General features: G+C 43.1%; 1 protein-coding gene across 2 annotated transcripts; it reads left to right on the top strand.

Annotated features, from left to right (window-relative positions):
- The first annotated feature begins 109,112 nt into the window (after nucleotides 1-109,112).
- LOC140735836 (protein kinase C beta type) lies at nucleotides 109,113-481,497 on the top strand. Of its 2 annotated transcripts, none has more exons than XM_073061348.1 (17): nucleotides 109,113-109,385; nucleotides 109,483-109,514; nucleotides 269,179-269,261; nucleotides 341,225-341,336; nucleotides 343,261-343,389; nucleotides 379,279-379,435; nucleotides 381,928-382,062; nucleotides 383,656-383,755; nucleotides 393,026-393,172; nucleotides 401,965-402,138; nucleotides 405,323-405,414; nucleotides 421,677-421,739; nucleotides 425,235-425,373; nucleotides 429,028-429,108; nucleotides 429,479-429,586; nucleotides 449,093-449,233; nucleotides 479,484-481,497. In XM_073061348.1, exons 1-17 carry the CDS (start codon nucleotides 109,219-109,221, stop codon nucleotides 479,634-479,636), a joined length of 2,013 nt encoding a protein of 670 aa, XP_072917449.1. In that variant the 5' UTR covers nucleotides 109,113-109,218; the 3' UTR covers nucleotides 479,637-481,497. The 2 variants fall into 2 exon arrangements, with proteins under 2 accessions (XP_072917449.1, XP_072917448.1); XM_073061347.1 differs by lacking the exon at nucleotides 479,484-481,497 and adding an exon at nucleotides 461,457-462,540 and having other exon boundaries at nucleotides 109,115-109,385.
- Nucleotides 481,498-532,986: the final 51,489 nt, after the last annotated feature.

A 532,986-nucleotide genomic window follows, 5' to 3' on the forward strand; every position in this document is an offset into this window, starting at 1 on the left:
TGTGGACAGTCCATGAACTCCTTGCTGTTTCCTCTGTGATCGATGTACAGACCATGAATTCCCTGCCATTTCCTCTGTGATCTGTGTACAGTCCATGAATTCCGTGTGTTCTTAATAATCCATGTGCAGTCCATGAACTCAGAACGGTGTACTCTGTAATCAGCGTAGTCTACGAATTCCCTGTTCTTTTCTCTGTAATCAGGTGGCAGTCCATGAACTTCCTGTTTCCTCTGAAAACTGTGTACAGTCCACGAACTCCCAATTTTCTCAGTAATCTGTGTACAGTCCATGAACTCCCTGTTTCCTCTGTAATCTGTGTACAGTCCATTAACTCGCTGCTCTTTCCTCTGTAATCACTGTACTCTCACTGAACTCCCTGCTGTTCCCTCTGTAATCTGTGTACAGTCCATTAACTCGCTGCTCTTTCCTCTGTAATCAGTGTCCTCTCACTGAACTCCCTGCTGTTTCCTGTGTAATCTGTGTACAGTCCATGAACTCACTGATGTTTCCTCTGTAATCAGTGTACTCTCACTGAACTCCCTGCTATTTCCTCTGTAATCAGTGTACAGTCCATGAATTCACTATCGTGTCCTCTGTAATCTATGTACAGTTCATGAACTACCTGTTATCTCTGTAATCTGTGTACAGTTCATTAACTCGCTGCTCTTTCCTCTGTAATCAGTGTACTGTCACTGAACTCCCTGCGGTCTCCTCTGTAATCTGTGTACAGTCCATGAATTCACTGGTTTACTCTGTAATATGTTTACAGACCATGAACTGACTACCGTGTCCTCTGTAATCTATGTGCACTTCATGAACTACATGTTATCTCTGTAATCTGTGTACAGTCCATTAACTCGCTGCTCTTTCCTCTGTAATCTGTGTACATTCCATGAACTCACTGCTGTTTCCTCTGTAAAATGTTTACAGACCAATGAACTCACTACCATGTACTCTGTAATCTGCGTACTGCCCATGAAGTCACTGCTGTTTCCTCTGGCATCTGTGGACAGTCCATGAATTCACTACCGTGTCCTCTGTAATCTATGTACAGTTCATGAACTACCTGTTATCTCTGTAATCTGTGTACAGTTCTTTAACTCGATGCTCTTTCCTCTGTAATCTGTATACATTCCATGAACTGACTGCTGTTTCCTCTGTGATCTGTGTACAACGCATGAACTCCCTGTTTCGTCAGTAATCTGGGTACAGTCCATGAACTCAGAACTGTGTCCTCTGTAATCAGCGTAGTCTATGAATTCCCAGCTCTTTACTCTGTCATCAGGGGACAGTCCATGAACTCCCTGTTCCCTCTGTAAACTGTGTACAGTTCATTAACTCGCTGCTCTTTCCTCTGTAATCAGTGTACTGTCACTGAACTCCCTGCTGTTTCCTCAATCATCTATGGACAGTCCAAAAACTCCCTTTCGTTTCCTCTGTGATCTGGGTACAGTCCATGAATTCCCTGTGTTCTTTATAATCCGTGACACTCCATGAACTGAGAACGGTGTACTCTGTAATCAGCGTAGTCTACGAATTCCCTGTTCTTTTCTCTGTCATCAGATGGCAGTCCATGAACTTCCTGTTTCCTCTGAAAACTGTGTACAGTCCATGAACTCCCAATTTTCTTAGTAATCTGTGTACAGTCCATGAACTCCCTGTTTCCTCTGTAATCTGTGTACAGTCCATTAACTCGCTGCTCTTTCCTCTGTAATCAGTGTACAGTCCATGAATTCACTATCGTGTCCTCTGTAATCTATGTACAGTTCATGAACTACCTGTTATCTCTGTAATCTGTGTACAGTTCATTAACTCGCTGCTCTTTCCTCTGTAATCAGTGTACTGTCACTGAACTCCCTGCGGTCTCCTCTGTAATCTGTGTACAGTCCATGAATTCACTGGTTTACTCTGTAATATGTTTACAGACCATGAACTGACTACTGTGTCCTCTGTAATCTATGTGCACTTCATGAACTACATGTTATCTCTGTAATCTGTGTACAGTCCATTAACTCGCTGCTCTTTCCTCTGTAATCTGTGTACATTCCATGAACTCACTGCTGTTTCCTCTGTAAAATGTTTACAGACCAATGAACTCACTACCATGTCCTCTGTAATCTGCGTACTGCCCATGAAGTCACTGCTGTTTCCTCTGGCATCTGTGGACAGTCCATGAACTCCTTGCTGTTTCCTCTGTGATCGATGTACAGACCATGAATTCCCTGCCATTTCCTCTGTGATCTGTGCACAGACCATGAATTCCCTGTGTCCTCCGTAATCAGTGTAGAGAGCATGTACTCCCAGTTTCCTCGGTAATCTATGTACAGTCCAAGATCTCCCAGTTTCCTCGCTAATCTGTGTACAGCCCTTGAACTCACTGATGTGTCCTCTGAAATCTGTGTACAGTCCATGAACACCATGTTTCCTCTGTAATCTGTGTACAGTTCGTTAACTCGCTGCTCCTTCCACTGTAATCACTATACTGTCACTGAACTCCCTGCTGATTCCTCTGAAATCTGTCTACAATCCATGAACTCAATGTTTCCTCTGTAATCTGTGTACTTTAACTTAACTCCCTGCTGTTTCATCTGTAATCTGTGTACAGTCCATGAATTCCCTGTGTTCTTCATAATCCGTGTACAGTCCATGAAGTCAGAACGGTGTCCTCTGTAATCTATGTACGGTTCATGAACTACATGTTATCTCTGTAATCTGTGTACAGTCCATTAACTCGCTGCTCTTTCCTCTGTAAGCTGTGTACATTCCATGAACTCACTGCTGTTTCCTCTGTAAAATGTTTACAGTCCAATGAACTCACTACCATGTCCTCTGTAATCTGCGTACTGCCCATGAAGTCACTGCTGTTTCCTCTGTAATCTGTGTACAGTCCATGAACTCCCTGCTATTTCCTCTGGCATCTGTGGACAGTCCATGAACTCCTTGCTGTTTCCTCTGTGATCGATGTACAGACCATGAATTCCCTGCCATTTCCTCTGTGATCTGTGTACAGTCCATGAATTCCGTGTGTTCTTAATAATCCATGTGCAGTCCATGAACTCAGAACGGTGTACTCTGTAATCAGCGTAGTCTACGAATTCCCTGTTCTTTTCTCTGTAATCAGGTGGCAGTCCATGAACTTCCTGTTTCCTCTGAAAACTGTGTACAGTCCACGAACTCCCAATTTTCTCAGTAATCTGTGTACAGTCCATGAACTCCCTGTTTCCTCTGTAATCTGTGTACAGTCCATTAACTCGCTGCTCTTTCCTCTGTAATCACTGTACTCTCACTGAACTCCCTGCTGTTCCCTCTGTAATCTGTGTACAGTCCATTAACTCGCTGCTCTTTCCTCTGTAATCAGTGTCCTCTCACTGAACTCCCTGCTGTTTCCTGTGTAATCTGTGTACAGTCCATGAACTCACTGATGTTTCCTCTGTAATCAGTGTACTCTCACTGAACTCCCTGCTATTTCCTCTGAAATCTGTGTACAGTCCATGAATTCACTACCGTGTCCTCTGTAATCTATGTACAGTTTATGAACTACCTGTTATCTCTGTAATCTGTGTACAGTTCTTTAACTCGATGCTCTTTCCTCTGTAATCTGTATACATTCCATGAACTGACTGCTGTTTCCTCTGTGATCTGTGTACAACGCATGAACTCCCTGTTTCGTCAGTAATCTGGGTACAGTCCATGAACTCAGAACTGTGTCCTCTGTAATCAGCGTAGTCTATGAATTCCCAGCTCTTTACTCTGTCATCAGGGGACAGTCCATGAACTCCCTGTTCCCTCTGTAAACTGTGTACAGTTCATTAACTCGCTGCTCTTTCCTCTGTAATCAGTGTACTGTCACTGAACTCCCTGCTGTTTCCTCAATCATCTATGGACAGTCCAAAAACTCCCTTTCGTTTCCTCTGTGATCTGGGTACAGTCCATGAATTCCCTGTGTTCTTTATAATCCATGACACTCCATGAACTGAGAACGGTGTACTCTGTAATCAGCGTAGTCTACGAATTCCCTGTTCTTTTCTCTGTCATCAGATGGCAGTCCATGAACTTCCTGTTTCCTCTGAAAACTGTGTACAGTCCATGAACTCCCAATTTTCTTAGTAATCTGTGTACAGTCCATGAACTCCCTGTTTCCTCTGTAATCTGTGTACAGTCCATTAACTCGCTGCTCTTTCCTCTGTAATCAGTGTACAGTCCATGAATTCACTATCGTGTCCTCTGTAATCTATGTACAGTTCATGAACTACCTGTTATCTCTGTAATCTGTGTACAGTTCATTAACTCGCTGCTCTTTCCTCTGTAATCAGTGTACTGTCACTGAACTCCCTGCGGTCTCCTCTGTAATCTGTGTACAGTCCATGAATTCACTGGTTTACTCTGTAATATGTTTACAGACCATGAACTGACTACCGTGTCCTCTGTAATCTATGTGCACGTCATGAACTACATGTTATCTCTGTAATCTGTGTACAGTCCATTAACTCGCTGCTCTTTCCTCTGTAATCTGTGTACATTCCATGAACTCACTGCTGTTTCCTCTGTAAAATGTTTACAGACCAATGAACTCACTACCATGTCCTCTGTAATCTGCGTACTGCCCATGAAGTCACTGCTGTTTCCTCTGGCATCTGTGGACAGTCCATGAACTCCTTGCTGTTTCCTCTGTGATCGATGTACAGACCATGAATTCCCTGCCATTTCCTCTGTGATCTGTGCACAGACCATGAATTCCCTGTGTCCTCCGTAATCAGTGTAGAGAGCATGTACTCCCAGTTTCCTCGGTAATCTATGTACAGTCCATGATCTCCCAGTTTCCTCGCTAATCTGTGTACAGCCCTTGAACTCACTGATGTGTCCTCTGAAATCTGTGTACAGTCCATGAACACCATGTTTCCTCTGTAATCTGTGTACAGTTCGTTAACTCGCTGCTCCTTCCACTGTAATCACTATACTGTCACTGAACTCCCTGCTGATTCCTCTGAAATCTGTCTACAATCCATGAACTCAATGTTTCCTCTGTAATCTGTGTACTGTAACTTAACTCCCTGCTGTTTCATCTGTAATCTGTGTACAGTCCATGAATTCCCTGTGTTCTTCATAATCCGTGTACAGTCCATGAAGTCAGAACGGTGTCCTCTGTAATCTATGTACGGTTCATGAACTACATGTTATCTCTGTAATCTGTGTACAGTCCATTAACTCGCTGCTCTTTCCTCTGTAAGCTGTGTACATTCCATGAACTCACTGCTGTTTCTTCTGTAAAATGTTTACAGTCCAATGAACTCACTACCATGTCCTCTGTAATCTGCGTACTGCCCATGAAGTCACTGCTGTTTCCTCTGTAATCTGTGTACAGTCCATGAACTCCCTGCTATTTCCTCTGGCATCTGTGGACAGTCCATGAACTCCTTGCTGTTTCCTCTGTGATCGATGTACAGACCATGAATTCCCCGCCATTTCCTCTGTGATCTGTGTACAGTCCATGAATTCCGTGTGTTCTTAATAATCCATGTGCAGTCCATGAACTCAGAACGGTGTACTCTGTAATCAGCGTAGTCTACGAATTCCCTGTTCTTTTCTCTGTAATCAGGTGGCAGTCCATGAACTTCCTGTTTCCTCTGAAAACTGTGTACAGTCCACGAACTCCCAATTTTCTCAGTAATCTGTGTACAGTCCATGAACTCCCTGTTTCCTCTGTAATCTGTGTACAGTCCATTAACTCGCTGCTCTTTCCTCTGTAATCACTGTACTCTCACTGAACTCCCTGCTGTTCCCTCTGTAATCTGTGTACAGTCCATTAACTCGCTGCTCTTTCCTCTGTAATCAGTGTCCTCTCACTGAACTCCCTGCTGTTTCCTGTGTAATCTGTGTACAGTCCATGAACTCACTGATGTTTCCTCTGTAATCAGTGTACTCTCACTGAACTCCCTGCTATTTCCTCTGAAATCTGTGTACAGTCCATGAATTCACTACCGTGTCCTCTGTAATCTATGTACAGTTCATGAACTACCTGTTATCTCTGTAATCTGTGTACAGTTCTTTAACTCGATGCTCTTTCCTCTGTAATCTGTATACATTCCATGAACTGACTGCTGTTTCCTCTGTGATCTGTGTACAACGCATGAACTCCCTGTTTCGTCAGTAATCTGTGTACAGTCCATGAACTCAGAACTGTGTCCTCTGTAATCAGCGTAGTCTATGAATTCCCAGCTCTTTACTCTGTCATCAGGGGACAGTCCATGAACTCCCTGTTCCCTCTGTAAACTGTGTACAGTTCATTAACTCGCTGCTCTTTCCTCTGTAATCAGTGTACTGTCACTGAACTCCCTGCTATTTCCTCAATCATCTATGGATAGTCCAAAAACTCCCTTTCGTTTCCTCTGTGATCTGGGTACAGTCCATGAATTCCCTGTGTTCTTTATAATCCGTGACACTCCATGAACTGAGAACGGTGTACTCTGTAATCAGCGTAGTCTACGAATTCCCTGTTCTTTTCTCTGTCATCAGATGGCAGTCCATGAACTTCCTGTTTCCTCTGAAAACTGTGTACAGTCCATGAACTCCCAATTTTCTTAGTAATCTGTGTACAGTCCATGAACTCCCTGTTTCCTCTGTAATCTGTGTACAGTCCATTAACTCGCTGCTCTTTCCTCTGTAATCAGTGTACAGTCCATGAATTCACTATCGTGTCCTCTGTAATCTATGTACAGTTCATGAACTACCTGTTATCTCTGTAATCTGTGTACAGTTCATTAACTCGCTGCTCTTTCCTCTGTAATCAGTGTACTGTCACTGAACTCCCTGCGGTCTCCTCTGTAATCTGTGTACAGTCCATGAATTCACTGGTTTACTCTGTAATATGTTTACAGACCATGAACTGACTACCGTGTCCTCTGTAATCTATGTGCACTTCATGAACTACATGTTATCTCTGTAATCTGTGTACAGTCCATTAACTCGCTGCTCTTTCCTCTGTAATCTGTGTACATTCCATGAACTCACTGCTGTTTCCTCTGTAAAATGTTTACAGACCAATGAACTCACTACCATGTCCTCTGTAATCTGCGTACTGCCCATGAAGTCACTGCTGTTTCCTCTGGCATCTGTGGACAGTCCATGAACTCCTTGCTGTTTCCTCTGTGATCGATGTACAGACCATGAATTCCCTGCCATTTCCTCTGTGATCTGTGCACAGACCATGAATTCCCTGTGTCCTCCGTAATCAGTGTAGAGAGCATGTACTCCCAGTTTCCTCGGTAATCTATGTACAGTCCATGATCTCCCAGTTTCCTCGCTAATCTGTGTACAGCCCTTGAACTCACTGCTGTGTCCTCTGAAATCTGTGTACAGTCCATGAACACCATGTTTCCTCTGTAATCTGTGTACAGTTCGTTAACTCGCTGCTCCTTCCACTGTAATCACTATACTGTCACTGAACTCCCTGCTGATTCCTCTGAAATCTGTCTACAATCCATGAACTCAATGTTTCCTCTGTAATCTGTGTACTGTAACTTAACTCCCTGCTGTTTCATCTGTAATCTGTGTACAGTCCATGAATTCCCTGTGTTCTTCATAATCCGTGTACAGTCCATGAAGTCAGAACGGTGTCCTCTGTAATCTATGTACGGTTCATGAACTACATGTTATCTCTGTAATCTGTGTACAGTCCATTAACTCGCTGCTCTTTCCTCTGTAAGCTGTGTACATTCCATGAACTCACTGCTGTTTCCTCTGTAAAATGTTTACAGTCCAATGAACTCACTACCATGTCCTCTGTAATCTGCGTACTGCCCATGAAGTCACTGCTGTTTCCTCTGTAATCTGTGTACAGTCCATGAACTCCCTGCTATTTCCTCTGGCATCTGTGGACAGTCCATGAACTCCTTGCTGTTTCCTCTGTGATCGATGTACAGACCATGAATTCCCTGCCATTTCCTCTGTGATCTGTGCACAGACCATGAATTTCCTGTGTCCTCCGTAATCAGTGTAAAGAGCATGTACTCCCAGTTTCCTCGGTAATCTATGTACAGTCCATGATCTCCCAGTTTCCTCGCTAATCTGCGTACTGCCCATGAAGTCACTGCTGTTTCCTCTGTAATCTGTGTACAGTCCATGAACTCCCTGCTATTTCCTCTGGCATCTGTGGACAGTCCATGAACTCCTTGCTGGTTCCTCTGAAATCTATGGACAGTCAATGAACTCCCTGCCGTATCCTCAGTGATCTGTGTACAGTCGATGAATTCCCTGTGTTCTTAATAATCCGTTTACAGTCCATGAACTCAGAAAGGTGTACTCTGTAATCAGCGTAGTCTACGAATTCCCTGCTCTTTTCTCTGTCATCAGGTGGCAGTCCATGAACTTCCTGTTTCCTCTGAAAACTGTGTACAGTCCACGAACTCCCAATTTTCTCAGTAATCTGTGTACAGTCCATGAACTCCCTGTTTCCTCTGTAATCTGTGTACAGTCCATTAACTCGCTGCTCTTTCCTCTGTAATCACTGTACTCTCACTGAACTCCCTGCTGTTCCCTCTGTAATCTGTGTAGAGTCCATTAACTCGCTGCTCTTTCCTCTGTAATCAGTGTCCTCTCACTGAACTCCCAGCTGTTTCCTGTGTAATCTGTGTACAGTCCATGAACTCACTGATGTTTCCTCTGTAATCAGTGTACTCTCACTGAACTCCCTGCTATTTCCTCTGAAATCTGTGTACAGTCCATGAATTCACTACCGTGTCCTCTGTAATCTATTTACAGTTCATGAACTACCTGTTATCTGTGTAATCTGTGTACAGTTCTTTAACTCGATGCTCTTTCCTCTGTAATCTGTATACATTCCATGAACTGACTGCTGTTTCCTCTGTGATCTGTGTACAACGCATGAACTCCCTGTTTCGTCAGTAATCTGTGTACAGTCCATGAACTCAGAACTGTGTCCTCTGTAATCAGCGTAGTCTATGAATTCCCAGCTCTTTACTCTGTCATCAGGGGACAGTCCATGAACTCCCTGTTCCCTCTGTAAACTGTGTACAGTTCATTAACTCGCTGCTCTTTCCTCTGTAATCAGTGTACTGTCACTGAACTCCCTGCTGTTTCCTCAATCATCTATGGACAGTCCAAAAACTCCCTTTCGTTTCCTCTGTGATCTGGGTACAGTCCATGAATTCCCTGTGTTCTTTATAATCCATGACACTCCATGAACTGAGAACGGTGTACTCTGTAATCAGCGTAGTCTTCGAATTCCCTGTTCTTTTCTCTGTCATCAGATGGCAGTCCATGAACTTCCTGTTTCCTCTGAAAACTGTGTACAGTCCATGAACTCCCAATTTTCTTAGTAATCTGTGTACAGTCCATGAACTCCCTGTTTCCTCTGTAATCTGTGTACAGTCCATTAACTCGCTGCTCTTTCCTCTGTAATCAGTGTACAGTCCATGAATTCACTATCGTGTCCTCTGTAATCTATGTACAGTTCATGAACTACCTGTTATCTCTGTAATCTGTGTACAGTTCATTAACTCGCTGCTCTTTCCTCTGTAATCAGTGTACTGTCACTGAACTCCATGCTGTCTCCTCTGTAATCTGTGTACAGTCCATGAATTCACTGGTTTACTCTGTAATATGTTTACAGACCATGAACTGACTACCGTGTCCTCTGTAATCTATGTGCACTTCATGAACTAATTGTTATCTCTGTAATCTGTGTACAGTCCATTAACTCGCTGCTCTTTCCTCTCTAATCTGTGTACATTCCATGAACTCACTGCTGTTTCCTCTGTAAAATGTTTACAGACCAATGAACTCACTACCATGTCCTCTGTAATCTGCGTACTGCCCATGAAGTCACTGCTGTTTCCTCTGTAATCTGTGTACAGTCCATGAACTGCCTGCTATTTCCTCTGGCATCTGTGGACAGTCCATGAACTCCTTGCTGTTTCCTCTGTGATCGATGTACAGACCATGAATTCCCTGCCATTTCCTCTGTGATCTGTGCACAGACCATGAATTCCCTGTGTCCTCCGTAATCAGTGTAGAGAGCATGTACTCCCAGTTTCCTCGGTAATCTATGTACAGTCCATGATCTCCCAGTTTCCTCGCTAATCTGTGTACAGCCCTTGAACTCACTGCTGTGTCCTCTGAAATCTGTGTACAGTCCATGAACACCATGTTTCCTCTGTAATCTGTGTACAGTTCGTTAACTCGCTGCTCCTTCCACTGTAATCACTATACTGTCACTGAACTCCCTGCTGATTCCTCTGAAATCTGTCTACAATCCATGAACTCAATGTTTCCTCTGTAATCTGTGTACTGTAACTTAACTCCCTGCTGTTTCATCTGTAATCTGTGTACAGACCATGAACTCACTTTTGTTTCCTCTGTAATCTATGTACAGTGCATGAACTCACTGCTATTTCCTCTGTCATCTGTGGACAGTCCATGAACTCCTTGCTGTTTCCTCTGTAATCTATGGACAGTCAATGAACTCCCTGCCATTTCCTCTGTGATCTGTGTACAGTCCATGAATTCCGTGTGTTCTTAATAATCCATGTGCAGTCCATGAACTCAGAACGGTGTACTCTGTAATCAGCGTAGTCTACGAATTCCCTGTTATTTTCTCTGTAATCAGATGGCAGTCCATGAACTTCCTGTTTCCTCTGAAAACTGTGTACAGTCCACGAACTCCCAATTTTCTCAGTTATCTGTGTACAGTCCATGAACTCGCTGTTTCCTCTGTAATCTGAGTACAGTCCATTAACTAGCTGCACTTTCCACTGTAATCACTGTACTCTCACTGAACTCCCTGCTGTTCCCTCTGTAATCTGTGTACAGTCCATTAAATCGCTGCTCTTTCCTCTATAATCAGTGTACTCTCACTGAACTCCCTGCTGTTCCTTCTGTAATCTGTGTACAGTCCATTTACTCGCTGCTCTTTCCTCTGTAATCAGTGTACTCTCACTGAACTCACTGCTATTTCCTCTGAAATCTGTGTACAGTCCATGAATTCACTACCGTGTCCTCTGTAATCTATGTACAGTTCATGAACTACCTGTTATCTCTGTAATCTGTGTACAGTTCATTAACTCGCTGCTCTTTCCTCAGTAATCAGTGTACTGTCACTGAACTCCCTGCTGTTTCCTCTGTAATCTGTGTACAGTCCATGAATTCACTGGTTTACTCTGTAATATGTTTACAGACCATGAACTGACTACCGTATCCTCTGTAATCTATGTGCACTTCATGAACTACATGTTATCTCTGTAATCTGTGTACAGTCCATTAACTCCCTGCTATTTCCTCTGGCATCTGTGGACAGTCCATGAACTCCTTGCTGTTTCCTCTGTGATCGATGTACAGACCATGAATTCCCTGCCATTTCATCTGTGATCTGTGCACAGACCATGAATTTCCTGTGTCCTCCGTAATCAGTGTAAAGAGCATGTACTCCCAGTTTCCTCGGTAATCTATGTACAGTCCATGATCTCCCAGTTTCCTCGCTAATCTGTGTACAGCCCTTGAACTCACTGCTGTGTCCTCTGAAATCTGTGTACAGTCCATGAACACCATGTTTCCTCTGTAATCTGTGTAAAGTCCATTAACTCGCTGCTCCTTCCACTGTAATCACTATACTGTCACTGAACTCCCTGCTGGTTCCTCTGAAATCTGTGTACAGTCCATGAACTCAATGATTCCTCTGTAATCAGTGTACTGTAACTTAACTCCCTGCTGTTTCATCTGTAATCTGTGTGCAGTCCATGAACTCACTGTGGTTTCCTCTGTAATCTGTGTACAGTCCATTAACTCCTTGCTGGTTCCTCTGTAATCTATGGACAGTCAATGAACTCCCTGCCGTATCCTCTGTGATCTGTGTACAGTCGATGAATTCCCTGTGTTCTTAATAATCCGTTTACAGTCAATGAACTCAGAACGGTGTACTCTGTAATCAGCGTAGTCTATGAATTCCCAGCTCTTTACTCTGTCATCAGGGGACAGTCCATGAACTCCCTGTTCCCTCTGTAAACTGTGTACAGTTCATTAACTCGCTGCTCTTTCCTCTGTAATCAGGGTACTGTCACTGAACTCCCTGCTGTTTCCTCAAACATCTATGGACAGTCCAAAAACTCCCTTTCGTTTCCTCTGTGATCTGGGTACAGTCCATGAATTCCCTGTGTTCTTTATAATCCGTGTACACTCCATGAACAAGGAACGGTGTACTCTGTAATCAGCGTAGTCTACGAATTCCCTGTTCTCTTCTCTGTCATCAGATGGCAGTCCATGAACTTCCTGTTTCCACTGAAAACTGTGTACAGTCCATGAACTCCCAATTTTCTTAGTAATCTGTGTACAGTCCATGAACTCCCTGTTTCCTCTGTAATCTGTGTACAGTCCATTAACTCACTGCTCTTTCCTCTGTAATCAGTGTACAGTCCATGAATTCACTATCGTGTCCTCTGTAATCTATGTACAGTTCATGAACTACCTGTTATCTCTGTAATCTGTGTACAGTTCATTAACTCGCTGCTCTTTCCTCTGTAATCAGTGTACTGTCACTGAACTCCCTGCTGTTTCCTCTGTAATCTGTGTACAGTCCATGAATTCACTGGTTTACTCTGTAATATGTTTACAGACCATGAACTGACTACCGTGTCCTCTGTAATCTATGTGCACTTCATGAACTACTTGTTATCTCTGTAATCTGTGTACAGTCCATTAACTCGCTGCTCTTTCCTCTGTAATCTGTGTACATTCCATGAACTCACTGCTCTTTCCTCTGTAAAATGTTTACAGTCCAATGAACTCACTACCATGTCCTCTGTAATCTGCGTACTGCCCATGAAGTCACTGCTGTTTCCTCTGTAATCTGTGTACAGTCCAGGAACTCCCTGCTATTTCCTCTGGCATCTGTGGACAGTCCATGAACTCCTTGCTGTTTCCTCTGTGATCGATGTACAGACCATGAATTCCCTGCCATTTCCTCTGTGATCTGTGCACAGACCATGAATTCCCTGTGTCCTCCGTAATCAGTGTAAAGAGCATGTACTCCCAGTTTCCTCGGTAATCTATGTACAGTCCATGATCTCCCAGTTTCCTCGCTAATCTGTGTACAGCCCTTGAACTCACTGCTGTGTCCTCTGAAATCTGTGTACAGTCCATGAACACCATGTTTCCTCTGTAATCTGTGTACAGTCCATTAACTCGCTGCTCCTTCCACTGTAATCAATATACTGTCACTGAACTCCCTGCTGGTTCCTCTGAAATCTGTGTACAGTCCATGAACTCAATGATTCCTCTGTAATCTGTGTACTGTAATTTAACTCCCTGCTGTTTCATCTGTAATCTGTGTACAGTCCATGAACTCACTGTTGTTTCCTCTGTAATCTGTGTACAGTCAATGAACTCCCTGCCGTATCCTCTGTGATCTGTGTACAGTCGATGAATTCCTTGTGTTCTTAATAATCCGTTTACAGTCCATGAACTCAGAACGGTGTCCTCTGTAATCAGCGTAGTCTACGAATTCCCTGCTCTATTCTCTGTCATCAGGTGGCAGTCCATGAACTTCCTGTTTCCTCTGAAAACTGTGTACAGTCCACGAACTCCCAATTTTCTCAGTAATCTGTGTACAGTCCATGAACTCCCTGTTTCCTCTGTAATCTGTGTACAGTCCATTAACTCGCTGCTCTTTCCTCTGTAATCAGTGTCCTCTCACTGAACTCCCTGCTGTTTCCTGTGTAATCTGTGTACAGTCCATGAACTCACTGATGTTTCCTCTGTAATCAGTGTACTCTCACTGAACTCCCTGCTATTTCCTCTGAAATCTGTGTACAGTCCATGAATTCATTACCGTGTCCTCTGTAATCTATGTACAGTTCATGAACTACCTGTTATCTGTGTAATCTGTGTACAGTTCATTAACTCGATGCTCTTTCCTCTGTAATCTGTATACATTCCATGAACTGACTGCTGTTTCCTCTGTGATCTGTGTACAACACATGAACTCCCTGTTTCGTCAGTAATCTGTGTACAGTCCATGAACTCAGAACTGTGTCCTCTGTAATCAGCGTAGTCTATGAATTCCCAGCTCTTTACTCTGTCATCAGGGGACAGTCCATGAACTCCCTGTTCCCTCTGTAAACTGTGTACAGTTCATTAACTCGCTGCTCTTTCCTCTGTAATCAGTGTACTGTCACTGAACTCCCTGCTGTTTCCTCAATCATCTATGGACAGTCCAAAAACTCCCTTTCGTTTCCTCTGTGATCTGGGTACAGTCCATGAATTTCCTGTGTTCTTTATAATCCGTGACACTCCATGAACTGAGAACGGTGTACTCTGTAATCAGCGTAGTCTACGAATTCCCTGTTCTTTTCTCTGTCATCAGATGGCAGTCCATGAACTTCCTGTTTCCTCTGAAAACCGTGTACAGTCCATGAACTCCCAATTTTCTTAGTAATCTGTGTACAGTCCATGAACTCCCTGTTTCCTCTGTAATCTGTGTACAGTCCATTAACTCGCTGCTCTTTCCTCTGTAATCAGTGTCCTCTCACTGAACTCCCTGCTGTTTCCTGTGTAATCTGTGTACAGTCCATGAACTCACTGATGTTTCATCTGTAATCAGTGTACTCTCACTGAACTCCCTGCTATTTCCTCTGAAATCTGTGTACAGTCCATGAATTCATTACCGTGTCCTCTGTAATCTATGTACAGTTCATGAACTACCTGTTATCTGTGTAATCTGTGTACAGTTCATTAACTCGATGCTCTTTCCTCTGTAATCTGTATACATTCCATGAACTGACTGCTGTTTCCTCTGTGATCTGTGTACAACGCATGAACTCCCTGTTTCGTCAGTAATCTGTGTACAGTCCATGAACTCAGAACTGTGTCCTCTGTAATCAGCGTAGTCTATGAATTCCCAGCTCTTTACTCTGTCATCAGGGGACAGTCCATGAACTCCCTGTTCCCTCTGTAAACTGTGTACAGTTCATTAACTCGCTGCTCTTTCCTCTGTAATCAGTGTACTGTCACTGAACTCCCTGCTGTTTCCTCAATCATCTATGGACAGTCCAAAAACTCCCTTTCGTTTCCTCTGTGATCTGGGTACAGTCCATGAATTCCCTGTGTTCTTTATAATCCGTGACACTCCATGAACTGAGAACGGTGTACTCTGTAATCAGCGTAGTCTACGAATTCCCTGTTCTTTTCTCTGTCATCAGATGGCAGTCCATGAACTTCCTGTTTCCTCTGAAAACTGTGTACAGTCCATGAACTCCCAATTTTCTTAGTAATCTGTGTACAGTCCATGAACTCCCTGTTTCCTCTGTAATCTGTGTACAGTCCATTAACTCGCTGCTCTTTCCTCTGTAATCAGTCCTCTCACTGAACTCCCTGCTGTTTCCTGTGTAATCTGTGTACAGTCCATGAACTCCCTGCTATTTCCTCTGAAATCTGTGTACAGTCCATGAATTCACTACCGTGTCCTCTGTAATCTATGTACAGTTCATGAACTACCTGTTATCTGTGTAATCTGTGTACAGTTCATTAACTCGATGCTCTTTCCTCTGTAATCTGTATACATTCCATGAACTGACTGCTGTTTCCTCTGTGATCTGTGTACAACGCATGAACTCCCTGTTTCGTCAGTAATCTGTGTACAGTCCATGAACTCAGAACTGTGTCCTCTGTAATCAGCGTAGTCTATGAATTCCCAGCTCTTTACTCTGTCATCAGGGGACAGTCCATGAACTCCCTGTTCCCTCTGTAAACTGTGTACAGTTCATTAACTCGCTGCTCTTTCCTCTGTAATCAGTGTACTGTCACTGAACTCCCTGCTGTTTCCTCAATCATCTATGGACAGTCCAAAAACTCCCTTTCGTTTCCTCTGTGATCTGGGTACAGTCCATGAATTCCCTGTGTTCTTTATAATCCGTGACACTCCATGAACTGAGAACGGTGTACTCTGTAATCAGCGTAGTCTACGAATTCCCTGTTCTTTTCTCTGTCATCAGATGGCAGTCCATGAACTTCCTGTTTCCTCTGAAAACTGTGTACAGTCCATGAACTCACAATTTTCTTAGTAATCTGTGTACAGTCCATTAACTCGCTGCTCCTTCCACTGTAATCAATATACTGTCACTGAACTCCCTGCTGGTTCCTCTGAAATCTGTGTACAGTCCATGAACTCAATGATTCCTCTGTAATCTGTGTACTGTAACTTAAATCCCTGCTGTTTCATCTGTAATCTGTGTACAGTCCATGAACTCACTGTTGTTTCCTCTGTAATCTGTGTACAGTCAATGAACTCCCTGCCGTATCCTCTGTGATCTGTGTACAGTCGATGAATTCCTTGTGTTCTTAATAATCCGTTTACAATCCATGAACTCAGAACGGTGTCCTCTGTAATCAGCGTAGTCTACGAATTCCCTGCTCTATTCTCTGTCATCAGGTGGCAGTCCATGAACTTCCTGTTTCCTCTGAAAACTGTGTACAGTCCACGAACTCCCAATTTTCTCAGTAATCTGTGTACAGTCCATGAACTCCCTGTTTCCTCTGTAATCTGTGTACAGTCCATTAACTCGCTGCTCTTTCCTCTGTAATCAGTGTCCTCTCACTGAACTCCCTGCTGTTTCCTGTGTAATCTGTGTACAGTCCATGAACTCACTGATGTTTCATCTGTAATCAGTGTACTCTCACTGAACTCCCTGCTATTTCCTCTGAAATCTGTGTACAGTCCATGAATTCATTACCGTGTCCTCTGTAATCTATGTACAGTTCATGAACTACCTGTTATCTGTGTAATCTGTGTACAGTTCATTAACTCGATGCTCTTTCCTCTGTAATCTGTATACATTCCATGAACTGACTGCTGTTTCCTCTGTGATCTGTGTACAACGTATGAACTCCCTGTTTCGTCAGTAATCTGTGTACAGTCCATGAACTCAGAACTGTGTCCTCTGTAATCAGCGTAGTCTATGAATTCCCAGCTCTTTACTCTGTCATCAGGGGACAGTCCATGAACTCCCTGTTCCCTCTGTAAACTGTGTACAGTTCATTAACTCGCTGCTCTTTCCTCTGTAATCAGTGTACTGTCACTGAACTCCCTGCTGTTTCCTCAATCATCTATGGACAGTCCAAAAACTCCCTTTCGTTTCCTCTGTGATCTGGGTACAGTCCATGAATTTCCTGTGTTCTTTATAATCCGTGACACTCCATGAACTGAGAACGGTGTACTCTGTAATCAGCGTAGTCTACGAATTCCCTGTTCTTTTCTCTGTCATCAGATGGCAGTCCATGAACTTCCTGTTTCCTCTGAAAACCGTGTACAGTCCATGAACTCCCAATTTTCTTAGTAATCTGTGTACAGTCCATGAACTCCCTGTTTCCTCTGTAATCTGTGTACAGTCCATTAACTCGCTGCTCTTTCCTCTGTAATCAGTGTACAGTCCATGAATTCACTATCGTGTCCTCTGTAATCTATGTACAGTTCATGAACTACCTGTTATCTCTGTAATCTGTGTACAGTTCATTAACTCGCTGCTCTTTCCTCTGTAATCAGTGTACTGTCACTGAACTCCCTGCTGTTTCCTCTGTAATCTGTATACAGTCCATTAACTCGCTGCTCTTTCCTCTGTAATCTGTGTACATTCCATGAACTCACTGCTCTTTCCTCTGTAAAATGTTTACAGTCCAATGAACTCACTACCATGTCCTCTGTAATCTGCGTACTGCCCATGAAGTCACTGCTGTTTCCTCTGTAATCTGTGTACAGTCCATGAACTCCCTGCTATTTCCTCTGGCATCTGTGGACAGTCCATGAACTCCTTGCTGTTTCCTCTGTGATCGATGTAAAGACCATGAATTCCCTGCCATTTCCTCTGTGATCTGTGCACAGACCATGAATTCCCTGTGTCCTCCGTAATCAGTGTAAAGAGCATGTACTCCCAGTTTCCTCGGTAATCTATGTACAGTCCATGATCTCCCAGTTTCCTCGCTAATCTGTGTACAGCCCTTGAACTCACTGCTGTGTCCTCTGAAATCTGTGTACAGTCCATGAACACCATGTTTCCTCTGTAATCTGTGTACTGTAATTTAACTCCCTGCTGTTTCATCTGTAATCTGTGTACAGTCCATGAACTCACTGTGGTTTCCTCTGTAATCTGTGTACAGTCCATTAACTCCTTGCTGGTTCCTCTGTAATCTATGGACAGTCAATGAACTCCCTGCCGTATCCTCTGTGATCTGTGTACAGTCGATGAATTCCCTGTGTTCTTAATAATCCGTTTACAGTCCATGAACTCAGAACGGTGTCCTCTGTAATCAGCGTAGTCTACGAATTCCCTGCTCTTTTCTCTGTCATCAGGTGGCAGTCCATGAACTTCCTGTTTCCTCTGAAAACTGTGTACAGTCCACGAACTCCCAATTTTCTCAGTAATCTGTGTACAGTCCATGAACTCCCTGTTTCCTCTGTAATCTGTGTACAGTCCATTAACTCGCTGCTCTTTCCTCTGTAATCAGTCCTCTCACTGAACTCCCTGCTGTTTCCTGTGTAATCTGTGTACAGTCCATGAACTCCCTGTTCCCTCTGTAAACTGTGTACAGTTCATTAACTCGCTGCTCTTTCCTCTGTAATCAGTGTACTGTCACTGAACTCCCTGCTGTTTCCTCTGTAATCTGTGTACAGTCCATGAATTCACTGGTTTACTCTGTAATATGTTTACAGACCATGAACTGACTACTGTGTCCTCTGTAATATATGTGCACTTCATGAACTACATGTTATCTCTGTAATCTGTGTACAGTCCATTAACTCGCTGCTCTTTCCTCTGTAATCTGTGTGCATTCCATGAACTCACTGCTGTTTCCTCTGTAAAATGTTTACAGTCCAATGAACTCACTACCATGTCCTCTGTAATCTGCGTACTGCCCATGAAGTCACTGCTGTTTCCTCTGTAATCTGTGTGCAGTCCATGAACTCCCTGCTATTTCCTCTGGCATCTGTGGACAGTCCATGAACTCCTTGCTGTTTCCTCTGTGATCAATGTACAGACCATGAATTCCCTGCCATTTCCTCTGTGATCTGTGCACAGACCATGAATTCCCTGTGTCCTCCGTAATCAGTGTAAAGAGCATGTACTCCCAGTTTCCTCGGTAATCTATGTACAGTCCATGATCTCCCAGTTTCCTCGCTAATCTGTGTACAGCCCTTGAACTCACTGCTGTGTCCTCTGAAATCTGTGTACAGTCCATGAACACCATGTTTCCTCTGTAATCTGTGTACAGTCCATTAACTCGCTGCTCCTTCCACTGTAATCACTATACTGTCACTGAACTCCCTGCTGGTTCCTCTGAAATCTGTGTACAGTCCATGAACTCAATGATTCCTCTGTAATCTGTGTAGTGTAACTTAACTCCCTGCTGTTTCATCTGTAAACTGTGTACAGTCCATGAATTCCCTGTGTTCTTCATAATCCGTGTACAGTCCTTGAAGTCAGAACAGTGTCCTCTGTAATCTATGTACGGTTCATGAACTACCTGTTATCTGTGTAATCTGTGTACAGTCCATTAACTTGCTGCTCTTTCCTCTGTAAAATGTTTACAGCCCCTGAACTCACTGCTGTGTCCTCTGAAATCTGTGTACAGTCTATGAACACAATGTTTCATCTGTCATCTGTGGACAGTCCATGAACTCCCTGCCATTTCCTCTGTGATCTGTGTACAGTCCATGAATTCCCAATTTTCTCAGTAATCTGTGCACAGTCCATGAACTCACTGTTTCCTCTGTAATCTGTGTACAGTCCATGAACTCACTGATGTTTCCTCTGTAAAATGTTTACAGTCCAATAAACTCACTACCGTGTCCTCTGTACTCTGTGTACTGTCACTGAACTCACTGCTATTTTCTCTGTCATCTGTTGACAGTCCATGAACTCCCTGCCGTTTCCTCTCTGATCTGTGTACAGTCCATGAATTCCCTGTGTTCTTCATAATCCGTGTACAGTCCATGAAGTCAGAACGGTGTCCTCTGTAATCAGCGTAGTCTACGAATTCCCTGCTCCTTTCTCTGTCATCAGGTGACAGTCCATGAACTCCCTGTTTCCACTGAAAACTGTGTACAGTCCATGAACTCCCAATTTTCTCAGTAATCTGGGTACAGTGCATGAACTCCCTGTTTCCTCTGTAATCTGTGTACTCTCCATTAACTCGCTGCTCTTTCCTCGGTAATCAGTGTACTGTCACTGAACTCCCTGATGTTTCCTCTGTAATCCGTGTACAGTCCATGAATTCACTGCTGTTTCCTCTGCAATATGTTTACAGTCCATGAACTCACTACCGTGTCCTCTGTAATCTATGTACAGTTCATGAACTACCTGTTATCTCTGTAATCTGTGTACAGTTCATTAACTCGCTGCTCTTTCCTCTGTAATCTGTGTACATTCCATGAACTCCCTGCTGTTTCCTCTGTAAAATGTTTACAGTCCAATGAAGTCACAACCATGTCCTCTGCAATCTGCGTACTGTCCATGAACACCATGTTTCATCTGTAATATGTTTACAGTCCATGAACTCCCTGTTTCCTTTGTAATCAGTGTACTGTCACTGAACTCCCTGCTGTTTCCTCTGTAATCTGTGTACAGTCCATGAATTCACTGCTGTTTCCTCTGTAATATGTTTAAATTCCATGAACTCGCTGCTGTGTCCTCTGAAATCTGTGTACAGTCCATGAACACCATGTTTCATCTGTAATCTGTATACAGTCCATGAACTCCCTGTTTCCTTTGTAATCTGTGTACAGTCCATGAACGCACTGCTATTTCCTCTGTCATCTGTGTACACTCCATGAACTCCCAGTTTCCTCGCTAATCTGTGGACAGTCCATGAACTCCTTGCTGTTTCCTCTGTGATCTTTGTAAAGTCCATGAATTCCCTGTTTCCTCTGTAATCTGCGTACAGGCCATGAACATCCTGTTTCCTCTGTGATCTATGTACAGTCCATGAACTCCCCGCCATTTCCTCTGTGATCTGTGTACAGTCCATGAATTCCCTGAGTGCTTTATAATCTGTGTACAGTCCATGATCTCCCATTTTCCTCGGTAATCCCTGTACAGTCCATGAACTCCCCGCTGTTTCCTCTGTGATCTGTGTACAGTCCATGAATTCCCTGTGTGCTTTATAATCTGTGTACAGTCCATGAACTCCCCGTTTCCTCGGTAATCCCTGTACAGTCCATGAACTCCCAGTTTCCTCTGTAATTAGTGTACAGTCCATGATCTCCCTGTTTCCTCGGTATTCCCAGTACAGTCCATGAACTCCCAGTTTCCTCTGTAATTAGTGTACAGTCCATGATCTCCTTGCTGTTTCCTCTGTAATCACTGTATTGTCACTGAACTCCCTACTGTTTCCTCTGTAATCTGTGTACAGTCCATGAACTCACTGCTATTTCCTCTGTCATCTGTGGACAGTCCATAAACTCCCTGCCATTTCCACTGTGATCTGTGTACAGTCCATGAATTCCGTGTGTCCTTTATTATCCGTGTACAGTCCATGAACTCAGAACTGTGTCCTCTGTAATCAGTGTAGTCTAAGAATTCCCTGCTCTTTTCTCTGTCATCAGGTGACATTCCATGAACTCCCTGTTTCCTCTGAAAACTGTGTACAATCCATGAACTCCCAATTTTCTCAGTAATCTGGGTACAGTCCATGAACTCCCTGTTTCCTCTGTAATCTGTGTAAAGTCCATGAACTCACTGCTATTTCCTCTGTCATCTGTGGACAGTCCATGAACTCACTGCTGTTTCCTCTGTAAAATGTTTACAGTCCAATGAACTCACTACCATGTCCTCTGTAATCTGCGTACTGCCCATGAAGTCACTGCTGTTTCCTCTGTAATCTGTGTACAGTCCATGAACTCCCTGCTATTTCCTCTGGCATCTGTGGACAGTCCATGAACTCCTTGCTGTTTCCTCTGTGATCGATGTACAGACCATGAATTCCCTGCCATTTCCTCTGTGATCTGTGCACAGACCATGAATTCCCTGTGTCCTCCGTAATCAGTGTAAAGAGCATGTACTCCCAGTTTCCTCGGTAATCTATGTACAGTCCATGATCTCCCAGTTTCCTCGCTAATCTGTGTACAGCCCTTGAACTCACTGCTGTGTCCTCTGAAATCTGTGTACAGTCCATGAACACCATGTTTCCTCTGTAATCTGTGTACTGTAATTTAACTCCCTGCTGTTTCATCTGTAATCTGTGTACAGTCCATGAACTCACTGTGGTTTCCTCTGTAATCTGTGTACAGTCCATTAACTCCTTGCTGGTTCCTCTGTAATCTATGGACAGTCAATGAACTCCCTGCCGTATCCTCTGTGATCTGTGTACAGTCGATGAATTCCCTGTGTTCTTAATAATCCGTTTACAGTCCATGAACTCAGAACGGTGTCCTCTGTAATCAGCGTAGTCTACGAATTCCCTGCTCTTTTCTCTGTCATCAGGTGGCAGTCCATGAACTTCCTGTTTCCTCTGAAAACTGTGTACAGTCCACGAACTCCCAATTTTCTCAGTAATCTGTGTACAGTCCATGAACTCCCTGTTTCCTCTGTAATCTGTGTACAGTCCATTAACTCGCTGCTCTTTCCTCTGTAATCAGTCCTCTCACTGAACTCCCTGCTGTTTCCTGTGTAATCTGTGTACAGTCCATGAACTCCCTGCTATTTCCTCTGAAATCTGTGTACAGTCCATGAATTCACTACCGTGTCTTCTGTAATCTATGTACAGTTCATGAACTACCTGTTATCTGTGTAATCTGTGTACAGTTCATTAACTCGATGCTCTTTCCTCTGTAATCTGTATACATTCCATGAACTGACTGCTGTTTCCTCTGTGATCTGTGTACAACGCATGAACTCCCTGTTTCGTCAGTAATCTGTGTACAGTCCATGAACTCAGAACTGTGTCCTCTGTAATCAGCGTAGTCTATGAATTCCCAGCTCTTTACTCTGTCATCAGGGGACAGTCCATGAACTCCCTGTTCCCTCTGTAAACTGTGTACAGTTCATTAACTCGCTGCTCTTTCCTCTGTAATCAGTGTACTGTCACGGAACTCCCTGCTGTTTCCTCAATCATCTATGGAAAGCCCAAAAACTCCCTTTCGTTTCCTCTGTGATCTGGGTACAGTCCATGAATTCCCTGTGTTCTTTATAATCCGTGACACTCCATGAACTGAGAACGGTGTACTCTGTAATCAGCGTAGTCTACGAATTCCCTGTTCTTTTCTCTGTCATCAGATGGCAGTCCATGAACTTCCTGTTTCCTCTGAAAACTGTGTACAGTCCATGAACTCCCAATTTTCTTAGTAATCTGTGTACAGTCCATGAACTCCCTGTTTCCTCTGTAATCTGTGTACAGTCCATTAACTCGCTGCTCTTTCCTCTGTAATCAGTTTACAGTCCATGAATTCACTATCGTGTCCTCTGTAATCTATGTACAGCTCATGAACTCCCTGTTCCCTCTGTAAACTGTGTACAGTTCATTAACTCGCTGCTCTTTCCTCTGTAATCAGTGTACTGTCACTGAACTCCCTGCTGTTTCCTCTGTAATCTGTGTACAGTCCATGAATTCACTGGTTTACTCTGTAATATGTTTACAGACCATGAACTGACTACTGTGCCCTCTGTAATATATGTGCACTTCATGAACTACATGTTATCTCTGTAATCTGTGTACAGTCCATTAACTCGCTGCTCTTTCCTCTGTAATCTGTGTGCATTCCATGAACTCACTGCTGTTTCCTCTGTAAAATGTTTACAGTCCAATGAACTCACTACCATGTCCTCTGTAATCTGCGTACTGCCCATGAAGTCACTGCTGTTTCCTCTGTAATCTGTGTGCAGTCCATGAACTCCCTGCTATTTCCTCTGGCATCTGTGGACAGTCCATGAACTCCTTGCTGTTTCCTCTGTGATCAATGTACAGACCATGAATTCCCTGCCATTTCCTCTGTGATCTGTGCACAGACCATGAATTCCCTGTGTCCTCCGTAATCAGTGTAAAGAGCATGTACTCCCAGTTTCCTCGGTAATCTATGTACAGTCCATGATCTCCCAGTTTCCTCGCTAATCTGTGTACAGCCCTTGAACTCACTGCTGTGTCCTCTGAAATCTGTGTACAGTCCATGAACACCATGTTTCCTCTGTAATCTGTGTACAGTCCATTAACTCGCTGCTCCTTCCACTGTAATCACTATACTGTCACTGAACTCCCTGCTGGTTCCTCTGAAATCTGTGTACAGTCCATGAACTCAATGATTCCTCTGTAATCTGTGTAGTGTAACTTAACTCCCTGCTGTTTCATCTGTAAACTGTGTACAGTCCATGAATTCCCTGTGTTCTTCATAATCCGTGTACAGTCCATGAAGTCAGAACAGTGTCCTCTGTAATCTATGTACGGTTCATGAACTACCTGTTATCTCTGTAATCTGTGTACAGTCCATTAACTTGCTGCTCTTTCCTCTGTAAAATGTTTACAGCCCCTGAACTCACTGCTGTGTCCTCTGAAATCTGTGTACAGTCTATGAACACAATGTTTCATCTGTCATCTGTGGACAGTCCATGAACTCCCTGCCATTTCCTCTGTGATCTGTGTACAGTCCATGAATTCCCAATTTTCTCAGTAATCTGTGCACAGTCCATGAACTCACTGTTTCCTCTGTAATCTGTGTACAGTCCATGAACTCACTGATGTTTCCTCTGTAAAATGTTTACAGTCCAATAAACTCACTACCGTGTCCTCTGTACTCTGTGTACTGTCACTGAACTCACTGCTATTTTCTCTGTCATCTGTTGACAGTCCATGAACTCCCTGCCGTTTCCTCTCTGATCTGTGTACAGTCCATGAATTCCCTGTGTTCTTCATAATCCGTGTACAGTCCATGAAGTCAGAACGGTGTCCTCTGTAATCAGCGTAGTCTACGAATTCCCTGCTCCTTTCTCTGTCATCAGGTGACAGTCCATGAACTCCCTGTTTCCACTGAAAACTGTGTACAGTCCATGAACTCCCAATTTTCTCAGTAATCTGGGTACAGTGCATGAACTCCCTGTTTCCTCTGTAATCTGTGTACTCTCCATTAACTCGCTGCTCTTTCCTCGGTAATCAGTGTACTGTCACTGAACTCCCTGATGTTTCCTCTGTAATCCGTGTACAGTCCATGAATTCACTGCTGTTTCCTCTGTAATATGTTTACAGTCCATGAACTCACTACCGTGTCCTCTGTAATCTATGTACAGTTCATGAACTACCTGTTATCTCTGTAATCTGTGTACAGTTCATTAACTCGCTGCTCTTTCCTCTGTAATCTGTGTACATTCCATGAACTCCCTGCTGTTTCCTCTGTAAAATGTTTACAGTCCAATGAAGTCACAACCATGTCCTCTGCAATCTGCGTACTGTCCATGAACACCATGTTTCATCTGTAATATGTTTACAGTCCATGAACTCCCTGTTTCCTTTGTAATCAGTGTACTGTCACTGAACTCCCTGCTGTTTCCTCTGTAATCTGTGTACAGTCCATGAATTCACTGCTGTTTCCTCTGTAATATGTTTAAATTCCATGAACTCGCTGCTGTGTCCTCTGAAATCTGTGTACAGTCCATGAACACCATGTTTCATCTGTAATCTGTATACAGTCCATGAACTCCCTGTTTCCTTTGTAATCTGTGTACAGTCCATGAACGCACTGCTATTTCCTCTGTCATCTGTGTACACTCCATGAACTCCCAGTTTCCTCGCTAATCTGTGGACAGTCCATGAACTCCTTGCTGTTTCCTCTGTGATCTTTGTAAAGTCCATGAATTCCCTGTTTCCTCTGTAATCTGCGTACAGGCCATGAACATCCTGTTTCCTCTGTGATCTATGTACAGTCCATGAACTCCCCGCCATTTCCTCTGTGATCTGTGTACAGTCCATGAATTCCCTGAGTGCTTTATAATCTGTGTACAGTCCATGATCTCCCATTTTCCTCGGTAATCCCTGTACAGTCCATGAACTCCCCGCTGTTTCCTCTGTGATCTGTGTACAGTCCATGAATTCCCTGTGCGCTTTATAATCTGTGTACAGTCCATGAACTCCCCGTTTCCTCGGTAATCCCTGTACAGTCCATGAACTCCCAGTTTCCTCTGTAATTAGTGTACAGTCCATGATCTCCCTGTTTCCTCGGTATTCCCAGTACAGTCCATGAACTCCCAGTTTCCTCTGTAATTAGTGTACAGTCCATGATCTCCTTGCTGTTTCCTCTGTAATCACTGTATTGTCACTGAACTCCCTACTGTTTCCTCTGTAATCTGTGTACAGTCCATGAACTCACTGCTGTTTCCTCTGTCATCTATGGACAGTCCATAAACTCCCTGCCATTTCCACTGTGATCTGTGTACAGTCCATGAATTCCGTGTGTCCTTTATTATCCGTGTACAGTCCATGAACTCAGAACTGCGTCCTCTGTAATCAGTGTAGTCTAAGAATTCCCTGCTCTTTTCTCTGTCATCAGGTGACATTCCATGAACTCCCTGTTTCCTCTGAAAACTGTGTACAATCCATGAACTCCCAATTTTCTCAGTAATCTGGGTACAGTCCATGAACTCCCTGTTTCCTCTGTAATCTGTGTAAAGTCCATGAACTCACTGCTATTTCCTCTGTCATCTGTGGACAGTCCATGAACTCACTGCTGTTTCTTCTGTAAAATGTTTACAGTCCAATGAACTCACTTCCATGTCCTCTGTAATCTGCGTACTGCCCATGAAGTCACTGCTGTTTCCTCTGTAATCTGTGTACAGTCCATGAACTCCCTGCTATTTCCTCTGGCATCTGTGGACAGTCCATGAACTCCTTGCTGTTTCCTCTGTGATCGATGTACAGACCATGAATTCCCTGCCATTTCCTCTGTGATCTGTGCACAGACCATGAATTCCCTGTGTCCTCCGTAATCAGTGTAAAGAGCATGTACTCCCAGTTTCCTCGGTAATCTATGTACAGTCCATGATCTCCCAGTTTCCTCGCTAATCTGTGTACAGCCCTTGAACTCACTGCTGTGTCCTCTGAAATCTGTGTACAGTCCATGAACACCATGTTTCCTCTGTAATCTGTGTACAGTCCATTAACTCGCTGCTCCTTCCACTGTAATCACTATACTGTCACTGAACTCCCTGCTGGTTCCTCTGAAATCTGTGTACAGTCCATGAACTCAATGATTCCTCTGTAATCTGTGTACTGTAACTTAACTCCCTGCTGTTTCATCTGTAAACTGTGTACAGTCCATGAATTCCCTGTGTTCTTCATAATCCGTGTACAGTCCATGAAGTCAGAACAGTGTCCTTTGTAATCTATGTTCGGTTCATGAACTACCTGTTATCTCTGTAATCTGTGTACAGTCCATTAACTTGCTGCTCTTTCCTCTGTAAAATGTTTACAGCCCCTGAACTCACTGCTGTGTCCTCTGAAATCTGTGTACAGTCTATGAACACAATGTTTCATCTGTCATCTGTGGACAGTCCATGAACTCCCTGCCATTTCCTCTGTGATCTGTGTACAGTCCATGAATTCCCAATTTTCTCAGTAATCTGTGCACAGTCCATGAACTCACTGTTTCCTCTGTAATCTGTGTACTGTCACTTAACTCCCTGCTGTTTCCTCTGCAATCTGTGTACAGTCCATGAACTCACTGATGTTTCCTCTGTAAAATGTTTACAGTCCAATAAACTCACTACCGTGTCCTCTGTACTCTGTGTACTGTCACTGAACTCACTGCTATTTTCTCTGTCATCTGTTGACAGTCCATGAACTCCCTGCCGTTTCCTCTCTGATCTGTGTACAGTCCATGAATTCCCTGTGTTCTTCATAATCCGTGTACAGTCCATGAAGTCAGAACGGTGTCCTCTGTAATCAGCGTAGTCTACGAATTCCCTGCTCCTTTCTCTGTCATCAGGTGACAGTCCATGAACTCCCTGTTTCCACTGAAAACTGTGTACAGTCCATGAACTCCCAATTTTCTCAGTAATCTGGGTACAGTCCATGAACTCCCTGTTTCCTCTGTAATCTGTGTACTCTCCATTAACTCGCTGCTCTTTCCTCGGTAATCAGTGTACTGTCACTGAACTCCCTGATGTTTCCTCTGTAATCCGTGTACAGTCCATGAATTCACTGCTGTTTCCTCTGTAATATGTTTACAGTCCATGAACTCACTACCGTGTCCTCTGTAATCTATGTACAGTTCATGAACTACCTGTTATCTCTGTAATCTGTGTACAGTTCATTAACTCGCTGCTCTTTCCTCTGTAATCTGTGTACATTCCATGAACTCCCTGCTGTTTCCTCTGTAAAATGTTTACAGTCCAATGAAGTCACAACCATGTCCTCTGCAATCTGCGTACTGTCCATGAACACCATGTTTCATCTGTAATCTGTATACAGTCCATGAACTCCCTGTTTCCTTTGTAATCAGTGTACTGTCACTGAACTCCCTGCTGTTTCCTCTGTAATCTGTGTACAGTCCATTAACTCCTTGCTGGTTCCTCTGTAATCTATGGACAGTCAATGAACTCCCTGCCGTATCCTCTGTGATCTGTGTACAGTCGATGAATTCCCTGTGTTCTTAATAATCCGTTTACAGTCCATGAACTCAGAACGGTGTCCTCTGTAATCAGCGTAGTCTACGAATTCCCTGCTCTTTTCTCTGTCATCAGGTGGCAGTCCATGAACTTCCTGTTTCCTCTGAAAAGTGTGTACAGTCCACGAACTCCCAATTTTCTCAGTAATCTGTGTACAGTCCATGAACTCCCTGTTTCCTCTGTAATCTGTGTACAGTCCATTAACTCGCTGCTCTTTCCTCTGTAATCAGTGTCCTCTCACTGAACTCCCTGCTGTTTCCTGTGTAATCTGTGTACAGTCCATGAACTCCCTGTTTCCTCTGTAATCTGTGTACAGTCCATTAACTCGCTGCTCTTTCCTCTGTAATCAGTGTCCTCTCACTGAACTCCCTGCTGTTTCCTGTGTAATCTGTGTACAGTCCATGAACTCACTGATGTTTCCTCTGTCATCAGTGTACTCTCACTGAACTCCCTGCTATTTCCTCTGAAATCTGTGTACAGTCCATGAATTCACTACCGTGTCCTCTGTAATCTATGTACAGTTCATGAACTACCTGTTATCTGTGTAATCTGTGTACAGTTCATTAACTCGATGCTCTTTCCTCTGTAATCTGTATACATTCCATGAACTGACTGCTGTTTCCTCTGTGATCTGTGTACAACGCATGAACTCCCTGTTTCGTCAGTAATCTGTGTACAGTCCATGAACTCAGAACTGTGTCCTCTGTAATCAGCGTAGTCTATGAATTCCCAGCTCTTTACTCTGTCATCAGGGGACAGTCCATGAACTCCCTGTTCCCTCTGTAAACTGTGTACAGTTCATTAACTCGCTGCTCTTTCCTCTGTAATCAGTGTACTGTCACTGAACTCCCTGCTGTTTCCTCAATCATCTATGGACAGTCCAAAAACTCCCTTTCGTTTCCTCTGTGATCTGGGTACAGTCCATGAATTCCCTGTGTTCTTTATAATCCGTGACACTCCATGAACTGAGAACGGTGTACTCTGTAATCAGCGTAGTCTACGAATTCCCTGCTCTTTTCTCTGTCATCAGGTGGCAGTCCATGAACTTCCTGTTTCCTCTGAAAACTGTGTACAGTCCACGAACTCCCAATTTTCTCAGTAATCTGTGTACAGTCCATGAACTCCCTGTTTCCTCTGTAATCTGTGTACAGTCCATTAACTCGCTGCTCTTTCCTCTGTAATCAGTGTCCTCTCACTGAACTCCCTGCTGTTTCCTGTGTAATCTGTGTACAGTCCATGAACTCACTGATATTTCCTCTGTAATCAGTGTACTCTCACTGAACTCCCTGCTATTTCCTCTGAAATCTGTGTACAGTCCATGAATTCACTACCGTGTCCTCTGTAATCTATGTACAGTTCATGAACTACCTGTTATCTGTGTAATCTGTGTACTGTTCATTAACTCGATGCTCTTTCCTCTGTAATCTGTATAAATTCCATGAACTGACTGCTGTTTCCTCTGTGATCTGTGTACAACGCATGAACTCCCTGTTTCGTCAGTAATCTGTGTACAGTCCATGAACTCAGAACTGTGTCCTCTGTAATCAGCGTAGTCTATGAATTCCCAGCTCTTTACTCTGTCATCAGGGGACAGTCCATGAACTCCCTGTTCCCTCTGTAAACTGTGTACAGTTCATTAACTCGCTGCTCTTTCCTCTGTAATCAGTTTACAGTCCATGAATTCACTATCGTGTCCTCTGTAATCTATGTACAGTTCATGAACTACCTGTTATCTCTGTAATCTGTGTACAGTTCATTAACTCGCTGCTCTTTCCTCTGTAATCAGTGTACTGTCACTGAACTCCCTGCTGTTTCCTCTGTAATCTGTGTACAGTCCATGAATTCACTGGTTTACTCTGTAATATGTTTACAGACCATGAACTGACTACCGTGTCCTCTGTAATATATGTGCACTTCATGAACTACATGTTACCTCTGTAATCTGTGTACAGTCCATTAACTCGCTGCTCTTTCCTCTGTAATCTGTGTACATTCCATGAACTCACTGCTGTTTCCTCTGTAAAATGTTTACAGTCCAATGAACACACTTCCATGTCCTCTGTAATCTGCGTACTGCCCATGAAGTCACTGCTGTTTCCTCTGTAATCTGTGTACAGTCCATGAACTCCCTGCTATTTCCTCTGGCATCTGTGGACAGTCCATGAACTCCTTGCTGTTTCCTCTGTGATCGATGTACAGACCATGAATTCCCTGCCATTTCCTCTGTGATCTGTGCACAGACCATGAATTCCCTGTGTCCTCCGTAATCAGTGTAAAGAGCATGTACTCCCAGTTTCCTCGGTAATCTATGTACAGTCCATGATCTCCCAGTTTCCTCGCTAATCTGTGTACAGCCCTTGAACTCACTGCTGTGTCCTCTGAAATCTGTGTACAGTCCATGAACACCATGTTTCCTCTGTAACCTGTGTACAGTCCATTAACTCGCTGCTCCTTCCACTGTAATCACTATACTGTCACTGAACTCCCTGCTGGTTCCTCTGAAATCTGTGTACAGTCTATGAACACAATGTTTCATCTGTCATCTGTGGACAGTCCATGAACTCCCTGCCATTTCCTCTGTGATCTGTGTACAGTCCATGAATTCCCAATTTTCTCAGTAATCTGTGCACAGTCCATGAACTCACTGTTTCCTCTGTAATCTGTGTACTGTCACTTAACTCCCTGCTGTTTCCTCTGCAATCTGTGTACAGTCCATGAACTCACTGATGTTTCCTCTGTAAAATGTTTACAGTCCAATAAACTCACTACCGTGTCCTCTGTACTCTGTGTACTGTCACTGAACTCACTGCTATTTTCTCTGTCATCTGTTGACAGTCCATGAACTCCCTGCCGTTTCCTCTCTGATCTGTGTACAGTCCATGAATTCCCTGTGTTCTTCATAATCCGTGTACAGTCCATGAAGTCAGAACGGTGTCCTCTGTAATCAGCGTAGTCTACGAATTCCCTGCTCCTTTCTCTGTCATCAGGTGACAGTCCATGAACTCCCTGTTTCCACTGAAAACTGTGTACAGTCCATGAACTCCCAATTTTCTCAGTAATCTGGGTACAGTCCATGAACTCCCTGTTTCCTCTGTAATCTGTGTACTCTCCATTAACTCGCTGCTCTTTCCTCGGTAATCAGTGTACTGTCACTGAACTCCCTGATGTTTCCTCTGTAATCCGTGTACAGTCCATGAATTCACTGCTGTTTCCTTTGTAATATGTTTACAGTCCATGAACTCACTACCGTGTCCTCTGTAATCTATGTACAGTTCATGAACTACCTGTTATCTCTGTAATCTGTGTACAGTTCATTAACTCGCTGCTCTTTCCTCTGTAATCTGTGTACATTCCATGAACTCCCTGCTGTTTCCTCTGTAAAATGTTTACAGTCCAATGAAGTCACAACCATGTCCTCTGAAATCTGTGTACAGTCCATGAACACCATGTTTCATCTGTAATCTGTATACAGTCCATGAACTCCCTGTTTCCTTTGTAATCTGTGTACAGTCCATGAACGCACTGCTATTTCCTCTGTCATCTGTGTACACTCCATGAACTCCCAGTTTCCTCGCTAATCTGTGGACAGTCCATGAACTCCTTGCTGTTTCCTCTGTGATCTTTGTAAAGTCCATGAATTCCCTGTTTCCTCTGTAATCTGTGTACAGGCCATGAACATCCTGTTTCCTCTGTGATCTATGTACAGTCCATGAACTCCCCGCCATTTCCTCTGTGATCTGTGTACAGTCCATGAATTCCCTGAGTGCTTTATAATCTGTGTACAGTCCATGATCTCCCATTTTCCTCGGTAATCCCTGTACAGTCCATGAACTCCCCGCTGTTTCCTCTGTGATCTGTGTACAGTCCATGAATTCCCTGTGTGCTTTATAATCTGTGTACAGTCCATGAACTCCCCGCTGTTTCCTCTGTGATCTGTGTACAGTCCATGAATTCCCTGTGTGCTTTATAATCTGTGTACAGTCCATGAATTCCCTGTTTGCTTTATAATCTGTGTACAGTCCATGAACTCCCCGTTTCCTCGGTAATCCCTGTACAGTCCATGAACTCCCAGTTTCCTCTGTAATTAGTGTACAGTCCATGATCTCCTTGCTGTTTCCTCTGTAATCACTGTATTGTCACTGAACTCCCTACTGTTTCCTCTGTAATCTGTGTAAAGTCCATGAACTCACTGCTATTTCCTCTGTCATCTGTGGACAGTCCATAAACTCCCTGCCATTTCCACTGTGATCTGTGTACAGTCCATGAATTCCGTGGGTCCTTTATTATCCGTGTACAGTCCATGAACTCAGAACGGTGTCCTCTGTAATCAGTGTAGTCTACGAATTCCCTGCTCTTTTCTCTGTCATCAGGTGACATTCCATGAACTCCCTGTTTCCACTGAAAACTGTGTACAGTCCATGAACTCCCAATTTTCTCAGTAATCTGGGTACAGTCCATGAACTCCCTGTTTCCTCTGTAATCTGTGTACTCTCCATTAACTCGCTGCTCTTTCCTCGGTAATCAGTGTACTGTCACTGAACTCCCTGATGTTTCCTCTGTAATCCGTGTACAGTCCATGAATTCACTGCTGTTTCCTCTGTAATATGTTTACAGTCCATGAACTCACTACCGTGTCCTCTGTAATCTATGTACAGTTCATGAACTACCTGTTATCTCTGTAATCTGTGTACAGTTCATTAACTCGCTGCTCTTTCCTCTGTAATCTGTGTACATTCCATGAACTCCCTGCTGTTTCCTCTGTAAAATGTTTACAGTCCAATGAAGTCACAACCATGTCCTCTGAAATCTGTGTACAGTCCATGAACACCATGTTTCATCTGTAATCTGTATACAGTCCATGAACTCCCTGTTTCCTTTGTAATCTGTGTACAGTCCATGAACGCACTGCTATTTCCTCTGTCATCTGTGTACACTCCATGAACTCCCAGTTTCCTCGCTAATCTGTGGACAGTCCATGAACTCCTTGCTGTTTCCTCTGTGAACTTTGTAAAGTCCATGAATTCCCTGTTTCCTCTGTAATCTGTGTACAGGCCATGAACATCCTGTTTCCTCTGTGATCTATGTACAGTCCATGAACTCCCCGCCATTTCCTCTGTGATCTGTGTACAGTCCATGAATTCCCTGAGTGCTTTATAATCTGTGTACAGTCCATGATCTCCCATTTTCCTCGGTAATCCCTGTACAGTCCATGAACTCCCCGCTGTTTCCTCTGTGATCTGTGTACAGTCCATGAATTCCCTGTGTGCTTTATAATCTGTGTACAGTCCATGAACTCCCCGTTTCCTCGGTAATCCCTGTACAGTCCATGAACTCCCAGTTTCCTCTGTAATTAGTGTACAGTCCATGAACTCCCCGCTGTTTCCTCTGTGATCTGTGTACAGTCCATGAATTCCCTGTGTGCTTTATAATCTGTGTACAGTCCATGAACTCCCCGTTTCCTCGGTAATCCCTGTACAGTCCATGAACTCCCAGTTTCCTCTGTAATTAGTGTACAGTCCATGATCTCCTTGCTGTTTCCTCTGTAATCACTGTATTGTCACTGAACTCCCTACTGTTTCCTCTGTAATCTGTGTAAAGTCCATGAACTCACTGCTATTTCCTCTGTCATCTGTGGACAGTCCATAAACTCCCTGCCATTTCCACTGTGATCTGTGTACAGTCCATGAATTCCCTGATCCTTTATTATCCGTGTACAGTCCATGAACTCAGAACTGTGTCCTCTGTAATCAGCGTAGTCTAAGAATTCCCTGCTCTTTTCTCTGTCATCAGGTGACATTCCATGAACTCCCTGTTTCCTCTGAAAACTGTGTACAATCCATGAACTCCCAATTTTCTCAGTAATCTGGGTACAGTCCATGAACTCCCTGTTTCCTCTTTAATCTGTGTAAAGTCCATGAACTCACTGCTATTTCCTCTGTCATCTGTGGACAGTCCATGAACTCACTGCTGTTTCCTCTGTAAAATGTTTACCATCCAATGAACTCACTACCATGTCCTCTGTAATCTGCGTACTGCCCATGAAGTCACTGCTGTTTCCTCTGTAATCTGTGTACAGTCCATGAACTCCCTGCTATTTCCTCTGGCATCTGTGGACAGTCCATGAACTCCTTGCTGTTTCCTCTGTCATCTGTGGACAGTCCATGAACTCACTGCTGTTTCCTCTGTAAAATGTTTACAGTCCAATGAACTCACTACCATGTCCTCTGTAATCTGCGTACTGCCCATGAAGTCACTGCTGTTTCCTCTGTAATCTGTGTACAGTCCATGAACTCCCTGCTATTTCCTCTGGCATCTGTGGACAGTCCATGAACTCCTTGCTGTTTCCTCTGTGATCGATGTACAGACCATGAATTCCCTGCCATTTCCTCTGTGATCTGTGCACAGACCATGAATTCCCTGTGTCCTCCGTAATCAGTGTAAAGAGCATGTACTCCCAGTTTCCTCGGTAATCTATGTACAGTCCATGATCTCCCAGTTTCCTCGCAAATCTGTGTACAGCCCTTGAACTCACTGCTGTGTCCTCTGAAATCTGTGTACAGTCCATGAACACCATGTTTCCTCTGTAATCTGTGTAAAGTCCATTAACTCGCTGCTCCTTCCACTGTAATCACTATACTGTCACTGAACTCCCTGCTGGTTCCTCTGAAATCTGTGTACAGTCCATGAACTCAATGATTCCTCTGTAATCTGTGTACTGTAACTTAACTCCCTGCTGTTTCATCTGTAATCTGTGTACAGTCCATGAACTCACTGTGGTTTCCTCTGTAATCTGTGTACAGTCCATTAACTCCTTGCTGGTTCCTCTGTAATCTATGGACAGTCAATGAACTCCCTGCCGTATCCTCTGTGATCTGTGTACAGTCGATGAATTCCCTGTGTTCTTAATAATCCGTTTACAGTCCATGAACTCAGAACGGTGTCCTCTGTAATCAGTGTAGTCTACGAATTCCCTGCTCTTTTCTCTGTCATCAGGTGGCAGTCCATGAACTTCCTGTTTCCTCTGAAAACTGTGTACAGTCCACGAACTCCCAATTTTCTCAGTAATCTGTGTACAGTCCATGAACTCTCTGTTTCCTCTGTAATCTGTGTACAGTCCATTAACTCGCTGCTCTTTCCTCTGTAATCAGTGTCCTCTCACTGAACTCCCTGCTGTTTCCTGTGTAATCTGTGTACAGTCCATGAACTCACTGATGTTTCCTCTGTAATCAGTGTACTCTCACTGAACTCCCTGATATTTCCTCTGAAATCTGTGTACAGTCCATGAATTCACTACCGTGTCCTCTGTAATCTATGTACAGTTCATGAACTACCTGTTATCTGTGTAATCTGTGTACAGTTCATTAACTCGATGCTCTTTCCTCTGTAATCTGTATACATTCCATGAACTGACTGCTGTTTCCTCTGTGATCTGTGTACAACGCATGAACTCCCTGTTTCGTCAGTAATCTGTGTACAGTCCATGAACTCAGAACTGTGTCCTCTGTAATCAGCGTAGTCTATGAATTCCCAGCTCTTTACTCTGTCATCAGGGGACAGTCCATGAACTCCCTGTTCCCTCTGTAAACTGTGTACAGTTCATTAACTCGCTGCTCTTTCCTCTGTAATCAGTGTACTGTCACTGAACTCCCTGCTGTTTCCTCAATCATCTATGGACAGTCCAAAAACTCCCTTTCGTTTCCTCTGTGATCTGGGTACAGTCCATGAATTCCCTGTGTTCTTTATAATCCGTGACACTCCATGAACTGAGAACGGTGTACTCTGTAATCAGCGTAGTCTACAAATTCCCTGTTCTTTTCTCTGTCATCAGATGGCAGTCCATGAACTTCCTGTTTCCTCTGAAAACTGTGTACAGTCCATTAACTCGCTGCTCTTTCCTCTGTAATCAGTTTACAGTCCATGAATTCACTATCGTGTCCTCTGTAATCTATGTACAGTTCATGAACTACCTGTTATCTCTGTAATCTGTGTACAGTTCATTAACTCGCTGCTCTTTCCTCTGTAATCAGTGTACTGTCACTGAACTCCCTGCTGTTTCCTCTGTAATCTGTGTACAGTCCATGAATTCACTGGTTTACTCTGTAATATGTTTACAGACCATGAACTGACTACCGTGTCCTCTGTAATATATGTGCACTTCATGAACTACATGTTACCTCTGTAATCTGTGTACAGTCCATTAACTCGCTGCTCTTTCCTCTGTAATCTGTGTACATTCCATGAACTCACTGCTGTTTCCTCTGTAAAATGTTTACAGTCCAATGAACACACTTCCATGTCCTCTGTAATCTGCGTACTGCCCATGAAGTCACTGCTGTTTCCTCTGTAATCTGTGTACAGTCCATGAACTCCCTGCTATTTCCTCTGGCATCTGTGGACAGTCCATGAACTCCTTGCTGTTTCCTCTGTGATCGATGTACAGACCATGAATTCCCTGCCATTTCCTCTGTGATCTGTGCACAGACCATGAATTCCCTGTGTCCTCCGTAATCAGTGTAAAGAGCATGTACTCCCAGTTTCCTCGGTAATCTATGTACAGTCCATGATCTCCCAGTTTCCTCGCTAATCTGTGTACAGCCCTTGAACTCACTGCTGTGTCCTCTGAAATCTGTGTACAGTCCATGAACACCATGTTTCCTCTGTAACCTGTGTACAGTCCATTAACTCGCTGCTCCTTCCACTGTAATCACTATACTGTCACTGAACTCCCTGCTGGTTCCTCTGAAATCTGTGTACAGTCCATGAACTCAATGATTCCTCTGTAATCTGTGTACTGTAACTTAACTCCCTGCTGTTTCATCTGTAAACTGTGTACAGTCCATGAATTCCCTGTGTTCTTCATAATCCGTGTACAGTCCATGAAGTCAGAACAGTGTCCTTTGTAATCTATGTTCGGTTCATGAACTACCTGTTATCTCTGTAATCTGTGTACAGTCCATTAACTTGCTGCTCTTTCCTCTGTAAAATGTTTACAGCCCCTGAACTCACTGCTGTGTCCTCTGAAATCTGTGTACAGTCTATGAACACAATGTTTCATCTGTCATCTGTGGACAGTCCATGAACTCCCTGCCATTTCCTCTGTGATCTGTGTACAGTCCATGAATTCCCTGTGTTCTTAATAATCCGTTTACAGTCCATGAACTCAGAACGGTGTCCTCTGTAATCAGTGTAGTCTACGAATTCCCTGCTCTTTTCTCTGTCATCAGGTGGCAGTCCATGAACTTCCTGTTTCCTCTGAAAACTGTGTACAGTCCACGAACTCCCAATTTTCTCAGTAATCTGTGTACAGTCCATGAACTCTCTGTTTCCTCTGTAATCTGTGTACAGTCCATTAACTCGCTGCTCTTTCCTCTGTAATCAGTGTCCTCTCACTGAACTCCCTGCTGTTTCCTGTGTAATCTGTGTACAGTCCATGAACTCACTGATGTTTCCTCTGTAATCAGTGTACTCTCACTGAACTCCCTGATATTTCCTCTGAAATCTGTGTACAGTCCATGAATTCACTACCGTGTCCTCTGTAATCTATGTACAGTTCATGAACTACCTGTTATCTGTGTAATCTGTGTACAGTTCATTAACTCGATGCTCTTTCCTCTGTAATCTGTATACATTCCATGAACTGACTGCTGTTTCCTCTGTGATCTGTGTACAACGCATGAACTCCCTGTTTCGTCAGTAATCTGTGTACAGTCCATGAACTCAGAACTGTGTCCTCTGTAATCAGCGTAGTCTATGAATTCCCAGCTCTTTACTCTGTCATCAGGGGACAGTCCATGAACTCCCTGTTCCCTCTGTAAACTGTGTACAGTTCATTAACTCGCTGCTCTTTCCTCTGTAATCAGTGTACTGTCACTGAACTCCCTGCTGTTTCCTCAATCATCTATGGACAGTCCAAAAACTCCCTTTCGTTTCCTCTGTGATCTGGGTACAGTCCATGAATTCCCTGTGTTCTTTATAATCCGTGACACTCCATGAACTGAGAACGGTGTACTCTGTAATCAGCGTAGTCTACAAATTCCCTGTTCTTTTCTCTGTCATCAGATGGCAGTCCATGAACTTCCTGTTTCCTCTGAAAACTGTGTACAGTCCATTAACTCGCTGCTCTTTCCTCTGTAATCAGTTTACAGTCCATGAATTCACTATCGTGTCCTCTGTAATCTATGTACAGTTCATGAACTACCTGTTATCTCTGTAATCTGTGTACAGTTCATTAACTCGCTGCTCTTTCCTCTGTAATCAGTGTACTGTCACTGAACTCCCTGCTGTTTCCTCTGTAATCTGTGTACAGTCCATGAATTCACTGGTTTACTCTGTAATATGTTTACAGACCATGAACTGACTACCGTGTCCTCTGTAATATATGTGCACTTCATGAACTACATGTTACCTCTGTAATCTGTGTACAGTCCATTAACTCGCTGCTCTTTCCTCTGTAATCTGTGTACATTCCATGAACTCACTGCTGTTTCCTCTGTAAAATGTTTACAGTCCAATGAACACACTTCCATGTCCTCTGTAATCTGCGTACTGCCCATGAAGTCACTGCTGTTTCCTCTGTAATCTGTGTACAGTCCATGAACTCCCTGCTATTTCCTCTGGCATCTGTGGACAGTCCATGAACTCCTTGCTGTTTCCTCTGTGATCGATGTACAGACCATGAATTCCCTGCCATTTCCTCTGTGATCTGTGCACAGACCATGAATTCCCTGTGTCCTCCGTAATCAGTGTAAAGAGCATGTACTCCCAGTTTCCTCGGTAATCTATGTACAGTCCATGATCTCCCAGTTTCCTCGCTAATCTGTGTACAGCCCTTGAACTCACTGCTGTGTCCTCTGAAATCTGTGTACAGTCCATGAACACCATGTTTCCTCTGTAACCTGTGTACAGTCCATTAACTCGCTGCTCCTTCCACTGTAATCACTATACTGTCACTGAACTCCCTGCTGGTTCCTCTGAAATCTGTGTACAGTCCATGAACTCAATGATTCCTCTGTAATCTGTGTACTGTAACTTAACTCCCTGCTGTTTCATCTGTAAACTGTGTACAGTCCATGAATTCCCTGTGTTCTTCATAATCCGTGTACAGTCCATGAAGTCAGAACAGTGTCCTTTGTAATCTATGTTCGGTTCATGAACTACCTGTTATCTCTGTAATCTGTGTACAGTCCATTAACTTGCTGCTCTTTCCTCTGTAAAATGTTTACAGCCCCTGAACTCACTGCTGTGTCCTCTGAAATCTGTGTACAGTCTATGAACACAATGTTTCATCTGTCATCTGTGGACAGTCCATGAACTCCCTGCCATTTCCTCTGTGATCTGTGTACAGTCCATGAATTCCCAATTTTCTCAGTAATCTGTGCACAGTCCATGAACTCACTGTTTCCTCTGTAATCTGTGTACTGTCACTTAACTCCCTGCTGTTTCCTCTGCAATCTGTGTACAGTCCATGAACTCACTGATGTTTCCTCTGTAAAATGTTTACAGTCCAATAAACTCACTACCGTGTCCTCTGTACTCTGTGTACTGTCACTGAACTCACTGCTATTTTCTCTGTCATCTGTTGACAGTCCATGAACTCCCTGCCGTTTCCTCTCTGATCTGTGTACAGTCCATGAATTCCCTGTGTTCTTCATAATCCGTGTACAGTCCATGAAGTCAGAACGGTGTCCTCTGTAATCAGCGTAGTCTACGAATTCCCTGCTCCTTTCTCTGTCATCAGGTGACAGTCCATGAACTCCCTGTTTCCACTGAAAACTGTGTACAGTCCATGAACTCCCAATTTTCTCAGTAATCTGGGTACAGTCCATGAACTCCCTGTTTCCTCTGTAATCTGTGTACTCTCCATTAACTCGCTGCTCTTTCCTCGGTAATCAGTGTACTGTCACTGAACTCCCTGATGTTTCCTCTGTAATCCGTGTACAGTCCATGAATTCACTGCTGTTTCCTCTGTAATATGTTTACAGTCCATGAACTCACTACCGTGTCCTCTGTAATCTATGTACAGTTCATGAACTACCTGTTATCTCTGTAATCTGTGTACAGTTCATTAACTCGCTGCTCTTTCCTCTGTAATCTGTGTACATTCCATGAACTCCCTGCTGTTTCCTCTGTAAAATGTTTACAGTCCAATGAAGTCACAACCATGTCCTCTGCAATCTGCGTACTGTCCATGAACACCATGTTTCATCTGTAATCTGTATACAGTCCATGAACTCCCTGTTTCCTTTGTAATCTGTATACAGTCCATGAACTCCCTGTTTCCTTTGTAATCTGTGTACAGTCCATGAACGCACTGCTATTTCCTCTGTCATCTGTGTACACTCCATGAACTCCCAGTTTCCTCGCTAATCTGTGGACAGTCCATGAACTCCTTGCTGTTTCCTCTGTGATCTTTGTAAAGTCCATGAATTCCCTGTTTCCTCTGTAATCTGTGTACAGGCCATGAACATCCTGTTTCCTCTGTGATCTATGTACAGTCCATGAACTCCCCGCCATTTCCTCTGTGATCTGTGTACAGTCCATGAATTCCCTGAGTGCTTTATAATCTGTGTACAGTCCATGATCTCCCATTTTCCTCGGTAATCCCTGTACAGTCCATGAACTCCCCGCTGTTTCCTCTGTGATCTGTGTACAGTCCATGAATTCCCTGTGTGCTTTATAATCTGTGTACAGTCCATGAACTCCCCGTTTCCTCGGTAATCCCTGTACAGTCCATGAACTCCCAGTTTCCTCTGTAATTAGTGTACAGTCCATGATCTCCTTGCTGTTTCCTCTGTAATCACTGTATTGTCACTGAACTCCCTACTGTTTCCTCTGTAATCTGTGTAAAGTCCATGAACTCACTGCTATTTCCTCTGTCATCTGTGGACAGTCCATAAACTCCCTGCCATTTCCACTGTGATCTGTGTACAGTCCATGAATTCCCTGTGTGCTTTATAATCTATGTACAGTCCATGAACTCCCAGTTTCCTCGGTAATCCCTGTACAGTCCATGAACTCCCAGTTTCCTCTGTAATTAGTGTACAGTCCATGATCTCCCCGTTTCCTCGGTAATCCCTGTACAGTCCATGAACTCCCAGTTTCCTCTGTAATTAGTGTACAGTCCATGATCTCCTTGCTGTTTCCTCTGTAATCACTGTATTGTCACTGAACTCCCTACTGTTTCCTCTGTAATCTGTGTAAAGTCCATGAACTCACTGCTATTTCCTCTGTCATCTGTGGACAGTCCATAAACTCCCTGCCATTTCCACTGTGATCTGTGTATAGTCCATGAATTCCGTGTGTCCTTTATTATCCGTGTACAGTCCATGAACTCAGAACGGTGTCCTCTGTAATCAGTGTAGTCTACGAATTCCCTGCTCTTTTCTCTGTCATCAGGTGACATTCCATGAACTCCCTGTTTCCACTGAAAACTGTGTACAGTCCATGAACTCCCAATTTTCTCAGTAATCTGGGTACAGTCCATGAACTCCCTGTTTCCTCTGTAATCTGTGTACTCTCCATTAACTCGCTGCTCTTTCCTCGGTAATCAGTGTACTGTCACTGAACTCCCTGATGTTTCCTCTGTAATCCGTGTACAGTCCATGAATTCACTGCTGTTTCCTCTGTAATATGTTTACAGTCCATGAACACACTACCGTGTCCTCTGTAATCTATGTACAGTTCATGAACTACCTGTTATCTCTGTAATCTGTGTACAGTTCATTAACTCGCTGCTCTTTCCTCTGTAATCTGTGTACATTCCATGAACTCCCTGCTGTTTCCTCTGTAAAATGTTTACAGTCCAATGAAGTCACAACCATGTCCTCTGAAATCTGTGTACAGTCCATGAACACCATGTTTCATCTGTAATCTGTATACAGTCCATGAACTCCCTGTTTCCTTTGTAATCTGTGTACAGTCCATGAACGCACTGCTATTTCCTCTGTCATCTGTGTACACTCCATGAACTCCCAGTTTCCTCGCTAATCTGCGGACAGTCCATGAACTCCTTGCTGTTTCCTCTGTGAACTTTGTAAAGTCCATGAATTCCCTGTTTCCTCTGTAATCTGTGTACAGGCCATGAACATCCTGTTTCCTCTGTGATCTATGTACAGTCCATGAACTCCCCGCCATTTCCTCTGTGATCTGTGTACAGTCCATGAATTCCCTGAGTGCTTTATAATCTGTGCACAGTCCATGATCTCCCATTTTCCTCGGTAATCCCTGCACAGTCCATGAACTCCCCGCTGTTTCCTCTGTGATCTGTGTACAGTCCATGAATTCCCTGTGTGCTTTATAATCTGTGTACAGTCCATGAACTCCCCGTTTCCTCGGTAATCCCTGTACAGTCCATGAACTCCCAGTTTCCTCTGTAATTAGTGTACAGTCCATGATCTCCTTGCTGTTTCCTCTGTAATCACTCTATTGTCACTGAACTCCCTACTGTTTCCTCTGTAATCTGTGTACAGTCCATGAATTCCCTGTGTGCTTTATAATCTATGTACAGTCCATGAACTCCCAGTTTCCTCGGTAATCCCTGTACAGTCCATGAACTCCCAGTTTCCTCTGTAATTAGTGTACAGTCCATGATCTCCCCGTTTCCTCGGTAATCCCTGTACAGTCCATGAACTCCCAGTTTCCTCTGTAATTAGTGTACAGTCCATGATCTCCTTGCTGTTTCCTCTGTAATCACTGTATTGTCACTGAACTCCCTACTGTTTCCTCTGTAATCTGTGTAAAGTCCATGAACTCACTGCTATTTCCTCTGTCATCTGTGGACAGTCCATAAACTCCCTGCCATTTCCACTGTGATCTGTGTACAGTCCATGAATTCCCTGATCCTTTATTATCCGTGTACAGTCCATGAACTCAGAACTGTGTCCTCTGTAATCAGCGTAGTCTAAGAATTCCCTGCTCTTTTCTCTGTCATCAGGTGACATTCCATGAACTCCCTGTTTCCTCTGAAAACTGTGTACAATCCATGAACTCCCAATTTTCTCAGTAATCTGGGTACAGTCCATGAACTCCCTGTTTCCTCTTTAATCTGTGTAAAGTCCATGAACTCACTGCTATTTCCTCTGTCATCTGTGGACAGTCGATGAACTCACTGCTGTTTCCTCTGTAAAATGTTTACAGTCCAATGAACTCACTACCATGTCCTCTGTAATCTGCGTACTGCCCATGAAGTCACTGCTGTTTCCTCTGTAATCTGTGTACAGTCCATGAACTCCCTGCTATTTCCTCTGGCATCTGTGGACAGTCCATGAACTCCTTGCTGTTTCCTCTGTCATCTGTGGACAGTCCATGAACTCACTGCTGTTTCCTCTGTAAAATGTTTACAGTCCAATGAACTCACTACCATGTCCTCTGTAATCTGCGTACTGCCCATGAAGTCACTGCTGTTTCCTCTGTAATCTGTGTAAAGTCCATGAACTCACTGCAATTTCCTCTGTCATCAGGTGACATTCCATGAACTCCCTGTTTCCTCTGAAAACTGTGTACAATCCATGAACTCCCAATTTTCTCAGTAATCTGGGTACAGTCCATGAACTCCCTGTTTCCTCTGTAATCTGTGTAAAGTCCATGAACTCACTGCTATTTCCTCTGTCATCTGTGGACAGTCCATGAACTCCTTGCTGTTTCCTCTGTGATCGATGTACAGACCATGAATTCCCTGCCATTTCCTCTGTGATCTGTGCACAGACCATGAATTCCCTGTGTCCTCCGTAATCAGTGTAAAGAGCATGTACTCCCAGTTTCCTCGGTAATCTATGTACAGTCCATGATCTCCCAGTTTCCTCGCTAATCTGTGTACAGCCCTTGAACTCACTGCTGTGTCCTCTGAAATCTGTGTACAGTCCATGAACACCATGTTTCCTCTGTAACCTGTGTACAGTCCATTAACTCGCTGCTCCTTCCACTGTAATCACTATACTGTCACTGAACTCCCTGCTGGTTCCTCTGAAATCTGTGTACAGTCCATGAACTCAATGATTCCTCTGTAATCTGTGTACTGTAACTTAACTCCCTGCTGTTTCATCTGTAAACTGTGTACAGTCCATGAATTCCCTGTGTTCTTCATAATCCGTGTACAGTCCATGAAGTCAGAACAGTGTCCTTTGTAATCTATGTTCGGTTCATGAACTACCTGTTATCTCTGTAATCTGTGTACAGTCCATTAACTTGCTGCTCTTTCCTCTGTAAAATGTTTACAGCCCCTGAACTCACTGCTGTGTCCTCTGAAATCTGTGTACAGTCTATGAACACAATGTTTCATCTGTCATCTGTGGACAGTCCATGAACTCCCTGCCATTTCCTCTGTGATCTGTGTACAGTCCATGAATTCCCAATTTTCTCAGTAATCTGTGCACAGTCCATGAACTCACTGTTTCCTCTGTAATCTGTGTACTGTCACTTAACTCCCTGCTGTTTCCTCTGCAATCTGTGTACAGTCCATGAACTCACTGATGTTTCCTCTGTAAAATGTTTACAGTCCAATAAACTCACTACCGTGTCCTCTGTACTCTGTGTACTGTCACTGAACTCACTGCTATTTTCTCTGTCATCTGTTGACAGTCCATGAACTCCCTGCCGTTTCCTCTCTGATCTGTGTACAGTCCATGAATTCCCTGTGTTCTTCATAATCCGTGTACAGTCCATGAAGTCAGAACGGTGTCCTCTGTAATCAGCGTAGTCTACGAATTCCCTGCTCCTTTCTCTGTCATCAGGTGACAGTCCATGAACTCCCTGTTTCCACTGAAAACTGTGTACAGTCCATGAACTCCCAATTTTCTCAGTAATCTGGGTACAGTCCATGAACTCCCTGTTTCCTCTGTAATCTGTGTACTCTCCATTAACTCGCTGCTCTTTCCTCGGTAATCAGTGTACTGTCACTGAACTCCCTGATGTTTCCTCTGTAATCCGTGTACAGTCCATGAATTCACTGCTGTTTCCTCTGTAATATGTTTACAGTCCATGAACTCACTACCGTGTCCTCTGTAATCTATGTACAGTTCATGAACTACCTGTTATCTCTGTAATCTGTGTACAGTTCATTAACTCGCTGCTCTTTCCTCTGTAATCTGTGTACATTCCATGAACTCCCTGCTGTTTCCTCTGTAAAATGTTTACAGTCCAATGAAGTCACAACCATGTCCTCTGCAATCTGCGTACTGTCCATGAACACCATGTTTCATCTGTAATCTGTATACAGTCCATGAACTCCCTGTTTCCTTTGTAATCTGTATACAGTCCATGAACTCCCTGTTTCCTTTGTAATCTGTGTACAGTCCATGAACGCACTGCTATTTCCTCTGTCATCTGTGTACACTCCATGAACTCCCAGTTTCCTCGCTAATCTGTGGACAGTCCATGAACTCCTTGCTGTTTCCTCTGTGATCTTTGTAAAGTCCATGAATTCCCTGTTTCCTCTGTAATCTGTGTACAGGCCATGAACATCCTGTTTCCTCTGTGATCTATGTACAGTCCATGAACTCCCCGCCATTTCCTCTGTGATCTGTGTACAGTCCATGAATTCCCTGAGTGCTTTATAATCTGTGTACAGTCCATGATCTCCCATTTTCCTCGGTAATCCCTGTACAGTCCATGAACTCCCCGCTGTTTCCTCTGTGATCTGTGTACAGTCCATGAATTCCCTGTGTGCTTTATAATCTGTGTACAGTCCATGAACTCCCCGTTTCCTCGGTAATCCCTGTACAGTCCATGAACTCCCAGTTTCCTCTGTAATTAGTGTACAGTCCATGATCTCCTTGCTGTTTCCTCTGTAATCACTGTATTGTCACTGAACTCAATACTGTTTCCTCTGTAATCTGTGTAAAGTCCATGAACTCACTGCTATTTCCTCTGTCATCTGTGGACAGTCCATAAACTCCCTGCCATTTCCACTGTGATCTGTGTACAGTCCATGAATTCCCTGTGTGCTTTATAATCTATGTACAGTCCATGAACTCCCAGTTTCCTCGGTAATCCCTGTACAGTCCATGAACTCCCAGTTTCCTCTGTAATTAGTGTACAGTCCATGATCTCCCCGTTTCCTCGGTAATCCCTGTACAGTCCATGAACTCCCAGTTTCCTCTGTAATTAGTGTACAGTCCATGATCTCCTTGCTGTTTCCTCTGTAATCACTGTATTGTCACTGAACTCCCTACTGTTTCCTCTGTAATCTGTGTAAAGTCCATGAACTCACTGCTATTTCCTCTGTCATCTGTGGACAGTCCATAAACTCCCTGCCATTTCCACTGTGATCTGTGTATAGTCCATGAATTCCGTGTGTCCTTTATTATCCGTGTACAGTCCATGAACTCAGAACGGTGTCCTCTGTAATCAGTGTAGTCTACGAATTCCCTGCTCTTTTCTCTGTCATCAGGTGACATTCCATGAACTCCCTGTTTCCACTGAAAACTGTGTACAGTCCATGAACTCCCAATTTTCTCAGTAATCTGGGTACAGTCCATGAACTCCCTGTTTCCTCTGTAATCTGTGTACTCTCCATTAACTCGCTGCTCTTTCCTCGGTAATCAGTGTACTGTCACTGAACTCCCTGATGTTTCCTCTGTAATCCGTGTACAGTCCATGAATTCACTGCTGTTTCCTCTGTAATATGTTTACAGTCCATGAACACACTACCGTGTCCTCTGTAATCTATGTACAGTTCATGAACTACCTGTTATCTCTGTAATCTGTGTACAGTTCATTAACTCGCTGCTCTTTCCTCTGTAATCTGTGTACATTCCATGAACTCCCTGCTGTTTCCTCTGTAAAATGTTTACAGTCCAATGAAGTCACAACCATGTCCTCTGAAATCTGTGTACAGTCCATGAACACCATGTTTCATCTGTAATCTGTATACAGTCCATGAACTCCCTGTTTCCTTTGTAATCTGTGTACAGTCCATGAACGCACTGCTATTTCCTCTGTCATCTGTGTACACTCCATGAACTCCCAGTTTCCTCGCTAATCTGCGGACAGTCCATGAACTCCTTGCTGTTTCCTCTGTGAACTTTGTAAAGTCCATGAATTCCCTGTTTCCTCTGTAATCTGTGTACAGGCCATGAACATCCTGTTTCCTCTGTGATCTATGTACAGTCCATGAACTCCCCGCCATTTCCTCTGTGATCTGTGTACAGTCCATGAATTCCCTGAGTGCTTTATAATCTGTGCACAGTCCATGATCTCCCATTTTCCTCGGTAATCCCTGCACAGTCCATGAACTCCCCGCTGTTTCCTCTGTGATCTGTGTACAGTCCATGAATTCCCTGTGTGCTTTATAATCTGTGTACAGTCCATGAACTCCCCGTTTCCTCGGTAATCCCTGTACAGTCCATGAACTCCCAGTTTCCTCTGTAATTAGTGTACAGTCCATGATCTCCTTGCTGTTTCCTCTGTAATCACTCTATTGTCACTGAACTCCCTACTGTTTCCTCTGTAATCTGTGTACAGTCCATGAATTCCCTGTGTGCTTTATAATCTATGTACAGTCCATGAACTCCCAGTTTCCTCGGTAATCCCTGTACAGTCCATGAACTCCCAGTTTCCTCTGTAATTAGTGTACAGTCCATGATCTCCCCGTTTCCTCGGTAATCCCTGTACAGTCCATGAACTCCCAGTTTCCTCTGTAATTAGTGTACAGTCCATGATCTCCTTGCTGTTTCCTCTGTAATCTGTGTAAAGTCCATGAACTCACTGCTATTTCCTCTGTCATCTGTGGACAGTCCATAAACTCCCTGCCATTTCCACTGTGATCTGTGTACAGTCCATGAATTCCCTGATCCTTTATTATCCGTGTACAGTCCATGAACTCAGAACTGTGTCCTCTGTAATCAGCGTAGTCTAAGAATTCCCTGCTCTTTTCTCTGTCATCAGGTGACATTCCATGAACTCCCTGTTTCCTCTGAAAACTGTGTACAATCCATGAACTCCCAATTTTCTCAGTAATCTGGGTACAGTCCATGAACTCCCTGTTTCCTCTTTAATCTGTGTAAAGTCCATGAACTCACTGCTATTTCCTCTGTCATCTGTGGACAGTCGATGAACTCACTGCTGTTTCCTCTGTAAAATGTTTACAGTCCAATGAACTCACTACCATGTCCTCTGTAATCTGCGTACTGCCCATGAAGTCACTGCTGTTTCCTCTGTAATCTGTGTACAGTCCATGAACTCCCTGCTATTTCCTCTGGCATCTGTGGACAGTCCATGAACTCCTTGCTGTTTCCTCTGTCATCTGTGGACAGTCCATGAACTCACTGCTGTTTCCTCTGTAAAATGTTTACAGTCCAATGAACTCACTACCATGTCCTCTGTAATCTGCGTACTGCCCATGAAGTCACTGCTGTTTCCTCTGTAATCTGTGTACAGTCCATGAACTCCCTGCTATTTCCTCTGGCATCTGTGGACAGTCCATGAACTCCTTGCTGTTTCCTCTGTGATCGATGTACAGACCATGAATTCCCTGCCATTTCCTCTGTGATCTGTGCACAGACCATGAATTCCCTGTGTCCTCCGTAATCAGTGTAAAGAGCATGTACTCCCAGTTTCCTCGGTAATCTATGTACAGTCCATGATCTCCCAGTTTCCTCGCTAATCTGTGTACAGCCCTTGAACTCACTGCTGTGTCCTCTGAAATCTGTGTACAGTCCATGAACACCATGTTTCCTCTGTAACCTGTGTACAGTCCATTAACTCGCTGCTCCTTCCACTGTAATCACTATACTGTCACTGAACTCCCTGCTGGTTCCTCTGAAATCTGTGTACAGTCCATGAACTCAATGATTCCTCTGTCATCTGTGTACTGTAACTTAACTCCCTGCTGTTTCATCTGTAATCTGTGTACAGTTCATGAATTCCCTGTGTTCTTCATAATCCGTGTACAGTCCATGAAGTCAGAACAGTGTCCTCTGTAATCTATGTACGGTTCATGAACTACCTGTTATCTGTGTAATCTGTGTACAGTCCATTAACTTGCTGCTCTTTCCTCTGTAAAATGTTTACAGCCCCTGAACTCACTGCTGTGTCCTCTGAAATCTGTGTACAGTCTATGAACACAATGTTTCATCTGTCATCTGTGGACAGTCCATGAACTCCCTGCCATTTCCTCTGTGATCTGTGTACAGTCCATGAATTCCCAATTTTCTCAGTAATCTGTGCACAGTCCATGAACTCACTGTTTCCTCTGTAATCTGTGTACTCTCACTTAACTCCCTGCTGTTTCCTCTGCAATCTGTGTACAGTCCATGAACTCACTGATGTTTCCTCTGTAAAATGTTTACAGTCCAATAAACTCACTACCGTGTCCTCTGTACTCTGTGTACTGTCACTGAACTCACTGCTATTTTCTCTGTCATCTGTTGACAGTCCATGAACTCCCTGCCGTTTCCTCTCTGATCTGTGTACAGTCCATGAATTCCCTGTGTTCTTCATAATCCGTGTACAGTCCATGAAGTCAGAACGGTGTCCTCTGTAATCAGCGTAGTCTACGAATTCCCTGCTCCTTTCTCTGTCATCAGGTGACAGTCCATGAACTCCCTGTTTCCACTGAAAACTGTGTACAGTCCATGAACTCCCAATTTTCTCAGTAATCTGGGTACAGTCCATGAATTCACTGCTGTTTCCTCTGTAATATGTTTACAGTCCATGAACTCACTACCGTGTCCTCTGTAATCTATGTACAGTTCATGAACTACCTGTTATCTCTGTAATCTGTGTACAGTTCATTAACTCGCTGCTCTTTCCTCTGTAATCTGTGTACATTCCATGAACTCCCTGCTGTTTCCTCTGTAAAATGTTTACAGTCCAATGAAGTCACAACCATGTCCTCTGCAATCTGCGTACTGTCCATGAACACCATGTTTCATCTGTAATCTGTATACAGTCCATGAACTCCCTGTTTCCTTTGTAATCTGTGTACAGTCCATGAACGCACTGCTATTTCCTCTGTCATCTGTGTACACTCCATGAACTCCCAGTTTCCTCGCTAATCTGTGGACAGTCCATGAACTCCTTGCTGTTTCCTCTGTGATCTTTGTAAAGTCCATGAATTCCCTGTTTCCTCTGTAATCTGTGTACAGGCCATGAACATCCTGTTTCCTCTGTGATCTATGTACAGTCCATGAACTCCCCGCCATTTCCTCTGTGATCTGTGTACAGTCCATGAATTCCCTGAGTGCTTTATAATCTGTGTACAGTCCATGATCTCCCATTTTCCTCGGTAATCCCTGTACAGTCCATGAACTCCCCGCTGTTTCCTCTGTGATCTGTGTACAGTCCATGAATTCCCTGTGTGCTTTATAATCTGTGTACAGTCCATGAACTCCCCGTTTCCTCGGTAATCCCTGTACAGTCCATGAACTCCCAGTTTCCTCTGTAATTAGTGTACAGTCCATGATCTCCTTGCTGTTTCCTCTGTAATCACTGTATTGTCACTGAACTCCCTACTGTTTCCTCTGTAATCTGTGTAAAGTCCATGAACTCACTGCTATTTCCTCTGTCATCTGTGGACAGTCCATAAACTCCCTGCCATTTCCACTGTGATCTGTGTACAGTCCATGAACTCCCCGTTTCCTCGGTAATCCCTGTACAGTCCATGAACTCCCAGTTTCCTCTGTAATTAGTGTACAGTCCATGATCTCCTTGCTGTTTCCTCTGTAATCACTGTATTGTCACTGAACTCCCTACTGTTTCCTCTGTAATCTGTGTAAAGTCCATGAACTCACTGCTATTTCCTCTGTCATCTGTGGACAGTCCATAAACTCCCTGCCATTTCCACTGTGATCTGTGTACAGTCCATGAATTCCGTGTGTCCTTTATTATCCGTGTACAGTCCATGAACTCAGAACGGTGTCCTCTGTAATCAGTGTAGTCTACGAATTCCCTGCTCTTTTCTCTGTCATCAGGTGACATTCCATGAACTCCCTGTTTCCACTGAAAACTGTGTACAGTCCATGAACTCCCAATTTTCTCAGTAATCTGGGTACAGTCCATGAACTCCCTGTTTCCTCTGTAATCTGTGTACTCTCCATTAACTCGCTGCTCTTTCCTCGGTAATCAGTGTACTGTCACTGAACTCCCTGATGTTTCCTCTGTAATCCGTGTACAGTCCATGAATTCACTGCTGTTTCCTCTGTAATATGTTTACAGTCCATGAACTCACTACCGTGTCCTCTGTAATCTATGTACAGTTCATGAACTACCTGTTATCTCTGTAATCTGTGTACAGTTCATTAACTCGCTGCTCTTTCCTCTGTAATCTGTGTACATTCCATGAACTCCCTGCTGTTTCCTCTGTAAAATGTTTACAGTCCAATGAAGTCACAACCATGTCCTCTGAAATCTGTGTACAGTCCATGAACACCATGTTTCATCTGTAATCTGTATACAGTCCATGAACTCCCTGTTTCCTTTGTAATCTGTGTACAGTCCATGAACGCACTGCTATTTCCTCTGTCATCTGTGTACACTCCATGAACTCCCAGTTTCCTCGCTAATCTGTGGACAGTCCATGAACTCCTTGCTGTTTCCTCTGTGAACTTTGTAAAGTCCATGAATTCCCTGTTTCCTCTGTAATCTGTGTACAGGCCATGAACATCCTGTTTCCTCTGTGATCTATGTACAGTCCATGAACTCCCCGCCATTGCCTCTGTGATCTGTGTACAGTCCATGAATTCCCTGAGTGCTTTATTATCTGTGTACAGTCCATGATCTCCCATTTTCCTCGGTAATCCCTGTACAGTCCATGAACTCCCCGCTGTTTCCTCTGTGATCTGTGTACAGTCCATGAATTCCCTGTGTGCTTTATAATCTGTGTACAGTCCATGAACTCCCCGTTTCCTCGGTAATCCCTGTACAGTCCATGAACTCCCAGTTTCCTCTGTAATTAGTGTACAGTCCATGATCTCCTTGCTGTTTCCTCTGTAATCACTGTATTGTCACTGAACTCCCTACTGTTTCCTCTGTAATCTGTGTAAAGTCCATGAACTCCTTGCTGTTTCCTCTGTCATCTATGGACAGTCCATAAACTCCCTGCCATTTCCACTGTGATCTGTGTACAGTCCATGAATTCCCTGATCCTTTATTATCCGTGTACAGTCCATGAACTCAGAACTGTGTCCTCTGTAATCAGCGTAGTCTAAGAATTCCCTGCTCTTTTCTCTGTCATCAGGTGACATTCCATGAACTCCCTGTTTCCTCTGAAAACTGTGTACAATCCATGAACTCCCAATTTTCTCAGTAATCTGGGTACAGTCCATGAACTCCCTGTTTCCTCTTTAATCTGTGTAAAGTCCATGAACTCACTGCTATTTCCTCTGTCATCTGTGGACAGTCGATGAACTCACTGCTGTTTCCTCTGTAAAATGTTTACAGTCCAATGAACTCACTACCATGTCCTCTGTAATCTGCGTACTGCCCATGAAGTCACTGCTGTTTCCTCTGTAATCTGTGTACAGTCCATGAACTCCCTGCTATTTCCTCTGGCATCTGTGGACAGTCCATGAACTCCTTGCTGTTTCCTCTGTCATCTGTGGACAGTCCATGAACTCACTGCTGTTTCCTCTGTAAAATGTTTACAGTCCAATGAACTCACTACCATGTCCTCTGTAATCTGCGTACTGCCCATGAAGTCACTGCTGTTTCCTCTGTAATCTGTGTACAGTCCATGAACTCCCTGCTATTTCCTCTGGCATCTGTGGACAGTCCATGAACTCCTTGCTGTTTCCTCTGTGATCGATGTACAGACCATGAATTCCCTGCCATTTCCTCTGTGATCTGTGCACAGACCATGAATTCCCTGTGTCCTCCGTAATCAGTGTAAAGAGCATGTACTCCCAGTTTCCTCGGTAATCTATGTACAGTCCATGATCTCCCAGTTTCATCGCAAATCTGTGTACAGCCCTTGAACTCACTGCTGTGTCCTCTGAAATCTGTGTACAGTCCATGAACACCATGTTTCCTCTGTAATCTGTGTAAAGTCCATTAACTCGCTGCTCCTTCCACTGTAATCACTATACTGTCACTGAACTCCCTGCTGGTTCCTCTGAAATCTGTGTACAGTCCATGAACTCAATGATTCCTCTGTAATCTGTGTACTGTAACTTAACTCCCTGCTGTTTCATCTGTAATCTGTGTACAGTCCATGAACTCACTGTGGTTTCCTCTGTAATCTGTGTACAGTCCATTAACTCCTTGCTGGTTCCTCTGTAATCTATGGACAGTCAATGAACTCCCTGCCGTACCCTCTGTGATCTGTGTACAGTCGATGAATTCCCTGTGTTCTTAATAATCCGTTTACAGTCCATGAACTCAGAACGGTGTCCTCTGTAATCAGTGTAGTCTACGAATTCCCTGCTCTTTTCTCTGTCATCAGGTGGCAGTCCATGAACTTCCTGTTTCCTCTGAAAACTGTGTACAGTCCACGAACTCCCAATTTTCTCAGTAATCTGTGTACAGTCCATGAACTCTCTGTTTCCTCTGTAATCTGTGTACAGTCCATTAACTCGCTGCTCTTTCCTCTGTAATCAGTGTCCTCTCACTGAACTCCCTGCTGTTTCCTGTGTAATCTGTGTACAGTCCATGAACTCACTGATGTTTCCTCTGTAATCAGTGTACTCTCACTGAACTCCCTGCTATTTCCTCTGAAATCTGTGTACAGTCCATGAATTCACTACCGTGTCCTCTGTAATCTATGTACAGTTCATGAACTACCTGTTATCTGTGTAATCTGTGTACAGTTCATTAACTCGATGCTCTTTCCTCTGTAATCTGTATACATTCCATGAACTGACTGCTGTTTCCTCTGTGATCTGTGTACAACGCATGAACTCTCTGTTTCGTCAGTAATCTGTGTACAGTCCATGAACTCAGAACTGTGTCCTCTGTAATCAGCGTAGTCTATGAATTCCCAGCTCTTTACTCTGTCATCAGGGGACAGTCCATGAACTCCCTGTTCCCTCTGTAAACTGTGTACAGTTCATTAACTCGCTGCTCTTTCCTCTGTAATCAGTGTACTGTCACTGAACTCCCTGCTGTTTCCTCAATCATCTATGGACAGTCCAAAAACTCCCTTTCGTTTCCTCTGTGATCTGGGTACAGTCCATGAATTCCCTGTGTTCTTTATAATCCGTGACACTCCATGAACTGAGAACGGTGTACTCTGTAATCAGCGTAGTCTACGAATTCCCTGCTCTTTTCTCTGTCATCAGGTGGCAGTCCATGAACTTCCTGTTTGCTCTGAAAACTGTGTACAGTCCACGAACTCCCAATTTTCTCAGTAATCTGTGTACAGTCCATGAACTCCCTGTTTCCTCTGTAATCTGTGTACAGTCCATTAACTCGCTGCTCTTTCCTCTGTAATCAGTGTCCTCTCACTGAACTCCCTGCTGTTTCCTGTGTAATCTGTGTACAGTCCATGAACTCACTGATATTTCCTCTGTAATCAGTGTACTCTCACTGAACTCCCTGCTATTTCCTCTGAAATCTGTGTACAGTCCATGAATTCACTACCGTGTCCTCTGTAATCTATGTACAGTTCATGAACTACCTGTTATCTGTGTAATCTGTGTACAGTTCATCAACTCGATGCTCTTTCCTCTGTAATCTGTATACATTCCAAGAACTGACTGCTGTTTCCTCTGTGATCTGTGTACAACGCATGAACTCCCTGTTTCGTCAGTAATCTGTGTACAGTCCATGAACTCCCAATTTTCTTAGTAATCTGTGTACAGTCCATGAACTCCCAGTTTCCTCGCAAATCTGTGTACAGCCCTTGAACTCACTGCTGTGTCCTCTGAAATCTGTGTACAGTCCATGAACACCATGTTTCCTCTGTAATCTGTGTAAAGTCCATTAACTCGCTGCTCCTTCCACTGTAATCACTATACTGTCACTGATCTCCCTGCTGGTTCCTCTGAAATCTGTGTACAGTCCATGAACTCAATGATTCCTCTGTAATCTGTGTACTGTAACTTAACTCCCTGCTGTTTCATCTGTAATCTGTGTACAGTCCATGAACTCACTGTGGTTTCCTCTGTAATCTGTGTACAGTCCATTAACTCCTTGCTGGTTCCTCTGTAATCTATGGACAGTCAATGAACTCCCTGCCGTATCCTCTGTGATCTGTGTACAGTCGATGAATTCCCTGTGTTCTTAATAATCCGTTTACAGTCCATGAACTCAGAACGGTGTCCTCTGTAATCAGTGTAGTCTACGAATTCCCTGCTCTTTTCTCTGTCATCAGGTGGCAGTCCATGAACTTCCTGTTTCCTCTGAAAACTGTGTACAGTCCACGAACTCCCAATTTTCTCAGTAATCTGTGTACAGTCCATGAACTCTCTGTTTCCTCTGTAATCTGTGTACAGTCCATTAACTCGCTGCTCTTTCCTCTGTAATCAGTGTCCTCTCACTGAACTCCCTGCTGTTTCCTGTGTAATCTGTGTACAGTCCATGAACTCACTGATGTTTCCTCTGTAATCAGTGTACTCTCACTGAACTCCCTGCTATTTCCTCTGAAATCTGTGTACAGTCCATGAATTCACTACCGTGTCCTCTGTAATCTATGTACAGTTCATGAACTACCTGTTATCTGTGTAATCTGTGTACAGTTCATTAACTCGATGCTCTTTCCTCTGTAATCTGTATACATTCCATGAACTGACTGCTGTTTCCTCTGTGATCTGTGTACAACGCATGAACTCTCTGTTTCGTCAGTAATCTGTGTACAGTCCATGAACTCAGAACTGTGTCCTCTGTAATCAGCGTAGTCTATGAATTCCCAGCTCTTTACTCTGTCATCAGGGGACAGTCCATGAACTCCCTGTTCCCTCTGTAAACTGTGTACAGTTCATTAACTCGCTGCTCTTTCCTCTGTAATCAGTGTACTGTCACTGAACTCCCTGCTGTTTCCTCAATCATCTATGGACAGTCCAAAAACTCCCTTTCGTTTCCTCTGTGATCTGGGTACAGTCCATGAATTCCCTGTGTTCTTTATAATCCGTGACACTCCATGAACTGAGAACGGTGTACTCTGTAATCAGCGTAGTCTACGAATTCCCTGCTCTTTTCTCTGTCATCAGGTGGCAGTCCATGAACTTCCTGTTTGCTCTGAAAACTGTGTACAGTCCACGAACTCCCAATTTTCTCAGTAATCTGTGTACAGTCCATGAACTCCCTGTTTCCTCTGTAATCTGTGTACAGTCCATTAACGCGCTGCTCTTTCCTCTGTAATCAGTTTACAGTCCATGAATTCACTATCGTGTCCTCTGTAATCTATGTACAGTTCATGAACTCCCTGTTCCCTCTGTAAACTGTGTACAGCTCATTAACTCGCTGCTCTTTCCTCTGTAATCAGTGTACTGTCACTGAACTCCCTGCTGTTTCCTCTGTAATCTGTGTACAGTCCATGAATTCACTGGTTTACTCTGTAATATGTTTACAGACCATGAACTGACTACCGTGTCCTCTGTAATATATGTGCACTTCATGAACTACATGTTATCTCTGTAATCTGTGTACAGTCCATTAACTCGCTACTCTTTCCTCTGTAATCTGTGTACATTCCATGAACTCACTGCTGTTTCCTCTGTAAAATGTTTACAGTCCAATGAACTCACTACCATGTCCTCTGTAATCTGCGTACTGCCCATGAAGTCACTGCTGTTTCCTCTGTAATCTGTGTACAGTCCATGAACTCCCTGCTATTTCCTCTGGCATCTGTGGACAGTCCATGAACTCCTTGCTGTTTCCTCTGTGATCGATGTACAGACCATGAATTCCCTGCCATTTCCTCTGTGATCTGTGCACAGACCATGAATTCCCTGTGTCCTCCGTAATCAGTGTAAAGAGCATGTACTCCCAGTTTCCTCGGTAATCTATGTACAGTCCATGATCTCCCAGTTTCCTCGCTAATCTGTGTACAGCCCTTGAACTCACTGCTGTGTCCTCTGAAATCTGTGTACAGTCCATGAACACCATGTTTCCTCTGTAACCTGTGTACAGTCCATTAACTCGCTGCTCCTTCCACTGTAATCACTATACTGTCACTGAACTCCCTGCTGGTTCCTCTGAAATCTGTGTACAGTCCATGAACTCAATGATTCCTCTGTAATCTGTGTACTGTAACTTAACTCCCTGTTGTTTCATCTGTAATCTGTGTACAGTCCATGAATTCCCTGTGTTCTTCATAATCCGTGTACAGTCCATGAAGTCAGAACAGTGTCCTCTGTAATCTATGTACGGTTCATGAACTACCTGTTATCTGTGTAATCTGTGTACAGTCCATTAACTTGCTGCTCTTTCCTCTGTAAAATGTTTACAGCCCCTGAACTCACTGCTGTGTCCTCTGAAATCTGTGTACAGTCTATGAACACAATGTTTCATCTGTCATCTGTGGACAGTCCATGAACTCCCTGCCATTTCCTCTGTGATCTGTGTACAGTCCATGAATTCCCAATTTTCTCAGTAATCTGTGCACAGTCCATGAACTCACTGTTTCCTCTGTAATCTGTGTACTGTCACTTAACTCCCTGCTGTTTCCTCTGCAATCTGTGTACAGTCCATGAACTCACTGATGTTTCCTCTGTAAAATGTTTACAGTCCAATAAACTCACTACCGTGTCCTCTGTACTCTGTGTACTGTCACTGAACTCACTGCTATTTTCTCTGTCATCTGTTGACAGTCCATGAACTCCCTGCCGTTTCCTCTCTGATCTGTGTACAGTCCATGAACTCCCTGTTTCCTCTGTAATCTGTGTACAGTCCATTAACTCGCTGCTCTTTCCTCTGTAATCAGTGTACTGTCACTGAACTCCCTGCTGTTTACTGTGTAATCTGTGTACAGTCCATGAACTCACTGATATTTCCTCTGTAATCAGTGTACTCTCACTGAACTCCCTGCTATTTCCTCTGAAATCTGTGTACAGTCCATGAATTCACTACCGTGTCCTCTGTAATCTATGTACAGTTCATGAACTACCTGTTATCTGTGTAATCTGTGTACAGTTCATTAACTCGATGCTCTTTCCTCTGTAATCTGTATAAATTCCATGAACTGACTGCTGTTTCCTCTGTGATCTGTGTACAACGCATGAACTCCCTGTTTCGTCAGTAATCTGTGTACAGTCCATGAACTCAGAACTGTGTCCTCTGTAATCAGCGTAGTCTATGAATTCCCAGCTCTTTACTCTGTCATCAGGGGACAGTCCATGAACTCCCTGTTCCCTCTGTAAACTGTGTACAGTTCATTAACTCGCTGCTCTTTCCTCTGTAATCAGTGTACTGTCACTGAACTCCCTGCTGTTTCCTCAATCATCTATGGACAGTCCAAAAACTCCCTTTCGTTTCCTCTGTGATCTGGGTACAGTCCATGAATTCCCTGTGTTCTTTATAATCCGTGACACTCCATGAACTGAGAACGGTGTACTCTGTAATCAGCGTAGTCTACAAATTCCCTGTTCTTTTCTCTGTCATCAGATGGCAGTCCATGAACTTCCTGTTTCCTCTGAAAACTGTGTACAGTCCATTAACTCGCTGCTCTTTCCTCTGTAATCAGTTTACAGTCCATGAATTCACTATCGTGTCCTCTGTAATCTATGTACAGTTCATGAACTACCTGTTATCTCTGTAATCTGTGTACAGTTCATTAACTCGCTGCTCTTTCCTCTGTAATCAGTGTACTGTCACTGAACTCCCTGCTGTTTCCTCTGTAATCTGTGTACAGTCCATGAATTCACTGGTTTACTCTGTAATATGTTTACAGACCATGAACTGACTACCGTGTCCTCTGTAATATATGTGCACTTCATGAACTACATGTTACCTCTGTAATCTGTGTACAGTCCATTAACTCGCTGCTCTTTCCTCTGTAATCTGTGTACATTCCATGAACTCACTGCTGTTTCCTCTGTAAAATGTTTACAGTCCAATGAACACACTTCCATGTCCTCTGTAATCTGCGTACTGCCCATGAAGTCACTGCTGTTTCCTCTGTAATCTGTGTACAGTCCATGAACTCCCTGCTATTTCCTCTGGCATCTGTGGACAGTCCATGAACTCCTTGCTGTTTCCTCTGTGATCGATGTACAGACCATGAATTCCCTGCCATTTCCTCTGTGATCTGTGTACATTCCATGAACTCACTGCTGTTTCCTCTGTAAAATGTTTACAGTCCAATGAACACACTTCCATGTCCTCTGTAATCTGCGTACTGCCCATGAAGTCACTGCTGTTTCCTCTGTAATCTGTGTACAGTCCATGAACTCCCTGCTATTTCCTCTGACATCTGTGGACAGTCCATGAACTCCTTGCTGTTTCCTCTGTGATCTGTGCACAGACCATGAATTCCCTGTGTCCTCCGTAATCAGTGTAAAGAGCATGTACTCCCAGTTTCCTCGGTAATCTATGTACAGTCCATGATCTCCCAGTTTCCTCGCTAATCTGTGTACAGCCCTTGAACTCACTGCTGTGTCCTCTGAAATCTGTGTACAGTCCATGAACACCATGTTTCCTCTGTAATCTGTGTACAGTCCATTAACTCGCTGCTCCTTCCACTGTAATCACTATACTGTCACTGAACTCCCTGCTGGTTCCTCTGAAATCTGTGTACAGTCCATGAACTCAATGATTCCTCTGTCATCTGTGTACTGTAACTTAACTCCCTGCTGTTTCATCTGTAATCTGTGTACAGTCCATGAATTCCCTGTGTTCTTCATAATCCGTGTACAGTCCATGAAGTCAGAACAGTGTCCTCTGTAATCTATGTACGGTTCATGAACTACCTGTTATCTGTGTAATCTGTGTACAGTCCATTAACTTGCTGCTCTTTCCTCTGTAAAATGTTTACAGCCCCTGAACTCACTGCTGTGTCCTCTGAAATCTGTGTACAGTCTATGAACACAATGTTTCATCTGTCATCTGTGGACAGTCCATGAACTCCCTGCCATTTCCTCTGTGATCTGTGTACAGTCCATGAATTCCCAATTTTCTCAGTAATCTGTGCACAGTCCATGAACTCACTTTCCTCTGTAATCTGTGTACTGTCACTTAACTCCCTGCTGTTTCCTCTGCAATCTGTGTACAGTCCATGAACTCACTGATGTTTCCTCTGTAAAATGTTTACAGTCCAATAAACTCACTACCGTGTCCTCTGTACTCTGTGTACTGTCACTGAACTCACTGCTATTTTCTCTGTCATCTGTTGACAGTCCATGAACTCCCTGCCGTTTCCTCTCTGATCTGTGTACAGTCCATGAATTCCCTGTGTTCTTCATAATCCGTGTACAGTCCATGAAGTCAGAACGGTGTCCTCTGTAATCAGCGTAGTCTACGAATTCCCTGCTCCTTTCTCTGTCATCAGGTGACAGTCCATGAACTCCCTGTTTCCACTGAAAACTGTGTACAGTCCATGAACTCCCAATTTTCTCAGTAATCTGTATACAGTCCATGAACTCCCTGTTTCCTTTGTAATCTGTGTACAGTCCATGAACGCACTGCTATTTCCTCTGTCATCTGTGCACAGTCCATGAACTCCTTGCTGTTTCCTCTGTCATCTGTGGACAGTCCATGAACTCACTGCTGTTTCCTCTGTAAAATGTTTACAGTCCAATGAACTCACTACCATGTCCTCTGTAATCTGCGTACTGCCCATGAAGTCACTGCTGTTTCCTCTGTAATCTGTGTACAGTCCATGAACTCCCTGCTATTTCCTCTGGCATCTGTGGACAGTCCATGAACTCCTTGCTGTTTCCTCTGTGATCGATGTACAGACCATGAATTCCCTGCCATTTCCTCTGTGATCTGTGCACAGACCATGAATTCCCTGTGTCCTCCGTAATCAGTGTAAAGAGCATGTACTCCCAGTTTCCTCGGTAATCTATGTACAGTCCATGATCTCCCAGTTTCCTCGCAAATCTGTGTACAGCCCTTGAACTCACTGCTGTGTCCTCTGAAATCTGTGTACAGTCCATGAACACCATGTTTCCTCTGTAATCTGTGTAAAGTCCATTAACTCGCTGCTCCTTCCACTGTAATCACTATACTGTCACTGAACTCCCTGCTGGTTCCTCTGAAATCTGTGTACAGTCCATGAACTCAATGATTCCTCTGTAATCTGTGTACTGTAACTTAACTCCCTGCTGTTTCATCTGTAATCTGTGTACAGTCCATGAACTCACTGTGGTTTCCTCTGTAATCTGTGTACAGTCCATTAACTCCTTGCTGGTTCCTCTGTAATCTATGGACAGTCAATGAACTCCCTGCCGTATCCTCTGTGATCTGTGTACAGTCGATGAATTCCCTGTGTTCTTAATAATCCGTTTACAGTCCATGAACTCAGAACGGTGTCCTCTGTAATCAGCGTAGTCTACGAATTCCCTGCTCTTTTCTCTGTCTTCAGGTGGCAGTCCATGAACTTCCTGTTTCCTCTGAAAACTGTGTACAGTCCACGAACTCCCAATTTTCTCAGTAATCTGTGTACAGTCCATGAACTCCCTGTTTCCTCTGTAATCTGTGTACAGTCCATTAACTCGCTGCTCTTTCCTCTGTAATCAGTGTCCTCTCACTGAACTCCCTGCTGTTTCCTGTTTAATCTGTGTACAGTCCATGAACTCACTGATGTTTCCTCTGTAATCAGTGTACTCTCACTGAACTCCCTGCTATTTCCTCTGAAATCTGTGTACAGTCCATGAATTCACTACCGTGTCCTCTGTAATCTATGTACAGTTCATGAACTACCTGTTATCTGTGTAATCTGTGTACAGTTCATTAACTCGATGCTCTTTCCTCTGTAATCTGTATACATTCCATGAACTGACTGCTGTTTCCTCTGTGATCTGTGTACAACGCATGAACTCCCTGTTTCGTCAGTAATCTGTGTACAGTACATGAACTCAGAACTGTGTCCTCTGTAATCAGCGTAGTCTATGAATTCCCAGCTCTTTACTCTGTCATCAGGGGACAGTCCATGAACTCCCTGTTCCCTCTGTAAACTGTGTACAGTTCATTAACTCGCTGCTCTTTCCTCTGTAATCAGTGTACTGTCACTGAACTCCCTGCTGTTTCCTCAATCATCTATGGACAGTCCAAAAACTCCCTTTCGTTTCCTCTGTGATCTGGGTACAGTCCATGAATTCCCTGTGTTCTTTATAATCCGTGACACTCCATGAACTGAGAACGGTGTACTCTGTAATCAGCGTAGTCTACGAATTCCCTGCTCTTTTCTCTGTCATCAGGTGGCAGTCCATGAACTTCCTGTTTGCTCTGAAAACTGTGTACAGTCCACAAACTCCCAATTTTCTCAGTAATCTGTGTACAGTCCATGAACTCCCTGTTTCCTCTGTAATCTGTGTACAGTCCATTAACTCGCTGCTCTTTCCTCTGTAATCAGTGTCCTCTCACTGAACTCCCTGCTGTTTCCTGTGTAATCTGTGTACAGTCCATGAACTCACTGATATTTCCTCTGTAATCAGTGTACTCTCACTGAACTCCCTGCTATTTCCTCTGAAATCTGTGTACAGTCCATGAACACCATGTTTCCTCTGTAATCTGTGTACACTCCATTAACTCGCTGCTCCTTCCACTGTAATCACTATACTGTCACTGAACTCCCTGCTGGTTCCTCTGAAATCTGTGTACAGTCCATGAACTCAATGATTCCTCTGTCATCTGTGTACTGTAACTTAACTCCCTGCTGTTTCATCTGTAATCTGTGCACAGTCCATGAATTCCCTGTGTTCTTCATAATCCGTGTACAGTCCATGAAGTCAGAACAGTGTCCTCTGTAATCTATGTACGGTTCATGAACTACCTGTTATCTGTGTAATCTGTGTACAGTCCATTAACTTGCTGCTCTTTCCTCTGTAAAATGTTTACAGCCCCTGAACTCACTGCTGTGTCCTCTGAAATCTGTGTACAGTCTATGAACACAATGTTTCATCTGTCATCTGTGGACAGTCCATGAACTCCCTGCCATTTCCTCTGTGATCTGTGTACAGTCCATGAATTCCCAATTTTCTCAGTAATCTGTGCACAGTCCATGAACTCACTGTTTCCTCTGTAATCTGTGTACTGTCACTTAACTCCCTGCTGTTTCCTCTGCAATCTGTGTACAGTCCATGAACTCACTGATGTTTCCTCTGTAAAATGTTTACAGTCCAATAAACTCACTACCGTGTCCTCTGTACTCTGTGTACTGTCACTGAACTCACTGCTATTTTCTCTGTCATCTGTTGACAGTCCATGAACTCCCTGCCGTTTCCTCTCTGATCTGTGTACAGTCCATGAATTCCCTGTGTTCTTCATAATCCGTGTACAGTCCATGAAGTCAGAACGGTGTCCTCTGTAATCAGCGTAGTCTACGAATTCCCTGCTCCTTTCTCTGTCATCAGGTGACAGTCCATGAACTCCCTGTTTCCACTGAAAACTGTGTACAGTCCATGAACTCCCAATTTTCTCAGTAATCTGGGTACAGTCCATGAACTCCCTGTTTCCTCTGTAATCTGTCTACTCTCCATTAACTCGCTGCTCTTTCCTCGGTAATCAGTGTACTGTCACTGAACTCCCTGATGTTTCCTCTGTAATCCGTGTACAGTCCATGAATTCACTGCTGTTTCCTCTGTAATATGTTTACAGTCCATGAACTCACTACCGTGTCCTCTGTAATCTATGTACAGTTCATGAACTACCTGTTATCTCTGTAATCTGTGTACAGTTCATTAACTCGCTGCTCTTTCCTCTGTAATCTGTGTACATTCCATGAACTCCCTGCTGTTTCCTCTGTAAAATGTTTACAGTCCAATGAAGTCACAACCATGTCCTCTGCAATCTGCGTACTGTCCATGAACACCATGTTTCATCTGTAATCTGTATACAGTCCATGAACTCCCTGTTTCCTTTGTAATCTGTGTACAGTCCATGAACGCACTGCTATTTCCTCTGTCATCTGTGTACACTCCATGAACTCCCAGTTTCCTCGCTAATCTGTGGACAGTCCATGAACTCCTTGCTGTTTCCTCTGTGATCTTTGTAAAGTCCATGAATTCCCTGTTTCCTCTGTAATCTGTGTACAGGCCATGAACATCCTGTTTCCTCTGTGATCTATGTACAGTCCATGAACTCCCCGCCATTTCCTCTGTGATCTGTGTACAGTCCATGAATTCCCTGAGTGCTTTATAATCTGTGTACAGTCCATGATCTCCCATTTTCCTCGGTAATCCCTGTACAGTCCATGAACTCCCCGCTGTTTCCTCTGTGATCTGTGTACAGTCCATGAATTCCCTGTGTGCTTTATAATCTGTGTACAGTCCATGAACTCCCCGTTTCCTCGGTAATCCCTGTACAGTCCATGAACTCCCAGTTTCCTCTGTAATTAGTGTACAGTCCATGATCTCCTTCCTGTTTCCTCTGTAATCACTGTATTGTCACTGAACTCCCTACTGTTTCCTCTGTAATCTGTGTAAAATCCATGAACTCACTGCTATTTCCTCTGTCATCTGTGGACAGTGCATGAACTCCCTGCCATTTCCACTGTGATCTGTGTACAGTCCATGAATTCCCTGTGTGCTTTATAATCTATGTACAGTCCATGAACTCCCAGTTTCCTCGGTAATCCCTGTACAGTCCATGAACTCCCAGTTTCCTCTGTAATTAGTGTACAGTCCATGATCTCCCCGTTTCCTCGGTAATCCCTGTACAGTCCATGAACTCCCAGTTTCCTCTGTAATTAGTGTGCAGTCCATGATCTCCTTGCTGTTTCCTCTGTAATCACTGTATTGTCACTGAACTCCCTACTGTTTCCTCTGTAATCTGTGTAAAGTCCATGAACTCACTGCTATTTCCTCTGTCATCTGTGGACAGTCCATAAACTCCCTGCCATTTCCACTGTGATCTGTGTACAGTCCATGAATTCCGTGTGTCCTTTATTATCCGTGTACAGTCCATGAACTCAGAACGGTGTCCTCTGTAATCAGTGTAGTCTACGAATTCCCTGCTCTTTTCTCTGTCATCAGGTGACATTCCATGAACTCCCTGTTTCCACTGAAAACTGTGTACAGTCCATGAACTCCCAATTTTCTCAGTAATCTGGGTACAGTCCATGAACTCCCTGTTTCCTCTGTAATCTGTGTACTCTCCATTAACTCGCTGCTCTTTCCTCGGTAATCAGTGTACTGTCACTGAACTCCCTGATGTTTCCTCTGTAATCCGTGTACAGTCCATGAATTCACTGCTGTTTCCTCTGTAATATGTTTACAGTCCATGAACTCACTACCGTGTCCTCTGTAATCTATGTACAGTTCATGAACTACCTGTTATCTCTGTAATCTGTGTACAGTTCATTAACTCGCTGCTCTTTCCTCTGTAATCTGTGTACATTCCATGAACTCCCTGCTGTTTCCTCTGTAAAATGTTTACAGTCCAATGAAGTCACAACCATGTCCTCTGAAATCTGTGTACAGTCCATGAACACCATGTTTCATCTGTAATCTGTATACAGTCCATGAACTCCCTGTTTCCTTTGTAATCTGTGTACAGTCCATGAACGCACTGCTATTTCCTCTGTCATCTGTGTACACTCCATGAACTCCCAGTTTCCTCGCTAATCTGTGGACAGTCCATGAACTCCTTGCTGTTTCCTCTGTGAACTTTGTAAAGTCCATGAAATCCCTGTTTCCTCTGTAATCTGTGTACAGGCCATGAACATCCTGTTTCCTCTGTGATCTATGTACAGTCCATGAACTCCCCGCCATTTCCTCTGTGATCTGTGTACAGTCCATGAATTCCCTGAGTGCTTTATAATCTGTGTACAGTCCATGATCTCCCATTTTCCTCGGTAATCCCTGTACAGTCCATGAACTCCCCGCTGTTTCCTCTGTGATCTGTGTACAGTCCATGAATTCCCTGTGTGCTTTATAATCTGTGTACAGTCCATGAACTCCCCGTTTCCTCGGTAATCCCTGTACAGTCCATGAACTCCCAGTTTCCTCTGTAATTAGTGTACAGTCCATGATCTCCTTGCTGTTTCCTCTGTAATCACTGTATTGTCACTGAACTCCCTACTGTTTCCTCTGTAATCTGTGTAAAGTCCATGAACTCACTGCTATTTCCTCTGTCATCTGTGGACAGTCCATAAACTCCCTGCCATTTCCACTGTGATCTGTGTACAGTCCATGAATTCCCTGATCCTTTATTATCCGTGTACAGTCCATGAACTCAGAACTGTGTCCTCTGTAATCAGCGTAGTCTAAGAATTCCCTGCTCTTTTCTCTGTCATCAGGTGACATTCCATGAACTCCCTGTTTCCTCTGAAAACTGTGTACAATCCATGAACTCCCAATTTTCTCAGTAATCTGGGTACAGTCCATGAACTCCCTGTTTCCTCTTTAATCTGTGTAAAGTCCATGAACTCACTGCTATTTCCTCTGTCATCTGTGGACAGTCGATGAACTCACTGCTGTTTCCTCTGTAAAATGTTTACAGTCCAATGAACTCACTACCATGTCCTCTGTAATCTGCGTACTGCCCATGAAGTCACTGCTGTTTCCTCTGTAATCTGTGTACAGTCCATGAACTCCCTGCTATTTCCTCTGGCATCTGTGGACAGTCCATGAACTCCTTGCTGTTTCCTCTGTGATCGATGTACAGACCATGAATTCCCTGCCATTTCCTCTGTGATCTGTGCACAGACCATGAATTCCCTGTGTCCTCCGTAATCAGTGTAAAGAGCATGTACTCCCAGTTTCCTCGGTAATCTATGTACAGTCCATGATCTCCCAGTTTCCTCGCAAATCTGTGTACAGCCCTTGAACTCACTGCTGTGTCCTCTGAAATCTGTGTACAGTCCATGAACACCATGTTTCCTCTGTAATCTGTGTAAAGTCCATTAACTCGCTGCTCCTTCCACTGTAATCACTATACTGTCACTGAACTCCCTGCTGGTTCCTCTGAAATCTGTGTACAGTCCATGAACTCAATGATTCCTCTGTAATCTGTGTACTGTAACTTAACTCCCTGCTGTTTCATCTGTAATCTGTGTACAGTCCATGAACTCACTGTGGTTTCCTCTGTAATCTGTGTACAGTCCATTAACTCCTTGCTGGTTCCTCTGTAATCTATGGACAGTCAATGAACTCCCTGCCGTATCCTCTGTGATCTGTGTACAGTCGATGAATTCCCTGTGTTCTTAATAATCCGTTTACAGTCCATGAACTCAGAACGGTGTCCTCTGTAATCAGCGTAGTCTACGAATTCCCTGCTCTTTTCTCTGTCATCAGGTGGCAGTCCATGAACTTCCTGTTTCCTCTGAAAACTGTGTACAGTCCACGAACTCCCAATTTTCTCAGTAATCTGTGTACAGTCCATGAACTCCCTGTTTCCTCTGTAATCTGTGTACAGTCCATTAACTCGCTGCTCTTTCCTCTGTAATCAGTGTCCTCTCACTGAACTCCCTGCTGTTTCCTGTTTAATCTGTGTACAGTCCATGAACTCACTGATGTTTCCTCTGTAATCAGTGTACTCTCACTGAACTCCCTGCTATTTCCTCTGAAATCTGTGTACAGTCCATGAATTCACTACCGTGTCCTCTGTAATCTATGTACAGTTCATGAACTACCTGTTATCTGTGTAATCTGTGTACAGTTCATTAACTCGATGCTCTTTCCTCTGTAATCTGTATACATTCCATGAACTGACTGCTGTTTCCTCTGTGATCTGTGTACAACGCATGAACTCCCTGTTTCGTCAGTAATCTGTGTACAGTCCATGAACTCAGAACTGTGTCCTCTGTAATCAGCGTAGTCTATGAATTCCCAGCTCTTTACTCTGTCATCAGGGGACAGTCCATGAACTCCCTGTTCCCTCTGTAAACTGTGTACAGTTCATTAACTCGCTGCTCTTTCCTCTGTAATCAGTGTACTGTCACTGAACTCCCTGCTGTTTCCTCAATCATCTATGGACAGTCCAAAAACTCCCTTTCGTTTCCTCTGTGATCTGGGTACAGTCCATGAATTCCCTGTGTTCTTTATAATCCGTGACACTCCATGAACTGAGAACGGTGTACTCTGTAATCAGCGTAGTCTACGAATTCCCTGCTCTTTTCTCTGTCATCAGGTGGCAGTCCATGAACTTCCTGTTTCCTCTGAAAACTGTGTACAGTCCACGAACTCCCAATTTTCTCAGTAATCTGTGTACAGTCCATGAACTCCCTGTTTCCTCTGTAATCTGTGTACAGTCCATTAACTCGCTGCTCTTTCCTCTGTAATCAGTGTCCTCTCACTGAACTCCCTGCTGTTTCCTGTTTAATCTGTGTACAGTCCATGAACTCACTGATGTTTCCTCTGTAATCAGTGTACTCTCACTGAACTCCCTGCTATTTCCTCTGAAATCTGTGTACAGTCCATGAATTCACTACCGTGTCCTCTGTAATCTATGTACAGTTCATGAACTACCTGTTATCTGTGTAATCTGTGTACAGTTCATTAACTCGATGCTCTTTCCTCTGTAATCTGTATACATTCCATGAACTGACTGCTGTTTCCTCTGTGATCTGTGTACAACGCATGAACTCCCTGTTTCGTCAGTAATCTGTGTACAGTCCATGAACTCAGAACTGTGTCCTCTGTAATCAGCGTAGTCTATGAATTCCCAGCTCTTTACTCTGTCATCAGGGGACAGTCCATGAACTCCCTGTTCCCTCTGTAATCTGTGTACAGTCCATTAACTCGCTGCTCTTTCCTCTGTAATCAGTGTCCTCTCACTGAACTCCCTGCTGTTTCCTCAATCATCTATGGACAGTCCAAAAACTCCCTTTCGTTTCCTCTGTGATCTGGGTACAGTCCATGAATTCCCTGTGTTCTTTATAATCCGTGACACTCCATGAACTGAGAACGGTGTACTCTGTAATCAGCGTAGTCTACGAATTCCCTGCTCTTTTCTCTGTCATCAGGTGGCAGTCCATGAACTTCCTGTTTCCTCTGAAAACTGTGTACAGTCCACGAACTCCCAATTTTCTCAGTAATCTGTGTACAGTCCATGAACTCCCTGTTTCCTCTGTAATCTGTGTACAGTCCATTAACTCGCTGCTCTTTCCTCTGTAATCAGTGTCCTCTCACTGAACTCCCTGCTGTTTCCTGTGTAATCTGTGTACAGTCCATGAACTCACTGATATTTCCTCTGTAATCAGTGTACTCTCACTGAACTCCCTGCTATTTCCTCTGAAATCTGTGTACAGTCCATGAATTCACTATCGTGTCCTCTGTAATCTATGTACAGTTCATGAACTACCTGTTATCTCTGTAATCTGTGTACAGTTCATTAACTCGCTGCTCTTTCCTCTGTAATCAGTGTACTGTCACTGAACTCCCTGCTGTTTCCTCTGTAATCTGTGTACAGTCCATGAATTCACTGGTTTACTCTGTAATATGTTTACAGACCATGAACTGACTACCGTGTCCTCTGTAATATATGTGCACTTCATGAACTACATGTTATCTCTGTAATCTGTGTACAGTCCATTAACTCGCTGCTCTTTCCTCTGTAAAATGTTTACAGTCCAATGAACTCACTACCATGTCCTCTGTAATCTGCGTACTGCCCATGAAGTCACTGCTGTTTCCTCTGTAATCTGTGTGCAGTCCATGAACTCCCTGCTATTTCCTCTGGCATCTGTGGACAGTCCATGAACTCCTTGCTGTTTCCTCTGTGATCGATGTACAGACCATGAATTCCCTGCCATTTCCTCTGTGATCTGTGCACAGACCATGAATTCCCTGTGTCCTCCGTAATCAGTGTAAAGAGCATGTACTCCCAGTTTCCTCGGTAATCTATGTACAGTCCATGATCTCCCAGTTTCCTCGCTAATCTGTGTACAGCCCTTGAACTCACTGCTGTGTCCTCTGAAATCTGTGTACAGTCCATGAACACCATGTTTCCTCTGTAATCTGTGTACAGTCCATTAACTCGCTGCTCCTTCCACTGTAATCACTATACTGTCACTGAACTCCCTGCTGGTTCCTCTGAAATCTGTGTACAGTCCATGAACTCAATGATTCCTCTGTAATCTGTGTACTGTAATTTAACTCCCTGCTGTTTCATCTGTAATCTCTGTACAGTCCATGAATTCCGTGTGTCCTTTATTATCCGTGTACAGTCCATGAACTCAGAACGGTGTCCTCTGTAATCAGTGTAGTCTACGAATTCCCTGCTCTTTTCTCTGTCATCAGGTGACATTCCATGAACTCCCTGTTTCCACTGAAAACTGTGTACAGTCCATGAACTCCCAATTTTCTCAGTAATCTGGGTACAGTCCATGAACTCCCTGTTTCCTCTGTAATCTGTGTACTCTCCATTAACTCGCTGCTCTTTCCTCGGTAATCAGTGTACTGTCACTGAACTCCCTGATGTTTCCTCTGTAATCCGTGTACAGTCCATGAATTCACTGCTGTTTCCTCTGTAATATGTTTACAGTCCATGAACTCACTACCGTGTCCTCTGTAATCTATGTACAGTTCATGAACTACCTGTTATCTCTGTAATCTGTGTACAGTTCATTAACTCGCTGCTCTTTCCTCTGTAATCTGTGTACATTCCATGAACTCCCTGCTGTTTCCTCTGTAAAATGTTTACAGTCCAATGAAGTCACAACCATGTCCTCTGAAATCTGTGTACAGTCCATGAACACCATGTTTCATCTGTAATCTGTATACAGTCCATGAACTCCCTGTTTCCTTTGTAATCTGTGTACAGTCCATGAACGCACTGCTATTTCCTCTGTCATCTGTGTACACTCCATGAACTCCCAGTTTCCTCGCTAATCTGTGGACAGTCCATGAACTCCTTGCTGTTTCCTCTGTGAACTTTGTAAAGTCCATGAATTCCCTGTTTCCTCTGTAATCTGTGTACAGGCCATGAACATCCTGTTTCCTCTGTGATCTATGTACAGTCCATGAACTCCCCGCCATTTCCTCTGTGATCTGTGTACAGTCCATGAATTCCCTGAGTGCTTTATAATCTGTGTACAGTCCATGATCTCCCATTTTCCTCGGTAATCCCTGTACAGTCCATGAACTCCCCGCTGTTTCCTCTGTGATCTGTGTACAGTCCATGAATTCCCTGATCCTTTATTATCCGTGTACAGTCCATGAACTCAGAACTGTGTCCTCTGTAATCAGCGTAGTCTAAGAATTCCCTGCTCTTTTCTCTGTCATCAGGTGACATTCCATGAACTCCCTGTTTCCTCTGAAAACTGTGTACAATCCATGAACTCCCAATTTTCTCAGTAATCTGGGTACAGTCCATGAACTCCCTGTTTCCTCTTTAATCTGTGTAAAGTCCATGAACTCACTGCTATTTCCTCTGTCATCTGTGGACAGTCGATGAACTCACTGCTGTTTCCTCTGTAAAATGTTTACAGTCCAATGAACTCACTACCATGTCCTCTGTAATCTGCGTACTGCCCATGAAGTCACTGCTGTTTCCTCTGTAATCTGTGTACAGTCCATGAACTCCCTGCTGTTTCCTCTGTCATCTGTGGACAGTCCATGAACTCACTGCTGTTTCCTCTGTAAAATGTTTACAGTCCAATGAACTCACTACCATGTCCTCTGTAATCTGCGTACTGCCCATGAAGTCACTGCTGTTTCCTCTGTAATCTGTGTACAGTCCATGAACTCCCTGCTATTTCCTCTGGCATCTGTGGACAGTCCATGAACTCCTTGCTGTTTCCTCTGTGATCGATGTACAGACCATGAATTCCCTGCCATTTCCTCTGTGATCTGTGCACAGACCATGAATTCCCTGTGTCCTCCGTAATCAGTGTAAAGAGCATGTACTCCCAGTTTCCTCGGTAATCTATGTACAGTCCATGATCTCCCAGTTTCCTCGCAAATCTGTGTACAGCCCTTGAACTCACTGCTGTGTCCTCTGAAATCTGTGTACAGTCCATGAACACCATGTTTCCTCTGTAATCTGTGTAAAGTCCATTAACTCGCTGCTCCTTCCACTGTAATCACTATACTGTCACTGAACTCCCTGCTGGTTCCTCTGAAATCTGTGTACAGTCCATGAACTCAATGATTCCTCTGTAATCTGTGTACTGTAACTTAACTCCCTGCTGTTTCATCTGTAATCTGTGTACAGTCCATGAACTCACTGTGGTTTCCTCTGTAATCTGTGTACAGTCCATTAACTCCTTGCTGGTTCCTCTGTAATCTATGGACAGTCAATGAACTCCCTGCCGTATCCTCTGTGATCTGTGTACAGTCGATGAATTCCCTGTGTTCTTAATAATCCGTTTACAGTCCATGAACTCAGAACGGTGTCCTCTGTAATCAGCGTAGTCTACGAATTCCCTGCTCTTTTCTCTGTCATCAGGTGGCAGTCCATGAACTTCCTGTTTCCTCTGAAAACTGTGTACAGTCCACGAACTCCCAATTTTCTCAGTAATCTGTGTACAGTCCATGAACTCCCTGTTTCCTCTGTAATCTGTGTACAGTCCATTAACTCGCTGCTCTTTCCTCTGTAATCAGTGTCCTCTCACTGAACTCCCTGCTGTTTCCTGTTTAATCTGTGTACAGTCCATGAACTCACTGATGTTTCCTCTGTAATCAGTGTACTCTCACTGAACTCCCTGCTATTTCCTCTGAAATCTGTGTACAGTCCATGAATTCACTACCGTGTCCTCTGTAATCTATGTACAGTTCATGAACTACCTGTTATCTGTGTAATCTGTGTACAGTTCATTAACTCGATGCTCTTTCCTCTGTAATCTGTATACATTCCATGAACTGACTGCTGTTTCCTCTGTGATCTGTGTACAACGCATGAACTCCCTGTTTCGTCAGTAATCTGTGTACAGTCCATGAACTCAGAACTGTGTCCTCTGTAATCAGCGTAGTCTATGAATTCCCAGCTCTTTACTCTGTCATCAGGGGACAGTCCATGAACTCCCTGTTCCCTCTGTAAACTGTGTACAGTTCATTAACTCGCTGCTCTTTCCTCTGTAATCAGTGTGCTGTCACTGAACTCCCTGCTGTTTCCTCAATCATCTATGGACAGTCCAAAAACTCCCTTTCGTTTCCTCTGTGATCTGGGTACAGTCCATGAATTCCCTGTGTTCTTTATAATCCGTGACACTCCATGAACTGAGAACGGTGTACTCTGTAATCTGCGTAGTCTACGAATTCCCTGCTCTTTTCTCTGTCATCAGGTGGCAGTCCATGAACTTCCTGTTTCCTCTGAAAACTGTGTACAGTCCACGAACTCCCAATTTTCTCAGTAATCTGTGTACAGTCCATGAACTCCCTGTTTCCTCTGTAATCTGTGTACAGTCCATTAACTCGCTGCTCTTTCCTCTGTAATCAGTGTCCTCTCACTGAACTCCCTGCTGTTTCCTGTGTAATCTGTGTACAGTCCATGAACTCACTGATATTTCCTCTGTAATCAGTGTACTCTCACTGAACTCCCTGCTATTTCCTCTGAAATCTGTGTACAGTCCATGAATTCACTATCGTGTCCTCTGTAATCTATGTACAGTTCATGAACTACCTGTTATCTCTGTAATCTGTGTACAGTTCATTAACTCGCTGCTCTTTCCTCTGTAATCAGTGTACTGTCACTGAACTCCCTGCTGTTTCCTCTGTAATCTGTGTACAGTCCATGAATTCACTGGTTTACTCTGTAATATGTTTACAGACCATGAACTGACTACCGTGTCCTCTGTAATATATGTGCACTTCATGAACTACATGTTATCTCTGTAATCTGTGTACAGTCCATTAACTCGCTGCTCTTTCCTCTGTAAAATGTTTACAGTCCAATGAACTCACTACCATGTCCTCTGTAATCTGCGTACTGCCCATGAAGTCACTGCTGTTTCCTCTGTAATCTGTGTGCAGTCCATGAACTCCCTGCTATTTCCTCTGGCATCTGTGGACAGTCCATGAACTCCTTGCTGTTTCCTCTGTGATCGATGTACAGACCATGAATTCCCTGCCATTTCCTCTGTGATCTGTGCACAGACCATGAATTCCCTGTGTCCTCCGTAATCAGTGTAAAGAGCATGTACTCCCAGTTTCCTCGGTAATCTATGTACAGTCCATGATCTCCCAGTTTCCTCGCTAATCTGTGTACAGCCCTTGAACTCACTGCTGTGTCCTCTGAAATCTGTGTACAGTCCATGAACACCATGTTTCCTCTGTAACCTGTGTACAGTCCATTAACTCGCTGCTCCTTCCACTGTAATCACTATACTGTCACTGAACTCCCTGCTGGTTCCTCTGAAATCTGTGTACAGTCCATGAACTCAATGATTCCTCTGTAATCTGTGTACTGTAACTTAACTCCCTGCTGTTTCATCTGTAATCTGTGTACAGTCCATGAATTCCCTGTGTTCTTCATAATCCGTGTACAGTCCATGAAGTCAGAACAGTGTCCTCTGTAATCTATGTACGGTTCATGAACTACCTGTTATCTCTGTAATCTGTGTACAGTCCATTAACTTGCTGCTCTTTCCTCTGTAAAATGTTTACAGCCCCTGAACTCACTGCTGTGTCCTCTGAAATCTGTGTACAGTCTATGAACACAATGTTTCATCTGTCATCTGTGGACAGTCCATGAACTCCCTGCCATTTCCTCTGTGATCTGTGTACAGTCCATGAATTCCCAATTTTCTCAGTAATCTGTGCACAGTCCATGAACTCACTGTTTCCTCTGTAATCTGTGTACTGTCACTTAACTCCCTGCTGTTTCCTCTGCAATCTGTGTACAGTCCATGAACTCACTGATGTTTCCTCTGTAAAATGTTTACAGTCCAATAAACTCACTACCGTGTCCTCTGTACTCTGTGTACTGTCACTGAACTCACTGCTATTTTCTCTGTCATCTGTTGACAGTCCATGAACTCCCTGCCGTTTCCTCTCTGATCTGTGTACAGTCCATGAACTCCCTGTTTCCTCTGTAATCTGTGTACAGTCCATTAACTCGCTGCTCTTTCCTCTGTAATCAGTGTCCTCTCACTGAACTCCCTGCTGTTTCCTGTGTAATCTGTGTACAGTCCATGAACTCACTGTTTCCTCTGTAATCAGTGTACTCTCACTGAACTCCCTGCTATTTCCTCTGAAATCTGTGTACAGTCCATGAATTCACTACCGTGTCCTCTGTAATCTATGTACAGTTCATGAACTAACTGTTATCTGTGTAATCTGTGTACAGTTCATTAACTCGATGCTCTTTCCTCTGTAATCTGTATACATTCCATGAACTGACTGCTGTTTCCTCTGTGATCTGTGTACAACGCATGAACTCCCTGTTTCATCAGTAATCTGTGTACAGTCCATGAACTCAGAATTGTGTCGTCTGTAATCAGCGTAGTCTATGAATTCCCAGCTCTTTACTCTGATATCAGGGGACAGTCCATGAACTCCCTGTTCCCTCTGTAAACTGTGTACAGTTCATTAACTCGCTGCTCTTTCCTCTGTAATCAGTGTACTGTCACTGAACTCCCTGCCGTTTCCTCAATCATCTATGGACAGTCCAAAAACTCCCTTTCGTTTCCTCTGTGATCTGGGTACAGTCCATGAATTCCCTGTGTTCTTTATAATCCGTGACACTCCATGAACTGAGAACGGTGTACTCTGTAATCAGCGTAGTCTACGAATTCCCTGTTCTTTTCTCTGTCATCAGATGGCAGTCCATGAACTTCCTGTTTCCTCTGTAATCTGTGTACAGTCCATTAACTCGCTGCTCTTTCCTCTGTAATCAGTTTACAGTCCATGAATTCACTATCGTGTCCTCTGTAATCTATGTACAGTTCATGAACTACCTGTTATCTCTGTAATCTGTGTACAGTTCATTAACTCGCTGCGCTTTCCTCTGTAATCAGTGTACTGTCACTGAACTCCCTGCTGTTTCCTCTGTAATCTGTGTACAGTCCATGAATTCACTGGTTTACTCTGTAATATGTTTACAGACCATGAACTGACTACCGTGTCCTCTGTAATATATGTGCACTTCATGAACTACATGTTATCTCTGTAATCTGTGTACAATCCATTAACTCGCTGCTCTTTCCTCTGTAATCTGTGTACATTCCATGAATTCACTGCTGTTTCCTCTGTAAAATGTTTACAGTCCAATGAACTCACTACCATGTCCTCTGTAATCTGCGTACTGCCCATGAAGTCACTGCTGTTTCCTCTGTAATCTGTGTGCAGTCCATGAACTCCCTGCTATTTCCTCTGGCATCTGTGGACAGTCCATGAACTCCTTGCTGTTTCCTCTGTGATCGATGTACAGACCATGAATTCCCTGCCATTTCCTCTGTGATCTGTGCACAGACCATGAATTCCCTGTGTCCTCCGTAATCAGTGTAAAGAGCATGTACTCCCAGTTTCCTCGGTAATCTATGTACAGTCCATGATCTCCCAGTTTCCTTGCTAATCTGTGTACAGCCCTTGAACTCACTGCTGTGTCCTCTGAAATCTGTGTACAGTCCATGAACACCATGTTTCCTCTGTAACCTGTGTACAGTCCATTAACTCGCTGCTCCTTCCACTGTAATCACTATACTGTCACTGAACTCCCTGCTGGTTCCTCTGAAATCTGTGTACAGTCCATGAACTCAATGATTCCTCTGTAATCTGTGTACTGTAACTTAACTCCCTGCTGTTTCATCTGTAATCTGTGTACAGTCCATGAATTCCCTGTGTTCTTCATAATCCGTGTACAGTCCATGAAGTCAGAACAGTGTCCTCTGTAATCTATGTACGGTTCATGAACTACCTGTTATCTGTGTAATCTGTGTACAGTCCATTAACTTGCTGCTCTTTCCTCTGTAGAATGTTTACAGCCCCTGAACTCACTGCTGTGTCCTCTGAAATCTGTGTACAGTCTATGAACACAATGTTTCATCTGTCATCTGTGGACAGTCCATGAACTCCCTGCCATTTCCTCTGTGATCTGTATACAGTCCATGAATTCCCAATTTTCTCAGTAATCTGTGCACAGTCCATGAACTCACTGTTTCCTCTGTAATCTGTGTACTGTCACTTAACACCCTGCTGTTTCCTCTGCAATCTGTGTACAGTCCATGAACTCACTGATGTTTCCTCTGTAAAATGTTTACAGTCCAATAAACTCACTACCGTGTCCTCTGTACTCTGTGTACTGTCACTGAACTCACTGCTATTTCCTCTGTCATCTGTTGACAGTCCATGAACTCCCTGCCGTTTCTTCTCTGATCTGTGTACAGTCCATGAATTCCCTGTGTTCTTCATAATCCGTGTACAGTCCATGAAGTCAGAACGGTGTCCTCTGTAATCAGCGTAGTCTACGAATTCCCTGCTCCTTTCTCTGTCATCAGGTGACAGTCCATGAACTCCCTGTTTCCACTGAAAACTGTGTACAGTCCATGAACTCCCAATTTTCTCAGTAATCTGGGTACAGTCCATGAACTCCCTGTTTCCTCTGTAATCTGTGTACTCTCCATTAACTCGCTGCTCTTTCCTCGGTAATCAGTGTACTGTCACTGAACTCCCTGATGTTTCCTCTGTAATCCATGTACAGTCCATGAATTCACTGCTGTTTCCTCTGTAATATGTTTACAGTCCATGAACTCACTACCGTGTCCTCTGTAATCTATGTACAGTTCATGAACTACCTGTTATCTCTGTAATCTGTGTACAGTTCATTAACTCGCTGCTCTTTCCTCTGTAATCTGTGTACATTCCATGAACTCCCTGCTGTTTCCTCTGTAAAATGTTTACAGTCCAATGAAGTCACAACCATGTCCTCTGCAATCTGCGTACTGTCCATGAACACCATGTTTCATCTGTAATCTGTATACAGTCCATGAACTCCCTGTTTCCTTTGTAATCAGTGTACTGTCACTGAACTCCCTGCTGTTTCCTCTGTAATCTGTGTACAGTCCATGAATTCACTGCTGTTTCCTCTGTAATATGTTTACAGTCCATGAACTCGCTGCTGTGTCCTCTGAAATCTGTGTACAGTCCATGAACACCATGTTTCATCTGTAATCTGTATCCAGTCCATGAACTCCCTGTTTCCTTTGTAATCTGTGTACAGTCCATGAACGCACTGCTATTTCCTCTGTCATCTGTGTACACTCCATGAACTCCCAGTTTCCTCACTAATCTGTGGACAGTCCATGAACTCCTTGCTGTTTCCTCTGTGATCTTTGTAAAGTCCATGAATTCCCTGTTTCCTCTGTAATCTGTGTACAGGCCATGAACACCCTGTTTCCTCTGTGATCTATGTACAGTCCATGAACTCCCCGCCATTTCCTCTGTGATCTGTGTACAGTCCATGAATTCCCTGTGTGCTTTATAATCTGTGTACAGTCCATGATCTCCCATTTTCCTCGGTAATCCCTGTACAGTCCATGAACTCCCCGCTGTTTCCTCTGTGATCTGTGTACAGTCCATGAATTCCCTGTGTGCTTTATAATCTGTGTACAGTCCATGAACTCCCCGTTTCCTCGGTAATCCCTGTACAGTCCATGAACTCCCAGTTACCTCTGTAATTAGTGTACAGTCCATGATCTCCCCGTTTCCTCGGTAATCCCAGTACAGTCCATGAACTCCCAGTTTCCCCTGTAATTAGTGTACAGTCCATGATCTCCTTGCTGTTTGCTCTGTAATCACTGTATTGTCACTGAACTCCCTACTGTTTCCTCTGTAATCTGTGTAAAGTCCATGAACTCACTGCAATTTCCTCTGTCATCAGGTGACATTCCATGAACTCCCTGTTTCCTCTGAAAACTGTGTACAATCCATGAACTCCCAATTTTCTCAGTAATCTGGGTACAGTCCATGAACTCCCTGTTTCCTCTGTAATCTGTGTAAAGTCCATGAACTCACTGCTATTTCCTCTGTCATCTGTGGACAGTCCATGAACTCCTTGCTGTTTCCTCTGTGATCGATGTACAGACCATGAATTCCCTGCCATTTCCTCTGTGATCTGTGCACAGACCATGAATTCCCTGTGTCCTCCGTAATCAGTGTAAAGAGCATGTACTCCCAGTTTCCTCGGTAATCTATGTACAGTCCATGATCTCCCAGTTTCCTCGCTAATCTGTGTACAGCCCTTGAACTCACTGCTGTGTCCTCTGAAATCTGTGTACAGTCCATTAACTCAATGATTCCTCTGTAATCTGTGTACTGTAACTTAACTCACTGCTGTTTCATCTGTAATCTGTGTACAGTCCATGAACTCACTGTTGTTTCCTCTGTAATCTGTGTACAGTCCATTAACTCCTTGCTGGTTCCTCTGTAATCTATGGACAGTCAATGAACTCCCTGCCGTATCCTCTGTGATCTGTGTACAGTCGATGAATTCCCTGTGTTCTTAATAATCCGTTTACAGTCCATGAACTCAGAACGGTGTCCTCTGTAATCAGCGTAGTCTACGAATTCCCTGCTCTTTTCTCTGTCATCAGGTGGCAGTCCATGAACTTCCTGTTTCCTCTGTAATCTGTGTAAAGTCCATGAACTCACTGCTATTTCCTCTGTCATCTGTGGACAGTCCATGAACTCCTTGCTGTTTCCTCTGTCATCTATGGACAGTCCATAAACTCCCTGCCATTTCCTCTGTGATGAGTGTACAGTCCATGAATTCCCTGTGTGCTTTATAATCTATGTACAGTCCATGAACTCCCAGTTTCCTCGGTAATCTGTGTACAATCCCTGAACTTCCAGTTTCCTTGGTAATCTGTGAACAATCCCTGAACTCACTGTTTCCTCTGTAAAATGTTTACCATCCATGAACTCACCACCGTGTCCTCTGTAATCTATGCACAGTTCATGATCTACCTGTTATCTCTGTAATCTGTGTACAGTCCATTAAGTCGTTGCTCTTTCCTCTGTAATCTGAGTACACTCCATGAACTCACTGCTGTTCTGTCTGTAAAATGTTTACAGTCCAATGAACTCACTACAGTGTCCTCTGTAATCTGTGTACTGTCCATGAAGTCACTGCTGTTTCCTCTGTGATCTGTGTACAGTACATGAACTGCCTGTTATCACTGGAATCAGTGTACAGTGCATGAACTCCCAGTTTCCTCGCTAATCTGTGTACAGCCCTTGAAATCACTGCTGTGTCCTCTGAAATCTGTGTACACTCTATGAACACCTTGCTGTTTCCTCTGTCATCTGTGTACAGTCCATGAACTCCCAGTTTCCTTGGTAATCTGTGAACAGTACCTGAACTCCCTGTTTCCTCTGTAATTAGTGTACAGTCCATGATCTCCTTGCTGTTTCCTCTGTGATCTCTGTACAATCCATGAATTCACGGTTTCCTCTGTAATCTGTGTACTGTCCATTAACTCGCTGCTCTTTCCTCTGTAATCAGTGTATTGTCACTGAACCCCCTGCTGTTTCCTCTGTAATCTGTGTAAAGTCCATGAACTCACTGCTATTTCCTCTGTCATCTATGGACAGTCCATAAACTCCCTGCCATTTCCACTGTGATCTGTGTACAGTCCATGAATTCCGTGTGTCCTTTATTATCCGTGTACAGTCCATGAACTCAGAACTGTGTCCTCTGTAATCAGTGTAGTCTAAGAATTCCCTGCTCTTTTCTCTGTCATCAGGTGACATTCCATGAACTCCCTGTTTCCTCTGAAAACTGTGTACAATCCATGAACTCCCAATTTTCTCAGTAATCTGGGTACAGTCCATGAACTCCCTGTTTCCTCTGTAATCTGTGTAAAGTCCATGAACTCACTGCTATTTCCTCTGTCATCTGTGGACAGTCCATGAACTCACTGCTGTTTCCTCTGTAATCTGCGTACTGCCCATGAAGTCACTGCTGTTTCCTCTGTGATCTGTGTACAGTCCATGAACTCCCTGCTATTTCCTCTGACATCTGTGGACAGTCCATGAACTCCTTGCTGTTTCCTCTGTGATCTGTGCACAGACCATGAATTCCCTGTGTCCTCCGTAATCAGTGTAAAGAGCATGTACTCCCAGTTTCCTCGGTAATCTATGTACAGTCCATGATCTCCCAGTTTCCTCGCTAATCTGTGTACAGCCCTTGAACTCACTGCTGTGTCCTCTGAAATCTGTGTACAGTCCATTAACTCGCTGCTCTTTCCTCTGTAATCACTATACTGTCACTGAAATCCCTGCTGGTTCCTCTTAAATCTGTGTACAGTCCATGAACTCAATGATTCCTCTGTAATCTGTGTACTGTAACTTAACTCCCTGCTGTTTCATCTGTAATCTGTGTACAGTCCATGAACTCACTGTTGTTTCCTCTGTAATCTGTGTACAGTCCATTAACTCCTTGCTGGTTCCTCTGTAATCTATGGACAGTCAATGAACTCCCTGCCGTATCCTCTGTGATCTGTGTACAGTCGATGAATTCCCTGTGTTCTTAATAATCCGTTTACAGTCCATGAACTCAGAACGGTGTCCTCTGTAATCAGCGTAGTCTACGAATTCCCTGCTCTTTTCTCTGTCATCAGGTGGCAGTCCATGAACTTCCTGTTTCCTCTGAAAACTGTGTACAGTCCACGAACTCCCAATTTTCTCAGTAATCAGTGTACAGTCCATGAACTCCCTGTTTCCTCTGTAATCTGTGTACAGTCCATTAACTCGCTGCTCTTTCCTCTGTAATCAGTGTCCTCTCACTGAACTCCCTGCTGTTTCCTGTGCAATCTGTGTACAGTCCATGAACTCACTGATGTTTCCTCTGTAATCAGTGTACTCTCACTGAACTCCCTGCTATTTCCTCTGAAATCTGTGTACAGTCCATGAATTCACTACCGTGTCCTCTGTAATCTATGTACAGTTCATGAACTACCTGTTATCTGTGTAATCTGTGTACAGTTCATTAACTCGATGCTCTTTCCTCTGTAATCTGTATACATTCCATGAACTGACTGCTGTTTCCTCTGTGATCTGTGTACAACGCATGAACTCCCTGTTTCGTCAGTAATCTGTGTACAGTCCATGAACTCAGAACTGTGTCGTCTGTAATCAGCGTAGTCTATGAATTCCCAGCTCTTTACTCTGTCATCAGGGGACAGTCCATGAACTCCCTGTTCCCTCTGTAAACTGTGTACAGTTCATTAACTCGCTGCTCTTTCCTCTGTAATCAGTGTACTGTCACTGAACTCCCTGCAGTTTCCTCAATCATCTATGGACAGTCCAAAAACTCCCTTTCGTTTCCTCTGTGATCTGGGTACAGTCCATGAATTCCCTGTGTTCTTTATAATCCGTGACACTCCATGAACTGAGAACGGTGTACTCTGTAATCAGCGTAGTCTACGAATTACCTGTTCTTTTCTCTGTCATCAGGTGGCAGTCCATGAACTTCCTGTTTCCTCTGAAAACTGTGTACAGTCCATGAACTCACAATTTTCTTAGTAATCTGTGTACAGTCCATGAACTCCTTGTTTCCTCTGTAATCTGTGTACAGTCCATTAACTCGCTGCTCTTTCCTCTGTAATCAGTTTACAGTCCATGAATTCACTATCGTGTCCTCTGTAATCTGTGTACAGTCCATGATCTCCCAGTTTCCTCGCTAATCTGTGTACAGCCCTTGAACTCACTGCTGTGTCCTCTGAAATCTGTGTACAGTCCATTAACTCGCTGCTCTTTCCTCTGTAATCACTATACTGTCACTGAAATCCCTGCTGGTTCCTCTTAAATCTGTGTACAGTCCATGAACTCAATGATTCCTCTGTAATCTGTGTACTGTAACTTAACTCCCTGCTGTTTCATCTGTAATCTGTGTACAGTCCATGAACTCACTGTTGTTTCCTCTGTAATCTGTGTACAGTCCATTAACTCCTTGCTGGTTCCTCTGTAATCTATGGACAGTCAATGAACTCCCTGCCGTATCCTCTGTGATCTGTGTACAGTCGATGAATTCCCTGTGTTCTTAATAATCCGTTTACAGTCCATGAACTCAGAACGGTGTCCTCTGTAATCAGCGTAGTCTACGAATTCCCTGCTCTTTTCTCTGTCATCAGGTGGCAGTCCATGAACTTCCTGTTTCCTCTGAAAACTGTGTACAGTCCACGAACTCCCAATTTTCTCAGTAATCAGTGTACAGTCCATGAACTCCCTGTTTCCTCTGTAATCTGTGTACAGTCCATTAACTCGCTGCTCTTTCCTCTGTAATCAGTGTCCTCTCACTGAACTCCCTGCTGTTTCCTGTGCAATCTGTGTACAGTCCATGAACTCACTGATGTTTCCTCTGTAATCAGTGTACTCTCACTGAACTCCCTGCTATTTCCTCTGAAATCTGTGTACAGTCCATGAATTCACTACCGTGTCCTCTGTAATCTATGTACAGTTCATGAACTACCTGTTATCTGTGTAATCTGTGTACAGTTCATTAACTCGATGCTCTTTCCTCTGTAATCTGTATACATTCCATGAACTGACTGCTGTTTCCTCTGTGATCTGTGTACAACGCATGAACTCCCTGTTTCGTCAGTAATCTGTGTACAGTCCATGAACTCCCTGTTCCCTCTGTAAACTGTGTACAGTTCATTAACTCGCTGCTCTTTCCTCTGTAATCAGTGTACTGTCACTGAACTCCCTGCTGTTTCCTCAATCATCTATGGACAGTCCAAAAACTCCCTTTCGTTTCCTCTGTGATCTGGGTACAGTCCATGAATTCCCTGTGTTCTTTATAATCCGTGACACTCCATGAACTGAGAACGGTGTACTCTGTAATCAGCGTAGTCTACGAATTACCTGTTCTTTTCTCTGTCATCAGATGGCAGTCCATGAACTTCCTGTTTCCTCTGAAAACTGTGTACAGTCCATGAACTCCCAATTTTCTTAGTAATCTGTGTACAGTCCATGAACTCCTTGTTTCCTCTGTAATCTGTGTACAGTCCATTAACTCGCTGCTCTTTCCTCTGTAATCAGTTTACAGTCCATGAATTCACTATCGTGTCCTCTGTAATCTGTGTACAGTCCATGAACTCGCTGCTCTTTCCTCTGTAATCAGTTTACAGTCCATGAATTCACTATCGTGTCCTCTGTAATCTATGTACAGTTCATGAACTACCTGTTATCTGTGTAATCTGTGTACAGTTCATTAACTCGCTGCTCTTTCCTCTGTAATCAGTGTACTGTCACTGAACTCCCTGCTGTTTCCTCTGTAATCTGTGTACAGTCCATGAATTCACTGGTTTACTCTGTAATTTGTTTACAGACCATGAACTGACTACTGTGTCCTCTGTAATATATGTGCACTTCCTGAACTACATGTTATCTCTGTAATCTGTGTACAGTCCATTAACTCGCTGCTCTTTCCTCTGTAATCTGTGTACATTCCATGAACTCACTGCTGTTTCCTCTGTAAAATGTTTACAGTCCAATGAACTCACTACCATGTCCTCTGTAATCTGCGTACTGCCCATGAAGTCACTGCTGTTTCCTCTGTAATCTGTGTGCAGTCCATGAACTCCCTGCTATTTCCTCTGGCATCTGTGGACAGTCCATGAACTCCTTGCTGTTTCCTCTGTGATCGATGTACAGACCATGAATTCCCTGCCATTTCCTCTGTGATCTGTGCACAGACCATGAATTCCCTGTGTCCTCCGTAATCAGTGTAAAGAGCATGTACTCCCAGTTTCCTCGGTAATCTATGTACAGTCCATGATCTCCCAGTTTCCTCGCTAATCTGTGTACAGCCCTTGAACTCACTGCTGTGTCCTCTGAAATCTGTGTACAGTCCATGAACACCATGTTTCCTCTGTAATCTGTGTACAGTCCATTAACTCGCTGCTCCTTCCACTGTAATCACTATACTGTCACTGAACTCCCTGCTGGTTCCTCTGAAATCTGTGTACAGTCCATGAACTCAATGATTCCTCTGTAATCTGTGTACTGTAACTTAACTCCCTGCTGTTTCATCTGTAATCTGTGTACAGTCCATGAATTCCCTGTGTTCTTCATAATCCGTGTACAGTCCATGAAGTCAGAACAGTGTCCTCTGTAATCTATGTACGGTTCATGAACTACCTGTTATCTCTGTAATCTGTGTACAGTCCATTAACTTGCTGCTCTTTCCTCTGTAGAATGTTTACAGCCCCTGAACTCACTGCTGTGTCCTCTGAAATCTGTGTACAGTCTATGAACACAATGTTTCATCTGTCATCTGTGGACAGTCCATGAACTCCCTGCCATTTCCTCTGTGATCTGTGTACAGTCCATGAATTCCCAATTTTCTCAGTAATCTGTGCACAGTCCATGAACTCACTGTTTCCTCTGTAATCTGTGTACTGTCACTTAACTCCCTGCTGTTTCCTCTGCAATCTGTGTACAGTCCATGAACTCACTGATGTTTCCTCTGTAAAATGTTTACAGTCCAATAAACTCACTACCGTGTCCTCTGTACTCTGTGTACTGTCACTGAACTCACTGCTATTTTCTCTGTCATCTGTTGACAGTCCATGAACTCCCTGCCGTTTCCTCTCTGATCTGTGTACAGTCCATGAATTCCCTGTGTTCTTCATAATCCGTGTACAGTCCATGAAGTCAGAACGGTGTCCTCTGTAATCAGCGTAGTCTACGAATTCCCTGCTCCTTTCTCTGTCATCAGGTGACAGTCCATGAACTCCCTGTTTCCACTGAAAACTGTGTACAGTCCATGAACTCCCAATTTTCTCAGTAATCTGGGTACAGTCCATGAACTCCCTGTTTCCTCTGTAATCTGTGTACTGTCCATTAACTCGCTGCTCTTTCCTCGGTAATCAGTGTACTGTCACTGAACTCCCTGATGTTTCCTCTGTAATCCGTGTACAGTCCATGAATTCACTGCTGTTTCCTCTGTAATATGTTTACAGTCCATGAACTCCTTGCTGTTTCCTCTGTGATCTTTGTAAAGTCCATGAATTCCCTGTTTCCTCTGTAATCTGTGTACAGGCCATGAACACCCTGTTTCCTCTGTGATCTATGTACAGTCCATGAACTCCCCGCCATTTCCTCTGTGATCTGTGTACAGTCCATGAATTCCCTGTGTGCTTTATAATCTGTGTACAGTCCATGATCTCCCATTTTCCTCGGTAATCCCTGTACAGTCCATGAACTCCCCGCTGTTTCCTCTGTGATCTGTGTACAGTCCATGAATTCCCTGTGTGCTTTATAATCTGTGTACAGTCCATGAACTCCCCGTTTCCTCGGTAATCCCTGTACAGTCCATGAACTCCCAGTTTCCTCTGTAATTAGTGTACAGTCCATGATCTCCCCGTTTCCTCGGTAATCCCTGTACAGTCCATGAACTCCCAGTTTCCTCTGTAATTAGTGTACAGTCCATGATCTCCTTGCTGTTTCCTCTGTAATCACTGTATTATCACTGAACTCCCTACTGTTTCCTCTGTAATCTGTGTAAAGTCCATGAACTCACTGCTATTTCCTCTGTCATCTGTGGACAGTCCATAAACTCCCTGCCATTTCCACTGTGATCTGTGTACAGTCGATGAATTCCCTGTGTTCTTAATAATCCGTTTACAGTCCATGAACTCAGAACGGTGTCCTCTGTAATCAGCGTAGTCTACGAATTCCCTGCTCTTTTCTCTGTCATCAGGTGGCAGTCCATGAACTTCCTGTTTCCTCTGAAAACTGTGTACAGTCCACGAACTCCCAATTTTCTCAGTAATCTGTGTACAGTCCATGAACTCTCTGTTTCCTCTGTAATCTGTGTACAGTCCATTAACTCGCTGCTCTTTCCTCTGTAATCAGTGTCCTCTCACTGAACTCCCTGCTGTTTCCTGTGTAATCTGTGTACAGTCCATGAACTCACTGATGTTTCCTCTGTAATCAGTGTACTCTCACTGAACTCCCTGCTATTTCCTCTGAAATCTGTGTACAGTCCATGAATTCACTACCGTGTCCTCTGTAATCTATGTACAGTTCATGAACTAACTGTTATCTGTGTAATCTGTGTACAGTTCATTAACTCGATGCTCTTTCCTCTGTAATCTGTATACATTCCATGAACTGACTGCTGTTTCCTCTGTGATCTGTGTACAACGCATGAACTCCCTGTTTCGTCAGTAATCTGTGTACAGTCCATGAACTCAGAACTGTGTCCTCTGTAATCAGCGTAGTCTATGAATTCCCAGCTCTTTACTCTGTCATCAGGGGACAGTCCATGAACTCCCTGTTCCCTCTGTAAACTGTGTACAGTTCATTAACTCGCTGCTCTTTCCTCTGTAATCAGTGTACTGTCACTGAACTCCCTGCTGTTTCCTCAATCATCTATGGACAGTCCAAAAACTCCCTTTCGTTTCCTCTGTGATCTGGGTACAGTCCATGAATTCCCTGTGTTCTTTATAATCCGTGACACTCCATGAACTGAGAACGGTGTACTCTGTAATCAGCGTAGTCTACGAATTACCTGTTCTTTTCTCTGTCATCAGATGGCAGTCCATGAACTTCCTGTTTCCTCTGAAAACTGTGTACAGTCCATGAACTCCCATTTTCCTCGGTAATCCCTGTACAGTCCATGAACTCCCCGCTGTTTCCTCTGTGATCTGTGTACAGTCCATGAATTCCCTGTGTGCTTTATAATCTGTGTACAGTCCATGAACTCCCCGTTTCCTCGGTAATCCCTGTACAGTCCATGAACTCCCAGTTTCCTCTGTAATTAGTGTACAGTCCATGAACTCCCCGCTGTTTCCTCTGTGATCTGTGTACAGTCCATGAATTCCCTGTGTGCTTTATAATCTGTGTACAGTCCATGAACTCCCCGTTTCCTCGGTAATCCCTGTACAGTCCATGAACTCCCAGTTTCCTCTGTAATTAGTGTACAGTCCATGATCTCCTTGCTGTTTCCTCTGTAATCACTGTATTGTCACTGAACTCCCTACTGTTTCCTCTGTAATCTGTGTAAAGTCCATGAACTCACTGCTATTTCCTCTGTCATCTGTGGACAGTCCATAAACTCCCTGCCATTTCCACTGTGATCTGTGTACAGTCCATGAATTCCCTGTGTTCTTTATTATCCGTGTACAGTCCATGAACTCAGAACTGTGTCCTCTGTAATCAGTGTAGTCTAAGAATTCCCTGCTCTTTTCTCTGTCATCAGGTGACATTCCATGAACTCCCTGTTTCCTCTGAAAACTGTGTACAATCCATGAACTCCCAATTTTCTCAGTAATCTGGGTACAGTCCATGAACTCCCTGTTTCCTCTGTAATCTGTGTAAAGTCCATGAACTCACTGCTATTTCCTCTGTCATCTGTGGACAGTCCATGAACTCCCTACTGTTTCCTCTGTAATCTGTGTAAAGTCCATGAACTCACTGCTATTTCCTCTGTCATCTGTGGACAGTCCATGAACTCCTTGCTGTTTCCTCTGTCATCTATGGACAGTCCATAAACTCCCTGCCATTTCCTCTGTGATGAGTGTACAGTCCATGAATTCCCTGTGTGCTTTATAATCTATGTACAGTCCATGAACTCCCAGTTTCCTCGGTAATCTGTGTACAATCCCTGAACTTCCAGTTTCCTTGGTAATCTGTGAACAATCCCTGAACTCACTGTTTCCTCTGTAAAATGTTTACCATCCATGAACTCACCACCGTGTCCTCTGTAATCTATGCACAGTTCATGATCTACCTGTTATCTCTGTAATCTGTGTACAGTCCATTAAGTCGTTGCTCTTTCCTCTGTAATCTGAGTACACTCCATGAACTCACTGCTGTTCTGTCTGTAAAATGTTTACAGTCCAATGAACTCACTACAGTGTCCTCTGTAATCTGTGTACTGTCCATGAAGTCACTGCTGTTTCCTCTGTGATCTGTGTACAGTACATGAACTGCCTGTTATCACTGGAATCAGTGTACAGTGCATGAACTCCCAGTTTCCTCGCTAATCTGTGTACAGCCCTTGAAATCACTGCTGTGTCCTCTGAAATCTGTGTACACTCTATGAACACCTTGCTGTTTCCTCTGTCATCTGTGTACAGTCCATGAACTCCCAGTTTCTTCGGTAATCCCTGTACAGTCCATGAACTCCCAGTTTCCTTGGTAATCTGTGAACAGTACCTGAACTCCCTGTTTCCTCTGTAATTAGTGTACAGTCCATGATCTCCTTGCTGTTTCCTCTGTGATCTCTGTACAATCCATGAATTCACGGTTTCCTCTGTAATCTGTGTACTGTCCATTAACTCGCTGCTCTTTCCTCTGTAATCAGTGTATTGTCACTGAACCCCCTGCTGTTTCCTCTGTAATCTGTGTACAGTCCATGAACTCAGAACGGTGTCCTCTGTAATCAGTGTAGTCTACGAATACCCTGCTCTTTACTCTGTCATTAGGGGACAGTCCATGAAATCCCTGTTTCCTGTGTAATCTGTGTACAGCCCTTGAACTCACTGCTATGTCCTCTGAAATCTGTGTACAGTCCATGAATTCCCAATTTTCTCTGTAATCTGTGTACAGTCCATGAACCGTCAGTTATATCTGGAATCTGTGGACAGTCCATGAAATCCCCGCTGTTTCCACTGTGATCTGTGTACAGTCCATGAATTCCCTGTGTGCTTTATAATCTGTGTACAGTCCATGAACTCCCCGTTTCCTCGGTAATCCCTGTACAGTCCATGAACTCCCAGTTTCCTCTGTAATTAGTGTACAGTCCATGATCTCCTTGCTCTTTCCTCTGTAATCAGTGTATTTTCACTGAACTCCCTGCTGTTTCCTCTGTAATCTGTGTACAGTCCATGAATTCACTGCTGTTTCCTCTGTAATATGTTTACAGTCCATGAACTCACTACCGTGTCCTCTGTAATCTATGCACAGTTCATGAACTACCTGTTATCTCTGTAATCTGTGTACAGTCCATTAACTCGCTGCTCTTTCCTCATTAATCTGTGCACAGTCCATGAACTCACTGCTGTTTCCTCGGTAAATTTTTACAGTCCAATGAACTCACTACCGTGTCCTCTGTAATCTGTGGACAGTCCATGAACTCCCTGTTTCCTCTGTAATCTGTGTACAGTCCATGAACTCACTACCGTGTCCTCTGTAATCTATGTACAGTTCATGAACTACCTGTTATCTCTGTAATCTGTGTACAGTCCATTAACTCGCTGCTCTTTCCTCGGTAATCAGTGTACTGTCACTGAACTCCCTGATGTTTCCTCTGTAATCCGTGTACAGTCCATGAATTCACTACTGTTTCCTCTGTAATATGTTTACAGTCCATGAACTCACTACCGTGTCCTCTGTAATCTATGTACAGTTCATGAACTACTTGTTATCTCTGTAATCTGTGTACAGTTCATTAACTCGCTGCTCTTTCCTCTGTAATCTGTATACATTCCATGAACTCCCTGCTGTTTCCTCTGTAAAATGTTTACAGTCCAATGAAGTCACAACCATGTCCTCTGCAATCTGCGTACTGTCCATGAACACCATGTTTCATCTGTAATCTGTATACAGTCCATGAACTCCCTGTTTCCTCTGTAATCTGTGTACAGTCCATGAACTCAGTGTTTCCTCTGTAATCTGTGTACTGTCCATTAACTCGCTGCTCTTTCCTCTGTAATCAGTGTACTGTCACTGAACTCCCTGATGTTTCCTCTGTAATCCGTGTACAGTCCATGAATTCACTGCTGTTTCCTCTGTAATATGTTTACAGTCCATGAACTCACTACCGTGTCCTCTGTAATCTATGTACAGTTCATGAACTACCTGTTATCTCTGTAATCTGTGTACAGTCCATTAACTCACTGCTCTTTCCTCATTCATCTGTGTACAGTCCATGAACGCACTGCTATTTCCTCTGTCATCTGTGTACACTCCATGAACTCCCAGTTTCCTCGCTAATCTGTGGACAGTCCATGAACTCCTTGCTGTTTCCTCTGTGATCTGTGTACAGTCCATGAATTCCCAATTTTCTCAGTAAACTGTGTACAGTCCATGAACTCCCTGTTTCCTCTGTAATCTGTGTACAGGCCATGAACACCCTGTTTCCTCTGTGATCTATGTACAGTCCATGAACTCCCCGCCATTTCCTCTGTGATCTGTGTACAGTCCATGAATTCCCTGTGTGCTTTATAATCCGTGACACTCCATGAACTGAGAACGGTGTACTCTGTAATCAGCGTAGTCTACGAATTCCCTGTTCTTTTCTCTGTCATCAGATGGCAGTCCATGAACTTCCTGTTTCCTCTGAAAACAGTGTACAGTCCATGAACTCCCAATTTTCTTAGTAATCTGTGTACAGTCCATGAACTCCCTGTTTCCTCTGTAATCTGTGTACAGTCCATTAACTCGCTGCTCTTTCCTCTGTAATCAGTGTACAGTCCATGAATTCACTAACGTGTCCTCTGTAATCTATGTACAGTTCATGAACTACCTGTTATCTCTGTAATCTGTGTACAGTTCATTAACTCGCTGCTCTTTCCTCTGTAATCAGTGTACTGTCACTGAACTCCCTGCTGTCTCCTCTGTAATCTGTGTACAGTCCATGAATTCACTGGTTTACTCTGTAATATGTTTACAGACCATGAACAGACTACCGTGTCCTCTGTAATCTATGTGCACTTCATGAACTACATGTTATCTCTGTAGTCTGTGTACAGTCCATTAACTCGCTGCTCTTTCCTCTGTAATCTGTGTACATTCCATGAACTCACTGCTGTTTCCTCTGTAAAATGTTTACAGTCCAATGAACTCACTACCATGTCCTCTGTAATCTGCGTACTGCCCATGAAGTCACTGCTGTTTCCTCTGTAATCTGTGTACAGTCCATGAACTCCCTGCTATTTCCTCTGGCATCTGTGGACAGTCCATGAACTCCTTGCTGTTTCCTCTGTGATCGATGTACAGACCCTGAATTCCCTGCCATTTCCTCTGTGATCTGTGCACAGACCATGAATTCCCTGTGTCCTCCGTAATCAGTGTAAAGAGCATGTACTCCCAGTTTCCTCGGTAATCTATGTACAGTCCATGAACTCCCAGTTTCCTCGCTAATCTGTGTACAGCCCTTGAACTCACTGCTGTGTCCTCTGAAATCTGTGTACAGTCCATGAACACCATGTTTCCTCTGTAATCTGTGTACAGTCCATTAACTCGCTGCTCCTTCCACTGTAATCACTATACTGTCACTGAACTCCCTGCTGGTTCCTCTGAAATCTGTGTACAGTCCATGAACTCAATGATTCCTCTGTAATCTGTGTACTGTAACTTAACTCCCTGCTGTTTCATCTGTCATCTGTGTACAGTCCATGAATTCCCTGTGTTCTTCATAATCCATGTACAGTCCATGAAGTCAGAACAGTGTCCTCTGTAATCTATGTACGGTTCATGAACTACCTGTTATCTCTGTAATCTGTGTACAGTCCATTAACTTGCTGCTCTTTCCTCTGTAAAATGTTTACAGCCCCTGAACTCAATGCTGTGTCCTCTGAAATCTGTGTACAGTCTATGAACACAATGTTTCATCTGTCATCTGTGGACAGTCCATGAACTCCCTGCCATTTCCTCTGATATCTGTGTACATTCCATGAATTCCCAATTTTCTCAGTAATCTGTGCACAGTCCATGAACTCACTGTTTCCTCTGTAATCTGTGTACTGTCACTTAACTCCCTGCTGTTTCCTCTGCAATCTGTGTACAGTCCATGAACTCACTGATGTTTCCTCTGTAAAATGTTTACAGTCCAATAAACTCACTACCGTGTCCTCTGTACTCTGTGTACTGTCACTGAACTCACAGCTATTTTCTCTGTCATCTGTTGACAGTCCATGAACTCCCTGCCGTTTCCTCTCTGATCTGTGTACAGTCCATGAATTCCCTGTGTTCTTCATAATCTGTGTACAGTCCATGAACTCCCAGTTTCATTGATAATCTATGTACAGTCCATGATCTCCCAGTTTCCTCGGTAATCCCTGTACAGTCCATGAACTCCCAGTTTCATTGGGAATTTGTAAACAGTCCCTGAACTCCATTTCCTCTGTAATTAGTGCATAGTCCATGAACTCCCAGTTTCCTTGCTAATCTGTGTACAGACCTTGAACTCACTGCTGTGTCCTCTGAATTCTATGTATACTCCATGATCTCCCAGTTTACTCGCTAATCTGTGTACAGCCCTTGAACTCACTGCTGTGTCCTCTGTAATCTGTGTACAGTCCATGAACTTACTGCTGTTTCCTCTGTATAATGTTTACTGACCAATAAACACACTACCGTGTCCTCTGTAATCTGCGTACTGTCACTGAACTCACTGCTGTTTCCTCTGTAATATGCTTACAGTTCATGAACTGCCTGTTATCTCTGGAATCTGTGTACAGTCAATGAACTCCGTTTCCTCGCTAATCTGTGTACATCCCTTGAACTCACTGCTGTGTCCTCTGAAATCTGTGTACAGTCCATGAACTCAGAACTCTGTCCTCTGTAATTAGCGTAGTCTACGAATTCCCTGCTCTTTACTCTGTCATCAGGGGACAGTCCATGAAATCCCTGTTTCCTCTGAAATCAGTGTACAGTCCCTGAACTGACTGCTGTTTCCTCTGTAAAATGTTTACAGTCCAATAAACTCACGACCGTGTCCTCTGTAATCTGCGTACTGTCACTGAACTCACTGCTATTTCCTCTGTCATCTGTGGACAGTCCATGAACTCCCTGCCGTTTCCTCTGTGATCTGTGTACAGTCGATGAATTCCCTGTGTTCTTTATAATCCGTGTACAGTCCATGAACTCAGAACGGTGTCCTCTGTAATCAGCGTAGTTTACGAATTCCCTGCTCTTTTCTCTGTCATCAGGTGACAGTCCATGAACTTCCTGTTTCCTCTGAAAACTGTGTACTGTCCATTAACTCGCTGCTCTTTCCTCTGTAATCTGTGTACAGCCCTTGAACTCACTGCTGTGTCCTCTGAAATCTGTGTACAGTCTATGAACACAATGTTTCATCTGTAATCTGTGTACCGTCCATGAACTCACTGCTATTTCCTCTGTCATCGATGGACAGTCCATGAACTCCCAGTTTCCTCGCTAATCTGTGTACAGCGCTTGAACTCACTGCTGTGTCCTCTGAATTCTGTGCACAGTCCATGAACTCAGTACAGTTTCCTCTGTAATCGGTTTAATCTATGAAATCCCTGCTCTTTCCTCTGTAATCTGTGTACAATGTATGAACTCACTACTATTTCCTCTGTAATCAGTGCACAGTCCTTGAACTCCCTGTTTCCTCTGTAATCCGTGTACAGTCCATGAACTCAGTACTGTCTCCTCTGTAATCTGTGTACAGTCCATGAACTCCCTGTTTCCTCTGTAATATGTGTACAGCCTGTCTGTCTGTCTGAACTCCCTTCTGCTTTCCCTCAGATCTGTCTCCTGAGTAAACACAGATGCAGAGAAATGCATTTAGAATCACTCCATTTCTTTTGGCTTCATGTCTGGATGACCACACTGATCTCTGAGAGGACCAATTTTGTCCCTTGCAGTCCTTTTCTTTTGAATATATTCTTGGGATTCTCTTTCACCTTGTCTGTGAGAGCAACCTCATACATTCCTTTAATTCAGATTCAGATTAAGTTTATTGTCATTTAGAAACCACAAATGCAATGCAGTTAAAAAATGAGACAACGTTCCCCCAGAATAATATCACAAAAGCATATGACAAAACAGACTACACCAGAAAATCCACGTAATGTTTGGCAATCCCCAATTCAGAGTCCGGAGAGGCTGCTGCGTATTAATATCGCGCTATCGTCTAGCGTGTTCCCCGGAATGGAGCTCCAAATCCACCAGACAAAAACAAGACCAAAAACTAAAGCTACAAGACCTGCACAAAACCACATAATTATAACATATAGTTACAATCTTCCTGATTTCACTTTTGTGTTCTTTTGCATTTATTATTCTCCTCAAGTACCTCATTTGTTCATTTCTACATATACTGTAGTTGCCATTCACCTCCTTCTTTTTAACCAGGTCCTCAATATCTCTTGAACATCAAGGTTCTCTAAACCTGTTAATTTTGTTATTTATTCTGACAGGGACATACAAACTCTGTACTCTCAAAATTTCACTTACGAAACATCCCTTTTCCACAAAAGAACCCATCCCAATCCACACTTTTCAAATCCTTTCTGATGCCATCCAAACTAGCCTTCTTCCAATTTAGCACCTCAACCCAAGGACCATAACTGTCTTGAAACTAATGGAATTATGATCATTAGATCCAAAATGCTCTCCTACACATACAATACTTATGTCAAGGACCCATATATACTTATGAGGGAAACTTTCCTGAACACATTTGATGAGCTATCTCATCCAGCCTTTTTACAGTATGGGAGTCCCAGTCAATATCTGAAAAATTAGATTCTGTTCTGTCTGAGCACTGCTGTGACATTTTCCCTGGGTAGTAATGCCTCCACTCATCATCTATCATGTCTAAAACAACAGAGCCCAGAGCGCTGAGCAGCCAGTCCTGCACCTTGTGGAACCAAGTCTTGCTAATGGCTACAATGTCATAATTCCACATGGTGATCCATGCATTAAACTCATCCACCTCTCCAATATTCTTTGCATTGATATAGTTGTAACACTCAACATTATTCCCACCAGCAAGAAAGGAGCTTAAGAAGGGGTTGAGATGAGCAAGAAGAGGGCATGAGAAGGCCTTGGCGAGTAGGGTAAAAGGATGACAGGAGTGAAGGTAGGACCGATTAAAGATAAAAGTGGGAAGATGTGCCTGGAGGCTGTGGAAGTGAGCGAGGTCCTCAATGAATACTTCTCTTCGGTATTCACCACTGAGAAGAAACTTGATGACAGTGAGGATAATATGAGTGAGGTTGATGTTCTGGAGCATGTTGATATTAAGGGAGAGGAGGTGTTGGAGTTGTTAAAATACATTAGGATGGATAAGTCCCCGGGGCCTGATGGAATATTCCCCAGGCTGATCCACGAGGCGAGGGAAGAGATTGCTGAGCCTCTGGCTAGGATCTTTATGCCCTCGTTGTCCACGGGAATGGTACCGGAGGATTGGAGGGAGGCAAATGTTGTCCCCTTGTTCAAAAAGGTTAGTAGGGATAGTCCAGGTAATTATAGACCAGTGAGCCTTATGTCTGTGGTGGGAAAGCTGTTGGAAAAGATTCTTAGAGATAGGATCTATGGGCATTTAGAGAATCATGGTCTGATCAGGGACAGTCAGCATGGCTTTGTGAAGGGCAGATTGTGTCTAACAAGCCTGATAGAATTCTTTGAGGAGGTGACCAGGCATATGGATGAGGGTAGTGCAGTGGATGTGATCTACATGGAATTTAGAAAGGCATTTGTCAAGGTTCCACACAGTAGGCTTACTCAGAAAGTCAGAAGGCATGGGATCCAAGGATGTTTGGCCAGGTGGATTCAGAATTGGCTTGCCTGCAGAAGGCAGAGGGTCATGGTGGAGGGAGTACATTCAGATTGGAGGGTTGTGACTAGTGGTGTCCCACAAGGATATGTTCTGGGACCTCTATTTTTCGTGATTTTTATTAACGACCTGCATGTGGGGGTAGAAGGGTGGGTTGGCAAGTTTGCAGATGACACAAAGGTTGGTGGTGTTGTAGATAGTGTAGAGGATTGTCGAAGATTGCAGAGAGACATTGATAGGATGCAGAAGTGGGCTGAGAAGTGGCAGATGGAGTTCAACCCGGAGAAGTGTGAAGTGGTACACGTTGGAAGGACATACTCCAAGGCAGAGTAAAAAGTAAATGGCAGGATACTTGACACACAAAATGCTGGTGGAACACAGCAGGCCAGGCAGCATCTATAAGGAGAAGCACCGTCGACGTTTCGGGCCGAGACCCTTCGTCAGGACTAACTGAAAGGAAAGATAGTAAGAGATTTGAAAGTAATGGGGGGAGGGGGAAATGCAAAATGATAGGAGAAGACCAGAGGGGGTGGGATGAAGCTAAGAGCTGGAAAGGTGATTGGTAAAAGTGATACGGAGCTGGAGAAGGGAAAGAATCATGGGATGAGAGGCCTCAGGAGAAAGAAAGGGGGAGGGGGGAGCACCAGAGGGAGATGGAGAACAGGCAGAGTGATGGGCAGAGAGAGAGAAAAAAACAAACAACTAAATATGTCAGGGATGGGTTAAGAAGGGGAGGAGGGGCATTAACAGAAGTTAGAGAAGTCAATGTTCATGCCATCAGGTTGGTGGCTACCCAGCCGATATATAAGGTGTTCTTCCTCCATCCTGCGTTTGGATTCATTTTGACAGGAGAGGAGGCCATGGATAGACATATCAGAATGGGAATGGGACGTGGAATTAAAATGTGTGACCACTGGGAGATCCTGCTTTCTCTGGCGGACCGAGTGTAGGTGTTCAGTGAAATGGTCTCCCAGTCTGCGTCGGGTCTCACCAAAATATAAAAGGCCACACCGGGAGCACCAGATGCAGTATACCACACCAGCTGACTCACAGGTGAAGTGTCGCCTCACCTGGAAGGACTGTCTGGGGCGTGTAAGGGCAGGTGTAGCACTTGTTCCGCTTACAAGGATAAGTGCCAGGAGGGAGATCGGTGGGAAGGGATGGGGGGACGAGTGGACAAGGGAGTCGTGTAGGGAGCGATCCCTGCAGAAAGCAGAAAGGTGGGGGGAGGGAAAGATGTGCTTGGTAGTGGGATCCCATTGGAGGTGGCGGAAGAATTATATGTTGGACCTGGAGGCTGGTGGGGTGGTGGGTGAGGACAAGGGGAACCCTATCCTGAGTGGGGTGGTGGGCGCATGGGGTGAGGGCAGATGTGCGGGAAATGGGAGAGATGTGTTTGAGGGTAGAGTTGATGGTGGAAGAAAGGAAGCCCCTTTGTTTAAAAAAGGAAGACATCTCCTTCGTCCTGGAATGAAAAGCCTCATCCTGAGAGCAAATGTGGCGGAGATGGAGGAATTGTGAGAAGGGGATGGCATTTTTGCAAGAGATAGGGTGGGAAGAGGAATAGTCCAGGTAGCTGTGAGAGTCTGTAGGCTTATAGTAGATATCAGTAGATAAGCCGTCTCCAGAGATGGAGACAGAAAGATCAAGAAAGGGGAGGGAGGTGTCGGAAATGGACCAGGTAAATTTGAGGGCAGGGTGAAAGTTGGAGGCAAAGTTAATGAAGTCAACGAGCTCAGCATGCGTGTAGGAGGCTACCCCCTTCTCGCAATTCCTCCGTCTCTGCCGCATCTGCTCTCAGGATAGGGCTTTTCATTCCAGGACGAAGGAGATGTCGTTCTTTTTTAAACAAAGGGGCTTCCCTTCTTCCACCATCAACTCTGCTCTCAAACGCATCTCTCCCATTTCCAGCACATCTGCTGTCACCCCACTCAGGATAGGGTTCCCCTTGTCCTCACCCATCACCCCACCAGCCTCCAGGTCCAACGTATAATTCTCTGTAACTTCTGCCACCTCCAATGGGATCCCACTACTAAGCACATCTTTCCCTCCCCCCTCTTTCTGCTTTCCACAGGGGTCACTCTCTATGCAACTCCTTTGTCCACTTGTCCCCCCCATCCCTTCCCACCGATCTCCCTCCTGGCACTTATCCTTGTAAGTGGAACAAGTGCTACACCTGCCCTTACACTTCGTCCCTCACCACCATTCAGGGCCACTCTACTCCACTATCTGCTTTGGCACTCTGCTTCCCAACACCCTGCAGCTCCAGTTTAAAACCACTGGACTACCACTAGCAAACCTTCCTGCAAGGATATTAGTCTCTTTCCTTTTCAGGTTTAAACGGTCCCATCTATACAGGTCCGACCTTCCCTGGAACAGAACCCAATGATCCAAAAACTGGAGTCCTCCCCCTCCCCCTCCCCCCTCCCCGCACCATGTTATTAGCCATGTGTTACTCTATGTTATCTTCCTATTTCTGGCCTTATCAGTACATGTCACAGGTAGCAATCCTATTCCTTAACTGAGTGCCTGACTCCATGAAATCACTTTGCTGGACCTCATCACCAGTCCTACCGATGTCATTGGTACCAATGTGGACCACTACCTTTGGCTGCTCCCCCTTCCTCTTAAGAATGTTACAGACCAAATCGTTGATGTGAACAAAATGAGAACAAGATGGGTCATTTGCTACCAGCAAGAATAGTCTATAATTTACCATGTCTGTCCTTACACCCTTCTTAAATAAAGGCACAACTGTTGCTACACAACATTTGTTATTCTTCAGTCTTCTTGCAACTAGCCAGAGGATAGCCACTTTGCAAATATCTCAGCAAGGGATCACACAACTTCTTCTCTAGCTTCCTATAGTGTTTTTGTCCAGTCCTGGAGATTGTTTACCTTCAAACATCTTAATACATACAACACTTCTTTTACTTGGGGGTTAGTGAGGATATTCATGAGGGATCATTTTGGTAGAACTTAGAAATAAAAGAGGGGGTAGTCACCTTGGTAGGACTTTTTTATAGACAACCCCCCCCCCCCCACACACATACACACATCTTGAGCGGTAGATGTGTCATGAAATTGCAGCTGCTGTGAAAATAGCCAGATGGTGCCAGTGAGACATTTCAATTTGCCCATTATCACTGGGCTACCCAGATTGCTAAGGACCTGAATGGGGCAGAATTTGTGTAGTGCAACCAAGACAACTTTCTCAGGCTATATATAGTGGAACCTGCTCGAGAAGGGGCAGTAGTGGACTTGAAGTGGCCATTGGGAGCACTTTGGATCCAGTGACCATAATTCTACTGGTTTTAAAATAGTTATAGAAATAGGTTCACAGGTTAAAGGTTGAACTAAAGCAAGGCGATTAATGAGGGCATTAGGCAGGGACTAGGTGGAGTCAACTGTGTGACTCTATTCAATGGCAAAGGGACAGTTGGCAAGTAGGAGGCTTTTAAAAGAGTCATTTCAAGTGTCTAGGTCAGCATGAGTGAAGGGAGACATACCAAGTTCAGCGTACTCTGGCTGACAAGAGATATCGAGGCTCAGGTCAGGAAAAAGAAGGAAGCATAGGGTGCAGCTGGTAACAAAGGAATCCTTCAACAAATATAAATTGTTAAGGCCAGGCTTAAGAGGGAAATCAGAAGGGCAAAGGGAGGGTACCAGATGGATTTTCAGTCTGGTTGAAATGATAATCCCAAGAGGTTCTTCAGTTATATTAACAGAAATAGGGTGACTAGTTCCTCTTAATGACAGTGCAGCCTATGTGTGGAGCTGCAGGAGATGGTTGTAATTTTTAATGTCTATTTCTCCTCAGTGTTTAGGAATATCATCAATGCTGAAGAAATGAGGGCAAATAGTCCTGATCTCTTGGATCATACACTCAGTGCCCCTTATCTACCTCCTGTACCTTATAAAATGGCCACTGAGTGTATGCTCATAGTCTGCTGCTGTAGCCTATCCACATCAGGGTTAGAACTGTTGTGCATTCAGTTGTAACCTGTGTTTTTTTTTCAAGTTACTGTTGCTTTTCTGTCAGTTTGAACCAGTCTGGACATTCTGTTACTCCTCTTTTTTTGCCCACAGAACTGCCAATCACTGGATAATTTCTTCGTATTTTGCACCATTCTTTTTAAACTCTCTGACACTTTTTGTGAAAATCCCAGGAGCTCAGCAGCTTTTGAAATATTCAAACCAGCCCGTTGGGCACCAACAATCAATCCACAGTCAAAGTCACTCAGATCAGTTTTTCCCCATTCTGATATTTGGTCTGAGCAAGAACTGAACCTCTGCTCTGCTTCTATGCATTGTGTTGCTGCCATGTGATTGGCTGATTAGATATTTGCATTAACAAGCAGGTGTACCGGTGGAACTGATAAGGTGGCCATTGAGTCTACGTGTTAATGTTGTCCAGATGGTCCAGAGCTGAGTGTGGAGCCAAAGACTCACATCTGCTGTTGACCTATTGTGGGAGTAGGTAAACTGATGTGGATCCAGGTCATCTCTGAGGCAGTACTTAATTGGTGCCATAACTAGCCTCTTGAACCACTTCATTACAATTGATGTAAACAGGACTGGATAGTAACACATACAAGATGCTGGAGGAACTCAGCAGGCCAGGCAGTGCCTATGGAAAAAGAGTACAGTCAATGTTTCGGGCCAAGACCCTTCAGTAGACCAGTCCTGCTGAGTCCTTCAGAATTTTGTATGTGTTGCTTGGATTTCCAGCATCTACAGTCAATGTTTTGGGCTGAGACCCTTCAGCAAGCCAATCCTGTTAAGTTCCTTCAGCATTTTGTCTGTGTGTGTCTTGGATTTCCAGCATCTACAGTCAACATCTTGGGCTGAGACGCTTCAGCAAGCCTGTCCTGTTGAAGTTCTTCCAGCATTTTGTGTGTGTGTATTGGATTTCCAGCATCTGCAGATTTTCTTTTGACTGGATGGTTGTCTTTGGACCAGGTCATCTCACTTTTCTTGGACACTGGTACAATTGATGCCTTTATGGGCAGAAGTAGGCAGAATTAACATGGAGCTACATAAAGAGAATTATGATTGATATGTTTAGTAGAGATCTTTGATTGGGAGCTGATCGGTGGACAATGGCAAACCAGGGAATGTAATTCACTTCGGCATTCCAGAAGGTACTTGGTGGGTGCTCCACTAAGGTTCAATGTCAAGCTAATATAGAAGCAATCTTCTACTTTGGTAAAACAGAGTAAGGATTGTTGTATTGAATTTGCACTAATATTAGAAACACTCCATTGACAGTGGTGAAAGGTAGACTTAGATTTATTCAAATTGCAAAGACATGCTACAATCATTCAGAACTTGCATAGTTACTGCCCCAAGACATGAAATGATAAATCTTTCAATCTTGAGACTTCACTTGGTACTCTCTTTGTAAGTGTTCATGATGGGATCTCTCTGCGGTCTCAGCTTTTCATGCAGCCTCTGGGTGTAAGAAGCTAACATGTGTTCTCTCGCTCCCTTCTTCTGTTCTCCTTTCTTGAGACAGTAGTCCATCAACAGTCCAATCCATTTGAAACTATTTCAGCATATTCCCTCAATGCAGCTGGACTATAAGTAGCCTTGGTTCTTCTTGGATGCTACAATTGTGTAGCATCCTAGATCTTGCCACTGAGCCAATGAAATATGGAGGAATGTGGACCTGACTGCCCCTAGCAAAAGATCTCATGACCAGGTTTCACTACATAGTTATTTATCTGCTTTAAAGTAGACTGGCTCCTGCTTCTTACATACTAATAGGATAAATAGATCATTTTCAGCTGGCAGACCACAGGGTTCAGTATGGGGCCTCAGCTAATAGTAATCTGTTGACTTGAATCAAAAGAAACTAACTATTGCATCAGGGTTTGCCCACAATACGTGGATGGAAAATCTGTGTAGGCAAGTGAGTGGGCAAAGTAATGGAAGATGGAGTATAATGTGAGGAAATGTGAGGCTGTCCACTCTGGTAAGGAGACCAGAGAAGTGGAACATTATTTAAATAGGGTGAGACTACTGATACTGGCTTTCAGAAAGATATGACGTTTTTATGCAAAAAAACGCCAAATTCAGCAAGCAGGTGCTGAAAATCACTGTCGAAGCAAATGGAATGTTGTGTTTTATTGAGAACAACTTAATCTGCCCAAGAGCTACAGAATTGCTCAAAGCAGAATTTTCCTCTATTTTTATCACCCCACTTGACCCCACCTACACACACTTTCAGGCGACCTGAAGCTACATTGCTTCAGTTCCAGTTATGTTTTAGCTCCACTCACATACTGTATTAATTTATTCTTTAGTTTTGTTGTGTTGTTTAGGAAGGATATTTGGCTGCAAATTCTTGTTCGTCCAGCTGAAGGATCATATAGACCATCTCTTTCTTAAATAATCTCAGGGGAATGAGGGTGACTTGCTTCCATTATGGTTCTGTGGGTTTGTGGTGGGAAGCATGGATTTTTCCACAGGTGGGGCAAGTCGTAAATGCTAGTTGGGCAATTCATGAGATGCAGTATCCTTCCTCCAACTGAGACAGGGATGTCTGTGTGTTCTTACTGCAAGAAGCTTTAAGCATAACCTAGAATCTTTCCCAGACTGACCTGGTAATATTCTTCCAGAGGAGAGCCTGGAATAGAGAGTGTTTCAAATGGTTCTGTTTATTATTGGAGAATGTGTACAGTATACAATCTGAAATATATATCTTCACAGACATCCATGAAAAACAGGGTCTGATTTTGAGCAAGTGAACAATGAGATTGGAAGATTTTAGGGAGACAACATTTGTGGTATCTCATGGTGGCTGCCCAGATATCAGAAGCACATAGGAGAGCAGAGAGCACTGCAGCCTGGTTAATTATGAGGTTTTGATCTTCAAGCACCTTCCTCTCAAAATCTGTGCTGGTACACTGAGTGTGATGGTAAATTGCACCATCAGTGAATGCTTTCAATGAGATGACACTCCGAGATATGGGAAGGGTCTTGTCATCAACTTCAGCATTGTGTCACAAGGGCGTAAACCCTCAATGTTAATGCAATGAAACTGATAACTATACACAAAGAACATAGAATGGTACATTACTGGAAGAGGCCCTTCAGCCCACAATGTCTGTGTTGCCCGTGATGCCAAATTAAAATTTATCCCTTCTACCTATACTTGGCCTACACCCCTCCATTCCCTGCCTGTCTTAAACATCATTATCTGCTTCCTTCAGCGCCCCTAACAGCTCATTCCAGACATCTGCTACTCTGTGCAAAAAGGTTGCTCTGCATATTGTCTTTAATCTAATTTGGCAGGGGGGTGGGATGCAGAATGAAAGGGCTGTGGGTGGGGCAGTTGGTAAAGAGGTGTAGTGAGACTGTGAGAAAGGATAGACAGATGATAGGGTAAAATTGCAGTCAGTGGGATGGGTTGAACTGTAACCTGGTGGCAAAATTGAAAAAGGTGATGAATACAGGACAGAAGGTGTTATATTTGAATGCACACAGTATGTAGAATCAGATAGATGATCTTATAGCGTATTTAGAAATTGCAGGTATGATGTTGTGGGCATCACTGAGTCATGGCTGAATAAAAATCATAGTTGATAGCTTAACATCTAAGAGTGCGGGCAGGTAGGCAAAGAGGTTGGGAGGCTCTTGTGGTAAAAAATGAAAATTTGATTTCTAAATGTTTTGATCCTATGTCACCTCTTTCTAAGATAGAATCATTGTGGGAACAGCAAGGGTAAAAAGACCCTGATGGAAGTTACATACAAGCCTCCAAGCAGTAGCCAGAATGTGGGCTACAAATTACAATGGGAGACAGAAAATATCAGGTGTCTGACCTTTCAGTGGGTGAGCAGTGAGGGAACAGTGACCACAACTCCTTACCTTTCAGGATAGCTATAGATAAGGGTAGGTATGGTCCTTGTGGGAGAGTTTTAAATTGGAGTAGGGCAAATTACCAGGGTATTAGGCAGGAATTAAGAAGAGTTAATTGGGAACACTTATTTTTCTGTCAAGTTCACATCAGACACGTGGAGGGTATTTAAAGGTCAATTGCACAGATTACAGGAAAGGTATGTCCCTGTTAGAAGGAAGGATGGGGATGGAAAGATGTCCAAAGAGGAGATAAAATTGGTCAAGGCGAAAAAGGAAAAGTACGTAAAGCTTTGGAAGTTAGGATCAAACAGAGGACATGAGGATTATAAAGAAGCCAGAAAATAACTAAAGAAGGGAATTAGGAAAGCCAGGAGGGGCAATGAAAAGTCCCTGGCAAGTTGGATTAAGGTGAATCCCAAGGCATTAAGAGCAAGAAGATAATGAAGGAGAGGGTAGGACCACTCAAAGGTAAAGGGAGGAACATTTGCTTGGATACGGAAAACATGAGTGAGGTCCTTAATGAGTATTTTCCATCAGTATTTACCAAGGAAAACGACATGGAGAACCAGGAGATCAGTGCATAAATATGTTAGAGCAATAGGAGGAGGAAGTGCTGTGTCCCCTAATGAATGCAAGAGTGGATAAGTTCCCATGGCCTAATGGGATTTACCCCAGGTTATTGAGGGACACAAGGGATGAGATTGCTGGGGCCTTGACCAGTATTTTTGTGTCCTCTCTAGAGACAAGTGAGGTCCTGGAGGTCTGACGAGTGGTTAATGTTCTACTTCTATTTAAGAAGGGAACAATTTCCAATTTCCTTCGGGATCAATAAAGTATGTCTGTCTGTCTGTCAAAGGAAATCCTGGGAACTATAGTCTTCCATTAGTTTAGGGAAATTGCTGGAGAAAATTCTTAGGGAGAGGATATATACTGTATGAGTATTTGGAAACTCGTGACATAATTAGGGAGAACCAGCATGGCTTTGTGCGGGGCAAGTCATGTCCAACCAACTTGATAGAGTTTTTTGACAAGGTGATGAGAGAGATTGATGAGGTTAGGGCAGTGGATGTTGAGACATGAATTTTATTAAGTCATTTGACCAAGTCCCTCATGGGAGGCTAATCTCGAAGATAAGGGGCTGGATTCAGAAGTGGCTATATATATAAATAAATGACCTGGAAGAAAATGTAAATGGGTGTGTTTCTAAGTGTGCAGATGATACTAAGACTGGTGGAGTTGTGGAGAGTGATGATGACTGGCAAATAATACAGCGTAATACAGTTCAGTTGCAGATATGGGCAGAGAAATGGCAGATGGAGTTTAATCTAGATAAATGTGAGGTGTTGCACCTTAGTCAGGCAAATGCAAGGAGACAGTGCACCTTTAAGGGCAAGATCCTTAATATTGTTGTTGAGTAGAGATTTCTTGTGGTCACAAGTTCATGGCTCCTTGAAAGTGGCTACAAAGGGGGATTAAGAAGGCTTATAGCATGTTTGTCTCAGGCACTGATGAGGTCTCATTTGGAATATTGTGAGCACTTTTGGGCCCCTTATCTAAGAAAGGATGTGCTGATATTGGAGAGGGTTCACAGGAAATGATTCCAGGATTGAAAGGCCGGATGAGGAGCATTTAATGGGTCGAAGTCGATTGTCACCGGAATTTAGAGGAATAAGGGGGTGGATCTCATCGAAACCTATTGAATGTTGAAAGGCCTAGAAGGCATAACCTCAGAATAGAGTAACATCTACTTAGAATGTAGATGAGGGGGAATTTCTTTAACCAGGTAGTGGTAAATCTGTGAAATCCATTGCCACAGATGGCGAGGTGAATTTAAGGTGGAGTTTGATAGATTCTTGATAAGCCAGGGTGTAAAAGGTTGTGGGGTGAAGGCAGAAGAATCTGGTTGAGAGGGAACTGGACCAGCCACGATCAAATAGCGGAGCAGACTCAATGGGTCAAATGGCCTAATTCTGCTCCAATGTCTTATGGTCTTATTTAAAATCCTCATGGACAGAGTTAAGAAACTGCAAGGGATAAAGATCCTGAAGGAAGTAATATACAGGCCTCCGAACTATAGCCAGGATGTATGGGTAGAATTACAATGGGAGATAAAAAAGCCATATAAAGTTGCAAGGGTATTGGGGGATTTTAATATGCAGGTAGATTGGGAAAATTGGGTTGGTGCTGGATTCCAGGAGAAGGAATTTGCAGAGTGCCTATGATATGTTTTTTAGAGTAGTTTGTGGTTGAGACCACTTGGGAAAAGACAACTTGAACTGGGTGTTGTGCAATGAACCAGATTTGATTAGGGAGCTTAAGGCAAAGGAATGTTTAGAATAAGAAGGATGATATGAAGGTAGGTGGAGGGGCAGATAGTATTGAGGAAATAGTAATCTGTACAAAGAAAGACAGATTAGGAGAATTGGCAAAGAAATGCCAGATGGAATATGATGTAGGGAAGTGTATAATCACGCACTTTGATAAAAGGGACAAATGTGGAGAAAATTTAGAAACCAGAGGTGCAAAAAGACTCGGGAGCCCTTGTGCAGGATTCTCTTGCAGGCTGAGTTGGTGGTAAAGAAGGAAAATACAATGTTCGCATAATTTCAAGAGGACTAGAATATAGAAGCAAGGATATGCTGAAGGTTATAAGGCATTGTTCAGACTGCATGGAGTATTGTTAGCAGGTTTGGGACCCTTGGTTGCATTGGACAGGATCCAAAGAAAGTTCACGAGAATGATTCTGTGAGTGAAGGGGTTAATGTATGGTGAGTTTCTGATGGCTCTGTACCTCTACTTGCCAGAGTTTAGAAGAACAAGGGGGTATCTTATTGAAACCTATCTAATATTGAAAGGCCTAGATGGAATGTCAGAGCAGACTTGGTGGGCCAAATGGCCTAATTCTGCTCCAATATCTTAAGATCTTAAACTTTCCCCTTCTATGGACGTGGAAACCATAGAAAGGGTGCAGAAGAGATTTACAAGTATGTTGCCTGGATTGGGGAGCATGCCTTATGAAAACAGATTGAGTGAACTTGGCCTTTTCTTCTTAGAGCAACGGAGGATGAGAGGTGAGCTGATAGAGATGTATAAAATGATGAGAGGCATTCATCAAGTGCATAGTCAAAGGCTTTTTCCCAGGGCTGAAATGGTTGCCACAAGAGGACACAGGTTTAAGGTACAGAGGAGATGTCAGGGGTAAGTTTTTTTACGCAGAGAGTGCTAAGTGCGTGGAATGGGCCACCGACAATGGTGGTGGATGTGGATACGATAGTGCTTTTAAGAGACTTTTGGATAGGTACATGGAACTTAGAAAAATAGAGGGCTGGCTATGGGTAAGCCTAGTAACTTTGTGGGCTGAAGGGCCTGTATTGTGCTGTAGGGTTTCTATCTTAAGTGTTAAATCTTAAGTAAACATACAATGATGGGAAGGGAAGGAGTGGGGTTAAATGAAGTTGTTGGATTTGCAGAGGTAGAAGAGGCTAGGAGGCAGGTGATCTCACAGGCTGTGTGTTTGTGCAGCTGTAGGGGGGTGGCTGTTAGTATCAAGCATCAGTAATGCTGAAATGGTTTGATAAAATAATCAATGCTGAATTTCACAAGATGTGAATCTTCAGCCTAATCTTATGTTGTAAAACCGAGGGCTCTCCACCACCCAGGACATGCCTTCTTCACACTGTTACTGTCGGGAAGGAGGTACAGAAATCTGAAAACACAGACTCAGGAATTCAGAAACAGGCTCTTTCCTCTGCCAAGCGATTTCTAAATAGCCATCGACACTCCATAGGCACTACCTCACTACTTTTTAAAATTTCTGCCTTGCACTACTTATTTTAATATAACTATTTAATAGACATAGATATATACTTAATGTAACTCCGTTCTTTCTCATGACTTATTTATCATTGTACTGTTGCAGTACCTATGCTGATGATATTAAAACTGACTCTGATTAACTTGATAACAAAAGGCAGGTGTTGGAGGAAGGAAAGTTTCAGTGGTCAGGCAGCATTGGATAAGGGAGAATTTGTGAACATTTGTGTTGGGTGAGTGGAAATTGGTGACGGTCGCTCATCGATCTGGGGGTTGGGGAAGTGACTTTGGTCCCGGGGCAGGGCAGAGGCAATTGCTGGCATGCTGGTAGAGAGAGAGGGCACTACCGTGGGAGAAAGGAGGGGCCATCCCCAGAGGGGGAGTGGAAGAGCGACCAGCCCCGGGAGGAGGGAATAGGTGAGGATACGCCGGGAAGGGAGGAGCGAGGGGCGGAGCAAGTACTCTCGGGTGGAGGGAGGAGCGAGCTGACGTGCAGAGCAGCCCCGTTACCTCTTTGCCAGTCGGTGGGTTTGTGGCCACAGCAATAGCTCCTAGTGGCGGATAGATGGTGGACACGACGCAGCCGGCGATGGAGGGCGAAGAGAACATGGTTCGCTTCGCCCGTAAGGGCGCCCTGAGGCAGAAGAACGTGCACGAGGTGAAGGACCACAAGTTCATCGCCCGCTTCTTCAAGCAGCCCACGTTCTGCAGCCACTGCACAGACTTCATCTGGTGAGCGCCGCTCTACCCTACCTTCTCCTCTATCCTTTCCCTCTCTTCGTTCTCTCTCCCTAGCGTTAACCCCCCTCTCTCTCTCTTCCTTCCACAGGGGATTCGGCAAGCAGGGATTCCAGTGTCAAGGTGGGCGTTCCCACGGCTTCAGTACTGTCCGGCGCTGTTTCCTCCGCACGCACCCGGGCTAATGCGTCTGTCACCACCGAGCGCGGGGATACCCTCTGTCCGCACCCGGACTTGCCCCCTCCCCTCACCGGAGAAGGTGGCGCATGTGGTAGAGAGTGACGGTTGGGGATCATCTGGGTTTGTTTGTCTCCATACAGGTGGCGCTCCCACTTAACCGCCACCGGGAAGGAAATCCCAGCACCCTGCACCCCCCCCCCCCCCCATCGCACCTTCGATCCGATAGCACTGTCTCAGAGTTTGTAAACTCCCTCCGGCGACCCCTGTCTGGCGTCGCCTAGCTCCTTCTCACCTGCTTTTCTCTGACTAACCGCCCCTCACTTTTTTAAAAAAATGTTTATTATTGTCAGTTTTACTGAGGCTGCAAATCACGCCGCCCGCCGTTTCTCCCCTTAGCGATGTTTTGGTGAAGATTTTACCGGAATGTATTCATTAACCCCACCCTTTCCTGTTTTCAAACGGAAACTTAAAAAGAAAAGAAATCGTTTCCTATCTGGCATATCAAAGAAGGATCTTTCAGGCTGACGGCCCTGAAATCTTGTTTCAGAATGATAGCGAAGCGAGTGCGTTTAGGAGCGAGTGGCTGCTTTAAACCCATCGCTTATCAGCAGCGCTGGGTTCACTGCGGACCACACCTGCTCCCGGATACATTCAAAAATAAACGTGATTTTTCAGACAGCGTGGGTCAGTCCTAGACCTGTCTTATGGAGTAATGTTGGGAAGGACCACCGTCTTCACTCAAAGAAATAGTTCGCTGTCTACCATCACGCAGATCTTGCGTGTAAATGTGGTTCAGGAAGAGGCGGGTTTCCACCGATAAGAATGGCTCAGCTCATGGTGAAATTCGCCCTTTGTCAGTGGATACAGAGTATAAAGGGAAAGGGAGTGAAGCTGGTTGCATTAGGGATGGCGTTACCTGTAGCCAATGACTTAGAAATATATTGTGTGAGTGTTTGCAACACCAAGTGGTCTACCCCAGTTGAAGTGAAAGGAAGAGAAATGGAGGCGCCTTTGAGACACGGTCTCCATTTCCTGTGGGGTGTTTGCAGAAGGATCTTTAGGCAGATTTGTGTTGTGCTGAAGCTTGAAAACACAATTTAGACGACTTAAATTCCTACTAAGCTGAATTTCAAGGTAATGGACTCCGCTTTAGAATTTGGCATGACCGTCCCATTTAGGTTGTTATGGCTGGCAACGACCAGAGGGTCAGGAAGCAAGTTGATTGCTGATCAATTCTTTGGCACTCGGGCAGAGTCTGTCATCAGCTGATGTCTGGAAGATGAACCCAATGGCTTTTGGGCTCGCTGTGTTATTTCTGGGATACTGGGAGTGGTGTTTCTCCCTGGTAATTTATTTAACTGGAACATTCCAGGGATGATGAAAATTCCTCTCTGACAGGAGGAGTCACACCAAATAAACTCTTCTAAGTTCAGACCTGTTAAAGGTTTGAAAATTGAGATTTCTCCATCTGTTCTGACTGTGAGTGAGTGGCTTCACCGTGTTCTATGTTTGTATGTGATTCACAAACTCAGTGTGAACAGATGGGGAGTGTCTTTGTTTATAAAATATTGACATTTTAATTCCTTTTAAAACCTTAAAGTAAAATGCAATTTATATTCTCACTGTACAATTCTAGATATTTTGTGAAGAATTACAGAATGAGTTGATGTTGCACAGTAAGTGACACAGTTTTTAGGGGATTTACTTAAGAGATTCATCTTCAACAAAGAGTATGTCAAAATGTAATTATCTGCCAGTCATAATGTGTGGAAACACATCTTGTTTTTACATTGTCCTCTTTCAAAGTACATTATAAACACCTGTTTGGCAAGTAGCCAAGGGTTTGCTGCTTTTGAGCTTCACTGCTGGAAGGATATCGGGACAGGGCTTGGATTTTCATCTGTGGGGGCATGTTGTGCTGTTCGGTGATAGTGATTACTGTGTTTCCCACATCAAGGCCACCATGTCTCCTGGTTTATAGTGTTGGATGCCCATTTTGTATAACAAGTGAAAATATTTATAGCCACATTCCTGAGGCTAGCAGAAAGGGATGCACATTAATTCCTGTGAAGAAGTGAGAGAGTAAAGGGGCATGGGGAGAGTACCAAGGTGTTCTTGGATGTACGCCAAGAGCAAGAACCCACACGCATCAGAGCAACGTGGAGGATCCCGGGTATTTTGGGATAATCTCTGCAGCTCATTCACACGTTTTGCAATCCTTTGTGCACATTCTGGAATCACTCAGACTGAAGCTGGTGCTAGGACCCATACATACCATACAGGAGGAGAGCCAGTTTCCTCTCTTGGGGAAAGATGACCATTAAATAAGCTTGTGGGTTGTTAAATTCTCCATACTAATTCTTGCTGCTCTGGTCAGTGTGGGGCCTCTGAACAGTCTGTCTGGTGCTGCCCTTTGACTTGTCTGGTTTTCTACTGAATAGTGTAGCAGTGGAACTGCATGGGTTGAACTGGCTGGTTTAATAAAAGTCAGATTATGATCTTGATGATCCAGTTTATGCCTGGCACATCGAGAATGCCCTTCAAGAGGGAGAAAGGAGATATCTGGGGATAGTATAGTGAGAGTATTACAAGCATTTCTCTGTCCCAAGCATTGAGAGTCCCAGAGGCCATGTCTGGCTGGTGTTTGGGTTTGGGATGTCTCATCTGATTTGGAGTGGGGAGGGTGAAGTAAAGATCCTGCTGTCATACATATGGTTACCAATAATGTAGGAAGAACAAAGAAAGGGGTTCTGCTGAGGAAATTTGAGAAGATGGGGACTAAATTAAAATGCAGGATCTCTGCAAAGGTAGTAATCTCTGGATTGCAACTTGAACTGTGTGCAAATCAGATGAATAAGATGTTGGAGCAAAATGTGTGGCTCAAAAATGTATACAGTAGAAATGGGCTTGAATTTGTGGGACATTGGCACACGTATTGGAAAAGGAGGGTGCTGTTCAGATGGGACAGGCTCTACCAGAACCATGCTGGACTGGGGTCCTGGAGAATAGCATGACCAGGGCTGAGTAGTAGGGGGGATGCGGTGCTTGAGAAAGTAGGGATAAAGTAGAAGGGAGTGAATACAAGAGAGATAATGGAAATAACACACTCAATGCTGGAGGAACTCGGCAGGCCAGGCAGTATCAATGGGAAAAAGTAAACAATTGATGTTTCGGGCCGAGACCCTTAATCAGGACCTGTTCTTTCCATAAATGCTGCCTGGCCTGCTGAGTTCCTCCAGCATTTTGTGTGTGTTGCTTGGATTTCCAGCATCTGTAGATTTTCTCTTGTTTGAGATTATTGAAGTCGCCAGAATAGAGAAAAAGAAAGTGTACACATTTAATGTCCAGTAACAGAGACCAAATTGGAAAGGGTGTTAAATGCGGGAGTGAAGATGTTATGTTTGAATGTAAGCAGGACACAAAATAAAGTAAATGATCTTGTAGCACAGTTAGAAATTGGCAGGTATGTGTGCATCACTAAGTCATGGATAAAAGAAGCTCATGGTTGGGAGTTTAACATCCAAGGATTAACATTGTATCAAAACGACAGATATGTGGGCAGAGGGGTGGGATGCTTCTGTTAGTTAAAAAAAAATTAAATCAAATCCTTAGAAAGGGGTGACATAGGATCGGTAAATGTAGGATCCTTGTGGGTAGAGTTAAAAAAACTGCAAGTGTATAAACTCCCTGATGGGAATCGTATACAGGCTTCCGAACAGTAGCCAGGATGTGGAATAAAAGTTACAATAGAAAATAGAAAAGGCATGTTAAAAAAAAGGCATTGTTGTGATGGTCATGGGGATTTCAATATATATGTAGATTGGCTAAATCAGCTTGTTGCTGGATCTTGAGAGGAGTTTGTAGAATGTCTATGAAATGTCTTTTAGAGCAACTAATTGTCAAGCCTACTAGACAAGAAGGCATTTCTGGATTGGGTGTTGTGTAATGTTTCAGTTTTGATTAGTGAGCCTTAAGGAAAAGGGCAGTGAGCATATGATGAATTTGCCCTCTGCGGTTAAGAGAGAAGCTGAAACCAGATGTGTCTGTATTACATTCAAGTAAAGGGAGCTGTAAAGGCACAAGGTAGGCACAGGAGAGGTGGCGAATAATGTTGTTCCGTTGTTTAAGAAAGGCTCTAAGAATAAACTGAGACAGGCAAATTTGACATCAGTTTTGGGGAAGTTATTGGAAACTATTCTAAGGGACTGGATATATCAAGTATTTGGATAGACAGTGACTGATTAGGGGTAGTCAATGTGGCTTTGTGCGTGGTAGGTCTTCTCTAACTAATCTTATTGAGTTTCTTGAAAAAGCTAACAGAAAAAATGAATGAAAAACAGTAGTTGTTATCTACAGTAATTTAGCAAGGCCCTTTATAAAGTCCCCCATGGGAGCTTTGCCAAAAAAGGTTCTGTCACTTGGCATTCAGGACGAGGTGGTAAATTGAAATGGACAAGCCAGAGATTGGTGGTAGATTGTTGCTGTATGACTAGAGTTAGTGGTGTGCCACAAGGATTGGTGCTGGGTCCTTTGTTGTTTGTCATCTATGTCAATGATCTGGATTATAATGTGGAAAGCTGGATCAGCATATTTATGTATGACACAAAGATTGGGGGCAAGGAACTTTATGAAAGCTTGCACTGGGATCTGGAACATTTAGTAAAATGTATTGGAAAAATGGCAGATGGAATTTATTGCAGACAAGTGTGAAATGTTGCACTTTGGGAGGACAAACCAAGGTAGGACTTGTACAGTGAATGGTAGGACACTGAGGAGTGCAGTAGAACAGGGATCTGGGAATCCAGATCCATAATTCTTTGGAAGTGTGTTGCAGGTAGATAGGATCATTAAGAGAGCTTTTGGCACATTTAACTTCATTGTTCAAAGTATAGAATGCAGGAGTTGGGATGTTATGTTGAAGTTGTACAAGACATTGGTGGGGCCTCATTTGGAATATTGTGTGCAATTCTGGCCATCAGCATACAGGAAAGATCAATGAGATTGAAAGGGTACAGAGGAAATTTACAATGATGTTGTTGGGACTTGAGGACCTACTTGTGGGGTAATATTGAATATCTTAAGACTTTATTTCCTGGAGTGTTGGAGAATGAGGGGAGATTTGCTGACATACAAAATGATGTAAATGCAAGCAAGCTTTTTCCACTGAATTGGGTGAGACTAAAACTAGAGGTCATGGGTTAAAAGTGAAAGTTGAAATGTTTAAGGGTACATTGTGGGGTACTAAGCGGGTAGCGAGAGTGTGGAATGAGCTGCTAGCAGAATTGGTGGATGTTGGTTCAATGAGTTTCGAGTTTCATCTAAGAGTTTCGATAACTATGCTGATGGGAGGGGTAAGAAGGCAGTGGCAGATCGATGAGACTAGACAGAATAGTGTGGCATGGATTAGATGGGCCCAAGAGCTTGTTTGTCTGATGTGCTCTATGACTCCAAGGTGCTGCATATGAGGCTGCTAAACAAGATGAGAGGTGTTACAGGAAGAATATCTGCATGGACATAAGATTGATTGGCAGGGGGCAAAGGGTGGAAATAAAGGGGACCTTTCCTGGTTAGCTAGTGGTGTTCTGCAGGAATACAAGTTGGTACCGCTTATGTGTCAAATGATCTGGATCACGGAGTTAATGGCTTTGTGGTCAAATTTGCAGATTATACTAAGATGGGTGCAGTGGCATGTAGTGTTGAGGAGGCAGGGAGTCTGCAGAAGGCCGTAGATTGGGAAAGAGGTAGTAGATGAAATAGTGTAGTGGAGTGTATGGTCATGCATTTTCATAGAGTGAATAAAGGCATTGGCTATTTTCCAGATGGGGATTGAATTCAGAAATCGGAGTTGCAAAGGGACTTGGGAGCTCTGGTCCAGGATTCCCTAAAGATGAACTTGCAGGTTGAATCTGCAGTTAGGGAGGCAAGAGAACTAGAATATAAAAGCAAGGATGTAATGCTGTGACTCTTTAAGGCCTATGTCAGACAGCACTTGAAGTATTGTGAGCTGTTTTGGGCCCTTTGTATAAGAAAGGATGTGCTGGGATTGGAGAGCACCCTGAGGAGGTTTACAAAAAAGATCTTGGGAATAGAAAGATTAACACAAAAGGAGCATTTGATGGCTCTGGGTCTGTACTTGCTGGAGCTTAGAAGTATGGTGGATTGCATTAAAACCTATCCATTACTGAAAGGCTTAGATTAGCGGACACTGAGGATGTTTCCAATAGTGGGGGATTCTTGGACCAGAGGGCACAGCTTCAAAACTTTAGATCAGAGTGGAAGAATTTCTTTAGCCAAATGGTGGCGAATCTGTAGAATTTTTTTGCCACAGATGTCTGTGGAGGCCAAGTTAGTTGGTGTATTGAAAGTGGAGGTTGGTCGGTTCTTAGGTGCCAAATGTTAAGTGAGAATATTGGAGAACAGTTTGAGCGGGACAATAAATCAACTATGTTGGAATAATGGTGAATACTCGATGGACTGGATGTCATAATTGTGCTCGTCTTATGGTCTTCAACATGAGAAAAACGTGGAACTTGTTTGAGTGGAGGCTGATACAATATAGTGGTTACACTCATTTATGATAGAATGATTTACTCCAGCTTTTTGAATCACAAAGTCCTAAAGTAAGTGTTGTTACCTAGGCATTAATATTTTGCTTTAATAAAGCTGATTGTCACATCATTTGTATTAATGAGGAGATTTTCTGGTACAGTGATTAATAGATACACTTGGCAGCCATTTTCCTTCAGCAACATGTGGTAATGCAAACAGCAGGAATGTAAATAGCCTCTGTTACATGGTCAAATTGATCAAGACTGCATGTATTTATTTTTCAACAGATCTTCAGACACAAAACTCTACTTTTTACCAGTATATCCAAAGGATGGCTGTGCCGTACTCCCTCAGTGTTGCATGAGTATAAATAGTTTTGAGATGAGGCTTGTTTCCCTAAACTTTCAATCTACTTCTGAGTTCTAAGTGGCTGTGGGAGACTTAAGGTTAATTTTCAGAATCAGAATTGGGTTTAATATCAGCAGCATGTGTTGTGAAGTTTGTTAACTTGGCAGCAACAGTTCAATGCAATACATAATAGAGAAACATAGAAAACCTAGAGCACAATACTTTACCTTAGAAATTACTAGGCTTACCTATAGCCCTCTATTTTTCTAAGCTCCATGTGCCTATCCAAAAGTCTCTTAAAAAACCCTATCATATCCGCCTCCACCACCGTTGCCAGCAGCCCACTCCACGCACTCACCACTCTGTGTGTGTGCGTGTGTGTAAATAACAAAAAAAATACCCCTGACATCTCCACTGTACCTGCTCCCAAGCATCTTAAACCTGTGCCCTCTTGTGGCAGCCATTTCAGCCCTGGGAAAAAGCCTCTGACTATCCACATGATCAATGCCTCTCATCATTTTATACACCTCTATCAGATCACCTCTCATCCTCCATCGCTCCAAGGAGAAAAGGCCGAATTCACTCGACCTGTTTTCATAAGGCATGCTCCCCAATCCAGGGCAACATCCTTGTAGAACTGAGCACAGTACTCAAAGTGGGGTGTGACCAGGGTCCTATATAGCTGCAACATTACCTCTTGGCTCTTAAATTCAATTCCACGATTGATGAAGGCCAATACACCGTATGCTTTCTTAACCACAGAGTCAACCTGCGCAGCTGCTTTGAGTGTCCTATGGACTTGGACCCCAAGATCCCTCTGATCCTCCATACTGCCAAGAGTCTTACCATTAATACTATATTCTGCCATCATATTTGACCTACCAAAATGAACCACCTCACACCTATCTGGGTTGAACTCAACCTGCCACTTCTCAGCCCAGTTTTGCATCCTTTAAAATGTCCCGCTGCAATCTCTGACACCCCTCTACACTATCCACAACACCCCCAACCTTTGTGTCATCAGCAAACTTACTAACCCATCCCTCCACTTCCTCATCCAGGTCATTTATAAAAATCACAAAGAGTAAGGCTGCCAGAACAGATCGCTGAGGCACTCCACTGGTGACTGACCTTCATGCAGAATATGACCTGTCTACAACCACTCTTTGCTTTCAGTGGGCAAGCCAGTTCTGGATCCGCAGAGCAATGTCCCCTTGGATCCCATGCCTCCTTACTTTCTCAATAAGCCTTCCATGGGGTACCTTAACTAATGTCTTGCTGAAATCTATATACACTACATCTATTGGTCTTCCTTCATCAATGTGTTTAGTCGCATCCTCAAAAAATTCAATCAAGCTCGTAAGGCATGACTCGTCCTTGACAAAGCCACACTGACTAGATAGATAGATACTTTATTCATCCCCATGGGGAAATTCAACATTTTTTCCAATGTCCCATACACTTGTTGTAGCAAAACTAATTACATACAATACTTAACTCAGTAAAAATATGATATGCATCTAAATCACTCTCTCAAAAACCATTAATAATAGCTTTTAAAAAGTTCTTAAGTAGTTTACTTAAATACATTAATACAATCAACCCCGGCACTTTAACATATCTTACTCCTGGCGGTTGAATTGTAAAGCCTAATGGCATTGGGGAGTATTGACCTCTTCATCCTGTCTGAGGAGCATTGCATTGATAGCAACCTGTCGCTGAAACTGCTTCTCTGTCTCTGGATGGTGCTATGTAGAGGATGTTCAGGGTTTTCCATAATTGACCGTAGCCTACTCAGCGCCCTTCGCTCAGCTACCGATGTTATACTCTCCAGTACTTTGCCCACGACAGAGCCCGCCTTCCTTACCAGCTTATTAAGACGTGAGGCGTCCCTCTTCTTAATGCTGCCTCCCCAACACGCCACCACAAAGAAGAGGGCGCTCTCCACAACTGACCTATAGAACATCTTCAGCATCTCACTACAGACATTGAATGATGCCAACCTTCTAAGGTTCCTATTCCTAATCATGTTATACCACTCCAATTGTTCATAAAGCCTGCCTCTCAGGATCTTCTCCAACTCATGAAGAAAGAAAATAATAAATCAGTTACAGTATACACATATTGAATAGATGAAATATCATGCAAAAGCAGAAATAATGCATTTTTTTTTAAAGTGAGGTAGTGATCACAGGTTTAATGTCTTTTTAGGAATCGGATGGCGGGAAGAAGCTGTTTCTGAATCGCTGAATGCGAGCCTTCAGGCTTCTGTACCTCCTACCTGATGGTAACAGTGAGAAAAGGGCATGCCCTGGGAGCTGGGGGCCCTTAATAATGGACAGTGCCTTTCTGAGACACCACTCTTTGAAGATGTCCTGCATAATTTGTAGGCTAGTATCCAAGATGGAGCTGACTAAATTTACAACAGTCTGCAGCTTTTTTTGGTCCTGTGCAGTAGCACACACCTTTTCTCCCCCCCCCCCCCCCCCAAAACCAGACAGTGATGCAGCCTGTCAGAATGCTCTCCACGGTACACTTATAGAAGTTTTTAAGTGTTTTTGTTGACATGCCAAATCTCTTCAAACTCCTAATGAAGTATAGTCGCTGTCTTGCCTTCTTTATAACTGCATCAATATGTTGGGACCATGTTAGGTCCTCAGAGATCTTGGCACCCAGGAACTTGAAACTGCTCACTCCCTCCACTTCTGATCCCTCTATGAGGATTGGTATGTGTTTCTTTGTCTTGCTCTTCTTGAAGTCCACAATCAGCTCTTTCGTCTTACTGAAGTTGCGTCATGTTGTTGCTGCGACACCACTCCACTAGTTGGCACATCTTGTTCCTGTACACCCTCTCGTCACCATCTGAGGTTCTACCAACAATGGTTGTATCATCAGCAAATTTATAGCTGGTATTTGAGCTGTACAAAGTCATGGGTATAGAGAGTAGAGCAGTGGTCTAATTTTATTATATAACTGAACAAGTAAACCAAAGTTCTTCTCTTGGAAGTTAAACCTGATGGAAAAGGTTAGGGGTATTATTCTGCACATAATGCTCTGTATATTGTTTGTGTACTAGGTTTATAACTGGGCTTGTTACTCCAAGTGTCCTCCCTCTTCTGCATGAGGTATTCCTGTGAATTCAGGTGGTAGGCATTGGTCTAGTTGAAAACCCAGACTCTTCTATTGCTTACAGGATTTCACAATGCCGTCCAAGAGGTGACTTCTCCAAGACTAACTGTCTGGGAATACCACTTGGGATGTTGTAGTGATCCCATGAAATGATGTCAGATGGAACAGACTGCCTTTCTTATCTCTATCTGTTGTGATGTGACTGCTATTTGAGCAGTTCTAATACCATGGAAGTGATGGAAGTGGTTTAATAGCTCCACAGCAAAGCTGGAGGATCAGGCCATTATCTTTGAAACTACCATTGGCTATGATGGTAGGCTTGTGGTGAGGGGACAGCAGGAAAGCTTTTCTCTTGGAAACTGAGCATGACATAGAATGTAACAAATGATGCTGGGGGAAACTCACTGGTAAGGCATCATCTGTGGAAGGTTAACAGTTTGTGTTGAAACACTGCCTGGACCAGGAATAATAATCTTAAACTGGAGGAAGGCCAACTTCATGAAAATAAATCAGGACCTGGCAAAGTTAGACTGTGAGCATCTGCTTGCAGGCAATGTGAAGTATTTAGGACGGCGAAAGGAAACAGAGTTCATGACCAACATGTTCCTGTAAGGGTGCCAAGTGTTGTTTGATACTGAGGGAAAATGCAGAACACACCAAGACCATACACACCATGCAGGATATTGAACTCAACTTTATTGATAACTCTGCTTGTACAGTATTTGAACTCCTCCCATGTGGGAGTGGCAAAGTGAGAGGATTATTCTGCCTCTTTAGTAATTTTCCCTAAGCTATTAGACTATGGATTATATCTTTCGTGGGACAGATAAACAGTCCGATCTGGTATACTTCCTGGAAGTGTTGAGCAGGTGGAGACTCTTAAACAGGTGTGGAGCAATAAGCTGGCAGTGCTTTGTAGGGATCTTTTGCCTTCAGTAGGAGGCTCTTAACAGTTTTCACGGTTCTTTCCACTTCTCCATTAGATAGATACTTTATTGATCCCAAAGGAAATTAGTGTCACAGTAGCATTACAAGTGCACTGATATAAATATTAGAAGAGAAGTAGCAAGAATAAAAAAATAAGTTGCCACAAACAATCTAACAGGAGGGGGGGTTGTCACTTCCCTGGCTATAGGTTGACTCAGAGAGCCTAATGACCAAGGGTAAGAATGATCTCATATAGCGCTCTTTGGAGCAGCACAGTTGTCTTAGTCTGTTACTAAAAGTGCTCCTCTGTTCAGCCAAGGTGGCATGCAGAGGTTGAGAAACATTGTCCAGAATTGCCAGGACTTTCCTTAGGGTCCTTTATCCTACCACAGTCTCCAGTGTGTCCAGATTGACTCCTGTAACAGCTAGCCAGCCTTATCAGTTTATTGAGCCTGTTGGCATCACCCATGTTGATGCCATCACTCAGCACACCAACGATAGAAGATTGTACTGGTGACAGCAGACTGGTGGAACATGTGAAGGAGAGGCCTGCATACTCCAAAGCACTTCAGTCTCCTCAGGAAGTAGCCTGTGGCTACTGTGGGCTGCTTGTCTGGTGTTTGAACTCGTAGTCCCTAGCAAAGGCTTTGAATTCAGACCAGCTGAATTGTGGACCATTGTCCGACACAAGTGTGTCTAGCATTCCTTAGCAAGTGAATTCAACTTTCGGGTTCTGTATAACTGTGGCTGAGGATGTGGAGAAGCTTGGACACCCCTAGTAATTCATAGTGAGAAGATGTTTCTTTTCAGCTCAAATGTCTGTGCCTGCTTGGAAAGCCTGGGAATTCTTTGGGATGGAGTGGTTCAACAGTTTCCTGCATGCTTCACATTGCTTTACATAATCCACGCTGTGTGCTCAGACCAAGCCACCACACAGATTGTCTTGCTCTTGGGTGACACTTTTTTTTGATGCCTCGATGTTCTTGGTGGATTTGACTGATGGTTTTGGCGTGCATAGAAGCAGGAGCCCTTTGGCAGCAAATTATTAAGAATGGTTAGTGTGTCTCTTTCAAGCCAATAAGGTCTGAATTCGTGAACTCTCTTTAGATTAGCTGGCTATCCATGGTGGAAGATTACACATACCTGGGGAGATGAAATGACAATAAACTGGACTGGTCAAAGAACACTGAGGCTGTCTACAGGAAGGGTCAGAGCCGTCTCTACTTCCTGAGGAGACTGAGGTCCTTTAACATCTGCTGGACGATACTGAGGATGTTCTACGAGTCTGTGGTGGCCAGTGCTATCATGTTTGCTGTTGTGTGCTGGGGCAGCAGGCTGAGGGTAGCAGACACCAACAGAATCAACAAACTGATTCGTAAGGCCAATGATGTCATTGGGGTGGAACTGGACTCTGACGGTCGTGTCTGAAAAGAGGATGCTGTCCAAGTTGCATGCCATGGTTAGGCACAGGAGTACATTCAGCCAGAGACTCATTCCACCGAGATGTAACACTGAGCATCATAGGAAGTCATTCATACCTGTGGCCATCAAGCTTTACAACTCCTCCCTCGGAGTGTCAGACACCCTGAGCCAATAGGCTGGTCCTGGACTTATTTCCACTTGGCATGAATAACATTATTATTTAATTATTTATGGTTTTATATTGCTATATTTCTACACTATTCTTGGTTGGTGTGGCTGTAACGAAACCCAATTTCCCTCAGGATCAATAAAGTCTGTCTGTCTGTTATAGTATTGCATGACCTTGCTGCAGATTTGGTCCTTTTTCAACTCTGAATTTCATCCAGTTTACTCTGATGCAAGAATACTTTCTGAGCTATGTAGATGTTGGTGTCTTCCATGAGGATGGAGTTGGCTTCTATCCAATCACTTTTGGATGGCATTCTCGACAGAGTGTCTGGTGTTGTGAAAGATTTGCCCAGACATGTCCATTGTCAGAACAGTATCACATAAGCTTAATTCTGAATCTTTGCAGATGTGGAGGTAAGTCATCCAAGTGTTTCAAGCTGAGGAGGTTGACATGTGTCTTGTGGACTGTTGCAAGTAGGAATTCAGTGCCTATCAGGTAACAGCTGCAGCATTCACAAGACCACACGAGAGCCAGCATCTCCTTTTTGATTTGGGCATAATGCCGTTCGGTAGGAGCCAGTGCTCTTGATGCATATGCCATCAGTTTCCAACACCACTGCAGTTTTCCTATAGGCCAAAGGAAGAGGCCTCTGCTGAGATCTTGGTTGCTTTTGGATCAAAGAATGGGAATGACTTCTCCTGTGGTGCATCCCAGGTCCAAACTTTTCTCTGAGAGAGGAGGTCACATTGTGGCTTTGTTTTCTCTGCCAAATTGGGAATGAATTTTCCCAGTTGGTTTACCATGCCAAGGAAATTGTGGATCTCTGATACATTTGTAGCTTGTCCATGAACTCCTGCCAGTTTGTCTGAATCTGGCTGCACTCCCTCTGAGGATAGTTGGTGGCCTAAGAACTTTACAAGTTCTCATTTCTTTTTGTTCTGGGTGATTCTAGACTGTTTAAGCTTCTTCAAGGCAGCTTCCACTCTTTTGTCATGTTCCTCATCTAGCCTTCCAAGATGACTATATCGTCTATGTGGCAGACTACTTCTTCCATTCCCTGCAATATTTGGTTCATCCTCATCTGAAAGATTTCAGGGGCTGATGAGATGCCAAAAGTTAGAACTCTAAGGAGTTAGAACACTGTTTGGATCTAATTTGGTGAAGAACTTTGCTCTACCCAGTATACTCAATGTGTTTGCAACAGAGGGTAGAATAAACTTCTCCAACCTCACTGTATTACTCAATTTTGTTAAATCAACACAGATACTGTGCCATCTGGCCTGGGAGCAGGAACAATGGCAGCACACCAATCAGTAGGTTCATTCACTCTAGTTATGAGGTCAATCGCCTGTATTCTCTTAAGTTAATCTTTGACTTTGTTCATCAATGGGACTGGTATACACCTCACTGTGGTCGGAGAGTAGTGTGTCACTCCTGGCTTCAGTTGGATAAGGTACTCTTCTTTCAGTACCCTCAGGCCTATGAGCAACTCCGCGTACTTCTCCTGCCACTGAACAATGTTTAGTGACTCCAACCTTGCAATGAGGTTCAGCTTCTCAATGGCATGTTGTCCCAGTAGTGATAAGAGATTTTGAACAACATAGCGATCCTCTTTTAACTTTTTTCATTTTTTACAGGTAGAAGTAATGCATATCCCTTTCACACTGAGCTTGTGTTTCCCTGGTCTCATGAGCACTTTCTTTGTTGGGTTTAGTGTAATATCTGTTTTCACCAGTTTTGTGAACAGACATCCGGGGATGGCTGTGACATCTGCCCCAGTGTTAATTTTGAATGTATCTGCCTCATTTTGCAACTGAACTATAGTACACCAGCCTTGCTACTTGAATCTAAAGCATTAAGGAAAGTTTTCTTCGTCTGAATCCTGGTCGTCTTTGACCTCTTGAAGAACTGTGTTTGAGTGACACTGACTTTTATAATGGCCAACTCTATTCCATGGTGGCATTTCGCTTTTGCTGGACAGAGCTCCTTGTGGAATAGAGACTTGGTACATCTTCTGCAGTTGGATATTTACCTGCTCTTGGTTTTGCTTGTGTTTTGCTTGGTAAAGCTCTTGGAAAGCTTTAGTAATAGCTTTCTCCAGTGCGAGATTTGCCTCCACCTGTCTCTGACAATTTGATGTCTAGTAACCCGACAACAATCTTATCTCTAATGAACTCATCTCTCAGGTTTCCATAAGCACAGTTGTCTCACAGGGCAGACAATGCTGTGATGAAGTTATTTACACTTTCATCTGGCTCCCGTTCTCTGGAATTGAACTTTACCCTCTCATATCTCACATTTCACTCTCCTGTGAAATATTTGTCCTGCACTATTTTTGTAATTTCTGTGAGCATCTGTCAAACCTAATCCACCCATGACGTCATCTGCTTTGTCCTCCATGCAGTATATCAATGTGCTTCATGCTCTTCTGAAGTCTGACTGAGACTGATTGCAACCCTAAATCTCTCAAAGCATAAGAGCCTGGTTTAGAGAAATCAAATATCTTGGTGGGGAGGCGAGGTGCTTTATTAAGTAGAAAATAAATAAATGCAAATGAGAACTGTCTTACAATAATTTTTTTCTTGTTGGGGATCTCACTTGGTCTGTAGCATCAATTCATCGACGATCAACCACTTTATAATTGCCAACTCTATTCCATGATGGCATTTCACTTATGCTGGACGGACTCCTTGTGGAATAGAGACAGTGCATCTTTTACAGTTGGATATTTACACTTGTGCGTTTGATATTCAGGGTTAGTGCAGAGCACACCTAGATGCCAGCATGCAGGATATTCAACTTAACATTATTGATAACTCTGCTTATACAGTATGTGCACTTCTCCCAAGTACGAATGGCTAACTGAGTGGCAAAAGAGTAACCTATTAATTACCACAATACAAAGTACAGGGAGCCTTAGATCTCAAGGTATATTGAGTGTATGAAAAAGAGAAAAGGTAGGGAATGAAAGATGGGGGCGGTCTGTCTAGAGTATTTATAGGAAAAACACATGCAGGGAGATGCTTAAATTAGAATGGTAAAGCAGGGTCACGATAATATCATTGGCAGTGAGGGTTAAAGTATAGTTTATATTAAGACAAAATAATCAGGGGAAAAGTAGGGCCAGTTAGAGACAACAGTGCAGCCATAAGGTATAGGCATAGTCCTGAGTGAATACTTGGACATTCACAAAGGAAAAATATTTAGTGAAGGGGCAGGTGAAATTCTAGTGCAGGGCTCTAAGATGGGTGTGATATGTTTCCGTGCTGTTCTGAATGAGTTGAGGTTTGTTAATAGATTGCTTTGGAAAATGCATTGCAATAATCTAGTCTATTTGATATAAAGGTATGAATTAGTTTTCCACAATCATTATATCATAGTAATGGTCATACCTTTGCAATATTTCTTAAGAATAGAAACACTGCTCTGGCTACTTTCTTTATAGAAACGTAGAAACATAGAAAACTTACAGAACAATACAGGCCCTTTGGCCCACGAAGTTGTGCCAAATATGTCCCTACCTTAGAAATTACTAGGCTTACCCATAGCCCTCTATTTTTCTAAGCTCCATGTACCTATCCAAAAGTCTCTTAAAAGACCCTATAAAAACACAAAATGCTGGCAGAACTCAGCAGGCCAGACAGCATCTATGGGAGGAGGTAGTGATGACGTTTCGGACCAAAACCCTTCATCAGGAAACCCTTCACTCCTGATGAAGGGTTTCGGCCCGAAATGTCATCACTACCTCCTCCCATAGATGCTGTCTGGCCTGCTGAGTTCTGCCAGCATTTTGTGTTTTTATTTATTTCCAGCATCTGCAGATTCACTCGTGTTGTCTTAAAAGACCCTATTGTATCTGCCTCCACCACTGTTGCCGGCAGCCCATTCCACGCATTCACCGCTCTCTGAGTAAAAAAAAATTATCCCTGACATCTCCTCTATACCTACTCCCCAGCACCTTAAGCCTGTGTCCTCTTGTGGCAGCCATTTCAGCCCTGGGAAAAAGCCTCTGACTATTCACAAGATCAATGCCTCTCATCGTTTTATACACCTCTATCAGGTCACCTCTCATCCTCTGCCACTCCAAGGAACAAAGGCTGAGTTTACTTGGTAAAGAAGGTAAATTCCCAGAGCTGAATGAGATTTATCCCAGGCTGCTATAGGAGGCAGGGGAAGAGGCTACCACTGGCCACAAGTGAGATATTATATGAGAGGACAGAAAATGTCCTCTTTTCAAGAGAGGCTGCAAGGAAAAGCAGTTGGCTTAATATCAGTGTCAGGTAAAACATTCTTAGGGGCAGTATTGCCAGTGACATGGAAAAGCAGGGACTGATCATAGATGGGCAGTAGGCTTGTGTCAGGGGCACTTTCTGTCTGACCAATCTGAATGAATATTTTGATAAGGCAGCAGTGTATTGATGAGGTTTACATGAACATCAGTAAGATCTTCAAAATAGTCACACATTGGCCACTGGTCCAGAAGTTTGAGAGGTAATATGAACCAGGTCTATCTTAAATGGGTCTGGACCTGTCTTCCCTGGAATACAGGTGGTTATAAAAGACACGGTCAAGGTACATAAATTATCAGTAGTATAGATAGTATAAACTGAAGGAAACCTTTCCCTATATCAGACATAAATAACTGGAGCCATAAATTTAGGATAACAGTTTAGAGATTTGGAGGGATGAGCACCTGGAAAACACTGCAGGGAAGAGTGTTAGAAGCTGAGTTACTGATGGTATGCAATAAGTGTCTGGCCAAACACTTGTATCTCCAGGGCATGGAAGGCCATGGGACAAATGCCATGAACATGGGATTAATATGGATGTGTTAGGCTGAATGATGCATTTCCATGAGTCTTGGAACATGAAGCTCTTTGAAAGTGTAATCCTTTGAATCTCCGATTTTATGAACCATGGAGAGAAATCCTTTATTTCCTTGGATTTAAAAAAAAGTTAAACAATGTTGCTCCTGACATTGAGATTCCTACACCTTGGTTATCTGAAACAACTTGTTTCTTATTCAGATGAAGTCACCTGTCAGGTGTTTTGAAATTGCATGCAAGATAATTTTGACACTGCAGTTTAAAGGAATGTTTTGCTTGTGATAACCATAGACAAATCACTGGTTGGGGGAGACAGACGGACAGAGATGGGGACGTGTGCTTCAATCTTGCCCATCAAGTGGAAATTTAGGCAATGTTAGGATAGAGCTGCTTGCAACATGCAGCAGGAGCTGTCAGTCCCAGTCACTGAGGGCCACACTTCAACTCGCCCTGTACTACTCAACACTGCCATGGGCTGTCCCTTAATGGGAGAGGTTTGGCAGGGGACAGTGGTTCACATAGCATGACCCAGCAGAATAGCACACAACTGAACAGTGAATGTGTAAGGTGCCGGGGCTGAGTATGTGCTACTGGGACTGGAGGAGTGAGGGCAGTATAATTCAGCACCATGGAGTGGCTGCTAAATAATGTTTTCCTCCAGCCATTGAGACAAATATTAAAATCATGCTCTAATTATGCAACCTTAAATCCACCTGATGCTTGGAATGCAGTTTTGGTATTAGTTCAAATGTATCACAAAGTTTCACCCTCAGCCACATGGAGTGAAAGAGGGGCTTCTGTGTGTCTGTTCTCTACTTACAGTCCCTTGGCATTGAGGATAACATGACAGTTCCAGTTTGTGGGGCGAGATGGTCTATAAGACATATAGTATACCACCCCCTCCCCCCTGGAAGTTTTCATGTTTTATTGTTTTACAACATTGAATCAGTGGATTTCATTTGGGTTTTTTTGACGCTGATCAACAGAGAAAGATTCTTTCATGTCAAAGGATCAGGAACTGCAACTTGGGAGAAGATTTGTTTTCCAGCAAGGCAGTGACCCCAAGCATAAAGCCAAAGCTATACAGGAATGGCTTAAAACAACAAATTTACAATTATAAAACACAAATTTACAAATATAAAACACAAAATATTGATTGCATAAGTATTCACCCCCTTTAATATGACACACCAAATCATCACAGGTGCAGGCAATTGGTTTTAGAAATCACATGATTAGTTAAATGGAAATCACCTGTGTGCAATCAAGATGTTTCAATTGATTGCAGTAAAAATAGCCCTGTATCTGGAAGGTCCAACTGCTAGAAGTCAGTGGCAAAAACTACACCCTGAAGACAAAAGAACACTCCAAGCAACTCTGTGGAAAAGGTTATTGAAAGCACAAGTCAAGAGATGAATACAGGAAAATTTCCAAGTCACTGAATATCTCTTGGGGTACAATTAAGTAAATCATCAAGAAATGGAAAGAATATGGCACAGGCCATTCTCAAAAACTGAGTGACCATGCAAGCAGAGGAATAGTGACGGAGGCCACCAAAAGACCTATGACAACTCTGGAGGAGTTGCAAGCTTCAGTGGCTGAGATGAGAGAGATTACACATACAGTAACTGTTGCCCAAGTGCTTCACCAGTTGCAGCTTTATGGGAGAGTGGTGAACAGAATGCTGCCAGGGGGAAGAAACTCATGAAATCTCAACTAAAGTTTGGCAGAAGGCAAGTGGGAGACTCTGAAGTCAGCTGGAAGAAGGTTCTATGGTCTGATGATAACAAAATGGAGCTTTTTGGCCATCAGACTAAACACTTTGCAGCAGGCCCTAGAATGCTTATGAAGATAGAGGGTAAAATGAATGCAGCAAAATATAGGAAAATCCTGGAGGAAAATCTGATGCGAACTGCAACTTGGGAGAAGGCAATGACCCCAAGCATAAAGCGAAAGCTATACAGGAATGGCTTTAAAAACAAAGTTATTGTCTTGGAGGGGTCAAGTCAGAGTCCAGACTGCAATCCAATTGGGAATTTGTGGTGGACTTGAAAGGGGCTGTTTACTCACAATCCCCATGCAATCTTACAGAGCTTGAGCAGTTCTGTAAAGAAGAATGGGGGAAAAGTTGTAGTGTCTGGATGTGCAAAGCTGATGGAGACCTATCCACACAGACTCAAGGCTGTAATTACTGCCAAAGGTACATCTACTAAATATTGACTTGAAGGTAGTGAATACTTAATACAATCAATTTTTTTTTGCGTGTTGCATTTGTAATTAATGTGGATTACTTTGTAGAGATCTGTCTTCACCTTGTCTTATTCTTTTGATCAGTGTCGAACAAACCTAATTAATTTACTGTGGTTCAATGTTGTAAAATAAACAAAAACTTCCAAGGGAAGAGAATACTTTATAGTCACTGTATGTCGGCTCCCTTGAACTCTCCATAGATGAAGAGCGAGATGCTCAGGTGGGTGGTTTGAGAGGTGATTCCTCTTATCCTCTGCATGCACTGAGCTTCAGTGGAATCCCAAAGAATTGATGTGCATTCTCAGCAGCACCCTGAATGCTTGTGGTCCTTTTTGGGATGTTATGGGTGTGTTATTTTTTTCTCAATCCTTTGACCACATCCTTAAATCCTTTTTGTGGTCCCTTTAGGGAAGCTCTTCCTCTGACAGAACAAAAAATGCAATGTCTGTTAGCACTGGATGTTGTGTGTGTGTGTGAATGAGCTGGCTGAGTGTGCTTGGGGTCATTGGCCTATTACAGGAGAACCAGATCACTGAGCAATCATGTTCATGGGCTGGGTTGGAGGCATCAACTTGGTTTTCCTCAGTTGGCCTGATGCTCATTGGTGTAGTGGTGAATGCAGTCGATGGTGTTGGCCTTTGTGGACAGGCAATTTGTAGGATGTGAGAGGCAAACCCTTTTGTTCCAAGGGACCTCTCTGGAAGCTTACTGTGAGGGCTGCAGTTGAGCATGGTGAAGGTTGAATTTTGTGCCTGTAAAGTTCGAAGCTTGTGTTCTTCTGTCAATGAGTTGACAGTGATGTGGAAATGGATTTGAGAAAAGCGTAGGTGAGATGAGCCAGGGACTGTTTATCTGTGACATTCACATCCTCCACACTTCCCAAATTATTATTCAATCATCAAAGTAATTCAGTGCTTCAAAACACTGCACAGGATGTCTGTTTTTTGCAACCATTCAATGTAGGGTCAAGGCACAGTAACACATCTAATGAGTTTGTCACTGCTCATGGGCCACAACACTAACGATTTTAAGCAGTCAGCCTTTTTGCTAGATCTTTCAGCTTGGTCTTTTGTCTCTTTCCTCTTCTATTTCTGACTGCTGGATTTTATGTTAGTTACTTTGACAATTTCTGTCTCCACCCTGTCACAGCCATTGCCTTTGTTCTCTTCACCCCTCCCCCCACAGCATCAGAAAGCATACTTGTTTTTCTTTTCCAGTTCTGACAAAGGGTTCTTGCTGAGAAATGTCGACCTATTTCTCGCCCCACAGAACCTGCCTGACTGGCTGAGAATTTCCAGTGGCCTGTCTTACCACTGTGACAACAGTTCCTAATAAAACAAATGGACACCTGACAAGAAAACTCAGTTTTATTTCCTGTAGTTATGAAATATCACATTAAACTGGAGGTCCTAGCAGTTAAAATGGTTATGGAACTGGAAGTAATGTCCTGTCCACATGGTTGTGTGTACTGCTTGCAGATATGCTTTGGTCTTTTACTCTTTGGAGGCTTGTCCTTAACTGTACTGTTGATGTGAACTAGTCAATGGGTCTAGCAATGAACTTGGGTATGAAGTCTTCTTTGGACACAGTAAAATTCAAACCATACACTGAATGGCTGGTGGAGCTTGTGTAAACGGGTTAACTAGGAGGGAGCATCACACCATTTCGACTCTACAAGTAAAACCATAGTTGGTGGTTAAATGGAAAATGACTCCAGAGTAGAGGACTTAATTTTCTGTTTGCTGCTGGTTCTACATGAGTAGTGGTAACTGAACCATGATGCTAGTCTGAGTAACTAGAGTTGTGGCATGTTTTGCTTTAGTCTCGTGTTAGAGCACTTGTTGTTGGACACGGTTTGGAGGTTGCTGATACGATAAAGTATATTTCTTATGCTCAGCTTGAAATTATGGTTACACTATCACTTCATCGTTGTAATGAAATGAGGGAAATGCACGGTGTGAGGAGCTGGTGTGATAAGATATTATCACCCTTCTCTCTGAGTTGTAAACATTACAATTGCTATTGGGTTCTAGTTCTCTATTGTGGAGAATTGCATAGCTCATCTTCCAAGTATTGGCTCTCTACTGAAGTGACACAAGGTGTGTGGAAAGTGGCAATATTTAACCCTATGATCAAGTACCTTTAGTAAGAAGTGGCCCCAGCAGCCATAATGCCAAGAGGGAATCTTGATTTCCTATTTTCTCTCTTCTGCTTGCAGTATGGTAAGGTCATCTGGATCTTTACTAATTTATGTCAGCTGTTAATTGCACCTTCTACTTCAAGTTTGTAAGGGCCACAGTTCTCTTAAGGTGCACAGTCACACTGTTAGTACACCTTCAACCATTCAGAGGGAAGTTAGTTGATTTTGTACTGTTCCTGGTACATTCAAAACTGAGTAATTGTGAGGGCTGACTGGCTTTTGTTACTTGATAGTGTCAACAGTAAAAATACAACATTTTCTAATTAATGTTTGGCTTCCATCTCATTAAGAGTCATTGGTTATCTTCTGGCTGTATGTATCCCATCTGGAGTGGGAGCCGTTGCCCACGGTATTCCATGGCTCTTCATCGGGGAGTGGGAGCCATTGGTCTGCTATGTTCCATAGTGGGAGCTGTTGTCCAAGTACTTCAGGTGGAGTGGGAACCACTATTGGCCAGGAACTGTGTGCCTCTGAATTCTACTCCACAATCTTTACTTCTTGCCAGGAGCAATCATTGTGATAAAGAGATAGGACAGTGGCCAGAACTGAACACAGGTGGCCCCAAGTGGGGTCTGACCAGGGTCCTATATAGCTGTAACATTACCTCTCGGCGCTTGAACTCAATCCCACGGATGATGTATGCCAATACACCATACTCCTTAAAGCCATTGTCAACCTGCGCAGCAACTTTGAGTGTCCTATGGACATGGACCCCAAGATCCCTCTGATCCTACACACTGCCAAGAGTCTTACCATTAATAAGATGATGAGAGGCATTGATTGTGCAGATAGTCAGAGGCTTTTTCCCAGGGCTGAAATGGTAACACGAAGGGGCACAGTTTTAAGGTGCTTGGAAGAAGGTACAGAGGAGATGTCAGGGCTAAGTTTTTTTTTACAGAGTGGTGAGTGTGTGGAATGGGCTGCCAGCTATGGAGGTGGATACAATAGGATCTTTTAAGAGACTCCTGGATAGGTACATGGAGCTTAGAAAAATAAAGGGCTATGGGTAACCCTAGGTAATTTCTAAAATAAGTACATGTTCGGCACAGCATTGTGGGCCGAAGGGCCTGTATTGTGCTGTAGGTTTTCTATGTTTCTATGTTGTGCTGTAGAGTTTTTACTATTGTCTTCAAATTTGAATCTACTGAAATGAACCACTTCACATTAATCTGTGTTGAACTCCATCTGTCACTTCTCAGCCCAGTTTTGCATCCTATCGATGTCACGCTGTAACCTCTGACAACCCTCCAGACTATCTACAACACCCCCAACTTTTGTGTCATCAGCAAACTTACTACCCCACTCTCCTCTTTGTGAAAATGAAGTAGCAGGGGTCTAAGAACAGATTCCTGTGGAACCTCTGTCCTCCATGCAGAATATAAACCATCTACAACCACCCTTTGCCTTCTGTGGGCAAGACAATGCTGGATCCACAGAGCAAGGTCTCCTTGGATCTCATGCCTCATTATTTTCTGAATGTATGGGGATGGGGAACCTTATCCAATGCCTTACTGAAATCCGTATACACTACATCCACTACTCTACCTTCATCAATGTGTTGTTACATCCTCAAAGAATTCAGTCAGGCTTGTAAGGCATGACCTGCACTGACAAAGCCATGCTGACCATCTCTAATCAGATTATGTTTCTCCAAATGCTCATAAATCCTGCCTCTCAGAATCTTCTCCAACAATTTGCCCACACTAAAGTCAGACTCACTGGTCTATAATTCCCTGGTTTACCTCTACTCCCTTTCTTGAACAAGGGATCAACATCTGCAAACTTCCAATCCTCTGGTACTTCTCCCATCCATATTGATGATGCAAAGATCATTACCAGAGGCTCAGCAAACTTCTCCCTCGTTTTCCCAGGGACTTACCTAACTAATACCTTTCAAAAGCTCCACCACATCCTCTTTCTTAATGTCTATACACTCAAGTATTTCAGTTCACTGTAAATCATCCCCATAATTGCCAAGGTCCTTTTCACTGGTGAATACTGAAGCAAAGTATTCATTAAGTATCTCTGCTACATCCTCCGGCTCCATGCACATGTTTCCACTCTCTCTCCTGATTGATCCTATTCTCACATGGATAATCCTTTTGCTCTTCATCTGCCTTGTATATCTTTCTATGTTGAAAGATTGGAGCAACTGGGCTTGTATACACTGGAATTTAGAAGAATGAGAGGGGATCTGATTGAAACATATAAGATTATTAAGGGATTGGACACGCTAGAGGCAGGAAACATGTTCCTAATGTTGGGGGAGTCCAGAACCAGAGGCCACAGTTTAAGAATAAGGGGTAGGCCATTTAGAATGGAGTTCAGGAAAAACTTTTGCACCCAGAGAGTTGTGGATCTATGGAATGCTCTGCCTCAGAAGGCAGTGGAGGCCAATTCTGTGGATGCTTTCAAGAAAGAGATAGAGCTCAAGATGGTGGAGTCAAGGGATATGGGGAGAAAGCAGGAACGGGGTACTGATTGTGGATGATCAGCCATGATCACATTGAATGGTGGTGCTGGCTCAAAAGGCCGAATGGCCTACTCCTGCACCTGTTGTCTATTGTCTTGAATACATTTACTGAGGTAGCTTCCACTGCTTCATTGGGCAGATTATTCCACAGATTCACCACTCTCTTGTCAAAGCAGTTCTTCCTCATCTCCATCTAAATCTACTCTCCCAGATATTGAGGCTATGTCCCCTAGTTCTAGTCTTACCTATCAATTAAAACAATTTTCCTGCCTCTATTTATCCCTTTCATAATTTTGTTTCTATAAGATCTCTCATTTTTCTGAATTCCAGTGAGTACAGTCCCAGATGACTCAATCTCTCCTCATAGTCTAAACCCTCGTCTCTGAAATTAACCTGGTGAACCACCTCTGCACTGCCTCAAGCCAGTATATCCTTCCTCAAGTAAAGAGACCAGACTGCATGCAGTACTCCAGGTGCGGCCTCACCAGTAACCTGTACAGTCACAGCATAACCTCCCTGCTCTAGCAACGGAGACCAACATTCCATGTGCCTTCTTGATAGCCTGCTACACCTGAAGACCAACCTTTTGTGATTCGTGCACAAGCACTCCCAAGTCCCTTGGCACAGCAGCATGCTGCAGGTTTTTTTTTACCATTTAAATAATAATCTGCTCTTTCAATTTTCCTTCCAAAGTGGATGTCAATTTAGTGTTATCAGCAAACTTGGATACATCACACTTGGTCCCCTCTTCCAGATTGTTAATGTATATCATGAACAGTTGTGGGCTCAGCACCGACCCCTGCAGCACACCACTCACCACTGATTGTCAACCAGAGTAACACTCCTGTATCCCAACTCTCTGCTTTCTATTATTTAACTAATACTCAATCCATGCTAATACATCACCCCCAACTCTATGCATTCTTGTGATAAGTGTTTTATGCAGCACCTTGTTGAATGCCCTCTGGAAATCAAAGTAAATAATGTCCATCTGTTCCTCTCTATCAACTGTGCTTGTTATATCCTCAAAGAACTCCAGTAAGTTTGTCTTAAAGGACCTGCCTTTGCTGAATCTATACTGCGTCTGCCTGATGGATCCATTTCTTTCTAGATGACTATTTCTTTAATGATAGCTTCAAGAATTTTCCAACTACAGTTGTTTAACTATAGTTAGCAGCCTTTTGCCTATATCCTTTTTTGAATAGTGGTGTGACATTGGCTGTCTTTCAATCCACGTGGACCTGCCCAGAGAATTATCACCAAAGCCTCTATTATAACTTTTGCCATTTCCTTTAGTACCCTGGGATGCATTGCATCAGGACCAGGGGACTTGCCTATCTTCAGGCCCAGAAGTTTGTTCAGTGCAACCTCTTTAGTGATGGCTATTGTATTGAGGTCCTCACCTCCCATCGCATCCATAACATCTTTGTTTGGCATGTTAGACATATCCTCCACCATGAAGACCGACAGAAAGTCATTGAAAGCCTCTGACATTTCCTCATTACCTAATATCAATTCTCCCTTCTCGTCCTCTAATGGACCTATATTCACTTAAGCTACTTTTTTCCACTTTATATACTTTATACTGTCCGTTTTTATATTTTGTGCTAGTTTATTTTTATGATCTATCTTCCCTTTCTTTATTGCTCACTTAGTGGTACTTTGTTGCTTTTTAAAGTTTTCCCAAACTTCCAGTTTCCCACTACTCTTGGTGACTTTGTATGCATAAGCTTTTAGTTTGGTGCCTTTTATTTCCTTGGTTATCCAAGGTTGGCTCTCCTCACCCTTACTGTTCTTGCTTTTAACAGGAATATACTTTTGTTGAGCACTGTGAAAAATCCCTTTGAAAATCTTCCACTGTTCCTCAACCGTCCCACCATATAGCCTGTGTTCCCAGCCTATACTAGCCAAATCCTCCCCCATCCCATTGTAGTTTCTGTTGTTTAGGCATAATACACTGGTTTTAGATTGAACTGTTGTACCCTCCATTTGTATGAGAAACTCAATCTTAACGTGATCACTTTTTCCAAGAAGATCCTAAAATACAAGATCACTAATTTTACCTGTCTTATTGCACAGGACCAGATCTAAGATGGCACATTCTCTTGTAGGTTCAGTAACATGCCGTTCAAGAAAGCTGTCACAGATGCATCCTATGAAGTTGTTGTCAAGTTTGCTTCGACCAATCTGATTCACACAATCTATGTGCAAGTTAAAGTCCCCCATGATAACTGTTATACCATTCTTGCAAGCCTCATATTTCTCGGTTTACCTGTGCCACTGTAATGTTATTATTTGGTGGCTGATAGACAATTCCCACCAGTGATAACCCACCCCACCTTACTATTCTTAATCTCTACCCAGATGGATTCGACATTCTGCTCCTTTGGATCTTGTATCGTCTCTCACTATCGCCCTGATCTCATCCTGAGTGCTACCCCACCTCCCTTACCTTCCTGCATATCCTTCCATACTATCTGATATCCTTGGATATTTAATTACCAATCCTCTCCACCCTGCAACCACTTCTCTGTAATAGCCCTTAGTACTGATTTTGTGCTACAAGTTCACTGACCTTATTTCGAATGCTATGGGCATTCAGATAAAGTGCCTTTACACTCATTGTGCTTTTAAAATCTTGTCATCTTTTTCTCTTTTGCACTTGACTTCTCTTTACTCCACTCTTGCTTTTGTCTTTTTTAAGATTGATGTTGTGCATAGTGTAGAAGACTGGCAAAGAATATAACACAATATAGACATCGGTGGAGAAATGACAATTGGATTTTAACCCAAGTAAATGTGACGTGTTGCAGTTTGGTAGGGGACATGCAAGGAGATGAAATACTGTTAAGTCAAGATCCTTAAATGTTGATGAGCAGAGGAATCTTAGGGTCTAAGTTCATAGCTCCCTGCAAGTACCTACACAGGTTTATAGAGTAGTTAAGAAGGCGTGGCATTGAGGCAATAAGTTCAAAAGTCAGGAAGTTATGGTTCAACTTTATAAGACAATGGTTAGGCAGCATCTGTAGTATTGTATACAGTTCTGGTTACCCTGTTATATGAAGGATGTTGAGGCTTTGATGAATGTACAAAAGAGTTTTACCAGGATGCTGTCTGTATCAGAGGGCATGTGCTATTACAAGAAGTTGCACAAACTTGGTTTGTTTTCTCTGGAGTGGCTGAGGGGAGATCTGATAGGTTGATAAGAGAGTAGGACGGGGAGCATCTTTTTTTAGCAGGGTTGAAATGTCTATAACCAGAGGAGAGAGAAGGTCATTTTAAAGGAGATGTGAGGGGTAAGTTCTTTTTTACTATGGTGGTGACTGATTGGAATAGATGTGTTGATTCTGGATGCTTAGCATCTTGGCTCTAGGGATCATGTCGGGTCTCAGGCAGAATGAATAGAACCAGTGATACTTGATCGCAAGTGTGTTCTTCCTTGGACAGGGGTCTTGACCTGCACTCACTATTCCAGGACCAATGTAGTTCTGTAAGACAACTTTACTCCGTACTTAAAATCTTTTGCAATAAAAATCCAATGCACTGCTTACCTTAATAGCCCATTGTAACTGCATGTTAACTTTAAATGATTCTGGTTCAAGGACGCCCAGGTCTCTCTAAACATCAGTGTTTGTTCTTCAGACTGATAATTTAAAGATACTGTTACTATATTTTCTACCATAATGTTTGACCTCACATTTTTTCAATGTTATTCTGTCTGTCATATCCTTCACTTATCTCATCTGTATCCCTTAAAGCTGCTTTCTATTGCCCTGGCAACCCATAATTCAGCAACAGGCCTGATTATATCACATTTGATATGGATTGAGAACAGCTGGTGCTCTAAAGCTGATCCCTGTGAATTTCCATTCCTGTAATGTCCTCACTTTCATATTTCCTGGGTCTCCTGTTTCCCCTAGTACAGAAGATCTTCTTGGTAGGAGACTGGCATGAGTATCATTTACCTTTCTCAGAGGAGAAGTGTGGCCTTCTCCTCTGGCCCCTGTCTGGTCTACACAGTAGCTGGTTTGACTGCATGGAGTGTTCCTTTAAGATCTGATATACCACACTACATCATGAGGGAAGCTGTGGGTCATTCAGATATAAACACAGCACCGATATTACCAAGTCCACGTCTTGTCATTCAGGGAATCTTTTGTGGCAAAACCCACACTAGTGCTGTTACGTACTTGCGGGGAATGAATATTGGAGACAGGCCCTTCATCAGAGAACTGAATTTGACAGAGGTACTCCATTTGATATTCCCCCCCCCCCCCCCCCCCCCCAGTTCCCCAAAGGTGGAGCTGGCAGTTACATACACAGAGAACTGTATGTCGATGGTGAGATTTTGTGGACGTGATAAAGGGTATTTCTGACCACAAATATGGACATTGCAATGCTTATGGACGTAAGTGAGGGTGGGCTTCTGGAAGAGAGGACATCTGTCTCCCAGCTTCATTACAAAGTTTAGTGGAGAAAATTAGTTCAGGAACAGTTTGGCAGCTGAACATTTCCCTATCTCAACATCCTCCTTCTTCCAGCAGCTTGCCTGGTGTTTCATAACCATCCTCTAGCTTTGAAGGGAGCCTTTCCTCTTGCACAGTGTCTGGACAGGACCTTGTGGTCAGGGAGTGTCACTGATCTCCACAGAAAGTTGGATGTGGCACACTGAAGCATAAACTACTGCAGATGCTAGAAGTTTCAAGCAATCGTGAGGAATGTGATAGGCAGCTTCTGTGTGAGGGAGAAGCAGAGCTGAAGTTGAGGTATTTGGAGGTGTGCCTTTGTTCCCATTATCAAACCTGCTCTTAAATCGATCCCCCCTAAATCAAGATGGGAGTAAGGTGACCTTTCTCCTTATGCACTCTTGAGGTGCACAGCATCAAAATTGTTGGCATCTGGTTTATGTAAATAGGAAAAGGCACCTCAGTGGAAGAGTGGAAGGCCTTAAAAGCCAGGGAATTTGAGCTCTGGCCATGCGGTTTGTTACCAATGGTGGCTTTGTAGTCGGTGGGCCCTCTGAGTGGAGGTCATGGGGTAAGCGTGGGGTTTTGTGCACTCAGTGGGGGTCCACTAAATTGGGATCTTGGTGACTGCAAATATTAGAGGAAGTTGGGCTGTGCCTGTCTCTTTAAATTGTTGGTAATAGGTTTACTGTTCAGCTTGAAACTTGCAATGGTCATTTCCTATCACATGATAAGTTTGATAATTACGGATGTATGAGTGTGTTTACAGGAGCTGAAGTTCCATTTTTGTTCTGAAAAGCTTCGAGAGGTTTTGGTTGATGGGTCACATGATTTGCTTTAGTCTAACATTTGCTCATGTTTACAAGTAGCTCCAATTTGGAACTGTAATTGGCTTAGCAATGCCTTTGATGTGGTTCTCTGAGGTGCTGTAGGGTGATGCAAGTGAAATGGTAACTGAAGTCATCATGCTACAACAGTTTCACTTCTGAGTTAAATAGTTTGTGCCTATTGAAGGGATGTATTCAGCAAATTTAAATTTGTACCAACTGCACACCAACCCAGTGTGTGTTTAAGTGCATGTGGGCTGTGGACAAGTACACTTGAAAGCTGGGGAGAGTATGCATTTGTGCGGGCATGTGGTCAGGGACTGTGTGTGAGTCAGATGGTATGGGTTAGGCAATGCTTGTTTGGAGGGTCTTGTTCTCTTTTGGCATTGAGGTTGCAGGAGGCAGGTAGCTAGGTGACTGTAAGGATCAGGGAACGGGATTAGGAAGGCCATGCAGAGTACCACTGTGGTAATTCCCCTCAATAACAAGTATACTGCTTGGGAGACTATGGGGAATACCTACTATGGGAAAGCCACATTGGTCAGGTTCAGAGCTCTTGGGGGGAGAAGAGTAGTGGTGATAGGGGTTTTAATACTGAGGGGAGCAGACAATCTGTGGATGTGAAAGAGACTTCTGCAAGGATTGTCTTATAGATGTCATGATCAGGGATATCTCCAGTAGACACCATGGCATTCTTACATAGCTAGGAAAAGGGATGAGGTATTGAAGAGGAATATAGGGAGGCTAGTAAAGAAGCTAAAAAGCAGGACCTGAAGGCGACTTAGTAAATGGAGTTGTGGGTAGGTTGTCATAGGTTACAGTGGGACATTGCCATGATGCATAACTGGGCTGAGAAATGGCAGATAGAGGTAAATCCAGACAAGTATGAAGTGGCACACTTTGGAAGGTTGGAATGCAGTGTGGAGGAACAGCAGCATCTTGGGTACACATCTGTAGATCTTTTGGAGGTGCCATGCAAGTTGCTAAGATGGTTAAGAAGGCATATGGTAAGTTAGCCTTCATTAATTGGCGGATTAAGATCAAGGTCCGCGAAGTAATGTTGCAGGTCTTTGATAATCTGCTTTTACCACACTTTGAATGTTGTGCTCAGATCTGGTCAACACATTGCAGGAATATTTTGAAGTTTTAGACTGCAGAGATTTACTAGGTTGCTGCTTGAATTATAGGTTAAATCTTGAAAGGTTGAGCAAGCTAGGGCTTTTCTCTGTGCAGCAAAGGAGATGAGAGGTAACTTGATGGAGATGTACAAGATGAGAGACTGTCTATTATGAGAGGATATACTTTGAAGGTGGCTGGAGGAAAGAAAAGGGGATGTCCAACATGAGATTTTGGAGATTCTGGAAATGCTGAACAACACACACAAAATGCTAGAGAAACTCAGCAGGTCAGGCAATGTCTATGGAGAGGGGGGAGAAAAGCAATCAGTGTTTCTGGCCAAGACCCTCCATATCGGGTGCTGTCTGAACTGAGTTCCTCCAGATGTTTGTGTGTGTTGCGAGTGTATGTCAGAGGTAGGGTTTTTAGACACAATGGTAAGTGCATGGAACACCCTGCAGGTATGGTGGCTGAGGCTATATATACGAGATATTTAAGAGAGATTGGCACATGGATAATAGAAAAATGGGACGGAAAGGTTAAAAGGTTGGTACAACATTGTGGGCCAAAGGGGCCTTATTGTGTTGTTATATTCTAAACAAACTACACAGATTCACTGTTTATGAGGTGGGAAAGGAGCTTCATCTGGGATTACAAATCGGGCCCTGCACTTATACTGAAAGTTGGAGCAGTTAGAAGCAATGACCAGCTATCTGTCTGTGTAAAAGCACAGAGCGGAGGGTATGTATCCTGAATCTATGTGTGAGCATTTGCTACTCAGTAGAGAAAGATAGAAGTGAGCACATTAAGGATGGAGAGGCTATAAAGTCTAGGTAATAATGCTTCAGTCCTGGTTCAGCCAATTAGAATTCTGCACATGTCCCACTAATTGTATCTGGAATTGTGAAGGGGTGAATACATGAAGTAGTGTGGGTGGAGAGCTAACCCAATGTTAAATCTCCACTGGCGCAGCACCAGATTGCTTACTGTCACATGGCAAAGAATTAGTGGGCTGAATTATATAATGGCAAATATTGCAGTGTTTCAGTCCACATAACTACCCATTCATTTCAACTACTTATTGTTATCATTAATTATTAACTGCTGCAGCTTGTGATTGACAGGCAACCCTGAGTCTCCATCAGTGAGGAAGTGCAGAATCTGAGTTTAGCTCTCTAGTGACACTCGCCCCTCATCCCTAGAGCTGTGCTGCTTGGTTGCCCACAGCTGTGTTTGTGTTGTCTTCTGCTGCCTTCCACTGACATTGCTACAACTATTAACTGAAGGCACTGAGAACATTCAAGGTGGCATTGCTGATAAACTGCAAAATACTGGGAACTTGGGCCAGGTAGCATCAATGGAGGTAATGTCAGCACTACGAAAGAGAAAAGAGCAGGTTAGCAGTGAGAAGCTGAAGAAGTAGGGAGGATACATTGGGTGAAATTAATGTCTCTGGTTGGGCAAATCAAGATTGTGGTGGTGAAAAGTTGTTGATAATATTAATGGTTGATGGGTTAGAATTTGAGTTGAATTGACTTTATTTCGTACATCCTTCACATTAGGAGTAAAAAATCTTTGTCTCCATCTAAATGTGGAATGTGCAATCATAGTAATTTATAATAATTTATAATAAATAGAAAAGTCAATATAATAAAGAGTACACTCAAATCAGCATGAGTTCATCAGTCTGATTGCCTGGTGGAAGAAGCTGTCCCAGAGCCTGTTGGTCCTGGCTTTTATGCTGCGGAACTGCTTCCCTGATGGTAGCAGCTGGAATAGATTGTGGCTGGGATGGTTTGGGTCCCCAATTATCCTACACCTGTCTTTGTAAATGTCCTGAATCATGGGAAGTTCACAACTACAGATGTTCTGGGCTGTCCGCACCACTCTCTGCAAGAGTCCTGTGATTGAGGGAAGTGCAGTTCCCATACCAGGCAGTGATGCAGCCAGTCAGGATGCTCTCAATTGTACCCCTGTAGAAAGTTGTTAGGATTTGGGGGCCCATACCAAACTTCCTCAACCATCTGCGGTGAAAGAGGTGCTGTTGCCTTTTTCACCACACAGCTGGTGTATACAGATCACGTGAGGTCTTTGGTGATGTGGATGCCAAGGAACTTGAAGCTGTTTACCCTCTCAACCCCAGATCCATTGATGCCAGTAGGGGTTAGTCCATCTCCATTCCTTCTGTAATTCACAACCAGCTGCTTTGTTTTTGTAACATTGAGGGAGAGGTTGTTTTCTTGTGTCAAAGAAATGACTTCTTCCCTGTAGGCCACCTCGTTATTGTTTGAGATGAGGCCAGTCAATGTAGTGTCTTTGGCATTTAATTAGATTAGAACTGTGGTTGGCTATACAGTCATGGGTGTACAGGAAGTAGAGGAGGGGGCTTAGTTCACAGACCTGAGGGGCTCCTGTGTTGAGGGTCAGAGGGTTGGAGGTGAGGGAGCCCACATTTACAAACCTGCTGGTGATCTGACAGAAGTCCAGGATCCAGTTACACAAGGTAGGGTCGAGGCTGAGGTCTCTGAGCTTCTTGTCGAGCCTGGATGGAACTATGGTGTTGAATGCTGAACTGTAGTCCAAGAACAGCATTCTCACATAAGCATCTTTCTTCTCCAGACGTGTAAGGACGTTATGTAAAGCAATGGCTATTGCGTCATCTGTCGATGGATTATGTCTGTAAGCGAATTGTAGGGGGTCCAGTGTGGGTGGTAGCATGCTGCAGATGTAATCCTTGACCAGCCTCTCAAAGCATTTGCTTATTATTGAGGTGTGTGTGTGACAGGATGCCAGTCGTTTAGGCATGTTACCTTGGTCTTTTTTAGTACAGGGACAATGGTGGATAATTTGAAGCAGGAGGGCACTCTACACTGGAAAGGGAGAGATTAAAAATGTCTGTAAATCACCTGCCAGTTGTGCTGCGCACATCCTGTGTACTAGGGAGAAAGTAAAAGGTGGGTCGTGACTGTAATGAATGCTGAACGGAGCAGGCAGTGTTTGTGAAGAGTGGAAATTTAGGGTAGTATTACAGAGGTACCTACAGCAGAATTGGCCACTTCTGATGTAAATTACCTGGAGTCTGAAATTTAATGCGAGAGGCTGTAGCATGTCTGATGGATGAGTTGCTGTTCCACTGACATGTGTTGAGCTTGTTATGACATGCAGAAGGCCCAGGCATGAAAGGTAGGTGTGGAATGGAGAATTGGTTGTTAAATTTCTGCTTGCTTCTGCAGTTTTGACATCCTGTACATCAGAGGCATGACTTCATCTGCTGAAATCCAAGCTCTGGAATTCCTCCTCTAAGCCTGCTTGCCTTTCTAGCCTTTGAGAAGTGCCTTAAACCTAGCTCCATTGACCAAACATTTGATTATCTATTCAATTTCACATGACTTGATATCCAATTTTGTTTGCTAATGCCCCTGCAGGTTGCATGGAGACTTTAGCAGTGTTAAATGTATCATATCCACTGACTTGTCTAATTGCTTTCAATGTGCAACTTCATTGGAGGCTGGTAGCTTCCTGAATGCAGTGGGTTTCTCATCAGGAAGTGCTGATTTTTTTCCCCCGACAGTTTTTTCCTTTGTGTTCTTTTAACATCTGAGCAGCTGGATCATAGAAACATAGAAAACTTACAGCACAATAAAGGCCCTTTGGCTCACAAAGTTGTGTTGAACATGTCCCTACCTCAGAAATTACTAGGCTTACCTATAGCCCTCTATTTTACTAAGTTGCAACGTACCTATCCAAAAGCCTCTTAAAAGACCCTATCGTATCCGTGTCCTCCACCGTTACTGGCAGCCCATTACATGCACTCATCAGTCTCTGAGTAAACAAACTTACCCCTGACATCTCCTCTGTACCTACACCCCAGCACCTTAAACCTGTGTCCTCTCGTGGCAACCATTTCAGCCCTGGGAAAAAGTCTCTGACGATCCATACGATCAATGCCTCTCATCTTGTACACCTCTATCAGGTCACCTCTCATCCTCCTTTGCTCCAAGGAGAAAAGGCCGAGTTCACTCAACCTATTCTCATAAGGCATGCTCCCCAATCTAGGCAACATCCTTGTAAATCTCCTCTGTACCCTTTCTATGGTTTCCACATCCTTCCTGTAGTGAGGCGACCAGAACTGAGCACAGTACTCCAAGTGGGGTCTGACCAGGGTCCTATATAGCTGCAACATTACCTCTCGGCTCCTAAGTTAAATTCCATGATTGATGAAGGCCAATACACTGTATGCATTCTTAACCACTGAGTCAACCTGTGCAGCTGCTTTGAGCATCATATGGACTATGGATCCCAAGGTCCCTCTGGTCCTCTACACTGCCAAGAGTCTTACCATTTTTTTTGTAATTTATTGAAGTTCATCATCAAACAAACATTTCCTTAAGATGTATTTCAGACATTGTACATATATATCATATAATCATATATGTCACAAATCTCTACATAGTATTTATCTGAGGAATACACTTGTAGAAAAGAGTGGAAAGAAAAAACAAACAAAAGGAAAAAAACTGTACAAGTAGGGAGTGATCTATTTTTACAACATATTCATTGATTTGTGAGAATAAAATTAGGCCTATGAGGCATTATGTAGTTATACCATTTTTTCCAGCATGAATCAAATTGTTCCAGCTTATGATTAACAGATGCTGTTATCTTCTCCATTTTGTAAATGTCAATTGTAATTTCCATCCATGCATTTAAAGTTGGGCTCTCCTGTGATAACCATTTCCTAGTAAGAGTCTTTTTACCAGCCACCAACAGTATATTCATTAAATATTTATCTCTCTTCAACCATTCTTGAGGTATAGATCCAAAATATATGGTCTTACTCTCTAAGGGTATTTCACATTTAAAGATGCCTTGCAGGGCATTGTGTATCCCCCTTCAATAGTCTTTGATAACAGGGCAGTTCCAAAAAATATGATAATGATTTGCATTTTGATTTCCACAATTTCTCCAGCAAACAGGGAGGTTACTATCATAATGGGATTTCTGAGAGGGTGTAATAAAATATCTTATCAAGTTTTTCCATCCAAACTCCCTCCATTTCTGTGAACTAGTGCACTTCCATTGATACCTCCATATTATTGTCCATCCTTCCTCAGATATAATTATCCCTTCTTCCTTTTCCCATTTTGTTTTAATGTATGAAGTCGAATGTGTTTTAAGATTTGACAACCCCTTATACATGCTTGAAATGATTCTACTACAGTTATCTGAATAATATGCTTCTCTAAATAGCTCTATCAAGCATGTACTTGCCTTGGTTACATTTTTAAGCATCTTATTAACATATTATCGCATCTGTAAATACCGATTTTAAAGAAAAAAAATCTTGTTTTTCTAATGAGTGTTTCTCTTTAAGCATTTCAAAACTGAACAGTGTTCCTTCTTTCATTATGTTGCAAAAGAACTGTTATTCCTTTAGCTGTCTAGTCCTTAAAATCCAGCATCCAATTTATTTGGTGGAAAATCCGAGTCATATGCACACCATTTAAGAATTGCAATATCTCCCTCTAGATTATATTCTTTTATAGTGGTTTTCCATATTTTAAGAGTCAATTTCACCCGCGGGTTATCAATAGTATTTATGTACCTTTGCAGGTTGTTATCAGCCAAAATTGCTTGTATGGGGATGGGAAGTACCCACTCCTCAATGTTTTTCCATTGAGCGTCATATGATGGGTTGCACCAACATATCACAGCTCTCAACTGTGCTGCAAAATAATAATCTCTAAGAGAAGGTAGGCCCCATCCCTCCCTTTTCCTTTACTAATTGCGGAGTTTTGAGATGAAATCTAGGCCTTTTACCCTGCCAAATATACCTTGATAACATCTAGTTCCATTCATTGAATTGATTTTGGTTAATCTCTATTGGTAGGGTCTGAAAGAGATTTAACAGTCTGGGCAGTATATTCACTTTAATAGACTCAATCCTTGAACTGAGACTGAAAAAAGGAATCAGGTTCCATCTTGCCATATCTTCCTTAATGTTTTTATTAAAAGGCTGATAATTACATTCTGATAATTTTGCCAAATCTTTCGGCATAATGATGCCCAAATATTTGAAAGACTCTGTGTGCCATGCCCAGGGATGGATATCTACTTTTGATTTATCTTGGTGGGCTATAGTAATATGAAAGTAATTTGGTTTTATCTATGTTGATCTTGTATCCTGATAATTGACCATATTATTCAAAGGATTGCATCAATTTAGGTAAAGAGTATGTTGGTTGCCCTAGATAGATCAAAATGTCATCCGCGTAACAAGCCAATTTATGCTCTGTCCCTTTAATAGTAATTCCCCTGATATCTTCATTTTGTCTGATGTATTGAGCTAATGGTTCCAGATATAACGTGAAGAGTAGTGGTGACCATGCACAACCCTGTCTCATGCCCCTTTCTAGGATAAGACTATTTGATAAATATCCATTGATTTTAATCCTAGCAGTAGGGTTGTCATATAGTGTCTGTATAGTTTTAATAATTGTGTCTTGGAAACCTAATCTGTGTAAAACTCTGTAAAGAAAATTCCAATTAACCAAATCAAATGCCTTTTCAGCGTCCACGCTTATCACTATTGCTTTGATTTTTTTTTTTGTATTTAATCCATAATGTGAGGTGTCCGTATATTGTCTTGCGTATGGCATTGTCATATAAAACCTGTCTGATCGTTACGTATCAGTATGGGTAGAAACTCCTCTAATCGTTTAGCCATAATGGAGGTAAATAATCTGTAATCTACATTAAGAACTGATATTGGTCTAAATGACCCACATTCCATTTTATCCTTATCATTTTATAGCTGAGATTATCGCTTTCTTCTAACTGGGTGGCATTTGTGCATTTTTTAGAGTCCAGTTCAGTGTGGGGAGTAAAACAGGAATTAACTCATTTTAAAATTCTTTGTACCACTCTGCCGTATACCCATCTGATCCTGGTGACTTGCTTAATTTAAGCCTACCAATTGCAGCTTTTAATTCAACTTCAGTTATGTCAGCAGTCATCCTTCTATTTTGTTCTTCGCTTAAAGTGGGTAACTCTAGAGAATTCAAGGTGGTGTCATTTTGGGTTATGCTTCCCCCTGGAGCTTTGGAATATAGAGTTTTGTAAAACACTTCAAAAGCTTCTTGAATTTCACTTAGCTTATTTTTTATCATTTTCATTCTTGGGTCCCTAATTCTATGAATTGTATTTTCTGCTATCTTTTTTTCAGTTTCCACGCCAGTATTTTCATAAACTTTGATCCACTTTCATAATGTCTCTGTTTCAGAAACATTAAATTTTTCCTGATTTCTTGCGTAGCCAAACTATTAATTTCATCCCTTTCTTTTTCAATCTTTTTATTATTGTTATTAATATCAACAAAATAAAATGATACATATATAATGGGATTACAAACATACACTTCCAACTAAACATGAGAGAATACATAAGCAATAATTACAGTATAAATGAGTATTCCCAAATCATGAACGATACAATATACAAATAAACAAGTCAAACCTAGGTATATCATAATATATATTATAAAAAAAAACAGAAAAAAGAAAAAAATTATGCAAAAAAAACTAATCAAATAATCTAATAACTAATAGAGAAAAAACAAAAAAGATAAAAGAGAAAAAGAAAAAATAGAAAAAAAAGTCTGTTTATAATATCTCACAACAATAGAAAATCATCAGTGTCGTCAACTCCGATCCTCTCAACATATATACAATCAAAACTGGAAAAACAAATAGGCTTGGAACAGGGTCATATTACATCATGTGAAAATATTGAATAAATGGTCTCCATATCTTTTCAAATTTAATAGAAGTATCAAATACAACACTTCTAATTTTTTCTAAATTTAAACATAACATAGTTTGAGAAAACCAATGAAATACGGTAGGAGGATTAATTTCCTTCCAATTCAATAAAATAAATCTTCTAGCCATTAATGTAAGAAATGCAATCATTTGACAAGCGGAAGAGGATAAATGGAGTGAGTCCATCATCGGTAAACCAAAAATTGCAGTAATAGGATGAGGTTGTAAATCAATGTTCAATACCGCAGAAATAATATCAAAAATATCTTTCCAATATTTTTTCAAAAGCGGACACGACCAAAACATATGAGTTAAAGACGCTATCTCAGAATGACATCTGTCACAAATAGGATTTATATAGGAATAAAAACGAGCCAATTTATCCTTGGACATATGAGCCCTGTGCACAACTTTAAACTGTATTAATGAATGTTTAGCACATATAGATGATGTATTAACTAATTGAAGAATTTTATCCCAATTCTCAATAGGGATAATAAGGTTAAGTTCTCTTTCCCAATCATTTTTAGTCTTATAAAAGGGCTCTGAATGTATCTTCATAATTATATTGTAAAGTTTTGATATTAGCCCTTTCTGAAAAGGATTTAGTTCAAACAAATTCTCCAAAATACCTGAAGACACAAAATTTGGAAATTTAGGAAGTACAGTATTTAAGAAATTCCTAATCTGTAAATATCTAAAAAAAAAGAAATCTAGGCAAACTATATTTATTAGATAATTGCTCAAAAGACATAAAACAATTATCCAAAAATAAATCGGAAAATCGTAGTAATCCTTTAGTCTTCCAAGCTGAATAAGCTTGGTCTATAATAGAAGGATAAAAAAAGCAATTGGATACAATAGGAATATTTAAAACAAACTGAGTCAACCCAAAAAATTTCCGAAATTGAAACCATATACGTAAAGTATGTTTAACTATCGGGTTGTCAATTCGTTTCGGCAATTTAGAAAGAGCAAAGGGAAGAGAAGTCCCTAAAATAGAACCCAATGCAAATCCTTGTACAGATTTAATTTCCAGGTTCACCCAATGAGGGCTAAAAGATATATCCCGATCCTTTAACCAACATATCAAATATCAGATATTAACTGCCCAATAATAAAATCTAAAATTAGGCAATGCCAATCCACCTTCCTTCTTTGCCTTCTGTAAATATATTTTACCTAACGTAGGATTTTTATTCTGCCATATATATGAGGAAGTTTTTGAATCAACATTAGAAAAAAAAGATTTCGGAATAAAAATTGGTACCGCTTGAAATATATATAAAAACTTGGGTAAAATAACCATCTTAGTAGCATTAATCCGACCTAGCAGAGATAAAGATTGTGGTGACCATTTAGTAAACAAACATTTAATTTGATCAATTAAGGGTAAAAAATTAACCTTAAATAAGTCTTTATAGTTTTTTGTGATTTTAATCCCTAAGTAAATAAAAGAGTCATTAACTAATTTAAAAGGTAAATTTCCATAAATTGGAACCTGTCTATTTAAAGGAAACAATTCACTCTTATTAAGATTTAATTTATACCCGGAAAAATCACTAAATTGAACCAGCAATGATAAAACTGCAGGAATGGATTTCTCAGGATCAGAAATAAATAATAATAAATCATCTGCATATAATGATAACTTATGTATATCTGTCCCACGATTAATGCCAGAAATGTTCTGTGATTCTCTGATAGCAATTGCCAAGGGTTCTAAAGCAATATCAAATAATAATGGACTAAGAGGACAGCCTTGTCTAGTACCCCGAAATAAACGAAAAAAGGGAGATCTTAGATTGTTAGTAAGCACCGAGGCTACTGGAGTATGATATATCAGTTTAATCCAGGAAATGAATGTCGGACTAAAATTAAACTTCTCAAGCACATAAAATAAGTATGGCCATTCAACTCCATCAAATGCTTTCTCCGCATCTAATGAAATAACACATTCTGAAGTGCTATGTGAAGGAGTATAAACAATATTCAATAATCTCCTAACATTGAAAAAAGAATAGCGATTTTTAATAAAACCGGTTTGATCTTCCGAAATAATTTGGGGTAATACCTTCTCCAGCCTGGATGCCAGTAACTTGGAAAAGATCTTGGAATCTACATTCAATAAAGATATTGGTCTATAGGATGCACAGTCAGTAGGGTCTTTATCTTTCTTCAGTATTAAAGAAGTGGAAGCTCTATAAAAAGATTGTGGCAGATTGCCCAATCTAATTGCTTCTTCAAAAACCCTGCATAACCAAGGAGAAAGAGTAGCGGAAAAACATTTAAAAAATTCTACTGTATACCCATCTGGACCTGGTGCTTTCCCAGAATTCATGGAGGAAATAACTCCTTTAATTTCTGCATCCGTAGTAGGAGTTTCTAATATTGAAAGATCGTCTGATGATAATTTTGGAAAATTCAATTTCCCAAGAAAATCACACATGGTATTACGATCATTAGGGAATTCGGAATGATACAGGGAGGTATAAAAATCTTGAAGTGATTTATTTATCTCATCATGGTTAACTGTCAGATCCCCATTCTGCTGACGGATCTTAGTAATTTGACGTTTAACCAAAGCATTCTTCAATTGACTAGCTAACATTTTACCCGATTTATCACTATGTATATAAAAATCAGATCTGGTTTTATTAACTGATTTTCAATCGAAGATGTAAGTAATAAACTATGTTCCGTTTGAAGTTCAACCCTTTATTTGTAAAGCTCCTTGCTAGGAGTAATTGAATATTTCTTGTCAATCTCTTTAATTTTATCAACCAATAAAAGAGTTTCCATCTTAATGCGTTTTCTCAGACCAACAGAATAGGAGATAATCTGTCCACGTATATATGCTTTAAAAGTGTCCCAAAGTGTTCCGCAAGAAATATCATCCATGGAATTAGTTGAAAAGAAGAAATCGATCTGTTCCTTCATAAATTTAATAAAATCCGGATCTTGCAATAAGGTAGAATCAAATCACCATTGTCTAGCACTAGAAGCTGTATCCGTAAATTTAATAGAAAGTTTTAATGGAGCATGGTCAGAGATGGCTATAATATCATAATTACAACCAATTACCGATGGAATAAAACAAGAGTCAATAAAAAAATAATCAATTCTCGAGTAGGAATGATAAACATGTGAGAAAAATGAAAACTCTTTGTCCTTAGAATGCCGAAATCTCCAAATATCAAAAATTCCATTATCAGTCAAAAAAGAGTTAATACAAGTGGCCGACTTATTAGGTAAAGTCTGAATAGATATAGATTTGTCCATCAAAGGATTTAAACAACAATTAAAGTCACCACCCATTATTAACTTATATTCATTTAGATTAGGTAAAGAAGTAAATAAGGACTTAAAAAAATCGGGACAATCCACATTTGGAGCATAAACATTAACCATAGCAACCTTTTTGTTAAAAAGTAAGCCAGTAATTAACAAAAATCTACCATTTGGATCCGAAAAGATATCATGTTGGACAAATGCAATAGAGGAGTCAATAAAAATTGAAACTCCCTTTACTTTGGCATTCGAATTCGAATGATAGTGTTGACCCCGCCAAAACCTAAAAAAGCGATAATTGTCCTCTTTCCTCACATGAGTTTCTTGTACAAAAATAATATGAACATTAAGTCTTTGGAATACTTTGAAAATCTTTTTCCGTTTAATCGGATGGTTTAAGCCATTAGTGTTGCAAGAGACAAAATTAATAGTCTGAGCCATATTTCTGAAATCAACCCTTTGGTATATAAAGGGTTAACCAAATTATGAACTCATGCACCCGGAAGAGGAACAAAAATAAGGGGCGGACCCAGAAGTGACGACATTTTTGTAGTTTAAAATCAGCCCAAATGAAAAAACTAAAAAAAACTTGTATAAAAACCATAAGATTTAGAAAAGGACCTCCCACCCCCCCCACCCAAGAAGAAAAAAGACCATCCCAGCCATGGATAGGCTGGGAAAAAGGAAAGATGAAACTAACTCTACCCCCATATCAGCAGAAGACAACTCTGTATATAAAGGATAAAAAAAAAAGATCCACCCAAACTGTAAAGAAATAATAATCACTATACTAAAACCAAACTTCTTAATATAATTAATCGTAAAAAAAACAAAAAGAATATAATCACTAGTAACTTATAAATCGGGTTAAAAACCCAAACACCAAAAAAAATTTAAACTGTGATAAGAGATGCATTGTAGGAAGAAGACGAGAGATAAAAAAAATGGCAAAATCAAAAAAAAACGAAAAATATTTTAGAGAAGAAACCGCCATCTTAGTAAAAAAAAATTCACCTTCAAAGGATTAATAATAATAACCAAAGATAAAGTACAGTGGTTGAAGTAAGTAAAATAACAAGATTAGTAAGTCAAAAAAAAAACTTTAACTAGAGTATAAAATATAAAGTAAACCTACACCAATAGCCAAAAACAAAATCTGGTTTTGGAAATAAAAACCATCTTGCACGATCAAAATCACTCATTTATTAGGAATGAGAATCCGTAGCAGTAGGGAAGTTCTCATTCAAAAATCTTCTCGCTTCAGATGTAGAAAAAAAGACCTGCCGTGGAGCATTTGGAGGTGATATTCTGAGATTCGCAGGGTATAAGAGCGCAGGTTTTAGATTTTTCTCATAACATTCAGACATCAGAGGTTTAAAAAGAAGCCTTGCCTACATTCCTTCTGGACTAAAATCTTCTACTAAACAGAAGTTGTGATCTTGAAATTTGACCATCCCTACACGCCGAGCCACACGAATAAGTTGCTCTTTAACATGCACATAGTGAAATCGGACAATTAGAACCGGTGGTTTAGCTGAAGCACTTGTTGATCGACGCATAATTCTGTGAGCGCGATCGAGTAACGGAGGACTGTCTGGAAATACAGAAAGGAACGCATCCTTTAAAAGTTGAGCAAAGTACTTCGAGGGGTCCCCTTTTTCAATACCTTCCGGGAGACCAAGTATGCGTAGGTTCTGTCTTCTGGACCGATTCTCAAAGTCGACACTCTTGGCTTTAAGTGTTTCCACTTGTTTCATCGCCGAAAGTAAGTTCTGCTCCAGTTTTTCAATTATCAAATCTCGCTTCCGAGCGTCTTCTTGCAGAGTTGCGATTAGAACTTGCTGCTGGTTAACTATTGAATCCGTCTTATCCATATAATCTTGAAAAGCCTTTATATCTTGTTTAAAAATTTGTCGTTCTTCAAATTTTTCATTTAAGACCTCCAATAACATTTCATAAGTCAATTCAGTACGTTTAGGATTAATCTGCTTTTTTCCGTTTCCGTTAGGATTTTTCCCAGTTTCTCGCCCTTTAGATCTAAGAGCCACTTCTTCAAAAATTCACAATAAACTCTTAAAGATAAGTCCAAAAAAGTAGCAAGAATCTTTTGGTGTAGGTAAAAATAAGTTAAATAAGGGTGATCCTAGGTTAAAAAAAGTAAAGGTTATGGAGCGAATCTGAAACAGTGCTCACTCCATGAGCGTCTCCTGTTGACCTGTATTAATTTCATTCCTAATTTTTAAAATTTCCTCTAAGGTATCCTCTGCCAAATTCAGTTTGTGTTTTTTCTCCAGTTCCTTCAGCCTATTTTGTAATTCCTCTAATGTTTTATTTCTTAATTTTTTCTTATATGAAGATATCGCTATTATTTTCCCTCTTAAGATAGCCTTCAGAGTATCCCATAAAATGGGCGGTGAAACCTCTCCATTATCATTAAATTTTAAGTACAGACCAATTTCTTTTTTAATTTGTTCCTTAAAGTACGGATCATTGAGTAGACTTGAATTTAGTTTCCAAATAGTATTCTTTGGTTTTAGGTCAAAATCAACAGATAAATGTATAGGTGCATGGTCATTTACATCTATTGTCCCAATTCCACAGGTGTTTATTTTGTCTTTGTCTTTTCTAAATGTTATGAAATAGTCTATTCTTGTATATACAGAATGGGGAGCAGAATAATGAGTATAATGCCTTCTGTCGGGGAAAAGGTCCCTCCATATATCAAATAAACTGACATCCTCAAAAAGTGTATTAGCTTTCTAATGTAAGGATTTTGTTTAATAGCTTTTTCTATTGGAAGAGTCTAAGTTTGGTTGTAATTGTAAATTTAAGTCTGCCCCCACATATCAGGAGACCTTCTGTTAAGAGTCTTACCAGTAATACTATATTCTGTCATCATATTTGGCCGACCAAAATGAACCACTTCACACTTATCTGGGTTGAACTCCATCTGCCACTTGTCAGCCCCGTTTTGCATCCTATCAATGTCCTGCTGTGACCTCTGACAGCCCTCCACACTGTCCACAACACCTCCAAACTTTGTGTCATCAGCAAACTAACCCATCCCTCCACTTCCTCATCCAAGTCATTTATAAAAATCACGAAGAATAAGGGTCCCAGAACAGATCCCTGAGGCACACCACTGGTCACCGACCTCCATGTAGAACATGACTTGTCTACAACCACTCTTTGCGTTCTGTGGATCCACAAAGCAATGTGCCCTTGGATCCCATGTCTCCTTAATTTCTCAATAAGTTTTGCATGGGGTACCTTATCAAATGCCTTGCTGAAATCCATTTACACTACATCTACTGCTCTTCCTTCATCAATGTGATTAGTCACATCCTCAGAAAATTCAATCAGGCTCATAAGGCATGACCTGCCCTTGACAAAGCCATGCTGACTACTCCTAATCATATTATACCTCTCCAACTGTTCATAAATCCTGCCTCTCAGGATCTTCTCCGTCAACTTACCAACCACAGAGGTAAGACTCACTGGTCTATAATTTCCTGGGCTATCTCTACTCCCTTTCTTGAATGAAGGAACAACATCTGCACCCCTCCAATCCTGCAGAACTGCTCCCGTCCCCATTGATGATGCAAAGATCATCGCCAGAGGCTCAGCAATCTCCTCCCTCGCCTCCCACAGTAGCCTGGGTTACATTTCGTCTGGTCCCAGCGACTTATCCAACTTGATGCTTTCCAAAAGCTCCAGCACATCATCTTTCTTAATATCTGCATGCTCAGGCTTTTCAGTATGCTGCAAGTCATCACTACAATCACTAAGATCCTTTTCCATAGTGAATACTGAAGTAAAGTATTCATTAAGTACCTCTGTTCTTTCCTCCAGTTCCATACACTCTTTCCCACTGCTACACTTGATAGGTCCTATTCTTTCACGTCTTATCCTCTTGCTCTTCACATACTTGTAGAATGCCTTGCATGGCCCCTTCTGACTTTCCAAATTTCCTTCTTAAGCTCCTTCCTAGTAGCCTTATAGTCTTCTTGCTCTCTGAACCTTTTGTAAGCTTTTCTTCTTGACTAGATTTATTACAGCCTTTGTACACCATGATTCCTGTACCCTGCCATAACTTCCCTGTCTCATTGGAATGTACCTATAAAGAACTCTACACTAGTATCCCCTGAATATTTGCCACATTTCTTCTGTACTTTCCCTGAGAACATATGTTTCCAATTTAAGCCTCCAATTTCCTGCCTGATAGCCTCATGATTCCCCTTACTCCAATTAAATGTTTTTCTAACTTGTCTGTTCCTAACTCTCTCCAATGCTATTGTAAAGGAGATAGAATTATGTTCACTATCTCCAAAATGCGCTCTCACTAAGAGATCTAACACCTGACCAGGTTCATTTCCCAGTACCAGATCAAGTACAGCCTCTCCTCTTGTAGGCTTATCTACATACTGTATCAAGAAACCTTCCTGAATACAGCTAACAAATTCCACCCCACCTGAAACCCTTGCTCTGGGGAGATGCCAATCTATATTTGGGAAATTAAAATCTCCCATCATGACAACTCTATTATTACACCTTTCCAAGATCTGTTTCCCTATCTGCTCCTCGATTTCCCTGTTACTACTGTTATCATCTGTAACTTTATTCTGCATTCCTAAAAATGAACATGTTAATGTACATTTCTCCCTGCAATTGACCATCACTATAACTTTTATTCCACCCGTGTGTAAGTCATTGTGCACAATGGACAAGGAATGGTATGGGTCTTGGCCAGAAGTCTCGGATATTGTTCCTCCTGAATATTCTCCCTCTGTTTTTATTTTGGTAAGTTGTCAGCAAAGCCATAAGAGCGTGAATGTACTTTCATTGGTCACTATATTAGTCACACACAAAGAACTTGCTGTGGTCTTTTGCTCTTGTTGCCCTTCCACTGTAAGGCTCAACTTTTGTCTTAGGAGATGCTCTTCTGCACACCACTGTTGTAATGCATGGTTATTTGAGTTGCTGTCACCTTCCTGTCAGCTTGAACCAGTCTGGTCATTCTCCTCTGAGCCCTCTCATTAACAATTCACTTTTACCCACAACACTGCTCAATGGATGCTTTTCTTTCACTATTTTCTGCAAACTAGAGAGACTGAGCTGTGTGGAAAATCCCAGGTGACCAGTTTCTGAGACACTCGAACAACCCCATGTGGTACCAACAGTCATTCCATGGTCAAAGTCACTTAGATAACAAGTTATTCAAGTTAATATTTAACTAATCAATGCTTTTGACCACCATTGCACATATCCATGGAATGCTGCCACAGGAAAGCTGCATCGATCAGTGAGGCCACACTCTTCTCGCTACTACAGGAGCCTTGGGCTTCCATACTGCCAGGTTCAGGAACAGTTGTTACCATCAGGCTCCTGAGCCAGTGTGGATAACTTGACTCACCATACCTCTGAACTGATTCCACAACCACAGATTCACTGTTAATGACTCTGCAATTCATCCTTGGTATTTTTTTAAATTTTCACCATTCATCTTTTGCACATTGGTAATTTGTGTATAGTTTTCCCACAAATTCTAAGTGTGGTGAGACCACACTTAGAGTATTGTGTTCAGTTCTGGTCACCTCATCATTATAGGAAGGATGTGGAAGCTACGGAGAGGAGATTTACCAGGATTTTGCCTGGATTGGAAAACAAGTCTTATGAGGCAAGGTTAGCAGAGCTGGGACTTTTCTCTTTGGAGCATAGAAGGATGAGAGGGGACTTGATAGAGGTCTACAAGATTATGAGAGGCATAGATAGGGTGGATAGCCAGTACCTGTTTCCCAGGGCATGAATAGCAAACGCCAGAGGGCATATGTACAAGGTTAAGGGAGAGGAGTTTAGGGGAGACATCAGGGTAAGATTTTTTTTTTACACAGGGTTGTGGGTGCCTAGAATGACTTGCTAGGGATGGTGGTGGAGGTTAAATCATTAGGGGTATTTAAGAGCCTCTTGGACAGACACATGGATGAAAGAAAAATAGAGGGTAATGGGGTAGTGTGGGTTTAGTACTTAAAGGAATATATGGATCGGCACAGCATCGAGGGCTGAAGGGCCTGTACTGTGCTGTAGTATTCTAGTGTTCTATTTAGTTTCCTGTAAATACCTGTGAGAAACTATGTCAAGGTAGTGAGCATATGGTCATGTATGTGCTGTGATAATAAATTTAATTTTACTTTTGCTTAGATGCCCTCTAATCCAGACAGCATCTTGGTAAACCTTGTCCTCATCCTAGACCCTGGAACAATACAGCACAAGAACACAGTGTCGTGCCAAACCACCCAAACACTGGTCTCTCCTACCTACACCATGTCAATCTCCCTCAGCTTCTTTGCATTGATGTGCATATCGCAACACTTGGGCCCTGGGCCTCTCATAATCTTGTAAGCCTCTATCAGATCTCCCCTCAGCCTCTGGTGCTCCAGAGAAAACAACCCACGATTGTCCAGCCTCTTGTGATAGCACGTGCCCTGTAAACCAGGTAGCATCCTGGTAAGACTGTTCTGCACACTCTCCAAAGCCCCAAAATCCATCTTGTAGAGAGAGGGGCAACCAGATCTGCATGCAATAGTTCAAATGAGACTGAACTAGAGTTTTATAAAGCTGCAACATAATCTCCTGACTTTTAAATTCAATGCCTCTACTAATAAAAGCAAGCATTGCATAAGCCACCGCATCGACCTGTGTAGCCACTTTCAAACTTAGACCCCAATATCTCTGTTCAGCGACACAGCCTTGCAGTTAAGTGTACTGTCTTCTTGCATTTGCTCTACCATTTATCTGAGTCAAACACCATCTGCCATTTCTCAGGCCATATCTACAACTAATCTATATCGTGCTGTATTTTTTGCTAGTCTTCTACACTACCCTCAACCCCTCCAAACTTGGTGTCATGTGCAAATTTGCTAATCCCCACACCTACATTTTCATCCAGGTCATTTACATACATGATTAACGGCAGAGGTCCCAGCTCAGATCCCTGTGAACACCTGTAATTACAGACCTCCAGCTTGAATAAGTCCTTCCAAAAACTACCCCGTCTTCTACATGCAAGGCAGTTCTGAATCCAAACAGCCAATTCACCGCAGACTCCATCTATCTTAATCTTCTGGATTAGTTTCCCATGAAGGATTTTGTCAGACGCCTTACTAAAACCCATGTGGACAATATCCACTGCCCTGCCCTCATCAATCTGCCATGGACAAAGCTATGCTAGCTCCCCCTAATTAAGTCAAGGGTTTCCAAATGCTCATATATCCTATCCTTAAGAATTTTCTCCAGCAATTTTCCTATAACTGATGTGAGACTATAATTCTCAGGATTTCTCCTTGTTCCCCTCTTAAATAGAGGTACAGCATTATCCACAGACCAGTCATCCAGGATCTTGCCTGTGCCTAGAGAGGACACGAAGATGTTGGTCAAAGGCTCATCCTCTACAAAACCTCCATAACTTTCCCATAACTGGGAAGCTCATCCAAAGCTGAATGCTATACTACAGATGTGGCCTCCTCTCTTAATGCTCTCCAACTCTTCCTCCACTACATTGACGATTGTGTAGTGTTGCTCATACGCCCTGGCTGAGATTGTAAATTTCATTAACTTTGCCTCCAGCTTCCACTGTTTTCTTCAATTCGCTTGGTCCATTTCTGATACCTTCTTCCCCTTTCCTGAACTCTGTCTCCATCCCTGGAGACAAACTGTTGACAACATCTTTTTTAAACGTACTGATTTCCCATCCTATCTCCTGTAAAAATGCTATTCCCTTTTCTCAGTTCCTTTGTCTCCACTACCTACACCTGTTCCATGATGAGGTTGTGCAGGATAGCAGTGGTTTTTGTCCTCCTTCAAAGAATAGGGTTTCTCTTCCTCCACCTTTGACGCTGCAATCATCTGCATCTCCATTTCCAGGCAACTGCACTCACCCTCTCTTCCTGCTGCCTTAACAGCATCCTTGCTGACCACTGCATGACCCTCTGCATCCAACATATCAGTCTCTGCAACTTCTGCCATCTCCAAAGGGATCCTACCACCAAGCATATCTTTACCACCACCCCCCCCCCCCCACACACAAATTTCCACCTTCTACAGGGATCACTACCTCCATGATTCCCTTGTCTATTCATCCCTACCCACTAATCTTTGTCCCGGCACAATTCCTGGAAGTAGCTAAAGTGCTAAAGCTGCCTTTACCCTTCCTCCCTCACCTTTATTCAGGGCCTCAGGCAGTCCTTTCAGGTGAGGCAGCATTTCACCTATGAATCTGTTGGGTTTCTCTATTGTATCTGGCTGGCCTCTTCACTGGTGAGAACTGTCGTCAGTTGGGAGACCACTTGGTTGCACAGCTCTGCTCCATATTTCAAAAGCAAAGCTTCCTGGTGGCCAAACATTTTAATTCTGATTCCCATTGCAGTTCTGATATGTCAGTCCATTGCCTTCTCTTGTGCCAAGATGAGACTGTTCTCAGGGTGGTGGAGGAGCAACAACTTGTATTCCATCTGGGTGGCCTCCAAATTGATGCCATGAATATTGATTTTTTTCCCCCTAAAATTCCTTGCCCCTCCCTCCTATTTTCCACTCTGGCTTCTCATCTCTTCTCACCTGCCTATTACCTTTTTCCTTCCATTTCTTTTATGGTCCACTTTCCTCCCCTATCAGATCCTTTCCTCTCTTGCCCTTTATTTTTCCTACCCACCTACTCACTGCCACCTTCAAGCTATCCTTCTCCTGACCCCCATCTTTTCATTCTGGTGTCTTCACCTTTTCTTTCTAGTCCCAAAGCAAGATCTTGACCCGAACCATCAACTGTTGTTCATTTTCATGGATGTTGCCTGACCTGAACTGAGTTGTTTGGATTTCCAGCATCTGCAGAATTTCTTGTGTTTAAGGCTTAACTAGAGTTTCATAATTTCCCAACTCTTGAACTCAATTCCTTGACTCCCACCATGTCACTCTGTGTGGCCACTTTAATGGAACTATGAACATGGAGCCCAAGATCCCTCTGCTCATTGATACTGTTAAGGGTCTTGCCATTAACATACCTCTTTACATTTGACATCTCTAAGTACACCCTTCATATTTGGCCAGGTTAAACTCCATCTGCCATTTCTCAACTTGTATCTGCAACCGATCTCTCTTTGTTAGGTACACCTGTATACCTTGTTAATGCAAATATCTAATCAGCTGATCATGTAGCAGCAACTCAGTGCATAAAAGCATGCAGAAATGGTAAAGAAATTCAGTTGGTGTTCAGACCAAACACAAGAATGCGGAAGAAATATGATCTGAGTGACCTATGAATGTGGAATGATTGTTCATGTTAGATGCCAAACAAAAAAAATCTACAGATGCTGGAAATCCAAGTGACACACACAAAATGCAGGAGGAACTCAGCAAGCCAGGCAGCATCTATGGAAAAGGGTAAGGAGTCTTTGTTTCTGGCTGAGACCCTTCAGCAGGACTTGTCCCTAACCTAGTGGGGGAACAGTGGTGCGCCCAGTGTTTGGGCTGTCCAATCAGTTGGAAGTTTGTCTTACTGTCTGATTTTAAAGAACTGTGAAGCAGTCTCCAATTGCTGAAGAGTCTCCACCTGAAACATCGACTCTTTTCCAAAGATGCTGCCTGGCCTGGCGAGTTCCTCCAGCATTTTGTTCGTGTTAGATGGGGTGGCTTTAGTATCTTAGAAAATGCTGATCTCCTGGGATTTTTAGAATATGCGGTGTCTAGAGTTTACAGAGAATAGTGCAAAAAAAAACAATAAAAAATCCACTGAGTGACAGTCCTATGGGTGACAAGCTTAATGAAAGAGGTCAGAGGAAAATGGCCAGACTGGTTCAAGCTCTCAGGAAGGTGACAGTAACTCATAACAGTGCATTACAACATGTCGAACCTTGAAGTGGATGGGCTACAGCAGCCCATATTCCTGTTGGCCATAAAACCGATCCCTAAGAATCCTCTACCACTGATGTGAAACTCACCTGTCTATGGTTTCCAGGATTATTCCAGTTTCCCTAGAATATTTGTGTTTAATCTCACAGGGTAGAGTAGTGATTAGCACATTGCTTTTACAGCATCAGTGTCCTGGGTTCAATTTCCATTACTGTCCGTAAGGAGTTTGTACATTCTTCCCGTGACTGCGTGGGTTTCCTCCGGCTTCCTTCCACATTCTAAAAACGTATGCTTTAGTTAATTGGTCACATGGGTGTAATTAGACAGCGTGGGCTTGTGTTAGAAGGGTTTGTTACCGTTCTATGTCTCTAAAAGGAAAAAACAAAATAATTAAGAAAAAAAAAGAAAAGACAACTTTAGCTGCTCTCCAGTTCTTTGCTTTGAGAGAAGAATGAAGATCTCCTTTATCTCCCAAGTGCCCTTGCAAATTGGCATGCTCCACAATGAGCTCCTTATCCCGCATTTCCTTGTTGATAAATACTGATGCAAAGTACTCATTTAGGACTTGACTCTCCTCTGCTTCCAAGCACACACTCCCCCCTCCATCCTTGTGTGATCCTATCTGCTTCCCAGTTATCCTCTTACTCTTGATGTATGGCTTTGGGATTATCTTTAATCCTACTTGCTAATACTTGTCATGGCCCCTCTGACTTCGAGAATTCCCTTGTGTTCTTTTCTGGCTTCTGTATAATCCTGCAAGGGCTCCATTTGATCTTGGCTTCCTAACCCTTACCACATTTCCATTTTCTTTTCGAGCTATCTCCAAGGTTCCTTGACCTTGCCACTCTTGTAAACAAACCAAATTTTAAAAGTTTAAATTGACAAAAAATACACTTTTGCTCAAAATAGATGTTGGGTATTGTGTGTCTGTGTGTAAATTGAACACCCGAGGAGTTGGGATTGTCTGTGATACAGTACTGCTGTCTCTTCTCATTCAGCAAAGGCTCCACAGTTGCCCAACCACATTCTGGTTTTAAGTTCCTGTTTAACATTTGCAGCTGCTTGGTTTATATTTTCAACTTTTTTTCTAAAAAAAAAAGTACTCAACATGAACTGAAAGTTAGTGTCACTGGTTTTCAAATCCTCTTCCATTGCTTTCAAATTAGTCATGTGATGCCAACCTTGAAGAGCATTGAAAATGTGCTTACTGTTATAAAACATATCCTTAATCATCTACATTTTGAAGATTAATTTTGACATGTTAAGTCAGCAACAGTCAGTTTTAATCTTTACATTTGATCTTTTCATTGAGAGTAAATTGAGAAATTCATTCTCATTTGAAGTGCTGTTGGCACGATACTGTGCCAGTTTACTCACCTGCTGTATGGGGAAGATGTTCATGCCTGTTGAAGGATTTGTGTGTGATTTGTTTTTTTTCCAAGACTTTTCAAGTTAACCAGATGCCAGAGAGATAAAGTGGACTGAATGTTATTACTTTGTTCAAAAAGGGGGCAAGGATAAGCCTAGAACTAGACTTGTCAATTTTAATTAAACAGATAACGAGGATGATGTAGTCGAAGTTGGCTGCATGAACCTTTACAGAGCCTTTGTTCAGGCATTCCATGATAATAGCTTCATCAGAAAAGTGAAGCAGGTGACAGAGCAGGGATATTGATAGGTTAGTCAGTTAACAGACGCCTGGATGTTATAGTTGTTTCTTAGATGAGAGGAAAGTGAACAGTGGCATTCCCCAAATTGGTATTGAGGCCATTGATCTAAAGATCTAGACATGATGGTGTGAACCACAGTTTCTAGTGTTCTGGATGATACACATCATGGTGGGATTGTGAACTGTGAAGTGGATTGGAGCTCCCTATAGGAAATACTGTATAGCAGCTTTGGATGATGAATGCAATTGTTCACTTGTTACAGCTCTGATCTCCATCACTGCTATAGTAGGCACTGCAGAGGTCATTCACTCTGGCTCAGGTATCTGTTCCCTTTTTATGGTCTGGTGGTTGGTGTCAACTGCAGTGTCTTGGATTAGCATTGGGTCAAATGATGCAAAGCACGTCAGAGCTGAGTGCTCAGTATACTTCTATTGCCTGTTACCCACAGAAATCAATGGGGGGAGTGGAGGAAGAAACTAAGACTGTAAGATATAGGAGCACAGTTAGGCCATTCGACCAGTTAAGTCTGTTCTGCCATCTATTTCCCTCCTCAACCCCACTCTCCTGCCTTCTTGTAACCTTTGCCTTTACTAATTAAGTAGCTATCAATCGCTGCTTTAAATGTTGTAGACCCAATGGCTTGGTCTCCACAGACATCTGTGACAATGAATTCCACCGATTCCTAACTCTTTGGCTAAATAAATTACTCCTTATCTCTATTCTAAAGGCGTATCCTTCTATTCTGACTCCCCCCCCCCCCCCCCCGTTCTTCTAAACTCTAAAGAGTACAGGCGCAGGGCGTACTCATCAAACGTACCTCATACATTAGCCCTTTCATTCTTATAAATCTGCTCTAGATCTTCTCCAATGGCAGCATGTCCTTTCTTGGATTTAGGGGCCCAAAACTGCTTACAATACTCCAAGTGTGATATGACCAGTGCCTTATAAAGCCTCAACATTACATCCTTGCTTTTATATTCTAGTCCTCTCAAAATGAATGCTAACTTCCTTACCTCCGAGTCAACCTGTAAGTTAACAGTCAGGGAATCCTGCACGATGGTACCCAAGTCCTTTTCCACTTCTGTTGAATTTCCTCCCAGTTTAGAAAATAACCCATGCCTTCTACCAAAGTGCATGACCATACAATTCCTTACATTGTATTCCATCTGCCACTACTTTAATTATTTTCCTACTCTGTCCAAGTCCTGCAGGCTCCCTGCTTCTTCATCTTTGTATAACCTGCAAACTCGGTCACAAAGCTATCAATTCCATCATGCAAGTTATTAATATATAACTTGAAATTTAGCAGATCTAATGCCTCTCTTCAGTAGCCAACCAAGAAATGCCCCTTCATTGTCATTCTTGCCTTCTACCAGTCAACCAATCTTCTATCCATGCTTGTATCTTTCTTGTATTATCATGGGCTGTATGTTTAGCAGCCTCATGTGGTACCTTGTCAGAGAGAGGCCTTTTGAAAATACAAATAAAGAGCATCCTATGACTCTCCTTTCTCTATCTTGTCTGTTATTTCTTAATGGAATTCCAACAGTTTTGTAAGGCAGGATTTCCCATTAATCAAACCGTGCTGACTTTGGTCTATTTTATTGTGTCCTTCCAAGTACCCTAAAATGTCATACTCAATAAAGGCCTCTAACATCCTGCCCACCACTATGTCACACTGTCAAGGCCTCTAACATCATACCAACCACTATGTCATAGTCAATAGCATGTAACATGCCAACTACTATGTCATAGTCAATAAAGCCATGTAACATGCCAACTACTATGTCATAGTCAATAAAGCCATGTAACATGCCAACTACTATGTCATAGTCAATAAAGGCATGTAACATGCCAACTACTATGTCATAGTCAATAAAGGCATGTAACATGCCAACTACTATGTCATACTCAATAAAGGACTCTAACATCATGGACACCACTAAGGATAGGCTAACTGGGCTGATAATTTCTTGTCTTTTACCTCCCTCCCTCTTAAGGAGTGGAGTGACATTTGCAATTTTCCAGTCCTCTGGAACCATTCCAGAAAGTAGTGATTCTTAATTGAACACGACTAATGCTTCCACAATCTCTTCAGCTATCTCAAGAACCCTGTGATGTAGTCCATCAAGGCGACACCATCAGACCTCTCAGTTTCTCGAGCATCCTGGGGTGTAGTCCATCAGGGTGATGCCTTCATACTCTCAGCTTCTCAAGCAGCTTCTCCTTAATGACTGCTTTCATTTCTGCCCCCTGACATTAAGTTTCTGCCAAGTAAGTTGCTGGTGTCTTCCACAGTGAAGATGCCACAAAATACTTATTTAGTTCCTCTACCATTGCTTTATCCCCTATTACCTCTTCAGTGTCATGTTCTAGCAGTCTGATGTCCACTTTTATTTTGCTTTTTGTTCTTTATATATCTGACAAAGTTTTGATATCCTCTTTTATATTATTGACTATCTTACCTTCATATTTCATTGCTTTTGCTTTTCTTGTGTTTTGTTGGTTTGTTGCCTGCTGTGGTTACCTCATCTTCCCTTTAGAATTTTTCTGTGGGATTAACTCATCCTGTGTCTTCTGAATTACTCTAATAAGCTCCAGCTGTTGCTACATGAACCATCATCTCTGCTGGTTCAACTTTAGCTAGCTCATTTCGTATACCTCAGCTATAATACTGTGATTTTTAGCTTCTCCCTCTTAAACTACAGTGTGGTTTTTTAATATACAGTATTTCTGTTTTTGCACGTTTTTAATCTATTCAATGTACATAATTGATTATTACTATTTTTATTTTATTTGTTTTTTTCTCTCTGCTAGATTATGTATTGCATTGAACTGCTGCTGCTAGGTTAACGAATTTCACGTCACATGCCAGTGATAATAAACCTGATTCCGATTCTGATATTATGCAGGGCAAAGTGTGATGTATCAAATTAATTAAACAACCAACTTTAAACCTTTGATCTTTAGTTTATTTTTATTGATGTTTCGAGATCAAGTTTTGCTGGTCGGGTTGGCATTGATTATCCATCCTTTATTGTCTTTGGTGAATTGCTGCCTTCAACACAGATAAAATATACTTGCAATTCTGTTAGAGAGGAGAAATCCCAGACTTGGACTCAAAGATGAAGGACCGGCAATATACCTCATTCAGGGTGGTCTGTGTTGGTGTGGTGTCTGCATTCTTCCAGTCTTCTTGTCCTTGGTGGTAGTGATGGGGGGGGGGGCGGTTTGTTGGAAAAGCCTAGCAAGTGACTGCAGGTTTTTTTTTTTAGATATCATACCCACTGCAGTTGCTGTGTTGATAGTGGAGAGATTGAGTATTTAGGTTGGTGCATATTGTTTTTAGTAATGGGCTACTTTGATTTGTACTCCCAGGTAACTGGAGAGCTTCATCACCTTTCTGATGTGCTTTTGTAGGTTGTGTGAATGTGAAAGCGATGTCAGGAAGAGAGTCGTCCGCTTCTGTCCAGACCTTGAAACTATGGTAGTTATGTGGTAAACCAGCAGCTTAACAGGACTAGTGGTGACCTCCAATGGAATGCCATTGAATATCAGGGATAATGGGTTAGACTCGCTTGTTAGAGATGCTATTGTCTGGCAATATTACATACTAGTCATTAGACTGTGCCAAAGCTACAGAAACTAGAGTTGCAGGGAGATGGGAACCAGAGTGCCAAGGCAGATGTGCCAGTGGAATGGTTGTGGGGGAAGATAATGTTAACCCTATGTACAAAGAAGTCAAAACGTTGAGCATGGTCGGAAAAATGTTTGGATTTGTGTCTATGAGCATGGATCAGCCTGTGGAATTATGGCATTGCAGTCTTTAGTGTGATAGTGCAAAGGCCATGTCAGAAAGTGAGTTGTTTGTTTCTGGCCAGCTCTTGTAGCCATGATACTTGAGTGGCTCAGTGGGACTTGGTTATGGAGGGGCAGGGCTGAGAGCCCAATATTCCAGAGTTCTGTTGTTTTAGCATGATGGAAAGGTAGGCATTAAAAAGAGGTGGCATGTAGTCAGAGAAGGTATCACCAGTGCTCAGACAGGAGAGACCAGAGGGCTCATCAATTGGGGCTGTACGGGTGGAATGGAGGAATGGGAAAGCATGACCACATTAAGACCACCCAATAGTTGGTGGGATTTAGAGGAGCAAATTAATAGAGAGATAGGCAGTTGCAAGAAAAATGTTATGATAAGTGATTTTAATTTTCCACTGTTGACTGGGAATCCCATGCTGTAAAAGGACTGGATGGGAGAGAGCTTGTCAAATATGTTTATAGAAGTTTCCATCATTGGTATTCATAAGGTTCAACTAGAGAGAGTGCGATGCTGAGTCTCCCATCAGGGAATGAGATAGGGCAAGGGACAGAAGTGTGTGTAGGGGAGCATCTTGGATCTAGTGATCATAATTCCATTAGTTGCAAGGTACTTATGGAGAAGGGTAGGTCTGGTCCTCCGAATGAGATTCTAAATAGGAGGAAGGCCAATTTTGATGGCATCAGAAAGGATCTGCCAAATGTGGATTGGGGTGGGTTGTTTCTGGCAAAAGGGTGCTTGGTAAGTGGGAGGCATTCAAAAGTGAAATAGTACAGAGTTTGTATAACAGACACAATGCTGGTGGAACACAGCAGGCCAGAAGGAGAAGCACTGTCGATGTTTCGGGCCGAGATCCTTCGTCAGGACTCGGAGTTTGTATGTTCCTTTTGGAATAAAAGGCAAGACTAACTGGTTTAGGGAACTTCTGTTTTTATAGGATATTGAGGCCATGGCTAAAAGATGTAGGCAGCAAGGAACAAATGAGGTACTTGGAGTACAAGAAATGTAATGGATTCAACATTAGCTTCGAGGGCAACACCAGAGGTTGATTGTAGATGGTGGCTCTCTGACTGTGGGTGTGCTGTGGGAATACTCTTGGGTCGTCTTGTTGTTTGTCACCTATATCAATGATCTAGATCAGGGGTGTCAAACTCATTTTAGGTCACGGGCCGGATTGAGCAAAATGCAGCTTCATGCGGGCAGGATCAGTCGGACGCGTGCGAACGCAGCTTTCGTTGCCTCCGTTTTTTCAGCCTGCTCTCATGTGTCTCAGTCTCTGCTATAACTACAAAGTGTTTCACTTTACAAATTCCATTTCTTATGAAGAAGACTGCCGAGCAAGACTGCCGAATAAACACTAAAAACCCTGAAAACCTGGTACCCGAATAAACTCAGCATTAGCCATATCATACGCCATAGGCGCTTCGATTACTGGGGCCAGCTTTAATAGTAATTAGATATTATCTCGCGGGCCAAAGATAATTCCACCGCGGGCCGGATTTGGCCCGCGGGCCTTGAGTTTGACATATATGATCTAGATGATAATGTGGTAAACTGGATCAGCAAATTTGCAGATGACACCATGATTGGGGGTGTAGTGGACAGCAAGGAAGGCTGTCAAAGTTTGTAGTGGGATCTGGATGAACTGGAAAATAGGATGAAAAATGGCAGATGGAATCTAACGTAGAGAGGTGTGAGGTGTTGCACTTTGGTAGGACAAACCAGGGTAGGACTTGCATGTAGGGCACTAACGAGTGCGGTAGATCAGAGGGATTCCTTGAAAGTGATGTCGCAGGTAGATAGGGTTGTAAATAGAGCTTTTGGCACATTGGTCTTCATGAATCAAAATGTTGAGTACAGGATAATATGTTGAAGTTGTATAAAACATTGGTGAGATCAAATCTGGACCATTGTGCGCATGCAGTTCATGTCACCTACCTATAGGAAAGATATCAGTAAAATTGAAAGTGTTCAGTGAAAATTTATAAGGATGTCACCAGGACTTGAGGACCTGAATTATAGGAAAATATTGAATTGGTTAGGACTTTATTCCCTGGAGCCTAGGAGAATGCATGGAGATTTGAAAGAGATATACAAAATTGAGAGGCATATATTTAGTGGCCACTTTATCAAATAACTCCTCTACCTAATATAGTGGCCACTGAGTGTATGTTCGTGGTCTTTGACCTCAAGGTTCAACATATTGTGCATTTAGAGATGCTTTTCTGTACACCACTCTGGGGGGCAAATCTGCAGCGACTGTGCCTCCGGCTGAGAGGGAAGAGGGGAGAAAAGGATTCCATAGTTAGTGAAGCAGATGAGAGGTTTTGTGGACATGAAAGAGACACCTTCATGCAGTGTTGCCTCCCAGGTGCCAGGGTCAGGGATGTCCCAAATCAGCTCCACAGTATTCTGGGTGAGCAGGCAGAAGTCATGATACATATTGGTACCAACGACATAGGTAGGAAAAGGAATTAAGTCCTGAAGAGAGAATATAGGGAGTTGGGTAGAAAGCTGAAAAGAACGACTTCCAGGGTCGTAATCTCTGGATTGCTGCCAGTGAAATTAAGAATAGGATGACTGGGCAGGTTAATGCATGGCAGGGTTTCAGATTTCTGGATCACTGGGATTTCTTCTTCTGGTATGACTTGTACGAAGAGGAATGGTTACACCAGATCTCGGGGGGGGGGGGCAACAATATTGTTTGGGAGGGGTATGTGCTAAGAATGGTTCTGTTGGTTAAAAAACAAAATGGAATCAAATTCTTAGAAAGAGGTGATATAAGATCAGAAGATGTAGAACCCTTGTAGGGAGAGTTAAGAAACTGCAAGGGTAAAAAGAGCCTGATTTGTTGTATTCAAGCCTCTGAACAGTAGTCAGGATGTGGGATACAAATTGCAATGAGAGATAGAAAAGGCGTGTCATAAGGGGAATGTTATAATAATCATGGGGATTTCAGTAAGCAAGTAGATTGGGCAAAATCAGGTTGGTGTTTGATGCCATCAGAGGGAATTTGTAGAATTCCTACTAGATAGTTTTAGTGCACTTGCAGAACTAGGGAAAAGTCTCCCCTCTCCCCTCTCCCCTCTCCCCTCTCCCCTCTCCCCTCTCCCCTCTCCCCTCTCCCCTCTCCCCTCTCCCCTCTCCCCTCTCCCCTCTCCCCTCTCCCCTCTCCCCTCTCCCCTCTCCCCTCTCCCCTCTCCCCTCTCCCCTCTCCCCTCTCCCCTCTCCCCTCTCCCCTCTCCCCTCTCCCCTCTCCCCTCTCCCCTCTCCCCTCTCCCCTCTCCCCTCTCCCCTCTCCCCTCTCCCCTCTCCCCTCTCCCCTCTCCCCTCTCCCCTCTCCCCTCTCCCCTCTCCCCTCTCCCCTCTCCCCTCTCCCCTCTCCCATGTCTGTTACAAACCCATGGACTCTCACAGCTACCTGGACAGTACCTCTTCCCACCTTGTTAACTGCAAAAACACCATCCCCTTCTCTCAGTTCTGCTGCCTCCATCGCATCTGCTCTCAGGATGAGGTTTTTCATTTCAGAATGAAGGAGATGTCCTCCTATTTCTTTTATAAAAAAAAAAGGGGGCTTCCCTTCCTCGACCATCAATGTTGCCCTCAACAGCATCACTCATGTCTGCTCTTACCCCATCCTCCTGCCACCCTACTTAGGGTTAGGATTCCTCTTGTCCTCACCTACCACCCCACCAGTCTCCGCATCCAGCACATAATTCTCCAGAACTTCTGCCATCTCAACTGGGATCCCACCACCAAGCACATCTTTCCCTCCCCCTTACTTTGTTTTCTGCAGGGATTGCTAAGTACATGACTCCCTTGTCCATTCATTCCTCCCCACTGATCTCCCTCCTGGCACTTAACCTTGCATGCAGAACAAGTGCTACACCTGCCCTTACACCTCCTCCCTCACTGCCATTCAGGGCCCCAAACAGTCCTTCCAGGTGAGGCGACACTTCACCTGTGAGTTTATTGGGATCGTATATTGCATCCGGTCCTCCCAGTGTGGCCTCCTGTATATTGGTGAGACCCGATGTAGATTGAGAGACCACTTTGCCAAGCATCTATCATAAAAAAACGGGATCTCCCGTTTCCACCCATTTTAATTCCACTTCCCATTCCCATTCCAATATGTCAATCCATGGCCTCCTCCACTGTTGTGATGAAGCCACATTCAGGTTGGAGGATCAATACCTTGTATTTCATCTGGGGAGCCTCCAACCTGATGGCATGAACAGCAATTTCTCAAACAACTGGTAATGCCCCCCACTGCTTCACCGTTCCCCATCCCCTTATCTTCTTGCCTGCCCATTGCCTCCCTCTGGTGCCCTTTCTTTCTTCTATGGCCTTCTGTCTTTGATGAGATTCCCCTTTCTCCAGCTCTATCTCTTTCACAAATCAACTTCCCAGCTCTTTAGTTCACCCCATCCCCTCAGTTCCACTTTTCACTTGTTTCTCTGTCCACCCTTCCACCTTTTAACTCTACCCTTAATCTTTTTTTGCTCTAGTCCTGCTGGAGGGTCTCTACCTGACATGTCAGCTGTTCTCTTCTCTATAGATGCTGCCTGGCCTGCTGAGTTCCTCTAGCATTTTGTGTGTGTAGCAGGAAAAAGGCAATTCTGCATTGGGTGATGGTAATGAACTAGATTTGACTAGGGAGTTTAAGGTAAAGGATTCCTTAAGAGGCAGTGATCATAATATGATAGAATTCACTCTGCAGTGGAAGTGAGAATGAATGAGAATATGAATGTGTGTACATGTGTTTATATATACAATCAGTATTATAGTAAAGGGAATTGGAGAGACTTGAGAGGAGCTGGCCAAGGTTGATTGGAAGGGGCACTAGCGGGCATGACAGCAATGGATGGAGTTTCTGGGAGCAATTTGGAGGTGCAGGAGAGATACAGTACATCTCAAAGATGAAGTACTCTAAAGGGAGGATGACACAACTACCGCTGTCCAGGAAAGTAAAAAAAGGGGTATATAATATTGCAAAAATTAGTGGGAAGGTCAAGGATTGGGATGCTTTTAAAAACCAACATAAGGCAACTAAAAAGCCATAAGGAGAGAGAAATGAAATATGAAGGTAAGCTAGACAATAATACAAGAGGATACCAAAAGTATTTTTCAGATATGTGAAGAATATAAGAGGTGAGAGCTGATATTGGACAGTTGGGAAATGATAGTTGGGAAAGGTAGTAATGGGGGACAGACATGGCGGACGATCTTAATAATCATTTTGTGTCAGTCTTCACTGTGGAAGACACCAGCACTATGCCAGAAATTTGGGAATGTCAAGGAGCAGAAATGATTATTGCTATTACTCAGGAGCAAGATTTGGAAAGGTCTGAATGTAGATAAGTCACCTGGACCAGATGCAGTACACCCCAGGGTTCCGAAATGGGTATCTGAAGAGGCATTAGCAATGATCTTTCAAAAATCACTAGGATCTGCAATGGGAGAACAGGTAAATTGCAAATGTTACTCCACCCTTTAACTAGGGAGGGATGTAGAAGAGAGGAACTTTTTGGCCAATTAGCCTGACTTCAATGGTTGGGAAGACTTGGAGTCCATTATTATGGATGAGATATTGGGGTACTTGGAGGGAAAAGATGAAATGGGTCAAAGTCATTATGTTTTCCGGCGCTCCTAGTGCAGCCTTTTATATATTACTGAGACCCGACGCAGACTGGGAGACCGTTTCACTGAACACCTACGCTTTGTCTGTCGGAGAAAGCAGGACCTCCCAGTGACCACACATTTTAATTCCACGTCCCATTCCCATTCTGATATGTCTATCCATGGCCGCCTCTACTGTCAAGATGAAGCCACACTCGGGTTGGAGGAACACCTGATATTCCATCTGGGTAGCCTCCAACCTGATGGCATGAACATTGATTTCTCTAACTTCCATTAATGTCCTTCTTCCCCTTCTTACCCCATCCCTTAATTATTTATTATTGCTCCCCTCCCCCCTTTCTCTCTCTCTCCTTTTTTTCCCTTTCTGCCCCTCTCGCAATCACTCCTTGCCTGTTCTCCATCTCCCTCTGGTGCTCCCTCCCCCTTTCTCCCTGGGCCTCCTGTCCCATGATCCTTTCCCTTCTCCAGCTGTGCATCCTTTTTGCCAATCAATTTTCCAGCTCTCAGCTTCACCCCACCCCCTCCTGTCTTCTCCTATCATTTCAGATTTCCCCCTCCCCCTCCCACTTTCATATCACTTACTATCTTTTCATTCAGTTAGTCCTGACGAAGGGTCTCGGCCCGAAATCTTGACTGAACTTCTTCCTATAGATGCTGCCTAGCCTGCTGCGTTCCAATTAGCTGGTTGACTCGGTGGTGAGGAAGGCAAATGCAATGTTAGCATTCATTTCAAGAGGAATAGAGTTTGAACGATAGAGAAGTTCAGCACAGAAACAGGCCCTTTGGCCCATTTTATATAAACTGCCAACTTCCATCAACCTGCACTAGGACCATAGCCCTCTATACCCCTACCATCCAAGTACCTATCCAAACTTCTCTTTAATGTTGAAATTGAGCTCACATGCACCACTTGTGCTGGCAGCTCACTCCACACTCTCACATCTGTCTGAGTGTAGAAGTTTCCTCCCCTTTTGCCTTTAACCTATGACCTCTGGTTGGAGTCACACCCAACCTCAGTGGAAAAAGCTGTTTGCATTACCCTATCTATACCCCTCAGAAGGCAGTGGTGGGCACAGTACCGGTGACCTGGGTTCAATTCGAATAGAGAGATTTTAACTGGCTGCCTGGAGGTCCTCAAGGAAGTCATGTTGGACAAGCCTGGAGTGAACAAAGAAATGAATGAATTAGTATTGGTGAAAAGCACAGCAGGTTAGCTGCTCTGGCAGAGAGCTGGCACAGATAGAATGGGCCAAATGGCTTCTGCACTGTAATCATTGTCTGATATTATAGATATACAGTGTTAGGGGGGATATGGGTCTAGTGACTGAGCTGGAAAAATCTTGATGTTGCAGACATGATGCAGAAAATGGGTCAGCAATGATGCCAAGGCTTCAATAGCATTTAAGGCTGATGCCTGAGAGAGGGACAGGCTTTCCCAAGTGTAGATGGAGAATGGTCCTGCATAGTCTCCTAGGATGTCTGTGGTGTATTGGAAAAGTGCCCAAAACACAGGAACTGGAAGGATTAAACAGTGACATCCAGAAAGATGGCATCAATTTAGGAATGTGCCATACGTTCAGTCGAGCAAAAGAATTTTTTATTTTCTTATTTATTTTGTTTATTGAGATATAGCTTGGAATAGGCCCTTCTGGCCCTTTGAGCCATGATGCCAATTTAATCCTAGTCTAATCACGGGACAGTTTGCAATGCCCGATTAACCTACCAACTGGTGTGTCTTTGGACTGTGAGAGGAAATGGGGGAACCCACGTGGTCACGGGGAGAACATACAAACTCCTTACAGGCTGTGGTGGGAATTGAACCCAGGTTGCCGATACTGTAAAGTATTGTAATAACCACTAAGCTACCATGCCACCCCAAAATAGTTGCGATGAGTTTAAGACCATAAGACAAATCAGAATTTGGCTATTCGGGTCTGCTCTGTGATTTATTACTCATTCAACTCCACTCTCCATGCATGAAATTGTGCTTTGTTGAATGGATATGAAAAGGAAAACTATCAAATTGTTGGAACAAATATACCTCATCCAAAGCGAGGTGGCCGTGGTTGCTGGAGGTGTAAAACCCTTGGCTGAAAACATCACAACAGAATTTCTTCAGGGGAGTGTCCTAGTGCCAACCATATTCAGCTAATTCAATGACTTTCCTTCTGTCACACGGTCAGAAATGGAATGTACACTGATGATGGCACAATGCTGAATTCTATTTGACCTTCTCAGTAAATGAAGCAACCCCTGACCGCATGCAGCTTGGCCTAACAAAATGTAGTTATAGAGCACAACAGCACAAAAATGGGCCCTTTGGCCCATCTAGGTAATGCCAAAGTATGCTGCCTAATTCTATGAACCCACACCTAGACTCTCCCTCTTATCTGTGTATTTATCCAAAAGTCTGAGTACAGCAAATGAATACTTCTGCAGGCAGCTTGCACCACGCTGAGTGATTAAGTTACCACTCCAATTTCCCTTAAACATTTCACCTTTCACTCTTACCATATGAACTCTAGTTCAAATCTCACCCAACCTCATTGGAAAAAGCCTGCTAATTACACTCAGTGGCCACTATATATGATTCAGGAGCAAATGAGGCCACTTGGCCTGTTAGTGTGGGTCTGCACCACTATTTCATCATGGCTAATCCATTTCCCTGTTGGTCCCCATCTCCTGCCTTCTCCCCATATCCCTTCATGCCCTGAAATATGCCCAATGACTTGGCCCCCACAGCTGCCTATGGCAAAAAAATTCCACAGATTCACCACCATCTGACAAAGGAAATTTCCCCCTTATCTCCATTTTAAATGGACGTTCCTCTATTTTTAGGATGTGTCCTCTGGTCTTAGACTGTCTCACCATAGGGAGCACCCCCTTAACAACCATTCTATCAAGGTCTTTCACCATTCGATAAGTTTCCCTGTCAGCCCTCTCATTCTTCTGAATTACATTGAGTACTGGCCTAGCACCATCAAACACAAGACTTCTAATTACGGATAATTTTTGTGACCCTCCTATGAACCCTCTCCAGTGTCAACACATCTTTTCTTAGATGAGGATAAATACACTGGAATTTAGAAGGATGAGAGGGGATCTGATTGAAACATATAAGATTATTAAGGGATTGGACACGCTGGAGGCAGGAAGCATGTTCCTGCTGATGGGCGAGTCCAGAACTAGAGGCCACAGTTTAAGAATAAGGGGTAGGCCATTTAGAACAGAGATGCGGAAAAGCTTTTTCACCCAGAGAGTGGTGGATATGTGGAATGCTCTGCCCCAGAAGGCAGTGGAGGCCAAGTCTCTGGATGCATTCAAGACAGAGTTAGATAGAGCTCTTATAGATAGCGGGGTCAAGGGATATGGGGAGAGGGCAGGAACAGGGTACTGATTGTGTATGATCAGCCATGATCACAGTGAATGGCGGTGCTGGCTAGAAGGGCTGAATGGCCTACTCCTGCACCTACTGTCTATTGAGCCCAAGACTGCTCAATACTCCAAGTGAGGCCTCAACAATGCTTTATAAAACATCACTATTACATCCTTGCTTTTATATTAATTAGTACGTAGAAGTCCCAACAGAACAGTGTGCATGCTTAATTTGCTATTAGGGAATGTGACAGGTCAGGTGACAAGTTTCTGAAAAATAAGTCTGGTTCGTGGGTTGAGGTTCTAAATTGGAAAAAGGCCAATTTTGATGGTATCAGAGGATCTGGCAAGTGTGGGTTGGGACAGACTGTTTCTGGCAAAGGTGTACTTAGTAAGTGGGAGGCCTTCAAAAGTGGAATTTTGAGAGTACAAAGCTTATATGTGCCTGTCAGAATAAAAGGCAAATATAGCAGGTGTAAGAAACTTTGGTTTTCAAGAAGTATTGGGGCCCTCACTAAGGGAAAGAAAAGGAGGTGCATAGCAAGTATAGTAGGGTAAGAACAAATGAGGTACTTATGGAGTATAAGAAATGCAAAAGAACACTTAAGGAAGAAATCAGGAGGGCTAAAACAAGGAATGAAATTGCCCTAGCCGACCAGGTGACGGAGAATCCTAGGGGTTCTACAGATATGTTAAGAGCAAAAGGATTGCAAGGAGCAAAATTGGTCCTCTGGAGCCAAAACAGATGGGGGAGATTGTAAATGCTTTTTTGTTTTATATCTGTATTTATTGAGATGGACACAAAGCCAATTGAAGTGAGGCAAAGCAGCATCAACTTCATGGACATCATAGACTACAGAGGAGGAGGAGTGCAGAAATTGCTGGGGCCTTAGCAGAGATATTTAAAGCATCTTTAGTGACAGGTGAGGTAACAGAGGGTTGGAGGATAGCCAATGTTGTTCTTCTGTTTAAAAAAGGATCTAAAAATAGACCAGGAAATTATAGACCAGTGAGTCTGACATCAGTAGTGGGAAAGTTATTGGAAGGTATTCTAGAGGGCTGGATATACAAGTATTTGGGTAGACATGAACTGATTAAGGATATTCAGCATGGCTTTGTATGTGGTAGGTCATGACTAACCAACTTTATAGAGTTTTGAGGAAGCTACCAGGGAAGTGGATGAAGGCAGGTGAGCCTAATCGTGGGACAATTTACAATTTACAATGACCAATGACCTAATGTCTCTGACATTAAATTGGACCTTTGAACTTTTGAACCTTGAACCAATATGTCTTTGGACTGTGGGTGGAAAACCATGAGGTCTTGGGGAGAATGTATGGAATGCAATGCTGCCTCTTGATTCTTTAAAGTCTACCCTTAATAAGGGAATATAATGATTATCTTTACTACCAAATGAAGCAACGTATGATTGTCTTTGCAAGCGGGGACCAGTGATGTGTTTTCACAGGAAATAACTCATGCCAGTTAGATGGTTGTGAGGACACATTAATATTTGGCTAGTTACTGATGAAGCTAGTGCCACATGCATAACTCTCAACTAAATACAAGCAAGGTGTGCAATCCTGCCAAAGGGTTTTGTTTCGAAACAACTGTACTTTTTTCTATAGATGCTGCCTGACCTGCTGAGTTCCTCGAGCATTTTGTGTGTGTATACAGTATTTGTAACTGTTAGTGCAAGGTTAAAATTCCCTGAGGCTAAAGTATGTTCATTTTCCTTTCTTCGATCTGTTATGAATATACACCAAAACTTGTATTTTCACATTCTCATTTCTCATGTTATATGAGGTACAATAACAATATTGTTTAGAAATAGTTATTTTTCAATTTGTTAAAAGATTAATATTAATTTTGAAGTCTTTCTAAAATGCTTCATTTATTTCAATCTGTCTGTTCAATAGTAAAACAACAACAACTGCATAAATAAGCAACAGGACTCATACTTTTTTTTACTGAAAGTCCATAATTGATGTTATTAATTAATGATGGTCTCTGCTCAGTAACCATGGCATGTGAGAGGGTTTTTCAGAAGAGGATCTCCAATTTGGGCACATGCTCTCAAAAAGGTTCACCACGCCTGCTCTAAGATCTTCATTTGGGCAATCATAATAAAGCAGGGAAAGTACATGTGCTTAATAGATCAGTTACTTTAAAGTTTTGATTAGTATAAAGATTGAGTAATTTCTAAATGAAAAGCACTGCAGGTGCTGGAAATGTGAAACAAAAATGGAAAACATTAGAATCAGTCAACAGGTCAGGCAGAGTGTACTGCTGTACAGTCTGCTCACAAACGACTGCATGGCCAAGCACTTGAGTAATTGCACTGTTATGTTTGCTGAATGATAACAAAGGTGGGGCTCATCACCAATAATGATGAGATTAGAGATGGAAGAGCTTGAGGCCCAGTGTCAGGCAAATAACCTCTTCCTCAATGTTAATAATACAAAACAGATCGTTATCAACTTCAGGAGACTTTCCATCACTTGCACCCCTCCTTATATTGGCCTCTGCTTTCTGAGGAGGCTGAAGAGAGCTGAACTATGCAGATCAATACTTATGATCTTCTACAGATGTGCAGTGGAGAGCATCCAAACATGCTGCATCACTGCATCGTGTGGTAACTGCACTGTGGCGAACAGGGAGGCTCTACAGTGGGTGGTCATAATTGCCCAATACATTTCCAGCACCAGCCTACCTGCCATCAAATGTACAGAAAGGTGCCAGAAAATGGTTAATAATATCATGAAGGATCCTTCCCATCCTGTTTATGGACTGCTTGTCCCATACCCATCAGCATCCACAACAGGACCACCAATCTCAAAAACAGTTACTTTCCCCAAGCAGTGAGGCTGATCAACACCTACACCCACTAACCCATGCCTCTACTGCTTATCATTTCCTGTCAGTCACCTTATGAACAGACTCTTACATCTAGTGTCACTTTAAAGACGTACAATATGACTGTACAGAAGCTATCTTGTGTATTTATTTATCATGTTCATTGCCTCATTGTTTGTGTTGCTTTGGATCTCGAGTAACAATTATTTTGATCTCCTTTTGACTTGTGTACTGGAAATGATGTTAAACAGTCTTGCATCGGTGGGAAGAGGCTCAGCTAATACTTGAGGTCAAAGACCCTTCATCAGGACAGTTTCTGATATGGGTTCTGTTGACCTGAAACATTAACTCTGTTTCTCTTTCCACAGGTAAATTATAAATGTTGAAAGAGCAGAAGGTTTCATTTTGTTGCAATCTCAAATTTAATATGCGTCATTGTGGCATCATATGAACGCCAGCGGGTATTACTATCCTCCGTTCTCAACTCTTGAACTGAGACCTTTCTTCTCGGGTGTCAGCAGGTGTCCAGACAAGTGGTACAAACCACAGGAGTTGCTCACCACCTTAATAATGGTGCCTATCCAGACCTGCATTTAACAATAACCTGCTGTTGATGTGGTATTGGGATAAAGCACAGGCAGCAGTTATGGAAACGGACACCTGGGACCTGCCTGAAGGGAGAACTGCTTGGTTTTTCATGCCTCGTGCCTACAGTACATAGATTTGATTCACAAAACAAGCACTGGCTACACTAGCGGCAGGCCTGTTTATTCTACCTGGGGTCAGATCCCATGTTACGATAGGGCTGCAGCTAGTGCAGGTTATAGTGTTTGTACACTGCAGTGTCCTCAGACTATTCTCTACTTCCCTATGGAAGCTGTTCTCTGGGTGATATATGTCAACTGTATAATTGGGGAGTTGGGCTTAAATTGCTACTAGCTATCTGTTTCTGGGGAGAAAATGTGTATTTAGCTTAATTGTGACAGCTTATGGCTCGAGCCTCATCTCAAAGCCTGAACATGGACGCAAATCTCTCTCTCAAAACTTGAGCAAAAAATCCCATGTCAACATGTTGTTGAGCTTTGGTTACTCACAGTGAGAATTAAATGGAGGTGGTCTCTTCAGATTTGGGTAAATGTAAAAGATCAAATTATGCTGTTTTGTAAAATAGGTAGGATCTCCCAGTTATCCTGTCAAGTTAATTCCTCAGCTAAATTTGATCTATTCATTGGCAAATAACAATCTGCAGACTATTTCTGAGTAGGTAAGTTTTTTTTAAAATTGAAGGTGGTAGGTACTGTGAATGCACTGCCGAGCAAACTGGAAGCAGATGTGATAGCAATTTTTAAGAGGCACTTAGATGAATAGGCATGGGATGATTAGAATAATTGACATTGTTGTCAACACATTGTTCTATGTCCTAGAAATTTCACTTCTAAAGGACGTCCACTTGCCAAGTACAGCTTTGCCAGAAACTAACCTGTCCCAATCCACACTTGCCAGATCCTTTCTGATACCATCAGAATTGGCTGTTCTCCAATTTAGAATCTCAACCTGTGGACCAAACTAGTCCTTTTGTATATTTACTTGAAACTAAAAGCGTAGTAATCACTAGGTGCAAAGTGTTCCTCTACAAAAACTTCTGTCACCTGCCCTGTCTCATTCCTAAATAGAAGATGAAGTATTGCACGCTCTGTCGTTGGGACTTCTGTGTACTCTTTAAGGAACTTTGCTGAACAAATTTGGAAAAACTCTATCCTATCTAGTCCTTCTACTGTATGGGATTCCCAGTCAATATGTGGAAAGTTAAAATCACCTACCCTAACAGCCTACCAGTCTACGATCTCTGCAAATTTGTTCCTCCATCCCTAGGACTGTTGGGTGGTATATAATATAGCCCCATTAACAAGGTAATATCTTTCTTATTTCTCAGTTCCAATCGTAAAGCCTCACTAGACAAGTTCTCCAATCTGCCGTGACATTCGCCCTGACTAGTAATGCCACCCCTCCTCCTTTTAATCCCTCCCAGTCTGTCACATCTAGAACAACGGAACCCAGAATATTGAGCTGCCAGTCCTGTCTCTCCTGCAACTAAGTCTCACTAATGGTTACAATGTCATAATTCCAGGAGGTTGATCCACACCCTGAGCTCATCTGCCTTTCCTGTGATACTTTTTGCATTCAAGTATATGCAGCTCAGGACACCATGCTTAACCTTTTGATTCCTGACTTTCTGAGGTCTTATCAGCATCTGTCTCGACAACCTCTTTGCTAACTGACTGGCACTCTGGTTCTCATCCCCCTGCAACTCTCATTTAAACCCTACCGTGCAGCACTAGCAAACCCTGCACTGGGGTATTAGTCCCCTTCCAGTTCAGGTGCAAACTGTCTCTTCTAAAAATCTTGTGTCTCCCTCCTTAGCCATGTATAATGTGCCTATTGCTGGCCTCACTAGCATGTGTCTCGGGTATGATCACAACCCTAGAGGTCTTGCTTTATAAGCACCTAACTCCCTGAGCTGCCCATGTCATTGGTACCTACATGGACTATGACCTCTGGCTGTTCACCCTCTCACTTAAGAATGCTGAGGACTCGACTTGAGATGTCCCAGACCCTGGCACCTGAGAGGCAACTTCCCATTTGGGGATCTCACTCTCGTCCACAGGGCCTTCTTTCTGTTCCCTTATCATTACAACTCTCCTCTTCTCCCTCTCCCCCAGTTCTGAATCGTAGAGTCAGACTCAGTGCCCAGAGACCTGACCACTGTGACTTTCCACTGCTAGGCTATTCTTCCAATAGTATTCCTAGTGATATGCCTGTTGTTGAGCAAGATGGCCACAGGGGTACTCTGCATTGGCTAATTAACCCCTTTTCCCTTCCTGACAGTCACCAAAGTTTCCTGTGTCCTGCACATTGGGTGCAACTACCTCTCCTATATGTCTTGTATGTCACCCTCAGCCTCCCGAATGATCGAGTTCATCCAGTTCCAGCTCCCACTCCTTAATGCGAATTGTTAGAATGAACTACTTCTCACAGTTGTAGTCATCAGGAACACTGGAGGTCTCTTTGCCTTCCCATGTCCTGCACGAGGAGCATTCAGCAATCTTGTCTGGCATCCTGACATATCTACTGTTCTATCTGAGCAAATATAAAGAAGAATAAAGTGTGTGTGTGTGTGTGTGTGTAGAACTACAGCTTTTTTGCCTTCTCTCACTGAACTGTCAGAGTAAAAACTCTTCACTCTGGCTCTGACCACTCTGGTTGCTGCATTACTTTAATTTTGTTTTGCTAATCAATCCCAAATGCTAAATGGATGCTGCACAAAGCACCAAACTGCTGCGAGTCGCTGCTTTTTCTACTTAGTTGTCAAACTTGAGTGAGCTACATCTTCTCAGGCTTCCGATCTTCAATTTGCCACTGCTCAAGTATCATAGGAAAGATGAATGATCTCAGGGCATATAGATCAACGCCTGGAATTATTGCTGTCGCCATTAGTGAGGCTTGGTTGTAGACTGGCTCATATCTGGGGTTCTGTTGTTTTAGAAGTGACGGAGCAGGAGAGATTAAAGAAGGGGGGTGGTGTTACTAGTCAGGAAAAATGTCATGGCAGTGGTCTGTCAGGACACACTGGAGGACTGTATCATCAGGTGTTATGGGTGAAACTGAGAAACAAAGGTATGACCACAATAATGGGGCTACATTAGGCCACTCAATGGTCCTAGGGATTTAGGGGAACAAATTTGTAAAGAGATCACAGACTGTTGCCAGAAACATAAGGTTTTTGTAGTAGGTGATTTTAATTTGCCACATATTGACTGGGAATCCCGAACTGTAAAAGGACTAGATGGGGAAGAGTTTGTCAAATGTGTTCTGCAATGTTTTCTTTAGCAGTACGTAGAAATCCCAGTGAGTGTGCAATACTGGATCTGCTATTAGGGAGTAAGACAGGGCAAGTGACAAAGTTTGTGCAGGGGAACATTATCCATCTAGTGATCACAAAACCATTAATTTCAAAGTAACTATGCAAAAAGATAGGTTTGTCTGTGGGTCGAGATTCTACATTGGATTGGAGAAAAGCCAGTTTTGATCTCATCAGAAATGTTCTGGTAATGGTGGATTGGGACAGGCTGTTATCTGGTAAAGTGTACTTGGAAAGTTGGAAGTCTTCAAAAGTGAAATTTTGAGAGTACAAAGCTTGTATCTGCCTGTCAGAACAAAAGGTGACAATAACAAGTGCAAGGATTCTTGGTTTTCAAGAAATATTGAGACCCTACTTAAGAGAAAAAAAGGAGGTGCATAGGCAGGTAGGAACAAATGAGATGCTTATGGAATACAAGAAATGCAAGGGAACACTTAAGAAAGAAGTCAGGAAGGCTATAAGAGGGCAAGAAGTTGCTTTAGCAGACAAGGTGAAGGAGAGTCCTAAGGGATTCTGCAGGTATGTTAATAGCAAAAGGATTGCAAGTTACAGAACTAATTTTCTAGAAGACCAGAATGGCAATCCATCTGTATTTACTCAGGAGATGAGAAAATCAGGATGGCTAAATCCCCAGGGCCTAACAAGGTGTTTCCTCGAACCTTACGTCCAAAAATTGCCAGGGCCCCAGCAGAGTTATTGAAGACATCCTTAGTGGTAGGGTAAGTACCAGAGATTTGGAAGATAGCCAATGTTGTTCCGCTGATTTTTTTTTTAAAAAAAGGCTCTAAACATATAGGCTGGTGAGTTTGAGATCAGTTGTAGGAAGGTCATTGGAAGGTATTTTGAGGGACCTGATATTTAAGTATTTGGATAGACGTGGACTAATAAAGGATGGTCAGCATGGCTTTGTGTTTGGTAGGTCATGTCTAACCAATCTCATAGTTTTACAAGGAAGTTATCAGGAAAGTGGATGAAGGCAAAACAATGGATATTGTCCACATGAACATGGCATTTGACACGGTCCTGCATGGGAGGCTGGTCAATGAGGTTCACTCTCTCGGCATTCAGAATGAGGTAGTAAATCAGGTTAACATTGGCTTTGAGGGAGAAGACAGAGAGAGTGGTCGTAGAGGGTTGCCTCGCTGACTAGAAGCCTGTAACTAGTGGATTGCCGCAGGGATCGGTGCTGGGTCCTTTGTTGTTTGTTGTCTATATCAATGATCTGGATGATAATGTGGTTAACTTGATCAGCAAATTTGCAGATGTTACCAAGATTGGGGGTTGTAGTGGACAGTGTTGTCAGCTATCATGGCTTGCAGTGGGATCTGCAATAGCTGGAAAAATGGACTGAGAAATGGCAGAAGGAACTTAATACAGATGTGTGAGGTTTTGCACTTTGGTTGGACCCACCAGGGTCAGTCTTACACAGTGAATGGTAGGGTACTGAGGAATGCAGTAGAACAAAGTGATCTGGGAATACAGGTCCCTAATTCATTGGAAGTGGTGTCACAGGTAGATATAGTCATAATGACAGCTTTTGGGTCATTGGTCTTCATAAATCAGAGTTTTGAGTTGGGATGTTATGTTGAAGTTGTATAGGACATTGGTGAGGCCTAATTTAGAGTAGAGTGTGCAGTTTTGGTAATCTACTTACAGGAAAGATGTAAGGAAGGTTGAAAGTACAGTGATAAGGACTATTGTTTGGAACATAGAAGATTGAGAGGAGATTTGATAGAGGTATACAAAATTATGAGCAGAATGAATGAGGTAAATGCAGGGCTTTACCACTGAGGTTGGGTTAAGGGTGAAAGGTGAGAAGTTTAGGGGAAATTTCTACACTCACATATGTAAGAGTGTGGAATGAGCTGCCAGCACAAGTGGTGCATGCGAGATTGATTTCAACGTTTAAGAGAAGTTTGGATAGCTACGTGGATGCTACGTTATGGAGAGCTATTGTCCCTGTGCAGGTCAATCGGAGTAGAACATAGAATAGTACAGCACATTACAGGCCCTTCGGCCCACAATGTTGTGCCGACTCTCAAACCCTGTCTCCCATATAACCCTCCACCTTAAATTCCTCCTATACCTGTCTAGTAGTCTCTTAAACTTCACTAGTGTATCTGCCTCCACCACTGACTCAGGCAGTGCATTCCACGCACCAACCACTCTCTGAGTGAAAAACCTTCCTCTAATATCCCCCTTGAGTAGGCATGGACTAGATGGGTTGAAGGCTGTGCTGTACTTTTCTGTGACTCTGAATATGACACAAATCTCCAAACTGCTGCGAGTCACTGCCTTTTCTACTCCATTGGCAAATCTGAGTGTGCTATGTCTTCTCAGGCTTCCGAACTCTGTTTGCTGCTGCTCAAGGTAAAGGAACCTTTTGGATCGTAATGTGATAGAATTTATCCTGCAGTTTGAGAGAAGCTCAAATCATATGTATCAGTATTAGTGGAATAAAGGAACTTATAGAGGCATGAGAGAAGAGCTGGCCAACGTAGATTGGAAAGGAGCAGGATGCAGGCAGAACAGTTTTCGCTGGAGTTTCTGGGGGCACAAGATAGATACTTCCAAAAGAAGTAGAATCCTAAAGAGAGAATGAGGCAACAGTGGCAGACAAGGGAAGTGGAAAACAACATAAAAGGAAAAGATAGGGCATACAATAGAGCAAAAATTCATGGGAAGTTATAGGTTTGGGAAGCTTAAAAAAAAATAAAGGAACTATAAAAAGTAATGAGAGAAAAGAGTATGAAGGTAAGCTTGTCAATAATATAAAAGAATAACAAAGGATATTGAACTGCTGGAAAATGATGCTGGAGAGTTAGTAATGAGGGAACAAAGGAATGGTGGACAAACCTAGTAAGTACATTGCATCAGCCTTCACTATGGGAGATACTGGCAATATTCCAGAAATGTGAGTGTGTCAGGGGACAGAAGTGAGTGCAGTTTCTATTACGAAGGAGAAGGTGCTTGGGAAGCTGAAGGTAGATAAGTCACCTGGACCAGATAGACTACACTCCAGAGTTCTGAAAAAGGTAGCTGAAAAGATAGTGGAGGCATTAGTACTGGATCTAGAACTGGAAAATTGCAAATGTCACTCCACTTGAAAAAGGGAGGGAGGCAAAAAAAATATAGGCCAGTTAGCGTGAATTCAGTATTTGGGAAAGTGTTGGAGGCCATTATTGAAGATGATGTTTCGGGGTACTTGGAGGCACGTGGTAAAAAAGGGTGACATCACCATATTTCCTTTCAGGGAAATTTTGTCTGACAAATCTGTTGGAATTCTTTGAGGAAATAACAGGCAGAATAGACAAAGGAGATGTTACTTGGATTTTTGGAAGGCTTTTGGCAAGATGCCAGATATGACACTGCTAAACAAGGTAAGAGTCTACGAAATTGCAGGAAAGATACAAGCATGGATAAAATATTGGCTGGTTGGCAGGAAGCAGAGTGGGAATAAAGGGGGCCTTTTCTAGTTGGCTGCCAGTGACTAGTGGTGTTCCTCGGGTCAATGTTGGGACCGTTTCTTTTCACGTTGTATGTCAATGATTTGGATGACAAAATTAATGACTCTGTGGTTAACTTTGCAGACAATACGAAGTTTACAGTTACGAAGTTAAATATGTTAGGAGAATGGGCAATTAAGTGGCAGATGGAATATTGTGTAGGGAAGTGTATGGTCATGCACTTTGGTAGAAGGAATAAAGGCATAAACTATTTCCAAAAGGGGAGAAAATTCAGAAATGAGATGCAAAGAGACTAGACTTGCAGTGGGAGAAATCAGTGCCAGATAAATTTGCTCTGAGAAGATGGTACCGGGGTAATTGGTGACATTTCAACATGACCCAGGAGTAATATGCAAAATCTTCCCAAGCAAGCTCTCAATTGCCGGGCTCATGTCATGTGCTATTGATGGATAGGGAGTGAACTACAATTACTTGAGATGCTCCTTCGAAAGTAGTGATTCTGAAGAAGTAAAGGAGGTGGAACTCTGCAGGAGATCAGGAAGATGTCACAGCTTTTCCAGGCCTGTGGAAGGGACTGCTAAATTTGGTTGCAGCATGTTTGAAGATTAGCAATCATGTTAGCAAAGCACCTCAATGTATAGATGGGTACAGGTAATGAAAGCAGCATTTTTAATGTTCAGGAAGACACCTGAAGGCTGCCAGAAGGTGTGCTACTAGAGAGATCCAAAGAGGGGCCTTCACTGATGGTTGCAGACAGGCTGAGGATGAAGTCTACTCAGGCCAACAGCAGACGTTTGTCAGGTGTATTGTGGCCAAGGTGAAAATGCCAGTTCCAACAATCCTGTAATTGTAATCCTGGAATTGTGCTGTCCCCATCCCACTCTCTGGAAGACATGACTACTTCGTGATTTACACTGTGGGGTGTGATGTAATGTTTGTAGCTTGTGTATCATTGTGTGGGACCACTTCACAATATCTACTATGCAACCAATTAATGTGTGCTATATATAGCCAATTCAACAATGTGTGGGTAAAACTTCTCAGAGATGTTGTCTTCGTGGAAAAGCTGCCAGCCCATGTTGGTGGTTGGGAGGTAGTATAAGAATACTGAATCCAAGTATCTTAATGTTAGTTCAAATAACTGGAGATCTGTATTGGATCAGACTGCACTCTTGTCACAGAGCTGGGAGCACAAACATGTCATGAGCCCCAAAGTAGGGGAACAGCCACTAGTTACTAACCCTGTCAAAGCTGTGTTTTCTCAAAGCTAGAATTCTAATATGAATCTTATGCAAGGCTCTACCTATCACCAGTGCAGATGGAGTCTCCTTCCTGTACAATGAGGCAGGTGTCCCCATTTCTAAAGAGGCCTAGTAGCTAATAATGGGTGGAGATCTGACTGTAGCAGTTTCCTTTCTCCTGTGTCCTGAGATTGTGGAAACCACTTGTGAAGGGAAGATTTATGGAGCCTCCTTGCTGAATGTATTGTATGTCAATGGGTAGTGGTGTGGTGGGTAGTGATCCACTTGCTAGAGTAGGTTCCAGTGCTTCAGCTCCAGAGATGAGTGCCAATTGGTTGGAATAGTAGGTGAATGATATCGTGGTGATCTCACCACTTAGCTGTAGATTTGAATGGTTGTAGATTTCAGATGACAGTAAGTTGCACTTAGTCACTGTGTAGTCCCATCTCTGCATTGTTCCTGTAGTCTAATTGTTCTGTGGGTAGTTGACCAACTCAAATCCAGTAATTAAATCTGAAATGAGAAAGCTAATGTTGCTAATGGTGACCACGAAGCAACATTTTGTTTCAAAAACAAATTTGTTCACAAAAAAATTTCACATGAATACAAAAGAAAACTGGACATTCATTTTGTATGTACATTCAGAATGTTGTCTAAACATTGACTGTCTACAAACCATCACCGGCTTGCATAATATAACTTAAATGTTTGAGAGCCTTTTATACAGGGATAAGCCCCTCGATGTCCAATGGCAGGAGGACCTTGTACTGTTGTTTTCCCCTTATGCACTTGTCAGCATACTGGAAGATGTAACAGGTTATGGGCAGATCAAAGAGTTTTCACTGAGTTATCTGTTAGCAGCACTTGGCATCTGTCTAGGTGTGTGTCCCTGGAAACAGCCTGTGGACCATCAAGCAACTGGCATTACCTTGACACTGTCTTATCCCCCCCTTATTCAATCTCTTCCCACCTGTTCGTGACATTTCTCATGCTTTGAATTTTTTCAATGATTTTAAGTTCCCTGGCCCCCTCTGTCTTATTTTCACCATGGACGTCCAGTCCCTATATACCTCCATCCCCCACTGAGATGGTCTCGAAGCTCTTAGGTTTTTTTTGGATTCCAGACCTAACCAAATCCCCTCTACCACCACTCTCCTCCGTCTAGCGGAATTAGTTCTTACTCTCAATAATTTCTCCTTTGGCTCCTCCCACTTCCTCCAAACCAAGGGTGTAGCCATGGGCACCCGTATGGGTCCCAGTTATGCCTGCCTTTTTGTTGGCTTTGTGGAACAGTCCATGTTCCAAGGCTATACCGGAATCCATCCCCCTCTTTTCCTTCGCTACATCGACGACTGCATTGGCGCTGCCTCTTGCACGCGTGCTGAGCTCGTCGACTTCATTAACTTTGCCTCCAACTTTCACCCTGCCCTCAAATTTACCTGGTCCATTTCTGACACCTCCCTCCCCTTTCTTGATCTTTCTGTCTCCATCTCTGGAGATGGTCTATCTACTGATATCTACTATAAACCTACAGACTCTCACAGCTACCTGGACTATTCCTCTTCCCACCCTGTCTCTTGCAAAAAGGCTATCCCCTTCTCACAATTCCTCCGTCTCCGCCGCATCTGCTCTCAGGATGAGGCTTTTCTTTCCAGGACGAAGGAGATGTCTTCCTTTTTTAAGCATAGGGGCTTCCCTTTGTCCACCATCAACTCTGCTCTCAAACGCATCTCTCCCATTTCCTGCACATCTGCCCTCACCCCATCCACCCGCCACCCCACTCGGGATAGGGTTCCCCTTGTCCTTACCTACCACCCCACCAGCTTCCAGGTCCAACATATAATTCTCCGTAACTTCCGCCACCTCCAACAGGATCCCACTACCAAACACATTTTTCCCTCCCCCCCCCCCCCCCCCCACTCTTTCTGCTTTTCGCAGGGATCCCTTGTCCACTCGTCCCCCCCATCCCTTCCCACCGACCTCCCTCCTGGCACTTATCCTTGTAAATGGAATAAGTGCTACACCTGCCCTTACACTTCCTCCCTCACCACCATTCAGGGCCCCAGACAGTCCTTCCAGGTGAGGCGACACTTCACCTGTGAGTCGGCTGGTGTGGTATACTGCGTCCGGTGCTCCCGGTGTGGCCTTTTATATATTGGCGAGACCCGACGCAGACTGGGGGACCGTTTCGTGGAACACCTACGCTCGGTCCGCCAGAAAAAGCAGGATCTCCCAGTGGCCATACATTTTAATTCCACGTCCCATTCCCATTCTTATATGTCTATCCATGGCCTCCTCTATTGTCAAAATGAATCCAAACTCAGGTTGAAGGAACGACACCTTATATACCGGCTGGGTAGCCTGCAACCTGATGGCATGAACATTGACTTCTCTAACTTCCGTTAATGCCCCTCCTCCCTTTCTTACCCCATCCCTGACATATTTAGTTGTTTGCCTGTTCTCCATCTCCCTCTGGTGCTCCTCCCCCCCCCCGCCCCTTTCTTTCTCCTGAGGCCTCCTGTCCCATGATCCTTTCCCTTCTCCAGTTCTGTATCACTTTCACCAATCACCTTTCCAGCCCTTGGCTTCATCCCACCCCCTCCGGTCTACTCCTATCATTTCGCATTTCCCCCTCCCCCCTCTACTTTCAAATCTCTTACTATCTTTCCTTTCGGTTAGTCCTGACGAAGGGTCTCAGCCCAAAACGTCGACATCGCTTCTCCCTCTAGATGCTGCCTAGCCTGCTATGTTCTACCAGCATTTTGTGTGTGTTGGCATTATTATCCTTTGGGAATGAGATTCACCATTGCTGGCCTATCTGACACCGGATTACCACTGCAGGTCACTTTCTGTGATTCACTGCCTGTGAATCATTTTTATAGGCAGCATGCTTTAGAATAATTGGGATGAGCCATAAGTATCAATCTCACCAGCAGCAGATTCACCTGTATATGGCTGATCTCTTTAATTTTCATTAGTGTGTTGCTGACCAGCACCTAACATTGTGTAAGATTCAAATGCCACATGTTATTTGATACATTCATTGTATTTAAAAAGGAGAACATACAAACCAACACATTCCCTTCTCTTTATCACAGATCCGGAAGTTACTTTTTTAAAAGCATCCATTGAGTTATTTACCTGCAGAAATAACTTCAAAAAAATTTGAAGAGATTAGGTTTCAAAAATATCAATACAAAAGGGCTGATCTTGTAAACAATATTAGATTCATATTAGCTTTGCAACTGGTTGTGTTCTTGTGAACTATCAAAATAGAAAGGAGTAATGCTGCCAAGTAGCATTAAAAAGCTGTTTTTCTCTGTATTAGAGGAAGCAGGTTTATTTGGGTCCCGCGCAGAATAGACCTTTCTGACCCTTCAAGCTGCACCTCTCAACAATCCCAGATTTAATCACAAGGCAATTTACTGTGACCAATTAACCTATTAACAAGTTTGTCTTTGGGTGATGGAAGGAAACCTGAGCACCCAGAGAAAATCCAGCTCTCCCAGGGGGAGGATGTACAGACTCCTTACAGATGATGATGGAATTGAGCACCCAGCTGTAATAGCATTGCACTAACCAGTGCACTACCAGGGTGCCCACTTCTTTAGGGCACAAACAATTAGAGACAACACTTTACACAGCAAATTGGTGGCCTATAGTTTATCACCTGAAACTTCAGTGGAAGCAGATTGAATTGTAAAGTTGTAAGTGCCGGTCTCCCACCCTCTAACACCGGTGAGTAAACATTTGCTTAAATCAACAAACAGTCTGCTGGATGAACTGTGGGTCAAGCAGCATCAGTGGGAGGGAAAGGCGCCGTCAACATTTCAGCAACAGATTCCAGCATCTGTAGTCTCCATTTGCTTAACAAGGCTTAGCTTCAGCATAGAACTTAATACAGGAATAGGTCCTTTTGCCCACCATGTCTGTGTTAACCATAATTCCAAATTAAACTAATTTAAGCATTGTGGAATGAGCTTCCTGTAGAAGTAGTAGAGGCCAGTTCAGTTGTGTCATTTAAGGTAAAATTGGATAGGTATATGGACAGGAAAGGAGTGGAGGGTTATGGGCTGAGTGCGGGTAGGTGGGACTAGGTGAGATTAAGAGTTTGGCACGGACTAGGAGGGCCGGAATGGCCTGTTTCCGTGCTGTGATTGTTATATGGTTATATGAATATGGTCTATATTCCTCTGTTTCCTTCCTGTCCATGTGCCTGACTGAATGCTGCTTAAATATTGTACAGGTCCACAATTATCTGAAATTCTGAAATCCAAAAAGCTCTGAAAACCAAAGCTTTTTTTCGCCCACAGCTGATGTCACTCAGGTGTGACATGGCAGCACTAGCAGAGGCCGCCAGACACCAGTTGTGGCTCTGCGCTCATACTGGTTACATGCGCATTTGCTGTTCACTGATATTGTGTTCACTTTGTGTTTAATTTCACTGTGAAAATGTCAAAAAGAGCTGCAGATACCCCTATGGGTAACAATGAGAAAAAAAGGAAGCATCTATAAAAACACAAAATGCTGGCAGAACTCAGCAGGCCAGACAGCATCTGTGGGAGGAGGTAGTGACGACGTTTTGGGCCGAAACCCTTCATCAGGAAGCATCTATCATTATCAATAATGCAGAAAGTTGAGTTATTGCAGAAGCTTGATTGTGGTGTGGCTGTGCGGCATCTTACTGAAGAATATGCTGTCGGAACTACCACTGTATATGATTTAAAGAAACAGAAAGACAAGTTACTAAAGTTTTATAGTGACAGTGACATTCTACATTTATTCTAATAAGTCATTTACCTTGTGTTTGATTCGGTTCATTTGAAGCTTTATATTTTTATGTTTTATTGGAAGTTTTTGGAAAGATTTTTTTCTTGTCATTATTTCCTAAACAATACAGTATAACAACTATTTACATAACATTTACATTGTATTAGGTATTATAAGTAATCTAGAGATGATTTAAAGTATATGGGAGGATGTGCGTAGGTCTGGTGCTCCGCAGGGCCCTAAAGTCCGCTCGCATTATAGACAATAGGTGCAGAAGTAGACCGTTCGGCCCTTCGAGCCTGCACCGCCATTCTGAGATCATGGCTGATCATCTACTATCAATACCCGGTTCCTGCCTTGTCCCCATATCCCTTGATTCCCCTATCCATAAGATACATATTTAGCTCCTCCTTGAAAGCATCCAGAGAATTGGCCTCCACTGCCTTCCGAGGCAGTGCATTCCAGACCCCCACAACTCTCTGGGAGAAGAAGTTTTTCCTTAACTCTGTCCTAAATGACCTATCACTTATTCTCAAACCATGCCCTCTGGTACTGGACTCTCCCAGCATCTGGAACATATTTCCTGCCTCTATCTTGTCCAATCCCTTAATAATCTTATATGTTGCAATCAGATCCCCTCTCAATCTCCTTAATTCCAGCGTGTACAAGCCCAGACTCTCTAACCTCTCTGCGTAAGACAGTCCGGACATCCCAGGAATTAACCTTGTAAATAAGGGACTTGAGCATATGTGTTTTTTGGTATCCGCAGGGGGTCCCGGAACCATTAAGGAGGGATTCTGAAATCCAAAAAATTTTGAATTCCGTAATGCAACTGGCCCCAAGGATTTTGGATAAGGGATTGTGGATCTGTACCTGTTTCACCATGTCCCAAGCAGTGTCTGTAATGCTGGAGGAGAAACTCGCTGATGGAAAGGAAGTAGTGGGAGTAGGGATGATGCAGCCACTGTCACCACTATATAAACAGAAGTAAAGAGCACTTCAGTGACTGTTTTTTGTTGTATTATCATGAGAGGTGGAGGTACAATGAGGCAGAGGATGAAGTACAAAATGTAGGGATCAAGGCTCCTATGTTTTGCACCTTCAAAGTTCAAAGTAAATTTTATTACCGGAGTACATTTATGTCACCACATACAACCCTGAGATTCTTTTTCCTGTAGGCATACACAGCAAATCTATAGGATAGTAACTACAGCAGGATCAATGAAAGATCAAATGGAGCATAGAAGACAACAAACTGTGCAAATGCATATACAGGCAGTCCCTGGGTTATGAACGAGTTCCATTCCTGAGTCCGTCTTTAAGTCGGATTTGTACGTAAGTCGGAACAAGTACATCCGGTATTATTTAGCATCAGTTAGTCAAACATTTGACTTAGTGTAAAGTGTGTGTGTATGTATATATAATATATATATTATAATATAGAAATGCATGTAAGACACTTAAGAAACGTATGTATTCCAATAATTAAACCACAGCATTGCTTAGTAATAATTGTAGCTTTCATCGGGGCAGGGCCTTTCACATGCTCCATTATTCTCACTTTATCCTTTAAAATTGTTCTGGTCATTGACCGACTGTAGCCTAACGCTTTTCCGATGGCGTTTCAGCTCTTTCCAAACACTTTATTTCCACTTTATTTTCAATTGCAATTGCTTCCCGTCAATGGAACAGAAACATTGCGGGTGGCGAGTCCCAACCTCTGTCAGCTCCTGAGGTCTGCTGGGTCCTAAGGACCACTGCACTGAATTCCCTGGGTTCTAAACTCCACCACACTGAGACAGGTTAAATGGGACAAGTGGGGGCTGTGCTGGGATTGGTATTTGATCCTGCGCAATATTCCTTGTGGGAATTTAAACTGGAGGTGGCAGTATTTTTTACGAGTTTCAGTTGTGAGCTCGACATCAACCTGGCACGGATGGTACAGGAGTCACTGGATCGTCATTAACCCGGCACGGGAGCGTTCTGTCACTTGATCGAACTTGGGAACCTCTGTTCTCTAGCCCGGCGCTGATCTCACTGCGCCACCAGCAGACTGGGGTCAGGGTGAATCTTGCTAAGAAAAATTTAAGCCAAATACAAAGTTACACACTCCACCTAGTGTCAACGGCAATGACTTAAAATGGTGGATGGTGTTGCGATCTGACTTTAAAATGGCGGACGGCGTTCTCCTTCCTCGGTTCGTAAGTACGAGTTGTCCGTAAGCCGGTTGTTAATAACTCGGGGACTACCTGTATAAATAAATTGCAATAAATAACAGCATGAAATAACAAGATAAAGAATCATTAAAATGACATCATTGGTTGTCCAGGATAGGTCTTCTGAAATAGTAACACCCAGGAATTTAAAGTTACTGATCCTCTCCACCTCTGATCCTCAGATGAGGACTGGCTCATAGACCTCTGGTTTCCCTTCTTCTGAAGTCTACTGTCAGCTCATTGGTATTGGTGATATTGAATAATAGGTTGTTATGACACCACTCAGCCAAATTTTCAATCTCCCTCCTGTATGCTGATTTATCACCACTTTTGATACAGCCCAAGATAGTGGTGTCATCAGCAAACTTGAGTATGGTGTTGGATCTGTACTTAGCCACGCAGTTCCTGAGGAATGTTGTTTCGTGTAGTTGTAAGTATGTGTGCAGTTGACTGACAATAAATGAAATGTTCATCATTGGCCTTGCTTCTCCAGCATCTTTCAAGAGAAGGCAAGTCCTAAATGATGGGACCTTAATTTGTGTGGTGGGCAACAGATATCTACCAGACAGTAGTAGCCAGCTGATTTTTGTTTTGTTAGCTAATTGACTTTTTTTTTAAAAAAAGAAGCATTATAATCTAGAGAGGTTGCCAATGTCGATATAACTGTTACTCAATGAAATCCTGTGGAGCTGCAGAGAGTGATACAGGATGGGGACTGTGCACCAAAATGAGTATTTAATTTTAATGCATCAGGACTTATCTAGAAGCAGTTACCAGAAGGTACCTTTGCATTCTGACCCAAGAAGCTTGTCCTGATATTTAAAGCAACTGAGGATGTTTGAACTAGGTTTGTGAGGAAATAAAGCAGAGACTTCAAGTTTAAAATAGACCTCATCAATCACCAGAAAACACTTGGGCATTAAAATGCCTCACCAGTTTATGAGAAGCCTTTGCTTGGATGACCGCACAAAAGAATGTGTTGGACCTGCAACTGAACAAATTTTGTGGAGAAAAGTGTGGATAATGGTGGTTTATTGACTATTGATAATGTGCCAGTCAGACTCAGGATCACCACTAATGTGATGTGGCTTTCTTTGGGTAATATGCTGGCTAGGTGATAGTACAAGATATTGTGGCCTATGAACAAAAGTATTGAGATTTGAAGCTTGATTTGCACTATTTGAGATATTGTGTGGTCAGGAAAATGGAGAGAAGTTTCTTTATCACTTACTGGATAAAGGTAAACAGGATTAGATCAGTTAGGCAGCTTGGCTGGCTTGCTTCCCCAGTTGGACCTGTTGCTATGCTGTATGACTCTTGATTGTAATGGGGGATCCAGGCAAGATCAACAAAAATAACCTAACTTTTCTTGCAGGGAGGAAAGTATCTGAGGGATACTAGATAGTAGATTGAAAAGGCATTGAGGGAAAGTGTTCCAAATATTAGGGAGCTGGACTGCTCAGCCTGATGGGTGGTGAGTGACATAGCAAGTGGAGTTGCTGCCTCACTGCACCAGTTCATTCCTGACCTTGAATATTGAACATAGAGGTTCCACATTCACCCCGTGTCCATGTATCATTTCTCCATCGTGCTCCAGTTACCTCCCATGTACCAAAGATGAATATGATCAAAAGATTAGTTGTTTGCAGTAAATTACCCTTTGTGTGCATTGGTGACTTTCAAAAGAACCAAAGAGGAATCGATGAGAATGTATAAAAGAGAAATTGTCACAAGTGTTCAGCTCAATAAGGAGGCGATCAATAGGACAGGTGGGATTGCTCTCTGGGATCCAGCATGGATCTGATGGATGAATAGTTTCTTCTTTGGTAACAAATATGTAAAGCTGGATGTGTGGCTGTGTGAGCCACGTCTCCACTGCCATGCTTCTGTCACTGAGGAACAATGAGACTAAACCTAGAAACATTCTGAGACCTTGTGATGGTTATTTCACCATGGACCGGCCAAGTGTATCCTTGGACTGTGTGGGTGGCTTGAAAGCACATTCTGGAGGCCTTTGTGGAGATACTCAGTCATTAGCCACTAGTGAAGTTCCTGAAGACTGGAAGATGACTAATTCTGTTCTGTTTAAGAAGAATAACAAGGCCAAGCAATGGAATTGTATGCAAGTTATCTTGACTTCATTAGTGTGGAAGTTATTGGCAAGATTTCTGAGGGACGTGATCTACCAGATTTGAATGGACGGAGTCTGATTTGGAGGTATCAGCATGACTTTTGTGTTTGATGAACCTCTTGGAAATTTTTTTTTGAAGAGGTAACCAAAGTCAGCATGGCCTCCCCTCCCTCTTCTCTCCTGCCCCCCCCCCCCCCCCCGTCTGCTGCTAATGAGAGGCATAGATAAGGTGGATGTCAAGTTTTTCCCCAGCATGGGAATCCAAAACTAGGGAGCATAGACTTCATGTGAGAGGGGAAAGATTTAAAAGGGACCTGAGGGCAACCTTTTCATGTAGTGTGATGAGTGTGTGGATATGGTTGAGGCAGGTAGATTAGTATCATATAAGAAGAACTTTGGGCGGGGGGGGGGGGGGGCTCAGGAATATGGGCTGAAACTATTGAAACTAGTTGCCTGGTCAGCAAGCTGAAGAGTCTGTATTGCTCTATGACTTTGTGCAACCTATGTCCATTATTTAGGAGCTTGTGTCCATGTGTAGATGTTCTCTGCTGCAAGATTGATCATGAGTTTTCACAGAAATAGGTTTCATCATAAGGGGTTAAAAACCTTCATTCTAAGCATACCAGATGCTATTTGATTTTACAGACCCAGTAGACTGTGTCTCAGGTATTTCCCTTTTCCCTAAAAGTCAGGCTGTTGCAGTGTGTGTAGTATATTTAACATTTCAGTAATATTAGAGTGCCTCACTAGAGTAGAAGTGGCAGTGGGGAAATCTTAAAATGAACCTGCGATGACTACCTACCTGTTGAAGCACAGTGAGTTGAGTTTCAAAAAAAGCATACACGTTTCTCTCTATGGAAGGGGGAGAGAAACATTCAAGTTTAACAAAAAGCACAGCATGTTTTTCTTCAGAAGGGGAGAAAGGCATTAAAGTTTTTCTTAAAAACAAAATGGATGAAATTTCTATGTTCATAAACAGTGAGTGATAATAATAAAGAAATAAAACAGTAATAGCTGGCCACGACAGAAAAATAGACGTGTTCCATTGTACAACACTTAACTGACTGATGTATATGTAACAAGTTGAGCAAAATTTTGAAGCAAATGAAATAACCAATGAAAAGTGAGTTCCTGTGTTACTGAGTGCGATAGATGAAAGAGCAATACAGTTTGTCCTCCAGCCTATCACTTCCTAGCTCTCTACTTTATCCCTCCCCCCACTTCTTATCCCCCCTCGACCATCCCATGTTACTTCACTCTTGATTAAGGGTTTCGACCCGAAACGTCATCACTACCTCCTCCCATAGATGCTGTCTGGCCTGCTGAGTTCTGCCAGCATTTTGTGTTTTTGTTTTTAGTCTGCTTAGAAGTTTGACTGCTCTAACCAAACCAGCTGAAATGAGCTTTGCTGATATCTGGAATGTAATGCAGGACAATTTAGAACCAAAACCATTGTTCATTTCAAAAAAGTTTAGGTTTTGTAAGCAGAATCAAAAGGGGGGGGGGAATCTATTTCAGCTTGTGTGGCTGTTTTGAAGAGATTGTCTGAGTATTGCCATTTCTGTAATGGGCTTAATAATGTACTGAGAGATTGTGAGTTGTGATTCGGTTAGGCGTCATTTTTGAATACTTTCTTGTAAGCTTCCACAGACTAAACAATCAAAAGAGCAGTTGAAATTGCTGTATCAATGGAAACAAAAGCAATTGAGTTGCCATCAGGAATGAATGTGAGTGTGAACAAAATTGCAACATCTAACAGAAACCTGCCTAACTTAAATTGTGTTACCATTGTGGCAGGGGCTCACATGCACTAGAGCAATGCAGGTTTAGAGGCGCAATTTGCTGAAAATGCAAAGTAGGACATGTACAAAGAACATGTCAAGCAGACAAAAATAAATTGACTACACAGGGAAGAGAAAAATATTAAAAAGTCAAGTTGCAGTTTCAAACAGAACATTAATCTGCATGTTATTGATAAAATCTGATGATGAGAGTGACCCAAGACTGGATAGCCTTGGGATTTATAATGTGAAAAATGTGAAAAATTATGGCAAATTAATTAAAATGAAATTGGACCCTGTCTTGGTTGTTGCAGTCATTACAGAAAATGAGTTTGGATGGCATTTCAAAGATACTGAACTGAAGCCTGCAGATATCCAGCAAAGAAATACACTGGAGAAAAGTTAACTCTCCGGTAGATGTTCGTTACAGTGAAATAAACAACCAACAAGCTACATTGGGTGTGTATGTGATAAAAACAGGAGGGCCAGCATTGTGGGGTCATAATTGGCTGAGACAACTAGAACCTAATTGGAGATCCATCCACGATTTGCATGCCATCGCCTGCAATAGAGGCAAATTAAGAAGTTTACTGGGTGATGCTGCAAGTATTCAAGGATGGCATTGGAGAACTCAAACATGTTAAGGATAAAATACCGTTGAATGAAAATGCTGCATCCCAAGTTTTACAAAACTGCCCAGTTCCTTATACCATCCGTGGTAAAGTAGCCAGAGAGCTAGATCACATGGAGGCTGAAGGAATTCTTTCCAAGTTTGAGTGAACCCATAGGCAACACTATTTCTGGAGGGAAACTCGTCAGCAAAGTGGACTTAACTGAGGCCGACCTACAGATTGAAATGCTAGAAGAGTCCAAAGCGTTTCAATCCATAAGTGCTCACGAAGGGCTTTATTGCTATAATACTTATTTTTGGAGTAGCATGTGCAGTTGCACTCTGGTGGAACGCTATGGACCAGGTGCTACAAGGCTCTCCAGGCACTGTATTTTCTGGGTGACATCATTGTTACTGGTGAAGATGAGAAGGAACATCCTCAAATCTTCAGAGAGTTTTAATGTGATTAGAAGATTATGGGCTTGGTGCACAATGCAACCAGTGTGATTTCCTGAACCAAGCATTACTTATTGTGGTCACACCATTGATGCACAAGCATTGCATGTGTGCTGAGAAAATTATGTAGTGGTGGATGTAGCTACAAAGTGGCCAGAAGTGTTCCCAATAGTCTCCACTGCAGCCTCACATACTGGTGTGCTGAGAAGTCTCTTCTCCAGGACTGGTGTTCCAGAACACTTGTCAGTGACAAAAGACCAGTTTGTTGCTCCTGAAAATACATCTGCACCATACCACCCAGCTACAACTGGCCTGGCAGAAAGTTTTGTTCAGAGTCTGAAGAACGCACTGCAAACAATGTCAGCAGAACAGACTACACTGACACTGAATAAGAAGCTTGCTAATTTCCTCCTGCATATCTCAGTGCAGCACACTCCACAACCAGCAATTCACCAGCTCTGTTGTTCCTGGGCTATTCCTTGCACTCACAATTGGATCTCCTCAAACCTAATTTCAGGAGTATGCAGGACAAACAGCTGTGACAAACTGAGGGCTCCTCAAACAAGTTGTTTTGAAGTTTCATTTCTAGATAAGCAGTCCTTGTGAGTGACTACAGAGGTGTTCAAAAGTAGGTAACTTGGAGCGATTAAGGTCAGAACGGGACCACTTTCCTGCACAGTGGAGATTGCATCTGATGTCATCTGGGGACAACACATCAGTCAGTTGAGGAGAGCAGAGTCAATTGTTTAAGAAAAGAGCTCTCAGGACCACTTTCTGTAGTCCCGGAGTCAAGTCCTACAAGCACCGTGGAGGAGACTCCAGAGCCTGAAATCTTTCACAGCCACAAGTCTCAGCTGCAAAGCAGAGCACATCTCTATAAACAGAATATAATTAATGATTTTGAAATCTTGTTGATCCTCTTTCATTCAGTTGCAACCTGACATTCATCTGCTAAACAGCTTTATTTGAGTTCTTCTCATTGAATCTAATGGGTCCATTGAAGTTACAGCAACAAATGAATTCAAATGTTAGCCACACACAAAATGCTGGTGGAACCCAGCAGGCCAGGTAGCATCTATCGGGAGAAGCACTGTTGACGTTTCGGGCCGAGACCCTTCGTCAGGATGTTATTACAGCCATTTTCCCTCACAAATGTTAGCCGTGTGTTTATTTCAAACAGTTCAATGTGACCATGAATTCCAGTTTCAGAGTACATTAGTGCACACCTTCTAGGTCCTTTCTACCACCCACCTCTTCTCATTATGTTAATCTTCTCTTTTCACTGGAATTACTTATATAAGCACCACTTAAAATTTCAGGATATGCCAACAGGTGACTCAGGAGTGGTCACCCTTGTAGTGAGGGGGATTTCTGCAGCCAATAGTATATTAATTTTCACAACAGTAGATGATAATATCCAAATGTCTTTTTTAGTCATATTGATTCACTCTTGTGTGCCCCATTCTTTTTTATGATTCCTGACTTTAAACAGCAGGACCAATCACAGTAAAGTCTTCATTAGACACTGACTATATTCACTCTTCCCCCTCAGACAGACTCTCTGTGGCCCCTGGTTTGTTGACACAAGCATTTTGACATTTTTTTTCCCCCCAAGTCTGGCAGCAAGTTCCAGATATTTACCACTCTGTGTAAAGCAAAAAATAAATGACTCTCAGATCGCTCTTTAAAACTGTTTTCTTACTGTAAGCCTATGCCCTCTTTCTTTTTGATACCTCTACCATAGAGAAGACATTTTGACGATACTCCACCCTAGCCTGTCAAGTATCTCTATCAGGTAACTCCTCAGACTCCTTCATTACAGCAAAAACAAGTTCACCCTTTTCATTCCCTCTCCGTGTCTAAAGTCCTCCGATCCAGGCCTGGTGAATCTCCTTTGCACTCTCGTTAACGTAACCACCACCTTATCACATGTATCAGTCTTCAGAGAGCAGAACTGGAGAGATTAGAAAACACAATGTACACTGCAGATGCTGTGGTCAAATCAACACGTACAACACGCTGGAGGAACTCAGCAGGTCCTGACGAAGGGTCTCGGCCTGAAACATTGATTCCTCGTCTCCATGGATGCTGCCTGACCTGCTGAGTTCCTCCAGCGTGTTGTACGTGTTGGAGAGATTAGAGGTTGGTCATGAAGAAGCTGTGGAGTTTGCTGCCCAATGAAGCAGTGGAGGCTACCTCAGTAAATGTATTTCAGACAAGGTTATGAGGAATTAACGGTTATGGGGAAAAGGCAGGTAGGTGGGGATGAATCCATGGCCAGATCAACCATGATCTTATTGAATGGTGGAGCAGGCTCGACGTGACAGATGGCCAAATCCTGCTCCCATTTATGTTCTTATGAATGTCCACTCCTGCCTGAGGAATGATCTGGATCCACTCCAGTTTTCCTTCTGTCACAACAGGTCATCAGCAGATGCCATTTCATTGGCTCTTCATTCAACTCTAAATTGCATGGACAGTGAAGATGCATATATCAGGATCCTCTTTGACTACAGCTCAGCATTCACTTGTAACTAAGTTTTGAGACTTGAGCTTTGTTGCCTCTCTGTGGATCCTCACTTTTCTGTGTTTGACCCTAGTGAGTACAGATTGGCAACATCTCCTGCACGCTCAACAGCGGCAGCTGCACTGAGGCTGTGCTTAGCTCCTGTGTTACTCACTTATACTACAAAGGTGTAGCTAGCTACAGCTCCCGTGTGGCATTTAAGTTTGCTGGTGACACCACTGTTGTCAGATGAATCAGCATAAGGAATGGAGACTGAAAAGCTGGTTCAGTGGTGCCACAACAACAATTTTTCTCTCAACGCCAGCAAAACCAAAGAGCTAATTATCAACAAGGGAAAGAAGCTGAAGGTCCAGCAGGGCATTGGAGGTAGAGAGGATCAATAGATTTAAATTCCTTGGTGTTATCATTTCAGGGGATCTGTCCTGGGACCTGCACAAGTGCCAGTTGAAAGAAAGCATGGCAGCGCCTTTACTTTCTTATAAGTTTTTGCAGATACAGCATCTTACCAAAAACTTTGATAAACTCCTATAGATACATAGTGGAGAATATCCTAACTGGTTGCATCATAGCCTAGTACTGACATCAATGCCAAGAACAGAAATGACTATGGAAGTGGTAGATATGGCCCAGTTCATCACACGCAAATCCATCCTCACCATTGAGTACATTTACATGGAGCACTGCCACAAAAAAGCAGAACCTAACATCAAAGATCTCATTATCCACAGCGATCTCTTCCTGCTGCCACTAATAGCCAGGAGGTACCTAGGCCTTGGGCCCCACATCACCAGGTTCAGGAAAATTTTTAAACCTTCAACGAACAGGTTCCTGAACCAGCATCACTCACCACAACTCTGGACTGATTCTACAACCTACAGACTTAGTTTCAAGGGCTCAACACAACTCACATGCTCAGTATTTTTTTTAACATATATATTGCATTGTCTTTTGCAGATTAGCTGTTTGACGGTCTTTATGTATAGATTTTTTTGTAAAATTTTATTTTATTTTCCTGTAAATGCCTGCAAGAAAATGAATCTCAAGGTAGAATATGTTAATATATATGTATTTTTAACTTTGAACTGCTGGTGTTGTAAAATGACAGTGTAACATCTGAACTTGTATACATGCCCTGACCTATGAAGGCACACAAGCTGTTTTGTTCAATGACATTCTTTTGCACCATGGTCTGTGCTTTAATGTTTTGGAGAAACTCAGCAGGTCAAGCAGCATCTATGCAGGGAAATAAACCCTTCATTTGTTCTGTTGCTCAAGACTCCCAACATTTACAGAATCTTGTGTTGCTGCATTTTATTTAGAGATTGTGTGGAAAAAGCCATTCTGGCCCTTTGAGCTACTCCACAAGCAGCCCCTGATTTAACCCTAGCCTAATCACAGGACAATTTACATTATAGTTAGCCACTGGTGCAATGTAAACTGCCCAGAATTATGGAGGAGAACTCCCTAGGTAAATAGAATGGATGGCATTTGACTGTTTGAGGTTTGGGGAACATGAATTGAACAAAACCACTGCATTGGAGGTAGCACCACTGAGAATTTATCTTGAAACTCACACCTCCACCTTTTGCCTTTTCTGAATCAGCATTTGGTAAATTGAAAAGCCTTCTGGTTTGACTGTTGTATCTGACGTACCTGGAGACATCCAAGTTTTACCCAGACATAGAATACAACAGTCCTTCATTTCTCTCCAATACAGTAATCTTACCCTTGAGTCCTCAGTTTTGTCCTTTGCTGCCCTTTTGCTCTTAATATATCTCCAGAAGCCCTTAGAATTCTTCTTCACCTCATCTGCTAGAGCATCCACATTTCTTCTTTTAGCCCTTGATTTCCTTCTTATGTGTTCTCTTGCATTTTTAATACTCAAGTATAAAAAATGTACCTTTGTACCTTCCATGCACCTCCTTTTCCTTTACCAGGGTTTCAACATCTCTTGAAAACCAAGGTTGCTTAAACCTATTATCCTTTTTATTGTGACAGGAACATATAAACTCTGTACTCCCAAAATTTCACTCTTGAAGGCCTCCCACTTGCCAAGTTTACCTTTGCCAGAAAACAAACTGTCCCAATCAACTCCTGCCAAATCCTTTCTGATACCATCAAAATTGGCCTTTTTCCAATTTAGAAGCTCAACCTCTTATTCCCTATTTGCTTTGAAAATAATGACAAAGGGTTCCTTTACATAAACTTCTGTTGCCTGCATCAGCTCATTCCCTAATAGGAGATCAAGTATTGCACATTCTAATTTATTTATGTATTAATTTATCTATTTATTTATTGAGATACAGTGTGAAATAGGCCTCAAGTCGCACCACCCAGTAACCCCCGATTTAACCCCAGCCTAATCATGGGACGGTTGCTATCTCTACCAGCGTGGAGGAACACATCCTGTACCAGACACGCAGCTGTATCTGCATTGAGATTCCAGAATCAGCAATAGCTTTATTATCACTGGCAGCTGTTATGAAATGTGTTGTTCTGCAGCAGCAACACAGTGCAATGCATAATATATAAACAGAAAATATAATAAGAAATAAATACATAAAGTTAAGTAGTGCAAAAAGGAAACAAAATATAGTGAAGGTTTATTCTGTGTTCTCCCAACTTCCCCTTCCTGGAGTCCACAATCAATTCCTCAGTCTTACTGATCTTGAGTAAAAGGTTTTTGTTGGGAAACTGCTTAACCTCTCTCACTCCTGTATGTCTCCTCATCACCATTCCCAGTGCACAGTTGTTGGTGCTTCTCTCTGCGAGTGCTTATGTTTATATAGGCCCACTTGCCTCAGTACTGATTGGCTAACCCTTCAGTTGACCTTAGCCACAGTTGGTTTGTGAGCAATTGTGATGCAGTGAGGTTCAAGCAATTAACCTGTCGAACCAATTGCCAAGCTCGGCAAACACCGCAACGTGAAACGCCTCAACCTCAGCTACCAATATTTACACCCATCCTAGACAGCAGTTGAGTCTTTGGTGAATTTATAGATGGTAGTTGTGCTGTGCCTAGCCACACAGTCAGTGATGTAGAGAGAATGTAGAGAGGCTACGCAGGTAACCTTGAGGTGGAGATGTTATTTCTGATCTCACTGACTTTGGTCTCTAGATGAGGAAGTCAAGGATCTATTTGGAGAGCCAGATACAGAGGCCCATGTTTTAAAACTTACTGATGAGTACTGGGGATGGTGTTGAACACTGAGCTGTAATGAAGAAACAGCAGCCTGACATGGGTATTGCTATGCTCATTGAGTCAACTTTCCCATTTTGTGGGGCTGCTGTTCTGATTGCATTGATTCAAGTGATATCATTCAGTCTTGTAGACAAATTAGTTTCTCAATCTCCATTTTATTTTAAAATTAAAATGGTTAAATTATATTTAAACAAGAAACACAACTTTTCTGTCACCGTACAATATCGTGTGGGTTAAACCCTCGGTCTTGGATACTCCAGAATCTAGGAAAGTTAGTGACTCAGCTGGATGTTTATGGAGGATGAAGTGGTGAGGTTTCTGAAAGGTGGAATCCCGATATGTTTGACTGCAGACTTGCCCTAGATCCCTGTTCTGGATGATGGGAGCTGATGTACAACAAAAGGTTCCCTGTAAATCTGTAATTAACTGCTGCACTTGCCGAAGAAGCTGGGAAGATGGCATGGATACAGTGGATTATAAATTTTCTTACAATCAATGATTGAACTTTGAATAGTTGCTCAGTGTGACTAAAATGAGACAATGATTCAATATACTCGTTGCCCCACACTTCTATCTCAGCTGCAAATGTTTGTGTGTGTTTTCTCAATATTTATTCATCAATGTAACTGGCCCCACGTGTTTGTTCCTTCATGTACAGTGGAATTATTATATGCCATCAGTGTTTTATTGGCCTTAGAAAGTGGTGCCCATCCAGGGCACTGAAGATGATCCTGCAATGCTGCTAAGAATAGAGGTTCAGCCCCTTGTTTGAGTTGGGGGGGAACTCCCCAATGATGTGTCTGTGTAACTTCTGGACAGAATAGGCTGTTGGTTTTGTGCAGGGGGTTATGGTAGAAGAAGTTTTGTTGAGTCAGTTAGATAAATTGCACAAATTTGGACCATGCGAGAGAACAGTATTGGGAATGGGTGGTGCAGCTAAGTGACTATTGTTGTAGCATGGGTGTTGTGAAATTTCTGTAATGTCAGATCTGCAGAATGCTTTCCTGACTTATCCACTGATGGTATGAGAGCTTGTTGTCATCTCTACAACATTTGGTGATTCCAGGTACACCTTCCATATTATTGATTGTACCTTAAGCCCTCCCTTGTTGGAGCTGAGTGTTATTCTGATCTTCATTTTTTTTGGGCACAGTTTCATTTTCTGACCAGTTTTGAATGAGATTGAACGGTGCTGAATCATCAGTCCCCACTTCTAATCTAACTACATGTTTATTATGGTCCCATCCCAATGAAAGTGCTTGGCATATTTGGGCTTTGAACTTGGCCCATGAGAAGTCCTATCAGGTGGAAGACTGGCTTCTAATAACCACAACTTCTCTTCCTTTGCACTGTATGGGACATTCTTTTGATTGATTGTTGTTGGTGCAAGTTATGCTGGAGTCACGAGTCCACACTGAGTCAAACACTTTATTTGTCCCGTTTCTTGAATTCTTTTATCAGCCTTCTGTTAAAAGTGTATTAGTAAATACACTTTAGTTATAATTTTATGCAGTTTATGAAATGTTATTTGCTGACTAATATTGCATATGGGCAATATTTATACAGCATTCTCTCAAATTGCAGTTCCTTTAATTGGAACATCCATTTTTGTGCACTTTATGCAGTCCTGGGTAGGTCTGTTGTCTAGTGTAGTTTTTGTGTTGTTTTACATAGTTCAGTGTAGTTTTTGTATTACTTCATGTAGCACCATGGTCCTGAAAAGTGTTGTCTCGTTTTTACTGTGTACTGTACCAGCAGTTATGGTCGAAATGACAATAAAAGGGACTTATATGTACAATGTCTGAAATACATCTTACGGAAATGTTTGATGATGAACTTCAATAAAAAAATAAATTACAAGAAAAACAATAAAAGGGACTTGACTTTCCTGTGGGTTGACCTCCAAATCATACTGATTCTAGACATATATTGCTTATGAGAAGCCTTCTCACCACTGAGGCACATGGCTGTTAGCTGAGACAGCTATTGAGCCATGTTTGCATATGAGCCCAGTGAGGGGGTTACACAATCAAATAATTGTTGGGTGTATATAGACACTTGTGAAATCTGAGCCTGAGATGGACAGGACCTAGGAAATACAGCATAATGGTGCTTACTGCGTGCAGTCTTAGGAGAGAACATTTATCAGATGGAGTACAAGCTTACCACCACCTTGTGCGAATAGACAAAGAGGAAATGTGTGCATATTGATAACAAAAAATTCAATGTTGAAGGTGATTTTGCAAGTTCTGGGAGCAATTCAGAAGGCGACAGATACATACCAAAGCAGAAGTATTTTAAAGGCATGATGACATAACTGCGGCTGACGAGAGGTCAAAGCCAACATAAAAGCCAAAGAGAGGGCATTTATAATTGAATAAAATTAGTAGGCAACTGGAAAATGCATAAAGCAGGAAAAGAAGATAAGCTAGCAAATAATATTAAAGTAGAAGAGTGTCATAGGGCAGAAGTATGTGAAGTTGCCATGACTAGGGAGAAAGTTCTTAGGAAATTGAAAAGTCTAAAGGTAGATAAGTCACCTGGACCAGATGGTGTTCACCTCAGTGTTCTGAACAAGGTGGTTGAAGAGACTGTGGAGGTATTAGTAATGATCTTTCAAGAATCAATGGATTCTGGCATGGTTCTGGAGGAATGAAAAACTGCAATAGTCACTCCGCTATTCAAAAAGGGACAGAGGCAGAAGAAAGAAATTTTAGACCAGTTAGTCTGACGTCAGTAGTTGGGAAGGTGTTGGAGCCGATTGAAGGATGTGGTTTTGAAGTACTTGGAGGCGAATGATAAAATAGGCCAAAGTCAACATGGTTTCCTTAAGGAAAAATCTTGACTGACAATTTTGTTGGAATTTTTTAAAGAAATAACAAGCAGGTAGACTGCAGTCCGTAGTTCATCCAGGACTTCTGATTGGGGAAGATTTTGTGGAAACTCACTCATCCACAACTGTCTGAATAAAGTTCAAGACCACTGTGATATATTCTTTTAGATCCTGAGTCTTTGAATACGGCCCAGTCCACACTGACTCCCGTATCCCATATCTGCTTCTCTGCCTCCTACAACCACATCCTTAGCTGTGGAACCTTGCTCTTTAGCTTCTGTCTGTATACAAGTAGGAGAAGGACGGTCATGAGCAGATTTCTCAAAATGTGGACCCGTGACTCCGTCTTCAGAGCAGGCGACAAGGCAGCGCTAATAACAGCAAGGGCCAAACTGTCCTGGGCCATCAGAGAGGCAAAACGTGCACATGCCCAGCGAATCCACAGCCACTTCCAGGACAGCGGCGACACGCGACACGTGGAAGGGCATTCAGGACATCAACTACAGGACAACATCACCTGACTGTGCGGGTTATGCCTCCCTCCCAGATGCGCTGAACAACTTCTACGCTTGTCTTGAGGTGGAAAATGACATGGCAGTAAGGAAGTCCACCCCTCCTCCAAATGACCAGGTGCTGTGCCTCACCGTGGCCGACGTGTGGAGAACCCTGTGCAGGGTCAACCCATGGAAAGCTGCTGGACCAGATAGTATTCCATTAGAGGATGTGCAGACCAGCTAGCAAATGTTCTCACTGACATCTTCGACATCTCCCTGAGCAGCGTCATCGTTCCAATGTGCTTCAAGGCCGCCACCATCGTCCTCGTGCCGAAGAAGTCTTCAGTGTTCTGCCTCAATGACTACCATCGTGTTGCACTCACATCCATCATCATGAAGTGTTTTGAGAGGCTCATCATGAGGCACATCAAGACCCTGCTCTTTCTCCCCCTCCCCCCCCCCCCCCCCCCCGACTGGACCCCCTGCAGTTTGTGTACCATCCCAACCGCTCAACAGATGACGCCATTGTCATCACCCTCCACCTGGAAATTTCCACCCTGGAAATTTTGTGAACCTGTACCTGCTAAGAAAACAGGCCTACACGTTGTAAAGCGTAATAGGCAAATTCTTAATAAATAAATCAGGGAGAGAAATTTTGTGTTAGGTTTCCAATGGAATAGAATCCTCTGAAATGTATCCCCCGTGAAACCACTTAGCGTCCATTGTAATCTCGTTTAAACATAACACAGGGTAGCGGGATCAGTACATGTACTCAGTATTGAGTGTGGAACCACTATGTCAAAGATAAAAAAGATTAAAACAAATTCGATATGATGCTGGCTTCAAACTGAAGGTTGTTGATTTTGCTAAAGGAACGAATAATTCTGCAGCTGCTGAGAAGTTTAGTGTAAACGAGAGAGAATGAGAGAGTGGAGAAAGGCAGAGGACACGCTGAGGGAAATGCCAAAGACAAAATGTTGCAAACTGCGGGAAAACATGCCAGTGGCCAGAACTGGAAGAAAAAGTTTTAGAGTGGGTGAATCACCAGCGATTGTCTGGACACATTGTTACCAGAGAAATGATTCAAATTCAAGCGTTGAAATGGGACGAAAAACACTGTGAGGTCAGCGAAAATTTCAAAGCTACGTGAAGTTGGTGCACCCGATTTATGAATAGACGTGATCTTGTGTTGAGACAAAAAGCAAAGATTGCTCAGAAAATTCCCGCAGGGTGTTGTTTACATTCAAGAAAGTTGCTGGATGGATGAAGTGGGTTAAAGAGGTGTGGTGTCAACATCCCGAAGGTATTAGGAAGGTATTAGGAAGACGCTACTTGTCTGGGACATGTTCAAAGCGCACTTGTCAGGTGAGGCAAAAGCAGCACTGAAAGCTGAAAATACAGACATTGCAGTCATCCCCAGTAGCTTGATATCTGTGCTCCAGCCACTAGATGTGAGCTTAAAGAAACCAAAGAATTCATGTGTCGACAGTGGAAACCAATTTGACTCAAAAACAGCCAATAAATACGACCTGTCTTCGGTGTATTCGTTTTTCCAAAGTTGGCACCCTCTGTATAAGCCGACCCCCTAATTTTAGGACCAAAATTTAGGGCCAAATTCTCGGCTTATACACTGGAATTTACGGTATGTAACAGTTTCTTCCCCCAAGCTATCAGACTCCTCAATACCCAGAGACTGGACTGACAACAACCTACTGCCCTCTACTGTGCCTATTGTCTTGTTTATTATTTATTGTAATGCCTGCACTGTTTTTGTGCACCTTATGCAGTCCTGGGTAGATTTGTAGTCTAGTGTAGTTTTTTTTCTGCGTTGTTTTCACGTAGTTCAGTGTACTTTTTGTACTGTTTCGTGTAGTACCACAGTCCTGAAAAACGTCTCGTTTTTACTGTGTACTGTACCAGCAGTTATGGTCAAAATGACAATAAAAAGTGACGACTTGAGGTGTGAAATGGTAGGCATTCCTAACTGTAATATAGAAGTGGTAGAGCTCGTTTGGACACTGGTATTGCAGATTATACGCGAATGATAATTGGGTGGAGATTTCTTTAAACAAGCTTGACTGAAGTCTCGGGCTATGATTTGGGTGGGCATTTTCTTGCTTTGTGATGACAGTATTTAACTTCTCGTGTGCTTGGTTCATGTTGGCTTTTGGCGGTATGTGAACTGCAGTCAGGATCATGGAGTAGAACTCTTTTGGTAAGTAGAACAGTTGGTATTTAATCGTTAGCTCCGGCCTATGGTTCGGCTATGCTTAGACCCCCTCCAGTTTGTCTACCGGCCCCGAATAGGAGTTGAGGATGCCATCGTCTACTTGCTGAACCGTGTCTACGCCCACCTGGACAAGCCAGCGAGCACTGTGAGGGTCGTGTTTTTTGACTTCTCCACTGCGTTCAACACCATCTGCCCTGCTCTACTGGGTGAGAAGCTGACAGTGATGCAGGTGGATGCTTCCCTGGTGTCATGGATTATTGATTACCTGACTGGCAGACCACAGTAGGTGTGCTTGCAACACTGTGTGTCAGACAGAGTGGTCAGTAGCACTGGGGCTCCATAGGGGACTGTCCCATCTCCCTTTCTCTTCACCATCTACATCTCGGACTTCAACTACTGCACAGAGTCTTGCCATCTTCAGAAGTTTTCTGATGACTCTGCCATAGTTGGATGCATCAGCATGGGAGATGAGGCAGAGTACAGGGCTATGGTGGGAAACTTTGTCACATGGTGTGAGCAGAGTCATCTGCAGCTTAATGTGAAAAAGACTAATGAGCTGGTGATGGACCTGAGGAGGGCTAAGGCACCGGTGACCCCTGTTTCCATCCAAAAGGGGTCAGTGTGGACATGGTGGAGGATTACAAATACCTGGGGATATGAATGGACAATAAACTGGACTGGTCAAAAAACACTGAGGCTGTCTACAAGAAGGGTCAGAGCCGTCTCTACTTCCTGAGGAGACTGAGGTCCTTTAACATCTGCCGGATGATGATGAGGGTGTTCTATGAGTCTGTGGTGGCCAGTGCTATCATGTTTGCTGTTGTGTGCTGGGGCAGCAGGCTGAGGATAGCAGACACCAACAGAATCAACAAACTCATTCGTAAGGCCAGTGATGTCGTGGGGTTGGAACTGGACTCTCTGACGGTGGTGTCTGTAAAGAGGATGCTGTCCAAGTTGAATGCCATGTTGGACAATGACTCCCATCCACTCCATAATGTACTGGTTAGGCACAGGAGTACATTCAGTCAGAGACTCATTAACACTGAGCATCATAAGAAGTCATTCCTGCCTGTGGCCATCAAACTTTACAACTCCTCCCTCGGAGTGTCAGACCCTTGAGCCAATAGGCTGGTCCTGGACTTATTTCCACTTGGAATAATTTACTTATTATTATTTAATTATTTATGGTTTTATGTTGCTATATTTCTACACTATTCTTGGTTGGTGCGACTGTAACAAAACCCAATTTCCCTCGGGATCAATAAAGTATGTATGTCTGTCTGTCTGTTAGATGTTCCGGGTTACTGGTACTAGAGTGGGACAAGACCAAGACTGCTGCACCCAGTACCACAGTGTTTATCATGAAACAGAGACCCCTACCTTTTGCCTTCTCCAAATCAGCTGTTTGGTTCATCCTGTGTATCGTGAAACCTTGGGTCTGATCACTGAATTCGGATGTTTGAAGTGAGCCTTGTCTCCATGAAACACAGCACACAATAATTCCTTATTTCCTTCTGATACAGCAACCTTGCCCTTGGCTTTCAGTCTTGTTCTCCAGTGACTGTACATTTGCTAACAAAATGTAGCAAATGTCAAGGAACAAAATGTCAAGGAACTTGCATTTCTTGGTGTTTCAGCATGGCTTGAGCTTCTCTCCTCCTTCCTCTCTTCTGGCTATGACGATGTACCTTGGTCTGCTTAAACCTACCATAGGAGTATGCTTGCGAGTTAAGTGTGCCGAGTCCTGAAGAAGATTGTGAAATCGTTAGTTCACTAAGATGGTTCAAAAGTACGTTGCTTAAAGGGAAATTACAGCGTGCAGATTATAGTGAGAGTAATTCAGAAGAGATGCATTTTGAAGTTTTGTAAGCAGCCCTTAGCACGTTGCCGTGGTTCACTGGTGCCATCTTGGCATCAATAACAATAAATTCAGCAACCAGTTACAGGGTGGTGCTATAACAGAGTGAGGCTGATGCCTCACTGCTTGGTTGACCAGTCTTCAATTCTCGTATCTTGTGTTGTCAGTTGTCTTGTTCTTGTGACAGGTGTGGGTTTCCAGCAGGTGCTCCAGTTTCCTCCCACATCCCAAAGGCATATAGGTTAGTAGGTTAGCAAGCCACTGTACATTGCCTCTGGTTTGCAACTGACTGGAAGGGAATATCGTGAGAACAAGGGGGACATGTAGTTAAAATGGGTGCCAGATGTTCATTGCATGCTAAAGGGATGTGCCTCAGTGATTTGTGACTCTGAATTTCTGAAAGGTTGTTGGTCAATCTTATACGCAAACTCCATATTTGTGACTTTGGAGCACTTGGTTTTCTGGTGATTCCAACCAGTTGGGCACCACAGTGGCATAGTGGTTAGCATGACGCTATTAAAACTTGGAGACTCATAGTTCGGAGTTTAAACCCAGCATCCTCTGTAAGTAGTCTCTGTAAGTATGTTTTTCCCATGGAATGTGTGGGTTTTCCCTGGGTGGTCTGATTTCCTCTGGAGCTAGGTTACTTGGTCATTGTAAATTGGCCCGTAATTGGATTAGGGTTAAATTGGGGTTGTCAGGGGTTGCTGGCCAGCAAACTAGCACCATATCTGTAAAGAAAATAAAAATGGCACAGTGTCAGATCTGAGCTGTGGTGATGCTGCATGCTTTTTCATGGTGTGACAGGGCATGGGGAGATATTTGGTCAGCTCAGGGGTTAGGTGCAGTGTACTAGTCTTTGTCACTCTAAATGCCTTCTGCCTAGATCTGTAGTATGGATAGGGCTGCAATTCCATTTATTCAATCCATTATACTATTAATTCATTATTTGGGAATCTGGGTTTGCCAGAAGGTGCTGCTATTTATATGGAGTGTATCAAACAGACTGAATTCTGTTAGTTGTGATGGTGAGATCGCAGGAGGAGGTCAGGTGGGTTAGGGTTAGGATTATTGTGTTAAAAGTTTTTACATCTGCAGGTAATTTCATGGTCAATAGTGATCTTCAAGGTTGTGGAAGATGGGAAGAATGAGCAATACTATCGAGTTTCAAAGGAAAATGTAAGCCTTTTCTTGATGTTGCAAACTCTACATTGAAAGGTCTTTGTCAGTGGCTGACTAGGTGAATGGCAATGGCTCTCGAAGCCCTGGTGAAACATGGCTGCTAGCTCTTGTGGCACTGAGAGTGTGGCCTGCTTGTGGCTGTTGCCACAGAAGCAGTGTTCTGAATGATAGCTCAGGACTGCAGCAGTGATGGTGTATCAAAGAGCCCACCCCACCTCCTTCCATCTCCCCTTACATCAGTGAGATTGAGCAGTGGGCAACCGTCAGAAAGAAGAGCGAGTCCCTGCAGTGCTGGTACTCCATCTGAAGGACTCTCCACCCACTCCTGAGGCTCATGGCCAAGGGTCTAATTACATTCTGAGCAACACACACAAAATACTGGAAAAGCTCAGAGGGTCAGGCCATCTATGGAGGGAAATAAACAGTCAACATTTTAGGCCAAGACTCTTCATCGGGACTGCAGAATTTCTTGTGTCCAAATGTATTCTCCTGTAGGACCGAGATCCCTGAGGGTAGATGGCACCTGTCTATTATGTACATTTTTTTTAAAAAAAAGGCTGGGTTGGGGATGAAGGGATCCCGGATACATTGGCATATTCTGTGTCACCACAGTGGTGCCACTACTTTGCCTGTTCTCCTAATCTAAGTCCCTCTGAAGCATCTCCTACCTCAAAACTACCTGTCCCTCCACATATCTTAATATCATATGGAAACTTTACAACAAGGCCATCAATTCCATCATCCAGGTCATTGACAAACAGCATAAAAATAATCGGTCCTAACACAGAACACCACTAGTCACAAGTAGCCAGCCAGAAAAGGCTCCCTTTATTCCCACTCTTTGCCTCCTGCCAATTAGTCACTTGCTTTATTTATGCTAGGAACTTTCCTGGAATACCGTGGACTTGTAGCTGGTTAAGCAGCCTTATCTGTGGGACCTTGTCAAACACCTTTTGAAAATCCAAGTACACAACATTAACCAATTTGCCCTTTGTCTATCCTGCTTGTTACTTATTCAAAGAATTCTAACAGATTTGTTGGGTAAGATTGAGGAAACCGTGCTGACTACGGCTTATTTTTTCCTGTGCATCCAAATGCCCTGATACCACATCTTAACAATTGACTCTAACATTTTCCCAACTCCTTGGGTCAGACTAACTGGCCTATAATTTCCTTTCTTCTGCCTCTCTCCCATCTTGAAGAGTGGAGTGACATTTGCAATTTTCAGTCTTTCAGAGCCATTCCAGAATCTAGTGATTCTCGACAGATCATTACTAATGTCTCTACCATCTCTTCAGTCACCTCTTTCAGATCCCTGGGGTGTACACCTTCAAACCTTTCACTTTCCTGAAAACCTTCTCTCTAGTTATGGTATCTTCACACACTTCATGCCCCCTGACACCTGGAACTTCCACCATACTGCTCATGTCTTCCACAGTGAAGGCTGATGCAAAATACTTATTCAGTTTGTTGACCATGTCCTTGTCCCCTATAACTACCTCTCCAACATCGTTTTCAAGTAGTCCGATATCCACTCTCACCTCTTTTTTTTATATTTGTCTATCTGAAGAATTTTTTGGTATCCTCCTTAATATTATTGGCTAGCCTACCTTCATTTTCCATCCTTGCCTTTTATATGACATTCTTAATTGTCTTCAAATAAAAACACAAAATGCTGGCAGAACTCAGCAGGCCAGACAGCATCTATGTGAGGAGGTAGTGACGATGTTTTGGGCCGAAACACTTCATCAGGAGGAAACCCTGATGAAGGGTTTCAACCCAAAACGTTGTCACTACCTCCTCCCATAGATGCTGTCTGGCCTGCTGAGTTCTGCCATCATTTTGATTTTTATTTATTTCCAGCATCTGCAGATTCACTCGTGTTGCCTTCTTAGTTGCCTTCTGTTGGTTTTTAAAAGATTCCCAATCCCCTAACTTCCCAATGACTTTTGCTCTATTATATGTCTTCTGTTTGGCTTTTATGTTGGCATTGACATCTCTTGTTAGTCACTTTGTGTCATCTTTCCTTTAGAATACTTCCTCTTTGGGATATATAGATCCTCTGCCTTCTGAATTGCTTCCAGAAGCTCTAGCCATTGCTGCTCTGCCGTCATCCCTGTCAGTGTTCTTTTCCAATCAATTCTGGCCAACTCCTCTCTTAAGACTCTGTAATTCCCTTCACTCCACTATAATACTGACACATCTTTCTTCAGCTTCTCCTTCTCAAATTTCAGGGTGAATTCAATGATATTATGATCATTTGTTCCTAAGGGTTCTTTTATCCTAAGCTCTCTAATCAATTCTGGTTCATTGCTTAACACCCAATCCAGAATAGCTGATTCCTTAGAGGACTCAACCACCAGCTGCTCTAAAAAGCCATTTCGTAGGCATTCTAGAAATTCCCGCTCTTAGAATTCATTACTAAGCTGATTTTTTCCCAGTCAATCTGCATATTGAAATCCCCCATGACGAGAGTAACATTGTCCTTTTGACATGCATTTTCTATCTCCCGTAGTAATTTATAGACCACATCCTTGCTACTTTCTGGGTGTCTGTATATAACTCCCATCAATGTCTTTTTACCTTTGCAGCTCCTTAGCTCTGTCCAGAATGTTCAACACCTTCTGACCCTATGTCAACTCTATCTAATGATTTGATTTCATTTTTTAACCAGCAGAGCTCCCCCACCCCCTCTACCTACCTGCCTGTCCTTTTCCCCCTCCCCTGCACCAGCTCCTCAGCCAAATCATACTATTCTTACCCTCACCGGTGCGTGGTGCAGATAGCAATCCAGAGATTACTACCCTGTAGATCCTGTTTCTCAGCTTTTACCTAGTTTCTTAAAATCTCTCTTCAGGGGCTGCTCTGCTTGTCTACTTATGTCATTAGCGCTCACCCTCGCCCTTGAGAATGCCTTGGACCTGATCCAAGACGTGTGTGATCCTGGCATCAGCAACATGCCATCTCTATTATTGAACATTGTCTCTGCTCCTCTGACTAGCGAATCTCCTCCAGCACTCCTCTTCACCTCTCTGCTCTTCTGAGTCACCGCAGCAGACTCAGTGCCAGAGACTGAGTCACTGTGGCTCGCCCCTCCCCCCACCCCCCAAGTAGGTAATCTCCCTCAGTAGTATCTAAAGCTGTTATAATTGGGGGGGGGGGGGGAATGGCCACAGGTGTACTCTCTGCATTTCCCCCTTTGTCCTGACAGCTGCTCAGTTACCTGTCTCCTACAATCTAGGGCTGTAGCTCCTGTCTATCACTTCCTCATTCTCCTGTACAAGTTGAAGGTCATTGAGCTGCAGTTCCAGTTCCTTAGTACATTCTGTCAGGAGCTGCAACCCAGTGCACCTGGTGCAGATGTGTTTATCTGGGTGACTGGAGGTCTCTTAGACATCCCAGACCCACACAGTGCAAAACACTGCCTCTGAAGCCATTCTCACTAAACTACTCTGCCCTATCAGATGAGGAATGAACAACTGCGTATAGAGAGTAAATTAAAAGACAATAAGCCACTCTAAAGACTGGCACACTGAAAAGAATGGCCGCTCCACTTGCACGAGTTATTTTTATTGGCTCTTTCTAATGAATCCCTCTTGCTGATTGGTTGCTCCTCAACTCGGAGAAACTGCCATGAGACTCTGACTTGAAAATCTCAATCACCTCCTGATTAAAAGTTTCTTTTCATGCAACCCTGACATTAAGTGTCCAACTCAGAGAAAACTGCTGCAAAGGTCTGCTTTTTAAATCTTGAATCTGGACCTGACTGAAAGGTAGCTCTTTTTATGCACTGCCTCTTGCTGATTGGATGGTCCTGGCCAAAGGTCCAGCTCTTTGACTGAATTTCCTGTTTCTCCACCTCTTGTGATATAATCTCGTATCTTATGATATCTTCCCCTGTCCCCAGCCTCCTGGCCTGAGTTGATTTTGTTGATATTCCTCTTACAAAAAAATCATTGTATTTGTATGGAAGCACCATCGTGCTGTACACAAAATTTTACTTGCAGTGACTTCAGTAAATGTCACAGTAGCTATATGAAAGGATTGCAAAGTGAGAGTCTGAATGGACTCTCAGTTAGATAGATTTAGGACAAGTGGATATCCAAGATTTAAGGACTTGACAAGTTGAACTGCATTTACCAGGGAAATGATTAAAATGTGATGTGCTGATCTTGGAGTTGCGCAGAATTCAACCAAACTTTTGCAGAAGTTGAAGGATGATGTTGTGGATTTGAAAACTAAGCTATTTAGATTACTGAGCTCAAGTTAAGACACATCCACAATTGGAAGGTGGGTGACTAGCAGTTGGTCAGTAGAGTGTTTCAGTAGTCAAATCTATTGGTGCTATTTGAATGAAGGAAAGATACAGTTGTGCATGTTCAGGAGGTAATCTTGGTGAAGGAGTGTTGGTGTAGTCTGAGATTTTTGTAATTACACTGAAGTTAGTTGAGCCTCAAACATTTGCCAGGAAGGGATTGAATCATTGGCTGGGGACAGTTTGAATGGAGCTAAAGAATTTATTTCCCAAGATCAAGTTGAAAGAAATCTCTGATCTTACTGTGCTAGATGTTGAACAATTTGTGCATCAAAAAATGAGCTGGATGTCATCAGTGTACCTGTGGAACCAATGTGTTGTTTTGTAGCTGACATCTAACTACTCATGATGAGAAAAGCAGACCATTGGATCTTCAGTAGACTCCAGATGCCAGGTAGCGGGAAGAGAAAAACAATGCAGTAAGTTTCACAGGACAATGTGGATGTCAGAGAGAATCACAAGGGTCTTTGATCCAGCTCTGCTTTGTTCACTTTCCTACTCCCACTATCTATTGATGTTGGTCTAGAATTTGCTCAGTGACTGGTGTAGAGAATTCTAATGACTATAGCTCTCTGCATTGCAAAGTTTCTCCTAAAGCTGCAAGTCATGAGCTTGTGCAGCAAGGGAAGGGTGTCACAATATCACTGTTAATCCCACTGATTTCATGTCTTAGTGAAATCACTTCTCATTCTTCTGAACTGCAGAGAATATCACCTATAAGGGCTACATGACAGAACACTGGACCAGAAGAAAATGGTAGAGAGATGGTTGGGCAAGAATACAGCTAGTCAGGGCCAGGAAATTTTCTGACAAGATCTGTAGCCTAATTGGGAGTTCGTACATGATAATAACCATCTTTTTAGAAACAATTGTGCTTCAGGGCCTGGAAGAGGTAAAAGGCAGTAAAGGCAAGGATGCCAGAGTAAAGAAAGTGTTTAGAAAAGGTAGTGGCATGATTGAACATGACAGCATGTTACTTAAAGGAGCAAATACAGAGCAGGAAGGGAAATTGAATGGTTATAGCTGTTCATGGCCATAGACAGTGATGAAGGAACAGACTGTAATGAGCACTTTCAGCTTGGAGTAGAATGTGAGAGGAGAGAAGCAGCAATATAATGTGAATGCTAGAGTGGGGAAAAACTTTTGAGTTTGGCTGGATTAGGAAGGCAGGAGACAGCAAATCCAGTTGAGTCTTTGAGTAAGTGATTTGAATCTGCTTTGAGACTGCTTTGAGTCAGTAGACTAGACAATATTCAGGAATTAATTTTTAAGTCTGAATGAATATGCCACAGTTGTCGCTGACTTCATAAAGACCTGTGTGGATGAATGTGTGCCCTTGAGAACATACTGGCAATACCCAAACCAAAAGCCGTGGGTGAACCAGGAAATTCGTAGTCTGCTGAAGGCTAGATCTGTGGCATTTAAGATACAGAGCTACAAGAAGTCCAGGTATGACTACAGAAAGCTGTTGTAAAGGCAAAAAAAAAAAATCCGTTTGCAGTCAGAGATGCAATCGGATTCACGTCATTTCTGGCAGGGACTGCAGGCCATTACTTCCTACAAGGCGAAACCTAACATGAATGGCTGTGATGCCCCACTCCCAGATGAGCTCAATGCCTTTTATGCACACTTTGAAAGGGAGAATAAAACTACACCTGAGCAGCAGTATCTGATGACCCTGTGATCTCTGTCTTGGAGACCAACGTCAGGACATCATTCCAGAGAGTTATCCCTCACAAGGCATCAGGCCCTGATGATGTACCTGGTACGGCACTGAAAACTTGTACCAGCCAACTGGTGGGAGTTTTCAATAACATCTTCAATCTTTCACTGCTGCAGTTGGGGATTCCCTCCTGCTTCAAAAGGGTGACAACCATACCTGTGCTCAAGCAGAGCAGGGTGAGCTACCTCAGTGATGATTGCCCAGTGCTTTGAGAGGTTGGTCATGGCCAGAATCAGTTCTTGCCTAAGCAAGGACCTGCACCCACTGCAATTTCCATATCATTGTATAAGGTATACTACAGCAGATTCAATCTCACTGCTTTCCACTCTGCCTTGGATTACCTGGACAATTGCACTACCGTCCGGTGGCATTGATGCCGGTAATCATGGAGTGCTTTGAACTTCTGGAAATGACACACGGAAAAACCCCACTCCTGCCTCAGTGGAAGCTCACCAATATGCTTACCGTCAGAATTGATCTATGCCAGATGCCATGGTACTTGGCCCTGGCACACCCAGAAAACACTTGTGTCAGAATGCCGTTTCTGGATTTCAGTTCTGCATTCAACACTTTTGTCCCACAGACCTTGGTGAACCTTGTTGTCACTGGGATCAGCAACATTTCAAGAAGGGTATCTACAGCCACTACCTTGAGGTCAGTTGAGCATTGTAGCAGGTTTGTATTTCCTAGCCAATCAAGCATTCAAGAACAACCTTCTAAAATCGAATGTTGCCAAGATGAAGATCCGTGATACTGCCGTGATGGCCGTATGCTCCTCCAACCAACTGCAGCAGGAACCTGAACAAGTTTGAAAGAATGAGGTCAGAGGACATCTTCTCCACATCCACTCTGTCTAAACCTGTTAATATTCAATAGGTTTCAAAGTGACCACTCATTCTTCCAAAGTCCAGCGAGTACACACCCAGAGACGTATAACTGAAAAGAATTGGTCCCAAACCTTGCGAACTACCGCTAGTCACCAGCAACAAACCAGAAAATGCCTACTCTACCACTAGTCAGCCAATCTTCTATCCATGCTAGTAGCTTTCTTGTAATACCATGGACTCATGTCTTGTTCAGCACCATGTCAAAGGCCTTTTGGAATTCCAAGTAAACCACATCCAGTGACTCTCCTGTCTGTTATTTCCTCAAAGACTAACAACAGACTTGACAAGCAAGATTTCCCCTTAAGGAAATTTTGGCCTTTTTTATTATGTCTCCAATACCCCAAGCAACATCCTTAACAATGGACTCTCACATTTTCCTAACCAGTCAGGCTAACTTCCTTATAATTTACTTACTTCTTCCTCCTTCCCTTTCTTCTTCCTCTCTCCCTCCCTACTTAAAGAATGAAGTGACATTTGCAATTTTCCAGACCTCTGGAACCATTCCAGAATCCAGTGATTCTGAAAGATCATTACTAATGCCACCACAATCTCTTCAACTACTTCTTTCAGAACTCTGGGGTGTAGTCCATCTGGTCCAGGTGACTTAAATAACTTCAGATCTTTCAGCTTCCCAAGCACCTTCTCTTTAGTGATAGCAACTACACTCACTTCTGTCCCCTGACACTCTTGAATTTCTGTCATACCGCTGGTGTCTTCCACAATGAAGACTGATGCAATACACTCATTAGGTTCATCTGCTATTTCTATGTTGCTATTATATCCCTCCAGAGTCCTTTTCCAGTGGTCCAATACCTGTTCTTACCTCTTTTACTCTTTGTATATTGGAAAAAAACTTACTGTATCCTTTATATTATTGGCTGGCTTACCTTCATATTTCATGTTTTCTCTCCTTATGGCTTTTTAGGTGACTTCTGTTGTTTTTAAGTTTCTCAATCCTCTAATTTCCCACTAATTTTTGCTATATTATATGCCCTCTCTTTTGCTTTTATGCTGTTTGTCATTGACTTGATTGCATCATCCATTAGAAATGTCTTCATCTTTGGGATTTATCTAATCAGTGCCTTCCACATTGCTCCCAGAAACTCCAGCCACTGCTGCTCTGCCATTATCCCTGCTAGAATCCAATTAAACTTTGGCCAGCTGCTCTCTCATGCCTCTGTCATTCCCTTTACTCCATTTCCCTTTACTTATGACTTCAGCTTCTCTCTCTCAAACTGCAGAGTAATTTCTATCATATTATGATATCTGCTTTCTCAAGGTTCATAAAACCTTAAGCTCCCTAATCAAATTTGGTTTATTACACAGCACCCAACCAAGAAATGCCTTTCCCTTAGTGAGCTCAATCACAAGCTACTCTTAAAAAGCCAACTTGTAGGCTTTCTACAAGTTCGCTGTCTTGGGATCCAGCACTAACCTGATTTTCCCAATCTACCTGCATATTGAAATTCCCCATAACTATTGCAACATTGCCCTTTTTACACGCCTCTTCTATCTCCCATTTTAATTTATATCCCACATCCTAGCTACTGTTCAGAGGCCTGCATATAACTCCAATCAAGATCTTTTTATCCTTGCTATTTCTTAACTGTACCACAAGGACTGTATATCTTAAGATCCTAGGTTCTTTCTAAAGATTTCATTGTTTTTTACATACAGAATTCTTTGGCCATCTTCAGCATAGAGCAGTCGGGCAAAAGGGCCTGTTTCTGTGCTGTATAACCACAGGGATTTGTGAATCTCTTGGGTTATCCTGCATTGACATTGTGCCTCTTCATAAAATAATAACAGGCATGTACTGCAGTATATACTGGGACTGTCTAATGTATGGGGAAATGGGCCAGAAACAGAGCGATGGAATCAGGTGTATACCCAACACTTTAAGTCCATGGCCCTGGAAATGTGACGAAACAAATTTGATCCAGCCACATTGGAGTGATTGTACAGTTCAGACTGATTAAGTTAATATTTGCGTGTTGTGTGTATAAAGAGTATTTGTTAGTTGATGCCATTTCTGGCTGGATGTTCATGCATTTGTGATCAGAGATAATGGAGACTATACAGCTTAGAAGTTGAAACCCTATGATCTGGAGGGCTGCTTTGAGAGTAAAGTCTTCTTATTACACTGCTGTAAAAAGATCTTAATCTACAAATGAATATTATTAGCTAAGAGAAGGTAAACAATTTCATGGAATGGTTCATTAAGGCCAAGCAAGCGCAGCAAACAGAAAATGCAAGCCTGAATATTTCCCACTGGGGGAAATGGACAGATATCAGCCCAGTGTGAGATGTTTTCATCACTGTGGATTGAAATGTCACTGTTATGAAAATTAACGTGTGGACTAAATGAGACAATTAGGATAATGCTGGTTGTGGCTTCTCCCAAGTTATTGCTGTTAACTGATTTAAGCAGCAGCAGCTTGTGTCACCAGACTGACTGGCCTTGTCAGACAGCGTGACAGTGAAACAATGCCACCCAGGACAAAACTGCCCACTTTATCAGCGCCCACTGCACAGAAACATTCAGTCTTTCTGCCATTCTGGCTGTTTCATGGCACCCCTTTCAAACTGAGATCTCCCATCAGTAGAAGCGGGGGAGCAGCACCAATACATGTTCCCCTTTAGACTCCAACTATCTTGATGGAGAAGTGTATTGCCAGTTCTTTATCATTACCTGGTCTAATTCCTCGGTACTGTCTTCCCAAAAGCAGTCAACATGTAGGAGATCTGTTAAGGTGCACTGCTGCTAGAAAGAAGTATCTTTAGCAGAAGGATTACAGCTGTTCAAGAAGATGGGTTACCCCAGCCTCGTGAGGGTATTTGGGAATAGGCAACAAATGCTGGCCTTTCCAGCAGTATAACCTGAACAAAAGAACTACAAAAGAGAAGATATGAATGTCGACATTGCTGTCTAATAACAACCCTTCCTTTCCATCTTCTCCCCACGGGAGGCAAGTACTACCCACACTGTGGTAGAAATGTGCTGTTTCTTGGACAGTTACCTGGCCCTGTGTGCTGTGTAAACAGCAGTCGTTTGTTACCCAGCCTGTTGTGCCTTGGCAGGGTTATTGTACTGGTGACATTTTTGCTGTTAGTTTGTGGTTTGATATGCCCATCCATATTTGAATATGCTTGTAGATATGTTACATTTGGTTGTCTTTTGGTCACAGGAAGCACAGAAGTGAGCAGCCGACTATGCTGACAGCCCAACGTCCCTGTTGCTGGCTGGAATGTTGGTGTAGCTGATACACAAGAGAAGGCTTGGACCGTCCAAGATCACTCCTTCATGTCCTGCTGTCCCCATTTGGTCTCTTGAAGCCAAGTTTTAGAATAGTGCAGAAACTGAGAACGTGCCCTGGGGAAGGCAAATGGGTCATGCAGTCTGCAAAGCAGGGGCAGATGATGTGTTGTCTGAGTGGATTGTTTGGTGTGTTGTGTATCTGCATTGGTGCATGGCTGCCACATGCTCCTGCCATGAAGGCATGAAGCTTGCTGCACCCTGGGCATGGCTGCATGGTGAGTTGTCATGGATCAGTGACTTCCATGGCCAGAGAATTTAAGAATGAGCTGCTGTATCCCTGCAGACTGGCACTGCTCCAGTAGGGAGGCTTGGAGGGAAAATGAGGACTGAGAAGAGGTTGGAGAGTTTTTGCAACTAGTCTTGATTGTTTCTTGAGAGCTGGCTGGCCTCTCCCAGACTCCTTTGCAGGGCAAATGGCTGGATTGCAGCAGATGTCAGAATCTCTGAGGGGATGTTTGAAATGTTTTTTTTCCCTAGGGGGCAGATTGCCACAGCTGGTTTGAGGGCCACGGAGAGCTGATGTGTCAGGTTGAGCTTTCATCAGAATGAGGAGCAGTTAGAGATGTACCCAAGTTTTAAGTTTTTGTGAGAGAATAGGAAGCAAGAATGAAAGTCTGTTGAGCACTGGGAATAGGATGAAAAATCTGGGCGTCTGTATGTCCAACTGGATTCTTTGCCTAATCAAAAGTCCTCGGTGGGAATTGGTAATAATTCGTCCTCCTCTCTGACAGTCAAAGCAGGTGCAATGTGTGCGTGTGGTTAGGCATGGTTCAAATGTCATCTATAAATTTGCAGGTGACATAACTACTTTTGGCAGAATCTCAGAGCAATATGAAGGTGTACAGGAGAGATAGATTGGCTGGTTGAGTGGAGTCACAACAACAACCTTGCACACAATTTTTAAATTTATTTATATATATATCTGGATAGACAGGATCTAATTAGGAACAGTCAACCTGGGTTTGTGCATGGAAAGTCATGTTTGACAAATCTTACTGAATATTTTGAAGAGGTTACGAGAAAAGTTGATGAGGGTAAAGCGGTGGATGTTGTCCATATGAACTTCAGTAAGGCCTTTGGCAAGGTTCCGCACAGAAGGTTAGTTAGGAAGGTTCAATCGTTTGGTATTAATATTGAAGTAGTAAAATGGATTCACAGTGGCTGGATGGGAGATACCAGAGAGTAGTGATGGATAACTGTTTGTCAGGTTGGAGGCCGGTGACTATTGGTGTGCCTCAGGGATCTGTACTGGGTCCAATGGTGTTTGTCATATACATTATTGATCTGGATGATGGGGTGGTAAATTGGATTAGTAAGTATGCAGACGAGGTGGCATTGTGGATAATGACATAGGTTTTCAAAGCTTACAGAGAGATTTAGGCCAGTTAGAAGAATGGGCTGAACAATGGCAGGTGGAGTTTAATGCTGATAAGTGTGAGGTGCTACATTTTGGAAGGAATAATCCAAATAGGATATACATGGTAAATGGTAGGGCATTGAAGAATGCAGTAGAACAGAGTGATCTAGGAATAATGGTGCATAGTTCCCTGAAGGTGGAATTTCATATGGATAGGGTGGTGAAGAAAGCTTTTGGTATATTGGCCTTTATAAATCAGAGCATTGAGTATAGGAGTTGGGATGTAATGTTAAAATTGTACAAGGCATTGGTAAGCCCGAATTTGGAGTATTGTGTACAGTTCTGGTCACCGAATTATAGGAAAGATGTCAACAAAATAGAGAGAGTACAGAGGAGATTTACTAGAATTTTACCTGGGTTTCAGCACCTAAGTTACAGAGAAAGGTTGAACAAGTTAGGTCTTTATTCTTTGGAGCGTAGAAGGTTGAGGGGGGACTTGATAGAGGTATTTCAAATTATGAGGGGGATAGATAGAGTTGACATGGATAGGCTTTTTCCATTGAGAGTAGGGGAGATTCAAACAGGACGTGAGTTGAGAGTTAGGGGGCAAAAATTTAGGGGTAACACGAGGGGGAATTTCTTTACTCAGAGAGTGGTAGCTGTGTGGAACGAGCTTCCATTAGAAGTGGTAGAGGCAGGTTTGGTATTGTCATTTAAAGTAAAATTGGATAGGTATATGGACAGGAAAGGAATGGAGGGTTATGGGCTGAATGTGGGTCAGTGGGACTAGGTGAGAGTAAGCGTTCAGCACGGACTAGAAGGGCCAAGATGGCCTGTTTCCGTGCTGTAGTTGTTATATGGTTATAATTTTAGTAAGTCCAAGGAATTGATTGTGGACTTCAGGAAGGGGAAGTTAGGAGAACACACACTGGTCCTCATTGAGGGGTTAGCAGTGGAAAAGGTGAGCAGCTTCAGTATCTCAGCAGATCTGTTTTGGGTGCAGCATAGTAATACAACCATAAAGAAAGCTATACTTCATTATGAGTTTAAGATTTGATATGTTAACCAAAGACTAGCAAATTTCTACAGATGTACCGTGGAGAGTATTCTGACTGGTTGCATCACTGTCTGGTATGGAGGCTGCATTGCACAGCATCCAAAGAGGCTGCAGAAATTCCACCAACCAGGACATGCTCATTTTTCCACCATCAGAGAGAAGGTACAGGAGCCTGAAACTCACACTAAGAACAGCTTTTTCCTGTCTGACATTTATCTCTGGAAGGCCCATGAACACTACCTCGCTATTCCTCTTTTACGATATTTATTTATTTTTATTATAATTTGGTAAAGTTTAGTCTTGCACTGTACTGCTGCCCCAAAATAAAGTTCACAACATATGTGAGTGATAACTGATTCTGGGTGGTGGGCATGAGGCAGAGTAGTTAATAGGACGAAATTGGAGAAGGTGTAACTATTAAGGTTAGATCAAATCAAACACAAAATGGTATTCTTAAGTGGTTCAGTTAATCAGTGATCTTTTATGGTTTATTATTTGTATTATGGTGTTACGTGATTTCAAAATTTGCTTTGTTTCATTACCAAACTCTTGGTGATATACACACTAGGCTGGATCTCGAGTTCCAACTAGAAGGTTGAATCTGCGAAGCTTGTCATTTGTTCCACTGCCAAGACCAGCACTAGATCTGAAGCTTGCTGGATTCACACTGTCGTATTGGCCATTGCTAGCACATTTTTTATCTCCATGGAGGCAATGGCTAATATGAGAAGGCATACTTTTAAGGTGATTAGAGTAAAGTATAGGGAGATATCTGAGATAGCTTTTTATTAATTCAGAGAGGAGTAAGTCCATGGAACACACTGCCAGGTGTGGTGGCAGAGGCAGATACTGTACTGCACTGCAGTTTAAACTAATTTGGCAGGGGGATGGGAACCAGTATGACAGAGCTAGAGATAAGCCAGCATGATGGGAGTAATATGAATGTAAGGAAGGACAAGCCAATGATTGCATACAAATCCAGACAGAGCAAAGAGTTAAATTGTACCGCAGAGGCAAAATTCAAAAGGGTGAAGAATGCAAGACTGAAGGTGCTGTATTTAAATATGAGCAGCATTGAGAATAAGGTGGACAAACTCATGGCACAGTTACAGATAGGGTGGTATGATGATGTGGGCATCACAGAGTCATGGCTGAAAGGAGGCCATAGTTGGAAGCTTAACATAAACGGATATACTTGGTATTGAAAAGACAGGCAGGAAGGCATGGGTGGTGGTGTGGTTCTGTTGGCAAGAGATGGAATTACATTTTTAGAAAAAGGTGACATAGGGTCAGACAATGTTGAATCTTTGTGGGTGGAGTTAAGAAACTGCAAAGGTGAGAAAATCATTATGGTAATCATGTATAGGCCTCCAAATAGTAGCCAAGATGTGGGGTTGGGATTGCAAAGGGAGCCTAGAAAAGCATATATTAAGGGTAATACAATAAGAGTAATTATCCTTAATGTCACATTTGTAATGGGGGACAAATATGCAAGGGGATTGGGAAAATCAAGTTGGTGTCAGATCACAAGAGAAGGAATTTGTTGAATGCCTACAAGATTTTTTTTTAGAGCAACTTGTGCGTGAGCCTATTCAGGGAAAGGCTATCTTAGATTGGGTGTTGTGTAATAACACAGATCTTATTAGAGAGCATAACATAAAGGAACACTAAGGAGGCCGTAATCATAATATGATTGAATTTGTACTGCCATTTGAGAGGGAGAAGCATAACTCACATGTATCAGTATCGCAATAAAGGGAATTACAGAAGCATGAGAGAGGAGCTTGCCCAAGTGGAGGTTACTGGTGAGGGTGACAGCAGAGCCGAGATGGCTAAAGTGTCTGGGAATAGTTTACAAGGCGCTCTGTGGATAAATATGTTCCACAGAGGAAGAAGTTCTCAAATAGCAGGGCTGACAAGGGAAGTTAAGGCATAAAAGCCAAGGAAAGGGCATATTAAGGAAGCAAAATCCAGTGGGAAGTTGGATGATTGGGAAACTTTTAAAATCCAACAAAAGGCAACTAAAAACGCTATATGAAGGGAAAAGATGAAATCTGAGGGCAAATTAGCCAATAATATAAAGCAGGATAGCAAAAGCTTTTTTCAGTTATATAGAGTAAAAGGGAAGTGAAAATTGATATTGGACAACTGAAAAATGATGCTGGTGAGCTAGTAATGGGGGAACAAAGAAATGGCAGATGAACTTAATAGGTGCTTTGCATCAGTTTTCACCATGGAAGACACTAGCAGTATGCCAGAGGTCCCTGAGTGTCAGAGAGCAGGAGTGAGTGCCATTGCTATTCAAAGAAAAGCTGCTAGGCAAACTCAAAAAAAATTATAAGGTGGATATGTTATCTGGACGAGATGGACTACATCCCAGAGTCTCAAGATAGATTGCTGAAGAGATACCGGATACATTGGTCACAAACTTTCAAGAATCACTTGATTCTGGCATGGTTCCAGAGGACTGGAAGGTTGCAAATGTCACTCCACTCTTTAAGAAGGGAGGGAGGCAAAAGAAAGGAAATTATAGGCCAGTTAGCCTAACCTCAGGTTGGAAGAGTGTTGGAGTCTATTATTAAGGATGAGGTTTCAGAGTACTTGGAGACTAATGATAGTCTCCAAGCATGATTTCTGTCAAGGGAAATCTTGCCTGAAAAATCTGTTAGAGTTCTTCAAGGAAGTAACAAGCAGAGTGGACAAAGGAGAGGCAGTGGATGTCACTGATCTTCAGAATGCATTTGATAAGGTGCTACACATGAGACTGCTAAACAAGATAAGATCATATGGCATTACAGAAAAGATACTAGCATGGACAGGCAGGAGGCAAGAAGTGGGGGGGGGGGAGGGCATTTTATGGTTGGCTGCTAGTGGTGTTCCTCAGGATCAGTATTGGGACCACTACTTTTCACATTGTTTGTCAGTGATTTAGATAATGGAATTGATGACTTTGTGGCAAAGTCTGTAGATGATATGAAGATAAGTGAAGGGGTAGGTAGTACTGAAGAAGCAATGTGATTGCAGCAGGACTTGGGCAAATTGAAAGAATGGGCAAAAGAAGTGGCAGATGGACTACAGAGTTGGGAACTGTATGAAAATATATTTTGGTAAAAGGAACAATAGTGTGGACTATTATCTAAATGGGGAGAAGGTTCAAACATCAGAGGTGCAGAGGCACCTAGAAGTCCTCGTGCATGATTTACAGTTTGAGTCTGTGGTAAAGAAGGCAAATCCAATGTTGGTATTTATTTCAAGGGGAATAGAATATAAAAGGAAGGAGATAATGCTGAGCCTTTATAAGACACTAATCAGTCTTCACTTGGAGTATTGTCAACAGTTTTGGGCCACATATCTCAGAAAAGGTGATATGTCATTGGAGAAAGTCGAGAGGAAGTGCATGAGGATGATTCCGAGAATGAAGGGTGTAACATATGAGGAGTGTTTGGCAGCTTTGGGCCTGTACTCACTGGAATTTAGAAGTATGCGTGGGGATCTCATTGAAACCTATTGAATGTTGTAAGGATTAGATAGGGTGGATGTGGAGAGGATACTTCCTATGATGGAGCAATCCAGAACTAAATGGCACAGCCTCAAAATTGAGGTGTGACCTTTTAGAACAGAAGTAAGGAGGAATTTGTTTACCCAGAGGGTAGTGAGTCTGTGGAATGCTTGTCACAGATTGTGGTAGAGGCCAAGTCCGTGGGTATATTTAAAGCAGGAATTGACAATTTCCTGATTGTTCAGGGCATCAAAGGATATGGTGAGAAGGCAGATGTGTGGGGTTGAGTGGGATATGGGATCAGCCATGATGGAATGGCTTAATTCTGCTCCTATGTCTTATGGTACATATGGGACATTTAAGAGTCTCTTAGATAGGCAGATAAATGAAAGGAAAATGGAGGGTTATGTGGAAGGAATGGGTCAACTAAAGAGCAACTAACCCATCTTGGAGTAAGTTTAAAGGTCAGCAGAACATCATGGGCCTATACTATGGGTGGTGTTCTATGTTCCATGAATTGCCATTCAGATCCTGTAATAAGTCAGACTTGTGACAGAATCCCTGACCCAACAATAACTTCAGTAATGATTGCAGGTGTATGGAATGAACAGCAGTGTAGGGAAAATTAGCTTTTTATAATTTAATTGGTCAGAATTTCTGAGGAAGTATTCTAGGTGATCACTGCAGGTTAGACCATCTCTGATGTCCATGCCTGAAGCCTGTTGATAGAGTTGTATAACACAAAACAGGCTCTTTGGCAAACTCTATCCATACCAGCCATCGCAAACAAGAGAAAGTCTGAAGACATTGAAATCCAAGCAACACACACATCTTGCTGGAGGAACTCAGCAGGTCAGGCAGCATCTATGGAAAAGAGTAAACAGTCAACATTTCGGGCTGAGACCCTTCATTAGGACCTTATCGTACCAGCCATCAGCTACACAGTTACACTAATCTCATTCACAGCATTTGGTGTTTAGGCCTCTATGCCTTGGGAATTCAAAAGTTTGAATTGATTATTTTGAAATGTTGTGAGAATACTTGCTTCCATCACAAACTCAGGCACTAAACTCTGGATTCAAAAATACCTTTGGAAAAAATACTTCTGCAGATCCCCAGTAGACCTTTCATCCGTTAAGCTGTACCTGCCCTCTAGTTTATGCCACTGCTGTTTACGGTGATTTTAAATAAATTTCCTATCTACCACTGGAGTACCTCTCATAATTTGTATATCTTTATCTGGCTCCCTCTCTGGTTTTTCCAGTCCAAGCAAAGCAGATCTACCTTATTCAGTCTCTTCATAAATGAAACATTTCATCCCAGGCATCGTCCCACCTGCACTCTCTCCAATGCAATCACATTGTTCCTGTAGCAAACAGAACTGCATGCAATTCTCCAGCTGTGGTTTACCCAATATTTTATAATTTTTTACTGTAAACTTTCAGCTCTTATATGCTATGCTTGAGCTAATGAAGGGAAATATCCTCTGTGCCTTCATTGCCACCTTATTTACCAGGTATCTTTGGACTTGCACACCATGACTCCTCTGTTCCCTAATAATCCTTAGAGCCTTGCCGTTCAGTGTATGATTCAAACCCTCTTCCCAAAGTTTATCACCATACTCTTAAAAGCATTAACTTCCATTGCTCTACTTATTTTACTGGCTGTACACTATCTCCCTGTAAGCTTAGATTATTCTCTTTACTTATGAACAATACCACCATTTTTCATCTTATCTTCAGGTTTATTAATCATTCTCCCATGTACATATCGAATTCAGTAATGTGCACTGTAGTGTACCAGTTAGCTCGATGTTACCAGGCCTTCCGAGTTCAGAGTTCATTTCTGACACCGTCTGTAGTCCTCCCTTTGGAATGTGTGGGTTTTCTCTGTGTGCTCTGCTTTTCTCCCAAAGTCTAAGGACATACTGGTTACTAAGCTGATTAGTTATTGTAAATTGTCCTGTGATTAGATCAGGAGATTTTGGGCAGCACAGCTTGAAGGACAGGAAGGGTCCCAGCAATAATCCCTGTGGGATTGTTTACCAATTTACCAAAGTTCCTTGGACCCCATGGGTCTAAACTGTGGGACCTTGTCAAAGACCTTGCTGGTCCATGTATACTACATCAATACATTTCTTACCTTCTCAATAAATTCAAACAGGTTGCTCAGCCAGTGTAATTTTCAAACAAGATCATGCTGACTACCATTGATTAAGTCCTGATTTTCCAAGTGTAGGTTCTTCCTTTTTCTCAGGAACTTGCAAACTTGTAGGTCCATGGCATTTTCTGGTTGCACTTTTTGAATAAAGGTACAACATTTGCTTTCCTCCAGTTACCTGACATCTCAGCCTTGGCCAATGAAGAAGTAGAAATATCAGCAATAAGCTAGAGATTGGATATGAGTGTATGCTCCTCTGCCCAGCGGCATGGTGCGGACATTCTAAGCTGAGGGCAAGGTGCATCTTACATTCATAGTGTTACAGCATTGATTTAGGGTCTTCAGCACATCTGGGCAATGTCAACCAACAAGAGAAAATCTGCAGATGCTGGAAATTCAAGCAACATACACACAATGCTGGAGGAACTCAGCAGGCTTGGCAGCATCTATGGAAATAAGTGAACAGTAGATGTTTTGGTCTGAAACCCTTTATCATTGATTCTGGGATTGAAGTGGTTAAAGTATGAGGAGTGTTTGGTAGCTTTGGGCATGTGCTCATTGGAATTTAGAACAGTGTGTGGGGATCTCATTGAAACCTACCGAATGTTGAAAGGACTAGATAGAGTGGATGTGGAGAGGATGTTTCCTGTGGTGGGGGATCCAGAACTAGAGAGGACCGCCTCAAAACTGAGGAGTGAACTTTTAGAACAGAGTTAAGGAGGAATTTTTTTAGCCAGTGAATAGTGAATCTGTGGAATGCTCTACCACAGACTGCAGTGGAGCCCAAGTCCATGGGTATATTTAAGGTGGAAATTGATAGTTTCTTGATTGGTCAGGGCATCAAAGGATATGGCAAGAAAAACAGGTGTATGAGGTTGAGTGGGATCCGGGATCAGCCATGATGGAATGGCAGAGAAGACTCAATGGGCTGAATCACTTAATTCTGCTCTAATGTCTCATGGTTTTATGGCTTAAGGGTAGGTGTATACTTTGCAAAATATTGTGCACAACCAAACTATAAAAGAATAAGCAGGTGGTTTTTTTGGGTATAGGCCCGAGCTGGGGACACTGCACCAGCTGAGATCAGAGTCAGGTTTAATATCACTGGCGTATGTCACGAACTTTGTTGTTTTGCTGTGCAGTTCAGTGCACATCGGCACAACAAAGGGCCTGTACTGTGTTGTAATAGTCTCTGTTAGAGATCTGGATGACCAAATCGATGTTCCATCTGGCTAAATTTGTGGATGATACAAAGGTAAGTGGAGGGGAGGGTAGTATTGATGAAACAGGAAGTCTACAGAAGGACTTGGCCAGATTAGGAGAATGAGCAAATAAGTGGCAGTGGAATAAATGGAACGGTGTAAAAAAACGTGCTTATGGTCATGGGTGGGCAGAAAGAATAAAGACGTAGACTGCTTTCTAAATAGGTAAAGAATTCAGAAATCGGGGGTGCAAGGGGACTTGGGGATCTTAGTGTAGAATTCCCTAAAAGTTAACTAGAAGGTTGAGTTTGGCAGTAAGGAAGAAAAATGCAATGTTAGCATTCATTTTGAGAGGACTAGTGGAGGCCAAGTCACTAGGTGTATTTAAAGTGAATTTTGATGTCCTTGTTTAGTAAGGGTGTCAAAAGTTATGGTGAGAAGACAAGAGAATGGGGTTGAGAGGGATAATAAATCAGCTACGATTGAATGGTGGAGCAGACTTGATGGGCTGAATGGCCTAATTCTGCTCCTATGTCTTATGACCTGATGATCTTAAGATATCTAAAAGCAAGGATGTAATGCTGAGGTTATGCTGTTTATACTTTATAAAAGATTGGTCAGACCACATTTGGAGCATTGTGAGCAGTATAAGAAAGATATGTGGCATTAGTGAGGTTACAGAGGGGGGTTTACAAAACTAACCCTGGGAATAAAAGTGTTAACATATGAAGAGCAATTGATTGTTTTGGGCTTGTACTTGCTGGAGTTTAGAAGAATGAGGCAGATCTCTTGAAACCTACCTGGTTTTGAATGGCCGATATAGAGTGGAAGCGGAGATGATGCTTCCATTCGTGGGAGTGTCTTGGACCAGAAGGCATAGCCCTAAATTAGAAGGATGGCCCTTTGGAACAGAGAGGAGGAGCAATTTCTTTAGCCAGAGGATAGTGAATCTGTGGAATTCATTGACGTAGATGGATGTGAAGGCCAAGTTATTGGGTATATTTAAAGTGTATAAAAGGTATTCTTGATTAGTAAGTGCCTCAAAGGTTGCAGAAGGATGGAAGGAAAATGGGTTTGAGAGGGATAATGGCAACACACAAAATGCTGGAGGAGCTCAGCAGGCCAGGCAATGTCTATGTAAAAGAGTACAGTCAACGATTCGAGCCGAGACCCTTCACCAGGACTGAAAAGGGAGGGGAGAAGTCAGAGTAAGAGGGTAGGAAGAAGTACAAGGTGGCAGGTGATAGGTGAAACCTGGAGAGGGGGAAGGGCTGAAGTATAGAGCTGAGATATTGATTGGTGACAGAGATAAAGGTCTGGAGGAGGGGGTATCTGATAGAAGCCCATGGAAGGGGAAAGGGAAGGAACACCAGACGGAGGTAATGGGCAGGTGAGGAGATGAGATGAGAGAGGGAAACAAGAATGGAGAACAATGAAGGGGTGCAATTACCAGAAGTTTGAGAAATCAATATTCATGTCATCAGGTTTGAGGCCATCCAGATAGAATATAAGGTGTTGCTCCTCCAATCTGAGTTTGGCCTCATTGCAGCAGTAGAGGAGAATGGGAAGTGGAATTGAAATGGTGACTACTGGGAGACTCAGTGAAGCGGTCTCTCAATCTCTGCTGGGGCTCACCGTTATGCAGGAGGCCAGATCAAGAGCACTGGATACAGTAGGTGACACCAACAGAATGAGAGGTGAAAAGTCACCTGGAAGAACTGTTTAGGGCCCTGGATAGTAGTGAGGGATGAGGTACAAAGGCAGCTGTGGTACTTGTTCCGCTTGCAAGGATAAGTACCAGGAGGAGATCAGTGGGGAGGGACGAGTGGACAAGGGAGCGATCCTTGCAGAAAGCGGGGGGGGGGGGGGGGGGGAGTGGGGAGATGTGTTTGGTGGTGGGATGCAGTTGGAGGTGGCGGAAGTTATGGAGAATTATGTGGTGGATGTGGAGGCTGGTGGGGTGGTAGGTAAAGACAAAAGAGGAACCCTATCCCTGCGTGGCAGCGGGAGAATGGGGTGAGGGCAGATGTACATGAAATGGAAATGTGGGTGAGGGCAGCATTGATGGTGGAGGAAGGGAAGCCCCTGTCTTTGAAGGAGGAGGACATTTGCTCTCAGGATGAGGCTTTTCATTCCAAATTAATGAGATGTCCTCATTCTTCAAAGGAAGCCTCCATCAACACTGCCCTCACCTGCATATCTATTCCGCGCACATCTGCCCTCATCCCATCTTCCCCTGCCACCACGCCAGGGATAGGGTACCTCTTGTCCTCATCTACCACCCCACCAGCTTCCGCATCCAGCACATACTTCTAAATAACTTACATAATCTCCAGTGGGATCTCACCACCAGCACATTTTCCCTCTCCCCAACTTTCTGCCTTCCACAGGGATTGCTCCCTACATGACTCCCTTGTCCATTCGTCCCTACCCACTGATCTCCCTCCTGGCACTTATCCTTTTGCAAGTGGAACAAGTGCTACACCTGCCCCTGCACCTCCTCGCTCACTGCTATCCAGGGCCCCAAACAGTACTTCTAGGTGAGGCGACACTTCACCTGTCAGTCTTTTGCGGTCATCTACTGTATCCAGTGCTCCTGGTGTGCCCTCCTGTATATCAATGAGATTCGATGTAGAATGGGAGACCGCTTCTCCGAACAATTACCCCGTCATCTAGAAAAAGTGGGATCTCCCTTAGCCACCTATTCAATTCCATTTCCCATTTTGACATGTCAGTACATGGCCTCCTCTATTGCCATGATGAGGCCACACTCAGGTTGGAGGAGCAGCTCCTTATATTCCATCTGAGTAGCGTCCAACCTCATAACATGAATACCAATTTCTCGAACTTCTGCTAATTGCCCCCGACCTCACCTCTTTCCCATTTCTCTCGCATCTTATCTCCTTACCTGCCCATCGCCTCTTCCTTGTGCTCCTCCCCCTTCTCCATGCTCTTCTGTCCTCTCCTATCAGATTACCCCTCGTCCAGCACTTTATTTCTTTCACCTATCAACTTCCCAGCTCTTTACTTCGACCTGCCCCCCCCCCCCCAGTTCCACCTAATACCTACCACCTTGTACTACCATCTTACTCTGATTTCTCCCCTCCCTTTCCAGTCCTGAAGAAGGGTCTTGGGTTGAAATCTCAACTGGTTTCTCTTTTCCATAGAAGCTGCCTGGTCTACTGAGTTCCTCCTGCATTTTGTGTGTGTGTTGCTTTGGATCTGCAGCATCTGCAGGTTTTCTTGTGTTTGAAAGGGATAATCAGTCAGCCATGATAGAATGCGGAGGCAACTTGATGTGGACCAAATTGCTGAATTCTGCTGCTAATTCAATTCATTCCTTTGTCAAACAGAAGACCATGCTGTTGTTGGAGTACTGAATAGTGTCCACACTGTGGTGGAAGTATTTGAATTGAGCACGACCAACCTTCATCAGATACAGACATCACTTTCTAACTTTCTCCACAATACCCTGGACATCCTAAATAAATAACACTTCTTCTATGCCCCGCTATGGAAAGCCAAGTAATTGTGCAAGATCGATTAACATTGCAATGAAAGGCCATGCAACATTAGTAGCTTCAAAACCAGAGTCATCTGTCACCTGGTAATGTGACTGTCAAACCACTGACTGATCTCCTTCCACTGTGCTGTCAAAAGGCATATCTTCAGCGTTATCTATTCTTGTCAGGAGTACCCCAGGTCAGGATATCATGTGGATTTTGACATCAACCCAGCAAGCTTATCTCATGTCAAGATCAATTAAAGGGAAGAGATAATGGGAACACACTCCAGCCCTGTTCCTACTCCTGTGAACTTCAAGCTGATGATCTAGAGGTCATTCTGAACTTTAGCAAAAAGAGATTGTTTGGGTGCAGGAAGTTAATGTTCCCAAATGAAGTTCAATGATTTCTAACTAAAATCCTGTTAACTAGCCCTTCCTTATGTTGCACATTCCCATCTCATTTATGTGTGTTTCACATCTTATATAATCTACCCTCTTAAGGAGATTTTTATATAAATATGATTCAAAAGGTTGCCATGCAGCGTCCAGGGAATCTAACTTCACCACTCTATTTTTATAATCTTGAGGAGCTGTCTTAAAGGTTTACTCCCTCCTGCAACCACAGCATCTGCTAGAGTAGCAATAAGCTTCATTGCATTGATTTTTGGAGGTAATTTTGACTTTGGTCAATTGTTTCATAGAACTATAGAACATTACAGCACAGAAACAGGCCTTTTGGCCCTTCTTGGCTGTGCCGAACCATTTTTCTGCCTAGTCCAACTGACCTGCACCTGGGCCATATCCCTCCATATCCATATCCATATACCTGTCCAAGTTTTTCTTAAATGTCAAAGGTGAGCCTGCATTCACCACTTCATCTGGCAGCTCATTCCACACTCCCACCACTCTCTGCATGAAGAAGCCCCCCCTAATGTTCCCCTTAAACTTTTCCCCCTTCACCCTTAACCCATGACCTCTTTTTTTTCTCCCCTGGCCTCAGTGGAAAAAGCCTGCTTGCATTCGCTCGAGTATCTATACCCATCATAATTTTATACACCTCTATCAAATCACCCCTCATTCTCCTACGCTCCAGGGAATAAAGTCCTAACCTATTCAACCTTTCTCTGTAACTCAGTTTCTCAAGTCCCGGCAACATCCTTGTAAACCTTCTCTGCACTTTCAATCTTATTAATATCCTTCCTGTAATTCGGTGACCAAAACTGCACACAATACTCCAAATTTGGTCTCACCAATGTCTTATACAACCTCAACATTATATTCCAACTCTTATACTCAATACTTTGATTTATGAAGGCCAATGTACCAAAAGCTCTCTTTACACCCCTATCTATTTGTGACGCCACTTTCAGGGAATTATGTATCTGTACTCCCAGATCCCTCTGTTCTACTGCACTCCTCAGTGTCCTACCATTTACCTTGTATGTTCTACCTTGGTTTGACTGTCCGAAGTGCAATACCTCATACTTGTCCGCATTAAACCATCTGCCCTTTTTCTGACCATTCCTTCAACAGGTCCAAATCCCTCTGCAAGCTTTGAAAACCTTCCTTCTGTTACCATCAAAATAACAATGGGAAGAAATGCAGAAAGGGAATGGGTAGCTGATCTGACACTATGAATTCTCACACTATGAATTGCTCTGGTCTTGGAGACAGGCCCGTCAGCCTGCTGAGTCCCTGATGACCATCAGCCATAGATTTTACACTTAGACTACTTTAATCCAATTTGAATTTCACTACATTCTGATAAATTCCCCCAAGATTCCACCACTCCCCTACCCCCGGGGACAATTTACTGCAGTTTATTTATTGCCAACCAGTATATTGTTGGGATGGAGGAGGAAACCAGAGCACTCAGTTGAAATCCTAAGTCACAGGAGAATATGTGTATCTACATATAGCACCTGAGATCAGGATTGGACTGGGATATCCAGAACTACCTTCTGCTCCACTGTGCCAGCTGGTCATGTTTAAGAATTTTTTTTTGTAATTCATTTTTTTATTGAAGTTCATCATCAAACAAACATTTCCATAAGATGTATTTCAGACATTGTATCATATATCATATATGATATATTCAGATATCATATAATCATATATATCACAAATCTCCACAAAGTATTTATCTGAAGTATACACTTATAGAAAAGAGCGGAAAGAGAAAAACAAGCAAAAGGAAAAAACTATGTACAAGTAGGGAGTGATCTTTTTCTTTACAACATATTGATTTGTGAGAATAAAATCAGGCCTATGAGGCATTATGTAGTTAATCCATTTTTCCCAGTATGACTCAAATTGTTCCAGCTTATGATTAACAGATGCTGTTATCTTCTCCATTTTGTAAATGTCCATTGTAATTTCCATCCATGCATTTAAAGTTGGGCTCTCCTGTGATAACCATTTCCTAGTAAGAGTCTTTTTACCAGTCACCAACAATATATTCATTAAATATTTATCTCTTTTCAACCATTCTTGAGGTATATATCCAAAATATATGGTCTTACTCTCTACAGGCATTTCACACTTAAAGATGTCTTGCAGGGCATCTGTAAATACCGATTTAAAAAATCTTGTTTTTCTAATAAGTGTTTCTCTTTAAGCATTTCAAAACTGAACAGTGTTCCTTCTTTCATTATGTTGCAAAGAACTGTTATTCCTTTAGCTGTCCAGTCCTTAAATATAGCATCCAATTTATTTGGTGTAAAATCCAAGTCATATGCACACCATTTAAGAATTGCAATATCTCCCTCTAGATTATATTCTTTTATAGTAGTTTTCCATATTTTAAGAGTCAATTTCTCTCATGGGTTATCAGTAGTATTTATGTACCTTTGCACGTTGTTATCAGCCAAAATTGCTTGTATGGGGATGGGAAGTACCCACTCCTCAATGTTTAATAATCTCTAAGAGAAGGTAGGCCCCATCCCCCTCTTCCTTTGCTAATTGCAAAGTTTTGAGATGAACTCTAGGCCTTTTACCCTGCCAAATATGCCTTGATAACATCTTGTTCCATTCATTGAATTGATTTTGATTAATCTCTATTGGTAGGGTCTGAAAAAGATATAACAGTCTGGGCAGTATATTCATTTTAATAGACTCAATCCTTGAACTGAGACTAAAAAAAGGAATCAGGTTCCATCTTGACATATCTTAAGTTTTTTTATGTAAAGGCTGATAATTACATTCTGATTATTTTTCCAAATCTTTTGGCATAATGATGCCCAAATATTTGAAAGACTCTGTGTGCCATGCCCAGGGATGGATATCTACTTTCAATTTCTCTTGGTGGGCTATAGTAATATGAAAGTAATTTGGTTTTATCTATGTTGATCTTATCTCCTGCTAATTGACCATATTGTTCAAAGGATTGCATCAATTTAGGTAAAGAGTATGTTGGTTGCCCTAGATAGATCAAAATGTCTTCCGCGAAGCAAGCCAATTTATGCTCTGTCCCTTTAATAGTAATTCCCCTGATATCTTCACTTTGTCTGATGTATTGAGCTAATGGTTCCAGATATAGCGTGAAGAGTAGTGGTGACCATGCACAACCCTGTCTCATGCCCCTTTCTAGGGTAAGACTATTTGATAAATATCCATTGATTTTAATCCTAGCAGTAGGATTGTCATATAGTGTCTGTATAGTTTTAATTGTGTCTTGGAAACCAAATCTATGTAAAACTCTGTAAAGAAAATTCCAATTAACTGAATCAAATGCTTTTTCAGCGTCCATGCTTATCACTATTGCTTCAATTTTATTTTTTTGTATATGATCCATAATGTGAAGTGTCCTTCGTATATTGTCTTGAGTCTGGCATTGTCGTATAAAACCTGTCTGATCATTACGTATCAGTATCGGTAGAAACTCCTCTAATCGTTTGGCCATGATGGAGGTAAATAATCTATAATCTACATTAAGAACGGATATTGGTCTAAATGACCCGCAGTCCATTTTATGCTTGCCTTCTTTCGGTATAGCTGAGATTATCGCTTCTTTCCAACTGGGTGGCATTTGTGCCTTTTTTAGAGCCCAGTTCAGTGTGGGGAGTAAAACAGGAATTAACTCATTTTTAAATTCTTTGTACCACTCTGCCGTATACCCATCTGATCCTGGTGACTTGCTTAATTTAAGCCTACCAATTGCAGCTGTTAATTCAACTTCAGTTATGTCAGCAGTCATCTTTCTATTTTGTTCTTCGCTTAAAGTGAGTAACTCTAGAGAATTCAAGAAGGTGTCAATTTGGGTTGTGCTTACCCCTGGAACTTTGGAATATAGAGTTTTGTAAAACTCTTCAAAAGCTTCTTGAATTTCACTTAGCTTATTTTTTTATCATTTTCATTCTTGGGTCCCTAATTCTATGAATTGTATTTTCTGCTATCTTTTTTCTCAGTTTCCACGCCAGTATTTTCATATATTTTTATCCACTTTCATAATGTCTCTGTTTCAGAAAAATTAAATTTTTCCTGATTTCTTCTGTAGCCAAACTACTAATTTCATTCCTAATCCTTTTAATTTCCTCTAATGTATCCTGTGGCAAATTCAATTTGTGTTTTTCTCTAGTTCCTTCAGCCTATTTTGTAATTCCTGTAATGTTTTATTCCCAATTTTTTTCTTTTATGAAGATATCACTATAATTTTCCCTCTTAAGATGGCCTTCAGAGTATCCCATAAAATGGGAGGTGAAACCTCTCCATTATCATTAAATTCTAAGTAGAGACCAATTTAATTTAGATGCTGCCTGGCCTGCTGTGTTCCACCAGCATTTTGTATGTGTTGTTTGAATTTCCAGCATCTGCAGATTTCCTCGTGTTTGCTCTTTTTTAATTTGTTCCTTAAAGTACATTGAGTAGACTTGAATTTAGTTTCCAAATAGTGTTCTTTGGTTGTAGGTCAAAATCAACAGATAAATCTATAGCTGCATGGTCACTTACATCTATTGTCCCATTTCCACATGTGTTTATTTTGTCTTTGTCTTTTCCAAATGATATGAAATAGTCTATTCTTGAATATACAGAATGGGGAGCAGAATAATGAATGTAATCCCTTCTGTCTGGGAAAGGTCCCTCCATGTATCAGTTAAACCAACATCCTCAAAATGTGTATTAACTTTCTCATGTAGGGATTTTGTTTCATAGGTTTTGCTATTGGAAGAGTCTAAGTTTGGTTGTAATTGTAAACTTAAGTCTTCCCCCACATATCAGGAGACCTTCTGTTTCCGCTACCATAATATCAGTAATTTTCTGAAAGAAATCAATATCACTTCCCGGGGGTGCGTATATATTCAATAGAGTAACTGAATTTCCGTCTGTATTCCCCCTTACCAAAATATATCTGCCCTCTTTATCTCCCATTTCGAATACTTTTTCAAAATTTAGCTTATTTGAGATAGGAATAGCAACTCCTCTCCTATGTCCTGATTTATATGAGGAGAAAAACAAATTAGTGAAGCCCATTCTGTTTAGTTTTCTATGCTCATTATCACTTAAATGAGTTTCCTGTAAATATACTTCATGGGTTTGTTCTTTTTTCATTTTGGATAAAATTCTATTACGTTTGATTGGATTTGAGAGCCCATTGACATTAAAAGAAATGAATTTTACTTTGTCCTTAGCCATTTGTATTTATCTGTCAATGTATCATTGAAATTAGCAGAATAAAACTTAAATCAATCTACTCCCTGAACAAATAAGAACCAAGAAATGCAAATAATAAGAAAAATGGCAACAAACGTGTGATTCCAAGGCTGAGGTCTCTAGTAGATGACCCTGCGTTGAGCTAGAGGAAATGTCTAGCTGTGGGGATAACCCCTCCTACTTGTGAGTTGAGGGCCCCCATTGCAGTATTCATAAAAGTCAGTGAACAAATCCATTACACACACACACATATATATTACATACATACACATATATGCACACACATATATTCTCATTTTGTGGGGAAAAAGGAGTAAGTGAGCGAATAAAGAATAACAACTAAGTAATATAAAATCCACATTATAATAAGTATTTCTCGAGATAGGTATATCACCATCTACTTTTGCTTCCGTTTAGCTTCTCAACATTTTTTAAAGTTAGCCAAACCTTATGGCTCTTCTGGAGGGGGTGAGGACTGTCTTTGGAAAACTTCCGGTCTCTTCCCGATATACTTCTCTCGGCCTCCTCCCGTCTCCTGCCTTCTCGATTCTTGCACTATTTCCCAAGCGGAGCGGGATAATTCCTCTGCCAGGCTTTCCCTCAGTTTGATCATGCTGATGGGCAACCCTCTGGCCTTTATGTCTGTAGTTGCCTCTTCCACTGTCTGGTACAACCACGTCCCGTCTTCATAAAACACTTGAAGTTTAGCAGTGTACGGAGTTTGAAATCTAATCCTTTCTTGCTTTAGTACTCACTTTACTTTAAAGTATTCTTTATGTTTCTGCAGGACAACAGGGGGGGGGGTTAATCTTGGTCGAAATATATTAATTTATCATCTAAAAACACCCTCTTCTTACCCCAGGCCCTTCGTAGAATCTCCACCTTGGTACTGTACCGAAGGAATTTAACTACGGTATTATTGACCGTGGGTTATCTCGGGTCGGCTTCGGGTCTAACGCACGGTGTTTTCTCTCGATTTCCAGCTCCATGGTCAAGGGAAGCTCCAGTGCGTCCCACAGCAACTTTCCGACAAACTCCATCATAGATAAGCCCTCTGCTCCTTCGGGAACATTGTATATTCTGATATTTTTCTGCCGTGATCTTCCCTCCAGGTCAAGCGGTTTACCTTCTTGGTGATTTAATATTTCTATCGTCTTACTCAGTATTCGTTCCACGGTTTGAATGTGATCTTCCACCTTCTCAATTCGCGTCTCTGCCACCGCTATTTTTTGATTGATGTTGGCGAGCACTGACTTAATATCATGTAGCTGCTGCTTTATATCTTTCTGGAACTCCCTTATCTCTTTCAGAATTTTGATCATATTCGCTGCTTCGCCTGAATGAGGCCCAGCGTCTGCCTCGCTAGCACGCGGTCGGGTAGGAGAGCTGCTCGCTGCACTCCTCTCGGCCGCAGTCTCCACAGTGTCGAGTTTTTTATTTCCATTATTTTTCCTTATTCTTGCCCCTCTTTTCAGTTCAAATATTTTCCGGAGGAGCTAGTGACTTAAGCTGCCATTCTCGACGATAACGTCACCGGAAACCCCCATGTTTAAGAATTTAATATTGAAGATTTAATATGTATGCTTTTTAAGTTTAAAATAAAAGTTGTAATTGAAAGCTGCCAATTTTTGATGAAGTAAAGCAATCGTTGTGTTGGCATATCACATCACTGTTTGTAAATTTGCTGTTATTTGCTGTTATTTGATATTATGTAGGACTGTGTTGCAGAAGTTGGGATGCCTAAGGAGGAAATGGGAGATCAGTTACTGCAGTTTATATTTGATAGAAAATGGACCAACTCTTGTGTTCAGCTAGTTTGCTGTGGCACAGTGTTAAGAACAGGATGTTCACTCTTCATTCACTGAGCTGCCTCGAGCATTTCTCACCATTCCTGTGACAGAAATGTTTCTTTGCAGTTTCATTTTCAGGTGAAATGTATTTTAGTGGCTCAAATCCTGTTAATCCAGTTCACCAATAGGAATTGGCCAAAGAAAAAGCAGATTTGACGAATGATTGAATTTTGTTGATGCAAAACTTTGTAGATGCTGGAATCAAGAGTTTAGGGTAATGTAACTGGTGAAACATACAGAATTCACTGCCACTGACATTGAGTTGGGATTCATTTTAAGAGGCTGCTGTGAAATGATGATGTAATTATGTGAAGTACTGTTACCGCGCTTTGTGATCAATGTTTGGATTTCAATACATTTATTATGATTTTTCTTAAACATAGAACGCCATGCAGCATTTGATTTGTGAAAACCTACATTGGTGCTCTAGGACAATTCTAGAGTCATTGAATACATTAACCAACTTGTTGCTTTGAAGCTGCTGGAGTTTTGGGAGCAAAATGCTGTAGCTTGGTTTGTACAGCTGAGGCCCAATTCATGCTACAAGAAATCACTGTGAACCTGTCGTGATTACTTGAAATGACTTGGAGACACAGACAATTCTTCAAGAAAATTAAACCTTTATTTGCAAACAAAGGCTGAGGCAATCAATGAACTTGTCACCGAAAGCCCACCGAGCTCCGGTGTACAGCATTCTTTATAGTAATTTCTTATCTCAGTTACATTTCGGTTTTATTAGCATACCCAATCAATTTTTAGTTGCATATCATCTATATATGAATTAATTAATCGCTTTTGCCTAGCCCGCGGTACATCACCATTGTTTTTCACCCGTTCGCATTGGTGCCTTATTCGTGGCCAAGATTATGTTTTTCAGACAACCTCCCTCACAGTACATTCCTGCTCGCAGCATCCTGTCCGCCACCGTTATCTCGTACTAAACAAAGGCTGAGTGTAATACATGGGATACATCGCAGCTAATAGTGTTGCAAAACAAGCAGGTGTACTGTAAGTGCCATAATATGCAGCTAAGAGAGTACAAAGTATCTAGTGAAAACAACACATAACAAAATGTGCCTAGTAAAATAATACATATTAATATTTGGTACCTAGAAGTGATTACATAGTATAGTAAATAGCTAATACATAGTGATTATAGTTCAGGTATATATAATGATTATATCAGGTATATTTCTCAATAAACCCCACCAAACTCTAGTAGGTGGTAGTGACGCCTGGCAAATCTACATCATTGAGAGTTGCAAGTCAACTAGAACACATGATAAATACCTATTGCTGAAAACTCACCTTTTTCACACTTTTGTACTATCAGAGTCAGAGTACACCAAATGCTTGCTCTCCTTGCCCAGTCTCTGCGATGGCCAGCTGTCAAAGCTTAATGGACCACATGTTGTCTCTCCTGGAAAATCACCATCTTTGTTTTATTTCTTTAAAGAACTCTTCATGCAGTAAATTCCTGATCGAGTTTGCATAGCCCTCGCAAATGCATAATGAAGGACGATAGTGAGCTGCTGAAATAACTGAGAGTCTACACCCAGTCAGGCAGAGGTGCATCTTTTCTCCTCTTTTTCCCTGTCTCAATAAGCCCAATCAGCAAGATCCCCAACATAAGGATGGCTGCTGCTGTGAAACAGTCGATGTCCTGTCCAGGTCTGTGTTTATACCACACTTGCTTTGGTACGAACGCTAGGAAGTGCCAACTGTCTTGCAGCTTCGATGGTGCCAGTGTGTCAGAACATCAGAGGTCTGTGAACATGATGGGTTCCAGCTCCCAGGGATGTCTACAATTCATTACAGACACCCTTTTGGGGTGATGTTTCCTTTGTGACATGGGTGCTCAAGTGAGTGTACTGCCAGCATTGCCTATTAATGAGAAAGCAAAGAGTGATGAAGGAGGCTGCCAAGGACACCAGGATCCAGACTGACAAGACACTTATCAACATTACACTTGGGACTTCATCCTGGCTAAAGTGACCAGATCTCTGCTCAGTGCAGATTTCCTGTGTGCCCGAGGACTTTGGGTTATTACCCTGCTCCCCGAGGAAGCTCCCCCAATGACTCTGCCTAGTGCAGGCACCACCAGATGTGAGTTTACTCGACTGCTGGGTGAATTCCAAGACCTCACCAAGCCCACATTCTCCACAACACGGGGTCAAGCATCACATTCCCACAACTGGCCCACCAGTCCAAGCTGCGTGTGTGGACTGGACCCAGAAAAGCTGGCAACTGTGAAGGCTGAGCTTGCCAACATGGAAACACTTGGCATTGTATGCTGGTCGAATAGCCCCTGGGCTTCAATGCTCCATTTGGTCCCTAAATCCAATGGTGGTTGCCACCCATATGGCAATTACCTATACCTTAACGGTCACCACCCTGATTGTTACCCAGTCCCACACATCCAAGGCTTTTTGGCACATTTAGCTGGAAAGTTGATGTTTTCCAAGGTCTAGTTGGGGGCTACAATCAGGGCCTGTGTGCTTGGAGCTCATTCCCAAAATAGCTGTGATAGCCCTGTTTAGCCTCTTTGAGTTTCTGCACGTGCCATTTGGGCTGAAAAATGCAGCACAGACTTTCCAACGGCTGATGGCCTCTTTAATAAAACGCTTTGATTTTCTTTTTGTTTACCTAGGTGACATACTTGACATCAGTACATCTAAATCTGAATATGCATCTCATCTCTGCAAACTTACACCAACTCACGTTGATTATTAACCCTGCTAAATGCCATTTTAGGTTGTCAACCATTGAATTTCTTAGCCATCACATCTCCACAGAGGATGCAAAAACCTTCCTATCAAAAGTAACTGCTATGACAGAGTTCTCACCGCCCTGCACTATAAAAACCTACAAGAGGTTTTTGGGATGGTGAATTTCTATCACTGCTTCATTTTGCCAGCTGCTGAACTTGTGCTTCCCTGTACAGAGTGCTTAAAGGCAATGTCCCTAGCTGCGTGCTTGACTTATCAGTGCACATTACCAGGGCATTGGATGATATCAGACAAGCTCTTTGCCTACTCCCCAACGCACCCACAGCTATTACTATTGAGCTTCAGACTACGCTGTGGACACTGTGCATGAACAGTTGGTCGGAGGTGTGTGGCAGCACTCGCCTTCTTCAGCTGTCAGCTCTCTCACAACTCCCCCCCCACCCCCCCCCCCCCCCCCCCCCCAGAAGATGACTGAGCATCTTGGTCTCTATCTGACTGTCCACCATTTTTGTTTTCTTTTAAAGTGTCACCATTTCACAACGTTTGTTGACCACAAACCTTGTGTGTATGCGTTGGACCTCTTCTCCCCCCACCCCCTCCATGGTTTCATGCACTTCCTTACCATGGTGGACTGTACTACCAGGTGGCTAGAGGTCATCCCTCCAGCATTGATGACGACCACAAATATGTCTCGGGTGTTGCTCAGCCCCTGGGCTGCTCGGTTTGGCACCACATCTGGTATTTCCTCTGACTACAGTCCCCAATTAATATCAGACCTCTGGACTGTGATGGCTGTGTGAGCGGTTTCACCATTTCTAACGGCTGCTCTGAGGGCTTTTCTGATGGATGAGTGCTGGTGTGATCATCTCCCGTGGGTCCTGCTGGGGCTCAGGTCAGCCGAAAAGACGATCTGCAGACAAATGTGGCTGAGTTGGTATATTGTATATACCAGTACCATATACAATATGGTGTATACGGTGAGTTGGTATATTCCTGACACCATGACCACCTGGTCAGCCTCGCAACAGCGTTCCACCCTCAGTAAATTCAATTCCTTTTCACCTATTCCTACCTCCCATCATAGCGTACAGCGCTCTTGGGTTCCTGTTGACCTATGTTCCGCCTCATTTGTTTTCGTATGCCATGATGCAACATCCCTTTCGGCCCCCTTATGATGGTCTGTTCTGCATTTTGGAAAGGAGAGAAAAAACTTTTATTAAAGGGGTAAACATGAATGTATTTCAGTAGATTGCCTTAAACCGGTCCACCAAGATTCAGAGGATTCCTCTACCATGCCCTGCTGTCACGACATGACCACAAGTGTGTCAACACACCTACTGTTCCTCCACCTCAGAGCTGGGGCAGCTCATCTGAGCTCTGGGCAGGCTCACAGTGCCAGTGTTGTTGAATTCTGGGGGGTGCCAGTTTAGGGTAATGTAATTAGTATAAACATACATTATTCACAGTCACTGACACTGGGTTGAATTCACTTTAAGAGTCTGGTCAGATATGATGATGTAATGATATGAAGTTCGGTCACCATGCTTTGGATTCAGGTTTTGGAGTACAATAAATGAGTTGTACAGTTTTTCTTGAACATAAAATGTCTTGCACTATGAAAACCTTCAAGAGTACCTTGGAGTGTCAGACAACGTGTGGAGGAGATTAAAATTTTGGATCAAGTGTCTCCATCAGGAGTTACGTTGAATTTGGTTACTAGGTAGTTGATTAGCAGCTGGAGCGTAATTGTGGGAAGTGTGAAATTGTATCCCGATGTCTGGGTGATTAGATATTTATCTGTTGCTCAACCAGTTGAAGATCTTACCCTGTAACCTTGCACCTCTTTGTTTATCCTTTTATCTTTCAGCGCTCTTTCCATTGACTGTTCTTGCATATCTCTGTTCCAGCAAGTCGTCATTTAGTACATTGTTAATCAAACTACTCAGTGGTGCTTGTAGGTTGCTTTATTTGGAATGATGCAAATATTTGAAATGAGTGGCCATTAGATAAGATCACATTTATTTATCGTATGTACATGTTAACGTGCCATCATCAGTGTTAATAGCCAACACACACAAGGCTATGCTGGCGGCGGTCTGCAGTCATTACCCCACATTCCATCTCTATCTCCACAATCGACCCCTGTACTAGCCAGTGATGAGATCCTGAACTCCTAGGTCAGGCTCCAGGGGTGCTGACTCACTGGCCTTTGTGTTTCCTTACACCTCCTTGCATGGACATCTGATTTCGGGAGCACTGATGCTGGCCTTCGAGCGTGGAGCAGAACCTGGAGTGCAGATGTCCTTCGTCATCTTGAGTGCAGATGGGAGACTGGGAGTGCCGATGACCTTTGTCACTGTGTGTGCAGATCGGAGACCAGGAATGCCGATGACCTTTGTCACGTTATGTGCAGATTGGAGACTGGGAGTGCCGATGACCTTTGTCACTTTGTGTGCAGATTGGAGACTGGGAGTGCTGATGACCTTTGTCACCTGTCTGCGTTGCTGGACTTCAAATGTGGAGTACCGTGTGGAAGCCTAACTTGCAACTCTTCCACATCTTGTCCTTAATTCACGATGGGAGAGAATGATGAATCCCAAGTTGTGTTCCACATTAGTTTCAGTGACACAGGTAGAAGGGATGAGCTAGCATATGGGATGAGGAGCTGAGAAAGAAATTAAAAAACAGAACCTCAAAGTTAGTAATCTCAGGAATACTCCCACGTGCTAAGGAACAAGGAACAGGTTAGAGGGGTCCCATTAGTAGCTAGCCATGGTCAAGAAGGTAGAACCATAGAACACTACAGCACAGTACAGGCCCTTGAGCCCTCCATGTTGTGCCGACCCATATAATCCTTAAAAAAAAGTACTAAACCCACACTACCCCATAATCCTCCATTTTTCTTTCATCCATGTGCCTGTCCAAGAGGCTCTTAAATACCTCTAATGCTTTAGCCTCCACCACCATCCCTGGTAAGTCATTCCAGGCACTCACAACCCTCTGTGGGGGGGGAAAAAAACTTGCCCCTGATGTCTCCCCTAAACTTCCCTCCCTTAAGGGCCTCAGAGTTTGGAGAACTCGGCAGATTCTTGGGCATGTGGGACCTGTAAATTTGATGGATTACACTTCAGTATAGTCGTAGTTATACAGAAGGGAAACTGGCCCTTTAGCTGAACTCAACCATGCCAACCAGACCTAATCCCTTTTGTAAGTGCTTCACTGCATCCCCTGAAACATTTGCTATGCTAGGATTACTATTGTAAATGTCTCTTAATATTGTTATAATGCCTGCCTGTACCACTCTGGCAGGTCGTTTCACATACTCATCTCTACCCCCCTTTTCCATCTTAACCAAGTAGGAGAGGGAAGTTTGGCTGGTGCTTTTAGATAGGATTTAAGCTCGTATAGTAGAAGAATGGGAAAAGGTGGAGAACCTCGAGGAAGAGAAACAAAGCTGGAAGTATAAGTTTGAAATTTCAAAAACAAGCTGGCATGTAAAGCATATAAAGAATAGTGTAAATCCAAGGAAGAAGGTTTGTGGTTGCCAGGTAAAAGTAGTAATCCCAAGAATTGGCAGAAATTTAGCACTCAGCAAATGATAACCAAGAAATTGATTGGAAAATAGCACGAGAGTAAACGAGTAGAGAAACAGAAGGCCAGGCTTGAGATCCTCCATTGATGATGTGCAATCAAGGGCACATTTGGATCCCCTATAGACAGGCAGGAGTATAGAGTCACAGAACAGAAACAGGCCCTTTGGCCCATGCAGTCCATGCTGAACTGCTGTTCTACCTAGTAACATCACCCTGTCCTGGTCTATAGCCCTCCCTACTCCCTCGATAGTGCAACATTACACTTTCATCTGGTGTTTATCCAGCTGCTCCAGATTCAACCGCAAGCTTTGATAACCTTCTTCACTGCGCATATGCTTTGGGTGTCATCCACAAATTTGCTGATCAAGTTTAGCACAGTATCATCCAGATTATTGATACTTGTCTTACTTTATTAGTGATGCAGTGTGTGACAGGCCCTTGTGGCCCACCGAGCCACACCGCCCAGCAACCCACCTATTTAACCCTAGCCTAATCAAGGAACAATTTACAATGACCAATTAACCTACTAACTGGTATATCTTTGCACCTGGAAGGAACCTGTGGGAAGTAAGTATAAACTTTCTTATAGAGCACGCCAAGCTGTAATAGTGTCTTGTAAACCGCTAAGCTGCTATGGCTCAGAAGACAAGCATCAAAAGACCTAGCACTGATCCCTATGGCACACCACTAGTCATAGACCTTCAGTCAGAGACTCAACCATCTGCTACCATGCTCTGGCTACTTCAGTGAAGCCAATATCAAATCCAATTCCTCATCCTGAATGCCAAATGACTGACCTTCTTGACCATGCGGGACTGCCAGAGGCCTTGCTAAAGTCAATGTAGATGAATGACATTTACTACCTATTCTTCATCGTTTTCCTGGAAAATTCTCCCAGAAAATTTCTAAGATTGGATAGACTTGACCTACCACTCACAAAACAATCTTGACTATCCCCAATCAGGTCTTGCCTGTCGAAATACTTATATATCCTGTCCCTTAGTATTTCTTCCAATAATTTACCCACTACTGATTCAAGACTACAGTTTTCTGGCTTATTCTTAGAGCCTTTCTTAAGCGACAGAACATCAGCTATCTTCCAGTTATTTGGCAATTCACACATGGCTAAGTTAAGTATCTTTACCAGGGCCCCTGTGATTTCTGTAATTGCCTCCCACAAGGTCCAAAGGGTACCTTGTCAGGCCCTGGTGATTTATGTACCTTAAATTTATATTAAGACAGCAAGCACATCCTCTTTTTGTAATCTAAATATATTCTGTGACCTCACTGCTGATCTGTAGACTCTGTGTTTGTCTCCCAAGTAAACAGATGCAAAGTCTCTTTTGGATGGCAAGGAAATAACAGAGAAATTGTCTTCACCGGCATAACCACAAAAATCCTCCTAGAACAAGAGTTCACTACCAAGAGTGGAAGTAAAATAAATTAGTTTTGGTGAAATGAGAATTATTAAAGTAGTCTGTGAATTTGAAAAACGGTCAGTTCTGTCGTATGACCTGCAGATCAGAGGGTTGTTATATTGACACTTGTTAATGAGGGAGAGAGAGGGAAAGGGAAGTACTGACTGCTATCCATGATCAGGTGTGGGGAAGCATTTTGTATCAGTCTTTACTGTTGAAGACACCAGCAGTATGGTGGAAGTTCCATGTGTCAGAGGGTATGACTGTGTGAAATGACCATAACTAGATATGGGGAGAAGGCAGGATATTCGGTCCAAAAGGAAAATTGGATTAGCCAAGATGAAATTGGGGGGGGGGGGGGGGGCAGACTCGATCGGCCAAATGGGTTATTTATGTTCCTATTTTTTTTAATGGTCTTATGAACTCAGCAGGTCAGGCAGCATCTTTGAAGAGGAATAGTTGATGTTTCAGGCCAAGACCATTAATTCCTCTCCATAGATGCTACCTTATCTGCTGAGTTCCTCCTCCATTTTGTGTGCATAACTGTGGATCTGCAAAATCTTTTGTTTCAGAAATATTGTGTCCATCTTGCCTCATGCATTCAGAATATTGCCTTGATCATTGATGAGATTAACTCCTGACATTGCCCATTTGTAGAGGTGGTCTTTTACCTGTGGAGTGCAGAGGTTCATGAAGGTGGCCAATGCCACATTCTCATGGGCCGTGCCAGTGATAGCCGAATTCAAAGCAAGGATGCAGGTGAAGTAAACTATTAAGAAGGCTGACAGCACGTTAAATTTTTAATGTAAGGTGCTATGCAACATGCAAATCAATTAATTGTGGCTGATGAAAACCTGAAAATGAAAATAACATGCTGTAAATGTCAGGGGCCTTCTCTGCAACTTAGTAGTCACTTATTTTCTCTCTTGAAGATCAAGAGAATGCAGGTGCTGGAATGTAGATCAACACACAAGATGCTGGAGGAATTCAGCAGGTCAGGTATAAATTACCTTCAATGATCAAGGATCATCAACATGGAATATTAACCCTATTTCTTTCCACAGATTCTATCTGACCTGCTGAGTATTTCCTGCATTTTCTGTTTCTTTGTCTGCAAAGCAGTGAGTTTGGGGTGAGAAATTATATTCCCTGGAGTTTAGAGGAATGTTAAGTGATCAAGTTTATAGGTTGGAAGCTGAGAGATTATATTCCCCAGCTGACAGATCTAAAGATGGGGTGCACTGATTCTGATCAGGAGATAAAATATGAGGCACTGTGGTGAGTGAGTTTCTTCATTCAAGAGGTTCTGAAGGTTTTTTATTTACTTATTATTTGTTTATTCAGGTACAGTTCAGAATAGGCCCTTTGAGCCACGCCACCTAGCAATCCCCCGATTTAATCCTATTCTAAAAACGGGACAATTTACAATGACCAATTATCCTACCAACCAGTACGTCTTTGGACTGTGGGAGGAAACCCACGTGGTCACAAGGAGAACGTACAAACTACTTACAGGTATCAACGATGGGAATTAGCTATAAGATATAGGAACAGAAGCAGGCCATTCGGCCCAATGAGTCTGCTCTGCCATTCAATCATGGGCTAATCCAATTCTTCCAGTCATCCCCACTCCCCTGCTTTCTCCCCATACCCTTTGATGGCCTGGCTAATCAGGAACCTATGTATCTCTGCCTTAAATGCACCCAATGACTTGGCCACCACAGCTGGTCGTGGCAACAAATTCCACAGATTTACCACCCTCCAACTAAAGTAATTTCTCTGCATCTCTGTTCCAAATGGATGTCCTTCAATCCTGAAGTTGTGCCCTCTTGTCCTAGACTCCACTACCAAGGGAAATAACTTTGCCATATCTAATCTTTTCAGGCCTTTTAACATTTGGAGTGTTTCTGAGATCTCCTTTCATTTTCCTGAACTCCAGGGAATGCAGCCCAAGAGCTGCCAGACGTTCCTCATATGGTAACACTTTCATTCCTAGAATCATTCTTGTGAATCTTCTCTGTACCCTTTCCAATGTCCTTTCTAAAATAAGCCCAAAACTGCACACATAGTCCAAGTGTGGTCTCACGAGTGCCTTATGGAGCCTCAACATCACATCCCTGCTCTTATATTCTATGTCTCTAGCAATGAATTCCAACATTGCATTCACCTTCTTCACCACCGACTCAACCTGGAGGTTAACCTTTAGGGTATCCTGCACAAGGGCTCCCAAGTCCCTTTGCATCTCTACAATTTTCCAGTCATCCGGTACAATACCAGAATTTATCAATTCTTGAAAGATCATTGTTAATGCCTCCGCAGTCTCTCCAGCTACTTCCTTCAGAACCTGAGAGTGCATTTAATCAGGTCCAGGAGATTTATCCACCCTCAGACTATTAAGCTTCCTGAGCACCTTCTCAGTCATAATTTTCATTACAAATACTTCACTTCTCTGACACTCTTGAATGTCCGACATACTGCAGATATCTTCTACTGTGAAGAATGATGCAAAATGTGCATTCAGTTCTTCTGCCATCTCTGCATCTCTCTTTACAACATCTCCAATGTCATGTTCTATTGGTCCTATATCTACCCTCAACTCTTTTACCCTTTATATACTTTAAAAAAGCTTTTAGTATCTTCTTTGATTTTAGTCGCCAGCTTCCTTTCATAATTCATCATCATCTTCCTTATGACCTTAGTTTCCTTCTGCAAGTTTTTAAAAGCTTCCCAATCCTCTTATCTTCCCATTAGCTTTGGCTCCCTCTTTTGTTTTTTTGCTCTGACTTCACTCGTCAGCCACAGTAGTGTCCTTAATCCATTCAAGATTTTTTTCTTAATTGGAATATATCTGTCTTGCACTTCCCTCATTTTTCACAGAAACTACAGCCATTGTTGCTCTGCTGTCCTTCCTGCTAGTATCCCTTTCCAGTCAACTTTGACCAGTTCCCCTCTCATGTCATTGTAATTTCCTTTATTCCACTGAAATACCGACTCGGTCATATTGTGATCACTGCTCACCTAGGGTTCCTTAACCTTAAGCCTCTCTTATCACCTCCGGATCATTTCACAGCACCCAATCCAGCACAGCTGATCCCCTAGTGGGATCAACAACAAATTGTTCTAAAAAGCCATTGCTTAGATATCCTACAAATTCTCTCTTTTGAGGTCCGGTACTGGCCTGGTTTTCCCAATCCACTTTCATGTTAAAATCCCCAACAATTATCATGATATTGCCCTTCTGACACGCCTTTTCTATCTCCTGCTATAATTTGGAATCCACATCCTGGCTGCTGTTTGGAGGCCAGTATACAACTGCCATTAGGGTCCTTTTACCCTTGGCATTTCTTAACTCAACCCATAGAGACTCTACACCTTCCAATCCTATGTCATCCCTTTCTAATGATTTAATATTAATTCTTATACATAGAGCCACACCACCCCCTCTGTCTACTAACCTATCTTTCCAATACACCGTATTGATCCTGGGTCACCTGTACTGTAAAGCGTTATGCTAACAGCCTAGTTAACAGCTAACAGGGAAGTCTAGTCCCTAAGAATACTGAGGTTGTAATTCTTAGATTTTTGGAATTTTTTCAAAGGTAGTGTAGCTTGAGGGATCTACAACAGACAGTTGTAGAAAGGCTTGGTTATGTCTCACTGTGATGGGGAAACCCGGGTACTGTCTGCCCATATGAAGTTGTGTGAACATCTCTTTCCTTAGTAAACACAAAGTACACTGCAGTTGCTGTGTATGTGTTGATCTCTTTCCTTAGGCGTGGAATGAGGGTGAACTAATGGGAGAAACTCCCATGTAAATCTTACCTACTCACTTTAAGTAATGGTTGTGTGATTCCAGAGCTTTTTGTTTTAAATAATTTTAAATTATTGGCTAGTCATTTGGAATTTTGAATGTCTGAAGTCTGCAATGACATTGGGCCAGTCTGACTGGGATTTGAGAGATGGTGGATTAATTAATCTTCAGCTTGGTGGCTCTATCCTATCTGAAACTTTGCTACATGCAAGCTTCACGTGTCTGGCACTTTCAACCTGTATTTCTCCCAGCCACCCAATCATTGTGTGAACTCTGCAATAGGCAGGAGGTAGTGGAGCCTTATTTCCCATTTCACCATGTTCATTTATTATTTATACAGCATAATACAACATGAACTAGGCCCTTTGAACTGTAACTAATTATGATACAATTTGAAACACCCCAATTAACCTACCTGGTATTACTTTGGACCATGGGAGAAAACCAGGACACTTGGAGAAAACCCACGCATTCTGTGGCGAGGATGTACAGAGACGCTTAACAGAGGATCAAACATGAGGAAATCTGCAGATGCTGGAAATTCAAACAACACACACAAAATGCTGGTGGAACACAGCAGGCCAGGCAGCATCTATCACCTTCATCAATACAATTGATTTATTAATTAAATCCGCAGCACCTTCAGAAGCATGCAGTGAAAACAAGCCTTCTGATGATGCTCTGATCTTGTATGTTATCACATCTACCTTTTAAATTTAAGAGACTACTAGACAGGTATATGGAGGAATTTAAGGTGGAGGGTTATATGAGGGGCAGGGTTTAAGGGTCAGCACAACATTGTGGGCCGAATAGCCTGCACTGCTGTATTGTTCTTTGTTCTTTGTACCTGCAGTTTTTGCAGCTTTGCCTAATGACTTCAACTGAAGATTGCTGAGTGAGAATGTGCTGTGTTACAGCAAGGCTAGTGCAGTGGGAGCTGACTGTAATCAGTACTTTTCACATTCTACAAGTCATCCCTCCTCTTCTGTAAGTGGCATACTGGTGGTAGATTGTTAAGGACTTCAAGATGGCCCAGTTGAAACATCCTGAAATGATCAGAAAGGCACCAGGGTGTGCTGACTTGTGATTGTTGATCACAGTGCTCACCTTCTCCAGGGCCAACTTAATGCTTGCCAGGGGTGCAATATACACTGCAACCAGAGGGGAACTCTCCTTGGCAAACAGAATGCATGATGCTTGACTGCCAGACGTTTCAGGTCAGGGAAGCAGGACTTGTAACCCTTACCATGTCACCCTCTGCTTGTACTTCCTCTGTGTGTACTTCATTCCCTCATTGTTCAACAAGCTCCTTGATTTCCGTTTAATTTTGCCTACTCTTCTGTTGCAGGGAAAGAGTAGTCCATTCATGGATGTCCATTCTCTGTACACCTCTATCCCCCATTCTGGAGGGCCTTACTTCTTCCTGGACAACAGACCCAACCATGATCCTTACCACCCACCACTCTCTGGTGGAACTGGTCCTCACCCTGAACAATTTCTTCTTCACCTTCTCCCCCCTCCTTTCAAACGAAAGGTGTAGCCATGGACACTTGTCTGGGTCACAGCTAGTCTTTTTGTTGGCTACTTGGAATAGTTCCTATTCCAAGCCTACACTGGTTTCACTCCCCAGCTCTTCCTACGCTACATCAACAACTGCATTGGTGCTGCTTCCTGCACCTGTGCTGAGATCAGCTTTGCCTCCAGCTTCCTCCCAGCCCTCAAATTTACTTGACCCATTTCTGATACCTCCCTCCCCTTTCTCAATGACTCTGTCTCCATCTCTGGAGACAGTCTACTGATATCTTTTATAAATCCACTGATTATCTCAGCTACCTGGACTATACCGCTTCCCAACCTGTCACTTATAAAAATACCATTTCCTTCTCTCAGTTCCTCTGTTTCCGCTGCATCTGCTCTCAGGATGTGGCTTTTCATTCCAGAACTGCTGAGATGTCCTCCTTCAGAGAAAAAGGATTCCCTTCCTCCACCATCACATCTGTCCTCACTTCATCCTTCAGCCATCCCACTATGGATAGGGTTCCTCTTGTATTCACGTGGCACCCCATTAGCCTCCATGTCCAGCACATAGTTCTCTGTAACTTCTGCCATAAGACATAGGAGCAGAATTAAGCTATTTAACCCATTGAGTCTGCTCCACCATTCCATCATGGCTGATGCCGGATCTCACTCAACCCATTACACCTGCTGCCTTGCCATATCATTTTATGCCCTGACCGATCAGGAAACTATCAACTTTCATCTTAAATACTCACTGTGATGTGGCCTCCACTGCAGTTCGTGTAGAGCATTCCACAGATTCACTATTCTCTGGCTAAAAAAAAAATTCCTCCTTACTCTGTTCTAAAGGGTCACCCCTCAATTATGAGGCTGTGCCCTCTAGTTCTGAATATCTCCACCATAGGAAACATCCTCTCCACATCAACTTTATCTAGTCATTTCAACATTTGGTAGATTTCATTGAGATCCCCCTGCATTCTTCTAAATTCCAGTGAGTACAGGCCCAAAGATGCCAAACGCTTCTCATATGTTAACCCCTTCATATCTGGAATCATCCTTGTGAACCTCCTCTGAACTCTCTCCAATGACAACACATCCTTTTTGAGATTTGGGGCCTAAAAATGTTGACAATACTCCAAGTGTGGCCTGACTAGTGTCTTATAAAGACTCAGCATTATCTCCTTGCTTTTATATACTATTCCCCTTGAAATGAATGCCAACATTGCATTTGCTGCCTTTACCACAGACTCGGACCTGTCAATTAACCTTCTGGGAGTCTTTCATGAGGACTCCTAAGTTCCTCTGCACCTCTGATGTTTCAGCTTTTTCCCCATTCAGATAATAGTCCACATTGCTGTTCCTTTTACCAAAATACATTATCATAAATTTCCCAACACTGTATTCCATCTGCCATGTTTTTGCCCATTCTTCCAATTTGTCTCAGTCCTTTTGTAATTGCATTGCTTCCTTGCCTCTACCTACCCCTCCACCTATCTTTGTATCATCCACAAACTTTGCCACAAAGCCATCATTTCCATTATCTAAATCATTGACAAACAATGTGAAAAGTAGGGGTCCCAATACTGACCCTGAGGAACACCACTAGTCACTGGCAGCCAACCAGAAAAGGCCCTTTTATTCCCACCCTCTGCCTCCTGCTTGTCAGCCATTCCTCTTTCCATGCCAGTAATTTTCCCGTTACGCCATTGGATTTTATCTTGTTAAGCAGTGTCATGTGTGGCACCTCATCAAATGCCTTCTGAAAATTGAAGTATATGACATCCACTGCCTCTCCTTTGTCCACCCTGCTTGTTACTTCCTCAAAGAACTCCAACAGATTTGTCAGGCAAGATTTTCCTTTACAGAAACACTGCTGATTTTGACTTATTTTAGTCTCCAAGTACCCTGAAATCTCTTCCTTAATAATAGAGTCCAGTACTTTCCTAGCCACTGAAGTTAGGCTAATTGGTCTATAATTTCCTTTCTTTTGCTTTCCTCCCTTCTTAAAGAGTAAAGGGACATTTGCAATCTTCCAGTCCTCCAGGACCATGCCAGAATCAAGTGATTTGTGAAAGATCATGACCAATGCATCCATTATCTCTTCAGTAATCTCTCTCAGGACTCTGGGCTGTAGTCCATTTCTTTGTCCCCCATTACTACTTCTCCAGCATAATTTTCCAGTATCAATTCTCACTTCCCTTTTACTCTTCATGTAACTGAAAAGCGTCTGGTATCCAGCTTTATATTATTGGCTAGTTTGCCCTCATATGTCATCTTTTTCCTTCTTGCAGCTTTTTTAGTTGCCTTTTGTTGGATTTTAAAAGCTTTCTGATCATCCAACTTCCCATTCACTTTTGCTACCTTATATGCCCTTTCCTTGGCTTTAATGCATTTCTTAACTTCCTTTGTCAGCCGTGGTTGCCTACCCCTGCCATTTGAGAGCAACTTCTTCTGTCGGACATATCTATCTTGCACTTTGTGAACTATTCCCAGAAACTTCAGCCATCTCTGCTTTGCCATCATCCCTATCAGCATTCCCCTCCAATCCACCTGGTCAAGCTCCTCTCTCATGCCTCTGTAATTCCCTTTATTCCATTGCAATATTGATACATCTGACTTGTGCTTCTCCCTCTCAAACTGCAGTTTGAATTCAATCATATATTTACTGTCTCCTTTACATTAAGCTCCCTAATAAGATCTGGTTTATTACACAACACCCAATCTAAGATAGCTTTTCCCCTTGTAGTCTCAAGCACAAGTTGATCTAAAAAGCCACCTTGTAGACATTCAACAAATTCCCTTTTGTGAGCTGACACCAACCTGATTTTCCCAATCCCCTTGCATATTGAAGTCCCCCATTGCAATTGTGCATTACCCTTATCACATGCCTTTTCCAGCTCCCTTTGCAATCTCAACCTTACATCTTGCCTACTATATATGATTCCCATGATTTTTTTTACTCTTGCACTTTCTTAACTCCACCCAAAAAGATTCAGCATCTCTGACCCTATGTCACCTCTTTTTAAAGATGTAATTCCATCTGTTACTAACAGAACCACACCATTGCCTATGCCCTCCTGCCTGTTCTTTTGATATAATGTATGTTCTTTGCCATCTCCAATGGGATCCCACTATCAAGCATGTGTTTCCCCCCCCCCCCACCCCACTTTCTGCTTTGGCAGGAATCACTCCGTACGCGAGTCCCTTGTCCACTCGTCCCTCCCCACTGTTCTCCCTCCTGGTACTTATCCTTGAAAGCAGTCCCTCACTACCATTCAGGGCTCCAAACAATCCTTCCAGGTGACACTTCACCCCTAAGTCTGTTGGGGTCATATATTCTATCTGGTGCTCCTGGTGTGGCCTCCTATATATTGATGAAATCTGTTGTAGGTTAGGAGACCGCTTCACTGAGCATGTATGCTCTATCCACCAGAAAAAGCGGGATCTCCCATTCCACTTCCCATTCCCATTCTGACATGTCAGTCCATGGGCTCCTGTACTGCCACGATGAAGCCACTCTCAGGTTGGAGGCGCACCTTGTATTCTGCCTGGGTGGCCTCCAACCTGATTGCATGGCCATCGATTTTATTTATTGATTTCTTGAGATTTAGTGCGGAGTAAGCCCTTCTGTCCCTTCGAGCCATGCCACCCAGGAATCCTCCAATTTAATGATAACCTAATCTTGGGACAATTTATGATGACCAATTCACCTACCAACTGGTACGTCTCTGGACTGTGAAAAGAAAGTGATGATTCCAGAGGAAAGCCACACAGCAACAGGGAGAACATTCACACTGCTTCATAGGCAGTGAACCCATGTTCCTGGTACAGTAGTGTTGTGTGAACCACCATGCTGCCCCATTTCTTGAACTTCCAGTAATTCCCCCCCCCCCCCCACTTCACTATCCTTTCCCTCTCTCACCTTATCTCCTGCCCATCACCTCCCTCTGGTGGTCCTCCTCCTTCCCTTTCTTATCATGGTCTATCCTCTCCAATCATATTCTCCCATCTCCAGCCCTGTATCACTTTCAATAATCAACTTCCCAGCTCTTTACTTCACCCTTTACTTCACCCCTTCCCACCTCCCTATTCTGACTTTTCATGTTCCTCTGGTGAAAGGTCTCAGCCCGAAATGTTGACTGTTTACTCTAGATGCTGCCTGGCTGCCTGAATTCCTCCAGCATTTTGCATGTTGCCTTTGGCAAGTTGAGCCTTTCTCTTCACAGACCACTTTGTCCAGTGCTGCATCTTTGTAATTTGTACTTGTTTCTCCATTTACCTTTGTTCATCATTCTCAGTTCCATGCTGTCTTTCTTTAGTTTTAACCAGTGAATTTCACAATCAGCATTCATGAAGCCATTTATGGAGTATACTGTGTATAGGGTACATGGCCAGCACTGCAGAATATAGCTTGTGCTCCATGTTGTGATTAGCACAGTGCATTCTGGTGCATATGTTCTGCAGTGTTCAATCTATTATTTTGTCTATCTTTGATATTGGAAGCATATAATACACACACACACACACACACACACACACACATTATTTATATATATATTAGAGAGAGAGAGAGAGAGAGAGAGAGAGAGATATGAGAGAGAGAGAGAGATAGATAGATATAGTACCTTAGTCTCTGTACTGTGAATGCCAGTGATCACTAAGTATACAGCATGCTGAACCATGTATATATACGTGGTAGATTTTGGTAAACTGTCTGCCACATAGTAACACATTCAGGGAACTATGCATCACCTATGCTTAAATCTTGTGTCACATTATCCTCTGTCACACTGATCAGGTGCCTGTGCCTTTGATCTGTGCTGCTCTTTTTCATTAACCTTGTCTTTCTAAGTAGTGATTAAATGTATCAGTTTTAACCTCTACATATTGACCTTATACCAATGAAAAGACTGACTGATTTATGTGAGTTTAATTCATTGCTCTCCTCTTTTGTGAATAGATGTATCAGTTGGTAACCTTTCAGTCCCTGACAAATAATGGTTACAACCTCCATTATTTTCTCAGTGCACAGTTTCCTTTTCACAGTCTACATAGAACTGCTACTATAAGACAGCTCACTGATTCCATCAAAGGATCTTTGACCTGAAACTTCACCCCTGTTAGTGTTTCCAGCATTATCAGTTTATAGTTGTGATGCGCAAACACGAGGAAATCTGCAGATGCTGGAAATTCAAACAACACACACAAAATGCTGCTGGAAGCTGTGTTCCACCAGCATTTTGTGTGTGTTGTTATAGTTGTGATGTTTTGATTTTGATTATTTTTTACATTTTTTCTGTCAACGGCAAAAGATTCCTTCTGTTAACATAAACCAAAAAGTTTCCTGATGAAACTTAACAATAGTCAATAGTAGAAGAGTTGTGTAGGTTTACAATTCTCCTAGAGTGCCATAAGGTGTGGAAACCAGACTGAACCAGTTATAGAAGGGCAGGACAAATTCAAACTGGCTAGTTACGACAGTATATTCTCACGCCTCAGTCAACTGTGACCACGTCATTGGAATCTGAAATAATAGTGACCAGGCCTTGTGCCCGTTGTTCCGTTAAAGAAAATCCATTCTAACTCAGCTATACTTCCCTGCACTAACTTGGTATTCCATGAATATCTACCAATCTATTTATCCTGCTTAGATATACTCAGCAAATGAGCCTCTCCAACACTTGCTGCTATCTAATTCTACGAAATTGTTATGCTGCGCTGGTGAAATTTCTTCTTAACATTTCCCAGAATATCCATCTGCTTATTTCAAAGTTGTTATTTCAAAGCTAGACACCCCAGCCAAGGGAAGCCTCAGTTCCATGTCTGTGTCTGGAACTCCACCTGTCAAGAATGCTTCTTTTTAACAAATTCATCTTGGGTTCTGCAACTCTCCTGGGAGTCAATCCCAGCAAACCTTTACAATACTAGTACCATTCTGTAACAAGTGTATCTTTCGGTAGGGACACCAGACATGTGACTGACCTCGCCAGCCTCCCATGTAATCAGAGTGAAATTTCTATTTTTTGTCAAAAGCTTTTGCAGTAATGATTTGCATACAGTTTGTCTTCATAACTGATTGCTGTATCTGCTTATTGCCAGTCAGTGGTTTGTATACATGTAATTAGGTCATCAGGAACTTTCAGTCTCTTACAATTTCTTTCCATCAAATTGGGTGACTTTAAATGTAACTGATGCCCCATCTAGCAGCTTTCCAACAGTGAAAAGCCCATAGTTGAGGCTCCATTCCAGGTGCACCCAGAGTGTAACAGACTCTTTGATTCTCTATCTTTATTTCAATCGGGGTTCTGAATACCTCTATAATAATCTGCCTTGGAGTATTCAAAGATCTGTGCAGACATCCCCATGTGCCTGTCAATTCCCCCCCCCCCCCCTTTACATCAAGCTGTTCCTCCAGATGTTATATTTCACCCCTTTCCACAGAACTTGATATCCTCATGGTTGCTAATTATTGCTAAAATAAACTTCTGAGGCAGCAGACAGAAGTGTTCACTGCCTTAGTCACCTTATTGTCTTTCAGACTTTGTTTCACTTGTTGCTCTTTATTTCATCCTTTGTTTTGTTAATAACTGTTCATTGAATGTTTTCTACCTTTTGTCACTGTAGGAAATTAGTGGCCCATTATTGGAGTGTGAAACTGCAGTGTGGTTTCTTGACCCTGTTTCACCGCAACTTAATGCAATAACACTAGTCTTTCCTTGGAAAATGCTTCCTGACTGAGGGTTTTGCCTTATGACCAGAACATTGTTGTTCTGCTTGTGTAGACTCCAAGCCTTGTCTAGGCATGTGCTACCACTGCACCACTGTACATCAGCATGAAATCCCATCTGGGTTCACAAGCTGCTATCCAGAAAGTGGTCCTCCCAGGAGCTGAGAGCCAGTGGCTTTATCATCTACATCAGTGGCCGCCTACTATCAGATGTTCCTTGTCAGCACATGCAAGATGAACAGTGCTGTGTGACTGATGTGGGAGACACCTGTGTAACATGCATTCTCTGTGCCCTTTCCTCCTTGGGTACGACTTGATTTTGACAAAATGGCACCATCATCTGATCTGAGAAAATCAGTTCATTTGCCTATTGAAAATTAGGTTCTGAATCCATTGTATTTGTTGCTATCAACTGTAGTTTATTTCAAATAAACTTTATTCACAGAAGCATGAACAAGAAATACTAAAAACTGCATGGCTCTTTTTACTTAGTGATTCTATAATTTGTAGTGTGAATGGATTCTGTATACAGAGTGCCACGGACTCCCACTTGGCCCCCTTTGAGTAATAAAAGACTTCTGGTATTCGAGAGGGTTTTTACACAGGGCTTGTTACATCAGTTTCCAGTGGCAAAAGGATCCTCTACTAGTCCTTCCTCACAGGACTTTTGCACTGGTTTTACAGAGTTTCAGTACACACCTGCAGCCTATTTCAGGTGCTAGCATTCTCTCACAGAGAATGTGCTGGAAGACAAGTTTCAGGCAGAGCAAAGGTAGGTTTCAATAGGTACATGTAATGTCAGAGAAATGTACATGATATACATCCTGAAATTCTTTTTCTTCACAAGCACCACTAAAACAGAGTGCCCCAAAGAATGAATGACAGTTAAATGTTAGAACCCCAAAGCCCCCCCAGCTCTTCCCTCCCTTGCATAAGTAGCAGCAAAGTAACAATGACCCCCCCACCCACCCACCAGCAAAAAAGGCATCTGCGCCCTCCACCGAGCACTCAAGTATGCAGCAAAGCATCAATGAAGACATGGACTCGCAGTACCCCAAAGACTACTTGTTCACTTGGTACTTCGACATACCACAGGCTTTCTCTTTCTCCCTAATAAGGGAAAAAGAGGTGTCCCCGTTTCACAGCGGAAGGGGAAACATAAAACAAGTTGCTAATTTATGGTATTAGAAGTCTGTTGCGTCGCTTCTTCCGAGCTCTGTGCTCAAAGAACTCGGGTCTCTGGGCACACAGCCAGCAGCCAGCTTGCTGCTTTCGATCTTCCATCTCCCACAATGCATCTGCAGAATTTCTATGTTTAGTATCATGGATGCAAAAAGGAGGCCATCTACTTTGTCAGTGTGGATAAAGTCAGAATCAGGAAGGGAACAATCACACTATTGGGAATATTCTATAGAACCCCAACAGCAACAGAAACACTGAGGCGATTGGGAGGCAGATCTGGGAAAGGTGAAAAAAATAACAAGGTTGTTGCCATGGGTGACTTCAACTTCCCTAATATTGCTTGCATCTCCTTAATGCAAAAGGTTAGGATTGGGCAGAATTTGTTAGGCGTATCCATGAAGGATTCCTAACCCAATATTGTAAACAGGTAGACTAGACGAAAGGCTATCCTGGAATTTCTAGTGAGCAGTGAACCTAGTCAGGGTGACAGATCTCTGGGAGATCATAACAGAGACAGTGACCACAACTACATAGAAAACCTAGAGCACAATACAGGCTCTTCAGCCCACAAAGTTGTGCCGAATATGTCCATACCTTAGAAATTACTAGGATTACCCATAGCCCTCTATTTTTCTAAACTCCATGTACCTATCCAAAAGTCTCTTTAAAAACCCTATCGTATCTGCCTCCACCACCATTGCCAGCAGCCCATTCCACGCATTCACCACTCTCTGAGTAAAGAAACTTACCCCTGACATCTCCTCTGTACCTGCTCCCCAGCATCTTAAACCCGTGTCCTCTTGTGGCAACTATTTCAGCCCTGGGAAAAAGCCTCTGACTATCCATACGATTAATGCTTCTCACCATCTTATACACTTCTGTCAGGTCACCTCTCATCCTCGGTCGCTCCAAGGAGAAAAGGCCGAGTTCACTCAACCTGTTTTCATAAGGCATGCTCCCCAATCCAGGCAACATCCTTGTAAATCTCCAGTGCACCCTTTCTATGGCTTCCACATTCATCCTGTAGTGAGGTGACCAGAACTGAGTGCAGTACTCCAAGTGGGGTCTGACCAGGGTCCTATATAGCTGCAACGTTACCTCTCAGCTCCTAAATTTAATTTTACGATTAATGAAGGCCAATGCACCATATGACGCCTTAACCACAGAGTCGACCTGCTTAGCTGCTTTGAGCATCCTATGGACTCGGACCCCAAAATCACTCTGATCCTCCACACTGCCAAGAGTCTTACCATTAATACTATATTCTGCCATCATATTTGACCTACCAAAATGAACCACTTGACACTTATCTGGGTTGAACTCAACCTGCCACTTCTCAGCCCAGTTTTGCATCCTATCAATGTCCCACTGTAACCTCTGACAGCCCACCACACTATCCACAACATCTACAACCTTTGTGTCATCAGCAAACTTACTAACCTTTCCCTTCACTTCCTCATTCAGATCATTTATAAAAATCACAACGAGTAAGAATAAATCCCTGAGGCAAACCACTGGTGACCAACCTCCATGCAGAATATGACCTGTCTACAACCACTCTTTGCCTTCTGTGGGCAGGCCAGTTCTGGATCCACAATGCAATGTACCCTTGGATCTCATGCCTCCTTACTTTCTCAATAAGCTTTGCATGGGGTACCTTATTAAATGCCTTGCCGAAATCCATATACACTACATCTACTGCTCTTCCTTCATTAATGTATTTAGTCACATCCTCAAAAAATTCAATCAGGCTTGTAAGGCATGACCTGTCTTTCACAAAGCCATGCTGAGTACTCCAGAATCGTATTATACCTCTCCAAATGTTCATAAATCCTGCCTCTCAGGATATTCTCCATCAACTTACCAACCACTGAAGTAGACTCACTGGTCTGTAATTTCCTGGGCTATCTCTACTCCCTTGAATAATGGAACAACATCCGCAACCCTCCAATCTTCCGGAACCTCTCCTGTCCCCATTGATGATACAAAGACCCAGAGGCTCAGCAGTCTCCTCCCTCGCTTCCCACAGTAGCCTGGCATACACCTCATCCGGTCCTGACGACTTATCCAACTTTCCAAAAGCTCCAGCACATCCTCTTTCTTAATACCTACATGCTCAAGCTTTTCAGTTTGCTGCAAGTTATCACTACAATCACGAAGGTCATTTTCCATAGTGAATCAATAGACAGTAGGTGCAGGAGTAGGCCATTTGGCCCTTCTAGCCAGCACCACTATTCACTGTGATCATGGCTGATCATACACAATCAGTACCCTGTTCCTGCCCTCTCCCCATATCCCTTGACCCCGCTATCTATAAGAGCTCTATCTAGCTCTCTCAGTATCCTGAAAGTAAAGTATTCATTAAGTACCTCTGCTATTTCCTCCGCTTCCATACACACTTTCCCATTGGAGGCCACGTCTTTATGAATGTTTTAGGCAGAGGTTGATAGATTCTTGATGGTCAGGGCAGGAAGGGATACGGGGGAGAAAGGAAGGCAGGAGATTGGGACTGAAAGGAAAACTGGATCAGCTTTGAAAATGGTGGAGCAGATTCAGTGGGTCAAATGGCCTAATTCTGCTCCTGTATCTTATGGACTTATGGCCCCATGGAAATATGGAGGTTGTTTAGGGAGCACTTAAATGTAGTTGTGGATAGGGTAAAGATATGGATGACAAGGGAAGTGGAACAGCTAGTCAAGAGAAAGAAGGAAGCATTCTTAAGGTTTAGAAAGCAAGTATCAGACAGGGTTCTTGAGAGTCATAAGTCAATCAGGAAGGACCTAAATAAGAGACTTGGGAGAGTTATAGAGGATATGAGAAAGTATTGCTGATTAAGGAATAGTCCAAGTCCAAGGTATTTTAAGTATACATGAAGAACATGAGGATGACTGGAGTTGAGGGTAGGATTGATCAAGTTGTGGTTAAGTAAGAGGATATGTTGCAAGTTTTGAAAAAACAGGATAGATAAGTCCCCATGCCAGATTGGATATACCCTAGGTTCTAATAGGAAGTGAGGAAAGAGATTGCTCTGTCTTTGTAGATGGTCTTTGTACCCTCATTGGCCAAAAGGGTAGTACCAGAAGATTGGATGGTGGCAAATATTATTCCTTTGGTTCAGAAAGGTAATAATAATCCTGGGATTGTAAACCAGTCAGTCTTATGTCAGTGGTGGGCTAACTATTGGACAGAATTTCACTTCAGGAAATCCTCTGAAGAGGTGGTCTCAGAAGAAGAAATTGTAGAGGCCTGCTGTGGCTATTTTATTAACAATGGAGTGTTAGTGAGAAACTGGACTCCAAAAAAAAAATCCTTTCAGGATGATTGGAGTATTGTTTATCAAATTGTTGTTCCTGATGTTTACTAGCCTGACAAATTGCATTTGACTCATGATCATTGCCTGGTTGGTCATTTAGGCATAAAGAAAACTCTTGGCCATGAGATTAGGTATTTCTTCTAGCCTGATGTAGGACTGTACTGTAGGTCATGCCAGGAGTGTCAGATTGTCGGTAAGCCCAATCAAACCATCCCTTTTGTTCCTCTTCATCCTATCCCTGCCAACAGGGAGCCTTTTGAATGAATCTGAGTCGGTTGTGTTAACCATTTGCTGAAGGGACACAGGCAGTGAATGCTGCCCCTGCAGCAACAACCAAACCCCATCAATTCACTGGAGACGGTGCTGGGTGCTGCCTTTAGTCGATGGATACACTGTACAGGATGTCAGGTACAGTCATCATTTGAACCTGACCAATGAATTCACTGCAGTTCTAGCTGAGTCTTCCCAAGCACCAACAAGAATGGCAAATCTGTACTGAGGTGAAATTGGTTTATAATAGTTTTGAGTTGTGTTGCATTTCTTCACACTCGTTTTTCCACCCTCACACTTTCATGTTTTTGGGTGGACAACTTCCTTTAGATGTAGATCAATTCTAATTTAGATTATGGTACTCTCAGCTGCTGCAGTCTGCTGTCAACGTGACAGTAGACGAGTCTCAGTTGCTCAGTGTGCGTTCTCATGTACGTTACATAAGCTTACTGTTTTCTGATATTTCGATGCTTATCAGTTAGTTTATATATTCTGATTGGCATTTAATTTGACATCTCTCCATCCATATTCTCTTTTACAGTTTGCTCCTTCGTAGTCCACAAGCGGTGCCATGAGTTTGTCACCTTCTCCTGCCCAGGTGCAGATACGGGACCTGCCTCTGAGGTAAGGTTTCATGTGTATTTGTGTGTATATCAGTGACTGGAGAGGGTCCAGAGGAGGTTTACCACAATGATTCTGGGAATGAAAAAGTTAACATATGAGGACTCTGATGGCTCTGAGCCTGTACTTAATGGAGTTTAGAAGAATGGGGGGGGGGGGGGTGGGATCTCTTTGAAACCTTTTGAATATTGAAAGACCTAGATAGAGTGGATATGGAGAGGATGTTTTGTGTTGTGGGTGAGTCTAAGACTTGAGGACACAGTCTCAAAATAGAGATGAGAAGGAATTTACTTAGCCAGAGGGAGGTGAATCTGTTGCATTCATTGCCATGGATGGCTGGGAGGGCCATTCTTTGAATATATTTAAAGCAGTGTTTGATAGGTTCTTGATTTGGCGTTGTGGATAATGAAGTAAGTTTTCAAAACTTGCAGTGAGATTTAGGCCAGTTAGAAGAGTGGGCTGAATGATGGCAGATGGAGTTTAATGCTGATAAGTGTGAGGTGCTACATTTTGTTAGGAATAATCCAAATAGGACATACATGGTAAATGGTAGGGCATTGAAAAATGCAGTAGAACAGAGTGATCTAGGAATAATGGTGCATAGTTCCCTGAAGGTGGAATCTCATGTGGATAGCGTGGTGAAGAATGCTTTTGGTATGCTGGCCTTTATAAATCAGAGCATTGAGTATAGAAGTTGGGATGTAATGTTAAAATTGTACAAGGCATTGGTCAGGCCGATTTGGAGTATTGTGTACATTTCTGGTCACTGAATCATAGGAAAGATATCAAAAAAGTAGAGAGAGTACAGAGAAGATTTTCTAGAATGTTAGCTGGGTTTCAGCACCTAAGTTACAGAGAGAGGTTGAACAAGTTAAGTCTTTATTCTTTGGAACGTAGAAGGTTGAGGGGGGACTTGATAGAGGTATTTAAAATTATGAGGGGGATAGACAGAGTTGATGTGGATAGGCTTTTTTCATTGAGAGTAGGGGAGATTCAAACAAGAGGACATGAGTTGAGAGGGGTTAAGGGTAACACGAGGGGGAATTTCTTTACTCAGAGTGGTAGTTGTTTGGAACGAGCTTCCAGTAGAAGTGGTAGAGGCACGTTCGGTATTGTCATTTAAAGCAAAATTGGATAGGTAAATGGACAGGAAAGGAATGGAGGGTTATGGGCTGATTGCGGGTCAGTGGGATTAGGTGAGAGTAAGCGTTTGGCACGGACTAGAAGGGCCGAGATGACCTGTTTCAGTGCTGTAATTGTTATATTAGTCGAGGCATCAAAGGCAATGGGAGAAGACAGGAGAATGGGGTTGAGAGGGATAATAGTTCAAAGTTCAAAAGTGTGAAGTAAAATTTATCAGAGTACATACATATTACCACAGTACATTCATACAACCCTGCGATTGTTTCTCTGTGCATACTTGGGAAATCAGTAACTGTAAACAGGATCAAAGGACAACAAACTGCAAATACAGTAAGGGGCAATAAATAATGAAAGCATGAAATAATGAGAAAGAATCCTTAAAGTGAGACCATCAGTTGTGGGAACATCAGAAGTAGAATGAGTGTAGTTATCCTCTTTCGTTCAAGAGGTGTAGTTACTTGATGATTGAGGAGTAGTAACTGTTCTTGAACCTGGTGGTGTGAGTCCTGAGGCACTTGTACCTTCTACCTGATGGTAACAGCAAGAGAAGAGCTTGGCCTGGGTGGTGAGGATCTTTGATGGATGCTGCTTTTCTACAAAATTTCATGTAGTTACCCTCAATGGTTGGGAGGGCTTTGCCCGTGATGTACTGGGCCAAATCCACTACCTTTTGTAGTATTTTCCACTCAAAGGCATTGGTGTTTCCAATACCAGCTGTAATGCAGCCAGTCAACACACCTTCCACCACACATCTGTAGAAGTTTGCCAAGATTTTTGATGTCGTGCGGAATCTTTGCAGACTTCTGAAGAAGAAGAGTGCTGTCGTGCTTTCTTCACAATTACATTTATATGATGTGTCCAGGACAGGTCCTCTTGAGATGGTGACACCCAGAAATTTACAATTACTAACCCTCTCCACCTCTGATTCTCCGATGAGTACTGGCTCATGGAGCTCTGGTTTCCCTCTCCTGAAGTCTATAAAACAGCTCCTTGGTCTTACTGACATTGAATGACAGGTTGTTGTTATTACAGCACACAGCCAAGTTTTCAATCTTCCTTCTGTATGCTGATTCATCACCTCCTTTGATACAGCCCACACCAGTGGTGTCATTAGCAAATTTGCATATGTTGTTGGAGCTGTACTTACCCACAGGCATAGGTGTACAGCGAGCAGAGCAGGGTGATAAGTACATATCCCTTCACTGCTCCTGTACTGTTGGAGATTGTTGAGATGTTTTTTCCAATCCAGACTGACTGCGGCCTATAACTGAAGAAATCCAAGATCCAATGACACGAGGATATTGAGGTCCAGGTTTTGGAGGTTACTGATTAGTTTGAGGGAATGATGGCATTAAATACTGAGTTGTAATCGATAAAGACCATCTTGATGTATGCATCTTTGCTGTTCAGATGTTCCAGGATTGTGTGATGAGCCAATGAGATAGCATCTGCTGTAGACCTGTTGCTTTGGTGTGTGAATTGGAGTGGATCCATGTTGCCACTCAGACAGGAGCTGATATGCTTCTACACCAACCTCTCAAAGCACTTCAGCACTGTGGATGTAAGTGCCACTGGGCAGTAGTCATTTAGATAGGTTACTGGGCACTGATATGATTGAGGCCTGCTTGAAGCAGGTGGGTGTACCACACACTGCCAGAGTGAGAGGTAGAAAATATCCATGAACACACCAGCTAGTTGATCAGCACGGGTCTTCAGTACTCGGCCAGGTACGCCGTCTGGACTGGATGCTTTCCTTGGATTCAGTCTTTTGAAGGCAGCCCACACATCATAACCAGATACTGAGACCAAAGGATTATCGGGAGACACGGGGGTCCACAATGGTTCCTCCCTAATCTGGTGATTAAGCAAGCATAGAAGGCATTGAGCTCATCTGGAAGTGAGGCTCTGCTGTCCTCTATGTCACAAGATCTCACTGAAGGAGGTTATGGCATTCAAACCCTGCCACAGCTGTTGACATCCCTCATTGATTCCAGTCTAGTCCAGAATCTCTGCTTTACCTGTGAGATGGCTTTCCAGCGATCATACCTGCACTTCTTGTAGCATTCTTGATCTACAGACTTGAATGCCTCTGATCTGGCTCTCAGCAGATTCCAGATTTCATTTTTCATCCAGGGCCTTTGGGGAAAACCCTGAATGCTTTTGTGGGGACACACTCATCCACAGCTGTTTTAATAAAGTCTGTAATGACCCTGAAGTAATCATTCACATCCTCAGATGATTTCTTGAATACTGTCCATCCACTGACTCAAGACAATCCTGTAACTGTTCCTCTGCCTCCTATGGCTACCTCTTAGTTGTCTTGATCTCTGGAGCCTTACTTTTCAGGCTCTATCTGTTTGCAGGTGGTAGGACTACAGCCAGATGACCCGACTTGACAAAATGCAGTCTCGGAAAGAAACGATAGGCATTCCTTATTGTAATGTAGCAGTGGTCTAGTGTGTTGGGACTTCTGGTGCAACAGGTTATAGGCTGGTGATAATTGGGCAGGATTTTCTTCAAGCAGGCCTGGTTAAAGTCACTGACTATAATTTGAAATGCTGCAGGGTGGGCTGTTGCTTGCTTGCAGACATTAGCCATGATGAAATGGTTGAGTAAACTCAAAGGGCTGAGTGGCCTAACTCAACACTATGTCTTGTGGTCTGATGAAGTTTGCCCTGAATATTCCTGGGAAAGTGCAAGATGTGCAAAGAGCACCCACTGAATATTGATCTTAAATAGGTTTCCTGGCGGGGGGGAAGGCGTTGTACTCCCCCTGTAACACACAGTCCCCTGGGCGTGATGGTGTACTGACCTGGTATCACACAGTTGCCTGGGGGTGACGTTGTACTGACCCTGTAACACACAGTCCCCTGGGGTTGACATTGTACTGACCCTGTAACACACAGACCCCTGGGGGTGATGGTGTACTGACCCTGTCTCGGTTATCCTTTTGATGCCCACTCTAGGGTACTAATGTCTGGGTTGACGGTAGGAATAGGATGATTTTAGCATATAAATGCATGTCTGAGGAACTGGTGAAGAGGGCAGGCGTTCAGATTCCTGGATCATTGGCATCTCTTCTGGGGATTGTACGACCTGTGAAAAAGGGACGGGTTACACCTGAACGTGAAAGGCGCCAATACCCTTACAAGCAGGTGTTTGGATGCGTTAAAAATAATTTGGCATGGGTTTGGGAACTGGAGTGATAGTGAAGAAGATGAGGTAGTTGGCTTACAAGCTGAGGCAATGAGCAAGGGGAGGCTGATGATGGGGCAAAATTGCAGTCAACAGGATGAGTTGCAACGTAAAAAACGGACAAAATCGAAAAGGGTGAATACAGGACTGAAGGTATTATCTTTGAATGTGTGCAGTATATGGAATAAGGTAGGTGAACTTGCAGCAGAGTTACAGATTGGCATGTTGATGTTTTGGGCATCATTGAATCATGGCTGAAAGAAGATTTTAGCTGGAAGTTTAACATCCAAGAATACGCATTGTATTGAAGGGACAGGCAGAGGGGGTGGGGTGGCTGTCTTGGTTAAAAAATGAAATCAAATCCTTAGAAAGAGGTGACATAGGATCAGAAGGTGGTGAATTGTGCGTAAAGCTAAATAACTGCAAAGGTAAAATGACTCTGGTGGGAGTAGGTTGAGAAAATCAGGTTGGTGGTGGATCGCAAGAGGGGGGACTTCTAGAGTGTCTATTGAGATGGCTTTTTAGAGCAGCTCGTGGTTGAGACCACCAGGGGATCAGCTATCTCGATTGGGTGTTGTGCAATGAACTGGAATTGATTAGAGTGTTTAAGGTAAAGGGACCCTTAGGGGAGACAGAGATCATAACACGATTGAAATCATCCTGCAATTTAAGAAGTCAAATGTATCGGTATTATGGTGGGATAAAGCAAATAACAGAGGCATGAGAGAGGAGCTGGTCAACATTGATCAGAATAGAACACTGGCAGGGATGTTGGCAGAGCAGCAGAGGCTGGAATTTCTGGGAACAATTCAGATGGTGCAGGATATGTTAATCCCATATAGAAAGAAATATTCTAAAGGCAGGATGATGTAACTGTGGCTGACAAGAGAGTCAAAGCAAACATAAAGGCTAAAGAAAGAGAAGGCATATAATAGAGCAAAAATTAGTGGGAATTTAGAGTATTGGAAGCTTTCAAAAACCAACAGAAGCCAGCTGAAAAAGTCATCAACAAGGAAAAGATAGAATAGGAATGTAAGCTAGCCAGTGATATTAAAGTGGATACCTAAAACTTCTTCAGATATATAAATTGTAAAGAGAGACAAAAATAGATATCAGGCTGCTGGAAAATGATGCTGGGGAGTTAGTAATGAGAGTCAAGGAAATGGCAGACGAACTCAATTAGTAATTTGCATCAGTCTTCACTGTAGTGGGACAGTGATATATACCTCAAGGTACTGAAAGAAGTGGTTGAAGAGATTGTAGAGGCATTAGTAATGATCCTTAATCATCAATTGATTCTGGAATGGTTCTGGAGGACTGAAAAACTGCAAGTAGGTCACTACATTCTTCAAGAAGGGAGAGAGGTAGAAGAAAGGAAATTATAGGCCATTTATTCTGACCTCAGTGGTTGGGAAAAGTTAGAGTCGATGTGGTTTTGGGTTACTTGGAGGCACATGATAAAATAGGCTGTAGTCAGCATGGTTCCCTTAAGGGAAGATCTTGCATGATAAATCTGTTGGAATTATTTGAAGAAATAACAAGCAGGATAGACAAAGATGAATCAGTGGATGTTGTGTACTTGGATTTTCAGAAGGCCTTTGACAAAGTGCAGCACATAAAGCTGCTTAACAAGCTATTGTATTATAGGAAAGATTCTAGCCTGGATAAAGCAGTGGCTGGTTGGCAGGAGACGAAGAGTGGGAATAAAGGGAGTCTTTTCTGGTTGGTTGCCAGTGACTACTGATGTTCCATAGGGGTCTGCGCTGGGACCACTTCTTTGTTGTATATCAGTGATTGGGATAATATAATTGATGGCTTTGTGGCCAAATTTGCAGATGATATGAAGATTGCTGGAGGTGTAAGTAGTTTTGGGGAAGTAGAGAGGCTTCATTGCTCCTAATTTTTCTACAATTACTTCATCTTGGATATTTTCCCTATCAAAGTCCTCAACCACGCTTGGAATAACAGTTGTGCACTGTTTTCTTCCTGTATCTGAATAGAGCACAATTCCTCTCCCACAGATAATGCCTACAGTTTCAGATTTTATTTTTATCCCATGAGAGCTAATTTAAAAGAAATAATTGGATAATTGATACTGACCAAGTAACACTCAAATATTGTGTGCTTTGGGTGTTATGTGTTTTCTTTTCACTTTTCAGTAATTGTGTTGCCTTTTCTGGCTCCACTCCACATGGAGTGGGGGTTTTGTGACTAACGTTTTCACAAATGGGGTATAAAATTGATCACTCGGTGTCCTATCGAGAGAGGTTAGGCATTTTGAGTTTGTATTCCTTGGAGTTTAAGGGAGTGAGAGGTAGCCGTATTAAATACATAGGGGATCACGTTGCAGGAATATTTTCACTACAGGGAGAGTCCCAAACGAGGAGAGGTAATTCCAAAATAATGGACTGATCATTTAAAACTGGGGTGTCTAAAGCTGTCTTCTCTCAGACAGCGGTGAACCTCTGGAATTGTTTCCTGAGAGGGTGGTGGAAGTTAGATCATTGGATCCCTCCATTCCTTGCATATTCACACACTTCTCCAAGTGACTTTTAAATGCCTCTAGCTTATTTAAGATTGAGATAGATAAATGTTTGAATTTTGAGGAATTGACATTGTGGGCAGCCAGAACAGAAAAGGACCAGAGGCCAGCAGTGATCAGCCATGTTCATCATGCACAGTAGAGCTGGTTTCAGGAATTAAGAATACAGGAATACTCCTGTATTCTGGTGTGCTTCATCACTCCATATTGCTCCAGTGCTGTCTGACTCAGCCCCTTCCATTCATTCTCACACTTCTGGTCTTGCATCAACTATTCTCTTGCTGTCTAAATGATCACTCTTGCCGTTACCACGCCAACGGCAGTATCACTGCCAACAATTCTATTATTTTCCACTACCTCCAGGATGCATGTGATGTGACATGGTAGTGTATGTTCCTGTCAAACACAGTGAGAAGGAGTTTCTTGGTTTTGTGTGTGGGGGAGTGTCAACTCTCTCAGGCGTGCAGTTCTTACAGTTTCTCCACTGATTTTTCCAGCCTGCTTTGCTAGTCCTAGTATCCAAGCTGCTTATTCGCTCTTCATTTTCAGGCAGTTGTATCACAAATGTTTTGAGTTTATAATTTTATAGAGTTACGGAGAAGTACAGCCCAGCAACAGACCCTTCAGCCCATCCAGTCTGTGACAAGCCATTTAAACTGCCTACTCCCATTGACCTGCACCAGGACCATAGCCCTCCATACCCCTACCATCCATGTACCTATCTAAACTTCCCTTAAACTTTGAAATTGACCTCACAAGCACCACCTGCACTGGAAGCTCATTTCACAACCCACTGAGTGAAGACGTTTCCCCTCATGTTCCCCTTAACCTTTTCACCTTTCACCCTTAACCCATGACCTGTAGTTGTTGTCCCATTCAACTTCAGTGGAAAAAGCCTGTTTGCTTTTCCCCTATCAATACTCCTCATAGTTTTGAATACGTCTATCAAAGCTCTTCTTAATCTTCTACATTCCAAGGAATAACATCCTAATCCTAAAGTTTCTGCACTGCACTTGACTTGAGTGGAAGTAGTTCTTAAAGATGACCACTAGATGAAGTTACTACCATTACGACACATCTTCAGTTGTGTACCTTGACATCACTGGGTGTTTTGGCCTTTTATCACAAGACACTCTCAGCTGAGGCAGGCCCACCACAGGCTGATCAGACCTGGGTATGTGTCACATGGTTAGTATCTAGATAGTCACTTGGCAGCCCAGACAGCATCCCTTCTTTTCTACCACAGCCAGTGACTGCTCATTTTGGCGGCATTAACAAGTGCTTTAATTGCCTTCCTATGGGCCTGCCCTCTTACTCCTACTTCCCTCAGCAGCCTTATGGTGGAACTGGCTACAAAGCCCCTGCACTCCACCTCAACTGGGCGCACTTTTACGTTCCTGCCTCGCTCCTTTGCTTCAGCTGCAAGGTTAGCATATCGCAGCCTTTTCTGTTCGTAAGCCTCATCCACAGCATCCTCCCAGGAGACCGTCAGCTCAATGATAAAGACAGGAGTTGGACCAAAGGACCAGGTCAGTTTGCAGGTTGGTTGTTGCAATTTCAGATGGGAAGATAAGTTTCTGGCCTAAATCGACATGCATTTCCCAATCCCTGGCTGCACTCAGTGGGCATGAGTCGTGAGGCAAGTGGTTAGTCCCCGGTTTCTCTCCTTCCTGGATGAAGGATGGTAGTTATGGGACTGTTGTCTGGGCATTGAGAGGCCTGGCATTGGTGGTTACTCTGTTACACTCAAGTTCAGCTGCCAAACACCTAAGCACTTGGTTGTGTCACCAGGTGTATCTGCCTTGTATTAGGCTGGTCTTGTGACTAACCAAGATGTGCTTGAGGGATGCCGGAACTGCACACAGAGGACAGGCTGGATCCTCTCCCAGCCAAAGGTTTAAGTTTGTAGGAGAGGGCCGGACATCATATGTTGCTCTGATGATAAAGCTCAATCTGTTTGACTCCATGCTCCATATGATTTTCCATGTGATTTTCCTGCTCTTCAACAACCTCCCACCTCATCCAGTAGATTTGCTTGGCTTGGGACGTTGGTTTGGCACATCTGGCTGCTGCTTCTTGGTGGCACACCTCCTCCACCACCAGGTGCCTTTTGCCAGGTAGGTTTCATTCCTCCCAAGGCCAAAGCCTCCTCTGCCCTGTTGGACATGTCCTGGTGTTGGAGGGTAGCTTCTGCATCCAGTACTGCTGTGGCTGGGGTCCATTTCTTCCCTTTTGCTACAGCAGGAGCAACGCCTCTTACGATTGGGTCCTGAGATTTTTTGAGTGTCATTTACAGCCTTGCTTTGGCACATTTGTATTCCTCCACCAGGCTAGAAATTGGCAGGGAAAGGGCTCCGTTCCAGTAAAGTCCTACCATGTGAGTTCACCAGCCTCTCCAGCCGATTTGCATGAGACATAGTGACTTCATAGATGGTAATTGGCCACTTTGATTTATGAAGGCCATTGTAGCTAAAGCTTTCTTTATGATCCTATGAACCCATGACCCCACTTTCAATGAATTATGGTGTATTCTCCGATCCCTTTGTTTTACCACACTCCTCAGTAACCTACCATTCACTGTGTAAGACCTACCCTGGTTGGTCGTACCAATAATGCAATAACTCGCACTTGTCTGCATTAAATTCCATCTGCCATTTTTCCAGTTGGTCCAGATCCCGTTGCAAGCTGTGATAGCCCTCCTCACTGTCCACTACACCCACAATCTTGGTGTCATCTGCAAACTTGCTGACCCAGTTATCCACATTATCATTCAGATCATTGATGTAGATGACAAACAGCAACAGACCCAGCACCAATCCCTGTGTCACACCACTAGTCACAAGCCTCCAGTCAGAGAGCAACCATCTACTACCTCTCTCTGGCTTCTCCAATTTCTAATCCAGTTTACTACTTTACCTCGAATGCCGAGTGACTGAACCACCTTGACCAGCATGGCTGCGGGATCTTGTCAAATAGCTTACTAAAGTCCATGTAGACAACGTTCATTGCCTTGCCTTCATTCACTTTCCTCACTTTCCTGGTAACTTCATCGAAAAACTCTGGAGATTGGTTAGACACTACCTACCAAGCTCAAAGCCATGCAGATTATCCTTAATCAGTCTATATCTACTCTATGGTCCCTGAGAATAACTGTCCCGCTACTGATGTCAGGCTCATCTGTCTACAGTTTAATGTTTTTTTTAAAAGAGCCTTTCTTGATTAGAAAAACATTGGCTACTCCAATCTTCTGGTACCTTACCTGTTGCTAAAGGTGATTTAAATGTCTGTGCGAGGATCCCAACAAATTCTGCACTTGCCTCCCACAGGGTCTGAGGGGAAACCTTAGACCATAAGTTCATGAGAAGTAGGAGCAGAATTAGGCCATTCAGTCCATCATGGCTGATGCCAGATCCCCCTCAACTGCATACACCTACCTTCTTGCCAAATCCTTTGATGCCCTTACTGATCAGAAATTGATCAACTTCCACCTCAAATATACCCATGGAATTGGCCTCCACCCCAACAGAGCATTCCACAGATTTGCCACTCTCTAACTGAAATATTCCTCCTTACTTCTGTTCTAAAACGTCGCCCCTCAATTATGAGGCCGTGCACTCTGGTTCTGGATACCCCCACCAGAAGAAACATCCTCTCCTCATCCACCCTATCTGGTCCTTTCAACATTCGGTAGGTTTCAATGAGATCCAACCCCCCCCCCCTTTTATATTCTATTCCCTTGAAATAAATGCCAAGCTGATGCAGATATATATAAAGAGTAAAAGAGAGTCAAGTGTAGATATTTGACCACTAGGAAGTGACACTGGAAAGGTAGTAATGGAAACAAAGCAATGGCGGGCAAACTTAATTAGTATTTTGCATCAGTCTTCATTATGGAAGACACCTGAAGTGAGCCAGAAGTTCAAGAATTTTGGGGCAGAAGTGAGTGTTACTGTTACTAAGGAGAAGGTGCTAGTGTAGCTAAAAATTCTGAAGGTAGATAATTCACCTGGATTAGATGGACAACACCCCATGTTTCTGAATGGGGTAGCTGAAGAGATTGTGGAGGCATTAGTAGTGGTCTTCGAAAGGTGTCAAAGGTTGCGGGGAGAAGGCAGGAGAATGGGATTGAGAGAGGCAACAAATTACCCATGATGGAATGGCAGAGCAGTCTTGATGGGCTGAATGGCCTAATTTTTTTTTAATGTCTGATGGCTTCCTGGAACTGGAAAATTGCAAATGTCACTTAACTCTTTTAAGAAGGGAGGGAGGCAAAAGAAATGAAATTATAGCCAGTTGGCCTGAGTTCAGTAGTTGGATACATGTTGGAGTCCATTATTAAGGATGAGGTTTTGGGTTACTTGGTGGCACATGATCAAATCAGAATCAGGTTTGTTATCACTGGCATGTGACTTGAAATTTGTTAGCAGCAGCAGTTCAATGCAATACATAATATAGAAGCGAGAAAAAATAAATAAAAAATAAAATTAATAATAAATAAGAAAATCAATTACAGTGTACGTATATTGAATAGATTTAAAACGTGCAAAAATCAGAAGTACTGTATATTACAAAAAAAAGTGGGGTAGTGTCCAAGAGTTCAACATCCATTTAGGAATTTGATGGCAGAGGGGAAGAAGCTGTTCCTGAATCGCTGAGTGTGTGCCTTCAGGCTTCTGTATCTCCTACCTGATGGTAACAGTAAGAAATGGGCATGCCCTGGATGCTGGAGATCCTTAATAATGGACACTGCCTTTCTGAGACACCGCTCCCTGAAAGTGTCCTGGGTACTTTGTAGGTTAGTACCCAAGATAGAGCTAACTAGATTTATAACCCTCTACAGCTTCTTTCAGTCCTGTGCAGTAACCCCATCCCATACCAGACAGTGATGCAGCCTGTAAGAATGCTCTCCACAGTACATCTATAGAAGTTTTTGAGTGTATTTGTTGACATCTCAAATCTCTTCAAACTTCTAATGAAGTATAGCTGCCTTCTTTATAACTACATCGATATGTTGGGACCAAGTTAGATCCTCAGAAATCTTGACACCCAAAAACCTGAAACTGCTCACTCTCTCCACTTTCTGATCCCTCTATGAGAATTGGTGTGTGTTCCTTCGTCTTACACTTCCTGAAGTTCACAATCAGCTCTTTCATCTTATTGAAGTTGAATGCCAGGTTGGCATATCTCTCTCCTGTACACCCTCTCATCACCACCTGAGATTCTACCAACATATTGTCAGTAAATTTATAGATGGCATTTGAGTTATGCCTAGCCACACAGTCATATGTATATAGAGAGTAGAGCAGTGGGCTAAGCACACACCCCTGAGATGCGCCAGTTTTGATTGTCAGCGAGGAGGATATGTTGTCACCAATCTGCACAGATTGTGGTCTTCTGGTTAGAAGTCAAGGATCCAATTGCAGAGGGAGGTACAGAGGTCCAGGTTCTGCAACTTCTGATGGTATGAAATGCTGGGCTATTTAAACTAGGCCAAAGTCACCATTGTTTCCTTGAGGGAAAATCTTGCCTGACAAATCTGATAAAATTATTTGAGGAAATAACAAGAAGGGTAGAAAAAGGAGGATCAGTAGATGTTGTTTAATTGGATTTACTTGGATACGAGCATGGAAAAAGCATTGGCTGAGCAGCAGGAGGCAAAGAGTGGGAACAAATAGGGACTTCCCTTGTTGGCTACCGGCAGCTAGTGGTGTTCTACGGGAGTTGATGTTGGGACTGCTTCTTTCAATGATTTTGTAATTTTTTTTTTATTGAAGTTCATTATCAAACAAACATTTCCATAAGATGTATTTCAGACATTGTACATATATATCATATAACCATGTAACAATTACAGCACGGAAGCAGGCCATCTCGGCCCTTTTAGTCCGTGCCGAACGCTTACTCTCACCTAGTCCCACTGACCTGCACTCAGCCCATAACCCTCCATTCCTTTCCTGTCCATATACCTATCCAATTTTACTTTAAATGACAACATCGAACCTGCCTCTACCACTTCTACTGGAGACTCGTTCCGCACAGTTACCACTCTCTGAGTAAAGAAGTTCCCCCTCGTGTTACCCCTAAACTTGTGCCCCCTAACTCTCAACTCATGTCCTCTTGTTTGAATCTCCCATACTCTCAATGGAAAAAGCCTATCCACGTCAACTCTATTGCCCTCATAATTTTAAATATCTCTATCAAGTTCCCCCTCATGTTGCCATTTATATCACAAATCTCCACAAAGTATTTATCTGAGGTATACACTTATAGAAAAGAGCGGAAAGAAAAAACAAGCAAAAGGAAAAAGCTTTGTACAAGTAGGGAGTGATAATTTTTTACAACATATTCATTGATTTGTGAGAAAAAAAATCAGGCCTATGAGGCATTATGTAGTTAAACCATTTTTTCCAGTATGAATCAAATTGTTCCAGCTTATGATTAACAGATGCCGTTATCTTCTCCATTTTGTAAATGTCCATTATAATTTCCATCCATGCATTTAAAGTTGGGCTCTCCTGTGATAACCATTTCCTAGTAAGAGTCTTTTTACCAGCCACCAACAGTATATTCATTAAATATTTATCTCTTTTCAACCATTCTTGAGGTATATATCCAAAATATATGATCTTACTCTCTAAGGGTATTTCACATTTAAAGATGTCTTGCAGGGCATTGTGTATCCCCCTCCAATAGTTATTGATAACAGGACAGTCCCGAAAAATATGATAATGATTTGCATTTTGATTTCCACAATTTCTCCAGCAAACAGGGAGGTTACTATCATAATGGGATTTCTGAGAGGGTGTAATAAGATATCTTATCAAGTTTTCCCATCCAAACTCCCTCCATTTCTGTGAACTAGTGCACTTCCATTGATACCTCCATATTATTGTCCATCCTTCCTCAGATATAATTATCCCTTCTTCCTTCTCCCATTTTGTTTTAATGTATGAAGTCGAATGTGTTTTAAGATTTGACAACCCCTTATACATGCTTGAAATGATTCTACTACCATTATCTGAATTATATGCTTTTCTCAATAGCTCTATCAAGCATGTACTTGCCTTGGTTAAATTTTTAAGCATCTTATTAACATATTGTCGCATCTGTAAATACCGATAAAAATCTTGTTTTTCTAATAACTGTTTCTCTTTAAGCATTTCCAAACTGAACAGTGTTCCTTCTTTCATTATGTTGCAAAGAACTGTTATTCCTTTAGCTGTCCAGTCCTTAAGTCTAGCATCCAATTTATTTGGTGTAAAATCCGAGTCATATGCACACCATTTAAGAATTGCAATATCTCCCTCTAGATTATATTCTTTTATAGTAGTTTTCCATATTTTAAGAGTCAATTTCTCTCATGGGTTATCAGTAGTATTTATGTACCTTTGCAAGTTGTTATCAGCCAAAATTGCTTGTATGGGGATGGGAAGTACCCGCTCCTCAATGTTTTTCCATTGAGCGTCATATGATGGGTTGCACCAACATATCACAGCTCTCAACTGTACTGCAAAATAATAATCTCTAAGAGAAGGTAGGCCCCATCCCCCTCTTCCTTTGCTAATTACAAAGTTTTGAGATGAACTCTAGGCCTTTTACCCTGCCAAATATACCTTGATAGCATCTTGTTCCATTCATTGAATTAATTTTGATTAATCTCTATTGGTAGGGTCTGAAAGAGATACAACAGTCTGGGCAGTATATTCATTTTAATAGACTCAATTCTTGAACTGAGACTGAAAAAAGGAATCAGGTTCCATCTTGACATATCTTCCTTAATGTTTTTATATAAAGGCTGATAATTACATTCTGATAATTTTGGCAAATCTTTTGGCATAATGATGCCCAAATATTTGAAAGACTCTGTGTGCCATGCCCAGGGATGGATATCTACTTTTGATTTCTCTTGGTGGGCTATAGTAATATGAAAGTAATTGGGTTTTATCTATGTTGATCTTGTCTCCTGATAATTGACCATCTTATTCAAAGGATTGCATCAATTTAGGTAAAGAGTATGTTGGTTGCCCTAGATAGATCAAAATGTCTTCCGCGTAACAAGCCAAGTCCCTTTAATAGTAATTCCCCTGATATCTTCATTTTGTCTGATGTATTGAGCTGATGGTTCCAGATATAATGTGAAGAATAGCAGTGACCATGCACAACCCTGTCTCATGCCCCTTTCTAGGGTAAGACTATTTGATAAATATCCATTGATTTTAATCCTAGCAGTAGGGTTGTCATATAGTGTCTGTATAGTTTTAATAATTGTGTCTTGGAAACCAAATCTATGTAAAACTCTGTAAAGAAAATTCCAATTAACTGAATCAAATGCCTTTTCAGCGTCCACGCTTATCACTATTGCTTCGACTTTATTTTTTTGTATATGATCCATAATGTGAAGTATCCTTCATATATTGTCTTGTGTCTGGCGTTGTCGTATAAAACCTGTCTGATCGTTACGTATCAGTATGGGTAGAAACTCCTCAAATCGTTTGGCCATGATGGAGGTAAATAATCTGTAATCTACATTAAGAACGGATATTGGTCTAAATGACCCGCAGTCCATTTTATGCTTGCCTTCTTTCGGTATAGCTGAGATTATCGCTTCCTTCCAACTGGGTGGCATTTGTGCCTTTTTTAGAGCCCAGTTCAGTGTGGGGAGTAAAACAGGAATTAACTCATTTTTAAATTCTTTGTACCACTCTGCCGGATATCCATCTGATCCTGGTGACTTGCTTAATTTAAGCTTACTAATTGCAGTTTTTAATTCAACTTTAGTTATGTCAGCAGTCATCGTTCTATTTTGTTCTTCGCTTAAAGTGGGTAACTCTAGAGAATTCAAGAAGGTTATGCTTCCAATTTGGGTTATGCTTCCACCTGGAACTTTGGAATATAGAGTTTTGTGAAACACTTCAAAAGCTTCTTAAATTTCACTTATTTTTTTATCATTTTCATTCTTGGGTCCCTAGTTCTATGAATTGTATGGGGAGCAGAATAATAAGTGTAATCCCTTCTGTTGGGGAAAAGGTCCCTCCATATATCAATTATATCAATCAAAATATCAATTAAACCAACGTCCTCAAAAAGTGTATTACCTTTCTTATGTAAGGATTTTGTTTCATAAGTTTATCTATTGGAAGAGTCTAAGTTTGGTTGTAATTGTAAATTTAAGTCTCCCCCACATATCAGGAGACCGTCTGTTTCCGCTACCATAATATCAGTAATTTTCTGAAAGAAACCAATATTACTTCCCTGGGTGGTAAATATATTCAATGGCGTAACTGAATTTCCATCTATATTCCCCCTTACCAGAATATATCTGTCCTCTTTATCTCCCATTTCGAATACTTTTTTAAAACTTAGCTTACTTGAGATAAGAATAGCAACTCCTTTCCTATGTCCTGATTTGTATGAGGAGAAAAACAAATTAGTGAAGCCCATTCTCTTTAGTTTTCTATGCTCATTATCACCTCAGTAAGTTTCCTGTAAATATACTACATGGGCTTGTTTTTTTTTCATTTTGGATAGAATTCTATTACACTTGATAGGATTTAATAGCCCATTGACATTAAAAGAAATTAATTTTACTTTGTCCTTAGCCATCTGTATTTATCTGTCAATGTATCATTGAAATTAGCAGAATAAATCTTAATCGATCCACTCCCTGAACAAATAAGAACCAAGAAATGCAAATAATAACAAAAATGGCAACGAATGTGTGATTTCAAGGCTGAGGTCTCTAGTAGATGACCCTGCGTTGAGTTAGAGGAAATGTCTAGCTGTGGGGATAACCCCTCCTACTTGTGAGTTGAGGGCCCCCATTGCAGTATTCATAAAAGTCAGTGAACAGATCCATTACACAGAGAAGATTTCCCTGTGTACTCCTATATATATGCACCCCCACACACACACACACACACATATATATACAAACACACACACACACACATATATACACACACACACACATATATTACATCCTGCATATATATATACACACACACACACACACACATACACATATATTACATCCTGCATATATATATATATATACACACACCCCCACACACACACACACACACACACACACACACACATACTCATTTTGGTGGGGAAAAAGGAGTAAGTGAGCGAATAAAGAATAACAACTAAGTGATATAAAATCCACATTATAGTAAGTATTTCTCGAGATAGGTATATCACCGTCTACTTTTGCTTCCGTTTAGCTTCTCAACATTTTTAAAGTTAGCCAAACCTTATGGCTCTTCTGGAGGGGGTGAGGACTGTCTTTGGAAAACTCCCGGTCTCTTCCTGATATACTTCTCTCGGCCTGCTCCCGTCTCCTGCCTTCTCGATTCTCGCACTATTTCCCAAGCGGAGCGAGATGATTCCTCTGCCAGGCTTTCCCTTGGTTTGATCACGCTGATGGGCAACCCTCTAGCCTTCATGTCTGTAGTCGCCTCTTGCACTGTCTGGTACAACTGCCTCCCGTCTTCATAAAACACTCGAAGTTTAACAGGGTGCGGAGTTTGAAATAATCCTTTCTTGCATTAGTACTCGCTTTACTTCTGAGTATTCTTTACGTTTCTGCAGGACTGCGTGGGAGTAATCTTGGTCAAAATATATTAATTTATCGTCTAAAATCACCCTCTTCTTACCCCAGGCCCTTTGTAGAATCTCCGCCTTGGTACTGTACCGACGGAATTTAATTATTATTGAGCGTGGCTTATCTGCTCTATCTCGGGTAGGCTTCGGGACTAGCGCGCGATGCGCTGTCTCAATTTCCAGCTACATAGTTGAGGGAAGCTCCAGCGCGTCCCGCAGCAACTTTCCAACAAACTCCGTCATAGACAAGCCCTCCGCTCCTTCGGGAACATTGTATATTCTAATATTTTTCTGCCATGATCTTCCCTCCAGGTCAAGCAGTTTACCTTCTTGGTGATTTAATATTTTTTTATCATCTTAGTATCCGTTCCACGGTTTGAATGCGATCTTCCACCTTCTCAATTCAAGTCTCCGCCACCACTATTTTTTGATTGACGTTGGCGAGCTCTGACTTAATATCATGTAGCTGCTGCTTTATATCTTTCTGGAACTCCCTTATCTTTTTCAGAATTTCGATCATATTCGCCGCTTCGTCTGAACGAGGCCCAGTGTCCGCCTCGCTAGCATGCGGTCTGGTAGGAGAGCCGCTCGCTGCACTCCTCTCGGCAGCAGGCTCCGCAGTGTCACTTTTTAAATTTCCATTCTTTTTCCCCATTCTTGCACCTCTTTTCCGTTCAAATATTTTTCAAAAAATACTATATTTGATGAGTTAACAGGGATTAATATGTGTTTTTCTGGAGGAGCTAGTGACTTAAATTGCCATTCTCGACAATGACGTGACTGGAAACCATGTCAATGATTTTGATTACAATTGATGGCTTTGTGGCTAAGTTGTGCGGATGATAAGAAAATAGGTGGAGAAGCAGGTGATGTTGAGGAAGCAGGGAGTCTGCAGAAGGACTTGGGTTAGGGGAATGGGAAAATAAAAATGTAGATGGAATACAATGTAGAGAAGAATATGGTCATGCACCTAGATAGAAGGCATAGACTATTCTCTAAATAGGGAGTAAATTCAGAAATCTGAGCTGCAGGATTCTCTAAAAGTTAACTTGCGGGTTGAATCAGTAGTAAGGAAGGAAAATGTAATGTTAACATCAATTTTGAGAGGAGCAGAATATAAAAACAATATGTAATGCTTTATAAGGCACTGGTCAGACCACACTTGGAGTATTGTAAACAGATATGGGTCATTTATCTAAGAAAAGATAAGTTGTATCAGAGGGTAGGCAGAGGGGGTGGCATGGCTCTGCTGGTAAAGAATTGTATCAAATCAGTAGAAAGACGTGATATAGGATCAGAAGATGTAGAAACTGCAAGGGTAAAAGGACCCTGATGGCAATTATATACAGGACTCCCAACAATAGCTGGGATGTGGACCATGGATTACAATGGGAATTAGAAAAGGCGAGTCAAAGGGCAATGTTATGATAGTCATGGGAGATTTCAACATGCAAGTTGATTGGGAAAATCAGGTTGGTAATGAGAATGAGTTTGTTGAATGTCTGCGAGATGCCTTTTAGAGCAGTTTGTCATTGAGCCTACTAGGGGATCAGCTTTACTGGATTGGGTGTTATGTAATGAACCAGAGGTGATTAGGAAACTTAAGGTAAAAGAACCCTTCGGGGTTGGTGATCACAATATAATTGAGTTCAATTTGAAATTTGATAGGGAGAAGGGAAGGTATGACATAGCATTATTTCAGTGGAGTAAAGGAAAATTACAGTGGTATGAGAGAAGAATTGGCCAAAGTAAATTGGAAGGAGCTGCTGGCAGAGATGACATCAGAGCAGCAATGGTGTGAGTTTCTGGGAAAAATGAGGAAGGTGCTGGATAGATGTGTTCCAAAAACACAAATGGCAAAATAGTACAACTGTGGTTACAAGGGAAGTCAAAGCAAAAGAGAGGGCATACAACAAAGCAAAAATTAGTGGGAAGATAGAGGATTGGAAAGTTTTTTAAAAACAAACTGAAAGCAACTAAATGAATCATTAGAAGGGAAAAGAGGAAATATGCGAGCAAGCTGGTAAACAATAGCAATATGGATAGTTAAAGCTTTTTCAGTTAAGTGAAAAATAAAATAGAGATGAGACTGAGTACAGGACCTCTTGAAAATGAGGCCGGAGAAGTAATTACGGGGGATAAGGAGATAGGAGATGAACTAAATGAGTATTTTGCATCAGTCTTCACTGTGGAAGACATCTGCAGTGTGCAAGGTGTTGAAGAGTGTGAGGAACGAGAAGTGAGTGCAGTTACTATTACAAGGGAGAAGGAGCTCAAAAAGCTGAAAGGGTACATAAATCACCTGGGCCAGATGAACTTCACCCTAGGGTTCTGAAAGAAGTAGTGGTAGAGATTGTAGAGACATTTGTAATGATCTTTCAAAAATCAGTGGACACGGGATGGTGCCAGACGACTGGAAAATTGCAAATGTCACTCCACTTTTAAGAAAGGAGGAAGGCAACAGAAAGGAAATTATAGACCAGTTAGCCTGACCTTAATGGTTGGGAAGATGTTAGACAGTTGTTAAGATTGAGATGATGGAGTACTTGGTGACACAGGACAAGATAGGACAAAGTCAGCATGGTTTCCTTCAGGGAAAATCCTACCTGACAAACCTGTTGGAATTCTTTGAGGAGATTACAAGTTAGGATAGATAAAGGGGATGCAGAGGATGTTGTATATTTGGACTTTCAGAAGGCCTTTGACAAGATGAGGCTGCTTACCAAGTTAAGAGCCCATGGTAATACAGGAAAGTTACTGGCATGGTTAGAGCATTGGCTGATTGGTAGGAGGCAGCAAGTGGGAATAAAAGGATCCTTTTCTGGTTGGCTGCTACTGACTAGTGGTGTTCCGCAGGGGTTGGTGTTGGGACCACTTCTTTTTATGTTGTGCATCAATGATTTAGATGATGGAATAGATGGCTTTGTTGCCAGGTTTGCAGTTGATACAAAGATTGGTGGAGCGGCAGGTAGTATTGAGGAAACAGGTAGGCTGCAGAAGGACTTAGACAGATTATGAGAATGGGCAAGAAAACGGCAAATGAAATACAATGTTGGAAATACAGTGCACTTTGGGAATAGAAATAAATGTGCAGATTATTTTCAAAATAGGACATACATGGTAAATGGCAGGGCATTGAAGAATGCAGTAGAACAGAGTGATCTAGGAATAATGGTGCATAGTTCCCTGAAGGTGGAATCTCATGTGGATAGGGTGGTGAAGAAAGCTTTTGGTATGCTGGCCTTTATAAATCAGAGCATTGAGTATAGGAGTAGGGATGTAATGTTAAAATTGTACAAGGCATTGGTAAGGCCGAATTTGGAGTATTGTGTACAGTTCTGGTCACCGAATTATAGGAAAGATGTCAACAAAATAGAGAGAGTACAGAGAAGATTTACTAGAATGTTACCTGGGTTTCAGCACCTAAGTTACAGAGAAAGGTTAGGTCTTTATTCTTTGGAGCTTAGAAGGTTGAGGGGGGACTTGATAGAGGTATTTAAAATTATGAGGGGGATAGATAGAGTTGATGTGGATAGGCTTTTTCCATTGAGAGTAGGGGAGATTCAAACGAGAGGACATGAGAGTTAAGGCGCAAAAGTTTAAGGGTAATATGAGGGGGAAATTCTTTACTCAGAGTGGTAGCTGTGAGGAACGAGCTTCCAGTAGAAGTGGTAGAGGCAGGTTCGGTATTGTCATTTAAAGTAAAATTGGATAGGTATATGGACAGGAAAGGAATGGAGGGTTATGGGCTGAGTGCAGGCCAGTGGGACTAGGTGAGAGTAAGCGTTTGGCACGGACTGGAAGGGCCGAGACGGCCTGTTTCCATGGTGTAATTGTTATATGGTTAAAATCAAAAAACTTGGAATACAAAGACACTTGGGAGTCATTGTGTAGAACACCTTGAAGATTAACCTGCAGGTAGAGTCAGTGGTGAGGAAGGCAAATGCAATGTTAGCATTCATGAGTCAAGAGTCCAAGAATACAAGAGCAGGGATGTGATACTGAGGCTTTATAAGGCACTGGTGAGTCCTCACCTTGAGTATTGTGAAAAGTTTTGGGCTCCTCATCTGAGAAAAGATGTGCTGGCATTGGAGAGGGGTCAGAGGGGGTTCACAAGGATGATTCCAGGAATGATTGGGCTATCATATGAGGAATGTTTGATAGCTCTCGGTCTGTATTCGCTAGAGTTTAGAAGAATGAGGGGGGATCTCATTGAAACTTTTCGAATATTAAAAGGCTTAGACAGAGTAGATGTGGAAAGGGTGTTTCTCATGGTGGAGGAGTCTAAAACAAGAGGGCACAAACACAGGATAGAGGGGCACACTTTCAAAACAGAGATACGGAGAAATTTCTTTAGCCAGAGGGTGGTGAATTTGTGGAATTTATTACCACATGTACCTGTGGAGGCCAGGTCATTGGGCGTACTTAAGGCAGAGCTTCATAGGTTGTTGATTGGACATGGCACCAAAAGGTTCCAGGGAGGAGGTTAGGGATAGGGACTAAGGAGGAGAGAAAAGGATCAGCCATGATTGAATGGAGGAGCAGACTAGATGGGTCAAAATGCCTAATTCTGCTCCTAAATCTTATGGTCTTATGAGACCATGGAAGTACAGTTGTAACATTACCTCTCCATTCTTAAACCCAATCCCATGATTGATGAAGGCCAATGCATAGTATGTCTTCTTAACCACAGAGTCAACCTGTGCAGCAGCTTTGAGTTTCCTATGGACTCTAACCCCAAGATCCCTCTGATCCTCCACACTGCCAAGAGTCTTTCCATTAATACTGTATTCTGCCATCATATTTTACCTTGCAAAATGAACCACCTCACACTTATCTGGGTTGAACTCCATCTGCCACTTCTCAGCCCAGTTTTACTTCCTGTCGATGTCCTGCTGTAACCTCTGACAGCCCTCCTCCACACTATCCACAACACCACCAACCTTTGTGTCCTCAGCAAATTTACTAACCTATCCCTCCACTTCCTCATCCAGGTCATTTATAAAAATCACAAAGAGAAGGGGTCTCAGAACAGATCCTTGAGGCACACCACTGGTCACCGGCCTCTATGCAGAATATAACCAGTCTACAACCACTCTTTGCCTTCTGTGGGCAAGCCAGTTCTGGATCCACAAAGCAATGTCCGCTTGGATCCCATGTCTCCTTACTTTCTCAATAAGCCTTGCACGGGGTACCTTATCAAATGCCTTGCAGAAATCCATATACACTACATCTACTGCTCTCAAAAAATTCAATCAGGCTTGTAAGGCACAACCTGTGTTTGACAAAGCCATGCTGACTATTCCTAATCATATTATGCCTCTCCAAGCGTTCATAAATCCTGCCTCTCATTTATCTTTTCCATCAACTTACCAACCACTGAAGTAAGACTCACTGGTCTATAATTTCCTGGGTATCTCTACTCACTTTCTTGAATAAGGGAACAACATCCGCAACCCTCCAATCCTCTGGAACTTCTCCCATCTGCATAGATGATGCAAAGATCATTGCCAGAGGCTTAGCAATCTCCTCCTTCACTTCCCACAGTAGCCTGGGATACATCTCCAATGACTTATCCAACGATGCTTTTCAAAAGCTCCAGCATATCCTCTTCCTTAATATCTACGTCCTCAAGCTTTTCAATCCACTGTAAGTTATCCCTACAATCACCAAGATTCTTTTCCATAGTGAATACTGAAGCAAGGTATTCATTAGGTACCTCTGCTATCTCCTCCAGTTCCATACACACTTTTCCACTGTCACACTTGATTGGTCCTATTCTCTCACATCTTATCCTCTTGCTCTTCACATACTTGTAAGAATGCTTTGGGGTTTTCCTTAATCCTGTCTGCCAAGGCTTTCTCATGGCCCCTTCTGGCTCTCCTAATTTATTTCTTAAGCTCCTTCCTGCTAGCTTTATAATCTTCTACATCTTGTGGAGGTGTTACGTGAAGCATTTGTGTAGGAAGCCAGATCACCATTTTTTCTCTTGTGTTAGTCTTTTAATGATTTTGGACTTTAGTTAACCTACGTTCCTGTGCGATAGGAGAGCTGAGCCTGGATCTCATTCACCCAGACAGGAACTTGTCTATTCTGGACATTGGATGATGCTGCTCCGGCAGCTGCAGGACATTACAGGATTGGAGCTTCTGATGAGACTGAACTTTCAGTCAGCTGCTGTCTAATTAAAGTTACAACATTGGCAGAGAATGCAGACTGGTTCAGTTGGCACACCATTGTAACGTAAAGATTTCATGAGCTAAAAAAGAAAAAAATAAGCTTAGAGAAAGGATGCTATAAATGCTGGTTTAAAATTAGTATTGTTGTCCTGTGTGTGATTCTGTGAAACTGCATGATAATTGTTTTTCCCTGCAGGTTTGACAACCTGTGATGAGCTGCAGCAGTTTGCAAATATTAAAAATAGTCACCATTTGTAGAGAGTTGCTTCAGAAAGGGTCAGATGAATGAATAGCAGGCTTGGAGCTGTGTCCCAGATCCTCAGGAAAGAGGCGAAAAAAAGCAAAAGCTGAAACCAAAGCTGTGAAGATGTAATAAGAACACAAATAGGAGCACAAGAAGGTCATCTTTCCCATCGAGCTTGCTCCACCATTCAATAAGATCTTAGCTAAATTGACTCCATGTGCAGAGACTCCATGTTTTCTCTTATGAGGAGGTTGGTGGCATCATTGTGGCACTGATCCCAGGTTCATGGCCTTTCTTCATTGTCTTTTGTTTATTATTGCAGTCATCATCACTGCAGAGCCAGTATTTATTGCCCATCCCTAATTACCTGTGGAGGAACTGGTGAGCTAACTGAAGTTCTTATGGTGAAGGTTCACTTGTTGGGTGAGGAAGCCGAGGATTTTGACACTGGACCATGAGGGCTAGTGATATATTTCTTTTTGTACATTGTGGGAGGGGCTTAAAAGTAGAGCAGCAGCTGATCCTGAGTTTACCTGGTGGAAGAGGTTAGAGGGAGGGAGGAGTGTGGGGGGGGGGACACTGTCACAGTTAACGGGAGCTTGTGAATGCACAGTATTAGAGAACCGGGGAAACGCTTTCTCTGTTGGTTAGTGCCACCATGTCCCCTCCCACAATTCTTCAATGAGAAGCAGCTCTCAGGATCCTCAGTGAAGACATTAAGCAGACAGGAGCTGTCATCCATCCTCCTTCATCTCGAAGACAGCAAATGTTCTCTCATTGAAGGGATGCAAGTAGGCTTCTCAGGCTGATTATCAAAGACTCCCACAGCCCAGAGCTGGAGTAGAACCAAGAGCTTCATGCAATATTTTAACTGCAGTCTACAGTACACATTCTGAGTTGGAAGCACACTGCTTATCCACTCTTCCTCCTGATACTGCATGACTTCTTCACTTATCACCTATTCACATTTCAAACAGACACTGCTTCAGAATTACTGGCTGTGAGTGCAGAAAGATGATTTGGAAGCTTCAAGAAAGCCTAGAAGGTGGATTTCACCCTGTAGATGTGCTGTTGACACTAACAGCTAGTCAACAAGTATCATGAAATGGAAAAATGCTTTAGAATTGTAGCCACCCAGAAATGCGCAGTAAAATGGGCCTTACAGTTCACATCAGGATCCTGGTCACACCTGGAAATGCTGTATTCAGCTGCTTGTGCTTCAGTTGGGAGCCATATTTCCTGCAGCAGGCAGACACTAACAACACAATCTGTACCCTGGAAGAGGCAGAGAGCATGTCATGGAGACTGAGATGGGAATCAGGAGAGAGAGATCTTTTGGACACAATGGTACCTGTCTGAATAGTGTGGGAGTGTAATGGAACAGTCCTCCCAGAAGTGAGAATTCTCACCTGGTGGAGCAAAGGATAAAATCCTCATTCAGGTTGCCCTTTCCCAGTTTTAATAATCCATACACATTTGTTCATCTTTCCCTTCTTTCATTACCCATATCTCTCCACCTGGGTTTTTCCGCACTTGATTTGCTCTCCCTGTCCCCTCTCCACTTGACTCTGTTAATTTTGTCTCACCTAATTTCCCCAATCTCCTACCATTCACTACCTCACCCCACCCTCCTCATCTTTTTTTATACTGGTAATCTCCCCTTTGTACTCTGTCCTGATGCAGGGGCTTTCATCCCTCTGCCTTTGCTAAATCCACCTGATTGATTGGGTTCCTTCAGATCTCTTTTGTTCCTGGTTTCAGCTTCTGCAGTCACTTCTCAGAATTCATCCTGGTTACACATGTAAACATCAGGTCCGTGCCACCAGACTTAGTGTGTAATCGTTATGAGGAGGTAGCTCAATGTTCCTCACATCCTTAAGTGCCCATTGAAGAATCTCTTAGAAAAGTGGAGGAGGGAAGAGTTGACTGGTTGTGCTGTACTCTACCTTGCTCTATTGACAGATAAAGGCCACTCCATGGCTCCACCGTGTGCTCTCTGGTCTGTCTCATTGGACAGAAAGGCCACTGAACCTTTTGCAAAGAGTGACTGCAATCTCCCAGGTACAGCTCGGCATGGTGTTCCATGTGATACTTACATTGCTGATGATTTGAACCCTGGTGAATTATTCCTAATCTGGATGCTGCGCTGGTATTACTGGATAACTATGGAGGGTAAACTGTGTGCTTCAGGTGTTCTACATTCTGCTGTGTTTTGGCATGGATCAGGAGAGGTTACCTTACTTGCTCCCCATGTAAAGCACTTGGAGGGAAAAGCGTGGGGGAAGGGGGAGAGGAGATGATGATCCTGGAGAAGCCTTTGTCCCCGAGAATGGAGGAAATCAGTTCATGAAACTGTGCTCACTCCTTCGTTATGGAGTCAGCAACAGTCCTTCACACAGGCCAGTGGTGCAGGTGACAATTGTTATCGAGACACAATGCTTCTCTGCTGTCCCACCATGACCCAACTAGAAATCTGGTCTCTGGCAGATGATAGCAGCAAGAAGTTTCTAGGGAACATGAATGTCCCCCATAGAGAGGCTAGGTACTATCACTGAGACATTTGCTTTCGATTGCCACAGGATAAAAGATGTGCTATATAAGCACTGTTGCCAATGCACTGGGAAACAATGCTTATGACATTGCCGCCTGCAGAAGGGGAAATGTTTGTTAACTGCAGAAGCAGAGACACACTCCCACAGTACTCTTCACCGTAAACAAGATCAGCTCAGGTCGCCATCTGTCTTCATCTGGTTATCTCCAGACCTGGATATCTGATGGTCTGAGTGTTGGCAAGCTGCTTCAGGGATCCCACACCAGACTCACCGAGCCCCCCAGCCAACTGTTCCTGAACAGTGCTTCAGTCAGGCCTAGGCAGGGGTTGAGGCAGGCCATCTGGTATAAAAGCTTACATTGGGTGAGAGACTGAGAGTGATGGGCACCATCTGATCTGGAAAAGGTAGCTGCTATGATCTAGTGCGGGCTACATCGTTATTGCAGGTGATCAGCCCATGAGAAGCACTGCCAATGGATCTAGATTTCTGACTGTGGAAGAATCCTGATGGATACTTGGAACCTTAGCTGTCACCCATTGTTGAATGATGGAGAGCTTGCTATCCCTGCCTTTTGTCTTCAGTGTATTGCACTGACCAAGGGAAATAATGACGACAACAAATTGCAGGGCACACAGGTATACTCTTGTACTGTGTGAAGGTCACAGGAACTAGCTGCCTGTGACAATGACACAGGGATCCCACCCTTGGAGTCTGCTCTCTGCATTATATGAACAGGAAACTGCTTGCAATGAAGGGATTGTTATTGTGCCTACTGTCTGGGGTGGTGGCACATGTTTCTGCTGCTGCTATAATAGGCAAATCCCAAATTTCTGCACTTAATGCTCAGTGGTGGCAGATTCCTTTCTCTACAGCAATTCACTCATTCTTAATTCCACAATGTTCTCAGTCTTGCATGTCAGCATCTTGAACGTGTGGTGTGAGTTTTTCACCATCTGCTTTAGCATCCAGTGGGGGCTGACTGAATGGTGTGGACATCTGGGAAGTTGAGTTTGTCCTTGTGAAATTAAAATTAACAGCTAGATCTTCAAACTTCAATGCTAATGGTTGATCAGAATCTTAGATTTTAACAATTATAGTAACTATTTTCTTTCTTTCCAATTTGAAGGTGAAGTTGTTCTCAAAAAATATCCAGAGAATTTTCTGTAATGGAATTAGGCTGATACATCTGTCATGATTGGATTCTTGTGTTGTCTGATAGTATTAGCAGCAGTAACTCTGAGGCAAAGCCAGTGTTGCAATGGTGAATTGTACTTGCAATTATAAATATTTTTGATTGTCTACGATTGTACTTGCAATGATAATTATTTCTGATTATGTCAAAGTATCAAGCAATATAGAAACTGCCCCTTAGGCCACCAGAACAGCACAGTACATCACAACATAATACGACCCTTTGGACAAAGAGGTTTGGACAAATATGCAACTTTATCTTTGTTTTAAACGGACACATCTCTATACTGAGGCTGTGCCCTCTTGTCCCAGATTCACCCTACCATGGGAAACATCGTATCCACATCTACTCTGTCTACGCCTTTCAATATTCGAAGGGTTTCAATGAGATTCCCCCCTCATCCTTCTAAATCCCAGCGAGTACAGACCCAGACCTATTAAATGTTCCTCGTATGATAACCCTTTCATTCCTGGAATCATCCTTGTGACTCTCCTCTGAACCTTCTCCAATGCCAGCACATCTTTTAGATGAAGAGCCCAAAACTTTTCACAATACTCAAGGTGAGGCCTCACCAGTGCCTTATGAAGCCTCAGCATCACAGCCCTGCTCTTGTATTCTGGACCTCTTGAAATGAATACTAACATTGTATTTGCCTTCCTCAGCACCAACTCTACCTGCAAGTTAATCGTTAGGGTGTTCTGCAAAAGGACTCCCAAGTCCCTTTGCATCTCAATTTTTTGGTTTTTCTGCCTGTTTTATAAAATAGTCTGCACAGTTATTTCTTCTACTAAAGTGCATGCCCATTCATTTTCCAACGTTATATTTTATTTGCCACTTCCTTGCCCATTCTCCTAATCTGTCTAAGTGCTTCTGGAGCCTACCTGTTTCCTCAAAACTGCCTGCCCATCCACCTTCGTATCATTTGCAAACTTGGCAACAAAGCTATCTATTCCATCATGTAAATCATTGATAATGCAGTACAAAAAGAAGTGGTCTCTAAACCGACCGCTACGGAACACCACAAGTCACTGGCAAAAGATCCTTTTATTTCCACTTGCTGCCTCCTACCAATCAGGTAATGCTCTAACCCTGCCAGTAACTTTCCAGTATTACCATGGGCTCTTAACTTGGTAAGCAGCCTCATGTGTGGCACCTTGTTAAAGGCCTTTTGGAAGTCCAAATATACAACATCCACTGCATCCCCTTTATCTATCCTATTTGTAATCTCCTCAAAGAATTCCAACACAGGTTCGACAGGCAGGAGTTTCCCTTAAGGAAGCCATGCTGACTTTGTCCTGTCTTGCCCTGTGTCACCAAGTACTCCATCACCTCATCCTTAACAATTGACTCCAACATCTCCCCAACCACTGAGGTCAGGCTAACTGGTCTATAATTTCCTTTCTGCTGCCTTCTTCCTTTCTTAAAGAGTGGAGTGACAATTTCAGTTTCCCAATCCTCTGGCACCGTGCCAGAGACCAATGATTTTTGATTTATCATTACTAATACCTCTCTCTTCCACTACCTCTTATAGAATCATAGGGTGCAGTTCATCTGGTCTGGCTGACATGTACCCTTGGGTCTTTCACCTTTTTGAGCACCTTCTCCCTTGTAATAGTAACTGCACTTACTTCTCTTCCCTCATACAGTATAACTCCTAGTGTCAGAAAATACTCATTTAGTTCAGCTGCCATCTCCTTAGCCCCTGTTGTTATTTCTCTGGCCTCATTTTCTAGTGCTCCTATATCCACTTCCATCTCTTTTATTTTTTACATACTTGAAAAGGCTTTTACTTTGATGTTGTTTGCTAGCTTGCTTTCATATTTCATCATTTCCAATGATTCTTTTAGTTGCTCGCTGTAGGATTTCCCGTTGTAATCTGTGGTCCACGTCCCAGCTATTAGATGCAATATTATATCTCCTATTAGGAAACGAGTTAGGACAGGTGATGGAAGTGTGTGTAGGGGAACACTTTGGTTCCAGTGATCATAATACCATTAGTTTCAACTTGATCATGGATAAAGATAGATCTGGTCCTTGGGTTGAGGTTCTAAACTGGAAAAAGGCCAAATATGAAGAAATGAGAAAGGATCTAAAAAGCGTATATTGGGACAGGTTGTTCTCTGGGAAGGATGTCGTTGGTAAGTGGGAGGCCTTCAAAGGAGAAATTCTGAGAGTGCAGAGTTTGTATGTCCCTGTCAGGATCAAAGGCAAAGTGAATAAGAATAAGGAACCTTGGTTCTCTAGGGATATTGGAACTCTGATAAAGAAGAAGAGAGAGATGTATGACATGTATAGGAAACAGGGAGCAAATAAGGCACTTGAGTATAAAAAGTGCAAAAAAAAAACTTAAGAAAGAAATCAGGAGGGCTAATAGAAGACATAAGGTAGCTTTAGCAGTCAAGGTGAAGGATAATCCAAAGAGCTTCTACAGGTATATTAAGAGCAAAAGGATAGTAAGGGATAAAATTGGTCCTCTTGAAGATCAGAGTGATTGGCTATCTATGGAACCAAAAGAAATGTGGGAGATCTTAAATGTTTTTTTTTGTGTCTGTATTTACTAAGGAAACTGGCATGGAGTCAATGGAAATAAGGCAAACAAGTAGTGAGGTCATGGAACCTATACAGATTGAAGAGGTTCTTGCTATCTTGAGGCAAATCGGAGTAGATAAATCCCCAGGACCTGACAGGGTATTCCCTCAGACCTTGAAGGAGACTAGTGTTGAAATTGCAGAGGCCCTGGCAGATATATTTAAAATGTCAGTATGTACGGGTGAGGTGCTGGAGGATTGGAGGATAGCTCATGTTGTTCCATTGTTTAAAAAAGGCTCTAAAAGTAATACAGGAAATTATAGGCCGGTAAGTTTGACGTCGGTAGTAGGTAAATTATTGGAAGGAGTACTAAGAGATAGGATCTACAAGTATTTAGATAGACAGGGACTTATTAGGGAGAGTTAACACGGCTTTGTTTTTGGTAGGTCATGTTTAACAAATCTATTAGAGTTTTTTGAGGAGGTTACAAGGAAAGTGGATGAAGGGAAGGCAGTAGATGTTGTCTACATGGACTTCAGTAAGGCCTTTGATAAGGTCCTGCATGGGAGGTTAATTAGGAAGATTCAGTCACTAGGTATACATGGTGAGGTAGTAAATTGGATTTGATATTGGCTCAATGGGAGAAGTCAGAGAGTGGTACTGGAGGATTGCTTCTCTGAGTGGAAGCCTGTGACTAGTGGTGTGCCACAGGGATCAGCGCTGGGTCCATTGTTATTTGTCATCTATATCAATGATCTGGATGATAATGTGGTAAATTGGATCAGCAAATTTGCTGATGATACAAAGATTGGAGGTGTAGTGGACAGTGAGGAAGGTTTTCAAAGCTTGCAGAGGGATTTGGACCAGTTGGAGGAATGGGCAGAAAAATGGCAGATGGAGTTTAATGTAGACAAGTGTGAGGTATTGCACTTCGGAAGGTCAAACCAAGGTAGAACATACAAGGTAAATGGTAGGACACTGAGGAGTGCAGTAGAACAGAGGGATCCAGGCACACAGATACAAAATTCCCTAGAAGTGGTGTCACAGGTGGATAGGGTAGTAAAGAGAGCTTTTGGTACATTGGACTTTTTAAAGTATTGAGTATAAGAGTTGGAATGTTATGGTGAGGTTGTAATGAGGCATTGGTGAGGCTGAATTTGGAGTATTGTGTGCAGTTTTGGTCACCGAATTACAGGAAGGATATTAATAAGGTTGAAAGAGTGCAGAGAAGGTTTACAAGGATGTTGCCGGGGCTTGAGAAACTGAGTTACAGAGAAAGGTTGAGTAGGTTTGGACTTTATTCCCTGGAGCATAGAAAAATGAGAGGAGACTTAATAGAGGTATATAAAATTATGATGGGTATAGATAGAGTGAATGCAAGCAGACATCCTATCATCTGACTGTCCTTCCTGACAGTCTGACTACATGCTACCTTTGCTTTTTTTTTTAAACCATTCGTCCTATTCTGAGTCCTTTCACTCTGGTTCCCATCCCCCTGCCAAATTAGTTTAAACCTTCCCTAACAGCTCTCTAACAAACTTGCCCGCAGTAATATTGGTTCCCCTCAAGTTCAGGTGCAACCTGTCACTTTTGAATAGTCATACCTACCCCAGAAGAGATCCCAATGATCCCTGAACCTGAAGCTTTTCCCCCTGCACCAGCTTCTCAGCCACACATCAATTTGTCAAATCATCCTGTTTCTACCCTCACTGGCACGTGCCACAGGCAGCAATCCAGAGATTTCTACCTGAGAGGTCCTGCTTCTCAGCCTTCTACCTAGCCCTCTAAATTCTCTTTTAGGACCTCTTTGCTTTTCCTTACAATGTCATTGGTACCAATATATACTAAGACATCTGGCTATTCTCCCTCCCTCTCCAAAATGTTGTAGAAGCAAACTCTGGTGTCCTATTCACATCCACAGAATCTCATCTGTTCCCATGACTATTGAGTCCCCTGTCACTACCTTCTCTTCTCTGCTCTTCTCCATCCAGCACCATCCCTGGCAGTGTGTATTAGCACCCAGCACTCTTTGTTTTAAAAACAAAAACACAACAAAAAACTACCTCTGACAACGCCCTGAAATTTTCTTCTACTCACCTTGAATTCAACAGCTGGCTGCCCAAATCGTACTGCCCGGGCTTGCATACCAGTTTGCAAATTATGTTAGACAGCTGGGATGCCTCACCTTAAACTGATGTCCTCTTATATTGGCCATTGCTGCCCTTGCTGTCAGTTCTATATGTGCCTGAAATGGTCTCACATATCTCTACCATACAACCATAAGATCTAGGATCAGAATTAGGCCATTTGGCCCATCCAGTCTACTCCACCATTTCATCAAGGCTGATCCAATTTTCCTCTCAGCCCCAATTTCCTGCTTTTTCACCATATCCCTGTATGCCATGACCAATCAAGAATCTATCACCTTCCTTAAATATATGTAAAGATTTGGCCTCCACAGCAGCCTATGGCAATGTATTCCACAGATTCACTACTCTGTAGCTGAAGGAATTCTTCCTTAAGTCCATTCTAAGAGGACACCCCTCTATTCTGAGGCTGTGTTCTCTACATCCGTAGGAGACATCCTCTGCACATCCAATCTATCAAGGCTTTTCATCATTCAATCCTCTAAATTCTGATGAATACAGGCCCAGAGCCAATAAACACTCTTCATATGACAAGCCATTCAATTCTGGAATCATTTTTGTGAATTTCCTTTGAACCCCCTCCAGTTTCAACACATCCTTTCAAAAATAAGAGGCAAAAAAACTGTTCACAATACTCAAGGTGAGGCCTCAGTGGTGCCTTGTAAAGCCTCAGCATCCCATCCTTGCTCTTATATTCTAAATCTCTTGAAGTGATTGCTACCATGGCATTTGCCTCCCTCACCACCGACTCAACCTGCAAGTTAACCTTCAGGGTGTTCTGCACAGGGACTCCCAAATCCCTCTGTATCTCAGATTCTTGGATTTTCTCCCTGTTCAGAAAATAGTCCACACATTTATTTCTACTACCAAAGTGTATGACCATGGATTTTCTAACATTGTATTTCATTTGTCACTTTCTTGCCCATTCTTCTAATCTGTCTAAGTCCTTCTGCATCTTATCTGTTTCCTCAGCACTACCTGCCCTTCCACCAATCTTTGTATCATCTGAAAACTTGGCAACAAAACCATCTATTCCACCATCCAAAAAAATTATATACAGCATAAGAAGTGGTCCCAACACCGACCCCTACGGAACACCACTAGCAGAATCTTTCGGAAATCCTGCACAAGGACTTCCAGGTCCCTTTGCGCCTTGTTTTTTCTCTTTTCTCTCCATTTAGGAGTCTGCACTTTTATTTCTTCCACCAAAGTGCAAGACCATACACTTCCCTACACTGTATTCTATCTGCCATTTCTTTGCCGATTCTCCTAATCTAAGTCCTTCTGGAGTCTCTCTACTTCCTCAAAGCTACCTGTCCCTCCACCTACCTTCATATCATCTGCAAACTTTGCAATAAAGCCATCAATTTAATCATCTGCATTATTGACATATAACATAGAAAGTATCGGTACCATCACAGACTACTGTGGAACACCACTAGTCACTGGCAGCCAAGCAGAAAAGGCCCTGTTTATTCCACTCCTTGCCTCTGCCAATCAGCCACTGCTTTATCCATGCTAGAATCAGAATCAGGCTTATTATCACCAGAATGTGTCATGAAATTTGGTAACTTAGCAGCAGTTTAATGCGATACACAATATAGAAGAAAAATAAATAATCACTTTACAGTATATGTATACTGAATATATTAAAAAATCGTGCAAAAACAGAAATAATATTTATTAAAATGTGAGGTAGTGTTCACGGGTTCAAAGTCCATTTAGTTAATCGGATGGCCGAGGGGAAGAGGCTGTTCCTGAATCACTGAGTGTGTGCCTTCAAGCTTCTGTACCTCCTACCTGATGGTAACAATGAGAAAAAGGCATGTCCTGGGTGCTGGGGGTCCGTACTAATGGACACTGCCTTTCTGAGATACCACTCCTTAAAAATGTCCTGGGTACTTTGTAGGCTAGTACTCAAAATGGAGCCGACTAAATTTACACCTCTTTGTAGCTTCTTTCAATGCAGGATAGTAGCCACTGTCTCGCCCCCCCCCCTCCCCCATACCAGACAGTGATGCAGCCGCTAATACCATGGGCTCATAGCTTGTTAAACAGCCTTATGCTTGGCACCTTGTCAAAGACCTTCTGAAAATCCAAGTACACAACATCATCCGATTCTCCTTTGTCTATCCTCAAAGAACTCCAACAGATTTGTCAGGCAAGATTTTCCCTTGAGGAAACCATGCTGGCTATGTTCTATTTTATCATGTACCTCCAAGTACCCTGAGACCTCATCCTTAATAATCAACTCCAACATCTTCCCAACCACTGAGGTCAGACTAACTGGCTTATAGTTCCTCTTTAATATTATTGGCAAGCTCACTTTTGTATTCCATCTTTATCTTCTTAATGATTCTTTAGTTGCTTTCTGTTCGTTTTTAAAAGCATTCCAATCCTCTAACTTCCCACTAATTGTTGCTCTATTATATGCCCTCTCTTTGGCTTTTATGACTTGTTATAAATAATATAAAGCAGGATACTAAAGGTTTTCTTCAGTTACAGAAATAGTAAAATGGGATGTGAGAGTTGCTATTGGACCACTGGAAAATGATGCTGGTGAGGGAGTAATGGGGGACAAAGAAAGGGCAGATGAATTTAATGAGTAATTTGCATCAGTCTTCACTTTAGAAGACAGGAACAGTGTTCAAAAGGTCCATGAGTGTCAGCAAGCAGAGTAAGCGCCATTGCTGTTACAAAGGGGATAAAATGCTAGGCATACTCAAAGGTCATAATTGTAGATAAGTCACCTGGACTAGATGATCTACATCCTAGAGAGGTTACTGAAAAGATAGTGGATCATTAATCATGATCTTTCAAGAATCACTTGATTCTGGTATGGTCCCAGAGGACTGGGAGATTGCATATGTCACTCTACTCTTTAAGAAGTGGGGGGGGGGGGGAGGCAAAAAGAAAATAAATTATAACAGTGGTTGGGAAAGTGCTGGAGTCCATTATTAAAGACGAGGTTTTGGGTTACTTAGAGTCTAATAATAAAATAAGTCAGTTAGCATAGTTTCTGTCAAGGGAAATCTTGCCTGACAAATCTGTTAGAGTTCTTCATGTTTAACCAATCTATTAGAGTTTTTCAAGGAGGTTACCAGGAAAGTGGATGAGGGGAAGGCAGTGGATGTTGCCTACATGGACTTCAGTAAGGCCTTTGACAAGGTCCCTCATGGGAGGTTAGTTAGGAAGATCAGTCACTAGGTATACATGAGGAGTAAATTGGATTAGACATGGGCTCAATGGGAGAAACCAGAGAGTGGTACTGGAGGATTGCTTCTCTGAGTGGAGGCCTGTGACTAGTGGTGTGCCACAGGGATCAGCGCTGGGTCCATTGTTATTTGTCATCTATATCAATGATCTGGATGATAATGTGGTAAATTGGATCAGCAAATTTGCTGAGGATACAAAGATTGGAGGTGTAGTGGACAGTGAGGAAGGTTTGCAAAGCTTGCAGATTTGGACTGGCTGGAAAAATGGGCTGAGAAATGGCAGATGGAGTTTAATGCAGACAAGTGTGAGGTTTGGAAGAACAAACCAGGGTAGAACACACAGGGTAAATGGTAGGACACTGAGGAGTGCAGTAGAACAGAAGGATCTGGGAATACAGATACAGAATTCCCTAAAAGGGGCGTCACAGGTAGATAGGGTCGTAAAGAGAGCTTTTGGCACAATAACCTTTATAAATCAAAGTATTGAGTATAAGAGTTGGAATGTTATGGTGAGGTTGTAATGAGGCATTGGTGAGGCTGAATTTGGAGTATCGTGTGCAGTTTTGGTCACCGAATTACAGGAAGGATATTAATAAGGTTGAAAGAGTGCAGAGAAGGTTTACAAGGATGTTGCCGGGGCTTGAGAAACTGAGTTACAGAGAAAGGTTCAATAGGTTAGGACTTTATTCCCTGGAGCGTAGAAGAAAGAGGGGAGATTTGATAGTGGTGTATAAAATTATGGTGGGTATAGATTGAATGACTGCAAGCAGGCTTTTTCCACTGAGGCTAGGGGGAAAAAAAAAACAGAGGACATTGGTTAACGGTGAAAAGGGAAAAGTTTAAAGGGAACATTAGGGGGAGCTTCTTCACACAGAGTAGTGGGAGTGTGGAATGTGCTGCCAGTTGAAGTGGTGAATGCAGGCTCACTTTTAACATTTAAGAAAAACTTGACAGGTACATGGATGAGAGGTGTATGGAGGGATATGGTCTAGGTGCAGGTCAGTGGGACTAGGCAGAAAAATTTTTCGGCACAGCCAAGAAGGGCCAAAAGGCCTGTTTCTGTGCTGTAATGTTCTATGGTTCTATGTAACAAGCAAGGTGGACAAATGAGAGGCGGTGGATGTCATCTACTTAGATTTTCAGAAGGTATTTGATAAAGTGCCAGACATGAGGCTGCTTAACAAGATAAAACCCTATGGTGTTACAGGAAAGATACTGACATGGATAGAGGAATGGCTGACAGGCAGGAGGCAGCACGTGGGAATAAAGGGGCCTTTTCTGGTTGGCTGTTAGTGAGTAGTGGGTGTTCCTCAGGGGTCAGTATTGGGACCACTACTTTTCACATTGTTTGTCAATGAATAAGATAATGGAATTAATGGCTTTGAGACAAAGTTTGCAGGTGATACAAAGATAGGTGGAGGGGTTGGTAGTGCTGAGGAAGCAATGCGATTGAAGCAGGTCTGAGACAAATTCGAAGAAGGAGCAAAAAAGTGGCAGATGAAATACAGTGTTGGGAAATGTATGATAATGCATTTTGGCTAAAGAAACAATAATGCGGACTATTATCTAAATGGGGAGAAGGTTCATACATCAGAGGTGCAGAGGTGCTTGGGAGTCCTTACGCAAGACTCCCAGAAGGTGAATTCACAGGTTGAGTCTGTGGTAAAGAAGGCAAATGCAATGTTGGCATTTATTTCAAGGAGAATAAAATATAAAAGCAAGGAGATAATGCTGAGGCTTTATAAGACACTAGTCAAGCTGCACTTGGAGTATTGTCAATAATTTTGGGCCCCATATCTCAGAAAGCTAGTAGGTAGTGGCTCCATATGTCTCTACTACAGAGCGTGACACCCTGCCTTACATGAGTCCTGGGCTCAGCTGGCTCCGGCTCACAGTATCCGGTATGGGCCCCTATCCAGGGTTACGGATCCCACTGCCTTCTGGGTGTCTTCGGGAGAAGAGAAGGCTGAGGAATAAACCCTACACAAATCCGGAGTGGACCCCCTAAGGTGGTTGGCTGATGTATCATGTCACCTCCCGGCAGCTCCTGCAGCCAAGATGACGCCAAATGTACTGATTTGCATTCATTTGGACCACATCTGTGAGGCCAAGAGTGGGATCTTGATGTCTGGGCAGCCCAGGATCTCCATATTCATCGCCCAGGTCTGCGCCCTGGAGAGGTCACTCCAGTGCTGCTGCAAAGCGGCAGAACCAACATGGGAGGCAGCAGTTATGAGTTATAAGTCTGATCTGACTGGCATAAGGTACCGGGGCTACGGGTTGCCTCCGATGTTGAGAGAGTCATTGCATCTCACTGATCAGCTACTGCCCACCTCAATCTGGACAGCCCCCGGACAATTGGGTCCTGATCCGCCACTGTCTGCCTGCTTCAGTGGGTGCTTGGAGCTTAGATTTGCATCCATCGGCTTATTCAGTCACAGCCAACACTGTTCCACACCCAGTTGAGTCCTAAACCAAGCGTATCCATTGTCTACTTAGACAGATGGAGCCATTAATTAATTAATCTTAGAAAGGATGTGCTGTCATTGGAGAGTCCAGAGGAGGTTCACTAGGATGATTTGGGGAATGAAGGGTTAATATGTGAGGAGCGTTTTGCAGCTTTGGGCCAGTACTCTCTTGATTTTAGAAGGATGCTTGGGGATCTAATTGAAACCTACCAAATGTTGAAAGGACTAGATAAGGTTGATGTGGAGAGGATGTTTCCTATAGTGGGGGTATCCAGAACTAGAGGGCACAGTCTCAAGATTGAAGGGCGACCTTTCTGGAGAGTAGTGAATCTGTGGAATGCTCTGCCACAGACTATGTTGGAGGTCAAGTCCGTGGGTATATTTATGGTGGAAGGTGATAGTTTCCTGATTGGTCAGGGCATCAGAGATTATAGCTAGAAGGCAGGTGTATGGGTTTGAGTGGGAATTGGGATCAGCCATGATGGAATAGCAGAGTAGACTCTGGGCTAAATGGCCTAATTCTGCTTCTATGTCTTATGTTCTTACTTAAGATGAATAAATAAATATGATGATAACTCTTCTTTTGGGCTTCCAACTAGGTGCAGGTATCGATCTTAACTGACAGTTCATTGACAAAGTCTGCCTTCTTCATTGGGGATGATGCCTGGGCATGACTAGTCCCATGGTATTTATACACCTGTAGTCCATCCCTCCTGATTGGTTATTTCTCATCCAATCAGGTTTCTACTTTCCCACCTTGTTTACAATCGAATTCCAGTTCTTACTTAGAGTGAGACCTTTGTCTTTGTTCAAATTCTTTTTTTCTAGTGTTATTTCAATGGCTTCTTTTGCCAGGCAATCGCAAAATCCATTGGTGTAGCATAGTAGTTTTGTGCCATCTGTCAATCTTATGGCCATTTTGAATGCATTTTTCTGCTACCACCAATTTCTCTGGATGTCCGAGTCGACCGTCTGGTTTCTGTCATATTAGAATGGGTGGCAACTATTCTTCTCCATCTCAATGTTTGTATGTATGCTATTCATAATTATGCTAATGTTAAAATTGTACAAGGCATTGGTGAGGCCAAATTTGGAGTATTGTGTACAGTACTGGTCACCAAATTATAGGAAAGATGTAAACAAATTAGAGAGAGTACAGAGGAGATTTACTAGACTGTTACCTGGGTTTCAGCACCTAAGTTACAAAGAAAGGTTGAATAAGTTAAGTCTTTATTCTTTGGAGCGTAGAAGGTTGAGGGGGGACTTGATAGAGGTATTTAAAATTATAAGGGGGATTGATAGAGTTGACGTGGATAGGCTTTTTCCATTGAGAGTAGGGGAGATTCAAACAAGAGGACATGAGTTGAGAGTTAAGGGGCAAAAGTTTAGGGGTAACACGGGGGGGATCTTCTTTACTCAGAGAGTGGTAGCTGTGTGGAATGAGCTTCCAGTAGAAGTGGTAGAGGCAGGTTCGATTTTGTCATTTAAAATAAAATTGGATAGGTATATGGACAGGAAAGGAATGGAGGGATATGGGCTGAGTGCAGGTAGGTGGGACTAGGTGAGAGTAAGCGTTCGGCACAGACTAGAAGGGCTGAGATGGCCTGTTTCCGTGCTGTAATTGTTATATGGTTATATTCAGTTAACAACCACCGTCATGCCTCCCAATGTAGAGCGGTTCTTTCTACTTTGATTTAGCACTGAGCTATAACCATGCGAAAACTATTTCGGACCTGAGGCTCCATGAGGAAGTAGGATGATTAAGCATGACGTTCCTACAGAATGAAGGAAAACAATTGGGCCAATGGAAAAACCAAGAAACTTAACAATGAGGAGGAACCTATTGCTATTGCCTGTCTTTCCTATATTTCCACAGTTTCTGGAAGGATTGCCAGGATTCTGAAGAAATACCAGAAGCTCAAATCACAGCTTATGCTGGTCAAAGATGACCCTCATCAACAACACCTCCAGAACCCATGCAGCTCACTGTTGAGTTGGGGTTTCATTTGCTGGCGCATCTCATTACGGCCTCAGTTGAATTCACTGCGTACATGCATGGAGGTGGAGAAACCCCTTGACCTCACCAACTACCACAGGAATACCGTGACTTAGCCAGCACCCTCAATAAAAGGGAAGCCTCACAGACCACACGAATCCTCCTAGATACCTCCCCAAGATTATCTGTTCTCTCACTCCCCTCTGACCTAAGCCATGAATGACTACTTCACTGAAGCACTACAACATGGCTTCATTTGACCATCCCCGTCTCCAGCCAGTGCAGGATCCTTAGAAACACAGAAACATAGAAAATAGGTTCAGGAGTAGGCCATTCGGCCCTTCGAGCCTGCACCGACATTCAGTATGATCATGGCTGATCATCCAACTCAGAACCCTGTACCTGCTTTCTCTCCATACGCCCTGATCCCTTTAGCCACAAGGGCCATATCTAACTCCCTCTTAAATATAGCCAATGAACTGGCCTCAACTGTTTCCTGTGGCAGAGAATTCCACAGATTCACAACTCTCTGTGTGAAGAACTTTTTCTTCATCTTGGTCCTAAAAGGCTTCCCCTTTATCCTTAAACTGTGACCCCTCATTCTGGACCCTTTCTCCTTAAACTGTGACCCCTCTTCTTTGTCAAAAAGAAAGATGGGGTTCTTCATCCCTGCATCAACTATTGCGGACTCAACAGAATCACCAGTAAGAACCGCTCCCCTCTCCCCTTGATGGATAGTGCATTGGAAACACTCTGCAGCATCCCAGAGCCCTACCTGGCAGCTGGGTCCACAACTTAGCAGTGTGAGAGGACTGCTCAGTCAGAGCATCCACATGCGATTCAGAGATCCTGAAGAAGGTCCGTCAATGGCCATGATGCAGAAAGGATGAGAGATGGGCTTGGAAGGAAGTCCAAGGTGCACACAGAGAGTCCGGTCCAGAAAGTTGCCTGTTGCACTGGAATCCACCAGAGCCTCCTGTGGGCATGAAGCTGTTGGGGTGTAGAGGACGACAGAGAGAGTGAGTCGGGCTATGGTGCTAGAATGATGGGCCAGTGGAACTTACCAGATAGATGACCTTCATCTCTACCTGGTGGTGCAGTTTCCCAGGCACTGTGGGCGCTTGATGCATTGGTGAAGAACTGCTCCGCAGCAGGCACACAAGATATTTCCTCTGTGATGCTCATGCTCTTGGGACGGTTAAAGAAACTCTCCATAGCTGCCTGACTTCTGAAAGTGTTACTGAGGAGGGTCCTGCAGCTGAATAGTTCTGAAAATGGAACTGTGGGTCTGGTCTGTTTCTTATAGTCCCAGTTAGTGGCAGCCCAGGTCAGAGTTCACCCAGTCAAGAGAGAGATGATGAAAGTAATCTTGGCTCAGTCTGTAAAATATAGACATGGCTGGAGGTTGAAGTGCAAGATGCACTGGGACAGGAATGATGCACTGGCATCAGGTTGGGCACTGGAATCCGAAGCTCCGAGGGAGGAGGTTGACTGGCATGGGACTTCCGTGTCGAGACAAGAGAGCTGGATGAGATGGCCAATGCTTTACTGTTGCTTCTCGATTGTGTGCTCATGTTGATAAATGAGTTCCTTTAGGCAAGTAAGCTCTGCTGGCTCAGTTGCAGGTTCACTCATCCCATCATGAAATGTAGAGGAGGATTGACCCAAAAGCAGAGCAGTGGAGACGATTTAGTGGTGAGCAATAACTTTAATAATAAACTGCAAAATAATAAACCATGAGGGGCCACAAAACAAGTGAGAGCAGGTATTAACCACCACAGGCTACAAGATAACTGGTTGAGGCTGGCTAGATGAATGGGTGAACAAGGGTTGTGGATGAGAACTGGGATTAAATAGGTTGCAGGTGATGTTGGAAATGAGTGGCAGGTGATTCATGGTAGCTGGGTGGAGGTTGGGAAAGGCCTGCATGTGCAGGCCTGACACTTGCACCTACTCTCTGTAGGCCATCTCATTGTTGTTGGTGGTTTGTCCTAGCGCTGTCATGAACTTGATGATGTGATTAGTGGGGTGTTTGGCCATGCAGCCATGTGTGAGCAGAGTGTACAGCAATGGGCTCAGCAAACAGCCCTGGGGGCTATATTGAAGAATGACAGAATACATACATGATCCTTGGGAGGCTTGCTTTCCAGATGACTACGGATTTGTGTTGGTAAGCACAGGGATACTAAATTATTTAGGAATAAATCAAAGTGGCTTTGTGTATAATAGATATGTCTAATCAATCTTGTAGAGTTTTTCGAGGTTACCAGGAAAGTTGGTGAAAGTGGGTGTTGGCTTGACTTTGGTCAGACAGTATTTTCACCATTCTCGATACAAAAAGAGCTCATAGGCGCTTTATTCTGGAGTTCAGCCCCAGTGAGTTGGCTTCAATTGTTGGAGCAATAGCTCAGGTTTTCACTCAGCACCTTCTTTTCACATCACCTCAAATGATATGAGACAAGCAGACTCACAGTTGAACACAGACTTAATACACTACATTTGAAATAGCAATGTCAGGATGTGAAAAACCAGTCAACCCAGGATGCTACCACTCTCATTCCAACCTCACTACATGAGTTGGGAGCCCACATCCTGCCTCTCCATCAATAGCACCTGCCTGCTATGAGGAACTTTTGGTAGAGTAGATGCTGAGAAACTGGTCCCATATCAAATTGTGTAATGAACATGGACACAGGAGCCAGAAAATTAGTTAGTAATACAAAGGAGTATCTTTATATATTGGAAAGATTATAAATCACTGACCATACTTAAATGGACCTTCAAGCCAACAGAATGGAAGAAGGAAACAGAGGGTAGATTTGATCACAAAGGTTCAGTCACTTGGCATTCAGGATGAGCCAGGGAGTGGTAGTAAATGGCTATCTATCCTAACTGGTGGCCTTTAACTAGTGGTGTGTTGCAGTGATTAGTGCTGAGTTTGTTGTTGCTTGTCATCTATCTCAGCAATCTGGATAATAATGTAATAAACTGGTTCAGCCAATTTGTTGAGGACACCAAGACTGGGGGCTTTGTAAACAGTGAGGAAGGCTATCAAAGCTTGCAGTGGGATCTGGACCAGCTGGAAAAGTGAGTGGAAAAAAGACTTGCATTGCGATCGGTAAGACACTGATAAGTGAGGTAGAACAGAGAGTTCTGGGATCATGGATCCATATCTCCTTGAAAGCGGTGACACAGGTAGATAGGGTCATAAAGAGAGCTTCATAAATCCTTCATAAATCAAAGTACTGAATGCAGGAGTTGGCATATTATGTTGAAATTGTTTGAGATGATTGTGAAACCTAATTTGGAGTATTGTGAGCAGTTCTGATCACCTACAGTATCTACAGGTAAGATATCAATAAGATTGAAAAAGTACAGAGAAAATTTACAAGGATATTGTTGAGACTTGAGGATCTGATTTATAGGGAAAGGTTGAATAGGTTAAGATTTTATTCCTGGGAGCATAGGAGAAGACGGAAGATTTGATAGATGGGCAAAATGCAAGCTGACTTTTTTCCGTTAGTATTCAATGAGGCTAAAACTAGATGTCCTCTAATCCTACTTCTGCTTAGGAGAGATATCTTCACAACACATAAGGTCAGGAAACACATCAATGGTCCTGGTGATACTCACTCCCTTCACACAGAAGCAGGACATAGGATGGATCTTTGTTGGTGCTATATGTTTAGAGAATGTCCACAGCTTTACGACAAACATTCTGGAAAACAGAAGGCCTTCACCGCTTAGCCAGTGCAAATCTTAAAGAAAAGGTAAACTCCAGTACACAGCCTCGGTATGGTCTCATGCAAAGCATCAGTATCAGCAGAACATATTGAAGACTGCCTTGGGTTCATAATCTTTAAAAGAACTGAGGGAGATCATAAGTTTGCACTCTCTTTCAAAAATGAACTCTTTCTTCAGACTATTGGCAAACAGGTCATCCACAATGAGTTCAACAGCTAGGTGGCCCCCCTTCCTCTTCCACAAACTTTCTTCCTCTTGCTCCCTGCCGTGCTCTGAAGTGTGATTTAAAGTCTTGGATGCCCACGGAGGAGGACCAGGATGTCATTGAATTCACACTTTAATATGGCCTTGCAGTTACGTGCAAGATGTGATGATGAAGGAACATATCTGGAGCAAATGCCTTGCTCTTTCAGGTAAGCCTTGCATTGGAGATGGAGCAATGTTTTGGCAATAATGGAACATCTTTAAATACAGTTTCATTCTGAGCTGTAGCTTGCAATATATTGGCCTTATGGACTGATACTGGAGTCCTGTTGTTTGTGAACCTTGGAGGAGGTTTTGCACTCTGAGATGAACATGTGTCTGGAAAGAGTGAAGCTGGGTTTATTTCTTGTTTAGTTTGATGGCAGATAAAATAAGTGAAAGAAGAAAATGCAGGGTATATGACTGTACTCCTCTTCCTACTTTGAGAAATCAAGGTTTCTTTCAAAGAATGTGGCAGCTTTTCAACAACAGGACTAATATCTTAGGCAATGTGTAAATAAGCTAAGCTATCTTCCTTTTGCTGAAAGCAATTTCATTAACAGATCTCCAAGTTCTCTTAACTTATAGCTATCTTTATTTGAAATATTTGGAAAGTGTCCAGCTTCTTGATATAAGTGCATTTTCAATTACCTCTGACACACTAACAGTCATTGAGCCTGTCCCAGGTCATTCTTAAAACTACAGCTGGGTTGCATCCATGAACTGATCCAAAGCACTTAGCATAGTCAGAGGATTCCTTACCAAGCAAGTCTAATTCCTCATCAGCAGGAAGACCCAGGTCCTTGACTGTATTAATCAAAGGGATGATGCTCATGAGCTCTTTGCATGCCGGGTACTTTGCCATATCCATAATGACTGAAGACTCTGGATGGCCAACCTGTAAACGACCTATGTACTGAGGTGTTTTAAACCTTGTGTGTCTATATGGATCATTACTGTCAAAGTTCAAAGCATATTTTTAATGAAGTATATATAGATATATACAAACACAAGCTAGAGATTTGTCTCCTTTCAGGCGCCAGAAGACAAAGAAACCTAACAGCACCCATTTTAAAAAAAGACTATCTAACACCCAACATGCAGGGAGAAAAAAAACCCAAAAAGTAAGCAAATAACATTCAGAACTGAAGTTCACGAAAGTGAGTTCACAGCCATGATGCCAGTCATCATTTGTAGCCGGTCCAGGAGCCAGTTTGTTGCAGGCCAGAGCCTGAGTTCAATGCAAACCTCACCGAGCAGTGAGCTGAACACCAGGATCTGGACCTGATACACTGACCTTTTCAATCTGGCCCGGCACTAAAATCCAAGCATTACGAACCTCTGTTGTACCTGCAGGACAGGTAAGTGAGAGTTGTGTAATATATGTGAAGGATTAAATATTTCTGAACTTTACTGTAAGCAACTTAGAGAGTGACCATTGTCTGTAGTGTGCTGGTACAAAGTGTGAAAGATCATTTGAATGGAGTGCTGTGACTCTTGATCCTGTGTAGTGTTACAGGCAGACTCACATTGCTGCCAGTGGTGTTTGGCTTGATCACTGATACACACGTGTGCCCTGTATTCTTGCTGGGTAGCTTTGTTTACTGTAAAGCTCCTCACCCTCTTGCTCCAATATCTTTGCCTGGGTGATAGCAGCTGTATTTTCAAAATACAGGGCTCCCAACTTGGTCTCCAACCAAGCTTTGTCTACTTTAATGCAATCTCCCTCTCTGTAAATGTAGCATGTTCTCATGCAGCCTCTGCTTTCACTGATGATCTGAATGAACTGTTATCGCACACTGTTTTGTGAGCTTTGTCTTTCCTGTGGTGTTTTGAGTGTGTCTCATCCATAATGCTTGTTATTAACTACCATTGACTGTTTGGCCAGCTGCTCTCCCTGGGCATGAAGTAGGAAGTACACAAATCAGCAGAAAGCCAACTCCACTCAGCTGAAAATGGGAGTCAGGATATAGCATCTAAGCTCCAGGTGCCTTATTCGTCAGACTCACATGTACTATTGTGACTGGTCAAACACTATACTGATAATCAGAAATACACCTGTACATAATATTAACACAAAATATTGCTCAGATACTGTTCTTCTTTATGAACTAAAACAATACTTACAGATGATTTTGATGGCACAAATAAAAGAAAGACAGGATTTTGTACATATGCTTCAGTCTGACTGAAAAACTCTACTAAACCAAAAATGGCTGCCTTCCTGTGTGGGCCAATGGAATTTCAAAATAAAAGTCAACCAGGCTATTAGGTAAATAAAAGCCTAAACAATATTGATGCAGTTACACAAAAGCCACAACAAAGGTTATATTTCATTAGGAGTTTGAGGAGACTTAGTATGACACCAAAGTCTCTTGCAAATTTCTACAGATGAACCATGGAGAACATTCTAACTGTCATATCTACTTTCTAGGAGGACATACTCCAAAGGCACACACTCACCATTTAGGAATGGCTTTTTTCCCCTTTGCATCAGATTTCTGAATGGACAATGAAGCCATGTATATTACCTCAATATTTTTTTCTCTTTCGGTCTCAGCAAGTTTATGGCTAACACAAGGGAGCATAGTTTTAAGGTGCTTTGAAGTAGGTACAAGGGGGATGTCAGGGGTAAATTTATCACTGTGTGGTGGGTGCGTGGAATACTCTGCCGGCGACGGTGGCAGAGATGAATGCAATAAGGTCTTTTAAGAGACTCATAGATAGGTACATGGAAAAACAGAGGACTATGCAGTAGGGTAATTCCAGGCAGTTTCTAGAGTAGGTTACATGGTCAGCAGAACACTGGGCTGAAGGGCCTGTAATGTGCTGTAGATTTATATATTTCTAGTTTTATGTTTACAATATATGCCAGTGATATTAAACCTGATTCTGATTCTGAGCTTTCTGCCAGAGTTCCAGCTTCCTACCATTGTGAAGGCAGAAAGAATTAATTTAGTTAGATGTTTAATTAGTTTTACACAACATTGTGGGCTGGAGGGCTTGTTCCTGAGCTGTACTGTTATATTTTCAGTGTTCCAATGACATCCTATAATTCAGCGAGTACCCCTGGGGATTTATCCAACTTTATGCCTTTCTAGACTTCCAGCACACCCTCCTTTGTAATGTTAATCTGCTCGAGAACATCCCTATTCCCTCCCTTAAATTAATTAGCTTTCTTGTCCTGTTCTGCAATAAATATAGATTAATTCAGTCTCTTTCCCTGACTACTCTTTTACTGTTCAAAGCTTGTTAAATGTACTCATGTCCTTATACTCCTGAAGGGACAAATACCTGACTCATGCCTTCTTTCTTGACCAGACTTTCAATATCCCTTGTCAACGAAGGTCTCCTAATCCTGTCAGCTATGCTTTTCATTCTAATGGTGACATGCTGGCCCTGAACTCCTATCTCAGTTTTGAAAGACTCCCATTTACCATGAATCCTTTTAGATTCGAACAATCTCTCCAAATCACCCTAATGGATGGACCGTCCAAATTAGCTTGCTTTGATTTAAGGTTTTAACTTGTGGACCATCTTTTCCCATAATTATTTTGAAATATGAAATTATAGTCACTGATTCCAGTGATAGGCTCCCCCACTGACACTTCAGCCACTTGCCCAGCCTTACCAAGAAGAGGTTAAGTGTTGTCCTCTCACTAGGTACATATTGTTTAAGAAAACTTTCTTGGCCACTCTTTAATAAATTTAATAAATAAAATTTCCCTGTCTAATGCCTTAGCACTGAGGCAGTCTGTCCATGTAAATGAAGTTAAAAGTCACAGAGAGAGAGAGAGAGAGAGAGAGAGAGCCTGCTTCTTTATTTATAACAGCTCTGAAATGTGGGCCATTCAAAAGTGGAAACACTGACAAACGAAGTTGGGAGAGAGAGAATGAAAGGAGCAGATTCAGGCAAAGTTGCCCTTTTTGGCTGCACAGGCCCATAAAATGTCAGAAGTTGCAAAAACAAAAGGAGGGTAGGCTCAAGTGGAGTGGCCATTGTTGGAGTGTGCCAGTGATCGAGTGTGAAGGTTTTGGCTTAACAGGCAGAGGCACTATTAAGAAGAGGCAAGCCTGTTTTTTTTTAAAGTCAGGATGGAGTGCTTCTCCTGTCAGATGTGGGAATTCAGGATATCAGATGGTTTCTGATTGGGTCAAGGATTTGGAGCTGCAGTTGGGTGTGTAAATGTATATCCCTTTGGAAACTGCTGGGGGGAGTACCCCTTAGATCACAGCAGCAGCTGCCAGGCTAGTAGTATTGTGGCCGGCTCTGAGGCTCAACAGGGTAAAGTCAGGCAGTGCAGTAGTTACAAGGGATTCAATAGTTAGGTCGGCAGTCAGGAGATTCTGTGGCTGCAGAAGGGACATCAGAATGGTGTGTTACCTCCTGGTTGCTAGGGTCCAGGATGTATCGGAGCAGCTGAAGGAAATTCTCAGGGCAGAGGGGGAGTAGCCTGGAGTCATGGTGGTTATTGGCACCAATGACAAAGACAGAAAAGGGGAGTTTTGGCTGGGAGTTTTGTTGATGCTACTTAGGAGAGTTTAAGCTAGTTTTGCAGGGAGCTTGGAACCAAAGCACCAGGTACAGTAAGTGAAGGACTGGGTAAGAAGGTAGATGTCAAGGAAAATATTGAAAGGCAAAATCGAAATAATGAGTATGCTGGGTCAGACATTTGAAGTGGGTATATTTCAGTACTAGGAGTATTATGCATAAAGATGATGAACTTGAGAGCATGAATCAGTATGTGGAACTACGATGTTGTAGCCATTACTGAAACTTGGTAGAGCGAGGGGCAGGAATGGGCAATTAATGTTCCAAATTTTTTTTGAAATTTTTTAAAAATATAGAGAAGGAAGTAAAAGAGGGGATGGAGTTGCACTACTAATCAAGGACAATATTACAGCTGAACTCGGGGGAGACATAATAGAGGGGTCAGACACTGAGTTCATTTGCATAGAATTCAGGAATAGGAAAGGTGCAATCACACTGACATCCCCCCCCCCCCCCCCACCCCCGTAGCCACCAGGACATTGAGGAACAGATATATAAACAGATTAAGGAAATGTGTAAAAATAATAAGGTTGCTTTCCTGGGGGATTTCAACTTCCCTAATGTATATTGGGACCTTCTTAGTGTGAGGGGTTTAGATGGGGCAGAATTTGTTAAGTGTATCCAAGAGGGTTACTTAAAGCATTATGTGGGCAGCCCAACAAGTTACACCCTATCCTCAACACTTACGTTCCTCGCAGTCGACACATAGTGTGAAATCGCATAATGTGAGTAATTATTTAAATGGAGAAAATAGGGATGTGTTTCAGAGGTCTTCCTATATATGTTTTATCTGTAATTTATTCACATTTTCACACCAATACAACACAAAAGCAGTACCACAAGGCAACATTTATATTATATTTCATCAATTTAAGGTAATATTCAATGTAATAAATCATAGAAAGTTAACATACTAGGGTGCACAGTACTCACCAACAGTGGCAGGTGTGTTCGCTCCGGGAGATGAGTGGTTGTTGTGGTGTCGGGCAGCTTTACATGGATAAGGTGGACATCAAGCACAGAGATGACACCGGTTTGAAGAAAGTGTTGAGGGTTGTTTGCTTGGCAGCATTCTTTTTCAGCATAAATTTGCGTGTAGGGAGGAACGGTTGATGGCAGGGAACGTCTGAAATGCTGACTCCGTTCTAAACTTGGGTCTATGTCCATCGCCATTTGTGCCAAGTATTCCGACCTCCACCATTCCCTCACCGTTGGTAAACCCCTGGGATTTTCAAAATCGTCTGTTGCTTGCAGCATCTGAGAGATAGTTTGCCGTAAAAAAAAACTTGAATGTTGATCACACCTTGGTCGAGAGGTTGAATCAGCGATGTTGTGTTAGGCGGCTGCCCAAATGTTTAGGATGGGCTGGCGCATTGTCAAGCAACAGAAGAACTTTAAAGGCAAAATTCTGTTCCCAGAAGTAGAGTCCCAGAGCTGTGTTACCTTCACCTGATGCCGCACTGTTTATAATTTCCAACGTTTTTTCAAATGTTAAAGTGGTTCTCTGACGCTTGGCTGATGGCCCAGGACATGAAATCGGACGCTTAGGAGGCATAGTTAAATATTTCAAGCACAAAATCATTGCACCGTAGGTAAAACCAACAAAAGTTTAAGAGTGCAAGATCGCACATCCACAGCTTGCCAAAACCAATGCGAGACTGGCGGGAGTGAGACTGTGAGGCATGCGCACATGACTTGTATTGGTGGGAAAGCAGTGCTCCTCGCATAACAGTGAGTTTTGGACGCATATAAGGAGACATTGGTAGAAATATGTTACTCGCATTCCTGTGAGTCAGCATAGTCTGAAGACGCATATACCGAGGATAGGGTGTATGGACTATACTGGACCTGATGTTGGGTAATAAGTTGGCCAGGTGGCTGACATTTCGGTGGGTGAGCAGTTAGGGAACAGTGACCAAAACTCCTTAACTTTAAGGATAGGTATGGTCTTTGTGGGAGAGTTTTGACAGGATATTCCCTAGGACCTTGAGGGAGGTCAGTATAGAAATAGCAGGGGGTCTGACAGAAATATTTCAAATGTCATTAGAAATGGGGATGGTGCCGGAGGATTGGCGTATTGCTCATGTGGTTCCATTGTTTAAAAAGGGTTCTAAGAATAAACCTAGCCATTATCGGCCTGTCAGTTTGATGTCAGTGGTGGGTAAATTAATGGAAAGTATTCTTAGAGATGGTATATATAATTATCTGGATAGACAGGGTCTGATTAGGAGCAGTCAACATGGATTTATGCGTGGAAGGTCATGTTTGACAAATATTATTGAATTTTTTGAAGAGGTTATGAGGAAAGTTGACGAGGGTAAAGCAGTGGATGTTGTCTATATGGACTTCAGTAAGGCCTTTGACAAGGTTCCACACTGAAGGTTAATTAGGAAGGTTCAATTATTAGGTATTAATATTGAAGTAGTAAAATGGATTCAACAGTGGCTGGATGGGAGATGGCAGAGTAGTGGTGGATAACTGTTTGTCAGATTGGAAGCCGGTGACTAGTGGTGTGCCTCAGGGATCTGTTCTGGGTCCATTGTTGTTTGTCATATACATTAATGATCTGGATGATGAGATGATAAATTGGATTAGTAAGTATGCAGATGATACTAAGGTAGGTGGCGTTGTGGATAATGAAGTAAGTTTTCAAAGTTTGCAGAGAGATTTAGGCCAGTTAGAAGAGTGGGCTGAGCGATGGCTGATGGAGCTTAATGCTGATAAGTGTGAGGTGCTACATTTTGGTAGGAATAATCCAAATAGGACATACATGGTAAATGGTAGGGCATTGAGGAATGCAGTAGAACAGAGTGATCTAGGAATAATGGTGCACAGTTCCCTGAAGGTGGAATCTCATGTGGATAGGGTGGTGAAGAAAGCTTTTGGTATGTCTTAAATGCCTTTATTAATCAGAGCATTGAGTATAGGAGTTGGGATGTAATGTTAAAATTGTACAAGGCATTGGTAAGGCCAAATTTGGATGTTGTGTACAGTTCTGGTCACTAAATTTATAGGAAAGATGTCAACAAAATAGAGAGAGTACAGAGAAGATTTACTAGAATGTTACCTGGGTTTCAGCACCTAAGTTACAGGGAAAGATTGAACAAGTTAGGTCTTTTTTCTTTGGAGTGTAGAAGGTTGAGGGGAGACTTGATAGAGGTATTTAAAATTATGAGGGGGATAGACTGAGTTGATGTGGATATGCTTTTTCCATTGAGAGTAGGGGAGATTCAAACAAGAGGACATGAGTTGAGTCTTAGGGGGCAAAACTTTAACGGTAACACGAGGGGGAATTTCTTTACTCAGAGAGTGGTAGCTGTGTGGAATGAGCTTCCAGTAGAAGTGGTAGAGGCAGGTTCGGTATTGTCATTTAAAGCAAAATTGGATTGGTATATGGACAGGAAAGGAATGGAGGGTTATGGGCTGAGTGTGGGTCAGTGGGATTAGGTGAGAGTAAGTGTTCGGCATGGACTAGAAGGGCTGAGATGGCCTGTTTCTGTGCTGTAATTGTTATATGGTTATAAGGGAATTAGGAGAGCCAGGAGGGACAATGAAAAGTCCTTAACAAGTAGGATTAAGGTGAATCCCAAGGCATACGTACATCAAGAGCAAAAGGATAACTAGGGTGAGGGTAGGACCACTCAAGGATAAAGAGGGGGACATTTGCTCAGATGAGAGAATGTAAGTGAGGTACTGAATGAGCATTTTGCTTCAGTATTTAACAAGGAAAAGTACAAGGAGGACCAGGAGATTAGTGCTGAGTGCATAAATTCATTGGAGCATTTGCAGGTCAAAGAGAAGATTTTGTTAGGTCTCCTAATGAGTATTAAGGTGGATAAGTCCCCATGGCCTGATGGGATTTACCCCAGGCTATTGAAGGAGGCAAGAGATGAAATTGCTAGGGCCTTGACCTGTATATCCGTGTCCTTTCTCACCACCGGAAGACTGGCTAATATTTTACCTCTATTTAAGAAGGGAACGGGGGCAAATCCTGGGAACAATAGATTGGTGAGTCCTGCATCAGTTGTAGGGAAATTGTTTGAGGGAAGTGAAGGGTTTAGGGGGTTGAGGATGGCTATAAAAAAATCCCCAAAGGAAATCTGAAGCGCAAAGAGGGGGTATGAGATGGATCTGTTGGGTCAAGTTACAGAAACTCCCAAGGGGTTCTGTAGCTATATGAAGAGTAAAAGGGTGGCTAGGGAGAGAGTAAGACCCCTTAGAGATCAGCAGAGCTGATGGGTGAGATTTACAACAAAATTTCTTCTCAGTGTTTACAGAGGAGGAAATTATGGTTGCTCAAGAGATAAAGGAAATAAGTGGAGATGTTTTGGTGAACGTTCATATTACCACAGAGGAAGTATTTGTGGCTTTACAGTGCATTAAGCTCAATGAATCACTAAGAGCATCCTTGGACTTTGGGAGGCTAGAGAAGAAGTTGCGGAAGCCCTTGTGGAGATATTTGCTTCATTGTTAGCTTCTGTGAAGTTCCCAAAGACTGGGGAAGTGGCTAATGTTGTTCTGTGGTTTTAGGACTGTAGGAAGGACAAGCCGGGGAACTACAGAGCAGTCATCCTGATATCAACGGTGGGGAAGTTATGGAATAGTATTTCATGGGGCTGTATGTATCACCATTTGCATAGGGATCTGGGTTGAGATCTGATTACAAGGAGTCCACTTGGCTCAGATGTAGGAAGCAAAGGGTGGTGGCTGAAGGTTGTTGTCTTGGAATGAAGGACGGAGACAAATAGTGTGCTGCAGGGGTATTATTATTTATTATTATTATAATTTATTTATATATTATTTGTATAAGTGATTTGGATTTGAAAACACAAAAGGTTTGATCAGTAAGTTTGTGGATAATAGGAAATTAGGAAGTGGTGTTAATAGTGAAAAAGGTTATCATAGATCACGGGAATCCTGAATAACTCTCACAAAATGCTGGAGGAACTCAGCAGGTCGGGCACTATCTATGGAAAGGAATAAACAGTCGATGTTTTGGGCCAAGACCCTTCATCTTGGGAGTCCTTGTGCAAGATTCCCTAAAGATTAACTTGCAGTATGGATGGTGGTAAGGAAGGCAAATGTAATGTTAGCATTAATTTTGAGAGGACTAGAATACAAGAACAAGGATATAATGGTAGACATTGGTGAGACCACACTTGGATTATTGTGAGCAATATCAGGCCCCTTATCTAAGAAAAGATGTGTTGGCATTGGAGAAGGTCCAGAGGAATTTCACAAGGATGATTCCAGGAATGAAAGGGTTAATGTATGAGGAGTGGTTGATGGCTCTGGACATGTACTTGCTAGAATTTAGAAGAATGAGGGGGGATCTCATTGAAACCTATCAAATATTGAAAGATCTTGTTAGAGTGGATGTGGAGAGGATGTTTCCCATAGAGGGTGAGTCAAGGACCAGGGGACACAGTGTCAGAATAGAGGGACATCCATTTAGATCAGAGATGAGGAGGAATTTCTTCAGCCAGAGAGTGGTGAATGTGTGGAATTTATTGCTATCGATGGCAGTGGAGGCCAAGTCATTGAGTATGTTTAAGGCAGATGTTCTTGATTAGTCAGAGCATCAAAGGTTATGGAGAGAAGGCTGGAGAACAGGGTTGAGATGGTTTATAAATCAGCCATGATGGAATGCATAGAGCAGACTCGATGGGCTGAATGGTCAAATTCAGCTCCTATGTCTTCTGGTCTTATCAGGATAGGAATGGAAGGGAAAAGAATCCAGAATCAGAGGGTGGGGGAAGTGATAGGAGTCTAAGACAGACAGATATACTTTATTGATCCCAAGGGAAATTGGGTTTTGTTACAGTCACACCAACCAAGAATAGTGTAGAAATATAGCAATATAAAACCATAAATAATTAAATAATAATAGGTAAATTATGCCAAGTGGAAATAAGTCCAGGACTAGCCTATTGGCTCAGGGTGTCTGACACTCCGAGGGAGGGGTTGTAAAGTTTGATGGCCACAGGCAGGAATGACTTCCTATGATGCTCAGTGTTGCATCTCGGTGGAATGAGTCTCTGGCTGAATGTACTCCTGTGCCTAACCAGTACATTGTGGAGTGGATGGGAGACATTGTCCAAGATGGCATGCAACTTGGACAGCATCCTCTTTTCAGACACCACCGTCACGTTCCACCCCCACAACATCACTGGCTTTACGAATGAGTTTGTTGATTCTCATGGTGACAGGTGAAGCCAGGTAGGTGTGTGAGGGAGAGTGAATAAAGTGAGAAGCTGGGAGGTGACAGGTGGAAAAGGTAAAGGGCTGAAGAAGAAAAATTCTGATAGGGGAGGAGAGTGATCTATGGGGAGAAAAGGAAGGAGGAGGGGCATCAGTTTGAGGTGATAGGCAGGTTAGGAGAAGAGAAGAGGTAAGAGGGGAGCCAGGAAATGGAAGAAGAAAGGAGGGGAGGGGTGGGAGAAAAGTAACTGAAAGTTGGAGACATCTATATTCCTGCCATCAGTTTGTAGACTACCAATACAGAATATGAGGTATTGTTTCTTCATCTTGGGAGTGGCCATATTGTCGCAGCAGAGGTGGCCATGGACTGCCACGTCGGATTGGCCGCTAAGAAATCATGCTTGTTATGGATGTAGCAAAGGTGTTTGACAAAGTGGTACCCCAATCTACTTTGTATGTGGGGTTTCCCTGGGGTTGAGGAAGCCTCATCTGGAGCACCGGATAGAGTAGGTGACCCTGACAGACTCACGGGTGAAGTGTTACCTCATCCAGAATGACTGTTTGGGATTTTAAATGGAGGTGAGAGAGGGGCTGAATGGGCATAAGAGCACTTATTCCACTTGCCAGGTGGGAGATCCATGGGGAGGGACAAATAGACAAGGGAGTCACAGAGGCCATGCTCCCTGTGGAATGAGGATAGTGGTGAGGGAGAGATAAATGTGTTTGCTGGTAGGATCCAGTAGAAGATGGCAATCTCGCACATTATCCCCTTTAGTCACTGCAGTCTCAGACCATTTTATCACAGAGTATTTTTCTTTACCGCCAGCAACCAGGCTGGAAATAGTGGTGAGATATAGTATTGGAGTGAAGGGTGCCCTTGGGTACAACTCGTTTGTTGTTTTTGATGTTGAGCAGCTCATGTATAATCCCGTTTATAAACACTGCTGAATGAGTTTACCACCCTCTCCGGCCTGTTTCAGATCAGAAGATGGCAATCTGTTGGACCTGAGAGATGTCTTTGTAATCACAGATAGGTGCCACTAAAATTCTGGAGGACTGAAATCATCATTTAAATGTCAGCTTCACAGGAAAAATTGTTTAATTGATAGTTTAGGTCTTGTATCCTTTGAGGGGATGTGTTCCCCACCTCCTGGCCCTCCACAGCCCCTTCTCTCGTCCCCTCCACTTGGCCGTATTCTCTTGGCCCCACCCTCTCGACCTTGTCTTGCCCCCACCCTCTCAACCTTGTCTTGCCCCCTTTCAGCCTCTCCCCTGCAACACATCTCTCTTTCTCTCTCCCCTCCCTTCCCCCTCCTCTCCTCTCCCTTCATTCTCGCACAGATGAAAAATCACAGTCTCTCAAACACGCATCACTCATGCTCAACAGTCTACCCCTCTATTTACCACTTTACGCCTCTGTCTATCTCTCTCTGTCACTGCTATTCGCTTAAAAGAAGGCTTTGATACTCTGAGTTGGTTCAGTTGTGCTTCCTCCAAATCTTTCATCCCCACTGACATTCCTCAGTGGACAGGTGGATAATGGTATCACTTCAGTACCTTGAGATGCTGGCTGAGTTGAATTCAGGTTACGGGAAGGAGTTGTTGAGTGGTGAGGGGCAAGCAGAGACCACTGAGAATTTGATCCTATTTGAAGATGCCTCAGAGGTTCCACTGCCATCTTTGTGAAGGAGATGTAAAATTCAGGGAGGATGTTGGGCTCCTGCTGATTGGATGTGGTGATTGTCATGGGAGCGGGAATTTTGGGGTCCTTTCAACAGGAGTAGTGGGATTACGTAAAGGGGGCTGGTGGAGATGACTTGAAGCGGAACAAGCTGTGTTGCTCACCCAGGCAGGAGCTCTGCAGAAACCCATAGGATTGTGGCTGACTGATAATGGTGGTCTTCACACACCTGGCAGTGAATAACACACGCTGTTGCAGCACATCAATCATTACACATGGCAAGTGCTCAGGGAGTTTTAATTTGCTTTTTAATCTACAAAAGCAGCCACATTCCTACACTGAGCTTAGACAGGCAACACCTTGCGACAAAACTTTGGACAATAAGCTCTGCATGTGTCTTTCTCTATGGCAACAGTTTCTTTGTCTAATTGCTGTACAGAAATACACCACACAAACTGGCAATTAAGCCCACTGAATCCACACTGAGAATCAGTCATTCATTTTACACTAATACTATATTTATCTCATTTTATTCTCACCTACCCCCCCCCCCCCCCCCCACCACCCGACACTCACCTACAGACTTGGGTAAGTAACTTACTAACCCTCACATCCTTAGGATGTGAAAGAAAAGCAGAGCACCCAGAGTAAACCATGGAGATCGTGCATAATCCACACTGACAGCAGCCGAGGTCAGGATTGAACCTGCATCTCTGGAACTGTGAGTCACTGGTTCTACTAGCTATGCCACTATGTATGCTGGGACAAGTTTATTGATACTGATTGATCATTATCACACTTCATGAGATATGGTGGTAAACTTTGCCATCCACATAGATTGTGCCAAACATAAGTACATTGATATAGCAAACAGAAAGCAGGTTCCAGAATTTGGTGCTGCAGAAAGTACAATGCAGGCAGACAATGAAGTGCAAGGGCTCTGGTGATGTAGATTGGGAGATGAAGAGTTTGTATTTGTTGTATGAGGTTCATTCATGAGTTTGATGATAATGAGTGGAAGCTGACTGAGTGTGGAGGTATTTGTTTTCATGCTCATGTATCTTCTGCCCAATGTAAGGGAGGGGAAGACAGAGGAAGGCAATGGGCAGGCAAAGAGATAAGGTCAGAGAGGGAAAAGGGGATGGGAAATGGTGAAGGAGGAGGGAGTGGGGGGCATTGCCAGAAGCTTGAGAAATCCATGTTCATGCCATTGGGTTGGAGGCTACCCAGGCGGAATATAAGGTGTTGTTCCTCCAACCTAAATGTGGCCTCATCACGACAGCGGAGGAGGCCTTGGATAGACATAACGGAATGGCCTATCTCCCATCGGCTATTGCTTCCCTATGGTGTCCACCCCCCCAGTTTTTCTTTCTTCCATAGCTTTCTGTCTTCTCCTATCAGACACCCCCTTTTCCAACACTGTATCTATTTCACCATCAACTTCCCAGCTCTTTGCTTCATCCCTCACCCTCCCAGGTTTCAACTACACCTTGTGTTTTTCTCTCTGCTCCACCCACCTTTTAAATCTACTCCTCAGCTTCTTTCTGCAGTCCTGCTGAAGAGTTTCGGCCTGAAACATGGACTGTACTTTTTTCCATAGACGCTGCTTGGCCTGCTGAGTTCCTGTGAGTTGCTTCACACTTATCTGGATTGAGCAGCAGTTGCCAATCTTCGGCCCACATGCCAAGCTGACTAAGATCTCCCAGTAATGTTTGATAGCCTTCTACACTGTCTACAATGTCCCTAAGATCTCAGTAATGTTTGATGGACTACTTCACTGTCTAGAATGTTAACTGTTTTAGTTTCTAACCATGCCTTGTACATACATTTATATCTATATATTCTTTATGAATAATGAACAGCAAAGATCCCTGCAACTCTGTAGCATACCACTAGTCAGAGGCCTCCATAGAACCATAGAACATTACAGCACAGAAACAGGCCTTTTGGCCCTTCTTGGCTGTGCCGAACCATTTTTCTGCCTAGTCCCACTGACCTGCACCTGGCCCATATCCCTCCATACACCTCTCATCCATGTACCTGTCCCAAGTTTTTCTTAAGTGTTAAAAGTGAGCCCGCATTTACCACTTCATCTGGCAGGTCATTGCACACTCCCACCACTCTGTGTGAAGAAGCCCCACACCAATGTTCCCTTTAAACTTTTCCCCCTTCACCCTTAACCCATGTCCTCTTTTTTTTCTCCCCTAGCCTCAGTGGAAAAAGCCTACTTGCATTCACTCTATCTATACCCATCATAATTTTATGTACCTCTGTCAAATCTCCCTTCATTCTTCTACGCTCCAGGGAATAAAGCCCTAATCTGTTCAACCTTTCTCGGTAGCTCAGTTTCTCAAGTCCCGGCAACATCCTTGTAAACCTTCTCTGCACTCTTTCAACCTTATTAATATCCTTCCTGTAATTAGGTGACCAAAACTGCACACAATACTCCAAATTCGGCCTCACCAATGCCTTATACAACCTCACCATAACATTCCAACTCTTATACTCAATACTTTGATTTATAAAGTCCAACGTACCAAAAGCTCTCTTTACTACCCTATGTTACTTTTAGGGAATTTTGTATCTGTATTCCCAGATCCCTCTGTTCTACTGCACTCCTCAGTGTCCTACCATTTACCTTGTATCCATCTGCCATTTTTCAGCCTATTTTTCCGGCTGGTCCAAATCCCTCTGCAAGCTTTGAAAACCTTCCTCACTGTCCACTACACCTCCAGTCTTTGTATCATCAGCAAATTTGCTGATCCAATTTACCGCATTATCATCCAGATCATTGATATTGATGAGAAGTAACAATGGACCCAGCACTGATCTCTATGGCACACCACTAGTCTCCAGTCTGAGAAACAATCCTCAAAAATCACCTTCTCTTTCCTACCACCCTACCATATATCCAAATATGAATGCAACTAAATACCTCTTCCTGGATCCCATGAGATCTAACTTCTCAGATTAACTTGCCGTGCAGTACCTAGTCAAATGCCATGCTAAAGTCCGTGTAAACAATATTCACTGCTGTATCCTCATCTAGCCTCCTGGTTATCTTTTTGAAAACACTAAGAAATTAGACAGATACAAGTTCCCATGCACAAAGCTGTGCTATGCCTAATTAGGTTCTGTACCTCAGAACCCTCCCCAGTAACTTCCTCACCACTGATGTCTAACTCACCAGCCTGTTGTTCCCTGGCTTGAGTTTGTTGCCCTTCTTAAGTAATGGCACAACCTTAGCCACCCTCCAATCATCCAGAACTTCACCTGTGTCTAAACATAAAGCAAATATCTCTACCAGAACTTTTGCAATTTGCTGTCTTGCTTACAGGGTCCGTCAATGCACTCGGTTGGACTCTGTAGATTTACCCACCTTCCTAGTAAGTTGTATGTGGTCTGAGACCTCATCACTTATTTACCCCATTTCTTTAGCATCATTCATTTTCTCCACAGTAAAAAGTCTTGAGAATTATTTATTGAAAATCTCCACACATAGAGAGCCTTAGACCTTAAACCATGGACCCCTTTGGTAATCTGATAAAGCCCATGGACCCTTCTCAGAGTAATGTATTCAAATGTGTAAAATAAAATACATAGGATTACAAATTAAACCAATTCTATTGAAATAATTTTTTTTTAAATTGTGATATGTTAGTATATGTGCTTCATAGAAACATAGAAAATCTACAGCACAATACAGGCCCTTCGGCCCACAAAGCTGTGCCGAACATGTCCCTACCTTAGAACTACCTAGGCTTACCCATAGCCCTCTATTTTTCTAAGCTCCATGTATCTATCCAGGAGTCTCTTAAAGACCCTATAATTTTCGCCTCCATCACCGCCACTGGCAACCCATTCCATATATTCATCACTCTCCGCGTAAAAAAAAAAAAAAAAAAAAACAACCTACCCCTGATATCTCCTCTGTACCTACTTCCAAGCACCTTAAAACTATGCCCTCTCGTGCTAGCCATTTCAGCACTGGGTAAAAGCCTCTGACTATCCACACGATCAACACCTCTCATTATCTTGTACACCTCTATCAGGTCACCTCTCATTTTCCGTCACTCCAAGGAGAAAAGGCCGAGTTCACTCAACCTATTCCCGTAAGGCATGCTTCCCAATCCAGGCAACATCCTTGTAAATCTCTTCTGCACCCTTTCTATGGTTTCCACACCCTTCCTGTCGTGAGGCGACAAGAATTGAGCAGAGTACTCCAAGTCGGGTCTGACCAGTGTCCTATATAGCTGTAACATTACCTCTCGGCTCTTAAACTCAGTCCTACAGTTGATGAAGGCCAATGCACCATATGCCTTCTTAACCACAGAGTCAACCTGCATAGCGGCTTTGATTGTCCTATGAACACAGACCCCAAGATCCCTCTGATCCTCCACACTGTCAAGAATCTGGCCATTAATGGTATATTCTGCCATCATATTTGACCTACCAAAATGAACCACCTCACACTTATCTGCATTGAACTCCATCTGCCACTTTTCAGCCCAGTTTTGCATTCTACTGATGTTCTGCTGTAACCTCTGACAGCCCTGCACACTATCCACAACATCCCCAACCTTTGTATCATCAGCAAATTTACTAACCCATCCCTCCACTTCCTCATCCAGGTCATTTATAAAAATCACGAAGAGTAGGGATCCCAGAACAGATCCCTGAGGCACACCACTGATCCCCGGCTTCCATACAGAATATGACCTGTCTACAACCACTCTTTGCCTTCTGTGGGCAAGCCAATTCTGGATCCACAAAGCAATGTCCAATGTCTCCTTACTTTCTCAATAAGCCTTGCATGGGGTACCTTATCAAATGCCTTGGTGAAATCCATATATACTACATCTATGGCTTTACCTTCATCAATGTGTTAAGTCACATTGTTATTAAAACTTTAAATAGCAGGACTATACATTAAAAATATAGGCAAGTTAAGATTAGATTTATTGTTTGAAATGGCTGTTGTTGCTTAGCTTAAATAAGCACGTGGTTTTTGACAAAGCAACATGCTTGTCATGTTGGACATCCAATCAATTTTGATTTTTTTTGTCTTAATGGTTACAAGTGTTGAAAATCCTGTTTGCAGAAATATGTTGTTGCAAATTGTTTAAAGCTTGCATAGCTCACTCTACAAGGTGAAAATAGGCTTCCCTCAAGGAACATCAGAATTTGCTTAGACTTTTTGAGTAAAACTCCAATTGTAGTATGTTTTTTGTTCAAAGATGAATGAGTTCACATTTGGCTAGATCAACATCTTCAGTACAGTTCATAACAGAAAGACAAGGATTGTGGATTCTTGGTTTAACTTTAATGCTACTAAGATGAAAATGACTACTGAAAGTGTCCTGAAGTATTTACAGGTATTTGCAGATGTCTCTATTCATAAAAGTTGACATGGAATTTTGTATCTCAACTCCATCTTGGTAAACCATTTCCTCCAGCATTTGAAAGCTTGCAAAGATGGCAGCTTCTACCTTCTTCTAACATATAATCAGCTTAGCCTAGAAAGCTTGTAATTTTTCAGTAGCATCCATAATGGTGATGTAAGAACTTTGATTTGAAAGATTTCTTTCATTTATATGGTTTAAAATATCTGCCTGCCAGGCAAGCCAACCCATGGATAAAATCCTTGTTTTTCAAACTGCTCTTTCAGAAGAAGTGAAACTTCTGTCCTTAGTTCGGACAAGCATTTCAAGACTCTTGAAAGTCGGTAAATTTCAGTGTAGAGAAGCATTTCATGTTCTGCACCCATTTTTTGACAAAGTCTTTTGAAATTGTGATTGTTCAGTGACCTTAATAAAGTTGATGACTTTTATGGCTGTTGACAGAACTTCTTTCAGGGTTGTTGGAAGAGTCTTTGTTGCTGATGCATGTCTGTGTAATAAAAAAAACAATGAATGCTGATGATGTGAGGAGCTTCCTTTTTCATTAAAGTAGCAAAACCAGATATATTACTAAACATCGCAGGAGCTCCATCAGTTCAGAGTATGAAGGTTTTCTTTAAAGTCAGAGTTTTGTTTGGCTATAAAACTTTTTTAACAGTTCCAAAATGTTGACGGCCTTGGTAGTTTTCAAAAGGGACTCACGAAATAAACATTTTTCTTTGATGGTGACAGCATGCATATAACAAAACAAGGAGCTGACAACATTGAGAGATGTCAGCAGTTTCATCCAGAATGAAATTGCGAAGCTGTCATTTCCTCAATGACCTGCTTCAAAATGTTGAAAGAGATGTGAAGTATTCTAGAACATGTCACATTATTTGATAATAACTTTATTATTATCATTATTTGATAATAGAAGATCTTTTATTTATATAAAGAGTAAGAGGGAAATGACAAAGAAATGGCAAATGATCCTAATGGATGCTTTGCGTCAGTGGAAGACACTGACAGTGTGCTAGAGGTCCGTGAGCGTCAGGGAGCAGGAGTGGGTGCCATTGCCATTACAAAGGAAAAGTGCTTGGCACATTTAAAGGTCTTAAGGTGGATAGGTCACCTGGACCAGATGGATGACATCCCAGAGGCCTGAGAGAGGTTGCTGAAGAAATAATGGATGCATTGGTCATGACCTTCAAGAATCACTTGATTCTGCAATGGTCCCAGAGGGCTGGAAGATTACAAATGCCACTCCACTCTTTCAGAAGGGAGGAAGGCAAAAGAAAGGGAATTATAGGCCAGTTAGCCTAACCTTAGAGGTTGGGAAAATGTTTGAGCCTATTATAAAGGATGACGTTTCGGGGTACTAGGAGACTAATGATAAAATAAGTCAAAGTCAGCATGGTTTCTGTAAAGGGAAATCTTGCCTAATAAATCTGTTAGAGTTTTTCGAGGAATTAACAAGCAGGGTGGACAAAGAAGGGCAGTGAATGTTGTATACTTAGATTTTTAGAAACAACAATGAACGGGTGTTTCTCAAAATGGCAGGTGGTGACTAGTGGGTTGCCACAGGGCTCGGTATAGGGACCACAGCTGTTTACGATTTACATCAACAATTTAGATGAAGGCGTTGAGAATAACGTCAGCAAGTTTGCTGATGATACTAAGCTGGGTGGCAGTGTGACATGTGATGAGGATGTTAGGAGAATTCAGGGTGACTTGGATAGGCTGAGTGAGTGGGCAGATACTTGGCAGATGACGTTTAATGTGAATAAGTGTGAGGTTATCCACTTTGGGAGTAAGAACAGGAAGGCAGATTATTATCTGAATGGTGTAGAGTTAGGTAAGGGAGAAATACAAAGAGATCTAGGAGTCCTTGTTCATCAGTCACTGAAGGTGAATGAGCAAGTGCAGCAGGCAGTGAAGAAGGCTAATGGAATTTTGGCCTTTATTACAAAGGGAATTGAGTACAAGAGCAAGGAAATCCTTTTGCATTTGTACAGGGCCCTGGTGAGACCACACCTGGAGTATTGTGTACAGTTTTGGTCTCCAGGGTTAAGGAAGGACATCCTGGCTGTAGAGGAAGTGCAGCATAGATTCTCGAGGTTAATTCCTGGGATGTCCGGACTGGACATCAGAGAGGTTAGAGAGACTGGGCTTGTACACGCTGGAATTAAGGAGATTGAGAGGGGATCTGATTGCAACATATAAGTTTATTAAGGGATTGGACAAGATAAAGTCAGGAAATATGTTCCAGATGCTGGGAGAGTCCAGTACCAGAGGGCATGGTTTGAGAATAAGGGGTAGGTCATTTAGGACAGAGTTAAGGAAAAACTTCTTCTCCCAGAGAGTTGTGGGGGTGTGGAATGCACTGCCTCGGAAGGCAGTGGAGGCCAATTCTCTGGATACTTTCAAGAAGGAGCTAGATAGGTATCTTATGGATAGGGGAATCAAGGGATATGGGGACAAGGCAGAAACCGGGTATTGATAGTAGATGATCAGCCATGATCTCAGAATGGCGGTGCAGGCTCGAAGGGCCGAATGGTTTACTTCTGCACCTATTGTCTATTGTCTATTTTTAGAAGGCATTTGATAAGGTGCCACACATGAGGCTGCTTTTAACAATATAAAATCCCATGGTGTTACAAGGAAAATACTGGCATGGATAGAGAAATGGGTGACAGGCAGAAGGCAGTGAGTGGGAATAAAGGGGGCCTTTTCCGGTTGACTGCCAGTGACTAGAGGTGTTCCTCAGGGGTCAGTATTGAGACAGTTACTTTACACTTTGCTTGTCGTTGATTTGGATAATGGAATTGATGGCTTTGTGACAAAGTCTGCAGATGATATGAAGATAGATGGAGGGGTAGGTAGTGCTGAGGAAGCAATGTGATTGCAACAGGACTTAGACAAATTGGAGGAATGAGCAAAAAAGTGACTGATGCAATGCAGTGTTGGGAAATATATGATAATGCATTTTGGTAAAAGGAACTATTATTTAAATGGGGAGAAGGTTCAAATGTCAGAGGTGCAGAAGGACTTAGAAGTCCTCGTATGAGACTCCAGAAAGTTAATTTACAGGTTGAGTCTGTGGTAAAGAAGGCAAATGCAATTTATTTCAAAGGGAATAGAATATAAAAGCAAGGAGATAATGCTGAGTCTTTATAAGACACTAGTCAGGCTGCAGTTTTGGGTCCCATATCCCAGCAAGGATGTGTTGTCATTGAAGAGAGTCCAGAGGAGGTTCATGAGGATGATTCCAGAAATTAAGGAGTTAACAGATGAGGAGTGTTTGACAGCTTTGGGTCTGTACTCACTGGAATTTAGAAGAATACAGGGGGGTCTCATTGAAACCTACCGAATGTTGAAAGGACTAGATAGGGTGGATGTGGAGAGGATGTTTCTTATGGTGGGGATATCCAGAACTAGAGGACACAGTCTCAAAATTGAGGGGCAGCCTTTTAGAGTGGATTTAAGGAGGAATTTATTTAGCCAGAGAGTGGTGAATCTGTGGAACTTTCTGTATTTTTAAGGCAGAATTTGATCGTTACCTGATCTGTCAGGGTATCAAAGAATATGGCAAGAAGATAGGTATGTGCGGTTCAGTGGGATCTGGGATCAACCATGATGGAATGGTGGAGCAGACTTGATGGGCTGAATGGCCTAATTCTGCTCCTATGTCTCATAGTCTTGTAGTTCTGCACCTTGGGTGTTACTACCTTTCTATATGTCCTATCTATCCACAGTTCATCCAGTTCCTGCTCCAACTCCTTAACATTGAATGTTAGAAGCTGCAACTGGATGCACTTCTCGCAGGTGTAGTCACCTGGGACACTGGAAGTCTCTGTGCCTTTTTGCATGTTGCAAGAGGATTCCATTATCCTGCCTGCTATCCCCATTGTTCTAACTGAGCAACTATAAAGATGGAAAAATAATAAACTGTGGGTGAAAAAAACAACGTTCACATCTCACTGAAGCTTCAGAGCTAGCGCATCAATATTTGCTGTACTGCACTTGTCTGTAGCTCTTACACTTTATTCTGCATTGTTACCTTGTTCTACTTCTATTTACTGTGTTATGATTTGACCTGTACGAACAGTATCAAGACTGTTTCATGGTACATATGACAATAATAAAACAATTCTAATTCCAATTTTGCTTGCACCTGTATGGCAGTGATAAAGTGTGTAGAAGGCAAATGCTGGAGGAACTCAGCAGGAAGGGCAGCATCTATGGAAATCAATAGACAAGCTGAGACCCTTCTTCAGGACTGAGATGGAAGTGGGAAGACACTGGAATAAAAAGGTGGCAGGAGGGCAAGGAGGCTAGCTGGACGGTGATTGGTGAAGCCAGGGCTGGAGAAGAAGGAATCTGATAGGAGAGGAGAACGGGAAGGAGGAGGGGACCCAGGGGAAACTAATAGGCAGGTGAGAGGAAGTAAAAGGTCAAAGTGGGGAATGGAGGTGGAGGATGGAAATTGGTTTACCAGAAGGAGAAATCGATATTCATGCCATCAGGTTGGAGGCTACCCAGATGTAATATAAGGTCACAAGCAAGAGAAAATCTGCAGATGCTGGAAATCAGAGCAACGCACACAAAATGCCTGAATGTCGACTGTACCTTTTTCCATAGATGCTGCCTGGCCTGCTGAGTTCCTCCAGCTTTTTGTGTGTGTTGTTATGGCATTGTGCCACCCTAAGGGTGGCCTCATCTGGGCTGAAGAGGAGGTCATGGGCCAGCATGTCGTAATGGGAATGGGAATTAAAATGCTTTTAGCAGATGGTGCAGAGGTGCTCAAATGAACTGTCCCCCAATTTACAATAAGACTTAGCACTATAGAGGAGGCTGCATCATGATAGACAACTCCAGCAGAATTTAGAAGTTATTTAAATCTTACATCCATCCCACAACATGAGGGAGTAAAGTTCTTTGCATTATGACTCCATTGCAATGTACAGACATGTGAATTTAAAAGTCTAATGGCTTGTAGAAAGAAGCTGGCCAGTAGCCTGTTGATCGTGGCTTTAATGCTGCAGCACCGTTTGCCAGACGGAAGCAGCTGGAACAGTTTTTGGTTGGGGTGACTGGTGTCCCCAGTGATCTTCCAAGCCTTCTTTCTGCACCTGCTGATATAAATGTCCTCAATGGAGGGAAGTTGATGGCCACAGATGATCTGGGCTGTCCATACCACTCTCTGTAGTGCCTAGCGATCAAGGTTGGTGCAGTTCCCATACCAGGCTGTGGTATAGCCAGTCAGGATGCTCTCAGTGAAGCTCCTGTAGAAGGTCTTGAGGGTTTGGGGGCCTGTCCCAAACTTCTTCAGTTGCTTGAGGTGGAAAAGACACTGATGTGCTCTTTTTTCCCCACAAAGTTGGTGTATACAGCCCAGGTGAGATCATCGGTGATGTGTATACCAAGGAACTTGAAACTGCTCACCCTCTTAACTGAAGATCCATCGATGTTGATTGGGCGGAGCCTGTTTCTGTTCCTCCTGTAATCCACAATCAACTCTTTGGTTGTTTGGACTGTTACGAACCCCGTAACTGGGTCACTTACCAGCAAAGATAGAGAGGTCCGTTGAAGTCTGATGGTACTATTTTTAACAGTATTTATTAGTAAAAACACAAAAAAATAATATCATTGCAAACATACAGATAATATACGTCGTCAATACTAAATCTAAAAGTGCGGGTATAATAATACTCAATAAGGAATAGCTCTATCGTTGTCTAGGGGATAATGTATTGTCCGATGGAAATATAAAAGTCACTCAGTTCATTCAGTTCATACAGGCTTCAGCCTTTGGGGACCGCTGGGTTTTCAATTGTTGGAGAGAGAGAGGGGTTTTGAGAATAGAAACTTGCCAGCTTTCCTTTATCCGCTCTTGATCCGTATTCGTCCTTTAGCGAGGCCGTTCCATGGAGGACTTGTCATCCGGGCAAGGATGGACACACACACAAGCCTCCACTGGTCTCATATGTTTCTCCTGGTGTGTCTCTTCTTTAGCTAAGCCGTTCTTCCCTAGATCCCGCCAATTCCCCAGGCAAGGGAAAAGGATGCACGCGAGCCCCACCGGCTGTCGCTATTAAACGCTGTCACGGGATTTCTAGCATTTCTCCTGGTGCGTCTGAAGGGGTTGTTCCCCAGACCCTCTTTTATCCTTACTCACGGGGTCTCAGATGTCAATCAGGTTGGGATGATGCAATCCCTCAACCAGCCCACTCTGGTCACCCCCTGAGGGCTTCAATGAATAGTACAGTACTCAATACTCAATTCCGTCTCCAAGAGACAATAGCCGTTATCAATGGTTCCGCCTTGCAGAGGCCAGGACACATTCCAAACCCTGTGTATTCTGGACGTCTCTCTCTCATTTCCTGGGTCCCAGACCCGAATTAATAGCGATCTTGCGATTCTCAAAAAGGAGGGGGCTACTTTGTACCCTTCGGCCCCTCAGAATTGTGGCACATTTGTAACAGGACATTGAGGGAGAGGTTGTTATCTTGGCACCATTGTGTCATGGTGTCAACCTCTCCTCTGTAGGCTGTCTCATCACCGCTAGAAATAAGGCCAATCAAAGTCATGTCATCTGCAAATTTGATCAGTAGATTGGAGCTCTGTGTGGCAGCACAGTTATGGGTGTAAAAGGAGTCAAGAAGGAGACTCAGAACACAATGTTTGAGGGTCAGAGGTGAGGGAGCCCATCCTTACCACCTGTCAGTGATCCAATAGGAAGTCGAGGATCCAGCTGCACAAGGCAGGGGTGCAGGCCAAGGTCTCTGAGCTGCTGGTCAAGTCTGCAGGGAATTATGGTGTTAAATGCTGAGCTGTAGTCCAGGAACAACATTCCAACATGTTCATCCCTTCTACTGTGGCAGATTCACAGGTGAAGTGTTGCCTCACCTGCAAGGACTGCACGGGGCCCTGAGTCCCAGCGGAACTGCAGAAAGCGGGGGGGGGGGGGGGTAATGATGCGTTCAGGGGCAGGATCTCTTGATATCGCGGAAGTTGTGGAGGATCACATGTTGGACACAGAGGCTAATGTGGTGGTCGGAAGGATAAGAAGAACACTATCACTTTTAAGGTGGTAAGATGGGGTGAGTGTGAGTGTGCAGGAAGTGGAGGAGATGCGGGTGAGGGCAGCATCAATAGTGAAGGGAGGGAAACTGCATTCTTTAAAGAAGGAGGACATCTCTGATGTTCTATAATGGGAAGCCAAAATGGAAAGGAGGCAAAGAAACTGAGAAAAGGAAATAGCATTTTACAGGAGATAAGGAAGTGGTATAGTTGAGGTAACTGTGAGAATCAGTAGGTTTATAAAAGATGTCAGTTGAGATGGAGACAGAGAGATTGAGAAAGGGGAAGGGTCATGTGTGAGGTGGACCAAGTGAATTTAAGGGCAAGGTGGAAGTTGGAGGAAATGTCAATGGGAAATGCTGGAGATGGTTATCACTTACCCTCTGCCCCTCAACCCAAGTACTAACCCCCTCCTTTACTCTCTGTATATTCATGTCTGCGTTGTCACCTACAGCTCCAATCTGCTAATTAAATTGCTGATGACACTAGACTGATTGGCCTTATCTCAAATAATTATAAGGCAGCCTACAAAGAAGAAATCACTACCCTGACACAGTGGTGTCAAGAAAACAACCTCTCCCTCAACATCGCAAAAACAAAGGAGCTGGTTGTGGTCTACAGGAGGAATGGAGACAGGCTAGCCCCTATTGACATCAATGGATCTGGGGTTGAGAGGGTGAACATCTTTAAATTCCTCAGCATAAACATCACGGAGGATCTCACGTGGTTTGTACATATGGGCTGTGTGGTGAAAAAGCCACAACAGCGTCTCTTTCACCTCAGATGGTTGAAGAAGTTTGGTGTGGGCCCTCAAATCCCAAGAACTTTTTATAGGGCATGACTGAGAACATCCTGACTGGCTGTATCCCTGGTATGGATACTGTATTTCCCTGAATCGCAGGGCTCTGCAGATAGTGGTGCGGACAGTCCAACGCATCTGTAGACATGAACTTTCCATTCAGAACATTTACAAAGACAGGTGTGTAAAAATGGCCCGAAGGATCAATGGGGACCGGAGTCACCCTAACCACAAACTGTTCCACCTGCTACCATCCGGGAAATGGTACCACAGCATAAAAGCCAGGACCAATGGGCTCCGGGCCAGCTTCTTCCACCGGGCCATCAGACTGATTAATTCATCCTGACACAATTGTATTTCTATGTTATATTGACTATGCTGTTGTACATATTTATTATAAATTACTATAAATTGCACATTTAGATGGAGATGTAATGTAAAGATATTTTATCATCGTGTATATGAAGGATGTAAATGATAAAGTCAATTCAATTCAATTCGTAGTGTGTGTTGTCCAGCTACTTTCAATTTTCACACCATGCCTGAGTGTTGCTAGAGTGCTGGGTGCTGCCTGTATGTGGAAAGGGACTGCTTCATGTTCTGAGGAACTGTGAATGAAACTCAACAATGTACACCATCAGTGAATAGCCAACTTCTGACATAATGTGGCTGTAAATGGTTAGACCTGAAATCAGGAATGCCCTTTCAACTCAGATGAGAGAGATGTTGCAGCCTCGGTCACCTTCTTCTCTGCTGCTTCTGCCTGTCCTTATTGGAGATGTTGGGTCCAATATGTTTTGCTCTGGTTCCATGATGCAACGAACCCTTGATGCCAGAGTCAGCTGCTGGAACTTATTGTTAGAATACAATTCATTTGTCCATTTTGCACTGAGTTTGTATTGACGTGTGAAACCTCCCAGAACTGCTGATACCAAACAGAACATCAGAGGGAGATGGCTGGTGAAGAAGGTAAAGCAAAGGATGTGACCTTCAATAGCAGCTCTGTAGCAGTGTATACACTCCACCTCAGGCCTTCCGAACACCGTCATAAACCAGTACACACTCCACCTCGGGCCTTCCGAACACCGTCATAAACCAGTACACACTCCACCTCGGGCCTTCGGAACACCGTCATAAACCGGTACACACTCCACCTCGGGCCTTCGGAACACCGTCATAGACCGGTACACACTCCACCTCGGGCCTTCGGAACACCGTCATAGACCGGTACACACTCCACCTCGGGCCTTCGGAACACCGTCATAGACCGGTACACACTCCACCTCGGGCCTTCGGAACACCGTCATAGACCGGTACACACTCCACCTCGGGCCTTCGGAACACCGTCATAGACCGGTACACACTCCACCTCGGGCCTTCGGAACACCGTCATAGACAGTTACACACTCCACCTCGGGCCTTCCGAACACCGTCATAAACCAGTACACACTCCACCTCGGGCCTTCCGAACACCGTCATAAACCAGTAACCTTGTCACAGGGATGTGAATAACTCTCCAAAGTTTCCATTGTATTTGCATAGTGCTCAGCTGCACTGTCCCTCATGTTCCTGTCTTATACACGACCTCCTCACCCGCCTTTATCTTGCTCCATAGTCACATCTTGCTTTCCATCAGAAAACATGGAAAGGAAGCTTCCACTTCCTACTGTGCTCATGCCATGGTGAGGTTTTCACCTTTCTGCAGTTTAAAACCCTTCAGTCCCTCTTTCATGCACCATTCATTACCTATCAGTGCAACCCTAAACTAGTTTCCGTTATCCACCAGTACCTCCTTTCCCTCAACCCATAACCCATCAGTCATTCCCCTCCCTTAACCCCATATCCCATCAGTCTCTCCCCTCCCTTAAACCCATTACCCATCAATCTCTCCTCTCCCTGATTACCAACCCTCCCCCATTACCCATCAGTCACTCCTCTCCCTCATTACCTAAGAGATTGCCTACCAATCCCTCTCCCATTACCCATTCTCCATCAATCTCTCTTTCATCATAACCTCTGTCAATCAGTACCTCTGCCTGTGAAGCCTTAAAGGAGAGTGGCCTTGTGGTAAGTGTTGTGTGGATTTGGCCAACACATTGTTCTCATTGACTATAGTTCTCACTTTTTGAAACGTGTAGACAGGAAATTAGTTGGTTGCAGCCTCACCCTCAGTAGAGGTAACTGCATTGGGTTCGAGTGCATTTGGGGATTCTTCCTTCCCTCGTGCTTCTTCTTGTTGTTTTGTGACCAGATTTCTGTATTTTCTTTATTTCAGGATCCCCGGAACAAGCATGAATTCAAAATTCACACCTACTCTAGCCCGACATTCTGTGATCATTGCGGTTCTCTCCTTTATGGGCTCATCCATCAGGGCATGAAATGTGACAGTAAGTAACCTTTCCGGGTATAACTTAGTCCCTGCCATTGTTGAGAGAGTGGCTTTGAGTGGGGTAGAGGAGATCTATTGGGATTTCCAGAGGAAATCTCCTGATGTTAATTTTAAGGGTGTCACAGAGAAGATGGGGATACTCTCGACGCGTGGCTGCTGGGAAATGTGATGATGTGCCTTGGCCCTCAACACTGATATTGGGCCAGGGAACACTCCAGCCCCAGTGGAGGGTAGTGGGATCAGCATGGTGAATGACAGGTCTCATTCCAAAGAATGCCAGGACTTTGAAATAACAATGTGCCAATAATCTTGACACCTTCACCGCACATTTTTAATAAATGTAAAAGCAAACTAGGTCTGGAAATCTGAAATAAGCGGAAAATGCTCTGCAGGTTAGTTAGCCCCTGTGGAGAGTGAAGCAGAGTCAGCATTTAAGATGCAAGAGACCATGTCACTCTCCCACTCTGACCTCTTTGAGAATAGTTTCCTGCACAGTTACAGCAAGAGCCATCACAAATATGAGGAATGACACCTTGATAACTAGGATAGTGGAGTGTCATTATCTGGGGTCAAGAGTTAGCGGTGGGTGTATCATCTGGTGTCATGGGGTAGGGTATCTTTAGGGGCAGACGTATCTGGGGTTAGAGGTGAAAGCTTAAAAAGGATCTTGGCTCAGTGTGTAGGATATCAAATGGAGTGAGGGTTATACCTGGCTAGAGGTGGCAATGTAGTGGACCTGCAGATAAATTTATCGCAGGTTCCTAATCTTGTCACTCTCCCAGGTTCAGTAATTAGTTTGTCACCTAAGCCGTTTGATGACACGAACTTTGATCATGGTTTTTGAAGTGTTGGCCAGGGTTTCATATCCTGTGTTGAGCATGTGTTTGTACCCTTGAGCTTTCAATATAACCCTGAATTTTGGTGAAATAATGACCACACTATGCTCCGGGTCACCATCCTGGGACCTTTGGGAGTAAGAACAGGAAGGCAGATTATTATCTGAACGGTGTAGAGTTAGGTAAGGGAGAAATACAAAGAGATCTAGGAGTCCTTGTTCATCAGTCACTGAAGGTGAATGAGCAAGTGCAGCAGGCAGTGAAGAAGGCTAATGGAATTTTGGCCTTTATTACAAAGGGAATTGAGTACAAGAGCAAGGAAATCCTTTTGCATTTGTACAGGGCCCTGGTGAGACCACACCTGGAGTATTGTGTACAGTTTTGGTCTCCAGGGTTAAGGAAGGACATCCTGGCTGTAGAGGAAGTGCAGCGTAGATTCACGAGGTTAATTCCTGGGATGTCCAGACTGGACATCAGAGAGGTTAGAGAGACTGGGCTTGTACACGCTGGAATTAAGGAGATTGAGAGGGGATCTGATTGCAACTTATAAGATTATTAAGGGATTGGACAAGATAGAGTCAGGAAATATGTTCCAGATGCTGGGAGAGTCCAGTACCAGAGGGCATGGTTTGAGAATAAGGGGTAGGTCATTTAGGACAGAGATAAGGAAAAACTTCTTCTCCCAGAGAGTTGTGGGGGTGTGGAGTTGTGGGTGTAGGGGTGTAGTCAGTCAGAGGCCAATTCTCTGGATGCTTTCAAGAAGGAGCTAGATAGGTATGTTATGGATAGGGGAATCAAGGGATATGGGGACAAGGCAGGAACCGGGTATTGATAGTAGATGATCAGCCATGATCTCAGAATGGCGGTGCAGGCTCAAAGGGCCGAATGGTCTACTTCTGCACCTATTGTCTATCATCTTTACTGTTTGACTGACCTGGAGTGGTTAGAGCAGCGTTTGTTATGGGGCATGAATCCTGTTCCCAGATTGATTCTGCACGGTATGCCCAGGCAATGTCAGCACCAGGGTGCTGTGGCCTGACTGAAGGTGTAAGTAGCAGTAAGTGAAGTCAGTGTCTTTCTTTGCAGCCTGTATGATGAATGTCCACAAGCGATGTGTTTCCAACGTGCCCAGTATGTGTGGCATGGACCACACTGAGCGAAGAGGACGTATCTTCATCAAGGCGGAAATTGTCAAGGACCTGCTCACTGTCCTGGGTAAGTGCCATATTGTACTGCTCACAGGCAAACGCTGACTCCTGACCTCCAGACACACACTGGATTAGTGCTTTCTAACTGTTTCTAACTGCTTATCCATGGAAATTTGTATAACGTTAGCCCAGTTATATCATCAACACTATCTCTGAAGCTGATGAGAAGATGGACCTTACATTGAAAACCAGAAATAAACGTCTCTTTACCATCCTGTCCTTATTAACTATACTGCCCTTTGAGAATGGTTCCCAGTGAGACCCTGGAACATGGGAAACCACTTGCCAAACCTCTAGTAGCTAGAAGGACAAGGGCAGCAAAAACATGGGAATGCCAGCACTTGAAGATTGCCTGTTCCTTCACTATTGCTGGCTCAAAATTCTGGCCCTCCCTAACAGAGTTAGAGTTTAATGACAGGGTGCAAGGAAAGACTGTCTGATTAAATTGCAATTATTTCAATGCAACATGCCTTACAGGTAGGGCAGATGATCCTGATTCATGAATATCTAATATTGGACTGCCATATTATAGCCTTAGTCACATGGCTAAGGGGATTGGGGTCAGTGGTGACAGGACTGGCAACTGAATATTCCAGGGTGAATGTGCTATATGTGAAATAAAGGTGGGGGAAAGAGAGCATTAATTTCTGATTAAGGAGAGCATAATGGCAGTGGTCCCAGATAAATTACTGAGGGATTGTCCAGTGAGGCTTTTTGGAAGGAACTGAGAAATAAGAAGAGGGTTGTCATCTTGTTGGTGTTGTACACTGGACCCTCCAATAGTCAAAGGAGCAAGTATGCAGAAAGTTGTAAAAATAGCAGGATTTTTGGGGATTTTAACTTTCTTAATAGAATTGCCACTGCCATAATAGGGTGGAATTTAAGTTCTTCAGGAAAATTTCCTCGGGCAATATATAGAAAACCTGACCTACTCTTGGGAAATAGGGCAAGGTGTGTGACTGAGGTGCCAGTGGAAGAGGAGTCTAGGACAAATAACTGCAAATAAACCAACATGTAAAGGGACAGATAAATTAAAGTTCTAAATTAGGGCAAGGCAAATTTTGATGGTATCAGAAAAGAAACATATAAAGTTGATTAGAGAACAGTTTGTAGGCAAAGGGGCATCTAGCAAGTGGTAGGCTTTTAAAGCAGAGATATTGAAAGTTCAAGATCTGCATGCTCCTATTAGTGAAGGGCAGGAGTAGGGGTTCCTACGGATCATTCGGAAGGCAGAAGCAGAGATAGATAAGAGTTATCAGGAGGCAGTCACACCGAAAAGACAGGAGGTAGGCAAATGGGTGACAGTCAAGAGAGGCAGGGGGAACAGACAGAGAGAGAAGAGCACCCCTGTGGCCGTTCCCATCAAAAATAAGTATACCGTTTTGGATACTGTTGGTGGGGATGACCTACCAGGAACAAGCTGCAGTGGTCCTGTCTCTGGTACTGAGGTTGGACCCTTGACTAGGAAGGGGAGGAGGGAAGAGAAGAGAGCGGTATTGATAGGGGATTCTATAGTCGGGGCGGATAGGAGATTTTGTGGGGAAGATCGGGAGTCTCGGATGGTATGTTGCTTCCCTGGTGCCGGGGTCCGAGACATCTCAGATCAGGTGCAGGTTATTCTCGAGAGGGAGGGCAAGAATCCAGATGTTGTGGTCCATGTAGGGACCAATGACGTGGGTAGGATGAGTGAGGGGGTCCTGCGTAGGGAGTTCAGGGAGTTAGGTGCGAAGTTGAAGAGCAGGACCTCCAGGGTAACAATCTCAGGTTTGCTACCTGTGCCACGTGCGAGTGAGGCAAGGAACAGAAGGATTATAAAGATTAATACGTGGCTGAGAGGATGGTGCAGGAGGGAGGGCTTCAGGTTTGTAGATAATTGGGCTTTGTTCCAGGGAAGGTGGGATCTGTTCCGAAGGGACGGTTTACACCTGAACTGAAGCGGTACTAACATTCTTGCAGGGAAGTTTGTTAGTGCTTCTTGGGGGGGTTTAAACTAAATTTGCAGGGGGCGGGGATCCAGAATGTGAGAGAGGATAGCGAGAGGAAGAATAAAGGACAGGTGGGGACTACACGGTTCCGGAATATTAAGTGTGTAGTAGAGGAAGGTGGGGCGGAACAAGTGATAAGGAGGACTCATGTACAGAGGGATGGTCTGACGGAACATGGAGTTAAATGTGTTGAAAGAATAAGTAAATTTAGGAAGGACAACAAAATTCTAGGGGCGTATAGCCCGATGGGAGTTCGGGGAGCTGGGTTAAGCACAATAGGCAGTGATTCAAACAGAGAGAGGAGAAATGGGCTAAAAATTCTATATCTGAATGCACGAAATGTCAGAAATAAGGCGGATGAGCTTGAAGCTCAGGTGCGAATGGGTAACTATGATGTTGTTGGGATAACGGAGACATGGCTGCAGGGAGATCAGACCTGGGAAATGAATGTACAATAGTATACGTGCTATCGTAGGGACAGAAATGTGGGCAGAGGGGGTGGGGTGGCCCTGTTGGTGAGGAATGAGATTCAGTAGGGTCAGGAGAAGTAGAGTCTGTGTGGATAGAACTGAGGAACAGTAAGGGCAAAAGGACCCAAATGGGTGTTGTCTACAGGCCACCAAACAGTAGCATGGATATTGGGTGCAAGTTGAATAGGGAGTTAACATTGGCATGTGGCAAAGGTAATGTCGCAGTAGTTATGGGGGATTTCAACATGCAGGTGAACTGGGAGAATCAGGTTGGTGCTGGACCACAGGATAGGGAGTTTGTAGAGTGCCTACGGGATGCATTCTTGGAACAGCTTGTACGAGAGCCGACCAGGGACAAGACTATTCTGGATTTAGTGTTATGTAATGAACAGGATTTGATAAGCGATCTTGCAGTAAAGGAGCCATTAGGAGGTAGTGATCACAATATGATAAGCTTTTATCTGCAATTTGAGAAGGATAAGGGCAGCTCGGAGGTGTCAGTGTTGCAGATGAACAGGGGAAACTATGGAGCCATGAGGGAGGAGCTGGCCAAAGTTGACTGGACGGATAACCTAGCAGAAAAGACAGTGGAACAGCGATGGCAGGTATTCTTGGGAATAATGCACAAGGTGCAAAATCAGTTCATCCCCCAGAGAAGGAAGGATTCAAAGGGGGGAAAGGGGCCACAGTGGTTGACAAAGGAAGTCAGAGATTGCATAGCATTAAAAAAAAGGAAATATGACAGAGCTAAGGTGAGTGGGAGGACAGATGATTGGGAAGTATTTAAGGTACAACAGAACTTAACTAAAAAGACAATACGGGGAGAAAAAATGAGGTACGAATGCAAGCTAGCCAGGAATATAAAGGAAGATAGCAAAAGCTTTTTTAGGTATGTGAAGAGAAAGAAGATAGTTAAGAACAACGTTGGGCCCTTGAAGAATGAATTGGGTGAAATTGTTATGGGAAACAGAGAAATGGCAGAAGAATTTAATGAGTACTTTAGATCTGTTTTCACTAAGGAAGACACAAGCAATCTCCCAGATGTATGGATGGGTCAAGGACATAGGGTAACGGAAGGAAACGGTGATGAGAAGACTGATGGGACTGAAGGCTGACAAATCCCCAGGTCCAGATGGTCTGCACCCTAGGGTACTAAAGGAGGTGGCCCTGGAAATTGCGGATGCATTGGTAATCATTTTCCAATGTTCCTTAGATTCAGGATCAGTCCCTGAGGAATGGAGAATGGCTAATGTTATCCCACTTTTTAAGAAAGGAGGGAGGGAGAAAACAGAGAACTATCGACCTGTCAGCCTGACATCGGTGGTGGGAAAGATGCTAGAGTCCATTATTAAGGATGAAATAGTGGCATATCTAGATAGCAGTGATAGGATTGGGCCGAGCCAGCATGGATTTACCAAGGGTAAATCATGCTTGGCTAATCTGTTGGAGTTTTTCGAGGATGTAACCAGGAAGTTAGACAGGGGAGATCCAGTGGATGTAGTGTACTTCGATTTTCAGAAGGCATTTGATAAGGTCCCACATAGAAGATTGGTGGGTAAAATCAAAGCTCAGGGCATCGGGGGGAAGGCATTGACATGGATAGAAAACTGGTTGGCAGATAGAAAGCAAAGGGTAGCGGTGAATGGGTGTTTCTCGGAATGGCAGGTGGTGACTAGTGGGGTGCCACAGGGCTCGGTATTGGGAACACAGCTGTTTACCATTTACGTTAACGATTTGGATGAAGACATAGAAAATAACATCAGCAAATTTGCTGATGATACTAAGCTGGGTGGCAGTGTGACGTGATGAGGATGTTAGGAGAATTCAGGGTGACTTGGATAGGCTGGGTGAGTGGGCAGATGGCGTTTAATATGAATAAGTGTGAGGTTATCCACTTTGGGAGTAAGAACAGGAAGGCAGATTATTATCTGAACGGTGTAGAGTTGGGTAAGGGAGAAATCCAAAGAGATCTCGGAGTCCTTGTTCATCAGTCACTGAAGGTGAATGAGCAAGTGCAGCAGGCAGTGAAGAAGGCTAATGGAATGCTGGCCTTTATTACAAAGGGAATTGAGTACAAGAGTAAGGAAATCCTCTTGCATTTGTACAGAGCCCTGGTGAGACCACACCTGGAGTATTGTGTACAGTTTTGGTTTCCAGGGTTAAGGAAGGACATCCTGGCTGTAGAGGAAGTGCAGCGTAGATTCACGAGGTTAATTCCTGGGATGTTTGGACTGTCTTACGCAGAGAGGTTAGAGAGACTGGGCTTGTACACGCTGGAATTAAGGAGATTGAGAGGGGATCTGATTGAAACATATAAGATTATTAAGGGATTGGACAAGATAGAGGCAGGAAATATGTTCCAGATGCTGGGAGAGTCCAGTATCAGAGGGCATGGTTTGAGAATAAGTGGTAGGTCATTTAGGACAGAGTTAAGGGAAAAACTTCTTCTCCCAGAGAGTTGTGGGGGTCTGGAATGCACTGCCTCGGAAGGTAGTGGAGGCCAATTCTCTGGATGCTTTCAAGAAGGAGCTAGATAGGTATCTTATGGATAGGGGAATCAAGGGATATGGGGACAAGGCAGGAACCGGGTATTGATAGTAGATGATCAGCCATGATCTCAAAATGGCGGTGCAGGCTCGAAGGGCCGAATGGTCTACTTCTGCACCTATTGTCTATTGTCTAAAATAGAAAACATAGAAAGCCTGCAGCACAAAACAGGCCTATCGGCCTTAAATACTGTGCCGAACATGTACTTTAGAAATTACCTAGAGTTACCCATAGACCTCTATTTTTCTAAGCTCCATGGCCTATCCAAAAGTCTCTTAAAAGACACTCTCATATCTGCCTTCACCACCGTCACTGGCAGCCCATTCCATGTACTCGCCACTCTCTGCATAAAAAAAATTTATCCCTGACATCTCCTCTGTACTTAGTTCCAAAAAACTGCCCTCTTATGCTAGCCATTTCATCCCTGGGGAAAAAGCCTCTGACTATCCGCAGGATCATTGACTCTCATCATCTTATACACCTCTATCAGGTCACCTCTCATCCTCCGTCACTCCAAGGAGAAAAGGCCGAGTTCACTCAACCTATTTTTATAAGGTATGCTCCCCAATCCAGGCAACATCCTTGTAAATCTTCTCAGCACCCTTTCTATAGTTTCCACATCCTTCATGTACTGAGCACATGACCAAAACTGAGCACAGTTCTCCAAGTGGGGTCTGACTAGGTTCCTATATAGCTGTAGCATTACCTCTTGGCTCTTAAACTCAATCTAACAGTTGATGGAGACCAATGCACCATATGCCTTCTTGGGCAGCAGCTTTGAGTATCCAATGGACTCAGACCCCAAGATTCCTCGGATCCTCCACACTGCCAAGCGTCTTACCGTTAATACTATATTCTGCCATCATATTTCACCTACCAAAATGAACCACCTCACACTTACCTGGCTTGGACTCTATCTGCCACTTCTCAGCCCAGTTTTGCATCCTATCGATGTCCCACTGTAACCTCTGACAGCCCACCACACTATCCACAACACCCCCAACCTTTGTGTCATTAGCAAATTTACTAACCCATCCTTCCACTTCCTCATCCAGGTCATTTATAAAAATTACGAGGAGAAGGGGTCTGAGTACAGCTCCCTGGGGCACACCACTGGTCACTGACCTCCATCAGAATATGACCTGTCTATAGTCAGTCTTTGCCTTCTGTGGGCAGGCCAGTTCTGGATCCACAAAGCAATGTCCCCTTGGATCCCATGCCTCCTTAACTTTTTCAATAAGCCTTGCATGGGGTACTTTATCAAATGCTTTGCTGAAATCCATATACACTACATCTACTGCTCTACCTTCATCAATGTTTTTAGTCGCAGCCTCAAAAAATTCAGTCAGGCTCGTAAGGCCTGACCTGCCTTTGACAAAACCATGCTGACTATTCCTAATCATATTATGCCTCTCCAAATGTTCATAAATCTTGTCTCTCATGATCTTCTCCATCAACTTACCAACCACTGAAATAGGACTCACTGGTCTGTAATTTCCTGGGCTATCTCTACTCCCTTTCTTGAATAAGGGAACAACATCTGCAACCCTCCAATTCTCTGGAACCTCTCCCATTCCTATTGATGATGCAAGGCTGAGCAATCTCCTCCCTTGCCTCCCACAGTAGCCCGGGGTACATCTTGTCCGGTCCCGGAGACTTATCCAACTTGATGCTTTTCAAAAGCTCAAGCACATTCTCTCTCTTAATGTCTATATGCTTAATCTTTTCAATCCGCTGTAAGTAATCCCTACAATCACCAAGATCCTTTTCCATAGTGAATACTGAGGCAAGGTATTCATTAAGTACCACTGCTATCTCCTCCGGTTCCATACACACTTTTCCACTGTCACACTTGATTAGTCCTATTCTCTCACATCTTATCCTCTTGTTTTTCATATACTTGTAGAATGCCTTGAGGTTTTCCTTAATACTGCACGCCAAGGCCTTCTCATGGCCCCTTCTGACTTTCCTAATTTCATTTTTAAGCTCCTTCCTGCTAGCCTTATAATCTTCTAGATCTCTATCATTACCTAGTTTTTTTTGAACTTTTCGTAAGCTTTTCTTTTCATCTTGACTAGATTTTCAACAGCCTTTGTACACCGCGGTTCCTGTACCCGACCATCCTTTGCTTGTCTCTTTGGAATGTACCTTTGCAGAACATCACGCAAATATCCCCTGAACATTTGCCACATTTCATCCATACATTTCCCTGTGAACATCTGTTCCCAATTTATGCTTCCAAGTTCCTGCCTGATAGCTTCATATTTCCCCTTACTCCAACTAAATGCTTTCCTAACTTGTCTGTTCCTTATCCCTCTCCAATGCTTAGGGTAAAGGAAATAGAATTGTGATCATTATCTCCAAAATGCTCTCTCACTGAGAGATCTGACACCTGACCAGATTCACTTCCCAATACCAGATCAAGTACAGCCTCTCCTCTTGTACACTTATCTGAATATTGTGTCGGGAAACCTTCTTGAACGCACCTAACAAACCCCACCCCATCTAAACCCTTCGCTCTAAGGAAATGCCAATCAATATTTGGGAAGTTAAAATCTCCCACTATGACAACCCTATTATTATTATTACTACCTTTCCAGCATCTGTCTCCCAAACTGCTCCTCGATGTCCCTGTTACTATTGGGTGGTCTATAAAAAAAAACACCCAGTAGAGTTATTGACCCCTTCCTGTTTCTAACTTCCACCCACAGAGACTCAGTAGACAATCCCTCCCTCCTTTTCTGCAGCCGTGACACTATCTCTGATCAGCAGTGCAATGCCCCCACCTCTTTTGCCTCCCACCTTGTCCTTTCTAAAACATCTAAAGCATGGCACTCTAAGTAACCATTCCTGCCCCTGAGTCATCCAAGTCTCTGTAATGGCCACAACATAGTTTCAAGAACTGATCCATGCTTTAAGCTCATCCACTTTGATCATGATGCTTCTTGCATTAAAGTAGATACATCTCAAACCATCGGCCTGAGCGCATCCCTTCTCTATCACCTGCCTATCCTCCCTCTCGCACTGTATCCAAGCTTTCTGTATAGATAATGAGGGATGTTAAGGCTCTAGACAGGAAAAAGGAGGAATTTGATGTCAGGTACAGGCAAGATCTAGTGAAACCCAGCAGGACTATACTCAAGAAGAAAATCAAGGACTAAGAGGGGGTATAAAATAACTTTGGTTTAGAAGATTAAGGAGAATCGAAAGAGCATAAGTATATTAAGAGTATCTGTGGAGAAAATAGGGCCAGAAACACTGTGGTGGACACCTGTGCATGGAAACACAGGAGTCCTCAAGGAAGAATTTTTCATTGTTTTCACTGTGGAACAAAAATGTAGATTTTGGAGACACAAAAGAGCACAGATGCTGGAATCTGGAACTACAGAAATGTCCTGGAGGAGTTCTGTGGGTCATGCAGTGTCTGTAGAAATTGTTAATGTTTTGGGTTGAAACACTGCATCAGGACAAAATGTCAACTACCGTAGATTCCGGACTACAGAGCGCACCTGATTAAAAGCCGCTGGCTCTAATTTTAGAAATAAAATCAATTTTTTAATTGTAAAGGCCGCACCGGATTTTAGGCCGCACCGCTACTTTTAAATATACATACGTATCGGTAACACAAATTACGTTGCATATACTTTTTTACTGAACAGCACGAACAACATTCCAATATCTCCTAGCGACTGGTAAAAATATATAGACTGCAGCCTACCAGGAAAAGTTATTGATCGCCTTTAACTTAAAAGCAGCGTTTTCGCTCGGGTCTGACGCGCTTGCGTAACGCGATCGGGTCTAATCGGGTCTGACGCGCTTGCGTAACGCGATCGGGTCTAATCGGGTCTGATGCGCTCGGGTCTGACGCGCTCGGGTCTGACGCGCTTGCGTAACGCGATCGGGTCTAATCGGGTCTGACGCGCTTGCGTAACGCGATCGGGTCTAATCGGGTCTGACGCGCTTGCGTAACGCGATCGGGTCTAATCGGGTCTGATGCGCTCGGGTCTTGCTTTTCTTCGAGTATTTTCCATGTTGATGAGGGTGAGTACAAATGACTGATTTACAATAATTTAATTGTGAAAGTGCGCTTGATTTATCGTACAATTTCATTGGACCTCTGTGAACTACTCATCAATTTTATTGGTCTACTGTTACGAGGCAAAATGTTTACGAGGCGGCATGAAAAAATACCATGTATTAGCCGCTCTGGATTAAAGGCCGCAGAGTTCAAAGCTGTTCAAAATGTGGGAAAAAAGTAGCGGCTTATAATCCGGAATCTACGGTATTTGTTTACTCTCACAGCTGCTATATGACCCGCTGAGATCCTCCAGCAGATTGTTAGTTGAACAACTTTGACTTTGGACCCTGAGATATTTAATTTGTTGATCTTGGGGACAGTCTGCATTACTGCAGATGAGGTATTGGATGTCTTAAAATGTATGAAAGATAAACGAATCTCCTGGACCTGATCAGGTCTGACCAAGAACACTGTGGGAACTTAGAGAAATACTTCAGGAGCCCTGGCCGAGATCTATGCATCATCATTAGTGATGGGTAAGGAGCTGAGGAGCTGGAAGTAGAGATATATGCATCATCAGGATATATTAGTGATATATGCATCATGGTATATTAGTGATATATGCACCATCATTAGTGATGGGTAAAGAGCTGGAAGGCACGGTAGTTGATGTGTGCCTTTATTAAAGAGTTGAAAAGAAAAACCCGGGAATTATAGACTATGGTAGATAAGGTAATAGAGGGATTTCTGAGGGAAAAGATATGCAAGCATTTGTGAAGGAATTGATTGGGGATAATTAGCAGTGTTTTGTGTGTAGGTGATCAAATTAGATTGAATATTCTGAAAAAGTAACCAAGGAAGCATTGTGGTAGATCTGGTCGATATGGACATTAGTAAGGCCTTTGATAAGGTTCTACATGGTAGGCTGCTAGGGAAACTTAAAGTGCATGGGATTCCTCGAATAACTGGCTTGCTGGTAGGAAGCAGACAGTGATGGTGGAAAGTTGTTTTTCAGACTGGAGACTGTGACCAGTGGTTTCCACAAGTCTTGCTGCTAGGTCCATTGCAATTTTATCATCTATTATCAATGATTTAGGTGAGCATGGACAGTCATAGCTAGTAAGTTTACAGATGACGCGGAAATAGGTAGTTATTAAAGATAGTTATCAGAATTTATGGAGGGATCTTGATAAGCTGGATAAGTGAGCCTAGGAATTGGCAAATGGAGTTTAGTTTGGATAAGTGTGAGGTTTTGCATTTTGGGAGGACTTTCACAGTAAGCGTTAAGGCCCTGAGGAGTGCTATAGAACAGAGTCTAATAAGTATGTGCTGGCATCACACATAGACTGCACATGCTGGCCTTCGCCAGTCAGGGCATTGAGTATGAAAGTTGGAGGTTATGGTGTGGTCGTACAGGATTCTTGTAAGGACACACTTTGATATTGTGTTCAGTGTCATCCCCCTGCTGTAGGAAAGATGCCATTAAGTTGAAAAGAGTGCAGAGGAGATGTACGATGATGTGGTCATGACTCGAGGACTGAATCATGGAGAGTGGTTGAGCAGGTTGGGACTTCATACACTGAAATGTCAGAATGAGAGGTGAATATATGGAATGATCAACACGTACAAACAAGCTGGATGAGCTCAGCAGGTTGGACAGCATCCATTGAAATGAGCAGTCAGTATTTCAGGCCGAGACCCTTCGTCAGGGTCATTTCAGCGGATGCTGCCCGACCTGCTGAGTTCATCCAGCTTGTTTGTACATGTTGATTTGACCACAGCATCTGCAGTGTAATTTGTGTTTTATATATGGAACGAGCTGCCTAAGGAAGTGGTTGAGCCAAGTACTGTACATTACCAACATTTCAAAGACTGATACGTGGATAGGACTGGGACATGGGCCAAAGATGTGCAAATTCTGTTGTTGCGTGAACGAAGTCACCGGAGAGAGTTACTGGTAGATACAAAGCAGCATCTTTATTCAACAAAACAAGGTACAGCAGGCATCGTATGAAGACGCTTTCCGTCGAAAGGGCTCACTGGCCCAGCATGGGGTCGATATTTTATGTGCCAAACATCAAAGGACAACTCCATATTTACAATGTATGGACAATGCTGTCTTTGAAACCACACACAACCTTCACACTTCCCAATTCACATCCACAGCACAGACATCCAAATGAATTTTAATCAGCATTCTCTGGACTGGGATTCACAGCTTTTAGGAACCCACTGTTCAGAGCTGCACTCCAAACTGAATGCACAATACATTTTCAAGTGTGAAGACTGGTACCCAAAGTCAATGCTGAATGTTTACATCCTAAACCCCGAAAACGCTCTCAACAGTCCCTCCTCTTGGCCCCCTGGACAAACATAAATTTGTACCAGGGAAGGCCAACCTACGAGGATCTACTCAAATAGGGCATCAAAAATGCCCTGCTTGGAATCCTTCCCCCGATTATTTTGTATGCTTCTACATCTACCCTATCATCCCTAATCGTTACCTACAAAATGCTGAGCAGAGAGATTGTTGCAGAAATCTGAACGCTTTAGAAATGCAGCTTTGTTCGTATTCCTGTCGGCTCTTTGCCTGCTGGCCGTTTGCAGCTTAATCACATTCCTTGTCTTCAACCCTTCATTCTCTGGTCGCTAACTCTCTCTTTTTCCAGGGGCACCAGCAAGGTAAGTGCATCAGGCCCTCTCATCGATACACAGGAAATGGTTGGGGTGGTCTCTATGTTAATGACTGCAAGGACCTCTCCCTGGTGGCACCCCCTTCCAAACTGTCCAATCGATCACTGGCCCAACTGCTGAAAGGGCCCAGCTCATTTGTATTCACTCCCATTCAGGCTGGGGGTGACAGCCTTCAAATGCCATGTGCAACCTTTCTCAGTCTGAAATGCCATCGAAATTGTGGAACTTGCTCTCTCTGCTTTAAATCCCTCCCCATCTATTTTCCCCAATATCTTTTCTGTTCTATGCTATTAAACTAATCAGCTATCTTCAGTAACCAGCCCTCATTACAGAGTATCATTACCATCACACTAGCATGCTATTCACGGGATTCTGCCATGCTCTTTGTGTCTTCTGCCTTTGAATTTCCAGTGGGTATGTTTTCATCAGCGGTGGTCAGGTCTGGTATGGCTGGCTGGTGTTCCTGTCTTAGGTTCTCTGTAATTTCATGGTTACTGGGTCCCCCACTCTGTCTATGGGAGCAACAAGAGGGTAAGTTGTATGCTTTAACCTGAATCCAGTGTTTCCATTGGCTGCCTCGCCGAGTCTGCACACAGACACAAGTGTCACTTGTAAGAACTACCATCTGTGGTCCTTTCCACCTGGGGGTGAACCCTGGCCTTTCAGGCAGCATCCTCACCCTGACTTGGTTGCCAAGCTGTGGAAGGACCGTCTCCTTTCCCTCTGGCTCTCTCTGATCAGTGATTCGCTGCCGTTGTTTCACTCGGTCCTTCAACACTTTAAGTTGGTTACAAAGGCTTTTCACACACTGTGTTACACTATACCTGTAAGCCCCAGGCTCCCCGCAACCCGTAATTACCCCATAAGGGAGTCGCATTGCTCGCCTCATCAGCGATTCATAGAGGCTGAGACCCAATGTGCGTTTTGGGGCTGCACATGATCCCATCAGGATTCCTGGTAATACATCAACCCATGTCTTTCCCGACTCAGCCATAGCTTTGGTTAAGATTATTCAGTTCATCCTTTCTACCATCCCTGAACTATGAGGATGGTAGGGTACGTGGAACGGTAGTCAAATCCCTAGCAGTCGGCGCATTTCCTTTGTCACTTCCCCTGTGAAATGCGCTCCCTGATCTGAGTCCACCTGAACTGCGGTTCCCCACCTTGGGAGGAATTCCTGAGCATTGCAGCGATGAGGTCCCTTGTTGGGAAAGCCTCTACCCACCATAATTACTTGACAGTAGCTTCTCCCCTGCTTTTTGGCAGGGGCCCCGTGAAGTCTGTCTGGATGTTTTCCCAGGGTCCCCTCGGCTATGGCTGATCTGCCAGCTGTAGCTTTCTGGCCTTACCAGGGTTATGCTGGGCACATATGATACAACAGTGGCAGAATTTCTCAACATCCCTGCCCATCCCTGGCCACCACCAGACCTGTTGGAGAATCATGAATATGTTCTGCCTCCCCTGATGCATCACCCCATGATATAACTTCAGCAGTATCTGCCTAATACATGGTAGTGCCACAACTCCTTCCTCCCTATGCGTCCAACTCCCATCTGGTCCCTCCTTTGTTCGCCACTTCTCCTTCTCGTCTGCCTCCACCTCTTCATATATTTTACTAAACTGGCTTCCGTTGTTTCTTCCTATTGTTACGAAAACCCCGTAACCAGGTAACTTACCAGCAAAGATAGATGGATCAGCTGAGTCGGATGCTACTATTTTCAACCGTTTTATTCAACAAGGGCACAAACGTATGGTTAATACAAAACATTCAGATCATCAAAACTCAATCTAAAACACCGGTGTAATAATAATCATTCAAAACACAAGCTCGATCGTCGTCTAGGGGTAATGTAGATTTTATATCGTTCACTGGATATCTAAAAGTCTTTTAGATCACGGCAGTTTCACTTAGTTGCCGGCGGAAGTGTCGCGTTGGTGCACTTTTAGTTAGAAAGACAGAGAACATGAAGCATTTACCCGACAGGTTTTCCAACCTGTAGGAGGTAGTCGGAAGTCTCGTTGGGGGAATGGACTCTCATCTGTGGCTTCCCCTGTAGCTAGGCCGTCTTCCGTGGTGAAGTCGCCAATCCCAGGCAAGGGAAGGACGCACACGAACCCCACCACCGGCTGTAGCTATTAAAACGCTGTCGCAGGATTTCTAGCGTTTCTCCTTCGTGTGTTTCCTTGGTGCATCTGAGGGTCCTCCCCTCAGACCCGCCTTTATACTTCTTCACGGGATCGCAGGTGTCAATCAAGTTGCAGGTAATGCGATCTCTCTCTCAACCAGCCCACTTTGCCCGAGGGCTTTTCAGGTGGTCTCCATGAGACAATAGTCAAAGTCACTTTTATTCTGCTTCTTGGGAGAACGTGGTCTTTCGCACGTCTCTCTCTCTTGGGTCAGTTGACCCCCCTTAACTAGAGTTCTTGCGATTTTCACAAAGGAGGGGGCCAACGGCATAACACCTCCCCCCATAATGGGTTTTTAACCAGCGGTTAAAAACATGTTGACACAGGAATTTATTTATTTTTTTTTTTGAATCTACATACTACACAAGCTTTTCTCTTCACAGAGTACTACTGTTATACATTCAAGTCAGTATCTAAACAGGTAACAAGTACAGTGCCCCTTTTCTTTAATACCTTAACCTCATGTGCCCTACTAACGCCTGGTAGCATCAAACTTCAGCTCAATAACCACCTTATTTATTTGCTTTCTTCAGCAACATAACTAAGGAGGTGTGATCTTAGCTTACATACATCTACAAAGGTTCATGCAAAAGACAAATTTTTATGCTACTTTCAAACTTAACAGTCAAGCTTCCATGGGTGTTGTCTTTATTATTCACATACTTTGTCAAAATCCCTTAAAACCGGTTTCTGCTATTTTAAAAATCGCGTCCCCATTAACCCTCGCCTTTTTTCCGGTTAATTCCCTCGTGGCGATCTTGGGCACCCTGGCGAAATAGGCTTTCGCCCGCTCCTTTCATAGGAGTTATTTTATCAGCGTGTTCCAAACTTAGACCACCCAATTCCTTAATTTTAGGCAATTTGTCGTTTTTCTCTTCAGGACCCGTCATGCTATTAGTTTCCAATTTAAGATCCGCAAGCGATCTCGCTTTGTTCAGACAGCCTTTCAAATTCTGCCTTTTCACACCACACTCTGGAATAACAATAGCGTGTGGGGCCCCTTTACCTTCCAACTCAACCTGTAATTGATTCACAGGCTTTGTGGTACCAAGCCATTGTCTCTGTAGCCTGGTTGCTGCTTTTGATATCAGTCCAGCCTTTAAATTTTCTTCATTCAATTTGGGAACTACACATCCCCCTTTCCCTTGAGTTCCGTGACTAGGTTCAGCACCATGTGTATCCCCATCTTGGACACACTCAAACGGGACATTGGCCTCTTCCAGGTTTTCAACACCCGTACCTTTTTCAAATTCTAACGTCCCCCCCTCCTTCCAGTAACTCTCCAGGCAGCCCCCTGTTGGGGAAGGCGCAACCCTGCGAGCTGAAACAACCTCCTCGGCCATGTCAGCTGACTTCTCCACAGCAAGGATACCCTTCTCCTCTAAGACTACCCTCATTTCACTCTCGGGACCATCGAGAACATCTTTAGAACTCTCAACTTCTCCAAACAATTCTGCCAAACCAGACAGATCAACCACGTCCAACTCTGGACGTTTTAACAGCTTTATCCGTTTCTCATCTTTATTTCCTACCTCTAGGACCTTTCTCTTCACTAAGGGGGGAGCTATCTCCTCGCCCTTACCCCCTTTTACTTTACTACCTTCCGTTTTACCACCCTCTGAACCCTCGTGGTGTAGGGTCGGTAAAAACGTCTGGGCCAATTTCAAACTGCGCGCTGTCCCAGCCGCCGCTCTCGACAGGCTGCGAGTGACCGCGCATGCGCGATAGCTCGGGGACTCCATGGGCGGGGCCTCAACTATCAGGGCGGTTCCCATCTTCCCACCCGCGAGGTCATTACCCAAAAGGAGGTCCACGCCCTCCCCCGGTAACTCCGGCAGGACTCCTAGCTCCACAGGTCCCGACACCAACTCGCAATCGAGAAAGACCCTATGCAAAGGCACGACTGCGGTCTGGTTCCCGATTCCTCTCAGGGCAACCTCCCCCGTCCGAGGGCCGAAATTTAACACATTACGGCTAATTAACGATAGTTCCGCCCCCGTGTCTCTCCAAATTCGTACGGGGATGGGGGGGTCCCCTTCCCTCAAAGACACGGTTCCTTTGGAACTAAATGTCTCCCGCCCCTCCGGTACTCCATCTACCTGGGGCCCTCTTGTCAACTTCCTGATTACCACTGCACGCCCGATAGGGGTCGCTGCTCTCTCCCTCTCTGGCTCCTTTCTCGGAGCAAAGCATTTTGATGCAATATGTCCCACCTTTCCACAATTAAAACAGTTTAAACCAGGAGATCTCCAGGTTTCCTGTCTGTTATCCTCACTTTTTGTGCTAGCTCCCGGCGGAGTTTCTCCCTTAGCCGGCGGACTTTCCCTACCATTCCGACGGTCTCTCGGGTAACTTTTTGGCGAGGAAAACTTTGTCTTGTGGGTTAGGGCATATTCATCTGCGAGCCTAGCCATCTCTGAGATGGACTGATTCATCCTCTCACTTAAATACATTCGGATCTCTTCCGGAACGCAACCTTTAAATTCCTCAATCAAAACTAACTCCCTGAGACGCCCATAGTTCTCGGCCACCTTTTCAACTGTGCACCAACGGTCCAAGAGCACACCCTTCTCATGGGCTAGCTCGGTATACGTTTGATTCCACCCTCTTTTTAAATTTCGGAACCTTTGTCTATACGCCTCAGGTACTAACTCGTAACCTCGGAGAATGGCCTCCTTTACTTGATCATAATTCCCGTCCCTTTCTGTGGGCAGCGCGGTATATACCCGCTGTGCTTTTCCTCGTAACACACTTTGTAACAACGCCACCCATTGCTCTCTGGGCCACTGCTGATTCCCTGCCACCTTTTCAAAAAGCAAGAAATAACTATCAACATCCGTCTCCTCGAACGGGGGGACCAACCTCAACGCCCGACTAATATCAAACCCCTCCTCTCTCTCGTCCCCTCGAGTTCTTCGCTCTTGCTTTCGCCTGTCCAGCTCCAATTCATGGCCCCTTTGTTTCTCTTTCTCTTCTGCTTCTAGCTGCTTTAGTTTGAACACATGCTCTCTTTCCACAGCCCTTTCCTTTGCGGCTCTCTCGGCTTCTTTTTCCCTCTCAGCTCTCTCGGCTTCTTTTTCCCTCTCAGCTCTCTCTCTCTCTGCAGCCTTCTCAGCTGCTTCTACTTCTAGCTGCTTTATTTTAAACTCATGTTCCAGCCTTGCTTTCTCCAACTCTGCCTGATTTGTCCCACTCACTAATCTCCTTTCGGGAATATTTTCCAAATCCTCAGCTGCAAACACCTTCTTCCCAACGTAATGCTGTTGTATGACCCTTCGCACTTCCTGCTTTTTCATTGTTGGCTTCACCGCTGTGAGGTCTAATGCCTGCGCCAAATTTACCAAGTCTGATTTTGTAGCTTTCCCTAGCGCCTCTACCGTCGGGTTTCTCCTAAATTCCGACACATCCATCTTTGCTGGTTTCCCGTCTGGCTACCTGCGTAACCAGATTTAAGTTTGGACTTACAGCCCGATTCACTGACCCTCCTGTTTGGTTTCAAATCCCGGACGAGCCCCCACTTGTTACGAAAACCCCGTAACCAGGTAACTTACCAGCAAAGATAGATGGATCAGCTGAGTCGGATGCTACTATTTTCAACCGTTTTATTCAACAAGGGCACAAACGTATGGTTAATACAAAACATTCAGATCATCAAAACTCAATCTAAAACACCGGTGTAATAATAATCATTCAAAACACAAGCTCGATCGTCGTCTAGGGGTAATGTAGATTTTATATCGTTCACTGGATATCTAAAAGTCTTTTAGATCACGGCAGTTTCACTTAGTTGCCGGCGGCAGTGTCGCGTTGGTGCACTTTTAGTTAGAAAGACAGAGAACATGAAGCATTTACCCGACAGGTTTTCCAACCTGTAGGAGGTAGTCGGAAGTCTCGTTGGGGGAATGGACTCTCATCTGTGGCTTCCCCTGTAGCTAGGCCGTCTTCCGTGGTGAAGTCGCCAATCCCAGGCAAGGGAAGGACGCACACGAACCCCACCACCGGCTGTAGCTATTAAAACGCTGTCGCAGGATTTCTAGCGTTTCTCCTTCGTGTGTTTCCTTGGTGCATCTGAGGGTCCTCCCCTCAGACCCGCCTTTATACTTCTTCACGGGATCGCAGGTGTCAATCAAGTTGCAGGTAATGCGATCTCTCTCTCAACCAGCCCACTTTGCCCGAGGGCTTTTCAGGTGGTCTCCATGAGACAATAGTCAAAGTCACTTTTATTCTGCTTCTTGGGAGAACGTGGTCTTTCGCACGTCTCTCTCTCTTGGGTCAGTTGACCCCCCTTAACTAGAGTTCTTGCGATTTTCACAAAGGAGGGGGCCAATGGCATAACACTATACACTTGAAATTTCAATTGCCTCTTGTTCTTCTGCTGCCTTATTCACACCGATGTCTGCCCAATCATTGCCTTCCTGATCCATACTCACCTGTCGCCCCTAAATTACCTGTTTCAGCTTTCAAAGCGATTAGTAGATCATCTGCATATTTTAAGCATGTCGGCTGGGAGGCAGTAGATTCAGCTTTTCCAAAGTCTGCGGTACGGCTTTATGAAAATGGCTGGGTATTGTGGAATCCCTGGGGGAATCAGGCCCATGTATATTGCTGCCCGCCCAAGGTAAAGGCGATCGGTCATTGGACTTAGCTGCTAAGGGGCCCCAAAATATCCATTAGCGATATCCAGGACTGGAAAGACTTTGTTCTGGAGACATGCCATTCAGCATGGCTTGCCACTATGGGATGCAAACCTGGCATGGTCTTATAGGCTGTATAGCCTGTTGTTAATGGATATGATCCACTGGGCTTCTTTACTGGCCACATAGGCGAGTTAGTAGTTGCCGCAGTCTCTCTGAGTATCCCCATGTGTTTTAGTTCCTTCACTTTACCCTCAACAGCGGTGAGTGCATCAGTTTTTATAGGGTACTGCTTATGGGGTTTATACAGCCCATCTTTACTCAACCACAGTCTCGCTTGTGTCTAGCCCTCACTGCTGGGAACTGCTGACAAAGTAACCCATAGACACCATCCTGGCCCCAGTCTCTGGTGAATGGGGCAGCTGTGACTTTGCTAGCCAGGTTGTGTATTCTGTTGGTTGTACGTGTTCACTGCCCCTGACTTGTCCATGTTATTTCTCCCTTTCCCAAATCTATAACAGCTCCTGCTTCCCTTAGGATAGTGGTCACCAACCAGTCGATCTTTGAGACTTCCCCGGTAGATCCCAAAAAAAAAGAAAAATAAATACGCAAATACATTATGCCTGATAAACTTTTTTGCTGCAAATATGTAGTAACTTCTACTTTGAAAAAGGACCACTTGACAACTAGGACGGTAAAACGATATTCGCATACAGAGGTTATCACTAATGTGCACTGCATAGAAAAGACCAGAAGGAAAACCCCACAACCCCTGAAACTAAAACTCTTTACAAACAGTTTTCCGTAGCGGGAGCATTGATATATTACCATAATCCTAATTGGTATTAACTTATCTTTATAATGCTCACATTACAACCCTTCTCCCCCTTTAAATTCCAACATTCCCCAAATGTACAAGAAATGGGAAACAAAAACAATGGTGTCATTAACTTGCGTACCCCTGAAACTTATACTAGTGTCTCAGTAAGTTTACCAATACCAGGGAAGTTGAGGAGCTGAAATCGGTGTTGTAGGCCAAGCAAACATGCTGCTCAGAGGACGTGGATCGACAGTGTTAAAGGACTTGTCACTCTGTGAATATTTTTTCACGACAGTTTGATGAATCCCTGGATGTAATGCAAACAGCTCAGCTTGTTGTATTTGTCAGAATGGCTTTCCAGGATTTTACAACAAAGGAAGACTTCCTCACTCTTTTGCACTTAAAGGAGAGAACAAGAGATGAGGATATTTACAATGAGTTTTAAAAAACAATGTCCATGAAAATGACATCCCCATTCATAAACTGGTCGCAATTACTACAGATGGGGCCCCAGCAATGCACGGTGTGCGCGTTGGTTTTTATAGCACTGTGCCGTGATGACCCTGATTTTCCCAACTTCCTGGATTATCACTGTGTGATTCATCAGCAGCCCTTGGCTGGGAAGGTCGTGGACTTTTCTCGTATAATGACACTGGTGGTCAAACTAATAAACTTGATTCGAGCAAAAGCGCTTCAGCACCACTTATTCAAGGCATTATTAGATGAGCTGGATGCCACTATGGCCTGTTTGATATGCTAGTTACAGTGTTTCCTTGGTTAAATTAATTTGAAAGTTTGACAAAACCGTTTTATGTAATTAAAATACAATTAGCCCAAATAAAAGGCCTCAAGTTGGAAGTACAATCTGAGCTGTTCTTTCTCTAAACGATTTAGTGGGTCGATCTTGCCTTTCACTAAGGCGGAGGTAGGGGATCTTGGTCTTAAAATGGTTGGTGACCACTACCTTAGGTTGTCTATTCCATGGATAGTGCCCTTTATATTTGGACATACCCAGAAATACACTGGAAGCTGCACTCCCCCGATTTCAAGTATTTGTGACTCATTTCTTTCTGCTTTCACTGTTTTCCCTCCTACACCCCAAATATAAATGGCCTGTCTAGTTGTTGGCAAGGGTAGGTCTGTTATTGATACAGATGCCCGTGTCCACTAACATATTGCATTGCTGTCCCCCTAACAATGCTGTTGTGTACATCCGCGGGTCACCAGTGCTGACAGTGGGGGCTGTGGCCACATCTTTTTCTGACCTAGGAGTTGTCTTTACCAGATCTATGATCTGATCAACAGTCAGACTGGGCACCAGTGGGGGAGAGATTGCGTGTCTGCTGTGATGTTCACCTGTTTTTCTTTCCTCTTTTTTGGACACTGCCTCCAACCGTGTCCCAATAAGCCGCACCTGCAGCACATCAACTCCTTCACCCTCCCACGTCGAGTCCAGCAAATCCTTGCTTTGTGCCCTGGTCACCGGCAAACAAAACAAACTCTCTGGGACATTACAGCAGCTGCATTCACTATAGCCTCTTCATGATTTCTCTTGCACTTTCACTGGCTCACGAAACTATCGTAGAGTAGGTCAGCCTCATCGTTATGCCTAAATCTAAAACTTCCTGGTGGGCTGAGCTCAGGCTTTCCTTCAGCATTTTCAGGAAGACTGAGTCGTCTCTCCCTGGATTATCCAATCCAGAATACTCCTCATATGCTGGATATTTACGTTATGCATAATCCATGGCTGTCTCATCAGCTTTTTGAATCACTGCCATTATCGTTCCCCAGTTGCTCTGACATTCCCCCAGTCGTTGCCTCACTTCCCCTTTAAAAGAGCGATATCTTTCTTCATTGCTGGTGCTCCCAATGGTTGCCCAGGTACCATCCCGCACCCCCTGGCCCATCCTGTCCCACATATTCCTCGGGGACTTCGCTTTTTCCAACACGTGTATATCTTTAGGGTGCATCTGCTGAATTTCAACCATTTCTGAATTCCAACATGTGACTTTAAGTGAGGTCAGCTGAGACAAAATGTTCTGTTCCTCCTCAGGAGTGAAGGGCTTATGAATGGTTGTAATCATTGTCAAAGGCTGGCTTGGATCATCAGGATTCTCAACCTGACGTTGCTTGATCTCAATAGGTGCCATCCTGACAGATATATCTAGGTAAAACCTCTCCCTGAGATATCCCCTCACTAGGCAAAATATAAAAGACAGGTACCAGTTAAACAGCACATATTTAAAACCGCAAAGTACATACTTCACAATCTGCCAATTTTGAGCACCTGAACTCATGATGCCTGTTGTATTCCTTTGCATCACACTTGCAAAACGTATACACTAAAATGCAGCTTCCCAAATGACGCCCACTTTGGCGTCCCGAACTGTCGGTTACCACCTTTCGCAACTGGTGGCACCATCTCACCACGTTAACGCACAGTTTCCTCACTTACATAAACACACATGCACGCACACACACTACTTTTATATCTACCAGTTCAGCTCTCCGCGATTGTGATACCTCATGTTCTCGTATACCACCAACCTGAACAGATCCAAGTATGAGTGCTATTTTAGAAAATACTCATCCACTTAGACTGCTAAGATCGCTGGCCACATGATGGGTCACGAAGGTATCCCACTCTTGACACCAAGTGTTGTTGCGTGAATGAAGTCACCGGAGAGAGTTACTGGTAGATACAAAGCAGCTTCTTTATTCGACAAAACAAGGTACAACAGGCATCATACGGAGATGCTTTTGGTGGAAAGGTCTCACTGGGTCAAAGTGGGGCTCAATGTTTTATGTGATAAACATGGAAGGACAACTCCATATTTACAATGTACAGAGACAATGCTTTCTTTGAAACCACATTCAACCTTCACACCTTCTGATTCACATCCACACCACAGACATCCAAATGAATTTTAATCAGCATTGTCTGGACTGGGATTCACAGCTTTTAGGAACCCATTGTTCAGAACTGCTGTCCAAATTAAATATACAATACATATTCAGGTGTGAAAACTGGTAGCCAAAGTCAGTGCTAAATGTTTTTGTCCTAAACCCAAAACTCAGTCTATCAAATGTGACTAGCTTAGATGGGTATTCTGCTGGCAATGGATGACTTGTGTTGAAGGAGCTGTTTCTGAGTTGTACGACTGATTCAGTGTATTCACACCTCAAGAACTGCAGCTCAGCAGCACCTTCCCAAGGAGAGCTGTGGATGGGCTAACTCCACCAATGAATAAAATGTTTAAAATAATCAAAAACCAAGTTCAGTATTCTCCCCAGCCACCACAGTCAACACTGTGACCCCAGTTACACTTGGTAGGATATGTAAGACAGGACATGACATTTACATAACTGACTCACAAAGCACACCGTGTTCTGAGCTCTGGCTGGAGAAATGATTACCAGATGATGAGAGGAGGAGATTTAAGGATGAGCACACAGCCTTGATATGGGAAAATAGGAATGGTATCTGCCCATGATGGCACACAGTAGCATCAGGCCTGGTAGTGAACCTTGGCGGTGTTGTGCACTAGAGGCCCATAGAGGCTCTGTGGGAGCACCAATGAGAACACAGCACTTCACAAACTGCACAGTCTGTGGGAGCACCAGTGAGAGTCATCAATTTCCACGTTGCCCTCACCAAGCACCTCAGGTCCTAGAGAACAGGAGTAAGTCATCTTGGAGAGTGAGGGTATGCTTCAGAAGAGAATTGGCACCATCTTGTGGAGCAGTTTTATTAATACAAACCCCATTTCCAGAAAAGTTGGGATGTTTTCCAAAATGCAATAAAAACAAAAATCTGTGATATGTTAATTCACGTGAACCTTTATTTAACTGACAAGAGTACAAAGAAAAGATTTTCAATAGTTTTACTGACCAACTTAATTGTATTTTGTAAATATACACAAATTTAGAATTTGATGGCTGCAACACACTCAACAAAAGTTGGGACAGAGCCATGTTTACCATTGTGTTACATCACCTTTCCTGTTAATGACACTTTTTAATTGTTTTGGAACTGAGGATACTAATTGTGGTAGATTTGCAATTGGAAATTTTGTCCATTCTTGCTTGATATAAGACTTCAGCTTCTCAACAGTCCGTGGTCTCCATTCTCTGATTCTCCTCTTCATGATGCACCATACATTTTCAATAGGAGATAGATCTGAACTGGCAGCAGGCCAGTCAAGCACAGGCACTCTATGTCTACAAAGCCATGCTGTTGTAGCCCGTGCAGAATGTGGTCTGGCATTGTCCTGCTGAAATAAACATGGACGTCCCGGGAAGAGACGTCGCCTTGATGGCAACATATGTCTCTCTAAAATCCTAATATATGCCTCAGAGTCAATGGTACCTTCACATACATGCAACTCACCCATGCCATGGGCACTGATGCACCCCCATACCATCACAGATGCTGGCTTTTGCACCTTTCGCTGATAACAATCAGGATGGTCGTTTTCATCTTTGGCACGGAGAACTCGACGCCCGTTTTTTCCAAAAACTGGCTGTAATGTGGACTCATCTGACCACAGCACACGGTTCCACAGTCTTTTGGTCCATCTGAGATGAGCTCGGGCCCAGAGAACTCACCAGCGTTTCTGCATAGAGTTGATGTATGGCTTCCTCCTTGCATAATACAGTTTCAAGTTGCATTTCTGGATGCAGCGACGGACTGTGTTAAGTGACAATGGTTTTCCGAAGTACTCCCGAGCCCAGGTGGCTATAATTGTCACAGTAGCATGACGGTTTCTTAGGCAGTGCCGCCTGAGGGCTCGAAGATCACGCACATTCAACAGTGGTTTCCAATCTTGCCCTTTACGCACTGAGATGTCTCTGAATTCTCTGAATCTTTTCACAATATTATGTACTGTAGATGTTGAAAGACCTAAATTCTCTACAGTCTTGCATTGGGAAATGTTCCTTTTGAACTGACTAACAATTCTCTCACGAATTTTGGCACAAAGGAGTGAGCCACGACCCATTCTTGCTTGCAAAGACTGAGCCTTTGATGGACACTACTTTTATACCCAGTCATGATACCTCACCTGCTACCAATTAGCCTGCTTAATGTGGAATCTTCCAAACCGGTGTTACTTGAATATTCTGTGCACTTTTCAATCTTATTTTAACTCTGTCCTAACTTTTGTTGAGTGTGTTGCAGCCATCAAATTCTAAATTTGTGTATATTTACAAAATACAATTAAGTTAGTCAGTAAAACTATTGAAAATCTTTTCTTTGTACTTTTGTCAGTTAAATAAGGGTTCACATGAATTAACATGTCACAGATTTTTGTTTTTATTGCATTTTGGAAAATATCCCAACTTTTCTGGAAATGGGGTTTGTACAACTGAAGCCTTGCTGATGCTGACTTGATACTTAAACATGAGGAAATCTGCAGATGCTGGAAATTCAAACAACACACACAAAAAGCTGGTGGAACGCAGCAGGCCAGGCAGCATCTATAGGAAGAAGTACAGTCGACGTTTTGTGCCAAGACCCTTCTGTATAGGGCTCGGCCCGAAACATCGACTGTACTTCTGTAGATGCTGCATGGCCTGCTGCATTCCACCAGCATTTTGTGTGTGTTGCTTGAGTTGATACTTACACATATCGGTGCAAGAGTGGGGAGAATTATCATTTCATTGGAACGTTAGACGAAGAATTGCAATGATCTTAAACACCCTAAATATGTCCCTTATAGAAACAATGTCAGAATTACAGAACAATGCAATTTAGACTCAAATCCACAAGAAGAGTTTGATTATTTGAAGAAGTAAAAGAATGATGATCACTAACAGCCTGTGCTGTGAACAGTTCCTTTACTTCATCTCCTCCTTGCTCTGTCTCACCCTTTTCATCTTACCCCTTTTCTCTGATATTCAGTCTCTATTGCACTTCTAACTCCCTCTCATTACTACTCCCTTCCCTTTACCACCTATTCCTACCCCTTCCCACCTTCCGCTTTCCCTCTTCACCCCTCTCCCTTCCCCCTTCCCCATTTCGGTTCACTCTTCCCCATTTTCCTCATTCCCCCTTCCCACTCGCCACCTTTCCAGCCTATTCCTCCCTTCTCTCCCACTTCTCCCTCACTTCCTCTTCTTTGCGCCCCATCACCATCTCTTCATCGTGCTCTTCACCTCTCTTCCCTTCTCCCACCACTTATTACTCCTTTTCCACACACCCCGCTCTTCCCTCCCCTTCAATCTCCTCTCTACAGCCCTTCTACCCCATGCCCTGTTCCCCTCTCCCCGATCCCCCCACCTCTTCTTCTCTACCTCCTTTCCCCGTCACCTGCTCTCACCACCATCCCACCTCTCCCCTGCTCCTCTCTCCCAGCTCTTACTTCTGCTCTACTCCCCTACTCTTGCCTCCTCTCACTCCCCCATTTCCCTGTCATCCTTCTTCTCCCCTTCATGTCTCTTCTCCCCACTTTGCCCCTTCTTGGCCCCTCTTCATCCACTTCCTAGCCTCCCTTCCTCCTCCCCATACCTCTGCCCTCACACCTCTTGCTCCCACTTTTCCTCCACCCCATCTGTGCCTCACCACCGCTCTCCATACCAATTCATCCACTCCCCCTCCCTCCTCCCCTTCTCCCCTCTTCCCCTTTCCCCTCTCCCCTATTCCTCTTCCCCTCTCCCCATTCCTCTTCTCCTCTGCCCTTCCCCCTCCCCTCTTCTTCTTTCCCCTTTCCTCTTTCCCATTCCTCAACTCCCCATTTCCACCTCCCTCCCCCTCCCCTTTGATCTCCTTCCCTTCTTCCCCCATTTCTCACTCTGTACCCACCCTCAAACGCTTTCCCTTCCCTCTTTCCTCCTCCTCTTGTCTCCCCCTCACAATTTCCCTCTATCACCCCCGTTTCCCCCTCTCCCTCCCTCCTCCTTCCCACTCTCTCCCTCTGTCCCTCTCTTTCCCTTCTCTGCCTGCTCATCCTCCTTCCACCTCTGCTCATCCCTCCCCTTCTGCACCCTCTTCTACACCCTGCCCCATCCCACTCTCCAATTTCCTCCAATGGTCCCCAACCTTTCCCCATCTCCATTTCCCCTTACCCTCTTCTCCCCCTCTTCCCCACTCTTCTCCTCTCTCCCTCTTTTCCCTCTTTCCCTCCTCCCTGCTGCTCTCCCCTCTCTCCCCTTCTACTCTTCTCCCTCCCCTCTCTCTTCCCTCCCCCTCTCCCCCGCCTCTCTTTCTTCTCTCTCTCTCCTCTGGCCCTTCCCTCTTGCCCTCCCTCCCCCTTCAACCTCTCACCCTCTCTGCCCACTTATCCCATCCTTTCACCCCGCTCCTATATATAACCATATAACAATTACAGCATGGAAACAGGCCATCTTGGCGCTTCTAGTCCATGCCAAATGCTTACTCTCACCTTGTCCCACTGACCTGCACTCAGCTGATAACCCTCCATTCCTTTCCTGTCCGTATACCTATCCAATTTTGCTTTAAATGACAATATCGACCTTGCCTCTACCACTTCTAATGGAAGCTCGTTCCACACAGCTACCACACTCTGAGTAAAGAAATTCCCCTTGTGTTACCCCTAAACTTTTGCCCCTTAACTCGCAACTCATGTCTTCTTGTTTGAATCTCCCCTACTCTCAATGGAAAAAGCCTATCCATGTCAACTCTATCTATCCCCCTCATAATTTTAAATACCTCTATCAAGTCCCCCCTCAACCTTCTACGCTCCAAAGAATAAAGACCTAACTTGTTCAACCTTTCTCTGTAACTTAGGTGCTGAAACCCAGGTAATATTCTAGTAAATCTCCTCTGTACTCTCTCTATTTTGTTGACATCTTTCCTATAATTCGGTGACCAGAACTGTACACAATACTCCAAATTCGGGCTTACCAACGCCTTGTACAATTTTAACATTACATCCCAACTCCTGTACTCAATGCTCTGATTTATAAAGGCCAACATACCAAAAGTTTTCTTCACCACCCTATCCACATGAGATTCTACCTTCAGGAAACTATGCACCATTATACCTAGATCACTCTGTTCTACTGCATTCTTCAATGTCCTACCATCACTGTCCAGTGTAGTCTGTAGTCTAGTGTAGCTTTCTCTGTTTTTTTTATTACATAGTTCAGTCTAGTTTTTTGTACTGTGTCATGTAACACCATGGTCCTGAAAAACATTCTCATTTTTACTGTGCACTGTACCAGCAGTTATGGTTGAAATGACAATAAAAGTTGACTTGACTTGATCTACCATGTATATCCTATTTTGATTAGTCCTACCAAAATGTAGCACCTCACACTTATCAGCATTAAACTCCATCTGCCATCTTTCAGCCCACTCTTCTAACTGGCCTAAATCTCTCTGCAAGATTTGAAAACCTACTTCATTATCCACAACACCACCTATTTTAGTATTATCTGCGTACTTACCAATCCAATTTACCACCCCATCGTCCAGATCATTAATGTATATGACAAACAACATTGAACCCAGTACAGATCCCTGAGGCACACCACTAGTCACTGGCCTCCAACCTGACAAACAGTTATCCGCCACTACTCTCTGGCATCTCCCATCTAGCCACTGTTGAATCCATTTTACTACTTCAATATTAATACCTAACAATTGAACCTTCCTAACTAACCTTCCATGTGGAACCTTGTCAAAGGCCTTACTGAAGTCCATATAGACAACATCCACAGCTTTACCCTCGTCAACTTTCCTCGTAACCTCTTCAAAAAATTCAATAAGATTTGTCAAACATAACCTTCCATGCACAAATCCATGTTGACTGTTCCTAATCAGACCCTGTCTATCCAGATAATTATATATACCATCTCTAAGAACTTTTCCATTAATTTGTCCACCACTGATGTCAAACTTACAGGCCTATAATTGTAGGTTTATTCTTAGAACCCTTTTTAAATAATGGAACAGCATGAGCAATATGCCATTCCTCTGGCACCATCACCGTTTCTAATGACATTTGAAATATTTCTGTCAGAGCCCCTGCTATTTCTACACTAACTTTCCTCAAGGACCTAGGGTAGTGGTCACCAACCTTTTTAAGCTCAAGATCCCCTACCTCTGCCTTACTGAAAGGCAAGATTGACCTACTAAATCGATTAGTCATACGCATGCGCACGGGGCAGAAAAGACCGGAACTAAAACCCTCCAACCCAGAAGCAGAAATAATGTATGTACACCAGGGGTCACCACCCTTTTTTGCACCACGGACCGGTTTAATATTGACAATATTCTTGCTGACCGGGGGGGGGGGCGGGGGGGGTGGTTGGCGGGGTGTTGTTAAACATGATGACATGATGGGAATACAGCGATACTTGAAGCAGGTTCCTTATGTCCAGTCTATTCTGCAATTTAGTTTACGTGGCTCTCAGCACTTAGCTTTTGTCCTGCTTGCTCGCGTTTTTTTCTGCTGAAAAAGCTCAACAGGTTTGTCTTTAAGTGCAGAGTGCTTGGACTCAGGGTACTGAAGCAGTTTTGAGGGCTTCATTGCCTCATTAGACAGCCTCCGGGCCCAAATTCCAGCCTCCTGCTCGCCGCCAGACACCTTGTCCAGGTGCTGCTGGTTGTGGATGGGGTGAGAGGACAAGGTAAGGTCCGAAGGTCCCCGTGCCAGGGCCGCGGTGGTTTCAGTCCAGAGAGTGTGACTGACCGAGCAAGGAGTGCAACAGGACACGTGCCCACTCCCTTGTAGGATCTATTAACTGATAAAAGTTTGTCTTGAGGGACAACTTTCAGTAGATCGCAGCGAGGTAACTGCTCTGCTACTTACGAAACCCTGAGCCTAAATTAGGTTGTCTACGAATGTCTTAGCATCGGGTTCCCCACGTCATTCGGTGTGCTGAGCAGGTTTAGAGGCAGCGCCCATCTGTCCACACTCCAGGCCAGTAGCAACGGCATTTCCCGCCAGCCGTGCGAGGCAGCTGGTTACCTGAAACCAACCAGTGATCCCTGGCGCAAGGGTGTCACTGCGTTTAGGCGACTGATGACCTCGCTTGTGTTCAAGTTCAATACTGGACGTGACAGGGAATGAGGAAAGGTGCAGCTGACTCATATCATTTCATATCGCAAAATCACATCGTTTCCTCGCATTGGTGGTTGGGGTCCACTGAAGTACACTGTGTAGTGGCGTGGCGGGGGAGCTGCACACATGCGCACTGTGCAGAAAGAACGGAACTAAAACCCTGTAACCCAGAAACAATCTCTCAACAGTATTTGTGTATTTATTTTTCATTTTTTTCGGGATCTACTGGGAAAGCCTCAAAGATCGACCAGTCGATTGCGATCGATGGGTTGGCGACCACTATCCAAAGGAATATCCTGTCAGGACCTGGAGATTTATCCACTTTTATATTCCTTAAAAGCATCAGTACTTCCTCCTCTTTAATCATCATAGTTTCCATAACTTCCCTACTTGTTTCCCTTATATTACACAATTCAGTGTCTTTCCCCTTAGTGAATATCGAAGAAAAGAAATTGTTCAAAATCTCCCCCATCTCTTTTGGCTCAATACATAGCTGTCCACTTTGATTCTCTAAGAGACCAATTTTATCCCTCACTATCCTTTTGCTATTAATTTAACTGTAGAAACCCTTTGGATTTATTTTCACCTTACTTGCCAAAGCAACCTCGTATCTCCTTTTAGCTTTTCTAATTTCTTTCTTTGGATTCTTTTTACGTTCTTTATATTCCTCAAGCACCTCATTTACTCCATGCTGCCTATATTTATTGTAGACATCTCTCTTTTTCCGAACCAAGTTTCCAATATCCCTTGAAAACCATGGCTCTCTCAAACTTTTAACCTTTCCTTTCAACCTAACATAAACATAAAGATTCCGTACCCTCAAAATTTCATCTTTAAATGGTCTCCATTTCTCTATTACATCCTTCCCATAAAACAATTTGTCCCAATCCTCTCCTAAATCCTTTCGCATCTCCTCAAAGTTAGCCTTTCTCCAATCAAAAATCTCAACGCTGGATCCGGTCCTATCCTTCTCCATAATTATATTGAAACTAATGGCATTGTGATCACTGGACCCGAAGTGTTCCACAACACATACCTCCGTTACCTGACCTATCTCATACCCTAACAGGAAATCCAACACTGCCCCTTCTCTAGTTGGTACCTCTATGTATTGCTCCAAAAAACTATCCTGCACACATTTTACAAACTCCAAACCATCCAGCCCTTTTACAGAATAGGCTTCTCAGTCTATGTGTGGAAAATTAAAATCTCCCACAATCACAACCCTGTGCTTACTACAAATATCTGCTATCTCCTTACAAATTTGCTCCTCCAATTCTCGCTCCCCATTAGGTGGTCTATAATACACCCCTATAACTGTTACTACACCTTTCCCATTCCTCAATTCCACCCAAATAGTCTCCATAAATGAGCCCTCTAATCTATCCTGCCAGAGCATTGCTGGAATATTTTCTCTGACAAGCAATGCAACACCTCCCCCTCTTGTCCCTCTGATTCTATCACACCTGAAGCAATGAAACCCAGGAATATTTAGTTGCCAATCACACCCCTCCTGCAACCATGTTTCACTAATAGCTACAACATCATATTTCCAGGTATCAATCCATGCTCTAAGCTCATCCACCTTTCTTACAATGCTCCTAGCATTAAGATAAATGCATTTAGGAAATTCTCCACCTCTTACTCTCCGTTTATCTCTAACGATGCAAAGAACTTTACTGTATTCTTTTTCATCCTTCTCCCATACATCTGTTCCTACATTCTGGTTCTACCCCCCCCTTGTATCTAGTTTAAATCCACTGGAGCCTCTCTAGCAAACCTACCTGCAAGAATATTTGTCCCCCTCCAGTTCAGATGTAAACCGTCCCGCCGGAACAGGTCCCACCCTCCCTGGAAAACTGCCCAATTATCTATAAATCTGAAGCCCTACCTCCTGCACCATGGCTTTAGCCACGCGTTGATCTGCACTATCTTCCAAATTTTAAACACACCTGCACGTGGCACTGGTAGCAATCCTGAGATTGCTATCCTGGAGGTCCTGTCCTTTAACTTGGCACCTAGCTCCCTAAACTCACCTTTCAGCGGCATTTTGTGTGTGTTGTTTGAATTTCCAGCATCTGCAGATTTCCTCATGTTTGCTGTAGGAGGTTTGGCGGAGGACAGGGGCTCACACAGGAACCCAGCACAGCAGCACGCAGCTGAGCGGTGAATATTGTAAGCTGCAGGGGCTGAGTATGAGCTACTGGGACTGGAGGAGTGAGGGATCAGAGGGACACCAGTGTGGTGCTTGGTACAAAAGTGTAAGGCCTCCCCACCGTTTGTATCTATATCCTCACACACTCCATCCCAAAGTGGCTGTATATTGTCGACCAACTCCTGTTGGCAGGAAGGTTGCCTGCTCCCTGCGCTGCTCCAGGGAACTACATCTGCATGAAGTGCATCCAGCTGCAGCTCTTTGAAGACCGTGTTAGGGTTCTGGAGCAGCAGTTGGATGACCTTTGGCTTGTATGGGAGAGTGAGGAGATAATCGATCAGAGTTACAGAGAAGTAGCCACTCCTTATTTGAAGGAGGCGAGTAGCTGGGTGACTATCAGGACAAATGGAAATTTGAAGAGGCAGTTGGCACAGAGCATCGCTGTGACCATTCCCCTCAATAATAAGCATACCATTTTGAAGACTATTGTGGAGGATAGCCTCCCAGGGGAATGCCACCAAGACCAGGTTACTGGCATTGAGCGTGGAAAAGAGGGAGAAGAGGGGAGCGGTAGTGATAGGGGACACAATAGTCAGGGGAACAGACAGGCGATTCTGTGTACGTGAACAGGACACCCGGATGGCATGTTGCCTCCCGGGTACCAGGATCGTGGATGTCTTGGATAGAGCCCACAACATTTTGGAGAGGGAGGGAGAGCAGCCAGATGTTTTGGTACATATTGGTACCAATGACATAGGAAGGAAAAGCAAAGAGGTCCTGGAAAGAGAATTGAGAGAGCTAAGCAGAAAGCTAAGAAGCAGGACCTCCTGGGTGGTAATTCCTGGATTGCCACCTGCCCCATGCGGCAGAAACAGGATGATCTGGCAGATTAATGCATGGCTGAGAAGCTGGTGCAGGGGTCAGGGTTTCAGATTCTTGGATCATTGGGATCTCTTCTGGGGGAGGTATCTATTCAAAAGTGGTGGATTGCACCTGAACCAATATTCTCATGGGCAGGTTTGTTAGAGCTGTTGGGGGTGTTTTAAGCTAATTTGGCAGGAGATGAGAACCAGAATGAAGGGACACAGGGTAGGATAGATGGTGAAAAAGCAAAGATAGCATGCAGTCAGGCTGTCAGGAAGGGTAGGCAGATAATAGGACAAAATAACACCCATAAAGGTGAGAACCAGTGCATTAGGGATGCAGAATTAAAAGGGTAGCAAGTATAGTACTCAAAGTGTTGTATCTTAATTCATGAAGTATAAGAAATAAGGTCGATGATCTTGTTGCTTTTGCAGATTGTCAAGTATGTTGTTGTGGCCATCACTGAATCGTGGCGGAAGGATGGTTGTAGTTGGGAGCTGAATGTCCAAGGTTTCACGTTGTATTGTAGAGATAGGAAGGTAGGCAGAGGGGTTCGCGTGGCTCTGCTGGTGAAGAATGGCATCAAATCAGTAGAAAGGTGTGACATAGGATCAGAAGTTGAATACTTGTGGGTAAAGTTAAGAAACTGCAAGGGTAAAATGACCTTGATGGCAATTATATACAGACCTCCCAACAGTAGTGGGGATGTGGACCACAGATTACAATAGGAATTAGAGAAGGCGTGTCAAAAGGGCAACATTATTTTAGTCATGTCGATTGGGAAAATCAAGTTGATAATGGATCTCAGGAGAGTGAGTCTGTTGAATGCCTATGAGATGGCTTTTAGGTCAGTTTGTTGTTGAGCCTACTTAGGGGATCAGCTATACTGGATTGGATGTTATGTAATGAACTGGAGATGATTAGGGAGCTTAAGTAATCTTTTGGAGGCAGTGATCACAATATAATTGAGTTCAACTTGAAATTTGATAGGGAGAAAGTAAAATCTGATGTAGCAGTATTTCAGTGGAGTAAAGGAAATTACAGTGATATGAGAGAGGAGTTGGCCAAAGTAAATCGGAAGGAGATGCTGGCAGGGCTGACAGCAGAGCAGCAATGATGTGAGTTTCTGGGAAAATGAGGAAGGTGCAGGATAGAAGTATTCCAAAAACAAAGAAATAATCAAATGGCAAAATAGTACAACCGTGGCTGACAAGGGAAGTCAAAGCTAATGTAAAAACAAAAGAGAGGGCATACAACAAAGGAAAAATTAGTGGCAAGACAGAGGATTGGGAAACTTTTAAATCCCTACAGAAAACAATTAAAAGAATCATAAGGAGGGGAAAAATGAAATATGAAAGTAAGCTGGCAAACAATATCAAAATGGATAGTAAAAACTTCTTGTATGTAAAAATAGAAGAGAGATGAGAACAAATATGGACCCACTGGAAAATGAGGCCAGAGAAATAATAATGGGGAGACAAGCAGATGGCAGATGAACTAAATGTGTATTTTGCATCAGTCTTCACTGTGGAAGATACTAGCAGTGTACCAGATGTTGAAGGGTATGAGGAAAGAGTACAGTTACCATTCCAAGAGAGAAGGTGCTCAAAAAGCTGAAAGACCTAAGGGTACATAAGTCAACCGGATCAGATAAACTGCACCCTAGGGTTCTGAAAAAGGTTGCAGTAGAGATTGTGGAGGCATTAGTAATGATCTTTCAAAAATCATTGGACTCTGGCATGATACCAGAGGACTAGAAAATTGCAAATGTCACTCCTCTGTTTAAGAAAGGAGTAAAGCAGCAGAAAGGAAATTATAGACCAGTTTGCCTGACCTTAATGGTTGGGAAGATGTTGCAGTCAATTGTTAAGGATGAGGTTATGAAGTACTTCGTGACACAGGACAAGATAGGAAAAAGTCAATGTGGTTTCCTTAAGAGAAAATCTTAAAAGATAAACATGTTGGAATTCTTTGAAGAGACTTCAATTAGAATGGATAAAGGGGATGTAGTGGATGTTGTATATTTGGACTTTCAGAAGGCCTTTGATAAAGTGCCACACATGGAGCTGCTGACCAAGATAAGAGCCCATGGTATTACGGGAAAGTTACTGGCATGGTTAGAGAATTAGCTGATTGGTAGGAGGCAGTGAGTGGGAATAAAAGGATCCTTTTCTGGTTGGCTGCTAGTGACTAGTGGTGTTCCGCAGGTGTCAGTGTTGAGACTGCTTATTTTTATGTTGTATATCAATGTTTTAGATGATGGAATAGATGACTTTGTTGCCAAGTTTGCAATGATACTAAGATTGGTGGAGGAGCAGGTAGTGTTGAGGAAACAGGTAGGCTGCAGAATGACTTAGACAGATTAGGAGAATGGGTAAAAAAGTGGCAAATGAAATATAATGTTGGAAAATGCATGGTCATGCACTTTGGCAGTAGAAATAAAAGTGCAGACTATTTTCTAAATGGGGAGAAAATCCAAAAATCTGAGATTCAAAGGGACTTGGGAGTCCTTGTATAGAACAACCTGAAGGCTAACTTGCAGGTAGAGTCGTTAGTGAGGAAGGCAAATGCTATGTTAGCATTCATTTCAAAAGGTCTAGAATACAAGAACAGGGATGTGATGCTGAGGCTTTATAAGGCACAGATGAGGTCTCACTTTGACTATTAACAGTTTTGGGCTCCTCATCTAAGAAAAAAATGTGCTGGCATTGGAGAGGGTTCAGAGGAGGTTTACAAGGATGATTCTGGGTTATCATACGAGGAACATTTGATAGCTGTGAATCTGTACTCGCTGGAATTCAGAAGGATGAGGGGGATCTCATTGAAGCCTTTCTAATGTTGAAAGGCCCGGACATGGTTGATCTGCAAAGGATGTTTTCCCTGGTAGAAAGTGGAGAAATTTATTTAGCCAGATGGCAGTGAACTTGTGGAATTTATTATCACAGGCGGCTGTGGAGCCAGGTCATTGGGTGTATTTAAGGCAGAGCTTGGTAGGTTCTTGATTGGACACGGCAACAAAGGTTATGGAGGAGGGGAAAAGGGGGATCAGCTGTGACTGAATGATGGAGCAGACGCGACAGGCTAAATAGGTTAATTCTGCTCTTACGTCTTATGGTCTTATGATCAGGTAGCATGGTGTGTCGGGGTAACCAGATCAGTGTTGGGATGGTGATTGTAGGCAGGCAGCATGTCCCACACATGCTACCTGATCCCAGTCTGTCCCTAAGGGTGGGGAAAGCTGGTGCACGTGTGATGGGGATGGAGTGAAGACGGATTGGGCTATAGTCTGTGGTAGGTGTAGAGTTCAGGGGTAGGGTTGGAGTTGGGGTGGGTTAGTGAAGAGTATGGTTAAAGTAGGATTGGATAGGAGAGAAAATGGGGGGGGTTTGAAGATCATGGGTCAGCTGGGTATTGGATGATATACTTTGTCTATGATTGTGTAATACTGTACCTTGTGTATTAAGTCTGTCTATTTGCTTTGTGTCTTTGTGCAGTGAAAGAAGCCCGGAACCTTGTACCAATGGACCCCAATGGCCTCTCTGACCCCTATGTGAAGTTGAAGCTGATTCCTGACCCGAAGAGTGAGAGCAAGCAGAAAACCAGGACCATTAAGTGTTCCCTCAACCCAACCTGGAATGAGAGCTTCACATTGTAAGGGCAACTCATAGACAAACTGTTAGACAACATGGAGTTGGCTGTATGAGCAGGGGTGATGTTAGGGCTTTGGGTAGCAGGAGCTGACTGTGTGTGTGAATGTATGTAATCTCATTCCCAGATTAATATTTGGGACAACAAAGAGTCTGTTGGAGGAACTCAGCAGACTGAGCAGCATCTGTTAAACCAGGGTTTCAATCTGAAAGGTCAACCTGAATTCTATCCCTTCATCACAGATAATGCTTTGCTCTGGATTATCAGATCTGCAGATCCCTTTGTCTCATATTAATATTTACCTGACTCCATGTTCCATAAAATACTCATTCTTAATAAATCAGCCTGATTTGAATGCTCTCTCTCTCTCTTCATGTAAACATGCTACAGGTATCGTGTGTGTATCTTCAACAGGCAGTAGCTGGGAGCACATACACATGATCCCTTCCTCAATCTCTGCAAGTAGAATGTTCCTTCAATTTCCTGTCAAAGCCCTGAATGTGACTGTGGCAGCAGTTGTGGTGCCTGCCTCAAGAACACTAAGAGATGGACCAATCCCACCCCCAAAAATAAACTGTGCCTCACTGAGTGTTTTGCTGAGGGGCAAACACGAGGAAATCTGCAGATGCTGGTAATTTAAACAACACACACAAAATGCTGGTGGAACACAGCAGGCCAGGCAGCATCTATAAGGAGAAGCACTGTCGATGTTTCAGGCCGAGACCCTTCATCAGGACTAACTGAAAGGAAAGATACTAAGAGATTTGAAAGTAGTGGGGGGAGGGGGAAATTCGAAATGATAGGAAAAGACTGGAGGGGGTGCGATGAAGCTAAGAGCTGGAAAGGTGATTGGTGAAAGTGATACAGAGCTGGAGAAGGGAAAGGATCATGGGACGGGAGGCCTCGGGAGAAAGAAAGGGGGGAGGGGGGAGCACCAGAGGGAGATGGAGAACCGGCAGAGTGATGGGCAGAGCGAGAGAGAAAAAAAACAAACAACTAAATATGTCAGGGATGGGGTAAGAAGGGGAGGAGGGGCATTAACGGAAGTTAGAGAAGTTAATGTTCATGCCATCAGGTTGGAGGCTACCCAGCCGGTATATAATGTGTTGTTCCTCCAAACTGAGTTTGAATTCATCTTGACAGAAGAGGAGGCCATGGATAGACATATCAGAATGGGAATGGGATGTGGAATTAAAATGTGTGGCCACTGGGAGATCCTGCTTTCTCTGGCGGACCGAGCGTAGGTGTTCAGCGAAACGGTCTCCCAATCTGTGTCGGGTCTCACCAATATATAAGAGGCCACACCGGGAGCACCGGACGCAGTATACCACACCAGCCGACTCACAGGTGAAGTGTCGCCTCACCTGGAAAGGAGTGTCTGGAGCCCTGAATGGTGGTGAGGGAGGAAGTGTAAGGGCAGGTGTAGCACTTGTTCCACTTACAAGGATAAGTGCCAGGAGGGAGATCGGTGGGGGGGCGGGACGAGTGGACAAGGGAGTCGTGTAGGGAGCGATCCCTGTGGAAAGCAGAAAGATGGAGGGAGAGAAAGGTGTGCTTGGTAGTGGGATCCCGTTACGAAGTTACGGAGAATCATACTTGGGACCTGGAGGCTGGTGGGATGGTAGGTGAGGACAAGGGGAACCCTATCCCGAGTGGAGTGACGGGCGGATGGGGTGAGGGCAGATGTGCGGGAAATGGGAGAGATGCATTTGAGAGCAGAGTTGATAGTGGAAGAAGGAAAGCCCCTTTGTTTAAAAAAGGAAGACATCTCCTTCGTCCTATAAGCCTCATCCTGAGAGCAGATGCGGCGGAGGTGGAGGAATTCTGAGAAGGGGATAGCATTTTTGCAAGAGACAGGGTGGGAAGAGGAATAGTCCAGGTAGCTGTGTGAGTCTGTAGGCTTATAGTAGATATCAGAAGATAAGCTGTCTCCAAAGATGGAGACAGAAAGATCAAGAAAGGGGAGGGAGGTGTCGGAAATGGACCAGGTAAATTTGAGGGCAGGGTGAAAGTTGGAGGCAAAGTTAATGAAGTCGACGAGCTCAGCATGCGTGCAGGAGGCAGCGCCAATACAGTCGTCGATGTAGCGAAGGAAAAGAGGGGGATGGATACCCTTATAGACTTGGAACATGGACTGTCTACAAAGCCAACAAAAAGGCAGGCAGAATTGGGACCCATGCGGGTGCCCAAGGCTACACCCTTGGTTTGGGGGAAGTGGGAGGAGCCAAAGGAGCAATTATTGAGAGTAAGAACTAATTCCGCTAGACGGAGGAGAGTGGTGGTAGAGGGGAATTGGTTAGGTCTGGAATCCAAAAAGAAGTGAAGAGCTTTGAGACCGTCCGGGTGGTGTAATAGCTGAGGGGCACTTGTTTTTCGGGTTGTGGGAAACAGACTTTCCCCCACACACTTCCCTTGGTTATTACAATGATCCCTCCTGTGACCCCAGCCCCTCTTGATTCCTAACTCTTGGTCTTCATGTAATGTTCCCTCAACAGCAATCTAAAGGATTCAGACAAGGACCGCAGGCTGTCTATTGGAATATGGGACTGGGATCTAACCAGCCGAAATGATTTCATGGGATCACTGTCTTTTGGCATCTCAGAGCTGCAGAAAGCAGGGGTCAATGGCTGGTAAGTGGAGGATGCTTCTGTCTCTCTTGAATTGAAGGATTTGGAAGCCATGTCTGCTCCTGTGGTCCATTTCGGTAGTGTGGGATGATCCTGATCAGGTATCCAAACACTTAAATGTCCAGTGTGTCCATTACATTGTGGCACAACACCTTATGATCTCTCATTCAAATGTGCTTTAGAGACCAGGAGCCATTTGACCAGGATAGTGGCCGTAGATCCATTTGCCTACCTTTGTTCAGTTTTCATGGTGACATACAGGCTATGTTGTGCTCCAGAGCTATGTGAAGATAACTTTTCTAAAAATACCAATGCCCTGCTTTGATGTGTCTGTTCTGCTGCATTCCTTGGTGACATTATGTTGTGGGTGGGAGTAGTCCCCAATCCCAGTGGGCATACCACGTTGTAAATACTTTTTGTAAGTGGGCATTTGGGAGAGCATTTGAGCCCAGAGCCCAGCTGTCTGTGGTGGAAGCTGGATGATTCTTCCTCTGCATCACTGAAAAAACAGTGCTGTCACGCAGCCATTGCTAGTGTGAGGTACCTTCTGGGCCCTTGTGAGTATTTAAGCACAACAGTGTTACAGCTCAAGAACAGGCCCTTTGATCTATCTAGTTTGTACTGAACCATTAATCTGCCTAGTCACATTGACCTGCAGTCAGACCATAGTCTCCATGTCCTTCTCATCTATGTACCTATCAAAATTCCTCTTAAATGTTGAATTCAAACCAGAATCCACCACTTGTACAGCCAGGTCATTCCTCACTCTTACCACTTTCTGAGTGAAGAAATTCTCTGTCATGTTCCCCTTAAACATTTCACCTTTCACCCTTAACCCATGACCTCTAGTTCTAGTCTCACCCAACCTCAGAGGAAAAAACCTGCTTGCATTCACCTTGTCTATACCCTTCACAATTTTATATACCTCTATCAAATCTCCCCTCATTCATTCCTCAACGCTATATGGAATAAAATTCTATTCAACCTTTCTTTATAACTCAGGTCCTCAAGTCCTGGCAAAATCCTTGTAAATCTTCTATGCACTTTTTCAATCTTATTGATAGCTTTCCTGTAAGGAGGTGACTAGAACTGCACACAATTCGCCAAATTAGGCCTCATCAATGTCTTATAACTTCAAAATAACATCCCAACTCCCTTATTCAGTAATTTGATTTATGAAGGCCAATCTACCAAAAGCTTTCTTTATGTCCCTATCTACTTGGGACAGCACTTTCAATGAATTATGGATCTGTTTACCCAGGTCCCTCTTCTACCACACTCCTTGATGGCCTTCCATTCACCTCATGAATCCTACCCTGGTTTGTGTTTCCAAAGTGAACACTTGTCTGCTGAAATTCTATTTGTCAGTTGGTCAAGATCCCACTGCAAGCTTTCATAGCCTTCCTTGCTGTCCACTATACCCCCAACTTTGGTGTCTTCTGCAAATTTGTTGATCCAGTTTACTACATTGTTGATATAGATGACAAAAGCCACAAGCCTCTAGTCAGAGAGGTGAGCACCTACTACCAGTGTTCACTGGGCTGTGAGCAGATAGCCAGGATCAGGTTGAAGCTGAGTGTAACCTTTCCTGTGCAGGTACAAGCTGCTGAGTCAAGAGGAAGGGGAGTACTACAATGTTCCCGTGCCTCCTGATGAGGACATTGAAGGAAATGAGGAGCTGAGGCAGAAATTTGAGGTGAGTGAACCAGAGACTGCCAGTGGGGTTTGGGTAATGGTGTGGAGTTGGGATTTCTGTGATGGGAGGGGGTGAGTTCTGAGTCAGGAGAGGGACCCATGTAACAGGCTGAGGGGCCAGCTTGTGTTCTGGTGGGGTCTATTTAAGGGGCTAAGAGCCTGATGACTATCACAAATCATCAGTGACCAGCCTCTTCCCCATTCCAATCTCACACATAGCCAACCCCCATATTCATCCTGGTGTTCTGGATGCTGGGTTGGAGCTGAATCATAGGGTAGAGCTGGAACAGAGCGTATCCCAGTTCAGTTACTGAGTCACAGAGGGCAGATGTTGTTGCAAAAAAGTGAAAAGGTCATGTTCTGAAGGCTGTTTTATCATCATCCAATTCTTGAAATCAGTGGCACAAGAAGTAAAACTTATAGGAAGTAATACCCCATCAGTGGCAAGAAGTGAAACTTTGCAGCTGATCAGCCCACTTTCCAGTAATGGACACTTCAAAGCTCATCTGGAGATGTTGTTAGTTCCATACCATTCCAGAGACCTCAGCCCACCCTCATCTCCTTCTACTCTTCCAGTGTTCAAATAAACCTATGGTCAACCGTACACTACAAATATCCCCACCATCTCAGAAAAGAGTCTGATTCAGATGTATTATCACTGACATATGGCATGAAACTTGTTTGTGGTACAGTACAGTGCCAAGACAGAAATCTATAAATTATAAAAAATGGGCTAATGGATTGTTGAGACAATCCATTATGATGACGGAGGTGAAGAGGATGTTCTTAAATCATTGAGTGTGAGTCTTCCTGCTCCTGTACCTCCTCACTAGTGTTAGCAATGAGAAGATGGCATGTCCTGAAATGATAGATGCTACTTTCTTAAGGTACTCCCTTATTAAGATGTCCTCAATGGTGGGTTGTGCCCATTATGTTGGTTGAGTCTATAACCCTCAATAATTTCATGTGATCCTGTTCTTTGACAGCTCCATACCAGGCAAATACTCTCCACAGTACATCTATAGAAATTCCCAAGAATTTTTGATGACATATCAAATCTCCTTAGCTCTGAACAAAGTAGAGACATAGGTGTGCTTTCTTTGTGATTGCATCAGTGTGTTTGGCCACGGACAAATTCTACGAGATGTTGACACCCAGGAAATTAAAGTGGCTCACCTTTTCTACCGCTGACCCATCAATATGGAAAGGTCTGTGTTTGTCTGACTTCCTCTTCCTAAAGTCCACAATCAGTTTCTTGGTCTTGCTGACATTGAGTACGACATTGTTGTTGTGACCCCACTCAATCAGCTGATCTGTCTCCCTCCTGCAAGCTGCCTCATCTCCATCTGAGATTTTACCAACAACAGTGGGGTAATTGGCGTATTTGTAGATTCCATTTGAGCTGTGCTTAGCCACATAATCATGGTTTTGGAACAGTAGAGCCATCGGCTAAGCATGCATCCTTATGATGCATCTTAAGTTGATTATCAACAAGGAGGAAATGTTATTACTGATCTGCAGTGTCTGTGGACTCCCAATAGGGAAGTTGTCACAGCCACGCATTCAGCGCAGTCTCCTCTATTCCTGGACCTCGGTAACACAACCTATTCTGACATCCCTCCCAATTTTCCTAGTATTTGTCCCAGTGTTAGCAGCTGCACCCAGCATTTTCTATAGTGTGCATATGCCATCTGTCCTACCCCTCTCAATAATAAACCTCCAAACTTTGCTCCTCTCAACTAATCCCAGTTATAGTCATAGAGCAATATAGGCCCTTCAGCCCAACAAGTCCATACCATCCATGACACCCACCCATCTAGACCTAATTTCCTGTGTTTGGGCCGTATCCTTCTAAGCCCGATCTCTCCATGTTCAGTACCAATCCAAATGCTTCATAAATGATAATATTGTAACATGCCTCAACCACGTCCTCTGGCAGTTCATTCCATAATTTACTACCTTCTGTGTGAAGAAGTTGCCCCTCAAATCCTCTTTAAATCTTTCCACTCTCACCCTAAATCTATGCCTGCAGTTTTGGACTTTCATATCCTGGGGAAAAAGAGTGCCTACCTTACCTTATCATGATTTTATAAACTTCTGAGGTCAAAGGAATAAAGAGCGAGCCTGACCAACCACTCTAACTCAGGCTCTCTCGTCTTGGCAACATGTTCATAAGACTTTTCTGGATTCTTTTAGTTTAACCTCTTATTTCCTGTAATAAGGTGACAAAAACTTTACACAGAACTCCAAGTACTGCTTCACAAAAGACTAATGTGATTGCAATATAATGTCCCAAGTTCTATACTCAGTTCTCTGAACGCCCACCATGGTTCCCACCCATCTAGTCTCTGACTGATGGCCAGGTGAATGCCTCCTTCACCACTCTTTCTATTGGCAACATCACTTTCAACAGATGACGCTCTTGTACTCCTGAGTCCCTCTGATCTGTTAAAATGTGTATGCCCTGGCATTCATGGTATAAGTTCTAGGCTGATTTGACTTGCCAAAATGCATCAACTCACATTTATCTATATTGAAATGTATTTTACATTCCTTGGATATCTTCCCTAACTAATCAAAATCTGTTCTTCATTATCAACAACACCTCTTAGTATCATGTCATCCATAACCTTTACTGATCATGTCCTGTGCATTCGCATCCAACTCATTTTTATAAATAATGAATAACAACACCAACTCCTGTGGCACACCATTAATCTCTGGCCTCCATTCCAAGAAAGTCCTCTGAGCCAATTTTAAATCTACCTAACTAGTGCTCCCTGGATTCTGTGGGACCTGACTTTACAGATCAGCGCTATCAAAGTCTGAATAGAAAACATCCACTGCCCTACCCTCATTTACCTTTTGTGTAACCTCTCCAAAAACTCCAGCATGTTCATCAAACATGAAGTTCCAAGCATAAATTAGTGCTAACTCCTCCTAATTAGACTCTTTCTTTCCAAATACTGGTAGATCCTGTCCTTGGAATTCCCTCCAGAGTTTCCCCATTGCTGATGTCAGGCTGGCTGGCCTGTAGTTTGCTGGCTTATCCTTACTGCCCTTAAACAATCTAACAATATTGGTCACCCACTCTTTGAGAACATCACCAATGGCTAATAATGAAACAAGTATCTCTGCAAGGGTCCCCACAATTTATCTTTCAGCTTTCATTAAAGTCCAAGGATACATTTGGTCAGGCTCCGGGGATTTAACCACTTTAAAACACTGTGAGGCTGCAATTACATCCTCCCTGATAAAATGAATGTTCCTCAAAACATCTCCACTTGTTTCCTTTACCTCCTGAGCAATCATGATTTATCCTCAGTAAATACCGAGGAGAAATATTCATTAAAAATCAAATACATGTCCTGCTGTTTTGAGACATAGGCGGACATGCTAATCTCTAAAGGGACCTACTTTTGCCTGGTCACCATTTTAATCTTCGTGACACCTACATTCTTTGCATTTATAAAAATTTAACTTGTGAGACATTAGTACCCCACTTGACAGTTTTTGCCCTAATTCTTGGGCTATAGTCACACCTCAGAAAATAATGCATCCTCTAGGAGCTTCATTCCCCCAGCACTCCTGGGAACGTAAAGGCCACTCCAGGTATTAAAAGACTTTCCACTTTTTGGAATATACTATTTCTCCCAGCCTTGCATTCTAATAATCCCTGCTGCAACTGACTGCAATTGTGACTCTTCATAATGTAGTTCTGTCATGCTTTGACAACACTTCCCAAACCTGCCACCTGTCCCACCAAGATCAGGGCAGCTGGTACGTGGAAGCACCATTGCCTGCAGCTTCTCCTCGAAGTCACACTTTTTACTCATTTGGAGATATATCACTGCTCTTTCGAAATCCTGGAACTCCCTCCCCAAACCACATTGTGGCAGTACCTTCAGCACAAGGGCTGCAGCTGTTCAAGGAGATAGCTCACCTCCACCTTCTCAAAGGCAATGAGATGGACAGTAAATACTGCCTTTGCCAGCAATTTTCTGACCCTGACTTAAAAAACGTTTCTAACAGCCCCTCCCACCCAGACTGTAACAACTGGTTTCTCTTCTTGGACCGCTCTGCCCCTACACCACTTTTCTTACATCATAGGAAAGGGATTGTTTGAGTTTGAGTGGCCTGTGGAAAGCGGCTAGTGAGTGAGTGGGCCAGTGAAGGAGTGGAGATTTAAGGCTTTGACTCGAGAGGTTTCAACGAGAAGAGGCAGAAGACGAGTTTGTTCCCAGTTAGTCTTTGCAATGCCTCCTGAGACGGTGATGTGCCTGTCCTGTGAGATGTGGCAGTCTTGGAGGAACTCCCCTCTCCCGTGGAGTCACATTTGCCAGAACTGTTTGCGGCTGGGCGATCTGGAAGACCATGAGAGGAATCTGGAGCAGCAGTTGGATGACATTCGACTCATAAGGGAGAATGAGGCAGTCATAGATGAGAGCTACAGGGAGGTAGTCACACCTAGGCTGCCGGAAGCAGGTCATTGGGTGACAGTCCGAGGGGGGAAAGCGAAGGAGAGTAGACAGGTAGTGCAGAGCACCCCTGTAGCCATTCCCCTGAATAATAAGTTTACCATCCTGGATGCTGTTGGCAAGGATGACCGACCAGGTGTGAGGCACAGTGGCAGGGCCTCTGGCACTGAGTCTGACGCTATGGTGCAGAAGGATGGGACGGAGAAGAGGAGAGCTGTCGTCATTGGAGACTCTATAGTCAGGGGAGCAGACAGGAGATTTTGGGGACATGAGAAGGACACCCGCATGGTTTGTTGCCTCCCAGGTGCCAGGGTCCGGGATGTCTCTGACCGGGTGCATGACATACTGTTATGAGAAGGAAAGCAACCAGAAGTCGTGATACATGTTGGTACCAATGACATAGGCAGGAAGAGGGATGAGGTCCTGAAATGTGAGTTTCGGGAACTTGGTAGAAGGCTGAAGAACAGGACCTCAAGGGTGGCGTTCTCAGGATTGCTGCCAGTGCTACGTGATAGTGATGGTAAGAATTGGAGGAGATGGCAGTTGAATGTGTGGCTGGGGAGTTGGTGCAGGGCGCAGGGTTTTAGATTTTTGGATCATTGGGATCTCTTCTGGGGAAGGTGGGACCTGTACAGATTGGATGGGTTGCACCTGAACTCGAGGGGGAGCAATATCCTTGCAGGTAGGTTTGCTAGCATGGTTCGGGAGGGTTTAAACTAATTTGCAAGGGGGATGGGACCCGGAGCGATAGAGCAGTGAAAGAAGTGCATGGAGTAAAGCCAGGTGTAACATATAGAGAGGCTTTGAGGAAAAAGAAGCAGAATAAAGGGTGTAAAGGTAGTAAGGTAGAAGGGCTAAAGTGTGTGTACTTCAATGCAAGAAGCATCAGGAACAAAGATGATGAACTGAGAGCTTGGATACATACATGGAATTATGATGTAGTGGCCATTAAGGAGACTTGGCTGGAACCAGGGCAGGAATGGATTCTCAATATTCCTGGATTTAAGTGCTTTAAAAGGGATAGAGAGTGGGGAAAAGGGGAGGAGGGGTGGCATTACTGGTCAGGGATACTATTACAGCTGCAGAAAGGGTGGATAATGTAGCAGGATCTCTTTTGAGTCAGTATGGGTAGAAGTCAGGAACAGGAAGGGAGCAGTTACTCTACTGGGGGTATTCTGTAGGCCCCCCGGTAGCAGCAGCGATACCGAGGAGCAGACTGGGAGGCAGATTTTGGAAAGGTGCAAAAATAACAGGGTTGTTATCATGGGTGACTTTAACTTCCCTAATATTGATAGACACCAGATTAGTTACAGCGGTTTAGATGGGGCAGAGTTTGTTAAGTGTGTCCAGAATGGATTCCTGTCACAGTATGTTGACAAGCCGACTAGGGGGAATGCCATACTAGATCTAGAATTAGGTAACGAACTGGGTCAGGTCACAGATCTGTCAGTGGGTGAGCATCTGGGGGACAGTGATCACCACTCCCTGGCCTTTAGCATTATCATGGAAAAGGATAGAATCAGAGAGGACAGGAAAATTTTTAATTGGGGAAGGGTAAATTATGAGGCTATAAGGCTGGAACTTGCGGGTGTGAATTGGGTTGATGGACCTGTGGTCCATGTTTAAGGATCTTTTGCAGGATGTTAGGGATAAATTTGCCCTGGTGAGGAAGATAAAGAATGGTAGGATGAAGGAACCATGGGTGACAAGTGAAGTAGAAAATCTAGTCAGGTGGAAGAAGGCAGCATACATGAGGTTTAGGAAGCAAGGATCAGATGAGTCTATTGAGGAATATAAGGTAGCAAGAAAGGAGCTTAAGAAGGGGCTGAGAAGAGCAAGAAGGGGGCATGAGAAGGCCTTGGTGAGTAGGGTAAAGGAAAACCCCAAGGCATTCTTCAATTATGTGAAGAACAAAAGGATGACAGGAGTAAAGGTAGGACCGATTAGAGATAAAAGTGGGAAGATGTGCCTGGAGGCTGTGGAAGTGAGCGAGGTCCTCAATGAATACTTCTCTTCGGTATTCACCAATGAGAGGGAACTTGATGACGGTGAGGACAATATGAGTGAGGTTGATGTTCTGGAGCATGTTGATATTAAGGGAGAGGAGGTGTTGGAGTTGTTAAAATACATTAGGAAGCATAAGTCCCCAGGGCCTGACGGAATATTGCCAAGGCTGCTCCACAAGGCGAGGGAAGAGATTGCTGAGCCTCTGGCTAGGATCTTTATGTCCTCGTTGTCCACAGGAATGGTACTGGAGGATTGGAGGGAGGCAAATGTTGTCCCCTTGTTCAAAAAAGGTAGGAGGGGTAGTCCGGGTAATTATAGACCAGTGAGCCTTACGTCTGTGGTGGGAAAGCTGTTGGAAAAGATTCTTAGAGATAGGATCTATGGGCATTTAGAGAATCATGGTCTGATCAGGGACAGTCAGCATGGCTTTGTGAAGGGCAGATCGTGTCTAACATGCCTGATAGAGTTCTTTGAGCAGGTGACCAGGCATATAGATGAGGGTAGTGCGGTGGATGTGATCTACATAGATTTTAGTATGGCATTTGACAAGGTTCCACATGGTAGGCTTATTCAGAAAGTCAGAAGGCATGGGATCCAGGGAAGTTTAGCCAGGTGGATTCAGAATTGGCTTGCCTTCAGAAGGCAGAGGGTTGTGGTGGAGGGAGTATATTCAGATTGGAGGGTTGTGACTAGTGGTGTCCCACAAGGATCTGTTCTGAGACCTCTACTTTTCGTGATTTTTTATTAACGACCTGGATGTGGGGGTAGAAGGGTGGGTTGGCAAGTTTGCAGATGACACAAAGGTTGGTGGTGTTGTAGATAGTGTAGAGGATTGTTGAAGATTGCAGAGATACATTGATAGGATGCAGAAGTGGGCTGAGTAGTGGCAGATGGAATTCAACCCAGAGAAGTGTGAGGTGGTACACTTTGTAAGGACAAACTCCAAGGCAGAGTACAAAGTAAATGGCAGGATACTTGGTAGTGTGGAGGAGCAGAGGGATCCGGGGGTACATGTCCACAGATCCCTGAAAGTTGCCTCACAGGTAGATAGGGTAGTTAAGAAAGCTTATGGGGTGTTAGCTTTCATAAGTCGAGGGACAGAGTTTAAGAGACGCGATGTAAAGATGCAGCTCTATAAAACTCTAGTTAGGCCACACTTAGAGTACTGTGTCCAGTTCTGGTTGCCTCAGTATAGGAAGGATGTGGAAGCATTGGAAAGGGTACAGAGGAGATTTACCAGGATGCTGCCTGGTTTAGAGAGTATGGATTATGATCAGAGATTAAGGGAGCTAGGGCTCTTTGGAGAGAAGGAGGATGAGAGGAGACATGATAGAGGTGTACAAGATATTAAGAGGAATGGACAGAGTGGACAGCCAGCGCCTCTTCCCCAGGGCACCACTGCTCAGTATAAGAGGACATGGCTTTAAGGTAAGGGGAGGGAAGTTCAAGGGGGATATTAGAGGAAGGTTTTTCACTCAGAGAGTGGTTGGTGTGTGGAATGCACTGCCTGAGTCAGTGGTGGAGGCAGATATACTAGTGAAGTTTAAGAGACTACTAGACAGGTATATGGAGGAATTTAAGGTAGGGGGTTATATGGGAGGCAGGGTTTGAGGGTCAGCACAATATTGTGGGCCGAAGGGCCTGTAATGTGCTGTACTATTCTATTATCTATTATCTAACTGCCTATACAAGTCAAGTCAACTTTTATTGTCATTTCGATCATAACTGCTGGCACAGTGCATAGTAAAAATGAGACAACGTATTTCAGGACCATGGTGTTACATGACACAGTACAAAAAACTAGACTGAACTACATAATAAAAAAAACACAGAGAAAGCTACACTAGACTACAGACCTACACTGGACTGCATAAAGTGGACAAAAACAGTGCAGGCATTACAATAAATAATAAACAGGACAGTAGGGCAAGGTGTCAGTCCAGGCTTCGGGTATTGAGGAGTCTGATAGCTTGGCGGAAGAAACTGTTACATAGACTGGTCGTGAGAGCCCGAATGCTTCGGAGCCTTTTCTCAGACGGCAGGAGGGAGAAGAGATTGTATGAGGGGTGCATGGGGTCCTTCATAATGCTGTTTCCTTTGCAGATGCAGCGTGTAGTGTAAATGTCCGTGATGGCAGGAAGAGAGACCCCAATGATCTTCTCAACTGGCCTCACTATTCGCTGCAGGGTCTTGCGATCCGAGATGGTGCAATTTCCGAACCAGGCAGTGATGCAGTTGCTCAGGATGCTCTCAATACAACCCCTGTAGAATGTGATGAGGATGGGGGGTGGGAGATGGACTTTCCTCAGCCTTCGCAAAAAGTAGAGACGCTGCTGGGCTTTCTTTGCTGTGGAGCTGGTGTTGAGGGACCAGGTGAGATTCTCCGTCAGGTGAACTCCAAGAAATTTGGTGCTAGTAGCTGATAGTAGTTGATAGTAGCTCAGACAATCCCATTCCCCTTTAATTTTCCCTGTCATCTATTCTCCCCACATTCCTTTCAATTTCCTCCAGATTTTGCCACTACTCCACATGGTAGGGGCAATTTACAGCAGCAAATAGACCTATCAGCCTGCACACCTTTGCATGTGGGAGGAAACTGGAATACGCTGGGGAAACCAGGGTGATGCAAACTGCACACAGACATGCCTGAAGTTAGGATTGAAAGGGGTCTCTGGTGCTACCTGCTGTGTCACTGTACTCCTCTCTCCCTGCAGCCTTATCATTTTTGCCTTGGTTGACAGACATAGCTTGAGTATTATTACTGGTGGTCTTCTGTCTTTTTCTAGAGAGCCAGAATTGGACCAGGATCTAAGGCGGCTGAGGAGAAGAGATCTGATTCTTGGTCCAAAATTGACAACAATGGCAATCGAGACCGGGTGAAGCTGACTGACTTCAACTTTTTGATGGTGCTGGGAAAAGGCAGCTTTGGGAAGGTAGGAGTGGTGACACCATGTGGCTTCCTTGTGTTAATGTTTGTTCAGCTAGTCTGTGCACAATGGTGTTGAAAGGAGTGGAACACTGCAATACAGAAAACAGTAGCAATGAGAGAATGTCCAGAGAAGGCATTTTTAGTCAGGGGAAGTCTTTGATAGGGAATTGAAGGAATCATCTGCTTTATTACAGCAATTGCTGTTGGATCTCCCCAGGACCACAGCTGCAGATTGATGTCATTTCCAAATTGATCTAACTGAGCACCAGGCCACCCAGGTCTTGTTGCATCTCCCCTTATTTGACTCTGTCACTAAGCTGATTGCCATGTATACCCCACACCGACATCCTGTCAGTTAGAATTCACACTTACCCCCCCCCCCCCCCCACGTAACTTTGTGTCATCTGCAGACATGGAGATATGCTTAGTTCACTTGTCTATATTAGCGTATAATATAAAGTGGTCAATATTTCAAATTGATTACTTTTTATTGGATCTACAGTAGATCCAGTGGGAAATGAGGTGGGTGTTGTAATGGAAAGAAGAAGAGTGTAATGTATTATGTGAGTATTCGTAGGTCAGAGTGCGTATGACGTCAGAACGCGGGGGTTTTGTAAAATGGAAGTCTGGTGAATAAACATGTGTGTTTAATACTGCGGTGTCCGAGTCACATTAACGCTACATGGTGTCAGAGGAAAGCGGAAAGGAAAGGAAGAGACAACACGTAAAAAGATGTCACAGTTACAGCCACGGTCGAGTTTAAGCCTACGAGGTAATATTGCTGAGAATTGGAAGGTACGGCTCCAGCAGTTTGAGCCTACGAGGTAATATTGCTGAGAATTGGAAGGTATGGCTCCAGCAGTTTGAGCCTACGAGGTAATATTGCTGAGAATTGGAAGGTACGGCTCCAGCAGTTTAAGCCTACGAGGTAATATTGCTGAGAATTGGAAGGTACGGCTCCAGCAGTTTAAGCCTACGAGGTAATATTGCTGAGAATTGGAAGGTACGGCTCCAGCAGTTTAAGCCTACGAGGTAATATTGCTGAGAATTGGAAGGTATGGCTCCAGCAGTTTGAGCCTACGAGGTAATATTGCTGAGAATTGGAAGGTACGGCTCCAGCAGTTTAAGCCTACGAGGTAATATTGCTGAGAATTGGAAGGTACGGCTCCAGCAGTTTAAGCCTACGAGGTAATATTGCTGAGAATTGGAAGGTATGGCTCCAGCAGTTTGAGCCTACGAGGTAATATTGCTGAGAATTGGAAGGTACGGCTCCAGCAGTTTAAGCCTACGAGGTAATATTGCTGAGAATTGGAAGGTACGGCTCCAGCAGTTTGAGCCTACGAGGTAATATTGCTGAGAATTGGAAGGTACGGCTCCAGCAGTTTAAGCCTACGAGGTAATATTGCTGAGAATTGGAAGGTACGGCTCCAGCAGTTTAAGCCTACGAGGTAATATTGCTGAGAATTGGAAGGTACGGCTCCAGCAGTTTGAGCCTACGAGGTAATATTGCTGAGAATTGGAAGGTACGGCTCCAGCAGTTTCAGCCTACGAGGTAATATTGCTGAGAATTGGAAGGTATGGCTCCAGCAGTTTCAGCCTACGAGGTAATATTGCTGAGAATTGGAAGGTATGGCTCCAGCAGTTTGAGCCTACGAGGTAATATTGCTGAGAATTGGAAGGTATGGCTCCAGCAGTTTGAGCCTACGAGGTAATATTGCTGAGAATTGGAAGGTACGGCTCCAGCAGTTTGAGCCTACGAGGTAATATTGCTGAGAATTGGAAGGTACGGCTCCAGCAGTTTGAGCCTACGAGGTAATATTGCTGAGAATTGGAAGGTACGGCTCCAGCAGTTTGAGCCTACGAGGTAATATTGCTGAGAATTGGAAGGTACGGCTCCAGCAGTTTGAGCCTACGAGGTAATATTGCTGAGAATTGGAAGGTACGGCTCCAGCAGTTTGAGCCTACGAAGTAATATTGCTGAGAATTGGAAGGTACGGCTCCAGCAGTTTGAGCCTACGAGGTAATATTGCTGAGAATTGGAAGGTACGGCTCCAGCAGTTTGAGCCTACGAGGTAATATTGCTGAGAATTGGAAGGTACGGCTCCAGCAGTTTGAGCCTACGAGGTAATATTGCTGAGAATTGGAAGGTACGGCTCCAGCAGTTTGAGCCTACGAGGTAATATTGCTGAGAATTGGAAGGTACGGCTCCAGCAGTTTGAGCCTACGAGGTAATATTGCTGAGAATTGGAAGGTACGGCTCCAGCAGTTTGAGCCTACGAGGTAATATTGCTGAGAATTGGAAGGTACGGCTCCAGCAGTTTAAGCCTACGAGGTAATATTGCTGAGAATTGGAAGGTACGGCTCCAGCAGTTTGAGCCTACGAGGTAATATTGCTGAGAATTGGAAGGTACGGCTCCAGCAGTTTAAGCCTACGAGGTAATATTGCTGAGAATTGGAAGGTACGGCTCCAGCAGTTTAAGCCTACGAGGTAATATTGCTGAGAATTGGAAGGTACGGCTCCAGCAGTTTAAGCCTACGAGGTAATATTGCTGAGAATTGGAAGGTATGGCTCCAGCAGTTTAAGCCTACGAGGTAATATTGCTGAGAATTGGAAGGTACGGCTCCAGCAGTTTGAGCCTACGAGGTAATATTGCTGAGAATTGGAAGGTATGGCTCCAGCAGTTTAAGCCTACGAGGTAATATTGCTGAGAATTGGAAGGTACGGCTCCAGCAGTTTAAGCCTACGAGGTAATATTGCTGAGAATTGGAAGGTATGGCTCCAGCAGTTTAAGCCTACGAGGTAATATTGCTGAGAATTGGAAGGTACGGCTCCAGCAGTTTGAGCCTACGAGGTAATATTGCTGAGAATTGGAAGGTACGGCTCCAGCAGTTTGAGCCTACGAGGTAATATTGCTGAGAATTGGAAGGTATGGCTCCAGCAGTTTGAGCCTACGAGATAATATTGCTGAGAATTGGAAGGTATGGCTCCAGCAGTTTGAGCCTACGAGGTAATATTGCTGAGAATTGGAAGGTACGGCTCCAGCAGTTTGAGCCTACGAGGTAATATTGCTGAGAATTGGAAGGTACGGCTCCAGCAGTTTAAGCCTACGAGGTAATATTGCTGAGAATTGGAAGGTACGGCTCCAGCAGTTTAAGCCTACGAGGTAATATTGCTGAGAATTGGAAGGTACGGCTCCAGCAGTTTAAGCCTACGAGGTAATATTGCTGAGAATTGGAAGGTACGGCTCCAGCAGTTTAAGCCTACGAGGTAATATTGCTGAGAATTGGAAGGTACGGCTCCAGCAGTTTAAGCCTACGAGGTAATATTGCTGAGAATTGGAAGGTACGGCTCCAGCAGTTTGAGCTGTTTTGCACCGCTAGTGGCGTAGCTGAAAATACGGAGAAAGTGCAATGTGCTACATTTCTGCATGTGGCAGGAGCAGAGGCAATAAAGGTTTGCAACACATTTGTCTTCCAAGAGGGTGAGCGAGATAAAATTGAAGTGTTGAAGAAAAAGTTTCAAGATTACTGCGAACCGAGAAAAAACCTACCGTACATTCGACACATTTTTTTACGAGGGCTCAAGGACCGACAGAGACTATAGATGCCTACATAACAGATTTGAAGAACAAGGCAAAAAATTGTGAGTTCGGACAACTGCATGATTCTTTAATACGTGACAGGATTGTATGCGGCATACGAGGTGATCTTGTGAGAGGCAGGCTATTGAGAGAGGCGGAGCTTACATTGGAAAAAGCGATTGATATGTGCCATGCTAGCGAGATCACGTCGAGTCAGGTTAAAATGCTTAATGAAGAGACTGAAGTATACAAAATAAAAGCTGTGAAAACTGACAAAAGTAGGACAAAGCCAGTTCCACAGGATTATCAAAAGGAAGTTAACTGCAACAGATATGGTTATAAACATGGATACAGAAAATGTCCAGCCTTTGGTAAGACATGCAAATTATGCAGAAAGAAAAATCACTTTGCAAAGATGTGCAAATTGCAGGAGCAAGCAAGGAAAATGCATGCTGTGGAACAGAGTGAGTGCAACAGTGACATGTTCCTTGGAACAGTTGAAGTGGAACAGGAGGTATGCATCAAGAATATTGATAATGCAGAGATGGATGTTGAAGATGAATGGACTCAAGATCTGATAATAAACAGGAGGAATGTGACATTTAAGCTTGACATTGGGGTGAGGTGCAATGTGATGTCAGCAGAAACATTCAACTCACTGGACATCAGAGGAAAACTTGGAAAATCCACCTGCAAGCTTGTTGGATATTTTGGCCACAAGACAGCATCATTGGGAAAGAAAACACTCACCTGTGTGTATAAAGGACAAAAACACAAGATAGAGTGTGAGATTGTGCAACAGCATATTTTCGGCAATACTAGGCAGAGCAGCATGCGTAGAGCTAGGCCTGGTGAAGTGAATCAATGGTGTTGAGAAAGAAAATGACTATCTCAAAGACTTTGCTGACTTGTTTTCTGGACTAGGATGTTTACCAGGGAAACACCATATCCAGATTGATCCAACTGTTGCACCAGTTGTGCATGCTCCAAGGAAGGTTCCAGTAGCTCTCAGGGATCAAGTAGTGGAAGAACTACACAGAATGGAACAGATGGGAGTCATAACAAGACAAATTGAACCGACCGACTGGGTGAATAGTATGGTGACTGTGGTCACAGAGAAAAAGATTAGGATTTGCATGGATCCACAAGATCTCAACCGAGCCATCAAAAGAGAGCACTATCCGCTGCTCACGGTTGAAGAGGTTGTCTCCCGCATGCCTAATGCAAAATACTTTTCAGTATTGGATGCAAATCAAGGTTTCTGGCAGATCAAGCTGGATGAAGAAAGTTCCAAATTATGCACTTTCAACACGCCCATAGGGAGATATCGTTTCTTGCATCTACCCTTTGGGATTTCTTCTGCATCAGAGGTTTTCCAGAGGTCAGTGGCACAAATGATTGAAGGCCTGGATGGAGTGGTCAGTATCATTGATGATTTACTGATATGGGGTGACACCATTGAGGAGCATGATCAGGGATTGAGGAAGCTTCTGGAGGGAGCACGTGAGTACAACCTAAAACTGAACAAAAGTAAATGCAGGATCAGAACTACAGAGATCAAATACATAGGTCACGTACTCAGCGCTGATGGGCTAAAACCAGATAATGAAAAGATAAGGGCTGTGGTACAGCTACCACCACCCGAAGACAAGCAAGGACTTTTGAGGTTCATGGGCATGATGCAGTATCTTGCCAAGTTCATTCCCAACTTATCGGAGGTCAGTGCTCCACTTCGAAAGCTACTAGAGAGCAATACTGAATGGCATTGGGAAGATGAACAGAAGAAAAGTTTTGACACATTGAAGCAGTTGGTTACCAATGCACCAGCATTCAAGTTCTATGATGTCAATGAACCGGTGACAATGTCTGTGGATGCCAGTTCAGAAGGAATAGGAGCTGTTATACTGCAGGATGGGAGGCCTGTGGCGTATGGATCATGAGCACTTTAGAGACTGTCAACGCCGATATGCTCAAATCGAGAAGGAATTACTTGCCATAGTTTATGGGTGTGAGAAGTTCCACCAGTATGTATAAGGCAAAGAAATCCAGGTTGAGAGTGATCACAAACCACTTGAGAGCATCTTCAAAAAGCCACTTCATCAAGCTCCTATGAGGCTGCAAAGGATGCTTCTCAGGCTACAGAGGTACACTCTCAAAGTCACCTATAAGCCAGGAAAAGAACTGCACATCGCTGATGCTTTGAGCCGTGCTTACCTCAAAGAGCAAAAGGAAGAGTTGCTAGGAAGAGAGCTGGAGGTCAACTGGGTTACACCTCAGCTACCTATTTCTGAGGAGAAGTTGAACATGTTCAGGAAAGCGACTGCAAAAGATCCTGAAATGCAAATGGTAAGAGACATTACAATGAATGGATGGCCAACAGAAAGAAAAGATGTTCCAAAAGAAATACAGAAATACTGGACATTTAAAGAGGAAATTAGCTGTGCATCAGGACTAATGTTCAAAGCGGCAAAACTCATAATACTAAATCAAATGAGACAGGAAATGCTCAACAGAATTCATGAGTCACACCTGGGGATAGTGAAATGTAAAGAAAGAGCAAGGGACATTCTCTATTAGCCAGGTATGTCAACTCAGATAGAGGACATTGTGTCTCAATGTGCTGTTTGTAATGAAAATAAAAACAGCAATCCAAGAGAGCCTTTGCTTCCCCATCCACTACCAGGAAGACCATGGGAGAAGCTTGGCACAGATCTCTTTTGCTACAATGGTGCAGAATATCTACTTTGTGTGGACTACTATTCAAAATATCCGGAAATCACCAAGTTAAGTGACACGTCCAGTCAAGGTGTCATTACCGCAATGAAGTCGACATTTGCAAGACATGATATTCCAGATATTGTCGTCAGTGACAATGGTCCACAATATGCCAGTGGTGAGTTTAGAGAGTTTTCAGAAAGCTGGGAATTTCAACATGTTACTTCCAGTCCTGGGCACGCTCAGTCTAATGGACAAGCAGAGAGAACTGTACAAACTGTGAAGAACATGCTCAAGAAGACACAAAGCAGCAACGGTGACCCGTACATTGCTCTGCTTGAATACCGCAACACACCGTTTGAGGGTGTGGGGTTCTCTCTTGCACAGCTGTTGATGGGATGTCGTCTGAAGTCCAAGCTGCCAACATCCACAACTCTACTGACTCCTGAAAGTAATGCTCAAGTACAGGACAAGCTAAAGTACAAGCAAATAAAGCAAAAGAGCTACTATGACAGACATACAAGACAGTTACCAGATCTGCATATAGGTGAAAATGTCAGAATACAGAGAGGAGACACTTGGCAGCCAGCCAGCAACCAAGATCCTTCATAGTTTGCACGCCGGATGGAAGAGTCTACAGGAGGAACAGGAAGCATCTGCTGAAGACAGGTGAGAAGGTGTTTCCACGTACAGATACACAGGACATTTCCACGGATACAGACATGGAAACAAACGACACCAAGAGTGAGGGGCGTGACGAAACCCCACGACACAATGACGGTGAATGTTCGGCACAGACAGACCGAGGTGGAAATGCAGACACAGAGGTTACTCGAGAGACTGACTCTGAAGGACAAGCACAGTCACAGTTCTATCGCACAAGGTCTGGGAGACAAGTCAAACTTCCAGCTAGATACAGAGACTAGATCTACCTACAGTCTTGCACAGTTTGAGACAAAATCACACATGTTATAAGTTCCAAGGTGTGAAATAAAAGGTTTATTAGTCTATGTTAGTAAAAGAAAATATACTGCTGTTAGTATTGTAAGATACAATGTAGAATACAGTATAAGAAGTTAAGATTTTATTAGTTTATGTCATGGCTGTTGTAATGTTAGAAAGTCATACCTAGAGGCATTGTTTTGGTAATTCACAGTATTGTAAAAAAAAACTTGAGAAGGAGGATGTAATGTATTATGTGAGTATTCATAGGTCAGAGTGCGTATGACGTCAGAATGCGGGGGTTTTTGTAAAATGGAAGTCTGGTGAATAAACGTGTGTGTTTAATACTGTGGTGTCCGAGTCACATTAACGCTACAGAGAGAAGCAGAAGACAGAGGGAGTGTCAAGGCTGTGAGAAACCAAGAGAGACTGAAAGACACCACATATGCTGGTGGAGAGAGTGAATGGGAGGATTTCCAGTGAAGGGTGATCTGTCTGGAAGTAGAAGATAAATGTGGTCAGGGAGAGAGCAGAAATTCTGGAACTCCTGAACAAGCAACTGCTGGAAACTGAAGATGGAGTGAATGTTGGTGTTACTCTGGTGGTTGGGTACACTCTCTTGGTGTGTTTCCAGATGCACAGAATTAATCAAGCAACTCATTTATAGAGGCAGTACCAATGGAGATATAAAAGCTGAAGAGGAGCATTTATTTGGAGTTAAATTATTTAGGGGAGAATTTTTCCCTGCAACTTCACGAGAGGATGTTAGAGTAGCGGTGCAGGTGAGCTGAGTCAAGGTGTAGGAGTCAAAGTAGTGTGAGTGCATGAATCAGCCTATCACTGAATCCCCTTGTGGATGTGTTAAACACAGGCTCTAGTGCTCACTCTGTCAGTGGGTGTGAAATATGCAAGGCATTATATTGAGAAAAGGGAGTTGGAGTCACACCATCACATGGACAGATGGGCTGATAAATCACCTCGGTGCCTGCTGAACTCAGGCTGTTTGTTCCAATACCTTTTATGTAGTAGAGACTGCACCTCTAAAGCATTTTGTTGGCTGTCAAAGGCCCTGAGAAATCCAGGAAAGGTCCCATATAAACGCAAGTCCTTTATTTCCCGCAATCCGTCATCTTAGACCCTCACTCTGTGTTCTTATTGCTTAGGTCAGGAAACCTGTAGGGTGGAGAGTAACACTGTCAAAGGTGGTGTAGATCCAGCCTTTGGCCCTCCTGTGCCAGTCAGATTTTTTTCCGCACAAAAAAAATCAAATGGGATTTATGGTCCTATTTAGCACTGCATTGGAAGACTTGGATGGTTGTTAAGCAAAAATAATGTGGTTGTCAGCTGCGTTATGCTGGCAGTCAGTGCTTTGATTCACATTGAAGCATGACCTGGACATGCTTACTGGGCCGTGAGCTAGTGCCTGTGGCTATAAGGCAGGAGAAGAACAATTGCTGTTTCAGTCACTCCTCAGTAGGCTGAGCTTACAGTATTCAGCCTGTGTTTCTTTGTGAACTGTATGTGTCTATGTGTTGTATGCCCTGTCTGTACTCTACAGGTGATGTTAGCTGAAAGAAAGGGCACTGATGAGCTGTATGCCATCAAGATCCTGAAGAAGGATGTGGTGATCCAGGACGATGATGTAGAGTGTACCATGGTGGAGAAGAGAGTTCTGGCTGCTCCCGGGAAACCCCAGTTCCTGACCCAACTGCACTCCTGCTTCCAGACCATGGTAAGTAGGTGAGCATAAAGGCAAGCATTTGACTTCCTTATCACTTGTTGTGCCTTCCAAATGATGTGTACACAGTTACACTGAGATTCCTCTGTACTCACCACAGCACTTCTCTGTTTAGATTACAGTCTACTTTGAAATTTCCCTTACACTTTCTCACCTTTAACTGTCAAACTTTCTCCCAGTCATTCAATCTCTGCAAACAAGAGAAAATCTGCATATGCTGGAAATCCGAGCAACACAGGAACTTAGCAGGTCAGGCAGCATCTTGGAAAAGAGTACGTTTGACTTTCGGGCTGAAACCCTTTGGCAGAACTGGAAAAAAAAGGCTGAGGAGTAGACTTGAAATGTGCAGGAGGGGAGAGTGAAGCACCAGGTGATAGGTGAAACTTGGAGGGAGAGGAATGAAGCAAAGAGCTAGGAAGCTGATTGGTGAAAGAGACAGAAGGCCATGGAAGAAAGAATAAAGGAGGGGGAGTAGCACCAGAGGGAGGCGATGGGCGGGCAAGGAGATAACATGAGAGAGGGGCAAGGGAATGGGAGAGGGTGGGGGCATTACTGGAAGTTTGAGAAATCGATGGTCATGCCATCAAGCTGGAGGCTACCCAAACAGAATATTAGGCATTGTTCCTCAAACCTAAGCGTGGCCTTGTCACAACAATGGAGGAGGCCAAGGACATATTGGAATGGAAAATGGAATTAAAATGGGTAGCCTCTGGGAGATCCGGTTTTTCTGGCAGACGGAGCATAGATGCCCGGCAAAGCGGTTTCCCAATCTATGTCGGGTCTCACTGATATACAGGAGGCCACACTGGGAGCACCGAACACAGTAAGTGACTCCAAAAAACTCACAGGAGAAGTGTTGCCTTATTTAGAAGGACTGTTTAAAGTCCTGAATGGTAGTGAGAGAGGAGGTGTAGGTGCAGGTGAGGCACTTGTTCCATTTGCAAGCAGGGAGATCAGTGGGAAGGGACGAATGGATAAGGGAGTTGCGTAGGGAGTGATCCCTGTGGAAAGCAGAAAGTTGGGGGGAGGGAAAGATGCATTTTCTGGTGGGATTCCTTCAAAGAATTATGTGATGAAGATGGAGGCTGATGGGTTGGTAGGTGAGGATAACAGGAACCCTATCCCTGACAACAGTGGTGTGTTCATTTAGAGTCAATGGTGAGAAGGAGGACCACACACTATGCTGCTGGTGTTTAGGGTGGCAATGAAGGTTCTCCATCGCTGGTGGTGTTCAGGGCTTCCTTCATAATGTGTCAATAGCTTCCTCTTGTTTTTCACTACTGTCAGTCATGCAAGTCCTGGGTGAATACCATCGTACTCGGATGTAGAAGGAGTCTTCATTGCTATTTCCAGAAACAATGTTTTACCAGTCAGGGTTAGAACAATAGAACACTACAGGCCCTTCAGCCCTCCATGTTGTGCCGACCCTTATAATCTTGTTGTTACTCCTCAGCTGAACCTCCTATTTAGGAATGAGACAGGCAGTATGTGTAAGAGAGATTGTGATACTGGATCTCCTATTTAGGAATTAAACAGGCAGTCTGGGTAAGGACACACTTTGGATCTTGTGATAATAATGCCATCATTTTCCAGATGGAGAAGGATAGGTGTGGTCCTCAGGTTGAGATTCAAAACTGGAGAAAGAACAATTTTGATAGCATCAGAAAGGATCTTGCAATAGGATTGGAATAGTTCATTGCTGTCAAAGGGATGCTTGGTAAGTGGGAGGCCTTCAAAAGTGAAATTTTGGGAGTACAGATCAGGATAATAGGCAAGGCTATCAGGTTTAAGGAACCTTGGTTTTTGAGAGATATTGAAGTCCTGGTTAAGAAGAAGGAGGTACATAGCTGGTATAGGCAGCAAGGAACAAATGAGGCACTTGAGTATAAGAAACAGGGAAATCAGGAGGCTAAAGGAAGGCATGATGTTGCTCTGAGACAAGGTGAAGGAGAATCCCAAGGCTTTCTAAAAGGGCCCTGGCAGAGGTATTTAATATAACATTATCTGTCCTCTGGTGCCAATGTTGATGCGGCTAATTTGAAGCAGAGTGTGCAGTTTTGATCATTCCTCTGAATTAGGTGTTGGAGGACTCAAGGATAGTTAATCTTATTCCATTGTTGAAGAAAGGCTCTAAGAATAAGCCAAGAAATTATAGGCATCAATGTGATATCAGTAGTGAGTAAATTATTGGAAGGTATTCTCAAGGACCAGATATAAGCATTTGATTCAATAGGGCTTGATTAGGGTAATCAACATGGTTAGTGTATGGGAGGTCACGTCTAACCTATATTATAGAGATTTTTCAAGGAAGTTATCAAAAAAGTTGATGCATAAAGGTAGTGGATGTTTTCTGTGGACTTTAGCAAGGCTTTTGACAAAGTGCTGCATGGTAGGCTAGTTAAGAAGGCGCATTCACTTGGCATTCTGTATGAGGTAGCAAATTACTGTAGATTAGACATTGACTTAGCAAGAGAAGCCAGCGAGTGGGAGTAAATGTTTGCCTCTGTTATTGAAGGCCTGAGGCTAGTGGAGTGCCACAGGGATCAGTGCTGGGTCCATTGTTGTTTGTCGTCTGTATCACTGATCTGAATGTAGTAAACTGGATCAACAAATTTGTGGGTGACAGCTGGATTGGAGGTGTAATGGACAGCAAGGAAGACTATCAAAACTCTCAGTGGGATTTGGGCTAAATGGAAAACTGGGCTGAAGAATGACAGATGCAATTTAATGCAGACAAGTGTGAGATGTTGCACTTTGTGTGGACAAACCTGGGTAGGACTTACACAATGAACAGCAGGGAATTGGAAGAGGGGTCTGTAAATACAGATCTGTAATTCCTTGAAAGTGGTGTTACAGGTAGATAGGGTCATAAAAAGAGCATTTGGCATATTGGCCTTCATAGATCAGAATATTGAATACAGGGGTTGGGATGTTACGTTAACAACGTTGATGGGGCTAATTTGGAGCAGAGTGTGCAGTTTTGATCATTCCTCTGAATTAATCCTATATCCTAGTTTATTGTTCTTGGAATCATAATGTTACAGAAGAAACAAACAAAAAAAGTTTGTTCTGGCTGAAAATGGGGCAGTGAATTGTGAAGATATTCTAGTGTGTTGTACTGTTAATCTTTGTTTGCTGTGAGAAGTTATTCTATCACCCTGTGTTGTTTCTGCACCAGGAGCGTTTGTATTTTGTGATGGAGTATGTGAATGGAGGCGATCTCATGTACCAGATTCAGCAGGTTGGCAGATTCAAAGAGCCCCATGCTGTGTAAGTATTTTCTTACTGCAGAATTCATGGGTCACCTTTGTATTGGTAAAGTTCTTCCACTAATGCATATCCTTACATTACTTTCATGTTTAGTGGAGTCTCACAGTCTCGGGTTGTGTTTTCAGCTTCCCTTACAGACAACATAAACCTGGTTCTCTGCTGGTGATACATAGTTAGAGGTGTTTTTCAGAGAGAGCAGTGTGTCCAACATTACAAAATTTCTGTATCTATCCTGTAGTTAGAACTTTCAACTAGAGTTGGGGGTCAGATTCGGGTAAGAAAATGTATAAAGTTTAAGCAAATAGACATAGTGATGGTGCAGTAGAGCAAAGGCATCCAATGACTCTATGGGGAGGACAGGAGGGTCATTCCAGTGGCTTATATTGATAGTCAGTGGGAACTTGAGGATCAGGTGTGTACAGAAAATGTTCATCATTGTAAGAACTGTATTAGTCAAAGGTTACTGTATATTAGTAGAATATTTCAATTTCCTTAGACTATCCAGAGTGTTAAAGTTATAAAAAGGGTAAAATTGTGAAGTGTCTCCAGGAAAACTTCCTGAGTCAATATATAGAGAGACATACTGGAGAGAGTGTAACACTGAGTCTCCCCTTGGGAATGAGGTAGGAGAAGTTACAGAAGAGTCTGTCAGGGAGCATTTTGGGCTTAGTGACATTAATTCTATTAGTTTTAAGCCTATGATAGGAAAGTTCAGGCCAGATCCACTGGTTGCAGTGTTAAGTAGAATAGGGCTAATTTTGGAGAAATTAGGCAGCAGGTCAGTTGGGTGAGTATATTTGAATGGAAAGGAATAAATGGCAAGGCGGAGGCTTTTAAGAGTGTGGTATCAGAGTCCAAGAGTAGCATGTTCCTGTTAGAGTGAAGAGTAACCCTGGCAAGTTTTGGGAACCCTGGCTGACAAAAGATATTCGTCCAAAATGAAGAAGAATACATTAGGTTTAAGAAGTTGTGGAGAATGAATCCTTTGCCTATTGTTACGTAAACCCCGTAACCAGGTAACTTACCAGCAAAGATAGATGGATCAGCTGAGTCGGATGCTACTATTTTCAAACGTTTTATTCAATAAGGGCACAAACGTATGGTTAATACAAAACATTCAAATCGTCAAAACTCAATCTAAAATACCGGTGTAACCATAATCAATCAGAAATAAGCTCTACAGTTGTCTAGGGGGGTAATACTGAGTCCAACGGAAGTCTTAAGAGTCACTCAGAAGTTTGCAGGCTTTTTCCTTTACAATTTAGAAAAGATGCACACTTGCCCGTCGTCTCGGCAGAGCAAATCCTTGGAATCAGGGGAGCAGACTTCCCCGTTGTTATTTTAAAAGCAGTCTTTCGTTGGTTTTAGCCACAGATTCAAAGTCGGAATCTAGCGCACGTAGCTTCCTTCAAAATGGCGTCCCGCTCCCACGGGAATCGATCTCGTGTCTGCTGGGGCATCTGAGGATCCTCCCCTCAGACCCGCCTTTATACTTCTTCACGGGATCGCAGGTATCAATCAAGTTGCAGGTAATGCGATCTTTCTCTTAACCAGCCCACTTTGCCCGAGGGCTTTTCACGTGGTTTCCATGAGACGATAATCGAAGTCACCGTTAGTCTGCTTCTTGAGCGAACGTGGTCTTTCGCACGTCTCTCTTTTGGGTCAGCTGACCCCCCCTTAACTAGAGTTCTTGCGATTTTCACAAAGGAGGGGGCCAACGGCATAACACCTCCCCCCATAATGGGTTTTAACCAGCGGTTAAAAACAGGTTGACACCGGATTTTTTTTCTCTTTCTTTTTGAATCTACATACTACACAAGCTTTTCTCTTCACAGAGTACTACTGTTATACATTCAAGTCAGTATCTAAACAGGTAACAAGTACAGTGCCCCTTTTCTTTAGTACCTTACCCTACCGTGCCATACATCGCATACTTAATTCAACACCTGGATAAACAATCCGCTAGCACATTATCACTCCCCTTTATGTGCTGGATCTTAATATCAAATTCTTGTAGCATCAGACTCCAGCTTAATAACCTTCTGTTTTTGTTTTTCATATTGTTCAAGAATACCAGCGGGTTGTGATCAGTATAGACCACTAGGGGTCTTTGCGCCGGACAAATGTACACTTCGAAATGTTGTATCGCTAACACAAGCGCTAACAATTCCTTTTCCACGGTAGAGTAATTCCTCTGGTGTCTATTGAACTTCCGAGAGAAATATGCTACCGGGTGCTCCACTCCATCCCCCGCTTGCTGCAATAGGACTGCTCCTGCCGCCTCATCGCTGGCGTCCGTGGCCAAGGAGAAGGGGGTTAACAGATCGGGCGCTTTTAACACCGGGTCATGGCACAGTACGGCTTTTAACTTTTCAAAGGCATTCTGACAAGAATGACCCCACTCAAATTTTTCCTCCTTCTGCAGTAATTTTGTAAGGGGGAGCGCAATGTCCGCAAAATTTTTACAGAATTTCCGATAGTATCCCACCATGCCCAGAAACCTCCTCAGGGCCCTTTTGTTGGAGGGTACCGGGACCTCGGAAATAGCCCGGACCTTCGCCTGCACAGGGGCCAACTGCCCGTCTCCCACCACATACCCCAGATAGGTGATCGTGGCATGACCAAACTCACTCTTGGCGAGGTTTACAGTAAGGTGGGCTGCCGACATTCGGGTAAACAAACTTTCTACAGCCCCCAGATGCTCCTCCCAGGTGTCATTCCAAACTACCACATCGTCAAGATAAGCCTTGGTGTGGGTTAACCCCTTTATCACAGCGTCTATCATCCGCTGAAATGTCCCTGGGGCATTTTTCATCCCAAACGGCATAACGTTGTACTCGTACAACCCAGACGGGGTGACAAAGGCTGAAATCTCTCGAGCCCGGTCCGTTAAAGGAACGCACCAGTACCCCTTTAGCAAGTCAATTTTTGTGATGTACCTTGCCTTCCCCAGTTGATCAATGCAATCATCCACCCGGGGAAGAGGGTAAGCATCGGTCTGGGTAACCGCGTTGACCTTCCGATAATCGGTACAGAATCGTATGGTCCCGTCCGGCTTTGGGACAACCACGCAAGGAGAAGCCCACGCGGATGAGGATTCGCGGATTATCCCAGCAGCTAGCATATGTTCAATCTCCTTCTCTACCAGCTGGCTTTTCTCAGGATTCATCCGATAAGGGGCTTGTTTAATAGGTTGGGTTGAGGTAGCTATCACATCATGTTGTGTCCCATTACACCTTCGGGGAACATCTGGGCATAAGTCTGCATGCCGGTTAACGAGCTGTATTACCTGCTCCCGCTGTTCAGGCTTTAAGTGGCCAACTTTACCCGCAAGATTCGCCAATACGACAGAGTTCTCTAATCTGGTAGGGACTATACCTATCTTGTCGAACCGTTCTGGTTCCTCCTTACCGTCCCCCCCAACTTCATCGGCTTTCATAGCCACGCCAACAACCGGGGGGGTGGGTTCGTGATACCCTTTTATCATGTTCACGTGAACTAACTGGGTCGGCTTTCGTCGGTCGGGGGTTTCGATCACGTAATTCAGCGAGTCTATTTTCTTACGCACTGTATATGGTCCTTGAAACCTCGCCCCCAGGGGGTGAGTAGCTACCGGGAATAGGACCAGGACCCGGTCGCCCACGTGAAACTCTCGTTCTCTCGCTCTCTGGTTATACCACTGACCCATTTTTTCCTGAGAGGCTTTAAGGTTTTCGTTTGCCAAGGCGCATACTTGACGCAGTCTTTCCCGGAATTTCAGCACATAGTCGACCACACTGACTTGGGCGGTCGGGTTAGACCATTTTTCTTTCAGTAGGGTTAGGGGTCCCCTGGGCCTGTGACCGAAAACCAGCTCGAACGGACTGAACCCCAGGGAGCACTGGACTGTATCCCTTACGGCAAATAACAAAAGGGGTAAAGCCTCATCCCAGTCTCGAACGTTCTCCTGGCAATAAGCTTTAAGCATGGTCTTTAGGGTAGCGTGGAACCTTTCCAACGCTCCCTGTGACTCCGGGTGGTATGCAGAGGCCATAATCTGCCTCACCCCGAGCTGGGTCATCATCTGCCGAAATGCGTTCGACGTGAATGTACTTCCCTGGTCTGATTGTATCTCCTTGGGTAGCCCCACGGTGGTAAAGAATTTGATAAGGGCCTTCACCACCGCAGAGGTCCTAATACTACCCAGAGGCACGGCCTCGGGAAATCGTGTAGCGGCACACATCAGGGTCATGATATACTGCCGCCCACTCGCAGTTTTAGGTAAGGGTCCCACAAAATCCACAATGACTCGGGAGAAAGGCTCCTCACATGCGGGAATAGGTCGGAGGGGGGCCTTAGGGATAACTTGATTCGGCTTACCCACCACCTGGCAGGTATGACATCTTTTACAATACTCAGTAACATCTTTCCTCAGATTGGGCCAATAGAATTCCCTCTGAACCCGCTCCACGGTCTTCTTTATTCCCAAATGCCCGCCTAAAGGTCCCTTATGGGCTAAGTCAAGAATGTCGTTCCGATATACTTTCGGGACTACTATCTGATGTAGCACCGCCCAGTCCTCATCGGCCTGCACCGCAGGGGGTCTCCACTTCCTCATCAACACCCCCTCCTGGAGATAATAACCCTCTGGCTCTGCCTCCAGTTCAGTCTCGGAGAGAACCGACTCTCTCAAGGCTACCAGCTCCTCGTCACCATTCTGTTCCCGTACAAACTCTCTTCTGGCTAAGGACCGGTCTACCTCCTCTCTATTTCCCACTCGTTCCACCCTACTCTCCGTTTTCCCTTCCTCGGACTCTCGTTGGTACAGAGTCGGTAAAAAAGTTTCGGCCAAATCAAAACTGGCCAGATTCCACCCGCTCTCGGTCTCAGCGGCCCTTTTCGACATGCTGCGAGTGACCGCACATGCGGGATAGAATTTTTTTTCTGAGGGAGGGTCTTCAACTCTCACGGGCTGGGTGGTCAGCTTCACGGCGGCACCCATCTTCCCACCCGCTAGGTCGTTACCCAGAAGGACGTCCACTCCTTCTCCTGGCAATTCCGGCAGGACCCCCAGATCTACTGGTCCCGACACCAACTCACAATCTAGAAAGACCCTATGCAAAGGCACGACCTCGGTTCGGTTCCCGATACCTCTAAGGGCTACCTCCCCCGTGCGAGGGCCGAATTTTAACACATTACGGCTAATTAACGATAGTTCCGCCCCCGTGTCTCTCCAAATTCGTACGGGAATTGGGGGGTCCCCTTCCTTCAAAGCCACGGTTCCTTCGGACCTAAATGTCTCCCGCCCCTCCTGTATTCCATCTGTCTGGGGCCTGCTTGTCGATTTTCAGATCGACGCAACACAGCCTATGGAAATAGCTGCTTTCCCTCGTTCCGACTCCTTCCTCGGAGCAGTGCATTTTGATGCAATATGTCCCACTTTTCCACAATTAAAACAGTTGAAACCAGGAGATCTCCAGGTTTCTTGTCTGTTATCCTCACTTTTTGTGCTAGCTCCCGGTGGAGTTTCTCCCTTAGCCGGTGGACTGTCCCTACCATTCCGACGGTCTCTCGGGTAACTTTTTGGCGAGGAAAACTTTGTCTTGTGGGTTAGGGCATATTCATCTGCGAGCCTAGCCATCTCTGAGATGGACTGATTCGTCCTCTCATTTAAATACATTCGGATCTCTTCCGGAACGCAACTTTTAAATTCCTCAATCAAAACTAGCTCCCTGAGACGCCCATAGTTCTCGGCCACCTTTTCAGCTGTGCACCAACGGTCCAAGAGCACACCCTTCTCATGGGCTAGCTCGGTATACGTTTGATTCCACCCTCTTTTTAAATTTCGGAACCTTTGTCTATACGCCTCAGGTACTAACTCGTAACCTCGGAGAATGGCCTCCTTTACTTGATCATAATTCCCGTCCCTTTCTGTGGGCAGCGCGGCATATACCCGCTGTGCTTTTCCTCGTAACACACTTTGTAACAACGCCACCCATTGCTCTCTGGGCCACTGCTGATTCTCTGCCACCTTTTCAAAGAGCAAGAAATAACTATCAACATCCGTCTCCTCGAACGGGGGGACCAACCTCAACGCCCGACTAATATCAAACCCCTCCTCTTTCTCTCCCCCTTGAGTTCTTCGCTCTTGTTTTCGCCTGTCCAGCTCCAATTCATAGTTCCTTTGTTTCTCTCTCTCTTCTGCTTCTAGCTGCTTTAGTTTGAACACCTGCTCTCTTTCCCTCTCGGCTCTCTCGGCTTCTCTTTCGGCTTCTCTTGCCCTCTCGGCTCTCTCGGCTTCTCTCTCGGCTTCTCTTGCCCTCTCGGCTCTCTCAGCTTCTCTCTCGGCTCTCTCAGCTACTCTCTCTGCAGCCTTCTGAGCTGCTTCTATTTCTAGCTGCTTTATTTTAAACTCATATTCCAGCCTTGCTTTCTCCAACTCTGCCTGATTTGTCCCACTCACTAATCTCCTTTCGGGAATATTTTCCAAATCCTCAGCTGTAAACACCTTCTTCCCAACGTAATGCTGTTGTATGACCCTTAGCACTTCCTGCTTTTTCATTACTGGCTTCACCGCTGTGAGGTCTAAGGCCTGCGCCAAACTTACTAAGTCTGATTTTGTAGCTTTCCCTAGCGCCCCTACCGTCGGGTTTCCCATAAATTCCTGCACATCCATCTTTGCTGGTTTCTCGTCTGACTACCTGCGTAACCAGATTTAAGTTTGGACTTACAGCCCGATTCACTGACCCTCCCGTTTGGTTTCAAATCCGGGACGAGCACCCCACTTGTTACGTAAACCCCGTAACCAGGTAACTTACCAGCAAAGATAGATGGATCAGCTGAGTCGGATGCTACTATTTTCAAACGTTTTATTCAATAAGGGCACAAACGTATGGTTAATACAAAACATTCAAATCGTCAAAACTCAATCTAAAACACCGGTGTAACCATAATCAATCAGAAATAAGCTCTTTCGTTGTCTAGGGTATATAATACTGAGTCCAATTGGAAATATAAAGAGTCACTCAGAAGTCTGCAGGCTTTTTCCTTTACAATTTAGAAAAGATGCACACTTGCCCGTCGTCTCGGCAGAGCAAATCCTTGGAATCAGGGGAGCAGACTTCCCCGTTGTTATTTTAAAAGCAGTCTTTCGTTGGTTTTAGCCACAGATTCAAAGTCGGAATCTAGCGCACGTAGCTTCCTTCAAAATGGCGTCCCGCTCCCACGGGAATCGATCTCGTGTCTGCTGGGGCATCTGAGGGTCCTCCCCTCAGACCCGCCTTTATACTTCTTCACGGGATCGCAGGTATCAATCAAGTTGCAGGTAATGCGATCTTTCTCTTAACCAGCCCACTTTGCCCGAGGGCTTTTCACGTGGTTTCCATGAGACGATAATCGAAGTCACCGTTAGTCTGCTTCTTGAGAGAACGTGGTCTTTCGCACGTCTCTCTTTTGGGTCAGCTGACCCCCCCTTAACTAGAGTTCTTGCGATTTTCACAAAGGAGGGGGCCAACGGCATAACACTATAAAAAGATTAAGAATACACAAGAGAGCATAAAAGGGCTTTGAGGTAGATCTGCCAGATAAGGCTAAGAAAAATCCCCAAAGATTCTATAATATATATTATTATATATTATTCTATACTAAGAATAAAATGGTAGTAATGGAAAGAGTAGATCCCGTTAGAGATCAACAGGGACATTTCAATTCAAGCTTCAGTATATGGTGGGATTTTAATGAATATTTCTCCTCATTATTTACTAAGAGCAAATTATGATTATTATTTTTTTCTCAGCTCAAGCTGGTAAAACTTGAGGTACCGCATAGCCAAGCACATTCATTTCTCAATTGCTTGGAACTTCTGGACTATTCTAGTGGTGTTTAATATTGTGGTTTTCTGAAGATTTACACAGATATTACTGTGTAGCCCTAATTGTTTAATGTTGTTGTGTAGTGTCTTTGTGATGATTCCACTTGTAGATATACTATCAGGGCATTATATACCCTGTTCATGTTCTGAAGTCTTTCAGTTCCCTCTTTTAATTCAGCACAATTCTGGTGTTTTTCACTTACTGATTTCTATATGTTGTGTGTGTTTCGAATGGCTGTGTCTATTAAGTAAGTTGTTCTTGCTTGTTTATCGTGTATTATTATATCCTGATGGTTATTATAGATTGCCCTATCTGTAATAACTGATCAGTCATAGAACATAGACTTAGAACATAGAATAGTACAGCACATTACAGGCCCTTCCGCCCACAATGTTGTGCTGACCCTCAAACCCTGCCTCCCATATAATCCCCCACCTTAAATTCCTCCATATTCCTGTCTAGTAGTCTCTTAAACTTCACTAGAGTATCTGCCTCCACCACTGACTCAGGCAGTGCATTCCACACACCAACCACTCTCTGAGTGAAAAACCTTCCTCTAATATCCCCCTTGAACTTCCCTCCCCTTACCTTAAAACTATGTCCTCTTGCCCTGCGGAAGAGGTGCTGGCTATCCACTCTGTCTATTCCTCTTAATATCTTGTACACCTCTATCATGTCTCCTCTCATCCTCCTCCTCTCCAAAGAGTAAAGCCCTAGCTCCCTTAATCTCTGATCATAATCTATATTCTCTAAACCAGGCAGCATCCTGGTAAATCTCCTCTGTACCCTTTCCAATGCTTCCACATCCTTCCTATACTGAGGCGACCAGAACTGGACACTGTACTCCAAGTGTGGCCTAACTAGAGTTTTATAGAGCTGCATCATTACATCGCGTCTCTTAAACTCTATCCCTCGACTTATGAAAGCTAACACCCCATAAGCTTTCTTAACTACCCTATCTACCTGTGAGGCAACTTTCAGGGATCTATGGACATGTACCCCCAGATTCCTCTGCTCCTCCATACTACCAAGTATCCTGCCATTTACTTTTTACTCTGCCTTGGAGTTTGTCCTTCCAAAGTGTACCACTTCACACTTCTCCGGGTTGAACTCCATCTGCCACTTCTCAGCCCACTTCTGCATCCTATCAATGTCTCTCTGCAATCTTCGACAATCCTCTACACTATCTACAACACCACCAACCTTTGTGTCATCTGCAAACTTGCCAACCCACCTTTCTACCCCCACATCTGGGTCATTAATAAAAATCACAAAATGTAGAGGTCCCAGAACAGATCCTTGTGGGACACGACTAGTCACAACCCTCCAATCTGAATGTACTCCCTCCACCACAACCCTCTGCCTTCTGAAGGCAAGCCAGTTCTGAATCCACCTGGCTAAACTTCATGGATCCCATGCCTTCTGACTTTCTGAATAAGCCTACCATGTGGAATGATCTTGAAAGATCATTACTAATGCCTCCACATTCTCTTCAGCTACCTCTTTCAGAACTCTGGGGTGTATTTCATATGACCCAGGTAATTCATCTACCTTCAGACTTTACAGCTTCCCAAGCACCTTCTCCTCATTAATAGCCTGTACACTGGCTTCTCATTAATAGCCAGTACACTCACTTCTGCTCCTGACACTCTTGAATCTTTGACATTCTTCTGGTATCTTCCACAGTGAAGACTGAGGCAAAACACTTAGTAAGTTCGGCTGCCATTTCTTTGTGGACATGTACCCCCAGATCTCTCTGCTCCTCCACACTACCAAGTATCCTGCCATTTACTTTGTACTCTGCCTTGGAGTTTGTCCTTCCAAAGTGTACCACCTCACACTTCTCCAGGTTGAACTCCATCTGCCACTTCTCAGCCCACTTCTGCATCCTATTAATGTCTCCCTGCAATCTTCGACAATCCTCTGCACTATCTACAACACCACCAACCTTTGTGTCGTCTGCAAACTTGCCAACCCACCCTTCTACCCCCACATCCAGGTCGTTAATAAAAATTACAAAAAGCAGAGGTCCCAGTGGTAATATAATTTGTGGCACTCTAGCTGTAAAAGTAGATCAGGCTTATATTTATAGTAAGGTGTGATTTAATTTATGAGTTTGTATTTTAAAGCGAGATTTTGATGAATGATATTTACCATTTGATTGTGATTGTGTAAGTAATCAGATTGAGTTAAACTGCTACAGGATCCTGTAATGTTGTAGCGATGTGCTACACACAGCACTGAAATAACGACAGAAGTCGTTTCAAGACTAGTTTATTCAAACTTCGCGGCGCTGGCATTTAATCCCTAGCGCCTGCCCTCTCCGGGCGGAAATGACGTCAGAGGTGCATTACCAAAGTCTCTCCCCGCACGCTGGCTATTTGTGAGCCAGTTTGCCTGCGCAGAAAGTGAGTCGCCACATAACCCCCCCCCCAATGTCCACAGTCTGGATCAGCCTCTGTTTGGGAGGTCTGCCTCTGCGCCGTGGTGCCTGACCCTCAACCGGCTGCACCGTCCACATGGGCTGGTTTGAGTTGGTCCACCGTGAAAATCTCCTCTTTCCCCCCACTGTCCAGAACGTACGTGGACCCATTGTTGTCGATCACCTTGAACGGCCCCTCGTACAGCCGCTGTAGCGGTGCCCAGTGTCCGCCCCTTCATACAAACACAAACTTACAGTTCTGCAGTTCTTTGGGTACATGGGTCGGGGTCCGTCTGTGCTGTGAAGTCGGTACGGGGGCCAGGTTGCCGAGCCTCTCGTGTAGTCTGTCCAGGACTGCTGCGGGTTCTTTCTCTTGCCCCCTTGGGGCTGGTATGAACTGGAATCCAATTACAAATAAGGTACGACAGCATAAACCTGATTGGATGAGGACTAACCAATCAGGAGGGACAGATGGTGTGGGCATAAATCCCACCGGATAAGATATGACCAGGCGTCATTCCTGATAAAGGTTGTAGAGTTTGGCATTGAAACCGCGGTTATTATCAATACCACCAATCTTTGTGTCCTCTGCAAACTTATGAACCTAACCTTCTATTTCCTCACCCAAGTAGGTTATAAATATTACAAAGATCCTGGGTCCTAGAGCAGATCTTTGTGGAACACCTCTGGTCACTGACCTCCAGGCAGAATACACTTCATCTACAACCACCCTCTGCCATTTCAGTACCACATAGTGAAGTTTTCCTGGATCTCACGTCGATTGATGTTCTCAATGAGCCTACCACGGGGACGCGTATTAAATGCCTTACTGAAATCCATATGCCCTACATCCACTGCAACTTCAACAATGTCTTTAGTCGTATTCTCAAATAATTCAGTCAGGATCTTGAGGCACGACCCGTGCCTTACAAATCCATGCTCGCTATCCCTAAGCAGGCTGTGCTTTTCCAAATGCTCATTAATCTGGTCTTGAACAATCTTCTCTAATAATTCCCACATCACTGAAGAGAGGTTCACTGCTCCATAATTCCCAGGGCAATCACCACTTCTTGAGCCAAGCAATCACATTTTACACCCTTCAATCACTTGGTACAAAGAGGATTGTGTTGGAGGCAGCCTGCAAGAGATGCCATGCTTACTGTGCCAACATAACATGCTCACAACTTACTAGTCCAACCCGAAATGTACACCTTTGGAATATAGAGGGAACTCGGAGCACACGGAGGAAATGTGCGCTGCTAGGGAGGGGGTACAAACTGTTGGGCTGGGTCGCTGGGGGTTATCTGTCATGGCAGGTTAATGGGGGATTATAGTGTGGTGGCAGGGTCACGGGGTTATAGTGTGGTGGACAGAGTCACTGGAGTTATAGTGTGGGCAGGGTCACTGGGGGTTATAGTATGTTGGGCTGGATCGCTGAAGGTTATTCTATCATGCCAGGGTAATCGGGGGTTATAGTGTGGTTGATAGGGTCACTGGGGGAGTTACAGTGCATGGCAGGGTCACTGGGGGTTATAGTGTCGTGGCAGAGTCACGGGGTTATAGTGTGGTGGACAGAGTCACTGGGGTTATAGTGTGGGCAGGGTCACTGGGGGGTTATAGTGTGTTGGGTTGGATCGATGGGGTTATTCTGTCATGCCAGGGTAATCGGGGGTTATAGTGTGGTGGACAGAGTCACTGAGTTATAGTGTGGTCTGGGTCATTATAACTCTGAGGGCAAAGTCTCTGGGGGTTATAGTGTGGTGGACAAGGGTCACTGGGGGAGTTATAATGCGTGGCAGGGTCACTGGGGGTTATTGTTTCATGGCAGGGTCACTGGGTTTATAGTGTGTTGGGCAGAGTCACTGGGAGGTTATAGAGCGGTAGTGAGGGTTACTGGGGGTCATAGTGTGGTAGGCACGATCACTGGAGGTCATAGTGTGGTAGGCACGATCACTGGAGGTTACAGTGTGGTGGACAGGGTCGCTGGGGGTTATAGTGTGGGTTGGATCACTGGGGGTTATAGTTCTGAGGGCAGGGTCACTGGGGGGTTATAGTGTGGTGGACAGGGTCTTTGGGTGGGTTACAGTGTGGTGGACAGTCACTGGTGTGATAGTGCAGTGGGCAGGGTCTCTGGGGGTTATAGTGTGGTGAGCAGGGTCTCGGGGGGGGGGGGGGGGTTATAGTGTGGGCGGGATCACTGGAGGTTTTTATAGGCCTGCATTAGTCTTGATAGACCATGGATTTGCGCCTTGGAAAGTTTCCTGGGCAACATTTTTTTTATGGAAGACCGACAGTTGCCCAAGCTGCAAGTCTCTCCTCTCCATGCCACCGATGTTGTCCAAGGGAAGGGCATTAGAACTGGAGGTTACAGTGGGCAGGGTCTCTGGGTGCTGTAAAGGTTTCACCCTCAAACAGTTCAATAAATTGACGTATTGATGACATGTCAGATGATGCTGAAGAGGTTTTGTGTGATTGGCTGCTGTTTTTCAGTTTCTCTATCCAGATTGATGAGTCAACAGATTTCACCAATAAATGTCATGTTGTAATGTTTGTAGGATTTGTAAATGATGGTGAAATTCTAGAAAACTTTTTCTGTTGCAAAGCGCTGCCCCAAACAAGCAAAGGCCAAGGTATATTTAATGTTTTGTCTTTATATCTGGAATCAAAATGTCTCTCTTGGAGGAATTGTGCTGGCATCTGTACTGATGGTGCCTCAGCAATGGTTGGCTCTGTGAGTAGCTTTGTTTCTCTTATAAAAAGAGAAAATCCTGACGTCGTCACAATGCACTGCTTTTTTCACAGAGGTGCTAATGTCAAAAACTCTTGGAGATGAAATGAAAAAAAGTTCTGGATGATGCTACAAAAATGGTTAAATTTATTAAAGACTAGTTCACTCAAGAATGTTTTAAAAATTGTGAAAACCTGGACAAAGAGCACACCAATCTCCTGCAACATTTAGAAGTCCGGTGGCTTACCAGAGGAACAGTTCTCAACAGGGTGTTTGAGCTGAAAGGTAAATCGCAGGAGTACTTTCAAGAAAATAGTAGGCCAGATTTTGCTGAGTGCTTTGAAGATGAAGAAAGGCTACAGATACTTGAAGTAACAAGGTTCTTGGATTTAAAAGGAAACTGAATCTTTGGAAAAACCATGTTGCAAAAGGAAATCTTGAAATGTTTCCAGTGCTGTTTGGGCTTGAGAGTGAGGAAGGATATCAGAAATTCTTGAGTCTTATTGAAAACCACCTGGAAGAACTACAGAACAAGATTGAGAGCATCCTGAGCAGCTGCATCACTGCCTGGTTCAGAAATTGCACCATCTCAGATTGCAAGACACTGCAGCGGATAGTGAGGTCAGCTGAGAAGATTATCAGGATCTCTCTTCCTGCCGTCACGGACATTTACACTACACGCTGCATCCGCAAAGGAAACAGCATTATGAAGGACCCCATGCACCCCTCATACAATCTCTTCTCCCTCCTGCCATCTGGGAAAAGGGAAAAGAGCATTCAGGCTCTCATGACCAGACTATATATCAGTTTCTTCCCCCAAGCTATCAGACTCCTCAATACCCGAAGCCTGGACTGACACCTTGCCCTACTGTCCTGTTTATTATTTATTATAAATGCCTGCACTTTTTTTGTGCACTTTATGCAGTCCTGTGTAGGTCTGTAGTTTAGTGTAGCTTTCTCTGTTTTTTTTATTGCGTAGTTCAGTCTAGTTTTTTGTACTGTGTCATGTAACACCATGGTCCTGAAAAATTTTGTCTCATTTTTACTATGCACTGTACCAGCAGTTATGGTCGAAATGACAATAAAAGTGACTTGACTTGAACAGTATTTTTACTCCCTTTCAACACAAGTGTATAACTGGGTGAAGGACACTTTTTTTGAATCTTCTGCTCAGCCTGAGAAAATGACTTTGAAAGAAGAGGAAGAACTTTGAGCTGCAGCCTGATCATGCACTCAAGATCAGATTTGCTGAATTACTCCTAGACAGTTCTGGATTTCTGTAAAAGAAGAGTATCCTGCCATTCATAGGAAAGCAATGTATTTTTTCTTACAGTTTTCAACTTCTTACATGAGTGAGCAAGTATCAAGAGCAAGGACAGAAATCGTCTCATTTCAGTTGAAAGTGAAATCCATGTGTGCTTATGTCAAGTTCAACCCAGAATTGTGAAATTTATTATGATTGCCTTTTAAGTTTTTTAAATTTATGAAAGGGAAAGAAAGAGATTAATTTCAAGAAAAGTAAACTAAGCCCAACTAACTTTTTTTTTCAAGAAAGTTTGGCTAAATATCCATTCTCCACTCAAAAGAGCATTGACAATTATTTTTGGATTATTATAGCTACAACTTACTGAGCACGTTAACGTACCATGAGCTACAGATGCAGGAGTTCCTGAAAATTATTTCTCGGGTTCTTCCAGGGCAAAAAGGTTGAGAAAGGCTGATCGAAGTCCTTCAGCAGACTCCTTGCTTCCTCAACAGTACCTGCCCTTCCAAATATCCCTTTATGATACTTTTTCTTTGGGATATATTTATTCTGTTTCTTCCAAATTGCTTCCATAACTCTAGCCATTGCTATTTAGCTGTCATCCCTGCTGGTGTCTCCCTCTAGTCAACGTTGGCCAGCTTCTCTCTCATGGCACTGTAATTCCCTGTACTCCAATGTAATACTAATACACCTGACTTTTATCTTCTCCCTCAAACTGCAGTATGAATTCTATCATATCATATTATGATCACTGTCTCCTTAGAGTTCCTTTACCTTAAGATCCCTAACCCACTCTGATTAATTCCAAATACATTTTCTCTAATGGGCTCAAGCAGAAGTTGTACTAAGCTGTCATTTCATAGGCAATCTACAAATTCAGTCTTTTGGCATACGTTGCCAACTTGATTTTCTGCAATCTACCTGCATATTGAAATCCTCCATGACTATTGAAACGTGCCCCACTTTACATGCCTTTTCTATTTCCCATTATAATTTGTACTCCACATTCAGAATCATGTATATACTTTAGGTATGGGTACTTTTACCTTGCAGTTTCTTGACTCTACCCACGAGGATTCTATCATTTTCGGATTCTACATACGATCAGACTTCCGGTAAGATGGTGGCTCACTTGATTGCAGCGGCCTGTCCGGGTCCAACAAATGGTGAAATTGTGCCTCTAAAATATTTTCTTGTGATTGTAAGACCCTGTGGAACATTGTAAATACAAACTACTTCAAGCTGGGTCTATTGGTCCAGTGGTAAGACCAATGGCGGTGGAGCTATGTGGCTTTGATTGATGAGCGGACCAGAACCTTGTGCACAGCAACTCCTATTTCAGCCACCCTGGGAGGAGGCATCGTGGGAGAAAACAGAGGCAAGGTGGGCACATTGAAATCTGCTGGTTTGGGGGCTGGCCCCTGCAGGCCGACTCTTTCATCGGCGCTGCTCTCTGGTGTTTGCTGGAAGACGAGCTGAATTGCCTTCACCTGCGGCTGACCCAACACTGCGTCCTTGTTCTTGCAGAAGCATAGCTCCAGGACAACATGCCATGCTAATATTATTTTTGTGGCTGTACGTCCTGTGCGTGACTGCAGCTTGGTCCCAGAGGAACGCTGTTTCGTTTAGCTGTGTATACTGTTATGTTTTCTAACTCCAGAAACAAACTGAAAGAAAACATAGATGCCAGGATACTTGCTACTTAATGTTGCTAGTGAGGTACACACATATGACGTGGTGGTGTAATGGCATACTCCATTCATGTAGTTCTTACATATAACCTGTAATGAAATATGCAAGCAAACAAAGAATGCTTAATCGAACAATATATTTACAATATTACTCAATACTATTGAAATATTAAATGCACCACATATATATGTACAGTTGAATGATAATTAGACCTGAATTTAACCTTGCTTTTCTAGGTCAGGCAAGTGTAGAGTGCCAGGGGCACTGGTTCTGCTCTGGTTGTTTACTTTCCTCTGTTATTTTTAGATTCTATGCAGCAGAGATTGCTGTTGGCCTGTTCTTCCTGCACAATCATGGCATTGTTTACAGGTGAGTGTGGCAGCTCCTAGCTGGATGTATGATTAACAGATGTTGTGGTCCTGAAGCTGCCTCACTGCCACAGGCAGCTCCATCTTCACACAGTGTCCTCCCTGTCCCCACCAATATTCAGCAAAGAACTCTCCACTTACTTTCCACTTTGGCTTTTGGAGAAAGCATGGGAAGGTGTGGGGACACATTACATTATGGAATACATTTGCCCAATAACTTTCTCACACTGGGCCAGACATGAGATCACACAGAGAGGGTTCATACCAACCTAATTCACCTCACTCTTCCTTCAACTCACAGCTGGACTCTGCATCAGGTAATCTCTGATGTAAACTGTTAGTGCTTACCTAGCTTGGTGTTGGTTATCGGAGGAAACTTGTTGGAATGGGCAGAGCTGTATTGTTTTCCCATCTTTCTCACCTCCACCTGCAAGTGTCTCTCCAGTACAGGCCTGCAGTAGCTGCAGTGTACACCATCAACAAGATGCCCTGCAGTCTCTGTTTAAGCTGTTCCTTCCCCCACCCAAACCCTCCTTTCTGCTCAGATAACCTTGGCCGACATCATCCAGTTGAGCTAAAGGGAGACTTGTATACTCCAGTTTTCTATTCCCAACCCCTTGTCCCTTCTCTACTGCTCGCCTTGTACTCCAGTGCAGGGTCCAAGAAGGACCAATGCACACTTCCCTTGCTCCCCCTGCTTCTCCCCACTGATCTTTGGTAGAAAGTCCACAGCAGCCCAGGTTTTGCTTGGCCTAGACTCTGCTGTTCAGCTCTATGTCCCTGGGAGAACCCTTTGTGTCTTCAGAAAGCCCAAAGTTAGCTGTTAGCACTCACTGACTTTACTGTCTGAGTAGGTGCCCTGTCCCTTTTAGGGGTTTGAGATGTTTCTTGATGGATGTGGGCTCAGTTCTCCTCCAGCCCCCAAGACTATAAGACATAGGAACAACATTAGGCCATTCAGCCCATTGAGTCTGCTCTGCCATTCTGTCATGGCTGATTTCAAGATTCATTTATTATCAAAGTATACAACTCTGAAATACTTAATTTTTTCTGGGTAGCCATGAAACCAAGAAAAAAATAAATGCAACACAATCATCAACCCCCAAATCCCTCCTACGCACACAAAAAAAACAAGATCGAGGGATAAAACAGAATATAATACAATAAGACTAAAGCAAGTCTATAGTCCAAGTCCACATCCAAAATGCAGAAAAAACTTAGGCAACACTCTCCAGGTGTAGCAGCAGGCTCTCTCCAGTACAAAGTAACTGATCAAAAGGCAAGCAACCCGTTTCGATGCTTCAATTTCCCTTGTCACTTTAATCTGCAAAATGGAGCGGATGTGGGCTTCTGCCCCATCCTGCAATCTGCCCGCTACAAGGTTCGTGCATGCTGTCTCTGTCTCCCAGAATCCTCTTGGAGACTGCAGAGCGCTGAAGCACCCAATGAATCTCCAATCAGCAAAACACAGTTCCAGAATCACATTCAAGACAAGAAATAAACATAAAAGACATCAAAGAAATGAAATATATGATTTCATAATCTGTCCAGGAGATGTCGACCAAAGGAGCATTATACACAGATGCCATCTTGCCTGAATGTTACATTACTTTTCATTTATTATTCCTCTCAATCCCATTCTCCTACCTTCTCTCCACCTTTGACACCCTAATCAAAAACCTATCAACCTCCACTCAAAGACTTGACCTCCACAGCCATCTGTGAGAATGAATTCCACAGATTCATTACCTCTGGCTAATGAAATTCCTCCTCATCTCTGTTCTAAATGGACACCCCTCGATTCTGAGGCTGTACCTGATGGTTCTAGATGCACCCAGTATAGTAAACATCCTCTCCACATCCACTCTGGATAGGCTTTTCAGTATTCAATAGGTTTCATGAGATCCCCCTCATTCTTCTAAACTCCAGCGAGTACAGACCCAGAGCCATCCAACACACCATGTTAACTCTTTCATTCCTGGAATCATTCTCATGAACCTCTTCAGACCTCCTTAGATGTGTATATTTTCTTTGATAAGGGGCCCAATACTGCTCACAATACTTCAAATGCAGTCTGACCAAAGCCTCAGCATTACTTCACTGCTTTTATATTCTAGTTCTTTTGAAATTAATGCTATCATTGTATTTGCCTTCTTTACCATCGACTCAACCTGCAAGTAAGCCTTTAGGGATCCTGCGTGAAGATTCCCAAATCCCTTTGTTTTTTTAAAACTTTTTCTCCCCTTTAAGAAAGTAGTCTATGCCTTTATTCCTTCTACCAAAGTGTATGACCATACACTTCCCTGCACTGTATTCCAACTGCCTCTTATTCTCCTAATCTGTTCAAGTCCTTCTGCAAACCCCGAGCTTCCTCAACACTACCTCACCCTCCACCTCTATTTGTATCAACCATAGACTTGGCCACAAAGCCATTAATTCAGTCATCAAAATCATTGACATATAATGTAAATAGAAGCAGTCCTAACAGCTACCCTTGCAGTACAGCACTAATCACCGGTAGCCAACCAGAAAAAGGCTCTGTTATTCCCACTTTTTGCCTCCTGCCAGTCAGCCAGTCTTCGGTAGATGCTCAAATCACAAACATGCCTGGTGAGTTCCTTCAGCATTTTGCTTGTATTGCTTCTGTCCATGCTGTAATACCATAGTCTCTTGTCTTGTTAAGAGCTTCATGTGCAGCACCTTGTCGAAGTCCTTCCATCCAAGTAAGCTCTCCTTTGTTCATCCTGCCTGTTATTTCCTCAAAGAATTCCAATAGATTTGTCAGACAAGATTTTCCCTTAAGGAAACTAAGTTCAATTTGGCCTACTTTATCACGTGGTTCCATGATTCCCCAACTATCATTCTTAATGATGGCCTCCAACATTCTCCCAACCAATCTAGTGATTATTGAAATATCATTACTAATGCCTTCACAATCTCCTCAGCTACCTCTTTTAGAACCCTGGGGTGTAGTCCAGGTGACAAATCTACCTTCAGACTGATGCAAAATACTTACTCAGTTCATCCACCATTTATTTTTCCCCAATACCAGTTCTCCAGCTACAGCTGACATTTCAGTTCTCCCCACCTCAGCAGCTGTAACCCACACATCATGAATATCTACCTGTGCTCTCTCCAACTGTTACAGACAAATAGCCTCTGGAAGCTGTGCCTGGTAGTGCTCCTCAAACCATATCTATTCCTGCTGCCTCCCAGAGAACAATGCTCCTTTTTGGAAGGTCTTGGCTCATCCCTCTATCTATCTGATCTACCTTTGAGTCTCGGCCAATGATCCTCCCTCTCCCTTCAAACAAGCCAAGACCACTGATGATGAGCCATTCCACCATGGTGAGTTTGATGGACAGCAGCCCAATATAATTCGACCACATGTGCTGACAGAGTCTGGCAGAAGATCTGGTTGCCTTGCACATTATTGACAATATAAGTGATGTAGGCAAAGTTTGTATATAACTATCTGCACTTTATGCTCTAACAGAGACCTGAAGTTGGACAATGTGATGCTGGATTCAGAAGGACACATAAAGATTGCTGATTTTGGCATGTGTAAGGAGAATATGTGGGATGGAGTGACGACCAAGACCTTCTGTGGTACACCTGACTACATCGCGCCTGAGGTATGGTGCTAGCTTGTAGTGCATAGCTGCAGTAAACTGACAGCACTGTAAATTTGAGCATGTGCTTACACAGAAACATGTACAGTGCCTATAAAAAGTATTCACCCCCCCACCCCGGAAGTTTTCAAAGTTTTATTGTTTTACAACATTGAATCACAGTGAATTTAATTTGGCTTTTTTGACGCTGATCAATAGAAAAAGACAGTTTTGTGTCAAAGTGTAAATTGATCTCTAAAAAGTGATCTTAATTAATTCCAAGTATAAAACACAAAATAATATATTGCATAAGTATTCATTCCCCCCTTTAATATGTCACACCAAATCATCACTGGTTTAGAAGCCACATAATTAGTTAAATTTAGATCACCTGTGTGCAATCAAGGTTTCCAATTGATTGTGGTAAAAATATACCTGTATCTGGAAGGTCCAACTGCTGGCAAAAACTACACCATGATGACAAAAAGAACACTCTGAGCAACTCTGTGAAAAAGGTTATTGAAAAGTATAAGCCAGGAGATGGATAATAGAGAATTTCCAAGGCACTAAATATCTCTTGGAGTACAGTTAAGTCAATGATTAAGAAATGGAAAGAATATGGCACAGCTGTAAATCTGCCTAGAGCAGGCCATCCTCAAAAATTGAGTGACTGTACAAGAAGGGAACTAGTGAGGGAGGCCATCAAGAGTCCTATGTCAACTCTGGAGGAGTTACAAGTTTCAGTGGCTGAAATGGGAGACACTATGCATACAACAACTGTTGCCCGGCTGCTTCACCAGTCACAGCTTTATGAGAGAGTGACAAAGAGAAAGCCATTGTTGAAAAAAATCACATGAAATCTTAACTAGAGATTCCAGAAGGCATGTGGGAGACTCTGACTCAGCTGGAAGAAGGTTCTATGGTATGATGAAACGAAAATTGTGATTTTTGACCATCAAATTAAAAGCCAAACGATGAGAGAATCCAAAAATCTGAGGTTGCAAAGGGACTTTGGAGCCCTTGTGGAGAACACCCTAAAGGGTAACTTGCAGGTTGAATCCATGGTGAGGAAGGCAAATGCAATGGTTAGCATTCAGTTTAAGAGGTCTTGAATAAAATAGCAGGGATGTGATACTGAGGCTTTGTAAGACACTCGTGAGGCTGCATCTTGAGTATTGTGAATAGTTTTGGGCTCCTCTTTTAAGACAAGATGTTCTGGCATTGGAGAGGGTCTAGAGATGGTTCACAAGGATATTTCATGAATGGAAGGGTCATCATATGAGGAACCTTTGATGGCTCTGGATCTGTACTCACTAGAATTTAGAAGTACGAGGGGGAGATCTCACTGCAACCTTTTGAATGTTGAAACGCCTAGACAGAGTGGTGGGGGTGTCTAGGACAAAAGGACACAGCCTCAGCATAAAGGGGCACCCATTTAAAATGGAGATGCAGAGAAGTTTCTTTAGCTAGAGGGTGGTGAATTTGTCAGCACAGGCACCTGTGGAGGCCAGGTAATTGAGTGTATTTGAGGCAGAGATTGATAGGTACTTGATTGGACATGGCATCAAAAGTTCTGGGGAGAAGGCTGAGGATTGGGGTTGTGAAGAGGGAAAAAGGATCAGCCATGATTGGATGGCAGAGCAGAGTCAATGGGCCAAATGGCCTAACTCTGCTCTAATGTCTTATGGTCTATGTCCTACTATTTATTTGAGAGTTCTTCTGCAATTCACCTTTCAGCTCAAAAGCCCTGTTGAGAATTCCTCTGCTAAGCCATTGGATTTCTGTGTGTAGAAGCAGACTGGTCCAGGTTTTCATACATTTTTTTTTAAAACATTCTTTAGTGAACTGGTATAAAGCTACTAAATAACTTGATTCTTTATACCTTTTACTGACTGTGACTTTATTTTCAAAAGCTTTAATCTGTTTGTTTTGAGGTTCTAATAGGGATTTAAATTAATCAGCACTTTTTCATCTCATATGGCTGTGAATTGTAGTTCAGTGTCTTTCCAGTTTTGCTGGAGACATTGCTACATTTGTAATTTGTCTGCTACAGACTAGGCACAATGGAATAGGACAACTTAGATCACCAGTCCGTGTAAAACCCATTGATAAGTAGCTTTCATTATGAAGATGAACATTTTGTGTTCATTGTTGCACTAGTGTAGTGAAATGACTCAGAAGATTGTATTTCTTCATCACTAACCTTATCTGCATTGTCCGTAAGTTTAGGCCTAGAACCCTCATCTTTCATCTCACACCTCCTCTTCAAAAATCGCCACACTGGACCGTCTTTAGAATCAAAATTTCCCTCCAATTTTCTACTACTCTGATAGTTTGTTTACTCCATAAGTCTGTTGGCAGCGTGCAAGGGAAAAGTTGGGCAGGTAATTTGAGAGGGAAAGGCTGATGTCACAGCCCAAGTTAGGTGAGTTCATTCAATGCCTGGAAAACACACTTCATGCTCCTCATCAGCCTCCAGTACTCCCCTCTGTGTAATACAACGTCATCATTTCCCATTTCTTGGTTGTGTTGGTCACACTGCTGTGGTCAGTGTTGTTATCCTGGTTGTGTTCGTCACACTGCTGTGGTCAGTGGTGTTATCCTCGTTGTGTTGGTCACACTGCTGTGGTCAGTTGTGTTATCCTGGTTGTGATCATCACACTGCTGTGGTCAGTGAAGTGTGGTTCTGTTTGTGTTGGTTACACTGCTGTGGTCAGTGCTGTCATCATGATTGTGTTGGTCACGCTGCGATGGTCAGTGCTGTTACCCTGGTTGTGTTGGTCACACTGCTGTGGTCAGTGCTTTTACCCTGGTTGTGTTTATCACACTGCTGTGGTCAGTGATGTTACCCTGGTTGTGTTGTCGCACCAATGGGTGCTCTCCGGTGTGAACCCACTGTTTACTGTGAGCTGCTGCCATTGTCTCTGCTTTTGGACATCTCATGCTGTATAATCTCAGAGTAGTTGTCCTGCTGAATATGCTGGAGGATTATCATTGTGCATCAGATAATGACTGGAGCGTTATCACTTTGGAATCAGTCTACACCAGGCTTTAGCAGTGGTAGCACTAAGTAGCATTGATTTGTGGAAGGTCTTTTTGCCTTACTTCTCTGTGCTTATCTGGTGGGAGAGCTAGTGCTGGGTTACAGAGTGAATAGCAGGGGAACAGGCCTTTTGGCCTACGCTCTCCATACTGATCTGGCATGTCATACAGTCCATTCACTGAATATTTGGTCACAGAGCGTATTGTCCGTGCATCCAGTCCAACCACATGCGTCTAGTTTTCTTCTACCCACATTCCCATCAACCCTGATCTCCAGATTCTATTTCTGTCATGCACTAGGAGCATCTTACACTGGTGGTTAACCTCCAACCCAAATGTCTTTGGAATTTAGGTTGAAACTTGAGCAGAAGGGGAAAGCACGTAGACACAGAGTGATCATACAAACTCCACACTGAAAGCACCAGAAGGTGGGATTGAAGCTCCATCTCTAGATTCAGGAGACAGTGGCCCACTTGGTGTCTGCTGAACATGCTAACAAAGCACTCTGATTTGACACATCTCTAACTGCCTTGTCAACTTTTTTGAAGAAGTTGACAGAAATCTTGATATATTTCAAACAGGTTCTTTTCTGTTGATGTAGCATCTTATAAAACAAAATAACTCCTACCATTTCAGATCATTGCCTATCAACCATATGGGAAGTCAGTGGATTGGTGGGCGTATGGAGTATTACTGTATGAAATGCTGGCAGGACAGGTAAGAATCTAATTATTCAGACTTGGAGAAGAACTTGGAATGCATGTTTTATAAGAAAAAAATAATAGAATTGGCAATTTATAAGTACCATGGAGCTGGTGATTATGTGCAGATTTGAGAGTGTGTGTGTGTGTGTGTGCACACATGTGCATGGCTGTTTGGTTTTATGTACAGTATTTGTCTGAACTCATGCATGTCTCTGGATCTAAGTTTCGATGCATTTGTCCAGCTGAACGTTTGCGTCTGTTTCTGAGTCCATGCTGCCCTTAGTTTTTGGTTGCACCTTTTCACAGCAGGCGCTGATTTCTCCCTCTTTATTAAATCGATGTAATTGGTCTAATTGCTGCTTTCCATATGTCATTTCCTGCAGCCTCCTTTTGACGGTGAGGACGAAGATGAGCTTTTCCAGTCTATCATGGAACATAATGTAACTTATCCCAAATCAATGTCCAAAGAAGCTGTGTCCATTTGTAAAGGGGTAAGTGTTGGCTCCTGCTTTGATGAGCATTACGAGGCAAAGGCTGGGCTATTTCAACAATGTGTAACCTTGGGAAATCTGGAATGTCTGAGGATTTGAAAATCTCAACTTCTTGTGGATGAATTTATGTCAAAGATCCTTGTTGAGTGAGTACTCTGCTCTGAGATTGCAAATGTAATGTGGGGCAGCTGCAAAATTTCCAGCAGAGCGAAACTGTGGAAGGTAATTTCCATTTTTTTGTAGGTTTGTAGGGAGCATGTTGCAGTAAATAACATCCGGCTGAGTGAAGCATCAGAAATAAGTGCCCTATGTTTAAACTTCGAGACATAACAGGGTGCACAATGGAGGCTGGCCATAAAAGGTCGGTCAGATCATCCAGCACAGACGCAAAGCCTGCCTTGCAATTGTGTCCCGTTTCCTCCCACTCATCAGAATGCTAATTGCTTGCTGTTCCCAAGCTGAATTAAATTCTGAGCTCCAAGGCTACTTTGCCAAAGTCGCAGTAAGTTGGAACAACACTGTATCTTATCTGTCTAGCCTTATTTCCCTTAGTGTCAGTCAAGCCAGAAAGCAGAAGCTGTCAATGAAGAGATGATTATTGCAGCATGTGTTATCTGCACTTCATTGAATTCTCACAGACCAATGGGATCAGGCACCATAAAAAACTGCAGAGGAAGCAGCTACACTGATTAAAATGTGCTATCAGGTTTACACAATGTTGGCATTCAGGACATTTAATGCATGAGGGTGGCATGTGGACTCTTTATCTGACAATTCATCAATGTCTAAAGCTTATGTCATCTTTTAATTAACTGATCCTCAAACAGTATTTTAACAAGTGAGTAAGGATTTTCAATGTTATTGTAGAATGAGATACCGTAAGACCATAAGACAGGAGCAGAATTAGGCCATTCAGCCCATTGAGTCCACTTCGCCATTTCATCATGGCTGATTCTAGATCTCATTCAATTCCATACACCTGCCCTCTCACCATATCTCTTGATACCCTGATGGATCAGGAGACAATCGACTTCTGCTTTTAATTTACCCTCGGACTTGGCCTCTGTGGCCTCTCCACAGATTCACTACTCTTTGGCTAAAGAAGTTCCTTCTTACCTTTGTTCTAAAAGGTCATGCCCTCAATTTTGAGGTTATGTCCTTTAGTTCTAGATACCCCCACCAGAGGAAACCTCTCCCCATCCACCCTCTCTAGTCCTTTCAGCATTTGGTAGGTTTCATTTAGATCCCCCTTCATTCTTCTAAACTTCAGTGAGGACAGGCCCAAAGCTGCCAAACACTCCTCATACGTTAACCCCTTCATTCCCAGAATCATCCTCGTGAACCTCCTCTGGACTCTCTGCGGTGACAGCACATCCATTCTGAGATAGGCCCAAAACTGTTGACAATACTCCACGTGCGGCCTGACTAGTGTCTATAAAGCTTCAATACACAGTGGCAGCTTTAGCCCTTATATGATTCTGTGAAGCAAGAACTGCATCAAAATTATTGTATAAATTGTGTATTTCTTGATGAAATACTTGGATAAATTCTTGACTGTGAACTCAGAAAGTCTGTTCAAGGAGTCATAGAAAAGTGCAACATGTACAACAAACTGAAGGAACTCAGCAGTCGGGCAGCATCCATGGAAACGAGCAGTCAACGTTTCGGGCTGAGACCCTTCATCAGGACTGAAGGAGAGGGCAGGGGCCCCATAAAGAAGGTGGGAGGAGGGTGGGAAAGAGAACGCTGGTAGGTGCCAGGTGAAAAACCAATCAGAGGAAAGATCAAGGGGTCAGGGAGGGGAAGCAGGGAGGGGATAGGCAGGAAAGGTGAAGAAGGAATGTAAGGGGAAAGCACTATGGGTAGTAGAGAAAGGTGATAGGCAACTGGAAGAGGAGGCAGAGTGAAAGCCTTCTCCTTCCCAAACTCTCTTGTGTTGAAACCGAGTTCACATGTATCACTTGTACTGGCAGCTTGTTACACGCTATCACGACCCTCTGAGAGAAGAAGTTTCCCCTCATGTTCCCCTTAAACTTTTCACCTTTCGCCTTTAACACATGAACTCTGGTTGTAGTCCCACCCAACCTCAGTGGTAAAAAGCCTGTTTGCATTTATCCTATCTATACCACTCATAATTTTGTATACCTTTGTCAAATCTCCCCTCAATCTTTTACATTCCAAGGAATAAAGTCCTAACCTGTTCAACCTTTCAACCTGCACTCTTTCAACCTTATTTACATCTTTCCTGTAGGTAGGTAACCAAAGCTGCTCATGATACTCCAAATTATGCCACTCCAATGTCTTATACAACTTCAACATAACATCCTATCTCCAGTACTCAATACTTTGATTTATGAAGGCCAATGTGCCAGAAGTTTTCTTTAGAACTCACCCCACCTGTCATACCAATCTCAATGAATTATGGACCTGTATTTCCAGATCCCTTTGTTCTACCACACTCTTCACTGCCCTACCATTCACTGTGTAAGACCTACCCTGGTTGGTCCAACTGAAGTTCAATACCTTGCACTTTTCTGCATTAAATTTCATCTGCCCTTTTTTTCTGTCCATTTTTCAATCTGGTCCAGATCCCTACACTCCCAATCTTGGTGTCAGCAAATTTGCTGATCCAGTGTATCACAGTATCATCAAGATCATTGATGTAAATGACAAACAACAATGGACCCAGCACCCATCTCTGCGGCACTCCGCTAGTCACAGGCCTTCAGTCAGAGAGGCAGCCATCTACTACCATTCTCTGGCTTCTCCCACAAAGCCAATGTCTCATCCAATTTTCTACCTGAGTTCTTAGAAAAATTGTGTGTCAGGAAAACCAATGTTAGATTGCTGGCTCGTTTTTTCAGTTTTTATGAAGATACTCTCAGTGCAGGATTTCTTATGCACTCTCAGCTTTCAGATTTCTTATGGAAGCAGACTGTGCCAACCAGTAAATATATTAAACTATGGGTTAATTTTGACCTGTTCATTGCCAGTTGTGGCAACAATCAACCTAACTGCCTCTGTCTGCAAAGAACACTTTAAATATCTCTGCCAGGGCCCCTGCAATTTCTGCCTGGAGATTTATCACTATAATCTACCTCAAGACAGTAAGCAGCTCCTCTTCCATAAATTTGATATAGTCCATGACCAAACTACTCATTTGCCTGAGTTCTATAGTCTGTCTTCCAAGTAAATATAGATAGTAAAAAATAATCATTGCCCCACCTCTTTCAGTTCCATGCACAGATGAAGGTACAGATTTTTAAGATGACCACTTTTGTCCCTTGCTATCGTTTTTCTTTTAATTATAGAAACCCTTGAAATTTTCTCTGTCATGGCTGAATCTGCCTCTTGTGGAGTGTGTGAAACCAAATGTTACATCACAAGCAGATAGAAATATTTCAAGTTGCCAATCACGAAGTACAGATTTAGAGTCATAGATCACTACAGCACAGAATCAGGCAGTTTGGCCCAACTAGTCTGTGCCAGCCTAGTCTCATCCACCTGTACCTGGACCATAATCCTCCGTACCTCTGTTATCCATGTACCTATCCAGACTTCCCTTAATCTGCCATGATAGTCATGGGAGATTTCAACATGCAGGTCGATTGGGGAAAATCAGGTTGGAAATGAATCGCAAGAAAGTGAGTTTGTTGAATGCCTACAAAATGGCTTCTTAAAGTACAGTTGGCCCTCCGCATCTGCGGATTCAACCAACCACGGATCAAAGATATTCGAAAAAAACAATTCCAGGAAGTTCTAAAATGCAACACTTGAATTTGCCGCGTGCCGAGCACTATGCTGAATCCACGCAAATGAAGTGATGTGTAGACATACCCTGCTGTAGCCTCCCACATTTCACAGATCCTCAGTCTCTCTCCAGCATTCATTGTTTGAGCATTGTTCGCCTCGCGTCTCATTTGTTCACTACTTGTGTTGTGAGCAAGAGGAAGGAGTTTAAGGCTAATAAGGGATGGCCGGCTGCTATGTAAAGTGCTACAGCCTCAAGAACTTAAAGATCACAGGAGAATCAGGATTGGCTGATGCCGAGGCAGCATCAGAGTTCCCAGAAGAGCTACGATGGTGGCGTCTGTACTGAACATGTACGGACATTTTTTTTTGTCATTATTCCCTAAGCAATACAGTATAACAACTATTTGCATAGCATTTACATTGTATTAGGTATTATAAGTAATCTAGAGATGATTTAAAGTATACAGGAGGATGTGCGTAGGTTATATGCAAATACTACGCCATTTTATATAAGGGACTTGAGCATCCATGGATTTTGTATCCGCAGGGGGTCCTGGAATCAATCCCCCCGCGGATACTGAAGGATGACTGTAGTTTGTTATTGAGCCTACTCGGGGGTCAGCTATACTGGATTGAGTGTTAAATAATGAACCTGAGGTGACTAGGGACCTTAAGGTAAAAGAACCCTGAGGAAGCAATGATCGCAATATGATTTAGTTCAAGTTGAAATTTGATAGGGAGCAAGTAAAGTCTGATGTAGCAATATTTCACTGGAGTAAAGGAAATTTCAGTGGTATGAGAGAGGAGTTGGCCAAAGTAAACTGGAAGGAGATGCTGGCAGGGATGACAGCAGAGCAACAATTGCATGAGTTTCTAGGAAAAATGAGGAAGGTGCAGGACAGATGTATTCCGAAAACAAAGAAATACTCAAAATGGCAAAATAGTACAAAGCTAATATAAAAGAGAGGGCATAGAAGCATAGAACACTACAGCACAGTACAGGTCCTTCAGCCCTCCATGTTGTGCCGACCCATATAATCTTTAAAAAAAAGTACTAAACCCACTACCCCATAACCCTCTATTCTTCTTTCATCCATGTGCCTGTCCAAGAGGCTCTTAAATACCCCTGTTTTAGCCTCCACCACCATCCCTGGCAAGTCATTCCAGGCACTCACAACCCTCTGTGTAAAAAAAAAAAAACAAACAAACAACAACTTACCCCTGATATCTCCCCTAAACTTCCCTCAATTTTGTACATATGCCCTCTGGTGTTTGCCATTGGTGCCCTGGGAAACAGGTACTGGCTATCCATTCTATCTATGCCTCTCATAATCTTGTAGACCCCTATCAAGTCCCCTCTCATTCTTCTACACTCCAAAGAGAAAGGTCCCAGCTCTGCTAACCTTGCTTTATATGACTTGTTCTCCAAACCAGGCAACATCCTGGTAAATCTCCTCTGCACCCTCTCCATAGCTTCCACATCCTTCCTATAATGAGGTGACTAGAATTGAACACAATACTCTAAGTGCGGTCTCACCAGAGATTTGTAGAGTTGAAACATGACCTCTTTACTCTTGATAACACACACAAAATGCTGGTGGAACACAGCAGGCCAGGCAGCATCTATAAGGAGAAACACTGGCGATGATTCGGGCCAAGACCCTTCGTCAGGAAGTTTTGAACTCAGTCCCCCGTTAATGAAGCCTAGCATCCCATAGGCCTTCATAACTAACCTATCAACCTGCACAGCGACCTTGAGGGATGTATGGATTTGAACCCCAAGGTCCCTTTGTTCATCCACACTCTTAAGTAACTGACCATTAATCCTGTACTCAGTCTTCTGGTTTGTCCTTCCAAAATGCGTCACCTCACACTTGTCCGGATTGAACTCCATCTGCCATTTTTCTGCCCAACTCTGCAGCCTGTCTATATCTATATCCTCTTGTAACCTTCGACAACCTGCAGCTCCATCCACAACTCCTCCAATCTTCATGTCATCCGCAAACTTACTCACCCATCCTTCTGCCTCTACATCCAGGTCATTTATAAAAATCACAAATAGCAGGGTTCCCAGGACAGATCCCTGCAGCGCTCCACTAGTCACCGACCTCCAGGCAGAATACTTTCCTTCCACAACTACCCTCTGCTTTCTTCCTTTAAGCCAATTTTATATCCAAACAGTCAAGGTTCCACTTATCCCATGCCTCATGACTTTCTGGATGAGTCTCTCGTGAGGGACCTTGTCAAAGGCATAGAACAAAGCAAAAATTAGTGGGAAGACAGAGGATTGGGAAGCTTTTACAAACCTACAGAGAGCAACTAAAAGACTCATCAGGAAGGAAAAGATGAAATATAAAAACAAGCTAGCAAACTACACCAAGGTGGATAGTAAAAGCTTTTTCAAGTATGTAAAAAATAAAAGAGAGATGAGAGTGGGTACAGGACCTTGAGAAATTGAGGCTGGAGAAATAATAATGGGGATAAGGAGATGGCAGATGAACTAAATGAGTATTTTGCATCAGTCTTCACTGTGAAAGACACTAACTGTGTGCCAGATGTTGAAGGATATGAAGGAAGAGAAGTGAGTGCAGTTACTATTACAAGGGAGAAGGTGTTCAAAAAGCTGAGTGGCCTAAGGGGTACATAAGTCATCCAGACCAGATGAACTGCACCCAAGGGTTCTGAAAGAGGTAGTAGGTGAGATTGTGGAGGCATTAATAATGATTTTTCAAAAATCATTGGACTCTGGCATGGTGCCAGAGGACTGGAAAATTGCAAATGTCACTCCACTCTTTAAGAAAGAAGGAAGGCAGCAGAAAGGAAATTATAGACCAGTTAGCCTGACCTCAGTGGTTGGGAAGGTGTTGGAGTCAATTGATAGGGCAAAGTCAGCATGATTTCCTTAAGGGAAACTCTTTCCTAATGAACCTGTTGGAATTCTTTGAGGAGATTACAAATAGGATAGATAAAGGGGATGCAGTGGATGTGGTATATTTGGACTTTCAGAAGGCCTTTGACAAGGTGCCACACATGTAACTGCTTACATAGGAGCCCATGGTATTACAGGAAAACTACTGGCATTGTTAGAGCATTGGCTGATTGATAGGAGGCAGCAAGTGGGAATAAAAGGATCCTTTTCTGTTTGGCTGCCAGTAACTAGCGGTGTTCCACAGGGTTCAGTGTTGGGACTGCTTATTTTTCTGTTGTATATCAATGATTTAGGTGATGGAATAGATGGGTTCGCTGCCAAGTTTGCAGATGATATGCAGATTGATGGAGAGGTAGGTAGGCTGTAGAAGGACTTAGACAGATTTGGAGAATGGGCAAGAAATTGGCAAATGAAATACAGTGTTGGAAAATACATGGTTGTGCACTTTGCTAGTAGAAATAAATGTGCAGACTATTTTCTAAATGTGGAGAAAATCCAATAATCTGAGATGCATTTGACAAATTCCCATATGTCAGGCTGATCCAAAAGGTTAGGTCGCTGGGCATTCAGGATGAAGTAGTCAATGGATTTGACATTGACTTTGGAGAAAAACCAGTAAGTGTTAATATATGGTTCTCTCTCTGACTAGTGGTGTGCCACAATGGTCAGTGCTGGGTCTATTGTACATCTTTTTTTTTTTTAATTGGTTTTTTATGCATTTTCTACATCACTACAGATAAAAAAAACCCAAACCAAAATGAAGAAAATTAATACAGTGCAAAAATAAACATGCAATAATAATATAATACAAAAAAGGTAATTGAGAAAGCACCCAAATTGAAGTCATGTAAAGTTAGTATCCTCCCCAAGCCCCACAACAAAAAAAAACTCCAGACCAACCACAGCACAATATAGAGAATCAGGACATTCAAACCCCCAAAACTGTAAATACACTTGAAAACAGAAGATAATAATACCTACTACCAAAAAAAAGAGCTGAAAGCAAGGGACCGAAGAAAAAAAACCTTAATTAAGAGGAAGGTTATGAAAGTACTTAATAAAAGGTCCCCAGACCTTATGGAACTTTATATCCGAATTAAGAACTGAATAATGAATTTTTTCAAGGTCTAAGTAGGACATAATATCATTAAGCCATTGAGCATGCATGGGCGGGGCAGCATCTCTCCATCTAAGGAGGATTAAACGTCTAGCCAGGAGAGAAGCAAAAGATAATATTCGACACTTAGTCGAACTCAGACATATATCTGTCTCACCCAAAAAACCAAACAAAGCAATTAAAGAGTTAGGTTCTAAGTGGTGATTCAGAATATAGGATAAAGTTATGAAGACATCTTTCCAAAATTTCTCTAAGCTAGGACAGGACCAGTACATATGAATAAGAGAGGCCTCGCCCCTTTTGCATTTATCACAAATAGGATTAATATTAGGGTAAAATCGAGATAATTTAGATTTAGACATATGGTCTAAATGAACAATCTTAAACTGTAAAAGGCAATGGCGAGCACAAAGAGAGGTTGAATTGACCGATTTGAGAATCGAGTCCCAAGTCTCATCAGATAAAGAGATATTTAAATCATGCTCCCAAGCCATTCTAATTTTATCCACAGTAAGAATGTTAATTTATCACAAATAAATGATATTAAACCTTTACCCAGTGGATTAATAGAAAGAAAGAAATCCATAACATTTTTCTCAGGCATTTCAGGGAAGTTAGGAATTAAAGAATTAATAAAGTGTCTAATTTGGAGATATCTAAAAAAATGGGCATTAGGCAGATTGAACTTAGCAGAAAGCTATTGAAAAGTGATTATCAATAAAAAGATCTTCAAAATGTCTAATGCCCTTCCTTTACCAATCATGGAATGCTGAATCATACATAGTAGGTAAAAAAAGGTGATTATGTAAGATAGGGCTAGAAGAGGAAAAACCATAGAAACCATAAAATTTCCTAAACTGAGCCCAAATTCGCAAAGTGTGTCTAACAAGAGGATTAACAATTAATCTAGACAAACTACTAGGGAGTACAGAGCCAAGAAGTGCAGAAATAGATAAATCTTTAGAGGAACTCAACTCCATTGCCACCCAATTAGGGCACTCGGGTTGGTTATGGAAAAAAGACCAAAAGGCAGCACAACATATATTGGCTGCCCAATAATATAAACGAAAGTTAGGTAAGGCCATGCCACCCGCTTTTTTAGATTTTTGAAGATAAACTTTATTAACTTTGGAACGCTTATTCTTCCACAGATATGACAAAATAATAGAGTCTAAGGAATCAAAAAAAGTTTTAGGAATAAAAACTGGGATTGATTGAAATAAATATAAAAATTTAGGGAGAACATACATTTTAACAACATTAATACGACCTACCAAAGACATAGATAGAGGTGACCATTGTGACAGACTCTGTTTTGTAGTATATAAAAGATTGGCAAAATTTTCACGAAAAAGATCTTTAAACTTCCTTGTGACTGTAATCCCAAGATAAGTAAATTGATTATGAACTACTTTAAAAGGGAGGTCACGAAATGCTAATTCTTGTGCTTCTTTATTAATTGGGAAAAGTTCACTCTTATGTAAATTAAGTTTATAGCCAGAAAACTGGCTAAACTGATCAAGAGGTAAGAACATTGGAGGTAAGGATGTAGACGGATTTGAAAGAAAAAGTAATAAGTCATCAGCATATAGAGAAACTTTATGCTCAACACCCCCCCCTCCAAATCCCGGTCAATTCAGGACAGCTTCGGAATGCTATTGCCAAAGGTTCTATAGCCAAATCAAAGAGAAAGGGACTTAAGGGGTATCCTTGACGGGTGCCACGTTTGAGGTTAAATAACTGGGATTTCTGAAAATTAGGCAAAACAGAGGCAGTAGGACACAGATACAGCAATTTGATCCAAGAGATAAAACTTTGACCGAAGTCAAATTTTTCTAAAACTGCAAAAAGGTAGTTCCACTCTATACGATCAAATGCTTTCTCCGCATCAAGGGAAATAACACATTCAGGAATCCCAGTTGAAGGTGAATATAAAATGTTAAATAAACGCCGAATATTAAAAAAAGGAAGACGGTTTTTAATAAAACCAGTTTGATCATCAGAAATAATAGAGGGAATAACAATTTCTAATCTATCAGCCAAAACTTTGGCCAAGATTTTAACATCAACATTAAGCAAAGAAATTGGCCTGTACGAGGAACACTCTGTTACTGTACTGCTTGATTTTTTATATGCCTGCTACCTTCTATGCACTAACAGTCTGGGAGCAAAAATGTAAACATAAATCAGTAGAATCAAAACAGAGACATGTCCTGAATAACAAGGGAAAACAAAAGAAACAGTGAGTAGTGTTAGAACTAGAGAATCCACCCCATCCTCGCAACCCAAAACTAGACAGCTACCCGAGAAAGCAGCTAGCTCTACAAAAAAAATTAACCCAGAAATGACTTCCAGTTCCGTATTGTTAACAAAAGTTCCATATAAATATTATAGCAAATAATAACTAATTTATGCACTAGAGAACAGAATTACAAATAGGAACAACTTCAACAGAAAAAATATAAAACTTAATACAAAACAAATCAGAAAAGAAAACTAAAACTAACCTACCTGCGAAAAATTATGAAAGATTGAAAAAAAAGGGGGGGGAAAGGGGGAAATTATAAATTTAAAGAGTGTACTTATCAACCGTTTACAGAAAAAAAAGTAAAACTTAAACTATAAATCAACCAACAGGGAGGCCATCAATAAAAACTCCAAACCTCCAAAACAAGTTAAAATCAATTGTAGTTCTCTATAGATAAAGTTATACAGAAGTAAAATAGATTACACGAGTAAAATCTAGAAGTCCATAGGAAAACATTAAACTTAAATCATCTATTTAGAAAAAACGCACCAAGTCCATGGAGAGATTAACTACAGCCCTTAGAGTTTCAATAGTTAATGTCTGAGTTATTCAAGTAAAGTCTGAGTTCGGAAAAAATAACTTTAGTTCGAGAAGTACTTATCAACCATTTTAGAAGGTCAGGCCGGTTCCGAAGAAGACGAGGTGGCTGGAAGACTTCCAACAAACACCTCAGCCTCCTTCACTGATTTAAACCACTTATATTCTCCAGTAGTAAGCGTAATTCAAAGATCGGCTGGATTTCGGAGAGAGGGTCTGAATCCGGGATCAAAAAGCACTTTCATTACACCTTTAAACTCAGCATGCATCTTCAGAACCTGGGGGGCATAATCCTCCACAAAACAAATGACCATATTTTGAAAAGCAAAAGTACCTCTGCGGCGTGCCTCCATAATCAAACGGTTTTTCACCTGGTATCGATGAAAGCATAAAATAACTGGCCGTGGACGGGAACCCAAAATTGCAGGAGGAACATAAATCCTGTGTGCCCTTTCAAGCTCGGGTGGAGTCGGAAGAAATTCTTTCCCGAAAATCTCACAGAGAAAAAATGAAAAAAATTCAACGGAAGAGCCTTTTTCGCTGGCCTCTGGCAAACCAAGAATTCGTAGATTGCAACGTCTGCTCCGATTTTCAAGATCCGCCATTTTGGAAGAAAGTTTACTGTTCTCCGCTAGGTTGGAGCAAAAAGTTTCAAGATGTTGAACACGGCGTTCTAAATCTTCAGAAGTTAAGTCAATGCGAGATAAATGTTCAGCATGTTTATCCACTCTGGCATTAATTTGATCCAATTTGGAATCCAGCTGGTTGAAAGAAGTTCTAAATTCATTTCTAAAATCCATTGAAGTATCTTGTCGATGTTGTTCCAAAATAGCGAGAATCTCAGCCGACAGAGCCGTGGAAGTTTCCTTTTTCCCGATTTTAGTACTTTTGGTAGCCATTATGAGATAGATGTGTTCGCAGGCAGGTAAAAGAGAACTAATAAAATAACTAACTAAGGGTTTAAGAAGGGAGACATATAGTGCAAAGATAGGAAGTATAACGGAGCAAAAGTTCAGGAGCGACTAAACAATCGCCATCTTACCAGAAGTCCCCATATATTATTGAATTAAATAATTACATACATGGTAAACAATATGAGCAAATTGTGGATGACATAGCAGCGAGGGCCATATTCCAGGACAGTTTAGGGTGAAAGGGAATCTAGAAGATCCTCTTCACTCAGAGGATGTGCTAATGTGGAATTAACTGTGGTAGATGGAAGGTCAATTGGTAAAATGTACATAATTCACATCCACCGTCATTGAGAGGCTACTGTGATGTGATGATGTAATTACAGGAAGTTTGGTTACCATGCTTTGTGTTCAGGTTTTGGAATACAATAAATGAGTTGTTACAGTTTTTCTTGAACATAAAATGCCTCCCATCATTTATATTTCTGAAAACCCACATTGGTGACCCCAGTGCTCTAGGAAAATTCCAGAGTTATTGAACATGTTGACCAATATGTTTGAAACTGTTTGAAACAATATTTGAAACCGCCGGAGTTTTGGGAGCAAAATGCTGGCGCTGCAAGAAATATCCGCTAATAACACCAAATATTTCTCCGTGATACTGTCATTCAGCAACTCCACAGCTGCGAGAGTGGTGAGTCTACTTGAAAAGACTGAGTACAATAAATAAAATTGCTGAAAACTCACCTTTTACAGACATTCAGAGTCTGAGAGCAACAAACAGTAGCTTTCCTTGCCCAACCTCTCAATGCTAAACCTTTGGAGTTGATGGACCACATGCTGTCTCTCCTGGGAAATCACCATCATTGTTTTATTTTTTAAGAACTCTTCATGCAGCAAATGCCTGATGAAGTTCACATAGCCCTCACTAAGTCATCTGTGTATGGCTATAGGGAGCTTGTTAAAATGGCTGAGCCAGGCAGAGGTACATAATTCATCCTCCTTTCCCTGTCTCAATAAGCTGAGCCAACAAGGCCTCAACAGACAATACCACTTGTTTTAGTATGAACGCTAGGAAGTGCCAACTGCTTTGCAGCCTCGACAGTGTCAGTGTGTCAGGACATCAGAGATCTGTGAACACTGTGGGTTCTAACTGTCAGGGTCATCTACCGTTCATCACAGACACTCTTCCATGGGGATGCTTCCAGTGTGACATGGATGTTCAGCATTGCCTATTGATGAGAAAGCAAAGAGTGACAAAATCTTGCTGGAGACTGCTATTGGCAGCAGGATCTAGACTTTTGAGACACGAAAGGTGATGCTCTGCCTCATTGCAACATGCTACACATGGGAATTCGCCCTGGTTAAAGTGGCTAGACCTCTGTTGGGTGCAGATTTCTTGTGTGCCCGTGGGCTGTTAGTCGATTTTAAGAACTGCTGGCTTGTGGATGTCAAGGAGTTTGGGTTGTTACCCTGCTTCCCCAGTAAGTTCCCCACAATGATTCTGTCAAGTGCATGTACCACTGTATGCGAGTTTACTCGGCGTCTGGGTAAATTACAAAACCTCACCAAGCCTACATTCTCCACTACAATCACAAAACATGGGGCTGAGCACCACATTCCACAACTGGCCTGCCTGTCCATGCCCACATGCATAGACTAGTTGGCAACCGCGAAGACTGAGTTTGCCAACATGGAAAGACCTGTTATTTGCCCTCCATATGGTCCCTAAAACCGATGGTGGTCACCACCTAGTCCAAGACAGCCAAGACTTTTCGGCACGTTTAGCTGCAAAATTAATTTTTTCCAAAGTTGACTTAGTTAGGGGCTACTTGTGTGCTTGGAGAACATTCCAAAAACAGTTGTGATAATCTCTTTGAGTTGACCTCTTTGAATTTCTGCTCAAGCTGTTTGGGCTGAAAAACACAGCACAGCATTTTCCAGCAGCTGATGGAATCTGTATTAAAAGACTTTGATTTTCTTTTTGTTTCCCTGGATGATGTACTTATCACCAGTGCATCCAAATCTGAACATTTATTCCATCTCCACACGCTTGTCAAGCACTTAACCCAACACACGTTGATTATTAACCCTGCTAAATGCCAGTTCATGTTGTCAACCATTGAATTTCTTGGCCATCATATCTCTTCAGAATTTTACGAAACCCCTCCCACCAAAAGTAGCCATTACTATAGATTTCTCACTGGCTCACAATGCTAAAAAACTACAGGAGTTTTTAGGTATGGTGAATTTCTATTGCCATTTCATTCCACAAGCTGCTGAACTTGTGCTCTCCCAGATAGTAAGCTTAAAGGCAATACCCCTCATCATGTGCTCGACTGGTCTGTGGACATGACCAGAGCATTTGATGATACCAAATGAGCTCTTTCTAATGTGACCCTACTGGTGCACCCATAGCCATTACTACTGATGCCTCAGTCTATGCTGTGGCTGTTGTGCACGGACAGTTGGTCGGATGTGTGTGGTAGCCGCTTGCCTCCTTCAATCAGCAGTTCTGTCCCCTGAAAGGAAGTACAGCATGTTTGACCGTGAGCTTCTTGGTCTCTGGCTGTCTGCCATTTTTGTTTTCTTCTAGAGGGTCGCCATTTCACAGTGTTCATTGACCACAAACCCCTTGTGCACACAATGGCCAAAATATCAGACCCTTGGTCTTCACAGCAGCAATGCCACCTGGCCTACGAATCAGAGGTCACAATGAATATACTGTACAATATACCAAAGGGAAAAATAATGCCGTGGTCGATTGTCTCTCACAGCTAGCCGTTTGCGCCATACACACTGGGGTTGACTATGCTGGCATGGCAGCCGACCAAGCTACTGACGCAGAGGTCCAGGCTTACGAACAGCAGTCACGGGCATGCGGTTGGATGACATTAAGTTCAAGGAAGTTTGCACTTCTCTCTGTGTGATATCTCAGCCAGTCGCCCTCACCCCATATTGCCTGCAAAATGGAGGCGGACTGTTTTTAACTCCATTCATGGCCTCTTGCATCCAGGCCAGAAGACCTCACAGAAACCAGGTGCACTAAAGTTTGTGTGTCACGGCCTTAGTAAGGGTGTGCATGATTAAACTGCAGCCTGTGGAGAGTGTCAGCGGGCAAAGATTAATCGTCATGGCCAGGTGCCATTGAAATCCCTGAGTGACAGTTTGACCATGTCAATGTGTCATGGTGTCTCTGTGTCCCATCACATCCCACAGTTTCAAACACCTTACCAAGTGGCCAAAGGTTGTCCCTCTAGCATCAACAATGGCCATAGACGTAGCTTAGGCATTCATCAGCATCTGGGTTGCTTGGTTTGGCACCCCATTTAATATTTCCTCTGTCCCCAATTCACATCAGATCTCTGGGCTATGATGGCCCAGAACTTTGGCATAATGTGATACATCCAATAGCTTATGCAAGTGGATTCATCGCTCCATTAAAGGCTGCTCTGAGGGCTTCCCCAACAGATGAGTGTTGTCATGATCATCTCCTGTGGGTCCTGCTGGGGCTCAGAACAGCTCCAAAAGAGGACCTGCAGTCATCTGTGGCTGAGTTGGTATACAAGTGCCAGCTGATTTTATTCCTAATGAGATGCCTGGTCGGCCTCTCAACAGCGTTCCACCCTCCTCAGCAAATTCAATTCCTTTGCACCTATTCCTATTCCCACCTCCCATCATGGAGTTCAGCACTCTTGGGTTCCCGTTGACCTAGGCTTGTTTTTGTCTGTAATGATGCACACCAATATCCCCTTATGATGGCCCATTCTGCATTTTGGAAGAGAGGGAAAAGACTTTTCTCACAGATAAGAGGAGTGAACCAGAATATGTTTCGGTAGATCACTTAAACCGGCCCACCAAGATTTGGAATATTCTGCTACCATGCCTCTGACATCGCAACATGACCAAGAGTGTGTGTCAGCACACCTCTGGACAAGCCAGAGGCACATGCTGTTCCTCCACCCATGGGACACAGGACCAAAGAATGGCAGCTCATCCAAGATCCAGAGAGACTCACAATGCTGGTTTTGGTGAATTCTGAGTGAGTGGGGGGCTGTGTAGGCTAATGTAATTGATGGAAATACATGCAGAATTCACAACCACCGGCATTGAGTTGGGGTTCACTTTAAGATTCTGGTCTGATGCGATGACATAATGACATAAAGTTCAGTTGCCATACATGGTGTTCAGGTTTTGGAGTACAATAAATGAGTTGTTACATAAAAATGCCTTGCATTGTTTTATTTGCAAAAACCTACAACATATCCAGTCCCTTATTATACCTTCCTATAATTTACCCACAACAGATTTCAGGCTCCCTGGCCTATACAGTCAGCCCTCCTTATCCGCGAATTCTACATGCACGAATTCAACCAACCGCGAATCACAAAAACCCGGAAGTGCTCTTCCAGCACTTGTTGTTCGAACATGTGCAGACTTTTTTTTCTTATCAATATTCCCTAAACAATGCAGTATAATGACTATTTTACATAGCATTTACATTGTATTAGGTATTATAAGTAATCTAGAGATGATTTAAAGTATACGGGAGGATGTGCATGCATTATCGTGGATGGAGATCGAAAAAAATCAGAAGTTCTCTTACTAAGTAAGTCGGAACAGGTACATCCAGTATCATTTAGCATCAGTTAGTCAAACGTTTGTCTTAGTATATAGTATATATTTTACCTTTCTATGCATATAAAACACTTAAGAGCGTATGTTTCAGCGCCGGGCTCGGTAATGGAAGTTCCCGGGACTCGGGACAGACCTCTCCCAAGTGTGCTCTCCACCATGCCAGGTTGATGAGGAGGATCAAAACCCCAAAACCCAATAATTAAACCACTGTGTTGCTTAGTAATAATTGTAGCTTTCATCGGGGCAGAGCCTTTCTCATTTTATCCTTTAAAATTGTTCCGATCGTTGATCGACGTAGCCTAACGCTTTTCCAGTGATCGATGGCGTTTCACCTCTTTCCAATCGCTTAATTATTTCCACTTTATTTTCAATCATTTTCTCAAACGGAAACACTTGCGGATTCAGATCTCTGCAGCCGGGTCCTAATGTTCACCGCACTGAGATAGGTTAAATAAGGTCTTGGGTTCCGCTGGGTCCTAAGGTCCAGTGCATTGAGTCTGGTTGAATAAGGGACTTGAGCATCTGCGAATTTTGGTATCTACGAGGGGTCCCGGAACCAATCCCTCGCGGATAAGGAGGGCCGACTGCAATATCCTGGCTTATTCTTGGAGCCTTTCTTATGCAGCAGAACTTCCAGTTCTCTGGCACCTCACCCATGACCAAAGACATTTTAAATATCTTTGCCAAGCGCCCTGCAATTTCTCCACTGGCCTCCTCCCAAGCGAGGGAGCACCTCATCAGGTCCTGGGAACTTGTATATTCTTATTTGCCTCAGGATGGCAAGCACGTTCTCTTCCGTAGTCTGGATACGGACAATGACTTCACTGTTCTTTTCTCTTAGTTCCAGGCTGTGTACAGGGCCAGAGTTGCCTCTACTTCCTGAGAAGACTGAGGTGCTTTGGAGTATGCAGGCCTCTCCTTCACATGTTCTACCAGTCTGTTGTTGCTAGTACAATCTTCCATGCAGTGGTGCGCTGGGGCAATGGCATCAACATGAGTAATGCCAACAGGCTCAATAAACTGATTAGAAAGGCTGGCTTTGTTATAGAACAAAGGACCCTATGGAAAATCATGGCAATTCTGGACAATGTTTCTCACCCTCTGCATACCTCCTTGGCTGAACAGAGCAGCACTTTTAGTAATAGACTAGAACAACTATGCTGCTCCAAAGGACGCTATATGAAGTCATTCTTACCTTGGCCATTAGGCTCTATAATGAGTCAACCTATAGCTGGGGAAGTGATGACCCCCTCCTGTTAGACTGTTTGTGGGAACTTATTTTTTATTCTTTCTTCCTTCTAATATTTGTATATCTGTGTACTTGTAATGCTACTGTGATACTGTAATTTCCTTTGGGATCAATAAAGTATCTATCTATGTATCTATCTACAGCATCTGCTGCTGCCTTCTGTGTAAATACAAACATAAAATCTCTTTCTTGGCTCATCCATAGATGACCATGCTGATCTTCAAGAGGAATCAGTTCTGTCCCTTGCTATCCTTTTGCTCTATTACGACTGTAGATTTGCCAGAAAATGTCTGATCCCAATGCATGTCAGCCAGATCCCTCTGATGCCATCCAAACATGCCTTGCACCAATTTAGAACCTTAACCCTAGGACCAGTCCTATCCTTCTCCATAATTATCTTGAAACTAATGGAAACCATAAATTGGATGAAATCCATTGAAAATCCACATTGTCCCAGTTCTGCATAAACTCTGGTAGAGGGTGCTCGGTCCACTTCTGCCCCCAACAGCTGAATGCCAAAAGATTAAAAAATGAGGTATAAGGTAGACTTTCCAAAGTCTGTCAAGCCTGGTGATTACAGAGGGAAGAGATGAGATGGCTGCAGTAGGAGATGTGGGTGGCCATTGAATGTTTTAGATTCAAAGTTTAATGGTTTGGTTCAAGGCCCACTTAACAAGGAAACTTCACAGGTGCTGGGATGTGGCTGAGTTAGTTTCCTGGATGACTCAAGAGATTTACAAAAAGTATTTGATAAGATCAGAATGTGGGCTGGTGACATTGAGGTCCTCGATTGGACAGTGTTATCCATGGATGTTGCATCCCAGCTGTTACGTGACATACAAGCTAGGGTAGGGTGACATGGAGAGCAACTGTTGCCCTTGTAGCAGGCTCCCCCTCTCTACACAGCTAATGAGTCCGAAAGAATGGCAGAGCTTATATGGGTTGGCATCCGTGGCATCGCAGGATTTGCCATTCAGTGTTGAGCTTAATGTTGGACCTCCTTAAGGACTCCAACTCTGGACTTTTCCTCAGGGTTTACTCCCGAAGTCTGCCCTGTGAGTGGGCAGCAGAGATTTAAAATTAGAGATTTGCTTCTCCTAGATGAACTGCCAATGATTGCTGATAAGCCCATCTGCCTGAAACAACCAGTTTTAAGGCACCAGTGCCCTTCTTTTGTCAGTAGAAATGGTTCTGCCTGGCTTAGTTGCGAAACCATATGTGAAGGCCAGGATTGTCGGAAGCTATTTGAGCTATATGCCTTAGGAACATTTAAAAGGTGGTGCGAGTTTATCCCCACTATCACCCTGGTTTAATAACCTTAAAGAACCAGTGACATTGAGTAGATATGATTTGAAAGGACATTGCAAGGAAACAGCAAAAGAAGCTGAAGTGAATTGCTTCTACCAGAACTGAAGATTCTACACAGATGTAGGGCAGCGTAAGTTCTGCAGAGTCAGAGACACATTATGTTGCAGATGGAAGGTAGAGGCCTGTTCATAGTGTATGGGACTATCAGCTTAAGTCTGGCTCTCAATGTTCTAAGTCATGGAGCCTGAAGCTTATATCTGAGGACTGTAGGAAAAAAATGGAGACATTTGGGGACCTCTTTAGAGGATAAAATCTGCAATGAAGACAATAGCCTGGAGCTTTCTTAGGAAAGAGAGGCACAGCTGAACTTTACAGTCCTTGCTCACCACCTCAATCAGCCAAGTGTGCATCAATGAAGTTGCAGCTATGTTTAAAACATCAGTTGGAACACAGTGTGATAGCGTGTGCAGTATTGTATCAATTATATCAATATCAATCAGGACACTGTAGTTTAAAGATGGTCCTGAAACAAAAAGAGCCTTCTGGGTTAGAAATGGTACAAAGGGACATTCCTTCATGCATTTTCCTATTGGATGCTGAGGTCCTCCAGCATCTTTGTTGTTACTTCATGAAAAGTGTGAACAATACTTGAAATTCTTCAGACAGAATAAAGCCATGGGCGTGAAGGGTCAGCTGAGATGAATAAGTTGATCATATCCATCTATATGTATTTTGCTATCTCTTTTCTGATCGTAGCTTTTAACAAAGCATCCAGCAAAACGTCTGGGTTGTGGACCTGAAGGGGAACGAGACATCAAGGAACATGCATTTTTCCGTTGGATTGATTGGGAAAAGTTGCAACGCATGGAAATTCAACCTCCATTCAAGCCAAAAGCGGTAAGTTGGCTTTGAATCTCTTTTCTAGCCCAGGGAATGACCATGCAGTTGGTGAACTTCAGTTGTGCAGGTATCCATGGAATGTGTATATTGGATGTGGCCCGTCACTGAGGAGGTACTATCAGGCACCACAGTGGTGTGGTGAGTCTGGAGTGATGGATAGCCCAGAATGGGACAGCAGACTTCCTCCCCTGAAGGACATCAGTTAGCCTGACAGGCTTTTACTACAATCCACCAGTTTCATGGTCACTGACTAATGCTAGCTCATAGTTATAGAACACTCCCTGTAAACATTTCACCTTTCACCCTTAACCCATGATCTCTAGTTGTAGTCCTACCTGACCTCAGTGGAAAAAAGCCTGCTTGCATTTACCCTATCTATACCCTTGTAATTTTGTATACCTCTATCAAATCTCCCCTCAATCTCCTAGCTCTTGCGAATGAAGTCCTAAACTATTCAAACTTCTCCTATAACTCAGGTCCTCAATGTCCTGGCAGCATCTTTGTAAATTTTCTCTGAACTCTTTCAATCTTATTGACATCTTTTCAGTAAATAGATGACCAAAACTACACATAGTTCTCCAAATTAGGTCTCACCAATGTCTTATACACCTTCAATACTTGTTATACATTGTAGTCTTAATAAAATACTTGAACTGAAATTCTGCAGCCATCATGGTGGGATTAGAACTCACATTTCCGGCTCTCTGGTCCAGAACTTTGACCGCTTGTTCAGTAATTTAGTTAGTACAACACTGCAGTAATTAAGGGCTCGTGCTGTATACTGCACTGTACAATTGGGGAGGTCTTCAGGAATTGGATCAAAGAATGAGAGAAATAGAAAAAGTCCAATATTTGGTGTCAAGGAGGAGATGTCACCTCACATGATCACTCCAAAGTAAATTTGGTGACATCCCAATTAACATACACAAGTTCCCAGTGAAGACATAAAATAAAGATTTTTACTCCTCACGTATTACCCTCCCTCCATGTAGTCTTCAGCAAACTTGCACCCTATGCAGATTTGTGATAAGTAGGTGTTTCGGTAGAGAATCCCCAACAAACACATCTGACCTAGGTAAGGTTCTCGAGAAAGTCTCTGATAGATTCTACCTGTACTCCTATGAGGAAGCTGGATGCACCCTAACTGTGACCTCTATCAGCACAAACCCTACATGTCTTTCCCATTGCCACCACTCTTGATAACCACATTCCTTCTCTGGCAATACCTCTATCTGACTCTAGCCCACCAAATGCAATCATGGAATTAAGCAGCAGATTTAAAGGACAGAAAGGTGAAAGTTAGCACATGGAAAAGATTTTGTGAATAGTCCCCAATACATGGTCACAAGGACAAGGTTAGGTTTCAGTCTTTGCAATAGGTTTAAAGTACTCTGGGATTTTGCACAGAGTCTACACAAGCAACTAATCAAGAGCAACTACTCTGCCCATACAAGCAGCCAACCCTCTTCATGTCTAATATTTTAATGTCACCCCTAGATAGCTGTCAGCACCCTCCAGCAATATGCTTATTTTTTTTGAAGCTGCAGACAGTTTTATAGAGTTGCTACTCGTTTGTGTCTCTAAAGGAGTCAGACAGATCCTAGTGGTCTGAGACCTCAAGTCATCAAATGTGTTGGGAAACTCTGACATGGACAAACATCTTCACTCGTTATCACAAGCAAAAACCCGCAGATGCGGGGAACCTGAAAAGAAAAATAAATGCTGGAATGGCCCAGCAGTGAGGGAACATCTGTAGAGACAGAAACGGGACTGAGTCTTCATCAGAATTATGATAAGTTAGAAATAAAATATGTTTTAAGTTGCAAGCAAGTAATTGGGAGTGGAAAACAATGTCTTTTATGGGCTGGAGACCAAGTTTCTGCTTCCCTAGGTCTGATGAAGAGTCAGAAATGTTGGCTGTTACTGTCTCTCCAGATGCTGTTTGACCAGCTGGGCATTTTCTACATTTACTTGTTCGTTGACTGTTTGTCTGTTTCTCTTTATGTATGTACCTTTCTCTCTCTTGCTTTCTCGCTCACACTCTGTTTCTCTGTTTCTCTTTCTGCCTTCTATGATCAGCTTGGTAGAGAGCAGATAGAATTGGAAATTATAATTATTGACTAACAAGATGTGTGGAAGTTTTTGCTCTGATTCGTTGAATGTGTTGAAAAAGAGTTGGAGGCAGATGGGAGCTGTTAGACTATTAAGAGTCAGATGGAATATAGGGGTGGCTAGACTGCAGCTGAGATTGGTTGGGTTAGCAAGAAACTGGAGATGTTTGTGACAAGATTATAAAGGAGGGGAGAGGCTGTGCATGATTGTATGAGGGGGGAATGGAAGTGTAGATTTATATGTGGTGAGGTGACTGACAGAAGGCAGCAAACAGGTAAGAGTACTGAAGGACAACAGGAAGGGAGTAGCTTTGTTGTGAGAGTCATTGAGTTGAGAGTAGCTGGCTTGAGGAAAGGCAAAAAAATAAGCAAATTGAATTTCTGAAAAATATGTATAAAGTATTTCCTGGAAATAGACTAAGGTAAATGAGTTGAAATGTATGTGAGGGTTAATAATGGAGCTGCAGGAAGTATGGCCTTTGAAAGGTTAAAAGCTAATTTGCAGATGTCTACAGGGCTCCTCAATACAAAATCAGGTGAACAAGATGTGTTTTTCTTTAACTTGGTATAATAATGCTCTTGTTGATTTCAATGTGTCTGTTCTTTTCCTGATCAATCACCCAATCTCTTACCTCGCCTTCCCATGACCTGCCATTTTCCCAGGCCCCTGAATGATATCACTTCATCTCTCTCCCTCAGCAACTTTCGCAGCCTGTCTAAAGTGATTCTCCACTTCCTCCTGCTTCCAGAGGAGCCAAAAATTGATTTGGATAATATGCTCTTCTTCCTGCTTTGGAGGCATTGCCTGAGATCAGTTCCTGTTCTGTGACTTGCGGCTTGCTGAGGAAGCCACTGTGGGACCTCAGAGGGGCAACTTGGTGCTGTATGTGGTAGGAAGGTTTGCAATCATTGCTGGGCTCCCAATGAAGAGTCTTTCTTGGTGCTTACTCAGATGTTCAGCTCTGCTCAGAAGTCCAGTGAGATATAGGAGGGTTGGAGACCACCAACCACCTTTAAGGTATTTCCTCTGTGTCACAGATTTATTATCATGGCAGAGTCCAGGACAAAGTGGCTGTTTCTATCATCAGCTCCCATCCATATCAACTGTGTAATCACCCAGCAGAACTGTGGATGTGGCTCTGCAAGAGGTTATTGACATTGGAGGTTGCATCTGCTATGGTTTGAGGGACAGTGTGGAGACAGTACTGATGGTAGCTTCCAGGTGCTGTGCAGATAGCCCTAGGCTTGGAAGTACATGGGCAGCAGCAACCACTACTGGCCAGAGATGGAGAGCTTGCTGCTGGATTTAAAGTCTTGATATCTGAAAGTTGTTTTCCTCAGACAGCCATAGAATTTACTGGTGCATTGGGAATGGGGATGCTGTGTGTCAATGTGAGACCCTGCATTCTGCATCAGGCATATGAGTTGGGAGGGGTTACGGCCAGTATAAAGAGTGGAAGGGGAGAGGTGGAACGAGTCAAATAGTTGATGTACCTGGGGGTGTGGGGGATGTGGAATCAGGTAAGTGAGGGGAGGGGTAGAGTTAGGAGACAGAGGAAGGTGGGTAATAAATAGAGCAAGGTGGGTGGGGGGAGTGTTGAAGGTTGGAGACAGCTGCTGGAGGGAGGTAAGCAGGAACACAAAGACCTAAGTAGGGAAGATGGTAGTGGGATTCACTGGGGAGAGGTGAATGCAGATGGGGGAGGGGATCTGATGGGTGGATGGAGCCAGCAGAGGAGAGAGTATCGTGAACAGTTTATAGATGGGCCAGTGGGTGAGGAGGTATGTGAAAGTGAACTGCAGAAGAATCAGGAGAGGCAGTGGGGTTTTCAATTGTAGTGGGGGGGGGGGGGGGGGGGGATGGTCAAGCACAAGAGGAGTTGGAATCAATTGTTAAGGATGAGGTTATGGAGTACTTGGTGACACAGGACAAAGTCAGCATGGCTTCCTGAAGGGAAAATCTTGCTTGACGAACCTGTTGAAATTCTTTGGCCAGATTACAAGTAGGATAGATAAAGGGGATGCAGTGGATGTTGTATATTTGGTCTTCCAGAAGACTTTGACAATGTGTGACACACCAAGTTAAGAGCCCATAGTATTACAGGAAAGTTACTGGCATGCTTTAGAGCATTGGCTGATTGGTAGAAGGCAGTGAGTGGGAATAAAAGGTTAATAAAACCTTTTCTGGTTGGCTGCTAGTGACTAGTGGTGTTCCGCAGGGGTCAGTGTTGAGACTGCTTATTTTTATGTTGTATATCAATGTTTTAGATGATGGAATAGATGGCTTTTATGATACAAAGATTGGGAGAGGCATGGGTTGTGTTAAGGAAATAAGCTGCAGAAGGATTTAGACAGATTAGGAGAATGGGCAAGAAGGTGGCAAATGAAATACAATGTTGCCAAGTTTGCAAATGCTGGTCATGCACTTTGCTAGTAGAAATAAATATACAGAATATTTTCTAAATAGTGAGAAAATCCAAAAATCTGGGATGCAAAGAGACTTGGGAGTCCTTGTGCAGAACACCCTGAAGGTTAACTTGCAGGTTGAGTCGGTGGTGAGGAAGGCAAATGCAATGTTAGCATCCATTTCAAGAGGTCTAGAATACAATAGCAGGTATGTGATGCTGAGGCTTTATAAGGCACTGGTGAGGTCTCACCTTGAACTGTTCTGGCCTTCTCATCTAAGAAAAGATGTGTTAGCGGTTCAGAAGAGGTTCACAAGGATGATTCTGAGAATGAAAGGGTTATCATACAAGTTTGATAGCTCTGGGTCTGTACTCACTGGAATTTAGAAGGATGAGGGAGTGATCTCATTGAAACCGTTTGAATGTTTTAAGACCTATACAGAGTAGATGTGGAAAGGATGTTTATCATGATGGGGGACAGACTCAGGATAGCGAGGTGTCCATTTAAAACAGAGATACAGAGAAATTTCTTAAGCAAGAGGGTGGTGAATTTGTGTAATTTATTACCACAGGCAGCTGTGGAGGCCAGGCCGTTGGGTGTATTTAAGGCAGAGATTGATAGGTTCTTGACTGGATACGCCATCAACAGTTGCGGGGAGAAGGCCAGGAAGTGGGGCTGAGGAGGGGATAAAAGGATCAGTCATGATTAATGGGCAAAGCAGACTCAATGGGCCAGATGGCCTAATTCTACTTCTATGTCTTATGGTCGTATAAGGGATCCAATTCTGCTCACAATACGTCGGGTGAGACCTCACAAGTGCTTTATATAGTCTCAACATTACATCTTTGCATTTATATTCTAGTCTTCTTGAAATGAATGTAAACGTTGCATTTGCCTTCCTTACCACAGACTCAACCTGCAGATTAATCTTTACAGAATCCTGCACAAGGTCTCTCAGATTCCTTTGAACCTCAGTGTTTTGTATTTTCTCTCCATTTAGAAAATAGTCAAACCTTTCTTTCTACCAAAGTGCATGACATAACAGATCCTGACACTGCATTTCATCTGCCATTTCTTTGTTCAATCTGTCTCAAGTCCTTCTGTAGCCACTCTACTTCCTCAAAACTACCCGCCCCTCCACCTATCATCTGCAAACTTACCAATAAAGCAACCAATTCCATCATCCAAATCATTGACACACTGCAGACCCATATCAAACACCACTAGTCACCAGCAGCCAACCAGAAAAGATTCCCTTCATTCCCACTCTTTGTCTCCTGCCAGTCAGCCACTGCTTTATCCATGCTAGAATCTTTCCTATAATACCATGGTCTTGTAGCTTGTTAAGCAGCCTCATGTGTGGCACCTTGTCAAAGAACTTCTGAAAATACAAGTACAGAACATCCTGCTTGATAGTTCTTCAAATAATTCTGACAAATTTGTCAGGCAAGATTTTCCCTTGAGGAAACCATGCTGACTATGTCCCATTTTATCATGTGCCTCCAAGTACCCTGAGACCTCATCTTTAGTAAATGACTCCAACATCTTTCCACCCACTGAGGTCAGACTAACTGGCCTATAGTTTGTTTCTTGTGCCTCTCTCCCTCTTGAAGAGTGGAGTGATATTTTCAATTTTCCAGTCTTCTGGAACCATTCCACAATTTAGTGATTCTTAAAAGATCATTTCTAATACCTGCACAATCTTTTTCAGCCACCTCTTTCAGAACCCTGGAGTGTACATCATCTGGACCAGATGACTTATCTACCTTCAGACTTCTCAGTTTCCCAAGAATGTTCTCTCTAGTAATGGCAACTTCACACACTTCATGCCACTGGACACCTGGAACTTCCGCTGTACTGTTAGAGTCTCCCACAGTGAAGACCAATGCAAAAAACTTACTCGGCTCATCGGCCATTTCCTTGTCCCCCATTACTACCTCACCTGCAGTGTTTTCCAAAGGTCCGATATCCACTCTCACTGCTCTTTTACACTTTATATATCTGAAGAAACTTTTGGTATCCTAGAAACATAGAAAACCTACAGCACAATACAGGCCCTTCGGCCCATAAAGCTGTGCCGAACATGTCCTTCCCTTACAAATTACCTAAGGTTACCCATAGCCCTCTATTTTTCTGAGCTCCATGTACCTGTCCAGGAGCTTCTTAAAAGACCTTATCGTATCTGTCTCCACCACCGTCGCTGGCAGCCCATTCCACGCACTCACCACTCTCTGCGTAAAAAAAACTTACCCCTGACATCTCCTCTGTACCTACTTCCAAGCACCTTAAAACTGCCCTCTCGCGCTAACTATTTCAGCCCTGGGAAAAAGCCTCTGACTATCCACACGATCAATGCCTCTCATCATCTTCTACACCTCTATCAGGTCACCTCTCATCCTCCGTTGCTCCAAGGAAGAAAGGCTGAGTTCACTCAACCTATTCTCATAGGCATGCTACCCAATCCAGGCCACATCCTCTGCACCCTTTCTATGGGTTCTACATCCTTCCTGTAGTGAGGCAACCAGAACTGAGCACAGTACTCCCAAGTGGTGTCTGACCAGGGTCCTACATAGCTGCAACATTACCTCTCGGCTCCTAAACTCAATCCCATGATTGATGAAGGCCAATGCACCGTTTGCTTACTTAACCACAGAGTCAACCTGCACAGCAGCTTTGAGTGTCCTATGGATTCGGACCCCAAGATCCCTCTGATCCTCCACACTACCAAGAGTCTTATCATTAATACTATATTCTGCTATCATATTTGACCTACCAAAATAACCACTTCACACTTATCTGGGTTGAACTCCATCTGCCACTTCTCAGCGCAGTTTTGCATCCTATCAATGTCCCGCTATAACCTCTGACAGCCTTCCACACTATCCACAACACCCCCAACTTTTGTGTCATCAGAAAATTTATTAACCCATCCCTCCATGTCCTCATCCAGGTCATTTATAAAAATCACGAAGCGTGAGGGTCTCAGTACAGATCCCTAAGGATCACTGGTCTACTGGTCACTGACCTTCATGCAGAATATGACCTGTCTACAACCACTCTTTGCCTTCTGTGGGAAAGCCAGTTCTGGATCCACAAAGCAATGTGCCCTTGGATCCCATGCCTCCTTGCTTTCTCAATAAGCCTTCTATGGGGTACATTGTCTAATTCCTTGCTGAATATTCCTCTTTAATATTACTGGCTAACCTACTTTATCTTCATCTTCTTGATGACATTTTCGGTTGCTTCTGTTGGTTTATAAAAGCTTCCAAATCCTCTCTTAATTTTTTATCTATTTTATGCCTTCTCTTTGGCTTTGGCTTTCCTTGTTGTGTCATCTTTCGTTTAGAATACATCTTCCTCCTTTGAGAAAAAAAATCCAGCTGTTGCTGCTTTGCAACCATCCCTGCCAGTGTTCTTTTCCAATCAATTCTGGCCAACTTCTCTCTCATGCCTCTGTAATTCCCTTTACTCCACTGTAATACTGATACACCTGACTTTACCTTCTCCTTCTCAGATTTCTGGGTGAACTTATGATCACCTTCCCCTAGGGGTTCTTTCACCTTAAGCTCTCTAATCATTTCCAGTTCATTGTACAGCACCCAATCCAGAATAGCTGATTCCCTCATGGGCTCAACCATGAGCTGCTCTAAAAAGCCATCTCACAAACATTCTAGAAATTCCCCTTCCTGTAATCCAGCACCAACCTGCATATCTACCTGCATATTGAAATCCACCATCACTATTGTAACATTGCCCTTTTGATATGCATTTTCTATCTCCCTTTGTAATTTGTAAACCACATCTATACCATTGTTTGGGGGTTTGTATACAACTCCCATCAGGGTCTTTTTACCGTTACAGTTCCTTAGCTCTATTCACAATGATTCAACACCTGACCCCATGTCACCTCTTTCTAATTTGATTTCATTTTTTACCCAGAGCTTCACTGCCCCGTCTGCCTTCCTGTCTGTCCTTTTCAATACAATGTGTATCCTTGTTTCTTTCAGCCATGAATCAGTGATGCCTACAACATCATACCTGCCAGTCTGCAACTCTGCTACAAGTTCATCTACCTTATTCTGTATACTGCACGCATTTAAGTATAACACCTTCAGTCCTGTATTCACCCTTTGTGGATTTGTTCGCCTTTGACGTAATTTATATTGATGACTCAAGTATATGCCGCTCAAGATTCCAGTCTCACCATGCTCAACCTTTCAATTGCTACTGTTGCCTGAAGTCATACCAACATTTGTCTCCAAAACCTCTTCACTAACTGTTCTGACACTCTGGTTCCTGTCCCCCTACCAAATTAATTTAAACCCTCCCCACAGTTCTAACAAACCTGCCTGAAAAAATATTGGTCCCCCTCAAGCTCAGCTGTAACCTGTCCCTTTTGTATAAGTCAAACCTTCCTCAGAAGAGATCCCAATGATCCAGAAATCTGAAACCTTCCCCCACACTACTTTCTCAGCCAGGCATTCATTTGTACCATCACCCTAAAGAGAATGTGGCACTGGGAGTAATCTAGAGATTACTACGTTGGAGGTCCTGCTCTTCCACCTTTTCCATGACCCTAAACTGACGGTGCTGGACCTCTTCCCCCTTTCTAGCAATGTCATTGATGCTAGTATGGTCTCTGTCTGCATACCCTCACTCTTGAGAATCTTCTGCATCCTCGCTGAAACATTCTGGACCCTAGCAGCAGGGAAGCAACAAACCATCTTGGCTTCTCTTTCATGGCCACCAGTCTCTTGTCCATCCCCCTAACTATCGAGTCTCCTATCACTTCTGTCCTGCCTGACTGTACCCTTCCCTGCTGAGCCTCAGAGCCGGCCACTGGCCTGGCTGCTACTGTTGTGCCCTGATAGGCCATCCACCCTCTCATCCACCTCCCAGCAGTATCCAAAGGGACGTCCTGACATAGGGTCTCGGCCCGAAACGTTGACTGCTCATTTCCACGGATGCTGCCCGACCTGCTGAGTTCCTCCAGCGTGTTGTACGTGTTCCAAAGGGATATACTTGTTGCTGAGGGGAATGGCCACAGGGGAACCCTGCATTGACTGCTTACTCCCCTGACTTCTGGTGGTCACCCATCTACTCTCTGAAGACTGCACTCTGCCTGGGGCCACCTCAGTAAAATACTCATCAATGAAGTTTTCAGCTTCCTGATTTTCCTGAGTGCATCCAGCTCCAGCTCCAGTTCCTTGACTTTATCAGTCAGGAGCTGAAGTTGAGTGCACCTCCTGCAGGTGCTCTGTTTGGTGCTGTAAAATCCCACATCTCACAGGAGGAGCATTCCACTACCTGAACTGCCATCCCTGCCTGCACTTGTTATGCCTCGAACATCTCAAACATAAGTTCCAGCCTGCACCTGTTCTCGGCCATGCCTGTTGAGCTAAAGCCTGACCACTCTAATAATAGCCTCTCCCACAATGGCCACTCCGCCGACTCCTCGCTTCTTATTTTTATCTCTTGCTAATTAACCGTAGTTACTCTTAACCCAAGCAATCTCCTGCTCCGCAGACCTGAAGGCTTTCTAAAACTGGCGTGTAAAGTCCACAAGGAACTGCCTCTAACTCACTCCGTGGTTGCCTCCTCCGCAGGCAAGTGCCAACAATCCCTGCTAACTTTTTAAAAGTGGCTGAATGAATAAATTGACAGAGTTCCAAAGCTTCATCACACCCTCAGTGAAGACATTTCTTCTCTCCTCAGTTCTGAATGGCTAGACCCTGATTGTGAGTGAGACTGTGCTCTTGCTCCTAGACCCCTCAGTCAGGGGGAAACATCCTTCCTGCATCCAGCCGGTCAAACCCCATATGAATTTTGTGTCTTTCAAAGAAATCTCTTCTCATTCTTGCCAAACCGTTAACTCTCTCCACACACAGAAAACCCACCACCCTGGAACTGGTCTAAGGAACCTTCTATTTTCTTCACACTGTCGTGATTGTATAGAATTGTATAACTTACAATTTCTTAAAGCCAATGCAAAACTTGGGCTTCAAGCTTGTTTTCAAATCCTCTGGAACTGATCATCCCCTTTCCCTGATCCTCCTCCAGCCCCTTCACCCTCTGAGGCTGTTACCATCAATCTTCAGTTCTGGCTGAACTTCTCCTGTGAGTCTGTGTCTTCTCAAAATGTGTCCAAGTTTATGTTTTCCTATCACTCTGTTTTTTATGTTCAAATGTTCCTGCTTTGTAAATATGGATAATTGGTATTCTAGGACTTTGAGTCCACTGCCCAATGCACATGGGTTACACACACAAGCCTCAACTTGCTGGAAATGATGCGAGGAAGGAATGTGCTAGAAAAAGTTGGAGTCACCATGACGAAACATGATCCTGTCAGATTGCCAAACTAAAAGCAAGCAGTTCCTCAGTTTATTTTGTAGGTCTGAACTGATGATACTTTTTTCCTACCCAGACACACCTACAACCATCTACTCTTAAACTGCACTTGCCTTGCCTGGCTCTGGGCAACTGAAGTAGTGCAGATTTGACTCCCAGTCAGATATGGACTGGCAGCTCTGGGTCAGAACTCCCATCATTCTCAGTGTCCCTTAGTTAGGAGAAAGTTGGGAAGGAATCCTTATTAACCAGTGATCCATGTGGATCTTAAGCAAAGGCAGAATGGTTTCATTTACATCGGGGAATGGGTAATGTTATTGCAGGGATGAGGAAGCTATCTGTAAAGGAATAATATAAACAAATTATCAGGCATGGTGGTTATTTTGTGTTGCAATAGTTAGATCCTGTGAATGTATGGTAAAGTTATTATGTGGGTATTCATGGAGTCAGATGTGATAGAAAACAGAACAGATCAGAAACCAGCTCTTCAATGAAACTAATTAAATTCATGGCACCTAATAACCCTAATCCCCTCTGTCTGTCCTTTCATTCTCTGGCCAAACATCATACTGATGTTTGAACACTAGACTTGGTCTGTAGAATGCCTTGTCTCAGACCTTCAGCAGAAATCAATAGAACTATAAATGGCTCTCACAGAATGTGGGCCCTTTGCTGGAGTATGTTTATTGGTGCCATGGCCAAAATTAATTGCCCATCCCAAACTCTCCCTGTGCTAAGTAGGTCATTTTAAAGGTAGGTAAGACTGAATGCATTGCTCTGGGCACAGGGTCATGTGTAGAGGGTTAGGGTCATGAGGAGAGGAGGAAAGGTACACAGGTAAACAGGATTATTTTTGCAACAGTTACTAGAACATAGAATAGTACAGCACAGGAACAGGTCCTCCGGTCCCTGGAGATATGCTGAACTAATCACTGTTTGCACCTTTAGTTTCATGGTTATTGACGTTCACTGGTCCAGTAACTGAAATTCAGCACCTGATGTGGTGGGATGTAACTCTTATATCTGATTCATCAGCCCTGATCTATTAACCCCCATACCTTGGTACCATACTTTATGTAATAAACTGAAGGAGCTGAGTGACTCGCTCTGTTCCAACGAGTGGCTGAGTGGCCTCAAGGTCCTGCGTTAAGATGAGAATATAGACACAGAAGATACATGAAACCAAGCAAATTTAGTGACTGGTGTCAATGGACATTATGAATTGATTACATCTGCTGCTATGCACGATCACTGTTCATTACTCATCCTCCGATGTTGGTTTGTTTTGTAGAACTAACCCATTTATAAACCCTCAACACTCCATCCCATCATCCTTTTTCTTTCTCCTCCCACAGTGCGGGCGCAACGCTGAGAACTTCGACCGATTTTTCACCCGTCATCCACCAGTTTTAACACCACCTGACCAAGAGGTCATCATGAATATTGACCAGGCAGAGTTTGAGGGCTTCTCCTTTGTTAACACGGAGTTTGCAAAGCCAGAGGTTACCTGTTAATTTTGTCTGGGGAGGAATAAGGGAACGAGAGGGATGGGGGTCAGAAATCCTCTCCAGCTTGAGGGCCAAATTCTGGGTTGTGTGGCATGTTCACAGGCTGTTAACTTCTGCGATGTTTGCTTTGCAATTCTCTCAAAGCGTGTTGGAATGCAGTCCTTCATTCTTCACCTCACTACAGCAGGACGCTGAGTGCTGCCAGCAGCCGATGCAGCAGCTGCTGATAGTTCACATTGCAGGTACTTCCCTTTACATTCAGTCTGTATGAAAATGCTTTGCAAAACTATTAGCTGCCTGATTGCCAAAACCTGTTCGATAGTTTATTAACTGGACCAGTTCAGTGGCTTCCCCGTTGCTCCAACACAAAGAGGTAATCTCCCTTCACTATGTAGTGAGGCATTCTCTGGCTGTGAAACCCATTGTGTCTTTGTGAAGGTTTCCTTGCAAAACATGTCTGTGGCTGTGGGAAATATACCCAGGGAAATTTTTGTTAACAGATTTAAGATGTCATTTTAAGTGGCTCTTAAGAAATGTGTCAAGGTTTCTCTAAATATTTTATGGCCGTGTCATGTGATCCCCGAGGCTGATGTGTAATTATAATTATATTTGAATTGAACTGAGTGTCTGTAAAGATTGCTCTATTTTACAAGTGTTAGTGTCTCTCCCCACCCTATTTGGTAATAAATCCTTCTACAGGCTGAATAAAATACTGAAGACCCAGCTTCATTCTCACCGCTGGCTCTGACCTTATAGGGTGAACCTTCTCGCAGAGTGCTGGCATGTTTATGGTAAAAATGAAACTTTGCAAGAAATTTTAACAAAAAGTGCGTGCCTGTTGTTTTGTAGTGTGTTGTTAACAGTGCCTGCAGTTGATGTGCCAAATATTTTTCCAGTATTGATAAACAATAAAGAAAATCACACCAACAAATGAGCTTTACTTGCCTTAGTCACCTGCTTAATGTAACAGCAGTTCTTTCATTTGGGTATTTTCTATGCCACTCTTTTGCTCCAAGAAGGAAGGTTAATTAAATCTGCCTGAAATAGACATTGAGTTCCTATCAAGAATGGCTGTCCCAAACAGTCTGAAGCAGGTCACTTTGCTGATGCAGTAATTTCCATCTCTGAAACACCTGCTCCACTTTAATCCTTTCTTCACACTTCCAATACAAATTTCAAAGCTGCTGATCCCATGCTATAAAAAAGAAAATTGGATGGAGAAAAATCACACAATAGCCACTGCACAGAACAGTCACTTGGCCCTCTGACTTTGGAGGTACACACACAGAATGCTGGGGGAGATCAGCAAGCCAGGCAGCATCTATGGAGTGAAATAAAATGTCAACATTTTGGGCTAAGACCTTTGGTCCAACTGCCTTCATCAGGCTTGTCCAGTTGTCCTGATGAAGGGTCTTCTGGTTGACTGCAAAGACACTGCCCGATCTGCTGCGATCCTCCAGTATTCTATGTGTATAGAACCACATTTCCAGCATCTGCAGTCTCTTTTGTATCTCTCTGTAGGCTCTATGCTCTATGCAGCAGCATCCAGCCAGTCTAATACCCCCACTTTCCCCCATAGCACAATGTTTTTGTACCTTTCAGATCCCTACCCAGTTACTTTCTGAATCTGCTGCTACTGCCACTGCCACATTAGTGCAGCACAGGTAGTTGCTGTGGCTCACTCTGTACTTATTTATGATTTGCCATTTGCTAATTGCTGTCATTACTAATTCCATACCCTCATGGTACTCTTGTCCTCCGTTCCGTGAGGAACAAGCGCATCAACTGCTGGTCTCTCCTTCCTGCAATTGTTTTGGAAAACCACTTCTGTAATCTCTCCAAATCCATGATATCTCTTCTGAGTGGGGAAAATGGCAATGTTTTATGAAAGTTCATTGTGACTTCCTTATTCCTGTACCCAGGATACTGTTTTGCTGTTTTAACCACTTTCAGTCTCATATATCCCTAGATCTCAGAACTGTTGCCCACTCCAGTATTGTCCCCTCCCCTCTAGTTTGTCTCCTCTCAGTCTTTACCTTCCTGGCATTTAATTCCATTGGCCACCTCCCCATCCATTCCCACAGCCCTTCTATCCTTGAAGTCCGTCACTGTCCACCACAGTTTGTGCCATCTGTATATTTGCAAGTGTTGTCATGTGCATCCAGGTTTAATTCACTTATGTAAAGGAAGGAAGGCAGAATTCCTTGTAAATCTCACCATACACTTCCCGCCACCTCCCACGGGATCCCAATACCAAGCACATCTTTCCCTCCCCCCATCTTTCTACTTTCCGCAGGGATCGCTCCCTACATGACTCCCTTGTCCACTCGTCCCGCCCCCCCCCCCCCCACCCCACCGATCTCCCTTCTGGCACTTATCCTTGTAAGTGGAACAAGTGCTACACCTGCCCTTACACTTCCTCCCTCACCATTCCTCCCTGATCATTTAGGGCCCCAGACAGTCCTTCCAGGTGAGGTGACACTTCACCTGTGAGTCGGCTGGTGTGGTATACTGCGTCTGGTGCTCCCGGTGTGGCCTTTTATATATTGGTGAGACCCAATGCAGACTGAGAGACCGTTTCGCTGAACACCTATGCTCTGTCCGTCAGAGAGAGCAGGATCTTCCAGTGGCCACACATTTTAATTCCACATCCCATTCCCATTCTGATATGTCTATCCATGGCCTCCTCTACTGTCAAGATGAAGCCACACTCAGGTTGGAGGAACAATATCTTATATACTGGCTGGGTAGCCTCCAACCTGATGGCATGAGCATTGACTTCTCTAACTTCTGTTAATGCCCCTCCCCTTCTTACCCCATTCCTGATGTATTTAGTTTTTTTTTCTCTCTCTACCCATCACTCTGCCTGTTCTCCATCTCCCTCTAGTGCTCCCCTCCCCCTTTCTTTCTCCCTAGGCCTCCCGTCCCATGATCCTTTCCCTTCTCTAGCTCTGTATCCCTTTTGCCAATCACCTCTCTGGCTCTCAGCTTCACCCCACCCCCTCTGGTCTTCTATTATTTCGCATTTTCCCCTCCCCTCCTACTTTCAAATCTCTTACTATCTTTCCTTTCAGTTAGCCCTGACAAAGGGTCTCGGCTCGAAACGTCGACAGTGCTTGTCCCTATAGATGCTGCCTGGCCTGCTGCGTTCCACCAGCATTTTGTGTGTGTTGCTGGAATTTCCAGCATCTGCAGATTTCCTCGTTTTTGCCATACACTTCCTTTCAGGTTGAGAACCAGTCCTTCACTACAGTCTCTGTTCCCTGTTTCTGAGCCAGTTTTCTGTCAACCCAATACATGAGCTTCAATTTCAATATTAACCTGACATCTGCCCCCTTTACATGTACCCTCAGAAGTCCACATACACTGCATTTTCCTTTTCAGCTCCACCAACCATCAAAAAACCTTGACCCTGGAGCATCCAGGGTACATCACCATCATTCTATTCAAATTGTTCCCTCTCCAGTTGATCATTTTACCTCAGACTGGTCTATATTAATTTCCATTGCTATTCCAAACCTAATGAATTTATGATTACTAAAAAATATTGAACTTCAAGTCCCAAGCACTCCACATTAATGTGAGTATCCCTTTTCTCATTGAATTAAATAGGAAAGTGGTAGACTCATGCAATAATAACCTTTTTATTCTACTCTGTTAATAAGAGCTGCCCTATTGTAGGGTCTCTTCACTCAATTAACAACTTTAACTTTGTGTAATATTGCTCACCCTCCTAAATAAAGAGTGTCTGAAATAGTCCCACAGTCCATAATACTTAATCAGCTGAAAGAGTGGAATTGTTTAGGACATAGAAATTCAAGTCCTGAATCAAATGTGATTCTGCAGTCACTAAGCATTTTAGCATGTGCTTGCAAAGATGAGAAGAGGCAAGGGAAAGCTTCTCTAATGTGAGTATGTGAAAGGATGTCCTGGATCTCTTGACAAAGGGAGAAGGCTCAGCCCTGGAGGAAGCTTTATATACAGGAATGAAGGCACAGATGCATACTTTCATTTCAATAGGAAAATGGGAAGATAGAGAGTAGCACCAGTTAGAAGGTCTGTAACACTGTAGTGTGCACAATTTACATCCTTAGTATCTCTGAAATGAAGAGAACAGCTGATAGTATTTGTCTAATAACTGACTTTACTGCTGTGCTTTCCACTACAAAGACTATCTCCAGTGACCCCTACTCAAGTATGTACCATATCAACATTTTGATTTCTAGTACATTAATCACTGCATCCAAATAAATGACAGTATGTGGAAAGCCATGACCTTTTTCATGATTTGCTAGTATTTACAAGGATTTCCTTTGAGCACAGTCTTAAAATGCCATGGCCACATCAAGCTGACAGCAAAAGGCAAAATGCAGTGCGTAAGAGTATTAATGCTGCAATGGCAGTGAAGATAATTAGAAGAACACAGCTCAATAGAGAAGATGTCAGAATAGTAAAGGAAGAGGCCTTTTTCCCTTGGGGCGACAGAGGATGAGAGGTGACCTGATAGAGGTGTAGAAGATGATGAGCAGCACTGATCATGTGGATAGTCAGAGGCTTTTTCCCAGGGCTGAAAAGGCTAGTATGAGAGGAAACAGTTTTAAGGTGCTTGGAAGTAGGTACAGAGGAGATGTCAGGAGTAAGATTTTTATGCAGAGAGTGGTGAGTGTGTGGAATGGGCTGCCAGCGACGGTGGTGGAGGTGGATAAGATAGGGTTTTTAAGAGACGCCTGGAGAGGTACATGGAGCTTAGAAAAATAGAGGGCTATGGGTAACCCTAGGTGATTTGTAAAGTAAGTACATGCATTGTGGGCCGAAGGGCCTGTATTGTGCTGTTTTCTATGTTTCTATGAAGAGTTGGGGGAAAGTCAGGTGAAGAGTGTAGTGCAAAACAGCAGAAGTAATGTTTGAAGAAAGGGAAAATTGCAGAGTTACAGGGATCAGCTGAGATTTGCTCTCAGGAAATGGTGTTTCTGAGAGGACATCCAGTAAATATCCCAACAATGGGATGTTCCTGAAAGTGAGGATTCATGCAGTGTGGTTCATATTTGAAGTGTCCAAAAAGCAGGCCAGAGTCCAGAATTATAGCCAAGAGTGAATAGCATAAAGGATTCTCATCCTCATCGAGCAAGACATGGAAGCAACAGCAATTGCAGAGTGTGACATATCAAAGGTGCACAGCTTATGGAGGGTTTCACAAATTGCCTGGACCTCACAGTCTAGTGAAGTACATACTCCATCAAGATACTTTTCTGTGGGGTTTTAATTGGTTTGTAATATTCCAGGGAGTATCATCCTTTATAAACATGGTATTTGTATGAAATTTAATGCATGTGATTGCATGAGGTTCCACATTTTAGGTATAAAGGAGGCTGGGTCTGAATCAAGCTTGCCTCAGTACAAGTTCTTCAATTAGAGTACATATTCTATCCTTTTATGGTCCTCTGTTCCCAAAGACACAACTAATTAGTTGCTTGCGCTAAATCATTTCATACTCTAACAACACTCTGAGACAGAAATTTCTTCAAACATTCCCTTCGTTCTTACAATGATAACCTTAAATCTGTGTCCAGTCCTGAATTTACCAACTCTAAAAACTTCCAGCTCCATCTGCTAAATGCATAATAAACTGCATGGCTTCACAATGATACAAACACTGCCTGAATCCTGGTCTTGGTATACTACAGCTTCATACATGAAGACCCGGCAAACACTGAAATAATACATTCCAAATGTTTTTATTAATATCATATCCTGTATTGGTGTGTACAGCTCAACTAGCACTCTGGGCAGAAGTAATGCATACACATACATATAACATTGTGTAAGAGAAAAAGCATCATTTATTTCAATTTGCATTATTAGTATATGTATTAGTATGTGCTGATAAGTATGCCTGCTTGCTCAGAACATACGTTATCAGCCTTTGTTGTTTTATGTTAATGGTGTTACTTTTCGATTTCAGTTTGCATTGTTACTCAGTGTACTGTAACAATTCTTCCTGGATAGAATTTCAGTTATTTCCATTTATCAAAGTTTCCATGATGCTATGTCTGAGTGTACTGTACTCATTTTGTTCACATCATTGAATGTAAATTGTCAGTTATTTCCTGCTGCATTATATTAAGATTACTAAACATTTCCATTTGCACCCTATGTAACATATTAATCATATCTTGTTACTCATTTTACATTGTGACTATGTACATTTTGAACCAATTTCTGTTTCTGAAGTGTGTACAGTATACAATTTCAGCATGTATTGGGAATTTATATCACTTATTCAAGCATGTCTTACTAACCAGAACACTACAAAGTAAATGACATCGTGTATTAGAATACCTTGCATGAATTTCTACCCTACTAAGGATAACAAATAAATGGAGGAACTCAGCACATCATGCAACATCTATGGAAAGGAATGCAGAGCTGACTTTTCGAGCTAAGACCATTCATCAAAGTGATCTGCTGAGTTCCCCATCATTTCATATGTTTTGTTCTGGATTTCCATCATCTACAGAATCTCTTCTGTAACAGAAATAAATATCTTCTACAGTCTAGCATGACCTGCCCTGAATATGCTTTGAGTCACAAAATGTGACTCAAATCACAAAATATGTGATCCTTGCATCACATATGAATACCATGAATGGCCTCATTTTCCTTAAACCACGTCTATCAATGTCTGAGCATGTGAAGAGTTTGAGAAATTGCTGCTGCCTCTTTATGCAGCCATACACAAAGGATCCCTGTTCTCCAGTTTACAGTCTATGACTGCACTATGTACCTACAAGAACTGTGTATCAGCTTATTGACTGTATAATACCATCTCGTGTATGTGTAATTACCACCTATTGGAGATCCTGCTCTCTGAATGTAAAGGTAATTGAAGTCTCTGGTCTCTATTTGGTGGGACCCATGATATATAATTCTTGAAGCTCCTGGTTTTTATTTGTTGAGGTAACAATTTGTGTCCCTGGTCTGTCTAATCTGCATCTCCTGTGATGCACAGATTGTTTTAGGGGTCTCTGATCTGGCATATTGAAGTTGGTGGTCTATATTTTGTGATCTGTATTGGGGTTGCATGTTGAGATCTCTGCTCTGACTTCCTTGGGCTCTTTGGATTATAAGTGTTGAGGACTTGGATTTGTGGATGTGTTGGTCTTTGGATGTTCATCCGTGGAATTCTTGTTTTTGTCTTTTCACCCTTCCAATGTACACAGTATATTTTGCTCATGTTGGTCTGCGTGTAAAAAAAAAATGGAGAACATTTCTATTCAGTTACATCCGCTCACTTGGGTGATGGATAATATTCTACCTCAGCTTCCTTTACTCTCTCCAAACCTATGTCCCATCTTTTGATTTCCATTGGAGGTGCTGAAATGAAACCCGTAACAATAGCCTCCCACCAACAGGGCCAAGTAAACCTCAACTAAGCAGCCAAGTGGTTCCACAAAATGAGACCAAAGTCTATTGTTTGACTATACTGAACAGTTGAGCTTCTACAGTATAGAACTCCAAAGGAGTTGATCTCTCAAAACTAGAGTTTTTATTTAAGTTAACTTTTCTCTATTCATGAGACTTCACTTTTGCTGAAGAGCTCTGCTGTACAGTCTGCTTTCTGAATTCTATTACTTTAGACTCTGTGTTTTTCTTGTGTGTGCATGATTTCTCCAACCAGTTTATCCCAAGACTTCGGTCTCATTTTGTGGAACCCACTTGGCTATTAGTTGAAGTTTACTTGGCCCTATTGGTGGGAGGCTATTGTTACGGGTTTCATTTCAGCACCTCCAGTGGGAGTCTCTGGAGTGTAATCTGTGTTTGTTCAGTACTATAATTTATTCTGGTTCATTATTTCCAGAGCTGTTCTTTACTTTTGTTACCTTCATACTGCATTTTCTTTCTTGCCTATCTGGTTCTACCTGGCAGTTAGAGACAGAAAAAGATGTAAAGGAACAAATTCAAAATGAAATCTCCAGGAACAGAAACACTAATAGCCTGAAATTGTTGATTTGTTGAGTTATTAGCTCTGTCTCTAACTACTGGCTTTTAAAGTAATTTTTACCTTGATAACTTTTATTAGCACCTAATCTGATACCGTATCAGTGACCCGTCAACACCTGTGTTCACCTCTCTGCAACTTAATTTGTTAACAAAGGGTTATTTTCAGAATCAGTGACAATTTCTCTCTCCACAGATGCTGCCTGACTCACTGAGTGTTTTTGCAGTCTTGTGTTTTTGTTTAGAGTACAGGCCTCATTGTTTTAATCTGTCTGCTTAGAGCATCACAGAAATCACTCTGTCACAAGTATATCCTTCCTTAGACAGAGAGGTGGACCTCAATGTCCTCTAAGTTTACAGTTAGATGCTCTACTAGTGTACTTAAGACAGTAGTACAGTTTACTACTGTAGATAATTGCTGTCCATACATATTAACCTGTAGTGATTTATGTACACCCAGTCCTTCTGAACACCGAGACCTTTCAAAATCTCACCATTAAAAAAAGAGGGGGAAGTGACTACAGTCCCAGTTAGATTCCCATTAGGAATTTAATTTGGCACAGTAGAATTTTTACTATCATAGTAAAGAACAACATATTTTCTTATTCCATTTTCTGTGTTCTTGCCCATGCACTTATCATGGCTGTATTAGCATGAAGCCTCTTTACAGCTCCTACTGCTTTACACCAAAAGCTGCTGACCATTCATCCAATCTATATTTATAGCTTTCCAGACAATATTTATTGTGATCTTTGCTCTTTGAAGCCTTGTGTATATTTATCATGAATCTCTGTACTGTATGTCCTTTGATTGGGACCACACCAGTTCGTGTGTCTGAGAGTCTTGACTGTGTTTGTGGGGTGGGCTCTGGTGTATATTCATTGGGACTTGGGTCTTTATTCAATGGCATAACTCACATTGATCTGGATTTAAAGTTACTGTGCATCTTTTTTTTGGCTGTACAGCTTTCATTTTGAGGGTTTCTTGTTTTCAGGCCCTCTGTCTGCTGTGATCTTCAGCCTGGGGTCTTTGTTATAGCTTCATGGTCACTGTCTGTATTGATGTCTCTATAATCTTATTTAAATGGTCTGTGTTGGGAGCAGTTTTCAATATCTATATCTCAGGGTACATTCATTTTGGAATGACTTGTACCTCTAAAAATGCAGTGCACAATCTGTTACCTGACCTGATATTCCACCAGCTCCATCCTGGATCTGCAGATAAGACAGGAAGCTCAGCTGCACAGGTATGTGAATAATTTAAGATTCCCGGGGACAGTGGCAGTTTTACTGCTTTATGTTACATTATTTAAAATCAGATTACTCTTCCCAGTTCCCACTCCCATACTCTCCCATTAAAGTCCATAGCCCACTGTCTGTTTAGAGAGGAGACTATTTTTGTCAAATAGGCAAAAATTGTATACACTTTGTAATCTCAGAAGGCATCTTTACAACTGTGAATAATCCCTTACTCCAGAACTGTCCCATTATCTGGTGCCTGTTCCTGGTTAGTCCCTGCTCATGCAGTGCCACTTCCTCTACATTCACTCCTAGACACCCATTGTCAGGGCAAAGACAATCACAATACCCAGAACGTGTATCAGGGGAAGCCCTAAAGCCCAACAGCAGCTCCTACATTTCCAGTGGTCTCATTGTCTATCTCCAGATAGTTTCTTTGCTCAATAATAGGCATCCACCCTGTCTTCAGATTTGCTTGATAGCTTCTACACCTCTCTCCCTTTTCTTGATCTCTGTCCATCTTAGGAAACAAATTATCCACCAACATTTATGCAACCCATTAATTCCCACAGCTACATCTCCTCACCCTGTGCATAGTAAGAGCACCATTCCCTTCTCTGTTTCCACTGCATCTTTTCTCAAGATGAGGCCTTCCACTCCAGCTGTCCTTTTTTCAGAAAAGTAGGTGTACCACCCCAACCGCGTTATGGATCCCGCACGCACATCTCTATTTCTGTACATCTGCCCTCAACTTATCCCACTCCAGGCAGAACATGATAAGAGTGCACACAATCCTCGCCTTCCACCCACCAGCTTATGCATCCAACATATTATTTTCCACAAGTTCAGCCATTTCCACAGCCACATCTTCTTCCCCTTTGCTTTCCATAAGGATCACTCTCTCTGTGAGTCCAGTATCCACTCATCCCTGCTCACCTATTCCCAACCCTCCTCGTGCACTGCCCTCTGAAACCAGAGAAGGTGTAACACATGTTCCTACACCTTCCCGCTCCCCACCATCTACCCAGGACCCTGTCCTAAACAGCCCTTCTAAATGGGGTCCTTCACATGCAAATCCCCCAGCCTTATTCAGTACATCTGAGGCTTCAGATATGGCCTCATCTACATTGGTGAGACTAGATGTAGACTGGATAATCCTTTCGCCAAGCACCTTCACTCCATCTGACTTGGCCATCTGGATCTCCCGTTTGACTATAAAACCATAAGACACAGGAGCAGAATTAAACCATTCAGCCCATCCAGTCTGCTCCGCCATTCATCATCCTTCTCAATCCCATTCTCCTGCCGTCTCCTCATAACCTTTGATGCCCTGACTGATCAAGAACTAATTGACCTCAGATTTAACTCAATGACTTGGGTCCACAGCCATCCATGGCAATGAATTCCACAAATTCACCACCTCTGGCTAAAGAAATTCCTTCTCATTTCTGTTCTATTCCTCTGGCCCTAGACTCACCCATCCTCTCCATATCCACCCTATCTAGGTCTTCCAATATTTGAAAGTTTTCAATGAGATCCCCTGTCATTCTTCTAAACTGTAGCGAGTACAGGCCCAGAGCCATCAAACACTCCTCATGCGCTAACCCTTTCATTCCTGGAACCATTCTCATGAAAATCCTCTGGACCCTCTCCAATGCCAGCACATTATTTCTTGGATAAGGAGGCCCAAACTGCTCACAAAACTCCAAGTGCAGTCTGACCAATCCCTTATAAAGCCTCAGTATTGCATCCTTGCTCTTATATTCTAGTGCTCTTGAAATGAATGCTAACATTGTATTTGCCTTCCTTATGACCAATTCAACCTGCAAGTTAATCTTTAGGAAATCCTGCACAAGGACACCAAAGTCCTTTTGTATCTCTGATTTTTTAATTTTCTTCCCATTTAGAAAGTAGTCTATGCCTTTATTCCTTCTACCAAAATGCATGACCCTGCACTGTCTTCCAGCTGCCACTTCTTTGTGCATTCTCCCAATGTCTTTCTGCAGATTCCATGCCTCCTGAACACTACCTGTCCCTCCACCTATCTTTGTATCATCCAGAAACTTGGCCACAAAGCCATCAATGCCATCATTCAAATAATTGACATATAATGTGAAGAGAAACGGCCCCAATATTGACCCCTGCTTGAACACCAGCAGTCAACCAGAAAAGGGCCTGATTATTCCTACTCTTTACCTCCTGCCTGTCAGCCCTTCTTCTATCCATGCTAGTATTTTCCTGTAATACCATGGGTTCTTATTAAGCAACCTCATGTGACTTCTGAAAATCCAAGTAAACAACTTCCACTAGCCTTTTTAATTCCCCTGTCCATTCCTACATCACCTTGCCAGCCGTCAGCCTCCCCCACTGCCCTAGTGAGACTAAAATCAACCTAGAGGCAGAACACCTCATCTTCCACTTGGGTAGTCTACAACCCGATGGCATGAAATTTGAATTCTACAATGTCAGGTAACGTTCTCTCCCTTTATCCACTTTCTCTCTCCTTTTGGTTTACTCAGTACCCTCCTACACCCTAGTACCCTCAGTACCCTCCTACACCCTGATACCCCTCAGTATCCTCCTACACCCTAGTACCCTCAGTACTTACACCCTCACACCTCATACCCCTCAATACCCTCCTACACCCTCAGACCCTAGTACCCCTTAGTACCCTCCTACACCCGCACACCCTAGTACCACTCAGTCTGGTTCTACACCGTCACACCTTAGTACCCCCCCCCCCCCCGTGGCCTCCTACACCCTCACACCCTAATACCCTTCAGTTCCCTCCTACACCCTCACTCTCTCATATCCTGTTTAGTTTGATTTTGTAAACAGGCCCTTCAGGCACAACATGCTCATGCTGCCCAATTACACTCAAATGACTAATTAACCGACGAACTTGTGAATCTTTGGAATGTGGGGACAGTCTGGAGCACAGGGAGGAAACCCAGCAATCACGAGGAGAACGTACAAGCTCCACCCAGAGAGTGGGAGACTTAGACATGGCTCACCGACGGTGTAGTAGCGCTCCACTAACTGCTATGCTCATTGTCTGTTTCTAGCTATTGGCTACCAAGTGCAGACTGACACCTTTCTCATCATCTAGAACTCACTGACACCACTTGTGCCCCAGTGGCTGTCCCCCCAGGTGGTTAGTACATCCTGCAGTGTCCACTTCCTGACTGACTACGGTCTGTCTCACAGCCCAGGTGCCCTAGCATCTTCTCTTCCTCCCAGATGGAATGAGCCTGTATACTGACTGTATCTTCACTGCTGTGCCCAGATTTACCTGTATCCCTTCAGACAGTATCTTCATTCCAGTTCCATTTCCAGGCAGTGTCATTTTCCAAATATCACCTAGACTGTCCCATGTCTCATTTCTACTGCCTCTTCCAATCTGTCTCTTCACCCACTGTCCATGCTGAACAGTTCTATTCCCTGAGCACAGCTTCTACACCTCCATGTCAGCAGATTGCTGGTCCCAGTGCCAAAGTCCAAACTGTCCCTTGCTCCCATTCTCCCAACAGCCATAGTATCCATTGTCAATTCCCAGACAGGGCCCACTGCTGAGTGCCTCCTGTTATTGGAGGGATCATGAAGACAGTCACACACGATCTCATTCTCCTGTTGCCTACTCTCATACAGTATCCTTAACCAGCAGTATGTCCCAAAGACAGCCAATATAGAACATAGAATAGTACGGCACAGTACCCTTTGGCCCACAATATTGTGCCAACCCTTAAACTCTGCCTCCCATATATCTCCCCCCCCCCACCTTAAGTTCCTCCCTATACCTGTCTAGTAGTCTCTTAAATTTCACTAGTTTATCTGCCTCCACCACAGGCTCAGGCAGTGCATTCCACACACCAACCACTCTCTGAGTAAAAAACCTTCCTCTAATATCCCCCTTGAACTTCCCACCCCTTACCTTAAAGCTATGTCCTCCTGTATTGAGCAGTGGTGCCCTGGGGAAGAGGCGCTGGCTGTCCACTCTATCTGTTCCTCTTAATATCTTGTATACCTCTGACATGTCTCCTCTCATCCTCCTTCTCTCCAAAGAGTAAAGCCCTAGCTCCCTTAATCTCTGATCATATTGCATACTCGCTAAACCAGGCAGCATCCTGGTAAATCTCCTCTGTACCCTTTCCAATGCTTCCACATCCTTCCTATAGTGAGGCGACCAGAACTGGATGCAGTACTCCAAGTGTGGCCTAACCAGAGTTTTATAGAGCTACATCATTACCTTGCGACTCTTAAACTCTATCCCTCGACTTATGAAAGCTAACACCCCATAAGCTTTCTTAACTACCCTATCTACCTGTGAGACAACTTTCAGGGATCTGTGGACATGTACCCCCAGATCCCTCTGCTCCTCCACAATACCAAGTATCCTGCTATTTACTTTGTACTCTGCCTTGGAGTTTGTCCTTCCAAAGTGTACCACCTCACAGTCCTCCAGGTTGAACTCCATCTGCCGGTTCTCAGCTCACCTCTGCATCCTATCAATGTCTCTCTGAAATCTTTGACAATCCTCTACATTATCCACAACACCACCAACTGTTGTGTCATCTGCAAACTTGCCAACCCACTCTTCTACCCCCACATCCAGGTCATTAATAAAAATCACAAAAAGTAGAGGTCCCAAAACCGATCCTTTTGGGACATCACGAGTCACAACCCTCCAATCCAAATGTACTCCCTCCACCATGACCCTCTGATTTCTTCAGGCAAGCCAATTCTGAATTAACCTGGCCAAACTTCCCATGCCTTCTAACTTTCTGAATAAGCCTACCGTGTGGAACCTTATCAAATGTCTTACTAAAATCCATATAGATCACATCCATTGTACTACTCTCATCGATATGCCTGGTCACCTCCTCAAAGAACTCTAACAGGCTTGTTAGACATGATCTGCCCTTCACAAAGCCATGCTGACTGTCCCTGATCAGACCATGATACTCTAAATGTCCACAGATCCTATTTCTAAGAATCTTTTCCAACAGCTTTCCCACCACAGACATAAGGCTAAACACAAAGTATACTGCAGATGCTGTGGTCAAATCAACACGTACAAACAAGCTGGAGGAACTCAGCAGGTGGGGCAGCATCCGTGGAATTCCACGGATGTTGCCCGACCTGAGTTGCTCCAGCTTGTTCGTACAGACGTAAGGCTCACTGGTCTATAATTACTCGGACTATCCCTACTACCTTTTTTGAACAAGGCAACAACATTTGCCTCCCTCCAATCCTCCAGTACCATTCCCATGGACAACAAGGACATAGAGATCCTAGCCAGAGGCTCAGCAATCTCTTCCCTCGTCTTGCAGAGCAGCCTGGGGAATATTCCGTCAGGCCCCAGGGACTTATTCGTCCTAATATATTTTAACAACTTCAACACCTCTTCCCCCTTTATATCAACATGCTCCAGAACATCAACCTCACTCATATTGTCCTCACCATCATCAAGTTCCCTTTCATTGGTGAATACCGAACAGAAGTATTCATTGAGGACCTCGCTCACTTCCACAGCCTCCAGGCACATCTTCCCACCTTTATCTCCAATCAGTCCTACCTTCACTCCTGTCATCCTTTTGTTCTTCACATAATTGAAGAATGCCTTGGGGGTTTTCCTTTACCCTACTCACCAAGGCCTTCTCATGCCCCCTTCTTGCTCTGCTCAGCCCCTTCTTAAGCTCCTTTCTTGCTACTCTATATTCCTCAATAGTCCCAGCTGATCCTTGCTTCCTAAACCTCATGTACGCTGCCTTCTTCCACCTGACTAGACTCTCCACCTCACTTGTCACCCGTGGTTCCTTCACCCTACCATTCTTTATCTTCCTCACCAGGACAAATTTATCCCTAACATCCTGCAAGAGATCCCTAAACATCAACCACATGTCTATAGTACATTTCCCTGCAAAAATACCATCCCAATTCACACCCGCAAGTTCTATCCTTATAGCCTCATAATTTACCCTTCCCCCAAAAAAATTCCTGTCCTTTCTGATTCTGTCCTTTTCCATGATAATGCTAAAGGCCAGGGAGTGGTGATCACTGTCCCCCAGATGCTCACTCACTGACAGATTTGTGACCTGACCCAATTCGTTACCTAATACTAGATCTAGTATGGCATTCCCCCTAGTCAGCCTGTCAACATACTGTGACAGGAATCCATCCTGGACACACTTAACAACTCTGTCCCATCTAAACCATTGGAACTAATCTGGTCCCAATCAATATTAGGGAAGTTAAAGTCACCCATGATAACAACCCTGTTATTTTTGCACCTTTCCAAAATCTGCCTCCCAATCTGCTCCTCAGTATCTCTGCTGCTACCAGGGGGGCCTATGGAATACCCCCAGTAGAGTAACTGCTCCCTTCCTGTTCCTGACTTCTACCCATACTGACTCAAAAGAGGATCCCGCTACATTATCCACCCTTTCTGCAGCTGTAATAGTATCCCTGACCAGTAACGCCACCCCTCCTCCCCTTTTCCCCCCTCTCTATCCCTTTTAAAGCACTTAAATCCAGGAATATTGAGAACCCATTCCTGCCCTGGTGCCAGCCAAGTCTCTGTAATGGCCACTACATCATAATTCCATGTATGAATCCAAGCTCTGAGTTCATCACCTTTGTTCCTGATGCTTCTTGCATTGAAGTACACACACGTTAGCTCTTCTAACTTACTACCTTTACACCTTTTATTCTGTTTTTCTTTCCTCAAAGCCTCTTTATATGTTAGATCTGCTTTACTCCATGCACTATACTTACAGTTCTCGCATGACCTTTATCCTCCTCCACCTCACTATCTGCTCTAACACTCTGGTTCCCCTCCCCTTGCAAATCTAGTTTAAACCCCTGCAGAGCAGCACTAGCAACCCTTCCCACAAGGATATTAGTCCCCCTCCAGTTCAGGTACAACCCGCCTGGTTGGAAGAGGTCCCACCTTCCCTGGAACAAGGCCCAATTGTTCAACATATGAAGCCCTCCCTCCTGCACCAACTCCTTAGCCACGTACTTAGCTGCATTATCTTCCTATTTCTAGCCTCACTAGCATGTGGCATGGGTACCAATCCTGGAGGTCCTGTCCTTCAACTTTGTACCTAACTCCCTAAACTCCTTGCAGGACCTCCTCCTTCTTTCTATCCACGTCATTGGTCCCTACATGGACCACGACTTCTGGCTGCTCACCCTCCCTCTTGAGAATACTGAGAACTCGATCCAAAATATCTTGGACCTTGGCACCAGGGAGGCAACAAACCATCTGGGATTCTTGATTTCTCCCACAGAACCTCTTATCTGTCCTCCTAACTATCGAATCTCCTATCACTAATGCTCTTCTCTTTTCCCTCCTTCTCTTCTGAGCTGAGAGTCCAGTCTCGGTACCAGAGATGTGGCCACTGCAACTTGTCCCTGGTAGGTCGTCCCCACCAACAGTATCCAAAACAGTATGCTTATTATTGATGGGAATGGCCACAGGGGTGCTCTGCTCTTCCTGTCTATTCCCCTTCCCTCTCCTGACAGTCACCCAGCTACCTGTCTCCAGACTTTTAGGGGTCACTATCTCCCTGAAATTCCTGTCTATTTCTGCCTCTGCCTCTCAAATTATCCAAAGTTCATCCAGCTCCAGTTCCCTAACTCGGTTTGTCAGGAGCTGCAGCTGGATGCACCTTTTACAGGTGTAGTCATCAGGGACAATTGTGCTCGCCCTGACTTCCCACATACTGCAAACAAAGCACCCGACTGCCCTAACTGCTACCTCCATTACCTACTTCTAAGTTAATTAGATTAACTAAAGGAGCTTACCCTGCCTTACCTCACTGGGAGCAAGCTCGTCCTCAGCCTCTGCTCGCCGAAGCCTCTTGAGCCAAAGCCTTCCTACTCTGTCTCCCAGTAGTCCGCTGCCCGCTCCGTTAATCTGCTCGCTTTTTAAACTCTCCCGCTTCTCACAGGCCGACCTTTACGCACTTGCACAGCCGTGCCCCATTCAAACTGCCGAAGAAATGCTCCCAGATTGCCCCAGATCATATTGCTACCACACTGTCCAAATCTGTGCCACCACAGATCTATGACTCTATGTCTACGACATAACCTGTCCCTGTACTCAGTCAGTACCACTACCTCACTGATTTCTCACAGGCAATCTTGTCAAACAACCCCTGCCTCTATCCAAGTGATCTCTCTCAGATGGCTTCAGTATCTGTTCCCACTGTCTGTATTCATGTACAGTTCTGGTCATTCTGGAACACCTGCAGTGTGATTGCATATGGCTCCCTATAGATCAGTGTTACTCTGGCCAATTGGAGCTCAAACTGGCTAACATTTAGGGCAATTTGACTGCAGGGAATTGTGGTCAAAATAGGGAGAGACAGTGCCACCTCCTCCAAAACATGGTTTGAATCTTCCGCCTTGATTCCATGGAAAAATGGGATCATCATCTGTTTGTGGCGGGAGATGGGAAGAGAAGTGGTCGCTAATGATCGTCTCAATTGTGGCAACTTCCTGTGGTATGGGATCAGACTGCCCTTACCCCCCATCCCAGTGATGGAGCTGGCAGCACCTGGGGATGTGTGGGAATACTGGCTGTTAGATACTGCGTTGCCAACACACAAACCCTTCTCTCTTCTCCTTTCAGAGGAACAACAGAGATGCTGGCAACTTTGACCGCGAGTTCACCAGGCAGCCTGTGGACCTGACTCCTACCGACAAACTCTTCATCATGAATCTGGACCAGAATGAGTTTTCAGGGTTCTCCTACATCAATCCTGAATTTGTGATTCAGGTTTAAGGGGAGGGCTGGTGACCACCCTTTGTGTTTTTGACCTGAAGTACAGAACACAATATTTTCAAATCCTGGTTCTCCTAGCCCTGATTCACAAGGTCAACATGAAATTTCATTGTGATATTGTCACTATACAATGGTTGCAAAATATTGATTAGTCTGGGGCAGAGAAGAGATGTGGATCACCTGGACAATAGTTGTTGCAGTCCTGAGGCACAATGGGGAGGCAGGGACGGAAGGAAAAGTAGTGACATGTAAAAGAGCAACATTGCTTGACAATCATAACATTTTGATTTAAATGCTCTTCTTCTCACTGTAAGGTCTCCCTTCTCACCACAGCTTGACACCACTCTTGCTATCTATTCCTCCCTCTACCACTAGTCTTCTCAGTACCCTTAAAGTACACTGTTTAATAGCTTGTAACTGTGCGTTGAGTTTCATGCCCGGACACTACTGCTGTTAGCTACTTTCCTGTGCATCTATCAAGAGCTCCTCAAGGCCAATGACACTGGCCGTGTTTTGTTTATAAGACAGCAAGATATAGAAGCAGAGTAAAGTCATTTGGCCTATCGAGTCTGCTCCGCCAATTCATCATGGCAAATCCATTTTTTCTCTCAGCCCCAATCTCCTACCTTCTCCTATTTCCCTTCATGCCCTGACTAATCAAGAGTCTATCAAGCTTTACCTTAAATATACCCAATGACTTGGCCTCCACAGACACCACTGGCAATGAATTCCACAGATTGACCACTCTGGCTAAAAAAAATTCCTCATCTCCATTCTAAAAGGATGCCCCTCCATTCTGAAGACTGTGTCATCTTAGATTCCCCCGACATAGGAAACATCCTTTCCACGTCAACTCTATCAAGGCTTTTCAACATTCAATGAAGTCACCATTCATTCTTCTGAATTCCAGTAAATAGAGACCCAGGGCCATCAAATGCCTTTTATATGACAAGCCTTTCAATCCCAGAATCATATTCATGGATGTTATTTGAACCCTCTCCAATGTCACCACATCCTTTCTTAGACAAGGGGTCCAAAACTGCTCACAAAACTCTGGCAAGTGAGGTCTCACCAGTGCTTTATAATGATTCAACATTACATCCTTGCTTTTATATGCCAGTCCTCAAGAAATAAATGTTAAAATTTCATTTGCCTTCCTTACCACAGACACAACTTGCAAGTTAACCTTTAGGGAATCCTACACAAGGGCTCCCAAGTCCCTTTGTACCTCAGTTTTTTTTTGTATTTTCTTTCCATTTAGAAAATAGTCTACCATTTTATTCCTTCTTCCAAAGTGCATGACTATACATATCCTGACACTGTGTTCCACCTGCTACTTCTTTGCCCATTCTAATTCTCATGTGTCTGGCCTTCTGTAACCTCCCTACTTCCTCAAAACTGCCTGTTCCTCTACCTATCTTTGTATTGTCCATAAACTTTGCCACAAAACCATCAGTTCCATCATCCAAGTCATTGAAATATAATGTAAAAAGAATCGGTCCCAACACAGACCTCTGTTATCCCTCTTTTTGCCTCCCGCCAATCAGCTTTATCCATGCGAGTATCTTTCCCATAATACAATGGACTCTTAACTTGTTAAGCAGCCTCATGTGGCACCTTGTTAAAAGCCTTCTGAAAATCCAAGTACACAACATCACCTGATTCTCCTTTGTCTATCCTGCTTGTTATTTTTTTCAAAGAATTCCAACAGATTTGTCAGGCAAGATTTTTCCTTGAGGAAACCATGCTGACTTCAGCCTATTTTATCATGTGCCAGCAAGTACCCCAAAGCCACATCCTTAACAATCAACTCCAATAATTTCCCAACCACTGAGGTCAGACTAACTGGTCTATAATTATTTTTCTTCTGCCTCTCTCCCTTTTTGAAGAGTGGAGTGACTATTTCAATTTTTCATTCCTCCAGAACCATGCCAGAATCAATTGATTCTTGAAAGATCATTACTAATGCCTCCACAATCTCTTTAGCCAACTCTTTAAGAACCATGGGGTGTAGACCATCTGGTCCAGGTGATTTATCTACAAAATACTTTCAGACTTTTCAGTTTCCCAAGAATCTTCTCACTAGTAATGGCAACTTAACATACTTCTTCCCCCTTACGCTCTTAAACTTCCAGTGAAGACTGCTGCAACATACTTATTCAGCTCATCTGCCATTTCGTCTCCCAGTACTATATCTCCAGTATCATTTTCCAGCAGTCTGACATCTACTCTCACCTCTCTTTTACATTTTATGTATCTGAAGAAACATTTGGTATCCTCAATAATATTATTGGCTAACTTACTTTCATATTCCATCTTCTCCTTTTTTATGACTTTTTTAGTTGCCTTCTGTTGGTTTTTAAAAGCTTCCCAATTCTCTAACTGGCCACTGATTTTTGCTCTTTGGCTTTTATGTTGGCTTTGGCTTCTTTTGTTGGCCATGGTTGTGTCATCTTGCCTTTAGAATACTTCTTCCTCTTTGAGATGTATATATCCTGTGCCTTCTGAATTGCTTCCAGAAATTCCAGCCATTGATGCTCTGCCGTCATTCCTGACAGTGTTCTTTTTCAATTAATTCTGGCCAACTCCTCTCTCATACCCCTTTACTCCACTGTACTACTGATTCATCTGACTTAAGCTTCTTAAATTTCAGGGTGAATTGTATCATATTGTGATTACTGACCCCTAAGAGTTCCTTTACTTTAAGTTCTCTTAATCAATTCCATTTCATTACACAACACCCAATCCAGAATAGCTGATCCCTTAGTGTGTTCACATGAGCTGCTCGAAAAAGCCATCTCAAAGTCATTCTGGAAAATCACCCTCTTGGGATCCAGAACCAACCTGTTTTTCCTTATCTACTTGCATATTCAAATCACCCATGACTATTGTAACATTCCCCTTTTGGCATGCATTTTCTATCTGCTGTTGTAATTTGTAGACCATATCTTACTGTTTGGTGGACTATATATAACTCCCACCAGGGTCTTTTTACCCTCTTTTAGTAGTTCCTTAGCTCCACTCACAATATTTCAACACCTGACCCTGTTTCACCTCTTTCTAGTGATTTGATTTCACTCTTTACCAGCGGAGTTATGCCACCCCCTTCTGCCTACCTTCCTGTCCATTTGATACAATGTGTATTCTTGGACGTTAAGCTCTCAGCTATAGCCTTCTTTCAGACACCATTCAGTGATGCCCAGAATGTCATCCATATCAATCTGTAACTATCCTGCAAGTTCATCTACCTTATTCTGTATACTGCGCACATTCAAATATAACACCTTCAGTCCTGTATTCACCGTTTTCAATTTGTCATCCTTTTGCATTGCAACTCAGGCTTCTGGCTGCAATTATGCCCCTCCTTGCTCACTATCTCACGACACATGGGCTCTGCTTGTAAATTGACTACTTCATCCTCTGCACTATCACTCCGGATCCCATCCAATGCCAAATTAGTTTTAACCCTCTTGATTAGCTCTAGCTGCTCAAGTGATTGCTTACATAGTGCTTTTGGGGTGTGCAATGTACCAGAATTTATTAGAGAGCTTATGGCTAAAAAAAAACCCTGAGGGATAAGTGATCATAATATGGTTGACTTCACGGTGAAATTTGAAAAGGAAAAGCTAAAGTCAGATGAATCAGTTTTACGGTGCGGGAAAGGGAATTACAGAGACATGAGAAGAGAGATGACCAGAACTGATTGGAAAAGAACATTGTTGGGGAATGACAGCAGAGCAGCAACTGGAAGCAATTCGGAAGGCACAGGGCATCTACATCCCAAAGAGGAAAGATGACATAATCGTGGCTAACAAAAGAAGTCAAAGCCAACATAAAAGCCAAAGAGAAGGTATATAATAGAGCAAAGATTGGTGGGAAGCTTTTAAAAACCAACAGAAGGCAACTTAAAAAAGTCATAAAGAAGGAAAAGATGGAATAGGAGAGTAAGCTAGCCAGTAATATTAAAGTTTCTTCAGATCCATAAAGTGTAAAAGAGAGGAGAGAGTGCATATCAAACTGTTGAATGCTGGAGGTAGTAATGGGAACAACAATATAGTGGATGAACTGAATTAAGTATTTTGCATCAGTCTTCACTGTGGAAGACACTAACAGGATGGTGGAAGTTCCAGGTTTCAGGGGGCATGAGTGTGTGAAACTACCATTACTAGAGAAAAGACTCTGGGAAACTAAAAGGTCTGAAATTAGATAAGTCACCTGCACCAGATGATGTACACCCTAGGGTTCTGAAAGAGGTGACTGAAGAGATTGTGGAGGCATTGGTAATAATCTTTCAAGAATCACAAGATTCAGGAATGGTTCCAGGAGACTGGAAATAGCAATTGTCACTCCACTTTTCAAGAAGGGAGAGAGGCAGAAGAAAAGAAACTATAGGCCAGTTAGTCTGACCTCAGTGGTTGGGAAGATGTTGGAGTTGATTATTAAGAGGTCTCAGGACTTGGAGACAGAGGTTTGGTCCTCAGAGATCCTGACACCCAGGAACTTGAAACTGCTCACTCTCTTCACTTCTGATCCCTCTATGACGATTGGTATGTGTTCCTTTGTCTTATCCTTCCTGCAGTGCACACTCAGCTCTTTTGTCTTACAGACGTTGAGTGCAAGGTTGTTGTTGCGACACCACTCCACTAGTTGGCGTATCTCACTCCTGTACGCTGTCATCTCCATCTGAGATTCTACCAACAATGGCTGTACCATTAACAAATTTATAGATGGTATTTGAGCTATGCCTAGCCACACAGTCATGGGTATAGAGAAAGTAGAGCAGTGGGCTAAGCACACACTCTTAAGATGCATCAGTGTTGATCGTAAGTGAGAAGGAGATATTATCAACAATCCGCACGGACTGTGGTCTTCTGGTTAGGAAGTTGAGGATCCAATTGCAGAGGGAGGTACAGAGGCCCAGATTCCACAACTTCTGAATCAGGATTGTGGGAATGATGATATTAAATGCTGAGCTATAGCTGATGAACAGCATCCTGGCGTAGGTGTTTGTGTTGTCTAGGTGGTCTAAAGCCATGTGAAGAGCCATTGAGATTGCGTCTGCCATTGATCTATTGTGGCGATAGGCAAATTGCAATGGGTCCAGGTCATTGTTGAGACAGGAGACCAGTCTAGTCATCACCAACCTCTCAAAGCATTTCATCACTGTAGATGTGAGTGCTACCAGGCAATAGTCATTAAGGCAGCTCACATTATTCTTCTTTGGCACTGGTATAATTGTTGCCTTTTTGAAGCAAATGGGAACTTCTGCCCTTAGCAGTGAGAGATGGAAAATAACCTTGAATAGCCCTGCCAGTTGGTTGGCACAAGTTTTCAGAGCCTTACCAAGTACTCCATTGGGACCTTCTGCCTTGCAAGGGTTCACTCTCTTTAAAGACAGTCTAACATTGGTCTCTGAGACGGAGATCACAGGGTCACCGGGTGCAGCAGGAAGTGTATGGCCATGCACTGAGAGGCAAGAGATATGAATGTTTGGAGAGGCATAATATGATTAGGAATAGTCAGCATGGATTTGTCAAGGGCAGGTCATGCCTTACGAGCCTGATTGAATTTTTGGAGGATGTGACTAAACACATTAATGAAAGAGGAGCAGTAGATGTGGTGTATATGGATTTCAGCAAGGCATTTAATAAGGTACCCCATGCAAGGCTTATTGAGAAAGTAAGGAGGCATGGGATCCAAGAGGACATTACTTTGTGGATCCAGAACTGGCTTGCCAACAGAAGGCAAAGAATGGTTGTAGGCCTCCTTGAAATATTGTCAGCAGATTGGGGCCCTTTAGAAAGAATTTGCTGAAACTGAATAGGGTTCAAAAGAAATTGCCACAAAACCATCAATTCCATCATCCAAGTCATTGAAATACAATGTAAAAAGAATCGGATGTTTCCTATAGTAAGTGAGTCAGACCAGAGGACACTGCCTCAGAATAGAGGGGCATCCTTTTAGAACGGAGATTAGGAGGAATTTCTTTAGCCAGAGAGTGGTGAATTTGTGAAATTCTTTGTTACAGGCTGCTGTGGAGGCCAAGTCTTTATGTATATTTAAAGCAGACATTGACATATCCTTGATTGGTCAGGGCATTAAGGGATACAGGGAGAGGGCACAAGATTGGGGATGAGAGGAAAATTGGATTAGCTATGATGAAATAGCGGAGCAGACTTGATGGGCCAAATGGCCTAATTCTGCTCCTCTATCTCATGGTCTTTGCTCAACACAGCTGCATCCTATACAGGGCCATTGGCCAATTCATTGAAGTCCACAGGCTACTGTGTCACCATACAGCTTGCAAACAATCACTCAGTGTCTATGCAAGCCTGTCTAATTTGTCCATTAGGGCCTTGAACAGATGCCGAGTCCCTCATTTGCTTATTGAAATGCTCACTGGCTCTGCCCATCCCCTCAAGACCTGCGGCCTGGTTTAACACTTGGTAAGTGGTCAGTGGGACATCATATTTCCCGGTTATTGCAAAACATTACAGCTTGAGGCGTGGGAGTCTGGAGTTCAATTCTGGTGTCAGGAGTTTGCACGTTCGCCGTGTGTGTGTGTGTGTGGGTTCCCTCCAGGTGCTCTAGTTTCCTCCCACAGTCCAAAGATGTACCGGTTAGTAGGTTAATTGGTCATTGTAAATTGTTGTGTGATTTGGCTAGTGTTAAATAGGTGGGTTGCTGGGTGGTGGGCTCATTGGACTGTGTCTGAGCTGTATCTCTACATAAATCATTAAACATTCTGAGGCCTGTATATTGAGAGGAAAATTTGTTTTCCACCTAAGAAACAATGAAACTTTTAGTATAGTTTAGAATTGTCTATACTTTTATCCTTTGAAAATCTGTTTTGTATATGATTATCTGTCCTGTGAACATCATCTTTTTCTTTATATCAGATCAAATAGAAATTAAATTAAATTTCAAACCTGAATCAAACCCAGGAATCAAAGACCAAACACTCATCATGCAACAGAGTGAGGACTGAGTGACATTAAGAAACAGGTCAAACTTATTCCAGTTTTCACTCCATTCCTCCTGTGTCTGCGCCTGCAGTTCTGTTTGCCAGTACATTGTGCCTGCATATGATCTACCTAGAGCTTCACAAGAGGTGGCCTGCTTACCACCCTACGGCATTGCAGTAGGCAATGTAAACACAGGCTCCTTGTCCTTAAGCTAACAGAAATTCACTGATCATTGATCTCACATCCCAAGTTAACAAACAACCTTGCAAGGGTTACAAAGTCTCTTAAGTAGAGAATTGTACCCCAAACCCTGCTGAAGGGTCTCTCACTGTTTTATGTTATGCCTGTCTCCAAAAATCCTAACCAAAAAAGATAATCCCCTCATACTCAGGTTTTCTTTCAACCAAACCACCTGAAACTGTTCTGAATTCCAGGGAAGACAACATGGGAGAAAGCAACATCAATGTTCCCATACCACACTAGTATGGCTAACATTGCAGATTTAGCTCACGTCCACCATCTGTGTTGGTCACATTGCAACCAGATTTATCAGCTTAATCTTTACGTCTGGTTTGTGGAACCACTTTCTGTAAGTTAATCTTTCAATTGCAGGTTTCATCCCAATTTGAGGGTCACTTATAACTTGGCTAATTCTCATTGGCCTTTTCTGATCAGACCATTCAGTTGTCTGTATTAACACCCAACTCTGGTGAGATAAATCAAAAGAAGGAACTAATGCGTGAAGTAAGTGATTGTTTCACAATCAAATTTACTTTTATGAAAATGAAAGGTGCAAGGGGTTTAATTTACTCTGCTGCATTGCATTGCAATTATTCCAACCATTTTAACCCTATGTGCTGGTGCTTCCAGCAGTTTGTTTTATTTCTGATGTTTGAGTGTGCACCATTTTTCTTCTGTTCTGTGATTTAATATTTTACCTTAATCTCCATGTTGATTGTGTTCTGAATCCATTATCCAGATAAACTGCATGGTGTGCTGCACCTTAACACCATGTGTATGGTGTTGTGCACTGTGAAGCTGCAGTTAGTGCTGTTGCTTCTCAGTACCAGGGTTCAACCACGCCCTCAACGTTTGCACACGCTCCCTGTGATCAGATGGGTTCCTCCCTGAATCCCTCCTACATGACAGAGACACACAGGTACTTATGGCCACTTCAGATTACCCCTCACTGGAGGCAAAAGGCATCAAAAGAGAACAATGGACATATCAGGCAGAGAATTAAGTTGCAGAGGTTCAGGATGTAAAGGAACTGGTGGTGGAAGTAAAGGAAGAAAAGTGCTGTCCTAGGATCCACACAGCTCCTTCTGTGCCATAGTAATCATGTAAATTCCGCAGTTCCATCTATACTCCATTGAGCATGATTTATCTATGAACCTGCTCTGAAATCCCATTTCCTTGCAAAATGATTGTCTTTGATTCTTGATATCTACCGTCAGTTACAGCCACACCCACAAGAGCACACCGGACCTCTTAACTCAGAAGCATGAATACACTCTCAGTCAACTATTCCATTGTCCACTGATCCCCGCTTCACCCTAGACAAACTCTTCCAAATTTCCTTTCAGGAATCAAATTCATTTTAGACTTAAGCTCATCAACCCTACTTGGCATAGGCTGCCGAAGTAGCTCACCAGACTCCTTTATCCTGCGCCAGTCTTTCACACTGTCTCCAGGTGTACCCTATCTTCTTGGTGTATTCTTACTCTCCCAGGGATGAGGTCTTTGGAACTTCTGTTGACATTTCTGTAGCATTGGGTTTTACAGGATGGTTTTGCTTGCCTCATGCCCAATCTTCATCATTTCACAGCCAGGTTTGGGATCATCCATGGCAGAAATAGAGTCCTGAGTTTCCATAAATTCTTGAATACTTGTGTCTCTTGTGATCCTTTGTTCTTCCACTATGTGCAGGCCCCATCCTTTCTTCTGATCACCCTTTTGTCATTTCCCTATTAGAACACAGAACATAGAAAATTTACAGCACATCACAGGCCCTTCAGCACACAATGTTGTACCGACCATGTAACCTACTCTAGAACCTGCCTAGAATTTCCATACCGCATAACCCTCTATTTTTCTAAGCTCCACCTACCTCTCTAAGCGTCTCTTAAAAGACCTTATTGTATCCGCTTCTACCACCTTCGCTGACTGTGCATTCCACGCACCCACCACTCTGTGTGAAAAACTTAACTCTGACATCCCCCTGTACCTACTTGTTCCCCTTGTTCTATTCTAGAACAATGTCCTCTCTCAGTAAAGACCTTGCTGTCTTTCATGTATGACTTGAGTGATAGTAGCATGGTGATGACTCCACTAAGGGAGGAGTCTTTCTTGCCAAATGGAGCTTTTCTCCAACTTCCTCACTTCTCACCTGGGCTGGAGGATTCCCTCAGACTTTCCAAGCACTCTGCATACTTTCACTGTGAGCTTCCATTATGTGCTTCATTGCTTCATTATCAAATTCTTAATTTCAAAGTGCTGGGGCAAATGGCCATTAAACCTCCAGATTCAAGGTACTGATTGCATCTAAATCACTCTAAATATTCCACAAAGTCTTGTTGGCTTTATATGCTTCTGAGTGCATTGGCGAGGCCGTGCAAGGCACCTTAATGTAAATGGATATTTGTTCAGGAGTGAAAATTGATGGAAAAGGAAAGATCACGTGGGCTTGACTCCCGGCAAATACCATGTTTAAGCTGTAATTTTTTCTAACTGATGTCTTCCATGCTATGAACGTAGATGTTTTCTACTTGGTTACATTTTGTGGAATGTAATAATGATTTTTATGCTTGTGATGTCTTTTCATAGGATCACAGGAAATGTTCTTATAGTTGATTACAAAATAATTTAATGTGTTTAGATGTCTGCTAAATGAAGCAAAAAAAATGTACTGCAGTAATTACTGAATAAATGTGCATGTATTTGAAAATTAGTCTGTTTATCGTTGACAAAATTTATTTCCATGACTGACTGCTTTTGAGTTGTAAAATCTTGAACTATGAAATAGAAGTCTCTAATAAAATATCTGCAGCACCATACAGAGTACTCACTTGAGATGGAGGCATCTATTCCCATGAATAGAGGTCTCAATGTGGTATCTCATTCTTAGAATAATTAAAATTAATCAGCCTTCCATCAATCGGTGAAAATTAGCACAATTGCTTCTATCCTCTGCATAAAATGGCTATCAGATAGCTGAGTAACAGATTAGTATGTGGTGATTCAATGACTTGAAACACTGCCTCTGTTCTGGCCATCAAGTGAAATGTTTCCCTCTTTTTCCAACCTGTGAACCTACTTCAGTGGAAGAGCACACAGGAGCTGCAGCCACTGTCGGTGTCATCAACTTCCAATATCTCTGTTAGAAGATGCGTGCTCTCGATTATAAGTTGCATTTTAATATTTAGGATTCAAAACATTGATGGACCAGGCATAAGCATATGGTAATAATAATGAGTAATAGAGAACTTTGCCTACATTCAAACCCTCCCTCTGTATGTACCTTTACAAATGCCTCTTAAATTTGCAATTCTACCCATCTTCACTACTACTCATGGCAGGTTATTCCAGCATCTCACTGCCCTCTGTGTGAAGAAATTATTTCTCAGGTCTCTTATAAATCACTATCCTTTTATGTTATATTTGTGCCGTCTAGTGTTGGGCTCTCCAACTCTGCGGGAAAGACGATGACCTTCCATCTTATCCATAAACCTGATGAGTTACAAACTTCTATGAAGTCACCTGTTATTCTACACTTCAAAGAATCACTCCCGATGTTGGGATCCCTTGTCCAAGCAGCCAACCACTCCCTATGTCAGGCTCCCTGGGGTCCAGGCGGCATCCTCATAAATCCTTACTGTATGAAAGGCAGCAACTGGCAGCAGGTTTTTGGAGCTTTGACCAGCAACCGATTGGGAGATCAGAAGTTTGAGAAGATCAAAGTTGACTCAGATTTGCTGACCGAGTATAAAAGAGAGCAACTCACCGCAGTTTTTTTGGAGTTTTGACCAGCATCCAATCGGCACTTGGGATTGATTAGTAAGAAGAAACTAAAGTAAGGCAGGGGCAAGTGAAGCAACCGTCGTCAGAGTTAGAGTGGAAATTTTGAGGGTTCAGCTCTTCCTTGGACTGAATGAGTGCAGCTCAGACCAGTGGTAGGAAACAGTGCTGGGTTCCTTGCTCTTGATTGTATATTCAGTTTATGGTTCTTCCTTCTTTACCCTTGTTCAGTTAGAACATTGGAGGAGACTTTCCTGCTGGCTGTGGATGGAAATAACAGCTTCTTGCAGCTGCTCCTAGTTTACTTTTCTTACTTTCCAATCTGATTTGAAACCTTACTTTTGAACGTGACATTGTCTTACCATGGCTATAAGAACTGCTTAAGGTACTAAAAAAAGAAGATCCTTCTACATCTTTGGATTCTATTATTGAATTGCTGCGAAAACACAGAAAAGAAGCTTCTGAGGAATTTAAGCGATTCAGAAGAGAATTCTTCGAAGAGTTCCAGCAACTCAGCTCTGAAATTAAACAACTAGGTATAAAACTGGATTCTATTCAAAAACCTTAACTGAGCATGATAAACGAATAAAAGAGAATGAAGAAATCCTGTTGACTCTGGATGAGAAAATGGATGACCTGCAAAAGTGTTATGATAAACAATCCAAAGCTAATGAAGAATTAAGACAGAAGATTACTTATCTAGAAAACAGAAGCAGAAGAAATAACTTACAAATTCTTGGTCTCGAAGAGTTAGCTGAAGGTGATCACCCTATGGAATTCTTTGCAAACTTTCTGGTTCAGCTATTCCATAATATTTTAAAGTCAACACCAATGATTGACTGAGCTCAGAGTGCCTGGGAATAGAATGCCTGGAAACAGACCTTGTTCAGTAATAATCTGTTTTCATGAATTTCAAACAAAGGATCTCATAATTCGTGAATCCTGTCGGAAAGGTTTGATCGATTACAATGGCAAGAAGATTACGATTGTTGAGGATTTCTCAGCAGAGGTCACGAGGGAGCGTGCTAAGTTTAAAAGTGTCATGCCAGAGCTGTTCAACAAAAATTTTAAACCTTCTTTACGGTATCCGGCTCAGCTCAGGATACACTGAGGGATGGTTTGAAAGAATAGTTCCATTTGAGTTTAGAGGCTGAGAAGTTTTTACAGTCAGAAAATTGACTGTTTATTAATTTTTTACATGAATAACTGCTTATTTTACCTTTGGTAAATCTTGTAGTCAACTCTCTTTTTGAACCTTTTAAGGCTATATTTTGAGAATAAGACAAGCTAATACTTTGTGTGTTCATATTATTTTATATTACACTTATTTCTCTGGAGTTCTTGATATCAGAATTAAGTGTTTCTTTTTTATCTGTTGTTTTGACTAGGTTGGAATACTTCTAACCTTGAAATTAATTTGGAGCTAAGCCAGTAGGTTCTCTGGGGGGATGTTATCATTAGATGTAGGCGTCGACTTTCGTTGGTCAACTTTCTCTCTTTGGGAGGGGGATGAGGGGTTGGGTTGGGTTCTTTCCCTGGAAGCTGTTTTGAATTCTTAGCCAAATCTGTTGCTTGATTACCTTATCTCAAAGGTCATTGTTTAGTTTTATTAATCATTTCAGGGATTATCTCACTAACTTTTCTTTTAAATAGTATTAAAATGGATTATACTACTAACTTACTTATGCTTAATGTGAAAGGGTTAAATCACCCTGTGAAACAAAATAAGATTTTTGCCTATATTAAAAACTTAAGGTCCCAGTTATTTTTTACAGGAAGCTCATGTACGTAACTCTGATAATTCACTCCTTTTTAGCCGATGGAGAGGATTACACTTTCACTCTTGTTTTCAGGCCAAGTTTTGATTTTTATAGATAATACAGTTCCCTTTGTTCAACACAAGGTAGTCTCTGATACTAATGGGCAGTTTTTTATAGTATCAGGGAAATTAGAGAATAAATTAATGGTATTTGCTAATGTATATGCCCCAAATATACAAACCCCATTTCCAGAAAAGTTGGGATATTTTCCAAAATGCAATAAAAACAAAAATCTGTGATATGTTAATTCACGTGAACCTTTATTTAACTGACAAAAGTACAAAGAAAAGATTTTCAATAGTTTTACTGACCAACTTAATTGTATTTTGTAAATATACACAAATTTAGAATTTGATGGCTGCAACACACTCAACAAAAGTTGGGACAGAGTTAAAATAAGATTGAAAAGTGCACAGAATATTCAAGTGACACCGGTTTGGAAGATTCCACATTAAGCAGGCTAATTGGTAGCAGGTGAGGTATCATGACTGGGTATAAAAGTAGTGTCCATCAAAGGCTCAGTCTTTGCAAGCAAGAATGGGTCGTGGCTCACTCCTTTGTGCCAAAATTCGTGAGAGAATTGTTAGTCAGTTCAAAAGGAGCATTTCCCAACGCAAGATTGCAGAGAATTTAGGTCTTTCAACATCTGCAGTACATAATATTGTGAAAAGATTCAGAGAATTCAGAGACATCTCAGTGCATAAAGGGCAAGATTGGAAACCACTGTTGAATGCGCGTGATCTTCGAGCCCTCAGGAGGCACTGCCGAAGAAACCGTCATGCTACTGTGACAATTATAGCCACCTGGGCTCAGGAGTACTTCGGAAAACCATTGTCACTTAACACAGTCCGTCGCTGCATCCAGAAGTGCAACTTGAAACTGTATTACGCAAGGAGGAAGCCATACATCAACTCTATGCAGAAACGCTGGTGAGTTCTCTGGGCCCAAGCTCATCTCAGATGGACCAAAAGACTGTGGAACCGTGTGCTGTGGTCAGATGAGTCCACCTTTCAGCTAGTTTTCGGAAAAAAACAGGCGTCGAGTTCTCCGTGCCAAAGATGATAACGACCATCCTGATTGTTATCAGCGAAAGGTGCAAAAGCCAGCATCTGTGATGGTATGGGGGTGCATCAGTGCCCATGGCATGGGTGAGTTGCATGTATGTGAAGGTACCATTGACTCTGAGGTGTATATTAGGATTTTAGAGAGACATATGTTGCCATCAAGGCGACGTCTCTTCCCGGGACGTCCATGCTTATTTCAGCAGGACAATGCCAGACCACATTCTGCACGGGCTACAACAGCGTGGCTTTGTAGACACAGAATGCATGTGCTTGACTGGCCTGCTGCCAGTCCAGATCTATCTCCTATTGAAAATGTATGGCGCATCATGAAGAGGAGAATCAGAGAACGGAGACCACGGACTGTTGAGCAACTGAAGTCTTATATCAAGCAAGAATGGACAAAATTTCCAATTGCAAATCTACCACAATTAGTATCCTCAGTTCCAAAACGATTAAAAAGTGTTATTAAAAGGAAAGGTGATGTAACACAATGGTAAACATGCCTCTGTCCCAACTTTTGTTGAGTGTGTTTCAGCCATCAAATTCTAAATTTGTGTACATTTACAAAATACAATTAAGTTGGTCAGGAAAACTATTGAAAATCTTTTCTTTGTACTTTTGTCAGTTAAATAAAGGTTCACGTGAATTAACATATCACAGATTTTTGTTTTTATTGCATTTTGGAAAATATCCCAACTTTTCTGGAAATGGGGTTTGTAGATGACCCAGGATTCTTTTGAGCGTTCTTTTTTCATTTCTGCCTGATTTGAGTTTGTACTCATTGGTCATGGCAGGAGACTTTAATTGCTAATTAGATCCAATTTTAGATTGATCATCTTCTAAACCAGCGACACTTAATAAATCAGCTTTATCCATAATTTCTAATGAAATGTGGTATTGTTGATGTATGGCACTTTCTACATCCAGCAGATAGAGAATATTCATTTTTCTGTCATGTTCATCATATGTGTTCCAGAATTGACTTTTTTTATTGATAGCCAAATGATTCCACTAGTTCGATCTTGTGAATATAAATGATTGCTATCTCTGATCATGCTCATGTGCTTTTATCTTTAAATATTCCTGGTTTTCCTCAAACAAACAGATTTTGGTGTTTTAATCTAACTTTGTTATCTGACAAGGATTTTTTAAAGTTCTTGGAGAGACAAATTATTCTCTTTTTTTTAGAGAATATGGTGGAGGAGACTTCTAGCCTTGTTATATGGGACACCTTTAATATATATTAAAGAACAAATAATTTCTTATACTGCAAGTGTTAAGAAAAAAGCTAATAAAGAGAGAATTAAGTTAGCCAATCAGCTGAAACAATTAGACCAAGAATATGCCTTGGCTTCAGATCCTGTTCTATATAAAAGACGGGTCAAAATTAAAACTAAATATGATCTTTTATTAACATATCCTATTGAAACTCAACTCCTAAAGGATAAAAGACAACTTTACATTCATGGAGATAAAACAGGTAAATTATTGGCTAACCAAATTAAAACTTATATTGCTAAACGACAGATTAAAGAAATTTATAAAGCTAATGGTGTCAGGACAACTGAACATTTAGAAATAAATGATACCTTTAGAGAATTTTATTCTAAACTTTATAGTTCTGACCTCCTAAGGATAATACTGTAATGAATAATTTTTAGACCAATTAAATATTCCTACAGTTTCTGTGGATAACCGAAAATAGTTGGATCAACCTATTTCTCATGAAGAAATTGCCGAAGCGGTATGTTCACTGCACTCAGGGAAGGCTCCAGGCTCTGACGGATTTTCTGGAGAATTTTATAAGGCTTTTCTTCACTGTTTATACCTCATTTATGTTCAGTCTTTTTGGATTCTTTTAAGTTGGGTAGGTTGCAGCAATCTTTTTATGAAGCTTCTATTTTGCTTATGCTTAAAAAGAATAAGAACCCATTTGAACGTTCTTCATATAGACCAATCTCCTTACTTAATGTTGATACTAAAATCCTATCTAAAGTTCTGGCTCGTAGGACTGAAAATATCTTACCATCTATCATTTCTGACGATCAGACTGGATTTATTAAAATCACTATTCCCATCATAATATTTGCCGGTTATTAAATCTTATCTATTCTCCTTCTAAGGAGATATCAGAATGTGTGATATCTTTAGATGCTGAGAAGGCTTTTGATTGGGTTGAGTGGCACTATTTACTTACAATTTTAGAAAAAATTAATTTTGGGCCCAATTTTACTCAATGGATTAAATTGCTTTATTTATCTCCTTCTGCTCGGGTTCTCAGAATTCTAAACCATTTAAACTTCAACGTGGAGCCAGACAAGGTTGTCCTTTGAGCCCTTTGCTCTTTGACCTGGCCTTAGAACCCTTAGCTATTGCCTTTCGAGAATCTAGTGATATCACTGGTATTTTGCCAAAGGGTACTATGCACAAAATTTCACTTTATGCAGATGACTTTATTGCTTTTTATTGCCAATGTCAAGACTTTGTTACCTTCTACACTTTCTCTACTCTCTCGTTTTAGCCAGTTTTCTGGATATAAATTGAACCCACATAAGAGTGAACTTTTTCCTTTGAAGAATTTGGTATCAACTAATACTAATCTTCCTTTTAAAATTGTAAGAAATCAATTTACTTATTTGGGTGTAACAATTACCAGGAATTATAAATACCTATTTAAAGAAAATGTTCTTACTTCATTAAATTATATAAAAAGAACATTATCAAATTGGTTGCCTCTTTCATTACCATTGATTGGCTGAATTAATTCTATTAAAATGAATATCTTACCTAAATTTATATACCTCTCCCAGGCCTTACCCATCTTTATTCCTAAATCCTTGTTTGATTCTCTTGACTCCATTTTATCCTCTTATATATGGTAAAATAGACATCCTCGACTGAAAAAAGTTCATTTCCAGAAAGTTAAAAAGAATGGAGGTTTAGCTTTACCAAATTTTAAGGTTTAATATTGGGCAGTTAATATATGGAATCTTACGTTTTGGTTATATTATATTAATCATGAAGACTGTCCAGGGTGGGTTTCTTTAGAAGCTAACTCTGTTAGTAAATTTTCTATTATCTCTCTTTTGGGATCTTCACTTCCTTTATCTTTAAACAAAATAACTGAAAATGTGGTAGTTAAACATACCTTGAGGATCTGGATACAATTTAGAAAACACTTTGGTTTATTGAGATTTTCCCTTTCTAGTCCCATTTTTCTTAATTATTTTTTAAGCCCTCTATGACTGATGTAGTTTTTAAACAATGGGATAGATTGGGTACTAAATGTCTCCAGGATCTGTTTGTTGGAGGAAGTCTTTCTTCATTCGAACAACTGTCAACTCAATATAGTTTACCAAAAACACACTCTTTTTGATATTTACAAATTAGAGACTTTCTGCGATCTCAATTATATACATTTCCTAAAAGTCCTGATAAGAACTTATTAGATGAAATTCATAATTTGAAACCTTTTTATAATGGTTCAATATCCAATATTTATGATATGTTGTTGGGAATGAGAAATTATTCTTTAAACAAAATCCAAAATCTTTGGGAACAAGATTTACAGACTTCAATTTCTGAAGAAACTTGGAATGAAATTTTTGAACTGGTTAATACTTCATCGTTATGTGCCTGTCATTCCCTCCTACAATTTAAAGTGGTCCATAGGGCTTATATGATCAAGGATAAGCTATCTCGTTTTTATATGGATATATCTCCCTACTGTGATAGGTGTAACAATGGAGAAGCTTCATTCATTCATATGTTTTGGACATGAAAAAGTCTTGAAAAATATTGGAAGGAAGTATTCCAAACTTTTTCTGTACTTTTTAAAGTAAATTTTAAGCCTAATCCTTTGACCACCTTATTTGGTATTGTTGGAGTGAAAGATATCATTTTGAAGACATCTGACTTGCACATTATGGCTTTTATCTGTCTTATGGCTAGGAGGGTGCTATTGCTTAAATGGAAGGATGCTGCTCCACCTAATCATGCTCAGTGGTTACGGGACATTATGGCATGCTTAAATTTAGAAAAGATTTGTTGTTCAATTTCTGAATCTAACCAAGATTTTCAAAATTTGTGGGGATTGTTTTGAATTGATTTCCCGTTTCACTATCTGATAAGGTTTTTCTCCATTTTTTATATATATATGTATGTGTGTGTGTGTGTGTGTGTGTGTATATATATATATATATATAAAATTCCTATCTCAACATATGAATTCATCTAATCCACATGAATATAGGGAAGTGATTCAAATGTAATGTATTTGATATTATTATATCTTTCTTTTGTTTTATAATATGTATTTTCTTGAACTCTGTATTCTTCTGTGTAGAAATTAATAATAAAAATATTGGAAAAAAAACATTGGAGACTCCAGGCAGGATAGTGGAATGCTCCTCGTGCAGGATATGGGGAGGCAGGGAGACTTACAGTGTCCCTGACAAGCACATCTGTGAGAAGTGCATCCAGCACAGCTTCTAACAAACTACGTTAAGGTGTTGGAGCTGGAACTGGATGAACTCTGAATCATTTGGGAGGCTGAAGGGGGGATAGAGAGGACATATGGAGTGGTAGTTACACCCAAGGTGCAGGACACAGGAAACTGGGTGACAGTCAGGAAGGGGAAAGGTGTTAAAGAACCAGTACAGAGCACCCCTGTGGCCGTCCCCCTCAACAATGCATTCCACTTTGGATGCTATTGGGGGTGGGGGGGATGATGACCTAGCAGAGGAAAGTCACAGAGGGCAGGTTGCTGGCACCGAGTCTGCCTCTGTGACTCAGGAGGGAAAGGTGAAGAAGAGGCACTGTGGTGATAGGCAGTTTGTTAGTTAGGGGAACAGAAAGGAGGTTTGGTAGGTGAGAACGAGATTCCCAGATGCCAGGGTCTGGGACATCTCGGATTGATCCTCAGCGTTCTTAAGTGGGAGGGTAAACAGCCAGAAGTCGTAGTCTATGTAGGTACCAATGTCATGGGTAGGACTGATCAAGGTTCTGCATATGGAGTTAGATGTTAAGACAAAGGGCAGGGCTCCAGGGTTGTGATCTCAAGGTTGCTACCCATGCCACATTCTAGTGAAGCCAGAACTAGGAAGATTATACCGTTTAATACGTGGCTAGGGAGTCCTAGGAGGGAGGGCAAAAGATTTTTGGATCATTGTGCTGTCTTCCAGGGAAGGTGGGACCTGCTTACACCTGAACTGGAGAGGGACTAGTTTTACAGCGGAAAGGTTTCCTAATGCTGCACAGTGGGGTTTAAACAAGAGTTGCAGGGGGATGGGAACGAGAGTGCCAGAACAGTTAGTGGAGAGGTTGAGGAGGCAGAGGTTGGCATGACCTCAAAGTCAGGAATCGAACAGTTGAGCATTGTGTGATTAGTGTTCTGAGCTGCATGTATTTCAATGTGATTGATTTCTGGGCATAGATCAACACCTGGAATTATGATATTGGAACCATTAGTGAGACTTGGTCACAAGAGGCAGCTCAGTATTCCGGGGTTCCGTTGTTTTAGACATGACAAAATGAGAGGGATTAAAGGAGGAGAGGTGGTGTTACTGGCCAGGGAAAATGGCACAGCAGTGCTCCATCAGGACAGACTTGTCTAGTCAGGCATTATGGATGGAACTGAGAAAGGTATGACCACGTTAATGGGGCTGTTTTTTCAGACCACTCAACTGTCCAAGGGACCTAGAGGTACAAATTTGTAAAGAGATCGCAGACTGGTGCGAGAAAGATAAGGTTGTTACGGTAGGTAATTTTAACTTCCCACATATTGACAGAGAATTCCATAGTGTAAAAGGACTAGATGGGATAGAAGTTGCACCCAATGACCACAATGCCATTACTTTCAACACATTGCAAAAAGATAGGTTTAGTCTATAGGTTGAGATTCTAAATTGGAGGAAGGCTAATTCTGATGATATCAGAAATTATCTGGCAAGTGTGGATTGGGACAGACTGGTTTTTGGCAAAGGTACTTAGTAAGTGGGAGGCCTTCAAATCCGAAATTTTGAGAGCAGAAAGCTTGAATGTGCCTATCGGAATAGAAGATAAAGATAACAAGTATAGTGAATCTTGGTTTTCAAGAGATATTGAGTCATAGTTAAGAGAAAAAAAGAGGTGCATAACAGGTATAGGCAGGTAGGAAGAAATGAGGTGCTTATGGAATACAAAAAATGCAAGAGAACTCTTAGGAAAGTAATCAGGAGAGCTAAAAAAAAGGCATGAAGTTGCTTTAGCTGCCAAGGTGAAGGAGAATCCTAAAGTATTCTACAATATGTTAAGAGCAAAAGGGACAAAATTGATCATCTGTAAGACCAGAATGGTAAGCCATGTGTGGAGCCAAAACAGATAGGGGAGATAAATGTGTTCTTTGCATCTGTATTTACTCGGGAGATGGATACAGAGTTTATAGAGTTTATGCACTACAGCGCATCTTCAACATGAGCCTGGAGCAGAGAAGAGTACCCAGACAGTGGAAAACATCCTGTATTGTCCCGGTACCGAAGAAACCACAACCAAAGGAGTTGAATGACTTCAGACCTGTTGCCTTGACGTCGCACGTGATGAAGACCATGGAGCGGCTGATAATACAGAATCTGAGGCCACAAACCAGGCACGCCCAGGATCCTCTTCAGTTTGCGTATAAGGAGAAGGTGGGAGTGGAGGATGCTATCACGTATTTGCTGCACAAATCACTCTCTCACCTAGAGGGGGTCAGTTGTGCTGTGAGGATTACATTCCTTGACTTCTCTAGTGCCTTTAACACCATCCAGCCCAAGATCTTAAGGCACAAACTAACGGAGATGGGAGTAGGCTCTCACATGGTGGATTGGATAGTGGTCTACTTGACAGATAGGCCTCAGTATGTGCGGTTGGGAGACTGTAGGTCTGACACGGTGGTCAGCAGCACAGGGGCGCCGCAGGGAACCGTACTCTCTCCGGTCCTGTTCACCCTGTACACATCAGACTTCCAATATAACTCGGAGTCCTGCCATGTGCAGAAGTTCGCTGATGACACGGCCATAGTGGGGTGTGTCAGGAATGGACAGGAGGAGGAGTATAGGAAACTGATACAGGACTTTGTGATATGGTGCAACTCAAACTACCTGCGTCTCAATATCACCAAGACCAAGGAGATGGTGGTGGACTTTAGGAGATCTAGGCCTCATATGGAGCCAGTGATCATTAATGGAGAATGTGTGGAGCAGGTTAAGACCTACAAGTATCTGGGAGTACAGTTAGACGAGAAGCTAGACTGGACTGCCAACACAGATGCCTTGTGCAGGAAGGCACAGAGTCGACTGTACTTCCTAAGAAGGTTGGCGTCATTCAATGTCTGTAGTGAGATGCTGAAGATGTTCTATAGGTCAGTTGTGGAGAGCGCCCTCTTCTTTGTGGTGGCGTGTTGGGGAGGAAGCATTAAGAAGAGGGACGCCTCACGTCTTAATAAGCTGGTAAGGAAGGAGGGCTCTGTCGTGGGCAAAGTACTGGAGAGTTTAACATCGGTAGCTGAGCGAAGGGCGCTGAGTAGGCTACGGTCAATTATGGATAACTCTGAACATCCTCTACATAGCACCATCCAGAGACAGAGAAGCAGTTTCAGCGACAGGTTACTATCGATGCAATGCTCCTCAGACAGGATGAAGAGGTCAATACTCCCCAAGGCCATTAGGCTTTACAATTCTACCGCCAGGACTTAAGAACTTTTTAAAAGCTATTATTAATGCTTTTTGAGATAGTGATTTAGATGCATATCATATTCTTTACTGAGTTAAGTATTGTATGTAATTAGTTTAGCTACAACAAGTGTATGGGACATTGGAAAAAAGTTGAATTTCCCCATGGGGATGAATAAAGTATCTATCTATCTATCTATCTAGAAGTAATGCAAAGAGGCATCAGTTTCATGGACCAAGTACAGATTACAGAGGAAGAGGTGTTAGCTATCCTGAGGAAAATCAGTGGATAAATCCTCGGGGCCTGACAAGGAGTTCCCTCAGGCCCTACGGGAGGAAGTGCAGAAATTGCCAGGGACTTAATACAAACCCCATTTCCAGAAAAGTTGGGATATTTTCCAAAATGCAATAAAAACAAAAATCTGTGATATGTTAATTCACGTGAACCTTTATTTAACTGACAAAAGTACAAAGAAAAGATTTTCAATAGTTTTACTGTCCAACTTAATTGTATTTTGTAAATATACACAAAGTTAGAATTTGATGGCTGCAACACACTCAACAAAAGTTGGGACAGAGTTAAAATGAGATTGAAAAGTAACACAGAATATTCAAGTAACAGCGGTTTGGAAGATTCCACATTAAGCGGGCTAATTGGTAGCAGGTGAGGTATCATGACTGGGTATAAAAGTAGTGTCCATCAAAGGCTCAGTCTTTGCAAGCAAGGATGGGTCGTGGCTCACTCCTTTGTGCCAAAATTCGTGAGAGAATTGTTAGTCAGTTCAAAAGGAGCATTTCCCAATGCAAGATAGCAGAGAATTTAGGTCTTTCAACATCTACAGTACATAATATTGTGAAAAGATTCAGAGAATTCAGAGACACCTCAGTGCGTAAAGGGCAAGGTCGGAAACCACTGTTGAATGCTCGTGATCTTTGAGCCCTCAGGCGGCACTGCCTAAGAAACCGTCATGCTACTGTGACAATTATAGCCACCTGGGCTCGGGAGTACTTCGGAAAACCATTGTCACTTAACACAGTCCGTCGCTGCATCCAGAAATGCAACTTGAAACTGTATTACGCAAGGAGGAAGCCATACATCAACTCTATGCAGAAACGCCGGTGAGTTCTCTGGGCCCAAGCTCATCTCAGATGGACCGAAAGACTGTGGAACCATGTGCTGTGGTCGGATGAGTCCACATTTCGGCTAGTTTTCAGAAAAAAACAGGTGTCGAGTTCTCCATGCCAAAGATGAAAACGACCATCCTGATTGTTATCAGCGAAAGGTGCAAAAGCCAGCATCTGTGATGGTATGGGGGTGCATCAGTGCCCACGGCACGGGTGAGTTGCATATATGTGAAGGTACCATTGACTCTGAGGCATATATTAGGATTTTAGAGAGACATATGTTGCCATCAAGGCGACGTCTCTTCCCGGGACGTCCATGTTTATTTCAGCAGGACAATGCCAGACCACATTCTGCATGGGCTACAACAGCTTGGCTTTGTAGACACAGAGTGCCTGTGCTTGACTGGCCTGCTGCCAGTCCAGATCTATCTCCTATTGAAAATGTATGGCGCATCATGAAGAGGAGAATCAGACAACGGAGACCATGGACTGTTGAGCAGCTGAAGTCTTATATCAAGCAAGAATGGACAAAATTTCCGATTGCAAATCTGCTACAATTAGTATCCTCAGTTCCAAAACGATTAAAAAGTGTTAGTAAAAGGAAAGGTGATGTAACACAATGGTAGACATGCCTCTGTCCCAACTTTTGTTGAGTGTGTTGCAGCCATCAAATTCTAAATTTGTGCATATTTACAAAATACAATTAAGTTGGTCAGTAAAACTATTGAAAATCTTTTCTTTGTACTTTTGTCAGTTAAATAAAGGTTCACGTGAATTAACATATCACAGATTTTTGTTTTTATTGCATTTTGGAAAATATCCAAACTTTTCTGGAAATGGGGTTTGTAGATATAGAAACATAGAAACATAGAAAACCTGTAGCGATTGGAGAGGTAGCAGGGGATTAGAGGATAGCCAATGTTGTTTGTTGTTTAAAAAAAGGCTTTAAAACAGAAACCAGGAAATTATAAGCTGGTGAGTCTGATATTAGTTGTGGGGAAGTTATTGGAAGGCATTCTAAGGGACCAAATATATCAATATTTGGATAAACATGGACTGATTAAGGATAGTCAGCATGGCTTAGTGCATGGTAGTTCATGTCTAACCAATCTCATGGAGTTTTTTGAGGAAGTTACGAGGAAAGTGGATAAGGGCAAGGCAGTGGATATTGCCTACATGGACTTTAGTAAGGCATTTGACAAGGTCCCCCATGGGAAGCTGCTCAAGGAAGTTCAGGATGAAGAAGTAAATTGGATTAGATAATGGCTTTATCGTAGAAGCCAGAGTGTGGTAGTTGATGGTTGCCTCTCTGACTGGAGGCCTGTGACTAGTGGAGTGCCACAGGGATCAGTCCTGGGTCCATTGTTGTTTGTCATAAGACCATAAGACAGCAGCAGGATTCGGCCCATTGAGTCTGCTCCTCCATTTCATCATGGCTGATCCCAGATCTCATTCAACCCCACAACCATAGCCTTATCACCATAACCTTTGATGCCCTGACCAATCAGGAAACGTAACAAACTTTGTTTCAAATATACCCACAGTCTTGGCCTCCACAGCTGTCTGGAGCTGTCTACTACTCTCTAGCTAAAAATATTCCTCCTTATCCCTGTTCTAAAGGGTTGCCCCTGAATTTTGAGGCTGTGCCCTTTAGTTGTAGATGTCCTCACCAAAGAAACTATCCTCTCCACATCCACCTTGTCTAGTCCTTTCAATATTCGACAGGATTCAATGACCTCCCCACACATTCTTCTAACTTCCAGTGTGTACAGGCCCAAAGCTGCCAAACGCTCTTCAGTTGGTAACCCCTTCATTCCTGGAATCATCCTCATGAACCTCCTCTGGATTTTCTCCAATGACAACACATCCTTTCTGAGATATGGGGCCCAAAACTGTTGACAATACTCCAAGTGCAGCCTGACGTGTCTTATAAAGCCTCCATGTTACCTCCTTACTTTTGTATTCTATTCCCCTTGAAATAAATGCCAACATTGTATTCCATACAACATAGAAATCTACAGCACATTACAGGCCCTTTGGCCCACAATGTTGTGCCGACCATGTAATCTATTCTAGAAACTGCCTAGAATTTCCCTACCACATAGCCCTCTATTTTTCCAAGCTCCATGTACTGAAGAGTCTCTTAAAAGACCCTATTGTATCTGTTTCTACCACCATCGCTGGCAGTGCATTCCACGCACCCACCACTCTGAGTCAAAAACTTATCTCTGACATCCCCCTTGTACCTACCTCCAAACACCTTAAAAATATGCCACCTCATGTTAGCCATTTCAACCCTGGGAAAAAACCTCTGGCTATCCACATGATCAATGAGTCTCATTATCTTATACACCTCTATCAGGTCACCCCTCATCCTCTGTTGTCCCAAGGAAAAAAGGCCGAGTTCACTCAACCTATTCTCATAAAGCATAATCTCCAATCTAGGCAACATCTTCACTCTCCTCTATAGTATCAACGTCCTTCCTGTAGTGAGGTGACCAGAACTGAACACAGTACTCTAAGTGTGGTCTGATCAAGGTCTTATGTAGCTTTAACATTACCTCATGACTCTTGAACTCAATCCCACGATTGATGAAGGCCATCACACCATACACCTTCTTAACAATGCTGTCAATCTACGCAGCAGCTTTGAGTGTCCTATAGACTCAGACCCCAAGATCCCTCTGATCCTCCACACTGCTGAGTCTTACCATTAATACTATATTCTGCCATCATATTTGACCTACCAAAATGAACCACTTCACACTTATCTGTGTTGCAGTCCATCTGCCACTTCTCAGCCCAGTTTTTGCATCCTATCTATGTCGTGCTGCAACCTCTGACAACCCTCTACACTATCCACAACACCCCCAACTTTTGTGTCATCAGCAGACTTACTAACCCACACTTCTACTTCCTCATCCAGGTCATTTATAAATATCACAAAGAGGAGGGGTACAAGAACAGATTCCTGCTGAACGCCACTGGTCACCGTCCTTTAAGCAGAATATGAACCAACTACCGCCACCCTTTGCCTTCTGGATCCACAAAGAAAGCTCTCCTTGGATCAAATGCCTCATTACTTTCTGAATGAGCCTTGCATGGGGAACCTTATCAAATGCCTTACTGAAATCCATATACACTACATCCACTGCTCTGTCTTCATCAATGTGTTTTGTTACATCCTCAAAGAAAACTCAGGCTCGTAAGGCACAACCTGCTCTTGACAAAGGAATGTTGACTATATCCAATCAGATTATATCTTTCCAAATGCTCATAAGTCCTGCCTCTCAGGATCTTCTCCAACAACTTGCCCACTACTGAAGTCAGACTCACTGGTCTATAATTTCCTGGGTTATCTCTACTCCCTTTCTTGAACAAGGGAACAACATTTGCAACCCTCCAATCCTCTGGTACTTCTGTTCCTATTGATGATGCAAAGATCATTGCCAGAGGATCAGCAATCTCTTCCTTCACTTCCCACTGTAGCCTGGGGTATATCTCATCAGGACCCAGCAACTTATCTAACTTAATGCTTTTCAGAAGCTCCAGCAAAAGCTCTTTCTTAATGTCTATAGAACCTTTCAGTCCATTGTAAGTCATCCCCACAATTGCCAAAGACCTTTTCACTGGTGAATACTGAAGCAAAGTATTCATTAAGTACCTCCGCCAGCTCCAGGCTCATGTTTCCACTCTTACTCCTGATTGGTCCTATTCTCACACGGCTCATCATCTTGCACTTCACATACTTGTAGAATGCCTTGGGGTTTTCCTTAATCCTGCCCGCCAAGGCCTTTTCATGGCTCCTTCTACCTCTCCTGATTTCATTCTTGAGCTCCTTCCTGGCGCCCTTGTAATTTTCTAGAGCTCTAACTGTAACTAGTTTCTTGAACGTTTCGTAAGCTTTTCTTTTCTTCTTAACTAGATTTTCTACATCCTTTGTACACCATGGTTCTTTTACCCTACCATCCTTTCCCTGCCTCAATGGAACATACCTATGCAGAATGCCATGCATTTCCTTGAGAATTTCTGCTCCCAAGTTTCTACCTAATAGCATCATATTTCCCCCATCCCAATTTAATGTTTTCCCAAATTGTCTGCTCCTATTCCTCTCCAGGGCCATGATAAAGAAGATAGAGTCTTAATCACTACCTTCAAAATGCTCTCCCACCGAGTGATCTGAAACCTGACCAAGTTCATTTCCCAATACCGGATCGAGTACAGCCTCTCCTCTAGGTGGCTGAAACCTTCCTGATCACACTTAACAAACTCCACCCCATCAAAATCCCTTGCTCTAAGGACATGCCAGTCAATATTAGGAAAGTTAAAATCACTATTATTATTGCACCATTCTAGAATCTGCCTCCCCATCTGCTCCTTGATGTCTCTGTTACTATTGGGGGTTCTATACAAACACCCAGTAGAGTTATTGACCACCTCCCGTTTCTGACTTCCACCCACAATGACTCAGTAGACCATCCCTCCATGACTTCCTCCTTTTCTGCAGCCCTGATTACCAATGACACTCCCCACCTCTTTTGCCTCCTTCCCTGTTCTTTTTGAGACTTCTAAAGCCTGGCTCATTCAGCAGCTATTCCTGCCCTTGAGACATCCAAGTCTGTAATAGCCACAACATCATAGTTCCATGTATTGATCCACACTCTTAAGTTCATTTGCTTTGTTTATGATACTCCTTGCATTAAATTAGACACATTTGACACGATCTGGCTGAGTGCATCTTTGCTCTATCATCTGCCAATCCTTCCCCATAAATTCCTTACAAGCTGGCTCTACTTGTGTGCCAACCGCCCCCCTGCTTTATTGCTTCACTTTGGTTCCCACCCCCTGCAAATCTAATGCAAACCCTCCCCAATAGCATTAGCAAACCTCCCTCCCAGGATATTGGTTCCCCTCCAGTTCAGGTGCAACCTGTCCCACTTGTACAGGTCACCCCCTTCCCCAGAAAAGGCTCCAATGATCCAAGAACTTGAAACTCTGTCCTTTGCACCATCTCCTCAGCCACGCATTCATCTGCGCTATCTTCCTGTTGTGACCTTCACTAGCTCATTGCACCAGGAGTAAACCAGTGATTACCACCTTGGAGGTCCAGCTCTTCGGCCTCCTTCCTAATTCTGTAAACTTACTACGCAGGACCTCTACCCCTCTCCTGCCTGTGTCATTGGTACCGATATATACCACTCACCCTCCCCTTCAAGAATAACTAGGACACCCACTAGTCACAGACTTCCAATTAGAGAATCAGCTTTCAACCATCAGCCTTTGATTCCTATCATTGAGCGAATTCTGAATCCACCTTGCTAGCTTGCCCTGAATCCCATGCTGTAGGGTAACGTAATTGGGAAAATGTACATAATTCACAACCACTGACATTGAGGTAGGGCTTCATTTTCAGAAGCCAGTCTGATGTGATGACACTATTATGTAAAGATTTTTTAGCGTGTCTTTGTGTTAGGTTTTGAAGTTCAATAAAATGGGTGTCATTAAACATAAAATGCCTCACTTTTTTTATTTGTGAAAACTTACATTGGTGACCCTGATGCTCCAGGATGATTTCAGAGTTACTGATCATATTGGCCAACACAGTCGCTTTGAAACTGCCGAAGCTTTGAGAGTAAAATGCCATCGCTTGGTTTGTACAAGCTGAGACCCAGTTGCTCTGCAAGAAATCACCACCGGCAACACCAAATTCTTCTGTGTGATAGCATCACTCAGTAACTACATGGCTACGAGAGTGGTGAGCCTGCTTGAACACACACCTGAACACGATATATACCCATCACTGAAAACTCTCCTTTTACAGACCTTTGAGCTATTGGAGTCTGTGCACCAAGCAGTTGTTCTCCTTATCCAGTTTTGGCAATGCTAAGTCATCAGAGCTAATGGGCCACTTGCTGTCTTTCCTGGGAAATCACTATCCTTGTTTTATTTTTAAAGAACTCTTCATGCAGCAAATTCCTGATCACATTCACATAGCCCTCACTCATGCACAATGAAGGACAAAAGGAGCTTGCAAAAATAGCTGATGGTCTACACTCAGTCAGGCAGAGGTGCATCATTCCTCCTCTTTTCCCTGCCTTGATAAGCCCAGTCAGCAAGGTCCCCAACATAAGGACACCCATGACGGTGAAACAGACTACACTGGGTCTGTGTTTTTACCATACAACCATAAGATATAGGAGTAGAGTTAGGCCATTTGACCCATCAAGTCTCTTCCACGATTTGATAATGGATGAACTTGACCATGGATAAAGATAGACCTGGTCATTGAGTTGAGGTTCTAAACTGGAAAAAGGCCAAATTTGAAGAAATGAGAAAGGATCTAAAAAGCATAGATTGGGACAGGTTGTTCTCTGGCAAGGATGTTGTTGGTAAGTGGGAGGCCTTCAAAGGAGAAATTTTGAGAATGTAGAGTTTGTATGTTCCTGTCAGAATTAAAGGCAAAATGAATAAGAATAAGGAACCTGGGTTCTCTAGGGATTTTGGAACTCTGATAAAGACAAAGAGAGAGATGTATGACATGTATAGGAAACAGGGTGCAAATAAGATACTTGAGGAGTATAAAAAGTGCAAAAAATACTTAAGAAAGAAATCAGGAGGGCTAAAAGAAGACATGAGGTAGCTTTGGCAGTCAAGGTAAAGGATAATCCAAAGAGCTTCTACAGGTATATTAAGAGCAAAAGGATAGTAAGGGATAAAATTGGTCCTCTTGAAGATCAGAGTGGTCGGCTATGAATGGAACCAAAAGAAATGGGGGAGATCTTAAATGGGTTTTTTGTGTCTGTATTTACTAAGGAAACCGGCATGGAGTCAATGGAAATAAGGCAAACAAGTAGTGAGGTCTTGAAACTTATACAGATTGTTTTTCCGGTGACATCATCGTCGAGAATGGCAGCTTAAGTCACTAGCTCCTCCGAAAAAACGCGTTATTAAGCCCCATTAACCCGTCAAATATAATATTTTTCGAAAAATATTTTAACTGAAAAGAGGAGCAAGAATGGGGAAAAAAGAACGGAAATAAAAAAAGCGACACTGCAGAGCTTGCGTCTGAGAGGAGTGCAGCGAGCAGCTCTCCGACCCGACCGCGTGCTAGCGAGGCGGTCGCCGGGCCTCGTTCAGTCAAAGCAGCGAATGTCTTCGAAATCGTGAAAGAAATAATGGAGGTCCAGAAAGATATAAAACAGCAGCTCCGTGATATTAAGTCAGAGCTCGCCAACGTTAATCAAAAAATAACGGTGGCAGAGACTCACATTGAGAAGGTGGAAGATCGCGTTCAAAACGTGGAGCGGATACTGAACAAGACAATAAAAATAATACATCACCAAGAAGGTAAACTGCTTGATCTGGAGGGAAGATCGCGGCGGAAAAATATCAGAATCTACAACGTTCCCGAAGGAGCGGAGGGCCCGTCTATGAGGGAGTTTGTCAGAAAGTTCCTGCGGGAAATTGAGCTGGAAATTGAGAGGTCCCAAAACCTACCCAGGATAGAAAGCCACGCTCATTAATAATTAAATTCCTTCGGTACAGCACCAAGGCGGAGATTCTACGAAGGGCCTGGGGTAAGAAGAGAGTGTTTTTCAATGATAAATTAATATATTTCGACCAAGATTACCCCCCTGCGGTCCTCCAGAAACGCAAAGAATACTTTGAAGTAAAGCGAGTACTAAAGCAAAATAAGATTAGATTTCAAACTCCGTACCCTGCTAAACTTAGAGTTTTTTATGACAACGGGACGCAGTTGTACCAGACAGTGGAAGAGGCAACTACAGACATGAAGGCCAGAGGGTTACCTGTCAGCATGACCAAAACGAAGGAAAGTCTGACTCTGGAATTACCCCGCTCCGCTTGGGAAATAGTGTGAGAATCGAGAAGGCAGGAGACGGGAGGAGGCCGAGAGAAATATATCAGGAAGGGACCGGGAGTTTCCCAAAGACAGTCCTCACCCCCTTCAGAAGAGCCATAAGGTTTGACTAACTTTAAAAATGTTGAGAAGCTAAACAGAAGCAAAAGTACATGGTGATATACCTATCTCAAGAAACACTGATTATAATGTGGATTTTATATTACTTAGTTGTTATTCTTTATTTGCTCACTTACTCCTATTTCCCCACCAAAATGAGAATATATATGTGTGCCTATATGTGTGTGTGTATATATGTATATATATATGTATAGCGGTGTGCTACACGCAGCGCTGAAATAACAACACGTAGTTGGTGAGTTGCAGTTGCAAAAGAGGTTTATTCAAACTTCGCGGCCTCGCTTTAAAGCCTTCCTGTTCCCGCCCTCCCCGGGTGGGAATGCTGTAGGGGGCGCGTATTCACAGCCCCGTCCCGTGCGTGGGCTTTTCCCCTTGCTGGTGAAGCAGGCTTGGCGCCCTTTTAGGGACCGGCCTCAATGCCGGCGCGCGCCACTTTGTGAGCCGGTTCGAGTGCGCTGGGAAGTGGGTCGCCACATAACCCCCCCCCCCAGAACCAGCGATACACCCCCCAATGTCTTCAGTCTGGGTCGGTCCCTGTTTGGGAGGTCTGCCTCTGCGCCGCGGTGCCCGAATCTTGACCGGCTGCGCCAAGTCCACGTGGGCCAGTTTGAGTTGGTCCACCGTGAAAACCTCCTCTTTCCCCCCAATGTCCAGCACGTATGTGGACCCGTTGTTCCTGATCACCGTAAATGGCCCCTCGTAGGGCCGTTGTAGCGGTGTCCGGTGTCTGCCCCGTTGTACAAAAACAAACACAGTTCTGCAGGTCTTTGGGTACGCAGGTCGGGTTCTGCCCATGCTGTGAAGTGGGTATGGGGGCCAGGTTACCGAGCCTCTCGTGTAGTCTGCCCAGGACTGCTGCGGGTTCATCCTCTTGCCCCCTTGGGGCTGGTATGAACTCACCTGGGACAACCAGGGGTGCGCCATACACCAACTCGGCCGACGAGGTGTGCAGATCCTCTTTGGGCGCCGTGAGGATTCCGAGCAGGACCCAGGGAAGCTTGTCCACCCAGTTAGGCCCTTTGAGGCGAGCCATGAGAGCCGACTTCAGGTGACGGTGCAAACGCTCCACCAGGCCGTTCGACTGTGGGTGATAGGCATCTGTGTGGTGCAGCTGTGTCCCCAAAAGGCTGGCCATAGTTGTCCACAGGCTGGAGGTGAACTGGGCGCCTCTGTCGGAGGTAATGTGGGCCGGTACACCAAAGCGAGATACCCAGGTTGCAATCAGTGCCCAGGCACAGGATTCGGAGGTGGTGTCGGTGAGCAGGACCGCCTCTGGCCATCTTGTGAATCGGTCTATGATAGTCAGGAGGTGCCGCGCTGCTCGCGACACTGGCAGGGGGCCCACGATATCCACATGAATGTGGTCAAAACGCCGGCGGGTGGGGTGGAAATGCTGCGGCAGAGCTTTGGTGTGTCGCTGCACCTTGGCTGTTTGGCAGTGCATGCACGTTTTGGCCCATTCACTGACCTGCTTGCGGAGTCCTTGCCAAACGAACCTGTTGGAGACCATCTGGACGGTTATCCTGATGGAGGGGTGCACTAGGTTGTGAATGGAGTTGAAAACGCACCGCTGCTAGGCTGGGGCGAGGTTGGCCAGTGGTGATGTCACAGAGTAGGGTCCTCTCACCTGGGCCTACGGGGAGGTCCTGGAGCTGCAAACCGGAGACTGCAGTTCTGTAACTAGGGATCTCCTCGTCTGCCTGCTGCGCCTCCGCCAGCGTTTCATAGTCTACCCCCTGGGACAGGGCGGGAGAGGGCGTCCGCAATGACATTGTCCTTTCCCGAGACATGCCGGACATCCATTATGTATTCGGAGATGTAGGACAGATGTCGCTGCTGGCGGGATGACCAGGGGTCAGATGCTTTCGTGAACGCAAAGGTAAGCGGTTTGTGGTCCGTGTACGCGGTGAAGGGTCTACCTTCTAAGAAGTACCTGAAATGCCGGATTGCCAGGTATAGCGCCAACAGTTCCCGGTCGAAAGCACTGTATTTGAGCTCGGGTGGTCGTAGGTATTTGCTGAAAAACGCCAGGGGTTGCCAGCGACCCTCGATGAGTTGTTCCAGCACTCCACCGACTGCCGTGTTAGATGCGTCTACTGTGAGGGCGGTAGGGATGTCCGTTATGGGGTGCACTAGCATCGCGGCGTTTGCCAAGGCTTCTTTGGTTTTAACGAAAGCGGCGGCGGACTCCTCGTCCCAGGTAATGTCCTTGCCCTTACGCGACATCAGGGTGAACAGGGGGCGCATGATTCAGGCTGCTGAGGGGAGGAAGCAGTGGCAAAAATTCACCATACCCACGAATTCCTGAAGGCCTTTGATTGTGTTGGGTCGAGGGAAATGGCGGACCGCGTCTACCTTGGCGGGCAGAGGGTTTGCCCCATCTTTAGTAATCCTGTGGCCCAGGAAGTCGATGGTGTCGAGCCCGAACTGGCATTTGGCTGGGTTGATTGTTAGGCTGTATTCACTCAGTCGGGCGTAGAGTTGACGGAGGTGGGACACATGCTCCTGACGACTACTGCTGGCTATTAGGATGTCGTCCAAATAGATGAAAGCGAAGTCCAGGTTGCGTCCCACCACGTCTGTTAACCGCTGGAACATCTGTGCGGCATTATTTAGACCGAACGGCATGCGGAGGAACTCGAAAAGGCCAAACAGGGTGATGAGTGCCATTTTGGGGACATTGTCCGGATGCATTGGGATTTGATGGTATCCCCGGACGAGGTCTACCTTGGAGAAGATCCGTGTGCTGTGCAGGTTTGCTGTGAAGTCCTGAATGTGCGGCACAGGGTAGCGGTCTGGTGTTATAGCCTCGTTCAGCCTGTGGTAGTCGCCACATGGTCTCCAGCCCCCTGTTGCTTTGGGCACCATGTGCAGGGGGGAGGCCCATGAGCTGTCGGACCGCAATATGATCCCCAATTCCTCCATCCTCTTGAACTCCTCCTTCGCCAGTTGGAGCTTGTCCAGGGGAAGCCTTCGAGCACGGGCATGGAGGGGTAGTCCTTGGGTCGGGATGTGGTGCTGTACTCCGTGTCTGGGCATGGCTGCCGTGAACTGCGGTGCCAGAACCGATGGGAAATCTGCCAGGACTCTGGTGTAGTCGTTGTCGGACAGCGTGATGGAGTCTAGGTGTGGGGCCGGCAACTGGGCTTCACCCAGGGAGAACGTTTGAAAAGTCTCGGCGTGGACCAGTCTCCTCCCTTGCAGGCTGTGAGCTCGCAAAAAATCTGCTCCCAGGAGCGGTTGGGCTACGGCGGCCAGTGTGAAGTCCCATGTGAACCGGCTGGAGCCGAACTGTAGCCTCACCGTACGGGTGCCGTAGGTCCTCACTGTGCTGCCGTTCGCGGCCCTCAGGGTGGGATCCAGTTCTCTGTTGCGGGTGTCGTAACTCATCGGAGGTAAGACGCTGATCTCGGCTCCGGTGTCAACTAAAAAGCGGCGTCCCGACTGCTTGTCCCAGACATACAGGAAGCTATCCCGATGGCCAGCCGCCGTAGCCATCAGCGACGGCTGGCCCTGGCGTTCCCCGGGAACTTGCAGGGCGGGCTACAACGGTGGGCTTCTGTGCCCCACCGCTGGTGGTAGAAGCACCATTGTTCGTTGGTCTCCTCAGTCCTCCCTCTGGGGTTAGTGGGCTCTGCTGCCGGGCCTGGTCTGGTCTGCTGCTGGGAGCGTGGCCTGGTGATCTGTGAGACGGACGCCCCACTCTCCTTCTTGGCTTTCCACAGCACGTCTGCACGTGCTGCAACCTTCCGGGGGTCGCTGAAATCCGTGTCGGACAGCAGCAGATGTATGTCCTTGGGCAGCTGCTTCAGGAACGCCTGCTCAAACACGAGGCAGGGCTTGTGTCCTCTGGCCAGGGACAGCATCTCATTCATCAAAGCCGACGGCAGCCTGTCTCCCAAACCATCCAGGTGTAGTAAGTGAGAGTCCGAAAGTCCTTATGAGCAGGGCTTTGAATTCTGTGTATTTGCCGTCCTCCAGGGGTGACCGTATGAACTCCTCAACCTGGGCGGCTGTCTCCTGGTCGAGGGAGCTCACCACGTAATAGTAACGTGTGGCATCCGAGGTTATCTGCCGTATGTGGAATTGGGCTTCTGCTTGCTGGAACCATAGGTGAGGTTGCAGTGTCCAGAAGCTTGGCAGTTTTAACGAAACTGCATGAACAGATGCGGCGTCGTTCATCTCCAGTCCAAATATCGTTTGGGCCGTCGGGGTCACCAATTGTAGCGGTGTGCTACACGCAGCGCTGAAATAACAACACGTAGTTGGTGAGTTGCAGTTGCAAAAGAGGTTTATTCAAACTTCACGGCCTCGCTTTAAAGCCTTCCTGTTCCCACCCTCCCCGGGCAAGAATGCATATTCACAGTCCCGTCCCGCGCGCGGGCTTTTCCCCTTGCTGGTGAAGCAGGCTTGGCGCCCTTTTAGGGACCGGCCTCAATGCCGGCGTGCGCCACTTTGTGAGCCGGTTTGAGTGCGCTGGGAAGTGGGTCGCCGTATATATACATATATATATATATATATGTACATACTTGTGTGTGCGTGTATATATATATATATACATATGTGTGTGTGTGTGTGTATCTATATATCTATATGTATATATAGGAGGAGTACACATGGAAACCTTTTCTGTGTAATGGATTTGTTCACTGACTTTTATGAATACTGCAAAGGGGGCCTTCAACTCACAAGTAGGAGGGGTTATCTGCCACAGCTAGACATTTCCTCTAGCTCAATACAGGGTCATTTACTAGCGAACTCAGCCTTGGAATCACACGTTTGTTGCCATTTTTGTTATTATTTGCGTTTCTTGGTTCTTATTTGTTCAGGGAGTAGATTGATTAAGTTTTATTCTAATTTCAATGATACATTGACAGAAAAATACAGATGGCTAAGGACAAGGTAAAATTCATTTCTTTTAATGTCAATGGGCTATTAAATCCAATCAAATGTAAGAGAATTTTATCCAAAATGAAAAAAGAACAAGCCCATGTAGTATATTTACAGGAAACTCATTTAAGTGATCATGAGCATAAAAAACTAAAGAGAATGTGTTTCACTAATCTGTTTTTCTTCTCATATAAATCAGGACATAGGATTATCTCAAGTAAGGTAAATTTTGAAAAAGTATTCGAAATGGGAGATAAAGAGGGCAGATATATTCTGGTAAGGGGGAATATAGACGGCAATTCAGTTACTCTATTGAATATATATGCACCCCCGGGAAGTGATATTGGTTTATTTCAGAAAATTACTGATATTATTGTAACAGAAACAGAAAGTCTCCTGATATGTGGGGGAGACTTAAATTTACAATTACACCAAACTTAGACTCATCCAATAGAAAAACCTATGAAACAAAATCTTTACACAAGGAAGTTGTAGGGGAGAAGAAAGAAAAGGATAATAAATTTGAATGCATTGCTAGGGATAAAAAGAGAGGAGGAGGTGGAGAGTATCTTAAATGTATCTATTTTAATGCTAGGAGCATTGTAAGAAAGGTGGATGAGCTTAAAGTGTGGATTGATACCTGGAATTATGATGTTGTAGCTATTAGTGAAACATGGTTGCAGGAAGGGTGTGATTGGCAACTAAATATTCCTGGATTTAGTTGCTTCAGGTGTGATAGAGTAGGAGGGGCCAGAGGAGGAGGTGTTGCATTGCTTGTCCGAGAAAATCTTATGGCGGTGCTTTGGAAGGATAGATTACAGAGCTCCTCTAAGGAGGCTATTTGGGTGGAATTGAGGAATGGGAAAGGTGTAGTAACACTGATAGGAGTGTATTATAGGCCACCTAATGGGGAGCGTGAGTTGGAAGAGCAAATGTGTAAGGAGATAGCAGATATTTGTAGTAAACACAAGGTGGTGATTGTGGGAGATTTTAATTTTCCACACATAGATTGGGAAGCTCATTCTGTAAAAGGGCTGGATGGTTTAGAGTTTGTGAAATGTGTGCAGGATAGCTTTTTGCAACAATACATAGAAGTACCGACTAGAGATGGGGCAGTGTTGGATCTCCTGTTAGGGAATGCGATAGGTCAGCTGACAGATGTATGTGTTGGGGAGCACTTCGGGTCCAGTGATCACAATAGCATTAGCTTCAATATAATTATGGAGAAGGACAGGACTGGACCTAGAGTTGAGATTTTTGATTGGAGAAAGGCTAACTTTGAGGAGATGCGCAGGGATTTAGAGAGAGTGGATTGGGTCAAGTTGTTTTATGGGAAGGATGTAATAGAGAAATGGAGGTCATTTAAGGGTGAAATTATGAGGGTACAGAATCTTTATGTTCCTGTTCGGTTGAAAGGAAAGGTTAAAGGTTTGAAAGCGCCATGGTTTTCAAGGGATATTAGAAACTTGGTTCAAAAAAAGAGGGATGTCTACAATAGATATAGGCAGCATGGAGTAAAGGAATTGCTCGAGGAATATAAAGAATGTAAAAGGAAACTTAAGAAAGAGATTAGAAAAGCTAAAAGAAGTTACGAGTTTGGTTTGGCAAATAAGGTGGAAGTAAATCCGAAAGGCTTCTACAGTTATATTAAAAGCAAGAGGATAGTGAGGGATAAAATTGGTCCCTTAGAGAATCAGGGTGGTCAGCTATGTGTGGAGCCAAGGGAGATGGGAGAGATTTTGAACGATTTCTTCTCTTCGGTATTCACCAAGGAGAAGGATATTGAATGGTGTAAGGTGTGGGAAACAAGTAAGGAAGTTATGGAACCTATGACAATTAAGGAGGTGGAAGTACTGGCGCTTTTAAGAAATTTAAAAGTGGATAAATCTCCGGGTCCTGACTGGATATTCCCCAGGACCTTGAGGGAAGTTTGTGTAGAGATAGCAGGAGCTCTGACGGAGATCTTACAGATGTCATTAGAAATGGGGATTGTGCCGGAGGATTGACGTATTGCTCATGTGGTTCCATTGTTTAAAAAGGGTTCTAGAAGTAAGCCTGGCAATTATAGACCTGTCAGTTTGACTCCCCAATGCCATTAGGCTTTACAATTCTACCGCCAGGACTTAAGAACTTTTTAAAAGCTATTATTAATGCTTTTTGAGATAGTGATTTAGATGCATATCATATTTTTTACTGAGTTAAGTATTGTATGTAATTAGTTTTGCTACAACAAGTGTATGGGACATTGGAAAAAAGTTGAATTTCCCCATGGGGATGAATAAAGTATCTATCTATCTATCTATCTATCAGTGGTGGGTAAATTAATGGAAAGTATTCTTAGAGATAGTATTTATAATTATCTGGATAGACAGGATCTGATTAGGAGTAGCCAGCATGGATTTGTGCTTGGAAGGTCATGTTTGACAAACCTTATTGAATTTTTTGAAGTAGTTACGAGGAATGTTGACGAGGGTAAGGCAGTGGATGTAGTCTATATGGACTTCAGCAAGGCCTTTGACAAAGTTCCACATGGAAGGTTAGTTAAGAAGGTTCAGTCGTTAGGTATTAATGCTGGAGTAATAAAATGGATTCAACAGTGGCTAGATGGGAGATGCCAGAGAGTAGTGGTGGATAATTGTTTATCGGGATGGAGGCCGGTGACTAGCGGGGTGCCTCAGGGATCTGTTTTGGGCCCAATGTTGTTTGTAATATACATAAATGATCTGGATGATGGGGTGATAAATTGGATTAGTAAGTATGCTGATGATACTAAGGTAGGAGGTGTTGTGGATAATGAGGTGGGTTTTCAAAGCTTGCAGGGAGATTTATGCCGGTTAGAAGAATGGGCTGAACGTTGGCAGATGGAGTTTAATGCTAAGAAGTGTGAGGTTCTACATTTTGGCAGGAATAATCCAAATAGAACATACAGGGTAAATGGTAGGGCATTGAGGAATGCAGTGGAACAGAGAGATCTAGGAATAACAGTGCATAGTTCCCTGAAGGTGGAGTCTCATGTAGATAGGGTGGTGAAGAAGGCTTTTGGAACGCTGGCCTTTATAAATCAGAGCATTGAGTACAGAAGTTGGAATGTAATGTTAAAATTGTACAAGGCATTGGTAAGGCCAAATTTGGAATATTGTGTATAGTTCTGGTCACCGAATTATAGGAAAGATATCAATAAATTAGAGAGTGCAGAGACGATTTACTAGGATGTTACCTGGGTTTCAGCACTTAAGTTACAGAGAAAGGTTGAACAAGTTAGGTCTCTATTCATTGGAGCGTAGAAGGTTGAGGGGGGATTTGATCGAGGTATTTAAAATTTTGAGAGGGATAGATAGAGTTGACGTGAATAGGCTGTTTCCATTGAGAGTAGGGGAGATTCAAACGAGAGGACATGATTTGAGAGTTAGGGGGCAAAAGTTTAAGGGAAACACGAGGAGGTATTTCTTTACTCAGAGAGTGATAGCTGTGTGGAATGAGCTTCCTGTAGAAGTAGTAGAGGCCAGTTCAGTTGTGTCATTTAAGGTAAAATTGGATAGGTATATGGACAGGAAAGGAGTGGAGGGTTATGGGCTGAGTGCGGGTAGGTGGGACTAGGTGAGATTAAGAGTTCGGCACGGACTAGGAGGGCCGGAATGGCCTGTTTCCGTGCTGTGATTGTTATATGGTTATAAGTTAATACACTTTTTGAGGATGTTGGTTTAATTGATATATGGAGGGACCTGTTCCCTGACAGAAGGGATTACACTCATTATTCTGCTCCCCATTCTGTATATACAAGAATAGACTATTTCATAACATTTGGAAAAGACAAAGACAAAATAAACACCTGTGGAATTGGGACAATAGATGTAAGTGACCATGCACCTATATATTTATCTGTTGATTTTGACCTACAACCAAATAATACTATTTGGAAACTAAATTCGAGTCTACTCAATAATCCATACTTTAAGGAACAAATTAAAAAAGAAATTGGTCTCTACTTAGAATTTAATGATAATGGAGAGGTTTCACCTCCCATTTTATGGGATACTCTGAAGGCGGTCTTAAGAGGGAAACTTATAGCAATATCTTCATATGAAAAAAATATGGAATAAAACATTAGAGGAATTACAAAATAGGCAGAAGGAACTAGAGAAAAAACACAAATTGAATTTGGCACAGGATACATTAGGGGAAATTAAAAGAATTAGGGATGAAATAAATAATTTGGCTACGCAAGAAATCAGGAAAAACTTTATGTTTCTGAAACAGAGACATTATGAAAGTGGATCGAAATCTATGAAAATACTGGTGTGGCAACTGAAAAAAAAATTGCAGAAAATACAATTCATAGAATTAGGGACCCAAGAACGAAAATGATAAAAAAAATAAGCTAAGTGAAATTCAAGAAGGTTTCGAAGTGTTTTACAAAACTCTATATTCCAAAGTTCCAGGGGGAAACATAACCCAAATTGACACCTTCTTGAATTCTCTAGTTACCCACGTTAAGTGAAGAACAAAATAGAACGATGACTGCTGATATAACTGAAGTTGAATTAAAAGCTGCAATTAATAGGCTTAAATTAAGCAAGTCACCAGGAACAGATGGATATACGGCAGAGTGGTACAAAGAATTTAAAAATGAGTTAATTCCTGTTTTACTCCCCACACTGAACTGAGCTCTAAAAAAGGTACAAATGCCACCCAGTTGGAAGGAAGCGATAATTTCAGCTATACCGAAAGAAGGCAAGGATAAAATGGAATGCGGGTCATTTAGACCAATATCCGTTCTTAATGTAGATTATAGGTTATTTACCTCCATCATGGCCAAATGATTGGAGGAGTTTCTACCCATACTGATACGTAACGATCAGACAGGTTTTATACGACAACGCCAGACACAAGACAATATACGAAGGACACTCCACATTATGGATCATATACAAAAAAATAAAATCGAAGCAATAGTGATAAGCGTGAACGCTGAAAAAGCATTTGATTCGGTTAATTGGAATTTCCTTTACAGGGTTTTACATAGATTTGGTTTCCAAGACACAATTATTAAAACTATACAGACATTATATGACAATCCTACTGCTAGGATTAAAATCAATGGATATTTATCAAATAGTCTTACCCTAGAAAGGGGCATGAGACAGGGTTGTGCATGGTCACCACTACTCTTCACGTTATATCTGGAACCATTAGCTCAATACATCAGACAGAATGAAGATATCAGGGGAATTACTATTAAATGGACAGAGCATAAATTGGCTTGTTATGCGGATGACATCTTGATCTATCTAGGGCAACGAACATACTCTTTGCCTAAATTGATGCAATCCTTTGAACAATATGGTCAATTATCAGGATACAAGATCAACATAGATAAAACCCAATTACTTTCATATTACTATAGCCCACCAAGAGAAATTGAAAGTAGATATCCATCCCTGGGCATGGCACACAGAGTCTTTCAAATATTTGGGCATCATTATACCAAAAGATTTGGCAAAATTATCAGAATGTAATTATCAGCCTTTATATAAAAAAAGGAAGATGTGGCAAGATGGAACCTGATTCCTTTTTTCAGTCTCAGTTCAAGGATTGAGTCTATTAAAACGAATGTACTGCCTAGACTATTATATCTCTTTCAGACCCTACCAATAGAGATTAATCAAAATCAATTCAATGAATGGAACAAGATGCTATCAAGGTATATTTGGCAGGGTAAAAGACCTAGAGTTCATCTCAAAACTTTGCAATTAGCAAAGGAAGAGGGGGGATGGGGCTTGCCTTCTCTTAGAGATTATTATTTTGCAGCACAGTTGAGAACTGTGATATGTTGATGCAACCCATCATATGATGCTCAATGGAAAAACATTGAGGAGCGGGTACTTCCCATCCCCATACAAGCAACTTTGCTGATAACAACCTGCAAAGGTATATAAATACTATTGATAACCCATGGGTGAAATTGACTCTTAAAATATGGAAAACTACTATAAAAGAATATAACCTAGAGGGAGATATTGCAATTCTTAAATGGTGTGCATATGACTCGGATTTTACACCAAATAAATTGGATGCTAGATTTAAGGACCGGACAGCTAAAGGAATAACAGTTCTTTGCAACATAATGAAAGAAGGAACACTGTTCAGTTTTGAAATGCTTAAAGAGAAACACTTATTAGAAAAACAAGATTTTTATCGGTATTTACAGATGCGACAATATGTTAATAAGATGCTTAAAAATGTAACCAAGGCAAATACATGCTTTAAAACTTAAAGCAACTTAAAACTTAAATACATCTCCCACTTAAAACAAAGTGGGAGAAGGAAGGAGGGATAATTATATCTGAGGAAGAATGGACAACAATATGGAGGTATCAATGGAAGTGTACCAGTTCACAGAAATGGAGGGAGTTTGGATGGAAAAACTTGATAAGATATTTTATTACACCCTCTCAGAAATCCCATTATGATAGTAACCTCCCTGTTTGCTGGAGAAATTGTGGAAATCAAAATGCAAATCATTATCATATTTTTTGGGACTGCCCTGTTATCAAAAACTATTGGATGGGGATACACAATGCCCTACAAGACATCTTTAAATGTGAAATACCCTTAGAGAGTAAGACCATATATTTTGGATATATACCTCAAGAATGGTTGAAAAGAGATAAATATTTAATGAATATATTGTTGGTGGCTGGTAAAAAGACTCTTACTAGGAAATGGTTATCACAGGAGAGCCCAACTTTAAATACATGGATGGAAATTATAATGGACATTTACAAAATGGAGAAGATAACAGCATCTGTTAACCATAAGCTGGAACAATTTGATTCATACTGGGAAAAATGGTTTAACTACATAGGCCTGATTTTATTCTCACAAATCAATGAATCTGTTGTAAAAACAGATCACTCCCTACTTGTTCATAGTTCTTTCCTTTTGCTTGTTTTTTCTTTCCACTCTTTTCTATAAGTGTATACCTCAGATAAATACTTTGTGGAGATTTGTGATATATATGATTATATGATATATATGTACAATGTCTGAAATACATCTTATGGAAATGTTTGTTTTAATGATGAACTTTAATAGAAAAATATATTACAAAAAAAAGAAAACTATACAGATTGAAGAGGAGGAGATGCTTGCTATCTTGAGACAAATCAGACTAGATAAATCCCTAGGACCTGACAGGGTAGTAAAGAGAGCTTTTGATACATTGGCCTTTATAAATCAAAGTATTGATTATAAGAGTTGGAATGTTATGGTGAAGTTCTATAAGGCATTGGTGAGGCCGAATTTGGAGTATTGTGTGCAGTTTTGGTCACCGAATTACAGGAAGGATATTAATAAGGTTGAAAGAGTGCAGAGGAGGTTTACAAGGATGTTGCCAGGACTTGAGAAACTGAGTTACAGAGAAAGGTTGATTAGGTTAGGACTTTATTCCCTCGAGTATAGAAGAATGAGGGGTGATTTGATAGAGGTGTATAAAATTATGATGGTTATAGATAGAGTGAATGCAAGCAGGCTTTTTTCGCTGAGGCCAGGGGAGAAAAAAACCAGAGGACATGGGTTAAGGGTGAAGGGGTAAAAGTTTAAAGGGAACATTATGGGGGGCTTCTTCACACAGAGAATGATGGGAGTATGGAATGAGCTGCCAGATGAAGTGGTAAATGCGGGCTGTGTGCATACATCTACTGATGCTTCTGGACACATCATCAGTGATGTTCCTGGAATCATCGGGTGTTTTGGGACTTTCAACATCATACACCCTTCTCCAGGTGACCCAGCCGGGGCTGATCAGACCCCAGCTTGTGTCCAGATGGCTGGCTACACATGACTCCATGGCTCCCCTCTCTTGAGCCACAGCCATCTTGAGGCCCGCTCTGCCGCATCGGTGGTACTGCAGATGGCTCTCCTCTTCCTCTCTCCCTCAATGCCCAAATTGCTGTAGGCTCTGGCTAAGGAATGGGCTGCGAATCCCCTACAACCAACTTCCACTGGGAGACACCTCGATCTCCAACCAGCCTGCTGGCAGTTGCTGACCAGTCCTAGATAGATAGATAGATAGATAGATACTTTATTCATCCCCATGGGGAAATTCAACTTTTTTCCAATGTCCCATACCCTTGTTGTAGCAAAACTAATTACATACAATACTTAACTCAGTAAAAAATATGATATGCATCTAAATCACTATCTCAAAAAGCATTAATAATAGCTTTTAAAAAGTTCTTAAGTCCTGGCGGTTGAATTGTAAAGCCTAATGGCATTGGGGAGTATTGACCTCTTCATCCTGTCTGAGGAGCATTGCATCGATAGCAACCTGTCGCTGAAACTGCTTCTCTGTCTCTGGATGGTGCTATGTAGAGGATGTTCAGAGTTTTCCATAATTGACCGTAGCCTACTCAGCGCCCTTCGCTCAGCTACCGATGTTAAACTCTCCAGTACTTTGCCCACGACAGAGCCCGCCTTCCTTACCAGCTTATTAAGACGTAAGAAGTCCTGCATACTTAGCTTCCTTTCAAAGGCCTCTTCCAAGTGATCTTCCCATGGGACTGTCAGCTTCAGAATCACCACCTGCTTCGTAGACTCAGACACAAGGACAATGTCTGGTCGCAGGGTGGTGGCTGCGATATGGTCGGGGAACCTCAGCTGCCTTTCGAGGCCCACCAACAGCTGCCAGTCTCTTGCAGAGGTCAGGATACCTGCAGATGTTCTCTTGGTGGGTATTGGCTGCTCCCCAGCTCTTGCAAAGACAATGGTCTGCTTGGAGGGTCGGGACCGCTTCGCCCACTCCACTCCTGTGCTGATGGCTTCGGCGATGGTCTTCAGGACCTGATCATGCCTCCATCCGTACCGTCCCTCACCAAGTGCCCTTGTGCAGCCACTGACCATGTGCTCCAGGGTTCCTCGCTTGGAACACAGTGGGCACACTGATGACTCTGCTTTGTCCTATGTGTGCAGGTTTGATGGGCTTGGAAGCACATCGTACCCTGCCTGGATGAGAAATTGGATGCGGTGTGGCTCGGCTTTCCAAAGCTCAGCCCAGGTTACTTTCCTCTCCACCACATTCTCCCACCTTGTCCAAGCTCCCTGTTGCTTCATTCCCACCAATTTGCAGATTCTCCTCTCCTCCACTGCTGCTCTCACCTCCTCCTGAACAAGGTGGCGCCTTTCCTTCCCTCTGATGGTGTCCATTTGGGGAGTTGGAAAGGATCCTAGCCCAGCTCTGCCTCGTGCGACCACTCCCACCAGCCTCCTGTGACACAGCCTTTCCTCTGCTTCCTGAACAGCTTCCTCTGCCCTCCACTTCCTGCCAGTCCTCACTTGGATCCCTGCTCTAGCCACCTTCAGATCACTTGAGTCCCTGTACTGTATCACTTCTCTGGCTCTTGTTACTTTGAATTCACTGGCTCTTGTAAATTTGAACAGGGATTTGAAGGGCAGTTGCAGTTTATTGTGGTGTCCATAGAGTGTGATGCTACTCAGGCTCCTTGGCAGCCCCAGCCATCTTCTCAGGTGCTTACTGACCCTCCTCTCCAAGGTTTCGACTGTTGAGATCGGAACTGCATAGATGAGGAGGGGCCACAGGATTCTGGGAGGAATGCCATGCTGATACACCCAGGCTTTGAACTTCCCAGGTTGGCCAGACTTGTCCACAGATTTCAGCCAGCCATCTAACTCGGTGCTCACTTTTAACATTTAAGAAAAACTTGGACAGGTACATGGATGAGAGGTGTATGGAAGGATATGAGTCAGGTGCAGGTCAGTGGGACTAGGCAGAAAAATAGTTCAGCACAGCCAAGAAGACCAAAAGGCCTGTTTCTGTGCTGTAATGTTCTATTGTTCTATTTCATCGTGGCTGATCCAATTTTCCTCTCAGTCCTTCATGCCCTGCCCAATCAAGAATCTGTCAACCTCTACTGTAAGTATATGTAAAGACTTGGCATCCACAGCTTTTATGGCAAATAATTCCATAGATTCATCACTCTCCGGCTAAAGAAATTCCTTTTCATCTCTATTCTAAAAAGACACCCCTCAATTCTGAGGCTGTGTCCTCTGATGTTAGACTCTCCCATCATAGGAAACATCCTCTCCATATCCACTCTATCAAGGCTTTTTACTATTTCTTTATTTTTACAATATTTAAAAAAAAGATTTACAGAGTGCAACACATAGATACATCTCAACGTAACTTGTGTACATTCATATATTGTAATAAAATTGATCAAAATGTTATAGCATAACACATAAAGGTAACCACTCTGTAATCAAAAATTTAAAGATAGGTCATACATCATAAAATAATTTTTTTTTATATAAAAAAAATTCAACCCCCTACCAACTACCAAAGAAAAAAGCTGATGGATGACAATGGATAATTAGAAAAAAAACCATATTCACTTAAGAAGAGAAGATAAAAATATTCATTAAAGTCTGTGCACTGTTAAGGCTTTTTACTATTCAGTAGGTTTTAATGGATGTGTGGTGAACTACATGTCTGGACACGCCCCCCCCCCCCCCCCCCCGCTGACTGCTCCTGTGGCTCCTCCCACAGACCCCTGTATAAAGGCGGTTGGAGGCACTGCTCCTCCCTCAGTCTCCAGGATGTTCTGTGATGGTCTCTTGCTGCTGACTGCTCTCTTCCAGCTAATAAAAGCCTATCTCACCTCACATCTCCGAGAGTTATAGATGGTGCATCAGGATGACCCCTCATTCTTCTGAATTCCAGTGAATACAGGCCCACAGCCATCAGACTCTCTTCATATGATAAGCCATTTAATCCTGGAATCATTTTTATGAACCTCCTTTGAACCATCTCCAGCTTCAGCACATCCTTTCTAAGATAAGGGGTCCAAAACTGCTCACAATACTCCAAGTGAGGCCTCATCTATGTTTTATAAAGTCTCAACATTACATCCTTGCTTTTATATTCTAGTCTCTTGAAACGAATGCTAACATTGTATTTGCCTTCCTCACGACAGGCTTAACCACACCACAACACACCACAGCTCACCACAGGCTTAATTAAGGGAGGGAAGTTTAGGGGAGACATCAGGGGTAAGTTTTTTTACACAGAGGGTTGTGAGTGCCTGGAATGACTTGCCAGGGATGGTGGAGGCTAAAACATTAGGGGTATTTAAGAGCCTCTTGGACAGGCACGTGGATGAAAGAAAAATGGAGGGTTATGGGGTAGTGTGAGTTTAGTACTTTTTTTTAAGGATTATATGGGTCGGCACAACATGGAGGGCTGAAGGGCCTGTACTGTGCCGTAGTGTTCTATGGTTTTATGGTTTAACCTGCAGAATTACTATGCTCACTTTGGTATGAACTCTAGGAAGTACCAACTGCCTTCCAGCTTCGATAGTGCCAGGTATTGGGACATCAAAGTTCTGTAAAGGGTTTCATAGGTTTCAGCTGCCAGGGATGTCTACAGCTCATTACAGACACCCTTTCAGGGTGACATTTTCTGTGTAACATGAGTACTCAAGTGAGTGTGCCTACTGCCTATTGAGGAGAAGGCAAAAAGTGACAAAACCTCGATGGAGTCTGCAGGGACACAACGGGTGACACTCTGCTTCAGTGGGTGATGTTACACATGGGACTTCATCCTGGCTCAAGTGGCTAGACCTCTGCTCGCTGCAGATTTCCTGTGTGCCCCAGGACTATCAGTCGATCTTAAGAATTGCCGGCTTATGGATGTCAAGGACTTTGGTCATTACCCTGCTCCTCCAGTAAGGTCCATGTGACGACTCTGTCAGCACATGCACCACTGTATGTGAGTTTACTTGACTGCTTGGCGAATTCCCAAACCTCACCAAACCCCCATTCTCCACTACAGTCACAAAATATGAAGTCAAGCACCACATTCCTACAACTAGCCTGCCAGTCCATGCCTTTGTATAAATGGGACCCAGAAAAGCTGGCAACAATGAAGGCTGAGTTTGCCAACATGGAATGACTCAACATCGTACGCTGGTCTAATAGCACCTTGGCTTTTCTCCTCCATGTGGCCTGAAAGTCCAGTGGTGGTTGCCACCCATGTGGTGATTACTGATGCCTTTACCAGGTCACCACCCCTAATCAGTACCCCGTCCCAGACTTCCAAGACTTTTGGACTCATTTAAGCAGAAAGTCAATTTTTTCAAAGTCGATTTAGTTAGGGGCTACCAACAGGTGCCTGTGTGCTTGGAGGAAATTCCCAAAACAGCTGTGATAATACCATTTGGTCTTTTTGAGTTTCTGCACATGACGTTTGGACTGAAAAATGCAGCACAGACTTTCCAACAGCTGATAGATTCTGTATTTCTTTTTGTTACCTGGATGGCATACTTGTTGCCAATGCATCTGAATGCGAACCCATATCTCGTTTCCGTACACTTTTCAAACACTTTGCCAACACTGGTTGACCTGCTAAATGCCAGATTGGGTAGTCAACCATTGACTTTCTTAGCCATTGCATCTCCACAGAAATTGCAAAACTTCTCCCATTAAAAGTGACCACTATGATGGATTTTCCATCACCTGGCATGACTGGAAAAGTTACAGGAGTTTTTAGGTATGGTGAATTTCTATTGCTGCTTCATTCCACAAGCTGCTGAACTTGTGCTCTCCCAGATAGTGAGCTTAAAGGCAATACCCCTCATCATGTGCTCAACTGGTCTGCGGACATGACCAGGGCATTTGATGATACCAAATGAGCTCTTTCTAACGTGACCCTACTGGCGCATCTGCTCCCCTTAGCCATTACCACTCACGCCTTACACTATGAATGAACAGTTGGTTGGAGACGTGTGGCAGCCACTTGCCTTCCTCAGTCAGCAATTCCGTCCCCCGAAAGGAAATAACGTTTGACAGTGAGCTTCTTAGTCTCTTTCTGGCTGTCCACTATTTTTGTTTTCTTCTGGAGGGTCATCATTTCACAGCGTTCATTGACCACAAACCCCTTGTGCACATGATGGACAAAATATCAGACCCTTTGTCTTCATGGCAGCAATGCCACCTGGCCTACATATCAGAGTTCACAATGGATATACTGTACAATATATAAAGGGGAAAATAATGCCATGGCTGATTGTCTTTCATGGCCAGCTGTTGAGGCCGAACACTCAGGAGCTACAGGGAGTACAGTAAGTACTCCATCTTGAGTACTGTTGGGTGAGATGACCTACCTGGGCAACAGTGGCTGTGCCTCTGGCACTAAGTCTGTCCCTGTGGCTCAGATGGGTAGGAAACTGAAGAGGACGGCAGCAGAAATGGAGCTGATCTTGTGGACATGAAAAAAGTTTACTAGAGCTGATGGGAGTGGTTTAAACTAATATGGCAAGGGGTTGGAAACCAATATGATAGAGCTGAGGATGACCAGTGGGTTTACAAGAAGATAATAGATGTAACACAAATGTAAGGAAGAACAAACCCATAATTGGGTTAAAACCCATAAACCCAAAATCTGACAAAGCACAGATTAAGTTATACTAGAGGCAAAATTCAAAAGGGCAAAGAATGCAAGACTGAAGGTGCTGTATTTAAATGCACGTAATGTGGATGAGTTCGTGTCGCAATTAGAGATTGGTCAGCATGACATAGTGGGCATCACTGAGTTGTGGCTGAAAGAAGACCATAGTTAGGAGCTTAATATAAAAGGATATACTTTGTATTGAAAGGACAGGCAGGAAGGCATAGGCGGTGGTGTGGTAAGAGATGGAATTACATATTTAGAAACAGGTGACATAGGGCCAGAGAATGTTTAATCTTTGTAGGTGGAGTTAAGAAACTGCAAGCTGCAAACTGTAAAAAACTATTAGGGGAATAATATATAGGCCTCCAAATATTAGCCAACGTGTGGGGTTGGGATTGCAAAGGGAGCTGGAAAAGGCATGTAATAACAGTAATGACACAATTGTAATGGGTGACTTCAATATACAAGGGGTTTGGGAAAATCAGCTTGATGTCAAATCACAAGAGAGGGAATTTGTTGAATAGCTACAAGATGGCTTTTTAGAGCAACTTGTGCTTAAGCCTACTTGGGGAAAGGATATCTTAGACTGGGTGTTGTGTAATATAAAGATTTTATTAGGGAACTTAACGTAAAAGAAACCCATGGGAGGCAGTTATCATAATATGATTGAATTCATAATATAATTTGAGAGAGAGAAGCACAAGTCACATGTATCGGTATCACAATGGAATAAAGGGAATTACAGAGGCATGAGAGAGGAGCTTGCCCAGGTGGATTGGAGGGGGATACTGACAGGGATGATGGTAGAACAGAGATGGCTGAAGTTTCTGGGAATAATTCACAAAGCACAGAAGTCCCACAGAAGTAGATCTCAAATAGCAGAGGTATTGTTGTAAGTGAGGAAACAGATTCGGTAGGTCTCAAAGGCAGGGACTCCGGATATAGTCTTGGTAGTAAAGGATTTTATTTACAGAAGGCAAACGTGGGAAAATAGCAACAGAAGCAACATGCACATGCGCATAATTTACAGCAGTTGTGTAAAAAGTCAGTTCAGCAATAAAACACACACGGACAATTAATAATGAACGTGGGAAAATTGCGTGGGAACAAAGTGTGCGCGTGGCCCCTCCCAGGAAAAGTCAAAACGATACCCACCTACCCCTGACTCTGTGCAGGCATGGCTCTATGCTATCAGGGACAGTAATCAATGCTCCCAACCCTATTCAATGGCGCCAACAATTTCTCCAGTGGCGCTTCACAGTTCTCAGCCTTGAGTGAAGCAGGGTGGTCCCTTGGAGACGGCAAAAGAGAGAGAGTCCAGCACACGTGGCACCCTTTATAATGCAGGAGGACTGGATAGTCCAGCTCAGGTGATCACAGGGGGCCAATGGCTTGGTACCAGCAGAGTTAAGCTGATTACAAAGGCCAAGTACAAGGCTAATTAAAGGGGCCAATGGTTAGGCATGCATTGATGGGCAAGGAGGGGTCAAACCTTGATTGGCAGGTTGCGTGCCTTCCGACCAGGTAGTGGGCAGTGCTGTCAAATGACAGTCACGACCCCTCCAATACAGGTAGGCAACCATGGCTGACAAGGGAAATTAAGGCATAAAAGCCAAAGAAAGGGTAATATAAAAGTAGCAAAAGTGAATAGGAAGTTGGATGATTGGGAAGCTTTTAAAATCCAACCAAAGGTAATGTAAAAAGCCATAGGAAGGGAAGGGATGAAATATAAGGGTAAACTAGCCAATAGTATAAAGCAGGGTAACAAAAGATTTTTCAGTTATTTAAAGAGTAAAAGGGAATTGAGAGTTAATCTGGATTCTGGATTAGATTCCCATGAGGGACTTTGTCAAAAGCCTTACCAAAATCCATGTATCAACATCCACTGTCCTGCCCTCATCGATCTCTCTCGTCACCTTTTCAAAAAACTCAGTCAAGGTGGTAAGACGTGACACATTCCACACAGAGCCATGCTGACTCTCCCTAACTAGGCCACGAGTTTCCAAATGCTTATATATCCTATCCCTAAGAATTTTCTCCAGCAATTTCCCTATAACTGATGTGAGATCCACTGGTCTATAGTTCCCAAAATTTCACTTTGTTCCCTTCTTAAATGGATTACAACATCAGCCACTCAGCAGTCCCCTGGGACCTCACCTGTACCTAGAGAGGACACCAAGATACTGGTCAAGGCCCCAGCAATCTCACCTCATGCATCACTCAATAATCTGGGGTATTATCCACATTAAAACTCATTAGGAGACTCAACATTTCCACCTTGACCGCTAAACGCTCTAACATATTTATGCACTCAGCACTGATCTCCTGGTTCTCCAAGTCTTTTTCCTTGGTAAATACTGATACAAAGTACTCATTCAGTACCTCACTCACATTGTCCTCCTCTTCTTCTCCTGACTTTTAATGGTGGTTGGCAATCCAACTTAAAGGTGCATTACTGCCACCAACTGGACTGGAGTGTGGTGTAGAGAACTGGGAAATAAATTACCCCAGAAGCCCTATAGATTGTAAATAATGAAAGATATATGGTGAATTAAACTAAAGTCACTTTGCTAACTTAAAGTTTTAAAGTGAAGGCTATCAACCCCCAAAGATAGGAGTGAAGCCTGCATTTGATTTCTTTCAACCTTATATGCTTCACATTATAATAGAATGTGTTCAACTGTTTCATAATGATGACAACACCTACACACCCCAGGATGATGTTTTCCAAGAAACAAGGAATAATTAAGCATACTATACCCAATTGTAAGTTGAGTTAATATAATTCCTTCCCTTCTTGTTTTACCCCATTCTCCCATCAATCCAACAGTTTTATGTATTCTGTAAAGGTGTCCCCCCTTATGCCCATTATCCCACAAGTCTTGCCATTATTCCCTAATTCTTAGCCCACCAGGTCCTTAGTTCCTGATTTGCTAAAATGAAGGTCTATATCCACAGTTGAACAGCTACTTTAGCCAAACAATCAACCTGCTCATTCCCCTCAACACCTTTATGTGCAGAGACCCACAAGATAACATGTAAAACAATACTTTGAATATGAAATGAAGTTTGAAGAACTTGCAGCAGTAAATCTGACCCACTGCTAGAATGACCTGTGTTAAGACTAATCAAAACCGAAAAATATCTGAACAAATTACAACTTTGCAAGGACAAATTTCCTCACCTACTGTAAGCTCACCATGATGACAACTAATTCAGCTGAATATTCTGATAAATGGTTAGTAAGACATTACTTTATCATTACCTGACACAAAAACAGCCACACCAGCATTCCCAGTTAAATTATCTTTTGATCCATCAGTAAAAATGGTGAACATACCACAATAATGTTCCGTAACATATTGATGAACCAACACTCTCAGGCATATCTGGATCCTTGGTCTTCATTAAATCATTGTAACGTAAAATGAACTAATGTCACTAGGGGAAAAAGCAAGAAGGGGTTACTGAGAAAGCTACAACGGGGCATATTGCGTAATCCAGCACCTATGTTCCAAGCGTGAGAACCTAGCCACCCAAAATTTAAAACACTCTCCGCGTGATTTTCCCAAAAGTTCCAACACACTTTTGACAGGGTAATCATTTCTCTGCACCCTCAAATTAATCCAGTATGTTAACATCAACTTCAACCTCCAGAACTGAAAGGGTATTTGTCTCATTTCAACTAGTAAAGCTGAAACAGGAGATGACTGTTTCACAACACAAACTTAAAGCCTGTGCTTGGATCACATCCAAACATTTGAAATGTGAAGATAAAGCTGATCCATAAGCCACACACCTGAATCAAGAACAGATCAAATTAAACACACATTCTTTGCATCGTGCAGAGAGGCTTAAGAGTCCTTGTAAGGTTAATTTACAGGTTGAGTGATAAAGAAAGCAAATGCAATGTTGGCATTTATTTCAAGGAGAATAGAATATAAAATCAGGGACATAATGCTGAGCCTTTATAAAACACTAGTCAGGCTGCACTTGGAGCATTGTCAACAGTTCTGGGCCCCATATCTCAGAAAGGATGTATTAAAATGGGAGAGAGTCCAGAGGAGATTCATGAGAAAGATCCTGGGAATGAAGGGGTTAACATATGAGGAACATTTGGCAGCTCTGGGTCTGTACTCATGGGAAGTTAGAAGAATGCAGGGGGATCTCATTGAAGCTTACCAGATATTGAAATAACTAGATAGGATGGATGTGGAGAGGATGTTTTTCATGCTGGATGTTGGAGTGCTGGTAGACCCAGAGTCTCCCAGGGAACCACATCTGCATGAAGTGCATCCATCTGCAGCTCCTGCACAA

Source organism: Hemitrygon akajei, chromosome 11 (genome assembly GCF_048418815.1).
Source record: "Hemitrygon akajei chromosome 11, sHemAka1.3, whole genome shotgun sequence".
Classification (NCBI taxonomy): domain Eukaryota; kingdom Metazoa; phylum Chordata; class Chondrichthyes; order Myliobatiformes; family Dasyatidae; genus Hemitrygon; species Hemitrygon akajei.

What these genes read in the sequence shown, in the direction of transcription:
- LOC140735836 (XM_073061347.1), top strand. Translation starts at nt 109,219, where the DNA reads ATGGTGGACACGACGCAGCCGGCGATGGAGGGCGAAGAGAACATGGTT. An exon ending in ATACGGGACCTGCCTCTGAG is followed by an intron (nt 269,262 to 341,224) that starts GTAAGGTTTCAT and finishes TCTTTATTTCAG; the next exon opens with GATCCCCGGAACAAGCATGA. An exon ending in TTCAAAGAGCCCCATGCTGT is followed by an intron (nt 405,415 to 421,676) that starts GTAAGTATTTTC and finishes TGTTATTTTTAG; the next exon opens with ATTCTATGCAGCAGAGATTG.